This window comes from Elephas maximus, chromosome 21 (assembly GCF_024166365.1).
Source record: "Elephas maximus indicus isolate mEleMax1 chromosome 21, mEleMax1 primary haplotype, whole genome shotgun sequence".
NCBI classification, from domain to species: Eukaryota; Metazoa; Chordata; class Mammalia; order Proboscidea; family Elephantidae; genus Elephas; species Elephas maximus.
Window position 1 is genome coordinate 47201681 of NC_064839.1, and position 424877 is coordinate 47626557.

General features: G+C 46.4%; 2 protein-coding genes across 4 annotated transcripts; both read left to right on the forward strand.

Annotated features, from left to right (window-relative positions):
* Nucleotides 1-6121: 6121 nt before the first annotated feature.
* Nucleotides 6122-90838, forward strand: GAN (gigaxonin). Of its 2 annotated transcripts, XM_049864909.1 has the most exons (12): nucleotides 6395-6482; nucleotides 17616-17687; nucleotides 35695-35809; nucleotides 38394-38744; nucleotides 40689-40906; nucleotides 41106-41227; nucleotides 49346-49458; nucleotides 50664-50813; nucleotides 51671-51807; nucleotides 53596-53724; nucleotides 88130-88239; nucleotides 88327-90838. In XM_049864909.1, the coding sequence occupies exons 3-12, from the start codon at nucleotides 35768-35770 to the stop codon at nucleotides 88506-88508; spliced, it is 1554 nt and encodes a 517-aa protein (XP_049720866.1). In that variant the 5' UTR covers nucleotides 6395-6482; nucleotides 17616-17687; nucleotides 35695-35767; the 3' UTR covers nucleotides 88509-90838. The 2 variants fall into 2 exon arrangements, with proteins under 2 accessions (XP_049720865.1, XP_049720866.1); XM_049864908.1 differs by lacking the exon at nucleotides 17616-17687 and having other exon boundaries at nucleotides 6122-6482.
* A 53329-nt stretch (nucleotides 90839-144167) lies between these two features.
* On the forward strand, nucleotides 144168-394767 carry CMIP (c-Maf inducing protein). Of its 2 annotated transcripts, XM_049864728.1 has the most exons (21): nucleotides 144168-144906; nucleotides 290634-290759; nucleotides 303070-303120; nucleotides 337578-337739; nucleotides 345346-345387; nucleotides 351400-351462; nucleotides 353505-353585; nucleotides 357907-358010; nucleotides 360010-360114; nucleotides 366194-366547; nucleotides 372690-372755; nucleotides 374020-374046; nucleotides 374434-374482; nucleotides 377704-377811; nucleotides 379878-379994; nucleotides 380502-380642; nucleotides 381431-381478; nucleotides 383014-383160; nucleotides 384065-384170; nucleotides 385545-385615; nucleotides 394578-394767. In XM_049864728.1, exons 1-21 carry the CDS (start codon nucleotides 144607-144609, stop codon nucleotides 394629-394631), a joined length of 2322 nt encoding a protein of 773 aa, XP_049720685.1. In that variant the 5' UTR covers nucleotides 144168-144606; the 3' UTR covers nucleotides 394632-394767. The 2 variants fall into 2 exon arrangements, with proteins under 2 accessions (XP_049720685.1, XP_049720686.1); XM_049864729.1 differs by lacking the exons at nucleotides 144168-144906; nucleotides 290634-290759; nucleotides 303070-303120 and adding an exon at nucleotides 308135-317180.
* The last annotated feature ends 30110 nt before the right edge of the window (nucleotides 394768-424877 follow it).

The following is a 424877-nucleotide window of genomic DNA, read 5'->3' on the forward strand; positions in this document are numbered from 1 at the left end:
AAGACTGACACACCAATTACTAGAGGATATGGAACAGCTGGAACTCTCATACATGACTTGTGGGAGAGCAATTTGGTACAACTGCTGTGGAAAACTATTTAGCTGTAGCTACGAAATCTGAGCATATGTCTGCCCTATGATCCCGCAATTGAACTCTTAGGCATATCCCCAAGAAAAAGAAGTACATACATCCGCCAAAAGATTTAAGATTGTTCAGCTTCATTATAATAGCCCCAAACTAGAAGCAATCCAAATGTCCACCAATCGGAAAAAGGATAAATTATGGCATATTCACACAATGGTATACTAAAAGCATCAATGAAGAATCAACTACTGTTACAAGCAACAAAATGGAAGAATTTCAGAGGCATTATACTGAGTGAAAGAAGCCAAACACAAAAGTTCAAGAATAGGCAAAACTAACCAATAGTGAATGAAGTCAGAAGAGTGGTTTCCTCTGGGCGGTATTGACTGGAAAGGGGCTTGAGGAGCCTTCTGACCTACTGGAAATGTTCTATATCTTGGTCTGGGTAGTGATTTCATGGGTATATTCACTAAAGATTAGTGCACTTTACTGTATGTTATACATACCTCAATCAAGTTTTCAAAAGATAATAAATGTATTGAACCGTTAGTTTTAAAACTTGCTGGCTAAAGAGATCTGACATGCTTCAGAAAATATAAGCAGGAATTTAAATGAAAAAAAATTAAGATATAAAGCATGGAATAAGAAAGGTAGAATGTCAAAATCTAGTCTCTTCACCTCATCCCTGAGGGCCCCATCAGCTACACCCTTTCCAGTTGAGTAAGGACTTCGGATTTTTTTTTCCTAAGTGTGATGGGAAGCCATTGGAGGGTTTTAAACTGACAAGTGACTTGATCTGATTAACTTATGAAGAGAAAGAATTGGTAAGGGATATATTAGTTTCCTAGGGCTGCTGTAACAAATTACCACAAACTGCGTGGCTTACAATAGAAGTTTATTCTCTCAAAGTTCTGGAGGCTAGAAGTTTGAATTCAAGGTGTCGGCACGACCATGCTCTCTTTTAAGGGTCTAGGACAGAATCTATTCCATGCCTTCCTCTTAGCTTCTGTTGTTGCTGGCAATCCTTGGTGTTCTTTGGCTTGTAGATGTATCACTCCAGTCTCCACCTCCATTCTCCCTGTGTCTCTGTGTGCCTTCCTTTTTTATAAGAACACCAGTCGTATTGGACTTAGGGCCCACCCTACGTCAAGTATAACTTTAATACCTCTGCAAAGACCCTATTTCCAAATAAGGTCACATTTGAGATTTTGGAAAGGACATGACTTTTTTTTTTTGTGGGGGCGGGGGAAGCAATAGGAAAAGCAGAAAGAGCAGTTAGGAGACTTGCAGGAGTCTGGATGGAGCTGTATGGTGGCTGGACTAGGGCGGCAGCGGTGCAGGTTGTGAGAAGGAGCTGGATTCAGGAGATCATCTGCAGGAAGAGATGCAGGGTTTGCTGGTGCATTAGATGAAGATCCAAAGACAGAAACCATGAATGATCCCAAGTTTCTGCCCTGGGGTAAATGAATGGTGGTATCATTTACCTGGGGAAGATCAGGTTTCAGGGGCAAAATCATGTTAAGTACCAGATGTTTATTCAGCATTCAAACGGAGATGTCAAGAGGCCTGCCGGATACAGCAGTAGGGAGGAGAATTATGGAAAACAACATCTGAAACAATCTCAGTTCTTTCTATCCATCAACATTTATTTATTCATTCAGCAAATATTAACTGAGGACCTACCATGTGTCAGGTACTGGGCTGGTGCCGAGGAACACACCATGGATTTGCATACAGTCACTGCCTTCTTGGAGCTTCACTGTGACTCTATTAGCTCACACTTCCCTGAATACTGTGTAAATGTAAAGAGTCAACTCTCAAGCATTATAAATACTGAGATGTTCTCTGAGTCAGCAATTTGGAAGAGCTTAGATTTTCAGAAAGAAAAGAGCTAAATTTAGATTTGGACAAATGACAGATTTACCCAATAAAACAGCTGAAGACTGCCTTAAAATGAATCAGGAGAGACTGTCTCAACCAAATTAATGTTTAAGACGAGTCAACACAGTGTCATGGAAAAGTTTACAGGCTGGAAGGCAGCTGACAGATCTGGGCTTTGTCCTTGCTCTGCCTGACCAGGACACGTGTATGACTTTGACAGAGTCCTTTGCTCACCTCTACTTCAATTTCCTCATCAATAAAATGAGTCTGTTGGGTTCAATACTTTCTAAAAGGCTTTCCAACTACTAATTTTTTTTTTTACATTATTTCTCTTTACTGGACTGTTTTTAGTCTCTCCTTTTAACATTTATTTACAAAATAGAGCCCCTAACTCCAAGGTGATTCTTCTTTTGAGGGCTCATTTTTCAAAGCTAATGAAAGCTTTTTTTTTTTTTGCAAATGGAAATTGCTTTCTTGTTCTTTTCTGATTGTAAGAATGATACATGCTCAGTGTAGAAAATATAAACAATAGAGACAAACAAAAAGAAGACAGTAAAAAGCCTCTACAATGATACCACTGAGATAATTAGGTCTGTTTCCCCAGCATTGTATCTGCAGCACAAATATCATATAGCAGGTGCTTAATAAACACATAAACACATGCTGAATCAATGACGACTGTCAGTGTTTTGTGAACATCCTTCATGAACATCAAAAGAAAGCTCTTAAGATCAAAAAAAAAGAAAAAAGAAGGAAGTCCTTTCTGAGTGTGCATCTAAACCAGCAGAGACTGAAACTGCCAGGGCAATAGCCTATCTCTTAGATTACACATTTCACAACTGCAGTTGATGTCAGGTATCTATGGAATGTAGCAAAACAATAACACTCAATACATCATTCTCATGGGCAGAAATCTATCAAGGGAGGCTCAGTCCGAGCAATATCAAGAAAGGCTGCAAAACAGTACATGGCCCAACCAGGGGTGGCTCCCGCAGCAGTGGGGATGGAAGGCTCTGCTGCCCAAATCCTTCCTCCCACACTTGTGTCCCCCTCCATTTCCCAGAGCACACCAGGATGAGTTTTCCTGGGGCACCTGTGTTCATGTCAATACATTTTTTATGGAGATCTAGCATCTTTTTGATTGTTAATGCCCTACTTTGTAAACTGAAAGGGTTTTCTGATGACCTGTGAAAATGAATTAAAGCCAGATCCCGCCTGCAGACGTGTTTTATTTGATCCATGCTGCACTTCCTCCCAAATGGAATTAGTTGCTAATGTTGAAAAACTGAGACATTTGCCATATATATTTGAGTTTTCAGAATTCTTGAAAAGCGATTAGATCTGTCAACGGTGGGCCCTTATCCCAATGGTACAATCCACAGGAGCTGGAGCTGAGGAGCAGCCACCCACTTTAGACAGGGTGTGTGTTCTTCAGCTCCCCATAATCCCCACATTCCCCTATTGTCTTACACCCTGTCTGCTGTGTTCATTTACCTGATCTGCCATAGCTGTTCTAAATCTAATTGTGCAAAGCACTCCAGGGGCACCTAATAAGTGTCAGGCAACATGCGAATCTCTGGGAACATGGATAAATATAAACAGCTCCTATGCTAGAGAAGCTCCCAATTCAATAACGCAACAGACTTATAAACCAGTAAATCGCAGTGCGGTGTGATAACTGCAGCACAGAAAAGCATGAACGTGGCAGAGCATGAGACCAAAGGTAGCTGACCTCCTTTGTCTTGGGGAGCTAGTTGGAGGTTTCCTGAAGGGCACGCTCGAAACGGGTTTTGAAGGATTTTGATGAATAAGCGTTCAACAAACAGATGTGGGTGGTGGGAGTACTAGAAGCTGTGGCAGTGGTGCTGAAAGTGCGTATAACGTCTTCACTTGATTAACTGCCTGGTACACAGGTGGCCCACTCAAGCCAGCAACTACCTTTCCCCTGACTGATGCTGGTCTGTCTCTGACTCTTTGCCCAGACCATCCCATTTCTTCCTTCTGTCAAAACAATAGAGAAGGTTCACCGCTACCAGGAAGAGCCTGCCTGACTAATCTCCACTCACCTCCAGATACTTCAACTAAGGCAACACTCTCATCCTTGGGAAGTGGTTACCTCATTGTGACTCTTGTTATTTGAGCTCTTTGTTTTGAACCTCTGACATCTGAAGAATAGGCCAGCATTCCAAGCATTTAATCAATAAGTATTTACCAAATACTTAACATTGTGCAGTGAACTCCCCTGTCATATATATATATATATATCATTTTTTACCTCAACGACTGCCCAGCTGAGGAAAAAAGACCAACTGAAATTAACTAAGAACAGAGAATACAATTCAGAAAACATTTGTTAAGTGGCTGGTAGTCAATTGTTTTAATTCCTCCATCCACCCAACAGTCACTGAGCACTACTATGTGCCAGGCACTGTGATAGGTACCTGGACGTCAAGATAAACCATAAAATAAACCTGACAGAACAATGTTCAAGGTACAGCAAATACTTGGAGAAAGGAGTGTTGACTGCTCCCAGGGAGTGGAACTGGGCAGATATCATGGAGAAGATAAGCTTGAGCTGCTTATGTTGTTTGTTCTTTAGCCTTTATTATGTAATTTTCCAATATACACAGAGTACAGAGAATAGTACAACAAATCCCCATGTATGCATCACCCAGCTTCAACAATTAGTATCTCATAGCTATTTAGGATTATCTACACCCCCACCCACTTCCCTTCATTTGAAGCAAATCCTAGACATTTTATCATTTCATCCATAAACATGGACCGGTAGTTTGAAGAAGGAACTGCAAATGTCTGGACCTTCCACAATAGCATCCTTCTCCCCTATTATTCTTCTGCTCCGAAAGCAGTTATACACTCTGATTCCAGCTAGTGATTCCAAAGCCTTGACTGATACAGGGTAAAGATCCAAGACTTCATAGGAGCCTTTGATTTCATTGAGGGAAGGTGATTCAATGAAAACCCATTCTGCCTTGTCTGGAATGCTGAACTTTTGTCCACATTCTTCTGGTCCTTGGTCCTCATAAACCTGCTAATTCTTTCGAAGCTATTGAGTACCTAATGTTTGCACAAAAGCATAGCTACTTTCCATGTTGCCATGTTCCCTCAGCAACCTCCAGGGAAACCTCAGAGAGTTTGGAGCCTGCCCTGCAAACTGAGCTGATCCAGAGTTGCTTTCTGTCACAGCCTTGATCTTCCCTGGCCTGAGAGCCTGGTCAGATCCGAGGCTATGGCCTCTCTATCTCCCACGCCTCCAGCGTTTCCTATCTCTCTCTCAAAGGTACCAACATCTACAGTTAGTCACTGGACCAGAACATTATCTTGGACTCTCCTTCCCTCAAAATTTTGTCTATTCTTTCAAGTTATCCACCTTTATCTACCTCCACCATCATCCTTCCATCTAGGCCACAATTCCTTTCCCTCAAGTACTGCAATATTCAACCATCTTTTTGCTTTTACCGCCCTTCACCTCCATTCTCCACGCAATAGTTGAGTGGTCTTTATAAAACTCTGTTTAAGACCCTTCCATGGTTCCCAACACCTACAGGATCACAACAAATTTTCTTATCACAGCCAAGGAAGCCCTTCGCAATCTCAGGCCCCCTGTTTACTTCTCCAGCTTCACCTGCTACCTCTTCTTCCTAGAAAATGCAACCAAAACGCTCTTTTCAGGCCCTGCTTTCTCAGGTCTTCGTGCTCTTACCTAATAAACTCTTCTCTCTTAAATAATGCAAGCTACTTCTCTTGAGCCCTTGCTTCGCATGCGTCATCTAACACATGCTAAGAAGTCATCATCTTCATTTGCAGATAGAGAAACTGAGGATGGGCATCTTACCCATGGCCACACAGTTCATAAGTGGAAGAGCTGAGATTCGAATTCAGACACGTCGGCCCCAGAGCCCACGCGCTTAACCACAGAGTCCTAGCCTGCCTGCAAACCCCTCCATCGCTGCAGCAATCATTGCGGGACTTCGACTTCTCCCCACTGCACTCTGGCGGCTTGGAGCAGCAACGGGCTGGTCGCAAGGATGAAGGAGGGTTCTGATTGGCCGCCTCCGGCACCGAGGGCGGGAGGGAGGAGCAGAAGGGAGCAGGGGCGTCGCGGGGAAATGACGTAACTCGCTGCTTCTTAAAGGCTCCGGCCCCGCGCGCCGTGTTTGGCGCAGGCGCGGTCCCGGGGCTCCCGCTAGTCCTCGGAGGCTTGAGAGCCGGGCCCGGCGAACGGGCGCGCGCGCAAAAGGTAGTGACGAGACGCACGCCGGACGCGGGTGGCGAGAGGGGTCCCGCCGGCTGAGGAGAGGGTGGCGCGGGCCGGCGGCGGAGGCGCGATGGCCGAGGGCAGTGCCGTGTCTGACCCTCAGCACGCCGCGCGCCTGCTGCGAGCGCTCAGCTCTTTCCGCGAGGAGTCCCGCTTCTGCGACGCGCACCTGGTCCTGGACGGGGAGGAGATCCCGGTGCAGAAGAACATCCTGGCGGCAGCCAGCCCATACATCAGGTGAGGAGGGGGCCGGGCGGGGCCGCGCTGCGGGGCCAGGGTGGGGCGGGTGTGTCCCCGGCGCTGTGGACCCCTCCACCGCCCGGGGTCCCTTTGTCGCGGTGCAGCCCGCCGTCCCTCCCGGCAGTCACCCCGGGCCGGGCTCCCCTTGCCGGCGCCGCTCAGGACAGTCCTGTCGGTCCGCCCTCCACCGGGCCGGGCCCGTGCCCCCCGCGGGATCCCCGCACCCCCTCGGAGTTGATCCGGACCCGGATCGCGACCCCCCACTGTCTTCTCGCAGTGTTCCCACCGCCGCCGCGGTCGCCCTTGCCTCTGAGCCCTCAAGTTCCCTCAGACGCGGTCCTGGGGAGGACCGGGACCCGCACCCGCGAGCAGGGCGGGGCCGCGCCGGGAAGGGCCGCCCCGTTGCCCGGGCCCAGCCCGCTGATCCCGGCCGAAGTTTGCGGGCGGTTCGCCTCCAGATCGACGTGGGGCAGGGCTGGGCGCTGCGAACCGGGCCGGGAAGCGCCCTTCCTCGTTAAGTCAAAACAAACACCTCCTCACGGGGTGTGGGAAGAGGGAAACCCTATTGGATGTTCTCAGGTAATTCGATCCGAAGGTGGAAGTCTGAACCTTCGTCAAACGTGACTCTCATTCCCTGGTGGAAACTGTTTAAAAGAAGGTTTGTACGTTGTAGACACACATTAAAGTGTACTGAACTAAGACAGACTTACTGTCATTCTCAGGATGCAGTTCCAACCCCGAGAATCATGAGATTTTAGCAACTAAAAGGACATTTTTAAACTTGAGGAAAACAAAGCTTAACCTGATTTACCAGCCCAACTAACCAGCTTAATTAAAGGTTGATAAGACAATTCTTTTAAGGTTTAAGACAGTGCTTATACAAGTGCATCAGATTTTGCAGGAGACTGGTATCTTATAGCAACTTTCTTGCAAACTGGGCTGCTCTTTTAATAATAATAAAAAACGCTAATAAAAGCCGGAGAAACTGGCCTGTAAGCCAGTTAAATATAGGCTAATGGTAGAGAATGTCACTAGAATTGACAGGTCAGAAAAAGCAAAATGATGTGTACTGTTTTCTTACTGCTTTGTCCTAGCACACCTCCACACAAACTACATTTTAAGCTTTGCTTTAGGTGACATTTGTGCTAACTCAGAAGCTGTTCAAGTGGTTTTGTAACTTCTCCTGGCTCTCTTCTGTAAACTCATTTGGACTCTTCCTTTGTGGATTTAAAAGTGGGGAGAAAAAGCCCCCACCTTTCGATTGAGTTTTGCTAATGTGACAGACAGCTCCTACCTGGCCTTTCAGGGGTTTGAACAATCAGTATCAAATTGGAATGATCAGACCAGATCTACCCTGTATCCAGAGTGTTCCCTTTATGGGGAAAAGCTTAGGAAAACTACTTTAGATGCATTACTGTTGTAGTTCTTTAAATGGCATCTAGTTTGGCTTAAAAGAAGAAAATTGCACATTGCCAGGCACATGCTCTCTGTCCCCTTTCTGTGTTTCATTTTTTCTCCTTAGCACTTAATGCTATAATATGCCCTATACTTATTCACTTCCCCAACCACAGCGTAAGCTCTGTGAGGCCAGGGATTTTTCTTTTGTTCATTGCTGTATCCCTGGCACCCAGAAAGAAGAGTGCCTAGTGGTTTAGTTAATGTGTTGGCTGTGATGACTGCCTTTGTTTCTACCATAACAAACTGAATGTTAGTGAGAATTGTTTCTGTTACATCTCCATATTTACCAAGAAGCCAAACCCATTACCACGGAGTCGATTCCAACTCATAGCTACCCTAGGGTTCCCAAGGCTTTATGGAAGCAGACTCCTATATCTTTCTCCTGTGGAACAGCTGGTGGGTTCAAACCATGACCTTTGGGTAAGCAGCCAAGTGCTTAACCACTGTACCACCAGGGCTCCCTTTTCATCTCCATACTAGACATTCAATGATACCTAATTGAAAAGAACACTGGACTGAGAGTTTGAAGGCCTGCTTTCTGCATCCAGCTTTTATTCTTATTAGCTATGAGTTGTTGGTAAATGACTTAATCTAGACTTGAGTTCACTAGTCTGATAAATGAGGGATAAAATGTGGCTTCCTCTCGTTTAATCTTTGACCCAACCTGAAGATATATGTAACAGTGCTTTGCATACCTGACAGGTCTGTAAACAGGCCTACAAAGATAGTAGTATATCAGTTTAATTGGAAAAGGTGGAGAATCATCCATTTGGGACTGCAGGGTTATATCGAGACTCTTTAGTAATATGAAATATTGCTTATTGATAATAGCAGTAATTTAAGTGTATAATGATCATGAAGATGGCACAAGACCAGGCAACATTTTGTTCTGTTACACAGGAGGTATCCATGAGTAGGTGCTGACTCAGTGGCAACTAACAACAAGTGTGAAATATTACTTATCATAGTAACAGAGCGGAAAGGAACTTCAGATCTCGTTGAGTACGATCCTGTCACTTTCTGAGTAAGCAAATGGAGGCTCAGTGAGCATTGGTGATTTGTATTATGGTATGAGGTCACTAGTACTTAGTGTTTGAACTAGGATTAGACTCCATGTTAATGACGCCCAGTTTCTACTCTTTTAGCATACCAAGTTACAGCATTAAAAAAATACTTGTATTTAAATGTTCTTTGTGTAAATTCTTGCCACTTGCTGGCTCATCGTATGTTATAGTTTAAATGCTTATCAAGCACTTTCACATACTGTCTCATTTTGATTTTCATTCTCAACCATTTTGTATAGTGGTAGATTATCATCAGCTGCCTTTGAGTCAACCCTGACCTATGATGACCACCCTGTATGTGTCAGGGTAGAATTGTGTTGCATAGGGTTTTCAATGGCTAACTTTTTGGAAGAAGATTGCTAAGCCTTTCTTCTGAAGTGCCTCTGGGTGGACTCGAACCTCCAACCTCTTGATTAGCAGCCACCGGGTTAACTGTACCATCCAGGGACTCGAGTAGTAGGTAGGGCAGATATAGTTGACGTTTTACTGATAAACTTAAATATACAATCACTCATTATATGTTTAATTTTTTTTTTCAGTGACTTTTTTATTTCACTTTTGAAGTGGTAAAATGTTCTTGGGGTTCCTTTAAAATGATCGGTTTCAAGGATACTTCAAAGTATTTCACTGATCCGTATAACTTCTTGGAAACACTGTTTAGTAAGGTTCTTTTTTTTTTGTAGGTACTTTTTTCTTTATTTGTATTATGCTTTAATACAAAGTTAAAGCTATAAAGCTATGGTCAAATTAACCTTGTAAGATAAACAACACTTAAAATAGTGATTTTTTAATTGTGGTAAAAATATATATAACAAAACACTTGCCATTTCAACATTTTTTACGTGTTCCATTCAGTGACGTTAATTACATTCATCATGTTGTGCGATCATCACGCTGCCTCCATATTTCTTCATCACCCTTCATAGAAACTCAATGCCCCTTAAGCAGTAACTCCCCACTGGTAACCACTAATAAATATTGGTCTCTGTACATTTGCCTGTTCTACAAATTGCATGTAAGTGGTATCATACAATATTTGTCCTTTTGTGTCTGACTTATTTCACTCAGCATAATGTTTTCAAGGTTCATGCATATTGTAGAATGTATCAGAGCTTCATTTCTCTTTATGACTGAGTAATATTCCATTTTACATATGTACCATATTTTGTTTATTCATTCGTCTGTTGATGGACAGTTAGGTGGTTTCCACGTTTTGACTGTTGTGAATAGTGCTGCAGTGGACATTGATGCACAAATATCCATTTGCATTACTGCTTTCAAGTCTTTAAGGATATACCTAGGAGTGGATTTGCTGGGTCGTAGGATATTTTTGTTTAACTTTTGAGGAACTGCCAAACTGTTTTCCACAGCAGCTGTACCATTTTACAGTCCCACCAGCAATGGATAAAGGTTCCAATAGTTCAGTAATTTTTTATGTCAATAATATTGGGCTTTATAATGTATCTGTTTTGTTTGAAAGGAACTTTTAAGATTTATATTAAAACAAAATGAATTTGTACGCTCTAGAAGTTAATATCTCTTATCTTCCCCTTTTGACGCTTAAGCACTCAGGTCTGATGTCATTAATGTATGAATTGAGTGTTCGAAAGTTTGTAATCTCTGAAGTTTTATAAAAATCTGAGCTTTGTTTCTTTAGTTAGCCTAGTTTTAATAACTGTCTCAAATGGTCTAAAGTCATATGGCTTAGAAGCCGTGCTATGTAGTGCTTCCTGTATGCTCAACCAAAAGGAGCCAAGCCAACTTTGTCATGGTAGGAGTTATCAAGCAATTTATTTGGCATACTTTCTCACTTAATACAGAAAAGTCATTTAAGCTAATATACTGGTTTAATCTCTTCCTGTGCATTATCTTTGGTTTAGCATTTGTTTTTCGTCCTGATAGTCTTGGCAATCATACCACATTAGAAAGATTTTAAATATGAAAGGAAAAAGCCAGAAACCTTCTGCAACAAAACCCTACTGGTAACCTGAAAAAAAGTCTGACATTTCTGGGTTATGTAGAGTATGTGTCATGCCCTTAGGATATGGATGCTACCGGAAGGCAGACGGGGCCCTCTGTAATCTCATTCAGCTCAGTAAGTGGTATGCTACCTTCCCAGCATGCCCTTCTCCCAGCTTTTCCCCATACTGATTCCTGGGTGACATTTTTACATTTTTTTTTAGGGGGGTGGGGGGCGGAGGGATAAATCTAAAGGTAGCTGACAAAATTTAAGACTGGTAAAATGGAATTTATAGATACAATGACAGTCTCTCCTTTCTCAGCAACCTTAAGACCTTCTGGGAAAAGTTCCCTGTGGCTGATGGGAAGTTTCTCTTTCTTTTGAATATTGCAAAGTCTGATTTCCTTCATGTCTGAGGCTGTTCTGGTTCTGGCACAATCCTGTTGATCTGATGTGGAGTTCAGACCCTTTTTTCCCATGAGCTGTGGTTTTGGGGAGTGATGTATGTGAAAAGGATTTGAAAATGAATTGCTGTGTGTTTCTCCGTTGACAACATAATGCCTCTGTACAAGTTCCTGGACCTGTGTTCACTTTTGAGAATTTAGGTTTTTCTAGGGATGTCTTAGAAGGTTAGTTTGTTTAGCTTTCAGTCCTGGAGAGTAAAGGAAAGAAAGGTTCTCAAGATTTTTGGATCCCGATAATGTTGCCTTTGAGTCATTTCCCACTTGTAGTGACCCTATAGGACAGAGAACTGGCCCATAGGGTTTCCAAGGAACAGCTGTTGGATTTGAACTGCTGAGCTCTTGGTCAGCAGCCAAAGCTCTTAACCCCTGCACCACCAGCGCTTCTGATGAGTCAGACAGCAATGTAAATGGCAATTTTTTTCTTATTTGTTGAATGCAACCTGGTCTAATGAGGATGGAGTGGAGACAGTGAGCTTAGAGTCTAGCCTAGGTCATTATGGACAACTTTTCTGGGACTTTGTTTCCTCACCTGTTAAGTGAGGTTGGTTGGGCTACATGAACAACAAAGCTCCCTTTTCGCCCTGGTGGTGCAATGGTTAAGTGCTTGACTGCTAACCAAAAGGAAGTTTGGCACTTCGAACCCACCGGTGCCTGGCCAATCTGTAAAGATTATAGCCTAGGAAGATTTGTAGGCAGTTCTGCTCTGGCCTATAGGGTCGCCATAAGTTACAGTTGACTCTACTGTTTTGTGCTTTGTGTGTAAATATTGTGGAGGGTTGACGATCTGCTTCTGTCCTTATAGCTTTATTGCATCGTTTGAAGCTTTGTGGTACTGCAGTGTTCAAGCATTCCCTCTTCCGTGTCGTACAGGCCTTGGTTGGCTGTTCTGGTGCATAAATCTAGCCTGGTAGACTTGTGTTGTAACAAGCATTTATTTAATGCTGTTAATCTGGGTATACTTTAAGATCTAATTATTGATGAGCCTGTATTGCCATCTAAATCTAAAATTGACTCATAGATGATGCTGATGAAACTGCTTAAGAAGACTAATTAATATACCGTCACAGCCAGCATTACTCTCGCCGCACACCTTGGCGGCCGTTACTGCCAGGTGTGCACTGTTAATGCGCAGAACAGTCACATAGCAGATATCTTATGATTGTTGTAAGTACCAAATGTCGAATGATGAGATGGATAGTCGATAAGTGAGGAGTAGGTGTATTTCAGGTGCTGTTGCTGAACATACAAAGTCCTGCCATCAGATTGGATTGGAACTTGTTACTTGGCTTGTGCACTGCCTCGTATTTAATTTTATTCAAAACTCTTATCAGGGAGAATTAGAAATGTGAAAAAGATTAAGATCTATAGTGACTAAAAACAGGCCATCAAACTACTAACTGAATAACAATCAGATGAAGATCCATTCACTAAAGGAGTGTTGACTGTTCTACAGCAACATTGGTCTCCACAGTTTCTGGACTTGGTTCAGCCTCAGTGGGAAGAATTTTTTTAAGATTGCTCATGGTGCTGGAAAAGGTGGCTCTACAATTAAATAGCTCTGCGGAAACCCTGGTGGTGTAGTGGTTAAGAGCTATGGCTGCTAACCAAAAGATCGGCAGTTCAAATCCACCAGGCCCTCCTTGGAAACCGTATGGAGCAGTTCTGCTCTGTCCTGTAGGGTCGACTAGATGGCAACAGGTTTGTTGTTTTGTTTTGTTTTTTTGGTTAATAATCTAGGTGGTGCTATATCCTCTCTACTGAAATAACACAGATAAAGATGATGACACTACGAAAGAAATTAGCTCTTGATCATTTACTTGCTTCCCAAGGAGGAATTTGTGCTTTGATAAGAGAAAATTATTGTGTGTGTTTCAGTGACACCCAAGCAGTAGCTCATGCTGGAGATGCTGACACTCCCCTTGCATCTTCCTGGGATTTATTTTTGTGGTTAGGAAATTTGGGCTCGTGGGTCAGACAAGCCTTCAAACCGTTGGCTTGTACTTTGATCATTTACTTGCTTCCCAAGGAGGAATTTGTGCTTTGATAAGAGAAAATTATTGTGTGTGTTTCAGTGACACCCAAGCAGTAGCTCATGCTGGAGATGCTGACACTCCCCTTGCATCTTCCTGGGATTTATTTTTGTGGTTAGGAAATTTGGGCTCGTGGGTCAGACAAGCCTTCAAACCGTTGGCTTGTACGTTCTCCTCATTTTCATCCTTGGTTTCATTATCAAGCTAACCTGCATGGCATCTGAGGTCTTAAAAGCTTGCGAACAGCCACGTGAGGTACAGCAAACGGTCTCCATCTGACTGGAGGAACATTGAAGAGAAGAAGCTAAGGAGCCAGCAGAAATAACATTTATTTCACAAAAAGAGTACCCCATAAAGCGGAATCTGTGAGACCGAAAAAAACCTAGATTGGTGCCTGGCCAATGCTTAGTGATCATAGATTCTAATTGAACCACAATCAAAAGGGAGTAGGAATCAACTTTGTATTAAAAATAAATATTTTACTTTTATTTCAAGAAACTGGTGGCATAGTGGTTAAGAGCTACAGCGGCTAACCAAAAGGTTGGCAGTTCAAATCCACCAGGTGCTCCTTGGAAACCCAATGGGGCAGGTCTACTGTGTTCTATAGGGTCGCTAAGAGTAGGAATTGACTCGATGGCAGTGGTTTTTTGGGTTTGGTGAGCTTAAAATTTCCTGACCCAGAATTAATCTGCCAGGGTCTTTTGTTTTTCTCTCTCACCCAGAGTTGGTAACTGACTTTTCTGCCCTGTTCTAAGAGCAGGCCATAACAAAACCATTAACCTGTGATTAAATTATAAAGAATTGGGCTTCTTTCATTTGAATTTCTGGAGTTGTCAGTACTATAGGTGTGTGGAAGGCCAAATCTTTCAGAAGTTACCTTTTTAATATTAACTCAGAGGCCATTAGGTATTTCATCACCATGGAAACCCATATTCTTTAAGCAAAAGTTATTTAAGTCTCTGTAAATTCTTCATTCTCTGGAAACAATCTCCTCTTGTATAAGGGACTGTTCCCCCAATTTGCAAATTGTTTATTAAATCATACAGCAAAAAAAAAAAAAAAAGACTAATATGATCTCTGTAGGAAGTCCAAGTTTCATAGGAACATAGAAATTGTTATTATCCTTTCCTGGGATACCAGAAATTTGTCCTGGAGTTTAATGTCGTGTGAACACTGTGGTCCATTAGTATAGTCTACTTTTCCTTTTTATTGTGCTTTAAGTGAAAGTTTACAGTTCAAGTTAGTTTCTCATACAAAAGTTTATACTCACATTGTTATGTGACCCTAGCTGCTGTCCCTGTAATGTGACAGTACACTCTTTCTTTCCATGCTTTGTTTCCTCTGTCCATTCATCCAGCTCCTGTCCCTTTCTGCCTTCTCATCTCGCCTCCAGACAGGAGCTGCCCATTTTTAGTCTCATGTATCTACTTGAGCTAAGAAGCACACACTTCAAAAGTATCATTTTATGTCTTATAGTGCAGTCTCATCTTTGTCTGAAGAGTTGGCTTTGGGAATGCTTTCAGTTTTCGGCTGATAGAGAGTCCGGTAGCCATGTCCTCTGGGGTCCCTCCAGTGTCAGTCACACCATTAAGTCTGGTCTTTTTTCCAGAATTTGAGTTCTGCACCACATTTTTTTCCTGCTCCGTCAGGGATATTGTCTACTTTTCTTGATTAATTTTTGTGAATACCTGAACAGCCTTATATATCACGCTCTTTGCTTCCAGTGCTGAGAATATGCACCTGAGACAGCGGCATCCACTGAGTTCCCTGGTAATGATGAAAACTTTGTTCTGTAAAGTGCTTCCCTAGAACAAAGAGATCCTCAGAGTAATTCTCAGTTAATAGTGTTTTGCTTTTCTATCATTCACATGTGCTATGAGTATGTAGTTATCTATGATAGAGCAGCTCCTGAATGTTTGTCAGAGGATTTTGAATGGTGATTGTAGCCTGTTTGGTTTCTTAGTGTTCAGCGGTTCAGTCATACACTCCTGGGTTCTGAGTCTCTTACTGAGTCCTTGAGCACTCTTGTCATCGACTTGACCATAGTTGTCTGTCATACTCTGATGGCAATGGGAAATAAGTGGGGTCTGAATATCTTTTTTAATAGATCTAAGCCTTGTTTGTTCTTATCCATCTACTACAAGGCGTCCCTAACGACTGCTTAGAGATGAAATCTGTCCTGAAGATCTTATAGTCAGATGGTTTAAAATGATTTTTTTTAAGTATTTGATTAAACCTTGTTCTTACGTAAGTTTTTCAAAAGTGATGCTAAAGTATGTTCAGTTTCAGAAGATCAAAGAAGTATTTTGCCTGGGCTTCTAAGGCAACAAAGCACTTCTAAATTTGAGCTCTAGTTAAGAGTTCTCATTTCAGCTTAAAGATGTTTATTTATGCAAGACAGTGATTGCCGCAGTGCTCTAATTCTGAAGAGGTTTTTGGAAAGTTTCAAAAGATGAAAGAAATCAATAAAATTCTTGTTAGATTAGTGAACCTAACATAAAAGGAAGTGTTGGGTATTTACATTTATTATAGAACTCTCCTAAAGATTGTTACTTTGAGTATAGGTATTATTAAGAAGTAAAACCTAGCTCAAATGACTATCATTTGTCTACTTAAGTTTTTATCCTTTTACTCCTTTGACACCTACTTGTTATAATTTGTGTTTTCCCCCCTTAAGTTCTCTTCAGTGTTCTTAAAGTAATCTTTATTATATAATATAGAGATTGAAGTAAGGTGTTTTTTCACATAGAAATACTGGCTCCTTTGGATTTAAGTTTAGATAATATAGGCTAAGCATTCAGAATACAAAGCCATCTTTCCGTTGTTTAAAGAGTTAATCAATTCTTCTCATGATGTCAAAGCAGGGCTTAAAATCCATAAAGAAAACATAATTAGGACAAATAAGGAGTCATGTGGCTTATGAATCCCAGGCAGTAAGTCTTTAGGGAGCTGCATCATCACTCTGAAGGGTACAAGGATGTCATTTTGTATACTAAGGATGTAATATTTTAAAGAATAACTTGTAAGTTAGAATTCTAGGCTAAGAATGGGGATGTAGGGGTGTTGGGTATGACAAATGGCAGCTATGGTTGCAACGTAGAATTTGAGGGCTTCTTGTGAGTTCTCTGCCTCCTAAGACACTGAGTCCAAAGAAGGAACGAAATCAAAGACTCGTAAAAAGGCAGCTGTAAGCCTATGAAGGCTAAAGTTTGTGTGCCATCCAGATACCCCTTGATCCTCATTAAGAGTTCTTGACCTCTGTGGCTCAGGAGGTGGGAGAGTTCCATCAACTCCCTAAGTTCTTACTGCCAAAGGCTGACTTAGACTGTTTGGATGACAGTCTCACGTTTGCTGCTCTGTTCCTCTGTCAGAATAAATGGGGGAATGCCCTCACTTGCCGCAAGATTATTATAGTAATAGTATGAAATATTCATGTGTAGCCCTTTGTCATTTACTATTTTGGTGAAGGAATTTGCTTTTTTCTTTTGTTCTAAGAAATTAGAACAATGGGATGTTTACAGGAAGTAAAATCTTGGGGAAAAAACAAAGTTAGTCTCCAAACAATAAAACTTTGAGAGAGTAAATGTATAAGTGGAAGATGGGAGGGACTAGGTTTAAATAAATAGACTGTTAAATAATGGAATATATATACCAATACCAATGAAATATTCTTTTTTTTTTTTTTTTAGAATTAATGTGTTAATAGGTATAGAGCTTAAATGTATATTTTTTGCACATAGGTGTTTTGTGGTGTCGGGATTCTATCAACTACAAAGTATTTATCTTTTTAGAAACAATTTTAAAGACCATGTGATGCTTGTGGTTTTTATGTTAATATGGTAGGCTCAATAGAAATAATTTTAAAGTCATATTAGCACTTACCGGTAACCAGTCGCCTATGTCTGTGAATAACTGTATATTCGTTAGTATTATCGAGCTCAAAATATTTTCATGTTTTTGTCATGTAAATTAAGTCTTTCAGTCCCTAACTTGGAGGATACTGTGAGGTCAGCGTGAGTCTCTTCTAACACGTAGATTGCATTCACAAGAAGTAACCAGAAGTTTGAGTAAAATGGGATTTTGAAGAGCAATGAGAATCCTTAGAAAGAAGGTCACTGATAATTGTGTTTTCCATTCTCTTCTCCTTGCCATAGCCCACCTTCTACTCCATGGATGGAATTGCAGGCCAGCAGGATCCGTTGTCTTCTTGTATAGTCTTCCATTTGGTTAGTAAAAGGGACCCTTTCTCACAGACTTCCGACTTCTCTTCCAACACTAAAGCTAGTGTGGGAATATTAGTCTTATTGTAGCAAATTAGAGACTTCCCTTTTTGTATGTATGATTTGTTTGTTTGTTTTTCTGCCTAGCCTCCTTAACAATTTGTACTCTGTGTGGGCAAAGGTACCAACTGTGTCCCCTGCCTAAAAACTTTAATCCCTGTTGTTGGCTGTGGGGGAGTAAAATAGTTGTAACTTTTATCAGCTACTGCTGTGGGAGCAGGAACAAAGTATTTCTGTGCTTCCTTTTTTACAGTCTTCTTTCCTACTGATAGGAATGGGGATTATGAAAATAGACAGCACTGTCACACAGCTGTTGTTACATTCTTTGGAAATATCATCACTCACTACCTTAGCCCATGTACTTGTGGGATTGTGTTTACCAATAATAAATTGCAGTTCCTGAATTAACATTGTTTAAAATTATTGCCTTCCGTTTGAGCATGTGGTCATTGGTCTCCCACAGTTTCAAAGCTAAGACTGAATACTTGGAAACCTAAATTAGTCACTTGGTTTTCTACCTCTCTGGGGTTGATGAAGGAAATATAAATAAGAGTTTTAAATTATTTTTTAATGTTCGCTTAAGTTTTCAATACTGTATATTCTAGTGTTATGTGTTAGAATTATAAGAACGGAGAAAGAATTGATGTTCTATATTTATTGGAGTAGATACTTCTGAAGGTCTGCTCTAAAAGTGTATTAACTCAATCAGTTGTTCACCACTATATGAGCAACCCCAATTAATCGCCATTTACTATAACAGTTTTCTTTAAGCAGAGAGCATAGGTTCTTGGCCAAGGTTCTTTGATTTGCTCATTCAGTCACTAAATTTTTCTTGAGTGTTTATGCACAGCACCGCAGTGTAGGGGTGGACTAGACAGACAGGGTTCCAGCTCCCATGGAATCTAGTTAGGGTGGCAGACAATAAGGGAAAAGTCTAATTACAGGGAAGCATTAAGACCTAAAAAGGAAGTAAACGGGGAGGATAGGTGTGGTTGCTGCCATAGATTGGGAGAAGGGTACACCACTCTGAAGAGGGACCATTGAAACCCAGATCTGAAAGACCAGGAGGATTATATATGAGAAGAGCTCAATGTGGGGAGGGGGCATAGAGAACAAGAGCAACAACCAATTTGGCATATTTAGGAAACCGAAGAGCACCAGCAGGAGCGGAGATAACGAATAATGTAGAGGGTGGCATAAAATAAGGTTAGAGGGTTGGGCAGGTCTTGTAGTCCCTGAGTTCAGGTTAACATTTATAGTGTTTCCAAATGAGATGAAACATTTTGCTCTAACATCTCTTTGAACGTGTATTAGGGGCTGGCTGGGCAGAGGGACCAAAAAAGATCTTACAACATCGTTTAGTTTGTGATAGAGAATTTAGGTTTTATTTTTTGGGTGATGGGAAGCCATGATAGGCTTTAAGAAGGGTACTGCAAGTTCTACCAAACTTTCAGAGAAGAGTTAACACCACTACTACTAAAGGTATTTCAAAGCATAGAAAATGACGGAATACTACCTAACTCATTCTATGAAGCCACCATATCCCTGATACCAAAACCAGGTAAAGACACCACAAAAAAAGAAAATTACAGACCTATATACCTCATGAACATAGATGCAAAAATCCTCAACAAAATTCTAGCCAATAGAATTCAACAATATATCAAAAAAATAATCCACCACAGCCAAGTGGGATTTATACCAGGTATGCAAGGTTGATGTAATATTAGAAAAACCATTAATGTAATCCACCATATAAATAAAACAAAAGACAAAAACCACATGATCTTATCGATTGATGCAGAAAAGGCATTAGACAAAGTCCAATACCCATTCATGATAAAAACTCTCAGCAAAATAGGAATTGAAGGAAAATTCCTCAACATAATAAAGGGCGTCTATACAAAGCCAACAGCCAACATCACTCTAAATGGAGAGAGCCTGAAAGCATTTCCCTTGAGAACGGGAACCAGACAATGATGCCCTTTATCACCGCTCTTATTCAACATTGTGCTAGAGGTCCTAGCCAGAGCAACTGGGCTAGACAAAGAAATAAAGGGCATCCGGATTGGCAAGGAGGTAGTAAAATTATCTCTCTTTGCAGATGACATGATCTTATACACAGAAAACCCTGAGGAATCCTCCAGAAAACTACTGAAACTAATAGAAGAGTTTGGCAGAGTCTCAGGTTATAAGATAAACATACAAAAATCACTTGGATTCCTCTACATCAACAAAAAGAACGTTGAAGAGGAAATCACCAAATCAATACCATTCACAGTAGTCCCCAAGAAGATAAAATACTTAGGAATAAATCTTACCAAAGATGTAAAAGACCTATACAAGGAAAACTACAAAGTACTAGTGCAAGAAACTAAAAAGGACCTACTTAAGTGGAAAAACATACCTTGCTTATGGATAGGAAGACTTAACATAGTAAAAACGTCTATTCTACCAAAAGGCATCTACACATACAATGCACTTCCGATCCGAATTCCAATGGCTTTTTTTAATGTGATGGAGAGACAAATCACCAAGTTCATATGGAAGGGAAAGAAGCCCCGGATAAGAAAAGCATTACTGAAAAAGAAGAACAAAGTGGGAGGCCTCACTCTACCTGATTTTAGAACGTACTATACAGCCACAGTAGTCAAAACAGCCTGGTACTGGTACAACAACAGGCACATAGACCAATGGAACAGAATTGAGAACCCAGATATAAATCCATCCATATATGAGCAGCTGATATTTGACAAAGGCCCGGTGTCAGTTAATTGGGGAAAAGATAGTCTTTTTAACAAATGGTGCTGGCATAACTGAATATCCATTTGCAAAAAAATGAAACAGGACCCATGCCTCACACCATGCACAAAAACTAACTCCAAGTGGATCAAAGAGCTAAAGATAAAGACTAAAACGATAAAGATCACAGAAGAAAACATAGGGACAACATTAGGAGCCCTAATACAAGGCATAAACAGAATACAAAACATTACCAAAAATGATGAAGAGAAACCAGATAACTGGGAGCTCCTAAAAATCAAACACCTACGCTCATCTAAAGACTTCACCAAAAGAGTAAAAAGACCACCTACAGATTGGGAAAGAATTTTCAGCTATGACATCTCTGTCCAGCGCCTGATCTCTAAAATCTGTATGACTCTGGTAAAACTCAACCACAAAAAGACAAACAACCTAGTCAAGAAGTGGGCAAAGGATATGAACACGCACTTCACTAAAGAAGATATTCAGGCAGCTAACGGATACATGAGAACATGCTCTCGATCATTAGCCATTAGAGAAATGCAAATTAAAACTACGATGAGATTCCATCTCACTCCAACAAGGCTGGCATTAATCCAAAAAACACAAAATAGTAAATGTTAGAGAGGCTTCGGAGAGATTGGAACTCTTATACACTGCTGGTGGGAATGTAAAATGGTACAACCGCTTTGGAAATCTATCTGGCGTTATCCTAAACGGTTAGAAATAGAACTACCATACAACCCAGAAATCCCACTCCTCGGAATATATCCTAGAGAAATAAGAGCCTTCACACGAACAAATACATGCACACGCATGTTTATTGCAGCTCAGTTTACAATAGCAAAAAGCTGGAAGCAACCAAGGTGTCCATCAACAGATGAATGGATAAATAAATTGTGGTATATTCACACAATGGAATACTACGCATCGATAAAGAACAGTGACGAATCTGTGAAACATTTCATAACATGGAGGAACCTGGAAGGCATTATGCTGAGTGAAATCAGAGGCAAAAGGACAAATATTGTATAAGACCACTATTATAAGATCTTGAGAAATAGTATAAACTGAGAAGAACACATACTTTTGTGGTTATGAGGGGGGGAAGGAGGGAGGGTGGGAGAGGGTTTTTTTACTGATTAGTTAGTAGATAAGAACTGCTTTAGGTGAAGGGAAGGACAATACTCAATACACGGAAGGTCAGCTCAACTGGACTGGACCAAAAGCAAAGAAGTTTCTGGGATAAACTGAGTGCTTCAAAGGTCAGCGGAGCTAGGGCGGGGGTTTGGGGACCACGGTTTAAGGGGACTTCTAAGTCAACGGGAAAAATAATTCTATTATGAAAACATTCTGCATCCCACTTTGAAATGTGGCGTCTGGGGTCTTAAATGCTAACAAGTGGCCATCTAAGAAGCATCAATTGGACTCAACCCACCTGGATCAGAGGAGAATGAAGAACTCCAAGGTCACACGATAACTATGAGCCCAAGAGACAGAAAGGGCCACATAAACGAGAAGAACTAGATGGTGCCCGGCCACAACCGATGACTGCCCTGACAGGGAGCACAACGGAGAACCCCTGAGGGAGCAGGAGATCAGTGGGATGCAGACCCCAAATTCTCATAAAAAGACCGTACTTAATGGTCTAACTGAGCCTAGAGGAATCCCGGTGGTCATGGTCCCCAAACCTTCTGTTGGCCCAGGACAGGAACCATTCCCGAAGACAACTCATCAGACATGGAAGGGACTGGACAGTGGGTAGGAGAGAGATGCTGATGAAGAGTGAGCTGCTTGTATCGGGTGGACACTTGAGACTGTGTTGGCATCTCCTGTCTGGAGGGGGGATGGGAGGATAGAGAGAGTTGGAAGCTGTCAAAATTGTCACGAAAGGAGAGACTGGAAGGGCTGACTCATTAGGGGGAGAGCAAGTGGGATTATGGAGTAAGGCGTATACAAACATATATGTGACAGTCTGACTTGATTTGTAAACGTTTACTTGAAGCTCAATAAAAGTTAAAAAAAAAAAAAAGGACAAATATTGTATAAGACCACTATTATAAGATCTTGAGAAATAGTATAAACTGGAAAGAACACATACTTTTGTGGTTACAAGGAAGGCAGGGAGGGAGGATGGGAGAGGGTTATTTACTGATCAGTTAGTAGATAAGAACTACTTTAGGTGAAGGGAAGGACAATACTCAATACAGGGAAGGTCAGCTCAACTGGACTGGACCAAAAGCAAAGAAGCTTCCGGGATAAACTGAGTGCTTCAAAGGTCAGCGGAGCAAGGGCGGAGGTTCTGGGGACTATGGCTTAAGGGGACTTCTAAGTCAATTGGCAAAATAATACTATTATGAAAACCTTCTGCATCCCACTTTGAAATGTGGCGTCTGGGGTCTTAAATGCTAACAAGCGGCCATCTAAGATGCATCAATTGGCCTCAACCCACTTGGATCAAAGGAGAATGAAGAACACCAAGGTCACACGATAACTGTGAGCCCAAGAGACGGAAAGGGCCACATGAACCAGAGACTTACATCATCCTGAGACCAGAAGAAGTAGTTGGTGCCCAGCCACAACCGATGACTGCCCTGACGGGGAGCAAAACAGAGGACCCCTGAGGGAGCAGGAGATCAGTGGGATGCAGACCCCAAATTCTTGTAAAAAGACCATACTTAATGGTCTGACTGAGACTAGAGGAATCCCGGTGGTCATGGTCCCCAAACCTTCTGTTGGCCCAGGACAGGAAGCATTCCCGAAGACAACTCATCAGACATGGAAGGGACTGGACAAGGGGTTGGAGAGAGATGCTGATGAAGAGCGAGCTACTTGTATCAGGTGGACACTTGAGACTGTGTTGGCATCTCCTGTCTGGAGGGGAGATAGGAGGGTAGAGAGGATTAGAAACTGGCAAAATTGTCACGAAAGGAAAGACTGGAAGGGCTGACTCATTAGGGGGAGAGTAAGTGGGAGTATGGAGTAAGGTGTATATAAGCTTATATGTGACATTCTGACTTGATTTGTAAACGTTCACTTAAAGCTCAATAAAAATTATTAAAAAAAAAAAAAAAAAAAGAGGGGTACTGCAGTTTTCAGGCAGAAATAAAAGTGACCTGGACCAGGGTTTGGGAGTGAAATGGTTGGATTAGAGGTATTTGGCAATAGAACTTGTTGATGAGGAAAAGGAGAGAAGATCAAAGATGACTGCCAGGTTCACTGTTGACTTCCTCATCATCAGTAAACAATGTTTGTAAATCTATACCTAATACTGTGAGTATTAAAAAGGGGCAGTTTAAAAAATATATAAAGTACAGAATGTGTATTCTCAAACTTTTAGAGTTGTGAAAAAACAAAGTATAGAACAAAAACTGTTTTAATGGTATTAATACTTCTAGGAATAGGAGTCCTAAGGAGGAAGAGCTACTTGAATGATCAGTTAAGGCTTTATGGTTTCACTTTACATTTCTACAAAGTGCTTCACGTAGCTATGGGCCCTTATTTGATTTTAATCCTCTGTTTTTGCATGTTTCTGGTCTCTCTTTCTTGGCCACCTATTCTGGCAGATAGATTCATATTCATCCTTGAAGACCTGGTCTAAGTGTCCCTTCCACTATAATGTTTTTCCAACTCTGACAAGTATGCACTCCCTCCTATGTGCCTCTTTAGTATATGGTATGTACCTTGAGCATAGCACACATCAAACAGGTTTTGTTTAGTGGGGAGACCCAGAATAGACAGACTAGGTGCTTGTAAAAGGCCATCATCTTTTACTTCCAGGGCCAGAGACGCTAAAACCATAAGTGGAATCCATATGTAAGAGAATGGAGGTAACTGCAACCCATAAGCTCTGATGAACTAAGAGGTCAGAGCTCAGGGTACTGCATAAACTACTTCCAAATAAGATTAATTTTTTTGCTATGACATTTTACTATACAGTATAACTGAACACTTACCTGTTAGGGGCTGGGGGACAGTGACAAAATAAACCTTTTTACAGCCTAGTTTAACCTATAAAAATGTCTTTAATTTTGTGTTGTTTTAGATGATGGTATGATCAGTTCCAATAAAGTTTATTTCTGGGGCTAAGAAACTTGGTGGAAGAAGGGACCGAATTCTTTATTCAGGAATAGTGGCTCCAAGGAGAGAGCTTTTGTTCCTACATGACTAAAGAATTAATTGAGAAGTATTCATTCCCTTGGCAAGATTTTGGAAGCCATTTTCAGCTTCAAGTTGTTTGGAGAAGTTTATAACAGTAGATTATAAATTAAGGAGGTGCCCGAAGCAAAAAGGTGGTTGTAAGATTGAGTTTCAAGATGCCAAAGTGAAGCTAATGCTGGCAGTGCCTCATTTGTTAAAGGGAACCCAGAAGGGAGTGTGTTTGAAGCTGAAGGTGTTCCTTCTACTCTCACTGTCGCGTTTTAAAAGAAGAAATGTAGTTTCGTTATATTCACTTAGTGCCGTAATGCTTTGGTTTGCGCTTCTGTGAGAGGACAAATACAAAGACGATAGTAAATTAACATAAATTCTTACTTTCCCTTTGGATTTATGCAGGAGTTCCACTTTTTCTGTCTTTGAAAGGCATAAGCCTTTTTTCCAACTCCTTACATTGGGAAGGAGAGGATGAGAAGTGGATAGAAATGTGGATCTGCTTCTGCATTGCGGACACTCCAGCGTTCAGTGCCATTTGTATACTGCAGCAAAACAGAACCAGATCGGCCAGTTCTTAAAAGGTTATTCTTTTTTTAAAAAAATTGTTCTGTGGTAAAAATACATATAACGAAACATTTGCCTATTCAGCATTTTTTACATGTACAACTTAATGACATTGATTACGTTCATCATGTTGTGCAACCATTACCAGCACCCGTTTCCAGATTATTCTACCACCATTAACAGAAACTCAGTGCCCCCTAAGCAGTGACTTCACTTTCACCCCTCCCTCCCGCCTCTGGTAACCACTAGCAAACTTTGATCTCTATGTATTTGCCTAATTTGGCTATTTCATGTAAGTGGACTCATATTTGTCCTTTTGTTACTGATTTAGTTCAATCAGCATGGTATTTTCAAGGTTCATTCACGTGGGAACATATATCAGGACTTCATTGCAAAGGGGCTTACTCTTGAAATGACTGTTTGCATGGGGTCTTAAGGTTATAGAAGGAGCCTCTTTTAAATAGCATCTGAAAAATAATACATACGAAGAAGATCTGCAGCCGTTTGACAGGTTGTGACATGAACATCTTTCTTTTATGTGTATTTCTGAAAGGTCAGGGTGTGACCAGAACAAGGAATTAGACTTGTTTCATTCTAGAAGAATTTTTTACGTCACAAGTTGCTGCATCATGATTCTGCCTTTGAACTCATGTTAAAGTTTTAACATGCATTTTCAAACCTTGTCTTTTAAGAGGTAATCTTTATTGATTTATTTTCAAAATTATACAAACTAGATTTAAATTTTGACCATCTATCTTATACATAAAATCTATAGAGAAAACTTTGGAGAGTTGAATTATTTATGTCACCCTAAATTAATTTCTGGTTCTTAATAGTGTGTTCAGTGTAGTGTTACGACTGTAACCTGTACGTACGTATTATTGACGCTTCAGCTTCTCACTTAATTTGATATTTCCTTCTATTTCAATGTAATGCCCATGGTAATCATTTTGAAGAGCTGTCTGTTATTACATCATATTGCTGTTCCTTACAATTTGCTTCATCATTGTCCTGTTCGACATTTTAATTTCCAGTTGTTTATTCTTCTGAGTAGTGGTACTATGAACAAATCAGAAAAACTTTTTGGTTTTCTTTTCTTTCTTTTTTTGGTATTTTTCGTGCGTGTGAGTAAATCCACTTTGAGGGCTGTTTCCCAGGTCAGAGGATAGAAACAGGATTGTTCTTCTTGTTACATGAAACCATGGGATTGGCTAGGAGACTATTTTATAAAGACCCTGGCAATGCAGATCTGAATTTTTTTTTTCAGGTCTATCACCCTTGCTTTGTCGCTTTTGCAAGTGATCTCTCAAAAAAAAAATTTTTTTTTCTTTTCCTATCTGTTAGGCTAGTTTTTAAAATGTTGTATGTGGATTAAAGTATCCAGAGCAGGAGTTTGCAACCTTTTTCTGTAAAGCGCCAGGTAGTAAGTATTTTAGGCTTTGTGGGCCATGTATGGTCTTTGTCACATGTCCTTCTTTGTTTTTAACAACACTTTAAAAATATAAAAATCATCCTGAGCTTGCAGGCCACACAGAAACAAGCTGTAGGCCTTAGTTTGCCAACCACTGATCTAGAGTATTAGATTTTAAAGGTTGGACACATAAACTTTAAATCTGAAAATCACTTTAGTACTGTGTAAATGCCATATAATGATTATTTATATGGCCAGTCTTCTAGAGCAAAGATTGGCCAACAATGAAGGCTAACCTCTTCCCTCCCACATATTTTCCTGTTTCATCCTGGGACATTGGTCTGTCCTCTTTCTTCTCCTGTGTTCTTTCTTTTTGCCTTCTCCTCTGGCTCCTTTCCCTAGCATAAAAGTATGCTGAGCCTTGTCCGGTGCCTGGCATTTAGGAGATATGCAGTGTTCAGTGAATGCCTCTGTTAGAAACACATGAACTGTGCATCCTTGTCTAACAAGGGCATCATGTCCTTCAGCTTGCAAGCAAGCTTCTTGAAAGAAGAGTGTCTGTCTTGTCCACGGTGTCACCTCCTCCATTTTCTTCACTCTGCATTTGTGCTTCTATCTCATCACTCCATTCAAACTGTTCTTTTAAAACTCACCAATGAGTACAGTTGCCAAATCAGTGAAAACTAAGTGTCAGTCATACTTGACCTCTCTGCCGTATTTGTCACTATTGACCATTTTCTTGACACCATGCTCTCCTTTTGTCCCATTTCCCCTCCAAGCTGCTTTTCTGGCTCCTCTCCTGTCTGTTATTGTACGTTGATGTTACACAAGATTCTGTCATCACCCTGCACTCTCTCCCATGGCATTGTCATCTGTTCCAATGATGCAGCTGCCTCATCCTCTCTCCTGAGTCCTAGGCTTGTGTACCCTACAGCCCTCTACAGGACTACCCTCAACTCAGGTGGGCTCAGCTCCCCCTCCCTCCAGGTAGGTTGTCCACCATTTGCTGTGCTGGTTAACATACTGTCGGACACCTGAGGTAAAAGCCGGGCAGTTGTAGGAGATGGCACCTCTTCCCCCAGCCCTCAGCATCTAATTGATGCAGAGACCTAGAATTTCTACCTCTCAAGTCCTAGAATCTGTCTACTCTTCAGCATTGCCACTGCCACTGCCCAAGTTCTAGCTTTCATTATTTTTCTCCTGAATTGTAACAGGAGTCTATTAACTGGTCTGTGGCCTCCTTGCTCAGTCCCCATCCATCTTCCACACTGCTGCTGCCAAAGTGGTTTTTCTAAAACGTAATTGGATGGTGTTTAAAACCCAGATGTCCTTGGAGATGTGGTTGATTGCATTGCTGGGGCAGGGAAAATATAAAATGAGCCTGGAGCATCTTGTGGTGCCAGGAACTAAGGACACGGTCAAAAGAAGATAGAAGCTTTTCAAAAGGACACAGGAGCCAACTAGAAGGAGCTCCAAATGGTCAGAGCTGGAAGAATTTGAGGGAAATAAAAAATCACCACTGGAACACTACAGTAATAACTACTGCAGGCAAGACCCACCAACAGATGCTAAAATTGTGGGCGAGCATATGAGAAGAAACAGGATATGTCTATATTCTCAAATTATCTCCTCCAAGATGTTTATTTGTTACAAAGGGAAGAGTAGTATCTTTACAGTAGAGAAAACCCTCTTAACCAAGTGACTACGGTTAACATCACCAGTAATAAGACATACTGACAACATGCTCTCCCTGATGGGAGAAGGGCATGACATCATTTTGATGATATTTCTGCTAAAACTGCATAACCTAGTATAATCTTAAGAAATCAAACAAACCCATGTTGAGGGACATTGTACAAAAGAATCGACTAGTGCTTCTTAGAAGTATCAAGGTCATGAAAGGCCAAGAAAGACTGAGAAACTGTCACAGATTAGAGGCAGCAACAACTAAGAACAGTTTAGGACCCTAGATTGGATCCCAGACGGAGAACGGACATTGGGGGAAAAACTGTAGAATTTGAATAAAGTCTGTAGTTTCTTTAATAGAATTGCACTGATATTAATTTCTTAGTTTTGATTATTAAGATTACATAAATTGTTAATATTAGTAGAAGCTGGATAAAGAATATATAGGAACGCTGTACCATTTTAAAAAAACTGTTCTATTAAATCTAAGCTAATTTCAGAATAAAAAGTTGTAAGTAAAAGGAGCTCCTAGTGAGCGACTCCATCCCTCAAGGTGAAGTCTAAATTCCACTGTATGGTGTACAGGTCCCCCAGCTGCAGCCCTCGCTCCACCTTCCATTCTTCCCATCCTCCTCCCGTGCATGCATGCTGTTCTCTAGCCTTGCTTAATTGCTTGCTTTCTCCTATTGCTTGAATTACTGTTCAGTGCCATTGCTGTCCCCGTTAGTAAACTCCCTTCTCCCTTCTGGTATGCCGATAAAATAATCTACTGACACTAGCTGAACTGCCACCTCAGTGAAATTTTCTCTGACAACTCCCTCCAGAAAGCTGACCCTTTGCCCGCCTTTGTACTTAGCATAGCACCCGATACCCAGTGTTTACACTGGTTTACTTGTTATGTCTCCCCAAATCTGTGACAGTTCCTCAGTCTTTCTGTGTCTTTCATGACCTTGACACATCTGATGCATACTGCTCTGTTATTTTGTACAATGTCCCACATTTGTTTGGGTTTGTTTGGTTTCTTACGATTAGATTGAGGTTATGCATTTTTGACAAGAATACCGCAGAAGTGGTGGTGTGTCCTCCTCAGTACGCCGTATCAGGAGGCACATGATGTTTGTCCTAATATTGGCAGTGTCTAATTTGATCACATGGTTACGTATGGTGCCCACCAAGTTTCTCTACTGTTTTTCTCTTTGTAATTAATAAGTTTTTTTTGGGGGGGGGGATATTTTGAGACTATGTGAATATTTTACTTGTCATCAAACTTTCACTCACTAGCGTTAGCATCCACTGATGATTTTCAAGCTCAGTCATGCCTTCTGTATTTATTAGTTAGATCCCTAAATTTTAGGTTTAAGTAATTGAGTAGAAAATAGTACTATTTTATAAGATGAGGACATCCTGGAAGAGGAATAGACTTTGAGTGGGCTGGAAAAACAGGAATTTATTTTGGAACTAATGGATACATTGTATAGCAGAACATGATGCTAGAGGCTTAAAATCCAAACTCCTAAACGTTATTTGTTACAATTTGTTGACATTAAGATCATGGTTAGAAGTGATAGTTTGTCAGTTCCTCAAGGGCATGGGCTACAGACTAGTTAAACTTTGATATCTGAATCCATATCTCGTACCTAGTATTGCAGCTGATACAGTGAAGGGACTAGCAATATGAAACAAACCCACTGTCTACCACTGTAGTTTTTATTGGTTGCACTTCATAACGCCCCCTCTAGGAATTGCCAGGTTCTGCTTGGTGCAATTAATACTACTTGTACGTATCCACAACCTCTGTGGTAATTCTCTGTGTGCTGCCTGCCCTCCTATATGCGTCAAACACGTTCATACGCTGCAGAACTTTCCTTGAGCTGTTTTGCCTCCCCTTGTCCTCACCCTCCTCACCCCATATACTCTACTGTAGCCTTGCTGTTCTCCTTGTGTTCTCTCATTCCTTGTAAATCTACACTTTTATGTTCTCTTTCAGGAAACAATCTTTTCTGAGCTAACATTGATTTATCAAATCACGTGACTCTTAAAGGTGTATGTTTGCTCTTCTTTGATTTCTTTTAGATACTGATGTAATTGAACATGGTTATTTAGAGCAAATCTACAGATAAATCGCTAGATTTCATCTTCGAAGTGTATAATGTGATATCAAGAATTCAACTATATTATATAGTTGGGAAAATGGGAGGTTGTCAGAAATGGAAAGGACTGTGGCCATGGCTTCTCCTAAGTTGCTCTGCCTCAGCTTCATCACCATGTTGGCTGGCGGATGACTCATGAACAGTAAACCCTCTATTCTTCTGAAACATTACCAGACATTGTGACTCGTGATTTTCCCATGCAGGGCACCAGGGATGGCGAGTAGAGCACAGAGAAGCAGTGAGGTGTGGTGCCGGGCAGCAAGGCCGGCAGTTCACACGCACACCCTCATGCTGCCTCGCAGCCTCGCAGGATGGTTTACATCTCTGCCATAGCAGAGGCATATCACTGCAGCGTGACAGTTGGGTCGCTTTGGAATAATTAACATGTGAGCATTAGGTACTTGTATTGCTGACTATACGGCAGACCCAGGATTGGATATGGAGGGAAGGCCTTCATTTCCCCTTATTGCAGATGAACTAGTGGGATGTAGAGGAGGAAAATGCAAAACTGATCAACTTTTTAATAATGGAATTCCTGAACAGTAATTGTCATTTTGTTCTAGGGGGAAATGAAAACAGCACTAGACGTTGTAGTTTTGAAATCCATTGGTCCCCTAACCTGGCTGCATGTTCATTTTCCACATCAATAAGTATTTATCAGTGCCCATTCAGTGCCAGGCACTTTATTAGGTATGGGGATAGAGCAGTAAACAAGACAGAGTCCCTATTTTTGTGAATTTTGACGTTAAACAAATACAATTTATGAGATGGTGGTAAATTCTATAAAGAAAAACAAAACAGGAGGGGAGGTGGGGGGTTGTCCTTTGGAGGCATTACTGGGTTAGAGACCTGAATTCAGTGAATGTGGGAGTGGAGAATGTGGGAGTGGAGGTGGAGAGATCATCCAGGCAGGGGGAACGTATCAGAATAGCCTGGGTTATTGGAAGCAGACACAGTCCTGGACCTGGCTTAGTTGGTCTGGGATGGGACCCAGAAATCTGCCTTTATGAAAGTTCCCCCGCAGATTCTGGAAAGCCAGAGTTTTTACTCATGAAATCCATTCAAATTGTGAATAGTTCAGGATCTGTGTGAGGAATATAAAAAGGGATTGTAAGTAAGTAAAAAACATAATCTGTGAGAGTAAAAAGACTTGGGGAGAGAGGGAGAGAAATGAATAGAGGGAAAATAAAGGGAATAATGAAAGAAAAGTTTTTAACCTCAGTTAGAATGCCAGTCTTAGCAAGCTCAGCTCCATCAGACTAGTCACAGGGGGAGTGTGGCCCCAGACCCTACTTCTCCTTTCTCCTCACTGCCTCCTGCTGTGTAATCTTTGCTCTAAGGGTGCCGATTCCAGGCTGGTGGCAGTTTCCTAGACAGACCATGCCGTGTCTGTCATACCTGTGCCTTCTTGTTGTTTCCTCTCCTCAGTACTCCTTGTGCCCTCCTTTGTCACATGGAAAGAGCCCCAGTGTTTGTTAGCCCATTTAAGTCCTGGTGCTGGGGAGGAAAAAAAAAAAAGGGAGGCATAAATAGAGGTTTGTGACACCTGGTTCAGATCCTACCTCTTACCTGAAGGTTTCTTTGGGCTCCCCTCTGAGGTCTCTAGTCAGCCATCCCAAATCCTTGTAAGTACTTTTCTTCCCATGTAGCTGGAATTCTTGGATGGCAGGAACTGCAAGGTGCATGGGGTCCTGTTTCCCACCCATAAAAGGGTGCCATCAGTGCCATCAAGGCCTGCGTGAAATGATGTCATCTGGCAATGCAAACATTAACTGTAAAACTAAACCTAGTTCAGTTGAAGGGGAACTGAAAATTTCCATTTTTGAAGTGGTTTTTAGGAGTTCATGAAGACAGAAAGGAAAGGGGCATCATCTGTACTCTTAAAACAAAAACAAAACCCCTACATGAACAAGAATTATTAGTTTGGTGTGAGTGGGCGAGTGACGTGGAGAGCCCAAGCCCCTCTCCATGCACCTCAGAGCCTGCGCTTGGTAGCTAGACGATTTGGGGTGACGTGAGTCATCTGAAACCGTATGAGTAATGCTCATGAATCACCCCAGAATTTCTGCAGATCTTGACTTCTTGAACAGTACATTCTCTTGCACTGTATTTGGGTATGTTCCCTTGCTTTTATTGCCGCCAAGCTTTTATATCAGAAGGGGAAAAGCCACTTAGACTCATTCTGTATTACTGCTACATCCTGTTCAGTAATGTCTAAAATGATTCTTGGAAGAAGAGGACCAGGCCTGATTATCTGGGTTGTTTGTTATGGCACTTAGATGTGTTAGATTTTTTCAGCAATTTGGAAACCAGTAAGAAGAGGCTATGTGTACCGAACAGATTGCTTTGGCCCTATGTAGTTACTTTAGAAAGATGTAGCTCTCTTTCATGGATATAAAACTTTGAATGATATAAACTTCTTTATTAGCTGCTGTTGTTGTGTGCTGTCAAGTTGATTTTCGACTTATAGCAACCACAAGTGACAGGTACAGTTGCCTCATAGGGTTTTCTAGGCTGTAATCTTTACAAGAGCAGACTGCCAGCTCTTTCTCCTGCGGAGCCGCTGGGTGGATTGAAAACACCAGCCTTTCAGTTAGCAGCCGAGCTCTTCTTAACCGTTGGACCACCGTGGCTCCTTTCTTAATTTACATTCTTGTTGTAGTGGGGCACATTTCCCAGCAACATCCTGAGAAAGGTTGCATGGGAGGTAAATTATTTTGAGACCTTGTATAGCTGAAAATGTCTTTATTCTATCCTAATATTTGACTGATAGTTTGATTATGAAAATCTAGGCAGGAAATAATTTTCCTTCAGAATTTTGAAGGTATTTCTCCATTGCTGTTTAATTTCCATTGAGAAGTTTGAAATCATTCTGATTCCTATTCCTTTTTATGTAACCTGTTTTTTTGTTTGGTTTTGTTTTGTTTTTCTGGAAGCTCGTAAGTAAGAATGTTTATATTCATTATCATGGCGTATTATGATGTACATTGGACTGGGTCTCTTTTCGTCCTTTATTATGGACACTTCCTTAGTAGTCTTCTCTTTTTTTTGGACGTCCCTGTTTTTCAGATGTTCACCCTTCTGGACTGATCTTCCAGTTTTCTTAATTTGTCTCTCCTATTTTCAGTCATTGTCTTTTTGCTTGGTTCTGGGATATTTCCTCAACTGCTTTTTATTTTGATCCTTCTGTTACATTAAAAAAAAAAGCAAAACCTTTTTTTTGTAGTCATTAAAATTTTTGTTTTGTTGTTGTTATCTAAATGCTCCTTTTTTATAGCCTCTTATTCTTGTTTCATAGGTATCATAGCCTCTCTTTTCTCTCTGGGAATATTAATAAGAGCTTTTCTTTTTTACTTGAATGTCTTAGTCATCTAGTGCTGCTATAACAGAAATACCAGAAGTGGATGGCTTTAACAAAGAAAAATTCATTCTCTTACAGTCTAGTAGGTTACAAGTCGAAATTCAGGGCGTCAGCTCCAGAGGAAGTCTTTCTTTCTCTGTGGGCTCTGGAGGGAGGTCCTTGTCATTGATCTTACCTTGGTCTTGGAGTATCTCAGCGCAGGAACCTTAGGTCCAAAGGACATGCACTGCTCCTGGCACTGCTTTCTTGGTGGTATAATGTCCCCAAGTCTCTCTGCTCGCTTCTCTCTTTTATATCTCAAGAGAGATTGGCTTAAGACGCTACCTAATCTTGTAGACCTCATCAGTATAACTGCTGCTGATCCATCTTACTACATCACAGTGATAGGATTTACAACATATGGGAAAATCACATAAAATGGTGGACAATCACACAATGCTGAGAATCATGGGTCAGCTAAGTTGACATGTTTTTTGGGGACACAATTCAATTCATGACACTTGGACTTTTCATTTTACATAATCTTTGTTTCCTCCAAATTGCTGTTTTTCTGTTTATTTTTGTTTCTGTCTTTCCTCTTTATCAGATATCTAGTGATTCCTGTTTGCTCAATTTAAAGAGTGGGGCTCTAAAACAAAGCTCCTTAACAGTGTGCCAAACAATTTTGTTGCAGGTGTGTGAAAGAATTGATGGATCAGTTTTCAGAGTAGCTGGGCAGCATCTGAGGAGGCTGGATCCGTAATCTGTCCCCTGACCTTCAGACAGTTTCATCTCTTTATCCCAGAGTAATACTACATTTGCTGCACATGGTGTGACATGAAGAAGTTTCAGAAGTGCTGCTCCGAAAGATAATGGAAGCTTGGGAGCCCATAGGTTAGACTTGCTGATTGTGGGTTTCACTGTAGCATGATCAAGCTGGATCATTTTGTTGGAGCAGATTAATGTCGATATCTTTAAATCTTTTTGGGCTGATCAAATCCGCCAAAGAGTCTTCTAATTTCTTGTGGGGGTATATAGGTCTGGCTTCCAGCATTTTAGATGCAAAGGTGGGGGGTAAGGCTGATGGTCCCAACAGGTGCTTCACAGAAGAGGAAACACATATGGCCATAAACATAAGAAGAGATCAACATCTTGGTGCTAAGGGAAATGCAGATCACAACCACGATGAGATACCATATTTCATTTGATTGGTGAAAATTAAGAAGTTTGACAGGTTCAAATGTTTTGGAGTTTGTGGGTCCACAGGTGTTCTATTAAATGAAAAAAGTTAGCCCCAAAAGATTAATACAGCATGAAATGTTTTTTTTAATTAAGAACAACTTAAAATTGGAAATGTATAAAGATTTTATAGATGCAGTAATGAAAAAAAGCAATGGGAATTGAACACAAGATTTAGGACAATTGTTACCTCACATGGTGATGCAGAGGAATGAGTTGATGGGAAAAGACCATTTGGTGAGAAGCAGGTTATTTTCAAGGTCCTAGCCTTTATCCTGTGTGGTAGGTTTGTGGAGTCTGTGTTACATTATTGAAAATAATTAGATAATCAAAGGACAAGAAAAAAATAAGCCTAAGTGGGATGGGATTTCCAAGGTGAAATAGAGATATTCATGCTTACATGGACCTTAGTTTCTTGGTTGTCTCTTTTGTTTTGCTTTTCAAGAAGTAGTATTCTAAACAATCCTGGAAAAAGTATTTTATAGTGGAAAGTTATAAAAAATGGATCGATCTAAAATTAACAAACTAAATTTTCTAGGTGGGGGTTCATCTACTGCTAAGTATCATATACTTTAGAGTATTTCGTGCATAAATATCTAGCTATTTCCGCTCTTTCATAGAAATTTTACTTTTTTTCCCCTTTCTTAGGACAAAGTTAAACTATAACCCTCCAAAAGATGATGGATCAACTTATAAGATTGAACTTGAAGGGATATCGGTAATGGTTATGAAAGAGATCCTGGATTACATCTTCAGTGGGCAGGTATGATGAGAAACAAAGGAAGGAAGACCTAAGTAGAGGCTTCTCAAGCTCAGGGTGAGGGTCTCCTTTCACTCACTGTACGGCAAAGTAACACAGTCTCTACCTTCTTCATCTTGTCATTGTGTGCTTGACTAGTGTCTCCTACCGGTAATGGCAACCCAACTGTTCTTCTGGGGCTCTCCTCTTAGAAGAGAAGCAGACTAAGATCTTACACCTAAATCCTAGTTTTTGTTTTGATCATTCTGAGCTTTCCCTTCCAGTATGAGATATGAAGAACATAGGATGCTTTTTTCACTGCTGTCTTTTTGTTTTTACATCTTCAATCCACTCTTGCTTTGTACCCACACTATTGGGGAACTTGTTCTGTCTACATAGCATGGAAATAGGCGCTTCCTTGGGCACTGGGGATTACTTCCTAGAGATAAAGAGTTTCCTATAGCTTGTTCCCAAGAAATGGGATTCACACTGGTAACAGGGTTCCCTGTTGTATCATGATGCCTTGTTCTGGTTCCCACCCCTATTCTTTCTTCCTGATTTCCCTTCGCTAGGGAGTATAGGGTACGCACTTATGTTTTGTGGGAGTTAATGATACCCAGGGAAGAATGCGATAACTGATAAGACGTCTTTCTTTTCCTTTGCCCTCCTCTTACTCCCCCACCCCGACTATGTGATTTAAAGTATAGCATGAGGATATTCTTAAGAAAAACCGTAGGTTTGAGTCAGAGCTAGTTTTTTAAATGGAAGCAAGAGGTTAGTATATCTCATATTTGGTTGTGTGGGAATGGGTTTGATCTTTGTGCTTTTTGAGATCTTGGTCTCTGTACTGTCCTTGATTCCTTCTTTATCGTTCTTTGTTTTATCTTTTCGTTTTTGTAAGGGCTATTTCTTTTACATATTTTTAAGTATTCAAAGTGTATTGCTTGCTGCTCTCTGAATATTTTCATTCTGTCCAGAGTCAAACTTACTGATTGTCACCCTTTTTAGAGTTTTTTGTTTGTTTCATTTCATGCTACTATTCCCTTCTCTTTTCTCTAAATGCTAGATGGGTGGTTGTGTTGGTGTAAAGGTATAGCCCTGTGTGTGATTGTTAGAATAAATGAATTTGGGGGCAGCCCTTAAAATAACTGGAGATACTCTGTAGCATCACAAAACCAGGCTTAGAACCAACCTCTTTTCTAACTTCAAAATCAAGTAGCAATTATTTTTATAACAAGCAGTTATAAGCCAGTGAAGAGCATATTCATGGTCAGACTTGTATGTGAGACTTGAAACCTTATTTGCAGATTAATATCTTTTGTTCCCAATTTAAATTTAAAACCACGATTGCATCCTAAGTTATAACAAAATCCTGATTTGGTAATTTAGTTTTAAACCTGTTGCCATCAAGTCGATTCCGACGCGTAGCGACCCTATAGGACAGAATAGAATTGCCCCATAGCGTTTCCAAGGAGCAGCTGGTGGATTCAAACTGCTGACCTTTTGGTTAGCAGCTGGAGCTCTTAACCACTGTGCCAGCGGGGCTCCAATTTGGTTTTAGTGAGATGCAATTTAATGTTTTTCCACATGCTTATATTTGAATAGTCTACAGCTATTTGCTCTCTTGTGTTTAAATTTAATAAGTCAGGTAAACAGGAAATTTTCCCTTGTGGCTTACTCAATATATTCTTTCCAGTTTTGTTGCCCAGTTTCTAAGGTGTTTGGCAATTATACGTTTTTTATATCTATGACAAAAAAGTGATAAAAATGTTTCTTGTACTCTACTATGAAGTCTCTCCTTTATATTTCTGAATACAGGTGAAGTACCGTACCTGCACATTCTTGGGAGAGTCTGGACCATTTGGGATTGTGGGAATATTTCATAGGCCTGTTTCTTTATATTACCTCCCTGATGCATGGAAATACCATCAAGTTGGTAGAGGAAGAAGCATCTATCAGAAAATTGAGCAAAGTTAAGGAAAAGGAAAAGTTCATAAAGAGTGGGAAAAAAAAAAATCTACCATTATGGATTTATCCCAAAAAGTAGTTTTGAGACCAAATTTTATCTGTTACACTACATACCATGTTTTGGTATTCAGAATGAGGATTCTGAGGCAATGTAGACCCCTTTTTCCTCCATGAACTTAAATTCAGTTCACCGTACCATTCTCTTACCAAGGCAGAAGAGCGAACTTAGTATTATTTGAAGGCAAGATTTTCAACAATTCTGGTGCTGGTATTTTAAAAAGTGATTTTCAGTTTATCACAGAGTTCCCAAGCATTTAAATTATTTGAAGTTTTTCTTAGTTAGAAGTGAGCGTCATGGACAGTTAGTTCCCATTAGGAGGACTGTTGGTAGATAACGTTGATGTAGCACAGAAGGAGCTAGGAAAGCTGACAGGGTCAACGCTGCTTATGTTGTTAAACGGTACTTTGGTGTCCCCTCAGACTTTAAAAAACGTATTAGGTTGGACCGTATGAAATTGCCAATACTCGATCATCCCTGACCTACCAAAAGGGAAACTTCTTGTGGTTTAGCCAGTATATCATTGGTTTGGGTTTTAAACTATATAAATTTAAATATAAAATATTTCTGATACTCTTACAGATCAGGCTAAGTGAAGACACAATCCAAGATGTTGTACAGGCGGCTGATCTGCTACTGCTAACAGACCTTAAAACTCTGTGCTGTGAGTTTTTAGAAGGTTGTATTGCTGCTGAGAACTGTATCGGCATCCGTGACTTTGCACTACATTACTGCCTGCACCATGTACATTACCTTGCTACAGAATACCTGGAAACTCACTTCCGCGATGTCAGTAGCACAGAAGAATTCCTAGAACTGAGTCCTCAAAAGCTTAAAGAAGTAATTTCTCTAGAGAAGTTAAATGTTGGCAACGAAAGATACGTATTTGAAGCAGTCATTCGGTGGATAGCACATGATACAGAAATAAGAAAGGTATCTATAGTTTATAAGAGGGTTTAACTTTGTCCTTTTTATAATTTATTTTTTTAATGTAAATGACGATGTTTTATCTTTGGCTTACAAGGTGGTGATCTAAAAGGTGTCACTACTCTCTAACACTTAATATCTTTCCTAGTTTTAATATAGTAAGAGTAGCTAGTCCCTTACTTATAAATAGTAGGCTTAATAGAATCTTTCTATAGAATCATTAATATGCTTGGTTTTCCAGGCTAGTTCACCAAAGCTCACTTAATTTACGATGTGTTGTTAGGTTCTGTCAAGTCGGTTCTGACTCATAGCGACCCTGTGTACAACAGAACGAAACACTGCCCAGTCCTGTGCCATCATCATAATCGTTGTTATGCTTGAGCCCATTGTTGCAGGCACTATGTCAGTCCATCTTGTTGAGGGTCTTCCTCTCTTTCACTGAAAATATTATACTTGTTATTTTTAACAAAAGAGTATACTTCAAGTTTAAGATGGAGATTATAGAAATGCTGTGCCCCACCCTTAATTTTAACATCTCGCTCCCCCACATCATTGGGCTAATTCCTACAGGGACTCTGATGGTGGTAGATCGAGCTTTGGCTGGGGGGTGGGAGTCCTGTGTCCAAGTTGTGGGCTGTCCCCTGGAGCGCTCGATACCGGGGGAATGCTCTAAAGTTTTCGTAGCAGTGCAGTTCCAAGAGTGAGTGACAGCCTGAGAAGGAGGGATCTTAGAGAATATCAGATTTTAGATTTGGATTGGTCGTACATTGGAGGAGGGAGCAAAATCATGGACTTTAATCCTAATATTTATAAGTAAGGGACTAGCTACTCTTACTATATTAAAACTAGGAAAGATGTTAAGTATTAGAGAGTAGTTTTCAAAATTTATAATTACATTGCTAACTTTTCTTGATAGCTATTAACATTTTAATGATTACCTTCTAGATTTATAATTCTGTAAGCCTATGAGTATGTACATTTAGAGACCATGTTTGTGGTCATCTCATTCTTAGTACAGGTAGTATTCCGTTTCCCATGTTGGTTGGGTAAATTAGGATAGCAGACAGAAGTTTCCATTGCTGCCACTCACCTGAGACCACTATAGGAAATGCTGCGTATTGGATAGCTTCTGCCTTTAACCTCTTCCTGCCCTAAAGTGACCAGGATGCTTAAGGTCATCTGGTTGCTGGGGGAACAAGAGGCAGCTCTTTGTCTTTTGGTTAGTCTGAACTTTATGCTGTTAAAAAGCTGTTGGCTTTATTACTCCATGTATGGAAGAGTAGACCTTAAGATGTACTGTTTCAGAACGAAGAAAAATATTCTGAATATATCAATTAGTAAACATCAAAGTTTAAAGAGTGCTACCTTATGTATGTAGATTCTCAGTTGATTCAAATTTAGTGATAGAGCAGTAAAAGTATGTAGGTCATATTATACATGTAGTGTTGAACAGTAGTTACTACAGAAATGATTGGATAGTACTTAGAGGATTTTTTTGAACTTGGGCTTTTCTGTTTTCTCATAGGGTTAATGTTGAGACATTTTCATTATCTAAGTTTACCATATTGTATCAAGCTATTACTGTACTTAATTCTCCTATAAATGTGATTTAATCCTCGTACATGCAAATATGTGAAATAAAGCAAATTATAGCAGAGTTTACCCTGTTTTCTGTTTGTTCTGGGAACCCTTTATGGTATAAAGAAAGCTTCCTGAAACTTTGCAGTTATACATTAAATTAAGTCCAAATTGATGATTTTAAAACATTAAACTTATTTATAAAAGCTATAGAAAGTAGAAAGAGGAAAGGCCAGGAAAGCATATTCAGACAGTACTTACACTTATAACTCTGTTAACGGTTTGTTTTCTATTAGTGGGAAATGTGTATTCTAAAAATTACGTGTTTCATTGTCCATTTTTATACCCCATCTTTTCATTCCTATTCTGCAGGTCCACATGAAGGATGTTATGTCAGCACTATGGGTTTCAGGGTTAGACTCCAGTTATTTACGGGAACAGATGCTGAATGAACCGTTAGTACGAGAAATTGTCAAAGAGTGTAGCAATATACCACTCAGCCAGCCACAGCAAGGAGAGGCAATGCTAGCAAATTTCAAACCGCGGGGTTACTCTGAATGTATTGTGACTGTTGGTGGAGAAGAAAGAGTGTAAGTATGGGTGCAAGCTGCTTGAAAAAAATATAAGGGAGGAGGTATTTTTATGTAAATAAGACTTCATAGTATTTTTTTCGCATCTGAAGCATTGATTATTAAATGTTTTAAACATTCTTTACTAGCAGTAAAACCAGTAATAGTTATTATAAGCAAATTATAAAACATATTAATTGCTCACCAATTATTTCCTCAGTTCACGGAAACCAACAGCAGCGATGCGATGTATGTGCCCTCTTTATGACCCTAATAGGCAGCTTTGGATTGAACTGGCCCCTTTAAGCATGCCAAGAATTAACCATGGAGTTCTCTCAGCAGGTATGGTTCTGTGGCAAATTTTACCTAAACACAGGGTCAAGTAATGTGTAATTTCAGGGTGGTATAGAGTGACTCAAAGCCTTTTAAAGATAATGAACTTATTATCTCTACGTGATGACGTTTTCAGTGTAGGTCTAGCTTTCAAGACTATGGTAAGGAGTACGTCTTATATCTGCCCTTATTGTTCCCCAATCTTTCATATGTAGCTGTTTCTAAGAATTTAGTAGAGGAGCATTTACTTGAGCTAGAAGAACAAAAATCAATGGTTCTTAACCACCAGTAAGCTGTGTGACCATACCTGGAACACAAAGTTTCTTCGAGCTGTGATGTTCCCAGCTTTGAAATTCATGCAGTTTAGAATTACAATGTGCAATCATATCAAAAATAAAAGTGTTATGTAAAAGCAGGTGTTTCATATGACGCTTTAGAAAACATTACTTAAATTAGCAATGGCATAAAGTTATTTTGGCCCTGGGTAGCACAGATGGTTGGTGAAAGAAGGTATTTGCAATGAAGAAGTCGTTGGTCTTGCAAAATTCTATCATTCAATCTCCTGCATTGTTTCTATCACCAAGGCCGTATTTTCCAACTACTGATCCTTCGTCTTTGTTTCCAACTTTTGCATTCCAATCGCCAGTAATTATCAATGCATCTTGATTGCATGTTCGATCAATTTCAGACTGTAGCAGCTGATAAAAATCTTCTATTTCTTCATCTTTGGCCCTAGTGCTTGGTGCATAAATTTGAATAATAGTTGTATTAACTGGTCTTCCTTGTAGGCGTATGGATATTATTCTATCACTGACAGCGTTGTACTTCAGGATAGATCTTGAAACGTTCTTTTTGACGATGAATGCAACACCATTTCTCTTCAAGTTGTCATTCCCAGCATAGTAGACTATATGATTGTCCAATTCAAAATAGCCAATACCAGTCCATTTCAGCTCACTAATGCCTGGGATATTGATGCTTATGCATTCCATTTCATTTTTGATTATTTCCAATTTTCCTAGATTCATACTTTGTACATTCCAGGTTCCGATTATTAATGGATGTTTGCAGCTGTTTCTTCTCATTTTGAGTCATGCCACATCAGCAAATTAAGGTCGCAGAAGCTTTACTCCATCCAAGTCATTAAGATTGACTCTACTTTGAGGAGGCAGCTTTTTCCCCAGTCATCTTTTGAGTGTCTTCCAACCTGGAGGGCTCATCTTCCAGCATTATATCAGACAATGTTCCACTGCTATTTATAAGGTTTTCACTGGCTAATGCTTTTCAGAAGTAGACTGCCGGGTCCTTCTTCGTAGTCTTTCTTAGTCTGGAAGCTCAGCTGAAACCTGTCCTCCATGGGTGACCCTGCTGGTATCTGAATACTAGTGGCATAGCTGCCAGCATCACAGCAACACACAAGCCCCCATAGTACGACAAACTGACAGACATGTGGGGGAAATACCTTCATTGCAAATACCTTCTTTCACCAACATAAACAGCAACTATACACATGGAACACACAGAAATCAAATTGACTACATCTGTGGAAAGAGACAATGGAAAAGCTCAATATCATCAGTTAGAACAAGGCCAGGGGCCAACCGTGGAACAGACCATCAATTGCTCATATGCAACTTCAAGCTGAAACTGAAGAAAATCAGTGCAAGTCCACAAGAGCCAAAATACGACCTTGAGTATATCCCACCTGAATTTAGAGACCATCTGAAGAATAGATTTGACGCATTGAACACTAGTGACCGAAGACCAGACGAGTTGTGGAATGACATCAAGGACATCATCCATGCAGAAAGCAAGAGGTCACTGAAAAGACAGGAAAGAAAGAAAAGACCAAGATGGATGTCAGAGGAGACTCTGAAACTTGCTCTTGAGCGTCGAGCAGCTAAAGCAAAAGGAAGAATTCATGAAGTAAAAGAACTGAAGATTTCAAACGGCCTCTCGAGAAGACAAAGTAAAGTATTATAATGACGTGTGCAAAGAGCTGGAGATGGAAAACCAAAAGGGAAGAACACGCTCGGCGTTTCTCAAGCTGAAAGAACTGAAGAAAAAATTCAAGCCTTGAGTTGCAATAGTGAAGGATTCCATGGGGAAAATATTAAATGATGCAGGAAGCATCAAAAGAAGATGGAAGGAATACACAGAGTCATTATACCAAAAAGAATTAGTCGATGTTCAACCATTTCAAGAGGTGGCATATGATAAGGAACCGATGGTACTGAAAGAAGAAGTCCAAGCTGCTCTGAAGGCATTGGCGAAAAACAAGGCTCCAGAAATTGATGGAATATCAATTGAGGTGTTTCAACAAACAGATGCAGCACTGGAGGTGCTCACTCGTTCGTATATGCCAAGAAATACGGAAGACAGCTTCCTGGCCAACTGACTGGAAGAGATCCATATTTATGCCTATTCCCAAGAAAGGTGATCCAACCGAATGTGGAAATTATAGAACAATACCATTAATATCACACACAAGGAAAATTTTGCTGAAGATTATTCAAAAACGGCGGTAGCAGTATATCGACAGGGAACTGCCAGAAATTCAGGCTGGTTTCAGAAGAGAACGTGGAACCAGGAATAACATTGCTGATGTCAGATGGGTCCTGGCTAAAAGCAGAGAATATCAGAAGGATGTTTACCTTGACTATGCAAAGGCATTCGACTGTGTGAATCATAACAAACTATGGATAACACTGCAAAGAATGGGAATTCCAGAACACTTAATTGTGCTCATGAGGAACCTTTACATAGATCAAGAGGCAGTTTGGAGAGAACAAGGGGGTACTGATTGGTTTACAGTCAGGAAAGGTGTGCGTCAGGGTTGTATTCTTTTGCCATGCGTATTTAATCTGTATGCTGAACAAATAATCCGAGAAGCTGGAGTATATGAAGAAGAACGGGGCATCAGGATTGGAGGAAGACTCATTAACAACCTGCGTTATGCAGATGACACAACCTTGCTTGCTGAGGGTGAAAAGGACTTGAAGCACTTACTAATGGAGATCAAAGACCACAGCCTTCAATATGGATTGCACCTCAACATAAAGAAAACAAAAATCCTCACAACTGGACCAATGAGCAACATCACGATAAACGGGGAAAAGATTGAAGTTGTCGAGGATTTCATTTTACTTGGATCCACAATCAACAGCCATGGAAGCAGCAGTCAAGAAATCAAAAGACGCATTGCATTGGGCAAATCTGCTGCTAAGGACCTCTTCAAAGTGTTGAAGAGCAAAGATGTCACCCTGAAGACTAAGGTGCGCCTGACCCAAGCCATGGTATTTTCAATCACATCATATGCATGTGAAAGCTGGACAATGAATAAGGAAGATCGAAGAAGAGTTGATGCCTTTGAATTGTGGTGTTGGCGAAGAATATTGAATATACTGTGGACTGCCAAAAGAACGAACAAATCTGTCTTGGAAGAAGTGCAGCCAGAATGTTCCTTAGAGGCAAGGATGGCGAGACTGCATCTTACATACTTTGGACATGTTGTCAGAAGGGTGAGTCCCTGAAGAAGGACATCATGCTTGGCAGAGTACAGGGTCAGCGGAAAAGACGAAGACCCTGAACGAGGTGGATTGACACAGTAGGTGGAACAATGAGCTCGGGCATAACAACGATTGTGAGGATGGTGCAGGACCAGGCAGTGTTTCGTTCTGTTGTACATAGGGTCGCTGTGAGTCAGAACCGACTCGATGGCACCTAACAACAACAACAGCACAGATGGTTAACACGCTTAGCTGCTAACCTTAAGCGGGTAGCTTGAGCCCATCTAAAGATACCTCGGAAGAAAGGCCTGGTGATCTACTTCTGAAAAGTCAGCCAGTGAAAATCTTATGGAGCACAGTTCTAGTCTGACACACATGGGGTCACCATGAGTCAGGATCAACGTGACGGCAACTGGTAGAAGGTATTTTGCTACAGAGAGTACGTCTTACTTGACCGTTATAAGTCTGAAACCTGTTTCACAGTATTCAAAGCTCCAAATTAGGAGGTGATAGAAAAGATTGTAATTGCTGCCTTTCTGCTATTTGCTGGCTTTCCCTTCACCTCGGCACTGCCCTTTTGGGTTCAACCCCACAGTGTCATTTTAGTTGATTCTAACTATTGTCAGCACTTCTCCTGGGATCTTTCATATTTATTTTCTCTGTGTTCCTACTAATATTACCTTTAATTTTTTTTGCCATACCATACCATAGAAATGGCTAAAGCTTCACAAAATAATATGTGTATAAATTTGGGGGGGGGGAGGGGAAGAGCAGTTAGTGAAAAAACCTCTGATTGGTTGTATTTGTGGCACTTCAATGTCAAACCACCATTTGAAGGGATTTAAAATTAGGTTTGTCTCTGTTGCTGACTTTCTTATAACCAGTTAATCACAGACGCCTTGGCCACATTGAGGCCAGGGTGGAGATGGCACAAGCAGTGAGTTGAGGAAACCACTGATTAGAGGCCAGGAGCTAATGTGTTTACACAGTATGAGTTGTTTAAAGCACTTTAAACTTTATTTTATTGGTTTTCAACTGGCCTTTATGCAAGAGTTTTTTCCCTAGGACTAAGCAAAAGAAAATTAAAAAGAAAAGGAAATGGCTAAAACTATAGTATAGAAATGTCATCATTTTATGGGTTCTGAGATTATTGAAATTATTGTCAGTAATAAAGAGCGGAATGGTGTGGTGTGGCCAATGGGGTGCAGGTCTGGTTTCCCTCTTCTGTTGTCTCAGAATTAGCTCCCTTAAATTTTCCTCCCGTACTATTTATACACATGAATAATTTTCACCCATGCACACCTGTCAGAAACGTTCCTCTATCATTAATTTTTGAAGATTTCCTAGAGAAGTTGGTATTTTAGAAATTTTAAACAATGAGAAGAGCAGTTGTGTATAGAGTATTGACTGAATTGTGAAATGTTACAAGAGTTTCTGTTTGTCCAGCCTCTTCTGTATTTCTTTTTCCCTTTCTTGCCTTTTAAAAAAAATTGGTTGACTATTTTCCATCATTCAATTTTTTCCTCTCTATCAGTTTGGAAGTTATATTCTTTTGATGGTTACCTTATACGCTATTGCATGCATTCTTAAGTCCTCAAAGTCTAAAGTCAGTCATTACATTTAGTCTCCTTCAGGACAGTTCAACTATATTTTTCATGCTGTACAATCTTACAGTATTTAAAATACATGATTATAAATATATGCAATGTTTTTTATATATAGATACATCTCATTTATTTATTTATATATATATACATACAGTGTTCTTTTAAGTTTACCACTTTCTTTGTTCTTTTTTCCTTGCTATACTTTAGACTTTCCATGTGGGATCATTTTTCGTCTTTCTGGAGTTTATCCTTTTGAATTTACTTTAACGTTGGCCTAAAAAACCTGTTGCCGTCGAATTGATTTTGACTTATAGTGATTCTATAGGGCAGAATAGAACTGCCCCATAGGATTTCCAAGAAGCAGCTGGTGGATTCGAACTACTGACATTTTGGTTAGCAGCCGAACTCTTAACCAGTGCACCACCTGGGCTCCACTGTTGGTCTACCCATGGCCAAATCTCAGATTTGTCTGAAAATTTCATTATTTTGCCATCAGTTTTAAAGGATGTTTTTGCTGGGTGTCTGAGTCATCTAGTGCAGCTACAACAGAAATACCATAAGTGGATGGTTTCAACAAACAAAAGTTTATTCTCTCACAGTCTAGTAGGTTAGAGATCCAAATTCAGGACGTCAGCTCCGGGAGAAGGCCTGCTCTCTGCCAGCTCTGGGGAAGGTCCTTGTTATCAGTCTTTCCCTGGTATAGAAGCTTCTCAGGCACAGGGACTCCGGGTCCAAAGGATGCAATCTGCTCTTGGCGCTGCTTTCTTGCTGGTATGAGGTCCCCATGTCTCTCTGCACATTTCTGTGTTTTATGTCTCAAAAGAGATTGGCTTAAGACACAATCTAATCTGGTAGCTCTCATCAGTATAACTACCAGTAATCCATCTCATTAACATCGTAGTGATAGAATATACAACACATAGGAAAATCACATCAGATGACAAAATGGTGAACAATCACACAATACTAGGAATCATGGCTCAGCCAAATTGACACACAGTTTTGGGGGACACAGTTCAGTTCATGACACTGGGTACAGAATTTTAGGTTGGCATTTATTATTTTTCAGCACATTAAAGATGTCCGCTGACATCAGTCTTCGATTGTTGTTAAGTCAATTGTCAATCTAAATCTCTGCCTTTTTTTTTTTTTCTGGTCTATATTTAACATTTGCTTTTTGTCTTTTTTTTTGACATTTCACTATGATGTGTTTAGGTGTACCTTATATTTTAAATTCCATCATATTTGGGAATTGTTGGCGTTCTTAACTCTGGCTTGGCCTGTCATCAGTGCTGGAAAACCGCTATCCACTATGCCTTCGAATATTGCCTTGTGCCATTTTTCTCTCTCGCTGTTTTTGGAAGTCAAATTAAACATGGTTATACCTTTTTACTCTGTTCTTTGCCTCTTGGAAACCCTGTTGGGGTAGTGGTTAAGAGCTATGGCTACTAACCAAAAGGTTGGTGGTTCAAATCTACCAGGTACTCATTGGAAGCTCTAAGGGGCAGTTCCACTCTGTCCTGTAGGATTGCTATGAGTTGAAATTGACTCGACGGTAGTGGGTTTGGTTCTGGGTTTGGTTTTTTTTTTTTTTTGCCTCCTGCCTTCTTTTTGTTGTTTTCCATCTGTGTGTCTCTCTGTGCTTTCTTCATGATAATTTCTTTTTTTTTTCACGCCTTTCATTCAATGAATTCTCTTGTAAGCTGTCACAAATCTGCTGAATCCATCCATTGACTTTTTATCTGTTTTTTTTCCTTTTTTTATTTCTAGGAGTTCTCTTTAAATCTCTTTCAAATCTGCTGTCACTGCTAAAGACCATGTTTTCCTAATTGCCTTCAAATTTGCCTTTTATTTTTTAAATATATTAAGCATTGTTTTATAGTCTTTCTGATTATTTCATTATTTGAATGAAGTCTTTGCAATGCTATTTTCCATTGTATGCTTCTGGTCATTCTTGTTCATAGAATATAGTTTCTTTATAAGCCTGATTACCTTTGACTAGGTGCTGGTCATATTGTTAACATTATTTGAAGAAATAATTTCACCCCTTAGGATCTTAGAATCTAAGCATTGGATGAAGGGACTTTCTTCCACAGAAATTTTGCATTTGTTTCTGCCAGTTGCCTGAAAACACTGCTAGTTTCTGATTGACTGTAAATCAAATTCAAGGCTTCAGAGTTCCTAGACAAGCAAGGAGATTTAAATCTGGGTACTAATTCTGGTTGGCCATCACTGTGCTTGTTCCGCTTCCACTCTATATGGGCCCAGAGCTTAGCTGCCTGTCCCTTTAATCCCCCAAAGGCATTACAAGGAAGGTTAAAATTTTCCCAGATTGGCAGATGCCGTCATAGCAAAATTTGTCTCCATGCTTAGTAACCTCTCTAGGTCCTTTTTTTCCCTTCAGTTTTGCCTTATTGTCATCTCTTTTAAGAAGATGGTTTTTGGGTGGTTTTTTTTTAAATGTTTTACCCAGTAATTTAGGTGTCTCTTACAGAGGAGTTTATACAAAGAACTTAATCCACCCTTATACAAAATAGGGAGTTCGACAATTACTCTTAGATCTTACTTTGAACATTATAGTCACTCAGGTGCCTCATATCTGAGTGTTCCTAGAGCCTTGGATAAGCAGATGTGTGTGGGCTGTGGTTCAGAAGTTGTATGAGAATCACAGAGGCTGGGGGAACAGGAGGATGCAGAGAGCTGAGATAACTCAGAGTTGCCTGGTGATGGCAGTGAGTGGTGTGGATCTTCTTTTTACGTTGTAGGGTAGTAGGAATCCACTCACAGATATTGAGTGAAGTGAGATGGTCAAAGTGACTCATACACGTTGGCTCTGGGACCAAGGATGAAATGAAATGCGAGAAAGGTTCCAAGTCTAGAGAAGAGTGTCATTGTTGGAGAAGATATCTTCAGATCCTCCCTCGAAGAGCTATGGCAGTTATATTCGGCAGGAGATAGGTGTTGAAGACTTACTTTTCAGATTTTTCGAGTGTCTCTTTTGATTTTTGCAGAAGGATTTTTGTTTGTATTCGGGGGCCAAGATGAAAATAAGCAGACACTGAGCTCAGGAGAAAAGTATGATCCAGATTTAAATACATGGTCTGCATTGCCACCGATGAATGAGGTAAAATATTTCTGCTTTTTGTGTGTGTGATATGTTTCTAATTTTTTTCCATTGGCGCTTTTTGTTTGTTTGCTTTGTGCTCAGTCTAGGAAAAGAAATAGCAGCCCTGCCAAACCCCCTCCCTAATATGTTCATACCTACCCTTCTAGCATCTCCTCACTTAACCTTCCTTTGCTCATTCTGGCCTTTTTGTCAGCTTCTCAAACCTCCCAGGAATTCTCTTGCCTCAGGGCCTTTGTGTTTGCTCTGACCTCTATCTAGAATGATCTTCCCCCCAGAGGGCTGCACGGCCTGCTTCCTGGCCTCCTTCAAGTCTTTGTTTCCTTCTGCCCCTTAGCTCCTTGTCTTCCTCCCCAGCTCTGTCATTCTGTATCACCTTCTCACATACCAGGTATTTTTAAAGTCTTTATGGCCTCTTTTGTTCAGGGCTGTATCTCAAGTGCCTAGAATACTGGTTGGCACATAGGAGGCCCTAAGTAAATATTTGCCCATGAATGAATGTTCAATATCTTAGGCTTCTGTAATTCCAAATAGCCCTACCCTTGAACCTGTCTATCCATTCCCTCTCCTCACTACTGACAGCTCTTATGGCCATAGTTCTTACTTGTATTTTACATATCAACCTGGGAACAACCTGTTATCCATTGTTATACAAAATTTATTTTATTGAACTAGAAGATCAAGTGTTTTTCCTCCATTCTGAGCTATTTCGAACTGCCAGCAGATTCACCAAATATGTAATTCTCTTGTTCTGAGAAGTTACTGGATTTGAGTTCTCTGTCTATTGTGTTAGAAACATAAGCTGCTAAGAAAATTAGAAATATTTAAGAAAACTTTTTAGGAGAAATAGTTTTGAGTATGGCTTCTTTGCTGGAACATTAGAATAAAATTACATCAGTACTTTTATGTTAACTGTATGAACACCAATGAGCTCTGATGGAGCAAACGGTTAAGTGCTTAGTTACTAACTGAAAGATTGGCAGTTTGAACCCATCCGGTGGCTCTGCAGGAGAAAGACTTGGCCTTCTACTTCTGTAAAGATTACAGCCAAGAAAACCCTAAGGGCAGTTCTACTTTGTATTGTAACACATAGGGTCACCATGAATCAGAACCAACTCAATGGCATTCAACACCAACAGCGTATGAATATCTGCCTTCGATGGTAGTTGACCTTTTGTCTACAAAGATCTCTGATGTCTTTTCAGGCAAGACATAACTTTGGAATTGTGGAGATAGATGGGATGCTGTACATTTTGGGAGGAGAGGATGGTGAAAAGGAGCTAATTTCCATGGAGTGTTATGATATTTATTCTAAGACCTGGACAAAGCAACCTGATTTGACCATGGTTAGAAAGGTGAGAACTATATTTTGTGAAAAGTAGTTTATTTCCACATTGGATTTTAAAGTTGTTTCTTCATTTCCTAAATATGCATTTTAGTACAATAGACAGTGTTAAAAGCATTAACATTATAGAATTCTATATCAATAGCTTCCCCTTATTGTCAGCAGACACACAGCAAGATAGGGAAGTGAGTGTGTGCTAGGATTTACCTGGATCATGAGCTCAATGAAGCATAGCTGTGTCCCAAGTTCTATGCTCGATAAATGCTTTTTCAGTGCACTTAGCTAGTATGGAACCAAATCTACTTTCTTAATCATCTAGAGCAGGATTTGTGTTAATTTATAGGTAGAGAACTACCATTTCTTACTGAGTCAAGTGAAAACACATGGCTCACATTCGATTTAATTATATTCTCTCTTGAGGTTCACCTGTCAGCCCAAAGCTTGTGTCCAGTGCCATAGGTATTTTACATCTTTAGGCACTGGGAGGTACTCATAATAGTTCTCTCACTGAATCATTTTGGGCAGGAATTGAGTAACTTCTTGTTCTATGGAACCTAAATCTTGGACTCTCTAGACAGTGGTGAAGAAATAGACTGGAAGCACTTTTAAAAATTAGGATTATTTAGTTATCTCACTTAATGAAATAGTATTAGATGGAGTAAGAGCCCCTTTTTTGAGGATTAACAGTGTGTAGATTAGATTACATTGCCTTTTTCATTTTTAAAATCCTGTGTTTTAATACGGAAAAACACCTTAGTTTTACTGTTAGAAACATCTTAAAGTGCTGTCTGTAGACAAGTTAATTTTTATTGGTCTGAGCTTAATAATAAATATTGCCTTCCCCCACCATTGTTTCCTCCTTTTCAGATTGGCTGCTATGCAGCTATGAAAAAGAAAATCTATGCCATGGGAGGAGGGTCATATGGAAAACTGTTTGAGTCTGTGGAATGCTATGATCCAAGGACCCAGCAATGGACAGCTATTTGTCCTCTAAAGGAGAGGAGGTAAATGCATGGACGTGGATGCTGTAGTTGCGGTTAATGTTCATTGGGTCTGAAGCCCTTTAACACTGATAAACATCTAAATCAAATGTCCTTTTATTAACATACGTGTGTGTCTTTTTAAAGAAAAAAGTATTCAGTACAATTCTTAGAGAAATATAGCAGATTACTTATTTTGAAAACATATGCTTCTTTTACGATTTTCGGGGACAGTGAAATAAATCTCATTTTAATTCATCCTAAACTGTAGAATAAAAATATTGAAAGATCTAGAAAAGATCATTTAAAATTAGGGAAGGCCACATAGCTGTTCTCAAAAGCAGAAAACCAGTCAAGCCTCAAGAATAGCAGACACTTAGAAAACATTTGCCACAGGCTAGGCACACGAGTCATTTAATTTTCACTACATCCTGGTGAGGTGTAGGTACTGTTACTATCCAGATGAAGAAAGAGAGGCCCAGAGATTACTGGTAATCATTCACTCAGGTTCACTTTGCTGCTTAGTGGCTGAGGCAGGATTTGAACCAAGGCATTCTGGCTGCAGAGTTCATTCTCTTTCAGCTGTTTTTTAGGTTGATGGATATCTTCGGGAAAAGGTCACTGTCGTCACCCTTCCCCAAAGTGACACTGAAAAAAAATGCCTTATGCAGGAATAAAATTGAGACATAAGGAATAAGTTTGGGCAGGTTATCAAATTTTTTTTTGTAATTATAATTTCTCTGGGGAAAGGCCATGTAGTATAGCAACAAATAATTTTCAGGTGATGCATTTAAGTATGAAAAGCCTCTCATAGTTTGGCCCTAATTTCCCTTATTAGCTTTAGCTACTACACACCTGTGTTCCAGCCACAATGAATTTCTCAGTAAAACTTTTGTATATATCGATAAAGCAGATAACTGTGAGGCCAGTAGAGCCTTCATTTGGATCTCTATGCATCCATATGGAAATGTAAGGTTTTTACAAATAAAGCAAATTAATTTGCTTTTTTAAAAAAAAAAAAATTTTAAGCAATGAATATACAAAGGATTATATGAAATAACCCCATGGAGTTTGAGTCTATTGAATAACTTAATCGTTTCAGGTTCCTACGGCCTTCCTTCCTTCCTTACTAAAACTAACATTCCTATCAAAATAGCTTATTTTGCTGTTTATTCTCTTTTCAAGGAGCCTTGGTAGCACAGTGGTTTAGCACTGAACTGCTAACCAAAAAGTGGGCGGTTTGAAACCACCAGCCACTCTGCAGGAGAAGAGACCTGGTGATCTGCTCCCGTAAAGATTTACAGCCTTGGAAACCCTATAGGGCCACTCGGAATCGACACAACAGCACACGCACACAACAGCAACATTCTCTTTTCATTCATTCCGGTGGCTCAGTATTGTCTAATTGATAAGTTATAACTTTCGGGCATTTTATCTCATTTAACTTATTTTACTATCTAAATCTTAATTGCATTTGGAGCAGTCATTCTCGTTCCTGTCTTCATTCTTTCTCTCTCCCCCCTGATGTTCATTAGAACTTAGTCTTTATCAGATTGCTAGTGCCTTCCCCTTCACCTACTGCCCCTAGGAAAACTGAGCCTTTTGTTCATCCTTTCCTTCAGACTAACCTTTTATTTGACTTAGCATTTTGTGTATATAAAATTAAATGCGTGATCCATTTTCTAAAAAAGGAAAGCTCACATATTCATGAAAGATTGAGTGATAAAGACTTAAACATGAGAGATAAGTAGGGAATCAGATCATGAGTTGTGCATCCATCCAATCTCAGATGTCCTCTGTGTGCCCTTTCAGGTTTGGAGCAGTAGCTTGTGGAGTTGCCATGGAACTCTATGTATTTGGGGGAGTGAGAAGTCGTGAGGACATGCAGGGTGGTGAGATGGTAACTTGCAAGTCTGAATTCTACCATGATGAGTTTAAAAGGTAATTATGAATAGTTTGATTTAGCTTCTGCTGCTTTTTCTCTGTTTCCAAAATCATGTTTTAGCTTTGTTTAATTTTGTTTTAAAGTTACTTCATTGAATTATTTCATCTATTTAGGAGATAAGTCTATAGCATACTAGAGATTAGTAATTTTCAAAGTATTGATTACTTAAAGGAAAATGATGTTTCTAAAATGTAGATCAGATTTTGACACTTAGTTGCTTAAAATCATTCATTGACTCCCTATAGCCTTTAAGAAAAAGTTTATATTTTAGGTAAAGGGAAAGACAACACACAATACAGGAGAGGTCAGCACAACTGGACTAAACCAGAAACAGTTTCCTGAATAAACTGAACACACTGAAGGCCATCGTAGCAGGGGCAGGGGTTTGGGGACCATGGTTTCAGGGAACATCTAAGTCAATTGGCATAATACAATCTATTAAGAAAACACCCTGCATCCCACACTGGAGAGTGGTGTCTGGGGTTTTAAACGCCAGCAAGTGGCCATCTAAGATGCATCAATTGGTCTCAACCCATCTGGAGCAAAGGAGAATGAAGAACACCAAAGACACAGGGTAATTATGAGCCCAAGAGACAGAAAGGCCCACATAAACCAGAGACTACATCAGCCTGAGACCAGAAGAACTAGATGGTGTCCGGCTACAACTGATGACTGCCTTGACAGGGAACACAACAAAGAACCCCTGAGGGAGCAGGAGAGCAGTGGGATGCAGACCCCAAATTCTCGTAAAAAAACGTTTTTTGTTTTTTTTTTTAATGGTCTGAGGCTAGAATGACCCCAGAGGTCATGGTCCCCAGACCTTCTGTTAGCTTAAGACAGGAACCATTCCTAAAGCTAACTCTTCAGACAGGGATCGGACTAGACTACGGCATAGGCAGTGATACTGGTGTGGGATAGGCAGTGATACTGGTGTAGAATAGCTTCTTGGACCAAGTAGACACACGAGACTATGTTGGCATCTCCTGTCTGAAGGGGAGATGAGAGGGTAGAGAGGGTCAGAAGCTGGCTGAATGGACACGAAAAGAAATAGAGGAGGGAAGGAATGTGCTGTCTCGTTAAGGGGAGAGCAATTAGGAGTATATAGCAAGGTGCTTATAAATTTTTGTGTGAGTCCAACTTGATTTGTAAACTTTCATTTATAGCACAATAAAAATTAAAAAAAAAAAAAAAATGCCAGCACACATATACACGCTTGAAGAACTCCTAACCCAATGTGCTATTTCTTATATGCTTTAGTATGAAATTACCACCTTTTAAGAACTTAATGTCTGATTTTCTAAATTTTAGAACAGTAATTTATTAAGTTAAGTAATTCTTCCCCCCAAAAAAGGAAAAAGTTTAAACTCCTTAACTTAGTATGTATGGCCTTTTGTGATATGGCCTTTGCTTTTTCTACTACTATCCAGCCCATATGCTTCACTTGAGCCACACTGAACCACTTTCTTCCCCCAAAGATGTCATGATTATCTCAGCTCTGTGTGTTTATGCTGTTCCTTTGGCCTAAAATTTTCATTCCTCCTATTCATCCAGTTAACTTTGCCTCTTCCAACTGCTTAACTAATTATCATAGAGAAAGTCTTCTGGAGTCTCCCAATCTGATGTAGATTCCTTTATCTGTGATCGCGTAGCACTCTATGCAGGTCCTTCTTTTGGATTGTAATTGTTAACTGTGAACTCCACCAGGGCAAGGTCCAACTTAGTCAACTTTGTGTCCTAGCTTCTAGCATTTTATTTGGCCTTTCTTAGATACTCAGTAAAATGTTGATAAAGTGAATGAAGTATGGTATATGAGGTTCTGAAATCTGCTGTATCTGTCTTGTAGGGTAGGGAACCTCTTTCCCAACCTTCCCCTTGCCCACATACACATTTTATTGCTGTAACCACTAAACAATATTTTCATGACGGCAGTATGTTTGAATCCTAGAAGGAAAACTGCCATGCTAAGTAAACATAATCTTGTTATGGTATTTCAATCGCGTTACCAGAAGGGGGTGCTACAATATAATGTTTCATTTCATATTACTGGTAGTTTTAGATTAGGGCAAACAATGAGCAGTTACCAAGGTTTTAGAGATTTTTTTTATAAATGTTAACTGACTTTGAGTGTGTTTTAAATTTAGGATATTTTCATGGCCTTTTTATTTTTCCAATTGGGTACACTATCTTAGAAAATATTTTTAGACAAAGTATGAGAGCAGTTTAGAGGATGTTAGAGGCAGTCTTAGAACTTAGCCGAAGTTCGCAGTCCAACTTTTCAGCTACCATACTACATTGCCTTAAAATGTAGGCCTTCCCACAAGTATCTATAGAAAAAAAAAAAAATAACACGTAGAAGTAGCTCATTTCTTAAAAGATCCATTTTTCAGGTATGTCATACAGTATTTGCATACTATGGAGCCTGTTGCCAGATGAGCGATCTGTGTTAGATTGGAGACCATTTAGATTGTTTTTAAGTAATCTCTTGTCTTTCCTGCTTTTGTTCTCTATTTTTAGATTAAAAATTTCCTGGAAAAATGCCATATCTTATTATTTTCTGTTTCTAACCTAAAACAAAACTGTTTGAAGGAAAGCAAAGAAGTTACCATAAGTTATTACCAAGTGATAGTAACAATATATCTTGAATGACAGTATCTCTCTTTCTGGTCCTGTGTTCCCTGCTCTTTTAACAACGCTACCAACCCCCCAGTTATCCATACTCAGAAAGGGCCTTCTTTGATTTTCTTTGCACTTCAGTTTTATCAGTTGCCAAGTCAATCCTTTCTTTTTTTTTTTTTTAATCCCTTTAGCATTTTTCACATTCACCTCACCTTCATTCCTCTGCCACTACTCTAATGCAGATAGTTCTTCACACATGTAATTCCGTTAGCCTTCTAACCAGCCTTCTCTAGTACATTTTGCTGACTTGTGCTTTCGAAAGATTAATTCGACAAAACTTTGGTCATTTTATTTCCCTGCTCAAAATTCTTCACTACAGATGGTCCCCGACTTACAATGGGGTTCCGTTTCATTGATCCCACAGTTGATGCTGATGTAAGTTGAGTACCTCATTTTTTTGCCTTTTTTTTTTTTTTAGTTTCAGTATTACTGCCTTTTATTATCAGTGTCTTTATAAATCTGATTTTTATTTGTTTTGAGAGGTTGGAAACATTACTTATAAACTTACAGATATGTTTTAGTACATACATAGAAAAAAAATACACAAGTCTTAAAAATTTACTCCGACAATGAAGAAGAGTTGGATAATGTTGGCGTTTTGTCAGTTGCGGTAACAACTCCACTTGTGGACCCTCTGGATTATCCCTGGAAATGGGGATGGGCTTTCTAGTCAGAAAATTAGGGTTGTCTGTATGGTCCTTTTTCTTTATTTCTTTCATGGATTTTGCAGTAACATCTCAGTGCTTTTCTTTATCTCTTCATGTGTTTTGTGGTAATATTTCACTGCTTCTGGAATCCGCCTGTCGACTTTAGCAAAGCAGTCAGCATTTGGGTCCATGTTTTCAAGCAACTGAAGCCCCTGATTTTGTTTAGAAAACATTTCAGCTAATCCTTTCATTGTAAAATTACTAACAATAGGATGTACCACCCCACCCCCCACCCCCAAAAAAGAAGGATGGTCTTTTAAGTGTGGTTTATGTAACACAAACTATCATAAATCAGGGACTACCTGTGTTTCCTCATTCCTTAATCTCTTTTTCAGTCCTCCATGATCTGAGGTTAAGAAAACTTTTCACCCTTTTTTGATCTCTTTCATGTGTCCTGTATTCCAGCTCACTTTTTATAACCACCCTACGTTTTACTGCCTCTGTTCGTTTGCTTAGCGCAGATTCCTCCTCCCTGTCATTTTTATATGTAAATCATGTTAATCGTTCTTTGAAGGCAAGATCTGCCAGGTTCATCTTTTGATTACCAAAAGTACCTAAGATATTTGTCAATAAAATCAATGGATGTCTACAGAACTTTCAAGGTTAGTCCATAATTCATGCTCTCAATTTAAGGTGTTTGTGTGCTTCACATCACCTTCCCAGATTTTTCCTTTAAAAATAAAATGGGAACAAATACAATTTTTTTTTGTAATTTACTTTCTTGGGGAAAAAAAAGGCATGTAATACTGTGGTTTAAGAAAATACCTCAAATCCTTCTCAAAACTTTTAAAGTGTTTATAGTACCCTTACTATTTTTAATGGGAATCACTTGTTCAAGTTAACTGGCTTATGAATTAATACCTGAACTGTAACCCTTCAGCCCCATTGTAGTAGACCTGTAGGAGATACTCACGTCAGTTCCTGCCGTTTATGTTTCCACTGCTGTTATCCTGGTTTAGACACTGTGAACTTTTGCTAGAACTATTGAAATCTCTTTCCGATCAATCTCAGTCATTTTGTCATCTAACAAGCACAGAAGGCAGCATAGCCTTGTGGTCCAGAGGACAAGCTATAGAGCCAGACTTCTTGGACTTTTATACCCATAGTGTGACCCTGGACGAGTTACTTAATCTCTGTGTGCCTTCATTTCCCCTACCTGTAAAACCGAAATAATAAGGGTACATATTTCACAGGATTGTTGTGAAGATAAATGAACCATTTTATGTAAGGCACGTAATAGAACAGTGCTTGGCGTGTTAGTGATTTTTATTGAATAAATAGTTGAGTGTCTATTGCAAATGTGGGTACAAGGGATACAACAAGGGAATAGGACAGACATCATCCTTCCTCTGATTACACGCAGGTAAGCAGATAGCTAATTTCAGGCAATGATAAATGCCAAGAAGTAAATGAGACAAGATGATGTGATAGTGATAAGTTGAGAGGGGACACACTTGATAGGTCACCCAATTTTCAGACCTAAGTTAGTTCACAGACCCAGAGCCCCATGAGTGAAGGAGAGGCTGGTCTCCTTAGCAAGTACGTACCATAATTTTCCTCCAAGTGTTCCCCAAAGGGACCTGTGCTTACTTATTAGAGTGACTGTATGCTGAGGAAAGGCAATGCCCAGCTCTTTTGGGGATTACTGGACACTTGCTGTCAACTGATGAAAATCTCCAAGGACCCAAAATAGCCCACTAGTCAAAGTGGAGGCTAATATTAGTTGGTGATGAAGTCTTAACAACAGTGTGGAGCCGTGGACCAGCTGGACCAACTGTAAATTGTACTTGGCATATTTCCCTAGTTCCTCAATGTACTTGAAACCTGGTAGAATCCCCATCCCCATATTGGTTCCCTGACCCATGGGGCGGAGGCCATTATGGTAGGAAGGGCTAAGTAAAAACTCCTGGAATTTCAAAAAAAAAAAAAATTTTTTTTTTTTTTTTTACCAAGGTAGAAAACCAGAAGCAATACCACATCCTGGGAGGAATTGCAAAAATTAGTGCTACCATCGAAGAATTGAAAATATAGGAGTAGTGATAATTATCACGTTGTTGTTGTTAGGTGCCGTTGAATCAGTTCTGACTCATAGCGACCCTATGCACAACAGAACGAAATACTGCCCAGTCCTGCGCCATCCTCACAATCGTTGTTATGCTTGAGCTCATTGTTGCAGCCACCGTGTCAATCCACCTTGTTGAGGGTCTTGCTCTTTTTCACTGACTCTGTACTCTGCCAAGCATGATGTCCTTCTCCAGGGACTCATCCCTCCTGACAACATGTCCAAAATATGTAAGACGCAGTCTTGCCATCCTTGCCTCTAAGGAACATTCTGGCCGCACTTCTTCCAAGACAGATTTGTTTGTTCTTTTGGCAGTCCATGGTATATTCAATATTCTTCGCCAACACCACAATTCAAAGGCATCAACTCTTCTTCGATCTTCCTTATTCAGCTTTCACATGCATATGATGTGACTGAAAATACCATGGCTTGGGTCAGGCGCACCTTAGCCTTCAGGGTGACATCTTTGCTCTTCAACACTTTGAAGAGGTCCTTTGCAGCAGATTTACCCAATGCAATGCGTCTTTTGATTTCTTGACTGCTGCTTCCATGGCTATTGATTGTGGATCCAAGTAAAATGAAATCCTTGACAACTTCAGTCTTTTCTCCATTTGTCATGGTGTTGCTCATTTCTCCACTTGTGAGCATTTTTGTTTTCTTTATGTTGAGCTATAATCCATACTGAAGGTCTTTGATCTTCATCAGTAAGTGCTTCAAGTCCTCTTCACTTTCAGCAAGCAAGGTTGTGTCATCTGCATAACGCAGGTTGTTAATGAGTCTTCCCCCAATCCTGATGCCCCGTTCTTCTTCATATAGTCCAGCTTCTCGTATTATTTATTCAGCATACCGATCAAATAGGTACGGTGAAAGAACACAACCCTGACGCACACCTTTCCTGGCTTTAAACCAATCAGTATCCCCTTGTTCTGTCCAAACAACTGCCTCTTGATCTATGTAAAGGTTCCTCATGAGCACAATTAAGTGTTCTGGAATTCCCATTCTTTGCAATATTATCCATAGTTTGTTATGATCCACGCAGTCTAATGCCTTTGCATAGTCAATAAAACACAGGTAAACATCCTTCTGGTATTCTCTGCTTTCAGCCAGGATCCATCTGACATCAGCAATGATATCCCTGGTTCCACGTCCTCTTCTGAAACCGGCCTGAATTTCTGGCAGTTCCCTGTCGATATACTGCTGCAGCCGTTTTTGAATGATCTTCAGCAAAATTTTCCTTGTGTGTGATATTAATGGTATTGTTCTATAATTTCCACATTCGGTTGGATCACCTTTCTTGGGAATAGGCATAAATATGGATCTCTTCAGTCAGTTGGCCAGGAAGCTGTCTTCCATATTTCTTGGCATAGACGAGTGAGCACCTCCAGCGCTGCATCTCAGTTGATATTCCATCAATTCCTGGAGCCTTGTTTTTCGCCAATGCCTTCAGAGCAGTTTGGACTTCTTCCTTCAGTACCATTGGTTCCTGATCATATGCCACCTCTTGAAATGGTTGAATATCGACTAATTATCATAACCCCTACTTAATTCACTTAGCAAAAATAGAAGATGCAGTTGTATCTTAGAAAGTGACTGTACTTTCATAAACTTAATCAAGTGCTTACTCTTACCACATTTGCTGTCCTAGATGTATCTTGACACAAATGTTTTTACCTGTGCAGCACAGCCCCTGGCTGTGGTATGCAGCTGTTGATTGGCTGGTGCCTTTTTCTTCACACCAACTTGCAAGGACCATCAGAAGCAGTTTTATTTTACCCAGCAGGGCCAACAGTACATCAGTACAGTCTTGCCTCAAGACCATACCAGTTCTGCTGTCTGTCACATATTAGCCTGCAGAGATTTTTTATTATCTTGATGTTCTACAAAACATCACATTGGGTTACCCTGTTGACAACATTATGCTTTTTGAATCTGATGATTAGGAAGTAGCAAGTACCATAGATGCCTCAGTAAGACATGTAAACTAGAAGGGAAGATAAACCCCACTCCTGACCAAATCTGTTACCATCGGGATCGTCCGGAGACAGAAAGCACACCAGTAATTTTAATAAGGAAAATTTAATATGCATAGTTTGTAACTAGTAAAAGGTGGCTAACTACTTAAAGGGGTGAAAGAGGACTCTGAAGAATGCAGGAATAGGAAATACAGGAAAGGCAGTTACTACTTTTAGGACTGAGGGAAAGTACCCAAGGAAGGAACAAACCAGGAAGAAGTCCTCCCCACCCATAAGGCTGAGATCCCTATAGTTGGAAGAGGGTGTGGTTGGAGCCCACTGGAAGGCAGAGCGCTGGGGTGCTGTGGATGTGATCTGGACATGTTTCAGACCTCCTGTAGAATTTTTTATTCTTTGGGCACTGCTCATGTACTGCCTTGTACTATAGTTTTTTTTTGTTTGTTTTGTTTTTAATGTGTTTTATTGTCTTTTTCTCTATTTGAATGTAAACTTCTTGAGGGTTAAGACTATTTTTTTATTCTCAGAGTTCCCAGTTATCTGTGATAAGTAATGGAATGACTTTCACATGCTTATTGGTCATATGTATTTCTTCTTTTGGGAAGGGTCTGTTCAAATCATTTCCCATTTTTTAATTGGTTGTATTATTGAGTTATAAGAATTCTTTTTATGTTGTGATTATAAATCCATTCTTAAATATATGTATTTTGAATATTTTCTCCCATTGTTTGACTCCAGTATTTTGTAATTCATCTCATGTCATTTTCTTAATGGTACATTTTGAAGAACAAAAGTTTTTATTTTTTATATGGTCCATTTCTGTCACATTTTTAACTTATGGTTCATGCTTTTCGTGTACTATCTAAGAAATTTCTGCCTGCCTATGGTAGCAGCATTTTTTCTCCCATGTTTTCTTCTAGGAGTTTTATAGTTTTAGCTTTTATATTTAAATCCATAATGCATTTAAAGTTAACATTTGTATATGGTATAAGAATTGATGTTCTTTTTTTTTGCATACTGATAGCCTGTTTTTTGAGCACCATTTATTGAAAAGACTTATTGCCCTTTGTATTGCATTAACACCTTTGGCAAAAATCAGTTGACTGCATGTATGTGTGGTCTGTTTCTGGACTTCTCATTATGATCCATTTATGTAATGTCTATCCTTTACACTGTCTTGAATATTTTAGCTTTATAATAAGTTTTGAAATCAGTTAGTATCAGTTCTCTAACTTTCTTCTTTTTAAAAATCACTCTCTATTCTAGGTCAGTTGCATTTCCACATAAATTTTAGAATCAGCACATCAATGTCCACAAAATTGATTTTTTATTGGGATTGTATTGAATCTATAGATCATTTTGGGGAGAATTGACATCTTAATAATAAGTCTTTCAATCCATTGACATGGTGAATCTATTTAAGTCTTTAATTTCTCTGTGTTTTGTAGATGTCAGTATAGAGAAGTCTTGCACACCTTTTAAGTTTATTTGTATATTATGATGCTACTACTGTACGTGGATTTTTATTTATTTATTTCACTGCTAGCCTATAGAAATACAATCAATTTGGGGATGTTACACTTATATCCTCTGAGCATGCTAAATTCACTTATCAATTCCAGTAAATGTTTAGTAGATTCTTAGAGATCTTTTTAAATGCCACGTCATCTTAAAGAGATACAGGTTTCCTTTTTCTTTCTGATGCTTGTGCTTTTTTCCCTTGGCCTTACGTGTTGAATATTAGTAGCAAGAGAACTTTTTTTTTTTACCATAAGTATGATGTTAGCCGTAGATTTTTCGTAGGTGCCCTTTATCACTTTGAGGAAGTTCCTTCCTAGTTCTAGTTTGCTGAGAGTTTTTATCATAAATGAGTGTTGAGTATCTGATAAAATGAACCTGTGATTTCCCCTGTTAATATGGTGAATCATATTGATTGATTTTTGAATGTCAGACCAGTCTTGTTCCTGAAACAAACCCTTCTTGGTTATGATATAGTATTTGTTCTGTGTATTTCAGGATATAATTTGATGATTATTTTGTTAAAGATTTTTATTTCTGTGTCCGTGAGGGATATTAGTCTATCGTTTTCTTTCAGTATCTTTGGTTTTTACTGTTTGTTTGTTTTGTAAGGGTATTGCTGGACTTGTAAAATGAGTTGGGAAGTATTCCTTCCTCTTCTGTTTTTTGAAAGAGTTTGTGTAAAATTGGCATCATTCATTTCTGCCTTAAATGTTTGGTAGAATTCATCAGTGAATTTGTCTGAACCTGGAGTTTTCTTTGTGGAAAGGTTTTTGACTACACGTTCAGTTTCTTTAATAATGCTATTAAGGGCATGTATGTCTTCCTTTTTTTCCCATAATTTATTATTTTGTTGTTGAGAATATACACAGCAAAACTTACACTAATTCAACAGTTTCTACATGTACAATACAGTGACATTGATTATATTCTTCGAGTTGTGCAACCATTCTCACCCTCCATTCCTGAATTGTTCCTACCTGTTTTTTTTTTTTTTTTTGACATAAACTCACTGCCCCCGCAGCTTGCTATCTAATCTTCGATTTGCTGTTGTCAGTTTGATCCCATATAGACAGATCTCCATGTATTTCTTCTTGAATGACTTTGGTAGTTTGTGTCTTTAATGGAATTTTTCCATTTTATCTAAGTACTCGAATTTTTTGGCATGAAGTTGGTCATAATAGTTTCTTATCTTGTGAACGTCTGGAAGGTCTATGGTGATAACTTCTGAACTTGATTATTTGTGTGTGTGTGCGTGTATGTTTCTTGATCAGTCTGGCTAATGGTTTATGAATTGAGTTTATCTTATCCAAGAGCCAGGTTTTGATTTTGTTCATTTTCGGTTTTATTGATCTGTGTTCTTATATCTGTTATTTCCTTCTTTTTACTTACTTTGTCTTTATTTTGATGTTACTTTTCTAACTTCTGGTAGAATTTTAGATCACTGATTTAGACCCTTTTACTTTTATCATACATGAGTTTAAAGCTTTAACCTAAAGCTTTACTTTTCCCATGGAGCACCACTTTAGCTGCATCTCAGAAATTTTAATATGTTTTATTTTGATTTTCATTCAGTTTGAAATATTTTCTATTTTTTTACTTCATCTTTGACCCATTATTCAGAAGTATGTGGAGTGTTTCTTAATATCTCATTGAGGTTATTAGTTTCTAATTTTATACTCTGCATGATTTCTGTCATTTTAAATTTATTAAGACTAGTGTTATGGCCCAGAATGTGGTCTCTCTTGGTGAAAAGAGCCTGTGTACTTGAAAAGAAACTGTATTCTGTGGTTGTTTGGTGGTGGTGGTATTGTTAGGTGTTGTCAAGTCAGTTCCAACTCACAGTGACCTATGTACAACAGAATGAAACACTCCCTGGTCCTGCGCCATCCTCACAATCATTGCTATGTTTCAGCCCATTGTTGGAGCCACTGTGTCAGTCCATCTTGTTGAGGGTCTTCCTCTTTTTCGCTGACCCTCTGCTTTACCAAGCATGATTGCTTTCTCCAGGGACTGGTCCTGCCTGATAACATGTCCAAAGTATATGAGACAGAGTCTGACTATCCTCGCTTCTAAGGAACATTCTGGATGTAGTTATTCCAAGACAGATTTGTTTGTTCTGCTGGCAGTCCATGGCATTATATTCAATATTCGTTACCAACACCATACTTCAAAAGAATCAATTCTTCTTCAGTCTTCCTTCTCATTGTCCAACTTTCGCATGCGTATGAGGCAATTGAAAATACCACGGCTTGGGTCAGGCGCACCTTAGTCCTCAAAGCGATGTCTTTGCTTTTTAACACTTTACAGAGGTCTTTTGCAGCAGATTTGCCCAATGCAATATCTCGTTTAATTTCTTGACTGCTGCTTCCATGGGCATTGATTATGCATCCAAGTAAAATGAAATTCTTGACAACTTCAATCTTTTCGCCATTTATCATGATGTTGCTTATTGGTCCAGGTATGAGAATTTTTGTTTTCTTTATGTTGCGGTATAATCCAAACTGAAGGCTGTACTCTTTGATTTTCATCAATAAGTACTTTAAGTCCTCTTCACTTTTAGCAAGCCAGGTTGTGTCATCTGTGTATTGCAGGTTATTAATGAGTCTTCTTCCACTCCTGAAGCTGTATTCTTCCTCATATAGTCCAGCTTCTCAGATTATTTGCTCAGCATACAGATTGAATAAGTATGGTTAAATGACAGTTATTGTTAGGTGTACTGAGCTATAAATTATTGGCAAGATAGTTCATGGTATTCTTCAAATCCTTTGTCTTTACTGATTTTTTTGTGGTTTTATTAATTGCTGAAAGTTAGGTGTTAAAATCTACTAAGGTTTTGAAATTATCTGTTTCTCCCTCTAATCTGTCAAGTTTTTTTTCTTTTTTAGAAATAATGATGACATCTTTCCTGTTTCAAAAAACGTTTGTTTAAACTTTGCATACTGCCATTTTATTTTATTTTATTTTTATTGTGCTTTAGGTAAAAGATTACAGAGCAAATTAGTTTCTCATTAAACACTCAATACGCAAATTGTTCTGTGACATTGCTTACCAACTCTGTGAGGTGTCAACACTCTCCCCTCTTGACCTTGGGTTCCCCATTTCCATTTATCCAGTTTTCCTGACCCTTCCTACATTCTCACCTTTGCTTTTGGTCTAGTGTGCCCATTTAGTCTGGTATACATTTAGGCTGAACTATATGTGTTATTGTTTGTTTTATAGGCCTATCTAATCTTTGGCTGAAGGGTGGACTTCAGGAATTACTTCAGTACTGAGTTAAAAAGGCGTCCAGGGACCATACTTTTGGGGTTTCTCCAGTCTTTGTCAGACCAGTAAGTCTGGCCTTTTTTTGTGAGTTTGAATTTTGTTCTACATTTTTCTCCTGCTCTGTCCAAGACCCTCTATTGTGATGCCTGTCAGAGCAGAGGTGGTGGTAACTGGGCACCATCTAGTTGTTCTGGGTTCAGTCTGATGAAGGCTGTGGTTGTTGTGGTCCGTTAATTAGTCCTTTGGATAAATTTTTCCTTTGTGTCTTTGGTTTTCTTCATTCTCCTTTGGTCCAGATGCAGTGGGACCAGTAGATGTATCCTAGATGGCTATTCGCAAGCGTTTAAGACCCCATACACTACTCATCAAAGCAGGATGTAGAACATTTTCTTTTATAACTATGTTATGGCAATTGCGCTAGATGTCCTCTGAGACCATGGTCCCCATTCCACAGCCGGTAACTCAGTCCCTCAGGGAGTTTGGATGTATCTATGAAGCTTCTATGACTTTGCCTTGGTCAAGTTGTGCTGACTTCCCCAATATTGTGCACTGTCTTACCTGTCGGAAACCCTGATGGTTTAGTGGTTAAATGCTACAGGTGCTAACCAACAGGTCAGCAGTTTGAATCCACCAGGCGCTCCGTGGAAACTCTATGGAGCAGTTCTGCTCTGTCCTATAGGGTCGCTACGAGTCAGAATCAACTTGACAGCAGTGGGTTTGGTGTTTTTTTTTTTTTTTTTGGTCTTACCCATTACCAAAGTTACCACTTATCTATTGTCTGGTTTGTGTTTTCTCCTTACCGCCCATTCCCTACCTCTTAACCATCAAAGATTGTTTCTTTCTGTGTGTAAATGTTTTAATGAGCTTTTTTTAAAATAATTTTATTGTGCTTTAAGTGAAAGTTACAAATCAAGTCAGTCTGTCACATATAAGCTTATATACGCCTTACTACATACTCCCATTTACTCTCCCCCTAATGAGTCAGCCCGCTCCCTTCTTCCAGTCTCTCCTTTTGTGACCGTTTTGCCAGTTTCTAACCCTCTCTACCCTCCCATCTCCCCTCCAGACAGGAGATGCCAACACAGTCTCAAGTGTCCACCTGATACAAGTAGCTCACTCTTCATCAGCATCTCTCTCCAACCTCTTGTCCAGTCCCTTCCATGTCTGATGAGTAGTCTTCGGGAATGGTTCCTGTCCTGGGCCAACAGAAGGTTTGGGGACCACGACCACCGGGATTCTTCTAGCCTCAGTCAGACTGTTAAGTCTGGTCTTTTTATGAGAATTTGGGGTCTGCATCCCACTGTTCTGCTCCCTCAGGAGTTCTCCGTTGTGCTCCCTGTCAGGGCAGTCATCGGTTGTGGCCGGGCACCATCTAGTTCTTCTGGTCTCAGGATGATGTAAGTCTCTAGTTCATGTGGCCCTTTCTGTCTCGGGCTCATAGTTATCATGTGACCTTGGTGTTCTTCATTCTCCTTTGATCCAGGTGGGTTGAGACCAATTGATGTATCTTAGATGGCCACTTGCTAGCATTTAAGACCCCAGATGCCACAGTTCAAAGTGGGATGCAGAATGTTTTCATAATAGAGTTTATTATGCCAAATGACTTAGAAGTCCCCTTAAGCCATAGTCCCTAGACCCCCGGCCTTGCTCTGCTGACCTTTGAAGCATTCAGTTTATCCCGGAAACTTCTTTGCTTTTGGTCCAGTCCAGTTGAGCTGACCTTCCCTGTATTGAGTATTGTTCTTCCCTTCACCTAAAGTAGTTCTTATCTACTGACTAATCAGTAAATAACCCTCTCCCAACCTCCCTCCCTCCCCCCTCTCCTAACCACAAAAGAATGTATTCTTCTCAGTACTATTTCTCAAGAACATGTAACAGTGGTCTTACATGGTACTTGTCCTTTTGCATCTGACTAATTTCACTCAGCATAATGCCTTCCAGGTTCCTCCATGTTATGAAATGTTTCACAGATTCGTCATTGTTCTTTATCGATGCGTAGTATTCCATTGTGTGAATATACCACAATTTATTTAACCAGTCGTCTATTGATGGACACCTTGGTTGCTTCCAGCTTTTTGCTATTGTAAACAGTGCTGCAGTATACATAGGTGTGCATATATCTGTTCGTGTAAAGGCTCTTATTTCTCTAGGGTATATTCCGAAGAGTGGGATTTCTGGGTTGTATGGTAGTTCTATTTCTAACTTTTTAAGAAAATGCCAGATAGATTTCCAAAGTGGTTGTACCGTTTTACATTCCTAACAGCAGTGTATAAGAGTTCCAATCTCTCCGCAGCCCCTCCAACATTTATTATTTTGTGTTTTTTGGATTAATGGCAGCCTTGTTGGAGTGAAATGGAATCTCATCGTAGTTTTAATTTGCATTTTTCTAATGGCTAATGATCGAGAGCATTTTCTCATGTATCTGTTAGCTGCCTGAATGTCTTCTTTAGTGAAGTACGTGTTCATATCCTTTGCCCACTTTTTGATTGAGTTGTTTGTCTTTTTGTGGTTGAGTTTTAACAGAATCATATAGATTTTAGAGATCAGGCGCTGGTCAGAGATGTCATAGCTGAAAATTCTTTCCCAATCTGTAGGTGGAGTCTTTAGATGAGCATAAGTGTTTGATTTTTAGGAGCTCCCAGTTATCTGGTTTCTCTTCGTCATTTGTTGTAATGTTTTGTATTCTGTTTATGCCTTGTATTAGGGCTCCTAATGTTGTCCCTATTTTTTCTTCTATGATCTTTATCATTTTAGTCTTTATGTTTAGGTCTTTGATCCACTTGGAGTTAGTTTTTGTGCATGGTGTGAGGCATGGGTCCTGTTTCATTTTTTTGCAAATGGATATCCAGTTATGCCAGCACCATTTGTTAAAAAGACTATCTTTTCCCCGATTAACTGACACGGGGCCTTTGTCAAATATCAGCTGCTCATATGTGGATGGATTTGTATCTGGGTTCTCAATTCTGTTCCATTGGTCTGTGTGCCTGTTGTTGTACCAGTACCAGGCTGTTTTGACTACTGTGGCTGTATAATAGGTTCTAAAAAATCAGGTAGAGTGAGGCCACCCACTTTCTTCTTCTTTTTCAGTAATGCTTTACTTATCCGGGGCTTCTTTCCCTTCCATATTAAGTTGGTGATTTGTTTCTCCATCACTTTGAAAAATGTCATTGGAATTTGGATCGGAAGTGCATTGTATGTATAGACGGCTTTTGGTAGAATAGACATTTTTACTATGTTAAGTCTTCCTATCCATAAGCAAGGTATGTTTTTCCAGTTGTGTAGGTCCCTTTTAGTTTCTTGCACTAGTACTTTGTAGTTTTTTTTTGTATAGGTGTTTTACATCTTTTGTAAGATTTATTCCTAAGTATTGTATCTTCTTGGGGGCTACTGTGAATGGTATTGATTTGGTGATTTCCTCTTCGATGTTCTTTTTGTTGATGTAGAGGAATCCAAGTGATTTTTTTGTGTTTATCTTGTAACCTGAGACTCTGCTGAACTCTTCTATTAGTTTCAGTAGTTTTCTGGAGGATTCCTTAGGGTTTTCTGTGTATAAGATCATGTCATCTGCAAATAGAGATAATTTTACTTCTTCCTTGCCAATCCGGATGCCCTTTATTTCTTTGTCTAGCCTAATTGCTCTGGCTAGGACCTCTAGCACAATGTTGAATAAGAGTGGTGATAAAGGGCATCCTTGTCTGGTTCCCGTTCTCAAGGGAAATGCTTTCAGGCTCTCTCCATTTAGAGTGATGTTGGCTGTTGGCTTTGTATAGATGCCCTTTATTATGTTGAGGAATTTTCCTTCAATTCCTCTTTTGGTGAGAGTTTTTATCATAAATGGGTGTTGGACTTTGTCAAATGCGTTTTCTGCATCAATTGATAAGATCATGTGGTTTTTATCTTTTGTTTTATTTATATGGTGGATTACATTAATGGTTTTTCTAATATTAAACCAGCCTTGCATACCTGGTATAAATCCCACTTGGCTGTGGTGGATTATTTTTTTGATATGTTGTTGAATTCTATTAGCTAGAATTTTGTTGAGGATTTTTGCGTCTATGTTCATGAGGGATATAGGTCTGTAATTTTCTTTTTCTGTGGTGTCTTTACCTGGTTTTGGTATCAGGGATATGGTGGCTTCATAGAATGAGTTAGGTAGTATCCCATCATTTTCTATGCTTTGAAATAACTTTAGTAGTAGTGGTGTTAACTCTTCTGAAAGTTTGGTAGAACTCTGTAGTGAAGCCGTCCGGGCCAGGGCTTTTTTTGCCGGGAGTTTTTTGATTACCTTTTCAATCTCTTTTTTTGTTATGGGTGTATTTAGTTGTTCTACTTCTGATTGTGTTAGTTTAGGTAGGTAGTGTTTTTCTAGGAGTTCATCCATTTCTTCTCGGTTTGCAAATTTGTTAGAGTACAATTTTCCATAATAATCTGATATGATTCTTTTAATTTCAGTTGGGTCTGTTGTGATATGGCCCATCTCGTTTCTTATTTGGGTTATTTGTTTCCTTTCTTGTATTTCTTTAGTCAGTCTGGCCAGTGGTTAATCAATTTTGTTAATTTTTTCAAAGAACCAGCTTTTGGCTTTGTTAATTCTTTCAATTGTTTCTCTGTTCTCTATTTCATTTAGTTCAGCTCTAATTTTTATTACTTGTTTTCTTCTGGTGCCTGATGGATTCTTTTGTTGCTCGCTTTTTATTTGTTCAAGTTATAGAGACAGTTCTCTGATTTTGGCTCTTTTCTTCTTTTTGTATGTGTGCATTTATCGATATAAATTGACCTCTAAGCACTGCTTTTGCTGTGTCCCAGTGGTTTTGATAGGCAGTGTTTTCATTCTCGTTGCATTCTATGAGTTTCTTTATTCCCTCCTTAATGTCTTCTATAACCCAGTCTTTTCTGAGCAGGGTATTGTTCAGTTTCCAAATATTTGATTTCTTTTCCCTGATTTTTCTGTTACTGATTTCTACTTTTATGGCCTTGTGGTCTGAGAAGATGCTTTGTAATATTTCAATGTTTTGGATTCTGCAAAGGTTTGTTTTATGACCTAATATGTGATCTATTCTAGAGAATATTCCATGTGCACTAGAAAAAAAAGCATACTTTGCAGCTGTTGGGTGGACTGTTCTGTATAGGTCTATGAGGTCAAGTTGGTGGATTGTAGCAATTAGGTCTTGCGTGTCTCTTTTGAGCTTCTTACTGGAAGTCCTATCCTTCTCCGAAAGTGGTGTGTTGAAGTCTCCTGCTATAATTGTGGAGGTGTCTATCTCACTTTCCAGTCCTGTTAAAGTTTGTTTTATGTATCTTGCAGCCCTGTCATTGGGTGCGTAGATATTTAATATGGTTATATCTTCCTGATCAATTGTCCCTTTAATCATTATGTAGTGTCCTTCTTTATCCTTTGTGGTGGATTTAACTTTGAAGTCTATTTTGTCAGAATTTAATATTGCTACTCCTGCTCTTTTTTGTTTGTTGTTTGCTCAATATATTTTTTTCCATCCTTTGAGTTTTAGTTTGTTTGTGTCTCTAAGTCTAAGGTGTGTCTCTTGTAGCCAGCATATAGATGGATCGTGTTTCTTTATTCAATCTGAGACTCTCTGTCTGTTTATTGGTGCATTTAGTCCATTTACATTCAGTGTAATTATAGATAAGTATGTGTTTAGTGCTGTCGTTTTGATGCCTTTTTGTGTGTGTTGTTGGCAGTTTCATTTTTGCACTTACTTTTTTGGGCTGAGACGTTTTTCTTTGTAATTTGTGTGTTCCTCATTTTCATAGTAGTCGAATTTATGTTTGCTGAGTCGTTATGTTTTTCTTGGTTTTTATTTTGAGTTATGGAATTGTTAGACCTCTTTGTGGTTACCTTAACATTTACCCCTATTTTTCTAAGTAAAAACCTAACTTGTATCGTCCTATATCGCCTTGTTTTCCTCTCCATATGGCAGTTCTATGCCTCCTGTATTTAGTCCCTCTTTTTGATTATTGTAATCTATTACATAATGACTTCAGCCATTCCCTGTTTTGAGCATTTTTTTCTTTTTAAAATTAATCTTAATTTGTTTTTGTGATTTCCTTGTTTGAGTTGATACCAGGATGTTCTGTTCTGTGACCTTGTGTGTGTTGTGTTGTTATATGATGTTATTGATTTTCTGACCAAACGATTTCCTTTAGTATTTCTTGTAGCTTTGATTTGGTTTTTGCAAATTCTCTAAGCTTGTGTTTATCTGTAAATGTTTTAATTTCGCCTTCATATTTGAGAGGGAGTTTTGCTGGATAAATGATCCTTGGCTGGCAGTTTTTCTCCTTCAGTGCTCTATATATGTTATTCCATTGCCTTCTTGACTGCATGGTTTCTGCTGAGTAGTCTGAATTTATTCTTATTGATTCTCGTTTATAGGAGACCTTTCTTTTATCCCTGGCTGCTTTTAAAATTTTCTCTTTATCTTTGGCTTTGGCAAGTTTGATGATAATATGCCTTGGTGATTTTCTTTTTGGATCAATCTTATATGGGGTTCGATGAGCATCTTGGATAGATATCCTTTCGTCTTTCATGATGTCAGGGAAGTTTTCTGCCAACAGATCTTCAACTATTCTCTCTGTATTTTCTGTTATCCCTCCCTGTTCTGGAGCTCCAATCACATGCAAGTTATTCTTCTTGATAGAGTCCCACATGATTCTTAGGGTTTCTTCATTTTTTTTTAATTCTTTTATCTGATTTTTCTTCAACTCAATTGGTGTCAATTGCTTTATCCTCCAGCTCCCCCACTCTGCATTCCAGTTCCTCGGTTCTGCTCCTCTGACTTCCTATTGAGTTGTCTAATTCTGTAATTTTACTGTCAATCTTTTGGATTTCTGAATGCTGTTTTTCTATGGATTCTTGTAGCTTATTAATTTTTCCACTATGTTCTTGAATAATCTTTTTTATTTCTTCAACTGCTTTATCAGTGTGTTCCTTGGCTTTTTTTGTAGATTGCTTTATTTCATTTTTGAGGTCATCCTTCATGTCTTGAAGCATTCTGTAAATTAGTTTTTTATATTCTGCATCTGGCAATTCCAGGATTGTATCTTCATTTGGGAAAGATTTTGATTCTTTAATTTGGGGAGTTGCAGAAGCAATCATGGTCTACTTCTTTATGTGGTTTGATATCGACTGCTGTCTCCGAGCCATCTATAAGATATTGTAATGATTTATTTTATATTCACTCACTGAGTCTTATCTTGTTTTGTTTTCTTTCAATATACGTAGATGGGCTACTAGATTGTGTTGTCTTGATTGTTGTAGCCTTTGAATCACTTATGTCCTCTTAGCAGCTGGTTTGGGCCTTTACCAGGAATATAATCCTAACAGTCCATTCACTATTCTTGAGTAGAATCTGATTTTGGGTCACGAAGTGTGTGGGGTAGACTGTCCCCTACTCGCTTAGAAGAGTAGTGGTGATAGTAGTGTGCACCAGATTCTAGTAGCAGCAGGGGGTCACATTCCAGGGGGGCAGGATGCTGACAGGCTTCCCCCAAGTGCCAATGAGATAGGTGTGTCTCTATTCCTAAAGCATTTTGGTGGGTGGGCTCTGCAGCTGTACCTTAGGCACCCAATGCGTGTACCTCTACAGATTGGTAGATGTTACTATTCTCAGACCCCTGTGGCAGGAGGTTAGGTGGTCTGGGTGGAGCTTCAGCCCTCAGTTACCCGTAGTGGGTCAGTGAGGGCTCTGTTTAATAGGTGGAGATATCAGACCTGGGAAACTTGTCTTTCCAGTAATCCCGCTAAAACAATTACAGTCAGATCAGTATCAGAATTGCCTTTGCAATATAATAGCCACCTTGTTCCCTGTAGGGATGAAAGCCCAAGACTGTGGATCTCATATGCTTGGCTGGAGCTGGTTCTGTATTTTTAGTCCAATTTCGGGAAGTCAGGGAAGGATTCTTGGTCCCTGGGTTTTTTGGAGCTGCTTCTCTCAGGGCAGGAGAATGGGTTAGGAAAAGACAAAACAAACAAACAAACAAACAAAAAAATGGCAGAGCACTTCACTCTCTGGCCCAGGAAATTCCAATGTTAATGAAGCCGCCTGGGAAGGGGAGGGGAGGGATCCAATAGATAGAAGAGAGTAGCACCCAGGAATATAGACAAAGTTACTTATCTTGCTTGGACTGTTTTATCTGAGATTCCCAAGGAGGGGTAGCCTGTGTGCGTTGGCTGGGTCAAGATTGCCCCCAGGGGTGAGGCCAGCGTCCTGTGCATGTGCTGTCTCAGAAGCCGTGGTCGGTTCCTCCGCTCCTGGTCCAAAGCCCAGCACCACGGTTCCCCGCCTGGGATGCCGCACTCCCGGCTCCAAAACCAGTCGCTGCCTCCCGGTGACTTCTCCTCCTGTCAGCCACGTTGCTGTGCTGCCTGCGTGCACTGGCTGGGTTTCCCCCAAGGTCACTTCAGGGGGCTAGGACTGCGTCCCGTGTTTGTGCCATCTCAGGATGCCGTGCTCAGCTCCCCTGCGCCCAGTCCAAAACCCGGCACCAAGGTTTTCTGACTGGGACGCTGCTGGCTCCAGGCTCCGAAAACAGTCTCTGCTTCCCCATGGTTGCTCGTTCGTTCTCTCGTTAGCACCGTTAGTGTGCAGCCTGCTTGTGCTGGCTGCGTCTCTACAGAGGTTACCCGGGGGGTTAGGGGTTAGGGCTGTGTCCTGTGCCTGCCCCGCCTCAGCAAGCCACTATCAGCCCCGCCGCTCGGCACCAGGAACCGCAAGGGCTCAAGGCTGTGAAGTGGGTCGCGGGTTCCAGAAGCAGTCGCTGGTTCAGGGCGCAGCTTTTTGCTCACCTGTCGCTCAGGTCAACTCTTTAGATTTGTGTTTGATGGTCAGGGTTTGTAGATTGTCATGTATGTGATCGATTCACTTGTTTTTCCGAGTCTTTGCTGCAAGAGGGATCCGAGGTAGCGTCTACCTAGTCAGCCATCTTGGCCCCTTAATGAGTTTTTATAATAGTTCTTATACAGTATTTGACCTTTTGTGGTTGTCTTACTTTACTGAGTGTAGTGCCCTCCAGATTTATGCATGTTGTGAGACGTTTCATGGATTCATCATTGTTCTTTATGGTTGCATAGTGTTCCACTCTGTGTATGTACCATAGCTTGTTTATCCATTCATCTGTTGATGGACACTTAGGTTGTTTTCATCTTTTTGCTATTGGGAATAATGCTGCAATGAAGATGGGTGTGTGCATATGTCTATTCGTGTGATGGCTCTTATTTTTCTAGGATATATTCATAGAAGTGAGATTGCTGGGTTGTATGATATTTCTATTTCTAGCTTTTTTAAGGATATGCCATATCGTTTACCAAAATGATTGTACCATTTTGCATTCCCATCGGCAGTGTATGAGAGTTCCCATCTCCCTGCAGCCTCTCCAACGTTTGTTATTTTCTATTTTTTTTGATTAGTCCCTGTGTCATCAGGGTGAGATGGCATCTCATTGTAGTTTTGATTTGCATTTCTCTAATGGCTAGCGATTTCCTCATGTGTCTGTTAGCCACCTGAAGAATGCCCTATTTGATGAAGTGTCTGTTGACATCCTTTGCCCATTTTTAAATTGGATTATTTGTCTTTTTGTTGTAGAGGTGTTGGATTTTCCTATACAGAGAGTAAATGTTTGTTGGCTGTGTATGGCCAAGTTTTTTTTTCCCAGTCTGTTGGTTCTCTTTTTACTCTTTTGGGGAAGTCTTTTGATGAGCATAAATATTTAATTTTTAGAAGATCCCAGTTATCTAGCTTAACTTCTGGTGTTTGTATGTTAGCTATGTTTGTATCCTACTGATGCCATGTATTAGGGCCCCTAGTGTTGATCCTATTTTTTCTTCCATGACCATTTATAGTTTTTGCTTTTATGTTTAGGTCTTTGATCTGGTTTGAGTTTGTTTTTGTGTATGGTGTGAGGTATGGGTCCTGTTTCATTTTTTTACATGTGGATACCCAGTTTTGCTGGCACCATTTGTTAAAAAGACTGTCTTTTGCCCATTTAATGGACTTTGGGCATTTGTCAAAGATCAGGTGTAATTCTGTCAAGTTTTTAAGGTTCTGTTATTATGCACATACACATTTGATTATTATATCTTCCTGATGAATTGACCCTTTTATCATTATGAAATATATACATCTTTGCATTTGATAATAATTTTTGTCTTGAAGCCTATTGATATAATATAGCCACTCCAGCTCTCATAGCCTTACTGTTTGTATGATATATGTTTCTCCATCCATGTGCTTTCACTTTTTTAAGTTATATCTCTTTGCATTTTTTTAGTGATTGATCTAGAGATTAAAAGATTTAGTCTAAATTTTTCAGCCTTCTTAGGAATAAAATTTATGACTTCATAAAATATAGAAAGCTTCTAGCCATGTAGATTCATTTACCTGCCCCTGCCATCCTTTGTTATACTTTCAAATGTATTAGATCAACATATATTATAAGCCCCACAAGTCAATGTTATAATTTTTGTTTTAATCATGTCTTTTTGTGAAGAGGAAAAAATTAATCTTTTATATTTATACATAATTTGCCATTTTTGATGCTTCATTCATTCATTCCTGAAAATTTGATTCTCTCTAGTGTCATTTACTTTCAGCTTGAAGAACTTCTTTTAGCATCACCTGAAATGTTGATTTAATAGCAAAGAATTCCTGTAGTTTTTCATTACCTGAAAATATTTTCATTAAACCTTGCTCTTGAAGTTTTTTTTTTTTATACTTTAGATGAAGGTTTACAGAACAAACTAGCTTCCCATTAAACAGTTAGTACACATATTATTTTACGACATTGGTTAACAACCCCACAACATGTCAACACTCTCCCTTCTCCACCTTGGGTTCCCTGTTACCTGCTTTCCTGTCCCCTCCTGCCTTCTAGTCCTTGCCCCGGGCCTAGTGTGCCCCTTTAGTCTCATTTTGTGTTATGGGCCTGTCTAATATTTGGCTAACGGGTGAACCTCAGGAGTGACCTCATTACTGAGCTGAAAGGGTATCTGGAGCCCGTACAGGTTTCCCCAGTCTCTGTCAGGCCAGCAAGTCTGGTCTTTTTTTGTGAGTTAGGATTTTGTTCTACACTTTTCTGCAGCTCTGTCTGGGCCCCTGTATTGTGATCCCTGTCAGAGCAGTCAGTGGTAGTAGCTGAGTACCGTCTAGTTGTACTGGACTCCTTTGGCCTAATTTTTCCTTTGTATCTTTAATTTTCTTTATTCTCCCTTGCTGCCAAAGGAGTGAGGCCAGTGGAGTACCTTAGATGGTCACTCACAGGCTTTAAAGACCCCAGATGCTACTTACTGAAGTAGGATGTACAACATTTTCTTTATAAACTATGTTATGCCAGTTGAGCTAGATGTTCCTCGAGACTGTGGCCCCCACAGCCCTCAGCCCAGTAATTAGGTCCCTCAGGGAATGTGGTTGTGTCTATGAAGCTTCCATGACTTCACTTTGTACAAGTTGTGCTGGCTTCCCCAGTATTGTGTACTTTCTTACCCTTATTCTTGAAGAATATTTTTGCTGTAATTCTGGATTGGTAGGTGTTCGTTTTTCTATCACACTTTTTAAAAAAAATGTTCCACTGTTTTTTTGGCCTCTGTGGTTTCTGATGAGAAGTCTGTGGTTTTTCACATTATGTTTCTCTGTATGTAATGTACTGTTTTGTTCTTTTTACATGGATGCCCCAGTGAATGAAAAATAGGCTCCATTCCATGGGAATATAGAAGCCTAGAACAGAGCTATCTCCAAATAGCTCATTTACCCACCCAAAACATGTATTGTTTTTCTCTGGTTGCTTTCAAGATTTTATCTTTGTAATGTGTCACTATCTCTGGCTGCCTCAATATTTTGTCTTGAACTTTGGTATTCAGCATTTTGCCTACAGCGTGCCTCAGCCTGTATCTCTTCAAATATCTGCTCTTTGGGAGTCATTGAGCATCTTATATCTATAAATTTTGCCTGTTAATTTTCAACCATTACTTCTTCAGATGTTTTTTTCTGACCCATTTTCTCTCCATTCTTTCTGGAACCACATGTCTGTTTTTGTTGGCAGTGGTATTGTATTTATCTTTTTTTCCTTCTTCAGATTAGATGACTTCTATTAATCTGTCATCAAGTTTGTTGATTCTTTCCTCTGTTATCCCCATGCTGTTGTTATGGACATCCAGTGAATTTTATTTCGAGTATTATGTATTTTCAATTTTAAAATTTGTTTGGTGTTTTATTTTCAGTTTTTTTTTTTTTAATTTCTCTGCTGAGATTTCCTATCTTTTAATTATATTTTCCTTTCTTTTACTGAATATAGTTATGATAGCTGTGATCAAGTGCTTGCCTGATAATTGCAGCATGTGAGTCATCTCAGAGTTGCCGTCTGTTGACTTTTTATTCCCTTAAGAATGAATTTTCATCATTCTAGCTCTTCTCCTATTGAGTAATGTTGGATTGCATCCTGGACATTGTGAATATTATGTTGTTGAGGCCCTGAATTCTCCTATATTTCTCCAAAGACTGTTGCTGCAGCACTCTTTAGCAGGTGATTAACTTGGTTAGACTCAGATTGCAGACTGTTAAACCTGCAGGGTGGCAGCTCAGATCTCCATTCAGCTCTTTAAGCCTTAGTTGCAAGCATGTGTTGGCCAGGGGACAGCCAAAGACTTGAGATGTGTTGATGCACATACACTTAGGGGCTCCTCTTCTCTACCTCTCTTCTTTCTCAGTTTCTCCCTTCACACAGCAATCCTGGCTGTGCAAAGACTCCCTACTCTTGATTCCTCTACCTAGAAAGATGGCAGAGTTTTCTGTAGCACTCTTAGCTGCCTTACACCAATCAGTCAAAATTCAAATGTTAGGTGAATCAAATGTTGATGATTGTATTTAGCAATATGGCAGCTTAGCTTAGCTTCTGAGTTAGATAAATATTTTGTTTCCATGTTTCTTGGACTTCAAAATATGGAAGCACCTACTTTATAAGTGTTCTTTGAAATAACACTTGTAGTATTCTTATTGAAACCATTTTACATATGTTTTTAATATCAAGGTGTTCTACACCTAAGCTGCTGGCTTTTGGGGTACTTCACAGCATAGGTTAGAGATACCAGAACAATGCCAGTACACCTGTTTGCTCCAATAATGAGTTTAGCCTTGGCCATTGGTAGTACTTAAGGCAATTTAGACACATTCAGGTCTTACTCAGAGACAAGCAGGTCTTCCTCAGATCTGCTGTGACCTGGCTATGCCTGTTGGCTCTTAGTGGGGAATTGTTTGGTCAGGTTACCCTGAGTGAATATTATTACATAAAATGGTAGATTTACTTTAAAACCAAACCAAACAAAAAACCTTTTGTCTTGAAATTATTTAGACTTATAGAAAAGTTACAAAAATAGTAGAAGAGTTTCCACCCAGCTTCTCCTATGTACTGTCTTACATAACCATAGTACAGTTATCAAACCAGGATATTTACGTATATATACATTATTAACTACAGAATTCATTTTAATTTTATCAGTTTTTCCCTAATGTCATTTTTCTGTGTTCCGGGTTTCAATCCAGGATCCCACATTGCATTTAGTTGTCATGTTTCCTTAGTCCCCTTTAATCTGCAAGAGTTCCTCAGTCTTTCCTTTTCTTTCATGACCTTGACTCTCTTAGTTTGGGTTTATGTAGTGTTTTCTCATAATTAGACTGAGGTCTTGGATTTCTGGCAGGAATACCACAAAAGCAGTGTTGTGCCCTTCTCTACATCTTCTTGGGGAAAACGTGATGTTAGTATGTCTTATTACTGGTAATGTTAACCTTGATCACTTAGTTAAGGTGCTGTCTGTTGGGTTTCTCCACTATAAAGTTACTTATTTTTCCCAGTGTAATTAATAAATATCTTGGAGGAGATAATTTGAGATTATGCGAATATGCTGTTTCTCCTCAGACTTTCACCCCACTAATTTTAGCATCCATCCATGGACCTCATCTGCAGTAGTTACTACCATGAAGCTTGCTTGATTGTGATTTTGTGTTTTCCTCATTCCTTCTACATTTATTCATTGGAATTTCTCTGTAAAGAAGAGCTGTCCCTTCAACTCTGCTTTTTAATTTATCGAATTATTTATGTAAGTATGAACTCATGGATATTTGTTTTATTCTATGAGTTGTAAATCCAGTACTATCATTATTTTCATTATTTTGTTGCTCAAACTGTTCTAGCTTTGACCATTGGCAGCGACTTCCTTTGGCTCCTGTGCCCTTTCGACGTGCCCTTTTTTTTTTTTAATACTTACAACTACTGGTTTTATTATAGTAAAAGGATATAAATCAGGATCATGATAAGCCAGGTCTGGGAAGATTCCCAAAGTGGAGTTGCATGTCTCAGAGAGGGCACAACACCCTCCATTCGCTAAACAGGAAGCTCTCTGAGCCCATTGTTCCAGGCTTTTATCAGCCAGTCCTACATGATAGGCTAAATCATGCTTCCTGACACTAGTTGATATTGACCTCCCAAATGAGTCTTCTCTGGTCTGGCCAGCTAGCAGAAGTCCTCAGGTATGGCCTGGAAGTCCCAGACCAAGGCACCCCAGTTACTTCAAGGGTTATTTCTCTGGAGTCAAGTACAAAGGCCATCTTACTTAGGGTAAAACTGGATCCTTTACCCCACAGTATAATACATATTTCATGTTGTATAATGGATTATTTCTTAGGCAAGACTAATAAAATATAATGACCAGAACACCCAAGTTCTGACTCTAAAGTATCAAGAAGTGAAACTACCGTCGTCTGCTTTTACTTAATGTCTCCTTGGAGTAGACATTGTTGTGCTTTGGATAGTAGTTTAAAGTGATGATTAGCCTAGATAACCTCTTACAGTGCCTTTCACCTCAGCAAGTAACTTATGGATGAGTGTTTCTGTGTTGAATTTAATCATGGAGATAGTAGCATCTGGACCAGTACTATTCAATGGGTAGTCTCCAATCAGCCCCATCAATATCACCTGGGAGCTCATTTAGAAATGTGGGGACTAGGAACCAGCACTCATGTTTTATATAAGGAATAAGGATGCTGGGTATGTGTGCGTGTGTGTGAAAGCTGTGCCCACAAAGGTGGTGGGGAGCGTAAACATAATGAAGAGTCACGTGGCTAAAAATAAAATGGATTTATCTGTCTTTACAGTAATAGATCAAGGAGCCCTGGTGACACAATGGTTAAGTACTTGGCTGTTAACCGAAAGGTTGGCAATTCAAACTCACCCCATGGCTCCACAGGAGAAAGACTTGGTGATCTGCTCCTGCAAAGATTACAGCCAAAAAAAAAACCCAATGGGGAAGTTGTGCTATGTCACATGGAATCACCATGAGCCAGAATCAGCTCAACAACAACAACAAATAGTAGTAGGCATGGAATATTCCTTGATGATTCCTAAATTTTAGAACTTACTATTTCTAGACAGAATTCAACAGAAATTAAAAATATACCTGAAGTACTATTGTATGAGTCTTCCAAGGAAAGAAAGGAAAAAGTGAAAGAGAAAGGAGGGAGAGTGGGGAGACCTATTTTAATTTATATATTGGTCCAAGCACTCAGAAATAAGTATCTTACTCTTTTACTGATAACTGCTCTCATTTAGGGGAGTGTGAGTATCCTTTAGATTAAAAATAATTTAAATAGGCTTTACTATAACCACTGACATTTTTAACTGCATTTTAAAAGCATACATGGCACACTGTGAAAAATGTAACCAATGTCTCTGAACAATCTGTATAGAAAATGTTAAATGGGAACCTAATTTGCTGTGTAAACTTTCACCAAAAGCACAACAAAATATTATTTAAAAAAAAAAAAAAAAAGCATACCATACATGGTCTTGAAACTCTTTTGTTCCTGGAATCTAATCATAACAGAAACTCTAATCTCCCACCCGAGGTAGACTTCCTTCTGTGTTGTCCACACCAGAAGTCAGACAGCCTCTGCTCTGGTACCTGTGGTTGTCCTGCGCTTGTCACCTTACTAGCAGCCCATTTTAAACAAAAACCTCAACACCACTTTCTCAAATTTGCATTCCTTCAGTGCGGACCCTCCTTCCCAAGGGTGTCTTGCTCTGTCATGGTTCTTTGCCTTTTCACGTACCCTTCCTTTTGAATCCTGGAAGTCTCTTCCTCCACTTGTCTACTAGGCAGACCCCTACACATCACCTCGTCACAAATACCCTGTCCCTCGGAAGCTCTCCCAGAATCTCCAGGGCAGATTTAGGGGCTTCTTCTCTTGGAACTTCTCACTCACCCCCCCCACACATGCAGACATACAGCCACTATCTTATATGTTTACACTCAAATTTTTCTCCACACTGGACTAAGTCCTTTGAGGGCAGGAACAATATCTGACCTTTGCAGTCTTAGTTAGCTGGTTCATTGCCCAGCAATAAAGTTTTGTTTAATGAGTAAATGTTATAAGTGAATGACTGCATTATATTTAAACAACGTTTTACAGGGGCATAGAAATGGGAGCTATAACTGCTGACTTGCTGCATAGACGTGGTAGCATTTGATGTGGGTATTAAAGGGCAAATATGAGTTTACTTGGCAGAAAAAAAGAAGGGGAAAATTGTAAACAGAAGAATAGCACTAACTAAGGCAGGGGTTAGGAAAATATATGGACTTCTCAGAGAGGAACTGGTGGGTTCGAACCATGAACCTTTTGCTTAGCTGCCAAGCACTTAACCACTGGACCACCAGGGTTCCTTAACTAATATGATAGGTCCAGTAGAAGACAGACATAAAAGAAGTTAGGCCAGATGCTAGGCCCATGTTATGGATTGAATTGGGTCCCCCCGAAATATGTGTTGGAATTCTAAACCCTAACCTGTGGGTGCATTAGAATTATGGTGTTGGCGAAGAATATCGAATATGCCATGGACTGCTGAAAGAATGAACAAATCTGTCTTGGAGGAAGTACAGCAAGAATGCTGCTTAGAGTCGAGGATGGCGAGATTTCATCTTGCTTACTTTTGACATGTTATCAGGAGGGACCACTCCATAGAGAAGGACATCATGCTTAGTAAAGTAGAGGGTCAGCAAAAAAGAGGAAGACCCTCAACAAGATGGACTGACACAGTGGCTACAACAATGTGCTCAAACATACCTACTATTGTGAAGATAGTACAGGACCAGGCAACGCCCCTCTGTGTTATACATGAAATCGCCATGAGTTGGAGCTGACTCGATGTCACCCAACAACAACATACCAGTGGATGTAATTTAATCTAATGTAATGTAATCATCTTCCACAGTGCAATCTAGCATGTAATCTATCAGGTGGAATCATTCCAGTATAGGGGAAATGCTAAAATAATCACTTCTGAGTTATATAAAGAATAACACAGACACAGAGACATGCACAGAGACACGGGGGACAGACCCTATCTGACAACAAAGGAGGTAGATATATCTACAATCCCAGGAACTCCAAGGATTGCTGGCAGCTACTAAAAGTTGAAATAGACCTCCGCCTAGAACCACGCTCCAAATTCGAGCTTCTGGCCTCCTGAACTGTAAGAAAATAAATTTCTGTTCTTAAAGTCACCCACTTGTGGTATTTGTGTGACAGTAGCTGTAGTTAACTAACACAGACCAGGAAAATGTGCTAAGGAGTTTGGGCCCTGTTCTGGATGTGTTGAAGAACTATGGAGGATTTTTGAATCAGAGAGTGACAAGGTCAGATGTGTGACTTTTAACTGGAGATAGGCTAAAAGGAAATTACAAAGTCCAGGCAAAGATACGTAATAGCCTGCTAGAGGGCAGCAACAGTAGAACAAGAAAAACCAAAGTCACCTTGAGAAGCAGTCTGGAAATTGGATCAAAAGGACTTGGCAACTAGCTGAATGTGAGAGGTAAGGAACCAGTGAAGAGAGGCGGAGCCAGGATGGCGGAATAGTAAGATGCTTCAGGTGATCTCTCTTACAACAAAGACCTGAAAAATCAAGTGAAATGATTATATTTGTGGCAAACTAGGAGCCCTGAACATCAAAGACAAAGTTAGAAAACGGACTAAGTGGCAGGGGGAGAGTGAGACCATTCAAAAGCAGAGAGGAGTTGCCAGACCTGAATCACTGAGATCCCTCGGGCACCATTCCCGGGCATAGCTGCAGTGGGCTGGTGGTAGTGTTTGGCCTCAGTTTTCTCAGGGAGAAGCAGCCAGCCGCACAGCTTACTCACATCTCTGGAACCAGAGAATAACAGCGCTCTTGGCAAAAGCTAAGTACTTACGTCTATTTTACCGCACCCGCCCCCCCACCGCCAAACTGGCTTCAGTGGCTCTTGATTTCCCTGGGCCTAAGATAGGCCCATTTGAGTGCCCTGAACCATGCTCCCAGACTTGGAGAAGGAATAAATTCACAACAGGGGGAAAAAATAATTTGCCAGCTCCACTAACCTGGGGAGCTCAGGACAGAAGCAGCTCCTGTCCAGGCATAAGCAGTCCGTGGACTTTGAATACCTTTCTCCCCTGCATGGACCTGTGTGGGCCTTTTCCAGGAGAATAGGCCCTTGCTGGCAGACTGCGAATATTTAAGCTGTGCAGTGGAGAGGTGGGTGTTTGATACTTGACATGGCTTTGCCTATTAAACAGGGTCCTCACCTACCCACATCAGGAGCCTAAGGACGGGTTGCCCCTCTCAGGTCACCCAGCCCCCGCAGCAGGGGTCCAAGGATATCTGGTACCTCCCAGTCCTTACAACCAAAAGTGTTGGGTGCCCATGGTCTGTCTGCAGAGCCCGCCTACCGGCACGCTCTAGGGAAGAGAAACACACGTCTCTCTTCCCTCAGAGATACTCGGGGGATGGTTCTCAGCCCCCTGCCTTGTTCAGAATGTGACCCCTGCTGCAACCAGACACCCCTGCCCCTCTAAGACTGTAGGACAGAGCCTGTACCACACAGTTCATGATCAGCTACCTGGACACCTGAGCTGAATCCACACAAGAAAAGTGAATGGACTCGTAAGCTCATATACCTGATAACAGCTCTAGCCATCTGGTGACAGGACATCAGAGCCCCAAAGGCGAAAATAATCAAGCTGGCTCACTCAAGCAACCCATCTGGGCATATCAAAACAAAACAAAGTGAGAAGCTAGGTTACAGTAAGCAAACATAAAATAAACTGATACAATAACTTATAGATGGCTCGAGACAACAGCCAATATCAAAGCACATAAAGAAACAGATTGTGATTGCTTCAACAAGCTCTCAAAACAGGGAATCAAAGGATCTTCTGGATGAAGGTGCTTTCCTAGAGTTACCGGATACAGAATTCAAAAGATTAATATACAGAACTCTTCAAGACATAAGGAAGGAGATCAGGCAATACTCAGAACAAACCATGGAACACACAGATAAAACAGGTGAAGAAATTAAAAAGGTTCTTCAATAACATAATGAAAAATTTAATAGGCTGCAAGAATCCATAGAGAGACACCAATGAGAAATTCGGGAGATTAACGATAAAATTACAGTGTTAGACAACTCAATAGAAAGTCAGAGGAACAGAATCGAAAGTGGAAGACAGAATTGGGGACCTTGAAGATAAAGCACTTGGCACCAATATGTTTGAAGAAAAATCAGATAAAAGAATTTTTAAAAATTAAGAAATCTTAAGAATCACGAGGAACTAGTGAAGTCAAAGACAGACCTGAACTTTCTGACCTAATTGCCTGGAAATGGAGCGTGGCGGTCAGGGTTGACTACAAAGGCACCAGAGGCAACTTTCTGGGATGATGTAAATGTTCTCTGTTGATTGGGTTGTTGGTTATTGGTTATAGGGACGTATACATTTGTCAAAACACATTGAATTATATACTTAAAATAGGTTCATATTTTTGTGTGTAAATTATTTCATTCTCTAATTTGGTACCTAAATAACATTTATTTTAAAAGAAAAGATATGGGGGAATTTGGGTAGATGGAGCCCTTGGGTGGCACAAATGTTAAGCCATTGGCTGTTAAATGAAAGGTTGGCCTTTCGAGCCCACTCAGGCACCTCAGAAGAAAGGCGTGGTAAACTGTTTCCAAAAAGTCACAGCCATGAAAACCCTATGGAGTGCAGTTCCATGGGGACATACATGAAGTTGCCAAGAGTTGGAATCAGCTTGATGGCAACTGGTTTGGTTTTTTGGAGTAGAATCAGGAACATTTGCTCCTATTAAATTATTTTCTCTCATTAACATTTTTTGGGTTTTTACCTAACTTTTTTCTGGCCATTAACTACTTGGCAATCCCCATAGGCACACTCAAACAATTTTTTTCTTTCTCCATTGCTTTATTTTTAAATCTTGATAAAATTACAGTATCACCTGGTGAAATGAAAGGCTGACTCTCATTTTCCCTTCATTTCAGCATGTCTTTGTCTATATTTTGGGCACTATCCAAGATCAATAATATATATGGTTAATTGCAGGCCGTTAATTTGTTGTAAAGAAAAGGATCCTATTTTCTAGAGGAAGGTAGGGGTTTGCCTGCATATGTTACCTCCTAGTTCAGTAAGAGGAGCCCTGGTAGCACAGTGGTTAAGAGCTCAGGTTGCTCTTAACCAAAGGTCAACCAAAAGGTCAGCAGTTTGAATACACCAGCCACACCTTGGAAACCCTATAGGGCAAGTTCTACTCTGTCCTATAGGGTCACTGTAAGTCAGGATCGACTTGATGGCAGGCAGCAACAGCATTACTGTCATTATTTTTAGTATCTGGAGGGTTACATAGTTTAGTAAAGCATACCAAATTAGAGCTCTAAAACTAAAAAAAAAGAGTGTCTGAATTTCACTTTGTAACTATATGTACTTCACTTGCCATGAAAGAGAGAAAGTATGCAGATGTGGTTTTGTTTATTAAAAATACATTAGTTTGAAAATGTTTACTTCATTTAAAGATAAAGAGGAAATGTGCTTATTTCGCTTATGGAAAGAATAGTCCTGGGACTACCAGAGAATAAAGAAATAACATTTATAGAAAACACCTGTACTTCTGATGAGGAAAAATTAAGATAGTCTGATAAGAACCATTCTACCTCAGTTTTTATTCACATGGAGTCTTTGTTCTCACCTCCCAAATCAATTTCAAAATGCCACATGCCTTCCTGGGCCTTGGTCATTCTCACGGCTTTAGGTATCTATAGGTCGAAATCCCTAAATCTATTTCTTTAGAGGCCTTTTTTCCTGACCTGTAACCTTGTCATTTCAGCTGTCTCTAGGGCCTCTCCTGGGGGTCCCACGGGCACCTTAAATTTAGCATATCATAAGTTGAATGGTTTTCTTTCCCTTCTGTTTCTGCTCTGGCTTTCTATTATTTATCTCAACAGTGGTCCCTCCATTGTAGCTGGGAACTTTGTCGTCGTTGACTCCTCCCTCTGTCTCCCTCCCCAAATCCAAGGGAAAACAGTTGCTGTTTTATTCAACCATAGAAATGCCTCTTTTTTTGGCCTCTCCTTTCCACTCGTGTTGCTGTTTCCTTGGTCTTCAGCTCTCACCACATCTAGACCATAGAATCCACGGTTACCTAGCGTTGCTCTCCGCCAGCACAACCCTGGCAGTGCTGCCAGAGAATTTTCCTCAAACTTTTCTGCCTGTGACCTCCTGTAGCTCCTTGTTCCAGATCTTTGGCTTGGTCCTTCACAGCCAAGCCCAGCCTGTTTCCAGCCTCACTCCTGGCACTTCAACCCATGTATCTCAGACACGCTGTATACATCTTGTGTGTTCCTGAAAGTGCCCTGCTGTCTTGTGGTCATATGTCGTTGTACATAGTGTTTTCTCTTTCTGAAGGGCTCTTTCCCTGTTGCCCATCGGGCAAATTCCTTTTTATCTTTCAAAGCCAAGTTCTATTATGACCCCTCTGCGAAATCTGCTCTGATGGCCCTCTCACTCCCCTGCAGAGTTAATCTAATGAGCGTTGCTACTGCAGTGCCTCAGGTGCACCCCCTCCCTTTCTCTGCGCCTTCATCATATGTTGTGTCTGCTTTTTCCCCCCATAATCGTCAGGTTGTAATACAATTACAGGTTTGCCGTCACCCTGCCCCAGTAGATGGTGAGTTCCTTATGAACAAGTATCTCAGCATCTTCAGCGTTGTGCTGTCAGTGACTGGCATGATGCCGGTACTGGTTTATGGCTAAGTTCTGTTCCTCAGGCGGTCTTCCTGTATGTCATGGTCATCCTTTTCCTTTTAATTTTGTCTGTTTGTTTTCAGGTGGATATACCTTAATGACCAGAATTTATGCATCCCCGCCAGCTCCTCATTTGTTTATGGAGCTGTGCCCATAGGAGCTAGTATTTATGTTATCGGAGATCTCGATACAGGTAAGAATGTTACCGTGATTTTGTTGGAGCTGTTTTCTAGCGATTCAAAGGCACATTGTCTCATCTTTGCTTATTGTTGTGTTTTAGGTACCAATTATGACTACGTGCGTGAGTTTAAAAGAAGCACAGGAACCTGGCACCACACAAAACCACTGCTTCCCTCTGACCTTCGTCGCACCGGTTGTGCAGCCTTACGTATTGCAAATTGCAAGCTGTTCCGCCTGCAGCTTCAGCAAGGCTTATTCCGTATTCGTGTTCATTCACCTTGAAGAGGAAGCAGAGCAGAAACAGAGATCCTGACCCAAGTCCACCATAACATAGCTTTATGTCAGGGAGAACAGCGAGAGCGGGTGAGATGGGCTCTGTGTGTTGTGCTTTGGTATGGTAACTCTTTGGTAGTTTGATAATGCTTAAAAGCTTGAGCTTCAGCTCTTGTTTGGGAGAATACATAACTGTTGAACAACTGCCTAGGAGGAATGAGTTCCTCCAATTAGATGTGTTCATGGACAAATGGAGGCTGGGAAATGTCAAAAGGAAAAGGGAAGTAGAAATTTGTATAATGTAAAATATTGAAATCAAGATACTAAGGTGCATTTTCCCCGAAGGGAACTTATATCTGACTGACTGCTGTGTTCAAGTACATGGCTTTGGTATACAAAAAATTCACATATGCAAATCAACATATCCAAACATACCAAGATTGCTTTTCTACTGCACTTGGAGTATTAGGCCTAGTCCTGCCCAACAAATTAAGGTGTGTGCCTAAAATATTAGATTGGACTATATGCCAGTTAGTCTCCATTTATTACTAGTACTCGTCCTGAGAATGTTTTTTAAACTATATTATGATGAATTGAAACTAAGATAACATTTTCTTTTATAACATTCTATCTTAGTGACCTAAGGATTCGATAAATTATTAAGTCAGGTTGCAGCCCTCACGTGAACTTTAAGGAAGCTGCCTGTGTTCATTTAGATTAAGATGCATTCCGCCGTGATTTCTGGGGTAGTACTTTTGGAGTTGTGAAGGATCTCTAGCAGGGCCATTCTTCCTTTTCAATTAATCAAAACCATTTTATACGTATGAGGATATTTAGCAAGTAGGAAGTTTTATAAAGGAAAGACGCGAGTCAGGCAAATAATAAAAGTCTGCTTTGACTTTAAAAAACTGTCCAGACAAAATATATGGGGATCAAAAACGTTTTAATATGATCTGTCTGAAAGCACACAGAGTCTTGTTTACTGCTGTTTCAGGTTTGAAAACTTGTCTTAGAATGCAAATCTGTGTTAAAAACCTAGTCTTTACAGTCAATTTTCCCAAAGCTGTTTACTAGTAAGAGTTTTAGACACATTATGTTACAAGTAAAGTTTGGCTGGTAGAATACACTACCTCAACTTAATTTCATTTTGTTCCTAGTAGACCAAATTGATCTTTTCCTTCTCCCCCCTCTTTTTCTGCCCTTTCCTCCTACCTTAACCCACTCTACCCTACATCCCATTGGGAAAAACAAAAGCCTTTTGTTAGTAGAATTTATTTTTAATAAATATCTTAATACTTATTATTAAGATATTCTGTTTTCCATTCAAACGATACCATCTTAGTGTGAAATCAGGGCCTTCAAAGTGCTTGATTATCATTTGAATTTTACGCAATATCAAATTTCTAATCAATTTAATATATAATACTTCATTTTTTATTGTTTTCTACGGCTTTTTTTCTCTTAGACTATGGCTGTCAAAAACAAAACCCAGTGCCATCGATTCTGACTCATAGCTGCATTTTGTCTTAATGATTAGTAAATGTGTAAGTGTATCCTTTGGCTGTAAATTAAAGAATGGGAAATCCTTCTAGAAGCTTCCTCTATGGAATCTTTATATGCTGTTACCACGCATATGAAGCATCCCTTATGGTCTCATACCCATGAATAGGAAAAAGGGTGACCTATCTGCAATATTTTTTTTTCTTATACCTGTTGGAGGTCACTGCGATTCTACAAAGGTTGCTGAAAGAGGCCGTGGGGTCCCACAGAATGTTGTGTGTGGCCAGAGGATACTGGGTAAGAGAAGTTATGAGGTTTTTGTTATATACCAGTGCCACACGTTTGCCACACATTCATGGAATATAATCAAATTTGATATTTAAATCAAAGCCAGTTTTTTTCCGTTTTTATCCTGTACCCGTCAGCTATTTTCTGCACATTTTCCCAATGACACTTTGGGTATCCTTTAATCAAAGCAAGCTACTTAGCCACTGCAAAGAAAAAAAAAATTATTTTTACAATTAGGGATTAGTTTTAGAGGAAACAAATTGCTCAAAAAGTGAACTTTCCCTGGTGAAATATCCTGTGCAGGACAGACCTTGGCATTACGAGACCGTAGTTGAGGTACATTAAAAATAGTGACTGATATTTTGCTAAAGCCATGAGAGTCAGCAGTTCTCTTTTTTAATTTCTGAAAAATTCTTTCCAATCTCTGCTAGGCCCCTCAAAGGAGACTCTTCATTGTTTTGGAGTGAATGGGTTCCTAATGCAATATTCTCAGTGCCTACATGATTTGGTTAGTTTGTTTTATAAAAATAATTCTTTTTTTTTTTTTTTTTAGTTCATTGACACTGTAGCTACAGAAATTAGATAATGTTTTATAAAATAAATTTGCCACATAATAGGGATGCAATAACCAACAAAAGCTGCTAAGTGCCAAACTTATTTTACTATATAATATATAAATATAAAAATATTGTTTTGAAGTATAGGGCTGTATTTAATTAATTATGTTCCAAAAATCAATTATGATTTTTTTTGGTAAATTACACTTATTTCAGTATTCTGAAATAAATTTTAGCTCATTTCATGCAGGTTTGTGTTTTAACATTCCACTTATGCCTTGAAACATCATTTCTTACTAACATTTTTGATACTTCTTTCTCTGTAAGGTACTTTTACCTGGTATAAATTGGAATTGGCAGCTGATGATAGGTCTTTAAATTTTTAAATATAAATATCTTTGGGGAAAGTGCAATTGATTTTCATTATCTCACCAACAGAAGGAAAATTGTCTCAGGTTAAAGTAAGTGAATTTTTAAAATTCTCCCTAGGCTATAGTCTAAAGTAGGTTTGTTTGTTTGTTTAATACATCCAAATATAGATTTTTTTCAAAACTTTTATTAATTTAAAATGAAGTTTTTTTTTTTGTTTATTTGTTTTTGATAGTACTTATCACCTGTGAGAGGAAAAAGTGTGAGAGAGACTGAGAGTGATGAGTGTGTGAGTGAATGAGTGTGTGTGTGTGTTCTGTGACTTGGTAGGTCTGTTTGTATATATTTACTTTTTGAATTGTGGCTCCACACTACACATATATCTGTCTCCTGGTGCTTCAGATAAATTCTTGAGCCTGCTAACCTTCAGTTTATACTGCTGTGTTAAACTCATGTTCAGTGTAAATACTGAAATATTTGTAGTAAGTTTTACTTGGCGTTTGCATTTCTCATCTGTAGTAGGATTTTTAAAAAATCAGTGTTCACCAACTGATAGTTAGTATGCTACAAAGATTTGGCCTAAGAAATTTCCAAATTCACATTTAGCTTAGTATTACATTGCTGTGAGGAGCTGATAGCTAACAGTAAGCTTTTTTCCAAACTGTGTAGCAACTAAAAAAAGAATATCTGGGGTATGTTGGACAGTCTGTTGTTTGTATTGAACTCTTATAGTGCGCTACCACTTTAATGATGGTACTTTCTTCATTGTTGGTTTGAAAGTGCCATTTTTATAATTTGTAAGTTGAGGGGGCTTTCCCAGGCAGTGTATAGGTAATAAGTTCTCTGTATTGACATGGCAAAGATAGGGCTCTCTACTCTATTGTAGCACCTGAGTTACTCTGGTAGTAAGTTAGGTTTTTAGAGAAATGTGTTAACTACCTTGGTCCATTGGGTTCCATATGGTGCATTCCTTTTTCATTGTACCAAACCATTGATCCCAAAAAAATTTCCAAGGAGTGCTAAAAACACTGCAGTAGTGCTTTCTGGAATTTTGGCTTCCTTGATAAAAGAGAAAGCCTCCTGAGATCAAATGATGACATCTGGTTAGCTGGGCAGAGAATGAAGTGGCACTTTCATTGTGTCAGTTTCCTGATGGAAGGGAAAGGTGAGACTGCTCTTTTTGGGTAGCGGCCCCTTGAGCTGTGGGGAGCAGTGGGACGCGGTGCGAAAAGGAACTGTTCGGTGCAGCAAAGTCTGCCCCGGCTCTTCTGCAGTGTTTATCATGCACCCACTATGTGGGACTTCTGGGGGAACTGAACCATGAGGAAGATGGAAAAATACTGCCCTCCCTCTCTAGATTGTAAACTCCTTGTGTGCAAGGACTATCTTAGTTATTTGCTAATCTCAATGCTTGGCACATAGTAGGTAATCAATAAGTGTTTGATGAATGAATATATTATGTTTGTGATCAAAGTGATATTCTTCAGTGGATTAAAAAGTACTCTCCAAGAGTGACTTGTTTTATGGATTTTAAATGAGAAATTGTGTATACAGGTGGTCTGGCCTCATAATATAGAGTGGGAAAATAGTATAGAATAATAAGTACAAAGTGCGTGATGTATATGATGTACAACCCTGTGGTCTCTGTATGTCCTATAGGATTTTTAAGAACCTACACTCAGCACACCTAATGATGTTTATCACCTTTCATATTGGGTTTTATCTTCTGCTTTTTATATGGGGCTCAAAATCTTTTCCAGGATGTATTGCTCTGATCCTCCCATCTCTGTGATTGGCGGGGGTACTGTCCCCATTGACAGAGTAGCCTTTGAGGCCAAGGTCAATGATTGGATTTCTCACCTTGGATGTGAGTATAAACCAAAAGCCACGTCCAAGTCTTTGGATCATCGGCTCACTGTTCAGCCTGTTAGACTGTAACTTAAGTTTCTAGGCAGACAAGTATTTTCTTTTTAATCATAAAATAATCATTTGTAGTATAATTTAAGCATCCAAAATATCCATTGCAAGTTACACAAATATAAAAAAGAGCTTTGGCTTTCTTTGTCAGTTAGCTATAGGGAACTTAATACTTTCTTAAAGTCATTAGAAGGACAAAAGTAAATGTGTGTGAGAGAAAGTGTTTTTACTTTTAAAGAGCTGAAGCTTCCTTTCTACTCTTCTTCCTTACCTCCTATAACCAGTGAAGAAGAAGAAACTGTCTTGGAATGTCAAAGAGGTTGTTTTGCTAGCTTTCTAACAATCCCAGTAGTATTCTTTACAGTTGGTTCAGACATTATGGAAACTTATGGTAAGGGAATGACCCACGTGTTCATATTTAAGAAGAACTCAGGTGAATGTTTGCCATGCTAGCTGGCAGTGAAATCTCAATAACGTTGAACCATTTTTTCCATATTTTTTGGTGAGCTGGCTGGTGAAACTTTTGAAAGTTGTGTTTTTCAGGAGTAATTATATTATTATTTAAATTTTAAACATATTTCAGCCTTTATTTCATTGTAATAGTTCCACTTATACAACGTATTAGAAGCTCAATTATGATCCTAAATTCTTCGGTCTAATGCATACAATTTAGGAAAGTCAGTTCTTTTTCAATTCTATCATAAAGTTCTCAAGTGATTAGATTTTTAAACTCATTGCTTTTCTCGTGAAATGAAAAATCAAAACTATATTGCATAATTATTTAGTGAGAAATGGCTTTTTAATATTTTTTATTTTGTGCTTTAACCTACTCTTATTAAATTGCTACTGAACTGAAATTTGGGCTAAATTATACTTTTTTATATTGATTTTCTCATGGCCTGACAAAGTTGTTGATCTTCCTTTACTACATACATTATAACCAAACTGCTAGACTAAATTCTGAGATCACTGACATTGGAATTAGAGAAGGTTCAGGAAGGAAGGGGGTGTTACCCCCTAAGGACCCGGCACACCCTGCCTAAGATGAGGTGGGAAGGATGAGCCAGTTAATGTGATCCGTGTAAACAAATGGCCTCTTCAGAATCATTCAAATCCCAAGTAAATGTTTGTAGGTTCATCTTTCTTTCTGTTTGGGGAGTTATATTTATTTATTTTTTAGGGCCTTATTTCAGTACAATTAGTAGGTCTTAAAGTACCTTATTTTGTTCTTGCTCGTCAGTTACAGATAATGTGTACCTTAGAACCTTGAATTAAATGTTTTAAAGTCACACCAACGAGCTTGGTTTCAGTAGGACTGTATGCAGCTTGCTTCATCATGCTTCCTGTTTAATTGGATGAGAACTACATGCGTTTATTCCCTTGTTCTTTGTGTTTATAGGAAAAACTCTGTTCTCAGCTACCTCATTATGTAGTGCTGTGTTTGATCCCCTGCCAACTTAGAAGAAATCAACACATTCTGTCCTTTGACAAAAGCCTGGAAGCAAGCAATAAGCGGCCTTGAGGAATACAATTCTCTAAGGCGTTATTTTCCATTTTGCTACTTTTTTTTTTGTTTGTTTGTTTTAAATAGGCACTTTTAATCAGGAGGAACAATAATTCTCCTAGAGCCTGCTGCAAAGTGATTACTTGAAACTCAACTTGAACTTTAAAGAGTCTTTAACTGACTGTGTTTCCAAAACCTAGAAAAGTAGTGTATTTAAACACAACTGCTGTGTAAAATAGAGGGCTTAGTTTCCATTCTTGCTGAAATCAGACAGGAAAAGTTGTCTTTCTGTAATTTGACCCAGTGTTTGGAATTTAGATGCCTGGGGCTGCTAGGGAAACCCTGGTGGCATAGTGGTTAAGTGCTACGGCTGCTAACCAAAGGGTCGGCAGTTCAAATCCACCAGGTGCTCCTTGGAAACTATGGGGCAGTTCTACTCTGTCTTATAGGGTTGCTATGAGTCGGAATCGACTCAACGGCACTGGGTTTTTTGGTTTGGTGGGGCTACTAGTTTTCATATTCTGTAAGGTGCTGTTATAAGCAGTTTAAGGATCTTTTAAGTGTATTTTTATTAATGTGTTTCTCAAGAGTCTTTAATTTTGACGAAAATATAGACACATTGCTAAGTGTCCCTTCTCTTTTAGTCCTGATAACCCTGGGGTTTTGAAATGAAACTCTGCAAGTATCTCCTAAGCACAGGATTGGGGTTGGCCGGACCAATAGAATTTCCTTCTACTTAAAGTCAGGAATCAGCTGATTTGTTCTCCAGGCCAGTGGTGTACCTTCATCTTCCTCCTCCATGTGCCTTCTCCAGCATCTGCCAGTTTGCCTGGTCAGTGAGTTAGGAGGGTCGAGGGAGGCTCATTAATCCTTTTGGACAAACTGCCCCTCCTGGGAGTTACTTCACACAGGAATTCCCCTGTTTCAGGCATAGTTTTACATACCACCTTAAGTGGAGGACTTCAATAATCCTTAGTGGCCAAAAGAGTTATGCCCATTTCTAAAAACCTGGCATAACTTAAGTACCAGGTATAATCTCAAACTAATTCTCCATATCCATTAGTAAGATTCCTTTTTCATGCTTGTGCTTTTTAACATAAAAGGCTTGCTACTGAGAGTGGAATGGCAAAGTTTCCCCTCAAATGGCAGTACACTAACCCTAGGTTTATCTAGCAGTGGGACCAAACGTATTTCCTATAAGTGGTTTTCAAGAGAACTAAGGCTTTCCCTCTAATTATTTTGAGGAAAACATCTGTAAATATTTGATAAGCTTTCCTGAGCAAACCTAGCAGTTAAGAGCATAGGCCTTGGTACCAGGTTAATCCGGGCTTGAAGACTTCTAACACTGTTTTGGGACCTTTGGAAACTCAATTAACCCTGAGGCTCAGTTTCTTATCTGTAGAAAAAGAACAACAGGGGTATTTACCTCACAGGGTTGTTGTGAGGATTCACGGAAGTAATGAATGCAAAAAGCCAGCCAGTGCCTGGCACAGGTGACGGAGATGGTTATAACCGTAGCCGTATGTCTCAGCACCGTTGACTGTGTCAGCTGTCAATGCAGGAGGCCCTAGAGGGCCTTGCCCTCACTGAGTAGCCCAGACTGAGGGGCTATCTTCACTTTCCTGTCTGTCCTTTAGCATTTCCTGGCTTTTCCCTGCTGAAGGTTGTGATAGCCTTTTACTGCTGGCAGCCTCCCTTCCTGGAGCAGCCTCTGTGATCCTGCACCCTCCTTGAATGTAGGCAACCCTCCCTAGCAGTGTTCTGAGCAACCCAATGAGTTTGAGAATTTTGTCTAAAACAAGGAACTTCTAAGTGAGGTCAGAGGGGTTCTTCTGTGAATGGCATGCTGAGTTGAAATTGGATGGACTCAAAAGACCTATTTTAGCTATTTTGGGGCCTTTTGCCGATATCTTATTCATAACTGTGTTCCCAGCCAGTTGTCATGAGCTAAATAAAGAACTACCAAAAAATTAAGTTCTAACTCTAGCTGGAGAATAGGCTGTTGAAGGATTTTCCAAGATTGTCTCAGTTTGTACATTTTTACAAATGTGTGGTGAGTCCTAAGTAGCCATTCCTCTTTACTTTTCACATGCAGGAGATTATTTGTGCACAAGAAAACCTGGCTAATGCTTGGAAAACAGTGAATTTGTTTCAGATACTGAGAATTCTTCTGCCTAGAAAAACCCTTCAGGCCCTTATATAGTAATGGGAATAGATAAACATGAAATAACGCATGCGATTGAGATGCTTTCCCCTGTTGGTGGCCCAAGGAGAAAATATTACGATAATCATATAAAACTAGTCACTTAAAAAGCAAAAAGCCACCTTGGTTCAACACAGCTGTTTAATCCAGGCTGTGCAGGCTTAGATGTGGACTAATGGACCAGATGCTTTTGGAAGCACTGGCCCCACAGCTTCTGAAAAGGTTGATAATTTGGCTGGCTGGCTGGTCATTTGAAGGAGGAAGGAAGCACTGCAGCCAACAGCTATGGCTGGGAACCTACTGTGTCCGAGGACCCGGCTCAGATCACCACAGGCACTCTCCCTAACCCTTAACCTCAACCTGGCAAAGGTCCGTGTTCCGTTCCTCATTTTATAGGGAAGGAAAGTGAGGCTAAGAGAGACTCAGTGATTGTCTGTGTCTTCTGGCAGCAGAACCACTGCTTGTCCATTTTGTCTTTTGGGTTCGTTGATCCAGGCACAGAGCCTGGGTATATGAGAAGGAAGGAACTTAAAAGATTTCTGTGAAACCTTGGGAGTCCTTCAGACTCCACGTAAGAAACAAATAAACATATAGGTGTGTTTATAAAATTATTTCTGGACCTGTGCCATTGCTATCCTGCTGCATCTCTAATGTTAACTAAAACCCCAACGTATACAGTTAGAATGTTGAGTTATTATAAATCACTCTGGATTCAGAATTTGCTCAATGAAGGCCCTAATAATACTTAAAACTTTTTACCAGAATAGAGTTAGCCTTTTTTTCCCCACTAAAGTATCAAAGGTATTAGTGTATCTTGGTCAAATAAATGGGCTATTTAAAAAAATCTCTGTTTGAGATCAGTAGACCTAAATTATGCTTTCTTTCTTATCTTGGATGTTATGTGAAACTTAAAAACAAGCAAACAAACAAACAATTTGTGTTACAAGTACTCATGCATATGAAGAACTTTTATACCTTCAAATAAAGAAGGGCTGTTTAACAAAGTGATAGAAAAATGAACTACTTAATTCTTCTATAGCATCCTTCCTTTTCAGTTCAAATGATGGGGCTGGTAGACTTAACTGTATATTACATTCTCACCTTATCTTGATTTCAATAAGACATTTGATATAGTCATTCTTTTTTTTCTTTTACTAAAGTCATTCTTGATATGTTTGTAAGTAGGAAAGGGAAGTAGAAATTAGGTTGAAAAAAGGTTGAGAAGTAGAACTTTCAGCTGGTTGAATAGTCATACCCAGCACTGTTGATAGGCATGTTGGAGTGAGGTCCTCTAACAGTATCTTTTTAAAAATATTTTTATTAGAAAGTATAAGAAAATACAGGAGACAGAAAGTGTTAGGAGGGATTAGTATTGGGTGTTAGGATCGATAATGCTCTTTTCAGTGTAATAAAATGGCTAAATGTAAAGTTCCATATCTAGGTTCAGAAAAGATAGTTGCTACATGAAAGAGAAAGGAAAAAGGAGGGGGAGCACATTGATAATTTGAACAAAAGCCAACCGTTTAAAAAGGCACAGCACCGAGTGTCCGGTGCATGGGGCTTGGTGTCTAGAAAAGAGAGTCTGCCCTGCTACTTCCTTTGTGCTTGGTCGGGTAGGCCAGTAGACTGCTATATTTCCCCACCAGCTCCAGTACCCACCCGAAGAATGACAACTGGGACAGCAGCGCCTCTAGAAGTGACACCAAGAACACGTGATGGCCCTGAGGCTTTTTGGCCTGTAGGGCCATCTTAAGAAAGAGTAGATGCATGTGCTCGCTCCAGAGAGCCTGACTAAGGCCAATAGGCAGAAATCATGAAGAGACGGGAATTTGACCAGTTTGAGAACTTTCAGATATAACTCCCTCTGATAAAAAGGGTGCCTTCTCTGGTATAGCACTCATTTCTGAAAATAGAAAAGACCCCTGCGGCTACGGCTGTGTAAGTACAATAGCGTCAGGATGCTCTTGTGTTGTGGCAGGATATGGGTCAAGATCTCCAAGTCTCGTTGCAAACAAGAGACTCTGTAAGCAGTTCAGTTAAAATAATATTTGTACTTTAACTTTTAAATTATTTTTGAGAAGAGCCTTTGTTCGTGTTAAGCCTGTTCTTCCCCACCTTCCTCTCCTCTCTGCCAATCACCTGTTCACAGGCTGTAACAGCCACAGTCATGTTCAATTCACCATTTGCCTGTGGGTGTTCTGAATCTAGCAGAAGTTACAGAAATATTTCTAGAGATTTTCCTAAGACCATGTTGTCAACCAGAACAGTGATTCCTGCTATACATGCCTCTGTAGACCTAAGAAAGTTGATGAGTAAAAGTCGAATTCCTTTAAGCAGGACTTAGGTTGCTGTAAAGAGGGGTCCTGGGCTGAGGGAGAGTTGGAGTGGCTGACCTCTTCCAGCTCCTTCAAACTCAGGGACCCTGTAGCCCTGTCAGTGGATTATTTTATCATTCTTTGAGAAGAATTTCCAAAGGCTCTCATTCCTCTCATAGTTTTGTCTTGTCTTCTCCTACAAGAGCACACGGCAGCCTTACCCTCAGCTCCAGAGGAGCAGTACCTTGCCCTGAGGGTCCCTGAGCATCTCCTTCCTGATTCCACCTGCTCAGAAACAAGAAAAGCTACGATCACAATAAAATTTATAAGCTGGGAAGTATACCTGTCTTAGTTATCTAGTGCTGCTACAACAGAAATACCACAAGTAGATAGGCTTTAAGAAACAGAAATTTATTTTCTGACAAGTCTAGGAGGCTCGAAGTCCAAATTCAGGGCTCCAGCTCCAGGGGAAGGCTTTCTGTCTCTCTGGGCTCTGGGGGAAGGTCCTTGTCATCAATCTTCCCTTGAGTCTAGGAGTTTCCCAGTGCAGGGACCCCGAGTCCAAGCAACACACTCCTCTCCTGGCTCTTCTTGCTTGGTAGTTTGAGGTCCCCCTCCTCTCTGCTCAATTCTTTTATGTTTCAGAAGAGATTGACTCAAAATACAACCTAATCCTGTAGATTGAGTCCACTTCATTAAAATAATTGCCTCTAATCCTGCCTCATTAACATCATAGAGGTTAGAATTGACAACACATAGGAGAATCACATCAGATCACAAAATGGCGAACAACCACACAATACTAGGAATCATGGCCTAGCGAAGTTGACACATTTTCAGGGGACAGTATTCAATACATGACAATATCCCAGTCACACAGAGTTAGTTGTATTTTTCTTGCTTTTTGTGTGTGTGTTTCCCTCCCCTCTCCTGAGGCCTCTTCACTTTCTAATAACCTTTTGTTTGAACCAGTGTGGATTTTCACTGTGGGTTACCCACAGATACTGCTAGACAGGATCTTTTTGAGAAAGTAGACCCTTGTAGGGACTTCAGTCAAGGTGGAAGAAGGTTATTCTGGCAATCATGTTCCCATCATGCCGTCTATTCCTTCATTCTACACTTCCCCCAGTCCGTTTTTTTAAGAGATTGAATTATGTATTTGGGCGGGGGGGGGGACCCTTCTGGTTCCGTAAGCCACATCGTATCCAAACCATTCACCTAAAAAATGTTTGTTGAAAAGGCATTCTTCTGGGCACTCCTGATGTGGGCCTTTGTAACTCGCACTGTCCACACCACCTGGTGATGGCTTCAGGAGAACCAGGGGCATCCCAGGTCTGCCCCCCTTTCAACGTAGTAGAACCCTGAGAGCCGAGCTTATCCCCCACTGACCAGCCTGCCTGGGACCCAGCCGCCTCTGTGTCTGCTCCAAGGCCATCAGGGCTTCTCCCTGAGCCAGGAGAGGGCTCCAGATGCACCCACCCAAGGCAGGCCACACGTACTACCTCAGCCCCTAGCTGTGGGCACAGCGTGGGCATCGAGTGGTCAGGCACTTACTGGGGGCCAGGGTAGCTTCTCTCAGCTCACATGAACCTATGCTCTGTGTTATCCCGTCTCCAGAACTACGCTGGGAAGGCCTCCGTGTGGATTCTGTTCTTTACCGTCCTGGCTGGCTTGCTTTAGAGCAGACAAACGCCATCGTTTCCTTTTCTCTTATTTTGCTCTGACTTAAAAGCACTGCAATCCAGATTCTGAATTAGGATCAGCAGTTAGAACAGCTTGTTTACAGTAACGATAGAGACCACCTCTTTGTATTTTTTCAAAAGGAATTTTTGCTTCAAAAGAAACTCCAGAAAAAAACTACTGTTAATCTAGTATATGCTCATTGAATTTGACTCTATGCTTTGTAAAAAAATCATGGAGGATCTGGGACATGGGACAAAAGGGTGTCATCAGCTTAAAAAATAAAAAGCATTCAATTGATGTGGATGAACAACCTCTTTTCCTATATAGGACCTCAAGTTATATATGAAAACAGAGATCAGCCACAGTCCATGGGTAACCTTACATTGGGAAATGTGTCAAGTGGCCTTCAATTGAGAAAAGCACAGGCTATTTAGCAAAGCTTGCTAATTAAATAATCTGGGCTATTTCTGCTGATGGGACTCTTCATCTTTTCTTGAACTCATTCCTAACACAGCTTTTGTTTGGTGCCTCACTCGCTACCCCTCCAAGTCGTCAGTGAAGTAGTGATATTTATTTTGTTTTGAATCGTACCATATCAACCATAATAAAATAATTCTGATTTTCACAGAAATTTTGAGCAACCATCACAACCAATTCTATGGTGTGCACCCACAGAATTGGGAGTGACATATTCAGCAAAAAAACACCTCACAACCCTACTCAGACCCACTCCATCCTCACCAGAAACTACTGCAGAAGCACCTCCAGCAGGTTGCAGCAGGTGGCATTTTACCACTGTGTGTCACTGGTGACAGGCGTCTTTGTAGTTCTCTGTGAGTGAGACCCATCTGTAGTGTACTGTGAACATGCGCGTTCGTTTGTTTCCTATCACTGATAATAGATCTTCTGCTGTGAGAGGAAACTACCAGAAAACTTCCTTAAAACAAGAGTGTAAATTCAGTTGAACTCTCCCAAAGTCAGGGCTGCGCTCCACAGTGGGTCCTGGCCCAGCAGGATGGCCGGCATCGCTCCTCTTGGTGCCTGGGTGGTGGTATTGGGCACTCAGTATCTGACTCTCACCCTTGTCAAGAACCACTTTTTAGCAGACTGTTCATTGTGCTGATGCTTTAGTACCATAGGAACAAGCAAATGTAGGAGCTCAGGTGGCACAGTGGTTAAAGTGGTCGTCTACGAACCAAGGGTCAGCGGTTCGAACCACCAGCCGCTTCACGGGAGAAAGATGTGGCAGTCCGCTTCCATAAAGATTTACAGGACAGTAGGTCCTAATCCAAAATCCATCCTGTTAAACACAAATCTTCTTAATAATTAATATAGCTATGTTTTCTGACATAGTTCATGTAGAATATTAATTTTTAAATGTAAACCCTGCAGCTTTTATTATCTAGTCAAATTTCGAAGTGAGAAGCCTAGTTAGACATATGTTCAGATGCAGTTATATTGTGCGTGATAAAAGTATCCTGAACTTTCAAGAAAGACCCACTACTGAAAAGCAGGGATTTGCAATGAAAAATACATACACTAAACACAAGACGTACACAAAGTTGATATTTGAAGTTTTGAAAGGTTGCAACTTGTAAAACTGTACTCCTCAGATGTAGGAGGAGAGTAGAGAATCGTGTTAACGTGTTTTAAATAAAATGTCATGTTTCACATCCTGTGGTCCAAACGTTTTGTTTTGTGGAGTAATTTATATTTCTTTGCTGGTATGAAATTTAGCAAAGTCAGAAGTAATTTTTAATTAGTACCTTTCTTACAAAGTTGCTTTATGGTTTACAAGTAATACTGATGCAAAAGGTATGTTAACTTTCTTAAGTAGCACTCACTTTGTTTACATGCTTCAATATATTGTGGGATAACCATGGGGTAGACCCCTTTTCATGAGCACAGGGCCTGTGCTTTGGGAACGTACTGCAGTTGTGCTGTTCTCTTGTACTAAGGATCAGTGGACGTGTTTTATCTTTTTTATGTAGTTTGTATTGACTGGGTTTTATAACTGTAAGAAAACAGAAACAGAGTGTTGTATTTTGATCTGAAATTTGTGTATGGTAAAGTAATTTTGCTTTATGTATTGGAAGTTCATTTAAAACTTGAAATATTTTTTAGAAAGGTACTGAACAAAATGAATTGTCTTTAAGCTGTTTAATTAACCTAATAAAACAATTTAATGGGGAAAGCATTCTACTTGTAATTTTTACACTGGGTCCTGTTATAGGGTGAGATACTGTATGAATGGAATTATTGTCTTTCTTGTCAGCAGCTACATCACAACCAGAAAGGTTTGGGTATCAGCCCTCTGGTTGCCTGCTTATGATGTAAGATGTGTACCTTGACAGCCACTGCACAGTCATTGCCTTTCGTGTCTTCGCATCCTACAGCAAGTCTCCACACAATCTCCACCACACCACCCCCACCCTCCGGTCTGTTTCAAATTTGTTTTTCTCAGGAGAGAAAGACAGTAGATGTAATAGGAAGAGAGGACCTTGATACCAAGGTTTAGTTATGTGATAGAGAATTCCATCTGTGGAAAATAGAATCCTCTGTAATTTCCTCTTGATATCATGCCTAGCCCTGGTGGCGCAGTGGTTAAAGCATTAGGCTGCTAACCAATAGGTTGGCAGTTAGGATCCACCAGCTGCTCCTTGGAAACCCTATGGGGCAGTTCTACTCTGTCCTATAGGATCACTATGAGTCAGAATCGACTTGACGGTAATGAGTTTGGTTTGGTTTGGGTATCATGCCCAGAGGCTGTAAACCTAAAAATAAATTTCAAAGACAGCTCCCCTGAAGGCAAGGGGCAAAGAGCTTCAAGAATCTATAGTTAATGTCAAAGTCAAGTAAGATGAGGTATATACAAAGAAGTCTGCAGACTTACTCCTGAAATCACATGAAAAAGACAAAGAAATGGAATATTCACCCTCAGTCTTACTACATAGCATAATTTAGGTTTGGAAATAGAGTTTTAGTTTTTTTCTACCTTCCATTTGAAGAAGGTTATATGGTCCTGCAAACCCTTCCTTCTTTGGGACATGGGGGGGTTCCTGTAGAGCTCTTCCTTTAAACAAGATCTTAGCCAGAAACCTCACACAGGAGGGAAGGATGTAAAAACTGTGTGGTTCGAGCTGTGGGCCAGCCCAAAGCCCATTGTGTGCTGCCGAGGCCCCTGGACCACTGCAGAGTCAGTGGGACACAGTCTGAAATGCTGGCCATGCCCCTGTACCCCAGTCCTGGCTGTGCCCACTCACCCACCAGGGAACGTTGGCCAGTGCTACCCTCTCAGAGCCTCCACTTGTCTCTAAAATAAGACTAATTCACTGGATTTCCTGTTCTGGAGGGCGAGGACAGTAAAACCAGAGCAGTGGCAGACCCCAGTGAGCAAACCCTGGACCAGGTGATCACCGGATCCCTTTACCTCTAACGTGTGACTTGTAAATCTGCCCAAGGCTGCCCTACAAAGGGGTCCAGTCCCAGAGGATGTCCCTACAATTTATTATGAGTGGGGGTGGAGGGTACACTTTGCTAGTTTTGATGCAAATGGGCTGTAGGAGTAATGACAGTTGACTATGTCACCATCCCTGGTACTGGTGACTGCTTCAGATAAATAATATTTATCTCTTATTGAACAACTATGTGGCAGAGTCTGCTTTAAGCATTTTGGATGTGTTGACTCAGTTCATTCTTAAAACGGCCCTGTGAAGAAGGTGCTAAGATTCTCTCCATTTTGTAGCAGAGAAAACTGAGGTCCAGAGAAGTAATTCGGCCAAACCCAAGCCCAGGCGGTCCAGCCCCAACACCCACACTCATAATGACCTCACAACACAGCCTGTCTCTTTGGGAAAGGGACAGACCTTTTTGGAAGCTGCTCGTTTATTTAATGGCCAACCAAGGGTAGGAGATCAAACAGTGTGGCGGAAAGGATCAGTCAGGGAATACTTCAAAGATGGGAGCTGAGTTAGGGGATCAGAGCAGCTGCCACGTGCCTTTTTTCAGCTGGAGAGAAGCTGATGAAAGTTTTTTTTTTAAGCCAGGACCAGGTTTAAGTGAGAGTTTTGTTTTGAAGGAAACTGTAACCTTCTGAAGAACTTGAAGGAGTTTGTTCATGTTAGCTCTGCCCATTGGGTTTCAGAGTAGGCTCCAAAATTTCAGCATGAGACAGTAGGGCAGCTCCCAGTGGTTTCCACACTACAAGGAAGGACAAGAGTAGATATCCTCTAGTGCCGGTGTCTGCTACTTCCACTGGCCCCAGTCCACTAAGGTCCAGGGATCCCTCTCTCTGCTTGCCAAGCACTCTCCACTAATAAAATCACCCCTGTGCTTGTGGGAAGAGCCTCCTTGGCTCTGGGGACCCAGGAGGCATTGGGATGGCATGCCAGGGGCAGGGATTTGAGTTCTAGAGCAACCTTGGGACTCTGTTTCCTCAACTGGATCAGTAGAGGTAGATCAAGTGGTGTGTGAGCTCTGCTCTTAAAAGGGAGGGACAGACACTTCACACCCACTCACTAGGATGGCTAAAACAAAAAAGGGTTAAAAAAGAAAAAAAAGCATGAAAAATAACAGGTGTTGGCAAGGATTTGGAGAAATTGGTACCCTCATCCATTGCTGGTGGGAATGTAAAATGGTGCAGCCACTGTGGGAAACAGTTTGGTAGTTCCTCAAAAAGTTAAACCTAGAACTACCATGTGACCCAGCAATTCCATTCCTGGGTATATACCCAAAAGGTTTAAAGCAGACTCAAATAGATACTTGTACACCAGTGTTTACTGCAGCATTATTCACAATAGCCAAAAGGTGGAAACCACCCAAGTGTCTATCAACAGATGAATGGATACACAAATTATAGTATATCCATACAATGGAATATTATTCAACCATAGAAAGAAATGAAGTACTGATACATGCTACAACATGTATGAACCGTGAAAACATGCTAAGTGCAAGAAGTCAGTCACAAAAGGTCACATATGATTCCACTTCTACGAAGTGTCCAGAATAGGCAAATCTATAGAGACAGAATGAGTCAGAATCGACTCGACGGCAGTAGGTTTTTTTTAGTATAGAGACAGAAAGTAGATTGATGGTTGCCAGGGGCCTGGGGAAGAAGGGATGGAGGTGACTGCTAATGGATGCAGGGTTTCTTTTTGGGGTGATGGGAATGTTCTGGAATGAGATGGAAGTGATAGTTGCACAGAATCTTGAATGCACTAAACGCCACTGACTCATAACACTTTAAAACGGTTTATTTTCTGTGATGTGAATTTCACTTCAATTTAAAAAAAAAAAAATGAGGGATGAAATATAGGGAGCAAACAAGAAAAAAGATCAACCCTCCAGGAGCTGTGTTGCTGGCAATACTGAGGAAATGGGGAGCCTCATTCATATCCCAAGTCCAGTGGTATTTACTGCAGATGTCCCTGGGTGGGGTGAGCCAGTCAGGGTGGAGAGGCCCTCGGTGGAGACACTGGGCAGGGGCTGAGTGGCTGCGCAGTTCCGTGAGGGAGGCTGCTCGCCAAGTGGGCCCACCTAGGTGTGTTGTGGCTGGTGTTTCAGGTGGTCTACAGGTCTCCCCTGCAGCATCCAGAAATTGAGAGGAGCCTTCCAAGGCAAGTCTCCACAGTCTTTTTCAAAGGACTTTTCTAAATGAGATTCAGTAGGAAGCAGCCTAGCAAAACTGCTGGGTTCAAGTCCAATCTCCACCACTATTTCCTTACCTCTGTGCGTCACGTTTCCCAGGGACAATGACAAGACCTACGGCCACGGGGTCGTGGTGAGAGCGAAAGCTGCCTGGAGTGAGAACAGTAGTTGCTCACATTAAGACATTGTGCTAGTATTGAATTTTTTGTCTCTTGGCTAACGAAGTGCTGGTGGTTAGAAACAGGTCTGAAAAGGGGCCCATTTTTTTTCATAGTCGCTACCCTGCTGCTTGGCCGAGCCTCTTCTTCCCCAGCTGCAATAACAGCCTCCCCCAGTTCCAGAGTGAGGGGAAAAGAGGTGATAGAAGGGGAGAACCATCCTGGTCCCCTTCACTACGGCCAACCTCCTGGATTGTTTATGGGGAAAGGCAGCGGGCATTCCCCAGGTGGAGGCGGGGTGCTGGGAGAAGCCTTACCGTAAGGGTGGATGTATTTTTATCCAGCAGGATATACTTATCAGCCATGGCCAGGAAAGGGGAAACTGACTTAACAATTCCAGAGACAGCCGATGTGACCGCTGTGTTTCCCCAGAGCCCCTGGGAGGGCGTGTCGGCCTGGAGTGTTGGCTTACCTTAGCTCTTCCCTCCACTGGACTCCGACTACGTCCTGGCCCTAGGGAGATGGGTCCTTGACCATTGTTATCCTCACAATCTACTAAGGGGCTGTGATGGTCCTCAGTTAACAGATGAGATGCTTCATAAGCTATTGCAGTAACTGGCTCGGAGTCACACAGCTAGTCTAAGGTACAGTGGGATTTCAACCCACGTCTGTCTGATGCCTGAGCCTGAGTTTTTACTACGGCTGTCCCCTATGCCACCTCTTTGTGTCAAAGGGACCAGCAGCGACATAGCTCCCTTGGCTCCAATGTGCCTCCACAGCATCCCACCCCAGGGACATAGCCAGAGAGCCCAGCTGTGCTTGGGGACCTCTCTTTCCAAGGTTCTCAACTCCGCAGGCCAACCCTCGAGATCCCTTAACCCCCTTAGAATAATGGCACCCAAAGAAGTCTGCCTTCTAATCCCTGGGAGGAACCTATAAGTGACCTCACGTGGTAAAGGGGACTTTGTAGAGGCGAAAAAGCTAAGGGTCCTGACATGGGGAGATTATCCTGGGTTACCAGCGTGGGCCAGTCAGTGAGAGGCAAGGGGCATCAAAGATGGCGATGTGACAATGGGAGCAAAGATCAGGGAGATTTGGAGATGCTACACTGCTGGCTTTGAAGATGGCTTTGAAGGGGCCGTGAGCCAAGGAATGCAGGCAGCCTCCAGAAGCTAGAAGAGTTAAAGAAACGGATTCTCCCCTAGAGCCTCCAAGAAGGAATGCAGCCCTGCCAACACCTTGATTTTAGCCCAGTGAGACCCATGCAGACTTTTGACCTCCAGAAATATAATAAATTGGTGTTGGTTTCAGCCTCTAGATTTGTGGTAATTTGTTATAGCAATGATAGGAAGATAAGACAGCCCCCACGTTTCCAGAGATTAGGATTTATTGAGTCTGGAGGGGACATAGGAATAGCCAGAGCTGAGAACCGTCTATTCTCAGGACATCTTGGAAATGATACACCTGCTTCCAGAGTTGGCCAGACACTGCCAAGGCTTTCACTGGCCAGAGCTTGCTGGTTCTACTTCTCCCTCGATCTGAGCCTCTCGAATTTCCTGCGGTACAGAGAAAGAGGCCTCAGCTGGGTCGCTGGTCCCTACCTCAGTTGCTAGAGGCCTGTCTTCACTCAGGCTTCCTTCTCCTACAGCTGCCAGGGCAAGGAATCTGAACAGACAGACCCCCCCCCCCACCCCCGTCTTCACCAGCTCATCTCTCTGTGCTCATCTCTGTCAACCTCGGAAAGCCCATCCTGAAAATCTTGACCCTTTCTCCTTCCACTATGCTTCCTCAGTCATCAATGTCTTCTTTGGAAAGCCCACCATTTTACCCCCCAGCTTAAAACCCTTTGCTGCTGCTGTTCCATTGCATAGAGGATGAAGCCCAGCCTTCTTGCTGTGACCTCCAGGCCACTGCTGGGTGTTCCCTTACCCAACACTCAGCTCCATTTTGTGCCACTTGACACCTCTATTCCCCCAGCCACAGGGATCTTTCTATTCCTAGATGACGGCAGGCTGTCTCTGACCTAAGGACATTGGCATGTGCTGTTTGCCCTTCCCCTAACGTTCAGCCTGGCTGACAGCTTCTCATCCTTTAGGTCTCAGCATCAGTGTTATGTCTTGAGTGAGAACTTCTCTCCCCTGACTCTATCAGAAGGGTTGAAAATGCTGCAAGGGCCATACAGATTACAAAAGTGAAGCGAAGAAGTAGAGAATCAACTGCTGGAAAAAAAAACACACTGCACTCTTCACAGTCCGTCTTCCATTTTTCCACTTTCAACAAAGCCATAAGTAGGAGAGGGTCCTGAATGGCCATCAGCACTCAGCCTCCGTGTTGGACATCAACAGAGAGGGGAGAAATGGGCATCTAGTAAGTGAGGCCCTGTCTAGTGGAGGCGCCTACCGCTTAGCAACAACGCTGTTGCCATGCGGGAATGCGGGCCCAGTGCTGTGAGCCCTTCTGATTTTTCAAAAGAAGCTGGAACGTAAGGATTTTAACATGAAATGCTTTTGTTTTTGTATTTTAATTCATTTTTTTTTAATATTTTGTTTCTGTACTTAAAGTTAATTCATTTTTTCAAAATATAATACTGTTCAGAGCCCCCCAAACATGTCTTTAATCTGTGGCCTCTACTCTATTTCATCCCCTTGTTTATTTCTGTCCCAGCCCGTAGTACAGTGGAAAACATGGCCCCTACAAGAAATAGTTTATTTTCTCATCTCTTGAATCAGGACCGGCTTTATAACTTTATTTGGCCAATAGAACATGACGAAGTTGATTTTAGTTCCAGAGCCTGGGCACCAAAAGGTCTTGCAGCTTTGTCTTTGCCCTGTTGGAACACTCTGGCCACACTATGTAAGGAAGCCCTCAGGCTGAACTGTTGGATAGTGAGCAACCTCCTGGAGAGAGGGGCCCAGCTGACAGCCAGCACCAAGGCCCCAGGCATGTGAATGAGGCCACCTGAAACCCTCCAGCCCCAGTCATGCCACCAGTGACAGCTGAGGTTATGAGTGACCATAGGAAATATCAGCAAAAGAACCACCCAGCCAAACCCAGCACAAATTGCAGAATTGTGAGGAACTGAATGGCAGTTGTTCAAAGCCACTAAGTTTGGAGTGGTTTGTTATACAGCAGTAGCTAACTGAGACATAGCCCTTATTACACTCTTCCATCACCTTTATGTATTTGTTTCCACCACCTGTCTTTGAGTCTGTCCTGCTGTGGTGGCTTGCATGTCACCATGATGCTGGAAGCTATGCCACCAGTATTTCACACACTAGCAGGGTCACCATGGTGGGTTGTTTTCAGCAGATCTTCCAGACTAAGATTAGGAAGAAAGGCCTGGTGTGATCTACTTATGAAAATTAGCCAATGAAAACTATATGGATCACAACAGAATATTATTTAACATACTGCTGGAAGATGAGCCCCCTAGGTTGGAGGTCACTCAAAATACACAGTGGCCACCAAAAGGGATTTGAGCGTACCAACGATTGTGAGGATAGTGCAGTACTGGGCAACATTTCATTCTGTTGTACATGGTGGTGGCTTTGAATCGGAAGCTGACTCGACCACAGCTAGCAACATTTATTTGTTTACTTTTTCCATCTCTTCCATGCCCACGCTACTCCCCCCATACTCACTGGAACGTCAGCTCCCTGAGCTCACGACCTTGTCTGTCATGTCCCCTGTTGTATTCCCAGTGCCTCGTAAAAGGCCCAGTAGGTGCTCAATAAACATTTGTTGAAAGAATGAATAAATGAACATGTAAATCAGCAAACATTTGCAGCACTCTTGCCACAAGAACCAAGATGGAGAGACAGTGCCTCAAACCCTCCATAAGAGAATACACAGTTTCCTAGACTATACCTCTTATTCCATCATGCTGTTTTAAATAGATAATCCCATTTTAGGGAGGTCCCTTAGACCCCTGGAGTCCCTGGGTGGTACAAACCGCTAATGCACTTGGCTGCTAACCCAAAGATTGAATACACAAGTTCACCCAGAGGCACCTGGGAAGAAAGGCCTGGTGATCTGCTTCCAAAAAATCAGCCACTGAGAACCCTATGGACACAAACAGCAGAAGACAAACTAAATAAATAGGACCTTATAAAAAATTAAAAACTTGTTTGTCAAGACCAAAAAACCAAACCAAACCTGTTGCCGTTGAGTTGATTTGGACTCATAGTGACCCTATAGGACAGAGTAGAACTGCCCCATAGGGTTTCCAAGGAGAGCTTGGTGGATTTGAACTGCTGACCTTTTAGTTAGCAGCCGTAGCGCTTAACCACTATGCCGCCAGGGTTTTCTGTTTGTCAAGAGACTTCACCAAAAAAAGTGAAAAGATAAACTACTGACTGAGAAAATATCTTCAGAAACCATATATTCAATAAGAATCTAATAACCGAAATATACATAAAACTTCAACAACAACAAAAAGACAAATAAGCCAATCATAAAATGGGCAAAGGACTCGAATAGACATTTCACAAAAAAGGATGTTCAAATGGCCACCAGACACATGAAAAGATGTTCAGCATCATTAGCCATCAGAGACATGCAAATCAAAACCACAATGAGACACCATTTCATCCCACTGGCATGGCTAAGATTAAAAAACAAAAAAAACAGGAAATGACAAATGTTGGTGAAGATGTGGGGAAATTGGGACCCTTATCCACTGCTGGTGGGAATGCAAAATGGTACAGCCATTGTAGAAAACAGTATGGCAGTTCCTAAAAAAACTAAAAATAGAACTAGCACATTACCCAGCAATTCCACTCCTGGGTATACTCAGAAGACTTGAAGGCAGAAACTTGAACACCGATGTTCATTGCAGCACTATTCATAACAGCAAAATGTGGAAACAACCTAAATGCCCATCAACAGTTGAATGAATACATACAATGAATACATACAATGAATACATACAATGGAATGCTACTCAACCAGTGGGAGAAAGAAAGTCTTTGATACATGCTACAGTATGGATGGAGCTTGAAGACATTATGCTGAGCGAAATAAGCCTATCACAAAAAGACAAATATTGTATGACCTCACTTATATAAAAAGACAAGAAAAGGCAAATGTAGAGAGACCAAAGTTTATTAGTGTTTACCAGGGGCAGGAGGGAGGGGGAAAGGAGGGGTTAACAGTAATGGAAAAATCACATTAAGGGTAGAGTTGCACAGCCGATTACTGTAATTGCTGTCACTAAGTTGCATACCTCTAAAAAGTTGAATTGGCAAAACTGGTGTGATAAATATATTTATAACAATGACAATAAAAGAGTAGCTGCTGAGGCTGCTTGCGTACAACCAAATACCTGATGGGATTTGCCTCCTTGGTTTGGAGGTTTAGGGTCATGGTTTCATGGGACATCTCAGTTAATTGGCCTAATAATGTGTTTAGTGCTTCTGTTCTACCTCTTAGTTCATTGTGTAGTGCCTGAGGTCTTAAAAGCTTGCAAGCAGCCATCCAAGCCATGACAATTGGTCTGTATTAGCCTAGAGCAACAGAGGAAGGAGAGTCAGGAATAGGAAGAGAATATGGAATGTATGGCTAATTGCCATATGAACAACTGCTTCCCTTTCCATGAGGCCAGAACAACTGGATGATACCCAGCTACTATTACTGAACATTTTGATTGGAGATTTCATGGAAGAATTCTCATCAAAAGGGGGAAAATATAGAACAGAATTTCAAATTTGAATGGACTCAGACTTTCTGGAGCCATGAAGGGTGAATGAACCCCAGAAACTACTGCCCTGAGATAATCTTTAAATCTTAAACCAAATACATCCCTTGAAACCAAAAAAAAAAAAAACCAAACCCAGTGCCGTCAACTGGATTCCAACTCATAGCAACCCTATAGGACAGAGTAGAACCGTCCCATAGAGTTTCCAAGGAGCTCCTGGCAGATTTGAACTGCCAACCCTTTGGTTAGCAGCCAGTAGCACTTAACCACTACGCCACCAGGGTTTCCGTATCCCCTGAAGTAACCTTAAAACCAAACAATAGTTTAGCTTAACTAGTAAAAAAGGTCTTCCTTAAGAATTATGCTCTTTTAAGAACTATATATATGGGATCAAATTGACAACAGCAACTCGAAAGATTACACAGGAACCTTATTGGGGGCAGTGAGTTTATGTTAATGGGAGAGGAACAACTCAGAAAAGGAGGGTGAGAATGGTTGTGTAACTCGAAGAATGTAATCAATGTCACTGAATTGTACTTGTAGAAATTGTTGAATTGGTGTATGTTTTGCTATGTATAGTATTCTCAATGACAACAACAAAATAAATAAAGTTTAGGAAAAAAAAGAAAACCCTATGGAGCACGGTTCTACTCTGACACACATGGGGTCGCCATGAGTCGGAGTCAACGCGACAGCAGCTGGTTGTTCCTAGACCTCTGGCTGATACTTTGCCCACATCTCATTCTGGCCTGCACTGAGCAGAAAGGCCCAGCTTCCCAGTTAGTCAAATTTGGGTTTGGACTCAGGACACAGTTCTCCTTCACGGGACAGGGGATGACACTGCTGGCAAGGCTGCTGGGAGGCTGAGTCTGGATGTATGTAAACCTGCCCACATATCTTGCTCCATGCCTGGCACCTGGGGGACTCAAGAAATGTTGGTCCATTTATGTCTTTGGGGGAAATGCCTGCTTGCGAGGGAGGGTATATTTTCTGATTTGGTCCCTATGCTTGGGCCTGCTGCCCCAGGGCCCAAAGGGCAGAGGTGAGGGTGCGTATGCCCCAGGCCTGCAGTCGACTCCCTGCGTGAATCCTACGTGTGACCTCATCCAGCTAGGACCAGGTGGGTCACCAGGCACCCCCTCTGTCTATAGCCAAGTCCCCACTATGAGCCATTTTAGGGAGGAGGATGTGGTTCTGAGAGGTCCATCTGCTCTTTCACTGGCTTTTCTCTGGCCAGGACCCCCTCCCCTCAGGGCAAACCCAGGCCTAGAACCCCCACAGCTTGCCCCCACTCAGCTTCACCTGTGTCCCAAACAGGTGATGGGCCCACAGTCCACCACGCAGAACGGCCCTGTTGGCCGACCCCTGGGCCTGTCAGTCACACCCACTGGTTCGGCTGCTATCAAGCCACCACTCACTGAAGCCTGGCTCCAGCTCATATATCGGTAAATGCTCAGGACACCTGCCGGGTGTTTCCAGATGAGGAAACGAAGCCCCAGGCAGTTGGAGTTATTTGTCAAGGTGGTACTAACTGCCAGCGTTTATTAATCATCCTTTGGACAGTGACCTGACTGACGACGTGGGAGAGGTAGGCAGCTCAGAGCCACAAGCAGGAATTCCTTGTGGCCCCTGCGGCCCCCACGTCCTCGCCAAACCTGAGTTTCTCCTTCTGACCCATCCCAGGGCTGCCGGCAGCTTGTGTCTTACTCAGAAACTGGGCGGGCCCTTCTAGGGAATTCTCAGGGAGAAGTACGTCCCCAGCCCTTGGCGGAGGCCGGGCTGAGATGACTTCATGTTTGTATTAGGGATTGTCAGAACAGGATAAAGCCTGCCTTTATTTCAGGGCGATGACCTCGGTTTGAGTGGGCAACCTCCCTCCTACTGGTGGGGGTGGGATCCAAGCTCACCGTGACCCCAATGCTGAGTGAAGAGTGACATCGTTCAGGGAGGCCACCAGTATTCCTGACCCCGCTGTGTGCGGCCCCTGTCCCTGCCCCCAGGGTACGAACGCTGCCATGAGGCTCCGGCCTGGGCTTCTCACCTCTGATTGCACTTTAGCATCACCTGGGGAGCTCCCAAAACACCCCACCTGAGACCAATTAAACCACAGCCTCTGGGGTGGGGGCCCAAAACTAAACCCACTGCCTTCGAGTTGATTCTGACTCATAATGACCTTATAGGACAGAGTAGAGCTGCCCCATGGGGTTTCCAAGACTGTAATCTTTACAGCCTTACCTACTTTGGACATGTTATCAGGAGAAAGTAGTCCCTGGAGAAGCACATCATGCTTGGTAAAGTAGAGGGTCAGTGAAAAAGAAGACCCTCAACAAAATGTATTGACACAGCGGCTGCAACAATGGGCTCAAGCATCACAATGACCATGAGAATGACGCAGGACTGGGCAGTGTTTCATTCTGTGTACACAGGGTTGCTATGAGTCGTAATCGACTTGACGGCACCTAACAACAACAATAACAATCTTTACAGGAGCAAACTGCTACATCTTTCTCCCACAGAACCACTGGTGGGTTCAAACCACTGACCTTTTAGTTAGCAGTCAAGCGCTTGACCACTGTGACACCAGGGCCCACACATCAGCATTTTCTAAAGCTCCCAGGTCCGTTCTAATGTGCACCAGGACTGAGAGCTACTACTCTGTTGCTGCATGTTATTGAGTCGATCCGACTCATAGACTCCCATGTGACAGAGTAGAACTGCACCATAGGGTTTCTAGGCTATAATCTTCTTGGGAGGCCATCAGGGACTCCCCAATTCTTTTCTCCTGTAGAGCCACTGAGTGGGTTCCAAAGGCCAACCTTTCAATTAGCAGCCAAGTGCCACCAGGGCGTCTTACTAACCTAGTGGATAGTAAAAACACACTTTTTTTTTTTTTTTTTGGTTTTGAAAACTCAATATTCAATTTATTAGCATTATAAAATATAAACTCAAAATCCTAGCTCTTCCATGAGCATTTTTTCTTTTTTATATAATTTTTATTGTGCTTTAAGCGAAAGTTTACAAATCAAGTCAGTCTCTTACACAAAAACCCATATACACCTCACTACACACTCCCAATTACTCTCCCCCCTAATGAGACAGCCCGCTCTCTCCCTTCACTCTCTGTTTTCGTGTCCGTTTCTCCAGCTTCTAACCCCCTCCACCATCTCATCTCCCCTCCAGGCAGGAGATGCCAACCTCAAGTGTCCACCTGATCCAAGAAGCTCACTCCTCACCAGCATCCCTCTCCAACCCATTGTCCAGTCCAATCCATGTCTGAAGAGTTGGCTTCGGGAATGGTTCCTGTCCTGGGGCAACAGAAGGTCTGGGGGCTGTGACCACCAGGGTCCTTCTAGTCTCAGTCAGACCATTAAGTCTGGCCTTATGAGAATTTGGGGTCTGCATCCCACTGCTCTCCTGCTCCCTCAGGGGTTCTCTGTTGTGTTCCCCGTCAAGGCAGTCATCAGTTGTAGCCGGGCACCATCTAGTTCTTCTGGTCTCCGGATGATGTAGTCTCTTGTTCATGTGGTCCTTTCTGTCTCTTGGGCTCGTAATTGCCTTGTGTCCTTGGCGTTCTTCATTCTCCTTTGATCCAGGTGGGTTGAGAAAAAACCCACATTTTTTAATCATTTATCTTGTACCAGGGAAACCCTGGTGGCATAGTGGATAAGTGCTATAGCTGCTAACCAAAGGGTTGGCAGTTTGAATCTACCAGGTGCTCTTTGAAAACTCTATGGGGCAGTTCTTCTCTGTCCTATAGGGTCGCTATGGGTCGGAATTGACTCAACGGTACTAGTTTGGTTTTGATCTTGTACCAGAGTCTAAGAATTTTATATATGCAAATATTGATTCATTTACTCCTCACAGGAACCCTATGAGGTAAGTGCTATTATCACTCCCATTTTACGGATGAGGAAACTGAGGCTCATAGAGGTAAAGTCATTGGCCCGATGCTCTTGAGTGGCCAGCCAGGATTAAATCCCTGACAGGCTGACTCCTGAGCCTGTGTACTTAATCACTGCACAAAGCTGCCAAATGGGATAGGACTAGCCTTGTGGAAACATGGAGGAGAAAAAGCTCTGGGAGTCAAAGTGGGCCACAGTCCAAATATAAATGTCACTTTAAGGGAAAGGACACGAGTCTTGTAGCTGGAAAGGTCTGAGTTCAAATCCTGGGCCTTTGACTTAACAGCTGCATGGCACTGGAAAGTTACAAACGCTTCCATGCCTAGTCTCTCTGTGGGTGCAGTGTGAATGCCCACCTCACACAGGGCTAGTGAGACAGCGGGCAGACAGAAAACACCCAGTGTGGGGCCTGGAGAATGGAAGCAGGGAGTTCAGTTTGTCTGCCCTTCCTCCCTGCACCTCCTCATGTCTGTGCTGGCCGTGTCCCCAGAGAGAAAACCTGGAGAGGCTCCTTCAGGCCTGCCTGGAACTCCAACAGCCTGAGACTCATTCCTCACCGCACTGAGCTGAATTTGTTTTGAAAGGATGTTGTTGGAAGAGGCTGTTCTTCCCCAGCCAAGAAATGACCGTTTCTTTAATCAGCATTCCTGATCACCCAGAGTCCTGATCACACAGAGTGATTCACCAAGAGCCCTCTTCCACTTCCAAGCAGTTGTTATTCGTGGGAGTGCTGGGTTCTCTGGACTGCCTGGGAATTCCCGGCCCTTCCTCCGAAGTGCTCAGGCCCTGCTCAACCCCACCCGATGGCCAGCCCCATGTCAGGGTGTGCGTGCATCAGACCTATGCCTTTTGTACCGTCCCCTCCTCAGTTGCTTCTCAAAATCCAGAGCCACCAAGAAAGCTGCATCCAGGGGTGGGGGAAGGGTAAGTGGGCTCCCCTTTGCTCACCACCCAGAAGCACGCAAGCCCAGGGTAGAATATCCACTGTGTGGTCAAGGAGGGGTCTCCACATGTTGGCAGGGCCTGTGTCCTGGCTCAGCTAAGGGGGGAAGCCAGGCAAAGGAAAAAGGGCATTAGCCTCCAAATCTGACCCAGGGTTTGAATCCAGGAGCTGCACTTACGGAGTTGTGTTGTGTGGCTTTGGGCTGGGGACTCAATCCTCGAGGGCCTCAGTTTCCTCATCTGAAAAAATGGGTTTGATAATATAGGTGCTGTTAGGATTAAGCCAGGTAATGAAGCAAGGGGCTTATCAGAGCTGCTCATTAAGTGATAGCTATTAATATATATATATATTTTTTTATTAATATTAGTGGAGTCTCTGGGTGGCAAATGGTTAAGTGCTGGGCTTACAGAAAGGTTGGTGATTCCCATCCACTCAAAGGTGCCTTGGAAGACAGGCCTGGCAAACTGTTTCTGAAAGGTCACAGCCTTGAAAACCTTATGGTGCAGTTCTACTCTGCACATATGGGGTCATCATGAGTCAGAATTGGCTCAACAACAAATAACAACATTAATAGTAATTGCTGTTGTTAGATACCATTGAGTCAGTTCTGACTCATAGGGACCCTATGCGCAACAGAACAAAATACTGCCTGGTCCTGTGCCATCCCGACAATTATTGCTATGCTTGAACCCATTGTTGCAGGCACCATATCTATTCATCTTGTTAAGAGTCTTTCTCATTTTCACTGACTCTCTACTTTACCAAGCATGATGTCCTTCTCCAGGGACTGATCCTTCCTGACAACATGGACAAAGTATGTGAGACATAGTCTCGCCATCCTTGCTTCTAAGGAGCATTCTGGTTGTACTTGTTCCAAGATAGATTTGTTCATTCTTTTGGCAGTCCATGGTGTATTCAATATTCTTTGCCAACACCACGATTCAAAAGTGTCAATTCTTCTTCGATCTTCCTTACTCATTTGAGACAATTGAAAACACCATGGCTTGGGTCAGGCACACCTTAGTCCTCAAGGTGACATCCTTGCTTTTCAAAACTTTAAAGAGATCTTTTGCAGCCAATTTGCCCAATGCAATGTGACTTTTGATTTCTTGACTGCTGCTTCCATGGGTGTTGATTGTGGATCCTTGTAAAATGAAATCCCTCACAACGTCAATCTCCTCTCCGTTTATCATGATGTTGCTCATTGGTCCAGTTTCTTTTGTGTTGAGGTGTAATCCATACTGGAAGCTATGGTCTTTGATCTTCATTAGCAAGTGCTTCAACTCCTCTTTGCTTTCAGCAAGCAAGGTTCATCTGCATAACGCAGGTTGTTAATGAGTCTTTCTCCAATCCTGATGTCCCGTTCTTCTCCATGTAGTCCAGCTCCTTGGATTATTTGCTCAGCATACAGATTAAATAGGTATGGTGAAAGGATACAACCCTAATGCACACCTTTCCTGACTTTAAACCCCGCAGTATCCCCTTGTTCTGGTCAAACGACTGCCTCCTGATCCATGTACAGATTCCTCATGAGCACAATTAAGTGTTCCGGAATTCTCATTCTCTCCAATGTTATCTATTATTCGTTATGATCCACACAGTCAAATGCCTATGCATAGTCGATAAAACACAGGTAAACATCCTTCTGGTATTCTGTGCTTTCAGCCAGGACCCACCTGACATCAGCAATGATATCCCTGGTTCCACGTCCTCTTCTGAAACCAGCCCGAATTTCTGGCAGTTCCCTGTCGATATACTGCTACAGCCACTTTTGAATGATCTTCAGCAAAATTTTGCTTGCGTGTGATACTAATGATACTGTTGGAAATTTTCCACATTCAGTTGGATCACCTTTCTTGGGAATAGGCATAAATATGGATCTCTTCCAGTCGGTTATCCAGGTAGCTGTCTAGATGAGTGAGCACTTCCAGTGGTGCATCCATTTGCTGAAACATCTCAACTGGTAGTCCATCAATTCCCGGAGCCTTATTTTTTACCAATGCCTTCAGTGCAGCTTGGACTTCTTCCTTCATTTCCATCAGTTCCTCATCATATGTTACCTCCTCAAATGGTTGACCAATTCTTTTTGGTAAAGTGACTCTGTGTATTCCTTCTATCTTCTTTTGATGCTTCCTACATTGTTTAATATTTTCCACGTAGAATCCTTCACTATTGCAACCTGAGGCTTGAATTTTTTCTTCAGTTCTTTCAGCCTGAGAAATGCTGAGCATGTTCTTCCCATTTGGTTTTCTATCTCCAGCTCTTTGCACATGTCATTATAATACTTTACTTTGTCTTCTCAAGATGCCCTTTGAAATCTTCTGCTCAGCTCTTTTACCCCATCATTTTTTCCTTTTGCTTTAGCTACTCGACATTCAAGAGCAAGTTTCAGAATCTCTTCTGACATCCATTTAGGTCTTTTCTTTCTTTCTTCATGTGTGATGTCCTTGATATCATTCCATAACTTATCTGGTCTTCGGTTATTAGTGTTCAACACGTCAAATCTATTCTTGAGATGGTCTCTAAATTCAGGTGGGATCTACTCAAGATCTTTGGCTCTAGTGGACTTGTTCTAAATCTTTAGTTTCAACTTGAACTTGCGTATGAGTTATTGATGGTCTGATCCTCTGTCGGCCTCTGGCCTTGTTCTGACTGATGATATTGAGGTTTTCCATCATCTCTTTCCATAGATGAAGTTGATTTAATAAATAAATCAGTTTGATGTTAATGCTATGGTTACCATGGACTGCTGTGGATCTGAGATAAAAGATCCATGAAAGATGGCCTGTAATGAACCGTCTTTTTTTTTTTTTTTTTCGCTACAACGAACACTGGGAGTTTCTGTTTGCGTTCCTGCCTTCCCTTCTTCTGGGTATATACCTAGATTGGGATTGTTGGGTCATATTGTGATTCTATGTTCAGCTTTTTGAAGAACCATCAAACTGTTTTCCACAGTAGCTGTTCTGTTTTACATTCCCACCAGCAAAGGATGAGGGCTCCAGTTTCTCCACAACCTCACCAGCTTTCTGTTTTTTGTCATTGTCATTCTAATAGGGGTGAGGCAGTACCTCATTGTAGTTTTGATTTGCATCTCTCTAACGCTAAAAAAAAAAATTTTTTTTTTTTTTAAGGCTAATGATCTCGAGGCTTTTTATGAATATCCTTTGGATATTGAGCAGGAGGATGCTGCCAACAGGGCATCCTCTGTTGATTAGGACGCAGAAACTGTGACATAAAAACGCGTCGTCAGTCTCATCAGCCAGGAGATGGGCATCTTCTCCCCGGGCCCTGTGACTTCCTCCCTGGTCCCACACCCTGATCCCCGCTGGTCACAAACCCCAGCTGACCCTTCCCCCGAGGCGGGTCCTGACCTCCGGAGCGGCGATGCCTGCAATGCTGGAGACGTCCAGCAGAGGGCGTGCCAGACTTGCCAGGCAGACCGCGCCTCCTTTCGCAGGGCGAGGAGGGTTCTGCGCTTGGTCCCTTGAGCACGCGAGCTACATGGCCGCGCCTCTTGCGTCCTCCTTCCTAGCCAGGTCCTGTGCAGAAGGGCCAATGAGCACTGGACAGGGCTGAGTGGCGACAGTGATGGTGGAGAGACGCGAAGGGAAGGCGCTCTGCACCCTTCACAGGGCTCACGCAGGGCTGCGAGGGCCGGAAGGTCGGAGGCCATCCGTGACCCACCTGCCTCCTCGGGGCATGGGGGCTCGTGGCCCGCGGACCCGGATCAGCCGCCTGGTGTCAGAAAACACTTCCTCCCACATCTGCACTGGGCACACTACATAGGTCACCTCCCTCGGTTTGCAGTGAGAGCAGGGTTGAGTTAGGGGCTCTCAGGCTGAACCTGGCCCTTTGTCATGTATAAGGGCCGGCAGCCCTGGGGGGTACGTCAGGACAGGCCTTTCACCTTACCAGATGTCAGTCGGAGGCCCATCAAGGTTCCCTCTAAAGAGTTCTAGAATCTCTTTCTGAGAGGCAGGTGGTTGGTGGTTAGGACCTGGATCTTGGTGCCCACCATTGAGGCTTGAGTCCCAGTGATGTGGCCACGGCAAGGGCTAAGCTCTTGCTTCCTTTCCTCATCTATGAAAGTAGTGGTAACAATGGACTTGCCCTAGAGGTTTGTTGGGAAGGTTAAGTTAGCAGTGCCAGGCTCGGGGCAAGGGCTATGGAGGTGGTGCCCTATCTTTTTTCCTCTCTGGCCATGTGTTAATCCAGGCCACCACTGCCTTCCCCCAGATGGTCAGGGCCACCCTTGTCTGCCCCTGACAATCCACACCACACCCCCGTCCCCCTGGATGATCCATGCTGCTGTCTTGACTACACTGGACATTGCACACTGCCCTTCTCTCCCCTCTGCTCAACTTCTTATTGGCCTCCCTCCCGCCCGTCCTGCTCCCTCCCATCAGCTGTCCACCCTGTAGCCAGGCTGATCTTTCTAAAATGCAAATCCCATCACGCTACTCTCTGCTTAACATCCACCAATGGTTTCCCGATAAACTGAGGATTAAGTTCAAGCTTCTTAGTGTGATTTACAGGGCCTCCTGTGATCCGGCCAATGACAGCTCCCCAGTCTCCTGCCTCTGCCAGTAAGTGACAGCTGGGGCCCAACCTCCGGGTCCCCACAGGTGGCAACTTGGCCCCCCTCTCGATAGTCTTTATTTGCATGTTGATGGAACGGGGTTGGGGGAAACAACTTTTTAAGACTATCAAGGATGTTCTTCTTCCTTTTGTGCAAAATAAGGGCTTTGGAATATGCATTTTATCAAAATAACACGTCGATGTATCTGGAGGTGTCTTTCCTTGGTCTTCTCTTGCCCTCGTTCCCCAGTGACATTAGTCATTTGCACTCCTTAAAGGATAACTGGGTCTTACGGGGATTCTGTTTCTGAATCTCCTTCTCGGTGAAGAGCCTGCACCTTTCTACCTGCACTGGGGCTGGCTGTGTGCCTCTGGCTGGCCTTGGGGCCACCTGTGAGAACCCACCTGCTCCAGGGAAGGGCACTCTTCAAACCTCCACCTGGGGGTGCCATCTTGGAGGGTGGGACAACTTTCCAACTCCCCCTCACCTGATTCATCCTCAAGTTACTGATTCATTCCTGTGGCATTTGTCCTTCTTATCAGTGATGACCCGGGCAGGGGACAGGCTGCCTGTCGCTCTGACCAGCCCCGGGTCACCCATCGTGAAACCAGTTCCGGTCCCTGAGGCAGGGGTTCACAGACTTTCAGACCCCAAACTCCTTTCTCAAAACCAGTATTTGTAACATGCCCTTTATATCCTGAACTTGAATTCGTAGGTATACAACTCACCTACACGTGTGATTTCAGAAACACCGATATCATGCACTAATTATACCATAAAAAAAGGAGCATTAAAAGGAAGGTCATCTACCATAAAAGCATATGTGGAGACACTCAAGTCCCTCCAAGATAAAAGAAAAGCCAGATGGTAGCCCCCTTTCACAGGTCCCCAGGAAGGTTGCAGCCACAGGTGTGCTGTGTGGGTGACTCAAACATCACAGGCAGTGAGGCAGTTGATGATGTGATTTTCCGAAATGGTGATCGGCACTTGGTCAAAGTCCAAGCAAAACAAAGAATGACTTTCTCTCCATTTGCACGGTGGTTGCACTCCTGGAAAATTCAGTGAACATTAAAACCGGGCAGAAGAGAAAATTTGCATTTATATGTAAAGTGAGTTAGATCCTAGAGTCAGATAATTCAAGCAGGGTTTTCGCCTATGTAAAAGTTCAGTGAAGCATCAAGGGGGACGTGGGCCTGCTCTCCTTTGTAAGGGACTGGCCAGTGCATTGCAGAACATCTAGCCAATGCCACCACCAGATGCCACCTACCCCCATGCAACACAGATGTCATCAAGACAAATCTCCAACACCCCACCCCACCCCCGGAAGACCAATGGGCCAGACTGTCTAACCTCAGGTCTTTGCTCGTGCTGTCCACCCCCCTGCCCAGTTCAGCACTACTCCAGGAAACTCGCCCTACCCCCCACAGCCCCCCTCCCCATTTCATGCCTGGTTAGCCCGTCCATCTCCCCTGGGAAGGCAGAGCCTTTGCCCTTCACCATAGAACCCCATTTCCAGACTCACACCTGGCATACAGTGGCACTCAATACGTGTGTGTCAAAGAAATGAATCCTAGTAGCAGCTCCCACTTTGGTGCTGTACTCACCCAATCTTCACAACGGCCCTAGATGAAGGCACTATTTTTACTCCCATTTATCAGATGAGGAAACCGAGGCTCAGACAACTTAGGTGACGTGCCCAAGGTCACCCAGGGAACTGGGAAAGGAATCTGGTACTTCAGGTTCTCCAGAGAGGCATCTTCCTATCTCCACCATTGCCCTGCTCAACATTCCGGTGGCTTTCCATCAAAGGCTCAGCCCAGGCCCCCACTGGCCTCTTCACTCACCACCCTCTTCGCGGGTGTAAAAGTGGTGATAATAATGGACCTGCCTTTAATAGAACACACATGCTCCCCGCCTTTGCTCCTGCTTCTGCCACCATCTCCAGCTTACCCATCCTTCAAGGCCCGTCTCCAATGCTGGTCCACCTCCTTGTCCTCCATTCAAGGCTCCTCTCCCTTCCCAGTCTCCTCTGCTACCCTGCAGGCCACAGGGTCTGAGCCTGCATTCCAGCCGTTTCCGACAGCAGGCATCTGGAGGGTGCGGCCTCCCTGACTCCTGGCTGGTCCCCTTCCCTCCCCACGAGACACCCAGCATGGGGCCGGCTGGCAGCATGTGCTCTCAAAGACATGCCATCCCCAGCACAGGTGGGTTCTGTGCAATCAAGCAACTATGAGCACACTCAAAGGAGCACCCATGCCAAGGGCTGCCGATATCCTTCAGGACTGGTGGGGAGAGAAGACTCAGCATCTGGTTGCCAGCCCTTGGAAACCCAGGGGTTTCCACACTTTTCTGCTGCGATGGGTTTGGAGTCCCTGCATTGGTTGCGATGCTATCTGTTGAGTGACGCCCAGGGTGGGTGTCAGGTGGAGCCCACAGCTTCAGGAATCAAAAGACTGGGTATCTTCCCGGGCTGGGCTGCGTGACAGCTAGGAGTGACATTTGGCTAATTACGTAACTTCTCTATCTCTCAGCTTCGTCATCTATAAACTGAGAATTTGGGAGCAGGTGAGCTTTAAGGCCTCTTTCAGCTTTTATATTTTAGCATTCATTCAACAAACATTTTCTGAGCGCCTACTACAAGCCATGAGGGTGAGGTGCCTTCTGGAACAAACATAGAGAGCCTATCCTATCTAAAATGGCAGCCCCCATTCCAGTCCTCTGTCTCCTCTTTATTTTTTCTCCTTAGCATTTCACAGCATCTAATTTTTTTTTAATCAGTCTTAGAAGAAATACAACCAGAATGCTCCTCAGAAGCCAGGATGGCGAGACTTTGGCTCGCTTACTTTGGACGCATCATCAGGAAAGACCCAGTCGCTAGAAAAGGACATCATGTTTGGTAGAGGATCAGGAAAAACAAGGGAAACCCTCAGTGAAATGGATTGACACAACAGCTGAAACAATGGGCTCAAACATACCAAGAATCATGGAGATGGTGCAGGACTGGGCAATGTTTCATTCTGTTATACACAAGGTCGCCACGAGCCAGAGCCAACTGAGGACAACAAAGATACCTTTCAGTTCGCGTATTTGTCTTGTTCACCATGTGTCTCTGTGATAGCTTTATCCCCAGCACCTGGAGCACAGCTTGGCACATAGTAGGTGTTCGATAACTATTTGTTGAATGAATGAATGAACAAGAAAACTCTTTTCTGGATCAAAAGATCAGCCTCACAGAGTCCTTATCAGCTCCTGGCTGAGATCAGAAGAGCAACCACGATGAAAACAATCCTTTGGGAGTGGGCTGCAGTTAGCAAGACATTCCTGTTATCTCATTTGAGCTTCCCAACAGCTGCAGAAGGCTGTATGTAGGCAGGGTGCTGTGGCTGCTGCTTTCCAGACGATGAGAGATTCGCCCAGGGCCACCCCTCTGCCAGCTCTTTGTCTCCAGGATGAAGTTCACCATCGCACTTCCCAGCCACACCAATCAGCTCCCTGTTCCCTGTATACTCTGTGCACTACCTCCCCCCCCCGCCCCACCCTCTGCCCCATATCTTTGCCTGGAGAAGCCTTTCCTCGCCACCCTCCCTCCATCACCTCGGGCCAAATGAGACACCTCAGCTCTGACCTCCCACAGCACCTTGGACATGTGCCCTTGTGGGGGGTGGTGCTGTACATATGGCCAGGTGAGTACCTGCTCTCCCCCCACCAGGCTGGGAGCTCCTGGAGGCCAGGGCCATGTCCCCAGAGCCTAGCACAAGGGCCAGCTAGCTGTCAACATGAGGTTGAGAACTAAATGCAACATCCCTCCCCTCAGCAGGGCTCCGGGCTGCCTCAGTCTCCTGAGCTGCTGCGGATCCTGCCTCCTGGGGAAGCTGAAGCTAATCAAGGTCAGGGCCAGGGCCAGGGCCAGTGTCCCCAGCGGTCGTGGACAGGGCCCAAGCAGACAGGCCGCCAGCCCTCTGTGAACGACTTGCCTGGTGAAGGGGTGCATATCACTGCCAGAGCCCCGTCTGCTTCTGGAAAGTTCTTGGGAAACCAGATGTAGGGATTTCATGTTGAGCACGAAAGATTTTTTTGTAACTCCGTATCAGACCATTTAAAAATATTCCTTAAGGGGTACTGAGTTTCTGTTAAGGACAATGAAAAAAAATTGGAAATGGGTAGTGGTGATGGTGGCACCATATGATGAATGTAATAATGAACGTCACTGAATCGTACACATAAAAATGGTTGAAATGGCAAGTGTTTTGCTATGTATATTTTACCACAATAAAAAAATTGACGCGTCTAGCTTTTCTAGGAGATCTGCCTCACCTGCTGGAGAGGCTTCCTCTTCTACAGCGTTCTGAGTGTACTATCAGAGATAGTGTCTGCATATCTAGAAATATACGTATCTATGTATGTGTGTGTGTTATTTTTATACAAATAGTAGCATACTGTACACACTGTTCTGCACTTTGTCTTTTTTACTTAATGCATCTTCATGAGTACTCTGTTTTGATAACTATATGGCTTCCTCCTTCTTTTTAACAGCTACACAGCACCCCTGTGTTCGGATGGGCCATAGTGTATTTAACCATTTCCCTTAGGATGGGTATGCGGGTTACTCCCAGTCGTTTAATGTCTGTTAGTGCTGCAAAAACCATCTTTGCAAGTGAAATCTTTGCACACACATGTGAACCTACCAGTATGGTGGCTTCCTAGTTTCCTTCCCTTGCTTTTTTAAAGACAATATAAAAGGATTTACAACTATTTTTAATTTTTAAATATCTCCATTTTCCCACCACATTCACACCTGTGCATATTCCTTTATAGCCTCATCCTCAACCCTTTACATTTGGCAAAATTGCAGGCACAGGACATACATCATTGCTGTTCTGTTCCATAAGATGTGACCTTGTATCATAAGATTTTCCCATGTTGCCACACAGTCATCAAAGTTACACATTAATGGCTATGTGACAATGTCCCTTGGCAGATGGGTCATGATGTACAAAAACCATTACTCTATGTGGGCTCTTCAGGTATACTTTCTATTCCAGATAATGCTACAAAGAATATTTTCTTTCCAATAGCTTTTTAATAATAAAGAAAAGATAATTTCCTTAGACTAGATTTCCAAGCATAATATTATTTAGTCAAAAGCTATGAACAATTTCTTGGTTGGTATTTAACTACAAGTCGCCAAATTGCTTTTCCAAAGAGACAGTTCCACCTCATACTGACACAGGTAAGGATCCAGCCTGCCTAACTCAGCAGCCCTGACCATGCATTGATGATTAGCTATTCTTATTGCAAATGTAACATTTGGGGGTTTCCTCAAAGTTGCTTTGATCTGAATGTCTTGGATTTCTCCATCTTCCCCACTCATGCTGCTGTGGATGCTGGTGGACCTGGCTTTGAGCTCTGACTCTGCAACTTGGCCTTGATCACATTCCTTCAATTATCAATCTTGGTCTCCTCATATGTAAAATGCAGGTTGACCAGCCGTCCCTGTTTACCTGGAATTGAGAGGGTTCCTAGTGGTCTATCTGTACACTGGGGTGCTATATAGCTGTTAAAAAGAAGGAAAACCAGGAAAGCCTTACTAACTGAGACAAGGTGGTCAGCCTAATAAAAGGTGAGTAATGATGTCTGTCCCAGTAGAAACTGAGCTGATGGAATTAAAGGGCAACTCCAGGGACTAGCTGCTCCTCCCCATCTGCCGCTGTTAAAAGCAAATGGTAAATCCTGCTGGCTGAGAAACATCAAGGACCAGAAAACCCTTCACACATAGACACTCTATGTGTACTCCATCACATGGCTCCTCAGTGCCTTGCATCAGGCCTGGCACATAGTAGGTGCTCAATAAATAAGCACTAAAGTGGATGATGCCAATCCAGCTTGCACGGAAACTCTCGTTTTTCGGTTCCACCATATCTCCCCTTGCCTTGGGTGTTATCATTCAGAAAATTGGAAATGGAATAGAATCAAATGGTGCTTTAATCTTAGCTTCTTTGACTATTGGTCTACTGTCCCATGGCTGATCTACTCACAAGTAGTCTGTGTGTGAGACAATCATTAGGGGACCCCTCTTTACCCCCAGGTGACCCCAATGACCTAGTCCTGTTCTGCCTGGTCTCATGGCCCACACTCCAGACTCCCACTTGGTGAGAACTGTTGTTGTTGTTAGCTGTTGTCTAGCTGGCCGTGACTCATGATGACCCCATACACAACAGAACAAAATACTGCCTGGTCCTATGCCATTCCCATGATTGGTTGTGGAGTGGACCCTTGTGATCCACAGGGTTTTCACTGGCTAATATTTGGAAGTAGATCTCCAGGCCTTTCTTCCTAGTCCATCTTAGTCCGGATGCTCCTCTGAAATCTGTTCAGCGTCATAACAGCATGCAAACCTCCACTGATAGATAGGTGGTTGCCACACACGAGGTGCTTTGGTGGAGAATTGAACCTGGGTCTCCTGCATGGAAGGAGGGAAGTCTACCACTGAATCACCAATGCTTACCTCCATCTGTGATTTTGACTGGTTCCCTCTAATTTCTGGGGCTTCCTTCTCTTTGGGGTCTTTGAATTGGCTAGTTCAGGTAGAAACTCCCGGACACCACCTCAGCTCCCAGGAAGCCAGCTCCACCCTAGTGTTCTCTGATGTGTGGGTATGTGCGGGTAGGGGAGGAAGTGAGTGGGGATTCTGGCCACTCTTGAGGTTGAACATTTTTCCACGAATTTGTTTACTCTTTGAATTTCCTCCTGGGCTTTTGTGGGTTCCCAGGCTCTGGGATTTGCATGCCTTTTTTGCTAGAAACTGTGTTTGTGCTTTCTTGTCAGCAGCCTCTTTATTGGGATGTTTTCGTTCTTTTCTACTACCACGAAGTGAAAGATGGATCTGAATTTTCTATTTATTTATGAAAAAAAGAGAAAATTGCTATGTCGTGTTGTTCTTTTTGAAGTGTGTGTTATGTATGTAAGAGAAAGAATATGGGTAGATCACTTCTTTCTGAAACTCATCTGGTGGATGGAGAAAAGCTTATAGTGTTCGGTGGGGAGAAGGGCCACAAGAGAGGCTGTGAATTAAAAAGACTTTACCTGGACTCTGGAGTACGGCTTTAGGTTGGGCCCACCCCTTCCTCCCACACGATAGGCACTCAATAAACATTTCTTGAATGAATGAATTTCTCCTTGCACCTTTCAATCCTTTAAAAGATATATGTCATTATAGATATAGCTGAAGGAGCCCTGGTGGTGCAATGATTAAGCACTTGGCTGCTAACAGAAAAGTTGGTGGTTTGAACCATCCAGCAGCTCTTCTGGAGAAAGGACCTAGCAACCCGCTCCTGTAAAGGTTAAAAAAAAAAAAAAAAAACCCTATGGGGCAGTTCTACTCTGTCCTATAGGGTTACCGTGAGTCAGAATTCACTCGAAGATGGCAACTTTCTTTTTTTTTTTTTTTTGAGGTACAGCTGTGCCTCTAAACTCAGGGTTCCCTCTAGTATCCAACCCTCTCTGTCTGTGAGTCCGTTTTTCCTCCTCTTTTTTTTTTTTTTTTTTAAATAAGGACTTGTCATTGGATTTAGGCCCAGCCTAGTTCAGGAAGATTTCATCTCAAGACCCTTACCTTAATTACATCTGCAAAGACCTTTTTCCCAAATTAGGTCCCATTCACAACTTCCATGTGGACCTACAGGGACCATCTGTGAAATGAGGTGAACAGTTTCTACTAACGGGATGGGAAAGGAGCATTTCCCTCCACCATCACTTTTGACACACGCTTCATTCTGGTTGCCCTCCTTGGCGAATGGCACCCACATCCTCCATCTTCCTGTTCCTTTTGCCTCCCTACCCAGATGCAGCGATGAGTTACCCCACTCCTGGAAACATATATGATTCAAGAGCATTAAGAAAAGAAGAAAAAAAAAAGAAGCTCCCTTTGTTGTTGCTTTGTTAATAATATTGAAAAATTGGAAACAACCCATGGGAGAGGGGGTAATTAGTTAATTACTTCAATAACATCCATTCATCCAACTTTACTGAGAGGCTTCGAAGTAGGCACTGAAGGGAGGGGCAGAGAGCACAAGAGGCACCCTTGCTGCCTCCACAGGGTCCAACTAGTCCATAATGCAAATTAGGAAGCAGGCATGAAGGACATCTCAGATGTCACCAGGGACCTCAGCTTGTCTGGGACGAGTCTTGAAGGATAAGTTACCACCTGTGGATCAGGCAGAGACAAAAGGGAGGCGACAGGAGGAAGGGGCAGCCACATCAAGATAGAACCCACATGGGGACATCAAACATTACAGCAACCAGGTTTCCAACCAGTTAGGTCCAGCTTGAACCCGTGCTGAGAATTTGCATTTCTAACGAGTTCCCAGGCAATGCGATGCTAATGATGCTGGTTAGGGACCAATTCTGAGAATCCCTAATAGAGCAGTGATTCTCAAAATTTATTATACATAAGAATCACCTGGGATCTTCTTAAAATGTAGATTCTGATTCAGTATATCTGGGGTGGAAATGCAAATTCTCAGCAGGGGTTTGAACCCCAATAAACCGCTTTGAGGCCCCAACAACAAACAGCACAGCATGGTGGAAAAGCCTGTGGTTGGGTAAGAATGCAGGATGAAGAGGGATTTGAGAGGGTGCCTAGTATATATAGCAGCTTTTGAGTTCAGCTGATTAGAAGAGGGAGTTCAAATCCCTCCATGCTTCTTTGTCTGCTTTTTTGTTCCTGGAGCAAGTCTTTACTGAGAACATATCCTGTTCCAGGCACTGGGGATACTGTGGGGAGGAAATCACACAAGACACTGCCCTCATGGAGGCTACAGGCAAGAGGAGGAGGTGGATGTCAATACAGGCAAATCACATAGTCAAATACTTGCATGATTTTATGATCAGTTATCTCTGTGACCTCGGTCAAGCCACTTCTACTTTCTGAATGTGTTTCCTTTTCTGTGAAAACAGGGACAATAATACTGACCCTGCAGAGCCGCTGGAGAGTTGAATGAGCAGCATCCAAGTCACGCAGGTGAGACTGCCTAGCTTCCAGGGGACACTTAACGTGTGTTAGTTCTACACTGGGGCTGTATGCTTAAGGACCCACGAGCAAAATTTGTACTGCGGAGGGTGGAGTCAGGCATTACATATTTTTAAGTCATTTAAAATCCTTTCACGTGCATAGATGGCCTAAAAAGATATACACCAAGGTGTTAAAAGTGAGTGTTTTTTTTTTTTTTTTAATTTCTATTCAGTCATTTACTGGCTGGGTGGTCTTGGGCTGATAAGCTGATCCCTCTAAACCTCAGCTCAGTTCCCTGCACTGCAACATGGGGCTAATAAACAAAACACCTGCTGTCGAGTTAATTTCAACTCCTCGGGATGCGATGTGTGCGGAGTATAACTGTTACATAGGGTTTTCAAGGCTGGGACCTTTTGGAAGTAGGTTGCCAGGACTTTCTTCTGAGGCACCCCTGGGTGGGTTCAAACTGCCAACCGTTATTATTATTAGCTAAGCACTTAATAATTTGTGCCACCCAGGAGTTCCTGGAGCTAATAATAGTTACCTATAGGGTTTCTTGGAGCCCTGGTAGTGTAATGCTTAAGAGCTTGGCTGCTAACCAGAAGGTCAGCAGTTCAAATCCACCAGCTGGTCCTTGGAAATCCCATGGGGCAGTCTCACTCTGTCCTATAGGGTCCCTATGAGTCAGAACTGACTCGATGGCACTCAACAACAACAAATAGGGTTTCTTAAAACACACTTTTATTTTAGAAATTTTCTAGCATTCACAACAGCAGAAGGAATAGTATAATGAAGCTTCATTACACACACCCAGCTTCAACAATTAGCAATCAATTGACAATCTTGTTTGATCTTTATCCCCCACTCCCACCCCGGTGATTATTTTAAACCAAACCCTAAACACAAAGACAATAAACAATCTCCAATATCATTATCACACGTAACAAAAATCTAACAATTTCTTAATATGATTTAATATCTAATCAATGTTCAATCATCCTTGATTGTCCCATATCTTTTTACAGTTGATTTGTTTGAATCAGGATCTACAAAGGCCACACATCATGCATGGCTGAAATATACTTTACTCCCCAACACATTGTTATGACAATTTCAAACATACAGTAACACTGAAAATATTTTACAGTGAGCACCTGCACAACAATCCCCGAGATTCAACCACTGACGTCTAACCATCTACCTGTCCCTCTATGACTGATAACTCTTTGAAGTCTCTTTTAATCTAAAATATTATTCCTTCTGTGTTTTCTTCCTTGCCGTTTGTTGAAGAAACGGTGTCATTTGTCCTGTAGAATTTCTTATATGGCTGTTTCAAGAATCAGATGAGCTAGTACGTGTATGGTGCTCAGCACATTTTTGTTGTTAGCTGCGGTCTAGTCTGCCCCGACTCACAGTGACCCCATGCACAACAGAACAGAATGCTGCCCAGGCCTGCACCATCCCTGTGATCGGTTGGGGATCAGACCATTGTGATCCACAAGGTTTTCATTGGCTGATTTTTGGAAGTAGATCACTAGGCCTTTCTTTCTAGTCTGTCTTAGTTTGGAAGCTCTGCTGAAACCTAACTAATATGTATTATTAATGTTTCGGAAACCCTGGTGGCACAGGGGTTAAGTGTAATGGCTACTAACCAAAAGGCTGGCAGTTCAAATCTACCAGGCACTCCTTGGAAACTCTATGGGGCAGTTCTGCCCTGCCCTATAGGGTCGCTATGAGTCAGAATCAACTCGATGGCAATGGGCTTGGTTTTTACTAATGTTTCATTCTGTTGTACACAGGGCCGCTAGGAGTCAGAATTGGCTCAACGTCACCTAACAAAAATAACATTATTTGCTTTGGAACCCTAGTGGCACAGCTGTTAAGTGCTCAGCTGCTAACCAAAACGTTGGCGGTTTGATCCTCCCAGCCATTCCATGGAAGAAAGGTGTGGCAGTCTGCTTTTGTAAAGACGACAGCCTTGGAAACCCATGGGGGTAGTTCTACTTTGTCTCATAGGGTTGCTATAGGTTGGAATCGACTCAACGGAACAGGCTTTTATTACTTGCTTTTTTATTTATCCATTTATTTTAAGTTTCCAAGTGAAAATATGTCATTTTTGTAAAAGGAAGAAAATGTTTAAAAAGTCCCTGGGCTGTCAGGACTTTCACAGCCACATCAGTTATGGTCACACAGAGGGTCTGCCTTCGCTTCGTTTGCCAGGCCTGCCCCATGCACGGGGGCTGCAATTGAGAGAGCAGGATGGTCTGGGATCGCTGTTCACCCTCAGGAAGGCCCACCAGCCTCAGGTAGGTCAAGGCAGCAGAACAAGGCAGGTGGGGTGGGGGGACCAGCCCTCCTCGGAGGAACTGGAGTGGCCAGAGGGACTCAATGGAAATGGCTGAGGTGGCACCTTCCCTGGTGACACGGCAGAGGGAGGCTCAGAGGAAATGAGGGGAACGGTGTGAAAAGCTACAGAAATCCCAAGAGATGGTGGAGGCACACATCGTTAGCGACAGCGAGCACGCACAGCTGGGCTTGGGAGAACCAGCTGGGCTTCAAGGGACTGGGGCAGATGGAATAGGGGGAAGACAAGCCTCCCTTGGGACTCGACACCACAGACTGACAATACAGGTGATGAATACATGTGTCCTTGGCATATTCTATCAGCAGAGAAGCAGGAGACTGCTCGAGGGAGAGGAACTGCAGGCGGGAGACCCTGGGCTCTGGGCCTGGTTTTCCCACCTATGTGACCTTGGGTAGGGCCCTTCCTTCCCTTCTGTGAACCTGTTTCCCCATCTGCCAAAAAAATTTTTTTCCAGTTGCCGCTGGCTTGCTTCTGACTCATGACAATCCCATGTGTGTCAGGGTAGAACTGTGCTCCATAGGGTTTCAATGGCTGATTTTTCAAAAGTAGATCTCCAGGCCTTTCTTCTGAGGTACCTCTGGGTGAACTCAAACTGCCAACCTTTTAGGTAGCAGCTGAGTACTTAATGGTTTGCACTGCCCAGGGACTCCAGGCAAATAGGAGGGGGTAAACCAGAAGGTCTGTATGGTTTCTTTTAGATCTAGCAAGGTACAGTGTTTCATCTCACGCATTGCTCCCTGGGAACGGGTTAAGTGGGACATGGCTGCTGAGATTTGGGGATGTCAGTAGCTGCTTTAGTATCTTTTCTTCCACAGAGGCAAGCACCACATGCAGGCTCAAGTCTGTGAGTCTCCAGATCTAAGTACAAAGTGAACACAGCCAGTCCTGGATCCCAGTCCCCACATTGCCACTTATTGGTCTGTGGTCTTAGGTAGAGTTCCACAACTGATTAGTATATCTGTCATGGGTGAAGTATTGGAGAGGGGCTGGCTTTCTCACCTCAAACCCAGACCCAGGGCATCTGAAATGCAACTAACCCTCGGGGCAAATTTGTCTAGTTAATCTCTAAGTAAAATCTATCACCCACGTGGGCAGGTTTCAGCAGAGCTTCCAGACTAGACAAACTAGGGAGAAAGCCCTGGCAATGTACTTCTGAAAATCAGCCCATGAAAACATTGTAGATCACAATGGAACACTGTCTGATACAGTGCTGGAAGATGAGCCCCTGAGGTCACAAATCACTCCAAATACACAGTGGCTGTAACAACAGACTCAAACAATACCAACAACCAGGAAGATGGTGCAGGACTGGGCAGCATTTAGTTCTGGGTGTACAACGGGGTCGCCATGAGTTGGTGCTGATGTTATGGCAGCTAACAACAACATGATAAAACCTGCTTAAGGTTTTTAGCCAAAAAAAATAGAAAAATGAATAAATGTAGAAATTAACCACTTACCTGAATCCCTGGTCCAGGACCCAGCCACTGTCAAGCCTGTCACTGTGAAACTAGCACGGCCAAAGGTCACACTCGTTGGCTTAGGTTCGCTGGTCATTGTCGTCCATGCTGAATGAAATTCATTAGTCCATTGTGAGCTGTTCAGGTTTAATGCCTCTAAAATTGCCTGATGAAATCGGAGTGGAGAAACCCAGACAACTGGCTGTCCTTCTGAATAGTAAACCTCACATGTATAACCCCAAGTTGAGTCATGTCCCAGCAGGGCACCCAGCATGAAGCCTCTCCAGTCCCCACAGCTCCAGTAAATGTGGACAGTAGGGAGGATTGTGTGTGTGCCTGTCCCAGAAAAAACTGGATGAGTGACACCCTCCTGGGCTGGAGGGAGGCCTGGGGACAAGACGCTTAGTGGCGAGAACCAGCTGGGAGCAGAGCAGGGTGGCACTTCTGTGGTGAGCTTTGGGCTCTGGTAGACGAAAATCCTGGCTTTAAGGCCTTCTCCTCAGGAGACCTTGGGCAAGTTACTTTCCTTTTTTGAGTTGGAGGTGGGGAACCTGAGGCTCAAGGGGCATGGTAAGAGTAGGCAGGCTCATCAGATTCCTCACCTAGGAATTTAGAGGCAGGAAACTGAGAGGGTGACCACCTAGCTTGGGTAATTGCACTGAGGCGCGGCCATTTTGGAACTGATGCTAGTCAGGTGCAGGAAAAAATGAGGAGACAAAAAAAAAAAAAACCCAGAGAGGAGGGAGGGCCCTTCCCACAGACCCTGCCAGGGGTCCTGTTCCTCCTGAGTCCTGCTTATTCAGCGTTTGTTGGGTCCCCATGCGTATATATGTATTCTTTCCCTAAGCTCTCCTTTTTCTTGAGGTATCACACACTGGGACTGATCTCTTTGCCTGACTTTGGAAGTGTTGAAAACTGTAAAGTGGGTTACACATTTGCTCAGGGCAATGAATCTTATTGAGCTCCTGCCCCTGCAATTTTGGTGTAAGAGATAAAGAAGCCACAGATCTTGGCCCCAAGTGGTCCCAGGCCAAGGGGAAGGTCACAGGGGTAGATAAGACGCTTGTTGTTGTTAGTTGCTCTTGAGTCAATTCCAACTCTGGAGACCCCATGTGTGCAGAGTAGAACTGCTACAGAGGGTTTTCAAGGTTGTGACCTTTCAGTAGCAGATCACCAGGCCTGTCTCCCCAGGTACCTCTAGGAGGGTTTGAACCTCCAAACTTTTGGCTAGTCATCCAGGGCATAACTGTTTAAGCCACCCAGGGACTCCAATAAGACCTCTTAAAAAAAAATTCACTGCCGTAAAATCAATTCCAACTCATAGCGACCCTATAGGACAGAGTGGAACTGCCACATAGGGATTCTAAGGAATGGCTGGTGAATTCAAGCTGCTGACCTTTCAGTTTGCAGCCCAGCTCTTCTTAACCACTGCGCCGACTGCCATGGCTGCTCCAAAACTGCAGTTAAAAATACAAACAGTGAAGACGGCCTGCAAAATTCCAGCATTTTTCCCTTGTCAACTGTTAAATGCTTTTGTGAAATATCGGATATCCAATTCCTCCCCTTCCTCATCTTTCTTCTCATTTTGAGAGACACAGGCTAACAGATGAATTATGAAAAGCATGATTGGGGCAGCACGGCATGGCGACCAAGAGAATCTGGTACCAGGTTGGCCAAGCTCAAGTCATTTAACGGCTCCGCGCCTTAGTTTCCTCATCAGTACAATGGTGACAAAAAACCTCATCGAGTTTTGATGAGAACTAGTTTAAATGTATGCAAAGTGCTTACAACAATTGTGACCATCACCCAGAAAGCCCTATATGGGTCTTAGCTACTATTATTAATAAAATAAAGAAATGTACAAGGATGGGGGAGCACAACACAGTTCTTGGGAGGTCTGCCCAGCTCACAGTGACCCATCTGACCATCATTCTAGCCGCTAGGAGTTGGATGCTGGCAACTTGGCTTGAACACTGGCTGGGGTGGGCATCTGGGCCAACCAGGTCCTTCCCTTAGAACTGGCCAAAGAGGTCCTAGTTTGATCTGAGCAGTTCGAATGGCTGCCTTCTGTCACAAGGAAGCAACACAGCAGAGGAAGTGTCTACAGGGGAAAGATGACGCAGAGAGAAGCAGAAATGCAAAGCAGAGAGAAGTCCTCAGGTCCTTGTCGTTCCTGGTTTTGGGCCCTTTCTGAGTAGTGGCTACTTTTATGCCACTGGGGTTCTGTGAGACACCCTCACAACCTTATAATCGTTTCTGCTCTTTGTTTAAGCTTCTCTGATTGGTTTCTATTACAGTCTAGGAGTTTTGTTTAACACACGCTACTGCTGTAACCTGCCTTCTCACTGCTCTGTGTCTGTGAGGCTCTGCTCCCTGGAGCTACAAGAAAACGTCCACTCCTTTTCCTTCATCCTGGGCTGGGTGGAATCAGTTGCATTTTCTTGCTGTAGTTGAGGAAAGTGGAAAGGAGGGGTTGAGAAAACATTTTAACCCATCATTTATTGAGTACTGGCTTTTTCCTGAACTTTGTCCTGAGCACATTACATACATTATCTCATTTAATCTGATCAACAACCCTGGAGGGTGAGTATTACAGTGTAATCTGTGTTTCGAAGAAGAGACTAAAGTTCAGAGAGGTTAAGGGAGTTGGTTAACATATAACTCAGCTACAAAGGCACAGAGCTGGGATTCAGATTTAAAGTTCGAGTTTTCAACCCCTTTGCCATCCTACCTGAAGCTCCTGGTTATCTTCTCCCACTCTCTTGCTGGGTGGGGGGAGGGGTTCAGACAAACCTCTTGACCTCACTAGGTCTCAGCTTCCCAATCTGCAAAATGGGGTGATACCATCACCCTTGTCCATCCCCCAGGTTGTCTGGAGTGAGGGTCAGTTTTGGAAGAGCTGCACTTACAGGCAGTCCCTAGGTTATAAATGTCAATTTACATACAACCCACAGTTACAAATCAACTTTCATAAAGCCTATTTTATTAAAAATTCGAGGTATATTACAATCCTTTGTAATAATAGGTGCTACTTTGTGACCTGCATCAAAACATTATTATTATTATTGTATTATTATGTTAAGATGTTTTAGGGTATCTGGAAGTGTTTAATGTTTTTTATGGTTAGAGAGGTACACTATATGCTATACACTAAGACAAACATTTGTCTGAGGTTAGACCTAACCATACCTAACTGTTTCAATTTACGTACAAATTCAACTTAAAAACAGATTTAGGAACAAACTCATTTGTAATCCGGGGACTGCCTGTACTCCACACTTGTAAGAACACATTTTCCCCAGATACCTTCCTTTCATTGCTTCTTAGCAACTGACTCAGAGAGGATAGAGAAGAAAGAAAGGAGGTCACATTTAAATTGGTCAATTTGAGCAGCTTCCCTGCAAAGGCTGGTGTGGGAGAGAGAAGCAATTAATCTGAAAAACACAGTCTTTTATTTTTAAAAACATGATCCATGGCCTTCGATTCTCTGGGTGGCTGTGCTAAGCAGCCATGTCCACGAGTCAACAGCAGCCTGCCATTTGGGCTCTTCATAAAGTCCCTGTGAATTTTGAAAAAATGAGTGGCATTTATCTTTTTTTGTGTGTTTATATTAATTAAAAAAATATATGCTCACTGTAGAAAATTTGGGGAGGGGGAGGGGTGTAAAGAAGAAGACTGTTTCACCCATAATGGTAGATCCATGTAATAGGTCCATATAATATCCAGGTAATGGATATACTGTTGTCGTTAGTTACTGTTGAGTCAGCTCTGACTCACAGGGATCCGATGTACAACAGGATGAAATGTTGACAGGTGCTGTGCCATCTTTATGATTGATGGTATGCTTGAGTCCACTGTTATGGCCATGGTGTATTTTCAGCGATTTTCAACCTTAGAGGCTCATCTTCCATCACTATATCAGACAACATTCTGTGGTGATCCATAGGGTTTTTATTGTCTAATTTTTGGAAGTAGATGGTCAGACCTTTTTTCCTAGTCTGTCTTAGTCTGGAAGCTCTACTGAAACCTGTCTACCATGGCTGACTCTGCTTGTATTTGAAATACCCGTGGCAAAGCTTCTAACATCATAGCAACACACAAGCCACCATGGTATGACAAACTGACAGACAGGTGGTGGAGTGGATACACTAGTCAGCAACAAAAAGGGTCAATGATATAGGCACCAACTTGGATGAATCTCAAAAACCATTATGTTGAGTCAAAGAAGGCACTCAAAAGAGTGTATACCTTTTGTTTCCATTTGTGTGAAGTTCAGAAACAGGTAAAATCATCTGATAGTGACAGAAAGCAGATAAGGAGTCGGTTGGGCCAGAAGTGGGTGACAGGGATCCACTGCAAAGGAGCACAAAGAAACTTTTTGGGGTTACGGAAATATTACATATATATCTTGATTGGGGTAGCAGTTTCATGGGTGTATACATTTGTCAAAACTCATCAACCTGTTCTCTTAGAGTAGTTGCATTTTATTATATATATAGTTTAATAATGTTGATTTTAAAAGGAAATATAATCCCACCACTCCAGAGATAACCACTATCAAGATTTTGGTTTGTGTATGCAAATCAATCAATCAATCTTTGAATGTGGGCAAAATATATTAGTTTCAGAAAAATGTCCAGCTCTCTGCAGTCCTTCACCAGTCCTCTGCAATCCTTCCCCATTAAACTCAGACTCAATTATTTGGTGAAAGTGAGAAAGAGTGGGTGAGAGGAGGTGTCTCATGTTCTCTCCCTGCCCTCCTTTGCCCCCTGAAACTAGAGGGGGTGAAGAAGTGACCCAGTAGAGTCAGCATTCAGCTACCCTGTATCACTGGCTGCTAAATATGAAAACTTGCTCCTACCCTTCTTTCCCTCTCTCCACCGCCCCACTGATGGAGCCTAGAAAACAGGCTGACTTCCCATCAGCCCAGTGAAAACATGACTCTTTATACAGGGAGAATCAGCTCATTTTATTATCTGATTGGTACATTAAATGCCATCAGTACAGACTGTGTGTTTTATTACACTGGTCTCTGATGCCTGTTAAAAATGAGGTTCCGGAATGCTGTCCTTACTGATGTAATTTTGAGAAGAGTTTTGAGATGGGGCTTCCAGAGAATTCCCCAAAAGAAATAGTGCTGTGGGTGGGTGGCAACGAAATTGGGACCACTTGAGAACAAGAAGTTCTGTTGTCCGCTTTTTGTACTCGGCCCTTTAGCACGCGTGTGCCCTCATGCCAGTAAATAAGCTTCAAAAACGTGACTTAAAGGAGGTAGATCTTATTTCATCCTGTGGGTCCCATGTTCCTTGGCAATATAATAAAGTTGGCTGGGTGAATTTGCTCCCGGCATCCAGGGAGTGGTGTCTAGGAGGCACATGCACAACTGGGGACCATGCAATGTGACCCACAGGATAGCTGGGGAGGGGGTGGCTCTGTCACATGGTTATAGAACAGCAGCCTTTACCAGCTTAGAGGGGGGAAGCATCTTCCTATCAACCAATGGTTCTCAACCAGGGGTGATTTTGCCTCCCAGGTGACAGCTGGTGGAGGGGTGAGCCCACAGTGAGTTGCTGAACTGAACTAGCAGAGGTAGTTCAAGTGGGTAGGTTAGGGCAGAATGTTGTCCTTGAGGCCCGGCTCAAACAGGGAGTGACTGTCAGCAAAGAATGCAGAAAATGACAGGTTTGTCTAGTGACCTTGGGTTAGCGAAATGGCCTATGGGAACTTGAGAGTGAAGGATGGATGTTAGCTTCTGTGCCCTTCCTCCCGCTTGGTAAGTCTCTCAAGTTCAAGGTTGGCAAAGAATGAATTTTAAGAAGCCTGGACCACCCTCAGGTGGATTCTGGATTCCCATGGCATCAAACACGACTTGGGGCACATCCATGGAAACCTGATGAGCTCCAGGTTTGGAAGCTGCAGGGAGGGGGATTCAGATGGGATCTGACAACTGGACTCAGAGTCATTTATCAGTCAGGAATGGAATAGCAGGAGGACAGGGGCTCTGCGATGAGTTATATGTGTCCCAGTCTGGGAGGCCAAGGACTTGATTACCAGAGTGAGTTGAGTTTCATCCCATTCAATGCCATCCTACCTCATCCCGTCCTGACTTGCTGACCTGGTCCTGTGGCCGGCACTTTCCTAAGCACTAGGGTTTTTTTTTTTTTTAGGGAGCAGGTGAGTCTCACGATCAATCAAGACAAAACTGCTGGGCACCTACTATGTACAGGGACTGAGCTAGATCTGCAGTGAATCAGGCACTCTGGGGTTCTGCCCCCAAAGAACTCTTCCTGCAGTGTCTTGGGGGTCCCATTTCATTGGTTCCAAACTAAAATCAAGAAATAATGACATTTAAAGATGGCATCGAGTGGATTCAATACTTTCAGCCCGAGTGCCTGCAAAGGAAGACATAAAAATTTCCAGAGTGGGGAAAACGTGGCATTTGAGGTCAATCAGAATCTCGAATTCAAATCTTACCTAGAGCCCTGTAGTTGTCTGACTCCCTCTAAGCCTCAACTTCCTTAAGATGGGGATAATCATAATTCCCACCTCTGGGCTGGCTGGGATGAAGAAAAGGCACTTGGTGACTGCTGGTCATTATCATTATGATATTCCTACTTGGTGTTTACAAATCAAACTCTTTGCCAAGCAGTGGTGAGGATGTCTGGGATGGTTCTGGAAGAGATCAGGGATCCTTTGAAGAACTAACCATTTGCAGGTATCCTGCAAAATCTCCTCATCCTGCTGCAGCACTGTCTTGAATGAGGAGAAGTGTCCCTGAAGTGGACAGCAGCTGCTCTGCCTGTAACCCATCCCTTCCCTCCTGGGTGTCTGAGACTATCTTCTCACCAGACTCCCCACCTCCAGGCTGCTCCTCTGCAACCCTCGTCCATGCTGCAGGCAGGGACCTTTGGAAGACACCATCTACTCCTCACTCCCTGCTGGTCCACGTGGGCGACTCCCCACTACCCTCGGAAGAAAATTCAGTCCCTGGGCCTGGATTTCGGACACTGTCTGCTCAGCCCTGCTCACCTCTTAGGCCTCTGTCCCACCTCCCCGAAGCACCTTGCACACCAGCCGTGGCACCAGAGTGCAGTTTCCCAGGCAGGCCACATGTCCTCACACCTCTTTGCCTTTGTGTGTGCCATTCCCCCTTGTTGTGCATCTTCCCCCTTCTTTACCTGACTTTTTAAGACCTCTTGGAGTCCCTGGGTGGTACAGTTAACACATTTGTCGGCTAACTGAAAGATTGAAAGTTCGAGTCCACCCAGAGGCACTTCTGAAGAAAGTCCTGGAGATCTACTTCCAAAAAACCAGTCATTGAAAACCCTGTGGTGCATGGTTCTACTCTGACACACATGGGATGGCCATGAGTTGGCGTTAATGGAATCACAACCGGCTTAAGGGCCTCTTAGTCAGGATAGAGTCCTGGTAGCACCATGGTTAAGGGTTTGGCTGCCAGCCAAAAGGTCGGCAGTTCAAATCCACCAGCCACTCCTTGGAAACCCTATGGGGCAGTTCTACTTTGTCCTGTAGGGTATGGCAACGGTTTTTTTTTTTTTTTAAGAGTCAGGACACGTGTCCTAGTGCTACCCCTGGCTAGGTTAGGTTTTGTCTCCTCTGTCCTCTAGCCCCCAGTACAGGGTGGTCCTTGTCTGTTTTTCACATTGTCCTAGACTCTGAGCTTCATGCCTTCTATTTAAGTCATGGGCTTTGGAGTCAGGGAGATCTGGGCTCAATCCTGACTGGCTAAGTGACCAGCGGCAAGTCACTGGACTTCTCTGTACCATCTGCGAGACGGGATGATGACAGAACCTACCTCATAGGGTTTCTCTGAGGAAAAAACGATGCATGCATGCAAAATGCTTAGCACATAGGGAGTGTTGGAACACTGTGGCTACTTTGATGAATACTATTAAAGTATTTGGAGCCCTAGTGGCACAGTGGTTAAGAGCTATGGCTGCTAACCAAAAGGTTGGCAGTTCAAATCCTTGGAAACCCTACGGGGCAGTTCTACTCTGTCCTATAGGGTTACTATGAGTCAGAATAGACTGGATGGCAATGGGTTTTATTAAAGTATTCATTCCCCAGGGCCTGGCCTTGGACCTGCATACAGCAGAAGCTCAATAAAGGTTTGAAAAACTGACCTTACCACTCCCCTCAATGGCCTGGTTGTTTCTTGTTCACACCATTCTGGGTGCCTGCACCTATATCATGAGGTGGGGGTCTCAGGCTTGCCCCGTTCTTGCCTGAAGTGTTCTCAAGGCTGTTGAAGTCCAAAACTTGAAGGAATTGCTGCAGAAGTGTGGGGGAGCCATGGAGTCTTCCTTCTCTAACCTCCCTGGACCTTCCCCAGGGCTCACAGGGGAGACCAGTCCTGCCCATCTCCTGGGCTGGCTGGCCTGTCTTATGTGGTGAGGGATGCGCTGGGCCCTGCCTTCCACCCCTGCCCCGGCTCAGGCTTCCTTCAAAGAGAGAGAGGGTCTTTCGAAAGAGAGTGCCTCCACCTTGTTGGGAGAGAACATAGTGCAGCATCGGTGATGCAACTCAACACACGCTTTGCACATTTCCTTTGCTCACTGCGAGGCTCGTTCCGTGAAGAAAAAGGAAAAATCTGGGGTTTGACAGTACAAACCGCAGAAGCCTGTGGATGTGAGCGAGCCTGGCGGAGGCATTCAGGTGCTACTCCTGACAGCACAAGGGGACTCCGTTTGCTTCCCAGTTGTGACACTGTGGTTCTCTCGTGAGCCTCGTGCTGGGCGTGGAGAACAAGGTCCTCGTCCCCAAAAGCTGGCGCTGCCGGGGTAAGGGGGCGCCATGCAGCTTTGGGCGAGGGGCTTTGTTTCCTGAGTCCCTTCAGGGTCCCACAGAAGCTGTCTATGGGCAGAAAGAAGGGCTGCCTGGGAGCCCGTGCCCCTCCCCGGCCACTCTGCGACCCCAACAGCCAAGGCCAGCAGGCGTGTGTAAAAGGCCGGGAAGGCAGGCAGTTCGGGCTAATTACCTGAAGAGTCGAGGGGACGTTCTCAATGGGAAACATCCATTCTGCGGCCCCATCTGGACCGCCTGGCGGGTAGCCTGGGCAGAGGACGGGGTGTCAGGGGCCCTGCCCCCGGACGTGCCCCAGCGCGCCGTCTGTGTGGACCTGACGCCCCCCTGGGCCCGGCCCGGGCGCCGACACGGCCGACTGAGGGGCGGCCGCCCGCCCGGCACCGGCCTGGGCACCGCGGGGGCGCGGCGGGCCTGACGTCACGCGCCCCGCCCCCTCCCCACATTCCAGGCCCGGCCCTGCCCCAGGCCTGTCAGGGCGCGCCGCCCGACCCTCTGCCCCGGAGCCGCCCCTCCCCTCCCGCGGGCCGCGCTTGGCCCCCGCCCATCCCCGTCCGGCCCGGCCTCCGCCCGCGCGGGGCTCCGCGGCTGTGGCCGGGCTGCCCGCCGCCGCCGCCGTTGCCGCCATTGACGTCAGAGGGGCGGGCACATGACCCCGCGGGGACCAATCGCGGCGCGGCCAAGCGGCTTCTGCAATCTCTCAAGCGAGCCGGCCCCCGCCCCCCGCCGCGGCCCCCGCCCGACACACACTCGCGCCGGACGGACGCACAGACACACGTACTGTACACACGGGCCGGCGGCGGGCGCGCGGCGGCCGCACAGAGACACGCCCGCGCCTCGCGCGCCTCTCGGTCCTCCTCCCCGCGGCCCCCTCCCCCGGCCGCCGCCTCCTCCCCCCGTCCGTCGGTCCGTCCGTCCCTCCCTCCGTCCCTCCCGCCGAGCCCGGTCCGTCGCCTCGAGCATGCACCCGACCAGCTAGGAGGAAGCCGGGAGCCCCGCAGGAAGCGCCGCCCGGCCGCGCCGCCCCGCCCGCTCGCGGGACCCTCTCCTGCGGGGCGCCCCCCATCCCACACCCCCCCACCTTCCCGGGGGGTGGGGGGGTGCGGGTTGCCGGATCCGGGGGCCCCGCCGCCCCAGACGCCCAGGACAGCCCCCTTTCCCTGCCTCCCGCCCCCTCCCCCGGCCCGGCCATGGATCTGACCAGCAGCTCGGGCGGCGGCGGCGACCCCAGGCAGATCGAGGAGACCAAGCCTTTGCTGGGGGGCGACGTGTCGGCCCCCGAGGGCACGAAGATGGGCGCCGTGCCCTGCCGCCGGGCCCTGCTGCTCTGCAACGGGATGAGGTACAAACTGCTGCAGGAGGGCGACATCCAGGTCTGTGTCATCCGGCACCCGCGGACCTTTCTCAGCAAGATCCTCACCTCGAAATTCCTGAGGCGCTGGGAGCCGCACCACCTAACGCTGGCCGACAACAGCCTGGCGTCCGCCACGGTGAGTCGCTCCGGCGGCGGGCTGCACCCCCCGCTCCCCGCGGCCCGAGGGGCGCCCCCCCTGGCTGCCCCCCTGCGCTGCACCTGGGCCCGGGCCTGCGGGTGGGGACGGGGGTGCCCCCGGATTTTGGAATCTGAAGCTTCGACCCGCGCGGACCGGCCCTCGGGAGACCCCTAGAATCCTGGAGCGGATGGGGCCCACCCCAGGCAGGGCGCTCGAGATTTTGGGCGCCCAGGCTTGTGTTTCTGGTAGATGGGGCCCTGTAGACGCGGGGCTGAGCCCTGGCGGAGGTGGGGGTTCCCTTTATGGAAGCCCGTGGCCCATCTGGATTTGAGCTGGAGGGGAAAACAAAACACAACCAAGGGGGAGAAAAAAAAAACCCGAAAAATTTCCAGAAGCCAATTCCTTTCTTTGATTTAACCGTTTTTTAATTCTTTTTCCTGCCGGGGCTGGCAGGCAAAGCTGGGTGCTTCCCTTTCTGAATAGTTCATCCGCGCATTGAGGAGGTTGGAGGGGGAGGGGACAGGGGTCCTGGAATCTCTTCCAGGAGGAGTGATCCATTTGGATATTGGAAGCTGCTTTCTAGAGCTCTGGGCTCGCATTGTCTGCGGCATGTGTGTACTTGTGTTTTGTTGCTGGTGGTTTTATTTTGTTATTGTTTTTAAATACATGGCTGGTTCTGGGTCAGCTGTATGAGACAGGGGAGAAACCATTGATCTGTTTCTGAAACCAAATCTGCAAATGGGGGCCTTCCTCATGGAGGAAGACAGCTGTGTTGGGGTCCTGGGGCGGGGGTGGCGGGTAGGAGCGTGAACAGGATGCTTTGTGTTTTGAAACCAGGACAGTTAAAAACACCGACACCCTGCTTGGGCCTGTGCCTGGCTGTGGGTGTCCCATTCTCTCTGGCTAGGTGGCCGGTCTTCCCCAGAATGCACCCCCCCCCCCCGCCCCGCGTGCGGCCACGGTGAACCTGTTTACTGAGCACAGTGGGGGGGGCAGAATCCAATGCCTGCCCACACCTGTGCCAAGAAAACCCAGCCAGGAAACAGGGTGTCGCTTCTACAGAGTGTCATAGACGTGTAGCGTGTGGAGACATTTCCCCGGTGTCCATGTTCCCTTGGCTGTGTGTCACAGGCTGTGACACATGCGCCGAGGAATGGGGAGGGGGAAAAGTTAGCCGAAGCAGCCGCACTCCTGGAACCAGCTTCCCCCACCCCAGAGAGTGTTGAAGGCCCACGAGGACTTTTATTCTGAATTTTGGGCCCGACGTGCTTTGAACGCCTTTTTTTTTTTTTTTTCTCTCTCTCCAGAGGGCACGCTAGTGTAATATCTGCAAAGCTGCCTTTCCCAGGGAGGCTGGCTGGGGGCTGTGAGGAGGGCAGTCCTGGCTTCTGGCTGGTGCGTGTCTGAAACCAGCCCAGCCACAGGCCTTGGCGTTTGGCTTTTCATCCAGTGAAGGGAGAGCCTCAGAAAATTTGCCAGCCAGGAGGAGTGTTTCAGAGGCGGGGGAATAATGACCTCAGTCGTACCCTGCTGGGGATCTGGAGTCCCTACACCTGCCTTCAGAATTGTCACTTGGTTCAGGGGGGGTTTCTTTTTTTTTTTTCTGCCACCTTCCAAAATGAAGGGAAACTAGGGAGGGCAGTAAAATGGCTGAGAGGCCCAGTGATACCCGTGGAATGGACAGGCTGAGCTCCCGCTACCCCCTGGAGAAGCCAGTAGTGTCTGCTGTGCTACTGATGTTCACGGTCTGGGGGGAGCCTGCTTTGGAGGCTAAAGGCCCCTGACTTAACTGCTGATTGCTCAAGAGGTGTGTATGAGAGAGGAACGGAAGCAAAGACCGCAGCCTTGGACTGGTTTCTAAGCGGCCAGAGGCCCCCACCCCATCTTTGCCGTGAGACGTGGGTGGCACCTTTCCGTTGCTTGGGCCTTTTTGGAGGGCCGCTTGACCAGGAGTGAGGGCTGTCGACGGAACGGGATTTGTCTTGGCAGGGCTGTGCTCCAGCATTGGGAAATGTAAAAGGAGGAACTATGAGGAAGTGTCCGATGAGCTGGCATGACCCCTTGTCACCACCTGCCATCACCAAGCTCCGCAGGCAGAGGGTGTACGTAGTGTCCCCCCTGCTGTGTGGTGGGCTTTAGTGAGGTGGATGGCTCTCCCTGTCAGGCCTGTGAGTGTGGAGGTGGAGCTCCTGAGGGCAGGCCAGTGGGGCGGTGGCCTCCAGGGTAGAGGTGGGGTTGGGGCAGCCACCTGGGACATGGTCCGTTGTGAGACACGGTTGAGCAGGGTCAATGTCTAGGTTCTAGCAAGCAGAGGAGCCTCTGTGGGGCTTCCCTATGGCCTGGGCATTATGTAATCTGTCTGCATTTTAGAGTGCTGCTTAAACACTCTATTGAGAAATATTAGCCCAAAGGAAACAAAGGTGAATTCGAGTGCAATTCACTAGGACAAAAAACCCCTTTCAGCCCTTGAGGCACTGCATTAGCACCTGGCCCAGCCTTGAGCTGCCAGTAGACCAGGTATGTTTCCTATTGGGTCATCTCCTGCCACGAAATGTATATCATCCATGTTTTAAGCCGTCTACATGGCCCAACTGAGAACCATCTGGTAATTATGCAGTTAATTGTGTGGGCTTTAGGAACAAGACCCAGAATGATTGATCTGGATTCAAACCAATAAACAAACCAAATACACGCTTTCGTCCAAACACTCTGCAGTCTGTCTATACTGATCCAATTAACTGGATTGTTGTCAGAAATAAAGACCAGGCTTCCAAGATCGCAGCTGAATCAGGCGGGATGGAAGCCTATGGTGGCTCGAGTCCCACCTGGTGGGCAGTGGGCTGGGCATACCCAGTAGGCTGGCCTTTCCCTGAGTCCTTGCTGGGGTGTTCCTCAGGTCCACTAGGACCAAAAAGGGGTCCTGTTGGCTCAGCCTGAGGTCCCTGGACCTAGGACCAACCCCCCCCGCCAACCCCTGCAGTTACCCTAGCTTGAGGACGTTGGCAGCCTCGCCCCTGGCCTGGCTGTAAACTTTGCCTCCTGTGGGATTAGGTTGAAGCCTGCCCCTGTGCCTCCACCGGTTTACTGATTAAATCCTTCCAGGGCCAACAGTGTTCCTGACACGGCTTGTGACAGCCGGCTGGGTTTGATGCACCCAGCTCTTGGAGACTTTGGATCTGGAAGGCTCATAAACAAAGAAGGAAACACAAAGGCAACACTGACCTGGCTGACATGCAAGGGGTGCCTGGGAGGCGTCTGCCCCCTCCTAAAAAAAAAAACCGCACCTGTGGGGGGCAGGGCTGGCCCACCTAGGCTTCTTCAGGAATGCCATGCCTCCTTCACCTTTCCCATTCAAACCTCCCGGTCCTCCAGCCTTCCCGGGATTGTTATGGCCACTGACCAGTGTAGTGGACGGACAGGAGTTCTGCACAAGCAGCAGGTTCGGCAAGACCGGAATCCATTTTACTGTTCTTGTCCCTGGGTTGAATTTGATCACCTGCTAGGCATGTTTGTCAGCTGGAAGAGGGCTTCGTCTGTAGGCTTTGTTTCCTCTGCACCACAGAAATACAAATAAGCTTTGATTTCATCTTATTTTTTTAAACGCAGCACAGGGCATCGCAGAATGGTAGATCCAGACAGAAACGTCCTTTATTTGTGTACCAAATGGGTTGGCGCGAGAGTGACAGTACCGTAATTCATCAATGACTTGTTTTTAGATTACCACCGCTCTGCTGGTCCGATTGAAACGTTTCTGGGCAACTCTTGTCATGGAAAGGAGAAGCAGAGGTCACCTTAATTCTCATCAGTTTCTTTAGTTGGGTGTCTTCTCAGGGGGAGCCACCCTGTTGAGAATACCTACTGTGTGCTTCTCCTACTGGTATGCCCAGATTGTATGGTTCCTACATGAGAATTCAAACCTGTGTCCTCCCCACCAGCCCAGTGCCGTCGAGTGATTCTGACTCATAGCGACTCTATAGGACAGAGTAGAACCACCCCATATCCAGAGAAGCGCAAATTCCCATGGCACACGTGCGCGGGTGTTAGTTTCTTTCATTTGCTTCACATACACCATTTCTCATTGTACCCATCCTTCCCAACTTTGACTTGTCTGCTGCTTTTAGTGGCAGTTAGTGAAAACGAAGTTTTTTTTCCTTCAGTGCCATTTGTCCTAAGAAGACTTTGGAGTATTTATCGAGCTTGTTTCTCAGATAGCTTGTCTGATTGGAGGTGGTGGAGGGGAGGGGCGGAGACAGAAGAGGAGGAAAAAATTCAAAATTCTCTGCAGAGAGCAAACATGTGGTCAGCCTTTGCTGGGCTTAAATAAGTGCATTTTAAGGGGAGAGTAAGTTTCGATGCTGCCCTTAGCCTGGTGCAACCTGAGATGCCCTCCTGGCCCTGAGCAGTATCCTGTCAGTCCAGGTGGAAGGTATTTAACTGCTCCTCTGCTGGACCTTTGCTCCAGTGCTGACGATGGGGGTGGTGGAGGGCTGCCTGCTCAGGCTTCTTCGCCACAGGTAGTTCCGGCACCAGCTCTCCTTGCTCTTCGGTGCTGGTGATGGCCGTGGCGCCTGCTGACTCACCTGATGGGGGGGAGGGCATTTCTGGGGCACTGTCTCAGGCCTCACTGCCAGCGTAAGGGGGAGTAGAGGCCTCTTCTCTATGCCCACCAGGGTTTGACCCAAACAGGGCCATGCGTCTCCCTAACGGAACCCTACTTGGTATTTGTCAGAACAGACATTTGAGGTGGTTGAATTAGGCCTCTGATTAAAGGATTAAATGAGATTAAGTGAGGCAGCCTGGTGTAGGGTGTCTACACGGTGGGGAGAAGAAACTCTGGTTTTGCCCTCACTGGTGTTGGGTCTGGATTCTGAAGCTTCAGCTTCCTGGCTGTGTGACTTTCAGCCTGTTGCTTTCCCTCTCTGGGCCTTAGTTTCTTCCATCTGTCTGATGGGATGATCGTACCTCACTTGTAGGGTTGGTGTAAAGATTGGAGATAATTCCCATGAGCGCCTAGTAGGATGGCCAGCACTGGTAGGGTTGTGCCATGTGACTAGCATTCTAATGCCTGTTTTCCTAATGGCCCTCAAAGAGCTTCATGGAATTCTGTACACATGGAAGGGATTATTACTCTTTAGAAATGGACAGTCTCCGGAGCAAAGTCTCCTGGGATGAACAGAGCATTTGGGAAAGTTAGGGGTATTTAGCAGATCTGGCATGTTTGACGACAATGAAATTGTTGAAAGCAGTTAAAAGAAAAAAATCCCTCGGGCCACAGTCTAGTTTCTTAAAAAAAGCAACATACTAATTTTTTGAAAATTGAAATAGTAATGCACACACTCAGTAAATTCAAATAATGCCACAAGGCATAGAGTGAAAATGAAGCTCTTCTTTTACCCCATACCCCCTGGCTGCCCTGCTTGGAGGCAAATGCTACACTTGGGCTTCCTTGCTGACTGTCCTGGGCATGCACGCACCATTCTGCACTGTGACTGTACATTGCCCAGTATATCCTGGAGGTCATTCTAGATCTGCGCATACAAAGCTGCCTTGCTCTTTTTCACAGCTGTGTAGTATTCTGCTGTAAAGGTCCACCGTAGGGGTCCACCACAGATAGCAGTGTTGGCAGACGGTCTGTCCCCTGTTGATGGAAGTTTAGGTTATTCTCAATCTTTTGCCCTTTCAAATAAGACACTTTCCATTTTTATTCACTGGAGTTGTTTGTTTTGATAATTGCAGTATTCTTTTGCTCGCTTCTTGCGGGGTGGGGTGGGTGTTAAAGTACTTGACCCCACAGTGCTTTGCAAGGGAGCCTTGCCCCTCCCTTGGAGGAGGAGAGAGCAGCGGTGCCTGGAGTCATGCTTTCACATGGCTGAGTATCTCTGACCATGGAGGCCCCTCAGAAGATCTTGGCTGCCTGGCCCCCAGGGGGTGGACCCAGGGGAGCAGGGGGCTCTGACCAGGTCACGTGGACCTCTGCCCCAAGGATGAGGCCTGAGTGGCCCAGGGTGGTTGTTTCCTGCTTTACCTGAGTGCATCATTTTTTGTCCCCAGACTTCATGCTTTCCCCAGAATTGCAGCCAGAGAAAGGGAGGAAGTGAGAATTTCTCTTCCTTGCTCGTGGCTCTGCTAATGAGGCCCCCAGTGCACTCAGCAGGGCATCGAGGGAGGAAATTCTGAGGATGTCAGCAGAGCCAGCTTTTTGGCCCTGGCTGTAACCAAAGGTAGTGAGACTGTGTGTATGTGTGATGGAGGAGATGCCTAGGTGTGGAGAAGGCAGAGGGGCTCACAGGGTCTATATCTGCTGCGGAAAGCTCTGCTGGCCTTCAGTGGCTCCTGTCTCCAGACCAGTGTTTGGGGTGTGTAGTGGGGTGGCTGGAGGAGGAACACAGGCCAAGTGGAGTGTGTAGTGAGGAGCATGGACTTTGAAATCAGACAGGGGAGGTTGCATCCTGGCCCTGCAATTTCCTAGCTGGTGACCTTGAGCAGGTTGCCTAACCTCTGTCCTTATCTGTAAAATGAGGATTACAGAGACTTCCTTTTAGGCTGGATGGCAGCGTGAGGTGAGGTAAGGCCAGGCAATTCAGCCATGTATTCATTCAACAGCTACATATCACTGCTCTAGACACTTTGAACAGAACAAATCCCTTCCCTCCTGGAGCCTACCTTGGTGGAGGGCAGGTGACAGACAGTGACAAATAAGTAAGTAAATACAGAATCCATCAGGTGGTGAATGGGGTCTTGGGGAAAACAAAGCAGGCAGGGAATGAGGACTGGCGACTTGCTGCTTTGTACTTGGTGGTCAGAGAAGAGCGGGGAGGAGTATGCCAGGCAAGGGAAGGACAAAGGCCCTGAGACTGGACCAAACTTAGAAATCACCAGCATGGTGGCTGGTACCTAGTAAATGCTCTACAGTGTTTAGCTTCCTTCCTCCTGCTCTTTAGGTGCGGTTCCAAAACCAAACCATTACCGTAGAGTTGATTCTGACTCATAGTGACCCTGTAGAACAAAGTGGAACTGCGCCATTGGGTTTCCATGGCTGTAATTTTTATGGAAGCAGATTGCCATATCTTTCTCCTGTGGAGTGGCTGATGGCTTTGAACCACTGACCTTTCAGTTAGCAACCCAGTGCTTTAATCCCTACACCACCAGTGCTCTCTTAGGTGCTGTTACCATCTATTAAAAAAAGATGAACACCTAGAACGTGCTTGGCCCTGGGCATACAGGTGGCTCCCTGTCCCATGGAGTTTCTGTTCCAGTGCTCCTGTTGTGAGTTTTTGGTTTTATTTTTTTAATTCGGCTCCCTCCCAATAAGTAGTGAAGAAGAATAGCTTTGTAGCCGGGCTTTAAGAGACTCTTAAGTTAAAAAGCCTAGCAAAACTTTTTAAAACCAGCCCCCTTCGTCCGTAGCTACATTCCAAGGATCCTAGGTTCTAGAACACACCGATCATCTAATTCACCCTGCTTCTTGCCCAGAGACTCTGACGGGTGACTCAGCGGGATTGGAATTCAAACCCAGGACTCCTGCCTTCCAGCACCTTCCTTTGTTTGCAGCTCTGCTGCTTTCACCCTGTCAGAAGTGATAGGATCAAGAAAGCCTACCACAGATTGGAGAGAGGCAGATGAGCCAGATTGTCCAGTCCGTAGGTGGGTGGGTGTAGAGAATCAGGCAGGGGAGCAGATGCTTCCCAGGAGCTGGGCTGGCTACGTCCAACCCAGGTAGAATTGTCAAAAGAGGGAAGACAACCCTGGAACCAGTAGCTTCGTCAGGTGTCCTGGGCCAGTCCCAAGCTCATTAGAGGTCCAGACTAGCTGAAATAGGAGCACGGTCTGGGAATACCCAGGCCTGGCTTCCCTGTGTCTGGTTGGCTCACCCCCCAGCCTAGGTGAACCTATTATTCGCTGGCACTCCAGCATGAAGCTCAGCGGAGCAGTGGGCTGGCAGTGTGGAAGAGACTCTTTTGTTAGGGTAGGCTAGCTGAGTGCTCTGACAAACAGCCCCAAGTTCTCGATGGCTTAATGCAGTGAAGTCTCTGGAGGGAAGGTTCTGCCCAACTCATCCATCCTGCCATCTGGGGCCCAGGCTCCTTCACACTGTGTCACTGCTCTGCCATCCTCCAGGCCCTCCACTGAGCTACGGGACAGGGACAGAGCACGAGCACGAGCACGCAGCTGAGCCAGGTGGAGGCCTTTCCATCGGCCAGGACTCAGTCATGTTTGCAGGAGGCGGGGCCAGGAGTGCATGGGTCTGCTTCCCTGGAAAGGAAAATCTGAACCACCTGGACTTTGTTGTGGTTTGTGAATTTGAGCTTGGTGGCAGGTTAGAAAGTTTGCTGCCTTCTCTTCAGTGGGAATTCGAGTAGGATTGCAAACCGATTTCAAGAGATGGAGCAATGTGTCGATGATGACAACAACATTTATTGTATACCCACTGTATGCCAGGCATGGTGTATACTTAATTTTTGGAACAGGCTCGTGAGGTGTGTATTATTATTCCCATTTTACAGATGCCGGAACGGAGACTCAGGCACAGCAAATTGGGAAGAGGTAGAGTTGAGTCAGAACCAGGTCTGACCCCATGCTTGAGTGTGTGTGTCCATGAATGTCTGTGTATCTCTTGGGTATACATAAACTTATTTCAGCCTCCTGCAGAAATGTCCTGGTTGGAAGTAAGCGGGCTTATCAGTTTAGTGTCTGCCAATGTTTGGAAGACATTCCTTTGTGAATTCATCAAGTGAGTTCAGGGAACTGGTATTGTACAGTGAATGCTGAGTATTTGTAAAGTGTAGGTGCAAATACTCAGCATTCACTGTAGAGGGCTTGTGAATTGAGTACCAGATGCTGTGGGTACAGAGGGAGTGCTCCCTGTGCCACGCCTGCAGAGGGGGTGCTCCTGGGTACCACACCCACAGAGGGGGTACTTCTGGGTGCCGCACCCACAGAGGGAGTGCTCCTAGGTGCTACACTTGCAGAGATTTGCATGGTTCTTCCAGAGTGGTGGCCATCACAAGAGGAGCATAGGAGATAGAGTTGGAGGTACAATTGATTTCTAGAGCGAGGAGGACGCTGAGGTGGGAAGAGGATTCACCAGAAGATGCTTTGAACAGGAAAGGGCCTCTGTGAGGTGTGTGATGGTTTATTGCACACAGTCTAGCCAGCAAGCTAGAGTCCAGGGTGCCGCTGCATGGAAGCTTCAGGGTGGAGGGACTGTTGAGTCACCTAGGCCAGGCAGTCACAGCGGTGACCGCCATAGTGGCCACTCACATGTGTTTAGCGTTTCCTCTTGCCAGGCACTGAGCTAGGAGGGTTGTGTCGGTGATCTCTACAACACGCCAAGGGGAGATGGATATTCTCTCCATTTTACCAATGGGGAAGCTGAGGCAGTGCCTCTCATAGACATTCCTTGGATGAATAAATGGGTGGATGGATGGATGGATGAGACTACCTAAGGTTGTCTAATGAGGAAGCCCCTCCTGCTGAAAGGGGAGGGGCACGCAGGAAGGGGCAGAGCCATATTCACATCTCCACCCCTACTTCCTTGGGGCATGTAGGTCTCTGGCCCTCTGTGTACTGGGTGTGCTATACTGTTCACTTCCCCCACTGCTGATGCTAGGCTGAGGAGAGTGTGTGAGCCACACACCTAACATGGTGCCCAGCACTTAGTTAAGTGCACAGCCACCTCAGGTATGGACACAGGGCCCCAGGGTTCCTGGCCTGTTGCTGTAGCTATGAGGAACCGTGGGGATGGTGCCAGCTGCTGGGGCTTGGCCCGGCTGGCCGTGTGAGCGCCTGATGGGCTCTTCCACCTGAGGCCTCTGGTACTTTCCAAATCTGAGGCCTGACCCTCCGCTGTCAGCTTTGACTCACCAAACCAAAAACCAAACCCACTGCCGTCGAGTCTGTTCCGACTCATAGTGACCGTATAGGACAGAGTAGAACTGCCTCCATAGAATTTCCAAGGAGCGCCTGGTGGATTTGAACTGCCAACCTCTTGGTTAGCAGCTGCAGCACTTAACCACTACGCCACCAGGGTAGGCCCCCCTTTTCCCTTCCTGGGCCTGGTAGGAGGCCCCAGCTGGCCCAGGTTTCTTGGGAAGGTGTCACCCAGTTGGGCTGAGGCTGGGAACCAGGGCGACTGGGCACCTCCCAGATGACGCAGGAGTGGGCCTCCCCTGCTTTGTGTCTGCAGTGGAGGAAGTGTGGTGGGGTCGAGGCCGGGGGCAGGGCTGCCCCTTGGAAAGGGGAACAATGACTTGTTGATGTGTTATCTGCTGCTCTGTTCATGTCTCACAACCCTGTGACTGAGGCTTGCTTCAGAGGTGGGAAAATGAAAGCACTTGAAGCATCAAAGCCGCCTGGCTGCTCCTGGACTTGGAGGACCTTGGCAGGGCCGGCCTGCAGGTCAGGTGGATCTGATGGAGCCTGAGGCCAGGTGGTGGGGCACGTGGTGTGCATGTCAGGATGAGGTCGGAGACTGCAGGGTCTCCATGATGATTCTCCCAGCTGTTCCGAGCCCTCACATGCACTGACGCATGCGATCCCCACAGTAGCCCCACCAGTCAGGAACTAATCATTGCTCCAGCTTACAAATGGGGAAACTGAGGCCCCAAGAGGTTAGGTTACACACCTGGAAGCCAGACCACCTGGCTCCAGAGCCAGAAGCCTTCCCCTCCATGATGCTATGGTGCCTCTCTGCTGGTGTTTGAGCACGGGAGCTGGGTAACAGGGGCTGAATCACTGGCAGGGCCATGAGGACAACAGCTAGTACTTATATAGTGCCTTTGGTAAGCCAGGCACTATCTGAACCCTGAGTGGCGAGGAGTCTTGTGTGGTGGTACTCTCATTGTCTCCATTTTACAGATGGACAAACTGAAGCCCAGAGAGGTAGGGTCATTACTTACCCAGCTAGTAATGGCAGAGCTGAGGTCTACTTCTTGTCCTCCCCTCATTGGTCTTGGGATCATCCACACAGCCCCTCGGAGCCCCAGTGTCCTCAGCTGAGAGGGCTTGATGTTGAGGAGCTGTTCAGCTAGCTACATGGTCAGTGAGGACTTGAACAGGCGAGCACAGCCGAGTCCACAACAGGCATGCCTGCTGGCCCTGCTGCTGCCCAGCTCTCACTTGACCGTGCGCTTCCGGATAGCTAGCCTAGTCCCAAATACTTGAAACTCCCGTCACTTTGGGCCTTCAGCAAGCAGCTGTTCCCTGTGCTTGGGACCCTGTCCCCTGCCGTGGGAGCCTCCAAGGGCTGTCTTTCCGTGGGCGAGGCTTGCTCCCCTGAGCTCCCTTCTGCTCTCCTGCAGCGTGGCCCTTCGCTCAGCTGGGTGGCAGCTCCCTCTCAGCCCCTCTGTCTTCTCTCCTAGCTGTGTACCTACCCACTTGTACAAATAAAGCAAAAATAATCACTCAGGGATGGTGATGATGATGATCTTATGAAGTAAGGTAGAAAATGCTGCTCAAAGAAGAGGAAAAAAATCCTCCTCAATCCCGTCACCCGGAGTCACCCGTGTTAAAGTTTTGGGGTGGCACCATCTACTCTTTTTTTCCTAGAGGAGTACATGTTACTCAGTTGGGGTCACTGGCACAGAGAGTAGGGTAAGGTCTTATCCTTCTTGGTGTCTGTAGCGGTAAGTCACCTTTACTGAGCACTTAGTACACACTAAACACTCTTGATGCATTATCTCAGGGCACTGTTGACATTTGGGGCCAACTCATTCTTTATTGTGGGGGCTGTCCTCTGTATTATAGTATGTTTAGCAGTATCCCTGGCCTCTACCTATCACATGCTAGTTGCAGCCCCCCCCACAGCTGTGACAATCAAAAATGTCTCCAGACATAACCACATGTTCCCTCGGGCACCATCATCACCTTGAGACCCCTGGGTTGTCTCGTTGAGTCCTCCCATCAGCCCCATGGCCCCACTGCCCAGGCCCGTATGAGGCGGAGCCAGGGTGTGAATCCCGCTGAGGCTCCAGAGTGCATGCTGAACCCCACCATCACCCTGCTTCTACAGAATCCGGCACAGGCGAGGTAACAGCTGTTTGGGAGCTGCAGGAGCCCAGGCCCCATGAGTGCTGCGGTGTAGGGTTGAGTGCCCACTGGACCTTGGCATCCTGGTCCCGGCAGGAAATCCCACCCCTTTGATCCCCTGATTGGCTTCCCTGCTGTCCCTACTTTGGCCCTGATGATGACTCAGGGCTAGAGAGATCTGGGTTGTTGAAAAGGGGAATTGCATCATGCCAATAAAAAAAGAAAGAGAGAAAGAGAAATTAGCATTAGAAAGTTTTGGTGTGAGGAAAGTGACTTCAAAACCTGCTTCTCACATGCCGTCTGAATTAAAGCCTTTTTTTTTTTTTTTAATTTTTATTGTGCTCTTAGTGAAAGTTTACAAATCACGTCGGAGTCTCATACAAAAACTTATAAACACCTTGGTATATACTCCTGATTGCTCTCCCCCTAATGAGACAGCACAGTCCTTCCCCCCCCCTCTTTTCGTGTCCATTCGGCCCTCTCTACCCTCTCATCTCCCCTTCAGATGGAAGATGCCAACGTAGTCTCATGTGTCTGCTTGATCCAAGAAGCTCATTCTTCACCAGTATCATTGTCTATCCCATAGTCCAGTCCAATCCCTGTCTGAAGAGTTAGCTTTAGGAATGGTTCCTGTCTTGAGCGTTAGAAGATCTGGGGACCATGACTTCCGGGGTCATTCTAGTCTCAGTCAGACCATTAAGTCTGGTCTTTTTATGAGAATTTGGGGTCTGCATCCCACTGCTCTCCTGCTCCCTCAGGGGTTCTTTGTTGTGTTCCTGTCAGGGCAGTCATCAGTTGTAGCCGGACACCATCTAGTTCTTCTGGTCTCAGGTCTCTGGTTTATGTGGCCCTTTCTGTCTCTTGGGCTTATAATTACCCTGTGTCTTTGGAGTTCTTCATTCTCCTTTGCTCCAGGTGAGTTGAGACCAATTGATGCATCTTAGATGGCTGCATGATAGCGTTTAAGACCCCAGACGCCACTCTCCAAAGTGGGATGCAGAATGTTTTCTTAGTAGATTGTATTATGCCAATTGACTTAGATGTCCCCTGAAACCATGGTCCCCAAACCCCCACCCCTGCTACGCTGGCCTTCGAGGCATTCAGTTTATTCAGGAAACTTCTTTGCTTTTGGTTTAGTCTAGTTGTGCTGACCTCTTCTGTATTGTGTGTTGTCTTTCCCTTCACCTAAAATAGTTCTTATCTACTATCTAATTGGTGAAAAATCCCTCTTCCTCCCTCCCTCCCCCCTTTCTTAACCATCAAAGAATATTCTCTGTTTAAACTATTTCTGCAGTTCTTATAATAGCGGTCTTATACAATATTTGTCCTTTCGTAGCTGACTAATTTCAGTCAGCATAATGCCTTCCAGATTCCTCCACGTTATGAAATGTTTCACAGATTCATCATTGTTCTTTATCGATGCTTAATATTCCATTGTGTGAATATACCATAATTTATCCATTCAACTGTTGATGGGCACCTTGGATGCTTCCGTCTTTTTGATTAAAGCCATTTTTTGGAGGATGGGGAGTGGGCCAGGGTGTATGACCTGGCATGTGGTTCTTCTATAAAGGCTTCACCTGCCTGACCCAAGCCTCACCCCAGGCTGTGGGTCCCTCTGCTTATTGGAGCTAATTGAACCACCTTGCCAGGAAAGATATTAAAAGGAAGCTTCTGGAGTTGTGTGTAGGTCCTGCCAGCAGCTTGGTGTTGGGGTGGAGGCCTTGGGGTGGGGGCCTTAGGCCAGGGAGTCTTGCAAAGAGGATAAGTTGGGGGGTTCCCCCAGCGGTAGTAGGGTGCCCTGGATGGATCTAAGCCCCCTGTTTCCTGGCGGATATCCTTATGTAGGGCACAACCTGCCCAGCCAGTCAGGGCGGCCTTTCTTAAAGGGGTCTGCACAGGTAGCAAGAAACGCCCTGCCCCTATTTCGAAACCTGAAAACCATTTCTCAATTTTGTGAAGAGGTAGAAGTGTTAGAGACCTGGCCATACTGTGTCTGTCCTTCCCTTGAAGGGACACTCACCAGGCAAGGTGGTTAAGAGGGCTTGGGCAGCAGTTTTGGATCCAGATGTTTCATATTAGGCCATTTAACCCGTGGTGCAATCCAGCCCTTGGTTCCTCATCTGTACGCTGGGCAGGTAGTAGTAGCTACCTCCCAAGGTTATCAGGAGAATCAAGGTGAGAATACGAGGGAGGGGCTTGGAAGAAGTGCTCAGCAAGTGTCCACCATAATCATCATCCTGCTGGGACTACCTCTGCTGGGATTGCAGTGGCCTGACTACATGCCTGCGTCCTGCACTACTGTGTACTTCTGGAGGGCAGATTTGGGTCCTGTTCATCCAGGAATACCCACTATCAGTGCACACCTTTGAATGAACACAGGGGATTGATGGGGGATCTTGGGGCCCCAGACATCCCAGGCTGTGAGGGGACAGAAAAGCATCTTGCAGTTTTCTTGGAAACCCTGGCCCTGTCTGGTGACCCTGGCATCCAAGAGAGTCTCTGTGGGTAGCTGTCCGGGAGAGCATCTAGGGCATGCCTGTGACTCTGGGCGCCTGGGGCTGGAACGGACCCTCAGCCCTGCCCTCACCCAACCACCAAGTCACCGACTCCAGCAAGATGGAAGCCTGCCGTCGGGAGGATTAAGATATTATTGTTGGTTTGCACCTCAGCTTTCAGCAGCAGTGCTTGGGAAATAAGATTTTGATCTCGGAAAATATGATTTAAAAACAGAATTGAAAGTCGCTTTTATTTTCTAAATGATATTGCCCCTGACACATGCGCTAGGTCTGAGTGGAGGCTCCAGCCTGAGCATACCAATGGGAAGTCCATTCGCAGCTCTCCCTTCCACGGTCACATTTGTTTTGTTAGGCCCCTTCCCACAGTGTGGCTTCCTTTCTGACCTTGCACTTAACGTCCATGATGACAGAGCCCCGGGAGCTGCCATCTTCCTTTGGAGCAGCTCAGTGGTCTCTCCTTGGCCCCAAATTGACTGAACCTGCTCTTACTGTTGGGTGACCTCGCTTAACAGTCACCAGATGGAGGGGCTTCTTCCTCTGAGCTCTGCTGCAGTCCAGTTGTTCGGCCTTCCCCACTGGAAAAGGGAGGCTCCTTCCCTTCCTGTTGGATGGGGTCTGGGAGCTCTGAGTCCCCACTAGTGCACTATGGAATCTTCTAGAAGGTGGGGCCTGGCTCCCCTGGCCATCCGAGGATGAATGCAATATGCTGATCCCTTTCTTTTGCCCCTCAGATCCTCGCTCTATTCTTTTCCGTCCTACTCTGTGGCTTGAGTAGGAACATCATTGGACTTCCACGCCCTCTGGCTTCTTGGTGGGTTTTGCCAGTGGAGAGCCCTGGGAAGAGTGGAGGCAAGAGGAGGGTGGAGGCATTTATTCCCCTGACTCCCTTTTCTCAGGGTCCCATGGGTGGGCAGCGTCCATCCACCACAGCCTGGACCCACTCCAGGGTGGAGGCATTTTTTCCCCTGACTCCCTTTTCTCAGGGTCCTATGGATGGGTAGTGTCTGTCTACCACAGCCTGGACCCCCTCCACCCAGACTTCTAAAACTGCTCCCTCCCTTGTCCCTAGGCCTAGGGATAGGAACACACATGGGGTAGAAATTGGGTGACTAACTATCCCAGTTTGCCCAGGACTAAGGGGTTTCCTGGGATTCAGGGCTTTCAGTACAAAAACCTGGGACAGTCCCTAGCAAACTGGGACAGCTGGTCACCCTCGGCAGAAAAGCTGTCTCTTGCGCTTTCCATATCCTCTGCCCACACCTTTGTATACTGTCCCTTTATTAAAGTTTCCTTCAATCACACCATTTTAGTCTGCCATCTGCTTCGTTGAAGAGGATGAGGTTGTTTTCTAGCCTCTTCCCTTTTAGAGTTCATAGTAACCAAATGGGTCATAATGCTAAACATGTGGAAAAAAATTAATCCCTTGTACTCAGGCTCTTTTCTGAAAATTTGCTCCCTTCCTAGACAAATGGTGATGCTGCTAATAGCAGCGGCCCCTTATTGCTCACTTCCTATGGGCTTATTATTGTGTTAAGAACTTTAAGGCACTATTTATATATATGTGTTTAGTCATATGATAGTCCTATGAGAATTTTCTAGGGTGAGGAAAGGGAGATTTGGAGAGGAGAGGTAATTTGCCCAGGACTCAGGATGAATGAGGGCTAGGGTTTGAACCCGGTTGGAGCTGCCTGCTGAGAGGTTACTATGCTTACTGGTGGGGTGTTGGCAAGCAAGGCTACGCCAGACAAAACCCACGCTTCTGCTGCTTCTGGCTTGGATGGGGTGTCATACTGGGTGTGCAGACAGCAGGTCTAATGTTTTTTACGTCCTCCCATGTGGCAGAGCTGTGTGCCTGGTACGTATGGTGCAGGTTTTGGTTTTGCTTAATTCAGCCATGGCTAGTGTTGGAAAATGTGAGCCTATTTTTTATTTTCCATTTGCCAACCCCTGACCCTTTTAAAATTTTTTCTAATTAGAATGAGAACTGGCCAGAGTTGGAGGAGAACCTGGAGATCATCTAGTTCTGAAAGGGCAAATATACGACACTCGTACTGCCACTCCTCATTGCTTTGGCCACGGCAAACATTGCTAATCAATCCTAGCTTTGCTTCCCACTGATCTCAGAGACAGCCATGACTAATCAGTTGTTGGCATGCAACGTTCCTAATCTAGCCTAGCCTCTTACATGGTACAGATTGAGAACCTGAGGCCTAGAGAAGTTCAGTGACCCTCAAGGCAGCCACTTGGTGTTTGCAGTCGCCTAGCTTTGCATAGAAGACTGAAACAAGTAATGTTTTCTTCCACTCCCCTTGGAGGCCTATGAAACTGTGTTATTATTATTTTGTAACTACTTTTCTTTTGTGTCCTTTTAAATTTTGGCCTCCTTATGCTTCAGATGACTTGCTTTGAGAAGTGATTTGTTTTTTCTTTCATCCTTAGTCTCATTTCCATCCTTGTAGTGGGGTGAATGATCTGTGAATCTGTCATTCACAAAAAATGGGAATGACAGAATCTTCCCTACTGAATGGATGTTCTAGGACACTGGCTCTTAGGCGTTTTGAACGACCTATCTCCTGGCAAAATGATATGATGACAGACTGATAACATTTACCATCTATATATATTTTTTAGCATGTGTGATATAGTCATTCTTAGGAATTTGTGTACCCCCAGGTTATAAACCAGTCTAGAGGGTCTGTGACATTTCACCAGCAAGAAATGGAACTTTCCATGGAAATAAGCATGTTAAGTGATTAAAAAAAAGTTTCATTAAATGTGAAAGATCAAGGTTTTTATCTAGAATCCTGCTCCTGTGGCTGGAGCAGCAAGGATTGGCTGAACAGCATTTTCTGTGCTTGCTTAAGCTGGGCTTAGTCTTTTTGGTTATGGCATTTTATATATATAAAATGGATATATGTTTTATCCTCTCTTACTCTGGAGTTTCAAGTTTGGCAGTACTTGCCCCTAGAATGTTTAAGATTTAAAACAGTTCGTTGCTCTTTGATAAGGCGCAAAGTGCATCACAAAGATGCTCCATGGTAGAGTCCAAGGGGCGTTCCCCTCGGACCCCGGACCTCGTCGACAGCAGCTCTCCTCCGCCCTGCTCCACACATGGTATAACCTTGGGCTGGCCACCTCACCTCTCTGACCTGTAAAGTAAGGGGATGGGATGGCCACAAACCCTTGATGGTCAAGTATTAAAGAATATTGAGCATGAAAATATATGCCTGGAGAATCTGCAAATAGGTCACAGCAGAATTTGTAATTGAATGCTTTGAATTTGACCTTGGAAGTAGGGGCTCCTTTGTGCAGTGAAAGTTTGGTGTTTTTATGGAGTCAATATTATGGAGGCTACCTAACAAATTGAACTGGAGTGCCCTGCGTTCCCTGTGTGATGTGGGCTGTATGCAAAATTAAATGTGTTTCTCCCTCCCGGGTACTAAAAACTTCAGCAAGGCTGACCCAGCCTAGTTAAAAGGGAAGCAAGGCTCATCCTTGTTGGTCGACATATAAAAACGACCCCAATTGATGAGTTTGCTCATTGTCTTTGGCTTTTCTGAAATTAGCCAGCACTGATCTTTAGCCACATGCTGTAGTGAAACATGTATTTAAATGACTAGAGAGAAGGAGTTCCATGGGGCCATTTCAAATTTAGATGTGGAATTATGCTGGGATGATTTCTTTGCCACTGAATTTTGCATTTGCTTGTTCTTAAGCCAACAAAAGAGTTGAACTCTCCCTTTTGTTTGCTTCTTTACTCCCACATTTGGCAGTTTGGTAGGATGCGGTTGTATTTTTTATGACTCTCCAATTTGTTTTTAAAAGGGTACCGTGTGCTCGGGGCCCTCTCCTGCCTCTGAAAATTTTATGGGGAAATCTGAGGCTAAGTATGAGTTGCCAAGGGCTTGGATTGGCGAAATAATGGAATCTGCCATTTCTTGAAGGAGCCCTGGTGGTACAGTGTGGTCAGGGGCCCAGCTGCTGATTGAAAGATTGGGGGTTCAAACCCACCAAGGGCTCTGTGTGAGAAAAGACCTGGCGATCTGCTCCCAGAAGGATTAAAAAAAAAAATTACAGGTTAGGAAATCCCACGGGGCTGCTCTGCTCTGTTACATGGGGTCACTGTGAGTCGGAATTGACTCGACAGCACACAACAACAAAAAATATTTCTTGAGCATCTAATATGTGCCAGCCACTTAAACAGCTCATTTAATTCTCACTGTAGCCTCAGTGGGGTGGCTAGTGTTGTCCCTATTTTATAGAAGAGGGCACAGGAGAGGTCCCTTCTCCCAGTTGGCACAGCTGTAAGTCACGGAGCTGTGACTCAAATCCAGGTCAGGCTGGCCAAGCCCATGTTCTTTTTCCTAAGCCCCACCACTTCTCCTGTGACCTCAAAGGACTCCCTGGCTCCCTTTCTCTCTTTTATGTCCCCACACATATAAGATTCCATTTAAAGAACAGTGGAGTCGGCCTGGGCTAGACACGAGGAAGGGCATGGAGAGCCCTGTGTTTCTGTAGTCCAGCGATCTCCCTGCTGTCGCAGGAGCTCAGGTGCAGCCAGGATCATCTTGGCCCCTTGAGTCACCTGGCCAGGGTGGCTTTCTCCAGGCAGCCAGCTCTGGAATGAAGTTAGGGCTCCATCTGCTTTGCCTCTGTGACCTTGTGGGGGAGCCCTTGCTAATATCTGGAGGAAGGGTGAGTGCAGGGAAAGGTGGCTTGAACTTCAGCCTTCCTATTTCACAGGTAGGAAGTCACCCAGAGGGGAAGGTGACTTGGGCATTGCCATGCAGAGAATGACAGGTGGCCAGGTTGAGCCCAAGCTCTTTCTAGTAGGTACTTGTTGCCCAGTTACCTGGAAGAGGTGTATCTGTGGGGTTAGCGTCATCACTTGGAGGTGTACACCGGCAGCATCACTTTGTAGAATTAACTCACGTGAAGACTCAAAGGAATGGATCTGATCCCGCTGCATGTGGTCTCCTGGGACCTTTTGAGATCATCTGGGCTGATGCTTTTGCTTCACACTTGTGAAAACTGAGACCTCTGTAGTCACCACCCCTGTCCCATCACAGATGCTTGTTCTCTCTTTTTACCTGCCTGATAGAACCAGGAAAATCTTGCTTGAGGAATGGGGAGGGTCTCATTTATTTTTTAAAGATGCTCTTCCTCCCTCCCCTGTTACACAAGGAGTTCAGGTTCACTGTAGGGTGATTAGGAAATACAAATAAAAGAAGAAAATAAAATCCACCCAGAATGCTAACACCCAGAAAGGATAACTAGCATTTCTGTAAGACATTTGTTTGCATGCGGTTTTTCCGGCTACACCGGGCTGTGCTGTACGTGCGCTCTTGGTGTGGGATGCAGCTTCATTTAGAAATAGAAAAACTTTGCGTAAAGCCCTGGTCCTTGCACCCCTCTAGGAAACATCCTTCCTGGGTGCAGGGCACATCGCCTAGCCTGTGGTTACTATGTCCTGCTTTGCAAGTTTCCCTTTCCTGTCATCTGTCCCCAGCTGGACCCTGTAAGTCCCTGGTAGTGGTGAGTGCTCCATAAAGATTTCTTGGATGAGTGAATAAAGAAATGACCGAGTGTATGAATAAGTGGAATGAATGAGTGAGCTGACCTTGGGCCTTGACTTAGATGATTGCGAGGTGGGGGTCCTCTCTGGCTGGACCATTTTGCCTGTACCCTGCTGGAATCAGATCATCCTCCTTTCTGTGGGTGGGACAGGTAGAGGATGTGCCCCCCGTTTCTGCACAGACTTGCCCTTGCGGAACCAGGTTCCAGCGGAAGTGGGGCGTGTAGACTCCTTCACTACACAGACGTTTACTGAGGGGCTCCTGTGTGGTAGGTGTCTTGCTAGGGGTTGGGATACAGGGTGAACCAAACATGGCCCCCTCAAGGAGCTTGCCTTCCAGAGAGGAGACAGCACATGCACAAAAGAACATGATAACTTCAGATGGCCATGAGAGAGATGAAGAAAAATAAGGTTATGCCATTTCCCTTTTCTTTTTTAATTTATCCACTTGACCATTTCTTGGTTGATTGGAGGCCCAGATGGACAGTTAACAGGTTTGACTCTAGCTCTAGAGGGTTCTACAAGTGATAGTCTTTGTAATGACCCTAAGCTTTCGAGCCTCCATTTCCTTGTCTGTATAATGAAAGACGATTGTTTCTGCTCTGTAGGGTCATTATGAGGCTATGCTGCTAATGAAGCACTTAGCACAGTGCCTGGCACACTGAGAGTTCTCGGGGACGTTAGCTGTTATTATTGTTGTCAGGAACAAAAAGGAACAATAAGGTCATCGAATAAGGAATCTGAGGGCCACATAGTTTTAACATTACAAAACCAACCCCATCCAGTTGATTGCTGATCTGCCCAGATTTGTTGGAAAGGGTTAGTCTGGGTGTCGAGTATAGTGGACTTAGCGCAGCGTCATGTTCCCTGGGATACTTGGGTTGGACTGAGTTCATTCAGCAACCCCCTCCCTGCCTCCTCCCTGGGAACCAGGAACAAAAGGGCTCAGCTTTGAAAGGGCCTCTTGTTCCTTCACCAAGCTTGGGAAAACCAGTGTCGAGTTTCTGCAACCCATTCTAGGAGCTCTGTAGCAGGGGTAGACTTTTTCCCTCTTTGAGCCTCAGTTTGGGCCCAGATAATTGAAATGACCAGAACACCCAGGCCAACGGACAAATAACCATACAGAACCTGCACACTGCCCTCAGAGGCGTAGGGCAGGGATAGGGACTCACCCCTAGGCTTAGGGACAGTTTTATGGACCGAGTTTCCAGTTTGTCTTGCAGAGGGACTGGTGACACCGCGTAATGCCTGCCCACCCAGAAGCCCAGCCTGAGAGCATGGCCGTTGGACTTTGACTTGCTGTGTCCTGGCTCTGCTTCTTCCTCACTGAGCAACCCGGGGTAGTCGCCAGGCTTCTCTCCAGGCTGATCCAGTTCCAAACTGAGGTGTATGATGCCCTCTGCCCAGTCAGGGTGGGGGGCGTGTGTTGGCTCATCACAGAGAAGCCCTCCACAGCAGGCCCCATATCTCGATTCCCCAACCCCCATTTCCCCACCTTGCCCCTCCAAGTGCCCACCATGAGAAGGCAAGAGGACTTGGGTGCTGCGTTCTCATAAATGCCATTTATACTCCAAGTTCAGGTCCAGAAAGCAGGACTTCCTGTGTGTTAATTTCCCCAGGCTTCTTTATTAATCCATCTTCCCTTTTTGTCCCTTTTCTAACCTGAGGGCTCTTGTGGGCCTCTGGGTCTGGGTGAACCAGACTGTGACACACACAATTTGGGGGTCTGTCTATGGCTTTCTGGGGCCCAGGACCATAAGGAAAGGGCAGACCCCGAGTCTCTCTAAGATGAACTGTCACATAGGCCTGCAAACCACCTCCCACTCAGGCAGTGTCTGTGGACACAGAGTGCAAGCTGGGGCGTCAGAAAGGCCTGGGTTGGAGTCCCAGCTCTGCAGCCTCCCACTCGTGGTCTTGGTTGAGGTGCCTCACCTGTCTGGGCCTCTCTTCCTCACAGTGAAACACCAGCCAGGGACAAAACCTTCTGCGCACAGTGCTGATTTAGAACGTGGTGAGGAACTGCCCATACAGCCTCTCGCTAGGTGCCTGTGCGTGGTGAGTTCTCAGTGCACGTCAGCGGGTATTCTCACACCTGAAGTAAGCACTTAGGAGTGCGTCCCGAGTACTAGGCATTACCTAGGGCCTGGGGTCACGAGAGACATCTCTCACCAGGGCCCCCTAGGCCTGCAAGGAGAGAGAGCTCTGCACAGTTGATGGTGGTGTAAGGAAGGGTGATAGTGGTGGCACGTGGGGGACACTGAGACTTCCCCAGGGAGGCTGGGGAGGAAAGCTGGGAGGGTATCCCAGCAGAGAGCAGCATTTGGCATTCCTGGGAGGTGAGAGGCAGGGTGGGTGCAGCCTGAGGGTCAGGCATCCTATATGCTCAGGACTTTTGCACCTCAAGCTGGAAGCCTCCATGGAATGCCCCCCAACGCCTTGTTCCTTTCTGCTGAGCTGAGTTTTTCGCCCTGACTTGGGTAACCCTTACACCTGAAACCTGGGGACGGTAATGAGGGTGGGGCTCAGCTCAGTGCCTGAAGGGAAGTGGCCTCTGCCTCAGCCTTTGGTGTGGGTAGAGAAACCGAAAGGGGCTGGCCCCCTGAGGTCATTCTGGCCCAGAATCATCTGTCTAGACTCAGGATCATGGAGAGAACTGTTAGGCATCAGAAACACCCTGGCCTCTGCCACTTGCCAGCTGTGTGACTGTGGACAAGTAACTTAACCTCATCGAGCTTTTGTTTCTCTTTAGTAAGATGGGGCTATCAGCGGTGCTGATCCCCTGGGTCTCTTAAAGGATTCAATGAGATAATGCATGTCCTGTTAGTGCGCGGAGGGGCGGAAGCGCGAGGGCTCCTGCTGTTGCTACTGCTACCACAATCTCAGAGGAGAGCATGACTGAGCCAGAGGAAGGAAGGACTGGAGAGGGCTTCCCAGAGGAGATGCCATCTGAGCTTTGGAGCCAGACATTCTGAAGTTCACTGTCAGGCCCTGCCACTTTTTAGCTATGTGTGACATAAGTTGTCCAGTGGCGATTAAATTGGGTACGTTATTTGCTCTCTGACCACCTTAGTTACTGCGTCTGGGAGGTAGGGTCCTAACGCTCAACTCCAGAGTTGTGTGGCGGTGTGAGAGCCCACCAGGTCACTCTCCAGTTGGAATAAAGTTCTCAAAGTATTTGGTGGTTGAGTGGGGTGGGGGTGGTCTCTCTTTGGGCCCCTCCTGTCTGTTGTGTAGCCTTATCATCTAGAGTGGGGCTAGGGACCTCATTTACCAGTGCCTAGGAAAAGTTTCCCTGGGGTGTCTGCTGGTGAAGAGCAGGCCCAGCGGCACTGGCCTGCTCTCAGCCCCAGGGGGAGCTCTTGCGGTCCACCTACAGCCATGCGTTATCTTTTGCAGAAGTCTCAAGCTGGAGGAAGGACAGACCACTTCCTCTGCAGCTTTCAGATTGATTAGGCACAACTTTTGACAGTTTCGGTTTGAAGAGGATTTTTAAAAAAAGGAACGGTGTTGAAAAGCAGTTAGGTAAACACAGTGGCCTGGGCGCCCGTGCTCTCTGCTGCGTCCACCTTTGAGATGCAGGCACCCCTGGGCCTCCGTGTGCTGGGGGAGAGGATCTGGTGGCACTGAGGGCGGTGGTGTCTTGTCCTTGCATTTGGAACTTCCTCCTGCAGGATGCTGGCATGGGGGCTGGACTCCAGGAGTCTGCCTGGTGCCTGTTGCCCTGTGAGTTGTGAGTTGTGTCATTTGTACACCAAGGCCAGATCAGAGAGACAGATGTTTCAGAAATTAGACCTCAAAACAGCTTCCTTTTTCTCCATAGGGTTGTCTGGAGAAAGTGCTACACATAAGCTGGTTGGGAGCTGAAGTGACTGATAGGCTGCGTGCAGTTCTGGTCTGGGGTTTCTCCCCCTCCCTCAGCCTGTCTGTTAGGACTCCACAGCAAAAGTGGAACCTTATGAGGTGATCATTTTGTAAAGTCAGAAATGGTTGAATGATGACAGTTTCAGATAGTGTGACCCCCTAGTTTGTAAGTAATTATAATTCCTGGCTTCCTGGGCGTGATCTCTTTGCTGTGGCTCTGAGATCAGAACAAAAGAAAATCCTTTACTGGGGACAGACAGAAAACATGATGATTGCTATAGCTCTTGTTATTAGGTGCTGTCTTAGTCATTGTCTTGGTCATCTAGTGCTGCTATAACAGAAATACCACAAATGGATGGCTTTAACAAGCGAGTTTATTCTTTCACAGTCTAGTAGGCTAGAAGTCCAAGTTCAGGGCTCTGGCTCCAGGGGAAGGCTTTCTTTCTCTGACAGCTCTGGAGGAAAGGTCCTTGTCACCAGTCTTTCCTTGGTTTAGGAGCTTCTCTGCATAGGAACCTCAGGCTCAAAGAATGCACTCTACTCCCAGGGCTGCTTTCTTGGTGGTATGAGATCCCTGTGTCTCTCTGCTCGCCTCTCTCTTTTATATCTCTAAAGAGATTGGCTTAAGACACTACCTAATCTTGTAGATCTCATCAATGTAACTGCCACTAATCCATCTCATTACATCATAGTAATAGGATTTACAACACAGGAAAATCACATCAGACGACAAAATGGTAGACAGTCAAACAATACTGGGAATCATGACCTAGCCAAGTTGACAGATATTTTTTGGGGACACAGTTCAACCCACGACAGGTGTCACTGAGTGGATTCCGACTCATAGTGACCCATTGTTGCAGAGTAGAACTGTGTTCCGTAAGATTTTCTTGGCTGTAGTCTTTATGGAAGCAGGTTGTGAGGTCTGTCTTCCACAGTGTTACTAGGTAGGTCCAAACTGCCAGCCTTTTGGTTGGTAGTTCAGCACAAACTGTGCCACCCATGAACCTTTACGCTTATACACACTAACATATATGCATACGCATGCACGTACATACACATAAGCATAAGGAGCCCTGGTGGCGCAGTGATTAAGTGCTCCGCTGCTAAACAAAAGGTCAGCAGTTCGAACCCATGGTCCACTCTGCAGGAGAAAAGACCTGCCACTCTGCTCCTGTAAAGATTACAGCCTTGGAAACCCTATGAGGCAGCTCTACTTTGTCCTATAGGGTCGCTATGAATCAGAATCGACTTGAGGGCAGTGGGTTATGTATATACATGCATATACATATGCATACCTCTTCCGGTGGCATCTTGGCACCGCATTCCTTGAGTTCAGATTTACTAGGTGTGTGACTCTGTGCCTCAGTTTCCTCATCCGTAAGATGAGGTTAAAAGCAATACTGCTGACCTGGACTATGGTCAGGACTAAGTGAGGTAATGCATGAAACAAGCCTAAGAGAAGCCTGGACCCCCACGCTACTAAGTTACAAGGAATAAGTTGTATTTTCAGGGTCAGTAGCGTCCCGTTGGGTCAGCCTCTTTGGTGTCACGTGTGGCATTCCCGATGTGTGAAGGCTTTGCCCATCTCTCCCGCAACCTGGCTCTCCCTGATTATGAGTGGGTGGTGAGCCCTGCCACCCTTCCACATTGTGAGCATCAGCCATATGCCACGCACTAACCCGGAGCACCCTGACACAGCCCTGCTCTCTCTGGGATGACAGCACACATGGTGGCAGTGAGCCACCATGGCCATTCAGATGGGGCAGGTGCTAGGACGGTCATGGAATGGGGTGAAGTGGTGGAGCAGGACAGGGTGGGGTGTGCTTTAGACCGAGAGGTCAGGGAGTTGGCACTAATGTAGGAGCCAGGCCTGTGAAATCTGGGAGGAAACTGCAGGTGGTATGTACAGCAAGTGCAAAGGCCCTGAGGCAGGCAGGCTGGTGGCTGAGTGTGGTGATGGGGGTCGAGGGGGCAGCCTCAACAAGGAGCTTGAGGGGAAGACAAGATCTGATGACGTTTCTCAAAGAGTGGTGAGGGAGGGGTCAAGGGCTGTGTCCTGTTTCTTCTTTGTCCCCTGCAGTGTCTAGTTCTGGGCTCAGCCACACATAGCTCTCCAGCGAGGGCTCAAGGGGCTCATCTGTTGAACTACTCTCAACCATGAGGGCATGAAGGCAGCCCACAGTCCTGGCATCTAACAGACCAGGGTGACATCTGGTCTACACATGCCCTCAGTGTCCTCATTTGTAAAATGGGCATGAATGTCAGAGCACTTAACTGCCTCGCCATCCTACCCCTGATGGCTCCTACCTCCCTACCTCCTCAGCCCCCACCGCACTGGGTGGGAAACTCTCCCCCTAGTTTTTGCACCGAAGCGGACAGACATAGCAGTCAGTGGCTGACCTCTCTTCCTTCTCAGCTTGTGGAGGGAGTAGGTAATTTTGTTGCATTCCTCATGAGTGAATGACACAGAAAGGGCAGGGGGATGTCAGAGACACTGCTCTGTAATTTTCATGTCTGGGCTTTCAGAACTGGGCTGTTTTCCTCTCTGACCAGCAAAGGCTGTTGCCCAAGTCAACAGCAGTGAGTTTTTTCGAGTTTGCCTTTGTTTTTTTTTCTTCTTCATATGAAATAAAACGAGACTTGGATGTGGTGGGTAAGAATTAGTAGTTCCTTTCCTTTTGGTGTGGGAATCGGTGGAGGTTGGTTTAAACGTTTATTCCCCATTAAGAGATTCATGGGGTCGGAAGCTTACGATAGAAGTGGGGTGACCTCCAGTCTCGACGCAATGATTTGCGAAGCCTATTGGACTTGGGCCTGCCTGAAAGGGGAGCAGGGAACACACTGAGCAGAGGTTTGCAGGCTGGTGACCCGTCAGCCACGTCCAGTCTGCCAATCTATTTTACTTGGCCTACACATTGTTTTTAAAAAACCGCTTCATTGAGTTGTCCACATTTAAAAATTGGGAGAGATCTCCTAAGAAAGACCCGGATTTCCATTTTCTAATAATAACAACAAAAGCCAACACTTAGGTGTCACATACTGTGTGCCTGGCAGTGTTCTCAGGCTTTTCCTCATCTCACCTTCAGGAGGATTTGGTGGTATAGGTCTTTATCATTATTCCTATTCTACAGCTGCGGACCCTGAGGCCAACGCAGTGACTAGTTTGCTTCTGGCTGGTCACATTCCTGGTGGTGGCTGCCACCTTGGGTTGAGCACATGCTTTCCAGTTCACCCTGGCCTCACCCGGCCCACTGTACTCAAGTTCATTACCTGCCAGGCCTCCTGGGTACTGACTTTGCAACCTCTGAGCTTGGAGAGGTCAAGGTGGGTGGTAGGAACAAAGTTGCTGTTCCTTAGATTGAGTCATTTAATACATTGCTGATGTATCTGTCCCTCCCTCCCGTTGAGCTCATGTCTGTCTGGGGCCCACCTGGGCTGGCAGGTCACATACCACTTCAGCTCTCTGCTGGGGGGACGCGTGCATGCTTTCTAGTTTCAGGCCGGACCTCTGGACTAAAATTGCTGCTTGAGGATGGATAACTTTGTATGCAGAATCCAGAGGTAAACTGAGTCAGGTCGCAAAAGAAGGGAGACCCCAGCTAGCTCCTGGCATTTTTCCTTGCTGTGTGATCTTGCTCTAAGTCAGTCGCACTTCCATGGAAGGAGAGGAATGGGAGGCAGAGAAACCACAGCCCCCTGTGGACTGGACAAGCTGCGCACCAGGTGGCTGTGCCTGGGCACCCTTCTCTCAGGCTTGCCTGGCTCTGCCCTGGCCCACCCTGCATCTGGCCTTGCCCCTCCTGCCCTGCACCCCCTCCCCTTGTCTGCCTCAGTGCCCAAGGAACAAGCCCAGGATGTGCCCTGTCCCCAGAGTCAGGGGAAGTAGGGAGGGGCAGCATGGCTACTGCTTGCCTGCCGCAGCTGCTAGTGGGCAGAACGTGGTTCTGGGGGTAACCATGCTGGAGGGTGACTCATTTTGGAATCTCTGAGATGTCACTTCACCTAAGGAGGCTTTACAACATGGAGGTGAAGGGGTCCTTTTCACAGAAGCTTGTGGCTTCATGGAGGGAGTTGCTGTGGTCTTGGCGTGGCCGGCCTTCTCTGTGGCACGGAGAAGCGTGGGCAGCCATGAGCAGCTTCTGTATTCAGAGCTTTAACCCCTTCCTCGCTCCCTTCCTCCCTCCTCCCATCTTATCTGTCCACCTCTCCCTCCCTTCCTCCCTCCCTCCCTCCCATCTCTTCTGCCCACCTCTCCTTCCCTTCTCCCTCTCTCCTTCCCTCCTTCCTTCACATAAAAAAAGCTTTATTGACATATAATTAATATACAGTAAGTCGTATATTCTCCCTTTTGTTTTAAAATTATTAACTATGTCCGGCATCCGAAGCAGTTAGAAAACAATAATACAAAGTTATCACAACCAGCCGCAATTTCTGATTTTTCAGCTACCTCCTGTTTCTTTGGCCTGAATTTGATGTTTATCCTTCTCAGGCATAGTTTTGTGTTTTTACTGCTGCATCTTATAGGAGCCTCTGTGCCGTTTTCCAGGTTTTAAACTGTTATATGAAGTTACTTGGACATTCTTGCGTAACTTGCTTTTATGGTTTGTTTACCATTTTGTTTGTAAGATTTATCCAGCACGCCATGTGTGGTTCATTTAGGTGTCCTGCCCTAGAGTGTTGCGTTATATGAATCGCCCCATTGCCGTCTAGTCCATTCCGACTCATAGCAACCTAAAAGGGCAGAGTAGAACTGCCCCATAGGGTTTTCAAGGCCATAACCTTTACGGAAGCAGGCTGCCACGTCTTTCTCCTGTGGAGCGGCTGGTGGGTTGGAACCATTGACCTTTTTGGTGAGCAGCCGAGCACTTAACCACTGTACCACCAGGGCTTCTTTTTGTATGAATAAGCCATGATATATTTATTTATTCTGCTCATGGACATTTAGGCTTTGTCTAGATTTTTGCTCTAGAAACAATTCTGTAGTGAACATCTTTTTAAACATCTTCCTTTACAGGGATGCAAGCATGTCTCTCGTTCCCCGTTCTTCTCTTTCCTCTTTTCATTCTCTCCCTATCCCTCCCTTCCACCTGTTTTTACTTCCCCGGGTCAGCCAAGTTCAGCCCCTTGAACGTCCTGAGAACCTTCAGGAGATAATGAAGAAGATCGAAAAGAACCCTGGGCCAAACGTCAGGAGTCCTGGGTTCTTTCCCAACTTGCTGGACCTTTTTGGGCTTCCTATGTGTAAATAGGGCTGATTGTTTCTATTTTGTGGCTAAGATAATTTATGTAAAGTGTTGAGCTCAGCAGGTGAGGCATGCAGTAGGTGCTTGCTAATTGGTGATTTTCCTGTTGTCATCCACTGGTAAAACCAGTCTACCCATCAATTTTTCAGAGATGTGTTAGCTTTGGAAATGTTGGCCCTGAATTCTTAAGGGACAGATATTAGGGGATGTTGTGTACTCTATGTCAAAATCAGCTGTGCGTAGGAACCAGGGTTGCCCTCTGTCCAAAGAAAAATGGCAGGTGGCTCTGCCTTGGATGAAGGCTGTGGGACTCTCATCATCTGCAATCAGATGTGATTTATCCTACATTTAAGGTCAGGGATTATGTCATATTAAGAAAAACAAACAGCTTAAATACAACAGAAATTAATTTTTTTTCTCACACGATGAAAGAAAACATGTATAAGATACCATGTTAGGACTGGGGTGGTATCTGTGTTCTTCGATACCAGTGGATGGAATGCTGCTTCACCATTTTTAGTGCTTTGCATCAGCTTCTACAGTTGCATCTACATTCCAGTTAATAGATTGTGGGCTCCTGCCATTGCATCTACATTCCAGTTAGCAGGAAGTAGGAGTCGGAGGGAGAGTGGAGAAAAACAGCATACAAAAGATTTCTACTTTTGGCCAGACTGAGTCTCATGGCCACCCGTAGCTGCAAGGGAGTCTGGGAAGTATAGCCTTTTAACTGGGAGCAAGGCATCCAACTACAAACCAGGATTTTATTACTAAGAAGGGAGAGGAGAATGGATATTGGCATCGACCATTAGCAGCCTCAGCCATACATCCCCATTCAGAATGTCTCCCAGAGTGAGTTTCTGTTCCACTGTCGGGAAGGCAGGGGCTGGATCAGGAAGACACTTTGCAAGCAGGGCACAGACATACCCTTGTTCTTCCAGAGCAGGCCGTCCTTTGGAAACCTGCTCACATGCAGAAGAGCTGGAGGAACTAAGGCTTTTAACAGGGACAATGAGTAAGTTTTCTTCAAACATCAGCAAGGGTCGAAGTAGAGCAAGGAACTGTGATATTCCATGTGTCACCAGAAATTAGAACCATGGCCCCTGGGAATGGGTTGTAGGGCAGAGATTTTGGCTTCCTCTGTGTGGAGGAACAGCTGCCAGAGGAGGTCGTGAGTTCTCCGAGGAAGGAAGTGTGTAAGCAAAGGTTGAGTGAACACGTGTCACCCAGGGGGAGCACTAAGTGCATTCTAGACCCTAAAGGAAGCTTCATGGGATCATGGCCGGGGTAGCTTTGTAAGGGATTATGTCTAGGGATGGCAGACACATGGACCATGCATCGTCACTCCTGCCCTGCGATGGCAGACATCACTAATCCATCATGATATCCAAAGGCCAACTGAGACATCTTCTTGCTAGAGCCTCCCAATCAGCAGAAGTTAGCACACGAGATAAAGCCATTCGCCTTCCCTGCACGAATGCGTTTCTTCCATTTCTATAGGTGAGGACGTTGAGGGCTGGACAGGGGACGTCATGTCCCCAGAGGGGCCCATGGAGAGCAGCCACGGAAGCAGGACTTGAAGATTCAGGCACCTCTCAACCATGCTTATGTCCCCCTTAGGGTCCTTCTGGAAGCTTCACTTCCCAGCAGAGAAAGCCTGAGCTGCAGAAATGCTCCCTGGAGCCAGAGTGGCTGTGTCTTGTTCATGGTCTCCTGGTGCAGGGGAGAGGGTGGTGCTGCCATTCTGAGTCTGGGCTTTGCTGGGTGCCCAGAAGAAACGGGGAGACTTGGGCCAGTGGGAAGTGAAAGTCTTCACCAAACCTTTTAGTTCTGCTCTTGATTAAAAAGGGTTTTTCCTTTGGTGGGCTGGTGGGTGGGTGGTCCACTGTGTTTTCTTTGCTTAATCTCACCTTGCCCCATAGAGAAAACAAATGCAGCATCTCCATCCTGTTTGCAAAGACAGCATGCATTCAGTTACTCTAGGTTGTTAACCTGGAAAAACTGGGAAGGTGTCCTCTCCAACAGTGGGAAGTATGTGCTGCAATCAGCTCACGTGGACCAGGGCAACTGCACTAATTGTGGCACTGAATGGCTTTGGGGTGTCTGAATAGAATTTTTTTTGTGGCGGTGATATTCAGTTGAAGCAGAAAGGAGAAGCAAGGTTGGCTGACCTGCTGTGGGTCTGCGGGGCAGCAGAGAAGCTGGGTGTGGTGTTTTTCTCAGGAATGCCAGGGTGGTCAGCACTCCCTGTCTTCATTTTAGAATATTTGGGGGTCATTGGGGTCAAGCCCAGGTGAAGCTGTGCATTCTTTAAGCTTTTGGCTTAGCTCTCAGTCTTCCTTAAGGACCACTGATGGCACATGATTTGTTGCTCAGTTTGTGTTTGAGATTGTCTGACACTGCAAGGATTCGTTCATGCATTCATTCAGCAAATGTTGTTCAGACGTGATGGCCTGGGCACTGTCTGGAGCTCTGGAGATATACTGGTGGACGAGACAGATGCAGTTGGAGGTCTCTACAGGCCTTCGTGCCAGGCCTGTCTCTAGCGGGTTCTTGCAATCTGGCCTCCCAGCAGTTGTTGCTTTGCAGGGCAGGCAAATTGGGTGGCCCTAAAAGGAAACCCTGGTGGTGTAGTGGTTAAGTGCTACGGCTGCTAACTGAAAGGTCAGCAGTTTGAATCCACCAGGCACTCCTTGGAAACTCTATGGGGCAGTTCTATTCTGTCCTGTAGGGTCGCTGTGAGTCTGGATGGCAATAGGTTTGGTTTTTTTTCCTGTTACTACAGTTGAGGAAAAGGAGGCATAGAGAGGCTGGGCAACTTTTCTAAGGGGCATAGCTCATGAGAGGTGGAGGCTGAAATTGAATGCAGGCTTTCTGGCCTTAGAGTGTGAGCTCCTAACCACTGATAATGGTTATGAAAGAGAAAGTCCGGGGACATCTGCCTGAGGTCTGACCTGGGGGGGAGGGAAGGGTAGGCAGGGCAGGCATCCCTGAGTGGTGCCTTTTGAGTTTTAGAGTGAAGGCTTAGGGAGTCTATTATCTCCCTAATGCAGCTGTAATGAATGACCACACACTTAGTGGCTTAAAAACAACACACCTTTATCCTCTCACAGTTCTGGAGGTCAGAAGTCCAGAAATGGGTCTTACGGGGCTAAAATCAAGGTGTAGATAGAGCTGCATTCCTTCTGGAGGCCTAAGGGACAATCCGTTTCCTTGTCTTTTCCACCTTCCACAGGCTACCCACATTCTTTAGTTCCTGCCTGCATCACTCCAACCTCTGCTTTCATTGTTCACCACCTTCTCTCACTCTGACCTTCCTGCCTCCCTCTTAAAAGCAAGCTATGATTATACAGGGCCCATCTCCCTATCTAAGATCCTTCATTTTTTTCACATTTGCAAAGTCTCTTTTGCCCTTTGGAAGGTGACATAATCACAGGTTCCAAGATTAGGATGTGGACGTCTCTGGGGACCATCACTCAACCCACCACAGGGGAGGGCAGCGGGGCTGGCTGGGGCAACACATTGGAAGGCCTGGAGATCAGAGAGAGCATGCTGTGGAGGGGCTGCCACGTACCAGAATGCCTGGAGTGAGGGCTGGGAGGGGCTGACAGGGCAGGTGAGCCTGAAGAGGCAGGTGGGTGAGATGGCTGGGGCCTTAGGACTGGGAGATGGTCATCTGCTGAGTAGCAAAGATGCCTGTTATTTCCATAGAGAGGCCCCTAAGGTCCCCGTCTGAGCCTCTAGAGGATACGTGTGTCCCAGGAGAGTGGAGCATGGTGGAGAATCGCCTGTTCCTGCCCCTCCTGCAGCCCCTGGGTAGGAAGATTAGAGCTGGGCAGATGACCATCCCTTGAGGGTGACTGCTGCTCTGAGATAGGAGGGAGTGTGGCCCCATGGGGTCAGGCAGAGCACCCCGCCACATCTTCCTATTACCATATGAGGTGATGACAGGCCTGGGCTGCAGAGTCTTGTGGGCCTGGGTTCAAATCGAAGCTCTACCACATTGTAATTGTAATGTGGGGATGAGAGCAGGGCTTATCTCCAGGGTCAGTGTGAGTGTCAGGTGAAGTAAATTGTGGGGGTGCTCGCTCCAGCGGCCCTCACTCACACACGCGTACAGCTACCATTGTCTGAGCACCTGCCATGTGCCAGGCCCCATTCTAGGCACGAGGCAGCAGCCATGGGCAGAGCAGACAGGGGCCTGGGCAGAGCAGACGGGCCTCCCCTCATGGAGCATCTTCTACTGGGGACAGAAAATGAAATGGAATCTTGTCAGCTGGGGATGAATGTTACCCATTGTTGTCAAGTTGATTCTGACTCATAGAGACCCCATGGGACAGAGTAGCATTGCCCCATAGGGTTTCCAAGGAGTGACTGGTGGATTCAAACTGCTGATCTCTTGGTTAGAAGCTGAGCTCTAACCACTGCTCCACAGCAGCTCCCGATGAATGTTAGGAAGACATATACTGCAGGAGAAGGAGGGGTGTTGTAAGAAGGAGATGCTGTGTAAGTGGGGAGGTGGCGGTTGTCTGCGTGTGGTGGCACTTTAAGTAGGGCAGTCAGGAAAGGCTGGGTGAAAAGGTGACATTTGAGCTGAGGTTTGAAGGCGGTAAGGGAATAAGCCACGCAAAGGCTCTGGGGCAGGAGTAGTCTGGTGGCGTTTCCTAGGAGGTGAATGTGGTTGGAGAAGTGCTGGCCTTGAGGAGGGTGGTGTGAGAGGTGAGGTCAGCAATCAGTGGGGGCTTGATTTGCAGGCCCTATAGGGGATTTTTTTTTTATAGGGAGTTTGACCCAGAGGGAGGAGGGAGCATTGGGACATTCAGGACATAGCAGCTCTAAAAGCCCTGAATGCCTGCCTCTTACCCTGCCTTCCCTCCACTGCCTGCTCTGTTTCATGGGGAACGCTGAGCCCATCAAGGCCTGCTGGGGCCCAGCCTCCATCCCCAGGCTAGCCTGGGAGTCTTACTCAACTACCCCCTCCTCCAGCCAGACTCGAGGCTGGTCCCTTATGGCTTTTGCTATTTGTACAGCACCCTGGTTTACAAACTCAGCTTCTAGAATTTTGCAATCTCTCCTGCAGCGCGTTATCTCTCTAGGCAAATAATGGCAATCTTTCTCCAAACCAAAGGACAGAAATTCAGATGATGGACAGAGGGCCCTGTATTTTACGTTTCTCCACCCATCCTAGTTTTTCTTAAATTTTTGACTCCCACTAGAGTCTTGGGTCAGGCATCGTTCAGTTCAACTCAATTTTTTATTTAACCCTCTAAGGTTAATTACTTTGTTAATATTTGTTGAACACCTGGCATGTACTGAGTTTTCTGTAGACATGAGAACCAAGCAGACACAACAGAACCTTTCCTGCCCTCTTGCATGTAACTTTACAGAGAGCAAGAAAACAAACAAGCCAACAACATAATTTCAGATATGTTCATATGACATCCTTTCCACCAATAGCCCCAGGTCAGCTCTGAGGCCTGCGCTTCCCCTGGACCTCCCCAGTCCCAATTCCTTCTGGCAAAGTTGGTTTTGGTGAAAAGGCAGTGGCAGAAGAGATGGAGTTCCCTTGCTAGCGTGAGGGAGAGTTCTGGGAGGTACAGAAGAAGCAACAACTGCCATGCAGGGACCCAGGAGACCCTCAGCAAGCCCTGGCTCAGCCAAGGTTTTGGGTGGGCAGTTGTTATGGCAACCCGCCTCCTGTACTTCCAAGGAGCCTGAAGGGTATTGCAGGTTGAGCTCCATCTTGACTCTAATGGAGAAATACTACCTGGTCATAAAAACCACCCAGTACAAACAGCCTCGCCATCCCCCTGACCCAGGCAGATGGTGAACTTGAGGCCGCAGTGGGCTTTTTTGGTGGGACTCTTGGATAATTATCTCTAGCTCATCACGCCGTTGTGTACAAGATGCAGCTAGCTAAGGGCCATCAATCGGACTTTTCGTAGACCGTTAAATGACGGGAATGTTGGACAGATCCAATACTCGAAGGTTCTGGACAGGGCCTGGAAAATGCCTGATGGCTCTTGGACTCAGTGTGTGAGTTAGATAGATGGAGTCTCTCTTCTGCTCCTTAGCCTGCTTGGCTGCCTTTGTAATTTGGTTGACTCACTTACTTGCTTGCTTTCTTTCTGAATGTATGATTAAGGTCAAACGAAGTATAGTATTTTTTAAAGACTTTTTTTTTTTTTTTAACTCCCCATTTCCCCTCCCCCAGCCCTTGGTAACTTCTAGCCTGCTTCCTGTCTCTGCAATTGCCTGTTCTAAATATTTCAAATAAGTGAGATCATACAATATTTGTCCTTTTGAGTCTGACTTACTTCACTCAGCATGTTTTCAAGGTTCGTCCATGTGGTAGTATGGATCAGAACTTCATTTCTCTTTATGGTTGAGTAGTATTCTGTTATATGTATAGACCACATTTGGTTTATCCATTCATCAGTTGATGAACACTTGGGTTGTTTCTACCTTTTGGCTATTGTGACTAGTGCTGCTGTGAATATTGGTGTGCAAGTATCTGTTTGAGTCTCTGCTTTCAGATCTTTTGGGCATATACCTAGGAGTGGAATTGCTAGGTTGTATGGTAATCCTATGTTTCATATCTTGAAGAACTGCCAGATCGTTTTCCATAGGGACTGCACCATTTTACATTCTTACTAGCAGCGTGTGAGGGTTCCAGTTTCCCCATATTGGTTGACTCTGGGCTTCTTTATTTCCCGGCCCCCGTCTCCTCCTAGGAATGAGCTCTGCTCATATTCACCTTCTTTCTTCCTCTCTCCTCCTGCCTCAGGCAGCCCCTGACCTCTCTTTTCTGTCCAAGGCTTTCTTGGTGGGTTTAACGGAGCAGTTCCTTGCAAAGGGTGCACATCAGAATCACCTGGGGAGCTTAAAAAATACATTAATGCCTGGGACTCACCCCCTGAGGCTGAGATTCCTGTGGTGCATGGTGCGGCCTGAACATTATATGTTTTATTATGACAGCATCCATTTTAGTGGTTGCAGAATATTCTATTGCATGTATGTACCAGAATTTATTAAACCAGTTTCCTATTGATGAGCATTTAAGCGGTTTATAAATATTTGCTTCAATAATGTGTTTAATACCTGTATTTTTAAACTCGTGATACCCACCCACCTGAGTTATTCCTGCCTTTCATTGTCTTTGAGCTGTTGTACAAATTTATTTTTTACTGTGGTGAAAATATACACACCAAAACATTCGCTGAGTCGTAATTTCTGCACGTACATTTTAGTGACATGGACTACATTCTTCACATTTTGCACTTGCTATCACAGTCCTTTTCCAAGTCATTTCATCACCATTAACATAAACTCAATGCCCCTAAGCAAAAAATTTTTATAGCTTTTTAATTGTCAAAAGCTGATAATAACAGAAGTGATCGGGTCCATAGAAATGTCAATTAATCGTGTCCAGTGGAACGCAGTTGATTACTGCTAGGGATCCTGTTTTGTACACAGTCCGCAAGTGGTTCTCGTGTACAGCTGGGGCGGAGAACTCAGGCTTGGAATAGTGGATACGATCTCTAACCGTAGTTCTCCTATTGTCCTTCTGGACTCAGTGTGAGCCGGTGGCTTATTTATTTAGCTGTATGTTTATGCAGCCAGTGGAATAATAACAAGAGCTAACATTTATTGAGCACTTACAATATGCCAGATACTTTGCTGTGAATTTTAGGTATTATTTGGGTTATGTGAGCACCATTTTACACAGATAAGAAAGCACCTGGTGAAGTCGGTACTGTTTTTATCCCCCAGTACATACGGATGGGGAAATTGAGGTAAGAGAAGCAGCCCGAGGTGATATTGCTAATGAGCGAGGGAGCTGAGATTTGAACCCTTGTGGCCTGCGTGGAGCTGGGAGCCCTGGATTTTCATCTGGACAGGTCCCTTAACTGCTTTGTGTCTGGGTCATGGGGCTGGTGGGTTGAGGGCCTGGCCTGCTGAGAGGGGCTGCACTTCAGGCCACCCTGCCCTGTGTTCCCCGTGTGTCCTTTGCGTGGTCATTGTCTGCTTGATCAGAGGGAACTTATGTGTCCAGTGCACACTGAGTGTGCTTAGATGAAGAAAACAAGGCTTCCTATCAAAGTTAAGCTTTCTAAGGGGTGTTCACATTCCCAGAGCTCAGGCCGCAGAGTCTAGAGTTGACAGACATAAGCATTAAAAATCATCGTGTGCTTATAAATGAATAAATGAACCAGGGTTTCCCATCTCATCTAGCAGCTAGTCTTCAGGACAACCCTCATAGGTAAGTGTCATCACCCTATTTTGCAAATGAGGAAGCTGAGATTCATTTATTCATTCACTTCAGATGTGGGCCAGAGGCATGCTAGGCCCCAAGACATGGCGGCAAGTAAGGAAATTGCGCTTGGGGTCCCCCTCTAGAGAAGTCAAGGGGTGCCCAAGGCCACAGATCTGAGCCGTGCCAGGGTGGGGCCTGTATCCACCAGCTGTTCTACCTTGGGTGCATGCGGTGACCCTCTACGCAGACCTAACAGTCAGATGGTTTTGGGGTGTCCTTGGCCCCAGGGAGCGAAGCTGGATTAGGTAGACCCCCCACCCACTCCCCCAGAGAGACCTGGGCTCCCCAGGAACTAATTTCTTTAGAGAACTTTACGGCTCTTAACTCCCTAAGCGGATCCAGATGTGCCTTGTGGCCGGTGCTGCTGCAGATGTCCTGGCCAAAGCCAGCTTGGTTTGGAAGCCTGGCCCTGCCGGCCGCCAAGTCTGGAAATGAAGTAAATGAGCGAGTTGTTCTTGGCCATTTTCCCCTCGTCTCAGCCCAACTCAGATCAGCCTCAGCTCTGACCTCAGGCCTCGCACATTCCAGTAGTTCCCTGGCTCCCTGGGGCTCAGAGGCCCGGGCAAGAGATCACCACAATGTTGGGGGCGCCGAGGAAGACAAGGACAGTGTTCTGGGGGAGCGTGGGATGAGGGGGTGCAGGCAGCCAAGGCAGCTGCATTCCTCAGGATGCTAGGCCTGGAGAAACAGAAGGGTACCCCTGCTGGGCCAGGGCCTCTGCCTTGGCTGCAGGGGGTCTTCGGAGAGCATCCAGGCCCTGCTGGGAACAGAGGGGCAAGGCTTGGCCAAGCAGCTGGGATGGGAGGCTGATATGGTGCATCTTCCTTCTCCCCGAGCCTCTCTCTCCGTGGGAGCCCCACCTCTACGGCTGAGAAATGGTGGCCCACTGCTGAAGAAGGCGGCCTCCTAGGCGGCCGCGGCCAGCTGGCACCTGGACTTCTGAGGTCCCGGGGAAGCCGCTTCAGGCCTGGGTGGTCAAGGGTGGGTATGGCTCTGATTCCTCTACTGCTGAGCCCCAGACCAAACCACACAGCCCTCAGGGTGAATCACTTTGAACTGGTAGGGTTCCGGGCCTGTGGCCGGCCGAGGGAGCTGACTTGGCAGGAATGGGCAGGAGGGCAGTCTTGTCCCACTTGGCTTCCGGGCACTTCTTCCCCTCCGAAGGAGAAGGAGGCCAGGCCAGAGGGCAGGGCTTTGGCTCTGGGGTCAGAGAGGGGCTGGGTTCAAATGTCACTTCCTAGCTGTGTGCCCTTGGCCAACTAACTTAACCTCTCTGAGCTTCAGCTTGCCTTCTCTGCAGACTGGGGGTATCGCTGCATCACCTTCAAGGGTGAGTGTGAGCAATAAAGGAAAAAATCCATGAGAAGTTTTTAGCTCAGTGACCAGCACTGAGTGGTGGCACCAAATAGCAGCTCTGGGGGTTTGGCCCAGCATTGTGTCAGAGCACCCCTAGTTAGCACATGTCTACCTGAAAAAGATGTGCTAGCACTGCAAACATTGGCACTAGGCAATCATCTGGTACCTATTCCTTTTCCAAATTACTGTCCCTAAGTCCCTCCCCTATACAAACCAAAACCCAAACCCGTTGCTGTTGAGTCAATTCCAGCTCATAACAACCCTATAGGACAGAGTAGAACTGCCCCATATGGTTTCCAGGGAGCGCCTGGTAGAATTGAACTGCCAACCTTTTGGTTAGCAACCGTAGCTCGTAACCGCTACACCACCAGGGTTTCCATGCCTTTGGTACTCCCTGTTTATTATCATTATTATTATTGTTGTTGGCTATGTGACCGTAACATGCTAAAACAGAGAGCATTAGTATCGTTGTTATTACTATTATTATTATTGGCTGCATGACCGTAGCGCAGTAAAACTGAGAAACAATGACCATAGCGGTTAGGAGTGCAAATTCCAGAACCAGTCTGCACAGCTTTTACATTCCTCTTCCTCTCTTTCCTAGCTGTTTGACTTTGGGCAAGTTACTGAGCATCTCTGGGCCTCAGTTTCCTAGTCTCTAGACTGGAGATAACAGTATCTGCCTCTTAGAGTTGTTGTGAGGACTGAGTGAGGTGATCTGTGTAAAATGCCCAGCGCGAGGGCTGCGCGAGTTAGCTGTTGTTGCTGTCATCATTCATCTGTCCCTTCACCAAGTCTTGATTGTGGGCCTGGTCGTTTATGCCTGGTTCCCTCAAGCTGACAGTGCGGAGATGCCAACCTCCTGAGATTGCTGTAAGGGTGAAATGCCAACCCCATTCCCTTTCCCCCCTCTGTGGGCTGTTTCCTTGGCTTTGCCCAGCCTTAGCCTGGCTCACAGACCCCCGTAGAACCTTGGGAGGACCCTGGTGCCTGTAGACATCATTTTGGGGCTCTTGTCCAGCCCCTGATCGCTGCATTGTCCCATGCTCCGCTCCCCCACCCCCCAACATGGTCTTGAAGATGGTAAAGGAACAGTTGTCAGCGTGGCAGACAAAGTTGCACTGTGAAGTCAGATGGATGCTGCTGTCATCTGACTCTTGGCTCTGATTCCTGATTCTGGGCAGTCACTGGGATCTGAGAGAGACATCCTTGCATGTTTTCATTCATGCTTCCTCTTTCATTCATTCATTTTCTCATTCAATCTGTTCCCATCCCATCATTTTGGATGAATACTCTATCATTCATTTGCCATGCATTCATTTATCAGTTTATTGAGCATCTGCTATGTCCTGGCCACACTATCAGGCCTAAGGGAAGCAGCTGTGAGCAAGGCCCACTTGCCCAAGGCCTCAGGGGGCTTCTGCCCCAGTCAGCATGGAGAGGTGGGCAGGAAGGCAGGCGCTGTGCAGGGTGTCCATACACATGCTGGTGGGGTCTTGAAGGGTCAACTTGGAAGGTCAGGAAAGGCTTCCTGGAGGAGATGGCATCTAAGCAGACACCTGGGGGAGGAGCTGGAGTTAGTCAGGTGAAGAAGAGCCCTGCCAGGGCTCCTGGGGAAGTGGAGCACGGAGTCTTTGAGTGTCTGAGGAAATCAGATTGTGCGCCTGGGTGAAGCAGAGGCGCAGGGTCCTAAGGAAAAGACGGGGCTTCCAGGTCTCTGGGGAGATAGCCCTTTTTCTCCCCTGTAGTGGAGGTTTGGGATGGCTCTGTTTTGCAGGGTGTGTGGGCCAGCACACATTATTACCAGACAGACCCACCCAGCTGCTGTCCTCCAAGGGACCCAGCACCCAGGGTGGCCTTCGCTGATGCCTCTAGTCTTTCAGAGTCTCACTTTTATCCTATGTGCATTGGTGCTGACAAGCTAGGCTCAGGGTGAGGGGAGCCAAGCTGTGACGTGTGTGATGTGCCAGCCAAACCCAGGGCCTAGCATGGGGAGATTTCTGCAGGTGCCAGCTCCTTTTTGCAGGCATCTGGAGGCCCCAGTCCTGGCTACTCAGCTCCCCAGGCAGGAGGAGGTGCATGTGGGAAGGAGGGACCTGAGGGAATGTCCTAGCCTTCCCAGGAGGTCTGGAACCCAGCAGGTGTATTGTGATCTGCATTTCCAGCCCTAGCAAGGCAGTGTTTCTTGTGTTACTGGCCAGCAGGATTCCTGGCTGTCTTCTCAGTGCCAGCCTCTGGACTGCAGCCTTTGGGTCCCTGGGGAATGGGGAGTAGAATGAGGAGGCATGGGGCCGTGGACAACCTGGCTGCCTGGGCTAGAGGCCTGCTATGTCCTGGGGAGTGTGACACCCCGGGGGTGGGGGGCGCTGTAAAAGGCAGGGTTGGCCCTTGGATAAGTGTGGACAAAGGGCTCATATTCCTCTATGACAAAACCATCTGCACCACATATTAATTAAACATTTATTGAGCTTCCACTTGCACGCTGGAGCCCTGGTGGTGCAATGGTTAAGCATTCGGCTGTTAACCAAAAAGTCGGCCGTTCAAATCCACCAGCTGCTCCTTGGAAACCTTAATGGAGCAGTTCTAATCTGTCCTACAGGGTCGCTATGAGTCAGAATCCACTTGATGGCAATGGTTTTTTTTTTTTTTTTTTTTAACTGCACGCTAGGAATATAGCACAATAGTGTACAAGGTCCTGCCCGTGTGGCACTGACTCTCTGCTGGGGAGACTGAGATTAAACTGATAAACTAAGAAATAAATACCTAGTGTGTCAGGTGTTGATAAAGGCTGTAAAGGGATCCAGGGCAGGGTAAGGGGCATAGGTGTGTCCATGAGACAGAGTAGGCCTCCACGGGGGTTGGGGGGCACATCCAAGCTGAGTCTTGAAGGAAATGAAGGAGAGAGCCACCTGGGATGAGAACGTACCAGACAGGGGAGCAAATGCAAAGGCTCTGAGGGAGAGAGAACGAGAACATGGCAGGCATGGTAGGGCACTTACTACAGGCCAGACACTGGACCGGGTGCCTGATAGACGCGGTCCCCTTTCATCCAATAACTGAAGAGGTAGCTATTTGGTAATGTCGAAGCTCAGAACAGTTCTACACTCAGCCAGTAAGTGGAGGGGTCGGGATTTGAACTCAAGATTGTTTTGCATGGCCTCGGCCCTTCCTTGCATTTGTGCTGTTTTGCCTCTGGTCTCCTCACTTGGCTGTAGGGGCTTGGTTGAGACCCCATCGGTATAGATATTGTTCATGAGTTCCCTGTTCCTGAACCACATGTGCAGCATGGCCTTGGGGCAGCTGTGACTCTTTCGGACCCTGTTTGTGTGTCAGGGGCGTTACCTGTGGGGGCTTGCGGATGGCGGCCCTGGGGACGAATAGGTGATGTGGTCTGGGAGTGGAGTTCTGTGGACGGGGCAGACAGCTGCAGCGGAGATGTCCAGGGCTGGAGCTGTGTTATCTGGGAGCAGCCTCAAGATGACTCGATAGGGGACAGGTGAGAGGGAGGGCCTGACGTGGGGCCCCAGCACTCACCTTACAAGGAACTCACAACCTTTCTGATGCCTAGTTTTCTGCTTGGTAAAATGGACTCAGGAAAACTTCCTGTCCCGCCTCCCTTTCAGAGCTTTTGTAAGGATCAAGTAAGATTATACACAGGAGAGCCCTTTGTCAGCTCCAAAGCCCTGTGCATGCGAATCTTGCTTTTTCTTTTAGTTGTAAAAACAGTATCGAGGCAGCATTAAAGAGAGTTAAAATAAATAATTAAATGAAACAAAGAAAAGAAAATCTGTACTTACAGTTTTACGGGCTTAACATAATGACAGCTATCCTGCCCTATCCAAACATGCACCAGCTACTGGGATTTGGAGACATTTTCCAATAAATTCCTCACTTTCTGAACTCTGGCTACTTATAATTCAAAACTCAGGAACCAAACAGATTTGGATAATCTTGGCATCCTTCGAACTCTGAGCTTGTGTGCTGAATAGATTTGGCTTCTTGTATTTTCTACTTATTCCTTTTGTCCGTATGTACAACTGTTCTTATGTCATCACAACCATGGTGAACATGGCGGGTTTGCTTTTTTTCACTTTCTTCTTTACTGTTGTCAACATAGATTAGGTTTTGCACAATCTTCTCAGTCGTCATTTTAGTGGCTACTTGAGCATCTTTTGAGCTGCACCATATTTTACAAAACCATTTTCCTTTGGTTGGATATTGAAGCCATTTCTACTCTTTCTTCTTCAATAGACTGTGCTACAGTGAATATCTGCCACTCTTAGCTTCTTTTTTCCCCCTTATGATGATGAATAATTCTGTTTGGAAAAATTCCCAGGAGAGAGATTATTTGGTCAAAGAGGTGCAAACATTTTTATGGCTTTTGATACGGATGAGGCGCTGTTCCTTTCCGAGAGAGCCGAGTCCGTTTGTAATGCCATCTGGAGCGCTTGCATGTCCTTGTTTCATACAGCCTGGTCCGCACTGGGTGTCATTGTTTGGAATGTTTTCCCTAAATTAGCTTCATGGGTTGACAATGGTGTGGCGTTTTGTGTTATTAGTCAACAGTTGGCTCTGAGACACATGTCCCAGTGCTTAGCTTGTGGCTGCAGCCTCTTTCCCTTTGTTCCATGTCATCAGCCACTAGTCCCTCTGTCGGCGACAGAGAAAGTGTTCGCCGCCTACCGGGGTCCCCCTTCCTTCCTGGACTGCCGAGCATGAGGGTGCAGCCCAGGGCAGAGGGCCTCTGATGGGGACTCTGGGTCAGCTGGAGCCCATGTGTGAGAGGGTCTGGGGACAAAGGCGCCTTAGGAGGAGGTGGCAGAGGGGGGAAGGGAAATGAGGGCACCGAAGAAAAATGGGAAGGAGAAAGAAGAGACAAAGGCTGGCAAAAATAGACCACAGGAAGCAGCAGCGAGGACAAGGAGGACAAGAACCGCTGAGGAGAAGGGCAGGATGTGGAAGAGGAGAGGAAGGGCTTGTGCTGCAGGGGTGGAGGAGAGATGGGGAATAAGGCAAGGAAGGAGTACAGGGGGGCCTGATTGGTGTGTGTGTGTGTGTGAGAGAGAGAGAGAATATGAATGAGAGAGAGAAACAGGGAAACAGCGCAGGAGGGGAGTAGAGTGAGAGGGAGAATGAAGAAGAGAGAAAAAGAAGGGGATGAAAAAAATATAAGAAGACTTTGAAAACCTGATGGAGCACAGTTTTATTCTGACACACGTGGGGTCGCCATGAGTCAGAGTCAGCTTGATGGCAATTGGTTTCTTACTTTCTACACCGCCGGTGGAAGGGGCTCTGAGCGTGGCAGGGGGAGAAAGGTGGCATAGTCGTGTTGTTCATTTGAAACTTGAATGAAAAGCAAAGAGCCGTGGAGATGGCACTGGGAAGGCCAGCTTCTACCCCAACGCTGCTCATTCCAGGCCTCAGGACTCCAGGTCATCCTCTGATGATGGCGTCATTCTCACAGAGGGAAATAGTCATGAGCTCAGTCCTGGCACTCAGATGCCAACCTACAGGGAGATGCCCAGCTACAGAGTGAATGGGCACTTCCACAGTGAGCCACCCTGCCAGGGCCTCCCAGGAGCCCCAACCAGTACTGGACGCTGGTCTGAGTGGGGCTCTAGGTACTTGACCTCAGCTGTCTGTGGCGCAGTAGTCAGGGGCTTGGATGCTGAGCAAGGATACCTGGGTCCACAGCCTGGCTCCACTGTACTAGCCAGGAGACCTTGGGGAGCCACCCAGCCTCTCTACGTAGTTTTCTCATCCTTAGAGTGAAGATGTTACTGTTATACTATTGTCTACCTCCTTAGGCTGTGGCGAGGGTTACATGAAGCAATGTATATATAAAGCATTTAGAAATGGGCCTGGTGCGTAGTGTAGATTACAGTGTGGCCTGAGGCCGCTGCCCACTTACATGAACAGAGATCACAGCAGCAGCAGCCAACATGGTTTGAGTCCTGGCCGAGGGCCTCACCGCATCTAATCTTCCCAGCAAGGTGGCAAATCGGGTCTGATTGTTCCCATTTTATACCCAGGGAAACTGGGGTTCAGAGAATTAGTATAATAATAATAAAAATAATAACATTGGCAACAACATATTGGTTTTGGGTACCTGATATGCACAGAGGATATATGCTGTTTGTAGTCCTCACACCAGTAGAATTGACAAATGAGGAAACTGAAACTCAAAGAGGTGATCACATAGCCACAAAGTGACTGGGACCAGATTTTTTATTTTTTTTAAATAATCTTTTATTGTGTTTTCGGTGAAGTTTTACACAGCAGTTTAGGTTCCCATTCAGCAATTTCTACACCAGTTGTTCAGTGACACTGGTTATATTTTTCACAGTGCGTGAACATTCTCATCATTTCTGTTTCCATTAATGTAGTTTCAGGGACTGGATTTGAATGCAGATCCATGGGACTCCAAAGCTCAGGCCTAGCCAGGGATTCACATGGGTCCATGATTCATTTGTTTTGTTCTTCAGGCCTATCCTATGGACCAGGCCTTTTCAGGAAATATTAAGAAAGATGACTTATTTATTAGCTGTTTGTTATCTTCGTTTTTTTTTGAGCATGTGGAAATATGACTCAACATATGATCAACATATGATCCAAGAGGTTGAGACCAGAGTTTCTGGCTCAGAGGTGACAACAGCTGAGTCCACCTGGGTGTGGAATGTTCTGGAAGCTTCCCTCCAGGTACTGTCCTTGCCCACAAGGTTAGGTGGGCACGGGCTGTTAGAACTTCCTCTTCTTGGGTCTCTGGCCTGTGGCAGCCCAGGATTCTGTATGTGTCTGCCATAGGGCAGAGTTAGTGCCACGTCTGCCTTGGCCTCGCAGTTCCTGTGTGCACCTGCCCACTGGCTGGCAGATCGTTCCTCTCTGTCTCCAGCCCCGTGCTGGAGGGATCTAGAGCAGATCCCAGTCACCTGAGGGTGTTTCCACACGTGTGCTGAGAACAGAGCAGATGCAGGGCTGAAGGTTTCCCCAGAATCAGGTTTTATTGACGAAAAGGGTGGGAAGGAAGCCACGTGGCTGCCCAAAAGAGGGCGGACCTCGTTCTCACAGGGCCCGGAACTGAGGCTGGGCCTTCTTAGGAACTTTCCGAGGGAAGGTCAAACAGCCCCCTTTTCACCTTTGGGAGGAAATGAGACAAGACATGCTTCCCAAAGGAAATGCGCCATCAAAAGAGAGGCTTAAAGATAGGAAATATGGCTTCATTCCTTTCTCGAGGACTGATGTTTGAGGAGGTCTCATTGTGCCAAGTACTCCATACATTAAACTGCACATTCCATGTGAATTACAGGTAATCCCGAGGGCTACCCTCTTTACACTGACCGTGATGACAGTAGGCGCAGGAGTAGCCAACATGGCTTTAAGTCCCAGCTTCATCTGACCTTCTCAGTAATGCAGTGAATTATTTCTAATCATTTTCATTTTACACATGGGGAAACTAAGACTCAGAGAGTTTAAGACACCTGCCCGAGGTCACACAGAAGAAGTGAGCTGGAGTTCAAACTTAGTTCAGATAGGCTCCAAATCCTGTGCTCCTTTTTGCTCACCAACACTGCCTAAGTGCCTCTGGGTACCTGGCACCCTTGTCCCCCAACAACGAGGAATTGACTTTTATCACAAATATTATTAATAAGAATGAATAATAATAACAGCCATTTATGGAGAGCCTCCAGATGCCAGGTGCTTTCCTGCACTATCTCACTTAATCCAATGAAGAAGCCCATGAGATGGGCATCACTGTCCCTATTTTACGGATGAAGAAACTGAGGCACAGAGCAGTTACATAATTAGCCATAGATCATAGACCTAATGTCAGAGCTGGGATTTACACCTGGCTCTGATGACTAAAACCTTATATTTGGGCACTGTCTTAGTTATATAGTGCTGTTATAACAAATACCGCAAGCGAATAGGTTTAACAAAGAGAAATTTATTCTCTCAAAGGCTAGATGTCCAAATTTAGGGTGCCAGCTCCAGGGGAGGGCTTTCTCTGTCGGCTCTGGGGGAAGGTCCCTGTCATCAATCTTCTCCGATTGAGGAGCTTCTTAGTGCAGGGACACTGGGTCCAAAGGACGCACTATTCTCCTGGCTCTTGTTTCTTGGTGGTATGAGGTCCACATGTCTCTCTGCTTCTTCTACCTTTTATGTCTTGAAAGAGATTGGTGTAAGACACAACCTAATCTTGTAGATTGATTCCTGCCTTGTTAAGGTAACTTTCACTAATCCTACCTCATTAACATCTTAGAGGTAGGATTTACGGCACATAGAAAAATCACATCAGATCACAAAATGGTGGACAGTCACACAATACTGGGAATCATGGCCTAGCCAAGTTGACAGATATATTTTGGGGACACAGTTCAATCCATGACAGGCACTTTCCAAGTTCCAACACTTACTGGCTATAAGGTTTTGGGTAGTTAGGTGAATTCTCTGAACCTCAGTTTCCTCCTCTCTAAAATGGGCCTAATCATGCCCCTTAAGGCATAGGTTTCAGTTATGTAAATTATTAACTGTAAAGTACCTGGCAAAATGTAAGTGCTTGATCAGTGCCAGCTATCATTATCATCATTATTTTTTCCGCAGTATCAGGCCTCTCATGAGGAGCACACACAGGTGGTCAGAGTGGGCCTTCCTGGCTTGGGGGAAGTGGAAGAAGTGCTCCCATGGGTGAGTTCCCTGGGCAGTGTGGACTCAGTGGTAGGTGGGAGCTTGGCAGCTCCAAAGGGGTGAGGGCCCTCTGGCAGGGCTGGGCACAGACCTCCACGAGTGGACATGTGGACAAGACTGCCCTGCATGAGTAGGCAGCAGGAGGGACTCTTGGGAGAAAAAGGTCCTCCCCATGCTGCCCAGCGGCTGGCCTTCAATCCGTTTCCTGTGAGGAGGGAAGTTGTGATTTCCGACCTCGCTTCCAGGGAGGGATGGGACAGAGACCACTCAGGGTGCGGTCCCCACAAGAGAGGACGGTAAGAGAAGCTGGCTGTGCTGTCTGCCATTGTGTGTCCTTTGCCAAATTCAGGTCTGTGTCCAGAGCTGCCCCCACCGATGCTGACCATGGGGCTGGTCAAAATCACAATCAGACCTGTTTCTGTGGGGTAGACAGGTATGTCCCATCCTCTGAGATGTCCCAGCCCCGCCGCCCCCCTTCTATGGGAGGAATGACCGAGATTCCAATGCTGTTGGCTACTGTCCTTTGGGTTTGGGGCCTTGAGATGCGGCCCCATCAGGAGTCCTTGGGTGCTGTCACCTCCTACTGGAAGCCTGCCTCCTGTGGGATTGGTTAGCCCCTTGAGTACTCTGCTGTTGGCAGTGTTTCCTTTCCTCCTCATTCTCCCAACAAGACAGGAAGCTGTAAGTCCTCAGTCTCCCCACCTCTAAAATGTGCATGTTTGCAAGACAATTGCCAGGCTTCCCTGTCTCTGAAGCCTGCTGGAGCAGAAACAGGAGTGATGAAGTAGGAGGAACAAAGAAATCAGGGTCCTGTTCTGGGGCACAGAGGGGCGGGGAAGCCAGTGACCAAGGGTGGGGACCTCAAAGACAATATAAATCTGGCGTAGTAAGCTCAGCTGTGTCTTAGTTTTCTCATCTGTGAAATAGGAATACTAATGGGCGCTACCTCAAAAGGTTGATGTGAGCAGTGAATGAGTTAATATATGTAAATATATGAACAGGGCCTGGCCCATAATAAGTGCAGGGGTTAGTATTAGCAATTATCGCATTTAAAAAACAAGAAAAACCCTCCGTCTTATGGAGCCTACTAGTGGGTGCAGATGGACAGTCAACAAGCAAACAGAAGTCCAGAGTGTGAGGGGTGGTGATGAGTCCATAGAGGAGAATTCTGCAGCAAAGCAGGACAGGTGGCTTTTGTGGGAATGGGTGTGGGAATTTTAAATTGGGTGGACTGTTGCACACATACTTTCAGTGCTTTGGGGATCATAGCTGTCCTCCCAAGCTCCTCCATGAAGAGAAGGTTCGTGAAGGCATGCTGTCCAGGCTAAGTTGGGGTCAACCCTGCAGAGCCACTAGGCCGTAGTTGGGGAGCTCCCAGGTCCCGGAGGCTGCAGCTTGAAAACCAATTCTCATTTCTTGGGCCTCTTCCCAGTTACCAATCTCAACATCTAAGAAGAACATTCCGCCAAACAGAATGGAAAAAAGCATGGGGAAAGTTCAAGAGGGGGAAACCAGTGCCAATTTGCGGACAGTGCTGGGACACCTGCACGCAGCCTGGCAGCTGGGCCCTGTCCTCCCTTTGTCAGCAGCTGGTGCATTGAGTGATTGGTCAAGGCAATGTGTTGGGTGCGGAAATGCCATGGCATTGCCCCTTGAGGATGTCAGACTCCTGGGAAGGACTCAGTGCAGAGAGAGGCAGGACCCTGGGCCTCTCAGAGCCAGAGATGGGGCAGCCTGGCAGAGCCTGTGGGGTTGTGTGGTTTGGGGCTCTATCTGCCCTGGGCCCGCTGGCTGCCATCTATAGGAATGGCCACCATTTGTGAAGGAGGCTCTGCTCCATGTCCCACGAGATGTGTTTGTCTGCGTTGTGCCGTTCCGCTCCATAGTAACCCTCGCTAGATGATCAGCCCCACCCCTGAGGAAGAGCTTATGACTCACCCAGTGTGGCAGAGTTGAGGCTTGGGGCTACTAAGCATGGCAAGTTGGGGTCTCAAGGAACCATTTCAAAAGAGCCCCTGAACAGCACTGGTGGCTTCTGGAAGGGTCTCCAGGGGCCAAGGGGACTTTCTCTCATTGTTTCATTGGCTTGAACCATACAGGGCCTTACGACACAGCCTGCCTTGAGAGGCTACAGCCATAATTCCTCCTGTCGGTGACATCTCAGCCTTGTAGGCCAGCTCTCCAGGGGATGTCTGGCCTTGGCAGCTGAGTTCTTGTCCATCTGAAACCCCATGGGCCTGGAGTGGAACATGAAGGCCAGTTTTCTGGATTCACACCAAAGGCCTGAGTGGTCCTGCTGTGCAGCCCCCACCTGTGCTGCGACTTGCTATGGGGCGGTGCTGGTGAGGCCACAGGCAGCTCTGCTGGCCTGGTAGCCTCCATGCACATCAGGCGCCTCCCCAGCCCTGCTGCTGCCGCCTCAGACTCAGAGAAGACTCCTTCTGCCTGCCCAGTGTGGAGGCCTGGGATTCCTGCCTCTCAGATTGGCACCTGCTCACACGGGGCCCCCCACAAGCCTGGCAGCATCTACACACTCTAGTTCTCCCCGTTTTACCTCCTTGCTGGGCACTGAGTTTCAGTTTCCTTTTCCTTGTTCTTGCTTGTCTGTTGATTCATTTTGTTTATGCATTCCTTCGTTCACTCACTCTCAGTATAGCTAGTGCCTGAGAGACAGACCAGAGTCAGACAGAGGGGCTTGGGATCCACTGCTCCCGCCGTGGGTCTGTGGACAAATGCGTGGCCTTCTCAGAGCCTCAATTTCCTTGTCTGAAACATAGGATACTCCTGCCAGGGCCATGGGGAGGGTTAGGAAATTGTTTACGTGGAGCCCTGGCATAGAATGGCGTGGTGATGGTTGTTGTGACATTGTGTATGTGTGTCCCTCCCTCCTTGTGTGCCAGCTCGCTCCTTTACTTCCTTCTTATAAAACCTCCTTAGCACCTGCTCGATGCCAGGGGCTGGGCACAGGGTGAGTCAGCGACTACTTTCCTCGGCCTTCCTGTTCTGGGGTTCTCATCCCCCACCTTTCCCCACTTAAAGTTTACCCCGAGGCGCCTCAGCAGTTCGCGGGAGGCCGCCCTGGGCATCTGAGTGTCTGTGCATCTGGCCTGGCCCCCAGGCTACTCCGAACCCCCTCCCCACCAGGGGCCTCAGTCCCACACGTGCATGACCTCTCCAAGGGGTTCTTCATTACTTACCATCACGTCCCTTTGTGCGCCTCCCTGCTCCCTCCTCTCTGGTTTACTTCCTCTCTGTTGAGTGGAGGGGTGCAGGGAGGGAGGGGCTCACACTTGTGCATGCTCCCAGAACATATGCCACACATGGGTTCACACATTTGTGCCCCCTAGCTCATGAGCAAACATGGGTCTTGGGCGCTTCCATGCACTTTCTCCCCCATACATTGTGGATACACGTGTGAGTACCTCACCATTGCATACCCACGTGCACCCAGCCCACGTTTACTGCACCTGTGTGTGTGCATGCCGCACTGTGCTTACCTCCCCATAGGTCCAGGGGCCTGTGTGCCCAACTGTGTGATGATCCACCTACACTCATGTGTTTGTATTAACACATGTATGTAGCACGTACTAGGGCCTGTTCTGAGTGCTTCTCAAGTACGACTTAATTTAATCCTCTAGTCAACACTGTCAGGTAGTTATTATAGATCCATTTTACTGATGAGGAAACTGAGGTATGGAGAAGTTAGGTCACTTACTCAAGGTCACATGTTAGTACAGGGTGGGGCCAAGATTCAGTCCCGGGTAGTCTAGGATCTTGACTCAGAACTGCTGCTGTTTCCCCATGAACATGTATGTGTACCCATTCACCCACACTTTGTGCACATGTGTGTGGACACAGCCAAATACTCTTCACAGTGTGCCTCCAACACCACGGAGCACTTGTTCACACGAGCACAGAAGGATACAGCACATGCACTTGAGAGCATGCTTGTCTGCACACATGCACACGCGCACATGCACACATGCATACACAAGCCTTGCCCTAATCTCCAGCTCCCTTTCAGAGAGCCTCTTCTAGATTGTTCTCTGTTTCTTTACACTCACCCAGCTGGAAAAGGAAGTAATTCCTCAGGTTTGGACTCGCCCCCTGGCCTTCCCTAGGTGGCCAAGGGCTCAACTTCTCTGTAACTTGTGACCTCAGAGTGTGGCAGCCCTGCCCAAGCTCTCTCTTCGCCTTCGAGTGGCTGCCCTGGAGCCCCTCTGCTCTTTCCTCTGCCAGGGCTCTCACTTGTCCTTCTCCCTACCCATCATCTTGGTGGCACAGGACCCTGGCCCCTCCCCAGCCCCTAGGAATCTGGAGACATCAGTGCTGGACAGGCCAGGGACATGGCCATGTGCCAGGGAGCAGAAGCTACTGTCCAGAGGTGTCCCATGAGTTGGTGGCAGGAAGCTCATGTTTCCTCCTTGTAGTCCTTTCATTTCCTGGCACCTGTCCATGTCACTCAGCTCCTGGCAGAGCCCTCTGAAGCACCTCATGCCTGCCGCTCCCAGCCTGCTCACTGCCTGCAGTTGTTCCTCCTTGCTTTCAGATTCAAGCCTGGACTTGTCAGCCTGGAATGAGAATCTCTCCTATTTTAGCCCCTTTGGGAGCATCCAGACTTCTCTGCCACATCCCTAGCGCTCTTCTGCCCTTTTCTAGCTTGGCTCCCTGGCACAGTATCTGCTTTACCAGTCTGTGTGCCTTGCTTATGGAGTTTAGGTAGTGCAAATGGTTAAGCACTCAGCTACTAACTGAAAGGTTGGCAGTTCGAACCCACCCAGAGGCACCTCAGAAGAAAAGTCTGGTGACCTACTTCTGTAAAATCAGCCATTGAAAGTGCTATGGAGCACAGTTCTACTCTAACACACGTGGGGTCATCATGAGTCAGAATCCACCTGTCGGCAGCTGGTTTGGTTTTGGGTTTGGTGCCTTGCTTTGGTTGTTCCCCTCTTGAGGTGTCCCCTCCTTCTTCCCCCTTACCCAGAGCCTACTCAGCCTCCAGGCAGGAATGGGTCCCTCCCTTGGTATCAAGCCATTTTCAACCATTCCTTCCTCTCCCTAGATGTTATATGAGCTCCAACCCCTGACCTCTTTTAGAACTGATGATCAGTACCATTTGAGTACTATTGGATATGGGGCCTTGGACTGAGATTTAGTTTGGATGAATTTTGATTGTTCATTGAGATGCCCACCTGCCCACGCTCCCTTGCTCTCTCCCTCCCTTCCTTCCATATGCCAAGGCCTGAACAGCCACCTCTTGAGGTCCCACAAGTTGAATGAACAAAAGAAGAAAAACTCAAGGGGATGAGAAATGATTTGATGGTTCAGGTACCCTCTGCCAGTTGGTTAAAAAGTTTTTATGAGCAAATCTAGTGGTTATCCTTTGGAAAATAAGCAAATGGCAAACCACTTCCTGCTGCTTCCAGGAGCTGCTCGAGTGCCTGAGCTTTCTAAGACCTACCAGGAATCTGAAGCTTCAAGCAAGCTTCCTGTGTTTTCCTGGAGAACTCGGCAATTTGTGTTGGTGAAATTCCACTGGGCCCGATGGGGTTGGAGATTGCATTTCAGTCTTGCGAAGGAATTTCTGAGATCGAGTAATTTGGCAAGAAAGGAAAAAGGGGAACTTTGTGTTGTGACGCACAGGCAACAAATGCTCTTCCTAGTTCAGGGCTAGATTTTGCATCTGTCTAGCCGCCTCCAGGGGCCCGGATCCCTCTCCTCTGATCAGCCACCTCTTTGGGTCCAGGGTGGGGCCTGGTGATGCCCTGTGCCACGTGTGCATTCGTGGGCCCCTTACCTGACCTGCACCCTAAGTTCCCAGATGCGGAGAGAATATGCTGTAGCTTGTAGCTGTCTGCCATTCAAAGGGGTGGGAGGTGGGATTGTAGGGTGGTTAAGGCCAAGGCTTGGAGTCTTAGGTTTGGTTCCAGTTCTGTCACCAGCTAGCAAGTAACTTAAGTCCCCTGTGCCTCAATCTCCTTATTTGTAAAATAATGATGATTCTACTTCTCCATCCTGGGCACAGTGGGAGGATTTTATTCAGTAAGCATACATAATAGCACCTACCATGCATGCGTAGGGTCTGTTGTAGGGCTTTATATATGTTAACGTGTGTAATTCTCACAATAGCTGCCGCTTCCAAGACCCATTGCCTGGATGTGGAAGCCGAGGCCCAGAGAGGTTAAGTCACTTGCCCAGCTGGTTGGTGGCAGAGCTGGGCTTCAGCTCAGACCATCAGACTGCATTGCCCCTCCAAGTCAGATTAGATGAGACACTGTGCAAAAGTAGGGTGACTGCTTGTCCTTTCTTGCCTGGGATAGTCCCATTTTCCACTCTGGTGGTGGTGGTTGTTAGTTGCTGTTGAGTTGACTCAGGTTTCTACTTGTAGTTCTGGTGTAATTACTGTGTCCATTTCATTCTCAAAAGTGTCCCTCCCAGCTTGGGGGATAGATTGTGTGGTCAGCTTTACCTATGGGGCACATGGAACAGTCCCGGTGACAGAGTGGGAACTGCACCCATGTGTGGGATGGAGGTGGTGGCGACATGATCACAGGACCTAGCCCACCTGACCAGGGTGTGCCTTGGTCACCAGCAGAATGGAGATGTGTCTTCATTTGTCAGCTCACTCAGTGACCATTCCTGGGCATTGCTCTCATGCAGGCATTTGGATGACATGCTGGGGCAGGGGAATGAGGGGGTGGCAGAGATAGAAGACACAACCAGCAGCTCTGGGAAATATAGTCACATCCAAGACCCGCCCTTCTGAGAAATGCAGAGTATTACTGTTATGATCATATTGCCTTTGCTTTGTTTGGCAAATTGTAATGATATGGCCGTTAACCAAGTATATTCAGATGACCTATTGTTTGAAATTAAAGAAGCAGGAGCAAGTAAGAAGAAGGCTTCTGGTTATATGACCGGAACTTAGAACCTTCCATTCTTGAACAGACTGGGGGCAGGGCCAGCCCCCAGGCTGTGGGGAGCTATCACTGGCCTGAGCAGCTGGGTGACTGGTTCATCTTTGGTGCATCCACCTGGCCATTGTCACTCTGTCCATATATATGTTTGCAGGATGTTGTGGGGTGTGGCTGCTGTGGCCTCCCAGTTGATGTTTTATTACAGACTTGCCCTACTTCTGTATATACTGAATAGGGAGGCAAAAGCATAGCCTCTGGAGGAGGGTATCCAACTTGTCCCAGTTTGCTGGGACTGTCCACGTTTAAAACTGAAAGTCCTGTGTCTCAGTAAACCCCTCAGTCCCAGGCAAGCCAGTTGGTTGGTTACCCTGGAGGGGAGACAGACCTGGGTCATGACATGACTGCAGGGCTGCTCCTTAGCGTCACTGAGCCCCGATTTCCTCTCCTACAAAATAGGCTTAATAGTACCTCTCTCACTGGGCCATTGTGAAGCATTAATAATTTATGAGTCTAGCACAGTGGCGCCTTGCAAATGGCTGTGAGCATTGGTTTCATAATGGTTATAAATGATCTGAAGATTTTCCTCATGGTGCTGAGGCAGTAGATGTTATCCCCTAGTCTCAGTGGCCCACTAGGCCATCTGCCAAGTCTCAGAGAATTCTGCCCCCTTTAGACGTCACCTTCGTCATGTTATCTCAGAGTTGATGCCTGCTAGTGAATCTCGAATCTCAACCTTTTTCTTTGAGGTTGCCTGAAGCCATCCGTTTCACATCCTGGAGCTAGTTCAGGGCCTGTCTATGACACAGATGTTGTCACTTGGGAATAGGACAGGATGTGGACAAATAGCTGACATTTATTGAGTGCCACCTGTCTTTACACCTGGCGCTGTGTTCTGCATGCTTTCCCTTTAAGTCCTCATGAAAATCCTCATTCTACAATTGGGAACCGAGGCTTGGAAAAGTTAGAAAATGGCAGAACTGGGGCTCAGACCCACATTTGCCTGGACTGTGGAGTCATTCCGTAGGCTGTGCAGCTGATTTGTGGACCTGTGCAGACCTGCAAACTGCTTGTTACAGCCTGGGAGGAGATATGTTCAGAAAGCAAGAGTAGGGGTATAGATGCTTTTCTAGCAAATTTAGTTGTCCTGATATTTTTATCATATTTTTCAAAAGTGTTGGTCAGCAATGGTTTGGAAATGAAAAAAAAAAAAAAAGAAATAAAAACTGGTCTCTCAGCACAGATAGTTTGAGAAGTGCTGCTATAGAGTGTGCTCTCCAACCCCTTGTATCAGGCGGTTAGCTAAGCCCGGTTATGGTACAGTAACAAACAGCCCTTTGTTCTCCATCCATCAGTAGCTTTACACAACTGGGGCTTATTCGTCCTTTAAGCTAAATGTCCAGGGTGTATCAGAAGGGGTCCTGGCACATGGTAACCACTCAGGGACCCTGGCTGATGGAGGTCCCACCTTAATGTGTGCTTCCACGTTTGTGGAGGCAGGGCACAGGAAATGGCAGTTTGCACGTGGGCCTAAAAGTGGCACATGTCATAACTCACATTTCGTTCGTCAAAGCAAGTCACATGATCACACTATAATTTCGGGTGGAATTCTGCCATGTGCTCAGGAAAAGGAGGAGACCGTGGCAGTTCGGGAACAGCCCTAATGACAATTGCACTCCTGCCCTTTTTTGTTTCCTTACATGCCTGGTCCTCTGGACCAGGACTGGCTCGTCCATAGCCTGTAGAGTGGCTAGCTGTCTGCTCATCACATTCTAAGTCTCGAAGGCAGCAGAGTCTGTGACACCTGAGTATCGGGTGGCTCCCGCCAGGCTGGGGGGGCATGGTCCCTGTTGGAGGATAGTTTTAATGTTTTCTTGGTTTGGGAACTGAAAGTCTTATTGTCTCCCTCCGTCAGGTTGTATGAAGGAAGAAATTGTGAGCAGTTTCAGGAAACTGCCCTGAAACTTTGGCCAAGGTGACTCCCCTCCCGAGGCCTTGGATCTTGGTGAAATAGGGGCTGCCTTAAATCAGGAATAATAAGAGCTATGTCTATTGAGCACTTACTGTGTGCTGGGCACTGTGCTGAGCATTTCACACATGTTATCTCAGTTCCTCCTCCTACAAGTAAAACAAGTGGGACTGTTTTTAGTTTCATTTTATGGATGAGGAAACTGAGGCTCAGAGAGGTTAAGGAATTTGCTTTAGGTTACATAGCGAAAAACTGGCTGAGCTGGGATTGAATCCAGGCCTGTGCGATTCGGAGCTTGCACACTGGACTGTTTTGATGGCTCTTACTTAGCTGGAGCCTGAAAAGACAGAAATGGGGAAGAAGGAGTCCAGGACAAATTTTCAACCTTTCAGTCTTTCAAAAAACCCAGTAAAATCTCAGTGTTTGTTCTTGGGAGGTGAATCCTGGCTAAGTTAAGCCATCTCATTACACAGGAAAACCTGAATCCTCCCTTTTATTGCTATTCACTGTCTTTTAAAAACTGTATCTTTCTATTTATGGAAATAGGAGCCCTGGTAGCACAGTGGTTAAAGCACTCGACTGCTAACCGAAAGGTTGGTGGTTCGAACCTACCAGCTGCTCCTTGGGAGAAAGATGTGGCAGTCTACTTCTGTAAAGATTTACAATCTTAGAAACCCTGTGAGAATTTCTACTCTGTCCTGTCGGGTTGATATGAGTCAGAATCTACCTGACGGCAATGGGTTTGAGTTTGGATTATGGAGATAGGAACCCTGTTGGCGCAGTGGTGAAGCACTCAGCTGCTAACTGCAAGATCAGCAATTCAGGCATACCAGCTGCTGTTCAGGAGAAAGATGTGATAGTCAGCTTCTGTAAAGATTTCAGCCTTGGAAATCCTATGGGACAGTTCTACTCTGTCCTGTATGGTCACTGTGAGTCGGAATCGACTTGACAGTGAGTTTGGCTTTGGTTTGAAGTTGAAATGGCTCAAAACCTTGTTCTGAGATGTTCTCTAAGGTAAGACCATTTGCCCAGCCCTAGATTTCTGGGAGTCTTGGGTACCCTCCATCTGCAGATGCTAACAGTGAGCCCAACACCACCCTTCTCAAACTGGGGTGTGTGCAGCCTTCAAGGAAGTCAGGAGTTTGAAAACCATCGGCTAAATAGGATGTATCTTCCCCATGGATCCATTTGGCTTGCTGATTCAGAGGGAGAAGGTTAAGTAATTTAACTAGTATATAATTTACATGTGGCTCATCCTCCTTGAATGAACTTTTTACTTGAAGGCTTAAGGGGTTGAAAGGTTAAGTAATTTAGCAGGTGTCTAATTTGAAATATGGTGCCTCTTTCTGGGAGTATCCATTTTAAGAGAAGATTTGGTCGGGGGGGGGGACAGATTAAACATTTTAACTTGGGAGTCATTTAAAATATTATTTTACTCTTAAAGCAGGCACAGGTATGGAATGGAACGTAAAATTCACAAGGCTTGTTAAGATTAAACAGAAGACTTGAATGAAATTTCCTGATTGTGGAGGCCAATCTTTGATATTTGTGAGTCTTGGAGGAATGAGAGGCCTGGGTTCTTGGGAAGGGTCTGGACATTTGGGCTCAAGAGTAGCTGGAGTTGTAGGTCCGTCCTGTCACTACTGTGGACACCATCCCGCCTTGTGGGGTTGGGGTGTTTGGTGATACTTGCCTTTCCTGGTTTATTTCCCTTTTGGTTTTCCCCAGTTTTTAGTAAAGCCCCTTTGGAAAGTGCCAGCTCATCCTCCCCAGGCTTAGGGAGGAAAGTGTTGTCCGCCTGTGTGAAAGGCGGCTGGGAGGAGTGACACGGGGGCCCACTTCCACAGGCAGAGTGGATGGGGAGCCTCCGCTTAATACTATTTTTCCCTCTTCTATCTAGCTTTTATGTCTTTTATTATTTTCTTCTTTCGCGTTAGCTTAGAACTCTGGTACAATCTTAAATAGAGGTGGTGGTAGTGGCGTGCTTGTCTTGTTCCTGATTTAAAAAACATTTTTTTTTTTTTAATAAAGGTGGGATTCATATGAAATAAAATTAATCATTTTAAGGTGAACAATTTGGTGGCATTTAGTACACTTATAGTGTTGTGCAACCATCACCTCTAATTCCAGAACATTCTCAGCACCCCAAAAAGAGATCCCGCAACCATTAAGCAGTCACTCACAACTTACTCTTCTCCCAGACCCTGGCAACCACCAATCTGTGTTCCGTCCCTGAGGACTTACTTGTTCTGGATTTTCGTATAAAAATGTAATCAAGCAGTACGTACATGGCCCTTTGTGTTTGACTTCTTTCACTCAGTGTAATGTTTTCAAGGCTCATCCGTGTTATATAGCATTTGTCAGAGCTTCATTCCTTTTTTATGACTGAATAATATTTCATTGTGTTTGTATCACGATTTGTTTATTCATTCATCTGCTGTAATATTGTTTTTAAATATTAAGTTTATACTTTTATTTTTTGAATAGGTAGGACTTTTACATGATGAAGATCCCAAAAGGTACGTAAGAATGAACGGTGAAAAATCTCCCTTCTACCCTGTGTCCTAGCCACCCAGACTCTCTCCCAAGAGGTGACCAGCATTACTCATTTCTGATAATCTCATTTGCAGGGGTATCCAGGTATACATAGACCAATACTTGCATATTTTTATTTGCTTTTTTGGGTTTGTTTAAAGAAATGACAGAATCCTATGCACATTGTCCTCTATTATTTTTCAGTAAACAGTAGTGTGGGAATTGTTCGATATCAGCACAGCTTCCTGTTCCCTGTCTTGTCCCTACAGAGTATCCTACTGAATGGATGTACCACAGTTATTTAACCTCTCTTGTACTGATTACTCTGTGGCTGGTTCCAGCCCTTTGCTCTTTCAGATAATGCTGCAGTGATCATTCGCGTGCATATATCATTGACACATTTGCCATGAGCGCTCTGGGATAAATGACTAGAACTGGAATAGCTGGGTCCAAGGCTATGTGCCTTGGGAATATTGATGGTGTTTCCAAACTACACGGGGATGGTGGCCACCTTCTGTAGGTTTGAGGGGAGGCTCAATGAGTAAGGCTTCAGGCAGCTCAGGGAGGACTGCGGTAGTATGCAGAATGGCCATACCTTGCCAGAATGGCCGGGCGGGAAAGGGATCCTCATCCTGTCCCGAGACCTTCCATGACATGGTGCCACCCATGCAACACGGGCTGGGAAACAAGCGAGATCAAGGGTCCTGGCCTAGAGTGGCCTCCTTTAGCCTTGCTGGCTGGTGGATGCAGAATCACCAGCATGGTCCCTTTATTCAGACGAGGGGGATTTTGGATATTTGGCATGCAAGGCCCCCTTTTTGCTTAGTGCTAAGTCCCCCACCCTCTCCCAGGAATTAACTGTTTATTAGAGTTTGTATTCCCTTTTACTTTGCCTCAAGAGTGGCCACTTAAATGATGCAAACAAACAAACAAACAAAAACAAAAAAACAAAAAAACAAACCTATTGCTTTCGAGTCAATTCTGACTCATAGCAACCCTATAGGATGGAGTAGAACTGCCCCATAGAATTTTCAAGGAGCGCTTGGTGGATTTGAACTGCTGACCTTTTGGTTAGCAGCCATAGCACTTAACCACTATGCCACCAGGGTTTCCTAAATGATGCAAGGTAAATTATTTACTTATTTTTAAAATCAAGATCTCTACTTCAGAGAGGACAACGCCAGCAGGTCCAAAGGAGGCACACCATTTGCTGTCAAGACAACCCTAACGCATGCCAACCCTATGTGTGTCAGAGTAGAACTGTACTCTAGTTTTTTTTTTTTAAGTTTTATTTTGTTGTTGTTGAGAATACACACAGCAGAACACATACCAATTCAACAGTTTCTACATGTACAGTTCAGTGACTGATTACATTCAAGTTGTGCAGCCATTTTCATCATTCTTCTCTCATGTTTTTCCTCCCCCATTAACATAAATTCACTGCCCCCTAAGGTTCCTATCTAATCATTCAAGTTGCTGTTGTTAATCTGATCCTACATAAATAGTTTTTAAAAAAGCATAATGCTTGAGGCAGAAATTCTTTACTCGTTAAGCTGAACTATTGTTTGGTTTTAAGAAGACTACAGGGGATATTTTTGGTTTAAGGTTTAAAGATCATGTTTATCCAGCCTCTATGACTCCAGAAAGTCTGGAGTCCATGAGAATTTCAACTTCTGCTCATCAGTTTCCCCCTTTTGATCAGGATTCTCCTTTCGAATCTTTGATCAGAATGTTCAGTAATGGTAGCCCCGCACCACCCAGTTCTTCTGGTCTCATGGCAAAGGAGGCAGTTGTTCATGGAGGCCCACTGGGTTTTCAGTGGCTGATTTTGTGGAAGTATTTTGCCAGGCCTGAGTTCTGAGGCACCCCTCGGTGGACTTGTACTTCCAACCTTTGAGTCAGCAGGTGAGGATGTTAACCTTTGTACCACCCAGGGACTCCTCAAATGAAGAACAGATGCTTACAGTTCTCTTACAGTAATACAGTGGCACCACCTGGCATTTGTGGCATGTTTCCCGGTGATGTGCCCTCGCCATGCACCCTTTGACATAATTCTTACCACAGCTGGGCTTTCATTAGCTTCATCAGAGAGATGTGTGAGTGGGGTGCAGTGTTGACCAGCTCAGGCAGGGCCACCCCACTAGAGAACCCAGCCTGAGGTACTGCCTTCTGTTCCCTCCCTCTGGCCATCCTGAGCAGGGAGGGTCCGGTTGGCCCCCACACAGAGCTCTGCTCTAGAGTTGGGGTGGGGACGGCTTTCAATCTGAGGGCTCAGACCTTGCAGGGTGGCTCAGAAATGCTGCCTGGACCACCCAAGGGTGGTCTGACTTCAGTGTCTCCTGAGGCCCATCTGCCCTGGCTGCACATCTCCGTGACAGTCTTACCTGGGACCCCCAGACTGCTCTCTTCCTGTCTCCCCTAACCAGGTGGGAGGGGTCAGCTGGCCCCCTGGTGGGCTGGAGAGTAGAAGTAGGACTGAGTGGATGGGATGGTATCATGGATTGAATTATGTCCTTTAAAAAATATGTGTATCCGTTGGGCTAGGCCATGATTCCCGGTATTGTGTGATTTTCCTGTATGTTGTAAATCCTGCCTCTATGATGTTAATGAGGGAGGATGGGAGGCAGTTGTGTTAGTGAGGCAGAACTCAGTCTACAAGATTGGATTGTGTCTTGAGGCAATCTCTTGAGATATAAAAGAGAGAAGCCAGCAGAGAGACACAGGAACCTCATACCACCAAGAAAGCTATGCCGGGAGCAGAGCTCGTCCTTTGGACCTGAGGTCCCTGTGCAGAGAAGCTCCTAGTCTGGAGGAAGATTGATGAGAAGGCCTTCCCCTGGAGCTAACACCCTGAATTTGGACTTTTAGCTTACTTTACTGTGAGAAAATAAACTTCTCTTTGTTAAAGCCATCTACTTACGGTATTTCTGTTATAGCAGCACTACATAACTTAAGAAAGGAAAACCTGGTGGTGTAGCGGGTAAGTGCTACAGCTGTTAACCAAAATACCGGAAGTTAAATCCACCAGGCACTCCTTGGAAGCTCTGTGGGGCAGTTCTACTCTGTCCATTAGGGTCGCTATGAGTTGGAATCACTTGATAGCAGCAGGTTTGGTTTTGGTTTAGATAACTAAGACAGATGGAGTGGCTCCTTGCCAGGAACTCCAGGTGCCCTTCTCTCTTGCATCCAAGTCTGGCTCCCAAGGAACTGTGGCTGAATCAAATTTGGCTGCCGAAGTGATCCTCATTTTCTGATCGATTTATATACAATTTTAGACGAGGTTGCTTTTCTTGGGTTTCTGATGGGGCATTTGGCAACAGCCCTTTTCGCTCTGGTTTTGAATTCTCTGCTCCCTGCCAGGGCCTTGTCAGGGAGTTAGATGGTGTCGTCATCATCATATCCCACATCCCCTTCCTGCAGTGCTTTCTCTGTCCTGCTGTAACTTACGGTTCTCAGTGTCCTTTCAGGGACCAGAGACATTTGCTGTCCTTAGCTGTCTAACAGCTGCACAGACTAGGTATCAGGGCCTCCAGTTCCCTGGCTGAAGAAGTCAAGCTCAGAGTGAATTGCCCAAATGGGACCAAGATGCTCTTTCTGATGATGAGGATGAAGATCCTGGTGATGACAGTAACACTACCAGCTAACACTGTGACGTGCCTGTGGCTGAGCACTCAGCTTGGATTGTTTGATTAACCCTCCAGCACTCTCGCGAGGAAGCAGTATTGTTATTAGCTCCATTCAACAGATAGTAAACTGAGGTTTCCCCCCTAATGTTTAGCAGCTGTCGACGACCACTGCTCAGATCCATTATTTCATTACAGCTTACGAAGTGGAGATATTTTAACTCTACCCTTCTTCGTTTATTGCATAAAATTAGTTCAAAACAGAGTTTCCTGTCAGTTACTTGGTTGTCCCAACACGGAATATATATGGAACAGAGAGAAAAATGCCTTGTTCTTTCCATTTATGTCAAGTTTTAGAGTAAACAGCTGATTTTGTAGAATCTTCCGAAGATAACTAATGAAGTGGGAGTTTGGGGGTATCATGAATCCACGGATTTATTTATATTTGCTGAGTTTCAATCGATTGTGTGTGTGTGTTTTTTAATTTGGTTTCAAATATATTTTTCCTTTTTTTATATTGTGTTAACTAAAAGCTAACAAAACATTTGCCATTTCAGCAATCTTATTATTCTTTTTGATATTTAAATTGTCCTATCATTGGCCAGTGGGAGCCTTTCACTTGAACTTAGTTTCCTTGCCTAAAACCCTTTTGTAAAGCTGTGAGCCCTGTCCCCCTTTTGTGAGTTAGAAGATTCCCCTTTTTCTAGATGGAGTTTCCTTTGAGTGTGGTCTGCCTGCATTTATCAGCTTGCCAGACACAGGATGTGGGGTGTCTTGCCAATGGGCTATTCATAGGTGCCACCTTTCTCTCTGGCCTTGTGGCTGTGGCCCCAGCAAGAAGCTGGCCTTGCAGAGCCTGGCTGGCGTCGCTGGCCCGGGCCCCACGCGTAGTAGGTGTTCCGGAAACGGCTGTGTGTGAATGAAGGGGCCGAAAGCTGATCCCTTACACCACCTGGCCTGATCGGGTTCCTCTCCACCCTGGGATTCTCCTGGGAGGCCAGCTCGCAAATAGAGCTGGCCTTTGATTTTTTGTGGCCGTGGGACACCTTTCTGGGGTTGAGCATGCATAGAGCTGGGATTAACCTTCAGGGTTGTGCAGAGGGGGCTGACATGGGGCTGCCCTGTCTTCACTTCTGCTTGGCTGCTGTCTGACTTCTGCAGCCCAGGCAGTAGGGGTGAGGGTCAGGTGTGGACCCTTCCCAGAATCTGGGGCTGTGCCTCCCAGTTTCTAGGCTGAACTGTTTTGCAGGGGCCTTTGCAGTATTTGAGTCCGCTCCTGACTTAGTAGCTTGACTCCTTTCCGGTGTGAATTTTTAAAATTCCAGCTCTTGAAACCTCCTGAGTTGGTTTTCACTTCAGTGACTCGCAACCTTTGCACTGTTGTCTTTGCTCAAACAGTATTTGCTCTGCTTCCCTTCATCCTGGCTGGGCTCTCCTGTCTACACTGCCCAACACAGTCATGGGGCTAAAGGATGGGTTGTGTGTTTGGCCCCAAAACGGACCATGGGGTTTCTGTTGTAGTTGCTGCTGTTGGTTTAAAAAAAAAAAAAAAAAAAACCTGCTTCCAGCTTTGTTGATATCCAGAGAATCTTCTTCCCCGAAATAATATGTTTGTTTATGGAGAATGACTTCATGTATTTACTATATAAGAGCCTAGAATCCGGTGACACTGCTGATCTGTTTGAGGAATGGATTTGCGTCTTGGTTATGTTACGAAGAGGGCAGGTGTTCCCAGCCCATGCTGTTGGGGCAGGGGAACAGGGAGGGAAGAGAGCGACCAAGAAAGCTTCCCCTTTGGGGGGCATGTGACCACCTCCAGAGGATTTGAGTGAGGTTCCAGAAATGGCAAGAGGAGGGAGGATGGGGCAGCCCAACTTGACCTTACCAACAAGGCTGACCTCAAGGGGTCAGGAGTATGAATTCTGGAATGAGGCAACTTAGGCTCCACCCCAAGGGGCCACTTATTAGTCTGACCTTGGACACAAGGCCCACGGAGCCTTGATTTCATCATCTGCAAAATGAGGATATGGCGAGATTTAAATGGGACAGTCCATGTAAAGCTGTCAGCCTAGTTCCTGGCACATAATTGGCCCACCATAATAGATAGCTCTGGCATAGTGGTTAGATGAGGGGACTCTAGGAGTGAGTCCTGGCTCCGCTGCTTACAAACTACATGTCCATGAGTTAGTTTCCAAACTTCTCTGTACCTCAGTTTCCTCATCTGTAAAATGGGGATGATAATAATTCCTACCTCTTAGGGTTGTTGCAAAGATTAAATGACTTGATAGATACAGAATCCTCAGGATAATACCTGGTACGTATATGTGCCGTGTAAGTGCTATTAATACCTGTCAAATAAGTCGACCACAGACCCTGAGTGGGGCCTTTTGCTCCAGTAACAGAAGATACAATGGAAAGCTCTTTAGCATGTCATCATTTGAGGACCTACTGTGTGCCATGCCAGGTGTACCTCATTAAATCTCCCCAACAGCCCAGGAGGGAAATTATGTCCTTTCCATTTTCTAGAGCAGGAGGCTGCGGCTTGGAGGATTTTGACGGCCACACAGCCAGCCACTGGCTGAGCTGGGATTAGAGCTTCAGCCTGGGGAGCCCAAAGCCTTCAGCCGTTTCCCTGTGCCAGGCTGCCTTCTACAACTAGACCAGAAGCAGGACACTAGAAGAGAAACCTCCTGGGAACCAACCCTTTATTTTATGCAAGGACATGCCTCTCGAACTGACTAGTGTGTACAGACCAGCTGGGCAGATGAGACTGAATCCTCTCATCTGTGCTTGGAGGCCTCAAAGTAGCTCACAGCTTAAAGGTACGCTTGGCCTCCTGGTTCTCATCTTTGAACCTCCAGGTTTCCTCCTGCCTCAAACATGGAAATCCAAAGTCTCTGTTGGGTGGTGCCAGTGTATGTGGGGATGCGACGGAAGAGTACATCTGATCTTGGCTTTGAGGGCCGAGCAGGCGGGCACCACTTGGCTTCTGTTTCGGAGAACACAATATCGATTTACTATTGGGAGTTCAGGGCCAGGATCGAGGATAATAAGAGGCTGATTTCATCATTCTGAGTGCAGCATCGGCAGCTATTAGGAAATCGCAGGACAGGAGGGGTTCTGAAACCATCACCTGATGTATTTATTCTCCTGGCAAATGTGTATTCTGCACCAGGCACTATTCTAGGCACTGGAGGCTGTTAGCTGTGCATGTCTGGGTTTGTTTGCCCTTGGGTCTGTCCCTCGTCCTTCCTCTGTTCTGCTGTGCATGGAGGGAGGCCGGCCCCTCAGGCCTTGTGTCCCGGGCTCCTGTGTCATTGGGCTTGTCAATGAGAGGCTCCTGTATCACTGGACTTATCCATGAGAGTGCTGGTGAGAGGCTGGAGGGCAAGAGGAAGAGAGAGGCCAGGGTATTTTCCCCCCTCTTTGTCTCCGGATGTCGCTCCAACAGCTGCTACAGCCCTTCTCACTGGGGTCTGTCTTCTGCCTGTTGACCTCAGCCCCTGCCTCCCTCTATCCCTCTGCTCTGTGGGTGGCACAGCTTCCTGCTGTTGCTAATCTGTGGGCTGCCTCATTGTCCCCTGTTTGGCTTCTCACCTCTTCCAACCTCTTTGTAACCATTTCCTTGCATTCAGACACTCAGGTGGCTCTGTCCCCTGCTTAGACCCTGGCTGATGAAGCAGATGGAGAAGACACGATTCCAGCTCTAGAGTGATTTCCAGTCCAGTCACCAGACTTTGGTCTAAGCCACAAATTCTTTTTCTCTTTGCAGTTTTCCATAGATGGAGACTCCCAAACTCTTCTCTTTCTGTTCCTTCCCTGCTAGGGCTTCGGGCATCTCTTGGGTTTTTTCATCTCAGGCAGCTTTCTTATTATTGGTTTCTCTGGGCACTTGTCTGAAATACAAATCGGATCATACCACTCCTCTGTTTCAAGCCTTCCCTGGGTCCCCAGTGTTCTCCCCTGTAAGATCACCATCATACTGAACCTTCCATTCCCAAGTGAGCCATGCTCTTGTTCTCCTCTTGTTATTTACGTGCATGTGCTGTTGTCTAGGCCTGGAGCCCCTCCTCTGGCTCTCCTTCCCAACATTTTCCCACTCTCTTCCTTTCCCTTGGCTGGCTTCACTTTAGGACTCAGCTCAAATGTCACCTCTAGAAGAAGCCGTCCTTGACCTTCCCTGCTTGGGTGCATTTTGGCAATGCCCCAGCCCCTGGTGTGTTCTTGCTGTGATACTGCTCACTCAGGCTGATGGCTCCTCTGCTATCTTCAACCAAATTCTGGGTTCCATGGGAACTGGGACTGGGTCTGGCTTGTTTGCTGCTGTGTCCTGGTGCCGAGCAACAGGTATAAAAGCATCTTAGTGTCTGTCCTGAAGGAAGTTTCTCAGGTATGCAGAGACATCCCTAAAGATGTACAAGTGAAAGCCTCAAAGTTCATCAGTGAAGGAGTAGGTGAATGGATTCGTTCTGCAGAATATTCTGCAACAGTGAAAAAGAATACAGTCAATCTAAAATGCACTGCCATGGAGACGTGTTCAAGATACGTTATAGTCCAAGACTCACTGTTGCACCAAAGCATTAAAAAAAAGTGTTTTTTTTTTAATATGTGCACAAATGCCTAGAAAAAGAACTCATAGGAAACCCCAAACTGGCAACAGGGATTTTCTCGAGAAGAGAGCAGGATTGAATCCTGCTTTTTACTCTCTATACCTCAGTATTGTTTTAGTTTTTACGACACTGTATTTATGTGTTAGCTGTGTAATTGCAAAATAATGAGCTGTTAAGGGAAAGAAAAAATCCCACATTTAAACCAGCGTGTGCTAGGAATCGCCACTCAAAATACCGGGGGTTGGGGGTTAGAAACATTCCATCCAGACGAAATGCAAAGCAGTGACAATTCTCTTGGGAATATGTCGGAAATGATCCCATCCTTTGGGAATGCCATTTTTGGAGTTAGACATTCTCTGGAGGCTTGGAAGATACAGCCATGGCACAAAGTTGGCAGTGGCTTAAAACTTCTATTTTAAACGTTGACCTCCCGCTGCAACAACGAGAACCTTTCATAGCTCATGGATTTTCTAGGAACATGACCACCAGTGGATTGACAGAATTTCTTCACCGGCAAAGTCAATGAAAGGAGTCACTTTGCCCCCTCCCCCCCCCCGCCCCACTGTGACCCCCATCATGGCTGGTTTTGTGTGTGTGTGTTAGGAGTGGACGAGGAGTTGGGCAATACAGCTATTTGAGGACTTGGCATTCTCTGGAAAGCTTGGGTCAGTGGGTTTAAGTCTATGAGTTACCTCACCCCACATTTCCCATTTGGCTCTGTCTTTGATGAAAAGATAGCTGAGCACAGAAAATTTGTTATAATTTTGAAAAAGTGACCTGCCACCTGCTAGGTGTCAGTTTACCTGGCCCACTGGCTGGCTTCTGGGCTTGTTGACACTGCAGATTTTGGAGGTGGAGAGAGATCTCAGGGTCATGAGTAAAAACGCTGACCTTATGATGGATGGAAACATTAATAATAGCTAATGTTGATTTTTATCTGCTTCTGTAAAGATTACAGCCTTGGAAACCCTTTAGGGTGATTTTACTCCCTCCTATAGGGTTGCTGGAAACCCTGGTGGCGTAGTGGTTAACCAAAAGGTTGGCAGTTTGAATCCACCAGGCTTTCCTTGGAAACTCTGTGGAGCAGTTCTACTCTGTCCTATAGGTTTGCTATGAGTCGGAATTGACTTGACAGTATACAACAACAATGTTGATTTTTAATAATCATTATTTTTAATGAACATTCATAGCTACTCCAGAAACATTGCTTGTTTCGTGCTAGGCATTGTGCTAAATACTTTATATGGAACATCATGTTTGTGTCCCACAGAGAGCCTATGAGGTAGGGAAACACCCTGACCTGTCTGGGACAGAATGATAGGACAAGAATGGGAGAGGCTTTCTTCTGAAGTCTTTCAAGGGATCCAGGCTGGGCTGCACCCCTCAAGCTTTGGCATGAGATTTGAAGACCAGCCGTGGACAAGGGAAGTAAGATATACTGAGTACCACCTAGGTACCAGGCATGGTGCTGGGCTTTTGGTCCTCATTATTGTGTTTATTTCTCAGTCCAACCCCATGAAATAGGCATCCTTCCCTGTGCATTAGCCAACTGGGGCTCAAACCAGTTAAGCAAATGTCTGTCTGCTGCCTATGTTCTATGTCTATTTGTATTGATTAAAGCATATCAAATAAGGTCACCATGATTTCCAGTCTAACCACTTAAGCCGGTGCTTCTATTTGACAGTAGAACCTGGGCCCTGCAGAGAAAACTCTCATCCCCTAACTGAAATTTCTTAGAGCATTGGAAGTGGCTTCCCACTCAGTCGTACCCTTTCTGGGCTTTCCGCACCACATAGCGGATGGGGAAATAGCATGTGCATGATGGAGAGAAAGGACATTGACTTTGAAACCAGACAGATCTGGGTTCGAATCCTGGGCAATCTGCATCCTGTCTAGATGACCTTTGGAAAATCATTTAACTTCTTGGGCCTCAGTTTCCTCGTCTTTAAAGTGGGGTTATTGTGAGGTTCAGATATGAAGATAAACAATATAAAGTTACCAGCATTCAACTGCTTTTTAACTTGCCACTCCTTGTCTGTCAGTCTGTGGTGGCTTGCATGTTGCTATGATGCTGGAAGCTATGCCACCAATATTTTGAATACCAGCACATTCACCCATGGTGGACATGTTTCAGCAGAGCTTCCAGACTAAGACAGACCTGGGGAAAAATCAGCCAGTGAAAACCTTATGAATAAATTTTTTTTTTTTTATGGATAGCAGTATAATATTGCCTGATTAACATTGACTTAAAAAATGTCAATTTCATATGTTTCAACCCAAAATATACATCATGAAAATGCTTTCATAAGGTGCTGGGACATGCTAGACTCTATAAATGCTATTTTCGTCCTCTAAAGCCCTCAGTGTGGAGGGCTCTGACATCCTGGACTGCAGTGAGCAGGAAGTGGGTACTGAAATTACTGCCTTGGGATGGAGGAGGGAGAATTAAAATTGTAATTCCCTGGAAAGACCCTGTTGCACCAAAGGGGGCTGCTCGCCAAAGCAGTCGTCACGCTGGGTTTGTGCCTGCATCTGCAGGGATGCAGCAGTGGGTAGGGATGCAGCTGCTCCTGTGCACCCACGCAGGGGTCATTTCAGAGTCTCCTGGCGTGACAGGAACAGCTGAGATGGCAGGAGGCCTTGGGAGGCTGCGGTTGGTGGCCTGGGTCTAATATTTGTGTTTCAACTGCCCAGGTGGTAGAGAACAGTGTAGCAAAGTGACTGAGAGCCCAGACTCTGGAGTCCACCTGTCCGAATTTGAATCCCAGGTCTACCTCTTGCTTGCTGTGTACAAGCTACTTAACCTCTCTCCATCTCAGTTTCCTTGTCTATAATAGTTCCCAACTGCTAGACTGTCTGTGAGGCACAAACGGGATACCCCATGTAAAGTATTTAGCACAATGCCTAGTACAAAACAAGATGTCTTTATGGAGTAGCTATGAATATTTATTAAAAATCATGCTTATTAAAAACGAGCATTAGCTGTTATTACCATATTTTTGCAAATAACGCTCCTACAGGCATATAACATGTGGAAATGATGAAATTAAGTAAAACAGTCCTGGCGTAGCATGCCCATGCATATACCGTGCATGTCTCATGACGTTTCCAGGAGTAAACTTCAGCTTCATTCACCCATCCTCCCATTTTACAGTTAAATCATATCATTCTGTTCATTTTCTTTCCTTTTGTTCATTTTATTTAATCTCCTGCTTATGTGTATAAGAATAGTCTGAAGATGTTTCTTTTGTAGTTCTTTGTGCATTCATACTCTTTGGTTTCAGCATGGCCTCCCACTGCTCCATTCACGAGAATGACAATGATACTTTATCAGGAAATTACAAAAGTTAAATTTTGTATATCATTTTTGATCTACCGGTAAATACTTTTGGCTTAAATTTCAAGTAATATAAAATCAATACCTACCTTAAGTGAAGTATCTATGTGATCAGAAATAGAAATTGAAGTCAGCAACATGTAAAAAAAAATTGGTGCAGTGCTCTTACAAAAATAATGCATGGGAGGATTGTGCAGTTGGCAAAACGGCATATAACGCATGCATTATATGTATAAAGATAGGTAGTAAGTTGGGTCTGACTGATGGACTGCCTCTTTGGAAATGATGCAGTTGACCAGAAATTCTCAAGGCCTGCGAGTGACCTTGGACAAGTCATATAACCTCTTTGGGCCTGAGTCCTCTGTAAAATGAGGTAGAAAGTGGGAAATTAGACTTATAAGCAGGGTTGTTATAAGGATAAAATCAGGTGCTGTTTCTAGAAGGGCCTAACCTGGGGCCGACCTGCAGCAGGGGCTGAATCAGTATGAGCTTGTGGCTTTAACTGTGGGGAGCACACTCAGTTTCACATCCTGCCCCCTTCAATTCAGCCAAAGCCATGCCTCCAACAAAATCCGCCTGGGGCTCTTATCTGATGTGTTTTGCCCTGGAGATTTTTGCAGCCCAGGAATGCACTTAGAAAGGATTTCATTTTTGCATCCATTGATTCTTGAAGCACAGAAGGAGGACTTTTAAACCAAAAAATTGATGGCTTTGGAAGGCTTTTCTGTGTCTTCTCCAGCTCCCCATGACTGTGGACCGTGGGGACCCTTGGCCGCAGCCTGTCTGTCGTGCCCTTACAGCAAGCCTTCCTGAGTGGCCTCTGCATCGTTGCTCACCGAGCGGATGGTACTGTGTGGTTGCCATGGCAGCAGCAGGATGTGGTTCCTATGGTGATGGTCCGCAGCGGCAGGAAGACAGCAGAGGTTTTTGTTTCTGGTGGCTCTGTGCGTGCTGCCCCCCTGACAGCGCATCACAAGCTGCCCCCACGGCAGCTCTCACTGCAACGTGGTGAGCTGCTGAGGTCGCCTGCCTCCTGGAAATGTCACCTATGGCTCTCGGAAGGACTGGGCTGTAAAAGAGGGTTTCTGCTTCTGGAAGGGGAGGGGCTGAATGTCTCCAGGGGCCCCTCAGCTGGAGGGTGCTGGGTTATATTTGCACCCTGAATGCAACAGACAGGGTCTCTGAAAAGCTTCCCAAAAAGCCCCTCTCGCTAGCTCCCTGGAGTGAATTTTTTCCCCATGCAAGGCCTTGTTTATTTGCAGGCAGATATGGGGCGATGAACTAACAAGAGAAACTCCATGGTTTTTGAAACTACTGTCCTACCTTGGACCCAGATATCAAGATGACCATGGTTTGGAGGCGTCAGCTGGGTTTTTAAGGATGTGTACTTCGCTTCATTTGGGGATTGCCTGGGATCTGGGAAAAGAAAAACATACCCTGGATTTTTCTTTTTCCTCTTTGGCATCTGAAATCTCACAGATACAATCTCTCTGTAGAAAAGCAAGTGTGTGTATGAGCTGGTGAAATGTAGTGGACAGAACGTTATTTCTTTTTTATTTAGAAATGAGGTAAGGGACACGTAAGTGGGATTTAAGGGACACCATTCCAATTTCATAGCAAATCTGAAATTCAGGAGCTTGGTGTAGGTGGACGTGAGGGCTGCCAGCTGGTTTGAGTTTGGAAACGCCGTAGGTAACTGTACACTTACACTTCTTAAGGCTGCCCCAGACAAAGGCAATGTCAGGTGTCTTGCGGTTAGCTGGAGTCCTGTTGACCCTGTGTGGCAACACTGATTTGCTCATGCTGATCAGAAGCTCTGAGTGGCAATCGATGATGTCATTGGATTTCCTGGAGCATGATTGGTGGGTTGGGCACTGTCATCAGAGCCATCTGCCAGGTGACTGTACCTGGGTTGGGGCTGGGAGAGATGGGGAGACCCTGTAGTGCTGGTCCCTCTACTGAAGCCACTCAGCTGTCCTCCAGGTTGTCCACTACCCTTGGGAGGTGGGCAGGGCAGGGCCGCAGGCAGGTGTGCAGGCCACACAGACCTTTTCTGTTTCTCTTGATGTAGCCAGAGGAGAGGGTCCTCTAGCAGAGCCATGGCGGTACCTGGACCATGGATTCTTGTTCTGAGGAATGTCCGTTGAGTGGGCCCTGGGAGGGAATGCTAGGGGCTTCGATAGACTCTTCCCTTTTGAATCTTGAGAATTCAAAAAATAAACACACCATTTAGGCTACATAATCAATGAGATTTGTTGTTTGACCACATACAGATGTTAAGATGATTTCCAGGCTAGTTGATAAACAAACAGAAAACAACAAAGACTGTTATCGAAACCTCACATTTCCGCCACAGAGTTGACCATTGTAAGTATCCTGTCCTCTTTGCTTTGCCTTTTTTAAAAAAATTGCCTTTTTAGGTAAGAGAAATAACACATTACTGGAAAAGTGTTATGCTCTTTTTTTCCCCCCAATTGTATTAAGTATATAGGTAACAGAGGTTTTTATGTTTTTTTTACCGTTTCCATAATCTTCACATGTACAGTTCAGTGACATTACTTATGTTCATGTTGTTCAGGCATCACCATTAAGACCAACTGTTCCCAAATTTCAGAAAAGCCACACTTACCTTGACATTTACCTCTAGATCACTGCTGTCCTCCAGGTACCTCTTATTGTAAATTTGGTGTGGGTCTTTCCATTACATTCTAGGTACTTTTACACACACATGTGTAACCATAAATAATATGTAGCATTGTTTTTGTGTTTTTAGAATTGCTGTGTAATTTGCTTTTACCCCCCTACATTCTGTACTGATGGTACTTGAGACTGAGCTCTGTCGATTTGTGGAGATCGGGCTCATTTCTTTTCATTGCTGAGAGTAACTCAGTGTTTGTCATATCCTTCCACCCAGGCAGATGCAGGACACATGGGCCCTGTCGAACAGCTGGGGGGTGTAAAGCTGCGGTCACATGGTCTAGAGGTGGTGGGCTTGGAAAGAGTCCCTGCTTTGGTGGGACTCCGAGGGCAGGGCTTCCCTCACGACACCTCAAGCCTGCTGGTCCCTCTCCAAGCCACTGACTAATCCAGCCTGACGAATCCAAGTACATGAATTACCGGCTCAACAATGCCTGCCTAATTTAGGTCACTGCCAGCATGCCCCTTCCCCTCTCCCCAGAAGGGCACCATGGCCTAGAACGCTGTGCATATGAAGAGTGCTGTGCCCATTTCCCTGACCACTGCACAACTCCTCCTTGGGGAACTGCAAAGCCAGGCTTAGGGGCGAGGGCCATGTGGCTGAATACCCCCGAGTTGTCTCCTGAGCTGAGTCATCGTCAGGAAACCCTGAACTTTCACACAGGGCTGCTTCTCTCCACCAGGGAGTTTGGCTATAAGGCTGACCTCATCCCCAGATTTCTCTGAATGTTGCTACCTCTTTAACCCAAAGTGAGCTCCTCCCACGCCTCTGGCAGACACCCACAGCTGCTGGCTTCTGGCTCTGTCCTGTTCCTGAGTCATAGGTCGTTATGCCAGGTGTGTGTGTGAGTGACTATGTATCGGGGTATGTTCACGTATACCTTGGTGTAAATGTATTTTCCTGTCTCTTTTTTGTTGATTTTGTTTCTGATTTGTGACTTAGGAGATCCCCTGTGTTACAGAGTAGAATTGCTCCATAGGGTTTTCTTGGCTGTAATCTTTACAGAAGCAGATCTCCAGGCTTGTTTCTTCCAGAGTGCTCCTGAGTAGGCTCGAACTGCCAAACTTTTGGTTACTAGCAGAGTGCAAATTGTTTGCATCCCCCAGAAACCTTTCTTGTTTAACCTTGACACCCCAGATCCCACCTCTGACAGAGGCTCATTGTACCACACTCTGATCTGCAAGATGTCTAGCTTGTCACAGCACCATTTGGAGACCTGAAAGGCCAGACCCTGTAAATGCCACTCTCCCTCCCTTACCACGGAAGCAGGTTTTGGAGGCGGACAGAAGTTGATTCTCTTTCGGTTACAGCAGGTATTTACCAAGTGCCTCCTCTGTAGCAGGCTCTGGGATAATGTCGCAAGTAAAACAGATGGTGTCTGTCCCAGTGGAGCCTGTATTCTGTGAGAGAGATGGACAACCATAAATAAGTCACAGATACATAGAGACTCCTAAGTCGGAGTCCTCTGGCAGCCCAGCTCTGCTGTGTCCTAGCTCAGTGACCTTGGGTAAGTTAACTAGGTCAACTCTATAGCGGTAGACCCATTACTACTTAGCCGGAGAGGCTGTCAGGAAGTCTGGTGTCTGCAGAGTGCTCATCCCCCTGCCTACCCATCATCATTGCCCAATACATGTAGCTACAGGTGTGACCACGGGCCTCATTGAGCAGAGGTGGAAATTGAGGTCAGGAGGTGAAGAGCCTTGCTCAGGGTAGTCAGCTCCTGAGTAGTGCAGCACATTTGAACTCAGGTGGCCTGGGCTGGTGGCCTGGGCCTTTTCAGAGCCCCCAGCCATGCTGCCTTCGGCCACAAGGTTAGGCTGTTCTGCTTCCTAACAGTTGCAGGGCTTTCACATGTTCTGCATGGAGCATTTTATCATCAGAAATAAAATACAGTTTTATTTTACAGAGGAGTTCTGGACCTCTGGTCCATGGCTAGAATTCAGGGGGGGTGTGTGAACATGGATGGGAAAAAAAAATTACATCTTTATATTGATAACCTAAAACTGAAATTGAGCATTGCCTTCAGTGCAGGCATAAAACCACAGCAGTATCCGCAGCACCTGTGTCTTGGTAACCACTGGAAATCACAGATATTTTCATATCCCATCCCTGCGTTCGTAGATATCTTGAAATATCACTTATGTTCATCACTGCTCTGAAATTATGGCAGTTACAAGACCACAGCTAGATCTTGTTATTTAATATGTTAATAAAGAAGACAGCTATTACTCTATCACAAATTTTTCAAAAATATTTTGATAATTATATTTCATTATGATTGGTCTCCTTTGTAATCTGTGCCTTTATTTTATTCATTTAAAAACTCAACTCTCAGAAGGATTCCATAGGCACGATGAGACTGCCAAGGGGTCCAAACAGCAAAAGAAAGTTAAGAAACCCCGTCACCTTTCCCCCAGCTTCGCAAACACACAACAGGCTCCACTGCCCCTCTCACAGTGCCCCTGGAGGGGCCACATGCAAGATCTGTTGGTAGAACAGGTTTGCATTTTTGCCTCCTGGCAGCTCAAGGAGCAGAATCAAAGTCTCTTTGCACGGGCTGGGTGGGCCGGGGTCCTAGGCCTTCACTGCTTTCTAGCCTCCTCTGACCCCTCTTCCAAAATTAAGAAGAGCAGTTTCTCTTTCTAATTACTAGGAATCCTTTCTCAGTCTCTGTGAAGACTTTGGGCGTGTTTCGAGCCTGTCTGGGCTCCCAGGAGTGAGCTCACAGGGGCTTTAACTTGGCAATTTGGGGCCTGGTCTCAATGGAGGATGTGTGGAGGGTGACGGGCAGCCCAGACAACACGTGGGCCCAGCCGGTCCAAACCCGAAGAGGAGTGTGTTTTCTTGGTTTTCGACTACTTTAGAAACCTCTACTCACCGGCTCAACTGCCCAAAGTGGGACAGGGATGGGGGGAGGGGTGCTGGGGAACAAGGTGATTGTGGACAGTTAGGTTTGTGGGTGACCCTGGCTTGGCAAAGAGCTGTAGCAAGGGAGGCTGAGCTGAGGGGCTTGAGGAACATTGGCTTCATGGCCTACGTGTCAATAATATCATTCAGCATGAGTAATGATAATAATAGTAATAACAATATGACCTGATGGATGAATAGATATCTGAAAAAGCAAGAAGAGTAAAATGTTAACTGTAGAATTTAGGTGATAGGTGAATGAGTATTCACAGTAGGATTCTTTCGGATTTTTTTCCCCTTTTATTTTATGAAAGTATTATTTATTTAAAAAAGGACACAGAGAATTATCGCATCAATGTGTCTACCACCCAGATCATAAATCAGAGCATTACTTGTATCCCAGAAGCCACCCTCAGGCCCCCTCCCAGTAACTACCGCCTTTTTACTCCTCCCCGAAGTTAGTTTTGTCAACCTCTATGTCTGTGCCTACTGTTCAGTTTTTCTTAGGTATCAACTTTATAGAAATCACATCACGCAGTGTACCTTCTTTTATTCCTCGCCTCTTTGGCTCAGTATTATGTGTGTGAGATGCATTCATGTTTTGTTGATAGCTGAAGGTTACTCACTTTCACTACTAGATATTGTTTCTTAACAATATGCCATTCTACTGATGAAGACCCTCAACCAGATGGATTGACACAGTGGTTGACATAGCAACGGTTGTGAGGATGGTAAGGACTGGGCAGTGTTTTGTTCTGTTGAGCGTAAGGTTGCTATGAGTTGGAAGCAACTTGATGGTGCCGAACAGCAGCAACAACACTGATGATCATGGCCATTTGGTTTTTTCCATTCTTTGACTTATATATCTTATAAATAATGTTGCTGGAAATACACTTTGAAAATGCCCTTTTGGGAATATGTGCATTCAATTCTGTTGGTGCATATCATGAGGAACAAATTACAGGTCACAGTATGCATAGGTACAACTTTTATAGATAATGTGAAACAGTTTTCCAAAGTAGTTGGACCATTAAACACTCTCAATAGCAGTACATGAGGTTTCTGGTTGGTTCACATCCATGCCAGTATTTATCGTTGTTAGTTTTTTTTCCTGTTAGCCATTTTGGTGGGTGTATAACAGCATTCAACTTTTCTCTGTGTTTGAAAATTTTCATAATTAAACGTCAAAGAAATGCCATTTACATTCATATGATGATGTCATAGAAAATGGTATTTTTAAGGAAAATGGTTGAAGTTGGCGCTTGTCTGGCCTAGAAGTGAAGACGTGTCTCTTAATTTTGACAGCTCCAAGGCCGCCCCTACCTCCTGTGACCTTGTAGCTGCCAGCTCCACCAGGGCTCCAATGCTGAGTCCTGAAAAGGGATTGAAAGCCAGATGTAGACAGAGATAGGGCCCTGAGTGAGGTTGGAGGGCCATGAGGCTGTGCTTGTTCACTGTGTTATTATGACCCGGAGGTGGAGCTCGGAGCTGGTTTCTGGCCTGGGGAGAGTTCTCCTGACACCCCTTGGTGGTTCCCAGAGAGATGTGCTTTTGAGTCATCATGGGAAATTAAAAGAACTCACTGTGTTTTTGCTAATTCTAGTTGACTGTGTACCTGTTACTAGAATCTTCCTGGTCATTGGTTCTGAGGTCACAGGCAGCTGCTTGCTGGGACTTCTGTTTCTGACTTAGCTAGAATGATACTCAAGTCTTGAGCCTCTTCTTCATGTGATCCACTCCTTAGCTGAGTTCTCCCAGTATAGATAGTAGTCCTAATTCATGTCCTTTCCCCCTCTCCTTCTCTCTCTCCTTCCTTCCTTTCGTTTAACAAATATTTATCGAGCATGTACTTTTATGCCAGGCATTCTCCCTTTCTTTTTTCTTCTTGCCTGCCAATCCGTCCATCTCTCCCTTTTTGAGTATCCAGTGTAAATCAGGCTCTGGGCTAGACATAGATGAATGAACTGTGGTCCTTGCTTTTGAGGTCCCCCGTATACTCCCATAGGAAAAGACAAGTGAGTAAACAGATACTCTCAATACAGTGTGACACATATGATGGGGTAAAAGAGGGGGAACGAGAGAGACATAGCTAGATGGGGTTAGGAGGATCAGGAAAAGCTTCCTGGAGGTCCTGGTGTTCAAGCTGAGTCTTGAGCATGTCTTGAGTCTGAGTCAGAGAGGGAAATGTGATGGTAGAAGTAGAGGGTCATGGTGATGCAATTGCTGGCTTTGAAGAAGGAGGAAAGGGACCATGAGCCAGGGAATGTGTGTGGCCTCTAGAAGCTGGAAAAGACAAGGAAACAAATCTCCCTAGAGCCTCCAGAAGCAACGCAGCTCTGTAGACACCTTGACTTTAGCTCAGTGAGACCCATCTCAGACACCTGACCTCCAACACTGTGAGGTAATAAATTTATGCCATGAAGTTTTTGCTACTTGGTGGGCCTATCTGGAAACCCTTGTACTAGAGTTGGATTAACGGTAGTGGATGGGGCTCTTTGGCCAGGGATTACATCTTCCAATCCAGCAAGTATAAATGGTATTCTTGGTAGATAAACCATTGTTACAGGCCAGGGGAAAAATTCACCTCATTTAGGATCAAGGAAAATCACAGGTTCTGATACGTTCTTACCCAAGTTTCATGTATTTTGACATTTGAACCTTCTTTCTAGGGGATTCTGATAATAAATCATCCCAGGCAAACATGATATGAATAGGACCCTGCTTTGGGGGGAAAATCCTAACAAAGGCGTGGCTCCCTCAGGGACCTAGATGGATTTCCCGTTACTCATTTCTCCTTTCTGTTGAGCAGGAAGGTGGGGTGTTTAATCAGTATCACTGTAACCTGTACTTTTCTCAAGTCAAACAGATTTCTCTTGGTGGGAGTATTCGTCTTTGGGGGAAGCAGAGCAGCCCGTCTGACTGGGTGACTCACGCAGCACCCTCTGCAGCTGACATTCCTGACAGTTCCCTTGAAGCTTTTGCTTCCTGCTCACAAAAGCCTGCTCACTGCTCAGCTCCTGCCACCCCAGCAGAGAGGAGCCTCTCCCGCCCCCCTCCCACGTCTCTCCCTTAGTTGGGGGCCCATGCGGCTGCTACCTCCAAGACTTCTGTGTCACCGGCGAAGGGAAATATCACCAAGCAATAGAACGGGGAGCCTCCCTCACGTACTACCGATGGCAGCTTCGCTAAGTGACATTTGCATGCCAGGCAGTTTGCTAAACTCTTTTATATACTGGTTGCCGTCGAGTTGACTCTGACTCATAGCGACCTCATGTGTATCAGAGTAGAACTGTGCTCCATAGGGTTTCCAATGACACTTTTGGAAGTAGATCGCCAGGCCTTCCTTGCATGGTGCTGCTGGGTAGATTGGAACCTTCAACCTTTCAGTTAGTAGTGGAGCACAAACCATTTGCACCACCCTGGGACCTTTTATATACAGCATCCTTTTTAATCATTGCAACCCCTATACTAAAAAAAAATTATTTCCCCAAGGCCTCAGGGTTAATGTTCCAATTATTATTGGAAGTCCTAAACCTTGTGCCCAGCCTTTATGTCCCATTTGCTGTCCATTTTCCTTCTGCTGCTGAACTTGACATTAGCCATTGGCTCATGTTAGCTGTTTCCAGTAGTATCTGGGATGGTCACGCACTCACAGTTCTGCTGCCCTGTCCTTTTGTTGTCTTGTCACCATGGGCACCACCATCTTTACCCTCATGGTTGCACTGGCAAAGGAGAATGAGGGGTTGGCCCCTTGTGGCCTCTCAGTGACGTGCCTGAAGTGTTTGGTGAGGCATGAACACACCTTAAGGGGCCAGCCCAGATCCACTCTCCAGCCTGCAGCTGCAGAACTGGGTTCATTGGGCTCAAGAATCATCCCCTTTTCCTTCCAAGTTAACGGATTTCAGGTCAAACCATTTGTTGTGGCTTTTCACTGATTGGCTAATTAAAGCCATGCCACAGCCAGGAAAGAATAAAATAAATAGATGATTGCCTAAGAAACATTATTCTTGTTGCAAATTGCTAGTTGGGGCTAGTTGTTGATTATCCCACCTCTGTTGCCGTTTGTATTTAGAAATGGCTCATAAATTTGCTTACGTGGGTCTGGTTTGTTCTCTAAAGTGAAACGATTACACTGCAAATAGTTCTGAAACCGTGTTGTGAGTCGATAGCTTCCATTTCATGGAGCTCCTACCACATGGTGGGCACTGAGCTGGGCACTGTCCCTGTGTTACCTGTGGTTTTCAGTCGTGGGGAGCTCCATTTTATAGACAAGGAAACCGAAGCTGAGGGTAACTGAGAAAGTGAGCTCCGAGGTCACACAGCTCATACGTGTCCAAGCTGGGCTTCCAGCGAGGTCCCTGGACTCAGGATTCTGTGCTTGTTGGCTTCTCTCTGTGCTAACAATATGACCAGTAACCAGTTGTCACCGAGTGGACTCTGACTCATGGGGATCCCATGTGTGTCAGAGTAGAACTGTGCTCCCTAGGATTTTCAGTGGCTGACTTTTGAGAAATAGGTCACCAGGCCTTTCTTCTGAGATGCCTCAGGTAGACTGAAACCTCCAACCTTTTGGTTAGCACCTGAGTGTGTTAACCGTTTGCACCACCCAGGGACTGTGCTAACTGCATTTGCAGAGAAAACAAATGTAAAGTGTTCACATGTGGATGTGCGTTTGACAGAAGTATGTGTGCATGTGTGTTACACAAGCTTGTGCAAGGGGCATATACATGCAGATAACTGTCTTCTAGAATGTTGACCATCACTAATTTTGAAAAATTTCTTGGATGACCTCTCCTGCCAGGTCATTAAATTGAGCCCCGCAGATAACTCTTACTCAGTTTCTTCAAGTACCTTTTAAGTCTCACAGATAGCTCTGAGCAGTTCTGCAGGCCACTGAGGCTCGTCTGGGGGCCGAATCAGGAGAACTTTCCCAGCCCAAGATCAGGAGAACTTTCCTAGCCCAAGGCAGGGCTGAAACGATGGGAGGCTATGCAGAGGGTGGGGTGTCGGGATCCTGCCTGGTGCTATGGAAGAACTGAACTTCCAGGACCTTTTCTCCACGACCACCGGAAGGAAGGAGGGCAGGTGCAAGTCCTGGCCTGGCACCCAGGATGTGGATGGGCACTTTCTGGGATGTGGTTCTGTGTGCCCTTTCCCATAGCACGGCACATGGCCAGTCTTTCAATAATCCATGTACGACCTTCACCACCACATCACCCCAGGTCCATCTGCAAAGGCAGGGTGTCTGGGTGGGGAGGCACCGAGACAGGTCAGCTGGGCTTGTGTTTGAAGCCCGTTGCTGACATTTACCAGCATGTACCTGCTGGGCACGCGTCACCCCACAGCCTCCGCCCTGACCAGTCCCTCTGCCTGCCAGGCTGTCTGCCTAAATCTCTGCACAGCCCACTTCCTCGCTCCTGCCCCCTTGTGCTCAGATGTCACCTGGTAGTCCTGCTTTGACCATTGCACCTCAAATGTGATATCCCCACCCCACTCATGTTTCTCATTCTCATTTCCTGCCCTATTTTTTTCTCCTTAGCACTTAATCGTAATCAGACTGTGTTTTGCGCATTTATTTTGTTTAAAGTCTCCTCCCACTAGAAAGGTCAGGATTTTTGTCTGTTTTTTTCCCCCCTTCACTACTGTCTCTCCAGTGTTTAGAACAGAGATTGGCACATGTTAGATGCTCAATAAATATTTTTTTGAGTGAGTAAATCCATCTACCGTCTCAGAGTCCCTCTTTGTTCACTGGAGCAAAGTTTGCCTGCTAAGTATATGGTGGTGGTGGTGGTGGTGGTGGGGTTAGTTGCTACCTCATTAGCTCTGATTCATGATGACCCCGTCCGTATACAATGGAACGGAATGTTGTCTGGTCCTGCACCATCATCACAGTTGTTGGCGTGCTCGAGATCATTGTTATAGCCACTGTGTATTTTGAGTACCTTCCAACTTAGGGGACTTATCTTCCAGAATGATATCAGACAGGACTCTATTCTGATCCATAGGGTTTTCATTGGCTAATTTGCAGAAGGAGATCACCCAGCCTTTCTTCCTAGTCTGTCTTAGTCTGGAAGGTCTGCTGAAACCTGTCCACCGTGGGTGACCTCCTGGTATTTGATATACTGGAGGCATAGCTTCCAGCATCACAGCAACACTCAAGCCACTACAGTATGATAAACTGACAGATGGTGATGGAGGTATGTGGCAGGCACCCACTCAGTTATAGCTATGACAACTTCTGTTATTATTTTTTAATTTTGTTGTTGGTGAGAATATACACAACAAAACATACACCAATTCAGTAGGTTCTACATGTACAATTTAGTGACATTGATTACATTCTTCGTGTTGTGCAACCATCCTTACCCTCCTTTTCTGAGTTGTTCCTCCCTCGTTAACGTCAACTCACTGCCCCCTAAGGTTCCTATCTAATCTTTCAAGTTGCTGTTGTCAAATTAATCCCATATGGATATTTCTTAAAAGAGCATAATGCTCCAGACTTTTTTTTTTTTTAACTAGTTAAGCTAAATTATTGCTTGGTTTTAAGATGACTTAAGGGGTCACTTCTGGTTTAAGGCTTAAAGATTATCTCCCAGCAGTAGTTTCAGGGGTTTAGCTACCCTCCGTGGCTCCATAAAGTCTGGAGTCTGTTACAATTTGAAATTCTGTTCTGCATTTTCCTCTTTTGATGAGGATTCTTCTATGGCATCTTTGATCAAAATGTTCCATGATGGTAAGTGGGCACTATCCAGTTGTTCTGGTCTCAAGGAAAAGGAGGCAATTGTTCATGAGGCAATTAGCCACACATTCCATATCCTCTTCCTATTCCTGACTCTCCTTCCTCTGTTGCTCTAGGCTAATAGAGACCAATTGTCATGCCTTGGATGGCCACTTGTAAGCTTTTAAGACTCCAGGCGTTATGCAGTGATCTAAGAGGTACAACAGAAGCACTAAGCACCTTATTAGGCCAGTTAACTGGGATGTCCCATGAAACCATGACCCTAAACCTCCAAACCAAGGAGCCAAAAATCCCATGAGGTGTTTGGTTGTACGTAAACAGACTAAGCAGCTACTTTTTTTTTTGTCATTATAAATATATCACACAGCTTTTGCCAATTCAGTTTTCTACAGGTGTTCAACTTATTGACAGCAGTTCTATTAGTTGGCTGTGCGACCTTACCCTTAATCAATGTGATTTTTCCATCACTGTCAACACCACTTTTACCCCACCCTCGCTCCCCTGGTAACCACTAATAAACTTTGGACCCTGTATGTTTGCCTTTTCTTGTCCTTTTATGAGTGAGGGCATACAGTATTTGTCCTTTCGTGATAGGCTTATTTCGCTCAGCATAATGCCTTCAAGCTCCACCCATACTGTAGCATATATCAAGACTTCCTTTCTCCTACTGGCTGAGTAGTATTCCATTATATGTGTGTACCACATTTTGTTTATCCATTCATCTGTTGATGGGCATTTAGGTTGTGCCCACCTTTTGGCTGTTGTGAATAGTGCTGCAATGAACATTGGTGTACAAGTCTCTTTTTGAGTCTCTGCTTTCAAGTATTTGGGTATATATCTAGGAGTGGAATTGCTGGGTCATATGGTAGCTCTATTTTTAGTTTTTTGAGGAACCGCCACACTGTTTTCCATGATGGCTATACCATTTTGCATTCCTACCAGCAGTGGATAAGGGTTCCAGTTTCCCCACATCTTCACAAACATTTGTTATTTTCTGTTTTTTTTTTTTTAATCTTAGCCATCCTAAAAAAAATAGTGGGGGTGAAATTGTACCTCATTGTGGTTTTGATTTGCATCTCTCTGATGGCTAATGATGCTGAGCATCTTTTCATGTGTTTGGTGGCCATTTGAATATCTTTTTTGGTGAAATGTCTGTTCAGGTCCTTTGCCCATTTTATGATTGGCTTATTTGTCTTTTTGTTCTTGTCAAAGTTTTATATATATTTTGATTATTAGGTTCTTGTCAGATATATGGTTTCTGAAGATATTCTCCTGATTGGTAGCTTGTCTTTTCACTTCTTTGGTAAAGTCTTTTGATAAAAGTTTTAATATTTTTGAGGTCTTATTTTTTGTCTATTGCTGTTTGTGCTTTTGTTATTATATAACCCATTGTCGAAAGCCAGGCTTACCAGCGTTACCCCTGCTTGTTCTTCTAAGAATTTTATGGTTTTTTTTGGTTGTGCATTTAGGTCCTTAATCCATTTTGAATTTGTTTTTGTGTATGGTGTGAGGCACGGACCCTGTTTTACTTTTCTGTATGTGGAAATCCAATTTTCCCAGCTCCATTTATTCAAGTGACTCTTCTTTCCCCATCAGATGGACTTAGCACCCTTGTCAAAAATCAGTTGACTGTAGATGTGTGGGTTTATTTCTGGACTCTCAATTCTCTTCCACTGGTCTATGTATCTATTGCACGACTTCTGTTACTGTTTTTATTATCATCATGGGTCTTATCTTTAAAATGACGGGGCTGCATCAGCAGGCCCCCGAGCATGGCCAGGGTCTGAGGCAGTGCAGGGCAACAGTGAGGTGCTTGTCTAAAGGAGGGCAGGCAGAGCCCTCCTGTCCCACACCTACCCATCACACTGAATGTCCTCTTGACTCCCAAGGATGCTGCAGATGAGAGAGGGGGAAGGTTCAGGAGAGGAGGGGCATTTTCGTTTTCCCACAGCTGCCCAGAGCGTCTCCATGGCTTTGGCGGGACAGCTTTGCACGTCAGGTTCTGCACCCAGGCACGTCTTGTACTGCCTGCGGTCAGGCTGCTCCTTGTGGCCAGGACTTTCAGGAATGTACCCTGATGACCACACAAGCAAGGCCACACATGCCTGATTGAAGTGGACTCTGAGCCATTTAGAGGGGCATGAACTAGCCCGGTGGCCCTCAGTGAGTATTTGTTAAATTAAATCTCACTTATCCCCCTCATTTTATGTGTTCATGAACTGTTTGCATTTCTTTTGTAAGTTGTTTATTTAGATTCTTTGTCTTAATTGGGATGTGTGCCATTTTCTTAAAGAGTAATTTGTAAGGATTCCTTGTTTAATATAGGAAAGCTATTAATCCTTTTCCAAGTCATGTATGTAGCAATTATTTTCCCCACCACTTATTTTTTTCTCTAGCCTCTTAATTTTGTTTGGGGTGTTTACTGATATATAGATGCTTTTAATTTTTCTGTGGTCAGATCTGAGTATCTTAATTAGTGGCTTCTGCCTTTATCATTTGACTTAGAAAGTTTTTCCAAATTTCAAGATTTTGCAAACATTCCCCATTTTTTTAAAACCTATAACTAACATTTTTTTTTATAACTAAAATTAATCTAGAGTTAGTTTTTGGTATTTTATTTCTCATTCACATTCCCTGCTTTTCTTTCCCTCCAAATACAGGTAGTCCTTGACTTACAACATATTCAAGTTATCAGGAACTGTACTTATAACCGTCTTTTTTTTTGTATGTCTTATCGTTAGTAATATGTCAGAGCGCGTAATTTGCTGATGTTATCATTCTCAGATGTTCACTCACAGATGTTCAATTTTATAATTCACTGTTCAAAACACTACCAGATTTATAAAGATACTGATAATATAAAAGGCAATAATAATGAAAACTAAAAAACAAATGAGGTATTTGACTTACGTCAGAACCGACTTAAATGAAGGAGTTGTTGGAATGTCGTAAGTCAGGGACTAGCTGTAGTTAACTAATTGTCCGACATCATTTACTGAATAATGCTTTGTTTTTCCACTGTTTTAAAATATCACTCTTATCGTATACTAAAATTTTAATACATATGCTAAAGTCTGCTTCCAGGCTTTCTATTAGTTAGCACTGATTTACTTGTCTATCTTTGCTCTATCCCCTTGCTATTTTAGTTATTCTAGATTTATAGCATTAAAAAAAAATTTTATTGGGGTAAAATTCACATCACATAAAGTTAACCATTTTAAAGCGAACATTTCCGTGGCGTTTAGTACATCCACAATGTTGTGCAACCACCACCTCTATCTAGTTCCAGGACATTCTCAGCACCCCAGAAACTTGAACTTGTTAAGCAGCTGCTCCTTATCCCTCCGCTTCCCACCCCCCGCCAGCCAGCCACTCATCTTCTTTCTGTGTCTATGGATTTATCTATTCTGGACATTTCCTATGAGTTGAATCATATAACATGTGACTTTTTGTGTCTGGCTTCTTTCATTTAGCATAACATTTTGGAAGTTCATGTGTGTGATAGCATGTATCAGTACTTCCTTTTCGTGGCTGAATAATATTCCATTATATTAAAAAAAAAAGTTGCCATCGAGTTGATTCCTACTCATAGGGATCCTATAGGACAGAGTGGAACTGCGTCATAGAGTTTCCAAGGAGGTCCTGACCTTTCGGTGAGCAGCTGCGGCCAGATGTACCATAATTTATTTGGTCATCCGCTGATAGCCATGTGGGTTGCTTCCACCTTTTGGGTATTGTGACTAATGCTGCTATGAACATGTGTACAAGATTTGTAGTGTGTTTTAAAGTTGAATCCTTTCATTTTAAAGATGGAGGGGGTGAAGCACAGAAAGGTCATGCACTCTGTCCAAGGTCACACACTTCTGTGGTGTCTCTAAAGCTCTTATATATATATATATCATTATCAGTGTACTTGACCTTTTCCTGGGTCGTGTCTCAGGATGCTTTTCTGTGCTTCCTATGTTAGTAGTACTTCCTGTGCACAGCATGTCAGTGAAATGCTTGTTTTTACTGCAGCCGTGGTAAGCTTTCTAAGTGGAGATTATTGTAAGCAACTACCAGCATATAAAGTTATTAGCAAGAAATGCAATCATACATGTGAATTGTGCAGTACTGTGTCTGATATTGAAAACTTGGTGGCATAGTGGTTAAGAGCTATGGCTGCTTCCCAAAAGGTTGGCAGTTCAAGTCCACCAGGTACTCCTTGGGAACCCTATGGGTTAGTTCTGCTCTGTCTTATAGGGTCGCTTAAGTCAGAATTGACTCGACAGCAATGAGTTTGTTTGTTTTTTGGTGCCTGGTACATAAAAGTCTTTAGACTAGCAGTTATTTTTCTTACTATTTGCATTGATATTACTGACTTTTTGTAAGGCAAGTTCTATGTCACACCATTCACCTTTGAGTAGAACTCATCAGTAGTTATTGTAACCATGTATCCCTGAATTTCCAGAACATTCCCAATTACAAATATTCTGCTCTGTTTCCCATCTTGGCCCACCCCAATAAATTATTGACACAGCCCAAACTCTAAACAGGCCGATAAACGATTCCAATAATAAAAAGTTTTACAGTTGAACGTTCGCATGAGGCACAAAGACCCTAATCAGTTCATGGGTCACAGGCTTCTGGAAGAAAATTGTCCACTCTGACTTTAAGGTAAGAGTATCTTGAATCTTCCCCCAGAGAGTTGTGTCACCAGGGGTCCAGAGAGCCTCAGTGATCAGGAACCTTGCATCTGGGGCATCCTGTGGTGTGGACTTCTAGGGCAGCTTAATCCCTGTTTGCAGTGAAAAGTCTTAAGCCCCCTACCCCAGTGTCTGCAAAGCAGGCATAACCAGCCAACATAAAGATTAATTTCCCTGTAAAATCTTTGAAATCCGATAAGCATTAATTACTTTGAAAATTACACGATGAGAGACCTGGTTGCCATGAAAGCATAATAACTGGTTCTTTGAACCCGTTTGGAGGGTGACCAAAGGCGTTTAGAAATGCTGCCCAGTCTTTGCCGTGGAAATCAGAAATCGCTGTCTGATCTCGCACATGGGCAGAGAAGATGCACTTTGGATGGGCCCAGTGTAGCACCTGCATACCTGCCTATGCTTGGAATCTTGAATGGGGGGAGGGGGAGCCCAGGTTGTGTTTTCATGTTAACTCTCGGGTGGAAACACTCCTTTCTCATGGTCTGCAGGAACCTGTGCCTGCTGGTTAAGCTGCTGTGGTCTTGACTGGAAATAAGGCAAATGAGTGAGCTTCTAGCCGAAGGGAAAGATGTTTTGTTAGCCAAGAATGTGGTCAATCGCAGGCACGATTGTTGAGCTTCTTGTCATATCTGCTTAAAGCTGAGATAAAGAGAAGATAAAACCCAACTCCTGCCTGCCAGGATTCTGTATATGAATTGGGGGATTAGGATGGACACCAGGAAACAACTGGAAAAAATTGGGGAGAATATAATTAGGGATGACAACTGGGTTGCATAGGGTTGGACTGCCTGAAGCACTGTGTTGAGAAGGATTCTGAGGCTGTATTTGAGCTCAACCGAGGAGGCTGAAATCTATTTTCATGACGGAGGTGGCAGTGATGACTCTTAAGAGTTATAGGAATCTTCAGAGACATGAAAGAAAGCTACAGGCTAAAAAGACACTTTAAAAAGGGGAGGAGGTAGGCCATGAAACAGAGAAAAGTTAATTTCATTTAGTTTTACAATTAAGAAATGTGATCGTAAATATTCAAAGTGTAGAAAAGTAGAAAAAAAATCATAAGGAATTCTGTTATCCAGAGCAATAAATGCTTTTATTTGTGGCTATTTTTCCTAGATGTTTTCTAAATCCCTGCGTGTTTTAACATTTTTAAAATACATAAAATTTTGTATCATTTTCCCTTTAAACAGGTATTGCTGTTTTCATATTTTCACATGCCTTAGGGCAAGAGCTTTGGAACAGTAAGCCCAGGGGTATAACTTGGTGTCTTTCTCATCAGTTATTAGCTCTGGGGCATTTTAAATTGATCTTCAGGGCTGGAATATTTCCTTATAGTTTATCTCAATAGCAGTCTTGGAGTCGGCCCCCCAGGATGGGCACATGGATGAGTGTGGAGAGAATTGATACAGGGCAAGAGGCTGAGGAGAAACAGCCAGAGCCAAGACCTTCCTGGAAGTTGTTGATACCTCCCAGATACCTCCCATTTTACAGATGGTGAAACTGAGGCACAAAGTTTTTTGGTAAATATTTTTGAAACATATACATCAGAAATGCACACAGATAATATATTTTCACAAACTAAGCACACACGTGTAACTAGCACCTAGATCAAGAAACAGAAAATGACCAGTCTTTGAAGCCACCCTGTGTCCCTGGCCAGTTATTACCTTCCCTAGGGGTAACTGCGGAAACCCTGGTGGCGTAGTGGTTAAGTGCTGCGGCTGCTAACCAAAGGGTCGGCAGTTGGAATCTGCCAGGCGCTCACTGGAAACTCTATGGGGCAGTTCTACTCTGTCCTATAGGGTCGGTATGAGTCGGATTCGACTCTATGGCACTGGGTTAGGGGTAACTGCTTCCCTGACCCCTATCAGCATCGAATAGTTCTGCCTGTTTCTGAACTAAACATAAATGGAATCACTCAGCATGTTTGGTTCTGTCTGACGCCTCTTGTACACCAGGGTGTTAGCGTAAGGCTAGCTCGAGAACTCCAGCCGCCTAGGGTAGCTCTGGGCTACAGACTCCACCCTGCCCAATCACCCCTGTGTCCTACCTTCCATTGAGCACATCGAGAGTGCAAGTTAGGGAGTGGGGTGGGGAGTGCAGAGAGATAATGTTGGATAAACATGGTCAGGCCAGATTTGGGGGTTTTGTGAAAGTTGAGCAGAGGACTTTAGACATAGGTATTTTAGGAGCTGCTCATTTTGAGCCAGAGAGTGACCTGTGGTGTTTTAAGTGACAGCAAGACATCAGGTGGTGAGGGATGCTTGGGGTGAAAGCCAGTCAAAGGAGTGGCCAAGAAAGCAGAAGGAGGAGCAGACCCAGGGTGCAGAGAGCCTCAGGCAGCAACAGGTGGTGCAGGGTGAGTGTGGGAGTCAGAGTGAGGCCGTGGGAAGAGACCAGGTAATAACAGAAACAGTAATCATTTACATTGCCATGGGCTTACCCTTGCTAGACACTATGCCATACACACACACACACACACACGCACGCACGCACGCACACATGTTCACCATCCCACCATAACTCTGTGCGGTAGGTACTATCATTGTGCCCATTTTTAGATGGAGAGCTGAGGCTCAGGCAGGCAAAATGACTTGCCCTAGATTAGGGATCTAGTAAGGAGTAGAGGTGGGATAGACACTCTGGGCAGTCTTCTCAAAACTTCTCTTGTAATCATCATACTTAACGCCCCACTCATGGAAACTCCTGGAATGAAGACATCAAGGAAGCAGGGAGCCAGCAGCTGTGTCTCCTGTTTCCAGTAGCTTGAGTGGCATAAACACTGAGAAAAGGCTGCTGTGTTTGACCAGAAGGGGTTATTGGAACTAAGTTGAGACCAGCTTCACCGTCATTCGTGAATGTGCTGCGGGTTAGCTGGACTTCTCTCAGTGGATTTGCTTGGGGCTGACATATATCTCCATGTTCTTACTTCATAAGCCAAGTGAGTTGATATCTGCAATTTAAGAAGAGCCTTTATTTTGGGTAGGAAATTGATTCGATTACAGTCTTATAAGATTTTCTTGGTTTGGTCTTGATTCTGTGGATTTCTCTTGGTTTCAGTAATTTCAGAGCGGTGATATATCCCCTGCCATTTAAGCCAAGTCACACAGATGTTCAGTCCACCCTGCAAGAGTGCGTTAGAATAGCCCCATTCCAAGGAAATAGGAAAAGGCGCTAAGGTCAAAATAGCACATGGCATTGCAAACCAAAACTGTTATTGTCTCAGGCAATAATATCTGATTTTTTTTTTCACAGACAAGTTGATTGCTTCTAAGGTCATTAATTTTATCTGTATCCAGTGGAAATTGTGCTCATTTTAAATTAAAATAAAAGTAACAGCGTCCGTCTGTTTTTGGAAACCTAATCTATTAAAGCTGATATAATCAGGCTGTTTACAAGTTCATGGTGGGTCAGAGCAACAGTATTTATATTCATACACGCAGGAAATTCGATTAGATAACACAGAGGAAGAGCACACTCCAGGGGGACAGCTGCCCTGAATTCAGACAGCCTCCAGTTCGTTTGCATGACATGTCAGCTGGGGAGATCCCTTTTGTGACGCAGAATCTTGCAGCGGAACAGTTGGGTGTAGCCGCCTGGGAGGAAGAAATGCTTGCACTAGGGCTTTTCCAGGCAGTCCTCTCCATTGCAGAGAAAAGCATTTTGGGAATGTTTCCATACACCCAGCAGGCCCTGGGTTTTGTGCAGGGTAGTGAAAAGGATTCTAACCAGGTCGTCTTCGGGGGATGAGAATAAGGGGCGGGGATAGCTTCAAAATTCCTGGCTGTCGAGCTGATTCTGACTCATAGCGACCCTATAGGACACAGTAGAACTGCCCCCATAGGGTTTCCATAGAAGCAGACTGCCCCATCTTTCTCCCACAGAGTGGCTGGTGAGTTCGAACCACTGACCTTTTGGTTAGCAGCCAAGGACTTAACCACCGTGCTGTCAGGACTCATCTCTGGCTGTTCTAGGGGGCCTGAAACAGATGTTTCCACGGCCTATAAGGATAGATGAAAACGAGAGCCACTTTGGAAGTGCAGGCTCCTGTATCACTACTATTCAGGTACGCATGTGATGAATCCACTCCTCTGCTCAAAACCTGTAATGGTCCCTCATTGCTTTTAGGGAGAAATCCATAACTCTTCAACCTGGGCTGCAGGGCTGTATATAATTCCACCTGAGCCTGTCTTTCCCACCTCATCACACGTCCTTGAATTCACTGACCAGCAGCCTCATTTCCTTTGCTCAGCTGGGTCCCCTGCCTTTCACCCCAGTATGTGCCGTTCCCTGTGTAGACCCGTCTTCTCTTATGCGTCATGCACTAACTCCCAGATCCCCTCCAGAGCTCAGCTTCATTGACAGCTCCGCAGGGGATCTGCTGTGACCCTCCATGATGCCTCCTGCACCTGGGATAAAAAATAGGTAATTCTCTTTTTTTTTTTTTTATAGGTAGTATAGCCCAAGCCCAATTGACATGAATTAATTATCTGTCCAGTGGTTGTTTAGTACCTCTTTCTGTGCCTGACCACCGACTGACTCCCTGTTCACAACTCAGCCCTGGCTCCTTCTGCTGTGTCTAGCACATAGCGTTGTTGCCAGCTGCGTCAAGTTGGCTCTGACTCATGGCGACCCCATGTGCAATGGAAGGACACGCTGCCCGGTCCTGTGCCATCCCTGTGACTGAATGCAGAGCGCATAGTAGGAGCCTGTTCAGTCATTGGGGGATTGGTGACAAAAACAAAGCTTGCAGTGGATAGGGCTGAAAGTCGCTCTCTTATTGGCAGAGTAATCTCAGCCACTTTGAAAGGTTCCTTTGAGTTTTACTTCTTCAAGAATTTGTGAGACGGGCAGCGTATTCGGCCAAACGGAGAAGCAAATCAAGAGCCAAAACTATAGCGCCTGGGGCAGCTTTGTGAGTCCACTGATCTTTGTATCTGGTCACCCATGCTGGTTTGGTGAATCCAGCGATAGTTTTCAGTCCTGCCCCCTGAGGAGCTCTGCTGCATGAAGGCCTTGGCCCACCCACTCGCTTGCTCACACTGGCTAAGAGGAAGGCAGGCAGGTTTTCTTTAAAGTTGGTTTAATGTTTCTTATTCTGATTTTTTTTTTTTTTAAAGCTGTGTGCTTGTCAGGCTCTGGGCTTGTTTGTTTTAGGTGCTGAACTCCTCTGTTAAATCTCGTTGAGGAAAAAAATACAACTGAATTACCTATGCAACATATGAATGCATCCTTGTGAGAAATGATGCCTTACAGAAAAATGTAAAGTTCCCCTTACTCCACCACCAATTTCATTTCTACCCCACACCCATCCTACCAGTCTTGTATATATTCGCATTCAGATGGCTTTGCAGAAAATACATAGACTTTGTATCAGAGTTTATTTAAACATTAAAAATGTCATCGAATAACTTCCTGCACATCTTTCTGTAGTTTGCTTTTTTACTTAGTGAGATGTTATGGAGAGGTGGCCATCTTAGTACAGTCCCGTTGCTGTCAAGTTCCTTCTGACTCATAGTGACCCTACAGGACAGAATAGAACTACCCCATGGGGTTTCTAAGGCTGTAATCTTTACAGAAGCAGACTGCCACATCTTTCTCCCTCTGGTTCAAACCGCCGACCTTTCAGTTAGCAGCCAAGTGCTTAACCATTCTACCACCCTCACTCCTGTTAGCACGGTAGAATGGTACAAATTGCGTACCTGCGCTCACTACTCCAACTTTAAACGGCAGAAGACTGCCATTTCACACGCTGGTGAGAACAGCCACCCCTCTCCACTGCCCCCACTGTACAAGCTATATGTTTACCAAGAGTCTGGTGTGTTTGTTTCCAAATCTGATTGTGCTGGTTACACATGTTACTGTAATGACACAATTTATTTGAAGCTTACATAAACTTACGAAATATGAGCATGAAAAGAGAGTAGTTGTTTTTCTGAAAACTGAGTGGAATGCTTAGGAAAAACTCAGGCGTTGCTAAAAAACAATGGCTGTTGTTGGGAGAGAACTGTAAAAGGATGGAAAGAAGCCGTCATAACAGATTGCCTTGTGAACACCTTTAAAGAAGCAGAAATGGCAAATTGTCAGTAAGGCTTTAGGTGTGTGGTTTCTGTGACTTTGTGGGTGGGGGCCATCTTCAAAGAAAAGGCCTTGTCCCTATTATTTCCAAGCAGGATCATGTTCACAGGTACTTCAGCATATGTTTTAGGGGCATACAGTTCAACCTGTAGCACTTACGTGTGAATGAGGGTTAAAACAGAGGCCAGGTATTAAACACTCAGATATTCAGTCAGTGCTTAGTTCTCTTTTGTTCAGTAAGCATTTCTTAAGCCCCAGTTTTATGTCAGGCATGGTGTGTGTGTGTATGTGCGTGAGTGAATGTGTGTGCTGATTAATCTCTGTAGTTAGAGGAGACAGCAGGAGTGTAGCTTTCTGGGCCTTAGTCTGATGGCAATACTCTCCACCCCCAGTGTGGAAGAGCAGAAGGAAGACAACCTTGCAAATGGAGCAGAATATGTAGATTGAATCGATGGCTCTACTTTTGGGAGGTTGTGAGTTCTCACCCCAGGCCTAAAAAAAAAAAATCTAGTGAAAGGTAAATTTAGGTGTACCTGCTGGCATGAGGTGTGAGGTGGTGAAGGTAGGTCTGGCAGTCATTACTCCTGGCTGTGTGGCCTTAGAGAAGTTGCTTTATCTCTCTGTGCCTCTGTGTACCCATCTGATAGATAGGTGGGCTGGGCTGGGTTTGGGGAATCTGAAAACAGAGTGTCAGAGATGGTACGAGTGGCAACCTGTATCCTAGCTTTTGGCTACCTCTGCCCTGAGCAGAATGGTGACGCCCCCCCGCCCCCGAGCCAGTGGCCACACGATAGCTGAGAGCCCTCTCTGTTAGCCTCCTGAGGACATCTGGACACAGTCACATCCAGCCCCCTTCACTTTAGATTGCTGCTTATTAAGATATTTCATTGGCCGATTGTCCCCTTGTTGAAAGTTCAGTGAAACTTTCAGTTGAAAGTTCTACAGTTGTCCTGCTGGGTCCTGCTGAGGGTTCGTGTGACCCTGCCCTCTCCCATCCAGTGATGTGACTGGACATGTTAAGAGGTGTGACCCTTGGGGCCAGATAGCCCAGGTTCAAATCCTGGCCTTTGCTGTGTGACCTTGGGCAAGTTACTCCCCCCTCCTCGGTGCCTTAATTTCCCTATCTAGGGTTATGGTGAGTATAGAACAAGCTACTATTTGTAAAGTGCTTAGAACAGTGTCTCCTATCCAGATTAGGTCTAACAGAGACAGAGCTCAGTTCTCTGGGATCAAGAGAAATTTTTTATCTGGCTCAGGCAGTCGGTCTCTCTGAGAAAAAATACCTAAGTTCAACTTCGTTGTTTAAAACTCCATTCCCTCTGGTCTACCGATGACCTCTGCAGTCCCTTCCCTTTCCAACTTCTACTTTAAAGAAAAGGGTTTGCTGAACTGATTGCTAGCATGAACCTTAGTGCAGGAAAAAGGTTTATTCTACTTGGGAGAAGGCCACCATTTTAAGGCACTTGAGAACAATTCTATTGTGTCCAGGCTTCATCATGAGTGAGCCTCCTTGGGCAGAACACAGAAAACAGTCCGTTAGCTCCGGAGAGGGAGGACAGCGAGAGAGCAAGAAGTACCTCCACAAAGTGTGTCTGAATTCGTGGACTGACTCCCAGTACAGACCGGTGGTCCCTGCCTAACACTTCCCTTTTCAGTGTGGGCAACAAAGAGGAAGGAAGTTTAGCTCTAAAACATGACCGAGGCCAGAAAGTTGTTAAAATGTTGAATTCTTATTGCAAAGTCTTTTTGCAGAGGTGAATCTGATTGTTAGTATAAAAGAATTACCCGTAGGGCTGTCCCATCTGCAGTGGGTAAGCATGTGCGCACGTGCATGCGTGTGTGCAGGAAGCCTCTTGTTTATAAACATTGCCTACTCTTTTTTTTTTTACTCCAAATAGCCTGGAACTGGCCTCCCGGTTCTCTACATGGCTCTCAAAACACCTGCTTTTTACTCTAATCCTGGAGACTGGGGGCTCCCATTTGTGCCCTGAGTCCAGTACAGGGTGCGAGGTCTACCCTGTGTGCGTGTGTGTGTGCGTGCGTGCTTGCATGTGTATGTGTGTGTTGGGCGGTGTGCTCCTGGTCTCCAGAGTCGAGTAACTTTATGAGTGGTACTTAAAACCCTCTGTCATCCACAGGACAAAGTTCAACTCCTTATTGGCAGAAAAGGCTGAATTTGGCCCACGCTCAATCTTTGCGTTTTCATCTCTTGCCAGTTCCTTACCAGCCACCCTGTGCTCCAGCCACAAACAGCGTTTTGCTGTTGCCCCAAGAGTCTGTGATTGTGGGCACTTGCAGACCTCTGCAGATGTCCACAGCCAGGGACCCCCTGTCTTTCCTCTTTTATGGCCTGGCCCCAGTGGGTACGGAACTCTCCCAGACCTGCCAACAGGTCTTCCCTCTGTGAGAGCCCTCAGCCTTTCCCATCCTTACAAGACATGCTTATCACACTCTGCCATTGTATTTGATTTAATGCATTTGTCATCTCAGCACGTGTCATGCTTCTTGAGAGCAGGCACAGGGCCTGGCTCCTCTTGACATCCCCAGTGCCAAGCACAGTATCTGACAGAGAGTGGACGCCCAGTGCTTGTCAGAAAGAAGGAGTGTGAGTTTAGGTTCTCTAGTAAGAGACCTCTATTGTGTAGCTAAAAGAGACTCTTGCAGACAACAATGCAACACTGATTGCAACACTAATAATAATTTAAAAAAAGCTCTTGTTTATTGAGTCCTTACTCTGCTAACAGAAAGATTGATGCTTCATACCAACCCAGCTGCTCTGCAGAAGAGAGACCTGGCAATCTGCTTCCATAAAGATAATAGCCATGAAAACCTTATGGGACAGTTCTACTCTGTCACATGGGGTCACTGTGAGTCAGAATTGACTCAATAATACTCAACAACAACAAGAACTCTATGCTGGGCCCTATGAAAATAAGCACTTTACCTGTGTAAATGCCTTTGATCTGTATACCTCTGTGAGTGAGCAGCAGCTCAAACCCCAATTTTCAGATGGAATGATGAGGCTCAGAAGGAAGATGTGACCTGCTATGATTACACAGTGCTCATGACGAGTCCAGCATGCTCATCCTTCCCACCAAACTGATCTTTTATTCTGGACACCAAATCCTTCTTGGCATTGTTTCCATGTGACAGTGGCTTTTGAGGTCCAAATGCCCGTCTTTCTCAGGTGCTGGAACAACCCCGCCTACCCTCCCACATGCCCCAGGACCTTTGCGTGGGATTTCCAAGTGTGGCTGGCAAATCTGGGTCCCAGCTCAATGAGAGAGACAGGGGCCTTACGTTCTGCCCCTTGGTGCCCATAAGAGGATTGCCAAATTTGCTTCAAATGCTGCCACCCCCTTCACTGGAGGCCTACCTAGTGAACACAGGGAAAATCCACCATGACCCACTTCTGAAGGAAGTGGGACAGGGCGGTGGTGGGGAGGAATGTGGGTGATGCTCGCTCAGAATAATGGCGTTTGAGAACATCCCAGCCAACAGTCGGGGATGAATGGCAGCTGATTTATAACAGAATCCCACATCCAACCTCATTTTTATGAGTTCTGATTTTTCCTGAAACCTCCTGAGGTGACCCTGCTGTCTGAGCTGGAGGCAGGGAGCAGCCCGAGGGAAAGGAAGAGCCCTAACCTGTCCCTCTGAGTCAGGAGCAAACAGGACTAGCCCCACATCTCTCAGGGCATGTGCTGGGAGCTGGAAGAGCATATGAGAGAGAGCACTTGGCTCACAGGTGGATGCCTGGAGTGGTCAAGCAGCAGATGCAGGTGCAGATGGCGATGCCTGGAGGAAGGATTGGGCTGGAGATACACTCAGAAATCGGCCCAGTAGGACTGGTTTTCTCCTCGTCAAAGTTTTTCTTTGGATTGGTGGAGTGGGGAAAGAGGGCAGATTTGGAGTTCATTCATCCAACAAATACTTCATGAGTTGGAAATGACTCAGCAGCAATGGATTTGGGCTTTTTTTTTTTGGTGTATGTCCCAGGAACCATGCAAAACATTGGGGATATAAAACCAAACCCAGTGCCGTCGAGTCGATTCTGACTCATAGCGACCCTATAGGACAGAGTAGAACTGCTCCATAGAGTTTCCAAGGAGTGCCTGGTGGATTTGAACTACTGACCCTTTGGTTAGCAGCCCTAGCACTTAACCCCTACGCCACCAGGGTTTCCTTGGGGATATAGTGGTGAGCAAAAACTGTGTCCTGCCCTCAGGAAGCTTACACCCTAGTGGAGAAGATTGATAAGGTAACAAGCCAAAAAAACCAAACCCATTGCCATCAAGTTGATTCTGACTCATATCCACCCATGTGTGTCAGAATAGAACTGTGCTCCATAGGATTTTCAGTGAGTGACTTTTCAGCCTTTCATCCAGGGTACCTCTGAGTTTGGTTAGTAGTTGAGTGATTAACCATTTGGGCCACCCAGGGTTCTGTTGATAGAGTATCAGTTGATTTTAATATGGGTCATAACGTATGGTAAGGACAAAGTGCTATTTATTCATCATTCATTCATTCACTGACCCAGTGGGTATTGAGTACTTGCTATGTGCTATGCATTGCTGTGGACCCATGCTGGCCAATATGGCAGCCACTACCCACACATGGCTTTTTTAATTTAATTAAATTTAAGCAAAATTAAAAATTGAGTTCCTTTAGTCATTAGGGAAATGCAGACCACAGCTAGATACCACTTCACATCCACTAGGATGGCTGTTATAAAATAACGGAAAATAGTAAGTTTTAGTGAGGGTGTGGAGAAATTGGAACACTCATATGTTGCTGGTGGGATTGTAAAATGATGTAACCGCTGTGGAAAACAGTTTGTGGTGGTTCCTAAAAAAGTTAGAACTACCATATGACCCACAGTTCTACTCCTAGATATGTATTCAACAGAATTAAAAGCAGCGATTTGGACACATGTACACCTATGCTTATTCAGCATTTTTTACAATAGCCAAAAGGTGGAAACAACCCGAGTGCCCATCAACAGATGAATGGATAAGCAAAATGTGATCTATTCTATATACAATGGAATATTACTCATCCATAAAGAGAAATGAAGTCCCAATACGTGCTGTGGCATGGATGAACCCTGACAACATAGTGCTGAGTAATCAATCAGAAAAGGACAAGTATTGTGTGATCCCATTTATATTACTATCCAGAATAGGCAAATCTCTAGAGACAGCAAAGGAGCCCTGGTGGTACAGTGGTTAAAGCTCTTGGTTGTTAACCAAAAGCTTGGTGGTTCAAACCTACCAGCTGCTCCATGGGAGAAAGATGTAGCAATTTACTTCTGTGAAGATTACAGCCTAGGAAACCCTATGGGGCAGTCCAACTCTGTCCTGTAGGGTTACTATGAGTCATAATCGACTCAACGACAGAACAAGAACAACAACATAGAGACAGAAAGTAGATTAGTGATTTCAGGGTTGGGGGGGTGCGTGGAACAACACTCATTTAGTATTCATTTGCTTTATGCAGTATAGTATTCTCTTTAAGTCCTTAAGTACATTTATAATAAAATTACAGGGGTGTAAAAATAAAAAAACCGAGTTTTCGGGCATACAAATCACATTTTGAATACTCCATAGCCTTGTGTGGCTATCGTATTGGACAGCACTGATGTAGAGCATTTGCGTCATTGCGGAAAGCTTGGTTGGACGGTGCTGGTGTGGACACTGGGCTGTAAAGGCAAGGTGCTGGGAGAGGCTTCCTGTCCACAGCAAGTTCACAGACTTGTGGTATTGAATCAGACCAGCACAGGGACAGTGCAGAGTGGACAGAGACCAGTAGGTCCTCTGCCCCATCCATAGACAGATCCCTCCCTAGACTCTTTGCTGGTCAGATGGTCTTTCCAAAAGGTCTCTAACCCTGGTGTGCCAGGCGGAGGGTCATTCAGCTAGGGACAGCCACCTTGGAGGTGGGGGTGGGCGTCTTGCTCAGAAGGGGAAGCTGGGCCTTAGAGGCAGACTGCCCATTTAGGCACAAGCTGGAGTGGCAGGTGGGGGAAGGGGGAGAAGGAAGGGGAAGGAAGTGGTCTGCCGTTGCTGTCTGGAGGGTCCAGACACAGGTGACCATTAGACGCCACACAGAAAACAACTCAGGAAATTGCCCCTCTTTCCTTTGCAGGCTTGCAAAATATAGGAGAACTTTGAGAGGATTGCTTACAGTTTTGGGGAAGCAGGTGGGAAGTCTGTCTCTAGCAGGCAATAGGGATGCTGGCCAGGTGCCATGGGGAAACATGGTGCCCTTGGAGTCAGGCAGGCCAGCTCAGCTCTGCTCTCTCCCAGCCGTCACCTGAGTACGTCACAGCCTCTCTGGGCCCAGCTTCCTTCTCTGCAGTGTGGAGGCATGTTGCAGGGCTATTTGGAGACAGTAATGCCAGCTGACATTTATCGAGGGCTTATGTTGAGCCAGGTATTATGCCACATGCTACCTACATCAAGGTTTCTCAACCTCGGTACTGATGACATGTGGGACCAGATCATTCTTTGTGGTGGGGGCTGTCCTGTGTTGTAGGTGTTTAGCAGCACCCCTGGCCTTGGCTCACTAGATGCCAGGAGTATCCCCCCCTGCCCCCCACCATGTGACAACCCAACCTGTCTCCAAACATTGGCAAATACCCCCCTGGGGGACATACCCACCCCCCTCTTTAAACACATTGTCCCGATTCATTCTTCCAGCAACCAGGTTACAGATGAGGAGCCAGCCGCTGTCAGAGCTGTCGGCACTGGGATTGGAACCCCAGTCTGCCTGGCTTGAGCCTATACTCTCAGCCACTAACTCTGCTTTACTCTCTGCCAGGATGGAAAGAGCACATGTTAGTTAGGTGGGTAGTGAAAGGGGCTCGTGTTCAACCAACAAGCCAGACCCTGAGTGCTAGAAATGCAGGGACTAGGAAGGTACAGTCCCTGTCCCTGAGCTGGTTCCCAATCCTGAGAAGGTCCTTGATGTTGAGCTGGTCCCTGTCCCCAGCTAGTTCCTGACTTGATGCCCTGGCAGGAGTACCAGGGTGACAAGGAGCCATGGGGACACCTTGAGCAATGATTAACAACCCACTCCAAGTAGGAACTTTACCCTGGAACCTGCTGGCCTTGCAGATGCTGGCCCCTTTGTTTCACATCTGCTCTTTCCTCATCAGGCTTTCCCCGGACATTGAGGTCAGGGCCCACGCTGAGAGCTGTTGGGAAATTCTCCTTGAGCGGCTCCTCCCATTTTGCCTGCACAGGTCCCAGGAAATGTCCTACATGGGGGCTCTCCCACGGCTGGTATGTGGTAAAGCAGCCCTGGGTGACATCTCAGTGGGCCTGGGAGGCAAGGCTGGGCCCCATGGTTATTTGTCTTTGGAAATTGCGCCATCGATGATGAAATCACTCCTGAAGAACGGAGGCAGTGAGGACTGGCCTTTGCTGGAGCTCCTTTGGGTGGATGGGACAGAGGCTGGAGCTTGGCAGGCCACCCAGGGCACAAGATGCTTCCTGTGCCCCTCACGGAGCAACTGTGTGTAGTCTTCCTCCTCCATGTTAAGGAAACGTGTGTGTGTGCATGCATGTGTGCATATATGTGAGTGCATGTGTGTATATGTGTGGTATGATTCTACCAACCCCCCCTTTTAAAAAAATTTTTATTGTGCTTTAAGTGAAAGTTTACAAATCAAGTCAATCTCTCATACAAAAACTTACATACACCTTGCTATATACTCCTAAGTGCTCTCCCCCTAATGAGATAGCACACTCCTTCTCTCCACCCTGTATTTCTGTGTCTATTCAGCCAGCTTTGGTCCCCCTCGGCCTTCACATCTCCCCTCCAGACAGGAGTTGCACACATATCCACCCACCCCTTGGTTGTAGGACTGAGACAGTATACGTAGACTACCTAGCACGTGCCCATGGAAGTTCGTGTCCTCCTCTTATTCTCATGTGTGGTTGTAGAGAGACCTTGGTTTGTCACCCAGCTTTGTACTTACTGTGTGACAGAGGCTAGTTATGCACCCTCTCTGCGCTTCTGTATTCTCATCTGCAAAATGGGAGAGTAAAAGGCAGCAGTTTGAGGCACTGAGATGAAGGTCATGGATCTTTGGTGTGCCATGGCTGGGGGTCTGGCTCAGAGAGGGCCGTCCTAAGTGGAATCTGCTCTCGACTGAGAAGATGTGACCTTGTCCACTGAGGGTATGGGAAGGACAACTTCCTTCTGCTGACCCTCCTGCTTTTGCTCCCAGCTCTGAAACCTTGGTGGAACTGGCAGGACTGTGCAGACATGTCTTGTGGCACAGAGAACATATGTGTAGCCTCCACCGTTCGTGCTTTGGTGTGGCCCAGAATCACTGGCTGCAGTTGCCCGGAGTGGCCAGAACTCAGTGGGGCTATGTGTGCTTCTGAGCTCACCTGGTCAGAGGTAGGAACCATTGTTGTTGTTAGGTGCCATAGAGTCGGTTCCGACTCATGGCGACCCTGTGTACAACAGGATGAAACGCTGCCCGGTCCAGTGCCATCCTCACAGTTGCTTGAGCCCATTGTAGCAGTCTGTGTCAGTCTATCTCTTTGAGGTCTTCCTCTTTATTGCTGACCTTCTCCTTTACCAAGCATGATGTCCTTCTCCAGGGACTGGTCCCTTCTGGTAACATGTCCAAAGTATGTGAGACAAAGTCTCACCACCCGTTGGACCCTGGCATTTGCCCACTGGTGACCACAAGACTGCTATTTTTCTGTGGAACTCCCACCCTTTTTTCTGGTGACAACCTCTAAAGTTCTCTGTATGTGGCCAGGAGACGGCAAAGACAGCCATAACCCCGTTTGTACCTCCCCCACACCCATCAGCTCCCCCAAGTCATTCGGAGGGTTCCGAGTAGCCATAGACACTGAAAGTCAAGAAGCAGGAGTATCTCCTGTGCCTCACCACTATTCTCTGATTAGTCACTCCTGGCTAATTAGCAAGCAACAAATGGGACAATAAAGCCCTGAAAATACCTGCTGTCTCTTTAGAATCCTGGCCACAGAGAAGCAGAGAGATGAAAATACATCTGCAGGTCCTGAGAAAGGAAGTGCAAAGGGACCGAGTGCATAGGGCGTGTGAGTGTGTGTGACTGGGTGTATGCATGAGGGGGGAAGCGCCAGAAACTGCCCGGTGCCAGGACCAGCTCTGTCTTCTCTCTTCCTGCCATGCTCTCTGGAAGAAGTGATTTCATTTCATGGTCATTCAGTGACTCAGGTCAGCTTCCCCCATCCAAGAAGGACATTGTCCAGGGGACCCTGGGGCCCTGTAGGGGCTGTGGCACAGTTGGATATGCTTCCCAAGGTGGCTGCAACTCCCCTTCTCCCCCCCAGTGAACAGCTCTGCCAGATATGTGTGGGAGACAGTTGCTGCTTCCGTAGACAGGTCCCAGTGCACCCTCAGGATGGGTGAGGCTGTGCTGCTCGAACAAGTGACTCAGCAGGCCCAGGGCCTTAAACCGAAGAGTTCTTGCCCATTCAACCTGGTCTGTCGAGGGCTGTCATCCAGGGTCCATGCTGTGATGCCTGCATCGAAAGACGAGGCTTCCAGGTTTCCTGTGGCAGCGACAGAGGTGATGGGGATGGGGCGTGTCCAGCGCTAGCAGGCTAATCCTTTGGCCTCTGAAATGACTCATATCACTTCCCTTCACACAGGAATGGCCCAAACCAGTCATGTAGTCATGGCCTGGCTTCATGGGGGACAGGGAACTTTAATCTTTCACATACCCAGAAGTAAAGGAGACTAGATCTCAACCTGTGTTAGTAATGTCTGCCGCGCTAGGAACGTAGATTCCATTGCCTGATCATTACTGACTGGAGGTCTCAAGAGTGTCCAGCTTGTAATGGGTATATGAGTTTCCTATTGCTCCTGTAACAAATGACCACAAATTTAGTGGCTTAAAACGTACAAATACAAGTACAAAATGGGTCTCACTGGGCTGATATCAAGATGTTGGCAGGATTGCATTCCTTCTGTAGGATCTAGCGGGGAGAGCCTGTTTCTTTGTCTTTTCTAGCTTTTAGAGGCTGCCCACATTCCTTGCCTGGTGGCACCATATCACTCCAACCTCTGATTTTGTTATCTCGTTGCCTTCTTTGACTCTGACATCCTGCCTCTCTTTTATAAGGATGCTTATGATTACATTGGGCTCACCTGGATAGTCCAGGATCATCTCTCATCTTAAGCTTCTTAATCACGTCTGCAAAGTTCCTTTTGCCATGTGAGATTACATATTTACAGATTCCGGGGATTAGGATGTGGATGTCTTTGTTGTTGTGTGCTGTCCATAGCAACTCTATATGACAGGGTAGAATTGCCCCATAGGATTTCCTAGACTGTCCTCTTGGGGTGCAGATCGCCAGGTCTTTTGTTCTGCGGAGTTGCTGGTAGGTTTGAACTGCCAAGCTTACAGTTAGCAGCCTAGCACTTGAGTGCTTAACCATTGTACCATTCAAATCTCTTTAAACTGAAAATCTGTTGCCATTGAGTTGATTCCGACTCAGAGCGACTGTGATCATTAAGGTTGTGTGTCAGCTTGGCTAGGCCATGATTCTCAGTCATTTGGCAGTTACGATGTAGCTTGGCAGTCGTGTGTTGATGCGATTACTTCCATGATGAGATTTGATTTAATGTGGTCACCTCCATGATGGGATTTGCTGTGAACAGTCAATCAGTTGAAAGGCAGTTTCCTTGAGGGTGTGGCTTGCATCAAATCTAAGTGGACTTTCTGGCAAGGCTCTTGGGCTTTTGCTCACTCTGCATCCTGCAGCCGGTCCCTGTTCGTTGGACCTCTGGTTCTTGGGACTTGAGCTAGCGGCTTACCTGCCCTCTTGCCTGCCAACCTTGGGATTCATTAGTCTTTGCAGCCCGTAAGCAAGAGCCCTGCTGCCTGACCTGCTGATCTTGGGTTTGCCAATCCTTGTGGCTACGTGAATCCGGAGGAGCCTCCAGCCTGACCCACATTTTGGGGACATTCTAGCCTCTACAACTGTGTGATCCATTTCCTCGGTATAAATCTTTCTATATAGATATTTATATGCTTTACTAGTTTTGATTCTTTAGAGAACCCAACCTAAGACAGGAACCCTACAGGACAGAGTAGAACTGCCCCATAGTGTTTCCTGGGAGCAGCTGGTGGATTTGAACTGCTGACCTTTTGGTTAGAAGCTGAGCTCTTAACCACTGTACCACCCTGACTCCAGGATGTCTTTGGGGTGCTGTTATTCAGCCTGCCACAATGGGCCAAGCAGCCTTCCTCCCTCCCTTGCCTCCTCTGTTCCTTCATTGATTTTGGTTTCCCACTGGGCTTGTGCCAGGGGCTGGGATGGAGTGGTAAACGAGAGTTTAGACAAGGACTCTGCGCCCCTGGGGCCACTGTCCCATGCCAGAGGGGAGGACTGGTGTTCAACAAGGGATCTCAAGGTAGGACTTAGGGGAGGTTTTTGTCCTGGTCTCCTGGCAGGCGGGATAGGGGGAACGGACAGAAAAGGCTTCCCTTGAGAGGGAACTTTTCACTGAGAACTGAGGAACGAGGAACTGTTGGGGAAGTGAGTTTATAGCTATCACCAGGCAGAGTTATGAAGCAAAGTCATAAAGATAAATGTTCAACTTGCCCCTTGGGTCTGGCACACAGGACTTAGGCCCCCCTCCCCCGGCTTTAGCCCCTGTCTTTGTTTCTGAAGGCCTCTCCTCATCTGCTCATCTGATGGAGGCCCCGTCTTTCTGTCTCCTCCACTCCAGCATTCCTGCTGGGCTGTGTTGGTTTCCTCCTTTCCGGGTCTCGGCACTGGAGTAGGCCACCCTTCCAAAAAGCTGGCCAGACTCGGCTGGAGGGCTGTGGGAAACAGAACCCAGGGCCGTATTTGCAGAAGCAACAAAGTTAAAAGCGAGGCTGGGCAGGCTGGGCTCCGCTGTTTGCACTGGGGGAGCACTGGCCTGCAGAGATGCCTTCGGCCTCCTTGGGCCAGAAAGGGGCATTGTCTCAGGCTCCTTGATCGGGAACATGTATTCCAAACAGACCCTGCTGCCTGTCCTGGTTCCAGCTTGAAACAGGGGAGGCAACTATGACCCACTGTTGCCCCCCCTCCCCGCCTGGCAGTGGCCGAAGTTGCCCAGGCCAAGGGGGGTGAGAGACCTCTAACTACAGCCTAGATGTAAAAGCTAGGCACACTCCACTGGCCTCAAACACACCTTCCCTCTCAGCCATTCGAGATGCCATTTGTGTCTTCTCTTTCCTGTCCCCTAGCCCTTTGCCAAAAGCTATAGGCAACATGGCCAAGATTCCTTTTTTGGGTGGAAAAATCAAAGAATGAGGCATGAGCTTTTAATTAGCAAAGATAAACAAATTACTGGCAGAGGGACTACCCTCCACGTCATGTGCGAGGAGAAGGGTGGTCTGATGCTGCAGCCTCCTGCAGCCTCCTGTGTGCCGCCTTCCCACATTGCTCAGCGTCCTAATGCCCTTCTAGGCACTGGAGTCAATGTGCAAGTGTTTCCAGTGAGTTGTGGGCAGAAAAGTAATTTTGCGTGTCACAATCAAATCTGCGACAGGGAGGCAGAGGCTGCCCTGCTGGTGAAAGCAATGTGTCCCCTACCCTTTCTTTCAGGGCATTTAGAACAACTGTATTAAGTAATTGGTAAGTTAACTGTCTAATGTCTGTCTCCATTGCTAAACTCAATAAGAGTAGAGACCATAGTATCCAGTCAGTGCCTAATGAGTGTATATTGATTGGAACCTACCTTTCCTATAAGAATTGAATTTTACCTCTGAATTACCCAATGCCAGCTGTGTAGTTTAACATTCAGAGAAAATATTCTGCTCTTCAGAAAGTATTTCTACCTGTCATTTTCTGTCTGAGCTCATTTACGTAAGGAGAAGTTAAGGGCCAGTGCGGGAGACTAGCAGTGATGAACTCGGCATCCACGCTGCCATTCCCACGTCGGTACCCAAGGCAGACATCAGTGGTCAGTCACCAAGATACAGCTACAGAGAATCCTTCACAACACACCAATGCAGGAGGCCACTCTCAGGTGCTTGAGATGTTTGCAGAACCCCAAGTAGATAAACGTCTCTGCATAATTGACTTTGTCTCATACTTGACCTCGGATTTTCTATTTTCTGGTTTAGGACTGTTGGTTCACTTTATCATTTTCTTCCATCACTAGTGTCAGCAATTACCTTTCTTCTTATGGCCACCTCATCAGCTGTGGGACCCTGAGCATGTCCTATCATTCTTCTCTAGCCTTAGTTCCTCGTCTGTAGCATGTAAATCATCATAACTTCCGGCAAGGCTGCTGTGGGACCAACCAAATTGTAGAGCCCTTAGCAACAGTAACATTATAGCAATTTCAAGTATATTTGTCTTCCCCAGGGTGGTGTAAACAGTTAATGTGCTTGGCTGCTAACTGAAAGGGTAGGGGCATGAACCTCGGAAGAAAGGCCTGGCTATCTGCTTCTGAAAAATCAGCCGTTGAAAACGCTATGGAGCGTGGTAGTACTTTGACACACTAGGGGTCACCATGAGTCAGAGTTGACTTAACAGCTACTGGTGTTTTAAATCCTCAGTAAATTGGAGCCCTGGCAGCAGACAGGCATGTGGACAGAAGCACCCCAGGGGTGTTCAACCCTCCTGAAAGGTGGGGGCATCCACTGGTCCCTAGCAAGCCTGTCTGCAATAGGAAGGACATCCCACTCTCTCCCCTTGGTGCCTCATGCCTCTGAGTCGCCTCATCCCAGTCACAGGGTACCATCCCATACCCTACAGGCCTCACACTCAGGCCTGCAGCATCCAATGAAGAGCTGGAGGGGGAAGAAAGTCTGCCATTTCCCATCTTGCGGAAACCCAGAAGAAATATTTCTGATGTTGTCATAGTTTTAATAAGCACCAGCATCACCCAGGGAGCAGAAACATAATGGAGTGGAACAGAAAATATCCCACTGTTTCTTTTCCCAGTGTGGGCCTCCTAGGCCCTGGGGAAACCAAGCTCCCCTGGGCTCAGGTGGGAATGTTTTCTCCTTCTTGATTTAGCTTCTGGAGTAGAACTGCACCCATTGTGGGGACACATGGAGATAGTGACTCTACCAAGCCAGGTGTTACAATGGACATGACGTCACTGCTAGAGCTCCTGGGAAAGTGAGTCCCAGGCAGGCTTGAGGGGACCCTGCAGGTCCCAGATCAAGGATCTGTGGATGGGGGTGGTCAGAGCAGGGGCTGAGCAGGCTCTCGGCCCCGTGGTTCCTGCTGGTTCAGCACAACTTGTCTTCCCTGGCAGCCGTGCTTCCTTCTGCCCACCCCTACCGAGGGCACGAATTCTTTCCCTCCATATTTTCCCGCAGGTTCTAATTCCTCCCCAACTTTCTGCTTAGCTACCTGTGCCTGGCATTGCTCCACATGCTTCCACAGCCACCCTGTTAAGGAAGATGAAAAAAATTGGAAACGGATAGTGGATATGGTTGCACAATGTGATGAACACAGTTGATGTCACTGAAGTGTACATGTAGAAATGATTGAAATGGCAAATGATTTGTTGCATGTATTTTACCATAATTAAAAAAAAAGAAAGGTGAGCAGGCCGCTCACCTGGCTGCAGGTTCCCATAGGTCAACTTCGTCTTGGTGCCGGTTTACTATGCTGGATGCTGCTGGGGCTGGTGATGCCTCAGGAACAAGGCTGATGCTGCGCCAGGGGACTGGCAGATGAGGGAGACGAGTTGAACTAGTTACTATAATGGGATTGTTGTGTTAGTTGCCACTGGACCAATTCCAACTCATAGTGACCAATGTGTGACAGAGTAGAACTGTGCTCCATAGGGTTTTCAGTGGCTGATTTTCAGAAGTACATCACCAGGCCTTTCTTCCAAGGCATCTCTGAGTGGACTCGAGCCTCCAGCCTTTTGGTTGGCAGTCAGGCATTAACCATTGCACCACAAGGGTACCTATTTTAGAAGGGAATGTCGTATCGGAGATACCCAAATAGAGGGACATTCTGCAGAAAAACCTGACTGGTGCTCCTCAAAGCTGTCAAGGACCGGGAAAGTATGAGAGTGTTCTGGACAGGAGGAACAGCATAGGCGAAGGTTCAGAGTTCAGTAAGGCCTTGGCACATTTAACATCCTGAAAGAACTGAATCTTTGTTGCTGCACTCAAGAGAGTATTCCTGGTGCATGGAGCTTGTCTTTTAAGTGCCAGCACCCTTTTCCATCAAAACAGTTTAAATCAAATACTTCTAGGATGCATTATACCCTCAAAAAAAAAAAAAAAAGTATTAGTTACTTCTCTGCTCTTAAAAATAATACCTTGAATGTAATTTAACTTTTATTTTTGTGAGTGAGATGCCTTTATTTTTTTGAATGTAAATTTACAGTAAAAAACAAGCAAAGTGAATAATATCCACTTGCAGCCCCACCACCCAGAGATAAACACTGGTCAGATTTGGAGCCTATCCTTCCAGGCTCTTTTCCTCTTTAACCTTTCTTTTTTCTCTTTGAAGAGACCATACATTTTCCTGTATAACAGGCATTGTGCTGAAATCCAGGGAGCGCTTTGGGGTATGGATTATGTGGCTGCGCTTTTCAAACTAGGGTGAGCAGTGCCCCCTGGAATTTAACTTTAGAGCTGGGACTTGATGAGAGGGAGGGGGTAGGTGATAAAGGGCATAGGACACTGGTTGGCCAGGGAGCACGTGCTGGGGTCAGCTGAGAGAGTGGCTCTCCAGCGGAGGCAGTTCAGCCCCGTAGGGCACAGTTGGCAATCTCTGGGGACAGTTTTGGTGGTTACAGTTGTGGAGGTGCAATTGAACCTAGTGAGTTGAGGCCAGGGATGCTGCTCAACACCCTGTAATGCACAGGACAGCCTCCCCCCCGCCCCGAGATTGACCCTGCCCCAAATGTCTACTGTGTAGCGGTGGAGAAACCTGAATTAGGGTTAGTGAAGGGGGGCAGGGGCAAGATGTGGAGTGAGGAGGCTGCAGAGGTGGAGGCAGCCCCGCCAGCAGGCTCCTGCAAAGATAGTCATGAGAACGTTCCAGAAGAATAAAAATAATCACAGCAGCACAGTTAATATTTACTGAGAGCTTCTGAATGTGCCAGGTCCCACGGGAAGCACCCTTTTTGCATTATCTCATTTAAACGCCACACTTGTGAGGTGGGAGTGTGTGAAAGTGGCGTCCGCACACAGTAGGCCCCAGAAATGCAAGCTCCTTTCCCTTCCTGCTTCCAGACCTGGGGCCTGGTGGGTCCTGACTTGGATTCCCTTCAGCTTTTGTTCCCAGTCTGAAGTACTTTGTCCTCTTCTGAGAGGGGCGCAAACACTGGCCGCAAAGCCCAGGAGATAAGGCGGCTGTGCAAATACACAGTCCCTCCCTGGTGGAAACCTGTGTTACCCTGTGTTTGTGAATGATTGAGGGTTACTCAGCAACCAGGCCCGTGAGTCCTGTCTGCCGCCCAACACCACCAGGACTTCCTCCTCCTGTGTGGGGTTCCAGCAGAGAAGGGTGGGCAAAGAGATGGGGTGTCACTGCTTTGTTGTTATTTAAAGGAGAACGCAAGGCGTGGCTAAGTTCACCAGGTGATTTTGATTTCAGACCATGAACTTGGGCTGGTGGGACTGGAGCAAAAATAACGACAAAAAAAATTATTACTACAGCAGCAGCAACAGAGGTTATTTATTGAGTACCCACTGTACACCCGGTGTTCTACTTATGATTCTTTGGTTCGTTTTTGTTAAGGGCCTACTACTTGCTAGATGCTGCTCTAGGCACAGGGGATACAGCAGTGAGCAAGATAGGCAGTCTGTTGTCATGATTCTTACACTGGTAGGGAAGAGAGAAAAAACCCATGTAAACAATTAAGTATATAATATTTCAGGTGGTTATAGGAGCTTCAAAGAAACAAGGCAGGGGAAGGTATAGGAAACTTAGGGTGTCATTTCACAGGGCCAGGGAAGATACTTGAGCAGAACCCTGAATTAAGGGAACCAGCCATGCAGATATTTTGGGGAAGTGTGTGCCAGGTGAAGAAACAGCACATGTAAAGGTCCTGAGGCAGGAGTGGGCATGGTCAGTTTAGGGAACCACTAGGGAGCCAATAGGGCTGGAACAGAATGAGCACAGGAAAGAGGTAGGCACTGAGGACAGAGAGGGTAAGGGTGGGCGGGTCCAGAGGGCTTCGAGGCTTTGAATTTTTTTCTGAGAGGGAGACGTTGGAGCCTTTTGAGCAGAGGAAGGACACCATCTGACTTTGGGTTTAGAAAGATTCCTCATCTGCTGGGTGGAAAGTAGTGTAAACCTGTGTCTCTAGTATGGTAGCCACTAGCCATATGTGGTTGTTTAAGTTTTAATTATTTCAAATGAAATAAAGTTAAAAATTCAGTTCCTATTTCTGTATTTTGACTGTGACGGTGGTTACACAAAGCTACACATATGATAAAATTGCACAGAATGAAACACACGCCCGAGTGCATGCGAAAGCAACCACTCTCTGTGGATGGTGCCCGTGTCAACTTCTTGTTTGTGAGGTTGTACTCTAGTTTTGCAAGATGTTACCTTTGGGGGAAACTGGGCGAAGGGTACATGGGACCTCTTTGTACTATTTTTTGCAACTTCCTGTGAATCTATAACTTTTTAAAAATAAAACGTTAAGAAAAATTCATTTCTTCCATCACAGTAGCCACATTTCAAGCCTTCGCTAGCAGGTGAGACAGTGGACATTGCCACCACTGTAGGGTGCACTCTGGGCAGTGCAGTCTGAAGGGGCCATGGGTGGGAGTGGGTGCTTTGGGGGCTGTTGTAGTAATCCAGGGGAAAGGTGTGGTCACATGGAGGAGGCGGTGAGAAGCGGCCAATTCAGGATCTGCAGGTGGTGGACTGGATGTAGAATGTGAGAGGGAGGAGCGGCCCCGTGGTTGGTGGCTGAGTCAATGGGAGGCTGAAGGGCCATGTATGAGACGATGCACATGATAACCGTAACTCGTCTCACCTGAGCACAGGGCCTCGGCTGGGTGCTGAGCAAACACTGCACATGCCGGGTCTCAAACCCTCGCACAGTTCCATTTTACAGTTCAGCAAGCTAAGGCTCCCAGGAAGGTGTGGCCTGCACAGGGTTACCAGCTCCAGTTAAGAGACCTGGGCTCTGTACACAGGGATGCCTCATTGGCAGCCTCTCATCCCAGCCTCCACCTGTGAGGTGCTGGAGCCTTCTGCCCTCAAATGAAGCCATTTGGGGCCGACCAGTAGCGCTGGCCAGGCTTGGCAGATGCCCAACCACTGGCCTCCAAGCTGAGGGCGAGGCTCTCTGGGCTGTGGCCCATCAGAGCGGGTCACATGGCAAAGCAAGGCTGCTGGCATGTTCCCTGCACCCCCATCCCAGGCAGCTGGCCCCAGCTGGGCCCATTCAGCACATTTCCTGGGAACCTTGCTTGTTGCTGCCTGGATACAATCGTCTGCTGAATGCTGACGGGGCGCCAGCCGGTCGAGAGCTCTGAGTTCATGTTTCACAACCTCCCTGTGAGGGAGGTGGGTTTGCCCCCACTTTCCAGATGTGGAAATGGAGGCTCAAGTGCAGCCACTTGCTCAGAATCACACAGCAGATAAGTAGCAGAGCTGGGATTTGAAGTCAGGGCATCCGAACCCAAAGCCCTTGCTCTTTACTGCCAGAGCCCTCACCACTGGAGCTGAGCAAGACACAGGCCTAGGAGCAGGGCTCCGTGGAGGGCTCTGCTGATTTCACCCGGCCTGGCCAAGGGCTTTCAAGTGGCCTGGACTTGCCTGTACCTTGGAGCTGAGTCAGCTGGAGGGAAGGGCAGCTTGTCCTCGGCACAAAGACTCCCCCAGCTTGCCAGGCCATGGCCTGTGTGAGCTAAGAGGGGGCCTCGTTCTCTAATTCCTGAAAGGAATCTATAGGCTACCCTCAGCCAGGCTGGCCACCTTGTCAGAGAAACAGCTGGAATGTAGCAAAGGCTCCAGTTTGGCTGCGGGGAGGTGTCTTGCTTTAGTGGTGGTGAGCTTGAGCCTTGGAGCCAGCAGACCTCGGTTCAAATCCCAGCTCTGCCTTTTCTTGTACTGTGACCCCATGCAAGTCACAACTTCTAGGAGCTGCAGTTTCCTTATCATTAAAATGGGAACTGTGATGATAACTCCCTCAGTGTCGCGGGGTACCCCTTGCCCATTCAGCATTTGACCCATGGACCTGCAACGTCAGCCTCCTTGTTAGAAATGCAGACTCTCAGGCCCCACAAACACCCAGTGCATTGTAACCTGATTTTCACCAAATACCACAGGTGATTCATATGCAGGTAGCCGAGGCAGCACAGTGGTTAAGCGCTTGGCTGCTAAATGAAAGGTCAGTGCTTCGAACACACCAGCTGCTCTGCAGAAGAAAGATGTGGCAGCCTGTTGCCTTTTGCGGTAGCTCTGCTCTGCCCTGTAGGGTTGCTATGAGTCAGAATCGACGTAATGGCAACCGTTTTTTTTTTTTTTTCTTTGTTTGTATTCTCATTGAGATTGGGAAATGCCAGTAAGACTAGACACGGTAACTCAGGTACCACGTTGAGCACGGGGCTGCCACATAGCAGGCCGTAGACTCCTCTTGGCAGCCGAACGTCCCTGGCCTCTCAGCTCTGAGTGAGGCTTCGTGGTGCAGACATGTGGTGCCCTGGCAAACAGATCAAGACCTAGGAAAGCTTTTGCCGCCTGCCCTGTTCCTTCAGGTGGGCCGCTCTATCCCTTGGGAAAGCCAGACTCCATTGAAACCATGAGCTCAAGACCATTCCTGTGGCTGCAGCTCAGCCTTCTCTGGCAACATTGTCCAGTACGGCCTCAGAGCCGATCGTCCTGTGGCACATGGAGCTGTGGAGCCAGCACCCAGGCACCAGGTGGCCCCTTGTCGCCTCCTCTTCCAGCTGTGCAGTTTCAGGGCAAATCCATATGGGCAGTCTGAGAAAGCCCCTGCAGTGGGGAGGAAAGAAGTGGGCGCTGCTCCTCCATCAGGTTCTAACTAATCTAGCAAATCTCTCAGGAGAGAGAATACAGTGCTCCCAGGCCAGGGAGGTGGGCAGCCTTGCAGGCACTACAAACAGACGGATTTTGTGCCAGGGTCCTTGCCTGCACCTTTGTTAACATTGCCTGTGCCTTAAGTAGCTTTCTTTGGGGATGGCTTCCCTAAGATGCAGTCACGAAGGCCTCCAGAGACTCAGTTTGAAAGTACAGATATCCCTTGTGTGTGCGTGTGTGTGTGTTACGTGTTTAATGTCCTGGGAGCAGAAATAAAACCATGAAGTATTAGAGAAGAATGTAGTGTCCATGTATTGTGGCTCTGAGAGCCTTCCTGGAGTCCTCAAAGGCTCATGGGAGCACCCAGAATAATGTAAATGAGGAGACAGAAAGAGCAAAGCTGACCCAGGTCAGTGTTTGGAAGCCAGTGGTTGAACTCGGGTGCACACCAGCAGTGCTGGGAGCCAATTCCAAGGAGCATGGCGTTGTGTGGCAGTGGTGGCATTGAGCCAGCTGCTCTGTGTCTTGAACAAGCAAGCCTGATGATTCTGATGCTGTTGGTCCTGCAAACCACACTTTCAGGCACTGGGTACTGAAAGAAGAATGAGCAAGGTGGGCTCTTAAGCAGTGCCCGGTAGATGTTTGATGAACAGAGGCAGGGACGTGGGATGTGTAAAACATGCTAGCTAATGGATGCATGTACAAAGAATGAGCTCATTGATGAAGCTCCGCCCGAAGGAAACACCATTGAAGCAGTGAATCAGTGCATGCAGGCGTGCTGCTGGATGAACGAATGAATGGTGGAAGGGGGTCTGGTATTCCAAGGCAGAAGAGGGTGGAGCAGGGACCTCTGGAGTGGGTTAAACAAAGGGTTGGTGCTCTGGTGTGCCTTTTGAAGGACCGGGATTCCCCAGGAGGGAACTAAAGAAATTCTGGCTGACGATGGGCACCATGAAGTCTACAGAAGGGGCCATCCTGGGCCCAACCCCCACCCCAGCCCCTGAGGGAAGGGCAGTGCTGTGAACCTTAGCCGCCATCTGAGTGCCAGGTAGGCATGGAAGGATGCCTTTGGGCAACACAGCCACTTTCTAAGCAGGCCTTTCTCCCTTGTCTTTACTGTTTAAACTCCTATTCATCCTGCGAGACCCACTGAGGGGTGTCCATTTCCAGATCACATTCCCAGGTCCAGGTTCAGTCTGGCATCTGATCCCTCTCGTATCGCTGCTTCTCTCTGCCCTTCTGCTTCCTTCTTCTCCTTCCTTCTTGCTAGAGCATGGCCTTCAGCATCACTGGGTCTCTAGGTAGGGTCCTGCTGTACTAAGAGGAGGTCTCTTGCAGTGGTCGTAGTAACCCTACAGCCAGTGAGCAGGGGAAATCCAGGACAGTTTTCTAAAGTGGGGGAGTGACACAAAGGTGCCCCAGCCAGGGAGAGTTCAGTCTTCCTGCCTCTGGGAAGATGCCATCAGCACACAGTGTTCCTTTCATATTTATCTCCTTCTGGAATGGGGGCTTCTCTGGAACACGGCTGCTTCTCATCCACCCTTCCCTGGCCTCTGTCAGGGCTGGTGTCTGTGAGTGATCAGAGATGTCTCAGGAGTGGATGTGTCCCTTGTCCCTTGCTCCAGGTTTCAGGACTAGGACCAGAGACTGTTCTCTCTGACCACTCACAGCCAATCAGAAAGCTTTAGGTGAGAAGGTCAAGGCCAGGGAAGTAGCTGGCCCTCTGAAGCCAAGATCAGGCAATGAGGACGTGGGGACCGTGACTGTCATTTGTTTGCACAGTGAGGCTTCACTGTGCCTCGGACACCCCAGGGAGACAAAGGCGCCTCAGAGTGGAGTCTCCCTCTCTGGAGAAGGACGGCGCGCCGGTGTGGCGGGACGCGTCTGGTTCCAGATAAAATTATGTGCTTGGGGTTTGGGTGGACTTAGGCCCCATTCATGCGGCTGTTTGCTCAGCCTGCCAGGCCCCGTACCTGGTCTCCCAGCCTCCTGGGGAACAGACTCGGGCCTTGCTGCTCTTCAGGGAGGGGAGAGGTATTATCCTCCCCTGTGCGGTCCATCTTTGTCTCAGGCAGGTCTCGCTCATTGTGAATACCTGTGTGAGCCTGGGAAAGGAGGCCGTGGGAGCTGGAGCCATGCAGATTAGGTTCAAGTCCTAGCTCTGCTCCCTCTAGCTGTGTGCCCCTGGTCACGTTACTTCACCTCTCTGATTCCTCGTCTATAAATTGAGGCTCATATTGCCTGACAGCCAGGTCTTCACAAGGGTCGTGTGAATTCACCCCTGCCTATCCTAAGACCCAGCAGTTGCCTCTCAAGTATATTCCCAAGAGAACTGAGTGCTTCGTTCACTAAAACACATAAGCAAGAATGTTCAGATCCACCTTAGTAGTAACAACCTAAACCTGAGAACACCCCAAATATTTGTCAGCAGTAGAATGGATAAACAAATTGTGGCATAATCACACAGTGGAGTACTATACAGCAACGAAAATAACCAGCACCAAGAATGAATCTCACAGACTTTAAAAAAAGCAAAAATTCATTTCCATTGAGTCAATTCCGACTCATAGCAACCCAACCGTTTAGGACAGAGTAGAACTGCCCCATAAGTTTTCAAGGCTGTAAATCTTTACGGAAGTAGACTGCCGTATCTTTCTTTGGCGGAGCAGCTGGTGAGTTTGAACCACCGGCCTTTTGGTTGGCAGCAGAGCGCTTAACCGCTGCTCCACCATGGCTCCTCCTAAGCAAAATAAGCGAGACACAAATGAGTATATATTGAATGATTCCATTGATAAGAAGTTTGAGAACAGGCAAGATGAACTTGTGAGGGCAGAATAAAGTTACTTCTTGGGGCGTATAGATGGGGGAAGCACGAGGGAGCCCTCTGGGGTACAGGGTGTAGTCACATGAGTGCATGTCAAGCATTCATAGAGCTGTGCTTTTTCTGTCAGTGCCCGTGTCCGTTTACTCGCACCCTCCTGCCCCAGAGAGAAGGGTCCTTGGCCGTATCTGCTTGTAGCCACTCTGTAGTGTTCAGTGAGTCCTCAGAGCCCTGCACCAGGCTGGGAGGAATCCTTAAATAAAATTCCAGGGCTCTGCCATCTAATGGGGGAAGCCACCAAAAAGCTTCTGGAAACCTGGGCTCCCCTTGCTACAGCTGCAGAAACCCTTGAGGGACTTGCTAGTTCTTGGAGCGTGTTGCTCCTCTGCAGTGGAGGCACTGTTGCTGCAGGGTGGACCCCACTTCACTTCTCTCCATCCTTGGATGTGGCATTCGTGGCTGGCAGGCGGTGGGTCTGGCTGCACATATTTGCCTTTTCAGGCCAGGGAGGCCAGTTAGGCATCATTTGGGCCTCAGGATGGTGCAGGAATGTTTACTTATCTTGACGTCGTAACCCTGTGGTTGGGGAAAGAGACAGACTTGCACTGGAAAGGCCCTTGCTGTGCAGTGTTGGACAAGGGGCGTCACCACTCTGGGCCTCAGTTTCTACATCTATAGAAATGAGGGACAGAGGGCTGGTGTGAGATCTCCCAGGAGGCCCTTGCCTGCTTGGAGCAGTGTTGAAGTTCCCTCTTTCTTCCTCCGTTCCTTGTTCCAATAATGCTTTGCCATCTAGACCACCCTTCTCTCCCTCTCCATGCCTGCCTCTTCCTGGCTTTGTTTTCCCTGTAGAATTGATCGCCGTCTGCAAGTGTGTGTGCTTTAGTTATTTGTTTTGGTGTGTTACCCACTTCCCTGTTCACTGCCATATCCCCTGGCACATAGTAGGTGCTTAATAAACAGTTGTTTAAAAAAAAAATTGTTGTTGGCTTGCTTTGGCACTGACTTGTTAGCAGCTGTTACAAGTTTCTCCTAACATTCTCCAGGATTTCTTTTGAATGGAATTGAGGCCAGAAAACCTCAAGATACTCACCCCAGGGGAGCTAGGAGCTGTATGCTGAATGACTGTGAGTTGTTCAGTCTTGGATTAGATGTTTTTTAAGCTGGAAGTAACTGTACAGAGGAGAGGCCCATTTTGCAGATATGGAGACTGAGGCCCAGCAGGGAAAGGCACTTGCCTTCTTGGGCAGCTTTGATGAGAGGATCCCCAGTCTTGAAGTTGAGGTCCTTTGGGTTATCTTTCTGCCTTTTCCTTGCTATTCTGGGGAGGGAGACTTTTGAACTCGTCCATGGGTTCCAGCTCCAGGGCTGTGGCATGGTCGGTAGCGCCTGCCCTTCCTGTGGGCTTCCGGCTTCTTTTCTCCACTGCCTCTGACCACACGCCTGCTCTCTGCCACTGGATGTGAGGCATCAAGAGGGTACTGTGGCCCATTCTCAGCAAGAGAAGCAGCCTGGAGAAAGCCCTGTGGCCTGTGGGCCGAGCGTTTCCCGTCTCTGCACGACTGGGGCCCAGGGTGAGGGCACCAGGCCTCAGGAGTGAGTCACCGTCTCTCCGTGCCAGGCAGGAGCTCCAGGGGATGGGGAGTGACCCTCGGAGTGCAGGCACGGCCAGGAGGAGGCCCAGGCTTAGCCAGCCTGCCTGGGAAGGAGGGAGGAGAGCGGAAACTTTTACATTTGTTTCTTGCTTTCAAGCCAACTACCCAAGCTCAACCTCACAGATCAACAACAGCCCCGAATATTTGGCTCTTTCTGTTCCAGAAGGAGACAGAAACCACAAAGGAAAGGAGGGATGGATTTGGCTACATAAGAAAGTGGCCCTTGAGCATGGAAAAATAGACAATACATCAGTCTGAAAGGCAAAGGATGAACTGGGGAAATGCAGTTGCAACATATATGACAAACAAAGGGTTAAATAACCTCAATACATAAAAAGTATGTATGAATCAAAGAAATTGGGAACACCTCAAGGGAAAAATGGTCAAGGACACAAAAGGAGAATGCAATGGCCAAAAGATTTGTGAAAGAAAAAAATCAACTTCCCAAGAAGTTCCCAAGAAAGATCAGCTAACCAAGATTTAAATATGATCGTATATTTATTTTGCAAGGAAGAGGGGCAGCTGCAGCACTGTTGCCCACCTTTCCCTTCTGGGCATGTAACCCCCGTGCTCTAAATTGGTTTCTCTTTGGGTACCCTAATCTTGTTCTCTCTGTCCTTTTTACTGTATTCTCTGAGAATATAGGTAGCTACAACTCATGATCCTTGGTGGCACAGTAGTTAAAGCAGTTGGTGGTTTGACCCCACCAGCTGCTCCATAGAGAAAAGACTTGGGGATCGGCTCCTGTAAAGATTACAACCTTGGAAACCCTATGGAGCAGTTCTACTCTATCCTGTGGGGGATTGCTATGAGTTGGAATCCACTCAACTGCAATGGGTTTAGTTTGGTTTTTACCACACATGAGCACCTACTATGTACCAGACATTTTATACATATTGTGGCATCTTGGACAACCTACGTGGGGTGTCTTATTGCTCCATTTTGCAGATGGGAAACCTGAGGCTCAGAATGGTGAAGTGACTCCCATAAGGTCTCACCATAGACCCACCCCATCTGGGACGTTGACCTCCTTCCTCTTTAGGCTGAAGCAGGGGCAGTGGGAGGAGGGATGAGGGAGAGAGGAGGACAAGGGTTTTTCCTGGTGAAACATTGCTGGCTTGTTTGAACAGGGTTTCTCTGAATGTGGTACTGAAAGAAGCCAGCCACTCTCCGTTTCAGAGGTTCTTGGTTCCCATTCCCATGTCTGACCTGCCTTGAGGTCATCATTCTCTACCATGGTATCCAGTTTGGCACCTTCCAGCAATTACAAACACCATTTCTTGAGCCCTACTGTGTGCCAGGCTCTTTCCATGGGGAACTTTAGTCCTTGCTGCCATCCTGCAGGGCGGTTCTTACAATTCCCTTTGACAGGCGAGGACACCGGGGTCAGCATACTGACGTCACTTGCATGCTCACACAATGGGCAGGACATGCTTGAACTTGGATTTGCAGCCTGATTTGTCTCACTTGAGAAGCTGAGCTTTTCCCACCCTCCCACACTACTGCTAACAAAGCCTCATAGCAATTTGGTGTGGTAAAGAGGTAGGAATAACACTGGTCATACCTGAGAAGATCACCCAGAGAGGTGCCGGTGCACACGGAAGCCAAGGCCCCTTCCTCATGAGCCACAGCCCAGTGTCTGGTGAGCACAGTGGGGGCTGGGCCACTGCCATTCACCCCCTTGGCTGGTTCACACCCATCCATGGTGGCCCAATCTCCCAAGCCCTGAGCTGTTCTTGAGATGCCCAGGGGAACCCAGGAAAAATCAGTCCCTTCTTGCAACTACCTGGGGTAGGCCTGTGCTTACATGAAGTCTTCTCTGATTCTCTCCAACCCTATTCCAGCCACTGGCCACAGCCCCCCACCCCAGCCCTTTTCAGCTTTCAGTCTGGCTGGAGGGAGGGCTTTTGGGAAGAGTTGCACCATCAGACCTCTGGCTAGACTCCCTCTCCGGGAGTCCTTGGCCCCTACTGGGCACCAGCCCCGCCACTTTGATGTATTGCCCTGACTGGTCCTTGGGCCATGTTCCCTCCTTCTCATGCCTGGGACTGTTTTGCCTGTTCTTCCCAAGGCTTCCAAAACCTTGAGCGGTCATCTCTCTCCTGGACCTCCTGAGTTGTGATTTCTGCCAGCAGCCCCTAGACTCAATGCCTGTTTCTCCCCACAAAAGCAGCCCCTTACTTGGCAGCGAGTGTGCCCTGAGCTGGCTGGGAACAGCAAATAGGCCCTCTTTAGACTCCTTCCATGGCAGTGGGCTACGGAATGATTGCTCCATTCTAAGGCAGGGCTCTCGGGCTGATTGTGGAAGGAGCCCCCTCCTCCCTTCCAGATTTCATGGGGTGGGGCAGGGTGTAACGATATGGTATAAGACGTTTTGTGTTCTCTTTTGCAGGAATTCAGAGGCTGTACTTGCTCTTCTGTGTCTTTAATAGGACAACAAAGAGGGGGGAGGAACCAATGTTCTTTGAGCACCTACTGTGTGCACTTTTATTTCTTTGTTCTCTCCACAATAGCCCTGCCAAGTGGGCCTTACTATCCTTTTACAGAAGGGAAAACCGAGGCTTTAAGAAGCAACTTGCTCAAGGGTGTCCAGCTTGCAGGTGGTGGAACCTGTTAGGCTTATTTCAAATCCCAGGCTCCTTTCCTGGTGTGCCCTTTCTGCCTGGTGGCATACAGTCCCAGAGTCATTGGTGGTCAAGGTCGAGGTTACAGTGTCCTGGTGACAGTTGTGAAATCGACCTCATGCTTCTTGTAGGAAGTGACATGCCACTGATAGATCAGGGTGACTGGTAGTTCCGGCTTGCTTGGATGGTCCCAGTTTGAGCACTAAAGCTCCACTTCCCCAGAAGCCTCTTTAGAAAACTATTTGCCATCAAGTTGACTCTGACCTGTGGCGACCCCATGTGTCTCAGAGGAGAACTGTGCACCACAGGGTTTTCAGTGGCTGACTTTTCAGAAGTAGATCACCAGGCCTTTCTTCCGAGGTGCTTCTTGGTGGACTTGAACCTCCAACCTTATGGTCAGCAACCAAGCACATTAACCATTTGCACCACCCAGAGACTCCAACAAACTGATATGGTTGGTAATCCTCCCTCCCATCCAAGTTTCTTTGATTAACAACAAGTTTCAGATTGAGAAAGAAATACGAATATAATAAAATGACTTCTAGCCCCTGCTATCTAAGTCATAATTGTTATTGAGTGTTGTTGAGTCAGTTCCGACTCATAGTGACTCCATATGACAGAGTAGAACTGCTCCATAGGGTTTCCTAGGCTGTAATCTTCACGGGAGCAGATCAACAAGTCTTTTCTCCCATGGAGCTGCTGGTGGGTTCAAACCACTGACCTTTCGGCATGCAGCTGAGCACTTAACCGTTGAGCCACCAACCATAATAACCTCTCCCTCTCCCGCTCCCCCCCCCCAAAAAAGAAACCAAACCCACTGCCATGGAGTTGATTCTAATTCCTAGAGACCCCATAGGGTTTCCAAGGTTGTAAACCTCTATGGAAGCAGCCGGCCACATCTTTCTCATGCATAATAGTGAAGTAAACACTGTGGTTTTCCACTGCATAGAACAGTCAGAATTTTAGATGAAGCCCTAGGGTGAGAAACTTGTTTTAAAATAGAAAGACACACCCTCCTCTTTGTCATCCAGGGTTTAGGGAGGAAGTAGTGATGAATTTGACTGTTGGCTAGGGGGAAGATTGACAAAACCAAGACAGGATTTCGTAAAAAACAGGCTGTGTTGTCTGTGTGTGTTTAATATGTGCAGTATATTTCTTAATTTTGTTGAACACGGCTCTGTGGGTTGGGGACTCCAGGGAGGGGAGGAGGGAGGCCCAGCATGGTGCCAGCAGTGGTAACACCAAAAACGTCCTGTAGTTGAGTATCTGGAAGTCAGAGAAGAGTGAAACCTACCACCCATACCTCCTGGGGAGACTGAGGCTTTCCTCTCCCAAGCCAGAGTGCCTGGCTGAGGATGGCTCAGCTGGGTGAAGAGTTGGAGGGCAGGTGAGGAGTCAGAAATTTACTTAGGTTAATTTAAGGACGGGGATGGCTTGTCAACTCCTGTCTGGTTTTGGTAAAGCCTTCTCTTTCCTGCTGCTGAACAGAGCAGATTGGCCACCTGTGTGGAAGTGCTTCTTGAGCAGCTGAGAGTACCGGAGGCCTCACCCCCTGGCCACCCGCCCTCTTGACATCGTTCAGCACGCCATTTTCAAGATGCACGGACTGGGGAACAGCCCACCACGCCCCTGCTGCAGGAGGGAGGCAGGCAGCCCTGCCCGGAGCCGATGTATGAGTTGGGAGTGTGTTGAGATGGTGGAGGTAGGGGAGAGGATGGGGCAAGGTGGGCTTGTGGTTGAAGTCTGGAATCACTTAGACCTGAGTTCACATCCTGTGTCGCTCAGGCATGGGACTGGAGCTTTCCAAACCTCAGTCCCCTCATCTGTAAAACAGGTACCTTCCTCTCTGGGTTCCGGTGCCAGTCAAGTGAATTAGTACAGGTAAAGGCTTGATGCAGCGCTTGGCTCTGTGGTGCGTGAACGTGACTTGTTCGTGTTCATAGCCCTCTTGAACAAAGGGAGGAGGCTATGTGTCTGAGAGCAGGATTCTGAGATGTTTTTCTTCATCTACCCTCTTCTTTGCTAATTTTCTGGGGTGTAGCTTAGCCCTCAAATCCTAAGCTTGACCTCTATAGAGTCTAAACCTGTGTTGTCCAATATGGTGGTGGATAGCCACATGTGGCTGTTTAGATTAAAATTAATTAAAACGAAGTACTAAAAAATCCAGTTCTGCAATTATATCACGTGTGGCTAGTGGCCGCTGTATTGGACAGTGCTGAACTAGAACATTTCCATTGTCGCAGAAAGTTCTGTTGCACAGCGTGGTCTAGAGGGCCGGTGTTGTCCCCCTCACTGACTCCCCCCGCTTTAGCATCCTGCTCCTGGCTGTGAATTGTCTCCGCTGCAGGTCTTCTGCTGACCCTAGCCTGCCTGTCCTGACTGCCAGCCCCACCTCAGCAGCCCTCCCCACCTTGCTCTCTGCCTGGGCCCGTAGCCTGGCACCAACAGCCTCAGGGCTCCCCCGCCCCGCAGGCAGGAGGACTTGGCAGGGGTGCCAGGCTTGGCAGCTCAGTGCTGCTGGCTCGGCGGGACACCTGCCCTGGGCTCCTGGTGTCTGCCTAATCCATTGGGAAAAGGGATGGTTTGGCAAAAACTGGGCAGCTGTTGAAGGCTTTACTATTGGTCAGATTGGGAAACTGTCAGTTATTTTTAAAAAAAGGAAAAAGAGGGAAGGAAAGGGGCTTTGATTTTGGCCAAAATAAAGTCCCTCTCACCTTTGCTTATGTTTTCACCCATCTGCGAGCGGGTTCAGTGTGCCAGACGCTTGCTGGGCTAGGTGCTCGGGGTGCATGGCGACTGTGGGGTCTCGGTCTCAGGGAGCTCACTGGTCAGGGGAGGAGATAGACACATAAATAGTTTACACTTCAGCTCAGCCTGCGCTAATGCTGACTTTTAGGATGGACCAAGCTTAAGTTCATGTGTGCAGTGTTCCCTGCCCTGTTCCCAGGGCCCCCACAGTTGGTGCTCATTGAAGGTTGCTGGAGGCACATTGTGTGGGGCATTGTCATGCACTGAGATCTCTCACCCCTATCTCATTTCATCCTCAAAGCTCCCCTTTTACAAAGGAGGTCATGAGTTCAACAAAGCATTCTCCAACACTTCCAGAATGTTCTCAAGGAAGAGTTGGCTTATACAGTGAAACCTGTGAAAGCCAGAACTTGACGGGACTGCCTTGTTCTTCCAAATCTCACAAGTTTTCCACCTTTGACAAGGTGCACTTTTACCACTTTCCTATCACTTTCTATTAGTGGAAAATATTTGAGTTTTTACCTTCTCTGATAGGTTTCCGCCTTACACAGGCTCCAGTTTTCACAGGTTTTACTGTAACAGCACCTTCACAACAAACGCACAAGGTACCTGTTATTGTTGTTGCCATTTACAGAGGAAGAAACTGAGACACGGAGAAGTTAGCCAATTGAGCCAGAGTCATGTAGTGGTTGAACAGGGCTCACCTGGGCCTCCTCTGAAGCTTTGCCAGTCTCAGGACATTCCTGAGCAGCTGATTTGGATGGAATTGACCTTGGCACTAACCCCCTTCCCCTCACATTGCCAGCGGTGATGGCAGTCTCATTCCAAAGTTCCCGCTGGCCCAGGTTTTCTAGAAAGGCTGGGAGCAAGGGCGATGTGTGGTTTCAGGGAACAGAAGGCATTTCCCTTGAGTCAAGCTGGTGGATCCCCAGGGAGAAAGGTCCCCTGGAGACTGCCTTCATCCATTAGCACAGAGTAAACACAGCGAAGGCCTTTGAGGCTCCCCCTGAGCCCGTGGCTGGCTCTTCTTTACACCTTTCCTTGATTCCTTGGTTCCCCCAGGGATGCTTAAATTACTGCCAGCATGACAACAGTGGAGGCTCAAGCCCAAGATGCCACCATGCAAAGGGCATGGAGCTTTGGGCTATGTGTGGTGAGCTGTTGGGAGTCCTGAGTTCAAGTCCTGCCTTGGGCCCTTCCTCAGTGTGTGAGCTTGGGGTCCGGTGTGGGTGTGTGGGCAGAGGTCAGTGACTGTCTCTTGGGAGGGAACATGTTACGTGCACAGAGTCTGACCATTTTGATCCTTTAATGAATACTTGGATAAATTTTATAGAATAGCTGAACTCTAAAACATTTCAAAATAAGAGCAAGTGCTTATAAATGCTTACTTTGTGCCTGGTGCTGTTCTAAGCATTCTATAGATTATCTCATTTAATCCCCAGAACAACTCTATATGGCAGGGGCTACCATTTCTCATCAGATCTAATGCTTGTAAGACACCTGATTATTTAGGAAACCCTGGTGGCATAGTGGTTAAGTGCTATGGCTGCTAACCAAAGGGTCAGCAGTTCAAATCCACCAGGCGCTCCTTGGAAACTCTGTGGGGCAGTTCTACTCTGTCCTATAGGGTGGCTATGAGTCGGAATCGGCTCGACGGCACTGGGTTTGGTTTTTTTTTGGTTGTATGAAAGAAAAGAATACAGCCAGAGCTTTATTATAGCTTCAATTTCAGGGATGTTCAACTGTGCCTCCTTTTTTTTTTAGTATTATTATGTCCATTGTACAGATGAGGAAAGGTGATCCACCAAAATGTGGAAATTATCAAACAGTAGCATTAATATCACATGTAAGTATAATTTTTCTGAAGATAATTCAGTAACAGTGGCGGCAGTACATCAACAGGGAACTGCCAGAAATTCAAGCCAGGTTCAGGAGAGGACATGGAACAAGGGATATTATTGATGATGTCAGATGGATCTTGGCTGAAGGCCGAGAATACCAGAAAGATGTTTACCTATGTTTTATTGACTATGCAAAGGCGTTTGACTGTGTGGATTGTAATAAATTATGGATAGCATTGCAAAGAATGGGAATTCCAAAAACACTTGATTCTGCTCATGTGGGACCTGTACATAGACCAGGAGGCATTTGTTCAAACAGAACAAGGGGATGCTGTGTGGTTTAAAATCAGGAAAGGTGTGTGTCAGGGTTGTATCCTTTTACTGTATTATTCATTTTGTATGCTGACCAGATAATCCAAGAAGCTGGACTGTATGAAGAAGAACGTGACGTCAGGATTGGAGGAAGACTCATGAACAACCTGAGTTACACAGATGACACAACCTTGCTTGCTGACAGGGAAAAGGACTTGAAGCACTTACTGATAAAGGTGAAAGACCACAGCCTTAATATAGATTACACCTTAACATAAAGAAAACAAAAATCCTCACTAAAAAAAAAGAAAAAAATCCTCATAACTGGACCAGCAAGCAGCATCATGATAAACAGAGAAATGATTGAAGTTGTCGAGAATTTCATTGCACTTGAATCCACAGTCAATGTCCATGGAAGCAGCAGTCAAGAGATCAAATGATGTGTATGGCATTGGGCAAATCTGCTGCAAAAGACCTCTTTAAAGTGTTAGATACCAAATGTCACTTTTAGGACTAAGGTGCACCTTTGCCCAAACCCTAGTATTTTTAATCGCCTTATATGCATGCAAAAGCTGGACAGTGAACAAGGAAGAGAGAAGAAGAACCAATGCTTTGAATTATGGTATTGGTGAAGAATATTGAATATAATACCATGGACAACCAGAAGAACGAACAAGTCTTTCTTGGAAGAAGTACAGCCAGAATGCTTCTTAGAAGCTAGGATGGTGAGACTTCGTATCTCATACTTTGGACATGTTATCAGGAGGGACCAGTCAACATTGTCATCATCATACATTATCATCCTCCTCATTACCATCATTTGCCACGACTATCACCATCACAGTCATCATCACCATTGTCACCACCACTATCACTTTTACCATCATCACTGTCACTGTCATCATCACCATGATCACCACCATCACTATCATCATCACCACCGTTACCACTATCACCATCATCACCATCACAGATGAAACAATAGCAACAACAAAATAAAAAATAGGTTCTGTGGTATAGATGTAGAAATAGTATAGACAAGTGTCTTGGCTGCAGGACTTCTAAAGTGCCTTTAATATGAAGCTGTGAATTATAAACCTCTGTGAGGGGAATAATAGAGAGAGACAGTTCTCCAAATATGTTTGTCTGTGGATTTTTTTTGGGGGGGGAGTGGGGATCTGGAAAACATCTCCTGGGGCTGGTGTTTCATGGACCTCACACTGGGGAGAGGCGTCCTTGTGAATTTCCTCATCCCTTCCACTGGTCCCTTCAGCAGAGAAAGTATGAAATCGTCATGAGATGGGCTGAGGTATGGGACTGTTTTCCAGACCTGTTGGATAAGGACACCTTGGGCTTTTCCACATGGCTGTGTATAGACATCTTCTGTAGACTTCTTTGGGGACCATGACCTGGAAGTAGCCAACATCTGCTACCTCGCCACACTGGTCCCTGGTCCCTCCCCCAACCCCCTCCCCCCCCACTGGTCCTTAGGGGAGGGACAATAGCAGAGATAAGCCTGTATTGGTTTCCTAGGGCTGCTGTAACAAAATACCACACACTGGGTGGCTTACAAGAACAGAAATTTATTGTCTCACAATTTTGGAGGCTGGGAGTTCAAATTAGGGTGTCAGCCATATTGATTCCTTCTAAGGCTGTTCCATGCCTCTCTTCCTGCTTCTGGTGGCTCCAGGTGTTCCTTGGCTTACAGCCACAGTGTCATGTGGTTGTCCCTCCTCTCTTGCCCTATCTCTGTGTTCCTTCTCTTTTTTAAGGACACTACTCAGATGAGATTAGGACTGACCCTACTCTAGTATGACCTCATGTTTACTTAAATGATAACGTCTTAAAGACCCTGTTTCTAGACAGGCTCACATTCACAGGTACAAGGGTTAGGACTTCACCATAGCTTTTTTGGAGACACAATTCAATCCATAGCAGAGCCCAAGCCACCTAATGCCCTGGCTTGGGCAGAGCCATCCAAACTCCTGGCCCAGGCCTGCCATGAGGTGTGGCATCACTTGGTTCACCTGCAGCCGCGTCCCTACACCAAAGGTGAGGTAGAGTGAAGAGCACGTGGCTCAGAGTCAGGAGACACCCGTACCAGACCTGCTTAGCTGGTCAACTCTGGAAAGCAATGTCCTTGTTCCATAAACTCTGGGGTTCAGATAAGAATTCCAATTGACTTTGGGGTAAGCACCCTGACCTCTCTGTACATCAGTTTCCTCTGTGGTGAAATGGGGATGGCACCACCTGCCTCAAGAGGGCTGTTGTGGGGATACGAGAGGTCATCCCTTAAAATGAGGAGGAAGGTGGGTATGAAGGCATGGTGGAGGTCAGCCTGAGACACAGGGCAGCAGTATCTGGGCTCTCTGGCCCCTTGCCCACCCTCAGGCAGCTGCTAGTGGTTCTTAAGGGCTTTATTCTGTGCTAAAATCCTTCCCTGTACCTTGCAACCTTTGGTCCTAGCCACCCACAAATCCAATCCCTCCCAGCTCACCCCACGACAGCCCTCCAGACCTCCAGCCTCAGAAGGCAGCTTCTAACTCAAAAGCAATTCTGCTATTTACTGAAAGTGGTTCTCCTGAGCCTCCTTCTTGACGGAAACCAGCAGAAACCTGCTGGGTCAGTCCCGGAGTCTCAGTGGGAAGATGCAGGAAATAACGCACCTCGAGAAATTATTCCTGATCCAGAGCAGGAGCGAGGAGGGGCCCCACTTCCTCCTGAGAGGCACCTCTCTTATGTTTTACATATTGGGGCTCTGGGCCAATTCTTCAATTAAAAAAGCGTCCTGCTGCTTAAAAGAGTAAAATGACATAAGAGGTTTGCAGAGTACTGAGCTAGGCTACATGAGGTACAGGCTGTCTTCTGAGAAACGGGTGCTTGCCTCAGAAAGAACCAGTGTCTTTGGGCTCCAGAGTTCTTCTCCCCTTAGGATCTTTGTATGAAAGAAGGGGTGTGGAGGGAGGAAGAGGAGAGGCTCCTCACCTGCTTTCAGACACACCTGCTTAGTGGCTCCACACCCACTCCTGACCTGGCCTGTGCCGGAGGTAAGCCCTCCCCACCTCCTTCAACCTTTCTGGGCTCAGGAGCCACCGGCTGTTCTCATTTCCTGCTACCACCACTGATCGAGTGTTTTTCATCATGAACCAGGCACTGCATTGAGCACTTTGCATACATCTTCTCAGGTCATTGCCTCACAACCGCATGAGGTGGGACCAGGATCGGACCCATTTACCAGCTGGGAATCTGGGGCTCAGAGACAGCTACCTGCCAGGCACTGTTTTTTTTTTTTTTTTTTAAATGGAGGTGAAATTCACATAACATAAAATGAGCTATTTTAAAGTGAACAATTCAATGGCATTTAATACCTTCACGATGTTGTGCAACTGCCACCTCTGTCTAGTTGCAGAACATGTCACCACCCCAAAAGGAAACCGCTTACCCATTAAGCATCCCTCCTCCCCCCAGACCCTGGCAACCACTAATCTACTTGCCATCTCTATGGATTTGCCCGTTCTGGACACTTCATATCAATGGAATCATACAGTATGTGACCTTTGGTGTCTGACTTTTTTCACTCAGCATAATGTTTTCTAGGTTTATCCATGTTGTAGCACATACCAGTACTTCCTTCCTTTTAGTGGCTGAATAATATTCTGTTATATGGCTATGCCACGTGTTTACCCACTCATCTGTTGATGGACGTTTGGGTGGTTTCTGCCTTTGAGCCATAGTGAACAGTGCTGCTGTGAACATTCTTGTACAAGTCTGTTTGAGTTCCTGCTTTAAGTTCTTTTGGGTATATACCTAGGAGTGGCATGGCTTAGCATTTTAGGGGTAGTATCTTTTCTAATCCTCACAATAACTCCATAGAATAGATACAGATGAGAAACTGAGGCACAAGGCAGTGGAGTAACTTGGCTCAAAGCAAATGGCTCTGAAGTGGTAGGACTGGGATTTGAACCCAGGGCGCCTGACCCCCAGAGCACGGAATCTCTCACAAGAGTCCTTCAGTTTTTGCTGTCGGCCTCTTCCCCAAAGGGCCTGGAAATCTTCCCCAGAGGGGCCACTTCCCACATAAAAGAACACCGAAGTGCTTAGCCAGTGCCCCGGGATTCCTCCCAGAATGCTTGTTTGCCAACTTGTCAGGTCAGCCCCCAACTCTGAGCCCAAGAAGCCAAAGAGATGCTTTTAAAAGTCACTTATCAGACTGGAGTGGGGCAGGCGGGGCTGGAGCGGGGAGCAGGGAGGGCTCCTCTGAGAATCAAAACCTGCCCTAAAAGGCAGTTAAGTGGCCTTTAATTACTCCCTGGTGTTCAATGGGAATGTTTTCCAGTTGCAAGGAACACTGATGTTTGAGTCAGCAGTGGGCCTTGCTGCCAGTAAACAGAACACCCCACTTATTCCAAGGCCACTTTCCAGAAAACACATTGATCCTAAGCACAGCCCAGAAGACCTGGAAGAAGTGCCCTCAAGAGTCGATAGCTGCCTCATCTGCACTCACATGCGTCTGCCACAGGAGGGCGCTCACTCACACACCAACCCAGCTCTGACAAGTGTATTCCTCAGGTTATCAAGCCCATGACTTTAGACGCAGCAGATTTAGAGGTGGGGACACTTATATTGACTGACATCTGTTCTCAGAGGGAAATAACACCTGATAGCCTGAAGCCTGGGGAAAAAGAGAGAGAAATGATACTTCCGGAGCTCCTGATGGGGGCAGTATATGAGCATGACGGATGCTCAGGACGACGATTATGTCATCAAGAAAAGGGCAAAGGATCTTCCCTATTGTCTGTTTAAAGTGAGGAAAGAGGGGGTGTTTCTATTTAAAATTATTTAAATTTTTCTAAAGGTCCTTGGCACTCGGAGGGTAAGCTCTGGCTGCCATTTCTTCTGACCTCGGCCGCCTGGCTGGGCAGTGAAAGAGGGAATTGTTCCTGGTGCTGCAAGCGGGTTTCTGCCAACATCTGGGCTGCGTAGCCTCTTTGTCTCCCTATTCATGTTAGGCAGTGTTGGGAAAGTCCTGGACCTCATGTCTGTGTGAATATCCCCCCATGTCACTAGTGCTCCCCCCTAGGTCGGGGCTTTGGGCCTCTCAGACAGCTGTGGTCCCAGATGGCAGCAAAGGAGGCTCTGTTCTTAGACCCGGAATGCAGTCAGCCACCAATCTATTCTTGTTGTTTGTTGAGCAACTATCCTAGGCTGAATCTGAATTCCTTCTCAACCAGTGGCCACGTTTGTGTTTTTAAAAAATAAGACATTGGGAATACTTGTCCCTGGGGAAAGAGAAGGACCAACACACAGTAAAAGTTGTCAGTAGAGTTTCTTATGATTAGGTCAAAAATATGGAGGGGAATGGCCAAGACTTATGGAAAGTCCCTTTCTTTTCACATCCCCCAGTTGAAATTTATTAGGGATATCCTTTATCTTTTTTGACCCCAAATGCCTTTTCCATCTGTGTCTTTGCAGGGGCACTTCAGGGTACACCCTTCCCAAATGGTTTCTGAGAAAGACCAGAGCCTCTGAAGAACCCTGTAGAAGATACTGATTAGAAGGACAAGGAGGTTGAATTTTTCTCTGTAGGCAGAGTGTGTTGTTAAAAGACATTGTGCAGAGGGATAAGACAGTTGACATTCAACTGATATTTCAGGAAGAAAACTCAGGTGACAGTGTTTTGGATAAAGAGGGGGTATAGAGGGTAAGACTGGAGACAGGAAATCCAGACAGGCTTTTTTCAGTATTCCAGAAGAAAAATGAGAGGAGATGGAACTAAAGTAGAAGGCATAGAAAAACCAAAAACCAAACCCATTGCTGTCCAATCGATTCCAACTCATAGTAACCCTATAAGAAGAGTAGAACTGTCCCGAAGGGTTTCCAAGGAACAGCTGGTGGATTCAAACTGCCGACCTTTCAGTTAGCAGCTGATCTTTTAACCACTGTGTCACCAGGGCTCCAGAAGGCTTAGAAAGGAGGGGGTGAATTAAAGGGACAGAAGTAGCTTGATTTGATGCTGGTGGCTAACTTACTTAAAACCTTTAAGGGTGTTGAAGTTAAGTTCCAGTATAGACAATAAGCAGATGCCATTGTCACAAACCAGTCTTGGGCAGACAGCAGGGAGAGCCTATTGGGAAAAGGTGGTGAGTCAGCTTGGGTGGTAACCTTAAGGAGCCTAGAGGTCATCAACATGGCAGGACCCAACAGGCAGCTGCTAGAATGCAAATTCCATGAAGGCAGGGAATTTTGTCTGTTTCGTTTAATGATGTGTCCCCAACACCTAGAACACATTGAATGTACTTCCATGCCACAAAGGAAGAGCTCGGTAAATATTTGTTGAATCAATCAACTGTGAGGTTGGAACTCAGAAAACAGACTCTTAACGTAGTTTTGAGATGATTATTCATTTCAAGCTGTGTGACAAGCCAGTGTATACGTATATTATTTCACATATATGTGAATGTACATGTATACGTTTGTGTGTACACACATACATACCATCCTTTCTGTAAGAAGAATGACCCTGTTTTCACCTACAGTTGTCATAGAGTTTTCCTTGGAAACTGATGAGGCAGTTGATCTGGTGTTAAGAGCATGTCAGCAAAGATTGATTAGAGTAACACATGGTTGCACATACCTTGGTTCATCCAAGGAGACTGATGCTCTTGGAAGTAAACTCCATTTCATCCTGTACAGACCAGGCCAGCGTCATCCATCATCTGAATTAATCAGCACATGACTAGGTGCTAGGACGTGACTTTGTGCTCTTGAAGTGGCCCTGTGCAATCCTGAGACTCTAGTTCTTCACCTCTCTCTCTTACCTAGTCAACGGATGCCACTTTCTGAGGATGGTGCCCAGGGGTCTCTGGGTGAAAGCTGTGGGGCCTGGATATGTCACACATTAGCACCTTCTCTGATTGCCCGGGCCCCTGTGAAGGAAGAACAGAGGCTTCAGACCAGCCACTACATTGTCCTCAAAATTTTAAAACTCTTAGAATTTATTACATTTTGCAGAGAAGTTCACGTCAAACCCTGGAATTTGAAGCTGCCCATGACCTAGCACCTCTGCCATCCGTCCTCTGCCTTGGGCTTTGGACATTCCTTTGCATCTGCACCAGGTACAGGCTACAGGAGACTCCACCTGTCCTCCTGCGATCATATCTCCAGCCAGCCCTGTTGACCTGGCCAAAGCCACAGGACAACTCACCCTTGTAGCTTGACCTTCAGAACCCTTCCCAACTCAGCCTTGCTCTCGGTCTCATCCCCCAACACTCTCCCTTGTGCACTGTAAGCTGTGGACTTCCCACTATTCTCTGACATGTTTTTTCTTCTGCCTCTGATGCCTTTTCATCTCCTTGGCCCAGAAAACTCCTATTCAATTCTCAAGACTCAACTCTGAGCAGAATCAGTGGTTTTCATCCATGTCTCCACTGCAAAGTCCATACCCCTCGTGTAGCCCTCATCTTGTCATGTTCTAATCATGCTGCTGTTCCCTGTGAACTGCTGGAGGGCAGAGCCCAGGGAAGGTGCCGGTGTTTGTTGAGTGAATGCCTAATTAAACAAATAAACAAGTGACATTCTCACGCATCATTGCTCTCTCTTGCTGGCTTGTTCCTTTTTTTGAGGCATGCTTGGGTCTAAACAGCTACTTGTAGAGAGCGATGTTGGTCCCCCACCAAGCCTTTCATCTTCAAGGATTCATCCAGGCTCCTTCAGAGATGAGACTAGGGAACATATTAGACAAATGAGTTGCTGAAATGAATAAAACAACTTTTATGCCACTATTTTGATAATATAAGGTTTCGAAATGCTTTTCATGGAAGAGGAAGAAGTCACACCATGTCCTTCCCTAAGAGGGAAGACCTAGTAGATGAGCAGTGCATTCTCTTCCTTCATTAGAGGATGATGACTTGTTATTATGGTAGCAGCACTGATAATAGAAAGATATGGCTATTCAAAGCTCCTTTCTTTGCAGAGACTTGTAGCAGCAGTGATCCTTGGGAGCCATCCAGCGAGTGACTATTTACAAGGCATGCTCAAACACATTAGCTTACTTGATGTGTCATGTGGTAGGGGAATTGAGTTCCTTTGCGGCCCCGTGTTCCTCAGTCACCCAGTGAAATCCCAGGCACTGCAGCCTGGATTTTGAGGCTCTCCGTAATCTGGATCTGACTAATTTTTCTGACTCATTTTCCTCAACCTCTGTCTCCGCCTGGTAAACTTTTACTCATTCTTTAAAACCCCAATGAAATGCCCCGTGGTCTCTGAAGGGTTCTTCTTCTTTTTTTTTTTTTTTTAATTTTTACCTTAGATGAAGGTTTACAGAACAAACTGGCTTCTCATTAAGCAGTTAGTACACATATTGTTTTATGACATTGGTTAATAACCCCACAGCATGTCATCACTCTCCCTTCTTGACCTTGAGTTCCCTATTACCAGCTTTCCTGTCCCCTCCTGCCTTCTAGTCCTTGCCCCTGGGCTGGTGTGTCCCTTCAGGCTCGTTTTGTTTTATGGGCCTGTCTAATCTTTGACTGAAGGGTGAACCTCAGGAGTGACTTTGTTACTGAGCTAAAAGGATGTCCAGGGGTCATACTCTTTGAGTATCTCCAATCTCTGTCAAGCTAGTAAGTCTGGTCTTTTTTTGTGAGTTCATTGGGTGAACACACCATAACTTATCCATTTTATTATTGATGGGCATCAGCAAAATGTTGACGTGAATCTTTGACCTTGTCTTTTGGTGAACGTATTCTATGTTTCTGTTGGGCGTATCTAGAAGTGGAGATACTGGGAGTTTATTCAGCTTTAGTAGATGCTTCCAAATCATTTTTCAAAGCTGTTATACCAGTTGATACTACCAGTAGCAATGTATGAGCATTCTGGTTTCTCCACATCCTAGCCAACACTTGATAGTATCTTTTTTTTTTTTTTTAAACCATTTGGGTAGATGTGTATTGGCATTACAAGGTGGTTTTAATTTGCATTCAGAAGAATGAGTTTTTAATGAATTTGTCTGTCTTGAATATTGGTTATTTTATTCTCAATCGGTATATCTTTTAATGATTGTGATACTGGTGGTAAGGTGTCTGGCACACAGTACATACTTATTGGGTTGAATTCAGTTATTGGTAAGATGATAGAGACATCCTGGGATTGTGGAGATTTAACAGCTAACCTTGCCTCGACCCATTTCAGCCCCATGGCTGCAAGAAAAGCTAATATTTCTCCTTCTTTCCTAGAGAAGACCCGTTCAGCTTCCCAAGTTCTTGTGCCAGTAACTGATCCCAACCCCAAATTCTGTCTTAGCGAGTAGAAGAAATGGCATTAGCCTAAAAGACATTTAGGGTACAAACAGCTGACAGCTGTGATCTCAGTGTGAGCCCCACCAGCAGCCCTGAAAGGACAACACATTGTGTAAAGATGCCAATGAATTCACCTATTGGCATATTAAAGACCAGCCCTTGAAACACCAACCAAATATGGACATTTCCGTTTGGATTTAATTAGTGCGGGGTGGCACCTCTGGAAATAATGAGCTGAACGGAGATGGCGGCTTAGTGCTGTGGGACCTGTGTCTGGTCTCGGGCTGTGGTGTGTCTGACCAGGCCCCTGCCAGGTTGAACGTGCTTCTTGCTAAGGCAGCACTGTCTGCAGTTGTCATGGTCTTGCACTTTGTTGGAGGGCAGCAGCCATATGTTTTTAGTGTGTCCAGTTTTTGTTGTTAGTTTTCTTTTTCTCAGTGCACTTGATCAGTGAGCTAAACAGACTTTGGATAGTTTCGGCAGATTCCCGAGTGGGTTCTGGGCCCGATTGCCCCATGCCTGAGGCTTTCAGAGATAGTTGAGGCTGGGGTCAGGAACAGGAAAACCACATGACACCTGTACATTTTCTTCCCCCAGGGCCTCTTCTTTCCCCTTCTGCTTTCTGTTCTTCCTCTCTTTCCTGTGCTGAGGGGGCGGGGGGGCAGCGGTTATTTATTGGTGCCTGCGTGATAATCATTACAGGGCTTTGGGGAAAGTAGGGTAGCATTAGACAAATCAACATTTAAGTCTCAGCTCCACTGCTTGCAAGTGACTTTGCCTCACAGTGCCTCAGTAACTCATCAGTAAAATGGGACACATAATACTGCCCACCTCAGGACTTGAATGAAGTTCAGCTGATGCGTGATTGTTGTTGTTGGGTGCCGTCAGGTTGATCCCTACTCATAGCGACGCTATGCGGCAGAGTAGAACTACACCACAGGGTTTTCTGGTCTGTAATCTTTATGGAGAACTGGTGGTACAGTGGTTAAGCGCTTGACTACTAACCCAAAGGTCGGCAGTTCGAACCCACCAGCCACTCTACAGAAGAAATACCTGTAATCTGCTTCCATAAAGATTACATCCATGGAGAACCTATGGGGCAGTTCTACCCTGTCCTGTAAGGTTGCTGTGAGTCGGAGTTGACTCGACAGCAATGGGCTTGGTTTTGGTTTTGAATCTTTACAGAAGCAGATTGTCAGGTCTTTCTCCCACAGAGACGCTGGGAGAATTTGAACTGCCAGCCTTTCAGTTAGCAGCCGAGTGCTTAATGGGTCCACCGCCAGGGCTCCTTGATGCATGATTAGCCTTTGGTTATTGCCTGGCACAGAATTAGGCTTTGGTTATAAGCAGCCCTCCCTTCCTCCTTCCTTCCTATTTTTCCTATCTGCTCTCTCCTCCCTCAACTTCTCGTGGAGGTGTGGTGAACTCCAGAACCCAGATGCTGAGTTAATCTGGTTAGTGAAAAATACAAGTAAAAAGACTGTTGCCACACATGAGGGCTTATGTGATGGCAGGCGTTTGTCCTGGGTCTTCCATGATGTCAGGGACAAAGGGCCCAATCCCACTTGGGATGGAGACACATAGGGTGATGAAGGGCAAAGATAGGCATACTGAGCTGTGGCTCTTGGGTTGGTGTGTCTTTGGAGCAGAGGAAGCAATGAGCGGAGAATCCCGAGGATCTTCTCTTTCCATGCAACAAAGGACTAGGAAGCCTTTGTCTCTGCCAGTCCACCAGCATGACGGTTCTGGGGTCTGGTCTCATCTCTGCCACTGCCAGCCGGGTAACCTGAGGAGCCACTGTACCTCTCTTAGTTTTAGCTTCCTTGTCCGTGTTTGACCATAATATCATTGGAATTCTCTCCCTCCCTCTGCTCCTGGTATTTTTTAGAGGGTTTTACTGACAGAAGCTGCTATCACCACCATTTCCTTATACTCTCAGAGGTTCTCTGAGTGAAGCTTCAGTCATGTCTGCTCTGTCCCATCCTTTCAGGGCCAAGAGAGGAATGTGGGTCACCAGAGTCCTGGCAGCTCACCTCTTGGGGTCATCTCTAGCAGCTTCTTCTCTAGAAGCGAATATCCACGTCTCTTAGTTGCCCGTCATTTGGTTTCATTTAGCAATGGGCCCAGGGGATTTTTCCCCAAATGTGTCCTCTGGAAAACTTCTGCAAAATTTGTCTATTGTTCTCACAGAATTTAGGGTTAGGGCTGAAGTCAGTCCTTAGAGGGGACATTGCTGGGCCTCACCTGCCCACCCACAGAAACACCTTTTGGTGTAAAGTTGCCTTAGAAATAAAGCAGAAAGAGAAAACACATTCCACTCATTTTCTCTCACTCATCCGTTCATCCCATACTTACATTCCTTGAGTGGTTTAGATCAGACATTGGCAAACTATGGCCCACAGGCTACCCACCTTGGCTGCTTTTGTCCTTGAAGCGTTTGCTGGCTTGGTGGATGGAAGCGGTACTGGCTTCGAGACATCCATGTGCCAGTCCTCCAGAGCTTCAGTTATGGCTCCTATGTCATACATGCTCGTGGCCCAGGTGCCAAGTGTCATGCCCCCGGGACCCAGATTTCTGTCCATCTTCCCAAGCCCATGACTCTTATTGAAAGGGCCTGAATGTGGAAATACCAGTCTTTTGCTCTATTATTAAACCTCTTGAGCCATTTGGCCATAAAAGGGGCAGCTGCCATAGCTGGACTTGTGATTAATGAGCCCAGGATGGGCCTCCTGACCTGCCTCGGAGTGTGGTCCATGGAGAACAGCTTGGCTGCCCTGCACCAGCCCTGCCCTCCTGCCCAGCCCTGGGCGCCACTCCGTCGAGGGCTGGGCCACAGGCGAGGAGGGGCTGGTGGATCTTCCTGCCCTTCCTGATGGTCCTTTGGCTCCCCAGGCAGCCCCTTCTGGTCCCCAAGGAGGGTGGGCTTAGAGGAGCATTGAGACCAGGGAAGAGGAGGTGGGCAAGCTGGGGGAGGGAGTGGTCAAGCCGCAGTGCAGCCCAGATGCTCATATGGGGCCATATGAGTGCTGGCCCCAGGTCATGATAACTGTCTTGTTTATCATCAGACACTCAGAGCTGGTTGGTCACCAGCCCTCCTCTCTGTTGGATCTCTTTGGAGTCTTCTGGATAATGGGGGAACTTGGAGAGTGTTTGAGCAAAGCCCCTGCTTCCCTCTGGTTGAGGCATGGAATGTCACCTCCATGTATTGGTGACTACTGTGCACCAGACACCATGTTGGGCATCTAACTTGGTGACACGCTCACAAATCTGTGAATGAGGCCTCACCTCACCCTGTGCCTGCCTGTTGTCCCCACCCCCACTCCTGACCTTCCTCCTCACAGCTGCACAGTAACGCCCTCCTCTCTGGCTGCCAACATAAAAAGAAGAAAATCCCATTTAATTCTCTCCATAAGCATAGATATTACTATTTCCTTTTTTAAATTGAGGTATAATTCACAGACTATAGTATTTACCATTCTAAAGTGTATAATTCAGTAGTTTTAGTATATTCACAAGCTTCTGCAACCATCACTGTTTCTAGAACTAATTTTAGAGCATTCTCATCACCCCAAATGGAAAACCCTGTACCCATTAAGCAGTCACACATCATTCTCCTGAACCCTGGCAACCACTAATCTGCTTTCTGTCTCTATGGATTTGCCTATTCTGGACATTTCTTATTAATGGAACCATGCAATATTGGTCTTTTGTGTCTGGCTTCTTTTTCACTCAACATGAAGTTTTCAAGGTTCATCCCTGTTGTAGCATGCATCAGTACTTCATTCCTTTTTATGGCTGAGTAATATACCATTGTCCAGCTGGGCAATGAGTAAGGAAGACTGAAGAATTGATGCCTTTAAATTATGGTGTTGGCGAAGACTGTTGAGTATACCATGGATTGCCAAAAAGTGAACAAATCTGTCTTGGAAGAAGTACAGCCAGAATGCTCCTTAAAAGTGAGGATGGCGAGACTTCGTCTCACATACTTTGGGCATGTTATCAGCAGGGACCAGGCTCTGGAGAAGGACATCATGCTTGGTGAAGTAGAGGGTCAGTGAAAAAGAGGAAGACCCTCAATGAGATGGACTGACATAGTGGCTGCAACAATGGGCTGAAGCATAACAACGATCATGAGGATGGTACAGGACCGGGCAGTGTTTCTTTCTGTTGTACGTAGGGTCGCTATGAGTCAGAACCAACTCGATGGCACCTAACAACAACAATATTCCATTGGAACCCTGGTGGTGTAGTGGTTAAGAACTTGGCTGTTAACAAAAAGGTCAGCAGCTCAGACCCACCAGCCGCTCCTTGGAAACCATATGGGGTTGCTATGAGTTGGAATCGACTTGGCCGTGATGGATTTTTTTTTTTTTTTTGATCATTCCATTGCATGGATAGAACACACTTTGTTTATGCATCCATCAGCTGATGGACACCTGGCTTGTTTTACTCCCCCAGCCCTCCCAGGAAGTAGGCTGACACTGTCTTTTCCGTTTGAGCTACTCTGCTGGAGGGGTGGTGGCATCACAGGGTTGGGTCCCTCTACTCCAAGAGCACTACTGGGTTGCAGCTCAGGTTGCCAGTTGTTGTTGTTGTTGTTAGGTGTCGTCGAGTCAGTTCTGACCCATAGCAACCCCGTGCGGTTTCATAGCTGTAAGCATTGTGGAAAGCTGATCACCAGGTCCTTCTCCCACAGAGCCTCCGAGTGGGTTTGAACCAGCAGGCCTCCCTACTTACCCGTGGACAGTTGGAATAAGAGTGACAGCCCTGGGGCAATGAGAACAGGTTAGATTTTGCTCATCATCTTTGTTTATGAAAGCAGGGGGAGAGGGCCTGTGAAACACATCTGAGGAGATCTGTTCTGGGACTGGGGCCCGGACTGGCCTGTCTAGCTGTGAATTGTTACCCGTCGCTTTGCTTTTGCTGCTGGATTTTCCCTTCATGGAATTAAAGAGAACATCAAAATACTTTGACAGACCTTTCCCAAATGAGTATCCGTGGGTTTCTGCCCTCGGGGCTGAGTTGAGCTGTAGGGGTCGTGGGGGCCTGCCAGGTCGAGTGGCAGTGGCACCTCTCACGGTATAAGGCTACAAGACCCTGCAGTACTGGTTCTGACCGTGGCCTCGGCTCCATTTGGCACCTTTCCGCAAATCCGTGTTTGCAGTGTGCATGCGTGCGTGCAGGTGTGCTGGCTGGAATTTGGCCAGAGAATATAGGAGTGAAGGGTTCAGTCTTGGAATTGGATCCTGTGTCTGTCTCTTAAAAGTAGAGTCCTTTGGCATAGTATAGCCCCTGTGTGCCTCAGTTTCTTTTGTTGCAGAGGGATAAATGCAGCCCCCCCCCCCCATAGCTGTTAAAGGCTAAATGAGTTAATATATATAAACTCCTTAAGCACATGGCCACTGCTCAGTAAATGTTAACCAGGGCACCAACGACATTTCCCTGTGTGTGGGGGGCGGGGGTAGGTGGGTACGTATGTAGCATGTGTCCTTCTGTTGTCACTGAAAATAATATGCAGTAAGGAGCAGTGAGGGCCGAAGCCCACCCCTCCCCTCAATCCAAGCTGCTCCACAGTTCTACCATGGATGCAACTGCATCATCGTTATTATTGCCATAGCCATAGTTGTTGACCGTTGTTTCTCACGTCTCGGTATAGAGTGGAGCTAGAAGGGCACCCCACCATCCCACTTCGTGTTTCTCTTTTGGAGCTGGGGTTTGTGGGGGGCTAGGAGCGAATCCTTCTTCAGTTCCCTCATGCCAGTTTGCAGACCACTCGGAATCAGGCTGTGCAACATGTGTCCCCTGCGTGATGACCAGGCGACTTCCACACATGGAGAGGAGAGACGCATCCCTCGTGATGAGCTCAGCAGGCTGCAGCCCAGCCAGACTCCATGACACATAGCCTACAGTTCTCAGCCCGGTCCCTCAGCAAGGTGCCTCTGGGCCCCCATGCTCTCCACCCTCGGGAAGGTTTTCCAAAACCAGCTGTCTTTTCTTTTGGGGGTCGGGTGCCTTCCCTCACTTCCCAGAAGGGCTATCGGCGCCTTGCTGACGTCTTCCATGAGTGAGTCTTGAGCCTCGTTGTGGAGGCTGGGGCAGTGTGGTTCATACCTGCTTTTAGGGTGTGGGTGTGACAGAGCTGACTCCCCAGAAATGCAGATGGGCAAAGGCTCCAGCCTCGTGCCTGGTGGAGCTTTCTCAGTAAAATCCACCCTTTTAGTGTGCAGATCTGTGAGATTTGACGTGTACAGTTGAGTCACCACCCACCCTCACTGGGTGGGAGGTCCGAGAAAGTGCCTGTTTAGGAATGGCAGGCTCTGAGGCTTTGTGGGTCACACAGGGCCCCTGGGATCCCTTGAGGCCCAGCTTTCTCTGGCCTAGGTCAGGTATTGACAGGGCTACAGGGGAAGAAGTGCAGCTGAGAAACAAAGCAGGAATGTTCTCTTCCTGGCCTGGCAACTGAAAGACCCCCAGAGTGGCCCACATCAGTCCTCAAAAGCTAAGGACGAAGGAACCGGTTCACTGACCCTTTCCCAGCTCCCATGGAAAGGTAGCATTCCCGAGAGCCGAACCTCGACTTGCAGACTTGGTCTCCTGTACCCCACAAGGTCGTCACATCACAGGCACTTGGCTATGGAGCAGCCACCCAGAACTTACCAGAGAGAGAGCGTTGCTTCTAGCAAGACCCCGTCAGGCTGGCAGCCAAGGACTAAGGCCCTTCAGTCTTAGCCAGAGCTCCCCTGTTCTCTCTAATATCTCTTTAATGAGAGCAATTTGGAAACGATACAAAATATGCTCTTACCCTTTGTCCCAGTAATACCATTTCTGGGAATCTAGCCTAAGGAAATAATCCTAAATATAGGGTAGAAAAACATGTTTCACAAGGATGTTCATTTCGGAGTTGTTTATAGTAGCATAAAATGAAACAAGGGCCCTGTCTGCTGGGGGAGGGGATGAGGGTGGAGTTTAAATAAATGATGGTAGACTATTTTACAGACTTCAAAATAATAGTTTTGAAGATTATCGTTCAGAATATGGAATATGCATATGATAGAACATGACGTGAAAAAATATATTCACTGATTTTGGCTCTTTAAGTATATATATATCTTTTTTTTTTTTAAATAATCAGGAGGGTAATATACTAAAATACTAATGGTGGTCTTGATAGGATTTTATCAGGAAGATTTTATTCTAAATTGTCTTTAATATTGCCTTTTTTAAGTCAGATTTATTGAGTTATAATTTATAAATAGTAAAACTCATCCTTTTTAGCGTATAGATCTGTAAGACTTGATAAATATATACAGTTGAGTAACCACCACCACAGTTAAGACATAGGACATTTTCGTCACCCAAAAAAGTTTCCCCGTACCCTTTTGCAATCAGTCCCTTCCCCACACCCCAGCTGCTAGCAACCCTGGGTCTGATTTCTGTCCTGATGGTTTTGCCTATCACTGGGTGTCAGATAAGTGGAACCACACAGTATGTCACGTGCCGCTTTTACCTTTAGAAAAAAACCTCTTTAACTTGCTTAATGTCCTCTTAGATGCATCACTTAGGGCTAGATTTTCTAGCTCCCCTCACATGGAGGAGGACTTGATTTTTCTTTTTATCGAATTCAACCTCTTACCCATGTAGGAGCTCTGTTGGCACAATGGTTAAGCATTTGGCTGCTAACTGACAGGCCGGCAGAGCCCACCAGCTGCTCCACGGGAGAAAAGACCTGGCTGTCTGCTCCCATAGATTACATCCTAGGAAACCCTATGCAGCAGTTCAACTCTGTGCTATAGGGTTGTTACGAGTCGTAATTGACTTGACGGCACACAACAACAACCCATGCAGGGATCTCTTCTCTCTTAGCTCCGATCATGTACAAATTGCCAGGGAATTATCAGTTCTCTAGAATTGGCCCAACAGTGGGAAAGGACCTAAGGAAGAAGGAGGGCCTAGCTCCATCTGAACCTGAAGGGCAAGGTTGAGAGGTATTCAGTCTGGATCTGCCCATTTCCCTGCAGGCCTCCTGAGTTCTATCTAGACTCTGGTGGTGGTGATGGTGATGATGATGACGACCATGATTGATGACGGTCGTGGTGACAGTAACAATAACAGTGGCAGCAACAGCAGTTACTCTTTACTAATTTTTTTATTTTTGAATAGGTTTAGATTTACAGAAAAGTTGCAAAGATAGCCCAGAGAGTTCCCATATATCCCACACCCAGTTTCCCCTATTGTTAACATCTTACGTTAGTATGATACATTTGTCACAACTGATGAACTAGTATTGGCAAGTTAATATTAAAGTCCACACTTTATTCAGATTTCCTCACTTTCCCCTTCATGTTCTTTTTCTGTCCCAGGATCCCGTCCAAGATCCTGCATAGCATTTACTGGTCATGTCTCCTTAGACTCCTCTTGGCGGTAGCAGTGTCTTAGACTCTCCTTGTTTTTGATGGCCTTGACAGTTTTGAAGAGTACTGGTCAGGTGTCTTGTAGGATGTCCTTCAACTGGGATTCCTCTGATGTCTTTTTTGTGGCTAGACTAGGGCCGTGGGTGTTGGGGAGGAGGGCCACAAAGAAACCATCTTTCTCACAACAGTTCGTTTTTACCGAACTCTTCATATGTTCTAGGTGCCTTGCCAAAGTCCCTGACAAATATTATCTCTTTCAATGCCCAATTATCTTATCTGTTAACTTCTTATTTTGGCACTGGGGGAAACGGGCTCAGAGAGGTACAGTAACTTGTGTAAGGTCACACAGTAAGTGGCTGAAACACAGGTCTCAGTAATTCTAAAAACTGGTGACGCAGTAAAGAGCTCGGCTGCTAACCAAAAGGGCTGCAGTTCGAATCCACCAACCACTCCTTGGAAACCCTTCTGGTCACTTCTACTCTGTAGTGTCGCCTATGAGTTGGAATGGACAATGGTAGGTTCTGCTTTTAGTCAATACTACTACAGACAGTGGAAAAGCAATACATCTGTTTTATAAAAACAGTATATACTTATTTATACCCAACTCTTCCGCAAAAAGCCATTGTTGCAACTTACAGTAAAGGCCACTTTAAGAAGGTTACCAGGTAGAAAACCAGGGTCATGGGAAACAGGAAAACAGGACCCCGGCCTCATCTCCTGTCCTGCTTGTCACTGTTAGCAGGTTGTCGTTGTGTGTGGTCTAGTCGGTTCCAATTCATAGTGACCCTGTAGCACAGAGTAGAACTGCCCCATAGGTTTCCTAGGCTGTAATCCTTATGGGAGCAGATCAATAGGTCTTTTCTCCCTCGGAGTGACTGGTGAGTTCAAACCACCGACGTTTTCAATTAGCAGCTGAGCACTTAACCATTGTGCCACCAGGATTTCTTGTTAGCAGATTAACAGTGTATTTCGTGGGGCGTGTTGCAGAGTTTGGCATGGGCATTCCATGTCAGGGTCTCTAGAAGTCTGTGGTGGAAAATAGAAGACTCTAGGCCTTCTGCTTGCATGTCCAAGATACAATTCTTAAGAAATGAGGCCAGTCAGCCACTTGGTTTAGAGAATCAAGTCTGTTTCTAGGTAGTCATGATACACCTTTGTGGCTCCCTGGCAACCCTCATGGTTGTTGGGATTTTAGGGGTGGGTTTTTTTCTCCTATATTGTTTGGCATGGTTTAGTGATTTTCTGCGTGTACTAGATAGCCATGACTTAGCCTGTGTGGTTTTCTGAGGGCCTTATAGATTGAATTGTGTTCCCCAGAAAGATACGTTGATGTCTTAACTTCTGTACCTGTGAATGTGACCTTGTTTGGAAATAGTCTTCTTTTTTGATTATATTATCAGTTAACAAGGTCATACTGGTGTAGGGTAGGTCAAACCCTATAAGACTGATGTCTTATGAAAGAGGAGGACAGATAAAAAGACTGGATCACAAGGGGGAAGACGCCATGTGACGATACATCTATAAGCAGCAAAGGATTACCAGCAGAAACCAGAAGCTAGGAAAGAGGCATGGATCTGGGTTTTTTTTCCCCCCTACTCTGGTTTGATCTCATGTTAACTGACAACGTCTTCAAAGACCCTATATCCAAACAAGGTCATTTCACAGGCTCAGCATCTCTTTTTGTGCGAAGAGAACACAATTCAGTCTATAATAGGAGGGAAGACTTGAGCTGGGACTGAGGTAGGAGGAGTGGGACCAGACCATGTGGGCCCTTGGATCATGAGCAGGGCAGGATGCCCTTGCTGTAGCTCTAGGAGCCATTGAACCTGTGGAGCAGGAGAGTGGGGTGGTCCAGTGGAGCATGGTGCCGGATGCTGGGTGGAGAATGGGCCAGGGTGGTCCATGCCAAATGGAAAATGGATCCCGAAGGGGAATAGGGGAGGCAGGAAGGCTGCTTCTGGCTTCAGGGCAGGAGATGATGGCGGCTTGGTGATGGTGCGGGATGGTGCCCTGTGCTGGGCTCACCTGGCTCCCTCCCAAGATAAGTAAGCTGCAGTCTTTGCCCTCGAGGTGTCCCCAACTGAGTTATGACTATGCACCTCCAGTACTGGGTGACTTTCTGCTCTGGCCCTTCCCCTCCTTGTTGCACCCCTCTAGCTGGGAAAGATAATGCTTTCCTTTGGTTCCAGAATTGCTGAGTTTCTGTGCCAGCTCCCGGCCTGTCACCAGAGGGGAGATGTCTTCAGGAACTTTCTTCAGAGGCTCAGATGTTATACCTGATCTTGTAACCAATGCATATCTTTTTTTTTTTCTTCTTCTTTTTTCTCTGCAGCCAACTGGGTACATGGAAAACTCAGTTTCCTACAGTGCTATTGAAGACGTTCAGCTGCTGTCCTGGGAGAATGCTCCGAAGTACTGTTTACAGCTCACCATTCCTGGGGGAACTGTCTTACTGCAGGTAGGATAAGTCAACATGAATAAGCAGTTTCTGCACTCTCACCTTCACTTTCTGGCCCTCCTCCTCTCGCTCAGAGAGAGATAGCCAACTATCAGGAGGAGAGGTTGTTTAACGTAGGTTTTTTCTTCAAGTATAATATAGTGTAAACGGGCTCACTAGGGGGAAGCAAGAGGAAATGAGCATGCGTTGAGCTCCTATAATGTATGCCGGGCAGTCTAGGAGTGTTGCATTTTGTACTTTTAGATCTCCTAACAAAACCTAGAAATGATGATTTTATGATCTTCAGTTTACAGAGAGGAAACTGAGGTACACAGATTAATTGTTAGGTCCTAGAAAACTGTAAAAAACAAATGAGCAGCAGATGCTACCCGTTCCTACACTTCAAGCGAGGGGCTTTCTTCTTGTTGGTCTAGTTCTTTTTGAGACTCTAAGAGAAGTATGAGCTGTCTCCTCAGAAGAATGCAAACACATGCTCATATGTACTAGTCAGGACTTTTGGTTGGAAATAACAAAAACACTTTTCAAACTAGCAGAGACAAAAGGAGAATTGAATGTAGTAACTATATGAAAGTACCTAGGAAGCCTAAAACAGGACTGCAGGCATGGCTGGATCCAGGGACCTAATGATATCATTCATATTTAGTGTCTCTCTGCATCCCCTGGCTCTGCTTCTGTGTATGAGCTTTATGGTCAGGCAGGGTCTCCCCATGTGGTGGGAAAGATGGGCTGCTGGCACCCCAAGCCATGTTCTTGGAGCTTGTAACCCTTAAAAAAGCGAGAGCCTTTTTTCTTCCAGTATATTCATATAAACTCTCATGGAAGATTCTGATTGGCTTTGCTACGGTCCTCTGCGGTCCTAGGGAAAGCATTATCCTGGATTATGTGTCCACCCTTGGCTACAGGGAGCTATGTCCTGTGATTGAAACTCCTACCAAGACCACGTGAAGGGGGATAGGTAGGTGCCCCAGGAAAGGAGGAGTGGCAGATAAAAACAAATGCCACAACAGCACACACATAAACATACGTACATCAATTCAGGGGGATCCACCCAATCCCAGCAGGGACCTCCTCATCTAGAGAAAACTTGCTCGCTCATCAGTGGGAGGATGGTACAGTCTGCACACATTTTCTTTCTAACCCTGGCACTCAGGGAGACCTCCCCTTTTTAGCCCAGAGAGATGTTCCCTAAATCCTCTTTTAAAAGCAGCCACTAGATTGTATGACCACATGGGAGCCAAGAGTCACACAGCTCAACCTCTGGGGAATGCTGAGGTCAACAGGCTGAGGGTGACAGCTAAACACCACGTAGAAAAAATCCTGTTTTTCACGTTATCTCTTGGAGGACACCAAAGCCTGTCTCTGTCCCAGTCTTTTTTCTTCTTATATCCCTCCCACTTGACACGCTGGCTTCTACCCCTCACCATTTCCCTCTTCACCTCTGCCAGCCATGCTCTTTCTCTCTCCCCCTATTCATTATTTCTCTGTCTTTATTGTAGAGCTCGGCCCCCCTCTCTTGACAGACCTCCCCCTCCCGCTGCTCTGCCTCTGTTCTTGTTCTTGCCTGTTTGACGACTGACCACAGTACAGTCTCTGGAGGGAGTGGCCAGTACCAGCCTCCTTGGAGTGGAAGGAGATGGGGTGGACAATGAGAAGGAGAGGAGGAAGAAGCTCCAGAATAACAAACCCAGTTGCTATCGAATCAGCTCTGATTCATGGTGAACCCACGTATGTCAGAGTAGAACCATGCTCCATAGGGTTTTCAGTGGCTGATTTTTCAAGAGTAAATCACCAAGGCTTTCTTCCAAGGTTCCTCTGGGTAGACTTGAACCTTCAGCTTTTTGGTTAGCAGCTGAGTGCGTTAACTGTTTGCACCACCCAGGGGCTCCCTACCCCAGGACCCCCTACTGTAATGATCTTCCTGCCATTCCTGCACTGAGCCAGCCCCTCCCTGTGCTGGGGAAGAAGGTGAATACCCCCATGGCCCCATCCATGAAGAGCTCCTCTGCCCTCTGGGGAGACAGAGCCATAAACAAGTAACTGCTGAGATAGAGGCCTGTCCCAGAAGGAAGGGAGCCCAGTGGAGGTCATGACTCATTGGTTGGGGTGGGTGTCAGAGAGGGATGGCGACATTAGAGCTGGGCATAGCGGGATGAGTAGGAGTGTGCCAGGATGAGGGGAGGAGGCACGCATCCTGGGCAGAGGGAATGGTGGATGTAAAGCATGAATGTGTGTGGGGGGAGTGTTTGCTGCAGCTGGAGGTAGAAGGGTGAGGTGGGGTTCAGCACTATGTGGGGTACATCTGGGGCTGTTGGGTCATGGCCGAATCCTGAAGGCCTTGTTAGCCAAGTAAAGAAGCCACAGGCTATATCCTGAGGGCAGTAGGGAGCCATCGTAAGCTCTTGAGGGGTAGGAGGGACACTAGAGGGTTCAGCTTGGTTGTAGGGCCAGGGGGCTGTGTATATGAGAGATAGAGGGAGGCAAGAAGGAAGGGAACACTTGAAAGAGTCCAATAAGAAGAGGTGGAACCCTGAGCCTCGTCTCCCACAGTGTGCTGGCTGGCCACTCTGCCCCAGCAGGGGTTCCTTGCTTCTGTGGTTGGAGCAGGCAGCTCCTAACCTCTAGGAAGGCCAAACCCTCAGGTCATCCTCTCCCTGTCCTTCGCTCTGGGGACAAAGAGGCAGCGTGGCTGTGAGGGGTGCAGGCTGACTGGCAGTGCTGGAGATGTCCCTTTAACCGGGCCTTGGCCAGGGCCTGGCTATGTGACCCTCCCGCCTTGCTGAGCAGAAGCCACACGTCAGAGCTCCCCCTGCTGTGCTGACGAGCTGTTAGCGGGTGTGCCTCTGGCTGCTCAAGCATCCTCCCCACTTGCTCACTGCCCCCCTGCTCCACGGACGTGCAACCCGCACACTCCAGGAGCCAGTGGCTGGAGAGGAGGAGGAGGTGGAGGCGGCCGGCAGTTCCTCGGATCCAGAGCTGGACTCAGAGCCAGGGCGGGGGAAGCAGACGTGTGTGGCCTTCCACCCCGTCGCCTGGGGGGCCCAGGTGGGTGCCCCATACCCCTGCCCACCACCCACCTTTCCCCTGCTTTGTTTCCATTAGGCCAGGGCAGTAGGCTCCGATCAGCTCCTACCTTGCTTCTGTCTTGTCACCCTCCTTCCCCTCTTCCTCCTGGAGAAGGTTCTCTGTGATTCATGGGCTGTGTGTGACTGTCTTCGTTACGTAAATGGTTCCGCATCATCTCAGAGATGGGCTCCAGGCCGGGGGGTCCGCATGGTTGTGTGGGGTCGAGGGGCACCCCAGACCCCCTGGGTGGTGCCCAGAGGTGGTGAGCAGGGCTTTCTTCAGCACCAGTCTGGTCCAGATGCTTCGCTTTGGGTTTGTCCTGATTCATGTAGAACACATTGTAATAGGACCCAGAACTGAGGCGTCACAGAGCACAACCTCCGTGGCCCTGGGGACAGATTCTTCCTGCTCTGGGGTGGGAGAGGGGACAGAGGAACAGCAGGTATGTTAACGGTCAAGACCAAGGTGAAGAGCTGCATTTGAGTGCTTCGGGCTACAGAGGGATTAAATGCCTTGAACTGCGCATTCGATACAGCTGCCACTAGCCACGTGTGGTTGTTTATGTTTAAATGTAATGTATTAAACCAGATGAAAAATTCAGTTTATCAGTTGCATGGGCCACGTTTTGAGGGCCCAGTAGCCACATGGCAACTGTATTGGACAGCGTAGCTATAGAACACTCCCGTCCCTGCAGGAAGTTCTACTGGGCAGCGCTGGACCCTAGAAACTTCATTTTGAACTCACATTCTGGGCACTGGACCCCCTTGCAGGGGAAATAGCCTCAGAGCCACAGGGTTCTTCGGTGTTCCAGCACCTCTACACTGTGATAGGGCCCCATCCTGCTGCATGTCCTACAGCTATTCCTGCTTCGGGCTGCGCTGGGGGTTTGTTCCTGGGCCCGGCCTACCTGTCTCTTCCCTGTCTTTTCCTCCTTGCCTTTCAGTCTCTCTCCGACATTTTTTCCATCTCTTTCTCCCCTTTCTTTACTCTCTTTATCCCTTGCTGTCTTGTGCTGTCTCTGTCTTTGTGACTCCCTTGGATTTTCTGTCTTTGTCTCCTGGCGTCTTCCTCCAGGCCTCTCTCCATCACACTTCACCTCTCGGCCTTGCTCTGCACCTCCTTACAAAGCCCCTGCTTTGTTAGAATTTGAATTGACACCTCACCCAAACCAAGGAAGGTTAAGAGATGCTTTTAGGTCAATGCACCTTCTCCCCAGCCTGGAGCCACTGAGCCAGCCACCAGTGGGCAAGTGGCCAGACAAAGGCGCCAGCCCTTTGGTTCTACCCAATTGGGACGTTTATGTATGCTTTGTGTTTTCTGGCATGAGGTCCCCTAATGCTTTGTTACTAGACTCCGTGGTTGCAGAAAGGACATATTTATCTCCTTTTCTCCCTTAATGCCCTTTTTGCTGACATTCCATTGCGAGGAGGCCAGCCACATAAATGCATAAATGGCATAATGAAGGCTTCATGGGGTGCTCCTCACTGGCTGTCAGGGCGGAGTGGCAGGTATTGAAGAGTGGTGTGGCAGCAGATAGTCCTCCAGTGACTCCTGCCTCACAATTAGGTTTCTACCCATCACAGGAGCAGGGTCAGATCCACTGTTCAGAAAGCAAGGTTTCGAGTGAACTGGGAGCAAGAAAAGAGCCCTTCCGAAGCTTCTGCTTTTTCCTGAGACAGTCTTTGAGGACTGGCTCTTCTCACTGACATCCACAGGGAGGCTGGGCAGCTGTTTACCCCAAACACTGGCAGCAGGGCCAGGCGGGTGGGCTTCCCTTCTTACTGGAAGCTGGATCAAAAGACCTTTCCAGTTTGGAAAGCAGGTGTGTTTTTTCCCTAAGAAGTTGAGCTGGAGAGGGGCACTTGGAAACAGTTGCTTGTAGTGCACCCCTGGCTGTTTTTCTCACCTCTCTAAACAATACAACAATGAGAGAGAACTTGGCAACTTTCGAAGAGGAAATTAGGCAGAATTTCCCTGGAACGAGGCCCTTTGAGTATCTGAAAGTGTTCCTTCTAGGAGAAGTCGGAAAGGCCCGAGCAAGCCTGACTGCTTCTAGGGGACTGGGCATGTGTCTGGGGCAGGGGCACTTCCTCAGTTTTAATCTGATTCTCCTCTGAGTGACTCTCAGGAATCAGAGCTGTGTCCACTGGCCCTGCTAGGCTGAGCTGGCCCAGCTCCCATATGGCTGTGTGGGGAAGTCTGCACAAACACGTCCTCCCCTGGCCCAGGGCACAGCTTGAGCACCTTTCCCTTTGCTTGTAAGCCATTTAGAGATGCCTGTGCTGGGGTTCAGGAAGTCTCCGGCTGCCTCTGTCCTTCTATACCGGACAAGCCAACATAAGGAGTTTACAGCCCACCCTGTCATGGCCTCTTTGGGTCTGTCAGCACAAGAAGGGGAGCAGTCCTGAGAATACGGCCAGTGGCACTGCAAGTCACTTCCACATCTTCTGGAGGGAAATTCTGGCCCACCCCCTTGCTTGTGAGGTGAGGCCTCCTTAAGAAAAGAGTGCCAAGTTCTTCTTCCTCCTCTTCATCACAGCACCCTGCTGTGAAGAAATAATGCTTTCAGGAAAGAAAACCCTGATTTGTAGTATCTGCCCATTTCTGTGGTGTAAATATTGCCATCATGGCCAATTTCAGGGCACTGACATGACGTCCCTGGACGTAGAGCTGGGAAGAGATAAGAAGCGTTGGTTCTTGTGAGTGAATACGTGTTGGCTCCGGCACATGCTGGCTGTCAGACATGGACCTGACTTATTTTTATATCTTTTATCTCCCATAACAAGTTGGTCAGGGTCTGGGCACAATAGATGCTCAGTAAACTTTGGGATTGATGGTGACAAATTAAATAAAAAAATCAGCTGCCACAACATCCTATATGGTCTTGAGCAAACGTATCAGTAAGGGCAAGCTAGGTTTTGCTACAGTGGCAAGCAAACCCACATCCTTAGTGGCTTAAAACAGCAAAGGTTCATTTCTCTCATGCTGTGTGTTCATCAAGATCAGCTGGGGGCTCTGCTGGTGGGACACCAGCCATCTGGAATGTTTTTGGTTACAGCGGCAGGGGAAGGAAATTTGGTAAATTGTACACCGGCTTTTTTTCCACCAGGAAGTGACACATCATGTCAACTTCCATTTCACTGGCCAAAGCAAGTCACATGGTCATGTGTGCCTACCATGTGTCCAGAAGGGAAAGAGCTGGAAATACTGGTGAGGAGCACTAAAGATGACCACCACAAGGTTGGGCCTTCATTTCTTCATCAGAAAAACTCCTGCCCCATTATGTGTGTGCGTGGGCACACATATGTGTACATTTCCTGGGTGTGAGTTCATAGCATTTTTCAGCTTCTTAAAGGGGTCCATAACCAACCCACAAAAGACTAAGAACCCCCGGACTGGGTGATCCTTAAAATCCCTCTGAACCTCTGATACCAAGAGCCTCATTCCCTCCCGCCTCCTCATTCATTACAATGGACAAGCACAGTTGGGGTGTCTGCCTTCCTCCAAAATGTGGCACATTTTAGAGGGAAGGTGGCAGCATGAGGACTTGGGCACCTGTCCTTTCAGTCATGCCAGGGAGGCGTTTGCCGATCCTGCCTCCCTGGAAAGGGAGCACGGGAGAGCTGGACAGTCTGAGCCCGTTGCTTGGCCTGGCATCATGCCTGTTGTGTGATTAATTCATTCAGAACCAGACTCACCAGGTAGCAGTGATTCACCCTACATGGGTCCTCTTTCCCTTCCAATCTGTGGGAGGGACAAATAACACCCGGCCAGCCATGGGGTAGTGGGGTACAGGCTCTAAGAAGCAGTGGGAAGGAGAAGGGGCAGGAAGGGGAGTCTTGGAAAAGGCAAACTGGTCCCAGGAGAGTGGGGGCACCTGCCAGGCGAGGGGGTAGTGAGGGTGACAGGGTGGTCCGATGTGAGGGGCTGGGTCAGAATGCCTGGATGTGCAGTGGGCCCTTCAGCCTGCTTTGAGCCTCAGTTTCCTCATCTGTAAAATGGGAGTACATAGTGAAGTTCATATTAAATGAGATGTAGGTAAAGCATTTTGTTGAATACTTACACCCAGTAAGTGCTTTAGGCTAATGTTGCTATTGGCAGCCATCCTCAGCCCCCATGTTACACACAGGGTGGTTCGAGGTCACATAGCTGTTGACAGCTGGGATCCTCACCCTGCTCTGCTGGACCCAAATCTTCATTTTTTCCAGAATACCCTGCTGACCTCCTAGAGTTGAGTGGATCCAAAGAGGAACAAAATGGCCAGAGGGCTGGGTGTGGATGATAGGGGGGTTTACACACTCCCACATGAGGAAAGACAGTACACATCTGAATTTATCAACATCCAAGGTCAATGTCAATGTCACTGCCCAGTGCTGCTGTGAGAGACCCCGGAGTCTCCTGAGGGGTGACTTCGGGCCCGTGACCTGTGAAGCTGGGTGGGGAAGGACTCACGGGATGAAGCCAGAACTGGTGCCTGTGGGACAGGAGAGGAGAGCTGGTCACTTGTCACCTGGTAAGTGAGGCCTGGAGACCTGGGGTGCCAGGATGGCAGTGTTGTTCCTGGAAAGCCGGCTCTGGAAGAACAGCTGTGGGGAGAATGCATCAAGCATCTGCTTTCCAGAAGGAAGAAGATGCCAAGGGGCCAGGGAGGCCTTGCCAGCTCTCTGTTGGGCTCTGGGATGCAGCAGCCAGCATGGACTGTCTCAAGCAGGAAGAGAATGTGCTGGAAGAACCGATGGGAGCCTGGAGACCAGGCTTAGAAAATGAACTAGAGTGGGGGTAGCTGGGGGACATGGCCTAGGTAGCCCAGTGACCATCTGGACAGGACACAGCCTCTGCCCTGTAGTGACTCCTCCTCACTTGCATCTCTACATCATTGCTCAGGATCCCAAATCCTGGGCGAGAGCTCCAAGCCTGCATCACCTGCTCACATCCTGGCTTCCAGGGGTGGGGGAGGGTGTGGAAAGCCCCTTAAAGATCCTAAAGGGGACTCACAAAGTGAGGAGGTCCCCAGAATAGGAAGGACAGTGTTTAGTCATTGGGCAAAGAAGGGTCTGTGTTGGGTTGCGGGGAAGGAGTCTCGTGCTGGTCACCATCTACAGCATTCAACCACTGCGTTGCTTTCTTGTTGCTTCCTTTGTTTACACGTTTATTCGTTCTCATAGTCAGGTACCCAACCCTGACTGTGTATCAGCCAGTAACCAGTGGCCATTGAGTTGATTCTGACTCATGGTGACCCTATGTGCATCAGAGTAAGAACTGTGCTCCATAGGATTGGTTTTCAATTGGCTGATTTTTTCAGAAGTAGATGGCCTTTCTTCTGAGGTGGCTCTGTATTGACTCAAACTTTCAACTCTTCACTTAGCAGCTGAGCACATTAACCGTTTTCATCATCCAGGGAGTCCAGCTGTATACCAGATGCTGTTAATCAGTGCTGTGGATTTAGAAATAAGACCCTACCCCTTCAGTGAGCTCACAGTCCACTCATTCATTTATTGCTTCATTCACTCAGCAAACATCTACTGTTCGCCTGTTGAACCAGGCCTTGAGGGCACAGAGGTAGGCAGAACATACGTGATCCCTTCTCTTGTGGTCTTACGCAGTCACATCACTGTAGAGCAGTGTGGTGGGCCCATGGGCTGCAGGTCTCCTTCTGCCCTTCTCCCCTCCTCTCCTCTTCTCTCCTGCGTGTTGTCTCACTAGGCCATTCAGGCCAGCCAGTGGCACTTACAGGTTACCCAGGCCCATAAAACTGGACCAATAAGCAACATTGTGATAGACGAAAATATTGAAGTTGTGAAGAATTTCATTTTACTTGGATCCACCATCAACGCCCATAGAAGCAGCAGTCAGTAAATCAAATGACACATTGAGTTGGGCAAATCTGTAGCAAAAGACCTCTTTAAATGTTCAAAAGCAAAGATGTCACTTTGAAGACTTGGCGCCTGACCTAAGCCATGGTATTTTTAATTGCCTCATAAGGATATGAAAGCTAGACAATGAGTAAGGAAGACTGAAGAAGAATCGATGGCTTTGAATTATGGTGGTGGCAAAGAATATTGAATATACCATGGGCTGCCAGAAGAACGAACAGGTCTGTCTTGGAAGAAGTACAGCCAGAATGCTCCTTAGAAGCAAGGATGGCGAGACTTCGTCTCTTGTACTTTTGGACATGTTATCAGGAGGGACCAGTCCCTGGAGAAGGACATCATGCTTGGTAAAGTAGAGGGTCAACGAAAAAGAGGAAGACCCTCAATGAGATGGACTGATACAGTGGTTGCAACAATGGGCTCAAGCATAACAACAGTCATGTGGATGACACAGGACAGGGCAGTGTTGGAACTGACTCAGCGGCACCTAACAATAGGCCCACTGCAGACCCTTGGAGTCTTTGGAACTGCTCACTTCAACACTAAACCAACCTGTCCACCCTTCTTGTATCATTTCTTCTTGCTTCTGGGACTAACAATGACAAGTTTTAGTGGCTTAAAACAGTGCTTATTTATTATCTTACAGTGCTGGAGGTCACAAGTCCAGCATGGGTCCCTCTGGGCTAGGATCAGGGTGTCAGCAGAGCTGCACCAGGGGAGAATCCATTTCCTTACCATTTCCAGCTTCTAGAGGCCACCCTTTTTTCTTGGTTCGTGGCCGCATCACTCTAACCTCTGCTTCCATTTCTGACTCTCTGGCCCTTGCCTCCCTCTTATAAGGACTGTGATAATATTTAGGGCCCACCAGGTAGTCCAGGATACCTTCCTATCTCAAGATTCTTAACTTAATCTTGTCTGCAAAGTCACTTTTGCCATGTGAGGTCACATACTCACAGAAGATTAAGATGTGAACATCTTTGAGGGGGCTGCTATTGTGTCTACCTCCCTTCCTCATCTCCCTGGCTACCTAGGTGTGTTAAGAAGCATAGAAATGGTTGTGGGCCAGGGGTTTGCAGGACCCATGTTATACCAGCTCATGAGAGCCCGTTGTGTACTCTGGTTCCCAGCTCTGGTTCGGGGATGTCGTATTGGTAACATGAAATCAGCCCTGGTGAGAATATTCACACCTCGGGAATTAGTAAAGACACAGACCAGGGCTATTCTGTGGCAGAATCTGTGCAGCATCTATCGTGACACCACTGGCTGTGGCTATTGATGGTACTGATAGCTACTGTTTGTACAACATCTTTCATGTGCCAGGCTCCGTGCTGTATTGGCAATTTACATGGGTGATCTCATTGTTTGGGATCTTTGTATATCTCTTCCGGAGCACGGGGTGTGTTTTGTCATCCTAATGAACAAGGATTGTCATGAGACCAAAAGAGCTAAGTCAGTGTGGACAAGAGATAGCACAGCAACAGACTCCCCAGGGCTGTTTCTTCAATGGCAAACTCCTCTTCAGCCCTCACAGCCCCAGTCATATGTCCCAGACTTTGTGTCTGTAAGTTACTTGCTCCAGGTCTCACTGTTAGAACATGGAGGAGCCAGAACTTAAACCTGGATTTGTCTGAGATGCAAGCTATTGCCAATTTCCCCATGTCACTTCAAAGGCCTCCCTCCAGCCTGCCTGGCCCTCAGGATAGGCTCCAACTCAGCTTGCTCTGTGTGGCCGGTATGAATCTGCTCAGGTTTAAACAAGTCTCTGAGCTCACCAGCTGCCAGTGAACTGGTTAATTCATTCAAGCACAGAGAGTCTCAAAACTGACCTTCCAGGGTAGCTAATGATTTGGTGGGCGGGGGTTGCAACCTGCTGCAAGACCTGGAAGGAATTTTAAGAATCTCCTTGAATGAGGGTGAGTGGAAGTTGTGCATGCTTACATGTGTGCATGTGCATGTGTGTCTGTGCATTGGGGGCAGAAGGTGGACACTCATGTTTGGACAGCGGTGCAGGCCTTTGCCAGAGAGCCCCTCCATCGCCAGGGTCCATGTCATTTGGAGCAGAGAGCCCTGGCATCTGATGGGGTATGGACGTGTCATTTATATTTCTGCCCTTGCTGGTGGGAAGGTGGGTGGGAGACGTTGAATGCCATAATGCTGGCTTACAGTATGAGTTGGTTCACCTGGCTCAATTCCTGGCCCCACAGCTGTTATCTGTGAAGTAGTTTTTAACCTCCCTGAGACTCAGTTCCTCATCTGTACCGTAAGAGTGACGATGACGATGGTACTGACCTCACAGGGTTGTCTCACGAGGACTGGATGTGTCTGGCCCTACATGAAGCACCTTGTGAATGTTGCTGTTGCCACTGGACAGTCTGCTGGGACTGATGGCTGGGGGAGCAGCAACTTGCATAGAGTCAGCACTGGCTTTCCTTGGCCACATTTTATTTGAGCGGAATGACTGACGAAGGTGGTGATAATCACAATTAATAGCTGCCTTTTGTTGGACTGCCTGCCATGTGCCAAGCACAGTTCCAGATAATTTAAAAGAATCTCTCCTAGTCCTCCCAACATCCCTGCAAGATCGGGGTTGTTATCCCAATTTTACAGATGAGAATTGACGCTGAGTTGACCCTGGCCAACTCAGCGTCAATTCTCATCTGTAAAACTAGTGAGGTGTGGGTCAAGGAAGGGTTTGCTCCCCTGCTGTGATTTGTAACCTCAGTCCACCTGAGTTCAAGGCCGGGCGCTTGCTACCAGGACTTCCTACAGTTGGACAGAATGTAGGGTGATTAAATTCACAGGCTTGGAAGCCAGGCCGCGTAGGTTTGAATGCACCTAGTTGATGTGAGATCTCAGTCTCTCAGTTTTTTCCTCTGTGAAATGCGTACAGCCCTCTCACAAGGGTTGAAATAAGCACTGATGAAGTAACCTGTGAGAACAGTACCCAGTGCAGAGGGCAGCACCCAGCCACCGCCAGCTTCCACCACCCTTGCTACTGTGCTGCCTGCCTGGCAGGAGTGCGTTGGGTGAAAGGGCTTCTCAACTCACCCCGGCCCCTCCTGTGATCCTAAGCAAGTCAAGAAACTCTTAACAGTTTAAAGCTCTTTAGACCAGCAGTGTCTGTGGTCACTCCTGCCCAGCAAAATCAGTCCCCCATGACAGGGATGTTTTCTTTCCAGAAAAGTTCCCCTGGGGACCACTTCTGTTTTATCTTTGCACAGAGTGGGATTAGCTTGGCAAATCCTGCAGAAGGCTGGTTGGGTTGACAGGCAGACGCCGCCCAGCAGAGCAGGCTGGAGTTGCGTGCGGGTCTGTGAGATGCTCTGACTTGCTTCCAGCCAGTAACTGGACTTTGCTGTCCTTTCTTTTCATTGCAGGCCGCCAACAGCTACCTGCGAGACCAGTGGTTCCATTCTCTGCAGTGGAAGGTAAGTCCTTACTTGGTTACTTGTTTGATATGGTCACCTCTGTCAGGGTGTTCCACTTCATAAAGCCCTCTGCCCACTTCCTCTGTCTGATGTTAGATGCTTCCTTCCTGCAAGGCTCTAACATCTCGGGAAGCCTTCCAGCTGTTGTGGCTGCTCCTGAAAGGCTCATAGAACCACTTGCTGTCAGGATGAGGGCGTACCCTACGGGTTAAGAGAGGCAAGCCTTAGGGCCTCAAGGTGCTGGGTTGTGAGTAACTTCTAAAGACTGGGCAAAGTGTAAATTTATCCAAGATTTAAAAACCCAAACCCTATTTGTATGGTCATCACTTCCTCTCGGTTATCTGATTCTTTCACCTAATTCCCCAGGTCTGGCTGTTTCTGGAAACCCTGGTGGTGTAGTGGTTAAGAGCTTCGGCTGCTAACCAAAAGCCTGGCAGTTTGAATCCACCAGGCACTCCTTGGAAACCCTGCGGAACAGGTCTACTCTGTCCTGTAGGGTCGCTATGAGTTGGAATCAACTTGACAGCAACAGGTTTGGGTTTTTGGTTTTTGGCCGTACCTAGGATGGTTAGGAGCCTTCTGGCACATAAAGGGAAATGAGCTTTCTGCTGACCACTTGCAAGTCCTGAGGCCAGTCTCCTTGCCATCCGAGGACGCGTGTGTTCCGCTCCATGGCTCAGGCGATGGAAACTCTGATACGAGGCTAGGGGCGTGGAACGTGAGCAGTTAGCCTCTTAACCGCACCCCTCTCTGGCTCTCCTCACCTTCTAGTCTGAATGAGCCATATCAGGCCTCTGGCCTTGCGGAGTCAGCTGAGTATGGCTGGAACAACTGGTATATGTCATGAGCTGTCATCTTTACAGTAAGCTCATGAGCCACAGAGGATGAACAGCTGTCCCTGTGCAGGGTTTAATGCTGGTGGTGGTGTAGGGTGGCTGAGGAAACACCTCGAATTCCTCTCATGCCTCTGAAGGGGCTCTCCCTACTGCCAGGCAAAGGACAGAAATACAGCCCTGGGAAATTACATTCCTGGTCCTGTCCATGCCCGAGGTGGATGCTCTTTCCTCCCCCTAACAGCAGCTGGTCTGCCTGACTTGAACCTGCAGGGCCAAGCTTCAGACGCTGAGCATGAGTCTCCAAGTTGGGGCATGAAGGGAAAGAGACTAGCTTTTATTACGCTTCTGCTGTGTGTTAGGAACTACAGTAGGGTCATCGTGTGCATTGCACCCTCGCTCCAACCTTGTGAGGTTGATGGTGATCGTTGCTCTCATTGTATGTAGGGGAAAGATGAGGCTCAAACTGGAGCCAAGGGCCCACAGCTAGTAAAGGGCTGAGGCAGGGTTCAGATTAGATCTTTCCCATACCTAGAGGTTTCTGAATGTAGTCTAAAAGCTCCAAGTGGCAGCTAAGAAGGCGAGGTCCTACATGCCTGTTCATGGACTTCACAGGTGCTGCAGAGAGTTCTGTTTCCACAGGGAGCACTCCCTGATGCCTGGCGCTGTGTGTGCCCAGGCACAGGTGTGTCCCAAGACAGTAAGGCTTGCGTCAGGACCTACTCTGGGCCCTCTGGGAGTTAAATGCCAGTGCAGTCAAGAGAGGAGCTGTCATGGATTGAATTGTGCCCCCCCAAAATATAGTCAACTTGGCTAGGCCACGATTCCCAGTATTGTGTGATTATCTACCATTTTGTCACCCGATGTGATTTTCTTATGTATTGCAAATCCTACCTGTATGATGTTAATGAGGCAGGATTAGAGGCAGTTACGTTAATGAGGCAGGACCCAATCTACAAAACTGACTTTTGTCTTAAGTCAATCTCTTTTGAGATATAAAAGAGAGAAGAAAGCTGAGAGACAGGGGGACCTCATACTACCAAGAAAGAAGCACTAGGAGCATAGTGCATCCTTTGGATCCAGGGTCCCTGTGCTGAGAAGCTCCTTGACCAGGGGACAGGGCAGAAATGTATTTGGACAAACACTGCCTACCCTCAGGGCTTCAAACTGGTTCTTCCTGGTTCAGTCATGGCTGAGGAAGCAAAACCAGAAGACATCCAAATTTTCAAAATTAGGGGAACCAGAATGGGAATAATTATGAGTCAAAGTTCCCCTGGAAACTTATTTCCGTCTTAGAACACAAGGGCAGTGTATGTGTTGCATAGCAACCAAGTCTCTTGCCCTTGGATTTTTAGCAGTGCTGGAAACAGCAGTGCCCAACTGAGAGCTGGTGGCCAGCCTCCACTTTGAATGTGTGTTGCTGTCCATAGTCCTGCCAATAATCCAATCTCATGCATCAGTCTCCTTAAAGGACTCACTACATCTCTTCTGAGTCTCCTATTCCAGGGCGTCAATATGTAATTTTCCCTCTTTCCACTTACCATTTCGGATCACCCAAGTTTTGAAAATTCAGGTCTTTTCTGGTTTCACTTCGTTGGCCATAGCTGAACTGGATCAATCTGGTTCAAAGCCTGCTTGCCCTATAGGATGGAGAAATGCCTCATTTTTAAAGATGGCCAAGATCAGTCTCAACGGAGAAGGCTGTCTTCAGTGGAGCTGCACAGAGCTCTGCTTTCTGCCTTGTTCTGGTCAATATTTCATCAGCAGTGACTTACAGGAACACCTACAAGGCAGTGCCTGTGAAATTCATAATACATAGCTACAAGGGGTGATTATGATGGTGGACAAAGAATAACAAATTTCAGGAGACTTTGGCTAGAAAGATGATTTAAAAGTTACACGCTTAAAACATACCCATACAAATGTCAAGAATTGCACATGGGGTTCAAGCAATTGATTAGCAGGTACAGAATTGGGGGAGCAGTCCTTATGAAGAGCTAGATGTCTGCGCTAATGGTGGTATTTGGTTTGTTCGTGGTTGTTAAATTTAGTCCTTTTTTTTTTTTTTTTTTTTTTATTTAGCGTCTGAGGAAAACCCCTATCAGGGGTGTCAAAGAACTGCCAAGTGCCTGGCAGTGTGCTAGCCCTTTTCCTGCCCTCAACATGGATGGAGACATTTGTTCTCACATTATAAGCACTGGCAGTTTTTCCCCTTTAATTGCCCCTGGTAGTGTAACTCAGTGTCTACAAATACGATTTAATTCCTATGGCTCTATCCACCCTAGTTTTGGTGAGACTTAAGGAAACATGCTTCCCCTCTTTTTAAAATGACAGAGAAACATAGGATATTTTGGAGGTACTTCTGGCTCGCTAAATGAGAAGGAAAACCTGGATTCGAATTCTGGTTCTGTAGCTTACTTGCCTTGTGGTCTGGATAGATTCTCAGCAAATGTTCATTTAATTCAAATGTAGCTACTCAGTACTTACTGTGGGCCGGGCATGGCAAGGTGCTTTCCTGTTCGTTGTCATTTCACAAATGAGAAAACCAAGCCACAGAGAGTTAAGTGACTTGCCCGTCTTTGTAGAGCAAATTTGAATCCAGATCTATAGGGCTGTCCTGCCTCATGCTTGATCAGACTGTGGCTGACTCTGAGCCCTGGCCTCCTCTACATACTCAGGAGCTAACCCTCTGCTTCTAATGCAGTCTCTCTTTCCCCTCTATATTTACAACCAACCATTCTGAGTCTTTTCTCTTAAAAATCTTTACCTGAAAAAAATCTATAGCATGTCAAGATTAAGGACATTTAAAAATTTCTCAACTCAGTTGAGTATTTATTAAACATTTTTGTCATTTTGCCTTCTACAGGACATATATTTGTATGGTTGTAGCTTACAGTGCCCATACTTACTACATTCGTCTCTTTGTAAAGAATGTTACCTGTGTTCTCACTTATTTTCATTTTTACCCAGCTGTACTGGCATCTCTAGGGCATGCATTCGTAACAGAGGTGACCTCGCCCCCAAAGGGGTGAACATTGGTTCTTGGAAGGGCTAAAACATCTCAGACAGTACAATAGTACGTGACCCTGCAAAGCTCAGCCTTATCCAACAATATTTCCTTCTTTAATATTTAATTTCATAGGGTGGAGGGCAAACTGGGAAAAAAGTGTAAAAGGCTCTTTTGCAGGGGGAGCGATAACGAGAAAAGGATAAGAAATGCCGCTGTAGAATCTACTGCAAATCATTCTGTGGACCAAGACAGGATATAAATATAATATCTATAGAGTATTCTTCCCCATCTCTGGTCCATTATGATCATATCATTGTTTTAGTGGCTGAAGCTCAGAATTTTAAGATATTCCCAGCTTCTGGTTTGGGGAGTTTGTTCAGGGCCGGGCACTATGCAGACGTGTTCTGTGTATTAGCTCGTCTGATTGGATAGGTTATGTTGTTATACCCATTTGCAGACGAGGACATGTGAGCTCAGAAAACACAAGTCACTGGCTTGACTCCCAAGGTCACCAAGAAGGACAGTGAGATTTGACCACAGCATCCGAGCCTCTGCGCCCCTTCCCTGCCTCTCCAGGCAGTTCTCCTCTTCTTCCTGGCATTCCCTGCCACAAGGAGATTAGAGGAGGCCTGGAGCCCCATGGAAGTCAGCTCATGGGCATCACCTGTCCTGGGAAGGAGGGTGGGATGGGGCTGCTCTGGACGGCTGGCACTGGGCAGCTCAGCCCTCCTTGGATCTACTATAGCAGAGCATGCTCTCCTGAGGATTCCCAGGGGTGTCTGACCCTGTTTGGTTTGAGTGGTTCGGCTCCTGAGGCCAATTCCTGGGGGTATGGAAGCATAAACAGTTGTACTGAGTTAATGAGGCCTCTTTTCTGACTCAGAGGTGTACCTCCTTGCTCCTGCCCTGCCCTTGGAGGCCAGGCCCTGTGGAGACAGGCCTGCCTGTGTATACAAGGCTATGAAAGGACACGGGCCTGCCTGTGTGTACAAGCTTGTGAGGGGACAGGCCTACCTGTGTGTACAATGCTGGGAGGGGACACGGGCCTGCTTGTGTGTACAAGGCTGTGAGGGGCAGGCCTGTCTATGTGTACAAGACTGTGAGGGAGAACAGGCCTGGCCGTTTATATAAGGCTGTTGGGGAGGGGGGGCGGGGAACAGGCCTGCCTGTGTATATGAGGCTGTGAGGGGATAGGCCTGTCTATGTGTACGAGGCTACAGGAGGACACAAGCCTGTTGATGTGTGTGAGGCCGCGAGGGGACACAGGTCTGTTTGTGTGTACAAGTCCATGAGGGACGCAGGCCTGTCCGTGTGTAAAGGCTGCAAGGGAGCACAGGCCTGCCTGTGTGTATGAGGCATGAGGAAACACAGGTCTGCCTATGTGTATAAGTCTCTGAGGGGACACAGACCTGGTCATGTGTAGAAGGCCATGAGGGGACACAGGCTTGTCTGTATGTGCTCGGCTAAGAGGGGACACAAGCCTGTCCACGTGTAAAGGCCATGAGGGGACTCAGGCCTGCATGTGTATAAAGGCTTTGAGGGGAAACAAGCCAGGAGTGTGTTCAGGACTGTGAGGGGATGGTTGTATTTACAAAGCTGTGAGAAGACTGGCTTTTTCTGTGTCCAGTGTTTTGAGGCTTGAGGTCCTGGTGTACACAGCTGTGAGGGATAGGCTTGTCTGGGTGAACAAGGCATCCCGGGCAACAGGCCCTGAGTACCTGGCTGTGAGGAGACACACCCAGGCGTACAGGCCCATAAAGGGGCCCAAGATGCCAAGGTACACCTGCTTTGCATAGCTGGAGCTTCTGGAGCCTCCAACGCTGAGAAAACGACCTTTTCTTATCTAGAGAGAGGTTCCTCAGGCTGTTGCCCAGAAAACCAAGGTGATTTATCCCTGGGAGAAGCTGGCTCACTAAGAACAGCCCCAGGGTCAAGGCCAGGTGCTGGGGTGGGAGGAGCTGGGCTGTGTACGAAACAAAAAGCTGGCCTATTTTTCTGTCCCAGGGCTGCCTGAGGCCAAGCAGCCAGGGCAAATCCCAGCCTAGGTTTTTATCTTTTCTGGCCGCCTGCCCTAGCCACTGCTCCGTCCTTCTCCCCAAGCAGAGTTTCCCAACGCCCTGGGGCAGCCACAGCCTCGTGGTCACCCCTGTCCAGGGCTGTCTGATGCAGTAGAGAAAGGGGATGGCAGTAGAGTAGGAAAGAGTGAGGGGTGTGTGTGTGTATGTTATATAACCCAGTGCCGTCGAGTTATATATGTATGTTATATAAGGGGGTGAATATATGAGTGTGTTGGGTATGGCGTGTGTTTATTTAGGCCTCAGTTGTCTCATCTGTGAAATGGGGATAATAATTGCACCCAGCTCATAGGGTATGTGTGAAGCAGTAGGAGGGAGCCTGGCAGAAGTGAGGGCTGTATGAGCACCTCACACACCATTATCGGTGGGAGGGGGCTGGCTCACCCCCTCATCTCAAAACCCCCACCCCCCCACACGCAGTCCGTGTGACCTGTGCTTGGTGGGAAGTCCATCCTGAGGCGGGCCTCTATTGGGCATGCATATGTACACACACAGATGCACACACACAGACGCCTGCACACACCAGCCAGCTCCTTGCAGCTGTGAGCTTGCGCTTCTTCGCAGTGCCCTCAGTGCCTGTCTGTTCTCTGACTTGTGTGTCTAAGGGATTGCCTGGGCATTTTTGTCTCATGAGAGCTTTACATTTTTCTCCAAGTCTCACAGACGTCACCGCATGGATTATGTAAGCTCACCTCTGACATGTTTCTCGTGGGTGAGAGCCGATGGCCTTATCCCAGCCGTCACATCAGACACCCTCATCAGAACCCTCTCCCCACATCCCAGGACGTCACTTGCACATCTGCCCCCAGTACATCGCATCACTCATGTCCCCTGGCTCCAACATCTAGGCTCTGTGGGGCTGGCTAGCCTTTCTAGAGGGCTGTCTCCTCACTGTGCTTTGCTTTGGGCAGCACCCTTCTATGTGGCTTCTGGCTGGACTCGCCCACTCTGGCCCAGGACGCCCATCTTCAGCCCCCTTAGCCCGTTTTACTCACCTAAGCACTTCCACAGCCTTCTCCCTCTCTCTGCCTTCCACCGCCCGGCTCTCTGTCTCACTGCCTCTTTTTCTTCCTTTTAACAACGATCATGAAAACACTTTTATAACTACCTCAAAGTGTTTCCCAAGCTGAGGAACAAGCCCTCAGCTCCTGCCGGTCCTGACCCACCCCATGACCGATTTCACTTTTGCAAATCCCCTCCCAATCTTCTCTGTCTTTACACTGACATTTTGACAGCTGTAGCCAGGTGTGCAGTGTGTTGCCAGCATCAACATAACATTCCAGCTTAAACATTTGCATGGTCTACATGATGATGCTTTCTAACGGCTGGCTAATGTCTGCGAAGAGGTTATAGCAGAGTTTACCAAAGCACTCTGCTGTTGTTGAGCACTTATACTTTTCCCCGTTTTCTCAGTTATGGATAGATGATGCAACCATGACCGTCAGCGTGGGTGCTTTTAAAAAGCCAGTTGCCATTGAGTCACCTCCAGCTCATGGCAACCCCATGAGTGTCAGAGCAGAACTGTGCACCACAGGGTTTTCAGTGGCCGACTTTTCAGAAGTAGATCGCCAGGCCTTTCTTCAGGGCACCTCTGGGTGGACTTAAACCTGAAGCCTTTAAGTTAGCAGTCATTTGTACCACCTGGGGAGCCCTATGGGCTTTTACTTCTATTGAATTACTTTTTTCCAGAACAGGAGTTACTAGAGAATAAGGGCCTTTTTTGTGTGTGATTCTTGCTACATATTGCCAGTTTGTTCCCAAAAGAATCATTTCTGCAATGCCTGGGTTCAAGTCCTGGTCCCACTGCCTACTAGCTGTGTGGCCACGGATTGATTCCTTTTCTCTCTGGGCTTTCTTTTCCTCCTAAATAAATTGGGGCTCGTAATAAGACCAAGCTCATTAGGTTCTCATGAGGATTAAATGGGCTAATAGCCGTGAAGACCTTAGAATAGCACCAGCCACGTGGTAAACACTCAATGAAAGTTCATTATTATCCTTCCTCTTCTTTTTTTTCAATTGTGGTAAAAATATATGACAAAACATTTGTCAATTCAACCATTTTTATGTATACAATTCAGTGACATTGATTACATTCACCATGTTGTGCTCGCGAGAGCCTCTGTAGAGCTTCCAGCTGACTCCAGGACCCAGCTCTGTTCTGCCTGGGATGGTAACAAGTGTTGGCTGCCCTGTCCCCTGTCCAGGAGGTAAGACATGGACACGCGACAGTGTGGGCAGGAGGTGGCCTTCGCCCTCTCAGGGCCCAGCCACACGTCTGCTTCGTCCAGGTCGAATAGGCAGGAATTCCATCTAGATTAATTCCTGGCACTCAGTCAGAGAAGGCTTTGTGTCTCCCTGGGAGGGGATCAAAGGAACTCAGCGGAGACTGTGAAAGGAGAGGCTTTCCCCATGAGGCAGGGGGCCCCCTCATACTCCAGAACTCTGCCTCAGTGGGGAGGCACAGCCAGCGACCAGAGCTGGGATCATAGGGCAAAGTTGCTCACAGAGCAGCAACCGGCTAGCTGCTTTTCCCGCTGTGTGCTCCAGCAGAGCCCCAGAGGGGGGCCGTGTGAGGGCCTAAGCTTCAGGACCCTGGGGGAACGCGGTCTCCAGCGCCTTCCACCCAGAGCCTGCTCCCTTCAGTGGGCCATCAGGGACCCTGTAACTAATAACAAGTGGAGCTTCAGGGATTGGAACTGTCAAGTGGCAGAGGAACGAGCAGCCTAGGAGAGGAGAGTTTGTGTTATGATGGGCTTTCTTCACAGAGACAGAGAGAAAAATAATTATTAGGCACCTACTAATTCCAGGAGCTCTGCTGGGGCTTTCCTATGTATTATCTCATGAAATCCTCTCAAAATTTTATCAGACCCATCTTGAAGGAGAAGCGGAAACGGCACGGGGCTTGTCCAGGGTCACCCAGCTAGAAACCTGCTGCTGTTGTCGTTGGTTGCTGTGGAGTCAGCCCCAACTCATGGTGACCCAGGCAAAGCTTGGCGCCCTTGGAGTCTCGACCACGTTCCCCAACTCAAGCTCTCTTTGGAACAGACATGAGACATCTTTGTGTGTTTGTTAAACAAACATTTCATTGAAGGGTAACATACGTATAGAAAAGTGCACAAATCAAAAGAGTAGCACTCCCCAAGTCTCACAAATTGAATACACCCAAGTAACCAGCACCCAGATCAAGGAACAGAGTGTGACCACCCCCAGGACCTGTCCCTCGAGCCTGTCCAGTCACTACCCCACCCCCAAAGGTAACCATTATTCTGACTTCTAGCAACATAGACTAGCTTTGCATATATTCAGACTTTATACATACAGTGTAGAATCATACAGCCTGAACTCTCTTGTGACTGGCTTCTTTGGCCCTTACAGTTCTAAGATTCATCTGTGTTGGTGTGTGTAGTCATAATTATTCATTACCTTTGCTGGGTGGTGTGTTGTATGAAGATACTCAGTTGACCTGTTCATTTGATTATGGATAGATGTTTCCGGTTTGGGACTGTTACAAATAGAACCACCATAAATATTGTAGTATATATCTTTTGGTGAACATATGCCCACATTCCTGCTAAGTATATACCTAGGAATTAAATTGTTAGGTCATAGATTGGGAAGATGGTCACCTATAGTCCACGCTGCCAAACAGTTTTCCAAAGTAGTTGCACCAATTTATATTCGTACCAGCAGTGTATGGAAGACCTAAGACAAGGGCATTTAAAAATTGAGTTTTTTTTTTTAATACTGAAAAGGACAAAGAGAACAACAGCAACAAGAAAAAATCCATCCGCACAACCTCCGTTCACTCTTTAAGTTTTTTTAAAATTGAGCTTAATTTACATAATAAAATGCACACATCTCCCCTGCTCACGTGATGAGTGCTGAGAGTCATATTCACCTGAGTAACCAGTACCCTAGATAAGATAGAGCACATTTCCGTCACCCCAGAAAATTCCCTCACACCCATTTCCAGTCAGTCCTTTGCCCCACCAGGTAAACTGTTAACATTAAAGAAAAATGAATGTTCTGTGTGTATATGGTAAGTTTTGAAAGTACGGTAAGGTATACAATAAAAGTGGGTCTCCCCCTTCCCTAAGTCCATTTTCCCAAAGGCTGTCACTGTTAGCAGTTTTATGTGGACTTTAGATCTAAAGTTTTTATGAATGTACCTGTATATTTCCTACTTAAATACCATAAAGATTTTATTATCCACAATTTTGTTCCTTGCTTTTTTACCCCTTAATTATGTACCATGGCGGTCTTTCTGTGGTAGCTCATACAGGTCTATATTATTCTGCTTTACAGTCTCATAGTATTCAGTTCCAAGAAGGGTCAACCTAAATGGGACTTCAGATCATTCAATAAAACACTCCCATTTGCCACATGGGGAAACTGAGTTCCTGAAAAGAAGGAAGGGAAAAAGCATTTGTCGAGCACGTACCAGGGGCAGTATGAGGTGCTGGCTGCCTTATCCTCACTCCTGCAGACACATGCCGCTATCCCCATTTGGTACGTGGAGGATCTGGGGCCTGGGGTGGGAAGTGGCGGGTAGAATGATCCATTCAAGGCCACAGAGCCAGAAAATGGAGGAGCTGGGATTTGAAGCACACCTCTCTAACCCCAGGCCTCTCCGCTGCACCCTCCTGGCCACCTGGGGTGTCGCCAGCCCTCGGCAGAGGGGCAGCCTTGGGTTTGGGGATATTTAGGACCCCCCACTCCCTCAGGGCCTTCTTTTGAAGGTCTTCCCTGGGCCAGGAGTAGCTCATGCAGCCAGCTCTCAGAATGGTCCAGAAAGAAGTGGCATTTGTGGGTTTTCTTTCAGGCAAGGGAGTATGTCATCCAGTGTACGCTTTGATGAGGGCTGATGAGTCACACTGAACCATAAAAGGAAGTTTTTTCACGTAAACGGTTTGTGGGCGAACTTCTTTTCTACCCTTTAAGGCAGAATGTTTTTTTCTTTCTCTTTAGAGTTTTTTTTTGTTTTGTTTTGTTTTTTAATAAGTGGGAGATAATATCTTGATTAGAAAGACCTTTTGTTGTACAGGAGTCTACAGTCAGCCCCTTTCACAGCTGAGCTGGGTGGTGGGCAGAGGAGTCCCCGGGGACGTGGGCTGCTGATGGGCTCCCCGTGGGGCGAACTGGGTGGTCGAGTCTAAGCGGGAAGGTGGTGTGCAGTGCTCCTGTTTGCCTCTGAGGCTCTTCCTCATCTGTTGGCTGGGAGACGAGGCCAAACAGAGACATAGAAAAGAGCAGTGCCTGTCCCCGCAGAGAGATTAGGCCCTTAGCTCACCCCAAGGTGATCTGAAAATACCAGATGGGGCAGCCAGCTCAACTCTGAATGGAAAGGTATTTGGGAGAGAGGCTAATTGACCAGGAGAAGATTCCAGAACAGCTAGAGGCCCCATGGCCATCACTGGTGTTCTCCTCCTGGGAGACCCCGGTGTACTCTGAGAACCTCTAGACAGCTTCAGAAACTCCTGAAAGGGACAGACAGCCTTTTGAGAGACATGGAGCTGCCCCTGTTGGAGCCTACCAACTCATAGGCGGTTTGTCCAGTCAGAACGTCAAGTGGGGTTGGGAAAATAGAAGTGGCCAGGCAGATGCTTGGACAAGACCCTTAGGAAAAGCGGGCTGAATCTGACTTCGGGTCTAAAACAGGTGTCCAGGCACTCAGGGACCCTAAAACGCACACCAGAAAGGCCAGAGACCAACTCAACTTTGGCCAAACATGGCAGACTCAAGCACACCATCTGTATGTTTTGACTCTTGAGGCCTTTGTCAAAGTCTGATTGACTTTCCCCTAGGCATCCTGGCCTGTGTGGACCCAGGGATTTGGAAGCAGTAACCCAGTGGTTCTCAAAGTGTGGTCCCCAGAGCAGCAGTACCTGCATTACCTGGGAACTTGGTAGAGATGCAAATCTTCCGTCCCGCCCCAGACTGCAGCAATCCGTATTTTCACACATCCTCTAAGTGGTTCTGATGCTCGCCAAAGTTTGAGAACCACTGCAGAGCTTGAAGAAAGGGAAGAGAGGAACAAACATTTGCTGAGTGCCTAAACGGGGAAAATATTAAAGTTGTCAAAGATTTCATTTTACTTGGATGCACAATTTTTGCCCATGGAAGCAGCAGTCAAGAAATTAAACAACTAGTTGTATTGGGCACATCTACTGCAAAAGACCTCTTTAAAGTGTTAAAAAGCAAAGATGTCACCTTGAGGACTAAGGTGTGCCTGACCCAAGCCCTGGTATGCAATTGCCTCATATACATGCGAAAGCTGCACAGTGAATAAGGAAGACCAAAGAAGAATCCATGCCCCTGAATTATGGTGTTGGCAAAGAATATCGAATACACCATGGGCTATCAAAAGAATGAACAAATCTGTCTTGGAAGAAGTATAACCAGAGTGTTCCTCAGACGTGAGGAATGCGAGACTTTGTCTCACGTACTTTAGACATGTTATCAGGAAGGACCAGTCCCTGGAGAAGGACATCATGCTTGGTAAAGTAGAGGGTAGGCAAGAAAAGAGGAAGACCGTCAATGAGATGGATTGACACAGTGCTACAACAATGGGCTCAAACATAACGACGATCGTGAGGATGGCGCAGGACCAGGCAGTTGTTTTGTTCTGTTGTACATAGTGTTACTATTAGTTGGAAGTGACTCGACAGCACCTAACAACAACTGTTATCCATCCACCTTATCTATGTTATTTTACTTAGGCCTCCAATGTTTCTGGGTGATGGATATTAATATTCCCATTTTGCAGTTGAGAAACTGACTCTCAGAAAGATTAAATAACTTTCCCACGCACCCAAGCCAGAACTCTAACCCAGATCTGAAGCCTCATTCTGTGTCTCTTGGGTCCTGGTACTGGGTGCCTCACAGCTTGAGATCAAGAACGAATGACTGAGTGTATCCGTAGCTTCCATCACCCGTTTGTCAATTTGTGGTACTGTGGTGGCTTGTGTGTTGCTGTGATGCTGGAAGCTATGTTGTCGGTATTTCAGATCCCTGCAGGATCACCCACGGTGGACGGTTTTCTCCGAAGCTTCCAGACTAAGACTGACTAGGAAGAAAGGCCTAGTGATGTACTTCTGAAAATTAGGCAGTGCAAACCTATGGATCACAACAGAACATTGTCCAGCTTACTTGCTTTAGACACATCATCCGGAGGGATCAGTTGCTGGAGAGAGGACATCATGTTGGTCAAGTAGAGGACTAGTGAGGGTGAGGGAGACCCTTGGTGAGATGGATTGACACAGTGGCTACAGTGATAGACTCAAATATGTTGGTGATCATGAGGATGATGCGGGACTGGCCGACGTTTTATATTATTGTACATAGGTCACTGTGAGTTAGACGGCACAGCAGCTCTCTCTAGCCATCGGTCCGTCCATCGGGCCATCCATCTGTCCATCCGTCCATCGATCCATCCATCCGTCTATCCGTCCGTCCGTCCATAGCTTAAGATCACCCTGCCAGGGTCCCTTTATCTGTGCTGGAACTCAGGACTCACCACAGGTGAAGACCACAGAAGTCACACTCCTTGGATCCTTCCTGGACCTCCCCTTAGACGATGCAGTCTTAGCAAGCCTCTCTGAGGAGGACCGCACCCCGAGAATGGACGTGCTTCGGCCTCCTTTTAAAACATGCCTCTCGCCTTCTATCCCCCTACGTGGGAAGGCAGGAGTGTGCCTTGCCCTGTATTCAGGAGCATCATCACTACCTGCTTGGAAATGTACAGTAGAGACCAACTGCAAATTAATTTATTAGGGACCTGGCTTTTGTTCCAGGGTCCTCATAAATTAAGGCTTTCTGTAGAAGGATCCCTTGGCTCAAGCCCAGAGGAGGCAGCCTGACAGGGGATGGAGGTTCCCAGAGATGAACAGATCTGATGCCCTTTGAAGTGCTGCACACACTAGATAAAATTTTTAGTTAAATAAACAACGTGGCCCCTGCTGAGATGCTACCAACTTGAGGTTGAGCGTGGAAACCCTTATTTGGGATAGGGATAGAGAGCATTCCGTTTATCAGACTAGAAGGAAACAGAAGCCTGTTCTGTCTCCAGCGGGCAGCATTCCGGGCAGGGGGACTTGCGTTGGGGCCAGCCCCTCCCACATGGCAGAGGAAGAGCAGCTTCGGGTACAGTACTTGCATTTTTAAATTTATTTGGTGGGTTGTTATGAATTAGAAATGTTTTCTCAGAAAATACTGTCTTGTATTAATGATTGTTTATCTAAGAGGTCTCTACTGCAGTCTTGATTATCGGGTTCAAGTTCTGCTCAGGGCTCCCAGCATTTTGTTGTCACTGGAAAAGCTACTCTGTTCTTAAACAGAATGTTCTCTTTTGAAAAGCAGGGTCTCATCCATGCCTTGGGTGGAGAGCTGTGTTGCATTTAAAATTAGGGAGAGACAGGACAACAGTCTTCGGATATTTGAAACCTGAGGAGGACGGGTGGGCTGTGTTCTTGGGGACTTGGAGGGAGGCAGGCAGTGCCCGGCTGGGGAAGATTTCTCTAGAATCCAGTGGCCTGGTCACGGTGGTTGGGCTGCCTGGCCAGGTGGGGAGCATCCTGTCCCTGGAGGTATGGGAGCTGTGGCCAAGGCCGCCACCATCACCAAAGCTGGAGAGGATATGGACACTGGGCTGCGGCCAGGCAGGAGGGCTTCTGTTTGCTTCGTTTTAATTTTTAAAGTTTGTACCCTGCCTTTGCCCAGTGATACTGAGGTGGCTTCAGAAACAACTCGGAGTGAGAAAATCTACACTAACCGCTTTGGCATGAGCTCAGCAAGGGGGTGGTAAGCAAGAAGAGCAACGTGCAAAGACCTGTGTTTAATGTGGTGCCATTACTGTAAAGCGAAATGAGGAACAAAGCAGCAGCAGAAACGAGGAGCGCAGAAACCTCTCAGTATGTTTGTAATTGATTATATATGATGGTGGAGAAAGGTATGAAATGATAAGTATCAGAGATCAGCAAACTTTCTGGCCTGTTTTTGCATACGAAGGGTGTTTTTAGAACAGAGCCACACCCAGTCGTGCTACAGCAGCAGGAGTGTCTGTGACAAAGACCATATGGCCTGCAGAGCCTGAAATATTTACTATCTGGCCCTCTACAGAGTTTTCCAGCCTCTGATTTATACCAGGGTGTTAGTGTGGATTCTAGGGCTGGGGGTGGGGCAGAGGTGAGGCTTAAAAAAAAAAAAAAAAAGATACCCCTCCCCCCAAAAAAACCCTAGCATATATGATATGGCCTAAATTTATATACACCTATACATTGGCTGTGTGTGTGTGTGTGCAAATAAATGTTCATGTGGAAAGAGGAGCCATACAATAAAATAGTCACTAAAATAAAACTGTGTAGGACTTTAGCCCCATGCGATCAAGTTCTTCTGCTTTTTACTCTCTTCCCTAATGCTGTTCTGTACAATGCTATTATTATTATAACATATATTGTTTATGTGAGAGCGGATTATTTCAAGAATTAGACAGTCTACTGGAACACTGAAAGTCAAAAATAATGGAGTCTAAGATACCTCTCATACATATCTCTAAGAATATGGGATTCTGACCAATTGAAGCATTCTACAGTACCATCTTCATGGTCCCAGTTCCTGAAATCCTGGGAGTTTTTTCCCCCATTTTTTCTTTATTTTTTAAATGAAATGGGCAATGCATGGATATGGCTTCCTGCAAAAATGTGAAACAGTGCAGACAAAGCCGAGGGCCTCTCTTTCGTCTTCTCCTATGTCATTTTCCTCTTCATAGAAGACAGCTGTTATCAGCTTGACATGTGTCCTTCCTAGACTCAACTGCTCCTGCCCCACCCCCACCATGTGTGATACCCATGTGTATATGCATGTGAAAATAGCCCTGTGTGTGTGTGTGTTTGCTTCTCCATTTAATGTGTCTCGTGGAGGTGGAATCCGGGCTAGATCTTTTAGTTCTGCTGCTTCGTTCTTTTTAACTTCTGTCTTTTATTCAGCTGGACGAGTGGACACCATTTACTTGAGCGTTTCTCTGTTGAACATTTAGAGGATGTTATGGATAAATCGTGCCCCCTCCCCCAAAATATGTGCTGTATATCCTAAACCCCTATACCTGAGAAGGTAATCCCATTTGGGAATAGGACTTTCTTTATTATGTGAAGGAGACCATATCATTGTAGAGTATATTTTAAACCAATTACTTTGAGATATAAAAAGAGCAGGTTAGGCACGGGGAGGGTGGGGGGGAACCAAACCTGTTGCCTTCAAGCTGATTGTGACTCATAGCGACCCAAGCACAAAGGGAGAAAGATTGATGCCACGTGGAGATCACCAAGGAACCAAGGAAAAGAAGCTAAAACCGACATGGATTTTCCTCCCAGAGTGGACGGAGAGAGCCTTCCCTTAGAGCTGGTGTCCTGCATTTGGGCTTCTAGCCTCCTAAACTATGAGAAAATAAATTCCTGCTTGTTAAAGCCACACACTTGTGGTGTTTCTTTTATAGCAGCACTAAGAAACTAAGACAGGATTTCTAAATCCAGTGACTGTAGAGTCAACTGCAACTTATGGCAACCCCATATGTGTCAGAATAGAACCGTGTTCCATGCGGTTTTCAGTGGTTGATTTTTGAGAAATAGATTGCCATGCCTTTCTTCAGGGTACCTCAGGATGGATTCAGACTGCCAGCCTTTCAGTTAGCAGCCAAGCACTTTAACCATTTCTACCATCTAGGGATCCCTAGTCACCCGTATTTTTTTCTCAAATGTTAACAACTTTTAATGAATCTCCTACTGAACACAATAACAACATTTATGGAGCACTTGTAATGTCCTGGGTGTACAGCCTGAAGTATCCCATTTAATCTTCTCAACAGCTCCATAAGGAAATGCTACTATTATCCCCAGTTTACAGTTGAGGAATCTAAGGTTCAGAGAGGTGATTAATGTTCCTGAGGCCACACAGCTTAAAAGTGGCAGAATGGAAATTCAGATCTAGCCTGTCCTACTTCAGCCCGTTATAGTGCACTTACCTGAGAGCCTTGCTTGAGCCTCTAAGTGCCCAGGAGCTTACAGGCTGGTGGGGAGGCAGCCAGCACATGAATCTTGGAAGAGGGCAGGGAGGGTATTAAGTGTTGGGTGTGCAACCTGCAGCCTCTATCCAAGTGGTGCTACTGATGGTGCTTGATACAGCTTTGTGTCCTAGGCTGGGCCCTGCTGCTGGCAAAGATGAGAGGGGAAATAGGAAGCCTGGAATCTCCCTGTCAGGGCTGTTTCCAGCCCTGTCATCTCCTGGGGCTGATGAAACAAAGGACCACAAGCTGGGTGGCTAAAAGCAACAGAAATTTATTCTCTATACAGTTCTGGAACGAGAAGTCCTAGATCAGGTATTCCTTCAGAGGCTTTGGGGAGGTTCTGGAAGCTCCTTGCCTCTTCCAGCTCCCTTGGCTTCAGGCTGCATCATTCCACCCTCTTTCTCTGTCTTCACGTGGCTTCCTCTTCTGTCTCTCTCTCCTCCGTTGTGTCTCTTATAAGGACATTTGCCATTAGATTGAGGGCCTACCCAGGTAATCCAGAATGATCTCCCCATCTCAAGATTCTTAATCACGTCTGCAACTAAGGCCACACTCACAGGTTCCACAGGTTTGCTGTGAGCATGTTCTCTTTTGGGGGCCCCATTCATCCCATGGCACCAGCTTGACAAGGGCAACTGCTAGAAGTTTCCTTTTCTCCTCCAAATGAACATGTCTCCACCCAAATCCCTCCCCCCCGACATATTTAAGCCAAAGCGTTTGTGTGTGTGTTTGTGTGTGTGTGTTTGTATGTTACAAAGTCTCTTCAATCCCTATGACTCCCGGTGACCTGGGCCGGTGCGTTCTCCTCTGTTATGGGTTCCTTGGCTGACAGATGGGGCCGCATCTGCCCCATAAACTGTTTTTGGAGATTCAGTTTTCAGTGCTTGACCTGTGCCTGTAAGTGGAACCCTGGGGGAACTTTGAAATCTACCAATGCCAGAAAAAAATGCCGATGCCCAGGCTCCACCCACACCCCAGTCTGATGTGGTTGGTCTGGGCCTGGCCTCCAGCATCAGAGCTTTTTAAGCCTCCTTCAAATAAAACACAAATCCAGACTTCAATGGGGAGAGGCTTTATTTAGAAAGAAAAGGGGGAAAGGGGCTCTTGTAATAGTGGGGAGGTGACTTTTACCATAGGGAGAACACACCAACCATGAGCCCTGCAAGCATCTCAAGAATTAGGGGGAAAATGTTTTTTTTAAGAAATGAGAGTAAACAAGGCTAGAAGCAGATGTGAGGAAGTGAGATGAAAGGGGGGACAACATCAGAGAGTAAATGAGAATATTTTCCGCAGTCCGGGAAGGGCCCTTAAAGGGGGGTAGTATGTTGGCTTAGAGGAGCCCTTGTGGTGCAGTGGTTAAGCGCTTAGCTGCTAGCTGAAAGGTCAGCAATTTGAACCCACGAGCCAGTCTTTGGGACAAAAGAGCTGGCGGTCTGCTCCTATAAAGATTTTACAGCCCGGGAAACCCTCTGTGGTAGTTCTGCTCTGACACACGGGATCACTGTGATTTCGGATGGACTCAACAGCACAAAACAACACACTGTCTCAGGGTGGGCCGGAGTTCGGGGGCCTAGGGTAAAAGAGAAGCTTAACAAGGTTTGGTTGACACACACGTTGTTCTGATTGCTCATTTATGAGGTGAAGGATGGGTTTCAGAGGGTCCGTGTCTGGCCTTGTCCTAGGATGCAGGGAGCATCGTGAGTCCTGTGGGGAAGGCTGTTCTTTGCGGTTGGTCAGCCATTTTCCTGAACACAAATGGTGGGGGTGGGAGGTTTCTTTAACCATCACTGTTTTACAGGATCCCTTGGTTCAGGTAAAATTCAACGTTATCACCCCCCAGGTGGTTCTAATGTGCAGCTGGGACTGAGGTCCCCTGAATGGCTGTTTGCCACTGGGCTGTGGAGGCTGCTGTGATAGCTGATGTGCGACCCCCCTCTTCACCCTGGTGACTGATGACTCCTCTTTGCCAGGGACCCCAGGCCAGCCCTGTACTGATGTCCCTGCCAGACTTCTCTAGAAGGAGCCCCTGCAGGCTCCATGGGTCCCCAGCTGGCTCCTCCTGACATCACTGATGATGTAGGTGCCCAGGTGTGCAGCGCAGGACCAGGGGCTTATGCAATCGCTAATGGGCTGGGCGGGGGTGTTGAAGTGGAGAGTGAACCCAAGCATCTCTTTCCCCCACAGGAGCAAGGAGGAAACAGGACGTCATGTCCTTCCCTTCCCCCTGGCAGATGAAACTCAGCAAATTCCAAACCAAGTGTAGGCTGGGCAGGCTGCTGAGAGCGAGTGCCCTGGGTGCTGACCCTCTCGCAGCCATGGCCCAAGGGGCCCAGCTTCCACCTTTGTAAAGTAAGAGGGTTGGAAAGGGCAGCCTGAATGCTGAAGTGGACAGCAGCACAGTGAGGAGTGGGGCTCCCTGGGGCAGTCCCTGCTTTGTTGCTTCCCAGCAATGTGAGCATCCTGGGGCTGCTGCAGCCAGTTACCACTTTTTTTAGTTCATTCGAGACCTTTTTGGAGTCATTTTTTGGCGGGGGGGGGGGGGGGGGGGCTTGAAACAACAGAAATGGATCCGCGCACAATTCTGGAGGCCAGAAAGCTGAAATCGAGGTGTCGGCAGGGTCATGCTCCCTCTGAAGGCTCGAGGGGAGGATCTTCCTAGTCTCCTCAGTTTTTGGTGCCCTCAGGCAATCCTTCCTGTTCCTTGTAGAAGCATCCCCCCAGTCTCTGCCTCCATCTTTCATTCTTTCTTTCTCCTGCGCCTGTGTGTCTTCACATGGCATTCTTCTAAGGATGCCAGCCATTGAACCAGGGCCCACCCTAATCTAGTGTGGCCCCGTCTTAACTAATTACATCTGCAAAGACCCTGTTCCACGTAAATCACAGGTAAAGGTGGGAGTCGGACAGTTCAACCCACACTACCACTGTAACTTTGGTTAAGGTGCTCATTTCTCAGGGCCCACTTCTCCTCTGTAGGGAAGGGACTGAGTAAGACTGTCCACCTCATGGGGAGGATTAAAGAGAGTTAGAACCTCCCTTCTCAAAGAGTTCAGGAGCGTTAGCTGCACCTGGCAGCTACTTAAAAATGCAGATTCCTGGCCCCACCCAGCCTGCATGAGTCATAATCTGCGTTTTAACATGCTGTCCAGGTGATTCCTGTAAGGTAGTGTGAGAAGCTTCAGAAGCCTGGGTGAAATGAAGGGACAGGGCTCTGTGCCCAGCTCAGGAGAAGCACTTGAAGCATAATAGCCCCTACTTCTGACCACAACTTGCTTCCCCACCCCACCTGCCTTTTACAGATATCAGGGGCTCCTTCCATGGGGCAGAATCAGGATCCCCAGGAGCCTGTGGCCCAGTGAGGAATAGCCATATGCAGTAGTTTCAAGTGCAGTCAGAGGGCCTCAGTGTGATGACTGGATTTTGCAAAGAGTGTGTAGGACTCGGCACCCAGCCCACGGCCTGGCACCCAGGCCAGTTGATCACCTCACCAGCCAGCACGTGGTTACCCAGGCAACCAGCCAGTGCCCCTGAGCTGGCAAGCAGAGCACCGTGCCCAAGTCCTCACTGTTTACTTGGAAGCAGTAATGACTCTGGGAGGCCATCTCCAATGGGCGCTTAGGGTATGAGTGCCCAGCCTCTCCCTCTTTCAGACACATTGCCTGTTTCCCCAGGAGCCAAGTGTTTCAAGTAGCTGTCAGCTAACTGGATGCCCACCTGGAGCCAGCCTGGTTCCACCATTGGGCAGCCAGGAGATGCACTCAGCTTCAGTTTAAAGGACTTGTATATTTCACAGGAAGCAGCAGCATCAGTCCAGGCTTGTAAAATACCCACGTTGGCCTCCTCTGGGTCCCCAGAGTGGTGCAGTGGTCAGGCACTCAGACCCAAAGCTTCACCTGGCTCCAGCTCTTTGTGTAAGTGAGGTAGCCTTTCCTAGCCTTGGTTTCCAAAATGGGTTACACCACTCACCTCACTGGGTGGTTGTGAGGATGAAAAATTTTTTAAATGAAGTGCTTAGCACAGGACCTGGCCTCTGGAGCCCTCCAGAAGTGACTGCTGTTATTCTCTTGTGTCGCTTGTCACAACCCATTATGGAGTGTAATTGTTCCTGGAACCTAGTAAGCACTTGATAAGCAGTAGCCATTATTACTGTAATTAGTAGGTTTATCAGTGTGATTTGTGCCTCCAGCTAGACTGGGAAGTTGGGAAGGGCTGGTATGGTCTCACTCATTTTGGTGTGGGCTTCTCCACTCCCTGCCCCATACAGAGTAGATGTCCCTAACCTGTTGTGAAAAAAATGAGTCCTTGGAAGATAATCACTGATGAATTAATCTGTCAATTTTTTAACCAGTAATAGAGTACTCAGTAATTATACTGGCTAAATTGAGGACCCCTTTTTGTAGGAGCCCTGGTGGTGCAGCGATGAAGAGCTCAGCTGCTAACCAAAAGATCGACAGTTCAAGTCCACCAGGTGCTCCTTTGAAATCCTATGGGGCAGTTCTTCTCTGTCCTGTAGGGTCGCTATAAGTCGGAATCGACTCAGCAGGAATGAGTTTGTTTTGTTGTTGTTAGTTGCCATTGAGTCGATTCCGACTCATGGCAACCCCATATGTTACATAGGAGAACTGAGCTCCATAGGGTTTTCTTGGCTATAGTCTTTATGGGAGAAGATCACCAAGTCTTTCTCCCACAGAGCCGCTGGGTGGATTTGAACAGCCAACCTTTAGGTTAGCAGCTGATTTCAGATAACTGCGTCACCCAGGGTCCCTGAGGTCGCCTTGTTGTTGTTGTATGCCATTGAGTTGAATTCCAATTCGTCAGGGCCTGTTAAACCTTCTACTACCCTGTGGTGTAACTTATACTGGTTCAGTTGAGGGGCTGGGCAGGGTGGTAGACAGACATCATGTTATTAGCAAAAAATCAGACAGAACAACCAGAATGGAAATAATGAGAATGTTCATGCATTGTAAAGAATGTAACCAATTTTCACTGAACAATTTATGTAGAGACTGTTGAGTGGGAACCTAACTGATTTGTAAACGTTTACAGAAAACACAATGAAATATTATTTTAAAAACAAAAAACACAGTGGCAGTAGTTACTGATTCTTCTAAATAAAGTGTTTTCCCAATGAAGTCCTTTGGGCAAACTTGAAAAAAAAAAAATGACAAATGTTCATAACAGCATTATTCACAATAATTGAAAGGTAAAACAACTGAAATTCCATCTCCCAATGAACGGATAAACAACATGTGGTCCGTCCATACGATGGAATATTACTCAGCCACGGAGGAATGAAGTACTGATCCATGCAACACAGGTGAGCCTGCAACATATCATCCTGAGCGAAGGAAACGAAACACAAAGGACCACATATATGTTTTCATTTATAGGAAATGTCCAGAAGAAGCAAATCCATAGAGACAGAAAGTAGATTGGTAGTTGCCAGGGGCTGAGGGGAGAGGAAATGGGTAGTGACTGCTAATGGGTATATGGTTTCTGTTTTGAGGTAATGAAAATATCTTGGAACTAGATAGAGGTGGTAGTTGTACTACATTGTCAGTGTATTAAATCCCATGGAATTGTTCATTTTAAAATGGTTAAAATGGCTAATTTTATGTTATATGAATTTTACCTCAATAAAAAACTATTAAAGCCAACAAACCAACATCATCCTAAATGGAGAGAGTCTGAAAGCATTCCCTTTGAGAACAGGAACCAGACAAGGATGCCCTTTGTCACCACTCTTATTCAACATTGTGCTGGAGGTCCCAACTAGAGCAATAAGGCAAGAAAAAAAAAATAAATAAAGGCCATTCAGGTTGGTAAGGAAGAAGTAAAAGTATTCCTGTTTGTAGATGATATGAGCTTATACACAGAAAATCCCCAAAGAATCCATAAGAAAACTACTGGAACTAATAGAAGAGTTCAGCAAAGTATCAGAATACAAGATAAACATACAAAAATCAATTGGATTCCTCTACGCTAACAAAGAGAACTTCAAAGAGAAAATAACCAAATCAGTACCATTTACAGTAGCCCCCAAGAAGACAAAATACTTAGGAATAAATCTAACAAGAGACATGAAAGACCTATATACAGAAAACTACAAGACACTATTGCAAGAAACTAAAAGAGACCTACATAAGTGGAAAAATATACGTTGCTCATGAATAGGAAGACTCAGCATTGTGAAAATGTCAGTTCTACCCAAGGCGATCTTCACATACAATGCAATCCCAATCCAGATTCCAACGACATTTTTTAATAAGATGGAGAAACAAATCACCAACTTCATATGGAAAGGGAGGAGGCCTTGTGTAAGTAAAGCAGTACTGAAGAAGAACAGAGTGGGAGGCCTCACACTACCTGATTTTAGAAACTATTAGACCGTCATGGTAGTCAAAACAGCCTGGTACTGGTACAACCACAGACACATAGACCAACAGAACAGAATTGAGGATCCAGACGTAAATCCACCTACCTGTGAGCAGCTGATATCTGACAAAGGCCCAAAGTCCAGGAAATGAGGAAAAGACAGCCTCTTTAACAAATGGTGCTGGCATTAGTGGACATCCATCTGTAAAAAAATGACACAGGACCCATGCCTCATACCAAGTACAAAAAGTAACTCAAAATGGATCAAAGACCTAAATATAAATCTAAAATGATCAAGATCATGGAAGAAAATATAAGGACAACACTAGGAGCCCTGATACATGGCATAAATAGTATACAAACCATACTAACAACGTACCACAACGTACAAACACCAGAAGAGAAACTAGATAACTGGGAGCTTTTAAAAATCAAACACGCAAATCAGCAGACTTCACCAAAAGAGTAAAAAAGACAGCCTACAGCCTGGGGAAAAAAATTTTGGCTATAACATATCCAATCAGGGTCCAATCTCTAAAATCTACAAGACACTGCAAAACCTCAACTATGAAAAGACACATAACCCAATTAAAAAATGGGCAGAGGATATAAACAGACACTTCACCAAAGAAGACATTCAAGCGGTTAGCAGATACATGAGGAAATGCTCATGATTGTTAGCTATTAGAGAGATGCAAGTCAAAACTACAATGAAATACCATGTCACCCCAACAAGGCTAGCACTGACCCAAAAAACACAAAATAATAAATGTTGGAGAAGTTGTGGAGAGACTGGCACACTTACACAGTGCTGATGGGAAGGTAAAATGGTACAACCACTTTGGAAATCTATTAGGCGCTTCCTTAAAAAAGCTAGAAATAGAAGTACCATACGATCAGCAATTCCACTCCTTGGAATATATCCGAGAAAAATAAGAGCTGTCACACAAATAGATAAATGCATACCCATGTTCATTGGAGCACTGTTCATTGTAGCAAAAAGATGGAAACAACCTAGGCACCCGTCAATAGATAAATGGATAAACAAATTATGGTATATACACACAATGGAATATTAGGCAACGATAGAGAACAATGATGAGCCCACAAAACATCTTACAACGTGAATGGATCTGGAAGGCATTGTGCTGGGTGAAATTAATCAGTCACAAAAGGACAAATATTGTATGAGAGCACTATTATAAGAACTGAAGAAAAGGTTTAAACACAGAAGAAAATGTTTCTTGATGGTTACGAGGGTGGGGACGGAGAGAGAGGGGAATTCACTAGATAGTAGACAAGAATTATCTCAGGTGAAGTGAAGGACAACACACAATACGGGGGAAGTCAGCACAACTGGACTAAACCAAAAGCTAAGAAGTTTCCTGAACACAACCAAACATTTTGAGGGACAGCGTAGCGGGGGTTGGGGCTGGGGACCATGGTTTCGGGGAATATCTAGGTCAGTTGGCATAACAAAGTTTATTAAGAAAACGTTCTGCATCCTACTTTGGTGAGTGGTGTCTGGGGTCTTAAAAGCTTGTGAGCGGCCGTCTAAGATGCATCAATTGGTCCCAACCCACCTAGAGCAAAGGAGAATGAACACCAAAGACGCAAGGGAAATATTAGCCCAAGAGACAAAAGGGGCCACATAAAGCAGAGACTCCATCAGCCTGAGACCAGAAGAACTAGATGGTGCCCAACTACCACCAAAGACTGCCTTGACAGGGAACACAACAGAGAGTCCACGACAGAGCAGGAGAAAAGTGTGGTGCAGAACTCAAGTTCACGTAAAAAGACCAGACTTAATGGTCTGACTGAGACTAGAGGAACCCTCAAAGACGTGGCTCCCAGACTCTCTGTTAACCCAGAACTGAAACCATTCCTGAAGCCAACTCTTTAGACAAAGATTAGACTGGTCTATAAAACATAAAATAATACTCGCTAAGAATCTGCTTCTTAGTTCAAGTAGATGCATGAGACCAAATGGGTGGCTCCTGTCCGTAGGCAGGATGAGAAGGCAGAAAGGGACAAGAGCTGGTTGGATGGACAGGGGAATCCTGAATTGGAAAGGGTGAGTATGCTGGCACATTATAGGGATTGCAACTAGGTCACATAACAATATGTGTATAAATTAACTTGAGCTGTAAACTTTGACCTAAAGCACACACACACATACACACACACAGATTATAGCCTAGGAAACCCTGTGGGGGCAGTTCTGCTCTTACATGGGGTCACTATAAGTCGGAATCAACTAGATGACACCTAACAATAACTACTACAACAATGTCAGAAGCTGCAACAATGGGCTTAAGCATAGCAAAAATTGTGAGGATGGGCAGGACCGCGCAGCGTTTCGTTCTGTTGTATGTAGGGTTGCCATGACTCGATGGCACCTAACAACAGCAACGTGTATATGTATGTTATATATACACATATAAATATAACTATGGATTTATTTCTGGGGGAAATTAAAAAACAGGCAGTGACAACCACCTGGTCCATTCCAGACCTTGGTTCTCAGGCCCAGAGGGTCCTGGGCAGGTCAGCGTTTTGGGCTCTCCTGGGTGAAGCTCCCATGATTCCCAAAGACACTGGGGGCTGCCCCTACCCAGCTGGGGCAAGGGAAGACTCCTAGTTGGAGAGGAAAGAAAAGAAAAGAAAAAAAAAACTAATCCCAGAATGTGGCTTGCCTCAAAAGCCTGATCTATAACAACAAAAAAAATTGAAACATGCATTTGTAAATTTCTTTAAAATTCATCTTTTTGGGGTGTCAACTTCTAGTTAAGTTAAATATATTCTAGTTATTTTAAACCCCAATTTTATATAGATTAATGAACACACTCCAATTATCCTAGACGTGCTTGGCTCACTAAAACTGTGCAGATTATTAGGGCAATCCTGCCTTCTTAAGTAAATCGTGGCCAAAGCTGAGGGGTTGATTTTGTGATATGGATGGCATAGGGTAGTTGGCATGAAGAATTAGACTCAGGGTCTGTGTTTGACCCGTGGGGTCCCTGTGCAGAGTCCATGATGGGGACTAAGAGATTACAAACTGGTCTTAGATCAATAATCAAGACTTGGAGCCATATGGATGGTGTTGGGGTGACACACATGGGCCAGTCACAAGGCCCAGATGGATCTGAAGGCAAAATGATGGTCTTTGGGGCCATAAGGACTCAAGGAAAGCTATTCTGAAGGACTGTGTAAAAAGAGAAGACTGGAAGTGCCCCGCCCAATTTCCAGGGCCCCCAGAACCACACCAGTTTGGCAGAGACAGCAGATTACGTGGTGCACGTTAACACCCACAGCCATAGTGATTTTTGAAGGAATCAAGGTGGTCTGAGGGCCCCTGTCTAGAAGTCAGGGAAGCCAGAGAAGTTAACCAACCAGTCAGTCTTCCTGGGTGTGCCGGGTATGTGGGGGGTGACTGTGCTGTAGACCTCGGAGGAAAAGTCTGGGGGCTTAGGCATGGAGAGGGGGATCCCGCAGGAGGGTCAGCCTTACATGGGCAGGGGCCACCTCCTTATGCGAAGCACAATGCCACATACATGTTGGCCCTCAGCACAGAAGTATGGACTGACGAACAGGAAACGACAGACAAGCATGCTTCGGTCCTCTGGGGGCGTATGGCAGAGGGACTCCAAGACTCTAGGACAGGACTGCCCACTGAAACATTTTGCAGTGATGGTGTCAGATCAAAACCAAGTCTGGACATTGAGAGGGAGAGGTGTACTCACAAAGAAAGACTATCGCAAGGGGAAAGGGACCATGGACAAGCGAGCATTTCAAGAGTTAGGCAAAAAGGGCTTTTCTTTTATAAAGACAAGAGTAAGCAAGGCTAGGAAGAACCAGGTGTGAAGAAGTGGGATGAAAGGGTGACATAATCCCATGGTAAATCAGAGAAGGTTTTACACTGACCCTCTCAGGAGGGCCCTTAGGGCAGGGGGCTGGGGGACAGGGGAGCAGTATGCTGTCTGAGGCTGAGGATAGGTCAAAGTCCAGGGGTCTGGAGGAAAAAGAGAAGCTTAACCAAAGTTTGGTTAACAAGCATTTTGTTCCCATTGATCAGTGGTGACAAGCAGTTTAGCTATTAATTTATGAAGCAAGAATGGAGGGTCTATGTCTGGCTTTGTCATAGGGAGCCAAGGGGCAGCCCTGAGTCTTCTTATCTAAGAGACATGGGTAAGGGTGATGCTTTGCAATAAGCAGTTTTCCAGAACATAAAAGGATGGGGACAATTCCAAACTTCATTCCCAATTTCTGGGATCCATGTGAAGTACAACATTGTCGGTGGAAATGTTCTCTATCTGTGCTGTCTAATGTGGTGGCCATGAGCCACATGTCACTCTGTAACCTTGAACTGTGGCTGGCATGACCAAGGCACTGAATTTTTAGTTGTACTTAATTTTAGTGAAGTTAAATGTAAATTGTCACATGTGGCTGGTGGCTTTCATAGTGGGCAGCACAGCTTTAGGACCTCACTGGGAAAGGTGGGAAAAACCAGCCCAGTCTCCCCACTCTTGTGTCTCTGCGGGTCCTCTAGCACTCTGCTCCACGCCTCCCACCCGCTGAGCAGCCTCTGCTTAGATGACAAGTCATGGGGAGCATGCGTGCTTGGGTGAGTGTGTGAGCCTCGGAGGCTGCGGCAAGCATCGTAGGGAGGTGTCTTCAACACATTCTGAGTCACGCCTCCTCTGGCAAGGGGCACACTCTGGGTGACAGCTTGTCTCCTGTGGAGGAGCAGAGCGGCTTCGCTTTACCAGGCCTGAGAACCGGGCATCTGTGGCTGCCTCTGCTGAGGGAGCAGTTACCACAGTGATGGCGGGTGTTGCCCAGGTAACATCCCTTCCCTGACACGCAGAGAGGGCGAGGATTGCAATGGAGTGACTGGCTCTTCCACACGGGCAGCAGGCGCCTCTTGCTGTGGCTCTGTGCTCTGGCAGCTGGTGGGGCTTAGTAACAGATGGTGGGAGCCCTCCAAAATCCTGCCTGCTCTGGACCACTCACCCCCAGGATTTGGTAGGTGATAATATTTAGAGCTGCTGTTTAGCCAGAAATGGGGCTAAATGTATATATGTTCTCATGGAATAGTCACAGCAAGCCTTGGATGGTAGTTATTCTTAGCCCACTTTACAGATGAGGAAACCAAGGCACAAGCAATAGGCTGTGAGCTCCATATGCTCTGCTTTGCTCTCCATTTAGTACTTAACACAGTGCCTGGCATATAATAGTAGACGGTTCTCAATCTTTGTTAGGTGGGTGGATGGATGGATGGAAGGACTGACAGACAGATGGATGGACGATGTATGGAGGAATAGAGAGATAGATGGAGAGACAAACGGACTGATGAAGTAGAGCTTGGATTTGAATGGAAGTCTGCTTAGCTGCCTAAGCCTTTGATGGCATCCTCTGCTCCCCCAGCTTGGGATTTTTTTTAAAAAAAAAACAACTTAATTGAGGTATAATTTACATGCCATGAAAGTCACCCATTGTAAGTGTACAATAGTTATTTAAATAAATTTATAGAGTTGTGCAACCCTCACCACAATCCAGTTTTAGAACAGTTCCATCACCCCAAGAGGTCCTCTTGTGCCTGTTTGCAGTCAATCCATGTTCCCTCCCCCGGCCCCAGGCAATGACTGTTAACACTTTTGGTCTCTATCAGTTTGCCTTTTCTAGATATTTTGTATAAAAGGAATCATATAACATTTGGTCTTTTGTATCTGGCTTCTGCCAATTAGCAAAAATGTTTGTGAGGTTTGTCCATATTGTTGCACAAGTGAGTAGGTCTTTCCTTTTTATTGCTGAATGCTCTTCCGTTGTATGGATGTACCACTTTTTTTTTTTTTTAATCTGTTCATCGGTTCGTGGACATTTGGGTTATTTCTAGTTTGGGACTATTAGGAGTAACACGGCTGTAGACATTTACCTGTATGTCTTTGTGTGGACATATGTGTACATTTCTCTTGTGTTGATTCCTAGGAGCAGAAATTTATATTTAACATTCTAAGAAACTCCCAAGCTGTTTTCCAAATTGGCTGTACCATTTTACATTCCTATCTGCAGTACACAAGGTCCCTTACCTTGGTGTATTGTCTTTGTGGTTATAGCTATCCTAGTGGGTGTGAAGTGGCATCTCGTTGTGTTTTTATTTGCATTTCCCTGGTGCCTAATGATGTTGAGCATTATTTAGTGTGCTTACTCCTAGGTTGGGACTTGACCTTTTAAACCAGGGATCAGGTTGGCACACTTTTTCTGTAAAGGGCCAGATAGAAAATATTTCGATTTTTATGGCACACATTCTATTCTGTCACATATTCTTCTTTCTTTGTTTTCATAGCCCTTTAAAACATGGAAAACCATTCTTGGCTCTATCATACAAAATCAGTCTTGGGGAGATTTGGTCCACATGCTGTAGTTTGCTGACCGACCCCTGTTTTAAGCCAGAACCTTGCTCCGAAACACCCAGGTCATACTTGCCCACCCACAAGGCCTCTGTCTATCTTCGCCTCAAGGAATTCTGTGGCCGAGGGGTCCATGCTGGACAGCCAACAGGCCATCAACTCCCCTTAGCGGGATGGAGTTAACTGGAAGACCCTTTTGTAAAGCTGAGAGCCGGATTCCTGGGAATTGGGATTCCGGAGGTGTCCTTGTCCCCATCCCACCATGATTCATCGCCTGAAGAGCTCATGGGAGTTCCTGGAATGAAACATGCTAATTTGTCATGAGGAGCGACTAGGCCCCTGTTGGTACTAGACGCGCCTTCCTTTCCCCTGTGCTGCCCTGTTCCCAGGCTCAGCACCTCTTCTGGGAGCCAGGGACCTGCCAAAGTGACAGCCCTAGTCTCACCTGCTGCTCCCCACAACCTTCTCTCAGGCTCCCTGGTCCTCCCACTTGGCCTCTGGATCTCAGGGCTCGCCTCATACCAAGCCCTTTTTGACTCCTTCTCAGTGTGGCTTGAAGTACCTACCCTTCTTTCCATCCCCACCTCTGCATCCAGCTCCACTGGCCCTGACTGGTGTGATACAGTGAGAGCCTTGGAGTTAACCAGAGCTAATTTTGAATCCTGAATTGTCCCTTTCTGGCTGCCTGACTTTGGGCAAGTCAGCTACCCACTCCAGGCCTTGGTGTTAGTGTTCTTGTGTGTGAACAGAGGATACCAACAGACCTATGGCAGAAGCTGCAGGGGATCACTTCTATACCCGGAGGCTGCTCACCATCAGCACCTGTGGCTCTGCTCGAGGGCATATTTATTCTGGCCGTGGGATCACTTCGGCCTGGGCACAAGGCAGGCCAGGATTACTGAAACGTTAATACCCCAGAGATAGCTCCCCACGAATGACAGACAGGCAGATGGTGGATAAATGCCCCAGCTCCCTCGCCTCTTGGGTATGAGGTCTACAGTGTCTCCTGGAGTTCTCCAGCAGGATTGCGCCCAAGTTGCCTGCAGTGGACAGCATTGCCTGTTGCGATGATGCCCCATTTATTGACTGCCTTGTCGTCCCTGGCTCACTTCCCCCCACTGTTTCCTACCATCACCTCTCAAATAAACCATTTGCACTTGCTTCCTTGTCTTTGGATCTGCTTCTGGGCATACCGTAACCTGTAACAAGTCCCCAGCTCAGAGTTATTGTGAGGATTACATGCTTATCAGGTGCTTAGCATAGTGCCTAGCAGGTAGTACATGCTTACTAAATGTTCACCTTTGTTGTAACTACCGGGGCCTTCTGGTTTTGCATGTGGCCTCTATAAACAGTCTCCCATGGATGCCTGTTAAGCAAGGACTTGAGTGCTCACAGGAGAGCCATTTCCTCCTCACTCTAACGAGGCGCCTGTGTTGGTGAGTGGTGAGGCTGGTTCCCTGATGAAGGGGGCTCATCCTTGAGGCCATGTGACAGTGCTCAGCTGAGCCCCAATTTGGCTCTGCATTTCGAATGATGTCTTCATGTGGAGAGCAGGAGACCGCGTACTTACCACTGACCACCCCAACGCGTTGATCATATTTTGTAAAGTTTAAATGAGAGTTGGCTGGAATGATGTTTTCCAAATACTAAGCACTGGTTATTTCTGGGTTGTGGGATTCTCGAGGCCTTTTTTTTCACTTATGCACATCTTTGTGCTCTTCAGTATGGCTAAAATACTTTATAATGAGCGTTCATCAGCCTCTCAAAAGTAATGAAGTCATTATTCTTTCAAAAGTAAATAGCTCGCAGCTGATCAGAAGAGAGGCCACTTAGAGCTCAGAACAGACTCAAACCTAGAATCTACTGTGGGAATACATGCTTACAGATCTCAGTGGTTTTCTTGGGGGCTTAATATATGATGGATTTTTGTGACCATTTCATGGTCATTTAAAAATTAAGCAATTCTCTGGGTATGGACTAAAACCAGTCTCAGGGAATCAAAGAAGCATTCATCTTCTGGGAGGGATTGGGTTCACTTCTAGACACTTTGTGTTTTGCACAGACTTGGTTGTACAGCTAAGACAGCGTCTCCGGCTTGTGGTGCCGGGCAGGGAGGCTTCAGCTGGTAGTTACTAGGAAGAAGGTAGGTTACACTTCCAGAGGAGCCTCAGTGGACTGGGTGAATTGTGTCCTTAAAGTCACGGGGTTCAGCAGGTGCCCATCATCATTGTCATCACCACCAACAGCGTATTTCCCTTTCCCTGAACCCCCACCCTGCATGCAACTTGGAGTGCATTTCTTCCAGTCCTTATAGGATTGAAAATGATTGATAAGTAAATGTTTCTGGTCTTTTTTCCCTCCCCTAGCTCGTGAAAAGTATGATGTCTTTGCTTAAACAGCTTGTTTACAGCTTGTTTCCTCTGTCCTACTGGTCCCCAGAAAAGTTTGTCTCATTCTTGATGCAGAATCGGTGAAAGTGCAAAGAGCCATAAGACCAGGGAGGTGGAGTGAGGAGAGAAAGGCCTTCTTAGATAGGTAGGTGGGTGGGTGATAGAATGAGAGAGAGAGAGAGAGAGAAAAAGGAGGAAGAAGGAGAACAGGATGAGGAAAAGAGAAGCTGCTACATTGATTTACATAAGAAAGATCTAGGATGAAGAGGGGAAATTTCTTAAGCCCTTTTGGTGCCTGTTAACTGTGTGATGATGGTGGTGATGAAAATGATTCATAAGTAAAAGGCTCCAAAAAAGTCCGGGGTGTGGAAAAAAATGGAGAGGAAAGAAATGGGATACCACTTGTTTTGCCGTGGATTGTAAACTTGGTCCCCTTTGCAGTTTTTCAAAAAGAGGCAAGTTGAGGACCAGAGTTTCTTTCTCTTTTGTTAGTTTCGGCTATTCTATTTGTACCATGTTTTTTAATGTAACTCCATACAGAGTTCCACATGGGTCCCAGATTTATGCGGGTTGCATACTGAAAAAAGCTACAAGGTATTCTTGTGTCCAATTTACAGATGAAGAAACTAAGCCTCAGTAGGTGAAGTACTTTGTAGGAAGAACCAGGTCTCTCTGACTCCATAGCCTACTTTCCGCGCCCCACCACAATGCTTCATTCAGTTTAATCAGCTATTCGGTTTGATACGGACTTGTTCGTGTAGTTTGTCGCTGTTGAGTCAGCACCAATTCATGGCAACCTTGTGTATAACAGAACAAAATGTCCCCCGGTCCTCTGCCATCTTTACAATTATTGGTATGCTCAAGTCCATAGTTGCACCCACTGTGTATTTTGAGTGCCTTTCAGCTAGGGTGCTCATCTTCCAGCACAATTTTGAACAATATTCTGTTGTGATCCATAGGGTTTTCACTGGATAATTTTTGGAAGTAGATCACCATTCCTTTCTTCCTAGTCTGTGTTAGACTGGAAGCTCTGCTGAAACCTGTCTACCATGGGTGACCCTACTGGTATTTGAAATACCTGCGGCATAGCTTCCAGCATCACAGCATCGATATGAACTACTTCCTCCAAATACTTCTTTTTAGGCATTGGGTCCCAAGACCACTTTGTAACTCTTAACTTAGAAACTAAGTGGTCATGGAGATGGAGGTAGCCTACGAGCTTCTGTTTGAGTATTAGGGGCCAGCGAGGGACCCTCAACCCCTCCTTCCCTCATTCAGACCTTGGCTCAGAGATTGTGACATGTCACCCCAGCTAGCTGCTGGCACGGTGACACTAAAATTAGGCTTTCCCCAAGGAGCAGCACACTTAATGAAGGCGTACATCCAGTTAGAAGGAGAGGTTCCCAGGCAGGCCGGGGCAGCGCCAGGCGGGAGGAAGAATTTGGCTGGGACCTCTGTCTTCTGAGGGCTTCTGTTTCCATGATGTCAGAGAGGCGGAACTGACTCAGCCTCAAATCCAGGCAGCACCCCTGCCCTAGCCTCTCTCTAGCTTTGGAGGCACAGAGCGCCAGAGAGGAGGTGAGAATGCTCCCTCTTCTTCACCAGGTGGATGCAGAGGGCTGCACTGCATTTCCTGGGGGACCTTCTGGGCCTAGTCCCCACCTGGCCATGTTCTGTCTGTCATGTGTCTTAGCAGAACCCTGCTTTCCGGGGGCGACCTCTTAGGAGAAGGATGAGTGAAAACAGCACCTTCAACTAAAAGAAAGTCCCTTTGTGGACCCATGAATGTTTCCACTTTTTGAATACTTGAGGAATAAAAGTTTGGCAGAAGATTTGATCCGTAAGAGAAATCTCTCAGTTCCTTTTTTAAGTCATTGCAAACAGGGTGGAAAAGTACTCCTCTCGTGGTTGTGCCCGGGAAGCCCGGCTGCAGCAAACGCACTGCGTGCCTCTCAGCAACTCTTCCTTCTTGCAGGTGCCAGTTTCCTGGTGGGGAGGGAGTGGGCAGAGCAGGGAGAGATTACCCAATAAGCAAGGTACACACAGGCTCACTTGTGCTTATTTTACTAATCTGTAATGCAGAATTTTACAGGTGAAATTGTGCACTGCACATTAGTAAGTAAACACAATTAAGCCGGTGCCTACATTGCTTACTGTAAGCCGGTGCCGATTTTTGGTTAATGCACCCCTGGGGCCAAGTGAAGATTTCTCAGGGCTTTTGCCATGAACATCCCTGATTCTTTAATCATCTTGTATTGTCTGCCCTGGAGTATCAGTAACATGTTCATGTTTCCTTGTCATTCCTGAGCAGAAAAAGATTTACAAATACAAGAAAGTCTTGAGTAACCCGAGCCGTTGGGAAGTCGTCTTGAAAGAGATCCGCACTCTGGTGGACATGGCGCTGACATCCCCCCTGCAGGATGACTCCATCAACCAGGCCCCTCTGGAAATTGTCTCCAAACTGCTCTCAGAGGTAACGTGCGCCCCCTTCCCTTTTAAGCTCTTCTCCTTTACTCCCATCGAGCACCAGCCCTGTACCAAGCCACAAATAGAAACAGAATTCGATTCGAGTTTGCATTGTTTCCAAGTTGCCTAAGGAGGTGAGTGGTCTCCCTCTCAGCCACCCAGGGTGTAAAAATGGCCTGGGGGAGGTGTTTGACCTTCTCGTACCCCACAAAGGGGAAGGGAGAACCAAGATCAACAGCCCAAGGCTGATTCTTAATGAGGCAGAGGTCAGACACTCTTCCTCTTTGGGCCATCTCTAGGCCATTTCTACGCCATCTCTACTAGTCCTGACACCAACCGTTCCTCCCACAGCACTCTCTTGTGCGTTCGATAATTCATTCAATGGCCACACAGAACTCACAGACCATCCTCGCAATTATGGGGTTTATTAGGGAAGTAGCAGTTACAATTCAGGCTCAAGAACACTCAGGATAAAGTTTTTCCATCAGTACAACCTCTTCCCAGCTGTGCTCCCAGGCACGCCTCTCCCTGGCCCTCAGTCTCTGCCCAGAGGCACTCAGTTTTTCTGCATTCAGCTTTTCTCTCTCCATGGGCCGGGAAGCCCACCATGCCATTTCCTGCTTCCAGACCTCTCCTGCTGGTTTCTCCTTCCTTGGTAGTGGCGGGCTTTTCCCTTTGCTCTGGAAATGGCTCTTTTAAGGCAGAACTGAAATCCACTTGGTAGGGCACAGTTACTCTGTCACAGTCACCTGGGTGGGAGTTACGGGACTATAGCTAGAAAGGCCACACACAAAAGTAATTAATCTACCGCACAGGTAGTCTGAGAAGGAGACCAAGTAGCTGCCACTGGGTCACCTGTGACTCATGGCAATCCTGTATGTGTCAGAGTAGAACTGTGCTCCACAGGATTTTCAGTGGCTGATTTTTCAGAAGTAGATCTCCAGGCCTTTCTTTTGAGGCATCTCTGAGTGAATTTGAACATCCAGCCTTTCGGTTAGCAGCCAAGCGTGTTCACCATTTGTACCTCCCAGGTACGCCATTTATGTACATTTAGAGAGAGAGAGAAGGGGAGGACAAAGGAGAGTGAGAGGGAGAGAGACGCTGATTTATTTTATTTGGTTTTTAAAAACATTTTATTGTGGTAAAATATATATATACAAAACGTTTGACATTTTAACCATTTTTAACTGTACAATTCAGTGACAGTAATTACATTCACCATGTTGTGCCACCATCACCACCATCCATTGAGACTGATTTATTTTTAGGAGTTGGTTGGTGTACGTGACAATGGGGCTGGCAAGTCTGAAATCGGTAGGGCTGGCAGACAGACAGGAAATTCAGGCGGGAGTTGATGCAACAGTCTCCAGGAAGAATTTCTTCTCCTGGAAACCTCCATTTTTGCTCTTCCGGCCTCAACTGGTTGGACGAGGCCCACGACATTAGCGAGCGTAATCTCCTTTATCCAAAGTCAACTGACTAGATGTTTAACCACGTATACGAAGGCCCTTCACAGCAATACCTAGATGAGTATTCAGTTAACTGAATGCTATAGCTGAGCCACGTTGACATATAAGACTAACCATCAACCTAATTCATTCCTGGAAGGGAAGATGTTGGCGAAGCCCTTGGACTGCCCTGTCCTCCTGCTTTCGTGGTGGTTAACTCCGAGAGGCAGTCCAGACTTGTGGGGGCACCCTCCACACTGGCCCCACATCTGCTCCGGGGCTCCAGGCAGGCATGCCTCTCTGTCTCCCCGATTGTTCCACACCACCCACGGTTAGAAACCTGGCAGCAGCACATAGCTGGCGTGGTGTGACCGCCACTAGACTGACTGCACCATCTGGTTTGCCAGTTGCCCTCACTTTGAGTGAGTGCTATGTGTCAGGCACTGTTCTAGGTATTCGAACCAAACGAAACCCTACCCTCATGTGGCTTATGTTCTAGCAGGGGAGACCAACAGTAAACAAGGAGTCTTAACTGTTGTGTCAGTTACAGTGTTCCTTAGCAGGTGAGGGGTGCTGTGGAAACACCTCTCCCTGCTTGCTCTTTTCCTGGAGCTATTCTGAGTGCTTTGCAAATATTAATACTTAGCTTGTTTATTTGCCTGCCTGGCCCCCTGGGGGACACTGGAGGTGGCAACTCCTGATTTGAACTTTATCCATGGTCACCAGAGTAATTGCTCTGCCCCCTCCACTGAGCCTGGCCCCCTGTCCCTGGCACCCATAGTATCTTCGAGAGCTCCTACACTCCCGTCTGAGCCTCCACATGCATTCCCTGCTGTGTAGAACACTCTGCTCTCTCTGCAGGCCCAGGCTGGCTTCTACCCACAGACCAGGGAAGTGGCCAGGCCTTTCAGGTCTGCTGAATGGAGAGGCCCCTTCACCCTGGGAGGAGGTGGGGCAGTAGGTAGAAAGTAGGCAACAGGGATGGTCATGGAAATAGTGGGGCCCTCTGCCCCATTATTTCCGTACAACAACCCTCTGTTGTATACTCAGGTGAGAGGCCAGCCCGTTCAGCAGAAGAGTAAAAATTCAGGCACTGAAAGGAATCAAGGCCTGGAATTCCACGGTCAAGAGGGTCACATGCCCAGCCTCAAGTTCAGGCTTCCCACCCTGGGCAGGAGAAAGGGTGAGGTTGGTAGGCCATGAGGCTGGCTTCTCATCTGGACAAGGGGAGGGCAGCTCACCTTTTTAGTATGCACCTGTTGTGTGTCATGACGGCAGGTCCCAGGTACCATGCACACAGCATTTCATCTAATACTCTTTCTCCCTGAGAGATGGGCCATGCTGTGTCCATTTCACAGAGGAGAAAGGTGAGGCCCACAGACACTGAGTGACTCCCCAACTCACATGGCATTTTCATTGTCAGGCCGCATTGGCCACCCTGTCAACTCCACCACTAAGCTTGACCACCACCACACCATTGCCAAATGAGGCACATCACCAGGACAGTGGTGAGCAGGGCAGACACCACACTGTCACCAACCTGTGGCAGGATTCCTTCCCATCTCAACTACATCCCATGGGACCACATGCCCATGGCCTTGGCCTCCAAGTCAGCTGGCCCTCAAGCGCTAGGGTGGAGGGATAAAGGCATTTAAGGAAAAAAAGAAGCTCACATTTGCCGTGTACCTAGTTTGTGACAGGCCAGGAGTCAGTATCATTCGTCCTATTGCTCTGATGAGAGCTGACAGCTCCTAAGGGACAGAGCTGGGTATAGCTCAGGCCAACTGACTCAGTGTTCCCTTGGCTAAGGCTCAGTCCTTCTCTAAGTGACACTGACATTGTTCCAAGCACATAAAATGTGGCCATCACTTTGTTAGGCATTGGAAGAGACCTTTTAAATTTCCACAAATTATTAAAACCAGGGCATTGAACGCCGTTCGAAAGGGTTCAGTAATTGACAACGAAAATGAGCAGTATACCCATCGCATAGCAACCATATCTATTGCCTGTGGGGTATTGACCTGAGCAGGAAACAAACAGTGGTGGCCCACTCAAAGATGGCAGCCAACTGTGCCACTTTGTGTGTTGCTCCCCACAGTTCTGTCAAAAATCCAGTCTCCCAATGGGAGATTGGAATTATTGGCAGTACTGTGGAAAGCGACATACACTCAAAGCAGCACAGGTCAGCCGCCATCTTTGAACAGGGCACCACTGTTTGTTTCCTATTCTGGACAAAATCTGATGGGCAGCAGATTTGGTTGCTATGCAGTGTGTATGGTGCCCTTATTTACATCAGCAAATACAGAACTGTTCTGAACCAGTTCAAAGCTCTGATTAAAACTTACGGAGGATGGATAAACAAAATGTGGTATATCATACAATAGAATATTACTCAACCATGAAGAGAAGTAAGTCTTGATACGGGGTATGACATGAATGAACCTTGAAAATATCAAGTTGAGTGAAATAAGTCAGTCACAAAAGGACAAGTATTTTATGATCTCACTCATATGAAATAGGTAGACTAGGCAAATATGTAGAAATAGAAAATAGTGTAGTGATTACCAGGGGCAGGGGGAGTGGTTACTGAGTTACTGCTTAATAGGTATAGAGTTTCTGTTTGGGGTGATGAGAAAGTTTTGGAAATAAATAGTGGGTGATGGGTGCAAAACAAAAACAATTACAGAGAAGTAAATTGAGGCCTGAGAGGTTAAGTCTTTTAGCTGAGGTCACTCAGACAAGTGGTGGGCCAGGACCCTCCCAGGTCTGTGCCATTGCTAAGCCCATGCTCATCAAGGTGACATCAGTTCGAGTTGGTAGAAACCATTTAGCAAGTGGGGAGACAGAACTACATCAGACAGTGGTTGAGAGTGCGTATTGCGGTTCTGCCCTCACTAAACGGCCCCAGTTTTCCATCTATAAATTGGGGCGAGTAGTAGCACCCGTTTCACAGAATTGAGGATTGAGGGATATAATACATGTGAAATGCTTAGCAGTCTGCCTGATCTACAGTGAGCATTTCTTCAGTGGTCAGAATGTTTCCCACTATGGGAGATGGCTGTGACCTGGTCCCTTCAGCACCCCTAGCCACACATTTAGAGGGGAGGTTGTTAGTCCGGGGGAACACAAATGAAGCCCCTACCTTCTTGCCCTTTTTTGGTTTAGAGTATATGGCACTAGATTCCTTCTCTGTTCTCTTTACTCAAGTTGTTTCTGAGGCCTCCTGGGGAGAGGCACTAGGCATCACCAAACCCCCAGAGGGTGGAAGATTCCAGAGGGAGGGAGCATCATGGAGGGGTTTGTCAAGGCAGCAAAACAGTTCTGAGAAGGAACTGCCCCCCCCACAGGTGGAGCAGAGCCTGCGTCCCCAGCCTGTGTCCCCGACCTTCGTCCCCCGCCTGCGTCCCCAGCCTCTGTGCCCAGCCTGAGTCCCCAGCCTCCGAGGCTTTGTTGAGTTGGGTGTGTAGAGTGGCCACTTAGCTTGTATTTAAGTGTTTCCTCTAATGCACTGGCTATTAGCGAGCAATCTCCACCCGGGCTGAAAATGGCCTTGGTGGAGAGAGAAAAGGTTCCCTGCAGAACAACACAGGCTGCAGCAGGTGACCAGGACAGAGGAAGCAGTATACATGGTCGATAAAGGCTCATCCTGGAAAGGCACAGGGGTGGGGGTGAGGGGTGGGCTCATCCTCTTGGCACAGCCTGAAATATGGAGATGTCCCTTGGATGGGCTGGGCACTATGCTCAATGGTTAGAAATGTGGGCTTAGGAATTGAGACAAGTTGGCTGTCAGGTTGAGTCCCGACTCCTGGCGACCCCACATGTGTTAGAGTGGAACTGTGCCCCATAGGGTTTTCAATGGCTGGTATTTTAGAAGTAGATCACCAGGCTTTTTTTCTGAGGCTCCTCTGAGTAGACTCAAACCCTCAGCCTTTCAGATAGCAGACAAGCATATTAACCCTTTACATCACTCAGGGACCCAAGGAATCAAGATAGGTGGGTTTGAGCCCTTACCCCACCACCTATTAGCAGTGCTCCCGGACAAGAGACTGTACCTCTGTGAGTCTCAGGTAGCTCGTCAGTCACCAGGGAGAGTGAGAGCACCTGCACAACAGTGAGAAATAGGTGGGTGGCGTACAGTGCACCTTACGCTGTGCTGAGGCATAGTGCACTCCTGATCAAAGAATACACCAAATCCAGCTTCCGTCTACCAGGGCTAAAAATGACGGATATTTAATAACCTGCTGTAAATAGGCTGCTCAAACTCCACTAACGTCCACCAAGGTGAAAATGGTGGTAGAAGCCAAAAAACATCCTTCCTTGTGTTCTTGGAGCATGTGCCTCTAGGGCGTGCCTAAGCCAATCAGGGGTCAGGGTACCTCCGTGGGAACCTGTGGCCACAGGGCGCCCCTGACAGGACTCTTGGAGTTCAAGCACTGACCCTGGTCAGTGGCCTCTGTTCATCCCTCAGACAGTCTGCTTATTGGGCAAAAGGAGATCTCACTAATGCACCTGCCCCTTAGCTGGTGTAAACGTCTTAGATGCTGCTACAGTTCTGTCTCTTTAGATGGTGGGAGCCGTGGGGTTCTTTCTGGAACACCAGGAACAATTGATGTTGCCAGCGCGCTGTTCAAGTGAGGAGGCACTTGAGGAGCTGCCAGCGTGGCTCTGCTAGGAAACAGGAGCTTATACCCAGGAAAGCCTATGCCCACCCAAACACACAGACAAACACAACAGAACACATACCATGTCCAGCCACAGAAAGGAGGGAACACTGATACATGCTGCTCCTGGACATTCCTTTAAAACACTGTGCTAAGTGAGAGAAGCCAACAAAAAAAGGCTGCATAGTGTATGATTCCATTTATCTGAAACTCCCAGAATAGGAAAATCCAGAGACAGAAAGTAGATTGGGGGTTTTCAGGGCTGGGGGGATGGAGTGTGGCCACTCACTGGTTGAGGAGTGGTGGGGATGATGTGGAACTAAATAGAGGTGGTGGTTGCATCATTATAAATGTACTAAATGCCGTGGGATTGTTCATTTTAAAATGGTTAATTTTATGTTATATGATTTTCACCTCAATAAATTTTTTTTTTTTTTTAAGAGGAGAATACAACACTAAACTAGCAAAAAAGAAAACAGTGGCTGTTTTTTAGTTTTCCCATAACACCTTGTTCATTGTGTACTCCTTGTTCGTGTACTCACAAGCTGGTGGTAACAGGCACTAGATATTAAAGAAAATTTCAGTTCAGGGGGAAGGGGACTAAAAATTAAGCACGTATAACCCACATGCTAGAATTTGAATTTAGCCAAAACATCGTGGGCAAATTGATGGAACACCAGTGTTCCCTGGGAACCTTGTTTGAGAACCACTAAAATAACATACATGCCACCCCTAAAAGAGTGTATGGCACAGAGCTGAGACTCAGAAAAGGTCTGTTTCATTACATGTTTATTACGAACCTGCCTTCTGGTTTCCCAGCAGTTTCACTATAACAAGGGCCAAGCACGGTTCCAGGTACTGTCCACGTATCTTCTCACTGCAGCCGAAAGAGGTGTAGTTATCATGATTCTGATTTACAGAAAGAGAAACTGAGTCTCCAAGGAGAATGGACTTCCCCAAAATAGCATGACTTGCAAGCAGTGAAACAGGGACTGGGAACTCCATTCTGCCTGTCTAGAAGCTGTACTCTTCCCACTTGCTGACCCTGCCTTTGCCGATGTTCTGATCTGTTTAATTAAGAAAAAGTAACACCTAGACTCTGTGAGAGAAGCAATGGTTTTACAGTGGTAGAATTCTCCCCTTCCATGCAGGAGACCTGGGTTCAGTTTCCAGCCAGTGCACCTCAAGCACGGCCACCACCCATCCGTCACTGGAGGCTTGGGTATTGCTGTGATGCTGAACAGGTTTCAGTAGAGCTTCCAGACTAAGACAGACTAGGAAGAAAGGCCTGCTGATCCATTTCCGAAAATCAGCAATTGAAAACCCTGTGGATCTCAATGATCTGATCCTGTTACGCATGGGATCTCCATGAATCGGCATGAACAACAACAAAGACTCTGTCCGAGAGCCTGGAAAACTGTGTGACCTTTGAGCTACAGATGCTCCATTTTCTTAATACTGTTTTTTGTTTGTTTCCCTCCTGCTTTCCGTGTTCAACCTTTAGAACACGAACTTGACTACCCAAGAGCACGAAAACATCATTGTGGTAAGTTTCTCGCCATCTGTCTCCCTCTGCCCCCTCCTGGGCCTACCCTCCTTTTCCACTTCAGTTAATTCTAGAAGCTCCAGCATAAACCATGAGCATGGAGACCTTGCTTGGGTCTTGTCTTTTCCATCAGCAGGCATGTCTCCCTCCTGCCTTTGCCCATTTCAGAGCCCCATTGATTGGGGGAGGTGGTAATTATCAGTCTTTGAGGTTTATAGCAAATGTGTCTTAACCGCCTCCTCCTTCCTGAGTCTGCCGCAGGGAGTTGAAGGCAGGAGATGGCAAAGACCATGTAATTTATTCAGAAGTATAACCATTTTAGCTGAAAGGTAAATGTTCTCTTTCTTGCCCCAGGACATGTCTCTTAATTAATCCACAAATAGAACCTGGATTTAATTCCCTCTGATGTGTAAAGTGAGACAATATTTTCCAGGACTTGATTATGATGTAAGCATCTTTGGGATAAAATATCTTCCTGGGTAATTTTAAGCCGTGAATGTAACCCTCACTGGGGAGAAGAAAGAAATGAAGTTGCACCTCCTGGGTGCCAAGCCCTGTGCTGTAAATTTGAATCCCAAGATGACTAAGGCAGTTCCTGCCCCCAAGGAGCTTACTGTCTATTATAGGAAGACCAAGGTGATCACAGTGAAAATAGAGGCATCTAATCTAAAGGGTGCAGTGATGAACTCACCTGGGAGAGGAGCCAGAAGGCTTCCCAGAAGCAGTGATGTCTTAGCTGGGTTTTGAAGGATCAGTAGGAGTTTGCTATGTGACAAAATGTGGTAAAGGCATTCCGGACAGAGGAAGTACAATACGCAAGGGCACAAGAAAGTGGGTAGCCGGGAGATAGACTAGAAATGCAAGTGAGAGGCAGGGTGTACAGAGCCTTGTGTGCCCAGACAAGGACCTAGAACCAACATTCACCTGCTGAGCATGCCCCCTCAGCTACAGCCCAGGAAACAAGGGCAGTGCCCACCACCCTGTCCCTAAGCTTCCCTTGAGCTGAATTAGGGCACTGGGCCTTGGAAACCTAGCTTGGAGAACCATATCCTTCCCCTACTGGGTTCTGTGGGCACAAATGTTGGTGAGCTGTGGGCAGGAGCTGCTGTGGAGCTCCAGCCCCTGTGCCTGGCACATAGTAGGTTCTCAGTGGGTGTTCACTAAACGTATAAAGATTTTTTTTTTTCCTTTGTACGCCAGAGCAGAGTACGAAGTCAGCCTGAGCACTGCATGCCACCCTCTACCACCTTTTTCTGTGTAACAGTAATTAGCAAATTCACATAACAAGCATTTCTTGAGTTCCTAGCATGAGTACGTGCCAGGCGCTTGTCTCTATTGCAGGGATGTAGAGCCGGACAAGATAATGGGCCCTGCCTTTGAGGAGTTCCGTGTTGCAAGAACCTGGCAGATCAACAAACGATAGCATAAGATTTGTTGAGGGTGTTAGGGGAACTTAGAGGGGATGCACTTAACCTTCTCTGTCAGGAAGGAAGATGACGGAGGGCTTCCAGGAGTAGGTGACAGAACTGAGTCTGAAAAGATGGCTAGGAGTGTGCCAGGTAAACGCATCATGCAGGGCATGGCCGTCCAGGCAGGGGTCCAGCAGGGCGACTGGCCAGTAGAGGACCAGGAGGGCCTGTAAATGCCGGGAAGGAGCTGGCATCTTCATTTTCCCCCTGGCATCACCTGTGAACCCCACTCTGTGCCCAGGCCCTGGGAGGAGGGCAAGATCTTTGGATTTAGGACGAGCCTGGGAAAGAAATTTTGATCTGAGAACTCCAGGCTGCATTTCCCTGGCTAATTTGGCCATGCTGACCCCTTAATTGGGACAGGCTGAGCGTCGTCCCCACTCCCCTCCTTCAGCAGCTGTGCCTGAGAACAGGGAGGAAGTTGGTCTCACTCTCACCCCACTATCTCAGAGCCTCTCTCTCGGTGTTCTGTTATTGTTGCTGTTCTTGGTATTATGAAATCTTCTGTAGCCAGCATTCATTCCAACAATTGCATGGTTTTATTTGACCTATTGGCGACTAGTCTTTGCCCAGCAGTGCTTGGGGTTTTTCCCATACTTCCCTGTAACTCTGGTTGGCTTTATTCATTGCAGCAGCCAGGTGACCGTGCAGTGGGTGATTGCCGGTTGGCGACAGCTGGCAGGTAACTAACTGCCTGGACCTGGAGTCTTCACCACTCCTGCTGGCTGTATGGGGAGGTCAGCTTTATGGCTCAGCCTCAGATTCTGATCCCATCTTATACAGGCTGTGGCTTGGGCGAGTGATAAAGGGACTTTTCATTTTATTTAATTTTTTTAGAAATATTTTTAATTTTGCAAGTATTTCATGCGATTATTTTCAAAACGATTTCACCCCCACCCCAGAGCCCTCTTCAGAGGCAGCTGCTGTTTTCAGGTGGTGACAAACCTGCAGACACAGACAGATAGGGTTGTGTTTTATTTATGTATTTATTTTACATTAATGACGTGCCGCTGGGTATATTGTTCTGCGTTTCTTTTTTCTCTGTTTTAGGTTTTCCAAGTCTTTTCATGTACATCTTCCCCCCAGGTTTCCTCATCCTTGAGACTGTTAGCCTCTGGGGTTGGAGAATTGTTTGTTGTGGGTGCTGTCTGGTACATTGCAGGATTTTGAGCGGAATTACTGACCTCCACCCACTAGGTGTCAGTAGCATCCTCATCACCAAACTGTGACAAAAACGTCTCTACACTTTGCTGAATGTCCCTTGTGGAGCAGAATCACTCCTGGTTGAGAATCACTGGTCCATCGTATTCTCGTAATGGCTCGAGAATATTGTTATTTAACCTGATGGCCATCTAGGTTATTTCCAGTTAACTTTTTTTTTTTTTTAATGCTTTAAACCTCAGTCTTCTCATCTCTAAAATGGGAATAACAACAGTGCTTTTCTTATGGGGCTGCTGTGAAGTTAAACGAGCTACTGCGTGGGACCAGGCTCATAGAAAGGTTCCACAAAAATATTTCCTCTTATTAATTATATGTTTAGAAATTATCATTCCTCTGTGACTGGGGCAGGCCTTATCACCTCCCTGACCCTCTGTCTCTTCACCTGTACGAATGGAAATAACTAACATCTGACTTCCCATAGTTGTCATGAGGATCGAATGAGATAATAGCCATGACAGCACCAAGCGCATGCTTGACATTTGGTGTGGGCACTTAATTTGTGTCCACTCCTTTATTTTTTGACTCGTTCTGTGGAAGAGGGGCCCAGGTGGGCAGGGGACCACACCCTGTGCAGGATTCTGCTTAGCTGGTCCCTGAGCTCAGTCTAGTTAGTGGAGCTGACCACCTGGGCAGTGGTTCACAGGCAGGGAGGGTGCTGCAGCCTGACCTCTTCCTGTGTTTACCGTGCCAACCATCCAGGTTGCCTGGCAGCTGAGAAGAGGGTGGCTGGCACAGTGGGAGAGCTCAGCATTGGGCTGCTTTACTGGAAAGGGAAGCAGAGGATCCCCACACCCCAGCTTCCAGAAATGAGCTTGCCAAGCTAGAACCTGGGGCCTGGCTCACTTCTGGTTGTTTTGTTTTGTTGCCCTGTTGCTACTTAAATGTAATTGTTACCCCGGACTGGGCAGTTGTTTCCTGGTCGTGTGGAGAGACAGTGCCATGAAAAAGCATGTCCAATAACTCAGGCTTTGAGTCACACAGAAGTGGGTTCAAATCCTGGCCCCGGCACTTTCTAATGAGATCACCTTGGGCAACATACTTAATCTCTCTGACCCTCAGTTTACCCATCTGAGAAAAGGGGGCAGTACTAATGCCCATCTCCCAGCATGTTGTGAAGGTTAAGTAAAATACTACAATTAGGACAGAGCGTGGCTCAGAGTGCCGATTAATGGCGATGGTCTTGCAGATGTTGTTAGTGTTGTATTATTAGTAACAGTATAATTACTGGCCCATGTAGGGGCTTGTAAGAGGACAGCCAGCTTGTTCCTTGCAGTCTGCTAGAAGCCCCGCCGTACCACTAGGCCCACCAATCCCGTCTGCACTGTCCATGAGAACTTCCTGCAATGATGGACAGGCTGTATATCTGCACCATCTAGCATGTTAGCCACCAGCCTCATGTGGTTATCGAGCCCTTGAAATGTGCTTAGTGAGACGGAGAGTCTTGAGTTTTTTTGGTTTATTTCATTTAAAAGTATTTCTTTCACTTAGATTAAAGTTTAGCCACATGTGGCCAGTGGCTCCTGTGTTAGATGGCGTAGCCCTAGACAAATAAGGCTCTAGCCTCATCTGCAGCGTCTGGCTGTCCACGTGGCTGCCAGTGCTGGGGAGCAGGTGCCACAATGTAGATAACTTCGCTTTTCACAGAGGTGCGCTCAGCCCCATAATCGGCAGCTGGGTCGACTTTCTGGTCGCCTCTTATTTGGCGTCTAGTTTCACTTCCTTTACCCAGAGCAAGTGGAAGGGCTTATTAGAGATCCCTACCCATATTCAGGAAACCCTGGTGGCGTAGTAAAGTGCTATGGCTGCTAACCAAAAAGTTCAGCAGTTCAAATCCACCAGGCGCTCCTTGGAAACTCTATGGGGCAGTTCTACTCTGTCCTGTAGGGTTGCTGTGAGTCAGAATCAACTTGACAGCAGCTGGTTAGGTTTGATCTTTTTTTACCCATATTCAGGAGGAGCCCTGGTGGTGCAGTGGTTAAGCACTCAGCTATTGGCAGTTCAGATCTAGCTGGCGACTCCACAGGAGAAAGACCTGATGATCTGCTCCGGTAAAGATTACAGCCAAGAAAACCCTGCAGGGCAGTTGTGCTCTGTCACACGGGGTCACTATGAGTCAAAAATCGACTCCCTGGCACCTAATGACAACCCATATTCAAGGGCAGCTCAAAGGAGCCCCTCTGATACCAAGAGGCAGGGTCCGAGCCGTGAGATCAGGTGATGGAGGCCTGTGTCCTCAGAGAGGTTTCCTGGGGACTCCAGTGAAATCCTCACCCCTCCCTCTGACTAGCAACATACAAGACAACCCCTCTGTGATGTTGTCAAATGCTTAACGCACCCTGGGCCAGTGAGTTTCTCCCAGGGCCCCAGCCCCTTGTTGTGACAGTGACAATGTCACAATGGGTTTGTCCCAAGCCTGAGACTCCAAAGCTTCTAGAGTGTTCTCTCATCAAAACCTCCCAATAGCCCTGCGAATGAGCAGCTCAGGTTTCCCCCATTTTAAGGCTAATGCCCAGAGAGGTTGAGTCACTCACCCAAGGTCACATAGCACGGAAGTCTCGATGCCAGGGCTGGGTTCTAGGTATCTTGTTTCCTGATCATGTGCCCCATGTGGCTAACAGAAGAGAAGAGGACTTCATGTAGGTATTAACTGTCCAGCAGCTAACCTTTATTGAGGGCTGGCTTTATCTTAGGCTCTGTGAGAGGCATTTTATAGCAGGGACTCTCAGTTGGTGTGATTTTGCCCTCTAGGGGGCGTTTAGTAATGTCTGCAGACATTTTTGCTTGTCCAATCTTTGGGGGTCAGGGGACTCTACTACTACTGGCCACCGGTGGATCAAATCCAGAAACACTGCTGAACAGCCTACAATGCACAGGACAGCCCCCTCACAATGAAGAATGATGGGGCCCCAAATGTCCATAGTGCTGAGACTGAGACACTGTGACTTATATGTGCTGTGTCATCCCCTTTATAGATGGGAGCTGAGTGTAAAAGATTGATAATATGCTTTAACGGTCGTGCTGCTTAGTCAGGGTTGTTGATCTGTGGGGGACACCGGTAGGCGTCAGTGGATCACAAAGCCCCTAACATAATGTGTATCACTCTAGGTATATATTGCAGAGTTAACTGAGAGTTTTTACTGGCTTCTCAAAGGGATCCATGACTGCAAAAAAGTTTAGGGGCCTTGGCCTAGAAGTTAGAAAATGCCTTCCTCTGCCTGAAGAGTGACAGTGACACTGTGCTGGCATCTAAGCTAGGCAGCCCTCTTAGGTAGACACCTCCCCTCTGAGAGGCTCCCACTGACATTTGTTTGATAACTTTCAGGCCATCGCTCCTTTGCTGGAAAACAACCATCCACCACCAGACCTCTGTGAATTCTTCTGCAAGGTATGGCATTTCTGAAGGGGTCAAGTTTGCTCAAGTTGCAAGGCCAGAGACACGGTCGAAGGTAGACCAGGTGCCCCATTCTTAGGGCCCGAAGTCCTCTCTGCCAGATAGTGAGATGTCAGGCCCAGGGTCCCAGCCAGTGGGACTTGAGGAGTGGCCAGCTTTCCTGTGGAATAGCTACTGGCCATCCTGGGGACAGTTTGCAGCAGATCTGCTGGGTGCTGACGTCAGAGCTGGTTATTATTAGCCAAGGCTTCTGGAGCTGGCCATAGTGGGGGGTGGGTGTGGGGAAGCAGGCAGGGAGTGCCAGGTGAGCTTGCAGGGAGCAGCAGCCAGCATCCCATGGGATCCACACAGTACACGCTAGGCACAGTACACAGTACATACCCAGGCATGGTACATGGCACACACCAGGCACATCAAGGATCTAGCACCCCTCATTTCCAAGGACACACCTCACAGCCTAGGGCCACAGTAGCACGTGTGCCTAGTTCTTTACTGTGTGATTTTTTTTGTAATAAGCTGGTGTCTTTGGAAAGACAGATGGCCTCTAGTCTTCCCTCTGCCAGTGCTCTTGTGATCCTACTCCTCCTGTTGGCTCATATTACTCATCCTGGTCCCTCCCTAGCTCCTAAGGGCACATAAGCAAGGGACCCCTGCCTTCTTCCACAGTCACAAACTGCCCTCTGGGGAGGTGTAGACCATCTACATCGGTGAGACAGGCATATGGGGTGGCAATGGCATAACCAAACCTGGTTAAAAAACTGTTTAAGGTGGTTGGAAGGTGGTCGGGGGGGCAGGGGTGATCCTTCTCACTCTCAGCCTCCCCACTCCCTCCCCATTCAGGCTGCCCCTGAGGGTTCCTGGTAGCCCAGTATGAAAAACAGTGACGTGGAGGAAACCATCCTTTTTAGTGTTCCCCGATAGAAACCCCCGCTGAAGTTAAAATGGAGGGAGGGGGCCCAGCCACCTTCCAGCTGTTTTTCCCTCTACGGAGGGTCGGAGGCTGCAGCCTGTGAGCCACACCCACTAGACAGCCTGCCCAGAGGAGAATTTGAGGGGAGCAAGGCCACCACATTGTGCCCACGCTCGGCCAGCTGGCTGGATGCATGGGGTGGCCTTTCCCGCCAGACCCAAAGGCCAGCAGCCCCAAGATCTGAGGAAAGTTTATTTATCTCAGATTTCCCAGGAGAGCCCTGATTTTTTATATCCCAGGCCCACTGTCCTCATCCAGTGGTTGGAAATGCAATTCCTCAAGGGCCAGCGGGTTATAAATGTGTTGGACAACGGGAAGTGGGGGCAGGGCCTTGTTTGTTCCAGTTTTTTAAAAAGCACCAGGTGGCAAAATAAAATACATCTGAGAGCTGGATTTGGCTGGCAGACTGCCAGATTATCAAAGCAAACAATAGAAAAGTCATAGAAATTTCAAGATTGTAGTATTCCGACCCTAAAAAAAAAAACAAAACCAGTTGCCATTAAGTCAACTCCAACTCATGGTGACCCCATGCGTGTCAGAGTAGGACTGTGCTCCACAGGGTTTTCAACAGCTGATTTTTCCAAAGTAGATATCCGGGCTTTCTGCCGAGGCACCCCTGGGTAGACGGGAACCTCCAGCCTTTTGGTTAGCAGCGAGCATGTTAATCATTTGTACCACCCAAGCACTTCATCCAAACCCTAAACCCCTGGTATTCTCGTGCCCACTTTCCAAGAGAGATGTCTCTGTCAGATCATGCGCTGGGAGTCTTCATTCTGCAAAAGTCCTGTTATGCTAAATAAGGATCCTGTCAGTACAGACTCCTGTCTGGACCATCAAAAGCAATCCCAAAGTTTAAGATCAAGACAAAAAGCAAGCAAAAAATCCCATCCCTGTCCACTGCTCTTAGGAAAAGTTCTGCAACAGCGTGTAGCAAGGGGACCCAGCCACCCACTGTGGGGTCACCGTTCCCAAACCCATACACTGTGGTCAGGGTGGTTGCAAGCCCAAGTGGCTGTGGCCGGGCGCTGCCACGCCCCACGCTGACCATGTTCTCCTCTCTCCCCAGCACTGCAGAGAGCGGCCCCGGTCCATGGTAGTCATTGAAGTGTTCACCCCCGTGGTCCAGAGAATCCTCAAGCATAACATGGTGAGTTTCCCTAGCACCCACCTCCAGCCTCCAACCAGGGAGGCAGTGCAGGTGGGCCTGAGGCTCCAGGGCTCCCACCCAGGGACTCCTACACTCATGACAGACATCATTAATCAATTTCAGCACTCTTTCTGCAGAGTCCAGAGATGGCTTGAGGATCTTTCTCAACATGGCATTCCAGGCAGCCAACTGAACCGTGTTGATATAATAATGAACTCTTTTTACCATTCTCTGCCCGAAATGATCATAAGCCATAATTAAATTGTTCCCTTGCTTCTGAGATCCTGCTTGATTTGGGATACGTAGATTCATTTTATTTTCTGAAAATGGTGAAGGGACACCCTGTGCAGTTTCTCCTCCAGGAGTAACAATGGAACTCCTCAGTAGGCAGGATTTCTGCCTTAATTCGTGCTTTAATAGTATCAGAGAAGGACCTCTTTGGCTTTGGTAGGCTGGGAGGGGAGCTCTCTGCTTTTGAACTTTAAAATCACTTGTGGGTGTGGTGTCCGTCTGGGCCTAACCCTTTAGAGTCCAGAGCACAGGTTCTGGGGTTTCTTCAGCAGACGACCTTTTGCCCATCACAACGCGGTATTGTAAAACCCACACCCCCAGGCACACTTAGCTGTAAACATTTTTTAATATTTCCTTGTAGTCAAACTGTTTAATGATGGTCCTTTGGGGCATCTGACTTCGAAGGGAAAAAAGTCAGAATTCAGATAACCTCCCACAACTTACCCATATAATGTCCCCCTTATATTTGATTAGTTTTATGGGCCAGGAGTGTTGGCCAGGTAAGAATTTTCTGGGTAAGGCAAATCCAGAATTTATAGTATCTGCTGTGGCCAGGGAGAGACCAGGGACCCTCGGGCATGAATATGTGCTTCACTTTTAAAGCACATCCTTAAGTGTTCTGGGCTTCCATCTGTGGGTGCCATAAAGCTTCTTGATTCTACTCTGCTCCTGGCGTCTGCTAATTACAAGCTGTGAGCTAGTCGGGACAGAGCTGCAGACAGGGCCAAGGAGGATTAGCTCCTCCAGCGAGGAAGAGACGTGTGTTCAGTGGTGATTACAGCCTGTACCGGGTGCGGGGAGACATGATCTCATGTAACCCTAACAACGCAGGCGGTGGGCAGGGCAGACGGTTGGGGTTCGCCCACTGAACGCTTCTCCTTAATGCTTAGGAATCAGCTGGGGTGGTGGGGGTGGGGGGACTGAGTCACTGGTTAGTGAGTGTGCCTAGCCTGCTGCCAGCCATCTGCCTGTCAGAGTAGTGGGAATTGTGCCTCCTCAACACCTACCTGTAAGCAGTACCCCTGAGTAAGGACACACTTGAAACTTTGGGAAGTGGGGCAGTTGTACGATCCATGCAACAGTGATCTTGAATTCAGGCTTTCCTATTTTCCTGCAAATGTATCATATGCCCATTTCACAAATGAGCAAACTGAAACTTAGGTTAAGAGTCTTAAAGAGTGTTCCTCTTTGGACCAAAATAAAAGACACAGATAGAAGCAGCCCTTTACTGTGTGCCCTTGGAATTCAGTCCTAACGAATCACTGAACTGCACTCCCAAGAATGACTGCGTATCCCTGTGTCTACATGCCACTCACTGGAGTGTTCTTGTGGAAGTGGAGGCAAGAAGAAGTGACTGTGGTCCCTAGTGGACCACTGGATGATCTGCCCTCTTATGTTCCAGGAGAAGTAATTTGACTTCTAAGGAAGGAAAACGTTCTAGCCCTAATGTTAAAAGGCTGCCAGTCCCTTCCAAGGAAGTGACCATGACCACCCACAATAACAAAGAAAATATTGACGTTGTCAAGGATTTCATTTTACTTGGATTCACAATTGATGCCCATAGAAGCAGCAGTCAAGAAATCAAAAGACACATTGCACTGGGCAAACCTGCTGCAAAAGACTTCTTTAAAGTGTTAAAAAGCAAAGATGTCACCTTGAGAACTAAGGTATACCTGATCCAAGTCATGGTATTTTCAATCACCTCGTGTGTGCAAAAGCTGGACAATGAATAAAGAAGACTGGAGAATTCATGCCTTTGACTTACGGTATTGGTGAAGAATATTGAATATACCGTGAACTGCAGAAAAACAAACAAGTCAGTCTTGGAAGAAGTACAGCCAGAATGCTCCTTAGAAATGAGGATGGTGAGACTTCATCTCACATACTTTTGACATGTTATCAGGAGGGACCAGTCCCTGGAGAAGGACATCATTCTTGGTAAAGTAGAGGGTCAGCAAAAGAGAGGAAGACCCTCAACAAGGTGAAATGGCACAGTAGGTGCAACAATGGGCTCAAGCACAGTGATGATTGTGAGAATAGTGCAGGACCAGGCAGTGTTTCATTCTGTTGTACGTACGGTTGCTAGGAGTTGGAACCAACTTGACAGCACCTAACAACAACACCCCAGAAAGTGAATAGCAAAGATAACAGCATTTGCTTATAGCAGGGCTCAGTCGTAGCACTTCTCATGGCATCTTGAAACTCTGGAGCTGGAAGAGGGCCTTAGAGATCTGCTCTTCCAACCCTCATTTCACAGTAGGGAAAATGAAGCCCAGAGAGGGCGTGGCAGCCCAGGGCCACACATCCTTCCTGTCTCTGTTTCCAGGGCTGAGTGGATCCTTGGCTTCCTCCTCAGTAATTTCAGAGCTGCAGTAAGGCCGCCTCTCAGACTTCTCTCATTTTCTAGCCCAGTATTGTGTATGTGGGTGTGCGTGTGTGTGAGACATAGATTCCTCTCATCTTTCTTCACAGGCTCCACTGCCATCTCTGTAAAGAAATAACCTAGGCAGATGTTAGCAAACAGCCCATTTGCTCCAAAGACCCTGATTCAGCCCATTGACTCCGGGTGAAGAAGCACTAGGTCAAAACCAAACCAAACCCACTGCTGTCGAGTCGATTCCAACTCATAGCAACCCTATAGGACAGAGTAGAACTGTCCAATAGAGTTTCCAAGGAGCACCTGGCGGATTCGAACTGCCGACCTCTTCGTTAGCAGCCGTAGCACTTAACCACTATGCCACCAGGGTTTCTGAAGCACTAGGCAGCACTGGAAATTTGCCCCAGTTAGCTGGCCAGAGGGCGTGGTAGGAACACATTCTACGCTGAGCTTTCATTAGGCCCAGTGGGACTGGTTAGATCCATAAACAGGGCTTTGAACCAGTTCTTCCCAGCTCAGTCATGACTGAGGAAGTGAAACTGGAACACACATGAATTTTTACAATTTGGGTGCACCGGAATGGTAACCAGAACAGGAAAAATCATGGATCGAAGCCCTGCTGGAAAGCTAATCTCCCTCTGAGAAAACAAGGACAGCGTACATGTTACATAGCAACCAAATCTCTTGCCCATAGATTTTGAGCAGAGTCAGAAACAGGGGTGCCCCGCTTAAAGATGGCAGCTAACCACGCCTGCTTTGAATGTGTGTTGCTCTCCACAGTCCTGGCAATAATTCAGTCTCCTGCATCAGGCTCCTGAAAGGGCTCACTATGCCTCTTCCAAGTGTCCTATTCCAGGGCTTTGACCAGTAATTTTTCCTGTTCTAGTTATCGTTCCAGAGCACCCAGATTGTTAAAATTTAAATCTGTTCCAGTGTTGCTTCTTTGGCCATGGCTGTATCGGTTCAAAGCCCTGTCTGTAAGGAAGGTCTCCACTGTTATTTTTACTTTACAAATTTGAGTCCTGACCTGGGCTGTTTTTTTAAAATAGGCTTCACAGATGGGGAGAGCCTAGAGAGCAGAGGGGTGAGTTTGGAGACCACCAAGTGTCCCTCAGTTGTCTTGCTGGTCAACCCCATTGTTTTTTCTGGAGATCTGGGTCAAGACCATGCTATAACTCGTCACTCTGCCTTAATGCCCAAATCACAGCATGGGTTTAGCAGTCCTGGGAACAAAACTGCTGTGCCTGAAACAGCTGGATACAGAAAAAGGTTTCTAGTTTCCCCAAGGTGCATGACTGTTTCTGAGTATGTCTCTGCAGCTCACTGGACGCTGCCTTCCCAAAAGGATGAGTGGGGGCCCTGCCAATGGGTTGGCTGTAAAGTGCCAGAAAAAACCTCCTATGCCAGGAACTTTCTGGATCGACATGGGTAGCCGTTACAGGCTTTAAGCAAGGGTGTGTCGGGGCCAGGTTTTTGAAGTGAAAAATCGTGTGCTTTCTAGAAAGAGGAGGTGGGTGATATCTCCACACTGCCTTCCTCACCAGTGGCTTGGGCAGAGCAAGGCCATACCCCACTTCCGATCTCCTGGCTGCGCATGTTCTGCTCCTGGGCCGCCTCTGCAATGTTCCCCCAACCCCTGCCCTCTGTCTGCAGGACTTTGGGAAGTGCCCACGACTGAGGCTGTTTACTCAGGAGTACATCCTTGCCTTGAATGAGCTCAATGCGGGGATGGAAGTGGTGAAGAAGTTCATTCAGAGGTGAGCTCCCCACCCCACCCCCCTGCTCCCACCCCTGGCCTACAAGTGGCTTTCCCTTGTGCCTCAGAGCCACTGCCATGTGTTTGCCTAGGGAGGGGCCACTGATAGTGGCCAAAGGCCCAAGCACCTCCTCCTCTCCAGGGGCCTCCACTGGATCCCCCCCAAATACCTGCGGTTTGAGACCATTTGCTTGCTGTGTGGCATTGAACCAGTTGCTGCCCCTCCGTGATCCTTAGTTTCCTCAGCTATCCATCGGGGTCTGTTAAATGGGATGGTAGGTGAGGAAGCCCCCAGCACCATGCACGGTGCTCAGTAGGAACCCAAGAAGGGTGTTGGTCCTAAATAATGTTCATATTTCCCCAGGTCCCTCTGCCCTTGGGCTATGGGTGCAGGGTGTTTAGGAAGCGATTCCCTCTGGTGGTCGTAGGACTCATCATCAGTGACTTAAACAGCCTCCTCCCCAAACTTAGTCAAAAGGGAGCCCAATAATTTTTTTTTTGCTTTTATTTTTAATATTCTGTCTTTGCCTCAGTTTCCTCATCTGTAAAGCAAGAAGCGTAGTACCCACTCATTTAGTCAACGTGAGAATCCAATGTCCAAATACGTGGAAAACACTACGAACTGTGCTGTTGTTACTATTACTGACCCTGTTTTTAAATGAAGAACGTCAAACTAACCTGTTTAAACCAGTTCTAAAACTACCTGTTTCCTAAATATGCTCACCTGAACTCACAGAGCACTTCTAGTCCCAAACAATGTGTCTCGTCGGGGGCCCTGGTGGCTTCCAGGTCCCCCTGAACCACCAGTTTGATTTGAAATGCCTTTCAGGTGGAGCTTCTCTAAGTGACAGTGGTCACAAGGACTGTATTCCAAGAATGTTACAAACATAACCCCACTCCTTCAAACAGCCCTGGGGCAGGGGTATTAGCCTGTCTTAGTCATCCAGTGCTGCTCTAACAGAAATACCACCAGTGGATGGCTTCAACAAACAGAAGTTTATTCTCTCCCAGTCTAGGAGGCTAGAAGTCTAAATTCAGGATGTCAGCTCCAGGGGAAAGCTCTCTCTTCTCTTGGCTCTGGAGGAAAGTTCTTGTCATCAGTCTTCCCCTGGACTAGGAGATTCTCAGCATAGTGACCCCGGGTCCAAAGGCCGTGCTATTCTCCTGGCTCTTGTTGCTTGGTGGTATGAGGTCCCTCTGTCTCTCTGCTTGCTTCTCTCTTTTACGTCTCAAAAGAGATTGGCTTAAGGCACATCTAATCTTGTAGGCTGAGTCCTGCCTCATTAACATAACTGCCACTAAGTCCATCACAGAGAGAGGATTTCCAACACATAGAAAAATCATATCAGATGACAAATGGTAGACAATCACACAGTACTGGGAATCATGTTCTGGCCAAATTGATACACATTTTGGGGGGACACAGTTCAATCCATGACAAGCCCATCTTACAGATGAGAAAACTGAGGCATGATAAATAATAATCTCTGGTATTTATTGAGGACGTAGCCACTGTATCCTGGACTCTGAGCTAAGGTAGGGTGACCATAATTTTTTTTCCAAATTGGGACACTTTTGAGAGTAAAAAGGGGTGTTATGAATAATTATTCCAGGAATACCAGGCATCAGTGAGAATGTCCCAAGACTTACGGTCACTATATGCTACGCTCTTCCTATGAATTAGGAAACTTGATCCTCTTGTAACTCATGGAGAAGAGGGCTGTCATTATCCCCATTTCATAGCTAATGAAACTGAGGATAGAAGGGTAGGTACCTTGCCAAGGCCACTTGGCTGGATTTGAGCCAGGTACCTGGATTGAGTCCACGGTCTGAGTTTTGCTCCTGCTGCCTGCACATGGTGGAGCCAGGACGCACATCCAAGTGAAACCAGTCCCACAGCAGAGGCCTGGAGCTGCCTGAGCCATGCCAGCAGTACGGAGCAGACTGGCCACTGACTGAGCCCCCACAGCCTTCTCACCCTCCCCTCTGCTCTTTTCCAGCATGCATGGCCCCACGGGGCACTGTCCCCACCCCCGGGTCCTGCCCAACTTGGTGGCAGTGTGCCTGGCCGCCATCTATTCCTGCTATGAAGAGTTCATCAACAGGTCAGTCACCGTGGCCATAGGGACCCCACACAGGGACGCCTCAGCTCTCGGGGCTGAGCTGAACGTCCATATGGTTGAATTTGTGTATGTGTGAATATGTGTTTTGTGTGTATGTATGACTGAATGTGTGCACATGTCTGTGCAAATGTGTGTGTGTTGGGCACAAAGGGTGGTGATAGTGTTTACTCCCCTTTCATGTTGTCTTTGAAAACATGGAGTGTTGCCCCTGGTTTGCATATGTGTATTGAGCACCTGCTGTGTACCAGGCACTGTTTCAGATGCTGGGGAGTAAACAGACCACAAATGGCCTGCCCTCATGGAGCTTAGACTTCGCCAGAGGGAGATAACATTCACGCACATATGCAGGATTGTGTCAGATGGTGAGAAATGCTGTAAAAACAATCCAATGGAGCAAATGGAGCCAGGTGGTGGATCCCCCAAAAGCAAACCCCGAGACCAGGATTTGGTTGCAGGAGCTTATTACGGAGATGATTTCGGGAAGCATGGGAGGGAGACAGGAGGCAGGACAACAGCAAAGTATGTTAGTAAGCAGGTGCCGGTTGTGGGCAGCGGGTGTGGGTCTGTGTATGGGACAGGGGTCAGAGTCGTCCCACAGAGGATGTTGACACTGGGGCCATTATCCTTCAGCTCCTGCCTCTCACTGGTTGAGGGCCAACCCTGGGGTGCAGAGTGATGCAAGATGTCATTAGTTTTGTGAAACTCTGTGCAGTGACCTCTGGGGTCCTTGGAGGGGATCTGATGTGCAGGGATGACTATGTCTGCTACAGCCGCCCATCCTGTCATGCAAGTGGTCCACTGCACGGCTCTAAGGGACCTCGGTGTGCCTGGCACTGCTAGAGTTGGGCAGTGCACGACCTGTGAAACTGTCCAAGGCACCCTGATGGTCACTTACCCTTAGCCAAGCAAGCCCTGCCTTTTTATGCATTTCAAACACAGGCTGGCTTCCATCCTCTTCTCAGACTCATCTCAGCCTTCCTGGGCCTGTGGTCACCTGAGCTGAGACTAGAGCGGAAACGGAGCAGGAGCAGAAAACAGCATCTCGCAAGGTTCCCTTCTGTGTCTCCAAGGCCCCACAGGCCACCCTGGAGCAGGGCTTCCCCAACTCGGGGCAGGAAGCAGGCCCCAGAGACTGGAAATCTCTCCCAGGCCCCACCCTAGGCCCTGTACAGGGAATTCTACCACTGAGAAAAGGTCAGAGGTGGGAAAGAACCAGAATGAGGAACTGCACACAGATAATAGAGCAGATCAGCAACAGTTAGCCCTTGAGCCTTCTTTTCTGCACTCAACATTCATTTACTGAAGGTCTATTATGGGCCAGGCACTGAGGGTATGAAAGTGAACCAGCCAGGTCAGCCCTGACCCTCACAGAGCTTGTTCTGTGGCAGAGAAGGGACAGCTAAGCAAGCTGTTGTTACAATGCCACGTGACTGGGTCTGTGACAAGAGGAGCCAGAGGCATAGTTGGGGCAGTGAGTCTCACTCTGCCTGCATTCAAGGTCCTTGGGTGGTGCGAATGGTTTGCACACAACTACTAACCTAAAGATGGGCAGCTCAGACGTACCCAGCAGTGCCACAGAAGAAAGGCCTGTCAGTCTGCTTCCATTGAGATTACAGCCAAGAAGACCCTGTGGAGCAATTCTCTAACACATGGGTTGCCATGAGTTGAAATCGACTTGATAGCAACAGGTTTTTTTGTTTGTTTGGGGTATGGTTTTAGAAAATAAGAATGTGAAGTTCAATATACGTATACCCTGTTGTTGCTGGTGTTGTGTGCCGTAGAGTCAGTTCCCACTCATAGTGACCTTATATGACAGAGTGGAACTGCCCCATAGGCTTCCCAGGCTTTAATCTTTACGGGGGCAGATTGCCAGGTGTTTTCTTCCCCAGAGCCACAGATAGGTTTGAACTGCCAGCTTTTTGGTAAGCAACCGAGTGCTTAACTGGTACACCACCAGGGCTCCTTGCATTTGCCCTAGGCCCCAGCAGTTCCACTCCTGCATGTATTTTGGTATATTCACCTAAAGACACAGACAAGAATGTTTATGGCAGCATGATTTGTGATAGCGAAAAACTAAACAACCTCAACTGAAATGCCCTATAGCAGTAGAATAGATAAAGAAATTGTGACCTGTTCACACCAAGAAATACTGTAGAGTAGTGAGAATGATTGAACTAGTGCTGTGTGCGTAAACTATTGGATAAATCTCACAGACATGATAATATTGAGCAAAAGAAGCCAGACCCAAAAGGTACACCCTGTGTGACTCCATTTACATGAAGTTCAAGAACAGGGAAGACTAATTTGTGGTGACAGAGGCCAGCGTCGTGGCTGCCCCTGGGGTGAAGGGAGGGGAGAGTTGGGGGAAAGCATGAGGCTCATGGAACCTTCTGGGTTCATGGAAATGTATCACGTCTTAATCTAGGGTAGTGGTTCTCGACTGGGGTAATTTTGTTCCCTGGGGAGCATTTGGTAGTGTATAGAGACATTTTTGATTGCCCCAACTTGGTGAGGAGTTGCTACTGGCATCTAGTGGGTTGAGGACAGGGATACTGCTAAACATTCTACAATGCACAGGGCAGCCCCCACCACAAAGAACTATCTGGCCCCAAATGTCAATAGTGCCGAGGCTGACAACCCCTGATCTGGGTGGTTACTACACAGGAGTTTGCATGAAAAGTCATTGAGCTCTGCACCTAAGATTTCTGCTCTGTGTTGTATGTGAGTGATGGCAGGGATAGCTGGAGCCCCTCACACTGGCCCACAGGAGCTGCTCACACTGGCCCATGGGAACCGATTGTGGCATCTCTCTCAACTCCACTCCTAGCGGTGTCACAGATCATGGTGGGTTAGTTACACCATGGAACTGGGCACACTACAAATCAGGGTTTCTTTTTCCTGAACAATTTAGTTGTTAGGCATTTACCAGCATACCGCTGGTCATGTTTCAATAAAAAAAAAAAAAAAAGAGAAAACAATAAGCATGTCCCAGCCCCACACTCTGCAATTCTGACTTACTTGGGATGGACTGGGGCCCGGGCATCAGTATTTTTTGAAATCTCCCCAGAAGAGTCTGTTGTGCAGCCAGAGTTGAGAACCCCTGCTCTCGGGGAAGGTTTGGGAATGCTCCTCCAGGAAGGGAGACCCCCATCCCCACCCCTGGCTGTTAGCAAGGAGGTAATCCAGGCTGAGAGAATGGCATCTGCAAAAGCCAGGCAGTTGAGGCAGCCTTGTCAACTGGTCACATTTTTGTCTCTATGGCCCTTGAACACCTGCTTCAGAACCACCCGGGTTATTTCTTTAAAATGCGGGTTCCTGGACATTCTTAACAAACTCCGTAGTGATTCCATTACACACTAAAGGTTGAGGCCCACTGCAGGAAAGAACTGAAGGGACTTGAGTGTGGCTGGGGCAGAGAGGGAAGAGAAGTGACGGGCAAAGATGGAGGAGAGATAGGTCCAGGCCCGGAGAGGCTGGCAGAGCTGAGCTTCTCAGACCCGAGGCTCACCTGGGGTCGTGCTAAAAGGCAGGTTCAGATTCAGGCCTATGTGGGGCCTGGGACTCTGCATTTCCCACAAGCTCCTGGTGATGCCTGCGCTGTGGATACATAGGCCAGTCTGAGTAGCAGGGCAATGAACCAGTTGCCGTCCACCCCTGCATATCACAGTAGAGCTTTGCTCCATAGAATATCCAGTGACTAATTTTCCAGGTGCCTCTGGGTGAACTCAAACCTCCAACCTGTTGGTTAACAACCTAATGCATAAACCATTTGCAGCACCTAGGGACTGCTTTGTTTAAAGCTCAGAGTTTTTATTCTAAGAGTGCTGAAGAATTGTGGATGGGCTTTAAGTACAGGACGGACATCATGAGATTTTAGTTTTCCAGGGTCCCGTTTGGCTTTGGAGGATGGACTGGAGGGGAAGGACAAGCCTGGCAGCTGTTTCAAGAGGTCCCAGAATGGAGGCCTGGGAGGGGATGGGGAAAGGACGGACCGGTGGGCTCCCAGCTCAGAGCCCACATCAGTGTCGACGTTCTCTGGGTTACCACTGATATCTTGAGCTCCTCCAGGAAGTAGCTCTCAGGGCCCAAGTGCTGCCAGGCAGCTTCACAGGCTTAGGTCCATCCCGCACCGCTGGTTGGTCCCCCCATGATAAAAACCCCGTGATGCCCTGTGGGGGCCATCCCCAGCGCTCTTGAGGGTATAAGATGTACTCACATACAAAAGAACAGATAGCTTGACCCAGGTTAGCATGGCTCTCTGGAAAATCACCCATCTGAGCCAAACAGCCTTGAAAATCCACTCTGAAAGCCCAGCAAAGGCAAACAAAGGAAATGGAGTGCCGAGCATTTTGGTAACCAAACAGATCTGAACCCTTGGAGATACTTAGGCCACCTCTCCTCCACGGACCACCCACAATTCTCCATCAGCCATAGACTTCAGCCGGTGGGCCCCTCCCCCAAGCAAAGTTGAAAGTGTGTTTGTTAAACACCCAGCCTGGCCATCAAATGTGCTGGATGAATCCAGGCCCTCTGCTTTGGGTGCTGTTGCCTGCAGGGTCCTTGGAGCTACCACGCAGAATGCCAGCAGCATGACCCAGTCCTTACGCACAGGACGTGCAGGGCACATGGGAGGGAAGGGAGAGCAGCTGCTTTCAATCAGGCCCTTGTGCTCTGCATCTGTAGAGCAGTGAGTCTCAGCCTTGGCACCCACTGGGGCAGCTATAACAGTCGCTGACATCCCCTATTGAATTGTTCTGGTCTTTGGGATGCTTAGAAATGCCTCGGGGGAGACAGGTGTCAGGCCAGAGTTGGAAATCCTTGGTTTAGAAGGAGCTCAGGGCAGAAACGAGAAGGAGGCAGTTAGAAGAAATCAGGGAAGACTTCTTGGGGCGGGGCAGGGGGAGGGTGGTGGCCCTGAACAGGCTCTCAGAGGCTCTGAAAAGCCAGTGTGATGAGGAACCTGGGCTTTGTGCTCAGAGAGTCGTGGTTTCAAGTTTCAGCCCATCCACTTAGGAGCATATTTTCCACACCTGTAACACGTGGCAGTACTACACCCCTTCCAGAGATAACCAGAAGGGCTTGTAATGGCAGGAGCCCAGAGGCATCAACACCTGACCCCATGCTGGTATGACTATCTATTATGGTGTGTCTCCCGGGTGGTGGGTCACATGTGGAAGTATTCCGTGAGAGGACACACTTTAACCAGGCCCAAGGCCCTGACAAGTCCTGCCACAGAGAGACCTAATCTAATTGTATGTAGCTCAGCAATTCCCAAACAAATTTGACATTAATTATGCCACAGAGCCCTTTTCTTAATTAACACCTATTAACACCTTGTGAAAAGCAGTCAGATGACTTGAGGGTTGAGCCAAGAGGGATGGGGATGCCTAGGCTCTGAGGATAGGAGGGACCTGTGTACTAAGGGCCCAGACTGGAATGGTGGGCTTTGGGGTCCCATGGAAGTGACTTTCCATGCAGAGGGGAATCCTGGGCTTTCTCACCTGGGGTGGAGGGTGGGGATGGGGGTGGGGAGCATAGAGCTAGAGGACACTGCAGCATCAGGTTTGGGGGCAACAGCTAGACTACAGGAAGCAACTAGAAGGCAAATCGCATAGTAGGTCTCATAGGTGTATCAGGGAGGTATCCCGGGAAGGCATGTCAGTGGAGGTGAATGCCAAGGGCCTCCTCGGTATAGCACAAAGACTAACACTTGCTCATTCATTCAGACGTATTTACTGAGCACTTACTATGTGCTGGACTACAGCACGGGCTTTAGGGGCAGACAGCCTGGGTTTGAATGCCATCTCCACATTTTATCCCAAGACTGTGAGCAAGCCACTCCACCTGGGCTGAGCCTCAGTTTCCTCATTTGTCCATTGGGGATAGTATTGGTACTGCTGCATAGGGTTGTCATGGGGATTTCGGGAGGCACTTAGCAGGGTGCTGGGTGCATCATAAGCGCTCATCAGCTCGTGCCTCACAGCTTTTAGGACTTTCCCAGTGGCCGTGGGCAGGTGGGTGGGCACCTGACTCATGTACCCTCTCCCGTCTCTCCCCCCAGCCGTGACAACTCCCCCAGCCTGAAGGAGATCCGGAATGGCTGCCAGCAGCCATGCGACCGGAAGCCCACCTTACCCCTGCGCCTTCTGCACCCCAGCCCGGACTTGGTGTCTCAGGAAGCCACGCTGTCCGAGGCGCGCCTCAAGTCGGTGGTTGTGGCCTCCAGCGAGATCCATGTGGAGGTGGAGCGTACAAGCACTGCCACGCCGGCGCTGACAGCCAGCACAGGCAATGACAGCGAGCCCAACCTCATCGACTGCCTCATGGTCAGCCCCGCCTGCAGCACCATGAGCATCGAGCTGGGCCCCCAGGCTGACCGCACGCTCGGCTGCTACGTGGAGATCCTCAAGCTGCTGTGAGTGTCCCCTGGCCAGGTGCCACCAGCAGGGGGCAGGGGCTTTGCAGCTGGGTGGTTGGAGGTATATGCAAGGGTGGGTGTGGTTGGGTGCATGGATGCACGCTTGTGTTGGGTTGTGTGTGTGAGCACAAGTTCTTGTACAAGTATATGAAGGCACCTGTTTTGGGTGTGTACCCAAGTGGCTCTGAGTGTGTGTATAGCTATGAACATGCTGTGTGCGAGAACGTGTGTGGCTGTATGTATACATTTATGCATGATGTCTGTGCATGTGTGTGTGGTACATGTACAAACGTGTGTGCACAAGATGTGTGTGTGTGTCTGCACACATCTAACATGATGCGCATGAGCCCCTGGGTGCCACGTGTTTCCATGAGTATCAAATATCTGCACATTGTGTAGGTGTGTGAGCTCATTCTGAGTTTGTGGGTGTCTGTGTGTGTATATATAAGTGGCTCTGGGTGTGGGGATGATAGCACGAGCGTATCTATAGTAGTTGGAAGTGGGCTTGTGTGTCAAGGGCTGAGTAGATGTCTATGGGTGCCTGTATGTTTGTTTTGAGTGTGTGTGTGTGTGTTTGAGTGCACAAGTGTGGGCTTGTGTCTGGGCAGTCATGCTGGGTGTATGCACAGACAGCTGTGGGTGCACGCTTGTTGGGTATGAGTGTTCACAGGAGGTAGAATCTGTGTTTCTGTGTGTATATGTAAGTATGCATGTGAGCCAGGCAATGAGTAAGTGTGTTGTATGGTCCATGCACGCTTGTCTATGTGCGGCATGAGAGATTGTGTGTGTTTTGTGTGAGTGTCTGCACCTGTGTACTTGGATGGCGGGTCTAGTGTGTGGGTATGTATGGAAGTTGTGTGTGTGGTTGTGCATGTTTGTTCATTGTGAGCTTGTGTGCACACATTGTGTTGTACATGTCTGTGGTTGGGGGGGGGTAGGTCATCTGTAAAGGGAAGTATCTGTTTGGAGAATGGCCCTTCTGGAATTTCCCAGATTGTTGCAATCCTTCTACCTTGTCCTGGGCAGGGAGGGTGGGGTGCAGAGGGAGGGTAGGGTGCAGAGTGAGGGCAGGGTGCAAAGGGAGGGTGGGGTGCAGCGGGAGGAGGGAGGGCAGAGTGTGGGGTTGGGCTCAGCACAAGCCTGGCTGGTGGGGAAGCTCTAGGTGAGACCAGGGTCTACTGTGGGACATGCCAGTTCTGAGCTGGGTGGCTTGGGCCCCTCTCTGCCCCTCTCTGGGCTCCAGGTATGTGATTCTAGAATAGGGGGTATCCTTCATCCTCGAGGACACCCAAGAGCCCTTCCAGTTCCACCATCCCCCTCCGCACCTCCTCAGACCTGTCTCAAACTCACACGCGCTTGTGCCTGAGGCCTCAGTTTGAGGGCACCCCCAGCCACTCCCTGTAGCTACACTGAGCTTCGTGCAGCTCCATGGGCTGGCCTGGGACTAGAGGGCCTCAGCAGATGCCCCTCTCACTCCCACAAACCCTTCCCTTCAGATTAGAGCTGTGTCTACTCTTGGGAGGCCCCAAATCTACATGTTTGAGTATTTAGATGCAGTTGGTGGTAGTCCCTGGCTTTTCAAAGGGATCCGGGGTATAATGGTATCCTCACACCAGCCTAGCGCGTGACACCCACATATAGTCAGGAGGCCCTCACTTTGGGTTGTGGCTGCTTACAGACCTGGCCCCCAGGTGCTTGTCACTGGTGGGGGCTTCTCAGAGTCCCTGGGTTGTTGTCATGTGGTGTTTGTTCACCTCGCTCATGTTCACACTGCTGCCCTAGTGGCTCAGGGCTGGTAGGTGCCAGTGAGCTGGAGAAGCAGGCTGGGAGGGACCTAGGATGCCCTTGTTCTCTGAGCCCTTGCTTTGTACCCAGAGAGGAGAGGGTGGAGCCGCCTTCATGGTTAGTAACTGCTTGGTCCCAGGTTCCAGTAGCAGAGGGACAGCAGCGGAGGAAATTCCAAACTCCATCTACAAGAACCCATGGCCTTCTGAGTTCCTTGCACCCAGCAGTGGTGGTCACCCCACCCCCCAGGGGCAGGTGAGCCATGGCCCCGAGGTCCTCACAGGGGCTCCTGGCTTGGGTCAAAGCAGGGACCGCCATGCTAGCATCACTCATGCTGTCCCTCTCGTGCCCTGGCTCCACTGCTTTCTGCAGACGCTGTGAACTCCCAGACCTTATGCTGTCTTGGGTCCTGACTCATATTTTTCATTAAGCACTAAGGATTTGAGTTTCATCATGCAGTTGACACACTTTTTTTTTTCTTCTTCTTCATAAACACATTCGTGAATGAGGACTCTGTTCTTCTTGGTTTGCTCCCAGACCTCCTGCTTTCCCACATGGCCCAGCTGCCAGAGCATGGGCAGCTGTGGCTTTGCGTGGGTGGGGGTCTGGGACCAGGGTCCAGGGCATCGTCAGGCTGGCTCATGGCGGGAGCCCAGGAGGAGCTACTGATGGGCTGGGGGAGCCAGGGCAACTGGCAGTTTCCTTGCTCTGAGCAGCAGCTCACACCCTGCCCGGAGGTCTCCACAAAGCAGAGTTTATGTTTCCGGAAGCCTCTTTTACCTTGGGGGCACTCAGGCTACCATTTGGGCCATCATTGGCTCCCTAATAACTATTTTCCTTCTCTAACCCTGCTGGTGGCTGGCGTCACTGGCTCATTAGAGGGCCTCCAACATGTTGGATCCAAACATCCCTAGCAGTCTGAAGGCTCCAAAGTGTGAGACGCAGGTAAAAGTACACATTTGCAGTCAGACAGTCCTAGGTTCAAGTCCCAGTGGTGCCACCTATTAGCTGTGACCTGGCGAGCTACTCGTCCTCTCTGAGCTGCAGCTCCCAGCTGGATTGTAGACACAACATAGCTGCCCTGGGGCCTTAGAGTACCCAGTACCTTCCACATTGGACACACCTGGCGCAGGGCAGTTGCTTATGACTGTGTTGCCTCTATTTTGAGCCCCTGGGTGGTGCCTGACCTACTAACCAAAAGGTCGGCAGTTCAAACCCACCCATAGGCACCTCGGAAGACAGGCCTGGCGACCTGCTTCTGAAAGGTCACAGTCTTGAATACCCTATGGAGCAGTTCTACTCTGCACACATGGGGTCGCCAGGAGTCAGAATCGACTCGATAGCAACTGGCTTTTTCCTTTATTTTCCGATGCTACTGAGATGTGTTGTTGATTTAATAACAGCAGAGGAAGAGAGCCTCCATCCTGGGGCAGGGCGCGTTCTGCTCTTGTCTCATCAGCCCACATCTAGCTGTTTGTCGGGAGAGGCCTTGATGGGCTAGAGCTTAGCTGCAGGAAGTGCCACATCTAGGGATCTTCAGGAAAAGTCCAGACGGATTTGTTGTTGTTGGTCACCATCGAGTCAGTTCCAATTCATAGCAACTCCGTATGTGCACAGTACAACTGTCCCATAGGGTTTTCAAGGCTGTGACCTTTCGGAAGCAGATGGCCAGGCCAGTCTTCTGAGGCTACTCTGGGTGTTTGAACTGCAAACCTTTCGGCTGGTACTCAAGCACTTGACCATTTCTACCACCCAGGGACTCTTAGACGGATTTGAGGTTGTCCTAATGCCTGGGAGGCATTACTGGAATCTAGAGGGCGGGAGCCAGGATGGGAAACGTCCCGTTCTGTTTAGGAGCGTCCTGCTGGGTGAAAAACAGCCCACCCCAAATGCCCCAGCTCTGCCGAGAAGAAACATCAGGAGCTTGAAGCAGGGAAGGAGGATGTTTTAGGGTTTAGAAAACTGTCTCAGGGATAGCTGCGACAGCCTGGCCAAGAGATGGAAAGGGACGTTTGAAGCAGTGTTGCTCGGTGGCAGGTGGGGGTGGGACAGAGATGGCCTGGGCCCCACTCAGCCTTCTGTGTTCCTCACCCAGGTCCTCTGGCTCTGGTCACTTCTGTCTGGTCTCAAATGTCTGCGAGGCTCCTGGGGGGATGGTGTTGAAAAAAGGTTGAGAGACACTGACCTCTGAACAAGGAGAGATCAGGGATCGTGAGCCCCAGAATCAGGCCTGGTACCAGGCCCATCTCTGCCCAGGCTGGCCTGAGTGCCTGCGGGTTTCTCTTGGGCAGTGCTGGCTATCTGGGGGTTCTGACTGCAGTACCCCCTCACCCAATTTGGCCAGCAGGCGGAGGGTTCGGATCCTCTCATGGTCCTTGTCCCCAGCTTTGGTGGCGGCCCTCGTGGCTGAGTCCCTGAGGGTGCTGGGCCTGTGGTTCAGCAGTCCTTTCCGAGTGCCAACTATCCACCAGGCCTGCGTCCAACATCAGGGTCCGGAAGTAAATGCAAGACCCCCACCCCCTGCCCAGGGCTGGGTACAAGAATAGTAGGGGCTGTTCTGCAGCCTGGGCAGGGACTGGTGTGGCCACCGCTTACTCCACGTGTGAGGATTAGGGTCTGGGACTTTGGAGGTGCTCAGCTTGGCTGACAACGGCCAGTGAGTTTCTGAACTGGTAAGAATGTACTATACTACCTCTGAGTTTGCTTTTCAGCAATCCCCGAAGCCAGAGAGATGAGATTGAGGGATCCCGGTCAGCAGGATTCATTATAAATGCAGCATCTAGGTGCACAGATGGCTCAGGGAAGGCTCCAGAGTTCAATGGAGAGAGCACACATCATGGCCTTAGAAGCATCTGACATCAAATCTTGACTTTCCCGTTTGGGAGCTTAGGGCAAATTGCAGTATATCTCTGAGCCTCAATTTGCCCACCTGTAAAATGTGGATTCCTGTAATTCCTGTCTCATAGGGTGTAGCTTCCAGGGCAGGGTGTAGAGCCTGGCTGTCTGGTTACCGAGCCACCTTCATCTGGAAAACGGACTCGGGTAGAGTTGCTATAAAGATTCCATGAGCAGGCACTGCGTCTGGTCCACAGAGCGGGACTCATGGAGTGTTAACTGTCACTGACAATGGTGTTAATGTTGCTTTAACACTGGACAGTCGTCTCCCGGGGCTGGACAGGCATGACACCCCTGTGCCTGACTGAACCGAGGTAGAGCACAGTTCCTGCTCTGTGGTGACTCTAGGTGAAGAACTTACCAACGCTGGCCTCCAGTCCCCATGACACAAGAGAAAGGCTACCTTGTTGAAGGGTGTCAAGGAGTAAGATGGACCAACTCAGAGCACAGGGACTGGCCTGGCCCCACTGGCACTGTAGGTGCTGTCTTGTTCTAACTGAGCCTTGTCCCCTTCCTGACTCAGCTGCAGCCTGCCAGGGCAGGGGAGAGTGAAGGCTCTGGAGTCAGACCAGCCTGGATGTGACGCCTTGTTGGCCAAACCTCCCCAAACCTCACTTTCCCCATCTGTTCGGTGAAGCTAAACGTGTTTACGTCACAGCTATGAAGAATAACGAGCTGAGGTGTCCAAGGCCCTCAGCATAATGCAGTGCCTGTAGAAAGGGCCGGCAAAACCATAGCTGCTACTGATTTATTGTTATTGTTCACATCATTATTTTTGCTGTTATTGTCATTAGTATCAAATGTAAAAAGAAGCTGTTGTCTGGAAGAAAGAATAGAAGTATCCAATAAATCAGGAGGGTTGACCTGTACATCAAATAACTAGTCACTAACTTTTTTTGTTGTTGTTTTTGTGACTTGGGAGACCCTACGTGTTAGGGTACAGCCACTCTGTGGGGTTTTCTAGGCTGTAATCTATGGAAGCAGATCACCAGGCCTGTGTCTTCCATGGTGTTGCTGGGTGGGTTTGAACCACCAACCTTTCAGATACCAGAGAAGTGCAAATTTTTGCACCCATGGGGACATTATCAGCCTGTAACTTGATGACTCTGCCTATAATATTCCACTCCGTCCTGGTTAGTCAAAGGTGAGCGTGGCCTTGCAGTGCCGACCTAACCCCCGAGAGTTCAGAGGAGGGTGTGAAAAATGATACCATGATGCTCAGTCAGGGGCAGGAGGTTATGGAACCCTGTTGCCGTAGGTAATCTCTGAACAGCGTGCATCTGTGGCATCTCACGGCCACACAGGAAACACTAGATGCATGCACAGCACAGTCAGGGCAAAGTGACCAAGGATTCGGGCCTTTCTGCCAGACCATCACCCAGCTGCTTGCCGTTCGTGACAGTACATTGTGAACCGCTCCTTGTCCACAGCAAGCCTAACCTCCCCTCTCTCAATGTAGGTCGGACTACGACGACTGGAGACCATCTCTGGCTAGCTTGCTTCAACCCATTCCATTCCCCAAAGAGTAAGTTCATGCAGGTTTCTGGAACTCTCCAACTAGCGAGAAACACCTCCGTTGCCCACTGAGGCATTGGTAGTGGGACCATTCCTTTCATGGTGGGAGGATCAGGCCAAAAGCCAGAGATGGAGCTGTGGATCCTGGCTCGCTGGGCCACGTCCTCCACCTGGGGACCCTGTGGAGCACATGCCCCCTGCAGAGTGAGGAGATGGTGGGATTCTCTGAGATAAAGGTGCAAATAGACCCCTCCTACTGTGGCTTGCACATAGTCTAGTTAACGGTCTTTATGAGGAGTCAGATGGAAGTGGTGATGCCCACCTTTCCCCTCCCAGAGGGCGATGGAGGAAACCAGGAGGTGATGCCTGTGGCTCTGCATTGTGTCCTCATGGGATGTGCTGGAAGCTCTCTAATTGCACCCATGTGCACATGAGCTATGTGCCACACTGAATGTGGCCAGGAGTGGCCCCCAGCACCCTCTTGCCAGCCTTACCCCACTACTGCATCTGTCACAGGAAGGCAGGGGGACACTGTCTGGCAGGTAATGCCCAGGAGCAGGCTTTGACTAAGTAACCAGACCCAAACGTGCCTCTAGGCCTCTGTTTTGATAGATGGAAGAGCCAGGCCTCCGGAGGCCACGGGGGCTCTCTCAGGAGTCCATTAACAAGCCCGTGTTTGTGAAATATGGCTCTCGGAGGGGGACATTACACTCAGTAATTGCCCCATTTGCTGGCCTAGCGGGTCTCAGGGGCCCCCAGGATCCAAGACTGGAGAAATTCTACTCCTGAGACTGGCTGCCGTCTCCAAGGAGCAATGGCGTCATTGGCAGCAGTGCTGTCCCTGCAGGTCAGGGGCGCTGGAGAGCAGCCCGTGATGCAATTTGAGTGGAGGAGTGGTCCCTGGGGTCCTCCTGAAGTGCCTGGTGATTAACAGGGCCACATCTTAATTGTGGAACAATTAATACACACACCTGGGTCCCTGGTGCCTGCATGTGGCCCACATGCCCTGAGTTAGCACTGCTCCTATACAACTATGTACACCCCTGATGGCGGCTGGGGATGTCTTAAGCCTGTTACTGTGACCCAGCACCTGGTCAAAGGGGCCCTTGTTTTCCAGTTTCAAGTAATGATAAAATGTTGGGATTTCATTCTCGCTTCCTCTTCATCCTTGGAATCAGACATAGAGACTAACTGTTCCCAGAGGAAAATCTCTGGAACATGGTGCTGTTTGGAGAGGCCCTGCTAACTGCATTCTCCCTCTGTTTTGGTTACAGAGCTCTCGCACACGAGAAGTTCACCCAGTGAGTGTTTGGGCAACTCCCGCAGTACCTTCTTTTAGCCCACACATCCTGTGTCCTGGGGTCAGCCCTCAGCAACCAGCCCTTCTCTGGCCCCTCCTCTGTCCACATACATCCTGGGAGCCCATGAGATCCCAGCCCCTCTTGGGAGTTCTCCTGTTACATGAGTCCAAGCCCGCCCCGCCCCCCCCCCCCGGCATTTCCTGGGACAGCCGCATTTCCTGGGACATCCTGGGACAGCCTCGTGTGACCTAGCCCATCAGCGACGCCTGCTCCCATGCCCTGGTCCTTCTGTGGGCTGCCTCTTTCTCTCCACCCCTTCCCTGGTCTCTACCCCTCCCATCCCAGCCAGGACCCCAGATGATTCAGCTCCTACTTTGTGTCTTTCAGGGAACTGAAGTATGTGATCCAGAGGTTCGCAGAAGACCCACGGCAGGAGGTGAGCCTTTCTCCTCCCGGCGCTACCAGGCACAAGCCCAGCCCCCCCTGTGGCTCTGTCGGGGAGGGGGCCCTCATGTCACCAACTGGTACTCAGAACTGTTTGCAAAGGCTCCCAGTCTCATGCATAAACAGAGGCCCGCCCTGAGTGTCTGGGCCTGCCCATGACATCAGCCTGTTACTGTAAACTCGGCTGACCAGAATTGGTTTTCCACTGGCTGGCAGTCTCTCCACTGATCAGAGGCCTTGACTCAGGGGTGGCCTGGCCTGGAGCTCCCAACCAGCTTCATGACAGCCTTTGAACCTCTCTGGTCCTGCTGGTCTGTGGATTAGCAGGCTGAGAGAATAATCTGTTCCTGGGACCAAGCTTGGTTTTTACTGCCTGTGCATGGAGGCCGAGGCCCTCCCTGAGGGGCCTCTCTGACCCTCCAAAAAACTGGGCTCCCAGGGCGAGGCCCAGCTTCCACCCCAGAGCTGGTATGAATGAGCAAGGATTTAGAGAGGACTTGGAAGTCAACCCAGAGCCTTTCTCCTTCCATCCCATTAAGGAGCCCTGGTAGCACAACAGTTATGTACTCGGATGCTAACCGAAAGATTGGTGGTTCAAACCTGCCAGTCACTCTGCAGGAGAAAGACCTGGTGATCTGCTCGCATAAAGATTACAGCCTAGAAAACCTATAGGGCAGTTCTGCTTTGTCACATGGGGTTGCTATGAGTCAAAAATCGACTTGATGGCACCCAAAAACAACAGTCTAACAATAGTAGCAGCAGCAAGTATCACTTATTAAGTGTTTGCCATGCATATACCTTTTCTCATGTAATCCATACAAAAACTTCAGGAGCTAAGTTCTATTTATCCCAATTTTATGAACCCAGGAAGTCTGCTTCCAGACTTGTGCTAGTGGCCGGCTCTCTGGCATCCACGCTTGGCCAGGCCAGACCTGCAAAGATGACCAGTCCCTGGCCTTGTCCTTGGGGAGTTCAGGGCCCACCTCTCTATGCCCATGCATTCCGGAATGTATGATGATGTGGCCCCCAGGTGGGGACAGACCTGGACACATTTACACCATGCAGAGCAGGGAGGATGAGGATGGACAGCCAGGGGAACAGCCAAGGGACAGCCAGGTATTCCTGATGGAGCCATCCAGGGAGGCTTCCTAGAGGAGGTGATGCTGAACTGATTGGACTTGGCTACATGGATCAAGGTTGGACCATGAAACTTGTCTTGGGCCTGGAGAAGCCGGTCTTGGGCAGGAGGGTAAGTGGGGAGTAGAGAAGGAATCGGGGAGCACACAGACACTGAGGTCCCACCATGTGTCCAACCATCACAGGTCTTCATGGCCCAGAGCCCAGTTTTTCAAGCTCCAAGATCCAGACATTCTAGATCAGTGGTTATCAAACGTAACTACCTGACAGGCTTGTTCCAAAAGCCGACTCCCTTAGAGATTCCAGTTGAGTGGGTCCAGGAATCTCCATTTTGAACAAGCTTCCCAGGTGGCTCTGATGCAGTGTCTTCAGGACACACCGAAAACGTAGTTCTAGAAGGATGTCCCTCGAAAACACTGTGATACTAAACCCTGGCTCCAAAATCTCCAGCCGATGGGAAAAAGCAGAAATGTCAAGGACCAGTGATCTTGCGTTTTCTTAGATATCCCTTGCTGTGTGTGAAGACACAGAACTCCCCAGGAAAAGGGTGCCTTCATTTCAGACACAAACTTTGATGTTGGAAAATAAAAGTGGTACCAGTTGCTTCCTAGAGCAGAGAGGCAGAGCCAACTGGCAGAAGAGAAATTTCTGAGGGCAGGGTAACGTCCGTGATACCCAGGGGAGCTGCATGTCAGGACAGGAGGTACCTTTGAGCTGCAGTGCCCACCCTCCAGAGGCTCGTCGCCCCCCGGCCCTAGCTCAGCCCTTCCTTGTTCCCCTTCCTTTCATACCCTTGCCTGTTTGCCTCTTTCCCTTATTTCTCTATTGTTTCTTTCTCCCTCCTTTCCCTCCTCACTCTTCCTTTCTCTCTCCCCTCCTACTTTCTCACTCGTAAATGAAGCCATGTTGTGGTAAGCTGCCATGGAGTGGGCCTCAACTCATGGCAGCCCCTTGCACAGTGGAGCAAAATACTGCCCAGTCCTGTGCCATCCCCGTGACCAGTTGCGAATCAGACCATTGTGGTCCAAAGGCTTTTCATTGGCTGATTTTTCAAAAGTAGATTGCCTGGCCTTTCTTCCTAATCCCTCTTAGTCTGGAAGCCCCCCTGAAACCTGTTTAGCATCATAGCATCACACAAGCCTCCACTGACAGACTGGTGGTGGCCGCACGTGAAGTGCACTGGCCAGGAGTTGAACCCGAGTGTCCCACATGGAAGGCGAGAATTCTACAACTGAACCTTCAGTGCCCCCAAATGAAGCCATAGTTGTCTTTTAAATTTTTGCTGTATTTATTGAATAGACTTTCCTCCTCCTTTGCTTCCTTATTTCTTTGAAGTAGGTAGGCTAACACTGCTGTTCCTACAACTCTGAAGGGAACGTCAAAGCCCACCCATCCTTGTGTTCTGTTTACCTGGGTGGGGTTGTGATCAGCTGAGTGTCTGAGTCAGCAGCTCCTGCAGAAAACCGTCATCAACTCCTGAAGGAGAAGATCAGGCGCCTCTCAGCTTTCTTCTGAGGATGGGGAGAAGGATGGAAAACAAAGACCTTTGTTTTTCTCTCTCTCTGCAGTTACACCAGGGGCTAGGGTGGCTGCGGAATTCCTCCCAAACACACTCACATGCACACACATGTACTCATACATGCACAAACATGCCCACCCACACAGACATAGAGCACTGGGAAGGTATAGGAGAAAAGGGTGCTGAGTCTGAGCTGTTTGAGCCTCTCTCTGCCCTGATTCAGCTACTGACTGGCTTCATTTGAAGCAGCTATCCAAGCCAGAACCTGGCCCACCATCCCGGGAGCTGATGAGGGATGGCTGGAGTCCCCCAGTTTATGGACACCACACTTTCCCCCAGAATATCTTCCATGGAATTTAGTGGATTTTTCTCTTTAAAAAAAAAAAAAAACTGGGAGGGGAATCAAAGAAGTCTGGGCATAGCTGAGTTAAATTGTTAACACTGGTTTCTTTACTGCATTCCGTATCAGAGCCTTTAACATGTGTATGAATGGATTCCATATCACTGTTGCCACTGGGTCTGCGTGAAACTCAACATCGTGTCTCTCTCTCCTGCAGGTCCACTCGTGCCTGCTGAGCGTGCGGGCCGGTAAAGATGGCTGGTTCCAGCTCTATAGCCCTGGGGGGGTAGCCTGTGATGATGACGGGGAACTGTTTGCCAGCATGGTAGGTGGCCCAGGGCCTCAAGTCCAGTGGGCTGCTAGTGGGTGCTGGGTTTGCCTCTCCTGACTTGTGAAATAGCTGCCCCAGGCAGACTGTGGCCAAGCCTGGGGAATTTCCAGGCTAAAACAACGCTGCTGGTGAAGATGGAGATGATGATGAGGACAGTGGCCACGGCTGTCACTCATTCTTGTCATTTCCAAGCAGGCACTGAGCCAAGGACTTGACATGAGTTATCTCGTGCAGCCTCACAACAGCTTTGGGAGGTGCTACTTACTATTATTCCCATTTTACAGATGAGGCAGCTGAATACCAGAGATCACACAGTTAATCGTGGCGTAAGATTACCTATGAGATATTGAGTGCTTAGCGTGTACCAGGGATCCACAAGGCCCTGTGAGTCCATGAGCTCATTTAATCCTAATAGTGAGGCACCAGGATCAGGACCATCACCCCCTAATGGCTGAGGAACTTGTGGCCGCAGAACCAGGAACTACATTCATATCAACTTTGGCACTTTCTTTGGGCTGGGCACTGTGTTGAACACATGCTCTCTCTCTTTTAATCTCCATCACAACCCTGCCTGTGAAGGACCCCTGCGTTGAAGCAGACTTAAAGAGGCTCAGTTACTCGCCTGGGGTCACGCATCCCAGTCTAGAGCCTCCCAGCAACCAGTGGTGGAGTGCTGTCTCTTGAAAGAAGGAGCAGACTCTTCTCCCCCAGGGCAGATGCTCCACTCAAGTAGCTGATGTCCTCAGCTGTTCCGCTTGCTGACACCCAGCGCTGCTTTCCAGTCCCTTGTTTTCCCAGGCTAACATATCTCAGGGGGAGCATGAGCTGTGGCGTTGGCCAAACCTGGGTTCAAAGCCATCCCAGCCACGCTCTAACTCTGTGACCTTGGGATAGTAACTCAGCCACCTGCACTCCAGCTTTTCTTATCCAGGCCTCTGGGGTTGCCATAGCGATGGTGGGGCAGTCGGTGCCAGAGCCAGCGCCAGCGATGTGGGAAATGATGGCAGATGACTCTGGTCTCTGCTGATGGCCAGATCAGGGGCACAGGGCACACAGCTTGCCCTCCGCAGTGAGCCTGGCGGGGACCGTGGTGCAGTGACAACAAATTGGGGCACTGCTCGAGAGCCTGTCTTGAAAGGGGCTTATTTTTAGATCCTTTTCCTTACACACGCCTTCTCCACTCCTTGTCTGCTGCCTGCTACATCCTTTTGAATACCCTCGTCCTGGAAGCGTGCCTGTCCCCTGCCTGCCTGCACCGCTTTCTGTCTCTGCTTGACGTCACAGCCTTCACCATGGCAACACCTGGTGGTCCCCCCTCACCCTCAGTGGGGGACTGAATGTGAGAGCGATCTCAGGGAGCTGGCAGTGGCCCTGCCTGGGAGATCTCATTTGTATGCCAGAGTTGTTAATGGTGAAGCAGGAAAAAAGTGCACACGGGGAGGGAGGCAGGCAGCCACTGGGAGGGAAGCGTACTGTTTCTGTGGAGACCCATGGCACTGAAGAGTCCTCCTTGAGGAGGCTGCTGTTTCCAACTGGGGAAGGGCACATGCTGTTGCATGAAGTGGGAGGAGAACCAGTAGGGTGCAGGGCCCTCTCCCAACCCTGTGGGCTGGGGACTTGCCCTTGGGTCCCCATCTCCACATGTGCCAGGAAGAAAGCCAGTCTTAATGGCTGCCTAACAGCTAACCCAAGATGGAGCAGTGTTCGCCAGTTCTCGGATTTCTAGGGGCAGCTGATCTCCCAGAATGCCTTTCAGAGCTGAGTGAAGGCTTTGAAGGGGAAGCAGGGTCCCTTGGCACGGCCTCTTCTCGCACAGAGGGCTGCTCGGTTCCAGCACAGCTGAGAACCCAAAGGCCCAGAGGGCAGCAGAGCCCCAAGGGGCCCTTTGCTTCCCCAGAGGAGACCCCGTGATGGTTTCAGATCTAGTTGCTCAGAGAGGGTGTTGTGGGTTGTTAAACGTCCTCTGGTGTTCCCTCTGCCTGGCACGCTGGAGGCAGCCCCCCGGCCACAGCCCCAGGCAGTCTCCATCCCTTCCTTCACCTGGGTTTTCCCACCTGCAGGTGCATATCCTCATGGGCTCCTGTTACAAGACCAAAAAGTTCCTGCTGTCCCTGGCAGAGAACAAGCTGGGGCCCTGCATGCTCCTGGCGCTGCGAGGGAACCAGACCATGGTGGAGGTAAGGTGCTGCTGCGTCCCCACGCATCCCTGCTGCTGCTCAGCCGACTTCGCTCTGTTTGCCGAGTTCCTCCAGGAGCCAGGAGCGACAGCAGGAGCTGGGCACAGCAGATACGAGGCAGGCGAAGGCCTGGCCCTACTGAACGTAGCGGGAGAGATGGGCCTTCATCAACACGTGTTCATTTCAACTGTGATACGTGTGAGGAAGAGGAGGGACGTGGTCTCAGGGACCAGGGAGGGCTTCTGTGTGCATTAATCATCCCATTTTGCATATGGGAAGCTGGGGTGGGGCGTCTGTCCAATGTCACACCTCCAGAAATAGAGAAGAGAGCTGGGTTGCCAGTTTTCAAAATAACGGTGGGCTACGCAGGGTGTGCTTAGCTATAGGATCTCATTCCGGGGCTTGGGGCTATTGGGGCGGGCTGAGGGCTTCACTATCCATGCCTTCAGAGAGCATGCTGCCCTGTAGGCACAGGTAGGCCCTAAGGAGTCTCTGGTCCTCGGGCAGATCCTGTGCCTGATGCTGGAATACAACATCATCGACAACAATGACACCCAACTGCAGATCATCTCAACCCTGGAGAGCACGGATGTGGGCAAGCGCATGTACGAGCAGCTGTGCGAGCGGCAGCGGGAGCTGAAGGAGCTGGTGAGTGCCCGGCCGGCCTTGGCCAGCCTGCCCCACGTGCAGCCAGAGGCGGGTCGGCAGAGCCCAGGGACCATTACTTCCACCTCTGTGAGCCTCAATCTCATTGACTCCTCCTCCCAGCCCAAAGAGGTCAGGATAATCACCAACTGCTTTCCAGATGATCAGAGACAGGCACAGAGAGGGAGAGTAACTGGTTCCGTGTCACACAGCTCGCGGGGCCTGGCCAGGACTGGACTGTCTCACTCACAGTGCCATGTGCAGCAGTCACTGTCAGCGCCTGTCCTCCCTTGCCCTCTAGGCCCCTCCATCTCAGCGTGCGGGAGCCTGACCACACGTACATACACACACGTGTGCACAGCAGGGCAGGTGTGGTAGGAATTCACATCCCCAGACTCCTGAAGCAGCCTCCGCCAATGACTGATGAGAGTGGGTATAAAAGTACCCCAGCTCCCTCACCCCTTGGGTGGAGTGTCTCTGAGACATGGCTTCTCCACCATTCCCCAGAGTTCCCCAGTGGTGTTAGGCTCCTGTGCCCCCAGTGAGGGCTGGCTTGACAAGGCCCCTCCACGGCTCTTCCCCTTCCCCATCTCACTTCCCCACTCCCCTACGTGTGCTTCTTGGGGTTACCTCTCTAGTAAGCCACCTGTGCACAAACCTTGTCTCAGGGTCTGCATGAACATGTCACCTCTACCAAGACAACAAAGATGGCGCTTTGAGTGGCATTAATAGATAAGCAGGATGGAAATTCGGGAAAGAACAGGTGTTAATCAGTGTGGTTTCTGTTGCAGCAAAGGAAAGGTGGACCTACCAGGCTAACACTGCCCTCCAAGTCCACAGTGAGTTGGTTTGGTTCTCTCTGGGGGCCAAGGAGAGGGAAGGATATGGGTGTGGGTCCTCCCTGCTGAGAGTGCAGAGCAGGGTCTGTGGCTGCAGTGTGGGGAGGGTGACGGGACCTTGTAGTACTTTACAGGCAAACTCCTCCAGGAGGGAACCAGGTTACAGGAAACTAAAGAAAAATGAAAACCAAAGATAGTGTTGATATTAGTATGTCACCAGTTAACGTTAATACAGGCAGTCCCCAAATTACAAACGAGTTCCATTCCTAAGTCTGTCTTTAAGTCGAATTTGTACACAAGTCAAAACAGTTAAGTATGGTTTGTATTTAACGTCAGTGAGTCAAATGTTTGTGTTAGTATATGGTATGTAGTGTACCTTCTATGCGTAAAAAACATTAAACACTCCAGATACACGAAAACATCTTTAACATAATACAGTAATAATAATAAAGTTTAGAAGTGCATCGCAAAAAAGTAGCATCTATTTGTTATTATGAACCATTGTATAGACCTCTAATTTTTAATATAATAGGCTTTACAGGGCTTGGTTCATAAATACAGGTTCATAAGCCAGATGTTCATAACCCAGGGACTACCTGTAATGGTAATAATAGCTAACATACACTGAGCATTTATTTACATGCCAGATACTGTACTAAGTATTAGTTCATTTTATTCTCACAGTAGCCCTATGAGGTTGGTGCATCTTACCATCGCCATTTTATAAGGTCTTCAAGGATATTAGTTCCTTCTATCCTGCTGCCCCACCACTGCCCACTGAACTTCCCACCTCATGATCCAAGAAGGTTACTCAAGCTCCAGCCATCTTGCCTCCATTCCGGCCAGACGCGAGGAGGAACAGGCAAAGAAGGACATATCTCCTCCCTTTACAGGCCTTCCTAGAAGTTCCACTTGAAACATATCCTTGTATCCCATTGTCCAGACTTGGCGCATGGCCACACTCTGCTGCAAAGGAGGCTGGGAAGTTTATCTAACTCAGGGCAACCAAGTGGCAGCTGAAACTCAAGGATTCTATTGCTAAGGTGAAAGGGAGAATGGCCTTTGCCTTTAAGTGCCTCACAGCCTAGTGCTCCGGCCGGCACAGTTCTCCACAGGCCTTAGATTTGAAGGTGATCTCAGGGTTTGCACATGGGAAATGGGCACAAGCTGCTGCCTGAGAGGATGAGGCAGCCAGTGAGACACACATGTATGCACACACATGCACACATACATACACAGACGCATGCACACACATACCCGTGGGAGGAACACGGCCTTGGAACACCCCAGGCTGTGACTCAGGGTTGAGTCATGGCACTGAAGGCTTTCTCCTCCCACAGGACATGAAGGAACCCCTCACTCTCTGACACCCCCTTGGCCTAGCCTTGCCGAACCATGCTGTTGCCTCGGCTCCTGGGGCTTTGCTGCCCATCAGTGGCTCTCTGTAGGCAGGGAAGTGCCCTTCGCTAGGAAAGGGATGGATGGGAGGGCTGTCCCAGGGCGTCCCTGAGAGCCACCTGCCCGTCTGTGCACAGGACGCTGACTTGGCTCGTTTGCTGAGCTCTGGCTCCTTCGGAAACCTGGAGAACCTCAGTTTGGCCTTCACCAATGTAACCAGTGCCTGTGCTGAGCACCTCATCAAACTGCCTTCTCTCAAGCAGCTGAACCTGTGGTCCACCCAGGTACACACGCCTGCCTGCGCCCTCCGCCATTTCTAAATTATAACCCTCCTCCCTGCACCCCTCCTCCTTGCCCTGCTGCACCCCTTCTCTGTGCCCACCTTGCGTCCTCCTTTCTGCGTCCCTCCTGCATTCCACCCTGCACCTTCCTCCTTGCCATCCCTCACCATCCTCCGTGTCTGCCCTGCACCCTGTGTCTGACCTTTCTGCCTAGGGCCCATGGGCAGCCCCTTGGTTTCTACCCTCACCTACCGCCTCAGCTCAGCACCCCTTTCCCCAGGCGAGAGCAGGTTAGGACATCATGAAGCCTCATGGCCTGTTCCCAGTGGGAGGTGCTGAGAGCCCAGGCAGGAGAATGCCCGGCTGCATAGAGTCTAGAGGGCCTCAGAGCAGAGGTGAGGTCTGAGCCGGGCAGTGCGGAGGCAGCTCTACAGTCTGTCTGGTGGCAGTAATGGCACCATGGCAAACTCAAGGCCGGTGGGCCCAGGCTCGGCATTTAGAAGCCAGTAAGCATGTCACATGGATGAGCTCATTTAAGGCTCACTCTCAGCTGGTGAGGTTCTGGCTTTGCCTGCAGCCTCACCTTACATGTTAGAAACGGGCACCAAGGGAGTTACCCAAGTCAGCCTGACTCCAGCCATCCCATCTCCCCAGCAGGTGGAAAGAGACCCCGAAGCTTAGGACTCAACCAGATCAGAGCCCTCCTTGACAGTGGGAAGCTGACTGTCAGGGAGGGCCTTGGCCCAGCCCACATCCTACAGGCAGAGCTGGTTCTGAACCCGGCTGAGAGGCACTGTGTCCTCTGGGAGGGAAGTCTGTTTTGCCCTTTCACCACACCCTTAACCTGGGGGTGGCCTGGGGAGACAGAGGCCAGTCCCCAGGGCTCAGTGACTCTGTGCCTCCCCAGTTTGGAGACGCCGGCCTGCGGCTCTTGTCGGAACACCTCACCATGCTCCAGGTGCTGAACCTGTGCGAGACCCCTGTCACTGACGCTGGCCTGCTGGCCCTCAGCTGTGAGTACTGCAGGGGTACGGGGCCACGTCACTCACACACTTTCATTCATTCGATCACTGGACAGATGTTGGCTGAGCACCTGCTCTGTGCCAAGTGCTGGGATATAGATACTCATTCATTGAACCAGTGTATATTGAGCACCTACTACATGCCAGGCTCTATTCTAGGAGCTGGGAACAAAAAAGAAAAGTCCCTGCCCTCATGGTGTTTATATTCTGAGGACAAAGCAAAAATGAGTAAGGCCCAGCCCGCTCCCTCCCGTCACTCACAGTCTACTGAGAGATCAAGTTCAAGGAAAGCCCTCTAGAACGTGGCACTGTGGGCCACCAACCAGCAGCATCACCCTAGGAGCTGGTTAGAAATGCAGATTCTCAGAGCCCACCCCAGACCCACTGAATCAGAGCCTGTGTTTGTACAAGAGGCCTGGGAGATACATGTTCGCATTAAAGTTTGAGAAGCGCTGCCGTAATAGAAGGGCGCACAGCGTATCAAGGAACCTGTACCCTAGCCCTCATCTACTAAACTAAAATCTCGGAAGACATGAGCTTGGGAGTCTGCGTTCGGCCAGCTATCCCCTTCTCAGACCCACTGGTTTAGCAGAGGGGAGCTGCCTCAGCTGGGAGGAGTCCAGGAAGGCTTCCTGGGGAAGGCGATGCTTGATCTAGGTGTGAAAGAGAAATGCATAGGAGTGGCCAAGGGGGAGGGTGCTCTAGGCAGCAGCCATGACTCTGAGGTCAGTGGAGGATTCCAGACAGCTCAGGAATGGGACAGGGGCATATGGCTGGGTTAGCGAAGGGCAGAGAGGACAAGGCTTCGAGCTGCACCTTGCAGTGTGTTCCTCGAACCACTTTCATCAGAGTCACACGGCGCAGGACAGGGAAGGGAAGAAGTAGCAATGCAGGTTCCTGGGCCCACTCCCATCACCCTTGGTCGGTGTCTCTGGGAGTGGGCCACAGGGATCAGCATCTTCAACACGCTTTTCACGTCACTCCACACAAGCTGGATTTTGAGACTTCTGGCTAACTCGGGGGCCTGCCCCGGGGCAGCTGCTTTTGGGAGAGCTTCTGGGGGGAAGGGCTGGACCTGGCCCATCGAGGCCGGTCTGCTGGTGTACCAGTGAGTTCAGGGGATGTGAGGCTCATCTGTGGCGTGGCAGCAAGCTCTGGGGACGTCAGGTCCAGGAGGGAGGGAGGCTGAGAGCCCAGGCCCAGTTCAGCCCAGCCCCTGCCTGCACAGACTCTCTGTACCTGGTTGTGCCCACCCCCTGAACAGTGGGCTTGCAATCTGCAGTCAGCCCCCAGCCTGGCCACCCCACACCCGTGCCCCCCAGCTAGAGGCTCCCGGATCTAGTGACTGTGTCTGTCCTCCCACAGCCATGAAGAGTCTGTGCAGTCTAAACATGAACAGCACCAAGCTCTCGGCCGACACCTACGAAGATCTGAAGGTAAGTCCTTCCTCCCTCTCTCCCTGTCTCCACTAGGCCAACACAAGATACTGGTGCTTCATTCACCCTTGGAGCTTGGTCTCCAGCCAGAGAGGATTCTGCACGAGCAGATAAACAAAGAAATAAAACAATGTCAGATTGACAGGCGTTACTAGGAGGAAGCTGGCGGGAAGTTGATGGATTAAAAGCAGGGAGGACCTGTGTGACATAGGACGACCAGGGGAGACCCCAAAGATGAGAAGAGCAAGGGCAAAGGGCCTGAGGCAGCCAGGGTTGGCAAATGTGGCTGGAAAGTGAGGGAGAGAATAGACTGGTGCCAGAGCAAATAAGGCCAGGTAGAACTTGAGAGGACTTTGGCTGTCATCCAAGTTCAGTAGAAGCCTTCAGAGACTCTAAGGTGGGCAGTGAGGTGCTGGTAAAAGCTTGTTCTGGTTGTTGGGTGGGAAATAGAGGCAGCGGGGGCAGGAATGGAAGCCAGGAGAACCTCTATGGGGTTACTGCCATCCTCCAGGTAAGGGCTTGGCAAGGTAAAACTGGGGGACAATCAGATACTCCGAAGGGTAGGGGGTGGCATGTGTTGTTTGTAAAAGCCGGTCTTGGGGAGGTTGAAGGCGCTGGGCCTTAAGCTGCCTTCTGCCACATCATCCTGAGGCTGTACGGCCCAGGGAGTGGATGGGGCTCAAGCCAGCGCCCAGGAAGGAAGGGCTGGACCAAAGGCAAGGTGCACAGATGGTGCTGTAAGCAGCCTGGCACCAGCACAGCCTGGAAGCGCTTCGAGGGGATCCCCCAGCAGCCCTGGCAGGGACAGGGCAGCCCCTTCCAGCCTCACCTCCAGCTCAGCCAACTCCCTGCCAGCCCAGGGCCTGTCACTGGTCGGGCAAGCAGATTCTGTCCCAGTGCCAACTGTGCACCGGGCCTGAGCCAACGCTGGGACGCCACCCCTGCCCAAGACGAGACTCAGAGTCCTGGCAACACAGACAAGTGCAGTAAGTTGAGGCAGGCACAGCACTAGCGGGGCCAGCGAGGAGGGTCTATTGGCTCAGTTCACTGAGGTTGAACGAGCCAGAAGGCAAGAGGGGCCTGCACTTCGGGGAGCGCTCTGTGGGCATGGAGGGACAGTTAAGGACATGGTCACGGCAGGCCTGAGTGCCCACCTGAGGAGTTTAGATCACCACTCAAGTGTGGTTTGCAGACCAGCACTGTGGGCATCCCTGGGGGCCTGTCAGGGGTACAAACCCAAGGTCCCCCCAGACTGTCTGAGTCCAAATGTGCGTTGTCACATGCCCCCCTGGAGACTCCTGCGAAAGCGCTGCTTTAAATGGTCCTCAAGCTCAGGGCATCACATATCCATACACTGCCAAGACCTGGCAGGAAACGGGTGTGATAGATAGGTCACTTGGGAAGAAAAATCGCATGTCATCGATTTTTTTCTTTTAACACATTTGAGAGAGGCATGGTGCCAATTTGAGGACTGCTGGCCAGTGACACCCAGCCTTGGTGTGGAGGGGACCTAGGGCACGGTGGGGCGATGGCAGCCCTTCTCAGCACCAGGTGGCAAGGCCACGTGGCTCTACGGCCCACTTCAGCCAGGTCTTCCCATTTCCCAGGAGAGCCTGAAAATCTAGATTGTTCTGTGCAACCTCCTGATTTTGAAAGGCTGGCTCAAAATTTTTTTTTTTCTGAAAATCTTTTGTTGAGTTTTTGATGAAAGTTGACACAACAAGTTAGGCTCCCATTTGACAATTACCTCACAAATTTTTCGGTGACATTAGTTACATTTATCACAGTTACCAACATTCTTTTTAATTGTGTTCTGTTTGTTCTGTATCCAGGACTCTAGCTTCTTTGCCCCCTTATCTTCTCATCTTTGTTTTTTGAGTAATTGTTGACCTTTTGGTCTCATACCGATGGTTTCTAAGTAGGGCACTGATCTTACAGGTAATATCCTTTATTTTGTGTGCCACTCTGCTATTTTGCTAAAGGGTGATCTCAGGGGATAGGCTCGGTTCTAGGTTTAAAGAGTGTCTCAGGGCGATAGTCTCAGGGAGTCCTCTGTTCTCTACTGTTCAGTTTGTCTGGTTTTTTTTTTTTTAAACAAGAATTTGAGTTCTGCTCCACATTTTACTCCCATTCTATCTGGTACCATCTATTGCAGTCCCGGTCAGAATGGTCAGTGGTGGTAGCCAGGCACCATCTCATTCTTCTGGTCTTGGGGTGGATGAGGTTGTGGCTGTTGTAGTCTTGTTTTTCTTCTCGGAGCTCTTGGTTACTTTCTTACTGTTTTGCTCCTGATGAGTAGAGACTTACAGTTGTGTCTTAGATGACTGCTAGCAAGCTTTTAAGACCCCAGACACTACTCACTTCAATGGTAGCATATCATGTAGATCATGATTTTTGTGAACAGTGTTATTATGCTCATTGACTGAGTTGTCCCATGAGACTATGGTCCTAAGCTTTCAAACCCAGAAAACCAATCTTGGAAAGTGGTTATGTCTATGGAATATTTGTGACTTGAATGAATAGATTTGTATTTACACATACCTATAGATACTTCTGGAAACACTGGTGGCACAGTGGTAAAGCACTTGGCTGCTAACCAAAAGGTCAGCAGTTCAAATCCACAAGGTGGTCCTTGGAACCCTATGGGGCAGTTCTCCTCTGCTCTATAGGGTCTCTATGAGTCAGAAATGACTCGATGGCAACAGGTCCGGTCTGGTCATAGATACTTCTAACCGTTCTCACCTATATACACACCTGTACCTACCCATATACCAGTATGCCTATACACATCCGTATGTGCTTGTCTTAGTCATCCAGTGCTCCTATAACAGAAATAACACAAGTGGATGGCTCTAACAAAGAAAAGTTTATTTCCTCACAATAAAGTAGGTTAAAAGTCCAAATTCAGGGCGTCATCTCCAGGGGACGGCTTTCTGTTGGCCTTCTCATTAATCTTCCCCCAGACTAGGAGCTTCTCTACACAGGGACCCCCGGCTCCAAAGGACAAGTTCTGCTCCCAGTGCTGTTTTCTTAGTGGTATGAGGTCCCCCCGCTCTGCTCGCTTCCCTTTCCTTTTTATCTCTTGAGAGAGAGAGAAAAGGTGGTGCAGGCCACACCCCAGGGAAACTCCATTTACATTGCATCAGGGATGTGCCCTGGGTAAGGGTGTTACAATCCCACCCTAATCCCCTTTAATAAAATTATAATCATAAAATGGAGGACAACCACACAATACTGGAAATCACGGTCTAACCAAGTTGACACATATTTTGGGGGGACACAATTCAATCCATGACAGTGGTCAAAGACTCGTTTTTACATTGGTTGTACTGTGCTCTCTACATCCACATTCAGTGCCACTTTTCCCATAGCTAAAAAAATAATAGTGACAAGTCTGTGCCATCTAAAGTGTACTTCCCCGCCCCCCCTTCCTCTCCCTGATAACCACCAATGAACATTGGTCTCTGTGTATCCTTGTCTTCTTATAAAAGAGAAATCATACAATATTTGTCCGTATATGCTTGACTTACTTGGCTTAGCATTATGCCCTTCAGGTCCATCCATGTTATAATGTTTCGCAGACTCATCATTGTTCTTTATGGTTGTGTAATATTCCATTGTATGCATGTGCCACAATTTGCTTATCCATTCTGCTGTTGATGGGCACTTCTGTTGTTTCCATTTATTTGATATTGTGATTAAAGTAGCAGTGAACTTAAGTATGCATATATCTGTTCATGCAATTATTTTTAGGTCTTTAAGGTATATACCTAGGACTAGGATTGCAAGATAAGGTATATACCTAGGACTAGGATTGCAAGATCATAGGGTAGTTCTATTTCAAGTTTTTTGAGAAAGCGCCATATTATTTTTGATAGTGATTGTACCGTTTTACAGTCCCACTAGCAATGGATAAGTATTCCAGTCTTCCTACATCCTTACCAACATTTGTTGCTGTTTTTTTTTTTTTTTTTAATCAGTGCAATTTTAGCCAGGGTAAGATGGTATCTCATTGTAGTATTGATCTACACCTTTCTAATGGCTAATGATCAAGAACACCTTTTCATATGTTTGTAGACTGCTTGCATGTCCTCTTTGGTGAAGGTTCTGTTCATGTCCTTTGCCCATTTTGTGATTGAGTTGTCTTCTTGTTGTTGAGTTGATGCAGTTTTCTATAGATTTTACAGATTAGACCCTTATTGAATAAGTAGTTTCTGAAGATTTTTTCCCAGTCCGTAGGTTGTCTATTGACTCTTTTAATAAAATCTTAAAATGAGCATAGATTTTTAATTTTTATGAGGTCCCATTTATCTGTTTTCTTGTCTTCTATCATGTGCTTGTTTTAATGTTTATCCAATTTTTACAAAAGATTAGGTCCCATCGTTTTCTCCCAGGAATTTTATGGTTTTAGGTTTAACATTTAGGTCTTTGATCCATTTCGAGTTAGTTTTTGTGTATGGTATTAGGTATGGATCCTGTTTCATTTTTCTGCGGGTGGATACCCAGTTTTGCCAGCACCATTTATTAAAGAGATTGTTTCTGCCCCACTAAATGTACTTTGTCCCCTTGTCAAAAATTAGTGGTCCATAGATGGCTGGGTATAATTCTTAGTTCTCGATTCTGTTAGACCAGTTTATGTGTCTATCTTTGATCCAATACTAGGCTGTTTTGATTACAGTAGCCATATAGTATGTTTTGATATTGGGGCATGTGAGGCCTCCTGCTTTGTTCTTTTTCTTCAGTATTATTTGGGTTTCTTTCCTTTCCATAGGAAGTTAATCATTAGTTTTTCCATTTCAGTAAAGAATGTTGTTGGATTTGTATCGGGATTGCATCGTATCTGTAGATTTCTTTAGGTAGAGTTGACATTTTCACTATTTTAAATCTGCAATCCTCTTCTAATCCATGAGCACAGGATGTCTTTCCATTTTTGTAGGTCTCTTTTAGTCTCTTGTAACTGCGTTTTATAATTCTCATTGTGTGAGTCTTTTATGTCCCTGGTCAGGTTAATTCCCAGGTATTTTATTGATTTATGGGCTTTTGTAAATGGTATTGTTTTCTTGATTTCTTTTTTGGAGTAGTCTTTGTTAGCGTGGAGGAACCCAGCTGATTTTTGTGTGTTGATCTTGTACTCTGCAACATTGGTAAATTCTTCTATCAGTTCTAGAAGTTTTCTTGTGGAATCTTTAGGGTCTTCTATGTCTAGGATCATGTCACCTGCAAATAGAGATAGTTATACTTCTTCTTTTTCAACATGGATACCTTTTATTTTTCTTTCTTGTCTTATCGCTCTCGCTAGGACTTCCAGTACACTGTTGCATAAGAGTGGTGATAGTGGGCATTCTTGTCCCATTCCCATTCACAAAGGGAAGGCTCTCAGCCTTTCTCCACTGAGTATGATGTTTTGCATATATGCCCTTACTTATGTTGAGAAATTTCCCTTCTATTCCTATTTTCGGAAACCCTGGTGGCGTAGTGGTTAAGTGCTACGACTGCTAACCAAAGGTTGGGCAGTTGGAATCCACCAGGCGCTCCTTGGAAACTCTATGGGGCAGTTCTACTCTGTCCTATAGGGTTGTTACGAGTCGGAATCGACTCGATGGCACTGGGTTTCGTTTGGTTTTATTCCTATTTTCCTGAGAATTTTTATCAGGAATGGGTGTTGAATTTTATTGAATGCCTTTTCTGTATCAATTGATAAAATCATATTGTTCTTTTTGCTTTGTTTTATTTATGTGGTGGGTTACATTGATTGATTTGCTACTGTTGAACCACCCTTGTAATCCTGGTATGAGTCCCATTTGATTATGGTGTATGGTTTTTTTGGTAAGTTGCTGAAGTGTGCTGGCTAGAATTTTGTTGAAAATTTTTGCATCTATGTCCATAAGGGATTTTGGTCTATAATTTTCCTTTTTATGATGTCTTTGCCTGGTTTTAGGTATCAGGGTTATGCTGGCTTCATAGAAAAGAGTTCAGTAGTGTTCCTTCTGCTTCTGTGTTTTTGAAGAGACTAAGTAGGATTGGCATCAGCTCTTTGAATGTTTGGTGGAATTCTCCAGTGTAGCCATCTGATCCTGGGCTTTTTTTTTTTTTTTTTAATTGTGCGTTAGATGAAGGTTTACAGAGCAAATAAATTTCTCATTAAACAATACACATACTGTTTCGTGACATTGGTTGCCAACCCCCCCGCCCCCCACCCCTACATGTCAACATGCTCCCCTTCTGGACCTTTGGTTCCCCATTACCAGCTGGGCCTTTTTGTTATTGTTGGCAGTTTTTTAATGACATCTTCAATCTCTTCTTTTGTAATGGGTCTGTTTAAAATTTCTACCTCTGTTTGTGTTAGTTTGGGCAGGTAATGTGTTTCTAGGAATTTGTTCATTTCATCTACGTTTTCAAATTTGTTGGCATACAATTTTTCATAGTAATATCAGTTATGGTCTTCTTTATCTCTGTTGGATGGGTTGTAATGTCATCAATTTCATTTCTTACTTTGATTATTTGCCTCTCCTGTTTTTTTTCTTTTGTCAGTCTAGTCAGTGGTTTCTCTATTTTATCGATCCTTTCCAAGAACCAACAACTTCTGGTTTTGTTGATCTTTCTATTGTTTTTCTATTTCATTTATTTCTGCCCTGATCTTTATTACGTCCTTTTTTCTGGTAGCTGTTGGCTTCTTTTGCTTTTCCTATTTATTCAAGTTGTCAGCTTAAGTTAATGATTTTGGATCTTTCTTCGTTTTTAATGCAGGCATTTATTGCTGTGAATTTCCCTCTGAATCCTGCTTTTGCAGGGTCCCAAAGGCTCTGACATGTTGTGCTTCCATTTTGGTTTGATTGTAGGAATTTTTTTTCATTTCACTTGTGATTTCTTCTGTGACCCAATAGTATTTTAGTAGCGTATTATTTAGTTTCCATGTTTTGTTTTTCCTTATTTTTCCTGTTGTTAATCTCTAGCTTCATACCATTATGGTCAGAGAAAATGCTTTGTATCATTTCAGTCTTTTTAAATTTGAGACTTTTTCTGTCCTAGCATATGGTCTATTCTGAAAATGATTCGTATGTGCTGGAGAAGAATGTGTATTGTTCTGATCCTGGGTGGAGTGTTCTGTATATATCCTAGAGGTCCAGTTGGCTTACGGATTTATTTAAGTTCTCAATGTCCTTAGTGATTTTCTTTTTAGATGTTCTGTCTATCATTAAAAGCGGTGTGTTGAAGTCCCCTACTATTATTGTGGAGTTGTCTAGTTCTCCTTTCATACTAGTCAGGATTTATTTGATGTGTTTTGGTGCATTGCTGTTAACGCCAAACCAAACCTGTAGCCATCAAGTCAATTCTGACTCATAGTGACCCCATAGGACAGAGTAGAACTGCCCCATATGGTTTCTAAAGAGTGCCTGGTGGATTTGAACTGCTGAACTTTTGGTCAGCAGCCGTAGCTCTTAACCAGTATGCCAACAGGGTTTCTGCATTGCTGTTAGGTGCATATATATTATAATTGTTACATCTTCTTGCTGAATTCACCCTTTTATTATTATGTAGTGTTCTTCTTTATCTCTTGTAATGGATTTTTATTTAAAGCTTATTTTATCTGATATCAGTGTGGCCACCCCTGCTCTTTTTTGTTTACTGGTTGCATGGAATATTTTTCTCCATCCTTTTATTTTCAGTTTGTGTCCTTATATCTAAGGTGTGTTTATTGTAGACAGCAAAAGGATGGATCATGTTTTTTTACCCATTCTGCCACTCTCTGCCTTTTTCATGGGGCATTTAGAGCATTTACATTTAAGGTTATTACTGAAAATGAAGTATCTACCTCACTTATTTTGCTATTTGTTTGAGTGTTTTGCCTCTTCTTCATTTTTTTTTACTCTGATTTTTCTGTTTTTGTTTGTGTTTGACTGCTTTTTGTGATGTAGCTGAAATACCTTTTACAGCACTGCACTGGCCCATCCAAACATGACTGCAGGCCCCAGCTTACAGCTTCTACCTGGGCAGTGTGGGGAGCCATTGAGGGTTGTTACGCACATGAGAGAAGCAGTGAGGAAGTGTGTGTGTACGTATATGTGTGCATGAGCATGTGTGTACATGTGAGCATGTGTGAGTGTGTATGTGTGCCTGTGTGCATTGTGTGTGTGCATGTGTATGTTAAAAAGGCCTTGCTGGCCAGAGTACCAGGAGGTTAGGAAGGGTGGAGGCCAGAGGTGGGAGACCATTGAGGAGGCAGCTGCCTGCTCTATACTGTGAAGGCTTGTTAAGAAAAAGCAGGCTGTTTATAGAAGAAGCAGAGGACAGAGGAAGAGCGTCTAAGATGGTGGCAGGGATGGAAAGTAGGAGACAGCGCTGAGAAATAGCAGGTGGAAACATAATCTTGCAGTGGATCCGCTGCAGGGATCCTGAGTGGGAAGACTCGAGGCTGAGGCCACAGTGCCTGGCACTCACTGTGCCCCTACTCCATCCACCTGCCCGTTCTCTGATGGGGTAAGAACACAAATCTTAGTAACACTAAGAACAGTCCTGCTCACAGATGATGTGATGTGTTGGAGATGGCACTCCGGGCTTTCTGTGCGTCTGATCATGCTGTGAGCCAGGGACTGGACTTGGATTTACCTCACAAATGAGGAAACTGAGGCTCTAAGAGGCAGGCCTGTAGGCTCGGGATCACGCAGCAAGCAGCAGAGCTGGGGGTCAAACCCTGGCCTTTCCACCTGCAAAGCCAGTGATCTGAACCCGTCTGACACAGTGGGGCATGGGGTCCCAGCCATGGCACCTGGTTTCTTGGTACCTGGGCCCACATCCCCAGCTTAGCTTTCTCCCAAAGGCCACCCAGCTCGCTGAAAGCCCTGGGAGCCACAGCAGGCAGCGGCCAGGTTGGCGGAGGGGGGGAAGGGTATGAAAAGCACCGGCCAATAGTTCCAGAAGGGGCAACCCAGCCATGACACACGTGCCTTCTGCCCCTCCCTAGGCCAAGCTGCCCAACCTGAAGGAGGTGGACGTCCGCTACACTGAGGCCTGGTGAACCCGTGGCCACACAGGAGGATTCTGCAAATGCAACAAAACAACTTGACTTACAGCCGTAGACCAGCCGTCCCTGGGGTCCCACCTCAGTGTCCTGGCTGAGAAATAGATGGGGGAGTCTATTTGGGGGCGGAGGGAGGAGGGTGGGAGGGGGTTCCAGAAGCACGCCCAGCCCCCACCTAAATCTTTTAGCTTCGTAATTGGAAACCTTGACCTGATCTAAAATGGACTTTGTAGCAACAAGAAGAATATCAGAGGGGTTAGGGAGGGGTGGGGGTGGGGGGCCTGGGGGGAGAGCCTTTGTGGATTTTCTTTGCCTTTGTGTTTAATGCCGTGTGGGAAAAGTCACCTCCAATGCCACCGTCACCGTGATCCTGACCGGCCTGGGGGCTGGACCAAGGATGCTTCTTTCTCTGTGGCTTTGAGCAGAGAGCCCGCCCCCGCCACTGGGACAAGCAGACCCGGTCATGTCATTGCACCCGTCCTGTGTCCTGACCATTGCTATGCAAAGTGATTTCTGTTGTACATAAGATTTAAATAATGCACCTATTTAAGAAATGTTGACAAATTGCGGGTCTGGGACCTGCCTCTTATTTATGAAGTCTCTGGCCCCCTCTCTCTCCCGCCCCACTTGGCGTGTAGTACTGTACAAACCAGTCAGCTGTTGGGTTAGTGGTAGTATTTTTGTTATTTTTTTTAAAGGAAGCAAACAGACAAAAAAGGAAAAAAAAAAAAAACTCTTTGGAAAATTATTTGCTTTTTTTGTAATGGATTCTGTATGCTAATGCTCTCTCGTCAGGCTGTCTGTCTGTCTGCCCACCCGCCCCTGTGCGTGTCTGATTCCCAGATGTCTCTGACTTTGTCACGGGGTGGGGGTCAGGTTGGGGGAAGAGGAAGGAGTGGAGTCCCCATATTATAGTGTTGCTCCTCCAAGACCCCAAGCTCTCTCTCTCGGGCCCCTTTTACAGATTTTGGGGGGGGTGCTAACCTTTCCTCCCTGTTCTGCCCCCATAGAAGAGCTGTCCCCGCCCCCACCCCATGACCCTGTGTCTCTGCTGGCCCCATGGCCCTCGCCCTCGTGTACGTCGCGTGGTCCCCTTCCTCATGCATGCTGCCTCTTGCATGGTCTCTTGGGAGAAGAGAGATACGTTGCCTCCACCAGCCTGACCGCCCACCCCCCTCCACCCCTGAAATGTGACCACTGCAACGTAGCCGCTCCTGTCCCCCCCCCCCCCCCCCACCACCGCTCCGACGACAAACCGATCTCCGTTTCTTTTGTAAACTTTCGGCTTTTCTTAACAAGCCCTCCCTGTACAGAACAGCCCCTTTACGGTTGATTTGGAGCCCCCTCCCCCAGGCCCCTTTTCTGTTCGTTTAGCACAAATACTTCCCCCTCCAGCACCTCCAGTCCTAACCCACAGCCAGTGTAATTGTTTTATATATATTTAATCTGATTCAATGGAAACCATGCTTTGGTCGTTTTATACTTTGCTAGGTAGACTTTATTACCCTCCTACTAGACCCTCATTTTTTTAAAAAAGGAAAAAAAAAAAGACATTGGGTTTCAGTCTTAATTCATTTTCCCGTGCCAGGTTTTATTTTGTGTGTGTGCGTGAGTGTGTTTTGTTTTGTGTTTTGTTATTTTTGTTGTTGTTTTCTGTTGTTTGGTTTTATTCCCCACCCCACCCTTCCAGTCCCATACTTTACAGCACTCTGGTGCAGGAAGAAGCAGAAGCAAAAAAAAAAAAAATTAAAAATTAAAAAAGAAAAAAAAAAAAGAAACAAGACATGCCACCTTTCCCTGCGCACTGTTGCTTTTCCTGATGGTTAATACTACTGTCACGTAGCTGTGTACAAAGAGATGTGAAATACTTTCAGGCAAAAATAAACTGTAAGTGACTCATTGATGGCTGGCCTTTCTGTGCGGCTTCACAGGGGCTGGGGAGAAGGGTATGGGCAGAGAGCAAGGCCTAGGCCAAGAGTCAGAGGGCAAGTCTTCCCCTTGATCCCCTTTCATTTTTAATACTTCATTGAGGTGAAATTCACATCACACAAAAATAACCATTTTAGTGTACAATTCAGTGATGTTTAGTACATTCACAGTGTTGTACATCTACCGCCTCTATCCAGACCCAGATGTTTTCATCACCTCAAAAGGAGACTCCATAGCCATTAAGCAGTTTCTCATTCCCCCTCCCCGCAGCCCCTGGCATCCACGAGTCTGCTTTCTATCTCTGGAATTACCTTCTCTGGACATCGTACACTATTTGTCCTTTTGTGTCTGGCTTCTTTGATGTAGCATGTTTTTAGGGTTCATCTATGTTGTAGCATGTATCAGGACGTCGTTCCTTTATGACTGAGTGATGTTCTGATGCCCCTTTTGGGTGTACATGGCACTTTCTGAAGGGCAGTGTCTCAGCCTCTGCACAATGAACATTTCGTATCAAGTCTTTATTGGGGGGGCTATCCCCCCAATCTAGGACGTTGAGCACCATCCCTGGCCTCTACACACTAGATGCCAGTAGTACCCCCACCACCATTCTGACAATCAAAAATGTCTCCAGATGTTGACAGCTGTTCCCTGGGGGCACAGTCACCCCTGCGAGAGCCTTCACTACACACCAAGGTCAGTTCTGCTGTTCCGGGGCTTTGAGGAAGCTCTAGCCCCCAGCTGCTAGTTCCTTGGATGCCTTAGCATCCCTCCTGATACATGAGCTGTGACCTTGCCACCACCACCACCGCCCCCAACACACAGCTAGTCCTTTCCTTACCTTCTCTCCAGAACCCACCTGAGTGGCCTCATGATTCACACCCTACCTACTGTACCCCTGCAAGCAAGTCCAGCAGCTGCTGGCACTGACCCCACGTGGCCCATGTGAGCCCAGACGCTTAGCCACAGCCGCCTCCTGGAAGGAGCTAGAAGGACTCCTGAGCTAGGGGCCCAAGAATCAGCTTGCACTGCTTTGGGGGGCATGGGGGTGATTAGTGACAGAAACGCTCCCGCATTGGTGGTGGCCCTGTGAATTGGTTCAGCTGCTTAGGAAAACATCTGTATCTACTCAAGCCAAATACACGCCTACCCTCTGACCCCGCACTCCCCTCTGGGTATACGCCCAAGAGAACGGAGCACATGTGTCCACCAAAAGGCACAAACAAGAAGGTTCAGAGCGGTCTTACTCATAATGGCCAGAAAGTGGCAACAACCCAAATGTCCACTCATAGGAGACTGAATAAACAAATTGTGGGCTAGTCACAGAGTAGAACAACACAAATGTCTCCGTCCGCAGGAGAGTCAATAAACAAACCGTGGCATATCCAGACGATGAATTCTACAGAACATTAGGAAAACAAACGATTGATACACACAATGGCATGAGCTAATTGGGCAGGCATTATGTTGTGTGAAAGGATCCAGACACAAATGAGTGCTGCTGTATGATTCCATTTATATAAATGTCATGACCAGGTGGAAGTAATCCATGACGATAGTGGTCACAGTCATCGTTACTTCTGCAAGTGGGGGGTGGGGGGAGGTTGCTGTTCACTGGGAAGGGGCAGGGTGGAACCTTCTGGGGTAATGAAAATGCTCTACACCTTAATCTGTGGCTACACAGATGTTTACAAATGTAAATTTTATGGAGCTGTATACTTAACGATTTGTGTTTTTTACTGTGTATGTTAAAAAAATTTTTTTTTAAATGTTATACATCAATTTTTTTTTTAATTGGCATCAAAAAGAATCGTTTTCATAATGAGATTGCTGCTCTGTGTGCCTGCCGGGCCGGGAGGGTGAATGGTGCCAGACGCCACCTTGACTTGTTCTGTCAGAGCTACTGCTTGCCCGTCTTTATGAAGCCTTTTGGTGATTTTTTTAAGTGTCCCTTCCTCAAAACACTACTGCCATCTGCTGGAAAATTGTCATCATAACTCAGTCTGTGATTGAGTGTACTCCCTCAGACCTATGCCCTTGCGCGGTGCACATCTGGACATGGTGAGATCCACGACTCTGCTTTATCCTTCAGTGTGTTCTGCCCAGATCACCGCGGTGGGGCGCAGAAGCCCCCTATTTATTTTTGGTACCAAGTCTTCACAGTCCAATATGTATTTTACACTTAAACAGTACATTGCGTTTGGCACAAGCCACATGTGGCCGGTGACAGCCCAGCTCTAGAATTTCTATAAGGAGCTAAAAAGGCTGGGGCAAAATGGTAGGACATGGAGAGCAGCAAGTAGGCAGGGCTTGAAGCAGCCCTTACCTACTAATAAAACTGGTTTTACTTCAGTGGCAAGATTATTGAGAGGCTGATGGAGAGACCAAGGTGGGCAAGACAAAACCACAGCCACCCCTGAGCGCTGTCCCAGTGAACTCTTGAGTAGAAAATGCTGGTATGGCAGCCCTCCTGGGGGCTCCCAGTCAGGTCGTGGTCTCCTCCAGCAGGCAGGTTCAGAGGCCTAGCCCGAAGCCCTGTCTGAAAAAGAGCACCTTTTTTACTTAAAATTTTTTTTTTTAAGTAAGGGTACATTGATTTGCAAGAGAAGACTTGCATAAATATGCATTTTTGTGAAGTGAAGAAAGAAGCCCATGTGGAGAAATGAGCCCAGCTCTGCTGGTGGAGGAGAGGCAGGGGGAGTGGGGCCAGGTACCCGACTTCCAGCTGACATAATGGCTGGGCAGGCGGCTGCAGAGCTCTGTCACTTATTAGACGTAGATGCAGTAACTGAACCCCACGTCTGTCCTCCCCACTGCCTGCCTACACAAGTAGTGCTCTTGCCCTGCCTCCCCATAGCCTGCCATTCACTTATTCACCCATTCATTCACTTACTGAACAAAATGTCTCAAATGCCTACTATGTCGCAGGCACACTAGAGACTCAGGAGTAGTCTGAGGCAGGATTGGAACCCCTGGTGAGAATTTCCATTTCTAACAAGTTCCCAGGCAATGCTAGTGCTACTGGTTAGGGACCAATTATGGTTCTCAAAATTTATTGTACATAAGAATCACCTGGGGATCTTGTTAAAATGTAGCTACTGATTCAGTATATCTGAGGTGGAAATACAAATCTCAGCAAGGGTTCGAACCGGAATGAACCGGTTTGAAGCTCTGTTCTGAAGGAGGAGGCTGCTACAGGCAACTAGTCACACGAATCATCCCCTCACCACAGCTGTGAGTTACAGAGGAAGCCTGCCTGGGCTCAGAGGAAAGGTCAGTAGGTAAACTGGAGGAGTGAGGGTTAGCCAGCCCAAGGAGAGCACAACCTTCCAGGCGAGGGAAGAGCATGTGTGGAGGCATTGAGGCAGGGAGCTGTGGCACCGCGGAGGCGCAGACCTCTAGAAGGTAGGAGGGGGCAGCCGAAGAGAGGGGCCTGGCCTTGCAGGTCTTTGTCCCAGGACGGTGGGAAGTCATCAAGGGATGGGGGGGGTGGGGCTTGTGGGAGTTTGTCTTTTCTGTGGAGTTGGGCGGCCGGCTAGGAGGCGGGGCTGGGGCCTGGCAAAGCTGCCAGTGCCAGGCTGGGGTGGTGCGCCGCTTCCTCAAAGGGGCATCCAGCCCCGAGACCGGAAGGAACGACTGTGCGGGAGCAGCGGGTGGGGCGCAGTGTGAAGACAAAGGCGGGAGGAGAGGCGGCGAAGACCGGGTCGCCGAGCGCACACCTGTCGGCGGCAGTGGCCGGGGCGGACAGGCGGAGGGTGGACCGGGCTCCAGAGTGGCCCGACTCCCGGCCCCTGACGTCGGAGTTGCCACGGGGACCGCGGCTTCGCCCAGCTGTCAGGGCGCGGGACGCAGAGCGCACAGAGCTCGGTGCGGCAGGCCGGCGGCTCAGCCCGGCAAGAGAGGTCCCCGCCACCCCTAGGCCGCCCGTCCTTGTGCCCGGACTGGCGGAGAGCCCCTCATCCTGGTGTCCAGGGAACATCCATTCCCTCAGGGGTCAGTCTTGGAGATGCACTGACATAAAATAGTCCTATTATGTTCCTCCCCTACAGGAGCGCGCCAAGTGGGACAACGTACTCTCTCATTGACCTCCTTACCCCACCCCACCCCACCCCACCCCTCACTCCATTGCTTTGTTTCCAAAGGCCGTTTTTTCATCAGACATTGACCCAGCGGAGCAGATGGACTTCTCACAGGGCCTCAAGAAGCAGAGGCACGAATATGAAGGTGTTCGTTTTGTCTTTGCACCTTGCTTTGGCGAATCTCTTTCCAGTTTCTTAAAGACACCTTCAGTAGCCAAAGACCCCGGCCACGTGAAAACTTGAGCCTCGGTCCGATTGCCCGTTCATCTAGCGCTCCTCGGCCTCCCTCTCTGAGTCGCTCCCCCTCCTCCCACGCGGGTGAAGATGGAAAGAGACTGTGCGCGCACTTAGCCCATGTTGCGATTGTCCTTGTGTGGCCACTGTTGCTCCTCTGGCTGGCCGCTGGGTTGTGCAAGTGGTGGCATAAATGGGAGCTTTTGGGGAGACCTGTGGGTCGGGGATGGAGTGAGGGTCCCCGCCGCAAGTGTCCAGCTCAGCCTCGCCCATCGCCTCCTCCACCCTAACTCCCTCCTCCTATGGGTCACCTTCCCTACTTCCTGCTGCGGTCTCCCTTTGGGTACAACGCACACAGGCCTCCACCGCCCGAAGGCGAGAATCCTACCACTGAACCAGTAGGCTGTGGCGAGCTGAATCTTTCCCGGTCTCTGCTGCCCCCTGGTGGCAGAACTGACAACAGCCCTGACAGCAAAACCTGCGCTTCTTGGTTCCTCTCACTCTCCCGGGAAGGCGTGTCCAGCCCTGCAGTCTCCCAGAAAGGGGCAGTCCTGGGGGGCCTGGAGACCCTGCAAGCTCTACCTGTCCCTCTCACCCCACCTAAAATTCCTGGTCGACACTCCACGGCTCTGTCTCCAGAGAAACAGCTGAGTTTATTTGAAAGGTGAAGCCACAGACAGGTGGCAGACTCCACTTTGACCTTGAACAAGCCCTTTCCCATGTTCTTCAGTTTCCCCGACTTTCACGTAAGGATGACCGCTCCTCCCTCTGACAAGTTCCTGAATCGCAGGTGAATACATGCACTGGTGTCCTTGGCACTGCTGACATCGAGGTCAGATCATTCTTCACGGTGGGGGCCGTCCTGTGCACTGTAGGTGCTGAGCAGTGTCCCTGGCCTCTACCCACTACATACCACTGGCACCCCACCCCCACTAGTGACAACCTAAAATGTCCCCAGACATTGCTAAATGTCTTCTGGGGATAAAGTAGCCAGATAAAATACAGGAAACCCAGTTATATTTTAATTTCAGATAAACGACATAACTTTTTTGGTACAAATCTGCCCAAATATTGCATTTTTATTCACTAAATCTGGCAACCCTACGTGGGGTGGGGGTGGGGGGGAGTTACCTTGTTGAGAACCGCGGCCTTAGTAGTTGTTGATACCTGTTTAGAGAACTCATGTCTCGAGAGTCCAGGTTTGAGGGTAAGACACCGGATGCAGAAGTTGCAACAGGGCTGAGGTCCCCCAGGCCTAGTGAGGGGAGGGGTGTCGCTCACTCCTGAGTGCTGTTTGGAGGTGGGCCCAGCAATGAGAGCTTGAACCAGTTGGTGGCGTGGGGGAGGAGGTTGAGGGGCTCAGGGTCAGGCCTTCTCCCTCTGGGGGCCTAGAGAGCTGGTGGTGTGAGGAGACTGGTGCTGCTGGAGACCAGGCTGGGTGGGGGGGTGTCTTGTTTCCTGGCATCTAGGCCTGTTGGGGACAAAGTGGTTTCTGGCCAACATAAGTTGAAGCTGTAGTCACCCCCACCTCCAGCTTTTCCCCAGAGGGACCCCAAATGATGAGGAGATTCAGGCCCAGCTTGCTCACTTGGAAGAGGAAGAAACAGGCCCAGAAGGGTGCAGCAACTCGCCCCCCAGTCACATAGCTGGCTCCTGGCAGTAGCAAAGCCAGCGTCTGGGTCTTAAGGCCAGGACTTTTGCCCCTGGGGTGGAGCCTGTGGTATCTTCAATTTCTACTAAACCTCCTGGGAGCTTCCAGCATTTTCCAGACACAGCAGGCACTAAAGACAGGCTTCACATTGAGGCTGGGGTCCACGGAGGTCCCCAACTGCCCCCCCCCCCACCACCACTACTCTAGGGAAAGTTTGGACCCTTCTGGGGCTGACCTTTGCAAGGACCATCTCCTATTTCTGTTGGCCCAGGGAGAGGTAGTGTGGTGTTGTGGTTAGCACGGGGACTCTGGAGCTAGACTGCCTGGGATTGAATACTGGCTCCACCCTCACTATGTGACCTTGAGCAAGGGACTTAACCATTCTGTGCCTCAGTTTCTTCACCTGTAAAATGGGGGTTGTGTACTGGGTTGGATAGTGTTGCCAAAAATGCCATGTCCACCTGGAACCTGTGAATTTGACCTTATTTGGAAATAGGGTCTTCACAGGTGTAATCATACTGGATTACGGTGGGGCCTAATCCAATGACTGGTGTCCTTATAAAAGAGAAGAGACACAGAAACACAGACACACGGGGAAGAAAGTCATGTGAAGACAGAGGCAGAGATTGGAGTGATGTAGCCACAAGTCAAGGAATACCCAGAGCCACCAGAAGTTAGAAGAGACAAGGAAAGATTCTCCCTTAGAGCCTTCAGAAAGAGTAGAGCCCTGCCAACACCTTGATTTCAGGCTGAGAAGTGAGAGTATAAATTTCTGTTGTTTTAAGCCACCAATCTTGTGGGACTTTGCTAAAGCCGCCCTAGGAAACTATTGGCCAGGCCAGTTCCCTTGAAGTCTCTAGGGGACGATCCTCTTGTCTCTCCAGCTTCTGGTAGTCTCCGCGTTCCTTGCTGTGGCTGTATCTTCACGTGGCCATCCTTCCTCTGTCCCTCTGGGTCTGCTCTATAAACTCACCACTCAGATGGGATTAGGACCCAACCTACTTCAGTATTACTTCATGTGGACTTAAATGATAACATTTTCAAAGACAGTATTTCCAAACAAGGTCATGCTCACAGGTGCCAGGGGTTAGCAGTTTTGGGGGACACAACTCAATCCATAACAGTGAGGGACAGCTTGCTTCTAGGATTTGTTTATATAAATTTACACTCCTGTCAGTTCCACCATGAGTCCTAGCTCTTAACTTCAGATATCCCTCAGATATTTGATGTCAGCTCTCACCTCCCCCTGGCCCACATTGAGCAGAACCTTGCTGGTCCATCCTCTGAGATATTTAACAAGAGTTATGCTCTCCAGGCTTCCTCTGGGCAGGAGACCTGTGTCACGCTTCTTTGAATAGTATTTTTAAAGTACATAAAATAAATTCAAAGGATTATAAAATAAACCAGTTATACTGAAATGTGGTTATCAAAGTAGAAACAAATTTGTGATATAGTAACACCTGTGCTTGTTATCAACACATTCTATAACCAGACTAGAAGTCAGTCTGATAACATCAGACACTTCCAAGCAGTGGTGAGAATAAGTGATATTTTGAGGAATCTGCAACAATCATAATTTGATATGAAAATACCTGGGGTTTCCGTGGGTAAGGAAGTCACAGGTCCTGCTAATACTTTCGTGTTTTGCTGCCTGTAGTCATAATTGAAGGAGATGTTAAATTTTAATTAGAGGTTAGTGCGAATAGAGATGTAATTTTTTCCACCCATTCAAGTTCATGGACCCCTTTAACCTTAATCCCAGGCTGAGAACCGCTGCTCTAATGGAAAGGGCCATGCGTGCTTTAGGAAATGCTTTGCGAAGTTGTTTGGGACAGAGGATGAGTTCTACTATGGATTCGGAAGCTGACTTCAGCTGCTAACCTTTATTCCTAAGTTTCTTGACTATCTATCCGTAGGAATAAGATTAGCATATTAAAGGGTGCTTACTTCTTTTATTGCTGAGAAGGGAGCGTAGTGCGCTTCTGGAGTAATATGATATCACAGAATAAAAGACAGAGCCTCACGGATCCCAGAAAACAATGGCTGGCTGTTAACTGACGGTCAGGATCCGAAAGGAACCACCATTAACCTTAAACTGGTCAAACAGAAAGTCTCAACCAATGTGTTCCGCAGGGCGGTCTGGCCAGAAACAGAGCCAACCTGTTGGCAAAGAGGCGCAGAAAGTCTTTTCATGTCGCCCCAGTGTCTGCCTGTCTCATAAAAGCGGAAGCTATTTCAACCAGATGGCTTTGTGCTGCGCAGGGGACGCAGCCTGGACGGCCGGCAAAAAGACCACAATTCCCAGAAATCATCTGGACAGGAAGCGGGAGCGGGCCAGCGGCTGTGGGCGCACTACATTCTGGGAAATGTAGTCCGCGAAGGAAGCAAAGGGAGTGCGTTCAGTGTACTCGTGGGCCCGGTGTTTAGATGCCAGGTGATCCCACCCCAGTACAACGCTGCCGGTGTCAGGGCATTAACACTCTTTGGATTTAGAGTGAATGCGTGGAATTCGTATTTGTCTCTCCCTACCTGCCCGCAACACCCGCAGAGGCAGAGCATTGAGCTTAGAGCTATATGCAAATCTGTGATGGCAAGCGGGCCTGGATAGTTTATTTCTGTGACTTTACTAAACATGCCGCTTAACCCCGCTGGGCCTGTTTCCTTCTCTGGAAAATGGGCATATTAATACTTCCCACTTGACAGACGACAGCACCTATCGAACAACTAGAAAAGTGCCTGACACACTTCCATTGCGTTGCAAATCTTGATTCCTTTCCTCCTTGAACCATAGCAGCGTACAAAGCAAATGGGTGTCATTTATCAACAGCAAGAATTCTGCTCCAAAAGAGCACTTTGGACTTTGTCATATTTTGCGAGTGATGTGGAGAAAGAGTGATGATCTTACTCAATATAAACAAAAATTCCTGGGGCGGGGGCAAAATGTGAGGAACAGGATTTTGTCTTGGGTCCATCATGAGGAAATAATCAGACAAACCCAAATTGAGGGGATTTTGCAAAACTGACCCAGACACTCAAAATTGTTAATGCCATAAAAGACGAAATCAGCTGAGGACTGTTCTAGATTAAAGGAGTTTTTAAAGAGACATGAGAATTCAGTGCAATGCGTGATACTCAATTGGAGCCTAGATTTTAAAAAAGGTCTTTGCCAGACACCTGGGGAAGTTTGATGACGGGCCATATATTAGGTAATAGCATTGTATCAATACTGAGTTTCCTGAACGTGATCGCTGTGTTGTGGTTATGTAGGACAATGTCCTTCTTCTTAGGAATGCTGCTAAACACGGCTCATGTATTTAGGGGAGAACAAGTCAGGATGTCTGCAGGTAAATCTCATACAATTTAGAAAAGAGAGAGAATAAATGTGGTAAATGTTAATAATTGGTGAATCCAAAAAACAGGTGGTTGTGCATTTTCCTATCCTTTCAACTTTTTTATCGTTTTGAAGATTTTCAATGTGAAAGTTGGAGGGGAAAAGAATGAGGAAGCTCCATATGTGCTGATAGGAAGAAATTTTCAAGGAACATTGTTCAAAAAAAAAAAAAGCAAGGTGCAGAGTAGTGTGTAAATCCCAAAACCCACTGCCGTCGAGTCAATTCCAACTCATAGCGACCCTAGAGAACAGACTAGAACTGCCCCATAAGGTTTCTAAGACTGTAATCTTTGCAGGAGCAGATTGCCACAGCTTTCTCCCGCAGAGCGGCTGGTAGGTTCCAACCGCCGACATTTTGGTTAGCAGCCAAGTGCTTTAACCACTGCACCACCAGGGCTCTTTGCAGTGTGTGTAGGTGGCTGTATTTTTTGTGGAAATTCACAAAACACCCGTCCTGGAAGAAGACAGCAGAAACTGATGACAAAGGCTGCCTCAGGGTTGTGAGGGTGGGGGGAGGTGGGGGCTGGAATGGGAAGGAGACTCACTTCTTAAACTTTTAGGCCTTTTGAATGTTGTATAGTGCGTGTGTATAACCTCTTCAGATCAATAAACAAAATAATAACTTCAAAGAAGGCAGTTTCTGGGAAAGTACTTGTGGTTAGAAAACCCCAGACCAGGCTACCTTATTCCCCAGCTGCAGGCCTGATGCAAACCCAAAACAGAAGAAACAAAAGCCAGTTCGCTTTCACATCTATTCCAGCATCTAATCCTCATCACAACTCTGTGAGCCAGATAGGTTTTATCGGACCCATTTTACGGACTGGAAAAGCTGAGGCTCAGCAAGCCTTAGCAACTTATCTAAAGTGGTACGGTGAGACACAGGCAGAGCTGCGTTCGAAACTGAGTCCTTTCTAGTGACTGAGCCTGGCTCCTTCCCTTCTGCAGGTGACCTGTCCAAGTGCCAAGGGCTGGGGGTGGCAGGAGAGGCCCAGGATGGGAGGGCAAGAGTGAAGTTTGCTTCCAGACTCAGCCCAGCTCCCTCTCCACTGCTGCTTTCACAAGGGGAAACAGAACTGGGCACCACAGCAAGGGCTTGATTTACATGTTCATGCACTACTGGCTTGGCAGTTTATTTGGGGTGCCAGGCGCTAAATCAGCCACAGAGCCTCTTCTCTGAGTCCATCTGAGCCTGCTGTTACCATGTCTGGAATCCCTGAAGACGCAGATTTAACAAAAACCTCTAGCTTGAAAGGAGGGTGACAATGATTGCATAACTTGAAGAATGTAACCAAAGTCACTGAATTGTACATGTAGAAATTGCTGAATTAGTATCTATTCTGCTGTGTGTATTCTCAGCAACAAAAAATAAAAAAATATAAAAAAACCTGTAGATTGGCTTTTATCAAAATATATGTCTTAAACAAAGCGGCCTTTTTAGTTAAAAAAAATTAAAGTAATAGATGGGTGTTGTTACCAATTCAAACAGTAAAGTATCAGGAGAGAAATTTGGCATTTCTTTCAAAATTAATAACATACATATGTTTTGATATGTGATCCAGCATTTTTATAGCAAATGATTTTTTCTATGATTATGCCCACTTAAGTGTTGAAAGGCCACCAGCTGTCTGTCAGTTCGTGGTACTGTGGTGGCTTGAATGTTGCTATGACACTGGAAACTACGTCACTGTTTTTTCAAACACCAGCAGGCTCACCCATGGTAGACAGGTATCAGCAGAGCTTCCAGACTAAGACAGACTGTGAAGAAAGGCCTGGCAATCTACTTCCAAAAACTAGCCAGTAAAAACCCTATGGATCACAACAAAATATTGTCCTGGAAAATAGCACTGGAAGATGAGCCCCCCTAGGTTGGAAGACACTCAAAATATACAGTGGCTGCAACAATGGTCTCGAGCATACCAATGTTCGTGAAGATGGCACAGGGCTGGTTGATGTCCTGTTGTATGCGGAATTGTCGTGAGTCAGAGTCGACTGCACAGCAACTAATGAATATTCAAAAGGTACAAGTGTGAAGATATTTAGTACTGCATTGCTTTGTAAAAGCAAAACAAAGACACACAACTGGCAACAGTCAAGATGCCCATCAGTGGGTAACTGCTCAGATAAACTGTGCCCTGTCTCCTGTCTACATGATGGAATGTGAAGTCCAGGGGCTGATGACAAGAAGGAGGCTTGCTGGCTTTGCGGACCTAGAAAGATGGCCACAATATATTGACAGGTTAAAAAGTAGGCAGTATGGTTGGAGACCGGAGGGCCCCAGACGGTCATGGTTCCCGGACCCTTTGATGGCCCAAGATTGGAACCATTCCTGAAACCAACTCTACAGACAGGGGTTGGCCTGGACTATAAAATAGACAATGATGCTGGTAAGGAGTGAACTTCAGCTCAAGTAGACACATGAGACTATGTGGCTGACTCCTGTCTGGTGGAGACGAGGAGGAAGAGGGCGACAGGAGCTAGTTGAAGGGATACGGGGAATACAGGGTAGAGAGGAGGAATGTGCTGTCTCCTTAACGGGAGAGCCGCTGGGAGTGCACAGCAGGGTGTGTATGGCTTTTTGTATGAGAGACTGACTTGATTTGTAAACTTTTACCTAAAGCACAATAAATAAATTAAAAAAAAAAGTAGGCAGTAAAACATGATCCCATTTTGGAAAAAAAAATTAACTATGGACAAATATACACGTAACGATATATATGTTTGAACACACACAGAAAACAATTGGGAAGGTTAGGTATTAGATAGGAAATTACTTGACTAAAATTTGAAAATGGCCTTTCATTTTTATTTCTTGGATGATTGGGGGGCTGACCATCTTTTCTTTCCCCTTTTAATTGGCACATTGTATTCCTCACGAGTGTATTGCTGAAATGCTGCTGGTCCGTGGTCTTTTTTGTAAAATTCCAGCACCATGTCTCATAACAGGTGTCTCTTTTTAGGTTTCCAATGCTTCCTTTATGAGGATATTTTGGAAAAGTTTCTGGGCTTGGAGCAGAGAACAGTGTCAGACTTAGATGTGATGAATTATTCTGTGAGATGAAGGGCTCTGAGAAAATAAGGAAGGAAGGGTCCTGCCAAAAACGTACCTCCCATTTCTTTCCTTCTTATAATTCCAGGATGTTCTTATGAAGCATATTGTTTGGTTCTTGGTGCATAGTTTGGAAGTGGGAGTGGTTGAGATGTTTGAAAGAGGGAGGGATGACGGGAATTAAGGGATTGATTGCCAGGACTGGGGTGAGTGAGTGAGACACCTAAAGCGCTGTTTAAGGCTGGATGTTTAAGGAGTTGTAAAATTTAAGGAGGCACAACATTTAAGGAGGCGCTCACTCTCGGGTGATGCCCTGGACACTTCCCTGCCGCTGGCCCTGCTCATTGCTTCTCAATGACAGAACAAAGGAGCTGTAAATGGCTTTTGCAATATAAGGCTAGAGAGGCGAGGACTCTTTCTGCAGAACTAGACTCAAGCTGGCAGTAGTGGCAGATGAAACTGTCCCACATCCTGGGCATGGCAGCAGAGTTTGGCCCAGCTCCCTGAGAGAGTGTCCCAGACCCTTTCTTCCACGCTTGGCATCTTGGCGGTGACACCATCTCTGGAGGTATGTGTCTGAGGATTAGACTCTGCTGTGGCGGGATTCAGGGTGGAGCTCTGCAGGAGTGGGGTGTCCATTTTTGTCCTCATGACCTTCTGCTTCTCTCTCGGTATGTGGCAACAAGGGGGCTGGTGTTCTCTGGACATACCTCGCACCCAGCCCCCACCTGCTGTGCATGTCAGTACAAACCAAACCAAAAAACCAAACCCACTGCCGTGGAGTCAATTCTGACTCATAGCGACCCTATAGGACAGAGTGGAACTGCCCCATAGAATTTCCAAGGAGCACCTGGCGATTCAAACTGCCGACATTTTGGTTGGCAGCCGTAGCACTTAACCACTATACCACCAGGGTTTCCCGTGTCAGTACAGCAGCCCCAAATCCAGCCTCATGGAGAAGGGAGGCAACCTGTGGGCCCCAAGCCACTGGAAAATCTGCAGTCGTATACAATAACTAGTATTTGTTAAGCACTTACTGCATACCAGGCATCACATTGAACACTTCACATCTCACACCGCCTTGAACTCTCACTATGACCCTTAGAGGTAAAGACTCTTAACTATCTCCATTTTGCCAATGGGGAAGCTGGGCCCAGAGCAGGTAAGCACCTGTCCATGACCAAACAGCTCATAAGCATCAGAGCCAGGATTCAAACTCACGACCCCAAAGGCGCATTCTTCACTTAGAAGGAGCTCTCCTCCAACATGCATGAACTAGGAGGCTACTAGATACCTGGCACTGGGCTGGGGGCCCCCACCTGTGCCCTGTCCCTGGACCTTGGGGCATCCCCAGGCTAGAAGCATGAAGACCTCGGAACTCTGGGTTGTTTCCAGACTCCGCTACGGGGTTAAAGCAGGCTCCATCTTCCCCAGGTGGGAGGTTCCAAGAAACACAGGCTAATGTGCGCCCTCTCCCTGTGGGGAAGGGGTGGTATGGGTTGAAACACGTCCTCTTTTAAGGTTCTGTCTCCCTCTGACCACTTCCTCTTTTCCCTGGGCAGGCGGCAGCTACAGCTGCACTTGTAGCAGTTGCCTCCATTGTCAGGGGCAGAGGAGGCCTCTGAAACTGCCTGGAAGGGCCCTCTCAGCAGCCGAGGCTGACCGTCCATGCCTCCCACAGCCACAATGAGCCCCAGAGAGCTGTGGGAGGAGGTGAGGGCCTCCCCAAGCCTCTGTCTCAGCCAGGCTGATAATGCTGACCCTGAGGCCAGGCACACTCCATTCAGGCTCAGCCCAAGGCTGTCTCTGCTTTCAGCAACTTCCCTAGAGGACAGGGCCCAAGTCCAGGACCCCCCACCTGGACAGCCAGACCCCTCGAGATGCCCAGGGAAGCAAGGCCCCAGCCTTGAGTGGAAACCCCAGCCCAGCACCAGCACCAGCACCTAAGCCGCACTTGGAGGCCACCCTGCAGGCTGGGAAGAAGAGTGTGGAAACGTGTGTGTTCGAAGCCTGGCTCTGCCACTCGTCAGCCGGGGACCTTGAGCAGGTTGCTTTTCTTCTCTGGGTGTCACTGTCCTCATCTGTGCAGTGCAAGTGGGTAATCATGCCTTGAAGGGGAAATATGTAACATGCTAAGCTCAGAGCCCAGTACACAGCAAGTGCCTAATAATGGCTTTCCTTGCTGTTGTTATTAGCCAGAGCCTGTGACTGCTCTGAACTACTCAGATGACCCACCCAGTCACTGCTAAAGAAGGCCAGTTGTAGCCACTGGGCTGTTTCCACATCATACCTTTTCCAGCCTCCCGCCCCTGCCACCTCCCCCCCAGGCACCTGCTCTTCCTGTCTCTCCACTCCCACCCCATCCCCACAGCCCCTGGCTTCCCACCTGCAGTAGGTATGAGTCTCCAACTGAGATGCACAAGGAACATCACTTTTCTTTAATTTTTATACTTACAGCCTGAACCAGCCAGTTTGGTAAAGAATCAATATCCATCATTGCTTGGGTGCCCCCAGCCCAGTGTTGTGCCAAACACAGGGGTTTAAAGTAGGGCCAGGGCAGTGGGGGGCTCCTCGGACCCTGCTGGTGACATTGTGGAGTTAGACATCGTGGGTTCAAATCCCGGCTCTACCACTTCCTGGTGGTGTGGCTGTGAATGAGTCACTGAAGCTCCCTGTGGCTCAGTTTCCACAGCTGTAAAATGGGATAGGAGCACTACCTGACTCACGGGGTTGCAGTGACAATTCAATGAGTCAGCAGGTGCAAAAGTACCTCCTTAGAACAGTACCCAGCACATGGTAAGCTCTCCATAACTGTGAGCTCCTGGCTAGTGCTGTACTCCTGCTGAGATGCCCTCTGGGGGTCTGATTGCTTCCAAGGGGTTTTCCAGCCTGGCCCCTCCACAAGGCATCCCGCCGAGCTGGCCCAGAACCTCGCTGCATTCACGGACTCAGGTGCCTTCTTCCCCTTTTCTGGGTCTCTGGGCATCTCTACTCATGTGGAGGAAGTCCCTCTCTCCTGGACACCTCTTCCCACCTGTGCCTTAAGTCTTGGAAGACAGAAGCCAGAAAGTAGCACTTTGAACCAACTCTGAGTGAACCTGAGCCCAGGACTAGGACCAGGTGGAGAAACTAAGGACAATGACCCACAGGCTGGCACAGGCTCCGGGTGACAGGACCCCTTTCTTCTTTGCTCTGGCTATGACCAGCCCATTCTTGGTGATTTGCTCCAGTCTGGGTGCTGAGTTTGGGGGAGGATAAGGGAGCTGGCCTTTCCCCTGGGGCCCCCAGGCCAGGGTATGGCAATGCTGCCAATCCTCAGGGTCAGGGTGGGACTCCCAATCCATGCCCGGACTCCAGGCTGACCCGCAGCACCAAGCCCGGACTGTATCCATGGAGACCAGGGGAGGTGGCAGCATTCTGGGGATGAAAAATGGGCTCCCTCTTCAAGGGCACAGGGGGACTACAGAGGCTGGACAGGGTGGTGCTGAAGCCGTCGTTATTCCATCAGGATAAAATATAGGGTTGCCGGAGCCCAAGGATGGTGAGGGAGGTCCAGTGGGTGGGCAGCATTTCCCCTGAGGGTCAGCTGGATAACTCGCCCTCACCCGTCTTGCCTTTCAGACCGGGCTCACGGCATAGTGGGAACACACTGCTGTCATGCGTTGTTGCCGCCGGCATCCACTGAGTGCTTAGCATGTGCCAGTCACTGGCCTAAGTGATTTGGAAGATGATCTCCTGTGAGCCTCACAACAAACATGTGAGGCAGTTATTATTGCAGACTGCCAGAAGAACGAACAAACCAGTCGTAGAAGAAATAGAACCAGAACGCTCCTTAGAAGCAAGGTTGGTGAGACTTTGGCTTGCTTACTCGAAAAGGATGTTGTATTTGGTAAAGAAGAGGGTCAACTAGAAAGACAGGAACTCTCAATGAGATGGGTTAACACAATAACTGCCAACAATCGACTCAAGCATATTAACGATCATAAAGATGGCACAGGAAGGGGCAACATTTCACCCTGTTATGCACAAGGTTGCTGTGAGTTGTAGCTAACTTGACAGCAATGAACGATGACATTATTATCCCCACTTTACAGATAAGAAAACTGAGGCTCAGAGAGGTTAAGTCTTGCTCAACGTCACACAGTGGAGGAGCCAAGCTTAGACTCAAATCCAGGTTACGTAAAGCCAGGGCTGTATATGGTCTCAGGCCAGGGGATGACAAGCACAGACCTGGGTGGAGGGCAGAAGGAAGGTAAGTGCCGTGTACCAGGTCCCACATGAACCTTCCATTAGTATTAACATTGAAGAGTCACAGGCATTTCACCAGGAGGGTGTTGTTGGCATTATTGTATAGATGAGGAACTAGAAGCACAAAGAGGTTAAGTGAATTGTCCAAGCAGGGGAGCTGGGTTCTGAACCTTGAAGTGACTACTGCAGAGCCTTGATCTTGCAGTGACCCCACTGGAAACCTTATCTCACCTCCTCAGCCAGTTCTAAGTCTAGTCCATCTTGAGAGCCCCCAAGCCTGGAGTGCAGGCCTGGAACATACACACCGGCCTCTGCACACGTTTTCTGAAATCATGGGAGTGAGCTCAGTCGTTTACACTGGCTGCTACTCTGGGCCAAAGAGAGGAAATGTGGTAGGAAGTACAGTGGGTGATGAATATCCTTTGTGGATGGTGTTTGCCTGGGCCTGAACCCAGCTGAAAGAGAGAGGTTCGAAAAGAGAATCATGGTGGAGGGGTTACATCTCCTTTCTTTTTGGGTGAATCAAAGAAAAAAGAAAGCTTCAGGAGGGACCCGCATTGAGAGTTCCGTTCACCACCCATCTGTCAGTGTGTTGTACTGTGTTGGCGTGCATGTTGCTAAGAAGCTGGAAGCTATGCCACCCCTATTTCAAATACCAGCAGAGTCACCCATGGTGGACAGGTTTCAGCAGAGCTTTCAGCCTGAGACAGACTAGGAAGGAAGGCCTGGTCATCTACTTCTGAAAATTAGCCAGTGAAAATCTTATGGGTCAGAACAGAATGCTGTGAGACTTGCTTACTTTGGACACGTTATTAGGAGGGATCCGTCGCTAGAGAAGGACATGTCTGGTGAAGTGGAAGGCCAGCAAGGGTGTGGGAGACCCTCAGTAAGGTGGATTGGCACAATAGCCACAACAATGGACTTGAACATGCTGGCAGCTGTGAGAATGACACAGTCCTGGGCAGCGCTTTGTTCTCTTGTGCATGTGGCCACCATGAATTAGAGTCAACTCAGTGGCAACTAACAACATACCAGCTATCCATCCATACGTTTATAAGTCTGTATTATCTGTTGCTGCGTGACCCCAAAACAATAGTCATCATTTATTATCTCGTGGTTTCTGTAAGTCAGGAGTTCAGGAGCTGTTGGCTGAATAGTGCTGGCTGTTGGTAAGAGGCCCCAGTTCCTATTCACTTAAGCTTCTCTATGGGCTGTTTGAGTGTCCTCACAGCATGGTGACTGGCTCTCCTGTAGGGGTCTCATCCTTCCCTCTGCAGCTATCTTTTTTGCCACAGCTGGGCTCTCGGGATACTCTAGTTCACTGAGGGGCCTTGGGACAAGCCCAGGTTTCTTCATCTTGTTTGTTCCCTTTCAATGACATTTTGGCTTCTTACAGATTGGTGGTCTGTTTTCTGGTTGGCCGTTTCATTCAGACCCATTCAGGCTCATTCAGGCTCAACATGAGAAAGAAGGCCCCTGTGGACACTGTGCTGTGTGGCCAAGAGAGAGGATGCGCCGGGGGCTGGGGGTTGGGGGTGGGGGGGGGTGCTGGGCAGGGCCCGTGGGAGCCAGCTCTGTTGACGGGGAGGACCCAGGTCTCAGACACAGCATTGACTGAGTCATGAGACACTGATGTGTTCTTGCTTAGGTCTTTTTTTTTAATTTGAAAATCAAGATTGGCCCTCCCAGGTATGTCCTGCATCTGCCCATCTCCTGGAGCCTGTGATTCTGTCAACACGGCTCTGTTTATAATAGCAACAGCTGTGACCTTCAGTGCTCAGAGTCTGTCCAGGCTGACTTAGACTGTCCTCGCCACACACAGCTGTACGTGATTATTCACCAAATGTGAGGACGCGGGCGGTGGGAAGCACAGTGCTCCTAGTGGGAGCCTCAGCTCCTCTGCTGCTGGGCTGGAGACCCCCAGAGGGTGTGGGTTTTAGGATCCTAGGCTCTGCACCCACCGCATGACCCTAAAAAATAGTTGGTACCTTTCTCAGGGCCTTTGCACTTGCAGAACCTGCCACCTGGGAAGTTCCTTCCCTAGATGTTCATTTACCAGCTTCTCCTCCTCAGGGCTCCAATGTTGCCTCCCCCAAGAGGCCTTCCCTGACCCTAAATCTAAATAGCCTCCCTCCCCCGCCCCCTTGTTTTTCATCTGCCTTACCAAAGCTCACTGCATTTGAAATGATCTTGTTTATCTGTTTCCTTGCTCATAGACTGACCTCCATGTTAGAATATAAGAGCCACAGGGACGTTTGCCTCTTTTTGGTGGGGAAGCCCCATTCTTATATCCTCAGCTTCTAGCATAGTGCCTGGCACATAGCAAGTGTTTAATTAATGCTTGTTAAATAACTAACATGTCCCCCAAAATGCACATAGAGGCTGGCCCCTTATTCCATCCTCCCACTGCCTACAGAACGGCTGTTCCAAACCATCGAGCTATGCAGGCCACTCTTCTGCTCTCTGACTTTCAATGCCTCTCCATTGCTCCCGGGACAAAGCCCAAATGCCTTAGTAAGACTCCATGGGCCCGTGTGAGCTGAGCCCTGCTTTCCTTGCTTGTCTTTCCTCTGGGCATATCACCCCACACTTCAGTGTAACTGAGTCACTCGTGGCTTCCCAGAGCTGTTCCCACTGCCTGGAGCCCTGCCCTCTCTCCTGTCCACCCCATTTACCCAAATAGCTCCAAGTGCTTTTACTACCTCAGTTTAAGGGTCACCGCCTTCAGGAAGCCTTCCTGAACCCCCCTCCCCTAGCCTGCATTAATCGTCCCTCCCCCAGAGTCCCCCCTTGGGCTTCTCTCCGGTATTGTAATCATTTTTTTTAAAAAATTGAGGTATCATTTGCTTTCAGTAAAATTTATCCTTTGGGGTATATAGTTCTGTGAGTTTTCACAAGTGCCTAGAACCATGTAACTACCACCACAACCAAGATAAAGAACAATTTTATCACCCCCACCCAAATTCCCTTGTCTTATATTGTAGCCAGCCCCACTCCCTGCCCACAGCCCCTGGCGACCACTGATGAGTCCCTACGGTTTTCCAGAATGCCGTATAAGTGGAATTGTGCCGTTTGTAGCCTTTTGATTCTGGCTTCCTTTACAATGCCTGATGCATATGCTATTCATTTTTGGTGCTGCATCTGTAAGTAGTTTATTCCTTCTGTTGCTGAGTGCTATTTCATTGTATGGATGTATCACAGTTTGTTTATTCATTCGCTAATTGAAAAACATTTGTTTCCAGTTTTCAGAGATAATGAGTAAAGTGACTGTTAACATTAGTGTACAGATATGTTTTCATTTCTCTTGGGTGAATACGTAGGAGCAGATTGCTGGGTCATGTGGTCAGTGTGGACACCTTTGTGGCATAGGGGTTAAGTGCTATGGCTGCTAACCATAAGGGTCGGCGGTTTGAATCCGCCAGGCACTCCTTGGAAACTCTACGGGGCAGTTCTACTCCGTCCTATAAGGTTGCTATGAGTCGGAATTGACTCGACGGCACTGGGTTTTTTGGGGTGGTCAGTGTGTGTTACCTTTTTTAGGAAATGGCCGAACGATTTGTCCAAACAGACTGTACCATTTCACGTTCCAACCAGTTTCTCTGCATCCTCTTCAGCATGGGGTATTGTCAGTTATTTTTATTTTTGCTGTATTAATAGGTGTGCAAGCCCTGGTGATGCAAAGGCTAAGCGTTCAGCTGCTAACTAAAAGGTCAGCAGTTCGAACCCACCAGCAGCTCAGTGGGAGAAAACCCTGGTGATCCGCTTCCGTAAAGACTTGTTGTGTGCTGTTGAGTCGATTCCGACTCATAGCGAACCCATGTGACAGAGTAGAACTACCCCATAGGGTTTCCTAGGCTATAATCTTTACGGGAGCAGATCGAAAGGTCTTTTCTCCCACAGAGTGCCTGGTGGGTTTGAAAAGCCAACCTTTCAGTTAGCCAAAGATAACATCTTAGAAAACCCTATGGGGCAGTTCTACTTTGTCACACGGGATTGCCATGAGTCAAAAAAACTGACTTGACAGCACCTAACAACAATATGAACAAGTCATCTTTTTACCTGCTGTCTCTCCCACTAGTCTGTGACCCCCAGCAGAGGGTGAGTCTCTCATCTTGTGATCCTCGGCACTGAGAAGAGTGACTGTGTGTGGGAGGTGTTCAATTAATGCTTGTGGCCCAAATGACTGAATAAGTGATCTGTTGAACTGGTGTTTAAGGTGAGTTTGTCTCAGGTCCTGGGGGCAGGGCTTAGTCATTGCCCCCACCCCAAAGGAACTCAACATAAGGTGGTGTTTTGGAACAACAGCCCCAAGAATAACCTTCTTAACATTATGGCTAATACCATCCTAAATCTGCCCAAAGTGACCAGACTGCGTCCCACCTCCAGAAAGACTCACATGCATGTCTTCCTTGTTGTTTCAGAGGAAGGCACAGGTGCTCACACCGGGAGGCGGGGGTGGATAAAATGCAAATCTCCAGACCCCACCTCTGGGGTTCTGATTCAGTATGTCCAACATCTGGGGTGTGTCTCAGACCTCACTGAGAAGCCCCAAGGGCAGGTGAGAGTCTGCTATGTGAGTCGGAACAGCTCCAGAACACAAAGAAGAAGGCACACAGCCTTCTACCTTGTCCCCTCAGCAAGTCACTTAATGTCTCCAAGCCTCGGTCTCTTCATCTGTAAAATGGGCATGAAAACAATTGCGCTTCCCACCCTTGCTGTGGGGAATAAATAAAGTTACTTCATGACAGTTCCCGGCGCAAGGTAGGCATCCAATATATGTTATCAATTTTGGCAAAGTTCAGGCTTTAAATGTTCCCTCTCTGCTTAGCTAACTACCTTATATTTAAAACTTTCTATCAATGCATAACTTAATACAGAAAAATGCACTTATAAGTGTGCAGTTCAAAAGATTTTGATGCAACGAGCTCACCTGTGTAACCAACACCATGGTACCACCAAGAGCTCCACAACATCTCCAGGAGCCCCCTCCACGTACTTCCCGTCACTATCTGCCCAGAGTAATTGTTCTCCTGACTTCTGAAAGTCTCGTTCTGTTGGTGGTGGTGCTGGCATTTTATTTATTTTTTAAAACATTTTTTGTGTGCGTATGATAAATATACAGGTAGCAAAACATTTGCCACTTTGGCAGTCTTCACATGTACAGTTCAGTGACTTTATATACGCCCATCATGTTTTTCAACCATTAACCATTCCCGAATTTTTCCATCGCCCTTAACAAAAGCTCAGTGCCCCTAAGCATTGTGTCCACAGTCTCATTATTGAAAGTTGTAATTTTCTTTTATAACTAAGACCTACTCAATAAAGAAAATTTGGAAAACAAAAGGAGGGGAAAAAAACAAGACAACCTGTTAACATGAGGAAAAGTCTTTCAATATGTAAATTAAATATTAATCTCTTATTGAGGTATAACATACATAGAGAAAATTGCACAGCTTGATAAATTTCATAACGTGACCACCCCATGTAACCACCAGCTCAAGATCTAGGACATCACAACTCCCTAGGACCCTTCCTTGTGAGCCCTCCTGGGCAGAGATAACCACTGTTCTGACCTCCACGGGCATTGATTAGCTTTGCCAATATAGCCTGGTTTCTAACAAAGCATCTCTCCCTCTAATTTTCTTGGAGAACCCTTTCTTGTCCTTCAATACCCAGTTCTGAGGTCACATCCTCTGAGAAGTCTTCCCAGCTGCCTGAGGCAGAGGATCAGCTCTTCGCTCAACTCTTGAACGAAGTTCTTATTCTTCTGCACTGGATAAATGCCTCATCTTGGTCATCTCCCTCTCAAGGGCAAGGGCCAGGTTTGGCCCATTTACCTAACACAAGGCATAGTGGGTTGAACTGTGACCCTCCAAAAAGATATGTCCAAATCCTAACCTATGGTACCTGTGAATATGACCTTATTTGGAAAAAGGGTCTTTGCAGATACAATTAAGTTAAGGATATCAAGATGAGGTCATCCTAGATTGTCCAGATGGTCCCTAAATCCAATAACTGGTATACTTATAAGAGAAAGGACAGGGAGATTTGAGACACAGAGACACAGGGGAGAAGGCCATGTGAGAACAGAAGCAGAGATTGGAGTGATGCAGCTGCAAGCCAGGGAACATTCCAGCTGGCCAGAAACCAGAAGCTAGGAGAGAGGCACCGAACGGATTCTCCCTCAGAGCCTCCAGAAGGAATCAATCCTGCCAAAACCTTGATTTTGGATTTTTGGACACCAAAGCTGTGAGACAATACATTTCTGTTGTTTTAAGGCATTCGTTTTGTGGAAATTTGTTTTGGCAGCCCTGGGACGCTAATACATAGCATTAGGTGTTGAATAAGGGCTCAGTGTTTGTTGAATGAATGAAAGAACTAAGTAAGGGGCTTGCTTGCTTGTGGGAGCAAAAGGGAGGCCCTGGAATTATTTCTTTCTCAAAGCATGCTGGGGGCTTTGTCTTTCTGGATCTTTTCCTTTTGGCTCTGGTTGCCGGGAGTAACAGACATAGAAAGAACCTTCATTCCTGCTGATGAACTTGAATTTCTGATTATGCAGTGCCTGTACCCCACCTACTCCTGGATTTCCAGTAAGGAGAGATTATAGACTGCCTTTTTGCTTATGCTGAACCCATCCTAATGATACTCCAACCATTAAAGGTAGGGGCTTTGTCTTCAGCAGGACAGACTGGGAAACTAAGGCTCAGAGAGAGGAAGTCACTTCTTCAGGACATAAGACAAGTAAGTGGTGGAGCCAGGATTCCCACCTGGACTGGCATACCTCTAAGGAGCCCTGGTGGCACAATGGTTAAATACTTGTCTGCTAACCAAAAGGTTGGCGGTTTGAACCCAACTAGCCGCTCCATGGGAGAAAGACCTGGCCATCTGCTCCCATAAAGGTTACAGCCTAGAAAACCCTGTGGGGCAGTTCTACTCTGTCACATGGGGTTGCTATGAGTTGAAATCAACTACAACAGCACACTGCTGCTCTTGATTGTAAATGGTCCCTCTCGATTTTACAAGAGGCTTTGGACCTGGAAAAAGCCAGTTGTCAGCACAGCAGGTGTAGGAGGGTAACTGGTGTGCTGTGCATCCATTACAACAGGATGACCCCCATACCAGCTCCAGGGACCCCAAATACCACGGGCCACTGCTTCCAGGACTTGGATCTGCATGAGCTCCTCACAGCAGCCCCACTTTACAGATGAAGAAACTGAGGTTTACAGAAGTTGAAAAACCTGTGCAGAGCTACACAGACAGTGGGGGGCAGAACTGGGATTTGAACCCCAGCTCCTGCAACCCGAACTACACTGGACACTCATAGAACAGGACTCCATCTGGGTTACTGCTGCTCCCCTGGAGCCTAACAGCGCCTGGCCCCTCGCAGGCAGGCACTCAGCAAGTGTTTGTTGAATGAATAAATGAGCCCAGAAGAACCCTCCAGGCTCTTAAGATGCTCTGCTCCCCCCGCCTCCAATCCAACCCACAGGACCAGATGGTCTTCCCAGCAGGCCTGGGTTTAAGGAGCAGAGGGGCCTGCCCCTCAAGCAGGAGAGGCAAAGCTGCTGGGCTGGGCCTAACCCTGTCAGGTCTGGAAGCCTGCTGGGCGGTACTTCCTCTCCTGGAGGCCTGCCCGCCAGCAGCTGAGACTGGGCTTGTCCCCTGGGGACTTGCGCTTCTCTGAACAATGTCGGGAAAGGAAACCAAACTCAAAGGCTCTGGGGGTTTTCTGGCCTTTTTGACTATGGGGGTGGAAGGGGCAAGGTTGGCGAGGTTCCCTGGGGGCAGGGGAGTGGGGGGCAGGCCTCAGCCTGGCTACTACCTCCGCAGGAGGGTTGGGAGGCCCAGGTTTGAAAGACCCACCAGTGCAAGAAAGATTATTATAACAAGTAGCTGTGACTAATTGAGGGCTTTGCTGTGTCTGACTCTGTATTAATCACTGTCTCGAATTGTTTAAACAGCCTTGTTGTTGTTAGTTGCCCCCGAGTTGGCCCCCAACTCATGGCAACCCCATGCACAATGGGGTGAAATGCTTCCAGGTCCTGTGGCATGTCCATGGTTGAGTGTGGAGATCCATAGCGTTTTTATTGGCTGGTTTTTGGAGGCAGATTGCCAGGCCTTTCTTCCTAGTCAGTCTGAGTCTGGAAGCTCCACTGAAACCTGTTCAGCAACATAGCAACACATAAGCTTTCACTGTCAGATGGCTGGTGACTGGGCATAAAGTGCATTGGCCGGGAATTGAACCTGGATCTCCCCCATGGAAGGGAGGAATTTTAACACTGAACCACTAATGCCCCAAACAGCCCTAATAGGTCTTTTTTTTAAACAGCTTTATTGAGATGTAATTCACATACCACACAAGTCACCCATTTTACAGTGTGCAAATCAATGGTTTTTAGTATATTTACAAAGCTGTGCAACCATTACCACAATTAATTTTAAAACATCTTTCCCACCCCCAGTGCTGTCGACTTTCTTTATTACCCCCAAAAGAAACTCTGTACCCCTTAGCCATTACCTCCCAGCACCTCCATGCCCCTCAGTCCTAGGCAACTTCTAATCTACTTTCCATCTCTTTAGATTTGCTTATTCTGCCTATTCCAAAGGTAGGTCTTATGATGGAGAAATTGGAGGTTCAGAAAGGGTAACTGAACAGCCCAAGGTCACACAGCCAAGGAAGCAGCAGGCCTGGGAACTGAACCCAGACTTTTCTGCTCTCAAAGCAGAGACTTTCCCATTGCACCACACTGTGTTTTCTTCTTCTTCCCACTACAGTGCTAAAAATAGCCAGCGCTGACTGATGAATTATGAAGAGTGCTTTTTCTGCATCTTCCCATTTAATCCTTGCAATCACCCATGGAGGTAGGTGTCAAAGAATTGGTTCTGACTCACAGCGACCCTACATACAACAGAACGAAACGCTGCCTGGTCCTGTGCCATCCTCACAATCGTTGCTATGTTTGAGCCCATTGTTGCATCCACTATGTCAGTCTATCTCATTGAGGGTCTTCCTCTTTTTTGCTGACCCTTTACCAAGCATGATGTCCTTCTCCAGGGACTGGTACCTCCTGATAACATGTCCAAAGTATGTGAGATGAAGTCTCACCATCCTCGCTTCTAAGGAGCACTCTGGTTATACTTTTTCCAAGACAGATCTGTTCATTCTTCTGGCAGTTCGTGGTACAGTCAATATTCTTCACCAACACCATAATTCAAAGGCATCAATTTTTCTTAGGTCTTCTTTATTCATTGTCCAGAGGAAACTGAAAATACCCTGGCTTGAGTCAAGTGCACTTTAGCCCTCAAAGCAAAGACATCTTTGCTTTTGAACACTTCAAAGAGATCTTTTGCAGCAGTTTTGTCCAACGCAGTACGTCATTTGATTTCTTGACTGCTGCTTCTGTGGGCATTGATTATGGATCCAAGTAAAATGAAATCATTGACAACTTCAGTCTTTTCTCTGTCTATCATGATGTTGCTTATTGGTCCAGTTGTGACGATTTTTTGTTTTCTTTATGTCGAGGTGTAACCTACACTGAAAGGCTGCAGTCTTTTATCACCATCAGTAAGTGCTTCCAGTCCTGAAAGCGAAGAGGACTTGAAGCAGTTATAATACCCATTTGCAAAGAAGGAAACTGAGGCACAGAGAGGTTAATGGTCCAATGCAACATGAACACTAGCAAATAGGAGAGGGTTATTGGGAAAAGCATGTGCTTACCTGGGGACTGGTGAGGGACACAGAATACAGAGAGTTGAGATAATGCTGATTAAAAGACAATTTTCCTTTAGGTTTTTTTCTTTCTTTCTTCTTTCCTTTTATATGAAAAGGAAAAGAAATTTCCCTCCACCCTTTGAGGTCACTTCCTGACCCACTTGTGAGTCTATGTAAAGTGGTTATGAACTCGGTCCTCCCTCCCTGCCTCAGCAACTCCCGTTAGTGCTGGCGGTGAGGTGAGGGGAGACAGGGCCTGTGTGCCCATGGGCTCTGGCACCAGACAGACCTGGTTTCAAATCCTGACTCTACTGCCTACCCACTTAATGCCCTCACCCCTGTGATAGCTAACCTTTGACTATATAGGGCAATCTGGTTAAGCGCTTGACTACTAGTTGGAAGGTTGGCAGTTCAAATCCACCCGGAGGCACCTTGGAAGACAGGCCTGGTGATCTGCTTCCAAAAGGTCACAGCTTTGAAAACCCCATGGAACAGTTTTACTCTGCACACTTGGAGTCACCATGAATTAGAATCGACTGGGTGGTAAGTAACATAACACACCCATTCTCCCTCAGAAAAGAGGTGTCATTTTATATTGGAGTCTTTACAAAGTCTCTCAGAGCTGAGTCAGCCATCTTGATTACTTTCCTTTGAACAACCATGTTATGTTTGATGAAGAGGCGAGGAGCCCCAAACACCCCCATCCAGGGCGCTGGAAGCCTTGAGCTGTTTACCGGAGGAGGCTGGTAAAAACAAACCAGCAAAGAAGAAAAAGAATTGAAAATATGAAACAAAGGGAAACCTTTATCTACTATGACCATTTCGTACACAGCAGACGCTTTAACTCCCAAAATGTTGTAGGCCCCTGTTACAGGTTAGAGGATAATTCTTAAAACTGAAGCGTGTTCTACATGCTCTTTTCTTGCTCCATCCCCAACAGACCAGAGGCAACAACAGCCAGAATTAGCATTTATCTGGACAGACTTGTAGGAACCCAGGCTCCCTAGAGTGGTATCCAAGTCTCACTTACACACTCAGTCTCATTTTATCAACAAGAGGTTTAACATGCTCTCCCATACAGGCATATTATACGTATATACGGCTGTACTAATATGTACCTTATGTAACTGCACCAAAATAGAAATGTCAAAAGGATGGATTAAGATAAATACTTTGAATTTCTAAAATAAAACAAACGAGGCAAAGAAATTTAACCCATATTTAGTCATTATTCTTGGGGATTTAATCATTATTCCAATGGGTTGACACTATAATTAGCCCTTTAAGATCTCTTTAAAAAGCACTGCAGTTAGTAATTTTGGGGTGGATAGCATTGAAGCACACCTAAGCAATGAAGTCAGTGAGTAACCTTTGTGGCTTGGAATATAAAACCTACAGTGAGCGTGACACCATAGATTAACACATGCTGTAACTCAGGAAATTTAGAAGCCAGCTGTGTGATGCAGGTGATGCTAGAAATGGCCCTGGTCACAAAGACACGTGTCAAAGATGCATATGATGGGCTTTGAATACAATTGTTTCATGAAACACAAGAATGGAAAAAAGCATAATTTCCTAAAGAATACATTAAATCATGTACTACATGAATTGAAATAGGCAAAGGCAAGTGAATTACCAGCTAAATGTTCTAATGGCATTCGACTCCGCCATCTATGTGGTTCAAACCAAACTAGTTGCTGTTCTGTCAATTCTGACTCATGGCACCCATGAATTTGTCAGGTTGGTAGTTTATATACTAACCCAACCCAGTTACCGACGAGTCTGTTCCAGCAACGGCATAGGACAGAGTAGAGCTGCCCTATAGGGCTCCCAGGACCGCCACATCTTTCTCCCATGGAGCGGCTAGTGGAGCAGCTCCTGGGTTCCAACCGCAGATTTTTTGGTTAGCAACCTAGTGCTCTAACCACTGCACATAAGGGCTACTTCTTATATATT

Excerpts from the sequence above, each read along its gene's own strand:
- GAN (XM_049864908.1), top strand. The coding sequence starts at position 6,316 with ATGGCCGAGGGCAGTGCCGTGTCTGACCCTCAGCACGCCGCGCGCCTG. Across the intron at positions 51,808-53,595 it reads TGTCCTCTAAAGGAGAGGAG|GTTTGGAGCAGTAGCTTGTG; the intron begins GTAAATGCATGG and ends GTGCCCTTTCAG. Across the intron at positions 88,240-88,326 it reads TATCGGAGATCTCGATACAG|GTACCAATTATGACTACGTG; the intron begins GTAAGAATGTTA and ends GTTGTGTTTTAG.
- CMIP (XM_049864728.1), top strand. The coding sequence starts at position 144,607 with ATGGATCTGACCAGCAGCTCGGGCGGCGGCGGCGACCCCAGGCAGATC. Across the intron at positions 353,586-357,906 it reads GAATCCTCAAGCATAACATG|GACTTTGGGAAGTGCCCACG; the intron begins GTGAGTTTCCCT and ends CTCTGTCTGCAG. Across the intron at positions 374,483-377,703 it reads CAGAAGACCCACGGCAGGAG|GTCCACTCGTGCCTGCTGAG; the intron begins GTGAGCCTTTCT and ends TCTCTCCTGCAG.